General features: G+C 40.5%; 2 long non-coding RNA genes across 2 annotated transcripts; both read right to left on the bottom strand.

The window, feature by feature from the left end:
- Window positions 1–195,298: 195,298 nt before the first annotated feature.
- Window positions 195,299–239,024, bottom strand: LOC311519704. Its single transcript, XR_014711354.1, has 3 exons — window positions 238,966–239,024; window positions 231,340–231,431; window positions 195,299–195,702 (listed from the first exon to the last, which is right to left on the bottom strand). It is a non-coding gene; the product is annotated as an uncharacterized lncRNA (long non-coding RNA).
- Window positions 239,025–300,175: 61,151 nt separating this feature from the next.
- LOC311519703 lies at window positions 300,176–544,106 on the bottom strand. The gene is made up of 3 exons (XR_014711353.1): window positions 544,008–544,106; window positions 399,584–399,694; window positions 300,176–300,382 (listed from the first exon to the last, which is right to left on the bottom strand). It is a non-coding gene; the product is annotated as an uncharacterized lncRNA (long non-coding RNA).
- Between the last annotated feature and the right edge of the window lie 32,610 nt (window positions 544,107–576,716).

Raw genomic sequence — 576,716 nt, 5'->3', positions numbered from 1 at the left:
GGCATCTAGATCTTGATCCTGGAGGATACTGAGTATCCTCAATTCCCATTGATATCACTCATCATTTCATAGATTCATAGAATTAAGGTCAGAAGGGACCTTTGTAGTCGTTGAGATCGCAGCAGATTTTATCAACACCATGGAAACTATGCCAGCATAGTTATGTTGATGTAGCTATGTTGACATAACCCTGTAGTGTAGATGCAGCCTACACCAATGGAAGGGGTTATTCCATCAGTCTAGGAACATCACCTACTCAAATGATGTAGCTACGTTGACAAAACCATTCGTCTGTTGACATAGCTATGCCAACCTAACCCGTAATGAAGATGCAGCTATGTCAATCGGGGTGAGGTTTTTTCACACTCTTGATGCATGCAACTATGTTAACCTAACTTTTAAGTGTAAGCTAAACCTTAGAAATACATGTGGTATTGATTTAAAGACTGCAAGTGATGGCGAATCCACCACTTTCCTAGGTAAGTTGTTCTAATGGTTAATTACCATCCTTGTTTTTTTTTTAAGCACCTTATTTCTAGTATGAATTTGTCTAGCTTCAGCTTCCAATCACTGAATCTTGTTATGCCTTTTTCTGCTTTATTAACAAGCTGTACGCTATTGGAAATTTCTTCCCCATGTAGGGACTTATAGGCCGTGATCAAATCATCCTCTTAACCATCTCTTGGATATGCTAAGTGGTTTGAGCTTCTTAAGTCTCAGTATAAGGTATATTTTCCAGACTTTAACTCATTCTTGCAGTCCTTTTCTGAACCCTTTCCAATTTGTCAACATCTTTTTGAATGTCTGGGTACCATGCCTGGATACAATATTCCAATAATGGTCTCACTAATACTGAGTAGTACTACCCCCCTACTTTACTTGTTATATAATTGCTTTTGCGTTCAAGATCACATTTGTCCTCTTCGCTTAGTTCATTGGTTGGTTCAGTTGGTTCTTTCATTATCGCTAAGTCATTTTCAGTATCACTGCATTCCAAGATGCAATCCTCTATCTTGTAAATGTAACCTACATTCTTTGTTCCTAGATGTATGACTTTGCATTTGTATGACTTTATTAAATCTCATGATGTTCAAACAAGCCCATCTTATCAAGCAATCCAGACTAGTCTGTAACTCAGCACCTCACAAAATCAGATACGTGGGGTCTATAAAAGGGGTCTTTCAATAGTATGCCGAGTTCTGACTCTCAGCTGGCAGCCAGCATTTCCACAGTGATATCCTAGTGAGGGTGTCTTCTTGATGGACACAAAAATGAGGAGCGACTGTGTCTAATTTCCTCATATGTGATTTTCCCTTGTTCATTGTTTGACTTTTTAAAGATGAGACTATTATCTTACAGCAATGGGCTGATGAGGTTTGGTGGCTTGTTGCTGAGGTAGATTGCTCTGATGCAGTGAAATTAAAAGACTGCCTAAATGTTTCTAGCTGTTGGGCCTGATACAGCATCCTTTACTCACATGAGCAGTCCCACTGAACTTATTAAGGGCAAAATCCTGCCATTTCTCCTGGTAAAGGGCACTTACTCCTGGTGAATAGTACCTTACTTTGACTAGTCATATCTGTTTACTTGTGAAGTATGTAAATTAGTACTTACCATGAGTAAAGGTGGAAGAATCTAGGCCCAAATCAGTGGGACTACTCGCATGACTACAGTCTTCTATACTGGGTCAAAAATCAGAACATTGCTGACTTATAACGGACATTCTCTGAAAGTAGCAATGACAGGTTCTAACTCTTAGGTTTATCACTGTCAGGGACTATATATCTTGAACCCTGACCTGTAGGGTTCTTAAGAGCTAGGTAGTCCCAACCTGCCACTTAGTACCCTGCTAATAGTGCCTAGCATAGGCGCTGAACTCTAGCAGAGAATGTCAGCCCTGGGCTCTGATTGGTGGAACCCTGGGGATCTTGATTGGTCCCCAGCCTCTATTTAACCCAAGCACAGGCACTGGAAGTTGTCCATGCAACTGGGTTCTCCCTGCTTTGGACTGCTTCCCATGTGATACCTGTTCCTGCAGCTTGTTTCCTGGTAACCTGATCCTGCCTCCCTTCTGACCACTGACTCTCAGTTTGCTATCTGTCCTGTCTCAGACTCTGATCTGGTATTGGACCTGGTCTGACTCCTGCTCTGACCACTAGGTCAGATCGCCCATGTCCTGGTCATGACAATATCTCAGTGGAGGGAGAGTGATTGGGAGATAATTAGCAAGCTTAACTAATTTGGGTCTTTCGTGGAAAAATCTGAATCACATTATCCAAGAAGTTCTGGAATGTTTCATTCCTGATTGTCATGTCCTTTTTGACTTTAGAATCTCAGGAGTTTGGCAGCAATCTTAATTCTAAACTGTGCTTAGTTTGCTGAGTTAACTGTTGGATAGACCTCTAAGAATTGTCTAATCATGATAAATCATGAGAGGAAGACTTCCTGGCAGAAAAGAAATAGGCTAAATGATTTATCACAGAGAATACAGCTCATTAGTTTACGATAAGGCCAGTTCCAACTGTTTAAAACTGTTGAGAATTGTCCACCGATGCCCATTCTATGATGATAAAATGATCTGCGGATGCATTAAAAAAAACACCCTACAACAATACAGTTACACAATTAACAAGTGGTAGTTAAACTTTGATATGTTAATATGAAATTTATCCCCAGATGAAAAACACTGCCACCAAATTTAATAAAAACTTTGAACCAAAGACTAACAGAAAAGAAAAGGAAAATACAAGGGCCAAAGTTTTAAATAGGGGTGTCTCAAGTTAGGCTCCTAAATCCTTATTTAGGTGCCTGTGTAAGTGGTGTGCTTTTAAAATTTGCTGAGCTTTTAGAAGTCTCTAAGAGCTGTTGGGTACTCAGCACTTTGAAAATCAGGCTACTTATTTAGGCACTTAATAGCTTAACTTTATGCACTGATTTTGAAACATGTTGGACTGTTTTGTTTTTTTTTTTGTTCTGAGGCATTCTTAATATTCTAAGCCAGGCATAGCAAACTCATGACATGGGAAAGAGCCGAATTACATTTGAAGCTTAGGATCTGTAAGCTGGGAACACAAATTATATACTATAGGTGATTCACAGAATAACTCTAATGGAAATCAGTAGGAATTCTGAGCAAAGGTTATGGGTAAAATACAGCCCAAACCATTCACCTGTTTATCCACATAGTCAATTAAAACTTCAGCCAGAAGGACATTTATATCAGAAAGATATGAGCAACTGAGATAAAGGGGACATGTTAGGGTAACAAAGAAAAGGCATATCCTTGGAATTTGTGAACAGAAACTTCTGCTCAGGCTTTTATTTCAACATGCCAAAAAACAGGAGGAAAAATTTACCTATAGTGTCTCAGAAACTGGTTTGGACACCTGTGATAGGTGTTCGCCATGAAATCTATACAAAAAATAAAATTAATGAAGCAAAGAAACTGGGTTCTAGTCTATATAGGTTTTTATATCATGCTTGTCACAATAGCATCTGAGTACCTTCCAGTCATGCATTAAGCCAGGTGACTTGATCCGTCATCTGTTGTTTGTTCTCTTGTCCTCTCCCCAGAGGAAGAAGTGTGTGCAATGGAGAATCTTGTTTTGGTAATATGTTTGGTATATACCTGTTGCTATATGTTTATATTAGAGAAGGCAAGATCAAAGAAATGCGTGTTGGACCTGAAATGGAAAGTCATGAGGTTTGTGCTGGTTCTTAGTTCCTGTGGGAGTTCATTTCATAGTCTTGGTCCACGTGTGGAGAAAGTTCTGTCTTCTGAATGGACAAGCTTTACTCTTATAATTGAGTTCCACTGTTGCAGAATAGCAGAGTTGTTGACCACAGTCTTCATCCTGGAGCTTTAAACAATTTTTTAGGTATCCTGGGCTGAGGTTGTGGAGTGCTCTGAAGATAAGGAATGAGACCTTGAACTTGATTTGAGATTCTATGGGAAGTCAATGTAGGGAGTGGGGGACAGGTTGTACGTGTTCCTGGTAGCCTCTGTTCCTGAGGAGATGTGCTGCAGCGCTCAGTACTAGCTGGAGTTCATAGGATCATAGAATCATAGACTTTAAGGTCAGAAGGGACCATTATGATCATCTAGTCTGACCCCCCCCCCCCCCGCACAACGCAGGCCACAGAATCTCACCCACCCACTCCTGTAACAAACCTCTAACCTATGTCTGAGCTATTCAAATCCTCAAATTGTGGTTTAAAGACTTCAAGGTGCAGAGAATCCTCCAGCAAGTGATCCATGCCCCATGCTGCAGAGGAAGGCGAAAACCCCTCAGGGCCTCTGCCAATCTGCCCTGGAGGAAAATTCCTTCCCAACCCCAAATATGGTGATCAGCTAAACCCTGAGCATGTGGGCAAGACTCACCAGCCAGACACCCAGGAAAGAATTCTCTGTAGTAACTCAGATCCCACCCCATCTAACATCCCATCACAGGCCATTGGGCATATCTACCGCTAATTGCTGAAGATCACTTAATTGCCAAAATTAGGCTATTCCATCATATCATCCCTTACATAAACTTATCAAGTTTAGTCTTGAAGCCAGATCTGTCTTTTGCCCCCATTGCTTCCCTTGGAAGGCTGTTCCAGAACTTCACTCCTCTGATGGTTAGAAATCTTCGTCTAATTTCAAGTCTAAACTTCCTGACGGCCAGTTTATATCCATTTGTTCTTGTGTCCACATTGGTACTGAACTTAAATAATTCTTCTCCCTCTGTGGTATTTATCTATCTGATATATTTATAGAGAGCAATCATATCTCCCCTCAGCCTTCTTTTGGTTAGGCTAAAGAAGCCAAGCTCTTTGAGTCTCCTTTCGTAAGACAGGTTTTTCATTCCTCGGATAATCCTAGTAGCCCTTCTCCGTACCTGTTCCAGTTTGAATTAATCTTTCTTAAACATGGAAGACCATAACTGCACACAATATTCCAGATGAGGTCTCATCAGTGCCTTGTATAATGGTGCTAACACCTCCTTATCTCTACTGGAAATACCTTGCCTGATACGTCCCAAGACCGCATTAGCTTTTTTCACGGCCATATCACATTGGCAGCTCATAGTCATCCTGTGATCAACCAATACTCTGAGGTCCTTCTCCTCCTCTGTTACTTCCAAGTGATGCGTCCCCAGTTTACAACAAAAAATCTTGTTGTTAATCTCTAAATGCATGACCTTGCACTTTTCATTATTAAATTTCATCCTATTGTTATTAGTCCAGTTTACAAGGTCATCCGGATCTTCCTGTATGATATCCCGGTCCTTCTCTGTATTGGCAATACCTCCCAGGTTTCTGAGGTACACAGATACATAGATATTAAGGTCAGAAGGCATCTTTATAATCGTCTAGTCTGACCTCCTGCACAATGCAGGCCACAGAATCTCACCCACCCACTCCTGCGATAAACCTCTCACCTATGTCTGAGCTTACTGAAGTCTTCAAATCATGGTTTAAAGACTTCAAGGAGCAGAGAATCCTCCAGCTAGTGACCCGTGCCCCATGCTGTGGAGGAAGGCGAAAAACCCCCAGGGCCTCTTCCAATCTGCCGTGGAGGAAAATTCCTTCCCGACCCCAAATATGGTGATCAGCTGAACTCTGAGCATATGGGCAAGATTCACCAGCCAGATACCCAGGAAAGAATTCTCTGTAGTAACTCAGATCCCACCCCATCTAACATCCCATCACAGGCCATTGGGCCTATTTACCATGAATATTTAAATATCAATTAATTGCCAAAATCATGTTATCCATCCTACCATCTCTGCCATAAACTTATCAAGTTTAATCTTAAAGCCAGATAGGTGTTGAAGACTTCATGCCCAGGGATATTGCATTACTGTAATCCAGCTGAGAGGTGACAAAGGCATGAATAATTGGGGCAAGGTCTTCATCCAGCAGGATGGGATGGAGTTTCTAGGCAAGCAAAGATGGTAGAAAGTTTTAGATGCTGCTATGTGAGAGCTCAGCATCAGCGAGGAACCAAGAGTACTCATAGACTATGGACTGAATTGGTCAATTGGGAGTGTGTATCTTCAACAACTGGAAACTTAATTGGGGCTGCGAACTCTTCAAGATACCTTTTTCTGCCCACCATCATCACCTCTATCTTGCTTGGGTTCAGTTTTAGCCAGCTGTTCTTCATACAAGAACTGATCTCATCCAAGCATGGGGCATGTTGGGTGTAATGGCATGGTTGCATGTGGTGAAGGATGGGCAGAATTATGTATCATCTCCATATTGCTGGTCCTTGAGCCTATGTCATCTGACCAGTTGACCTAGTGGCTGCATGTATGTGTAGAAAAGGACCAGAGAGAGAATTGATTCTTGTGGAACTCCACAGGTGAGGGTTCTAGTGCTGGAGGTGCATTTTCCCATCATTACTTATTGAGATCATACTTCCAGGAAGGACTCAAGTCATTTTAATGTGTTATCCTTGAGCCCTGTCACCTCTCTCTGATGAGATAGCAGAATCTCATGGTCTACAACATTGAATGCTGCAGCGAGGTCCAGCAGGATAATATGGGGTGACTGTCTTCTATTCATTGATAGGAAGAGATCATCCATCAGTGCCACTAAAGCAGTTTTGATTCTTTGTCTTGGCCTGAATACAGATTGTACCAGGTCAAGAATGTTAGCTTCAGTTAGATGAGCTTGTGGTTGGCCTTTTCTAGCTTGTCTAGAGCTTGCTCAGGAATGGAAGGTATGATGCTGGGTGGTAGTTGGCTAGGACTGAAGCCTTATCTATGGGTTTACTTGCCCACAGCATTTTAGGAGATATCCTCAGCATAATCTGATTCTTTTGAGGCTTCCCTCCATCCAAGGAACGGCAAGGTTTAGATATTTCTCCTTGTTTCCTAACATGACTTGCCCTAACCTAGGGGGTATAACATGGTTGCTTTGGGAACTACATTTCCCAACCTGTCTTGCTGTCCTGGTGAGAGACTGTCTGGCACCACAGAAGTCAGACTGAGCCTTCACCACTGTGGGGCAAAAGGAGCTCATGCCCACCTGCTTATAGGGCTCTGGTCTTGTGTCCTAAAGTCAGGGTCAGCAGCATGGGCATCTTTATCAACCCCTTCACCAAGACCACTTCCTCCCCACTGATGACCACATTCCCTGTTCTTCTGATATTTTTGAGGCAACTCTGGAACTGGGTAGTTCTAGCACTAGGAGACTTCCCCTCATAAGCCTTAAATTGGACTGTAGACCCCCATTACAGAGGGAAAGAATGGAAACTGCATCTGAACCTTAAGTATAACATTTACAGATAACAAAATGTATAGGGATCACTTCATTTGTAAATGAAATGTACTCACCTCTAAGGCAGAATATTCCAGGTATAGCAGAGGACAGCAATACCACCCAACAGTTAAAAATAGAAAAACAACACACAACTTCTCTAACTTAAATGACATAAGGAACTTTAGGTAGGTAGAATGCAGTTGTGACAGTTGGAATGTAGCCAGCCCATAGGGACTAACATCATGCCTTTGTAAAAAGTGCTATTTGGGACATTAAATGTCCTTACGTATCCTGGACTTCAGTTTACTATCACATCAATAGATGGCAGACAGTGGCTAATTTAACTAGTGAGAGAGACTATTGAACTTCTCAAGGTTAAAACAAATTCTCCTCTTTCTTATTCATTTACTAAATGAAAAGTATGTACCTTTGATGTTAATACAGTGCAATAAAAATTAAATCTGTGACAGTTCCCAACTGCCAAATGAACTTCTCTCTAGACACTACAGAACCATCAACCAGAGGGGAAAAAAAGGTTTCTTAACTTTTAAAATATATTACTGACCTCTGGAATCTTTGCAGCAAGAATAAATGATATATGAATTGCCCATAATGTACTGGGAGAATATACACAGGGCTGCTCTATGTTATTTGTAGTAACATTCTTCTCAGACATAGCTAGAAAACTTATCAAGGCTAGAAATACCAGATGAAAGAAAGAAGAGGGCTAGATGGCACAGGGGATTGGGTTAGTAATAGGATACATGGTATTTATCTCTAGGCCCTAGTCCAAAACCAGCCTGATGTAGTAAACTTTCGGGAGATAAACTATTCAGTAGCTTCAGGGAAAAGTTACAATCAAGGGGCAGAGCAGATCAAGACAAGCGCTCTGATGCTACAAATACATGTTTAATTTTATTGAGTAGTCTCATTGAAGTTAATGAGGCTACTCACATAAATAAGGGTAATTGTGTTCATAAGGGTCTGCAGAATTGGGACATAGAGCAAGAGCATTTGTCTTCCCTCTTTTAATACAGCGACCGACAATAAAAGTTCTGAATACTAACAGAAACTTTAATGGCAGTACTCCTGAGTCTTGAATTCCTAGGTGTATGATACGAAAATCCATTCGTGTATATACTGTGTATATTAAGGCAGTTAATGCAGTACATACAACATACATTTTTCTGATGTAGGAAATATATTTTCATCTCAGTGAAGAACAAACTGATTTTATTCTTAATCTAGTTTGTTTTGCACATGACCCAAACAATTAAGGCCAAGAAGAGATTTTTGTAATACTCGCTGTAATAGTCATTCTTCTAGTTTGTATAAATCTTAAGTATCATTACTAACTAGGGAAAGGGACTTTGTTTTTTAAAGAATATATAGTTTTTAAGCAAACACCGTCCCTGTAACAAATTATACTAGATGCTGCCTGAAGATACTGTATTTTAAGTGGTCGCATGATAATTAATAACACTTACCTTTAGACAGCAGGTTTCTTATTGGAGTTGGTTTTAGTGCAGGTTTCATACCTAAAACCATCCAGGGTCAAATCTGCAGTTGGTGTAAGTTGGTGCAGCTCCACTGAAATCGATGAAGCTGTTCTGGTTGCACCAGCTGCAACTCTGGCCTGAAACATGTTGGGGGAAGATCTAGGTCAGAAAGTCCATGCTGGCCTTTCTAATAAGAGAGAGAAGGGGATGATTAACACTGGAATGATTAGTGACAACTAGATAGATAACTCAGATCCTTAAGCCATTTGAATAAATCAATGAAAGGATGAATGATTTTACCAGTTAAAAGTGGTCCCAATCTATGTATTAGAGACAAGAACAATAGAAACTCACAGGGTCTTCATAGGGCCATCTTTTCTCCTTTCCAAATTAAAATGCATGGAAAGTGAGAATCCACCTTTCACAAAGAGCTATGCCACTTGTATTTCTCTAGATCTGCTGCATTGACCCCTTTGGGTTGCAGATCAGGCAGCAGCATGACCTGAATGTGTAAAGAGAGTATTTATGGTATTTATTTGGAGCCTCATTCCAGCAGGCCCTCCTTAATCCATGGAACATTAGTATGTGATATGTTCCACTTCTCTGGCTAAGTTCAGCATGCCTAACATGGTATCAGCAGTGCAAGGTTGATTGTGCTGGCATTTAAGCGGTGACAATAAAATTTCTCAGTCAATGCCACATTGAGATAAACAGGCAAGTTTACTGTCTCAGTGCAGTTCTTTCAATCAAGAATAAGGCTTGAACTGAAACTGCATTGCAAGCAACAGCCTGAACAAGTTGGCAGTATCCAGATGAAGCAAGTCAGTTTTGAGAGACAGACACTCAAAAGTTCTCATGATCCAGTGCTGGTCACAAATGCAGTATGAGCTTGAATCTAGGTTGCTCCCAGGTACTTCTGTAGTTCGCGCTCAACAGCAGTGTGACCTGTCAGACCTGACAGCTATAAGAAAGTGGTGGAAGGCATGTACATCAGCCCTAAAATGGTGAAGGCCCTTTTCCCTACAAACTGAAAAGAAGTTACCTCATGTTAACTAGAAACATCTGAATCTAAGTAAGGGCTTCTGGTAACTGTTAAAAACCCCTCTTCTGGGGAGAAGGAGGAAGGAGGGTTGAGAAACAAGCTGCAGCAGGGTTAGTGGTAGCAGGGACAAAAAGCTTCTCTTGGGTGGAAGCTGCTGTCCTCCTAAAGGGGCATACAACCCAATTAACCACTGTTTGGAGAAGGACTGGCAACCAGAAGCCAGCATAATAAAGCCACACCCCAGAGACGGGACAGGGGACATTCACTGTTTGTAATATTCAGCAAACATTGATATTTGGTATTTTGTCAAACAGTAGGAAGATGCCTACATCACATTCTGTAATCTTTATTGACAATTCAGTACTCATGAGAACTAGTCTATGCCCTGAACTCATAGCTCTGCAAAATTTTATTTTAGAAATCAGTTGGATATTTGGGGTCTGCAAGATAAGAAACTTACAGTGATTCATTCTGAACTGACATGCCTCTTGCAGTGCAAAAACATGGCCTGGAAACATATCTGTAAACCTCAGGGCTTGGGGTTGCCAGTACCAGAACTGTGGAAGTGATGTTAGATAGAATAGAGGAGTAATGGAAAGATGGTCTAATACAGAAAGGCTCTTAAAGAGACAGGCTTGAGATCTAGAAGTGCATCAGATGAAATCCTGGCCCTATTAAGTCAATGGCAAAACTCCCACTGTCTCTAATAGAGTTAGGATTTCACCCATCTTTTGTGGGGATTAATTTAATCTCCCTATTTTAGGTACTTTTATGGCCTCTGTTAACTATAGTATCCAAATGCCTCACAATCTTTAATATATTTCTCTTCATTACACCCCAGTGAGGTAAGGAAGTGTTGTTATCCCATTTTACATATGGAGAACACAGACATGGTGAGACTAAATGGCTTGCCTGAGGTCATGTAGGAAGCCTGTGGCAGAGCAGGGACTTAAACCCAGGTCTCCTGAATCCCAGGCTAGCACCCTAATCCTTGGATCATCCTTCTTCTCTTCTAGAACTTAAATAGGCAATATATTAGTTTCCTGATTGAAAAAACAAAACCCTCACAAGCATTATTTAATGTTAATTTTTTTTCAGAAGGCTGAGGAAAATTTTAGGTCTTATTCCAGTGAAAAACATCAGACTTTTAATTACATATGATAGGGAAGTAATCCTGATACATTCTCTTAGCAGATACTGGGACATGACTGAGAGACATTGCGAATAAACTTTGAATTCTTTTAAACTTCACAACTAATGCCCTGCAGTTTAAAAACATTGTTGATATAGAAGCTCATTAATTACCAGGATAGTCTTTGTAATTGCCTAGTCTAGAAATTGATGAACAAAGTCATTTTGGAAAGCAATCAATTTGAAATCTAATTTGTTGGCGAAATGAACCATATAAACAAAATGCCACTTGCAGTTTGACTCAGATGAGATGTGCTTAACGAGCCTATCATCTGTGATACTCATTATGATGGGTCACAGTTACATAAAATGTTATAAATCTGAACTAATGCACATAAAGCTGAAATATAATATTGCATTCTGAAAAGAGTAAAACATAAAACAGATGGCTGCCTCATGGAAACATCCTTAAATCTCACACTTTCTACTCATTGACTTTTGGACAGCTGTGGGTAGGAAGCTGAGCCTGTACTGAAATTGAGTAGGTGAAAAAACACACAGGTGTCCTGTCCTCACTGCATCTTACATTGTAAACTGAACAATCCAAGACTTTGGGATTCTCTATTGCTGTGATAAGAATTGGACAACTGATCATAATGAACATCTACAAAGCTCCAAATCTTGAATGGCCAAAGCCTGCATAACTATCTTTTCCCCACCCAACTGTTGCCCTGGTGAATTTAATAGCCACAGCTTACAATGGCACTATAGTAGAAATTATGCAGCTGGTGAGCAAATCACAGCTTGGGCTGTGTTTCCACATGTAAAAAAGAAGGTGAACTCCAGAAAAACAGGGGCTTTTTGCTTGGCCAGATGGAACGCTAAACACAATCTGGATGTCTGCTGTCTGATGAAAGACAATTGTTGTGCCCCTTTGCAAGCTTCACAGTGTTACCTTGCAGCCAGCGATGCCCAACTATTCTGAATGTCAACTTTGGAGATTCACTGATTGAGTCAATGCTGAAAGAATGCTGGAATTTCTGCAAAATGAGCAGGGTTGCATATATTGCAGCAGTTGAAGATGGGATATACTGTATCATGCTGATCCCAGAAAACTATGACTACTTTGTTCACCTTCTTGTCAAAGCTGCTGTGAAACATACTTCCCATGGCTATTGTGAGGTCTTTACTCCTTGCTGGTAGATGGAAACAGAAGCACTTTTCAAAGAATATGAGAAGGGTGGTGAACTGGGCATAGCAAAAGCACTAATAGTCACTGAACTCTGCCTGCCTGAAGAGATGGAATGAAACAGTGAAGGGTCTTGACTTCATTCATTCCATCACAAAGTCTGGATTCTCCTGCATAAACTTGGAGTTGCTGACCCATAAAACACTGTCAACTGAAAGTGATAGCCTATGCTGTCATTTCACACCTTCTCTGTAACTTGAAGATCAAAATTGACTAGTGAAGTAGAGAGAAGTTCAGAAAGAGCTCTTTCTAAATGTGCAGCAAAGCCCCTCTATTTCAGCTAATCGTCCCCATATACTATAGAAGAAATAAATAAGGCATTTATGGCCACTAAAAGTAGAAAAGTTGCTGGCAAGGATGCATTTATCCTGAATTCCTTAAGAATTTGGGGCCAAAGGGACACATTCCCTATTTATTGCCATACATTCGATGGCTAAGATCCCAAAAAGCTGGTATGATCTGATAGTTATTGCCCTCCTCAGACATGGGAAACCGCCAAATGACACTGCCAGCTATCAATCACCAAATATCACTCCTCTCCACAATTCAGAAATTAATGGAGAGGATTTTACTGGTCCATCTCACCCCTATCTTTGAGGCCAAGCTGCCCAAGGAACAGGGCAGTTTCAGACTGGGTCATAGTTGCTGCAACTAGGTTCTTGCCCTTATTACTCATATGGAGGCTGGCTTCCAGTGGAGTCTAAAACCAGAAGAATGCTGATAGAATTATCCACCCTCTGTGATACTGAATGGTGATATGGGCTATTGGTCAAGAAATCCAGGGTCATCTAATGCCACAGCACTATGCTATTCTTGGCCACAGTGTTGAGCAACTGAAGATATTGCATCCTTTAGAATGGGCAGATCAGCAGAACATGCACCCTCAATGATGGTCTTCCTCAAGGATCTGTACTGGCTCCTTTACTGTTCAATGTCTACAATAAGGACTTACTTGATACAGTTTCACTTGAGTGCATTTATGCTGATGACATTGCTGTTGCAATACAAGGCAAAGACCTCACAACCATCAGGGCCACCCTCTCCACTGACCACAAGATAATGGCAGAATACTTTCAGTACTAAAAGCTCCACCCCAGTGCCTGCAAGGCTTGGTAATAGCTTTTCACCTAAACAACAAAACTGGCAAGGAACCATTTAATGTCACGTTTTGCAGTCAATAGGTCTGCAATGAGTCCTATCTAAAGTACTGAGTTATAACCTTGGACAGAAGCTTGACTTTTAAAGTCCATCTGGAAATGATATACAAAAAGGTAAAAGGAAGGAGTAGCCTTGTCCAAAAACTTCTGGGAACAACATGGGGTACAAATACACACACACACACACACACTTCAAACAGCAACTCTAGTATTGATATACTTGACGAGTGAATATTGTGCATCTGCTTGGGTGGGCAGCTCATATACCAAATCTCTGGAAGTGGAGCTTAATGCCATGTTGAGAATCTCATAACTAAAACATTAAAATTAACACCTGTTCAGTGGTTGCCCACTCTGGTGCCCTCCCCCCACCTCAAAATTTGGAGAGATATACAAAGATTGTGAGTACAATCAAACCATGGCCAGCTGAACTTACCTATTCATGAGGCTCTCCAGAACCTTTCAAAGACACATCTAAACTCTTGCAAGCTCTTAAAGCATCCTCATTCAATCCTGAGGCACACTGGAAAGAATTCTGGGATAATGCTAATGTCCCAGACAAACACCTGATTGCTGACCCCACAAAAAAAATTCCAGACTTCAACCTACCCTGAAAACAATGGTCCTCATTGAACTATTTTAGAACACTGGATGGCAGGCGAGAGACAATGCACAATGTGTGACTGTGGATATCAGTCACAAACTATGAACCATATTGTAAATCAATGCCCGCTTTGATCGTTTGCTGGGGACATCTCAAACTTACGACAAACCACTCCTGAAGCTACGCACTGGCTCACTAACCTGGACTTAGTTATTTGAATGATGCTAATCACCTCTCTAGCCATATGAAAGGAGAACTGAGTTGAAAGTTGGGGTTCTAGAAGCTGAGATCTGAGACTTGACTCACACTGCCTGTGTACCTGCAGTGCACAAACTGCTATCTTTTTCTCCCTTGAGTTGTTACAGTTCCACAGTCCAGTGTCCAAGTAGCAACCTTTCACAGAAAGGCAAAGCGAATACCTATAGATGAGGTTGAAAGATAGGCACTAGTAAATTGTAGGTAATATGGTGGAATTCCACAGGTTTGCCAAAATGTTTTTATATGGTTAGTGGATGTGAAGAGTTAGAGTGATAATGTAGTGGTCCCTCCCTTTCGGGTCCAGAGGGAGGCCACTCCGTCTCACTACAGCTGACACCAGTAATCTGTGCTCTGGCCCCTCGGGCCAGGCAGAGCAAACAAATGCAGTCTATGGCTCTCACCCTTTTGGCTGGAGCAGTAACCGCAATGTGGTCTGTGCAGAAGCCTGGGAGCTGACCTTGTTCGTGAAGACAGAGGCAAAAAAAGCATTGAGTACATTAGCTTTTTCCACATCCTCTGTCACTAGGTTGCCTCTCTCATTCAGTAAGGGGCCCACACTTTCCCTGACTTTCTTCTTGTTGCTAACATACCTGAAGAAACCCTTCTTGTTACTCTTAACATCTCTTGCTAGTTACACCTCCAGGTGTTTTGGCCTTCCTGATTTCACTCCTGCATCCCCGAGCAATATTTTTATACTCTTCCCTGGTCATTTGTCCAATCTTCCACTTCTTGTAAGCTTCTTTTTTGTGTTTAAGATCAGCAAGGATTTCACTGTTAAGCCAAGCTGGTCGACTGCCATATTTACTATTCTTTCTACTCATCGGGATGGTTTGTCCTTGTAACCTCAATAAGGATTCTTTAAAATACAGCCAGCTCTCCTGGACTCCTTTCCCTGTCATGTTATTCTCCCAGGGGATCCTGCCCATCAGTTCCCTGAGGTTGTAAAAGTCTGCTTTTCTGAAGTCCAGGGTCCATATTCTGCTGCTCTCCTTTCTTCCTTGTGTCAGGACCCTGAACTCGACCATCTCATGGTCACTGCCTCCCAGGTTCCCATCCACTTTTGCTTCCCCTACTAATTCTTGCTGGTTTGTGAGCAGCAGGTCAAGAAGAGCTCTGCTCCTAGTTGGTTCCTCCAGCACTTGCACCAGGAAATTGTCCCCTACACTTTCCAAAAACTTCCTGGATTGTCTGTGCATTGCTGTATTGCTCTCCCGCAGATATCAGGGTGATTGAAGTCTCCCATAAGAACCAGAGCCTGCGATCTAGTAACTTCCATTAGTTGCCAGAAGAAAGCCTCGTCCACCTCATCCCCCTGATCCGGTGGTCTATAGCAGACTCTCACCACGACATCACCCTTGTTGCTCACACTTCTAAACTTAATCCGGAAACACTCAGGTTTTTCTGCAGTTTCATACTGGAGCTCTGAGCAGTCATACTGCTCTCTTACATACAGTGCAACTCCCCCACCTTTTCTGTCCTGCCTGTCCTTCCTGAACAGTTTATAGCCATCCATGACAGTACTCCAGTCATGTGAGTTATCCCACCAAGTCTCTGTTATTCCAGTCACATTATAATTCCTTGACTGTGCCAGGACTTCCAGTTCTCCCTGCTTATTTCCCAGGCTTCTTGCATTTGTGTATAGGCACTTGAGATAACTTGCTGTTTGTCCTGTTTTCTTAGTATGAGCAGGAGCCCTCCCCTTTGGCGTTCTCCTGCTCGTTCTTTCTCCCGGTATCCCACGTCCCCACTTACCTCAGGGCTTTGGTCTCCTTCCCCCGGTGAACCTAGTTTAAAGCCCTCCTCACTAGGTTAGCCAGCCTGCTTCTGAAGATGCTCTTCCCTCTCTTCGTTAGCTGGAGCCCTTCTCTGCCTAGCACTCCTTGGAACACCATCCCATGGTCAAAGAATCCAAAGCCTTCTCTCCGACACCACCTGCGTAGCCATTTGTTGATTTCCACGATTCGACGGTCTCTACCCAGGTCTTTTCCTTCTATGGGGAGGATGGACAAAAACACCACTTGTGCCTCAAACTCCTCAAACTAATGTCCCAACCTAAACCTCCCTTACTGCAATTTAAACCCATTGCTTCTTGTCCTATCCTCAGAGGTTAAGAAAAAACATTTTTCTCCCTCCTCCTTGTAACAACCTTTTATGTATTTGAAAACTGTTATCATGTCCCCTTTCAGTCTTCTCTTCTCCAGACTAAACAAACCCATTTTTTTCAATCTTCCCTCATAGAACACGTTTTCTAGACCCTGAATCATTTTTGTTGCTCTTTTCTGGACTCTCTCCAATTTGTCCACATTTTTCCTGAAATGTGCCACACAGAACTGGACACACTACTCCAGTTGAGACCTAATCAGCGTGGAGTAGAGTGGAAGAATTACTTCTCGTGTCTTGCTTACAATACTCCTGCTAAATACATCCCAGAATGTCTGCTTTTTTTGCAACAGAGTCACACTGTTGACTCATATTTAGCTTGTGATCCACTATGACCCCCAGATCTCTTTCCGCAGTACTCCTTCCTAGGCAGTCATTTCCCATTTTGTATGTGTGCAACTGAATGTTCCTTCCTAAGTGGAGTACTTTCCTTTTATCCTTATTAAATTTCATCCTGTTTACTTCAGACCATTTCTCCAGTTTGTCCAGATCATTTTGCATTTTAATCCTATCCTTCAAAGCACTTGCAACTTCTCTCAGCTTGGTATCATCCGCAAACTTTATAAGTGTACTCTCTATGCCATTATCTAAGTTGAGGAAGATATTGAACAGAACCGGACCCAGAACCGATCCCTACAGGACCCCACTCGTTATGCCCTTCCAACATGACTGTGAACCACTGATAACTACTCTCTGGGAATGATTTTACAACCAGTTATGCACCCACCTTATAGTTGCTCCATCTAGGTTGTATTTCCCTAGTTTGTTTATGAGAAGGTCATGCGAGACAGTATGAAAAGCTGTACTAAAGTAAAGATATACCACATCTACGGCTTCCCTCCATCCACAAGGTTTGTTACCCTATCAAAGAAAGCTATCAGATTGGTTTGACATGGTTTGTTCTTGACAAATCCATGCTGACTGTTACTTATCTCCTCATTATCTTCTAGGTGTTTGTAAATTGATTCCTTAATTATTTTCTCCATTATCTTTCCCGGTACAGGAGTTAAGCTGGCTGGTCTGTAATTCCCCGGGTTGTCCTTATTTCCCTTTTTATAGATGGGCACTATATTTGCCCTTTTCCAGTCTTCTGGAATGTCTCCCGTCTTTCATGACTTTTCAAAGATAATTGCTAATGGCTCAGATATCTCCTCAGTCAGCTCCTTAAATATTCTAGGATGCAATTCATCAGGCCCTAGTGATTTGAAGACATCTAATTTGTCTAAGTAATTTTTGACTTGTTCTTTCCCTATTTTAGACTATGATCCTACCTCATTTTCACTTTTATTCACTGTGTTAGATGTCCAATCACCACCAGCCTTCTTGGTGAAAACCAAAACAAATAAGTCATTAAGCACCTCTGCCATTTCCAAATTTTCTGTTATTATCTTGGCCCCCTCATTGAGTAAGGGGCCTTCTCTGTCCTTGGTCTTCCTCTTGCTTCCAATGTACTTCCTACCCAACTCTGCCTGTGTTGCTCTGTAGGCACCAGGCTCCATCTCATTGCTTTGCAGTTGGGTGACATCCTCTCTGGCAACTTCTTGGAGCCCTCTGTCTCTTCAGTCAGTAGGGCACTGATTTGCTTAGCTGCTGGTCCAGGATCCCACAGAGGGCTCAGCTCCTGAGAAGAGACATCCACCTCCTTCCCTGTGCCAGCACCAACCAACCACCCTCCCTTTATACTTCCTGTCCTGCCCTGCATCACTACAGATAATAAGTTACAAGTAAGAATGATGACAGTGCTTGGTACTAAAAAGAACACTCAAGGGGCTAAGGGAGCTCTCTGACAGATAACAAAAAGCCTTAGTTTCTGTCTCTCACATCTTCGATATTTAGATCACCAGACAGCATGTCTCCTAGCTTCTGACTCATGACCTTGTCTTTCTTTTTGAATGGCTAAAACAAAAAAATCACCACTTAACAGCTTTCTTGTTTTAATATTACGTGATTGGATGTCACCCAACAAGCCCCTTTTAGAGAATTATTTATGGAAGAAATGGACAGTAAATTACATTTACTTATTTCTCACAGTCTTGTTTTAGAGACGTCTGCAATATTTATCACAAAAGGTGGGTGGTTTTTGTCATCAGAGAAATTTGTCTGTTTTTGAGATTGAGAAAATGTCCTTGGAATTGAAGTAATCTTAAAACTTTCAGCTCTTTGGGACAAAATGTACAGCAAAATATTCTCCACTCTAGATATTTGTGAAACATTGAAAAACTACTTTTGTATAAAAATGATCACTTGTAAATAATGAAGGAAAAGCTGGTGTGCAAAGAAGCTTTCAAATTTTGTGCATGCCTCAGTGCAAATTAGTTTTACTCTCAAGGAAACTTTACGAAAAATAGAAATGTTGGAACTGTGAAATCATGCAGAGGAAGTTGGTGAAAAATTGTGCACAAATACTGTCATAAATATAAAGGGAAGGGTAAACCCCTTTAAGATCCCTCCTGGCCAGAGGAAAAATCCTCTCACCTGTAAAGGGTTAAGAAGCTAAAGGTAACCTCGCTGGCACCTGACCAAAATGACCAATGAGGAGACAAGATACTTTCAAAAGCTGGGAGGAGGGAGAGAAACAAAGGGTCTGTGTCTGTCCCTATGCTGCTTTTGCCGGGGATAGAACAGGAATGGAGTCTTAGAACTTTTAGTAAGTAATGTTAGCTAGCTAGGTATGTGTTAGATTATGGTTTCTTTAAATGACTGGCAAAAGAACTGTGCTGAATAGAATGACTATTTCTGTCTGTGTGTCTTTTTTGTAACTTAAGGTTTTGCCTAGAGGGATTCTCTATGTCTGAATCTAATTACCCTATATAAGGTATCTACCATCCTGATTTTACAGAGGTGATTCCTTTACTTCTATTTACTTCTATTTCTATTAAAAGTCTTCTTGTAAGAAAACTGAATGCTTTTTCATTGTTCTCAGATCCAAGGGTTTGGGTCTGTGGTCACCTATGCAAATCGGTGAGGATTTTTACCAAACCTTTCCCAGGAAGTGGGGTGCAAGGGTTGGGAGGATTTTGGGGGGAAAGATGTGTCCAAACTACGTTTCCCAGTAAACCGAGTTAGAGTTTGGTGGTGGCACTGGATATTCCAAGGACAAAGGATAAAATTAATTTGTACCTTGGGGAAGTTTTCACCTAAGCTGGTAAAAGTAAGCTTAGGAGGTTTTCATGCAGGTCCCCACATCTGTACCCTAGAGTTCAGAGTGGGGGAGGAACCTTGACAAATACACTATCTTCTTTGACCTTAGTGGAAAAATAGGTAAAAGAAGAAGGAGACAGTGAAAATATAGTCAAGGAGATGTTGATATTTTTGTCACAAGCAAAAGGCTGGAATAAATTAACACATATTTCCAGTGTACATATAGGTTGTTATTGGATCTCTCTGGTAGCTGTTTAAGCTACAATTTTTTCTTTGACTCTGCACGAGGAAATATTTCTTTCCAGTAAGAAAATATACAAAGGTTTACATACTATTCACATAACAGAATTCCTAGTCAAATAGATTTTGAAATTACCCTGTAGATATGAGAAGATACATTAACTTTTTTGGAGAGTTTTTCTCCCCTACTGCTCACAGAGGAAGCCTATTAGATAGGAGGCCTGATTCTGATCTCACTTATCATGGTGTAACTCCAATGACTTCAGTGAAGTTATTTCTGATTGACACCAGTATAACTGAGAACAGTCTCAGGCCCCTGATCTTGGAAGTGCTACCTGATGGTTCTTAAGACCTGAAGAATCTGCTCACATTTGGAGGAGAATGTCCTGGAATAGTAGGTGTTGTGTGTGGTAGAGAGAGAACAGTGACTGGAACGGGATCAGCACAGGAAGGGGAAGTGGTGGAACTGTGCAGAAATGTTCTAGCTTATGCCCAAACATGTGATTTCAAAGAGTTTATGAAAAACAAAATATAGAGAAAGAGTTTCCATAGATAGAAAATTATTCTTTTTTCACCCATACACTCACCAAAGAATCAGTTTCTCATAGTTACACTGAGCAGTCGGTGGAAGAAAAGAATAGTTAGGAGGAGGAGGAGGAGGGGGATAATGGAAAAGTACATTTATCAACGTGCTTTTGAATGTTGAAGGGGAAGAGATAATACAAAAGGGGAAGGATAGAGATAACACACTCTGGAATGCAGAAATAGTCTCAGTTTCGGGACTTCACCTTTAGACCATTGTTTGCTCTAATGTAATTTAAAAAATACAACTTGGAAACAAATCTGCACACTGACTTGAAAGACTCACTTGTAATAAACAAAGGAAGCTCAAATTTTAGGAATGGCTTTTCTTGTCCCTTGACAAGGGGATACAATGAGCATGAGACATTCTAATCTCTGTGGCCCTAGCACCAGAGGAGGAATGAGTACAACAATATGGGCATATCAGGACACACTACTGAGACTGTGGCAAGTGAGACAATCAGCATTCCCTCAATGTGATGTCAGCACCCTTTCGCTTGAAATCATAAATGAGGTTGGCGACAAGATTTTTGCCAGATGAACAAACTCCAGTTTTGCAAATGTCCTTTCCCCATCTACCCAGAGAGGGAACTTTGAAAGGGTTCTAATCCCATTTAAACCCTCCCTGCGTCTCATGGAAAATGTGATTGTGCTGTCTGTGATGACAGTTGTGTTTAACACTTAATCCATTCATTCCAGGGTGCACTTGTTCATCATTTGTTATATATTTAACTATCCCTTATGCTTGTTGTCTTTAGAGGTGATGAAGCATGTGAGTAGCTAAAACACCATACAGAGGAAAAGTTAACAAGGGGCTTTGAAATGGTATGGCATGATAAGGGTGCCTACCATGATAATATTATGGGGTATCCTAGGTGTTATATACATGATTTAGGAGGACACTCTTTAAGTGTTTCATAGGTCAATACATCTCTGACACTTTAAAATAGGGCTTGCCAGGTGAGTCTGCTTATTTTTCAAGATTAATCACAAAGCTTCAATATTTTTCTTTCATACTCTTCTCTCAAATGTTAACAGTATTCCTTTAACACAAAAAAGAAGCTTACAAGAAGTGGAAGATTGAACAAATGACCAGGGAGGAGTATAAAAATATTGCACAGGCATTCAGGAGTGAAATCAGGACGGCCAAATCACTCTTTAAGTTGCAGCTAGCAAGGGATGTTAAGAGTAACAAGAAGAGTTTCTACAGGTATGTTAGCAACAAGAAGAAGGTCAGGGAAAGTGTGGGCCCCTTACTGAATTGGGGAGGCAAACTAGTGACAGAGCATGTGGAAAAAGCTAATGCACTCAAATGCTTTTTTTGCCTTTGTCTTCATGAACAAGGTCAGCTCCCAGACTATTGCACTAGGCAGCACAGTATGGGGAGCAGGTGCCCTCTGTGTAGAAAGAAGTGGTTCAGGACTATTTAGAAAAGCTGGACGAGCACAAGTCCATGGGGCTGGATACACTGCATCTGAGAGTGCTAAAGGAGTTGGCGGATGTGATTGCAGAGCCATTGGCCATTATCTTTGAAAACTCATGGCGATTGGGTGAGGTCCCGGATGACTGGAAAAAGGCTAATGTAGTGCCCATCTAAAAAAGGGAAGGAGGAAGATCCGGGGAACTACAGGCCTGTCAGCCTCACCTCAGTCCCTGGAAAAATCTTGGAGCAGTTCCTCAAGGAATCAATTTTGAAGCACTTAGAGGAGAGGAAAGTGATCAGGAACAGTCAGCATGGATTCACCAAGGGCAAGTCATGCCTGACTAACCTAATTGCCTTCTATGACGAGATAACTGGCTCTGTGGATGAAGGGAAAGCAGCGGATGTGTTGTTCCTTGACTTTAGCAAAGCTTTTGACACGGTCTCCCACAGTATTCTTGCCAGCAAGTTAAAGAAGTATGGGCTGGATGAATGGACTATAAGGTGGATAGAAAGCTGGCTAGATTGTCGGGCTCAACGGGTAGTGATCAATGGCTCCATGTCTAGTTGGCAGCCGGTATCAAGTGGGGTGCCCCAGGGGTCGGTTTTGTTCAATATCTTCATAAAGCATGTCAAGCAGGCAAATCTCTTAGTGGGAATGGGCTGAGGAGGGGGGTTTTAATGGCAAAATTAGCAGGCTTTAAAACCCTTCTCCTTCACTATCACAGCTCCAAGATGTGTGCATTTTCTGCAGGTGTAGATGGCTACTGGGCTGCAAATCCTCAGGCAAACTCTCAGGCCACTGGAGACTCACGGGAAGTCCAACCATAAATAAATACAGCTTTAAATTATTATATCAACAAATTCTCTCTTGCTGTGTTTATCATACATTAGATCAATATTAAGCAACATTGCTGGGATAAGCCCGCTAATACTATAATGAAAATGTGGCATACATAAATACAGTAAATTTATTTATCTGAAGTTAAATTAAGAAGGTAAAAAACCCTGCAGCACAGAACTGATTGTTTCATATTCTTCAGATGCCTCTGGTAAAGAAAACTTTAATATACGAACATTAGGAACATAATTAGATGCACTGCTGTACCTACACTCGGTGGGCCAGTTCTGTCTTAATTTCCTAGTAATAAATATGTTGAAATACTGTCTTGCTCAGGCTGCTTCGTAATTATAACAACTGTGGGAATAAACAGCTCTAATTAATTTGTGCTATACACAAGGGCATCAATGGCAGTAAGGCACATATCACAGATACACCATACACACCAGTACAGACAATTAATGCCTTTCCTGAAATATATTAAAGCAATTTATGTGCATTTGCCCATTCTTTCCTAATTTAAGGTTTATGGTGCATGTAATATCAAGATATATGAATTTCAGAGGTTATGTGTGTCCTTGGATCAAGTTTCTCAATGGTCAATGAAGTGTAACAATTAATTATAATAAATAATGCTCATAGAATACATGGTACAAGGCTGGATCAGTATCTGAACACAAGAAACAAGGCCTATACTTGGTATATTTTAGTATGTAGGAATATAAGAACTTAGAATATGCCATAGTGGATCAGACCATTGGTCCATCGATGTAGCCCAAGATTCTGTCTTGAGCAGGAGCCAACACCTCATGCATCAATGGAAGGCATAACCCCTCACAGTACATCTAGCCAATTGGGCAATGCTTGCTGGGTATGAGGGGAAACTTTAATTTCTGATTCCCATCCTGTGATCACTATGAACCATACCGTTCAGTTATCTTCTCATTATCTTAGCTTGCATACAATATTATCTGGATCTTTTTAATTATCCAGCCAGAATATGACTCAGTGATCTGAGAACTCCATAGATTGATTATAAGCCTCAAAGAGTATATTTTCCATTCAGAGTATTAATTCCAGTCACTCTGATCTGATCCTAAATATTGAGCTTAAAAAATAAAGTGTCCACACATGTCTGTATGTTGACGTCCTCCGTGCAGCCACAAAACAAACTGCAGTACAGGCTGTGGCAATGCAAACACAGAACTACTCACTGACCCACCAGTATGCTAGAGCTATCCACTATCTGTTTTATTTAGATTTAAACCAATAAAAAGACATCCATCCAAAGGTCTAGGCTGTCTAACATCATTCCTAATAAACTAAATAAAATGAAACAGCAGCAGCATTAAAACTAATTATACCAACAAGGTCCAATCTGAATGCAATGACTGAACTGGGATTCTCTCTGTTGAGAGTGCCAGCTGGTGCTAACATTTATGATGATTTATGTTGTTTTTAGGAAATGGACTGAACTCTATGCTTACTGTGCATAGATCACATACAGTAACTGCCAACATTTGGTGACCAATCCCCAGATGTTTCCAATGGGAGTTAGGCACCTAAATACTTTGCATGAGCTGGGCCTAAAATGTAGGCAGGATCTGTACAAGAATTATCTAGAGGTCTAGAATGATCTAACTGCTAGACATCAGCTAGCAACGTCAGGTTACTGGAGAGGCTGAAAAAGTTTTAGAACACTCTTTGCTCTACCTCACTTACAGACATCCTTATTTTATTTTATTTTATTTATTTGTAATATGGTATAATTCAGGGGCCTCAATGAAGACTGAGGCTCTCCTATCTCTTGCTTGTGAATGTGAGGGTCATGAACCAATTCCTGAATTACACTGTTATATCAAAGATAAGAAATTGCAGGTGAAATCAGCTAACACATTTAAAAAAAAATTACATAGCTTCTCCTTACTGCTAAATGTCAGACTGAAATACAAAGCTAGCTTACTTGTTACAGGAGTTTTTCAAGATGATGCTGCATATTCACACTTATGGATATTGTGCCACCTGGTGGCACCTAGTGGAAAACCTTCTCCAAGCAATGCCCATTAGAGCGCACATGTGGCCCTTCCTATTCCTCCCCTCCGTGTTTCTGAATGTTCCAAAGTGAGGCTATACTATGACTCTGAGAAAGAGGGGAAGGTGTTAAGAAGTGAAAATATGCAAGGTCATCTCTAAGAACTCCATTTATAAGTAAGTAACCTTTGTTTCTTCTCTGAGTGGCTCTTCATATTCCCACTTCTGGGTAGTTTGATAAATAGTGCTGAAAACCAGGAAGTGAAGGTCCGTATACCACTGCTGTCTCAGCCAACCTGGGGAAATCAGTATGATTGTTACTTTGTCCTCATGAACCTTGAGCACTTTCTGAATTAATGGAAGGGGGAGGGGGGAAGCATGCAGAAGGCTCCTTCCTCATTGTAGAGGGAAAAAGTCCAAGATGGGTTGACTGTCCCTCCATCTCTTCCTTATTGCCAACTTCCTGTCATTCAGATCTGAAAAATCCTCAGATGCAGGAAGGTGCACATCAGCCACCACTGTTTACATCCTCTTCAGATCCAAGGATGGTCCTGGAACAGGAGCAGAGGAAGGAACTGGTGCCATAGGCCTGGAGAGTACCAGATATGGAAAAATACCCAGCACCTCAGCTCTGTACTTTGAAGTGGAAACTGGAATCAATTTGGGTTTCAAAATCAGAGCCATAGAGGCTATGGCAGAGTTGAATGAATCTGATAAGTCTGACATACAGAGTCTGGCACTGCTAACAGTGGCCATCTTCACCCTCAGCTTCTTCTTTGGAACTGATACCGTTGGAGGCGAAATGGCTCTAGCCTTCGTAGCAGGAAGTAGGCCCTTTTCTACCAGTGGTGTTTTGAAGCCTAGACAAATTCAGTTGAAGATTTAGAAGCCGACACTGACAAAGATCCTGATGACTTGGTACCCTTAGACAATTTAGCCTTACTGGAGGAAGCCACTAAAGCCGAAACAGGCATCTTGGTCTTTCGATCCAATGACCCTACAGAGCAGCAAGATCTTCTATAAGCAGAAGCACCTGTAGCCTGTTCTGCCTGTCCTTGAATGCTCTAGGCGTGAAAGTCCAGCAAACAGAACCTCCAGAAAGAAAGTGGCCTTCTCCAAGGCACTTAAGGCACCTAACGTGTTTGTCTGATGCCAGGAACACGACTGGGCACCAAGCACACCTCTTAAAGTTCTTCTTCTTCTTCGCCACCACCGCCTCTGCCATCTCATGAAATTGACCTTACAAACTATACTAAACTATCTATACCTATTACTGTATTTAAAAGTACCTTATACTAAAAACAATACTAAGAACAACAACGATATATTCAAAATATATATAATTTGTGGTCATTGGTTATAGGTGCTATAAATGGAGGAAAACCCAGGATCCAAAAGACTGGAGTGGCTCATTTCGGCCTGGTGCAGTGGTTGGAAAAACACTGAGAGGAGAAGTTGGAGGGGACATACATGCACTCTAACAGGCACAGCTTGGAGAAGGTTCTGTTGTTAGGCACCACCTGCTGGGGCAGTACCCATAAATTGGAATATGTAGAGCCACACAAAGAAGAAACTTACAGTGTGAGATTTCTGCACTGATTTTAAAACTCAAGGCCATGCCCTATGAAATTTAAACATCTTTATGAAGAGCCCTGATTCCTTGTCTCTTTAGTCAAAAATCGACTTTGCCAATCTTTGCTGTCCTAAACCTCAGACATGAGTCCCCTTGGGATGAAGTGTTGTCTAATTGTTGAAGCAGGAGTGTGGGACTCAAAGCTCTCAGATTCTAATCCTGGCTCAGCTTCTGTTCCGCTCCTGGATTTTGATATTGGATAAGTCATCCTTGCACCTCAATGTGCCATTTGTATAATGGATACTATAACAATGGCTGTACTTGAAGGGCTGTGAGGCTTAATTAACGAATGTTTGCATGGAACTTGGAGGTACTTGAATGAGAAGCACTACATGAGTGCAAAATATTGATATTCCACTTGCAAATTTCACCAAACAGCCCTAATCCACACGTATTATACTTAATACTTTTGAACCTGGCAGTACCATATGTATGTTTGTTATACATATAAAGAAAACTTGGGAGTTCTGTCTTCAGACATATATTGTCCTTCTGGGACTAATATTCTAGGCTTTCTCTACAAAGCTGCAGTCTAATGATCTCAAATACACTCCCTAAGCCTGATCTTTCAGTTGCCAAAGCACAGGGACTACTCTTTTATTTATAGGCTCTAGGGAAGGCAAAAAAAAAAAAAGGGAAAAAATGATTTTTCTGCTTCCTGTTCAGATTTGATTAATTTTCCCCTGTCTGAATACAAATCAGACCTAATATTCCTTCCCTTAAAATGTTCAGAGGAACAAAATTTTTTTGACCCCAATACAAATCCTAATTTGTGTAGGTGAAGTAAACACACACACAGCACTAAAGTAGACCTGAGCTGCAAAATCTAGATCCAAACCACCCTAAAGTTTGGGAGTCGTCAGACCCAGCTCCTGGAAGAGGTAGGACTAGCCACAAATTTCAGCTCTCAAATCGAATATCCCCACAAGTCAGGGATGTTCAGATCAGTTCTGAGCTGACTATGCTGGCTACACGCTCCAGACACACTCTGGCCTGGAGTAGGCAGGAGATATTGGATCTCCTGGGCCTGTGGGGAGAAGAGGCTGTGCAGGCAGAGCTACAGACCAGCCACAGAAACGTGTACCTCTGCAAGCTGATTGTGTGGGGGATACAGGCGAAGGGGTACAACAGGGATTAGCAGGAGTGCCACGTGAAAATGAAGGAACTGTTGCAGGTATATCAGAAGGCCCGGGAATCCCACAGTCAATTTGGTGCTGAGCTGCAGACCAGCCGCTTTTACAAAGAGCTGCATGTCATACTTAGCGGAGACCCCACTGCCACCCTGCAGACCTCCATGAATACCTCCAAGGAGCCTGAATCACAGGCCCCTGGTGTGAACAGTGAGGACAAGGAGGAGGAAGAGGAGGAGAATGGAAGATATTCAGCCCGGTAGTCCAGCTAAGCCACAAGCCTAGACCTGTTTGAGACTCCACCATAATCCAGTTAGTCTTGGAAAACAAGCACGGGCGAGTGTGTAAATTTATTTCCAATTACAGTGATGTCCCCAACTTAGCAGGACACAGCTATCAACTTTTCATTAATTTACTCCTGCTAGAAAAGGTAGTGGTAAAACCAAGAGAGGTAGAGTTGCTGTCTGCTTTTCATTCCCCTCTAGAGTTAGGCAGGGGAAGCTAGGCAGAGCAGTTTGCTTATGTACACAGGGATGTCCCTTGAGTCCTCCTGAGAGACCTTGATGAAACTTTCACGGAGATTACTCTGCAATCCTCTGCTGAAAGCTTCTAGGGAGGGCTGCCTTGTTTATTCCTCTGTGGTAGGACACTTTCCCACCCCACTCAGTGATAACTTGAGCAGGCACCATTGCAGTGAACAAGCTAGCAGCATACGGACCCGGGCGGCTTCAGGACACTAACAGCAACTGTGGTCTATCTGCCTTTGTGACACTCAGGAGTGAGATTTCAGCTAAAATCACCACTGCTTGTGGAAAACGGTGCCAGTATTCAGTGCCACTGCCCTATACAATAGAACTAAGCAAGCGAACAATTTCCTCCTCATTTCCGCAGCCCCCGGAGGGCCATACTCACCATGGCTGGTGCTGGGATTGGTGCCATGCATAATCAATCCCAAGCAGAAGTGAGATTGTAGTGCTTAAAACTTTAGGGCAGCAAGGGGAGTGAGTTCAGCATCTTAAGTTTTGTTTTCTGTAGTGAATACGCTGAAATGGTACCTCTGTGGGTTTTATCTTCAGCTGCTGCCATTGTGGCCATTAGGGTCTATCCCTCCACACCCACAGAACACCTGAGCCAGTTGAGGAGAAAGAAGAGGACTTGCGATGACATATTCAATGCAATCCTGCAAGCCAGTGCTGCATCGGACTGTGAGCACAGAAGCCTGGAGGATGAACATTGTGGACAGCCTAAAGAAAGAAAGAGTGGAGAGGAGAAAGGCCCAGGAGTCCCACCAGGAAAAGGAGAAGCAGATGCATCAGGACATAACGGGATTTGTCAGGCACCAAACAGATGCAGCAGACTCTGGTGGACCTGCAGATTAAACAATCCAAGGTTCGCCTCCCTCTGCAGCCCATTGATGACTCAATATTTGGAGCTGTCTATACCTCACCTTCAATATGTTGACTCAGGGTCACTGCACTACCCCTACCATTCCACCCTAGGGGACATTAAAGACAATCATAGCTTCACACACACTGACCTGTGAAAGCCATGGTTGGGGCATGTGAAGCTGAAATGGACATGAATGTTCTTTCCCTTCCATAAGTTCTGTTCTTTTTATTTTATTTAGGTTTTATTAAGTTTTTAATGTATTTGTTTTAAAATTCTACAGGTTTTTTGCACTGATTTTTTTACAGAATAAAATTCTATTATTTGGAACATAATTTATTATTAGTTCACAACATATGCTGCCGAGTGCTCAGCAGAGCTGAAAGGAAACAATTACCTGTTACAGCATAATGTCACACAACTCCTAGGATCATGCAAAGTTAATAGATGCATTCACAAAATTATATTCCTACATGTAGAGCAATCACCACATAATCCCTACCAGGCCATAGAAGAGCAGGGCCAGGTTGAGCATACTACAACAACACACACTACTCTAGTTCCCTGTTAAAGTGGTCTTTCAAAGCCTCCTTGAGTCATGTAGCTCCGTGCTGAGCTCTTCTAATGGCCCTTGTGTCTGGCTGTTCAAATCCAGCAGACAACTGCTCCACCTCTGCTCTCCTCCCTGGCAGAAAATTTCCCACCTTTGCTTCACAGATGTTATGTAGGAGACAGCAGACAGCTATAACCATTGGGCTATTTTTCTCTCTGAGGTCCAAGCTTGTTAGTAAACGTCAGTGACCACTCAAATGACCAAAAGCACATCAACTATTATTCTGTACCTACTGCACATTTAGTTGAATTGTTCCTTGGTGGCTGGTGAATGTCTTAATGAGTCAGGGGAGCGAAGGGTAGGCTGGGTCCCCCATGATCACTGTTAGCATTTCAACATTGCCAATGGTAATCTGCTGGTCAGGAAAGAAAGTCCCTCCTTGTAGCTTTCTGGACAATCCTGTTATTAAAGATGTGAGCATCATGCACCTTCCCTGACCAGCCTGCACTGATATCAGTGAAGGGTCCCCAGTGAACCACCAGTGCTTGCAAAATCATAGAAAAGTAGTCCTTTCTTTTGGTCTGGTGCCAAAATAGGGAATATGTGTTCCATCTATCTTTCTACTGCAGTTTGGGGACCCCAGAGCTGCAAAGCCATTCACTATATCCTGCACATTGAAGAGAGTCACTGTCCTGCATAACAGGAGACGATTAATGGCTCTCCATGCTTGCATGACAAAGGCTGCCAAGGTGAATCTCCCGACTCCAAATTGATTCCCAACTGACTGGTAGGAATCTGGCATTGCAAGTTTCCACAGTACAATCACCACTCGCTTCTCCACGGTCATTACAGCTCTCATTTTGGTGTCTCTGTGCTGGAGTGCTGGGATGAGCTCTGCACACAGATCCAGGAATGTGGTCTTGAGCATCTGAAAGTTCTGCAGCCATTGCTCACAATCCCAAGCCTGCATTACGATGTAATCCTACCAATCAGTGCTTGTTTCTTGGGCCCAGAAGCAGTGTGCTACCATTTGTGACTGCTCCATGAATGCCATCAACAATCTTGAATTGGTTCTCGCTCTATCCCATCGCAATCTGCCTTCCAGGAAATTGTCATGTTCTGTGGCTCTTCTTGTGTCTCTGCAAATACCAGAGGATCGGCTGTAAAATGGGCCCCTACATAGTCACAGATCTGCTCCCAGTGTGTTTATGTAGCAAATAGTATCTATTTACTTATCTATATGTTACTTATGCTGGCTAACACAAATATAGGAAAGTGAGATGGAGTCTGTTCTGACCTAACATCATCAGTAGAACTTCCATGAGTTCCAACTGCAGAGCCAGATTCTGCCTTCAGGTCACATTAGACAGTGGGTATGTCTACACTTACCAGGGATCGATGCTGGGAGGATCAATCCACGGGGGGGGTCAATTTAGCGGGTCTAGTGAAGACCCGCTAAATCGACTGCAGATCGCTCTCACGTTGACTCTGGTACTCCACTGGAATGAGAAGCGTAAGGTAAGTCAATGGGAGAATTTCTCCTGTTGACCCAGTGCGGTATAGACACAGCAATAAGTCGACCTAAGCTATAAGTCGACTCCAGTTACATTATTAATGTAGCTGGAGTTGCATAACTTAGGCCGACTTACCCCCTTAGTGTAGACCAGGCCAGTGAGAACCCATAGGTGTCACTCAGAGTGGCTTAAGAAGCTGTGGTGTGAAGTGGGGGAGAATCCTCTTCCTCCTCATTCCTCTTTCTAATTTCTGATCTTTCAGAATGGAAATGGGGCCATCTTGTAGTAAGGTGTGGGGTGGCTGAAAATGATATTCCCTTGTCTGTTTCCATTTACTATTTTCTGTTTATCCAGGTTCTCATATGCCCCCCCCCAATATTCACGGTAGCATCTCCCATTCCCATATCCTTAACTATGTTTTCTATCCTGTTTCTGGAGGTCCTACTCTTTTGAATGTTTTTATACCAGATACTCAAAGTACTCTCTTTTCTTGTGCTATTCTCCTCTTTCCTCTTTCTGGATTTTCTAGTCATAGTCCATGTGCTTTTGTTTCCCTTTTGTCCTTTTTTTCACTTTATCCTCTGATTGTTGTTTGTTTCTCTACTCCACCTCTCCACTCTGCTTAGCCATGCTCATTCATTCCTCATCCACTCAATTATTTGCTTTAACTCTTTCCTCGCACTAATGTTAGCCTACTTTCATGGTTTCCTTTCATTCACTCACACGCTCACAAATCCACTCTGATTCCTTCCTGTCACACTCACTCTTCATCCACCCACTCATTCAATTCTCTTTCTTATATGTAAACCCAGTCACTCATTCATTCCTTCCTCAGGATCTAGGGGAGATAGAAAGAGAAGAGCCAATGGGAAGGAGAGGCATTGGGGGTAGCTTTTGTGAGGAGGGTTGGGGGAGATACTAATAGCAAGCAAATTGAAGGAAGTGGGGTCTACAGGGTATAGAAAAAGAGAAACACTGGTGTGAGTTCTGGGGCAGGAAAAGAGTTGCTGTCAGGATGAGTGGTTTTTTGAGAGGGCGAGGGAGGTTGTTGCGGGGAAGGGGAGGCTGGAGGAGACAAGAAAATGTTGCTACCGGGTTGGGTTGGAGGGAACCGATTGTGACACTAGAGGTGGAATGGATGGTTCACTGCACTGGCGAACTGCTGTTCCAAGTAAGATTAGTTTTCTCCCAGTTGTCTAGCATATTTGGTTTGTGTATCACCTTTTATGAGAGTATCCCCAGGACTTTGGTGCTTTACAAGAATGAGTTGAATGCCTTCTGTGCATTGTTAGGCTGTCAATTTGGCTCACCCATTCTGTGGACTGTAGAACCAGGAGTTGGGATTTTTGAAAACTGTCATGAGATCAGTGAGTTCTACTGTGACATTTGCCAGGTATCTCTGTTCACCATCCCATCCAGAAAGTACTTCTAACCATGCGTTTCCCCACTCTAGTACTGCTGTGTTGTGTCAGTACTGTATGCTCCCAAATTCTGGTAAGGACTTGAACTGGTGGTGGTCTTCTGGCCCAGAGTGAAACTAAATGATCCATACCATTTTATTTTGGTTAAAACAATAACAATTCTTAGTAAACAGCACATAATTATGTATTCTGGTATAGTCACCAGCACAGTTACTTTGAGAAATAGCATGGAGGTTGGTTTTCTATTGGAAGTTTGCTTGGTTGCATGCAAACAGATTATACCTAGAGATCTGAATACACATTGAGTTCACTTAAATAAACACATATTACGGGAAAAATTGAAAAGATACATTGTCCATGCACCAAAATAAAATCTATGCAGATATATACATGTCCAATAAAATCCTGTTATAAATGAATGCTTGATAAAGGGAAATAGTATGGGTGGACCCAATCCACCAAATCAGATCAGAATCTCCCCATTTTGGGGATGTTCAAGTCTGGATTGAATCAGGATATAAACTCTATGTAAAGTCTCCAGAATAAATTTACTAGAAGGATTAAGTTCTAGTGAATTAACCAGTAAATTACAGAGTAAAATTGAGCTGATCAAAGGGCTTAAGGGTGAATAGATGAACCAGGCCAGACCATATTTTTTAAACCAAAGCAAATATGTCTTTTAAAAGAACAGATTTATAAAAAGGATAACATTTGATTAAACAAACCTGTGTACCTAAAAGTTCTTTTTGTATTTACTTGCTATGTAAAGGACAACAACGCAGAAACAACTATGGCCACTAGATGGCAAAGTTCCCATTCCAACATGAGCCATGTTTTTACACTCCTGCATACAAAATAACAGAAGGCTTACAGTGAACTTTGTCTACTTGATAGTTACAAATGTGACACTTCTGATCCAAATTTCCATCGAATTCCACAAAATATGGTAATTTGAGAAGGATATTTTTGTATTTCAACTCTCTTTTGCTTTTGCTCTCTGGGCCATTCTATACACTAGCACTTTGTTAACATTTTGTTTTTCCAAATGCAAATTTACCTGATAGGAAAGTTGTTTGAAACATAACGTTATTTCTTCAAAATAATCAGTTATTTGAATGGACTGAAAAATATGGAGGTCACATAAATTTCTTAATATTTGTACCACGGGATAAACAAAAATTTCAGTGAAGTGTCAACTGTGTGTGTTGCTCTGTAAGTACCTTGCAAAATGCTAAGGAAAAGAAAAACCCTCTTCACACCGTGGAGAAACTTGCACTCTGTAGTGTAGAGAATCAATATTTTTGTTTTAATTGACTCCACTGAAAATATTTAGATTTTTTGGACCTACTCTACTAAGGTCAGATTTTCAAAAGCACTCAGGCTCAGATCTCCAAAAGTATGAATCTAACTCCAATTGATTTCAGTGGGAGGTAGGCTCTTAAATGTCTTTGAGGATCTGGGCCTCTGAGTTGGCTTAACTCTGCTTCCAGTGAAGCAGTGTTGGCAACTCTTGTGATTTTTATCGCAACTCTCACTATATCTGATGTCTGTCTTAAAGTTCCTGCTCCTAGATACATGTCATTACAGGAGAATCTCAGCTTTCATTTTAAATGAAAAGTAAGTTTCTAGCCCTCCTGGTTTGGGGAAAAAGCTTGGAACCATGAACCCTAAAGAATAAAAACTAGAAAACAAACAAAACATTTTATTATTTTTAAAAAATCTCATGTCTTTTAACACAATCTCATGATTTTTGTGGTCTGACTTACGATTTTTGGGAGCTTTGGATTGGCAGTCCTGTTGAAGTCTATGGGAGGTTTACCACTCACTTCTGATGGAGGAAACTTATGCCAGTACTGAGTGCTTTTGAAAATACCATCTCTAGTGGTTTTTGGTAAATATTTTGATAGTAAGTGAAAACCTATGGAAGAGAAAGTTATAGTACCACAAGTTTAGAACAATGAGAAATCTTCCTGCTGCTTGTTTATCTTTAAGAATAACCACGTTAGCAATTTTGTGCTGGAAAAAATTCTCTCTCTGGGGACTTCAGTGGGAGTTGAGGGTGATTGCATTTCACAGCATTTTGCCCTTAGAAAGGGGGAATGACCACTCTCAAGATAACATGAAGGTTTCAAAGTACCTCATAGTTAACATGAATTATTAAATCTTCCTGTGAATATGAACATTTATTTGACTGTGTGGAGAGTAACAAAAAAATGAACAGTCTCTAAATTTACACGAAATACTGAAGGTCTGAAATGATAAACTATCCCTCCCCCTCTGAGATTTTTATATTATAAACAGCTGTATCATTCACATGGTCCTGATTATAAAATTATAAGGAAGGAAACAAAGTTCTAAGGGAATGGAGCAACATGCCACTTGTGTCTGGTATCAACTGTGTTGTGTCTTGTCTTCTAAACCAAGAATATCCCTCTGGCTGATCTCTTGACACGTAGCATTTTTATTTATCTTGAGGTTCATGACTAGTTGCGTAATCTCATTGTATTATCATGTATTACAGTACAAGAGAGCTGTGTGCATAGTTAATTACCATAAATGACAAACCAACACATTTATAAAGATGAATTCCCCACAGGAAACCATTCAAAGTGAATACAATATCCTTTGATGTATGGTAGAGTGATTGTACACGGTTAATTTTTTTTTAACAAAGTAGGTGAGCTACTAGGAAAAGTGGGAACAATCTGTTTTTTTCCTGTCCCTTTCAGATTATTTTATTTATGTTCTTGTGTATATATAAAACTCAATGCTTTTAAGAAACATACAAACAATTGATATATAATATATGCATCAACACTATCACAGTCTCTGACCAGTAACTTGAACCTGTGCATACATAGTTCAAAAGGAATCTTTTCTGCACTGAAACCTTAGCTGAGACTGTAATCCCAATAGATGATGGCAGACTCATATTCTCACTAAACAAGTGTTTTATCGTTTTGGCATATTATTTCTTCCTGCGAAGAATGGGTAACCATTAGCTGCTAGTCAGAGAATTGATTCTGAATTTGTTTACTGAAGAGCACCTCTGGCTGAAAAACCCAAAACAGAGACGAGTTCTCTTGCATTCACTGCTGACTAATCCTTTTGTCTGCAAATCCTAATATCATCATTTAATTTCACTCATTTGTCAGTGGCAATATGAGTCCCTCTACAAAAGTCATCATTTGCCAACATTTACCTCACAGTGGAATCTGAGATACTTAAGATACATAATGACAGGTTTCAGAGTAGCAGCCGTGTTAGTGTGTATTCGCAAAAAGAAAAGGAGTACTTGTGGCACCTTAGAGACTAACAAATTGATTTATGCTCAGATAAATTTGCTAGTCTCTAGGGTGCCACAAGTATTCCTTTTCTTTTTAAGATACATACTAAATATAATATCCCCGATAGGTATCCCCGAAGAAAATCAAATATCTGCTTAAAATAAACATATACAATGTGAATGGGCTTTGCCTGATAAGTCCATCTTAATCAGTTTTCATTGTACTATGTTTTTTAAAGTGTATTGCTAAAAGTTTTTTTAGCACAGGGATTTCAGTAATTGAGATACATTAGGATTTTTTACCTGCAATTCTGCCTATTTGGTAAAAGCTTTAGTGTAAGTACAATAGGAAATAATCTACAACACATAGGGAAATGGGCTTGCTTAATATTTTAGTACCATATGTGTCCCTCTGCTTATGCAGAGTTAATTTTTTCAATTACATACATATGGAGAAATAGCTCTATGGCTATATCCACATATATATAGAAAGAGGCAAAAGAGATTTCCTGTGAGGCTGGGTAACTTTTTGAATCTCAATTTTTTCTCATTGTAGCCTGCAGCATTTCCAGCTAAACCACAAGGGGACAGCACAAGAGAGACCATAAAAAGAATGGGATTGTCAGAGGTGCACTCCTATGTCTGAGTCCAAAACATTCATCCTCAATATTTCTAACATGGTATGGTGTGACTTTAAATCAGTCTCTTCCTTCCTTCCTGTACATTCTGCACCACTTAATCAGGATGTGGTTAATCAGAAAATCAGCTTACTTGGGTTATTTCCCAAGAAACCAATTCATTCTCAATGATAATAAAAGGCAAGGACTGCTGCTTTATTAGGATGCTAATTCTTCTTCATTCAGATGCCAGCAGTAGATTAAGTTGTGGTTAAATTGATATGACACATTGAAATCAAGTGTTTATGATCCTCTCTCTGTCATGCTCTGGCATGTTTATTTGTTCCTCTTCTCTCAATGGAGGAAAAGGAAATTATTTCGTCCTTGCTGAAAGAGTAAAATTTTATGAAGCCTTTGAAGATCTAACTTACTACTCTTACCTTCGTGGGTGTTAAACTGGGGTTTCTGGAAGAATATCTGTGACTGAAAATGAGCCAGCCAAGGCTCTTAAGTCCCAGTGGAAACATTTGCAGCTGCTGCATTTCTACAACAAAGTAATGTTGCAGAAGAGCTAGACAAAGATTAACTAAGGAAACAGAGGTGCCAGTAGGTTTGGGAGAATGTGTACTAGCAGGAGGGGGTGGGGCAAAAACTCTACAGTGCAATACAGAGACAGAAATTGCCATTCTAGAACAGACCAATGGTTTACCTAGTCCGGTATCCTGTCTCTGACAGTGGCCAGTAACAAATGCTTTTTTGGAAGGTGCAAGAAACTTTTTAGTGAACAGTTATGAAATATCTGCCCCTAAGGGAAGTTTACTTTCTTCCTAATACTAGCAGTAAGTGGTTGGTTTATCAAGTAGATTTACACCCCAGTTTGCCATGATCTAAGTGCTTATAGACAAGACCTCAGGATGTCAAGTCATCCTCAATTTTTCTGGAGAACCTCCTGGAGATCTCAGGGAGGTTGGTTGGGTGGGCGTGTTTAATCTGTAATGAATACATACTTTATCCAAATTGGTAATTAATTTTTGAAGTTAATAGGTATTACATTTTTTAAAAGATTCTTAGTCGGACTAAAACTCTGTACCTCTCTCAGTTGCTCAACTTTCACTCTCTTGACTCTTGCGATGCCATTGCATCAATAGATCTCCAGTCACCTTAGAATATTCCAATGCAACCAGCACTAGAATATTCTAATGTGGGAAAAAAACCTCAGGAAAAAAAACCCTTCAAAATAAGTTTTAAGCTTTCTTTAGCCACCATCCGGAGGCTGGCTGGCTGGCTAAATAAATAAATAAGTGGCATAAGTCCAACTGCAGGAAGTAGCTATACTCTTTTTTGAACACAAGAGATTTGTTGTGATTTAATGTTTAAAACAAAAGAGAAGCCTTTGGATAATTGAGATTAGCTCTTGTACCAAGACTGATAGGCACTCCATGTGAGCATCCTGATTAAGAGGATTCTGCTATATTATGTCTTGGTTTTAAAGACCCAACCTTCACATTTCATGTAGAAGCTTGGTAGGTTGCTTACCTGAGTCTCAATAGGTATTTTAATTTTAAAGTTACTCATGCTCCCATGCATCCTAATATTATTATTATTTGTATCATCATAGTGCATAGGACCCCAGTCATGGAGTAGGATCCCCTTGTCTGTGTACCCTGGAAGTAAATGATAGGAGCCAAATTTAGCACCAGACCATGCAACAACATATAAGGGCACACACACACAGCTCACTGCATTCACTGGAGATTCAGGTCAGCCTCTTGACTAAATGTCTTACCTGATAATGGGAAACAATTCTGAAAATAATGGGACAGATTCTGTGCTGTGCCTGACAGTCCAGGGGGAGGAAGAGAGGAACAAAGGGCTTTAAGCATCTTTTGCCCTGCTCCTATGGGCCAGAACAATGTGTCAGGGCTGCAGCAGGGGGGCAGAATCAGCCCCAGAGGTTTTGGTCAGCTCTGTCAAGTTGGAGAATTTTTGTTGTCTGCTTCATAATGCCTCATCACTCCAGAGGAGAGCAACAAGAAATTATAAGTGGTTTAGAAAACATGACCCATGAGGAAAGGTTGAAAGAACTGGACATGAATCTAGAGAAGAGACGAATGAGGAGGGTCATGATAACAATCTTCAAATATATTAAAGGCTATTTATAAAAAGGATAGTGATCAAGTCTTCTCCAGAGCTACCAAGTGTAGGACACGAAATAATCATCTACATTTGCAGCAAGAGAGATTAGGTTAGACATTAGGAATTTTTTTCTAAGTATAAGTGGCAAAGAGTCCTGTGGCACCTTATAGACTAACAGACATATTGGAGCATAAGCTTTCGTGGGTGAATACCCACTTCGTAGACATGCATCCGATGAAGTGGGTATTCACCCATGAAAGCTTATTCTGCAATACGTCTGTTAGTCTATAAGGTGCCACAGGATTCTTTGCCGCTTTTACAGATCCAGACTCACACGGCTACCCTTCTGATACTTTCTAAGTATAGTTAAGTAGTAGAATAGGTTATCAAGGGAGGTTGTGGAATCCACTTCTCTGAAAAACATGTTGGACAAACACTTGCCAGGGATGCTCTAGGTATGCTTAATCTTGCCTCAGTGTAGGTGGGGGACTGGCCTAGATGACCTTGTGAGGTATATTCCAGCCCTATATTTCTATGATTTCTATAATATCCAATTATGCTGGAATTTTAAGGTTTTGAGGTACAAGGAAGTGAATTAACAATCATGCATCAGTTGTAAAAAACAAATTGTTTTCATGAATATACCCAGCATTCAGTCAGAGTTTCTGGAGGTCTAGTTCATCTGGTAAATATACAGCTCTAATACTGTAAATTGTCTGGGGACAATTCAGATTTGCAGGAAGATCAATTGCCCAAGTAACCAACAGCACTTATTTCTTGAAAGGTTGGCATATGTAAGCCAGTGTGTTTGTGTAAAACAGGGTTATATCCATTCCCATATCAGTAGGGATGGAAGTGACAGGCGGGGAGAGGATGTTAAATAAGGAACAGGTCAGTGGCAACAACAAGCAGCTGAACTGCCCGCTGGTTATGCTTAGTGCACATCTTAGGGGAATTAAGAGTCTGCTGCAGTTGTGAGACTCTGATCCTCATGTTCATTGTATCCAGCATGAATTGGTTGCTGTTCCCAAGGGATTACCAATCCTAGTTTGCAGACTCAAGAGGCTCACGTAGTTTGGATAAAGTTCTGATGAGCAGCCAAACGTTTGGGTGTTTATCCAAACGGAATCTAAAGCTCTTGGAGTGCCCCCATCACTAGGTAGCAGCATTTTGTGAGTACGTTATGATATCCTGGGCTGTTGTAACATATGGGACGTTTCTTAAGAAATTTTCTGTTTCGCCTTGTTTTCTGTCCTCCTCCTCTCGCATGTTCTCCCCTCCTTCCCTGTCACCTCTCTCTCACCTCAGCACTTTGCTGTCATTTCCTGGTATGTTGCCCTGATTTAAGGCCTGGCAGTAGGATGGCTGACATGAGCAAGGATTTGCAGCATCAAAGCTTTACAGAGCCTGTGTAAATCTCCACTGATTTCCAGCAGGATTGTGAGCTCCTTGGGGCAGGGACTATAATTTCACATACCAATGGTACTTCGTAAATCATCAGACCTTTAATGTTTTGATGCACATAATAAATGCACATATAGCACCAAGCACAGTCACATGAAAATAAGGCATATATGCAGAGACAGAAAAATGCACATTTTAACTGACACACTTCCAGCAGTACTACATCAGTCAAGCAAAACTCATACGCGGAAGAAATAAAAACAAACATTAAAATAAATCTGAGCATCTGAGTCAGCATATCTTCTCACAGGGATATACAATTGAAATGACATTATTCTAATACGTAGTATCTTAAAAGTTGCTAGTTGCAAAACGGGGAGTAGCTCCATGTTTTACAGATAAAAAGTCTGAGTTACGGCCAGCTCCTCAGCTGGCATAAATCAGCATAGGGCCAGTTTATACTAGTTCAGGATTTGGGCCCTAGCTCTAGACACTGTAATAGCATGTAACTAGCTAAAATGAAATGAGATAGTTGCCTTTGTTCCACAGACTGTACCAACTGTGGTTTGACCAGCATATTTACAGCAACTGCCTCAAGAGTTTAGCTAAAGTACCTTGTTAAGAAACACTGATTGTAGAGAAGTTCATGGCTGGCTAGGCTCTAGCAGGGTGCTCCCTACAGCACACCGCACTTTACTATTCAGAAAAGCCATTTGCTTTCATATTCAAGGGGTTGGAATTTCATCTCTAGGTGGAATTTTTACAGTTTTCAATGGGATATTTCCAGTCTTCAGTCTAGGCATTCTGGAGAAGAGGCTGGGTCTAGCTCTGCTAACTAATGTTGGCCATGACCCAGCCCTCTCCCACTGTAGGAGCTATCCTGGATTGGTCTTTGAACTCATGGGACCACAAAGACTTCCACTGTACCTGACCTCTGAACAAATCTGAAAGGTAGGGGAGGAAACCTTGTTATGCTCTTCTCCCCTTGTGCACCAATGCAGGGCCACACCCAACTGAGAATACAGCCTACTTCATAGGCTTGGATTGGATTTTTGATTGAAGGTACATATAACATTAAGGACCTGATTCTCCATTTTCGTTTCTTGTACATCACTACAAAGTGTGTGCAAAATGGGTGCAAACTCTATTGAATGGTAGCATTTTCCAATCCATGTTGCATTGGTGTAAATGACCACACAAGGTGCACAACAATGCACTATCTGGCCCCATGAAGGAGTGTAGACAACTGTTTTTATCTGGGTGGGGCTAGAGTTAAAAATACTAGAATAACAGCTGTTTAATATCACTTTAATGAGTAGTTTTTTACCTTGACTAAATTTGCCCACATTTAATAAAGTGAAATAAACAAGTTTCTGTTCCAGACTCTCTGCTTCCTTTACTTATTAATGCAATCCCTATTTTGGGGGTGGGGTGCGGTGGGGTGAAGCCTCTCCACCTCTAAGCTCCCCATTGTCTATGCCCATACTGTGAATATAGGTGGGGAAGTTAAATTCAAAGCAGCTGACGGTGCTAGTTGCTGTTTCTTCTCCCACTTTATACCACACTGTGTTACCTTTAGTTGCTATCTTAAATGGTAAAGTTGTGGCCTTTACTACTTACATAAACTGGAATCTCTCCTCGTTGGACTCTGCCTTCTGCTGTCCCAACAATATAGTTTGCAGCTATCTGAGTAAAGGCTTGACAGGTTTCCTCAAAACATGGTAGCCCAGGCATCCAGTTAGGCTCTGGCTGGTTACCTCCTGCACCTCCCAAACATGGGTTCCGTCTGGACGCAGATGTTGGGAGCTACCTCTGCCAAGCCCCAAACTGGCAAGGGGGCTACAAATATTATTGACTCCAAGTTAAATTAGAAATCTTGCTGTAGGACTAGATTGAGACTTTTTATTACTTCCCTCCGGAAAGTAATGCCCCCAAAGTATTCATAAGTAACAATGCCTTTACTAGCATACATCAAATTAAGATGATTCATTTTAAGCAGACACGTGGGGTCCCAAACACTTAGCTATATCGTCTGTTAGTGTAAGTAACAGTTCACTTCAGTGTAACTGTGCTGATTTACACCAGCTAGTGATCTGGCCCACTTTAGGTACTATTTGATATGGGATTGCTTCTGGTCTTAAATCAGCAAATGCTTTAAAAGTCACGTTCCAATACAATGGGGTGAAGTTGTTAAATTAATATTGGTAAAGCATTTTTAAATCTCTAGATGAAAGGCACATATTTTTTGCACAGTGCACTCAACTTAATTGGGAATTCCACTTAATTGGGACATCTCCCAGGGAACCCATATAAGTTTAATGATACTAAATGGCAATAGCAGCTGCTTAATTAAGATGCCTCCAGGTGACTTTGTAGATTCAGATTAATTTATTTTGATTTATACAGAAAAGGGACTGTCCAGAGCTCAAGGCAGAAAAACAATGTATAAAAACATACACAAAAATTCAGTACTACCCTTATCCTTATGAATTCCTTTTCAGTAAACCCCAAACTAATACACTCTGTCTCCTTCCCACCCGATGCTCTCATCCTTCCTCCCCATTCCCAAGGGAAAGCTGGAGAATACATATGGGCTGTGTAGCATTGCCTGTAGGTCAATAGATACAGGCTGCATTGAACCTACATGGGCAGTCAAGGACCATTCCCTGAAAACACCTGTCTTGGTTTAAACGTAGGGTTTTCAGCTCAAGCACCTGGATCAGTGCTTAATTTTTGTCAGGGCTTGCTGGGGCTGAGCCTCGGTATCTCTAGACTTGGCAGTTCAAAGCCCTGGCACATCTAGGCTTGGTGGTTCATAGCCTTGGTACCTCTGGGCCAACTGCATCAGTTATAAAAGTAACAAACTTGCTTGAGCCCCAGCACCTAATTGCTTGAGCCCTGGCACCTCTTTCATTACAAATTAAGTACTTCCCTGGATTGATCTGAACTACTGCGGTGTAACACAAGGAGTCAGCGTCTTGAATTGCCCCCAGAAACATATTGCAGACCAGTGCAGATTATAGAGCATAGGTACAATATGCTCTTTGCCGGGCACGTTGATAAATAAGCAGGCTCCCACATGAGCCAGTCCAATAACTTGATAAGCTCCCTACAGCTTCCTGTACTATCATAAATTGTAACGGTGTCTCCTGTGAATTGGGAAGGACATTTAATCAGGACAAAAGGCTGGTCCACCAGGCCATTCCCATTGAATAAGTTTTTCTGCATAATAATAATTGCTATTATTACCTCAGAGATTGCAATACATACTCCTGATGAATCAAAGTGATGAGCATCGCAATAGGTAAGTAAATAAATTAAGATCCTCATTTTAAGAAGATGTCTCTCTTGTTTGTATGACCAACCTCATTTCAATCAAAGAAAGACTTCTTTGTGACTAGAAGAACACTTAGAACACATTGTTTGGCGTGATAGATGACTGGACTACAAACATATTCATGGTATATACCATGTATTGGGAAGCCTAGGTACCTATAAATAGTGAGAATTGTAGCTTTTGACTGCTAGAAATGCATTGCTCAGTGAGCTAATTCCCTATTTTTCTAAAATCTTTGAAGGCACAAAAGTTAGAATAGAGGTGCAGTGTCTGCTGATTGGAGGATACAAGACCAGAGACATTTTTATAATAACTATTGTAATCATAGCAAAAGCTGGATCTAATTTTATAAGAAATGTAATTCATTTAATTGTAGTTAGCCAGATGTCAAATGAAGGTTCTTAACATTCAGGTACTGTTTTAATCCAATAAAGCAAAAACAAGCACATGAGTTTCTTACTTTTGCAAAGAAAAGCTGTTTTTATTCTCATAATTCATGTGATTTACTTTGGCTTGGGGAGCTTTTGTTGTTCTGTAGTCTGTTCCCTGGTCCTCTAGACTGTCTATAAGAAAGATTATTATGGATATATGCAAACTAAAGATTAACTCCACAACTCACAAACACTTATACCGAGTAAGTGTTCAAGTACAATATTACAAACATTACTCTGTCCCTGTCTATCCAAGTCCTCCAGGAGCAAAACATGTGTTTTATGTCTAGTAATTACATATGAGACAAATGTAGATTTCCTGGTTTTGACAAAGCTTTTAAGACAGAATTAATCAATGTTTTTCAGAATGATTTGCTTATCTTTACAGCATTCATCCACATGATGTATGTGACTGGATTTCTATTTCTTATGCTGATTTCATTTCTTTTATGCAGAGAAACATTTGAAACAATACAAGATATTGATATAAAGTGCTAATTGCTAATCTATCATGTCTCACACATGATCTCTGGTAACTGGAAACAGAGACACCTTTGCTCTGCCATCGTGATAAATATCTTCAAAATATTCTGCTTCATTTTCTATTCATTATGTAAATGAAATCATATTTGCATGAATAGAGGTGTTATTCCTCTATCATTCAAACCTTCTCCCAACATGGCCAAAACCACCGTACACACCAGTAAATGACACATTTCAACAATGATTATTAACTGCAGCTTCATTTCCAATGTCCTTATTGTCCATTCCCAAGGACTTAACTGTCACAAACACAGGAAGTCTGGCAGGTCTTTTAGCCTTGTTCTCTTCTCAAAGGCAAAACTGAACTTTGCAGTTACTGAATTGATTTCTCAATGCCTCTCTCTTTGTGCTGATGGTATGGAGAATCTAAGGCTGGTCAAGGAAAATGCACTACATTCAGATGTATCCAGGAGAACAAATTGCACATTTTGCGATGAAGAATTGACTACAATAAAGGTAATTATCCATGCTGCACTTAAAAGCGAATGACCATACCTAAAGAAACTGCAGTACTTTCTTAAACAAAAACCTGGCTCCCTAGAATTTTTCAAGGACAAATATCCACCACCTGCAAACTCTTGGCCTAGTTTTGAAATATGTCCAAATCAGGCTGAACAATGACTGGCACTTAAACTTCTAAAGCACTCTTTAGTGACCAGGGAATTTCTTCTGTCTTTACTGACTCTGTGTCACTGCATATGATGAATTAGAAAAAGGGGTGCATTGGGAGGACAGAGATCAGGTGATCTGCTGAGCTGAATGGCAGAAAGAGAGCTAAGAGCAAAGGAATGCTAAATCCCATCTTCTCTGAGGGTAGTAATTTACCTAGAACCAGTCCTGACTGCCCTAATATCACCAGCTGTGAATGAGAGCTTGTCAGCAGCAAGAATGCCAGTCATTTAAAATCCCCTGAGTGAAATGTTGTATCCTTTGGATGTATGAAGTGGCATAACTTACTTGTTAGGGGTGTTTCTCTCTTTCTCTTCCTTTGCCATCTGAATGTCAGCTGAATTCCTCTCCCAGTGGCCCACACATTAAAGAGCACACAATCTCATAACAAAAAACATTCAGGTAAGGGAGTAGCAGTTTTTCACAAATGCTTTACCACATTTCTATCAAAACCACATAAAAATCAGTAATGTGGAGAGTACACTGAGCTATAATAATGCCCCAAAGCTCTATCAACGAAAACTATAATGTAGCTTTTAAAAAGTGACAATTTTTATGTATTACTCAGGTCAGCATTTAAATTTTTTGATTTTGCATTCTCAGAATGTAACCTTGACTGTGCCCCCTCCAAGGAGAGGTGAGGCCAGCTTTTTCACCTCAATTACATAAATAAAAGTAGTTTGTTGAAATATTTAAAAACCATGCAGTTTTCAAGTCTAAATGAAGACAACACAGAAAAGCAAAGACTTCCCCCTGAGATGAGCCATTAGGGAAATATATGGAAACTGTGTATTTCCAATCCATCTGAAATGCCTGAGCACTTTCATTCCTGGAAAGGAGCACATGTGGTGGTGATAGTAACAATTTTCATTCCTTAAATCTAACAGCAGGTGCCGGAGCACTGATATTAAATGCACATCATAAATTCCCAACAATATGTGAAAGGATGCTATATTTATCGCTGTCACACTACATCTGTATCACAGTTATTATGGGGCAGAGACTCATTTCTTTCAATTAGAAGAGAGAAAATGTTAGAAGTCTACAATGTATCCAAAAATAGAGTGGTTTTGTATTTACAATTCAGAGAAGTTGATAATTTGGGTTTACAAAAGCTCAGGTAGCAGCCTGTTAGACTATTATTAGCCCTTCCAAAGTCACAGCTTTTTTCCAGACCTGTCACTTGACTCAAGCTCCTGACTGTGCTGAGGGTCTGAGCTGAACCCATCGATCCATGCCTTAGAGACCAGCTTTCAGTTCTTTGGCTCTGCCTCTTTTTGGTCAGTCAATCAGCCCTTTAACTTTCATGCAGCCACACTGGGCTCTCCTGGACAGGAGGAAGTAAGGGGCCCCAATCAGTGCCACCAGTGAAAGATAAGTTAGCAATAAAAGAACAAAAACCCACAAGAAAAACGTGTTTACCCAATCACCTCAATGGGAAGTTTTCATGCTATGTTCTTGTTGTCATATGCCAGCTGCATCCAAAGCCCATTTGCTTGATCTAAGATGGTGTTTGCCGGTGGAATCTCCTGAATCTTCAGGAAACCCAGAATAGTAAAATGGTATGCTCTTGAGATAAGAGCATCTGGTGTCTATTGCAGGCTAAGGTAAGGAAAAGGAAGAATTTAGTGTCTGTTCCTTCTTTATTCCATGGTGCTTCAAATAAAGTTTTGATGCAGTGTTTTAATAAAATTGGAATACTCTACTGTGTTAATCATTTAATAGCTCTCTCCACTGGGTTGTGTCATCCTTAGATTGCTTACTAATAATCAGTGGGAGAGCAGTACAGGCATGGCTAATGCTAGTGGTAAGTTTAAAAAGCATAGCATAAAGATTTCTAAGATACCTATCAAGTTGTTCTCATAGTTAAAACAAAGAAGAAGAAGATCAAACAGTGGAAATAGTTGTGGGAACACATTAGGAGAGATATAAAGTAGTGTTAATTCTTTGCCACTTATTTTAATAATGACTTCTTTTGTTATCAGTTTGGATATGATATTTAATTGCTCTGGGATTCTACTCTGAGAATACGATACTGATTGATATGTTATTCTGCTAAGATAACATGTGAGCACATTTTCTTCCAGCACTATTTAGCAATTTCATGGGAAGGTTTAAAACTGTCTTGGTGTTTGCATGTGGATAAGTTATTGTAGGTCAGATACGTGCATTGTTTTATCCTTTTTTTGAAAAAAGTCTTTCAAAAACTTGTTTCAAAGTTTCACATCAAGCTATTTGGTGGTGAATACAATGGGCTTGATTCTCTGGTGTATTGCATCACCAATGGGATTTGGCCACAAAGCACATTTACTGTACTGCGAAGATGGTGGGCCAATCTGGTTTAAGGGGTCTTATATCACTTCCCTGCTGCTGGCAAAGCAGGGAAAAGGGGCATGGCTATTTGAAGGGGTATGTGGCTGGGATAACCCAGCACCATATTGATCTTCTTTACAGTTTCAGCCCCTTGAAGACATCTGTAGTCAGTATACGTTTGAGTAGCCTTGTCCCTGCACACACACTGAAGCAGGTTCAGGAAAGTGCAAGTTCAGCTTTAAGCAAGTGTCCACACAACCTGACTTGCATGCTGGGCAGATCTGTGGCACCTGGGGATCTGGCTCAGTATGTCCATACATTTTGCAAAGTCCTGGTAAAAGTACACGCAAATCTAAAAGAACTAATTAATAATAGACATATTTTGCTAGTGAATTAGGAATGGAATCTCAAGAGTCTCTGTCATGTATTGCCAACATGTGGTATTTTTGTTCACAAGAACATATTTTCCTACATAAGGTCCTCCTAGTTTCTATACTCTCTCAGATTAGGGTATCTTCCAGTTTAGCTGCTAATGACATTGAAACACAGTGTGTCCTAATTCATACATCTTTTCAGTGAATTGAGTCAGAAAAACTTTGACTGAATATTATAGATTGTGCTCAGACTTCTGCCAAAAACCATAAGAGCTCATTTTCTTTAGCAAACTGGATATTTGGTGTGAGTGTGAGTTGGAAGAATAGATTGTTTCCTCCCATCTCTTCAACATAGTTATAATAATTAGCCAGTACAGAGGAGACGGTCTTTTCAAGTGTTGAAAAAATAGCTTCCATATGTAAATATTTGGAATTTCTTCAAATTTCTTTGTATTTCTTCATTTCTAATTACAACATAGAATCTCTTATGCTAAAACAAGAGCATGATTATCAAGTCTATCAGTACTATATGCAGTTAATTAATCTTTGATTGCCAAGAAGATAAGTGAAATCCTTAAGAATGAATCTTTTCTTGCGTTGACTTTTTCATGGCTATATACTCTTACAATTTAATATTTGTTTCATTTTGCTAGTGTTGGTGGATTTACTAGCATTGAAAAGCAAGTGTGACATAAACATATTACTTACTTTCTGTGAATGCTTTCCATGACTGTTGGATTCCATTTGGATTATGAAGAAGATCTCTGGACGTGGGACAAGACCTGAACAGCTGTGCTTGTGTTAAGTGGTTTAAATCCAGAATGACACTGTTGCATTACTATATGGAATTAGTATTTCTTTTGTGTTTGAAGTTGTATTAGATCTATAAAACTCAATATGTCAAATTTGTCATCTAGCAGTATGGAACTTAAAAGACTGTGTAGTTCAGGGTTAGGTGTTGCAGAAATGGGATTTTTATTAATACTGGAAAATAGCCATATCAATTCAAGAAAAGCTACACTGTCTTTTCCATGTTATTTCAAATTGGAATATTTTGCTGGTATTTCACTTCAAAAGAATTGAGAATGTACAGTTTCAGAGTGGCATGCCATCAGTACTTGAGAGGGGACAAACAAATAAGGTTGTGATCTGGCTCCAAAGGCTTCAGGCTTGTTGGTGACGTCAGTTCATTTGCTCTGTCCTCTTTGACTTATTATTTTAATAATGTTGGACTTGTGTGACAAATTGTCTAGAAAATTATACCATATAGTAGGAATTCTAGTGATAGAATGCATCATTGTGAAAACTAGATTTGTTTTTGTATTTTCATAGGTTTCAAGTATCTCATTTGTGGAATGGAAAGGAAAACAGAACTATGAATGAGTTATTTTGCATCAAGAAATGATAATTAAAATGAGCATTCCTCTTTTAAACATGGCATATTTAGTACTGTGCATACTATTTCAGTATTGCCACCCAGAAGAGAACAAAAATCATGAGATTGGCCCAAGCATCATCAGATATTTTTTTTAAAAGACTCTGTTGTGGGGTTTGGGGTTTATCTTTTGATTTTTGTGCTTCCTCTGCCCATCCCCAGTGTTGCTCACTCTCTCAAATATATTGGCTAAGTTGATTTTGGCCCCTGCTGCAGGAGATCTTATCCCCATATCTGCCCATCCCCTGCCCTGCAATTAATCTTGTCCCAACCCAGCCCCTATTAGCCCCACCCCCATCAAATCTGTCCCCACCAGCCCCCACCATTAGTTCAGCCCCCGCTCCCTTTTCCAGGATGTGGGGCAGTTCTAGGGACTCTTCTCTCCCCTCTGCTGCTCCTCAGGCTTTGTGCTGCAGGAGGAAGGCGGGGAGGAGCAATGGCACCATCCTGTCCATGTTTCTCACAGGAGGGGTAGAGGAGGAGGAAGCAGAGCTGTGCCAAACTACTGGACTCTTTGCAAATGGCGAGTGGTGGGGAGAGACTTCCAGAAGTGCTGAACTTTGTGAGGAGGCTGGAGCTTCTTCATGTCATCACAAGACAAGCGCCAGAATCCTCTGAAATTCCGTCACTCCTGGAAAAACTCACAAGAGTTGGCAGTACTGCTATTTAGAGGCTCAGTCGTGCATTGATTACCTGAGTTCAAAGAGTTCTACCTAAGTAAGTAGTGCAGGGCTATATACTGAGAGTGAAATTCTGTAGAATGAAAATATGAATCCTTTACTTTACAAAGGTGCTGTGAAGATTAATTAATGTTTGTACAGTACTTTGAACCTCTGAAGGTCTATGTGAGCACCCCTTAGTAATAGTAACTACTTATTATTTTGTGTTTTGAGGTGCTGTTGGATTAGCCAGGGAGTTTTGATCTCCAGAACTCAAAAAATAAATTAAGAGATTACAAATAATTTTAATTATTAAAAATAGTGCGCCCTGACTGACAGAATCTTAAGGCTTTGTAGCATAAACCACATAAAGTAATAAACACTTCCCTAGGGATGCATATTGGAACATCATCACACACTTCCCAACAGGGTAAGTGTAATGGAGAAAGTAGTGTACATATAACACAAGTCCATGTTTAGCATTTCCTATTTAGGAGAGTGCTTAAGCATGTGCTTAACTCTAAGAACATGCTTCAGCACTGTTCTGAAGTGGGATGAGAGGGAGGTTTTATTTAGAATACTCTTCTAAAGTGTTACCATTCTCATCCCTTTGTTATGCTGCACTAAAAGTGTATTATAAAAAAAAGTAGAGTTTTTTTAAAACCAAGTTACTTGTTCAAACATGGTTTAAATTCATTTCAGGGCAAAAATAGTTTAACCTGTCAATATAGATAGGGTCAAACAGTGTTAACACAGTTAATAAAAGCTGTTTTTAAGTGTAAGTAGTGACCTGTGCTTGAACATGGAATTTAAGACAGTGTTAGCACAGTTTGCCCCCCATCCATAAGGGATGGCCAAACTGAGTTAAAGCCATTTTATTCTCAAGCCACCTCTAGTAACATGGTTTTAATATAAGTGTAGATGTGACCTACAATATCAGGTCAGAAACCAACTACTTTTAGCAGTTATTTAATTTCTTCTTCTTCTAGCCTTAGTCTCCTCTACATGGGGTCAGCTCTTCAAGTTCTCCTTTCCATTCCAGCCTGTCCTGAAGCAGTTCCTCAGAAACTCCACAGCTAATCAAATCCTTTTGCACAGCATCCGTCCATCTAGTTTTGGGTCTTTCAAGCCTTCTCTTACCCTCTACTTCTAAGCTGAACACTTTTCCTATATAGTTTTCTGATTTTCTTTGCACATGACCAAACCATTTAAGCCTGGACTCCCTCAATTTACTGTAATTGATACCACCTTCACACTTTCCCTAATTCATTTGTTCTGAACATGGTCCATCCTAGTAACTCCAAGCATCCATGTTAACATTTTAATTTCCTCTGTATTCAAGATCTGCTCCTATTGCTTTGTCAGTGTCCAGCATGTGGAACTATACAAAAATGCAAGCCTAATTATGGTCTAAAATATCTTACTTTTCAATTTGATAGGCATTCTCCTATCCCAGATCACTCCACTTACTTCTCACTATTTAGTCCATGCTTTTCCTGTTCCGCTTGTAAGTTTGTCATTATCATTATCCTGTACTACTGAAACTAGGTACCTGAACTTCTGTCAGACTTACAGCAGTTATTTAATTTCTAATGTAAAGTAGCCCAGCAGAAGCAATTCAGTGAGTCGCAGAAATAGCTGCAGGGAGCCCAGAGGCTATAGAACTAATTTCAGTCTGTGAGTGAATAAAAGATGTGAATATAGTTCCCAGTTTTGCTGCAGAATCAGAGTGACAAAGTCAATTGACAGCAATTACTGAACTGCACACATTGATAATACTCATACTTGTTCCACACAGAGTATAAATTCTCACCTGCCCATCACTCACATGAGAACTACATTGTTTACAAAATACCAGTATAATATTTCAGAGACAAGCAGAATCCTTGCCTTTGTTTTACTATTACAACTTTTTTCAAACTAATTTTGAAATACCTCTCTTTGTAATAACTATAGAAAATCTGCTCTTCACTTGATATGTTAGGGTGGGGAAAATATCTGGGATTTGTAGTTAAGTTTCCAGTAAATTACGCAGGACAAAATTCCATACAATTTCCTATTTTTGTCAGCATTTTGCTGGTGGTTACTTTAAAAAAAGAAAGCTCAATATCAACATTATGAACACCACCAACAAAAAAGAAAAGTCAAAGCGACTGCACAATTTCTTCAAAAACAACAAGGAGTCTGGTGGCACCTTAAAGACTAACAGATTTATTAGGGCATAAGCTTTCGTGGGTAAAACACCACTTCTTCAGATACATCTGAAGAAGTGGTGTTTTACCCACGAAAGCTTATGCCCTAATAAATCTGTTAGTCTTTAAGGTGCCACCAGACTCCTTGTTGTTTTTGTGGATACAGACTAACACAGCTACCCCCCTGATACTTGCATAATTTCTTAACATACTCAGGTCTGGGCAATTCTGGTGTCTGTTGCTGTTTCAGTCATTACAGAGTCCCTTGGAGTCTTTAGCTGAAATATTTGTGGTAGTCTCCTTTTTTTTATAATCCAAGAATTTGAATATTATGAGCATGCACCTCAGACCAAATTCATCCCCAGTGTAACTTTTTTGAAGCCACATGAGTCACACTAGGGATAAGATTTGCCATGGCTTCTTAGTTTGTTCTGTACCTAAACTAAGCAGTCCTGTCTTTTAGGAGAGTTTCAACAGTATTCATACAATTTCCTTTATGTTTCTTTAAAGGTGTATCACCTGGAGCCCATACCTAATAAGGCTCTCTACCCACCCGATACAGAGTCCATGCAAAATTTTATAGACTCCAGTTTCTTATTTAGGCTTTGGCTACACTAGTACTTTTGTTTTTCACCGACAAATGTGCCCGTGTAGACAGTGGTATGCTGCTCATTGGGAGTCATTTAATTATGCCAGCGGGAGAGCTCTCTCCCACCAGCATAGAGCGGCTACTCAGGCTGTAAGGTCTATAGTGTAGACATAGCCTTAGGATGTTGATAGCTATTAGACCCCTATATGTGACTTTCTCTTACTTTCCTCTCAGTTCTTAAAACATATGTCATTCAAATTTTTACTCAGGGGACTGGCTGGGCATGAGATCTCCTAAAAGACTCAGGCATCATAGGGGTGTGAGGTTTTCAATTTTGTTGGCTTTATTTCTCAGCATCCTCACCACCATACAAAGGCCACTGATATGTCTGCAAGAGCCAGCTCCATTTGGCAATTGAAAAAAACACCATATGTTAAGGTTTATTCTACTTGGGTGGCACCCTTAGTACCACGCTTCTTCTTACCTCTCAGTCACCCCACTTTCTCTTTCTCACAGCTACCTTGTTTCCTGCCTCCTTCCACCAACAGCCCTCACTACTTCTGTTCTTCTGCAGGCCTCCCCGTGGAGAGAAATGTTACACAATCTTAAATTTTGTTGGACATGTAGAAAGCGAGTTTAAGCGTATAAAATGTAAAAACTTAATGGATCACAAGCTTCTATCGCAAATGATTCTCCTCCCATCAACTAGGTCCTAACATTGAAAAAATTAAAGAAAGTGTACACAGTCTAAAATGAAAGAAAATGTGTGATGGCTCCTAGCAATGCAAAAACAAACAAACAATAAAAAGGTTTCAGTCACCAGGAGTCATAACAGCTTCCATAATTTTCAAACACCAACCAGCAACATCAGATATCTTATATAAATATAGATAATGTGCACCTAGCATTTCTGAGTTGCATGCCATATCATCATTTTTATAGTAAGCCTCTTATTTATTTACTCTTCACCAGATAGAACAAACCACTCTTTCTAAGATCAAAAGCCATCTTAAATGTATAGATCAAGATTTTCTAAAGTGACTAATGATTTTGGGTGCTGACTTGAGATACTTTAATGTGGTCAGATTTTCAGAAGTGCTTGGCAGCCATCCCATGCAAATCAGGTATCTCTGGTGGGGAACCTAAAATCACTACTCACTTGGCCACTGCGTATACTCCTCCTGGATGCAGGCTAGTACTTGAAGAGCTCAGGGTTTCTGTAGGACACACCGAAAACAAAAGCAAGTTACACCCTTTCCCCTCCTCTCAGAACAAAACAAAAAGCACACACCAAAACATTCCCTCTACCCAAATTAAAAGAGAAAATTTCAAAGCTTCTGGCCAGCAAGAAGAACAAACTATATCCATTCACCCCAACTAATTCAAATATACCCCCGGCCTACACTGGCAGTGATGTCCATTTCTTGTCACATGCATTTCTATTAATTTATCCAGGCAGTTATCAGACACAAACCATATCTTGCTATCTCCTCAGGCTCTGATGTCTCGCATGCACTTGGGCAATGAAATCAAAAGATTAGACTGTAATAAGTTACAACCTTCACACTCACCCTATTTTGCCTAAGTACAGGGTTGATAAGATCATTTAATTGCCTTTCCCTCATGAAATCTTGTGACAGGAATACATATTAACATTGGTTACCTTGCAAGCCCATTAGTGCTTATGAGAAATCTTGTGATGGATAACAAAGTAACATCTATGTCATTATAGTATGTATCTCATAGAGAAAAATAACCATTCCATATATCATATTCTTTGAGTAGGGGTCCTATAAAAGTAGCCAGTCAGTCAGGCAGTGGCACAGACAGCTGCAGCGGCACAGGAGCCAGCAAACAGAGCTGTAAACAGGGGAGTTTGAAAGGGGAGTTTGTCTTGTGGTGCTTGTTTGGGGTTTGTTTTTGCTGTGGGTGGTGGTGTATTGGTGTGGTTTGTGTTTCCCAGATTAACAGGGTTTAGGTGGGAAGGTTATGACATATACAGAGGCAGCAGTGGGAGTGACCCATGTAGTGGAAGACACAATGAGGATGACTGGATGTGGAAGCTGTGGTATGTACATGATCCTGGAGGGGGTACCTGAAAAGAGTTTTGTCTGCATGAAATGCCATCTGATAGAGCTGATGGAGGAAAAGATCCGAGGATTGGAGATGCAGGTGCAAAGTCTGATTGAGTTTAGAAGGGGTTCGAGCGGATCATAGAGCAAAGACATGAGGCGGCTGAAGGGAAAAGCTCAGACTTGCGGATGGAAGAGGACCGAAGAACTCTGAGGGGAGACTGCTGGGTGAAGAAAATGGACAGTGGAAGCATGTGACTAAGAGAACCAGGCAGAGGAAAAGACGGGCTAGTGAAGGAGAAATAGAGCTCAAGAACAGGTTTGCAGAGTTGGAAAATGAAGAAGGAGCTCAGCAGGTGGTCACTGAAGGTGGAAGGGCAAGGAAGAAGAGAAGAGCAGCTAGTCCAATAGGAAAAGGGGAAGACTCAATGGAGACTACACCAAATATGAGCCCCAGAAGGATACAGGGTGGGTTGAAGAGGATTACAAGGGAGAATAGGAATGGAAAGAACTTGCAGTCAGAGAGAACAGGGGATAGACCGGAGAATCGCACTGTCACTTGGAAAAGGCAGGTCTACGTGATCAGGGACTCCTTACTGAGAAGAATGGGCAGGCCTGTAACCAGAGCTGATTCAGAGAATAGAAGGGTTTGCTGTCTTCCAGGTGCTAAGATACAGGATGTGGACCTGAGGTTGAGAATCCACTGATTGTCTTTCATGTGGGAACAAATGATACCGGTAGATTCTCGCTGGAACATATCAAGGGAGACTGTGCCAGGCTGGGGAAGACGCTTAAGGAAATCAAGGCTCAGGTGATCTTCAGTGGGATTCTGCCTGTTCCTAGAGAAGGGCAACAAAGGTGTGACAAGATTATGACTATCAACAGATGGCTCAGGGAGTGATGCTATAAGAAGGGCTTTGGGATGTACGGCCACTGGGAGGCATTCATGGACAGAGGACAGTTCTCTCGTGATGGACTTCATTTGAGTAGGGAAGGAAATAGACTTCTAGGATAGAGGCTGACACAGCTGACTGAGAGCTTTAAACTAGGAATTTGGGGGAGATGGTTGGGAGATGTCCAGGTAATCTCCACTCCGGATTTTAACATTGAGAGGGAAGAAAACAAAGTAAGAAAGGATACAGCCGTGGGTAGGAGAATGGACATAAGGAGGAAGGGCAGTGTGGATACCAGTCTAATAGGTCATACTGGCTGTAGAATGTCTGTGCCTAATCAGGTAAAGAATGTGAGCGAGGCCAACAGCAAAAATTAAGATGTTTGTACACCAATGCGAGGAGCCTAGGTAACAAAACGGAGGAACTAGAGCCACTGGTGCAGGAAGTGAAACCAGATATTATAGGGATAACAGAAACATGGTGGAATAGTAGTCATGACTGGACTACGGGTACTGAAGGGTATGTGCTGTTCAGGAAAGACAGAAATAAAGGTAAAGGTGGTGGAGTAGCATTGTATATCAATGATGAGGTAGAATGTAAAGAAATAAGAAGCAATGGAATGCATAAGACAGAGTCTGTCTGGGCAAATCACATTGGGGAAGAAAACTACTAGAGCCCCCCCGTGATAGTGCTTGGGGTGTGCTATAGACCGCCGGGATCTAATTTGGATATGGATAGAGCCCTCTTTAATGTTTTTAATGGAGTAAATACTAATGGAAACTGCGTGATCATGGGAGACTTTAACTTTTAACTTTAAACCATGATTTGAGGACTTCAGTAGCTCAGACATAGGTGAGAGGTTTATTGCAGGAGTGGGTGGGTGAGATTCGGTGGCCTGCATTGTGCAGGAGGTCAGACTAGATGATCATAATGGTCCCTTCTGACCTTAATATCTATGAACCTATGAATCTAAATTCACTGCACATGCATGCCATTTAGTGATGCACACAATATGTTGAACTCAGTATCCCATTTATATTCACATTTTAAAATGGTGTGCAAATCTGGTCCACACAATTTTGACACATGAATGCCACTGGTAGTACCAAGTAATGGAGCTCTCGATGAATGTAGTGCAGAGGCACCGGAGAGGTGAAATCAACCCCTGAATCCCGGGCCAGTGAGCAGAGCTCCTGCCTCTCCATGGCTACTATTCTTGTCTAACCTAGTGTAGATCACTTGATAATTGCCCTGTTCTGTTCAGTGCCAGATGTTTCAGAGGGAATGGCTACTGTTGGAGACAGGATACTGGGCTACGTGGACCACTGGGCTGACCTGGTGTGACATACCATGATACAATCCAGACTAATGAGAAGCTGTGTCACCCCTGCCTTGCAACTTTAGGTGCCTTACAATGCCTGGCTGAAGTAGCTCCCACCTGGGCCGCTCTCAAACAGCCTTCCAGCATATAAGCCACACCCTGAATGTGTGTAACTAGAGCTTGCCCGCCACACTTGGGTTACACTCTGGCTCTCACTAGCCTTGGTTATATTGCAATTAAGCCCAACACAACCCCTGTCTCAGATTTTCTCTTAGAAACATATGTCCTGTACTGTCCAGCCCTCTCCTGGACAGTACAAACTGTATTAAATCTAACGAAGACTTGTGGCACCTTAGAGACTAACAGATTTATTTCAGCATAAGCTTTCGTGAGCTACAGCTCACTTCATCAGATGCATTCTAAAGACTGGGAGTGGATGGGTCATTACACAAAGTAAAACTATTTCCCCATGTTTATTCCGCTGCCCTCCACCCCACTGTTCCTCAGACGCTCTTGTCAACTGCTGGAAATGGCCTACCTTGATTATCACTACAAAAGTTTCCTCCCCCAGCCCCGCTCTCCTGCCGGTAATAGCTCACCTTACCTGATCACTCTCGTTACAGTGTGTATGGTAACACCCATAGTTTCATGTTCTCTGTGTATATAAATCTCCCCACTGTATTTTCCACTGAATGCATCCAATGAAGTGAGCTGTAGCTCATGAAAGCTTATGCTCAAATAAATGTGTTAGTCTCTAAGGTGCCACAAGTCCTCCTTTTCTTTTTGCGGATATAGACTAACACGGCTGCTACTCTGAAATCTGTATTAAGTCTGTTATTCCTTAAAGAGAATAATATGCACACAACTTGTCACCCCAAATGGAGTTATCTAAACACGTCAATTTAAAGACACTGGATTAGATAAAACAATGAAACAAGTTTAATAATTATAAAGAGAGAGATTTTAAGTGAGTACAAGTAACGAGGCATAGAAGTCATACATGGTTACAAGAAAAATAAAGATAAGATGTTTATAGGTGACATTCTGTATAAACAAAATGTGTTAATGTCATCATGCATGTTATGGGTTGTTGACATATATGAGAGGGCTTTCCCTTCATCCTCCCACTTCTCTGGTTCTTGTCATGCACACAGCAAGCAGCAAAAGACCAGAAGTCCGAAGTGCAGACAATGCAATGTTTATTGGGGTTAATTTCCAAGCAAGCGTATTCTGAAACCCTTCACACCAGTCAGGCTTATCTCTGTACGCCGATAGAGTCTGTTCCCCAATGTTCCATTCCCAGCTCTGATGCCGCAGAGCATTTACCCACTGTCCCCCTTCCAAGTTTTGATGCTACAGAGTGTTTACCCATGTCCCCCTTCCCAGCTCTGATGCCACAGAATGTTTGCCCATGTCTCCCTTCCCACCTTTGATGCCACAGAGTCTTGCCTGTGTTCCTGTTCCCTATTCCCGTTCCTGACCCGCACCTTAGCAAGCATGATTCCAATTTCCCTTCCACTTCCTTTTGACCCCAGTTTATATAGTAATATTCTCAGCTATACCTAAACCAATCATTTAACTGAAACTTAACTAACCAATCCTAACATATTGTAACATAATTCTCTAACCAATTATATCCCACTACCCTAATTAACATACACCTAGCAAAATTAATTACTATATACAGCAGACAGAAACAACTAGTGAACCAGACAGATTAACAATAGAAAAGTGGGGGCCATAAAGGTAAAACAATACACAAATGGGGGGTTCACAACCACAACCATTGATAAGTGATTTCTTGCCAGACAGGTTGTAACCATCTTAAGATCTGTTCCTTTATCTGGTAGTGGTAGGAAGATGATCCTGTCCTGATAGTGCCCAACAGACCAATACCACCTTATTTCAGTGTGACAGGTTTGGGATGTGAGGATGTGACCATACGCTTCCCAGCTTATGGCTGCCCCTGCTGCTTAGCCAACAGCCTTAGCCTGAAAACAAAGCCTCAGACTGTCCCAGCGAGAGAAGGCCCATACAGAGTCGGACTTGTGATTTTGATTCTTTGTTTTATACCTCTATAACTAGCTAAGTGATAAAAATACACCTAAGTTCTAAAGTATAGGCCTTTACAGGCAGGCCTGAATATCTATATTTTAACAACATATAAACACTCAGAACAAAACTCTCACCTCATCCAGCCTGTTGTTAAAGGGATTTTGTAAATTAAAGAACTTCTGATGGAAAGTGAAACATTTCTGAGGTTCCTTTGTATTGCAAAGCAGCCACGCAAAAGGAGGGTGGATGTGGCTAACCTTTGGAAGCTATGTGGTTCATGGTGAGCCGTTTTGGGCTTAGGGTGATCCCCAGTTAAGTTCTGGGGCTGAGTCAGAAGCAAAGAACAGTTTGTGGTAAGCAGGGAGAATCCAAAAGAGGCAAAGGCCCAATACGTGGCTTCTTGGTGATAGAGCAGTGACTCTTTAGTTAAGATTTCTGCAAGAGGAAGCTGCTTGGCTGTTAGAGTTTGTAACTACCTCTGTTCAAGGAAACACAACTGGTTATGTTCTTTAAATAAACAGAGTACACTATGAAAATACCCCAATTCTGTCACAAATATCTCCATCAAAACTAACCTAAAGAGCCCCAAATCTGCTATGGTCAATGGATGGGTAACAATATTAACTCTGATCATGGTTTTTTCCCCCAAGTAGCAGCTCGTACATCTGTTTTACCATCAAAACATTTTCCCTGATATCCAAGCTCAACCCATTTCAATTTTAAGTGGCTAATCTCCTGTGGGGCAGATTTTCAAAGGTACAAATGGCACCTAGCTCTCTTTGACTTTCAAGAGGAGTTAGCAGGCCCTAAACCCTGTCGATGGCAGGGTTTGAATAATGGGAAGCCGTCCTGAAGCCACACCATCTTGGGCTGTAATCTTGTCAGATTTCATAAACAAAGCAACATCAGGCCTTGGATGGGAGACCTCCGAGCAAAACCAGATGCTGCAGGAATGGGTGTTGATGACTCCATAACTGGCACACTTCCCTCTGAGTTGGTACTGAATCCAGTTCAATGACACAGCCAGGCACTAGGGGGCACTGTTGGAGGTGCTGCCTTTCAGATGCGATATAAATAAAAATGCTGACTATTCCTAGCCATTAAGGATATGCATTTTTAAAAATTTGGGAAAAAAAGGAACTTAGGTCCAAATAGTCAAAAACATACACGTGTGTTCACAAATCAGCTACTTCTTCCAAAAATGGGGTTTTATATATAACTGATTGTACTGTGCATGCAATGGACAGGTTTGTTTGCATTAGTGTGCATGCATTTTTTCAAATGAGATGCAAGTCTGTTTCTTCATAATGGTGATACACAGAACCTAATGGCTTTCTGTAAGAGTAGGGGCATTGCCTCTTCCAGGCTGCTTGTTAGTCATATTTTCTACAAAGACAATGCTAGTGATGGTAGCTGGGAATTGGTCCTGCTTTGAGCAGGGGGTTGGACTAGATGACCTTCTGGGGTCCCTTCCAACCCTGATATTCTATGATTTTATGATTCTATGATTCTATGATGGTTAGGGTTGTGTTGCATATTTATTTGTTTTATTCGTATTGGGCCTTTCTTATGGGATTTTTTCCTTTTGCCCTTTTCTATTACCCTTTTCTCTTTTTGGGGGGTGGGGGGAATGAAGGGTAATGTTCATGTTTTAATATGATGAATTAAATTTCTTTATTTAGAGATAAAAATTTACAAATAAATTATTTGAAAAAGTCTTGTGCCCTGGCCAAGTCACAGCAGAGCTAGACTAACTTTACCGAGTTCAGTCTCAATGGACGTCACAAAGCAGACAATTCAGAGTCCATTTCTTTGGGTTTGAAACCGATCAACTCCTGCAGGTGTGCTTGGAGAGTTGGCTTTAGGGAATGCCTATGGCCACCTTTCTTGCCTCAGTACCTGGACTCCAATACCAACCCTATCTCATTGGTGTCAGAGGAGGCTGGTAACCTTTCTTCCTTCACAAATTTCTTCAGGAAGCACAGGCAGCTGCAACTCCAGAATGATCTTGATGGAATCATAGAAATGTAGAGCTGAAACAGACCTAGAGAGGTCCTCTAGGCCATCCCCTCATGCTGAGGTAGGACCAAGTATACCTAGACCACCCCTGACAGGTGTTAGTCTAATTTGTTCTTAAAAATCTCCAATAATGGGGTTTCCACAACCTCCTTTGGAAGCATATTCCAGTGCTTCACCCATCCTTATACTCAGAAAGTTTTCCTAATATCTAATCTAAATCTTCCTTGCTGCAGATTAAGACAATTACTTTTTGTCCTATCTTCAGTGGACATGGAAAACAATTTATCACTATTCCCTTTGTAACAGCCTTTAACATATAAGAAGGTCTCCACTCAATCTTCTTTTCTCAAGACTAAACATGCCCAGTTTTTTAAACCTGTCCTCATAGGTCAGGTTTTTAAAATGTTTCTATCACTTTTGTTGCTCTTCTCTGAACTCTCTCCAGTTCACCCACATCTTTCTTAAAGTGTGGTGCCCAAAACTGGGCTTCTCCAGTACAAGTTTCTACTCCACTAGAAGCTTCATCAGTGCCAAGTAGAGCAGAACAAATACTTTCAATATTTTACATATGACATTCCTGATATTACACCCAGAATTATATTTTCCTTTTTTGCAACTGCATTACATTGTTCAGTGATTTCCAATTTATGATCCACTGTACCCGCCAGATTATTTTCTACAATACTGCTGCCTAGCCAGTTATTCCCCATTTGTAGTTGTTCATTTCATTTTCCTTCCAACTTGCAGTACTTTGCACTTGTCTTTATTGAATTTCATCTTGTTCATTTCAGATCAGTTTTCCAATTTATCAAGGTCCTTTTGAATTCTAATCCAGTCCTCCAAAGTGCTTGCAACCCTGCCCAGCTGATTGTCATCTGCACGTTTTATAAGCGTATGCTTCTCTCCATTATCTTAATCCTTAATGAAAATATTGAATAGCACCTCATGAGGCATCTAGGTAAGTGCAATTATTTCCATCCGTTCACATAGTCTTTTGGCAGCACAAAAGTGATTGATCCTCCAGAATGTGTCATAGGTGGGGAAAAAAATCCCTTTCTCACTTCAGCTATGAATTCTACTAAGCTGGCTAAAGACAGTACATCACAATCATTAGCACATTCACTGAGGGCTTCTTCAAGCTGCCTAGCAACTTTGGATTGGACAATTAGGAAACTATCTTTTCCCATTTTTGCTTTCAAATTTTTGTGCATGTCAAATTTTCGAGTGTTTAAATCGGGCAGTTAGATGTGTAATTCCCCAATTGAATATGCAAACGCAGTTTTGCACACGTAATTCTTTTTAGAAAAATTAAACGATGCCTTCTTGATTTAACAGAGTATGGTTATTTGTTTGGTATAAAAGTGCATATTGGTCAGCAACTGAAGGCAATCAACTTTAGGAAAGGCAATTCCCATATGTGCTAATGCATCTTGTCTTGTCTTATAATCTATTTATGGCAGGAACCATCATTCATTCTATGTGTGATCCTGATCTTTAGGCACTTTAGGCATCTTTTACCACAATACAAATAATAAGTAGTAATAATAATTTGGGTAACACCATTTTAAAATGTCTATCATTAGGAACTCATTTGTATTACTTTGATTATAGAATAATTTATTCATTTACTACAATGCATATGTGAACATCATAGTTGCTTCCCTCAGTGGTTTTTTTGTTGTTTTGGCTGAAGCTAGTTAATACTTAAAAGTGCTGCTAAGTATAGCTGTTGAAGAAAATCTTTTTCTTTTTCTATTTTGTGTAACATGCCTTCTCCTGGACCCTAAACAAACAGAACACATGAAACACTGATAAGACATGCATAAAACCTTGATATGGAATTGGCAACATGTTTTTTCCCGGTTCCTTGTCATTACTCATTCATTTGCCATACTCAGTACTAACACTCATCACATAAAAGCATTTGGCATAACATGAGTCTCGATTATGCATTTAGAGGGAAATAACTCAGAGCTAAAGAACTAGGCCAGCCATTCTTCAAAATTATTCCTTATAACACGGCTGGTTGTTGTTTCTTATACCTTGGTTGTGTGAGCATAACAACCCACACATGCCAGTCACACGGTGATTCCAATTAGAGTACATGACTGGAAAAGCACTTATGAAGAGTACCATTTCATGTGATGTGTCAAAAAAAAATCTTATTTCTTGTTAGAACTAGTAGTGAAATATTATCCCAAACAATCTATACAAGGAAAAGTCTTAGTGGACTAATTGCTAATATTTTAGGTCTTTTGCAGCAGCTGCACGGAAGACAGCATCTTTTGAAACAGGCTTTTAATCTCTAACTCAGTGATGCTGCTGCTGTTACATGTGTCCCTGAATTTGTGTGCTTATGATTTACAATATTTGATTAAAGGTACTAGCAACCAAATTAGGACTGGATGGATGATAAAGAGATGAAAATAATGCCAGACAAGTATTCAAGTCAAACATACATTTAAAAAAAACCCTGAAAGTAATTAATAGTCTCCTTTCTGAAAACAAGGTTTTCTGAAACCTTCATCAAGGTTTTTTTCTTGATTTTACTTTTTGTTTTAACGACTGTTCTTGAGCACTGGTTCTCAATCCCTGACATGCATATCAGTGCTGGTGTTTCAAGCAATTGTAGCTTGTATGCTACTTGGATGGTGTTACGTAAAGCTCTTTAGAATTTAGGTTCTCTATGCATTTGCTTTATGTCCTTGTCAGGCAGTTCCAATGAGGTGGGACCAATCTGCTTTCAGTCTTTAAGTGAAGTCAGTACAGGGTTGGGAACATGACTTCGCAATTCAAATGTCCTCAGTTGGGAAAGTCGACTAGAGTTCCTTTTTAGCTAACTTTAGGACCTGACACAAGTAATTAGCTTCATTGGTTTATTTATCATTTGTGGGGCCCTTGATTTTTCTTCTTCGTCATATTCCATTTCTTTCTTTTCTTGGTAAGATTGGGGAACTGACATATTTCGTAATGAAATGGATTGCCTGATGGCCACTGGGTTTGCTGCTCTTGTCCTTCTATTATTATTTTATGTTTACATGTTTGGTGACACTTTTAACAAACAACATATACCAAACTCTATTTGTTTAATCTTAACAAAACACAGAAAAGGAAAAAAAGTACAGTCATTTTCCTTTAGCTTCTTAACTCAGTGTACATCTACCTCAAATATGTGCCAGTCTATTTCACTGTTACATTCATCCTTTTCTTTTGCTATAACTTAGAAATTGTCCCAACATTACTATAGTGTTATCTACCAATTTACTCTCCAGACCAAAGGACAGATCCTTAGGACCCACTGTTTTGCATCCAGCACAACTACGTCCAGGTATCATCCAGAAAGGAAGGACTTATTGGGCCTTATTCTCATTTACAATAAGGACTCTTTACACTGCTCTAGTGAATGTAAATGTAATGTTGGCCAATGTAAGGTCCTTTTTACATGGCCAGAGTAGGGAAAAAGTGTCTTAATATAAATGAGACTCTTGCCCCCCATTTTTAATTTATTTTTTTAAAGCACATTGTCTCTAAATTAAAAGATAAGTGCCAATTTGTTGTGATTTTTAATTGTTATCTATTCATTTACCTCATGCCATAGAAGAGCAAAAATAATATTTGGTTTCCTATCAGTTTGTCCTGCTGACAAATATTTTATGTACTGGTGTACTTGTCAACATAACATGCCTGTCTTTTGTTCACATCACTGACAAAGGAATAGACACGTGTGGGGTACCCAACCGTGAGTTAATTCCTGCCACAGAATGCTCCAGGCAGCTCCGGTGTTCCCTCCAATAAGATGTGAATTTTTTAAACTGTTTTCTTGGGGACAGATTGGCAAACCATCATTAAAGGTGAACTGCAAAGCTAAAATGGGAACCCATGCATTTGAAACTAAAGCTGACACTTTTATAATAACACAGATTGAAAGCCTATCACCCTCTTCTTTCCCCTGCAAACCTCCAATTCTGCCCTTAGACACAGAGAAATCCTAGAGAAAGTAGAATGTGAGCTGACAACTTCACTTCGTCCATGCTTTAGGACAGAATACTACAGCATGTAACAGCAATATTTCTTGAGCCATTTCTGTAGATCTTTGAAGATATATAAGTAAGGAGTGATACCTAGCCTTCTCGTAAGTCATGGATCAAGTGAAATAGCTGACACAGTCTTCCTGTTCTAGCAGGCTGCTGAGTCTGAGGATAGCAGAGATGGTGAGGTTTCCATCTGTGTGATAACAGTAATGTGTCCTTGTATTTCAAACTCTATTTAATTTTTTCCGTGGATGTTTATGTGGTATTTACACAGCAACACAAGGCTCATGCTCGTATAATCACTACTTATTTGAACTAGCCACATGGAAAATAAATGGATTAACTAACTGGTAACAAGAACTAGTAGGCAATGACAACCTTTGCCTTCTTGAGCATTGGCTTACCATCACAGTGCACTGTCACCTCAAACAATAATTTAGAGTAATATTAATAAAATACGCATCTGCAATTTAGTGTTGCTAAACTATCACTGCAATAAATGAAAATAAATGAATGAAATAAAGCTGCAGTGCTTACATCACACTGGCATTTAGCACGATAATGCTTGAATGTATGACTCGTGGGCCTGACCCTACTCTCATGAAAATATTGGGGATTTTTGCTACTGAAATCCACAGGAGCAGGATCAAGCCCAGTATATCTCAATATAACATACGTAACATTAAAAATACCTTTATTCTATCCCCAGTGTAATGGTGATGGATACATGAATTAGAGAACTAGTATTAAGCCTAATGAATGAAAAGGATGTCTTCTAAGAGTATTTGTTATGTTTGTGTGTGTGTGTGTGTGTGTGTATACATATATGGACGATTGATTTCTGAGGGGAAATACTGAGAAGAGTATTCCAGAGGCTGCAGTGTGTTGAGGGGAAGTGACAAATGCAGACGCTGTGAAAGCACTAGGGCTCTTCTTTGGCGCAGTGATCTGCCTGTGTGGAACAGCTTGCAGGGTGGGAGCCTTGGATCCTGCAATTGGATCAATGTGGAAGGACCCTTACACCCATGCAGAGCCCCATTAGCTTAAATGGGTCTCCGTATACACTGCCTGCATGGAGTTATATACAAGACTGGGGACTAAGGCCCTGATGCAATGACACACTTGAGCACATGCTTAACTATAGGCATAGGATTACTCACACACTTAAAATTAAACATGCTTAAGTGCTTTGTTGGATCAGGGTCTAAGCCCTGGTCTACACTAGGATGTTAGGTCGAATTTAGCAGCGTTAAATCGATGTAAACCTGCACCCGTCCACACGATGAAGCCCTTTATTTAGACTTAAAGGGCTCTTAAAATCAATTTCTTTACTCCACCCCTGAAAAGTGGATTAGCGCTTAAATCGGCCTTGCCGGCTCGAATTTGGGGTACTGTGGACACAATTCGACGGTATTGGCCTCCGGGAGCTATCCCAGAGTGCTCCATTGTGACTGCTCTGGACAGCACTCTCAACTCAGATGCACTGGCCAGGTAGACAGGAAAAGAACCGTGAACTTTTGAATCTCATTTCCTGTTTGGCCAGCGTGGCAAGCTGCAGGTGACCATGCAGAGCTCATCAGCAGAGGTGACCATGATGGAGTCCCAGAATAGCAAAAGAGCTCCAGCATGGACCGAACGGGAGGTACGGGATCTGATCGCTGTTTGGGGAGAGGAATCCGTGCTATCAGAACTCCGTTCCAGTTTTTGAAATGCCAAAACCTTTGTCAAAATCTCCCAGGGCATGAAGGATAGAGGCCATAACAGGGACCCGAAGCAGTGCCGCGTGAAACTTAAGGAGCTGAGGCAAGCCTACCAGAAAACCAGAGAGGCGAACAGCCGCTCCGGGTCAGAGCCCCAAACATGCCGCTTCTATGATGAGCTGCATGCCATTTTAGGGGGTTCAGCCACCACTACCCCAGCCATGTTATTAGACTCCTTCAATGGAGATGGAGGCAACACGGAAGCAGGTTTTGGGGACAAAGAAGATGATGATGATGATGATGAGGTTGTAGATAGCTCACAGCAAGTAAGCGGAGAAACCGGTTTTCCCGACAGCCTGGAACTGTTTCTCACCCGGGACCTGGAGCCAGTACCCCCTGAACCCACCCAAGGCTGCTTCCTGGACCCGGCAGGCAGAGAAGGGACCTCCGGTGAGTGTACCTTTTAAAATACTATACATGGTTTAAAAGCAAGCATGTGAAAGGATTACTTTGCCCTGGCATTCGCGGCTCTCCTGGATGTACTCCCAAAGCCTTTGCAAAAGGTTTCTAGGGAGGGCAGCCTTATTGCGTCCTTCATGGTAGGACACTTTCCCACTCCAGGCCAGTAACACGTACTCGGGAATCATTGTACAACAAAGCATTGCAGTGTATGTTTGCTGGCGTTCAAACAACATCCGTTCTTTATCTCTCTGTGTTATCCTCAAGAGAGTGAGATATAATTCATGGTCACCTGGTTGAAATAGAGTGCTTTTCTTCAAGGCACACTCAGAGGAGCCCGTTCCTGCTGGGCTGTTTGCCTGTGGCTAAACATAAATGTTCCCCACTGTTAGCCATGGGGGAGGGGGGAGGGTTGAGGGGGTAGCCACACGGTGGGGGGAGGCAAAATGCGACCTTGTAACGAACGCACATGTGCTATGTATGTAATGTTAACAGCAAGGTTTACCCTGAATGAGTGTAGCCATTGTTTTATAAAATGTGTCTTTTTAAATACCGCTGTCCCTTTTTTTTTCTCTACCAGCTGCATGTGTTTCAATGATCACAGGATCTTCTCCTTCCCAGAGGCTAGTGAAGATTAGAAAGAAAAAAAAACGCACTCGAGATGAAATGTTCTCCGAGCTCATGTTGTCCTCCCGCACTGACAGAGCACAGACGAATGCGTGGAGGCAAATAATGTCAGAGTGCAGGAAAGCACAAAATGACCAGGAGGAGAGGTGGCGGGCTGAAGAGAGTAAGTGGCAGGCTGAAGACAGGGCTGAAGCTCAAATGTGGCGGCAGCGTGATGAGAGGAGGCAGGATTCAGTGCTGAGGCTGCTGGAGAACCAAACCAGTATGCTCCAGTGTATGGTTGAGCTGCAGCAAAGGCAGCTGGAGCACAGACTGCCACTAAAGCCCCTGTGTAACCAACCGCCCTCCTCCCTGAGTTCCATAGCCTCCACACCCAGACACCCAAGAACGCGGGGGGGGGGGCACCGGCCAATCAGCCACTCCGCCACAGAGGATTGCCCCCCAAAAAAGAAGCCTGGCATTCAATAAATTTTAAAGTTGTAAACTTTTAAAGTGCTGTGTGGCATTTTCCTTTCCTCTTCCACCACCCCTCCTGGGCTACCTTGGTAGTCATCCCCCTATTTGTGTGATGAATGAATAAAGAATGCATGAATGTAAGCAACAATGACTTTATTGCCTCTGCAAGCGGTGATTGAAAGGAGGAAGGGAGGGTGGTTAGCTTACAGGGAAGTAGAGTGAACCAAGGGGCGGGGGGTTTCATCAAGGAGAAACAAACAGAACTTTCACACTGTAGCCTGGCCAGTCATGAAACTGGTTTTCAAAGTTTCTCTGATGCGTACCGCGCCCTCCTGTGCTCTTCTAACCGCCCTGGTGTCTGGCTGCGCGTAACCAGCAGCCAGGCGATTTGCCTCAACCTCCCACCCCGCCATAAATGTCTCCCCCTTACTCTCACAGATATTGTGGAGCACACAGCAACCAGTAATAACAGTGGGAATATTGGTTTCGCTGAGGTCTAAGCGAGTCAGTAAACTGCACCAGCGCACCTTTAAACGTCCAAATGCACATTCTACCACCATTCTGCACTTGCTCAGCCTGTAGTTGAACAGCTCCTGACTACTGTCCAGGCTGCCTGTGTACGGCTTCATGAGCCCGGGCATTAAGGGGTAGGCTGGGTCCCCAAGGATACATATAGGCATTTCAACATCCCCAACAGTTATTTTCTGGTCTGGGAATAAAGTCCCTTCCTGCAGCTTTTGAAACAGACCAGAGTTCCTGAAGATGCGAGCGTCATGTACCTTTCCCGGCCATCCCACGTTGATGTTGGTGAAACGTCCCTTGTGATCCACCAGAGCTTGCAGCACTATTGAAAAGTACCCCTTGCGGTTTATGTACTCGCCAGCTTGGTGCTCCGGTGCCAAGATAGGGATAAGGGTTCCGTCTATGGCCCCACCACAGTTAGGGAATCCCATTGCAGCAAAGCCATCCACTATGACCTGCACATTTCCCAGGGTCACTACCCTTGATATCAGCAGATCTTTGATTGCGTGGGCTACTTGCATCACAGCAGCCCCAACAGTAGATTTGCCCACTCCAAATTGATTCCCAACTGACCGGTAGTTGTCTGGCGTTGCAAGCTTCCACAGGGCTATCGCCACTCGCTTCTCAACTCTGAGGGCTGCTCTCATCTTGGTATTCATGCGCCTCAGGGCAGGGGAAAGCAAATCACAAAGTTGCATGAAAGTGCCCTTACGCATGCGAAAGTTTCCCAGCCACTGGGAATCGTCCCAGACCTGCAACACTATGCGGTCCCACCAGTCTGTGCTTGTTTCCCGAGCCCAGAATCGGCATTCCACAGCATGAACCTGCCCCATTAGCACCATGATGCATGCATTGGCAGGGCCCATGCTTTCAGAGAAATCTGTGTCCATGTCCTGATTGCTCACGTGACCACGCTGACTTCGCCTCCTCGCCCGGTATCGCTTTGCCAGGTTCTGGTGCTGCATATACTGCTGGATAATGCGTGTGGTGTTGAATGTGCTCCTAATTGCCAAAGTGAGCTGAGTGGCCTCCATGCTTGCCTTGGTATGGCGTCCGCACAGAAAAAAAGGTGCGGAACGATTGTCTGCCGTTGCTCTGACGGAGGGAGGGGCGACTGACGACACGGCTTACAGGGTTCGCTTCAGGGAGCTAAAATCAACAAAGGGGGTGTCTTTACATCAAGGAGTATTTCAGGCAGGACTTCACGGAGGGTTCCAATAAGAAATGGTGCACCTAAGTTATTGTTCTTATTGGAACAAGGAGGTTAGTCTGGCCTCTGATTGATACATGGCTAGATTTACCTCTCTGCACCTTCCCTGTGAGTGACTGCAGTGTGACCTAGAGGAATGAGTCCCCTAGATGGGGGAGGAGGCAAATGAGTACAAAACAAATCTGGTCTATTTCTTGTTTTGATCCACTCCATCTATCTTTTACATCTTTGGCTGGCAGCAGACGGTGCAGAAGGACTGCATGCCATCCACATCTCATGGCTGATCGGCAGAAGATGGTGCAATAGGACTGCTAGCAATCCGTATCGCCTGCCTGCTCACCATAAGACGGTTCAATAGGACTGACTGCAGGACTAAAGAGAATGACCTGGTCAAGTCACTCCAAATTTAGTCCCTGTGCCCATGTCTGCCCAGGCACTCATGGCCGATGTGGCCAGGAGCACCTCAGATACGATGATGATGGCTACCAGTCGTATTGCACCGTCTGCTGCCACAAGGCAAGGGGTTGCTGCTACTGTGTAGCAATGCCATACCACGTCTGCCAGCACCCAGGAGACATATGGTGACGGTTATCTGAGCGGGCTCCATGCTTGCCGTGATATGGTGTCTGCACAGGTAACTCAGGAAAAAAGGCGCGAAACGATTGTCTGCCCTTGTTTTCATGGAGGGAGGGAGGGAACGGGGGCCTGACAATATGTACCCAGAACCACCCATGACAATGTTTTAGCCCCATCAGGCATTGGGATCTCAACCCAGAATTCCAATGGGCAGCGGAGACTGTGGGAACTGTGGGATAGCTACCCACAGTGCAACACTCCGGAAGTCGACTCTAGCCTCGGTACTGTGGAAGCACTCCGCCGAGTTAATGCACTTAATGCACTTAGAGCATTTTCTGTGGGGACACACACTCGAATATATAAAACCGATTTCTAAAAAAACGACTTCTATAAATTCGACCTTATTCCGTAGTGTAGACATAAACTAAGATAGCACATTTCCCCTATTGTTTGTAAGACTGTTTCACACAGGAACAAAGTAGAGCAACACATTTTTAAACAAAAAGGAAATTATGATTGTAAAAGCAGAAAAACTGACAGGAGGAATTGGGAGCTGGTTTAGAACCCGAAACTACTTTAAACTCATAGTTTGAAATTGACTAGATTTCTCTCTATCTATTAACTTCCAGTAATTGGTTTTTTGATTGTTTTTATGGAACTAATTATTGAAAACAGATCATCTCCTTTGCTGGGATAATTATTATAAATTTGTATTTGTGTGTTCTTTCAAAAGGATATAATAGCTGGAAAGTTGCCAATATTTATTTCATTACAATGGAATTCCTAAGACAAATTAATATTGAAAAAGCTCATGTTAATTTGTTGTTGCAGTTAATGCCAAAGTAGTTAATATCTTTTGAATTTATTGTAATTTACTGTATTAATATTTAACTTCTTAGAAAAACTCAGCCCAATAAAAAACAAACAAAAACAAAAAAACATCCCTACAAAACAAAACAAAATCTGTCACAGTGCAAGAAAACTTTGATATACTTTATAAATTTATCGTAAGCTATGTCATGATGAAGAATACTTACAAATAACTGGCTAGTTTCTCAGCTAAAAATCAGCACAGACCCATTTACTTCAACTGAAGTATACGGTTTTATGAGAGCAAAGGTATGGCGGTTGCTTGAAAACATAAATCTCTTTTCAGAAAACTTTCAGCAATTGAAGACCTCCAAGCTGACCTGCTCTAAAATCTGAAACCTACTAAAATGGGATGTGGCCCTAAAACCAAAAAAATGTTTTAAGGGTTGTCTTGTCAATTCCGAATATTCATATTTATAAATCCATCTATTTATCACCAGGAGATTAATACTACTATATAATCATCACCTGATATATATAACACACACACACACACACACACACAAATAGCTATATATAAAAGTACTTTAAAAGGACACTATTAAGGTTGCAAAGTCAAGTACACAAAAGTTAGAAAATGCCAGAATGAAGGTTGCCTGTGCAAGCTTAACTTGTCCCTTTGTGTGTATGTATTATGATACCGTCTTTAATTACGTGAACATGTTCTATTTTTCCATAGGACTCTAGCCTCAGTCCGTGCACAGCATGGATGGGGCTCATTTAATGAAGAGTTCTTTATTTTATTTTCTTCTTATTGCTCAATGTGTGGCCCCATGACTTTTACTGTAAACTATTCAAATATTGCTCTGAAGACAGAATTTTTCATTTCCTTATTGGCTTTTCTGTGGCTACAGTATCTGAAAGCTTTGCAAACATTTTTTTTCACAACACCACTGTGAGGTGAGGGTGGTGGTATTATCCCCATTTCACAGATGGGGAGCTGAGGCATAGAGAGATTTTGGTCAAAAGTATTGACAAATTTTGGGTGCCCAACTTGAGACACCTAGGATATGATTTTTCACAGTATTTGTCATAATATAGCACTTTTAATATTCAAGCACAGCTTCCATTTATTTCATTTGCAGCTGTGAGTGCTCAGCACTTCTGCAAATAAGGCCTTGTGTCTCAAGTAAGGCACTCAGAAAATGAGGAACTCACATGAAAAGTTTGGTTTAAGTGAATTGCCCAGCATCATGTAGGACCTCTGTGGTAAAGGCAGGGAGAGAATGCATTTCTCCAGGGCAGCATTCACCTGTCTTAACCATGAGACCCTTTTTTCTCTTCCTGAAATCCCCTGCCTCATTCACCATACATCTTCCAACATCTGCCACAAATGAGTCAGGGGTCCTACAATTAACAGTCATTTTCAGTAAACAAGTCTGATTCATTCCCAAAGGTCCATGCTGTGCACTAAATGAAATGTGAAATGTAAACTAAATGTGAAAAAAATAGTATTTGATGATGGAATTAAAGACTGAATGATAAAATATATATGTGCAAATCGGCCAAATTAAGGTTGCATAGGGACCCTTAATTCTGACATTTCCTAGCTTTTAAGTGCTTAACTTTTCAACCTTAATATTGTTTTAGCATTGTGTGTGTGTAATTGCTTGGGTTTTTTTTTAAAAAAAGTAAACTGAAGAAAACAGATATCCCAAAATATGGCATCATAGTGACACCTAAACTGGGTTGGAACCTTTAGATCCACCACACAGACCTCTGCCCCTTGAGCTAACAAAGCAACAGAGCAATAATAAATTGTCAGTTTGTATTTGGAGACCCACACTTTGCTAGTGGGTTTCAGAGATGTTTGCTGACAGCAGAGGAATAATGAGACTCAGAAAACTTGGGTTATACTCCAGACTCTGAAGGGGGATGTGCTCTAATCGCAGAGACTTTTCTGCCGATTTCCCCAAAGTTTGTCCCTTTCAGCCTGTTCCAGGCCTGTTTCTTCCCTACCCCTGGCTCCTTGGCTCAGTCCCATTATCCTCACCTACCCAGTCCTAGTCTCTACTTCTCAGGCTTCTCATCCCAGACCCAGTTTCTTTTTTTCTTGCCTAGACAGTCCCAGTCTTCCCCTCAGGGGGTCTTTATCCAAGTCCCTATTTCCCAATGACTTCCAGTCTTTACCCCACACCACACCCAGCCCAGTCTCCTTGTCCAACCAATTCCAATTCCACCCCGCCCTCCTATTCTGATACCATTCATCTCCAAGGCCAGCCCTAGACCAAATGGTGCCCCAGGTGAGGAACATCTTTGGCACCCTCCCTTCCATTTGTTAAACTTTTGAATACCTTATTCTTACTGTATTTGTAGCCCATTTCATGACTTTGTATGAATTGAATGCATGATTTATCCCTGTCATATAAGATGATAGATTTGCACAGTAGGATCTGTAAATCTGTATTTATTCATGCCTTGTATAAGCAAATAAAAAAAGTTTCCTTTAAGCTTATAGAAACTTTTTAATTTTAAGAATAACTGAAATGTACTAAAATTAAGAAATTGACTCATGCACCAACATTGGTTGAGCCAGTATTAAACAGTGTTATAGCAGGTGACAGCCTTAGAATGTTAACCCTAGTCCTTTAGTTCAAAAAGTCACTTTACTCGCTTTTGCTCTCGCAAACTGAAGCATAACATCAGAGAGAGCCAAAGACTGGCCAATGGCATTTTCAAGCAATAAAATAGCAAGCGATGTCAGTCTCTTGTTGACCATCATTGGTTGAAGACATGTTTTCTTGTGACTATGACCGAGAATGTGAACAGAATCCTCAAAGCTATCCACACATTAAGAAAAGTGTCCTTCAGCTCTGCATCATGAATGAATTGGAGAACTTAGAGTGGAGAATGCTTCCCATGTTGCAAAATGTGATGGATGTTGTCCAATTTGATGTAGAGGTCTTTATCATTGACTTCTGAACATTCCACATGTATCAGCATTCAGTAGAAGTCTGTACAATTGTTCAAGAGTATTTTCCTGTCCACCAGCATCTTATTAAGGTCATACAACCTTTCCCAGGTCTTTTCATGCTGCTTCATTTGTCCAAACCCTTCTTCAATGGACACTCAAGCAGTGTCAATGAGGTAGTAAAAAAAAATCCCTCTTGAATTTTTCTTCCAAGCTTCCCATCACCTCATCTCTTCTGTCATAACCAAACTGTCTCTTCTTCTGATGAATACGAGTTTCCTTGAAGACAGGCTCAACTCCTAAGTTTCCCGCCATTTCTTAGGCAGCAGCTATGGCATCTTCAAATCCGTTGTTTCTGTAGGCCACAACAAAATCAAGGCAGCTTCTCATCAAAGTAGTAACAGTCACGATGTCCATCAACTGAGTTTGTAATGCCTTGCTTACAACATTTACTTGGAACAGGATATTGTGCCAAACCACAATTGAGACCAGAAATTTGAAGTGGGTGATCTGGTTTGTCAGGCTTCGCACCTTGTGTTGAATTCTGGACTCGGCTTTACTCAACTGCACCAGTTCCATCAGGGCATCATAAACCTCAGTCACTTGGTACCTCACTGGCTGTACGCTGTCAATATGGCTCTCTCAGCAAGTGTCACTTAGCAGCTTCATGGTCAGATCTGAAACATTGTCTGTGAGGATCTTACCCCTGGTAGTTGATGCTGAAAATAGGGTGCATATCTTTTTCAGTACTCCAAGGAGAGATACTGAATCTAAAGAATATGTCAGTGCATTTGACACAACCAGGTTGAGGGAATGGCAGTCACGAGGCACAAAGAAAGCTCTTGGATTCTGCACAAGGATCCTTGCCGGGACGTCACCGTTTCTTCATTTCATGTTTGTGCTGTTGTCATAGCCTTGACTGTGGCCATTCTGAAGCATTATTTTATTCTCATTCAAAATGTTCGTAACCAGTTTTGTGAGGCCTTTTCGAGTAGAGTCGTCCACAGACCGGAAACAGATAAAGTGTTCCTTTACTTGGATACAGACATCCTCATCGTCAACAAATCTTACTGTAAATGACATTTTTTCACTGTGACTAATGTTGGGAGTGAAGTTCATTATTACAGCATAGTACTTCACTTTGCTGAGCCACATCAATATGTTATCAAGCACCTTCCTTGCCATGAGTTCAGTCAATTTGTTTTGAATTGTTTTTCTACAGTAATGGTCTGTAGCTTCTTTATGAATTACTCGATGTAGGTGCTCATGCATGACATTGTTGTATTTCCCCAGGAGCTCTACCAAACAGAGGAAATGACCATTATGTTCAGTGAACATCTTATCTGATGAGCCATGGAAAGCCAAATTATTATTTGCAAGGGAGAGGGTAATTGAGATCAGACAGTTGAGCTTGTTCATCCAATGGTGGGTTTCTACATTAATAATGCGCTGGTTTTCTACATCTATGCATTTATTCAACTTGAACCTGGACTTGACCTCCATCCATTTGGAGTAGGCTGTAAAATGGCCAGGTGACTTTTCATGTTGCTTCAGAGAATCAGCTAAGTTATGCTGGTAATTGAACTCAGAAAGCACAGGCAACAGTTGGGCGTTCTTGTCAAATATTTTGCAATGAAACCAGAACGCTTTGTCAGTTGGTTTCGAGTAAACTAGCAATGCCAATTCAGTTTCTCACCATTCTCGAGCACTCTTCCACAGTGTGACTTTGAGAAATGTCACTTGTGCTCATTACCGGAAACATCATATCCTCAGTTTTTCCTGGCCCATTCAAAATTGTATGATGAATACCGGCAGAGTTTAGGATCTCTGGCCATAAAGCAGGATCTGAAGTATTGATTTGTGGTGTGCAGTTTTTCTCACTACTGTGTGTGTCATCATGAGAGGCTAATTCTTCTTTCATTTTTCCTCTCCATTTCATGTAAACCAATTTTTTCGTTGTCATTGTTTTGTTTTTCATGTGAGCCACATTCTTCCTTATCATCACTCTCCTTTATGCCGGCAGGAAAACTGGACAATTCTCCATCACTTTCCTCACATTTTCATTCCTTACCTTCAGGGAAATATGCTAATACCTTAATAATAGGATTTCCATCATTTACACTTCACTCCTCAATTTCTTCTGCACTGGGACAATTGCTATTGCCTACAATAAACTCTGTAGCTGATTGTTTTGAAGTTAGACTGCACTCCATTTGGCAATGGATTGTCTTTGGGGAGCTCATCTTTCACATCTGTCCATCTGGGTTGTCACTGCAAATATTCATCATTATGGACTATGGTTTTCTTAATTATTATTACTGTCCTTGTATAGAGAATAAGGATTAATCAAATGTAATCACATCTTCTTCATTCAGACATATATTTATTTTTCTGCTATAGATGTCTGCAGCCTTTTTCAAAAATTCTTCCCTCCTCCCTTACAGTTTATATGGCTATCCTGAACACCTCTTACTATACCTAACAGGCTTGCTACTGAAGTTATAGCACACCAAAGTCCCTAAGCTAGATTGCATCTGAAGTGTTTTATTTTTTCTATGCTTTCTCTTGTTGTTTCCCACATAGTTCTTTATCTGCCACTGAGTGGCCCATGTGTATTTTTTATTTGCATTTTTGCTAGGTCACTGCTTCTGTATGTCTGCGGCACATGATACATTTAGTTTAGGCCCTCTCAACATCTTAGTTCTTGCACTTGCATCTTTGATGCCCAGCAATGCATGCTGACGTATCTGCATGCTGCTCATTGCTCAAATTCCAAACTATGCCTGGGGCTGTAGGCTCTGCTAGCTTTGTGAAATATTGATCTGTAGGATCTGTGTGTCCTTGATCTGCTGTATTAAAGGCATAGGGAAAAAAACATCCCTGGGATAACTCCAGTGACTTCAGAGGAGTTACCATAGGGGTAATTTGGCTGATAGTGCGCAGATACAGTATTCTAGGATTGCTGAGAGTGTGTTACTTCAGTCTGTCCAGTATCTGTATAACATCCTACTTTTCTGAGTCTGACTATATGAGTTGCTAAGTGCATGATGAGTCTTTTTTTTCACATTACTAGATGTGAGTAAGAAATTCCAATCTCTCTTCTCTAGTTCAGGTCCAAATGTATCCCTTCGTTATGGTGTCTGGATGTCCAATTAGCAACCAGGTCTCTTTTACACTTTACAGGGGATGGAATTAGAAAGCCATTGTTCTCCTTTCTGAGGTTTCACCACAGAGCCCCGCTCTTAGTCATTTCAGCTCTTAGTGATTTCAGTAGGTCGTGGGGACCTCACTGTTTGTGCAGCCTCTGCATTATCTTTCACTGCAACACTGTCCGCCCTTCAGGTCTAAGGCTTAGCGCCTAGACCTGTTCATCAGTGATTTCATCCCTAGTAACCACTGGACAGAAGCAAGACCTTTCAGTTGAGTCTGATCAGTTCTGTTCTTAAACACTGGAGGGGGAGAGTCAAATGGTGTCTAGGACTTTTTAAGCAGAGTCCACACCACCTACTAGAAACCGCTCTCCCGCCCTTCTCCAGTGTTCACTGGGATTTGACATTCCTACCCCTTGCTTAGCAAGTGAGGTTCAGTTTAGGGGGACCTCCTCAATCAGGGCATGCTTGGTACAGTTTTGCGGCCCTTCATTCATACAACAACATTTCATTACCCTGGCATTCAATACTACAGTGAATTGTAACACAAAACCCAGACAAAATTGATCACTGTTTGCTGTACACCTAGGCAGAGTAGGTGTATATATGCAAATACGGTCTGCTCCTGAAGTCTTGTCCCCCCAGTTCATCTATAGATGTCAGGGGAAAGCTCATTCAGACCTGGCTTACACACATTCAGAGTCCATGATTTGTGTATGCACCATTTACTGAAAAATAAAGACACTGATTTCAGTGAAATTAGACGAGGGATGAGCTAAGTAATAGACCATGAGCAACAATCAGCATGTGTTTATAAAGAATAAGTCTTGTCAGGCAAACTTGATTGTTTAATTTTGATAGAATTATGAAATTAGTGGATGGAAAGGAGGCAGTAAATGTAATATTTTTCATGTCATATAAATTACTGCTTGAATAATTATTCCAAATTGGCTTGGCTTGGAAGGCTATCATGTAGACTGAAAACTATAAACAAATAGGGTACTGGCTTTAGGACTGATCATATTATCATCTTTGCTCTGGAATAGGATGTAAAGCAGTGGTGATGTAAACAGAGGAATAAAACAAAAGGGTCTGAAGAGACTGGAAAAATGGACAGACCTAATAATATGAGATTTAGCTTGGAAAAATTACAGTTAATACATCTGGTGGAAATACATACAGTTAGTGAGAAGAAAAAAGGCAGTAAAGGGAAATCATACCTCATCAATCTTACAATTCTTTGATGGGGTCAATAAACAAGTGGACAAAGGTGATCAAGTGGATATAGCATATTTGGACTTTCAGAAAGCCTTTGACAAGGTCCCTCACCAAAAGCTCTTAAGCAAAGTAGGCAGTCATGGGTAAGGCTACAATTTTGTCATGGAGGTCGTGGAAGTCACGGAATCTGTGACTTCCAAAGATCTCTATGACATCAGTCCTGGTGGCTAGGGGCTGCAGGGTCCCACTGCCTCCCAAAACGGCAGGGAGCTGTGAGGTATCCCCGCCATCTGAGGCAGCTGAGCCCCCAAGCTGCCAGCTGCCATGGGCAGCAGGGGGATCCCCACAGCTCCCCAGCCATCGGGGACGTTTGCAACCACTGGGTGCCACAGGGGGATCCCTGCAGCTCCCAGGGGCAGGGGGATACCTACAGCTCCTGGGCCCCTGGGCGGGGGAACAGGAGGACTCCCACAGCTCCCCACCCCTGTGGCTGGACAGGGGGATCCCTGCAGCCCTTGGTCACCGTGTGTGTAAGAAGATAGGGGGATCCCCACAGCTCCCCACCACCATGGGCGGCAGGGGGACCCCAGCAGCTCTCCACCACCATGGGCAGCAGGGGGACTCCAGCAGCTCCCTTCCATGGCAGGAGGAGTGAGACCCTGCATCTCTCTGACACTGCAGAGGGTTAGGGGGACCCTGCAGCTCTGAGCTGTTTGGGGAGCGGGACCCTGGAGCTCCAAGCCGCTACTGGTGGTGGGGGCCCCCGGAGCTCCCAGCCAGCCAACAGCTGCCCAGCCCCTTCCCATTTTATCATGGATATTTTTAGTAAAAGTCAGGGACAGGTCATGGGCTTCCGTGAATTTTTCTTTATTGCCCGTGACCTGTCCATGACTTTTACTGAAAATATCATTGACAAAATCTTAGCCTTCGTGATGGGATAAGAGGGAAGGTCCTCTCATGGATCAGTAACTGGTTAAAAGGTAGGAAACAAAGGGTCGGAATAAATGTTTAGGTTTCACAATGGAAAGAGGTAAATGGTGGGGTCTCCCAAAGATCTATACTGGGATCAGTGCTGTTCAACATATCCATAAATGATCTGGAAAAAGGAGTAAACAGTGAGGTGGCAAAGTTTGCAGATGATTCAAAATTACTCAAGATAGTTAAGTCCAAAGCTGACTGTGAAGAGCTACAAAGGGATCTCACAAGATTGGAAGACTAGGCAACAAAATGACAGATGAAATTCAAAGTTGAGAGTGCTAAATAATACACATTGGAAAAAATAATCCCAACTATGCATACAAAAGTATGGGGTCCAAATTAGCTGTTACCACTAAAGAAAGAGATCTTGGAGTCATTGTGGATAGTTCTCTGTAACATCTGCAGTGACAGTCAAAAAACCTAATAGAATGTTAGGAACCATTAGGAAAGAGATAGATAATAAGACCATAAATAGCATAATTCCACTAAATCCATAGTATGCCCACACCTTGAATACTGTATGCAGTTCTGGTCACGCCATCTCAAAAAGATCTATTAGAATTATAAACAGTGTAGCGAAGGGCATAAAAAATGATTAGGAGTATGGAACAGTTTCCCTTTGAGGACAGATTAAGAAAACTAGGAATGTTCAGTTTAGAAAAGAGAGGACAAAGAGAGGATATGGCAGAAGTCTATAAAATCATGAGTGCTCTGGAGAAAGTGAATAAGGAAGTGCTCTTTACCCCTTCACATAGCACAAGAGCCAGGGGTCACTCAATGAAATTAATAGGCAGCATGTTTAAAGAAGTAGTTCTTCACATAACACACTGTGAACCTGCAGAACTCATTGCCAGGAAATGTTTTGAAAACCCAAAGTATAGGTTCAAAAAATAATTAGATAAGTTCATGGAGGATAGGTCCATCAATGGCTATTGGCAAAGATGATCATGGGTGCAACCCCATGCTCTGGGGGTCCCTAAACCTCTCACTGCCAGAATCTGGGACTGGATGACAGGGGATGGATCACTCGATACATTGCCTTGTTCTGTTCATTCCTTCTGAAGCATCTAGAACTAGCCACTGTCGGAAGTCAGGATACTGGGCTAGATGGACCTTTGGTCTGACCCACTATTCCCATTCTTATGTTCTTATGTTAAAGAATCATTTGAAAGAGATCTAGAACTGATAGCAGTCAACCAATTAGATATGAGCTTGCAATTTGTTATGGGTGTAAAACTGATTAATGTAGTTTTGGGCCGAGTATGTATATATGGAGTATGTACATGACTGTACGGAGAAAATTGCACTGAATTCTAGACACCACATAATATTGACAAGTTAGAAAGTCAGAGAAGAGCAACAAAAACTATGAAGACTGAAGAAGCAGCTCTAAGGAAAGCTCAAAATACATACATATTTGAAACTTGGCTAAATGATGACACAGTGGGACATACAGTCTACAAAGGGAGTAACACTGTGGTTGGAGAAGAAATATTTAATTATAAGATGCAACTAGGAGTAATGGAGTAAAGTTAAGATGGAATTTCTTAGGTTCTGTAGCAGGAAATCTTCCTGACCTTAAAATTTATTAGGTTCTTGTGGAAGTCCCCAGTCTCCAGCACTTTTAACTCTAAACTGGACAAAACTGTAGAAAATGTCCTGTATAGAATGATCCTGCAATGGCAGGGAGATTGGACTGGATGATCTAATAGAGTGTATTGATTCCATCTCAAAAGCCTATGATTCTAGGAATCTTTAGGAGAATCAAGAAATGCCCAAAATGTTAAGAATGGGATGTATTTGAGGACAATAGGACTCCAAAGCTCTCATGTGTAAAAACAAAGGAGCAATTAGCAGGAGCAGATACTTTATGGCAAATGCATTAGCTCTGCTATTATGTACATGTAATTCCATGGAAGAGTGGGGAACACCATCTGTCACTTCATATAAGTCAGCTCTTGTGCCAAAGAGTACTAGAGAAGCAAGGAAAGGGGATTGTTTTAATACCCCAAAGCACAGTGGTAACAGCTCTGCAAGTTTCTCTGCACATTTCTCTATCATTTCTTTTTTTCTTCTTTTCTTTTTCTACCCATCTACTTTTATTCTTTACTAATGTTGCCAACTCCCCCCACCTACCTTTTCAAATCTTTTCTTCCCTTTCCTTTCACAATTATCTCTTTGTTAAGTTATAGACAATGGGCCAAAATTTATCCCTAGTGCAAAACTACTGACATAAATGGAATTACATCAGGGATGAATTTGGTGCAAAGTTCTTAGAAAAGATTGAAGAAAGCTTAAGGTCATTCAAATTCTAAAGACAGGGGATAGAGGCAGCTTTCTAAAATGTCTGCAAATGAAGACGGGAGTGCCATTAGAGGGAGTTGCAACTCAGTACACAGACTGAATAGAGTCAATCAAAAAAAAGGTTTATTCAAAAATGTTATAAATTAGGCACTACCTTGGATTCCTTCAGTCTCCTTTTCTTGTATTTCGTCTCTTGTCTTGACATTCAGTCTGAAGTATTTCCTCTAACAGTAAAGAGAGATTTTCCAAACTTGAGAGCCTAATTAGGAAAAAGGTTCTCCTGCCTTTCACCCCTGCATTATAAGTGCCGATTCTCTCCAGAGCACCTTCTACAATGAAGGCATTTATAACTGAGAGTGTCGCAGTAGGAAACTGTACGCATTTATTGTATAAAAAAATGAAAACTACAGACTGAAAATAGGCATATTTCAAGTACTGCAGTGTACCTGCTTTGTGTCTGTTTTATGACTATGGCAGTATATAATAGCTGCAGGAAAACACAGGCTAGAGATGGGCTCAAAGGATTGGGAAAATGTAGGGTACTGTGTATCTGAACTGGCCACTTCCAATAGGTTCTGTAGTGATAAGTACCCATTCTAAATCACAGTGGGGAACTAACCCAGTATCTTTTGTTTTGAAGATTCTTTTTACTTCTGAAGCTGCCCCCTTTATCATGCTTTCAGTTACCACAACTGCTATGTCAGAGTCTGGCATAATTGTGTGCATTACAAAAAGTAGTGAACAAACCCAAAAATGTAAATGCATTCACTAGTGTCAACTCTCCTCATGTTGGTTGTAGACTATGTGGCTCTCATTAATGCAGGTAACTTTTCAGTCTGATTCTGTCCTGTATGTCTGCTACGCTTCCCTCATTTCTGTTCTTATCTGCACATTTGATCATGAGTGACACCAAAGAACAACCTGATGAAGAAAGACCTGATGAAGAAATTCTTGAAGAGCACAAGGTGGATTATTTATTTATTTATGTATTTATTTTTTTAAAAACGTGGTTGGTCAAAAAACTCTTTGGAAACATAAAAGAGCTTTTCACGGAGCTACAGCCTGCTGGAAGAGCCAATGTTTGGAGATTAGCAAATGCTTCACCATGGTGGTTGAAACAGCTCTGCAGGTCACATGAAGAATCCTGAAAATCAGCAGTGGTCCACATACAACAGGTTGACAGCCCTGCTTTAGTTCTCTGTCCTACTGGAATTAAGTGGCAAAACTCCCACTGTTAGGAGACTACATGATCTTGTAGTCAAGCATTATCAAACAAACACAGCCAAGTTATTTCCCTTATACTTTTAGATAAACCTGTTAAAAGTGTAAATTCACTAAAAGGTAAAATACAATATTAAAAAGACCTATTAAAGAGTAAATATTCTGGAGACTGGTTTATTCTATGCTGTTTGCAGCTCCTGGTGTGCGCAAGAGGAGGCTATGCTGTAGGGTGGTTCTTTGAGCCAGTGCTGGTCCAGTTCTTAGGAGCAACTTAGAGCAGACTCTATCATAGTTTTGTATTAGAAGAAAACCTAGATCTCTCATTGCTACAGTATAGTATAGTATTCGCTGTGCCACCATCTAAGGTATATCAAGAGTTTGAGGCTCAGGCCTCTTCTCCATTGAAATCAACTAGAGTTTTGTTTTCAATGGGAGCAGGATCTGGCCCCAGTCAAGTGAAGCGTTTACAAGTCTTCAAGGACTTCTTTGAAGCAGGGCTGCGTGCAGCCTCCAAAGTCATAAGAATACAATTGCTTGTCATGTGGAATAGCTCTTTAAGAAACTATATTATCATATAATGTACTGTATGTGCTGCTTTCTGGCTGGAGCTTCCTTCTAATTGTTTATTAATATACATAGGCAAGATCTTCCTCTCTTATATCCTTCCACTTTATCTTCAACTGTTATATTAGTGTTCTCTAGCTGTCCCATCACTGTAGTTTCATTTTTTTCCTTATGACAGCTGATATCTATATTTATCATCTTGTGTTAAATATTTGCTGGGGTGTGCCACAATTAGAACATCTGACATTTTAGTCTATGCAGAACCAGACTTATATTGTGTTTGTTGTTCGTGGCTATCCGGCTTGATCCTATCCATAAAAAGTTCATTTGTCCAGTCTAATTTCAGTACACTTCTGTGTTCTGTGCAGCCACAGTGTACAGCTGAGTTTGGCTCCTTATCTTGGTCTTTAGCTGGCTACACTAGCATGTACTGAAAATATGGAGGAGGCAGCAGAGTACAGCTGTGCCAATAATGGATTTTTAGATTCACTGGCAAGTAAAAAAATGTTTCAAGTCAAACTGAAAATGAAATTTTTAGAAAATTTTGGTGAATCTAAAAGTTGATTTTTTTTTAAATATGGGTGGAACAAAATGTTTCAGTTTTATTTTGAACATTTTTCAATGTTTTGATTTGTTTATTAAAATTGAAGGAGATTTTAAACGAAAAGTTGTTTAGAATTGAACATTCAAAACATTTAATTTAGAAAATATCAAAATGAGAAACTGATTTTTTTCAGGTATTATTTTTTCAGTGAAAACTATTCAAAACCCCCCAACTTGAATTCGCAAATATTTGTGTCACCAAATATGTATTTTTTCCCGAAAAAGTTTCATAAGAAAAATTTTGTTCAGCTGAACAAAAGAGCTGAGAGAGAGAGAGAGAGAATGTGTCCTATGGAAATGTCTCAGGGGCACAGCAGGAAGTCTGAGCAATTTCTGATAGACTAATTGCTGATGTTTAGTCTTCTGATTTGTGGCCCTTCCAGTGGATTGGAGGATAGAGTAATGCATTGTGGGATATATGACCTGGGAAAACCACAAAGAAAGCAAGATCTGATTATAGCAGCTGGCCAGCAACCCGAGTATTAAACTTGATACAGTCCAGTGAGGTGAGGAGGGGTAGATATCAGTGAGGTGAACTGGGGATACAGTAGGGGACATTGTAGGAATACAGAAGTCAGGGAGATAAAAAGTTACGGGGTCAGGGAAAGGAATAAAAGGGCTCAGAAGAAGATAGCTATCCCAGTGGCAAATCTTCCACTGGCTTCAATAGGGTCAGACTTTTACAATTTGGAAGAAAGATGACTGCAATTTGGGATTTGGAGATGAGGGAAGGAAATGTAACCAAAATAATGTTTTAATAACTTCAGGTAAGCTTTGGATAAGCATCTCAAACTTGAGTTTACCTGAACTTTGAATTGAACCTTTTGATGTTCACCCCTCACTAGTTTAAACTGATCCTCAGTGTATTTGTCACATTGCCGTATATTTTATCCAGTCACATTGTGTCATATGGCATTTTTTACACTAGGCCTAATGGATGGAATAGATTGTGACAAGGCATAAATTTGATGTAAATTGACACAATGTGCTACAATAATGGGAAAATACCCTCAACATGTTAAAGTGTTCATGACACATACAAAACTCTGGAAGCAAATATCTGATTCTTTACATAGATTATCCTTGATCTAGGTAGCAGTTATATTTTTACAGCATCTTTCCTTGCAGTATGTTTGGAAGCACTTTTGTTTCAAACAGTTTAAACCAGTAGGTAGATTTTATAATAATGGCCATGTGAGCTGGAAGTGGATCAGTTGATTCAGTGGCCAGTGAAGTGACAGTTAGTAAGGTCTCCTCCTTTGAGGATTAGAGTGTGGGGTTTGCAACCATAGGTAAACAAAAGTGGGTTATCGTAACCAGAAAGTAAGCAAAAATCTCCTCAGCATGGGGTACAACCCAATCCTCCCGACCATTGGGCCTCCTCACAGTCATTCCCCTTTTTTAAATTGCTAAGGAACAACTCTGACAGAGTTTCCTGCATTCCTTCTGAGAGCTTGACTGGGCCTTCAATCCTCAGCCTTGTCTAATTAGTCTCCCCTGAGAAGCCACAAGACTTCTCAACTGGGAGTAGATTTTCTGTTTCCTTAAAAACAAGTAGGGTTTCAACCCCCAGATTATATTGAACCTAACCTCAAACGTTGTCTCTTGCTTTCCTTTCATAGAGAAAATTTATATGTATGTGGTGAAGCATCTCTTTGAATCCTTTCAATCTGGTTTTGGATCTAGGAATACTAATCTCATTGGTCAATAACTCCTTTTGGTGATATTGTTGGTATCCATGCTGATTCTTTTAGATCTATCAACTTGCCTTTGATACTGGTAATCAACGGGTGGAGTTGACTAGAAATGACTAGAAAACAAGAATTCCATTTCAAACAAAAATTTGAGGTTTTGATATTTGGTTTTGTTCCACATTGGAATGAAAACTAGAACTTGAGAGAGAGAGAGAGAGAGAGAGAGAGACTTCCCAACAGCCAATAACCCAGTAGTTAGGGCACTGACTTATGAGGTGGGAGATGTGTCTGGAAATGGAATATGGAATTACATGATTTTCCCTCTCTCAAACTGGTCCTTGAGCTGCAGTCCCCATGTGCTAGGAAGGAATTGGTGGCTGTGATTGCAGAGCCACTGGCCATTATCTTTGAAAACTCGTGGCGAACCGGGGAAGTCCCGGATGACTGGAAAAAGGCTAATGTAGTGCCAATCTTTAAAAAAGGGAAGAAGGAAGATCCTGGGAACTACAGGCCAGTCAGCCTCACCTCAGTCCCTGGAAAAATCATGGAGCAGGTCCTCAAAGAATCAATCCTGAAGCACTTGCATGAGAGGAAAGTGATCAGGAACAGCCAGCATGGATTCACCAAGGGAAGGTCATGCCTGACTAATCTAATCGCCTTTTATGATGAGATTACTGGTTCTGTGGATGAAGGGAAAGCAGTGGATGTATTGTTTCTTGACTTTAGCAAAGCTTTTGACACGGTCTCCCATAGTATTCTTGTCAGCAAGTTAAGGAAGTATGGGCTGGATGAATGCACTATAAGGTGGGTAGAAAGCTGGCTAAATTGTCGGGCTCAACGGGTAGTGATCAATGGCTCCATGTCTAGTTGGCAGCCGGTATCAAGTGGAGTGCCCCAAGGGTCGGTCCTGGGGCCGGTTTTATTCAATATCTTCATAAATGATCTGGAGGATGGTGTGGATTGCACTCTCAGCAAATTTGCGGATGATACTAAACTGGGAGGAGTGGTAGATACGCTGGAGGGGAGGGATAGGATACAGAAGGACCTAGACCAATTGGAAGATTGGGCCAAAAGGAATCTGATGAGGTTCAATAAGGATAAGTGCAGGGTCCTGCACTTAGGACGGAAGAACCCAATGCACAGCTACAGACTAGGGACCGAATGGCTAGGCAGCAGTTCTGCGGAAAAGGACCTAGGGGTGACAGTGGACGAGAAGCTGGATATGAGTCAGCAGTGTGCCCTTGTTGCCAAGAAGGCCAATGGCATTTTGGGATGTATAAGTAGGGGCATAGCGAGCAGATCGAGGGACGTGATCGTTCCCCTCTATTCGACATTGGTGAGGCCTCATCTGGAGTACTGTGTCCAGTTTTGGGCCCCACACTTCAAGAAGGATGTGGATAAATTGGAGAGAGTCCAGCGAAGGGCAACAAAAATGATTAGGGGACTGGAACACATGAGTTATGAGGAGAGGCTGAGGGAGCTGGGATTGTTTAGCCTGCAGAAGAGAAGAATGAGGGGGGATTTGATAGCTGCTTTCAACTACCTGAAAGGGGGTTCCAAAGAGGATGGCTCTAGACTGTTCTCAATGGTAGCAGATGACAGAACGAGGAGTAATGGTCTCAAGTTGCAGTGGGGGAGGTTTAGATTGGATATTAGGAAAAACTTTTTCACTAAGAGGGTGGTGAAACACTGGAATGCGTTACCTAGGGAGGTGGTAGAATCTCCTTCCTTAGAGGTTTTTAAGGTCAGGCTTGACAAAGCCCTGGCTGGGATGATTTAACTGGGAATTGGTCCTGCTTTGAGCAGGGGGTTGGACTAGATGACCTTCTGGGGTCCCTTCCAACCCTGATATTCTATGATTCTATGATTCTATGATTACCTTAGCAGGTCTGTCTTGGGTTTAGTACCTACTGTTCTGTCCCTTCTGTGAGGAAAAAAAAGTGGTACTCAGCAAAGCTCAGTGAATTATTTTGGACAAATAGCTTATTCATTAAAAAATGCAGTTTCACAACATCTGAAACTGTTTGCTAATTTGGGTCAAATTTAGCGACTGGTTTTAGCCAAAAAATTGATTTTTTAAAATCAAAACATTTCACTTCGACATTTTGTGATAATTTTATATCATTATATCAAATGATATTAAAAAAAATTAAAAAATGTGTTTTTATCAAAATTTGTTTTTTTCCCCTGGAAAAAAAAACAAACAAAAAATCCATTTCAGGATGACTCCAAATATTTTTTTTTTTTTAATTTTTTCAGTTTGGCCACCAAAGTGAAAAATCAATTATTCACTTTGCTTTAAGACAACTATTTGGTTATTGGGAAGTAAAGCTAAGTAACATTTATTTAGAACAAATCATTTAAAAGAAACCAAGTCCTAAAACAATAAAGAGACTACATGCATGTCTAACTTACTAAGTGTCTATCCGTCATCCACATGGGAATCCTGGTAGGTTTAAGCTTCCCATAGACACCCCCCCCACCCCAAAACCGCTTTCCTCTGGGTGGCATAATCTGTTCTCTTAACTCACAAATGGAGTTGGCTGAAATTTTTCAGATGAATAGTTTATTCAATGAAAAATGCAGTTGTCGTTGAGCCAAAACTATTTGTGAATTTGGCGCGAACAGTTTCAGCCATTCATAAAATAGCCAGAAGAGAAGGAGGAGGAGGAGGAAGAAGCTCTGCTGCTCCCATCCCTGGCCCTTTATTATTAATTATATTATCATTAGCACCTAGGAATCAGAGTCATGGACCAGTACCCCATTGTGCTTAGCACAGTATAAATAACCTTTAGTCCAGTGGTTAGGTGCTCACCTGGGATACAAAAAAACCAGATTTGAATCCTTGCTCTGAAATAGGTTTTTTAAATTCACCAGAAGTTCTGGAAAAAAATAGATTTGGTTCATCCTGACTTACTGTTGTTGTTTTTGAAACTGTTATTGAACCAAAAAATCAGTTTTTCACCCAGTTCTAATCACAAGCCATTTCTTTCCTGGTTTCCTTCAGAGAGAATGTCTTTAAAAACTACTCAGTATTTTTGATCACCCCCTTTGTCAGAAAACAAGTCATTTTTTAAAATGTTGACTAGTAGTTGAAAGCCCTGCCCGTCACATAGATGTGGCAGTTGGACCAAGTAAGTCACCACCTGTGCAGTCTCCCTTAAACAACAAAGAAACTGTTGTATGCAAACTAAGTATTGGTTAAGGGTGATGATTAGTTGAGTTACCTCTGATTACACAATGGTCTAGGACTCTTGGCATAACATAGCTAGAGGCCTTCCTGTGGCTGTACACTGCACAGATATAATTTGTAAAGTCAAAATGGCTGAGAATTTAAAAACTGGATGGTAACAGACTGAATCTCATTGGTGGTTGAATTTGGTGATATTCTAAACAAAAAGGGCTCTCAACCATGCTTGTAGCTGTTTCTATCATTTCACACTGACTCAATAGACTTTCTAGGTTTCAGAGTGAGACAGAGTGACAATCCTGGAATTTTATTATATAGATAGACGTTTGATCTGTTAACTTCCAAAGTGGCAAAACAAAGCTTGTAGCTTCAGGAGAAAGGATCCACAAAGGTAATCGCATTCTCTGTTGTTTTTCAAGTGTGTGCCAGTGTGTTTTTATCTAGGAGCCATTGTGTTTCTTCCTGCTTGTTTTTCTAACAGCCCCCCACTAAATAGGAAAGTTTAATGACTGAATATAAATATACAGTAACTTTACCTCCCTGACCAGATCATATAGCATATTCATAACGTTATTACACAGGCAGTTACACATCTGTCACAATTATATCTATGTCCCATAGAACTTCACTACCTTCTAATTCATTACTGGGAAAATTCAAGGGGCTGGATTTAATATTACTTTTCTTGTTTGGGCTCTGCTTATTTTCTAGATCATGTCTCCTTCCTCCAGCCCAGCAGCTGACATTATCTGGGATGCCTGAGTTGACAGAAATTTAGAGCAGCACTCAGGCTAGACATTTAGGGCTAGATATTGAAAGAATATCATGCAATTCATCATAGTTGAATATGTATATCAGGTGCAAAATTGTGCCCATTCAAACAAGTTGCCATATTTTCAAGGGGCATATCAGTCAGAAATGGTGATAAAAAATCTGAGCAACTCCCTGGACAATTTTTTTTAGCCATTAATTATAATAGCAACCTGGAATTCCCTGCATCTTTAGAGTTTCAGGGACTATTCAAAGATTTGTAATGGCATATTTTAAGCATTCATTCTTCCTTCCAGGTCTGGTTATATTCTTGTTTTAAAACATGTTTTAAATTTAATTACTTAATGTTTCTTAATGAAGAGTACTAGGTAAGTGCTAAGTATTAATATTATTGCAGGCACATGATGCCATACATCTTCCTGTCTCTGTGTAAATCTGCAAGGGGAAGAGTAACTGGGTGTATTCACCTTTTAAGTCTAAGGATAGCTTCTGTGTCCAACATTAAACTGTTCAATAGTTTCTGGAAGGACTGCCTGTGGGACATAAAATACAAGGGAGAGGAATGTTTCTCAGGAGGGCGTTTGGGAGGAAACCACAAGCTGCTGTCTCTATTCAAGGCTTGGTTTTGGAGTTCTAGCATGCAAGGTGGATTGATTTTTCTCCTCTCGGTACTCTTGGGACTACTAGAAGAACATGGCTTCTCCTGGCAGCTAAGAATTTGGCTCAGAGTCTGGCAAGGCATTATTGGAAAGGGGCAGGTCCTTCCAGCTCCTTTCTTTCAGATCAGTGAGATATTTTCTGGGAGCTGGACTTTGGGAAGAAATGTTTTATTTATCTTTTGAAGAGGACTTCACTGGCATGGCCTCTAGTTTGCTTCATCCTGACACAGACAGAAAAAAAAACGTTTAAGTTAAGGGATTTGAAGAGACAGGCACCACCTGCTTTAGAAGAAGAAATAAAATGGGTTGCTGTATTTGATGATGGAAAGGACTTACTTGAGTATAGAATACTTTAATCCTATTTTTTAAAATCTGTAAAGCTTATTTTCAACACATAGTAATCTCACAGGATAAAAATGAAACTTTTCACCGGTTGCCACTGCAGTCCTATCCTGGATGTTCAGTGGGTGTTCTCAGGAAGAATGGGAAGAGATTTGGGGCAAGTATGCACTCAGAAGTCTAGATGCTTCTCATTTGAACTATCCAAAATTCATGCATCTGCAGAATTGGGCTAGAAATCCCTCAAGAACCAGATTTTTCCATGAGATTTCTGTTGGCCCTTCCCACAAGTTTTAGCTATACTTCTTCTTTCTATTCCTATCCAAAATTCCCAAGTGCAGAGACTCAAAAAAAGCCAAAAGCTAATGAAAATTAGAGAAAGCTGAAGTTTTCTGAAACTCAAGAAAATCTCATCTTGATTTTTGTATAAAGGTTTTTGTTGTTGAGGGTTGTCTTGTTTTAGCTGAATTACTTTACTCAATCTATGTATTCAGATAATAATAGGAATGGGACATGCTTTATAAATGATCTGTTGGTGTGGGGTTTTTGATTAATTAAGGACTTCTATTTTAGTTGTATCATAACATAAATAAAAGTATATTCTAGTGATTAATGAATTTTAATAGTTTGTAATGTTCAGATATATATCCAAACAGATTTTTCTCTCTTCCGTGATTCAGTCTTTCCCTTGATCTCCCAAGTTACTCTTTCTGGACTAAAATATGCCATCTGATCCTCCAGTTAGCTTTTCTTGACCTTCTTGGACAGTTTCCAATATCTGACACACTGTCTTCTGTGGCCATTTACTGGGATTCAGTTTGAAAATTTTGGCGTTACCATCCAGGGGAACCTCTGATACTTGGATTTTGAAGATGGCAGGTAGTCCAGCAGTGATTTCTTGATCTTGTGTATAATTATATTAGCAAAGGAAGGAAGTTTAGTTGGTTTTTTACCTGAAGTAAAAAATATTTTTGTTTGAGATTTGGATTGAGATTTTTATACTGTCGGTATTTATATTTTATTAAAAGATCACCTCTTCCTAATTATATTTGCATACAGTTTGAACTTTTTTCACATATACATTTGTCTTGGAAAAAGATCATGGGGCCAGGTTCCGATCTCACTTTCACAGTATAAAGCAGATTTACTCTGTTTTTTAAGGGGAGTCACTCCACGTTTACATTGTGCAGCTAAGATCAGAAATGACCAATAACCCCACAAAACTATATAGTTTTTATTTTTTTTTATTTTTCAGGCACATGACCTCTGTGAATTGTAATGCTCACAATTGTGAAATTAAGACATGCACCTGATTAAAGTTATCTGTATCTTCTTGACACATGGATTTAGAAAAATGTCTACTAGCATGTGCTTATTCTTTAGTGCTGAATTGTGTAATACCAGGTCATTAATCATCACTAGAAAGAGTAAAGGTCCCAATTTAGTGCCCTAGGGAGACATCTCCATTAATCGCTTGCCAGTTGTAGGGAACACAATTGACTTTAACCTGCTGGCTATGGTCCATAGGAAAAGCTCTGACCCATTTAATCAGCCTGGAATGTGTTCCATAACCTTTCAAGTTGGATCATAGAATGTCAAGTTATGTTGAAGGCTTTATTTAGTCAACCATGACTGGTAACCGCCTTATCTTCTGCATTTTATGTCAGAGGTACAGCAGTTTTATCAACATATATGTGACTAATTTTTTCTAAAGCTGCCAAATTGTTGTTTTTCTTGAAAGATTTACCATAACTGTGTCTGTTTTATATTTTATCCACTGTATGAATGAAATAGTGAAATGTGCAGTTCCTGTTTTCTCTCTGCCATCTAATCTGCTCTGAGAAATAATAATCACATTTAGTGTCTTTCACTCTATAGAAGCTTCCTCAGAGAGATGAAACAATGAATAAAAGGACAGACAGGTTCAGTGGCATATTGTATTCTTTCTCTAATGACCTCACTGTATGTTTGTATATTAACATGTTAGTTATCATTTAAGTTGCAGTGTTCCAGAGCTATATATTAACTATAAATTTAGCAGAACAATGAGTTAAAGAGAGCAATATTGGTGCAGTTATTCCTCTGAGGTGGGCTTATTGCTTTGCTCTTATTTGAATTGCGTGCTTCCTTCTCTGAATCAGATTGCAAGACTAAGTAAACCATTTGGGGCTGGATCAGAAGAGTATTCAATTACCATTACACCTAAAATGCTGGAAAATATAAATCTAGAAGTTTTTTTCTGTACGAGTTCTGTACTAATTTGGCATGTTTGGTTATTAAGAAGCAACAAACCCAACACAATCACAAAAGAGGTGTAGTTCCAACAATGAAACTTCTGAATTTGTCTGGTTCAATGAAAATGCTATCTGACATCTTCTACACCAGGGGTGGCCAACCTGTGGCTCCGGAGCCACATGCAGCTCTTCAGAAGTTAATATGTGTCTCCTTGTATAGGCAGTGACTCTGGGGCTGGAGCCAGAGTCAACTTTCCAATGTGCCTGGAGGTGCTCACTGCTCAACCCCTGGCTCTGCCACAGGCCCTGCCCCCACTACACCCCTTCCCATCCCCTCCCCTGAGTTTGCTGTGCCCTTGCTCCCCCTCTCCCCCCAAGCCTCCTGCATGCCATGAAACATGCATCGGGAGGTGCGGGGAGGGACGGGGAGGTGCTGATCGGCAGGGCTGCCGGTGGGTGGGAGGTGCTGGAAGCGGGGGGTGGGGTGGGGGAGGGAGCTGATGGGGAGCCACGTATTACTATGGCTCTTTGGTAATGTACATTGGTAAATTCTGGCTCCTTCTAAGGCTCAAGTTGGCCACCTCTGTTGTACACCTTGACCTTGTGAAATAAAGCCAGATTGATGAACTGAAGTTATTGTCAGATATTTGATTCTCTGGGCATTTCAGAGCTTGCAGCACTGTAGGCTCTTTCTTTCTTTCTTTCTTTCTTTCTTTCTTTCTTTCTTTCTTTCTTTCTTTCTTTCCATTTTCAGCCTTTTCACTTTGCAGATTGATCTTTAAAAATGCCATGCTCTCTGGCGATAACTTTAGGATTATCATAATCATTCTCTCTGGGCACGCACTCATGAGCATGATACAGTTGACACAGGAGAGTGCTGTATATTTAATCGGCAGTAGTGGTTTTGATTTTCTAAAACTAAGTACAGCAGTAGTTTGTTACTGGGTATGAAAATGGTTAGATTTGAATAATAACAGCCTACAAACATATTAATGATAATGAGTATGCAAAATGTTCTATTTAAAAAAATCTGACAAGCATGAATAGTGACTGATGATGACCAGAATTTTCAAAATTTATGATCATTACAATGCGAAAAAGTAATTATGAATAATAAAAATCTGTTACAATAATTAACTGTAATGAATGCTTATAGCAAGCTAAATGAACTGGAACAATTTAAGGCACTAACCCACAATTTGCATTTTGTACTGTGTCAGATCATTTTATCATTACAGAAAGCTGCTATATACTCCCATATTACTAACACGCTAAACTTTTAAATCATGCACCACATATTGAAATCAGTTCCTGAACTGTGATTTGTACACAAAGAAAAGTGGGACACAAAGAAATGAATGGATTTAACAAGCTATATTCCTCTGTAAGTGAATTAAATATTATTTTTGTGAATGTCAGTTTTATATTCATTTATTAAAGCTGGTTGTAGCACAGGACTTTCCTATTATGTTAAACTAGAGTGTGTGAAAGAGTAATACAACTATCTAAGTTGTCAATGTATATTTTTGTACAAACTAACAAGTTTGTGAGTTGTCTTTTTTAATACTTTTTTCCCCCGTCAAGTAAAATCTGCAGACAAAAGCTGTTTAAAATATTCAGGTTACATTTTCCTGGAATTGGACTTTTAGCATGTGAGTATATGTAAGTGCTTAGGGAACTCAGCAGTCAGGGGAGAGCTTTGGAACTGCTTGAAAGTTTTCAACTGTCTCTCTTTAAAATTCTTCCCAGCAGTGACCCATAAATTTCAGGATGATAAGATTACATCAGAATGGCTCTCACTGTTGGAATGAAGTAGTCACTCCCGGTGGACTGTCATCACCAGTGTTCAAGGTCACTTTTTTCATTACCCTGGACCTTTTTGAAGGGCTGCGATTCATCATTCCTTAGACATATGATGCATCATATTCAGGGCATCTCTATGATTTACTTCGCTCAGAAGTTTACTGGTATTCTGCTTCTTTTGTGCCATCAGTGTGCCAAAGCACGAGCTGGCAGAGCTTGTAGAAACCCATCTGAGCAGACTCTCCCTTCTCTGTTTTTCTGCTATTTAAAGAAAACGCAGAGATCTCTCAGCTTGTAGTCTTTCTTGACCCCTCTCTCTACATACTCAACTAACTTCTGGATTGGCATGCAGACTGTTCCACATCAGATGGGCTGACGGCTATTTGAATAATATGCCTAGATCCCTACTATTACTTTGGCTACTCATTTTTTTTATCCTTTAGTCATTGATTCTCCTCAGAATTTGCTCTATCTCTATTGTTCACTCATTCCCATGGCCTTATGGTTGAATGGGCATATGGCAAATAATTTTCCCTAACAAGGGACTGATCTGATGACCATTGAAATCAATGTAAGGCTTTCCATGGACTTCAGTCAGCATTGGATCAGACCTTCAATAGACATGTGATGAATACCTTTCTTTTTTTTTTCATGAAGACACTGGATCTAGCACAGAGTCTCTTAACCATACAATGATTATATTTTCCTCTGATTTTTCTTAACTTTTTAAACAAATGCCAGAAAGGTGAGTAGAGACGTTCAGGACCCAGATTTTATAAGGGTGCATTGGCCAAGACTGTATTTTTGGCAAATAGCTGAAGGCTAACCTCAGAAGTGTCAGGTGTTGGGATTCCCTTCAAGGCCTGTTTCCATTCGGCTTCCCAAGAACTCAGTTTGACTCCAGTTTTTGACTCCATACACTCAGGTATCTTTATTTGCATATTGCAAAACTACACTGAGTTGATTAGACTCAAGCATATAGGGTGGTTGTTGAGTGTACCACACATCCAAAGTTACACAGAAAACCTCTTACTTTATATACATTTACACGTTACATTGCATTTACTATACATCACATTACATGATTGGGGATTGGCTTGGTTACTTTGTAAGAACCAATCCCTGTACAGTATGCTCTGTCCATGGACTGTCCACGTACGACTTAATCTTTACCTCCTCTTACGATCCAGCCTTATTTTGTCCAGTGCAAATGGTTCTCTGGGTGTTCCCCCTTATCTTAGCTGGTATAGACATTCTGGCTCTTAGCTTACTGACCCATTTAGCACAAACATTGTTTCCAGCCTACTGATCTCTTTTTCTCTCTAAGCCTTTTCCCCAAGAAATGAGACCTCACCCATGTCTAATTACTTTGTCAAGCCAGGGCGTACATCAGGGTACATCAGATAACTTTATAAAACAAATAATCATTGTTGTTCTCTTTTAGAATTAAGATCAGATACAGTAAAGTAATCTTAGACCATTTAAGTTATTTGCTTGGATACAATCTGTTTATTCTCTCTTTTTTTTCAGTGCCAGTTAAATGCTTTTGATTCTGCTTTAATATGGGAAGAAATTATGGATCTGGGCCTGCTCTCATACTTGTTTTACACTGGTGAACCCCACTGCAAATCAGTGGAGTTTCTCCAGATAAATCCAGCTGTATCTTCATTTGGAAAGTTTGTGTCAAATATATGAAACCTGGGCCAAAATCTGCCCATAGTTACAAGCAATGCAAACCCATTCAAGGCAGTTGGGAGCTGGAAACCTCTGGGTTTATAGCACAGAAGCCTGTGTGTGGATAGTCATATAGGACCAAAGGGACATATTTTAATTACTCATTACAGTTTCTTTTTAATCTACTTCAATCACAGAATCCAATGCATCATAGTCCCAGTCCTAGTTCTGTTCTTTTTACATTAACTCTGAACATTTGTTATTTCTGGGTCAAATGAATTTCTAGATAGACCAAATACTTTCATGTATGACAAGGACAGTAGGACATCAAAACATATATACCCCAGGGAATGGCTTTAAACTCCTTCTTTTGATAATACTCTTCCTGACATGTTCAGTGCATCCATCACATCAAAGCTTATACTGTTTAAAAAAAGAAGCAGTTTAATTCTGTTTTTCTTGGAGAATGTAAGTTTCATATTTAAATAAAAAATCAATTATGTATTTTCAAAACAGGAATTTCAATAACCGTGGGCAGATACAGCAGCTGTTTTTATTTTGAACACTGTGGGAATGGATATATCTTGTAAAAGGTAATTAAAGAAGGTCATTTACTGGAAAATTCTGCAGAGTGGGGAACGTTGACCAATGACCATAGAGCTGAATAAACACATTAAAATGATTTGGGCCGAAAGCAGAATTGAGCAAGTTCGGTCAGGAGCCAACCTTTGTTATTTGCACTTATCAGTGTAATGAACCCAAAATAGAATTCCATTCTAAACACCTCTTATGTGGGGGAAAGTACTGATCTAGATCTTGATATGAATTGGAAATTTGTGAGTTGGAATCTTCTCTGTTTTAAATACTCACTTTCCTGCTGATGCCATATTTGCTTACTACCTCTCATAAATCATAGAATCATAGAAATGTATGGCTGGAAGGGACTTATGCTTACTACATAATCATTTATGGTAAAACAAGTTTTGGTAGCACATGGCATGGAAAGGAGGCAAAAGAGCAACAGCACCACAACTTATGGTTTTCTTTGCAGGTTCAACACAACAATGAGTAAAAGATAACATCAGTGGTGATAAATTATTTTGATGTAATACTATATGTGTTAAAATTCTACAGCTTCATTTTTATAATTTTATGTAAAGAGATCTTATTGCTGGGATCCTTCTAACATTCGTTATAAAGAAGTATGATTTAGCATTTGTAGATGCTATTTCAGCAATAGATAGCATTGGCTCCTACATACAGGTTAATGTCTCACATGTATCATATTACTACTAGGTGAGAGCCTGAGCTGTTGTACTGGTGTAATCTGTAAAGTGTAAAAAGCTGAAAATGGTTGAAAACTTAAAAATTCTACAGATCCCACTGATGACTGAAACTGAGGATATTTTAAACCGAAAGAGCGCTCAGCAATGCCTGTAGCTGTTTGCCATTGCTCCACACTGACTCAGACATTTTAGGCTTTAGGGTGAAACACAAGCAGTGACAATCCTGGAACTGTAGTATATAGATTACAGCATTTCCAGTAACAAACACTACAGTTCTGGTGGAGATGGACATGCTATTACATATTCCTCATGTCTTTCTCTAAAATTTTCTTGTATGAGTAAATCTTTAGATGCCCAATCTCATGCCAGAGAGGAATTTTTGGTTGGGAAGCGGGAGAGGTGGGAAATACATTAAGTAAATAAGTGACAGTGAATAAAAATGTGCCACCCAAATATATTATCTCTTTATATCTCAGCTATGTCTTAGGTTGCTCACATCATGTCACATCCTGACTACTTCAAAGCTTTAACATCACATAAGCCAGTGCGGGATTTGTCATAATTGAGTGACCACAAAATGATGACACTTTAACTACATTTTATGTCCTTCAAAACAGATGAGCAGCTTGAATAGTTGAAGCAGCTCTGTTAAATTCATCTTCACATTAGTTTCATGTAATCATTGTTTCCTTACTCCATTACCTTCTCCTGACTGGGTTGAAAAGAGGACACAAACTTCATGAGAAACAAAAATGGCTTTAGAAACAGTCCTTAATATATTTGAGCATAAGCTTTCGTGAGCTACAGCTCACTTCATCGGATGCATACTGTGGAAAGTGTAGAAGATCTTTTTATACACACAAAGCATGAAAAAATACCTCCCCCCACTCTCCTGCTGGTAATAGCTTATCTAAAGTGACCACTCTCCTTACAATGTGTATGATAATCAAGGTGGGCCATTTCCAGCACAAATCCAGGGTTTAACAAGAACGTCGGGGGGGGGGGGGTTGGGAGGTAGGAAAAAACAAGGGGAAATAGGTTGCCTTGCATAATGACTTAGCCACTCCCAGTATCTATGCAAGGTAACCTATTTCCCCTTGTTTTTTCCTACCCCCCCCCAGACATTCTTGTTAAACCCTGGATTTGTGCTGGAAATGGCCCACCTTGATTATCATACACATTGTAAGGAGAGTGGTCACTTTAGATAAGCTATTACCAGCAGGAGAGTGGGGTGGTAGGAGGTATTTTTTCATGCTTTGTGTGTATATAAAAAGATCTTCTACACTTTCCACAGTATGCATCCGATGAAGTGAGCTGTAGGTCACGAAAGCTTATGCTCAAATAAATTGGTTAGTCTCTAAGGTGCCACAAGTACTCCTTTTCTTTTTGCAAATACAGACTAACACGGCTGTTACTCTGAAACCAGTCCTTAATATGTAGGCTCAGGACTTTGTCATTTGCATGAATTGATAATTTGCATTTCTATCACACTTCCTAGCCAAAAGTCTCCCAGGCTTTGTGTGTGTGTGTGTTTGTGTGTAATATATGTACATATATAAAACTTCGGCTTTTATGGTGTATGTCATTATGCTACCGGAATCCCGAATTAAGTCTCATAACACCCATATTGGATAGTTTAAGCATTATCCACCTTATCTAGATGGGTAAAATAAAATACACAGGGACAGTAAAGTTGATCTTGATAGTTCCTAATCTGGGTGCTTAGTGCTAAGCACTTAAACCTGGAGCTAGGCACCTAAATAAATGTGGGCTGATTTTCAAATGTGCTGGGCACCCCACAGCTCCCACTGGTGTCAAATGTTGTGAAAGGCAGAATCCCATTGAAGTCAGCAGGAAGAACTACAAGTGCTCAGCATATTTAAAAATTTGGGCTCTTCTATTTGGGTGCCTAAACCTAGATTTTAGTACCTACTTATCCCTCTGACGTTTCCCTCCCTTCATAGATACAATAAACACAGGCACCTTAATCTTTGTTTTGCACATCCATCTGGTTTAAACACATCTGTTAACGGGGGTGAAGGGACCTCCGTATTTAAAGAGAAGGGCATGAAAAGCTTCGGCTGTGACATTATGCCTCTCAAAGGGGCAGGTGACTAACCAATATATAGAAAACCAATGTGGTACTAGTTTCTGATGTATTAACAGCACTTCTCCTTCTCTTGGGTTATCAGGTGAGACTTTTTCACAAGATAGGTGTGCAGGGAATTCATTCTGTGCTGGGGCAAATATTTTAGGTACCTACTTTGCTTTTCTAAATTACTACCATTGCTTTCTTTCAACCTACCTACCTACCTATTTAAAATAAATACATACATGCAGTCCTGGCCATCACAGTGTCCTCACAAGTACAGTGCATGCAAACACTTGAATAAGGACACAGCAGAGGGAGGAGCAAACTATTTTTTATTATTCTTAATACAGTGTCATTGATATACATGACTCTTTACAGTCAGTTAAGAAGCTAAGTTCTCAACCCCAAATATCTTACCCTCCAAGACCCTGATCCTGAAGTTAACTCCATGAAGGTGGGTCATTGAAGTCAGTAGTGGCTCCATGTCAATGCCAGGGTCTGATTGTATTCAGATAATTGCAAGGACTGACCGCAAATAAATAAAATGCTTTCTGAAAGAGAAACTGAACTTTGTATGATCAAAACACAACCCTGGCCTATTCTTTTTTAAACTCATTTTCAAATCAAACGTAGTGCAAGATCCTCAGTATTACTTATGCACTGCAGAGGAGCTTTGCAAAGGAGAGATATGTGTAGAATAGCTTTGCAGGTGACCTTCTATATCCTCTCTCCTACAGAAGGGGTAAGATAGTGGAAAGACAATGAAACCCAGAAGTCCAATGACACAGAGGGTCTGTGGCTGCTATTCAAGCCCATGAACTTGCCCCACATAAAGCCTCATTACTCAGGCTTTATGGGTGTGATCCAAAGCCCAGTGATGTCCTTGGAATGTTGCCATTGTTTTCACTGGGCTTTGTGTCAAGGCCCATGTGGATGGTGTGAATTTTACCCTTAAATGTATGCTCAGCAGAATGAAAATCAAATCCTAACAGGTTTGAAATTGGCATCAGTTTGCAAGGTTATAAATCCTCATATTCCAAATGAAAAGCAAGTTTCACATGTGTACCTAACATGGATGCTTGCCAAAGAGAGAGCAGAAGGGGTGGAAAAGGAGGAATAGTTGGACATAATTTCTTTGGAATCCACCCCCGTTTTGAGTTTTAAAGCCCTTGTGCCATGGAAGGTCATGGATTTGGCTTCAGCACCTGGCCATGCTGTTTAGCACCAAGCTTGCCCTGACCTCAGAAGTGTATTTTCCCCCCCTTCAGATCCACGGGTGTCTCCCACAGCAGGCTGAATGGGATGAAGCTCATGCAATCCCCCAGGAAACTTAAATCCTGATACAGGAGAACCAAAAGTTGACTCTTTGCAGCTGTAGAACATTTTTTCCCCTGAAGAGAGCCATTAGAGTTTAAAGGAGCCAAATTTTTTAAACGGCTGGGAAATTTTTATTTGATCAGCACCTCACAAGATTTGAAGAGGATTGCTTAGCCCCTACTTTTAAATGACTTTATCTGGTTGCTCTTTTGTGACTCATAAAATTTAAAAAGTTGTTTACAAACTATTTTGTAGGTTGCAAGACATTATTATTGAGGGAATGAACACATCAGCAATAATGAATAGTAAGAAAAGAATAACTAAGGACAAAGAGAAATTCTGCCCTCATTAATAATATGATTGCATGGGAGTAACTGAAGGCACAACTTTGCCCCTATTTTTTTTTAAGAGGCCAAGTTGCTCAACATAGTTCAGTTAGAACGTTATAAAATTAACATGGCATGGATTAAAAACTGGCTAACTGACAGGGTAATTGTAAATGGGGAATCATTATTAAACAGGTTTGTTTCTAGTTGGTCCATCAGGGATCAGTTCTTGGCCCTATGCTATTTAATATTTTTCATCAATGACCTGAAAGAAAGCAAAAAATCATTACTCATAATGTTTTCAGACGCCACAAAGAACAGCAAAGTGGTAAATAATGAACAGGATAGGATCATTGATACAGAGTGAGCTGGATTGCATTATAAAATATATACAAGCAAACTATTAATTTTAATATGGTCAACTGTAAAGTCATATATCTAGGAACAAAGACTATAGGCCATAATTATAGGATGGGAGTCTCTATCTTGGGATGCAATGACTCTGAAAAGAACTTAGGGGTCAACTAATCAGATGAATGAGAGCGCTCCATGCAACATTGTAGCCAAAAGGTCAAATGTGATCCTTCACTCTAGAAACAGGGGAATATTGAGTAGGAGGAGGGTGGTTATATTACGTGTGTATTTGGCAATAGTGTGACTGCTGTTGGAATATTGTGGCCGGTTCTGGTGTCTATGATTCAAGAATGATGTTGATAAATCAGAGAGGGTTCAGAGAAGAGCCATGAGAATGATTAAAGGATTGGAAAACATGCCTGATAGCAAAATACTTAAGGAACACAATCTGTTTAGTTTGACAAAGAGAAGGGTAAGAGGTGATTTAATCATAGTCTATAAGTACCCAAATGAGGAAGAGAAATTTAAGAGAAGAGGGCTCTTCAATCTAACAAAGATATAACAAGATCCAGTGGCAGGAAGTTGAAGCTAGACAAATTCAGACTAGAAATAAGGTGCACATTTTTAGTAGTGAGGGGAAATTAAGATTTACCAAGGGACACAGTGGATTCTCCATCACTGGATATTTTAAAATCACAATTGGAAAGTTTTTCTAAAAGATATGCTTTAGTTCAACCAGGAATTAATTCAGGGACTGTTTTATACAGGAGGTGAGACTAGATGATTAGAATGGTCCCTTCTGGCCTTATAATTTATTAAAAAAAAAACCCCAAAACACAGTAAGTGTCTCTCACAGCTTTCCTCACTAAATGTCATTTTCAGATGCTTTGGATCAATGGTTATTTCATTTTCTGCTTGAAGAAAGTGTTTACACAAAGAGAAAAAAAGCAGACTTGGGCTCAGACAAACCAGCCTTGACATCCTGGTGTAGAGGTCTGGCTTTGCTTCATCAAGTAGAATGTTTTTGCATTAAGATCCTGCAAGATGCAGAATGCTCTCAGCTCCCATTAATTCCAATGAGACTTGTGGATGTTCAGAATTGCATGGAATCAATTTGGGATTGATTGGCTGTTGTCCTGCACATTTATACCCATGCAATGTGGGTGTAAAATGCTGACAAATCAGAATGACAGTGTGTTACACCCAATTAACACTGGTGAGATGACTTCACAGGTTGCAGGACAATAATAAGTTGGGCCCTTGGTATGTTTGATAGTTATTTTTATAGCAGTTGTCCAGTTGTTACATATTACAATAAAAGTAGACTCTGATAATACATTTGGAAAGGTTGTCTAGGTAATGGCTCTGGAGTTTACCTTTGGCTTCAGGAGGTGCCAAAGTCCTTTTATTGACATGAAAAATAAGAATTTACGAACTAGTTTGGATGAAGTGAAAACTAGCTCAAAACTTTTGCTCGAAACTTGAACCAAAATTCAATGTAGCTGATTTTGAGGTTAAAAATATTCTGGATAAATTGATTTAATATACAGTTAATTGTAGTGCAATGCTACACTTCCTAGTTCATGCCAAAATGGAAGTGGAAATGCCCATGAGAAAGGCTATTGACATCATATTTCAGCAATGAGAGCAAGTAGGAATTAGAGAAAACTGACAAGAAAGGCTAAGCGAGTGAGATTTCAGTGCAGCTGTGCAGACAATTGGTTTGGAGATGGTTGGGTAAACATCCTTTGTCAAATTGTTATAATTGAATGTGCATAAATCGATGCCCAGTTACCACAATGTTATGTGTAATCATAATGAAGTGCACACATTTTCAGGCAGGCACTTATCTGGTCAGCTATAGAAACAAATGATCACAATTGTTCATAAGTAACTTTGAAAATGTAGACCCCCCCCAAATGTTGGTTCCCTTTTTCAATCCTAACCTGCCAGCCTTTGGGTTTGATGAATGAAATGAAAATGAACCAAAATGAAATTATGTATATTCCCTTAAGTAAATGCTTAGAGAGGAGGTGTTAAGAAAAGGAGTGGCTTAAGCCATCTTCCTAAATGATACATTGGGACAGAGAATTCACAATTACATTACCCTCTTAGGTATTTTGGCATTGGCACTAGACAGGGCAATATAACTCATAAAATAATTAACAAACATGCAGCAATAATTTTTACGGATGTCTAAAGAGGAGATACACATTATTTAAGATTAAGGAACTTCGTAGACTGCTGGGAAGCAAGTATTTTGTGTGTGGTCGTTAGGTAAGTTATTTAATTCAAGTGTGAAGCAAGTGATAAATGTTGTTTAAACTCAAGGTCAGCTTTCTGTCTGGGAATCTGTTGATATTTTATGAAAGTATAGTCCTATATGGAATTATATTCATTATTTGTAGACCAAAGATCCAAATTCTACAACTTTTAAGGTGCCTCCAGGGAAGTGCCGAGTGCCCTTAACTCCTATGGCAGTCAATAGAAATTAGAGGTGACCAGCACTTTACTGGAACCTCACAGCACCTCTTAGTATCAGATCCAAAAATCTTTTCATGATATGCACTTTGAGAATTTTGTAATCCATTTATCCTCTTGTCTTGGTGAGGGGAATGAGCTGCCACTGAAGTCTGTATAGTATTAGTCCTACATCAAAATCCAGATCACCCATAGCTGACATGAATGCTCCATGCAGATCCATCACAATTAATTTTTATAGAAGTATTAAAAAACCCCTCTCATTAGAGAGCAAATTATGATCCTGATTCATCATTATAGACACATCTCAGGAACTGCTTGTATGCAAACTCAAATCTGCTATGGGCTTGTGTAAAGTCAATATTTTGATGTCTCTACCAAAATAAGAAGGAGCAGATAGCATGTTAAAGGGCTGAAATGGCATTGCCTCTTTTTATATTGAGGTCAGTCCAAAAGAGACCCAGTGAAGGCCATAAAATGAAATCCATTTTTCTTTAGACTGAAATCAATTTTTTAAATTTTATTTTCAAAGCTACAAAATTAATTACAATTATAGTAAGTTTGAGATGTTGAAATAAAGATGGATGAATATACAATGGCCTCTTTTATATACTGCTTGTTGAGAAAGAAGTGAGCCTCCCCAGCTGTAGTAATTTGTCACTTCTATTGACAGATGGAGTGCAATAAATTATAATCTAGACTGAGACACACTCAGCCTCAGATCATTCAGCAAATGTCAGTAATGCTTCTTCTCCATGGCCTTTGCAGTGACCTGAAATATAGATTGTTGGAAGATCACTACATCTTCACTAGAATCCATCATGCTGTTAATCTCCTTTAGCATAGGATCGCAAACAGATATTGGGGAGGGACTGGTGAAATGGTTGAAAGTAGTATTAGTTATCCTTAAAAACTGCTATTAAGTTGTCACTGAAATGCCAGGATGCAGATCGTGCAACAAATGCTTGCACTTGACTATGGCACCAACTCTTGTTGGATCAGATGGCTAGAGCAAAGAAACAGGAGATGATTAAAAGTGTTAAGAAAAGTTGTTGTTGTATACAAATATACAAATCAAATAAATAACAGTGCTGGTACATAACGTTAGGATGGGCAATAAAAATTGCATATGCAAATTCTAAGGGCAAGATTCTGTCATCAACTATAATCACATTCTCTGGACCTGATTCTGCTTTTAGTTGTATGGATGTACATCAGGAACAATTCTAATGACATCAACAGAGCTACACCAATGCTAGGTTGAGATGAGAATTAGTCTCAGTTTCTCTAAATTTTGTTGCATCTTCAGTTAAAGCATTTATGAAAATAGATCTATCATTTATTTTATGGACTATAAAAATAGCGCTGTCCCAAACATGCAACTCTTCGAATATGTCTGTTCGCTCTGTATGTGGAAGTAGATTTCCCAAAAGGAGTAAAAAAATGGACAAAATGACTTAAACGACGTTCCTGGTTTGACGTCATCATTGCCATTGGATAGGGACCCAGCTGAGAACTCATAAATTACCAGTGATATTTGATGAATTTACTTATGAATTTATTCATCCTAATATGTATAGTTAATAAGGAGCTGTTTGGCTAAACATTTTAATAACATCTTGAAGATGATTCGGAAATACAGAATTGAAGTCTAAGACTGAGAGATAGCATGTAGATTGTAATGGGGAGAGTTTTATAACTCATGTATACAAATTACATTCAGTGGTGGATTAATGCATGGGCCCATAGGGCCTGTGCCCAGGTGCCCTGGCCAATTTGGGGGCCCCCAGCTCTGGCTCCTGCTAGGGCAGTTGGCTAGCAGGTGTGGTGGCCCGTACTGCAGTGGTGCCACCATGTTGGATGTTGGGCCAGGCCCAGGCCATCTCCACCATGGGCAGCCTCTGCGTTTCCATCTCAGGGTCTCTGGAGCAGCGGCTGAAACCAGAGACACGGGGCCAGGCCGGGCCGGACAGGAGGTGGGGGAGTTCAGAGAGGAACTGGGGTGGGGCAGGGGGAGAAAACCTGGAGCCAGGAATGTGGCAGAGCCACGGAAAGCAGGAAGGAGCTCCCTGGAGCACTGGGGCTAGAGCTAAGCCTGGGGTGGAGAAGGGGAGCAGAGGCAGACAGGGAGCATTAGGGGCATGCACAAGGTCAAGCAGAGGCACCCCCCCCCCAATAATTGGTGGGGGTACAGAACTCCTCCATGCCATTTTCTTTATGTGGGGAAAAAAAAAGAACTATCATAATGGATCCAATTGATAAGTCACTGGACTGGGAGTCAGGAGACCTGGGTCTACCTCATATGTACTGTGTGATTGTGGACAAGTCACTTCACTTCTCTGTATCTCTGTTGCCCCTTCCTTCCTTTTTCTGTCTCTTCATTTTCAATGGCAAATTCTTCTTGGGAGGGATTGTCCTTTACTATGTGTATGTTCAGTGCCTGACAAAATCAGGCCCCAGCTGGAGCCTCTCAGGTATTACTGTAATACAAATAATAAACGGAAACCTGAAATCTATAAGATATGGCAACGATATTAAACAATTCTGGAAACAACTCTAATGAAACAGTAACACTGTATTTACAAATCTACAACTGTTAATTAACTGATCCTTTCAACACGCCACAAAGTACAAAAATAGAGCTTGGATAAGAACTCAGAATGTCCTGGTTCTTAGACCTATGCTCGTTCCACTAGATCAAAATTAAAAATGATTTCTGAAAAATATTATTTGATTAGATATTGATTATTTAACCAATTTTACATATTTGGACAGGGGGAAAAAAGCCAGGAGCATCATTTAACAAATAGCATAATTATATATTGTCTATCTTCAGTCTATCATCAGCCCCCCAAATCATGAGAAAGGCTTGAAAATAATGAGATTTTATATATAAAATATTAAAAGTATAAAATTATATTTTTTTCAAATTTAGCTCCCATTTTTTGACCTTCAGGTGGAAACTGCCTGCCCCCAAGGTGTGTGTGAGCATTTGAGGGTAAAATGCAACCAGATATGTAAATGCAAAACCATGGGCTTCCCTGTTGGCTACTCAGGCCCCTAATGCCTTCATTTACCATACTGTGTTACTCTCCATCCCCCTAACTTCTCACTGTCCTGTCTCTTTTGCATGTGCCTAACTTTAAGCATGTATGCTTCAATGGGCTTCAAGGCCATTGGGCTTTGACTCAGGCCCTTAAGAGCACTGAGTAAATAGGAAATGCCTGGACAAGATTTCAAAGAATAACTACGTACAAATGCAGATGAAAGGTTAGGAGCCCGTACAGGGTCACATCAATAGTGGCTTATTGTTACTACATTGCCACTCTTTCTTGCTTCTCACTGTAGAATCAGCCTATCTTTCAAAGGTGAACAGAAACCCTGAATCCAAACACACCTGAAGCTCAGATTCAGACAGAACCGCAGTGGCTTTATGACTCAAGCCACTTTCTAATCATATTGTGCTTTTTGTTGTTTCTTGACCACTTTTGTAAGTCATGGTGTATTTTGACAGGTCGAACCTTCGTTTATTTATATTCTTATATTTACTAGAATAAAATGTCAACCGAAAAATGCCTATTGTACACTGAAGGGACCAGACCTTCCAGTCAGTATGGATTAGGCTTATGGTTAAGGCAGACACCTGAAAAAACAAGAAAGCTGGACTCTCTTTTTATCTCTGCCATAGACTTGCTGTGTAATATTCTGCAAATCATTTCTTCTCTCTGTGCTTCAGTTTCCCCATCCAAAAAATGAAGTTAGTAATATGAAGTGGTTTTATCTGAGTGTAATAGTAAACACTACTAAGTCTTGGCTACATATACAAACAGCTATAATGAAGTTGACTTAATAATTTATCTGCAGTGTTGTTGTAGCTATGTTGGTATCAGGATCTGAGAGAGACAAGGTAGGTGAAGTAATATCATTTATTGGACCAACTTCTGTTGGTGGAAGGGACAAACTTTTGAGCTTCACAGAGGTTTTCCTCATGTCTGGGGAAGGTAACTAGAGTGTGTAAGCTAAATACAAGTTGGGGCAGATTTTTAAGCTTAAGGGGTTCACAAATGCTGTAGGAGATCACTTTAAATGAAGTGGGCAATTGAGGGATAGCAGGCAGTAGAGTGTGTTGCAAATTGTTGCAATGAGCCATAAAACCCCTGTCGTTGTTAAGACCAGAGTTATGAGTTAAGTTCCCAGGCTCATCTTTTGAAGGTGTTGTGCAGGTTTCATTTGAGGACAGGGACAGAGAAGTCAGATATAGATATTGTTAATCATTTCTGTCAGTTTAAAGATAAACGGGTAGAGAAGTTTATGCCCCAGTCCTGCAAAGTAATAGAACAACTCACATGCTTCAAATAAAGCACAAGTGCAGAATTGGGGCTTTTGAGATGAATTGATGGCCCCATTCAAATCAATGTGAGTTTTGACAATATTCCCCCCCATAGTTTTTACTAGTGAGAAGTTAATACTTGAACTAATTATGGCTTATGTTTTAAAGACAAAATCCTCTATAGTACATGAATTTAATTCTGTATATTATTTATATTGCAGTGTAGTATGGTTATATTTTCTCAGTGTCAAAATACAGCTTTTATAAAGAACTTGACAATATGACCCTATTTGAGTCAATTTGTGCCATTAACATGACTGATCCTGAGTATAATTTTCATTTTGCTAGACATTTTTAATTCAGAATCCTGAAAAATTTACAATTTTGTGATTAATTTTTAAACTCTGAACTTTTCACCCACTGCCTTTGATGAGTACTATTGGGCTTTGAGCAGTGTGGCTCCCAAGAATACTGAATAGCTGTTGTGACTACAAAATAAAAATAAGCAGAGCCTTTTCTCCCTCTTCTTGCTAACAAACCTAGAAGACTAGCTGTGTGTCACAGGCTCACATTTTCTTCCCAGAACTTTTCTTTTTCATTCCAATTGTTTTTGTCAGTTAGTGACCAAAACAAGGAAAGTAACTACAGTTATACACGTATAGCAAACAAATCTGTACGTTTCACAGTAAAGACAGGCAAGGATAATAAAACAAACCAATCTTTTCCCAGCTAACAACAGTGGACCAGATTCTGTCCTGTGCTCAGTGGCTTTTTGATTCTAAAACTGCAGCTGCTCCAACATTGGTCCCAGCATGTTATAGCAGCCGAGGGGCTGCCCCCTTCTTTTCTCTCCTCACTTTAGACCCCTACAATAAGGTATGGGGACAGCTGGAGCAGGAGTTGGCTCTGCCAGCTTTATGACAATCTATGAGATTTCTCCCATTGGTCAAAACCTCACTTGGCCAGTTCTGACCAGATTCAGTTTCCTTTGCGTTACCCAGACATCTGTGCTTTACAGCAGCTGAGGCTCTAACCCAGGCCAGATTTAATGAATAAGTGAATGATTCCACCTAACTATACCATTCCATGCACCACTGTATTTGAGTGTTCCATTTTGACCAATCTCTAATTTTAATGACATTTTCTGAAGTAGTTGTCATGCATTTATAGCATTAATTATACTTTAATGAAGTTTTGTGTTTGGGAAATCATAATCTGTGATTAGTAGCCGAGGATGTATTTTCAGAAATCCAGCCTAATAGAACTTTTGATTATGTAAAATTCTTTCCAAAAATCAGTAAACATGATTTGGTTTCAGGCATCTTATCTCTGCTCCAATGGAACTATTAGGGCAGCTAATGGGTCTGATTTCTTTGTCTGCTGCCTGCTTTTGGGACTGAAAGACTGAGTGGAATAAGGCCAATCCTTCTAGGCTGCAGATTCTATGCAGTATTTCGGAATTGAGCTAAGCAAAGAATACATGGTATGTTATATCCTGTATCATGTAATTATGTGTACCTGCTCTGATTTTGCAACAACTGATACCTCTGTGTGAGTTTTAATTTCCTTAGCACTGATAGATGGGTAGGTCAAAAGTTAGAAATATGACCAGAGCCTGACTCTGAGTTTCAAAGAGTAAGTTTCCCTAATATTCAGCACAGGAAGTGGTAAGATACACTTCACACTGACCAAAGAGCAGAGTGCCTTTATTTTAGAGGAAACATTTGAAATATCAGAGCCCTGGGGAAGTTTAAGAAACAAAATTCCAAATTAAGAATTTTTAAAAAACCAACAACTTACATTTAGGGCTGCCAATTATTTAGTAATAAAATATTGATACCACATGGGGAAAGAATAAAATACATAGGAAAACATTACAGTAAATAGAAATTAAGTAAAATAAGATCACTAGCTGTTACAGAACTGTAGCTGCGTATTCTTGACCCATGGGCTGGAGGAGTGATTTGCAGAGTGCTAACAAAATGATACAGAAAGTAAGACACACATTGCACTAGCCTCCAAGAAGAACATTTAAAAATGTAAGGGTCTGATACTCAGTTATGTAAAGCCCATTTTATGCTGCTCTGGCAGCATCAAGGGACTTTAAGTGTGAGAAAACAGCCCCTGAGAACGTCCACTATGCACAGGGGCTCTGTGACTGGCGTGGAACTGGAGTAAAGGCTCTATATTTGTCTAGTTCTGAAAGGAGGAAGATCAGGAGTGTGTCAAGAGTGTGTGAGGGATGTGGCCAGAATGTAGTGCACTATAGCTATTCTCTGCTGCTCAGGACCCATAAGAAGCAGAACATACATTCGAGCAGCCTGGAGGCTGCTCTAACTTACACTGTAGGCCAGGCTGGCCTGTGCCTTGAATATAGCGATGGCAAAGGTGACTGAAGACTCCTTTGCTTCCCTCTTCCATCCCCATGCCAAACATAAGAATGGAATAACTGCGAAATAAGATCTATATACTTTGTTTTGAATTTTTTGAAGATCAGTGTTAATTAAAATGGAAAACAGAGATGTATTCTGTTATTGCTTCAGTGCTGGGTCTCCATCTTGCTGTGCACCTCATGTTCCATTTCAAAACTTGTAGGGGAACTGTAGCAAGGGGGTGTGTCCTCCCAACGTGATGGAAGGGAGAGAGCTGCAACTGCCCCCTGGTGGGCAGAGCCAGGACACCTGCAGCTGCCACACCAGAAGCAGAGGCGGGACAGGAACCGGAAATATAAAAGGCAGACCCTCCAGCTCACTTGAAGGAGAGCTACCAGAGGAGCAGGATGTCTTCCTCCCCTCTGCTCCCCATGCTGCCGGAGCCCAGACCCAATGGATGCCACTACAATGCCAGAGACCCAGAAGGACTGCCAGAGCTCCCAGACACTGGGAACACTAAGGAGCTGTTAGGGCTGCAACTAGCTGTTTACCCCAGCAAGACAAGCAACAACCCCAGAACCCCCTGACTGGGAGTGTAGGAAGGAGCCCAGGAAAGCCAAATAAGGTGCAGCTGTGTTACTGACTGCAAGCCAGCTAGCGTATTTCGAATGGATTTCCCTACTGACCCAGTGGCGGGCCACTCCGCCACTGTTAGAACCCTGAGCTGGGACGAAGTGGAGGGAGTGGGCCTGCATCCCCCTACCCTCTGCCACCCCACCTTTGGGGTGGCAGCCTCCCCACCTGCAGACCAAGGAGACTGCATTGGTGTGTCGTTTGCCTGAACTAGATGCCCGACGGTTTGGCTGAGTGTCCTGCCAGGGAGCAGATCCCCCTAGACTGCTGTATTGCTCTCCCTGGCTGCAGGACAGAGTGATTAACGGTTGGCTAATTTCCCCCTGAACTGAGTTACTCCAAAAACATTGTAGTGAGGGGGCGTGGTCTCCACAGAGGGAGAAGAGAGCAGTGACTGCCTTACAGGAACTAGCAGAGTGCAATACTTCACTGCAGTCTCAACAGGGGAGGTGGAAAGACCAGATTTCTGAACTTGGGCTTTCTTGGAAGTAATGGAGCCCCCCCGCAAAAGAGAGAGAGAGAATAAAAAGGTTATAAAATATTTGTTTCCTCAATTTAATAAGCAACCGATAAAACCCCATGGATAAAACAGGAAGGGGCAGTTGTGTATTTGTGCTTCAGGGAATATGTTAACTTTGAACTGATAGGGGTTAGGGAAAAAAACACCTTTCCCTGTGGGCATGTTGTTCTATAATTGCCTATTATGGGGTTTATTTTACTTCCCCCTGAAACCCGTGGTACTGGACTACATAGGACAGTGTGAGGACACTGGATGATATAGGACATTGGTGTGAGTGAGTACTATAAATCCTATATATTTCAGAAGGCAAAAAAGGGGGGAAAAATCCCAGTCTTACCCTGAGGCTATCCCCACATCTGATTTTGGTGACTGCTAATGCTTCAGTAGCAAAGCCTGCAATTCTTCGAAAAATCCATTTGTTTGCTTAGCACATGAATTATGTTAAATTTACCAGGAAGCACTTGATGTTGGCAAACCTGGAAGAAAAGCTTTTGCTAATGGCATCTTCTGATTAGTTAGGGCCTGATCCAAAGCCCCTTGATCTTGGTGTAAAGATTCCCATTGAATTCAATAGACTTAGAGGCTTTTACTCTATACAGAGACAGAAATTTATGGATTATGGTAACCTGAACCTATATATTTCCTTTCTGGTTGCCCTGACAAGAATTTCCTATTCTCTTATCTTTGTTATCAGCAGGTGGTTTTATTTAGGTGGCTAATAACTCTGAGGAATGGAAGCTTGTCAAGACAAGAATGCTCAAAGAGTATGTATTATGCTAACTTAAGTATAGCAGCCATATATAAATCAGAAAATGTATCAAAACTGGTTGCCCTGCTAGATGCAATTCTATTAGTATTAAACATTTATACTCTAATATAAATGACTTATTGGGAATTAGGAGGGCAACTTCTTAAACTAGGATTTGGGCATCTAATTTCTAGCATGCTGCACTGAACATTTACCCTGAAACAAGATAGGAATTTATACGTTAGAGGACTTAATTTAAGCTTTCAACCTCTGCAGTAAAAGAAAGGAATAAAATGTTTATAATTTATGGCATGATTTTTTTGAGAGTGTAATTTAATTCCAGGTTAAAGCCAATAAACATACTGCACTCTCTTTCTTGCATTCCATTTTAGTGCAGTGCAAACATTTAATTTTGATAGTATGTCCTGCACAAAATAGAAGGTTTTTTGTTAGTTCAAACAGCAAAAGCCAATCTCATATTTTTTTAAAACATTTCATACATCTATTTCTGCAGTAGGTATCAGAAAAAATAGATAAGGACATAATGCATGTAAAAGTAACTCAAATATTGCTGAGGTTTGTTCATTCAATAATGAGGTAATAGTTTGTCTAATCTAATCGCAGTGTTTTCTGACACTTCAATAATAGGCTAACATGACCTTAGAGGTTAATGATGACATTGCTCATGTCACATGACAGGTTATTCCATGCTATCCTGAGTTAATCTTAAATATTTTTATTTAGATAATAGAGCCACTGTGTTTGCTAGTGTTGCAAAATGTAGCATGCCAGCCCCTGTGCAATCTTACTCATCTTCAAATGGAATGCACTCTCAATGGACAGAGAGTGTAATTAAAGGGTTCAGATTGCCATTGGTCAGGAATTGCAATTGTACCAAGCATTGGAGCTGAAATAACATTGACAGAACAAATTCACTGTAATAATCCTATTGTAAGCATGAGTTTTCAAAATTTGCTTGCTTTCATTAATAATGGGTCTAAATTGTATTTTGCACATATATATTTTTACTTATGGGAAGCACCAGAACAAGCATATAGCAAACCTAAGTAACTCTGCAAACCTATTTACTGTTATTCGCATTGGTCCTTTTATCATCTTCCGAAATTTTGCTCTCAGAAATTGCATCAGGTCTAGAATCAGATTTTTAGCTTTTCAGGTAGGAAATAGGGGTAAACTATCAGTTTTAAACCAGGAACTTAAGTACCTAAAACCTTGTCTACATGTGTGGTGGTGTATATGGTATGTGTAGTTCCCCTGCTCTGGTGGGAGCAGCATAGATGAGGGAGGCATAGCTTGGGCATATAGAGAATTGTGTAGGGTATATACCCTAAGGTTGACATATCTTTACTCTACTGTGCTTTATAGGGTTCTGAGGATAGAGAAGATAGCTGCCTGCATGGTACTGAGACTCCTTTTATCACATATAGAAGTTCACCTCTGCACACATCTTGTTTTTGGTGGTGGTGATCATTGACTTCAGAATGGGCAAGTGGTTGGGAAGGAGTTAATGGCTCATTCAGTAAGATTTGTGAATGTTTTTCTATAGCACATGATTCTACAATGAGTCATAGGCATGTCTTAAAAATGAAAAATAAAATTCTGTGAGTGTACTTGCATTTGTCAGCTCTAATACTGTATTCCTTCTCCATTCCATTCCTTCACCTTTTGTGCTATAGACCAACACTTTATAGATGGAATCACAATAATGCATGGCTCTGAGAGGCAATATATGACTAAAGAAATCAACCAGTGATGCATAGCTTTGGTTGGGTTGAATATACACTGGTTTGAAATAGGCAAGGTACAGTGTCCTGAATTTATACTAGGAGAATGTAATTGGGTTCCAGGAAGATATATGCTTTGGAGAAACTAATCATCTCTATTATGCTTAGTGGTTTATTGGAATGTACAGTGGTTGTATATGATATAGGCTAGGCTCTCAGGGTTACTCAAAGTAGCTGTATTGAAGTCAATGGGGATGCATTATTTTATACTAGTTGAGGGAACCAGTCCTATACCTCCAATGGTTATATATATATATAGGTCTGATTGATTATAGGACGTTTAGAGCAACAACATACCAAATTACAGCTTTAATCACTGTTTATTAGGGCTAGACTGAGCCAGTAGGCTCAGCCCAGAGAAAGAGGCAGAATGCAGCTGCACTGCTCTAAGTACAGCTTTTGTCTCCAGAACACCCAGCCAGCTCTGCTGCTGTGGGTGGAGCCAAGAGCAGAGCAGATCCAAAAATGTTCCAGAAATGTGCAAACGCAACATTTTTGGGAGGGGAAAGTCAGGACATTTCAACTTTCTCATATCAGTAGTGTTGAAACATTTCATTTTGAAAAAGGTAAAAAACAGTGTTTCAGCTTTATTTTATTTAAATTTTGACTTTTGTATGATATACATGTTTTAAATGAATCACTAACATTATCAAAATGAAATGGTGCAATGTTTCCAAATTGAAATTTGAGAATTAACTTTGCCAGAAATTTTTGAAAAATTAAACATTGACCGTTGTCAGATTCAGAATTAAAACAAAATTTCAAAATGTCAGAATTTCTTGTGTAATGAAAATGGTTTTCCAAGCAGCTCTGGCCAAGACTGCTCTAGCTTACATCTCCATAGTCCAGGAGGCACAAAGCCCTTGTTGCCTCTCTCATCTGGCGCTACAAGCAGCTCAGCTTACCTGAGCCAGACCAGAGCCAAGACCACAGAACAGAGAAAGTAAATGAAGTTTTGGACACCATGACAGAAAGTTCAATAAGTCTTTGAACTGATAGGGAGTCAATGAAGGTGGTAGATAACAGGGAGGATGTGGGGATAGGATATTATTATTGATCAAATCACATGACAGTACTGCCTTAGGGATGAGAGCTTTATGCTCTTCATTCCAACTGTGGGTTCTAGTGAGTGAAGTACAACTTTCAACATACTACAGCAATTGATGATCCATTTTCTGAAAATTCTGAGAAGACTAAGCTGTCTGAGTGCTAAACTTTTGTAGTAAAATACGCAGAAGTGTTACAACTTCTGAATTTGTGTTTCTAAAAAACATTGTAAAGCACATTCTCTAAACTGCCTATTCAGCGCAGATAAGAACAAGAACAAGTTGTTGTAGGGGGAATAACTCCCTCTCTTCGTAGGGCTACTGGGTCAAATACGATATCTGATTCTGAGCTCAATAGGTGATTTTTATTCTTCAAAAGACTAAGCCCTGGTCTACACTAGGACTTTAGGTCGAATTTAGCAGCGTTAAATCGATGTAAACCTGTACCCGTCCACATGATGAAGCCCTTTATTTCGACTTAAAGGGCTCTTAAAATCGATTTCCTTACTCCACCCCTAACAAGTGGTTTAGCAATTAAATCGGCCTTGCCGGGTTGAATTTGGGGTACTGTGGACACAATTCAATGGTATTGGCCTCCGGGAGCTATCCCAGAGTGCTCCATTGTGACCGCTCTGGACAGCACTCTCAACTCAGATGCACTGGCCAGGTAGACAGGAAAAGAACCGTGAACTTTTGAATCTCATTTCCTGTTTGGCCAGCGTGGCAAGCTGCAGGTGACCATGCAGAGCTCATCAGCAGAGGTGACCATGATGGAGTCCCAGAATCGCAAAAGAGCTCCAGCATGGACTGAACAGGAGGTACGGGATCTGATTGCTGTATGGGGAGAGGAATCCGTGCTATCAGAACTCCGTTCCAGTTTTCGAAATGCCAAAACCTTTGTCAAAATCTCCCAGGGCATGAAGGATAGAGGCCATAACAGGGATCTGAAGCAGTGCCACGTGAAACTTAAGGAGCTGAGGCAAGCCTACCAGAGAACCAAAGGGGCGAATGGCTGCTCCGGGTCAGAGCCCCAAACATGCCGCTTCTATGATGAGCTGCATGCCATTTTAGGAGGTTCAGCCACCACTACCCCAGCCGTGTTATTTGACTCCTTCAATGGAGATGGAGACAACACGGAAGCAGGTTTTGGGGACAAAGAAGAAGATGACGATGAGGTTGTAGATAGCTCACAGCAAGCAAGCGGAGAAACCGTTTTTCCCGACAGCCAGGAACTGTTTCTCACCCGGGACCTGGAGCCAGTACCCCCCGAACCCACCCAAGGCTGCCTTCTGGACCTGGCAGGTGGAGAAGGGACCTCCGGTGAGTGTACCTTTTAAAATACTATACATGGTTTAAAAGCAATCATGTGAAAGGATTAATTTGCCGTGGCATTCGCGGCTCTCCTGGATGTACTCCCAAAGCCTTTGCAAAAGGTTTCTGGGGAGGGCAGCCTTATTGCGTCCTTCATGGTAGGACACTTTCCCACTCCAGGCCAGTAACACGTACTCGGGAATCATTGTAGAACAAAGCATTGCAGTGTATGTTTGCTGGCGTTCAAACAACATCTGTTCTTTATCTCTGTGTTATCCTCAAGAGAGTGAGATATCATTCCTGGTCATCTGGTTGAAACAGGGTGCTTTTCTTCAGGGGACATTCAGAGGAGCCCATTCCTGCTGAGCTGTTTGCCTGTGGCTAAACAGAAATGTTCCCCACTGTTAGCCATGGGGAGGGGGGGAGGGTTGGGGGGGAGCCACATGGTGGGGGGGAGGCAAAATGCGACCTTGTAACAAAAGCACATGTGCTATGTATGTAATGTTAACAGCAAGGTTTCCCTGAAAGAATGTAGCCACTGTTTTATAAAATGTATCTTTTTAAATACCGCTGTCCCTTTTTTTTCCTCCACCAGCTGCATGTGTTTTAATGATCACAGGATCTTCTCCTTCCCAGAGGCTAGTGAAATGCACTTGAGATGAAATGTTCTCTGAGCTCATGCAGTCCTCCCACACTGACAGAGCACAGACGAATGCATGGAGGCAAATAATGTCAGAGTGCAGGAAAGCACAAAATGACCAGGAGGAGAGGTGGCGGGCTGAAGAGAGTAAGTGGCGGGCTGAAGACAGGGCTGAACCTCAAATGTGGCGGCAGCGTGATGAGATGAGGCAGGATTCAATGCTGAGGCTGGTGGAGGACCAAACCAGTATGCTCCAGTGTATGGTTGAGCTGCAGCAAAGGCAGCTGGAGCACAGACTGCCACTAAAGCCCCTGTGTAACCAACCGCCCTCCTCCCCAAGTTCCATAGCCTCCACAGCCAGACACCCAAGAACGCGGTTGGGGGGCCACCGGCCAATCAGCCACTCCGCCACAGAGGATTGCCCCAAAAAAAGAAGCCTGGCATTCAATAAATTTTAAAGTTGTAAACTTTTAAAGTGCTGTGTGGCATTTTCCTTCCCTCCTCCACCACCCCTCCTGGGCTACCTTGGTAGTCATCCCCCTATTTGTGTGTTGAATGAATAAAGAATGCATGAATGTGAAGCAACAATGACTTTATTGCCTCTGCAAGCAATGATTGAAGGGAGGAGGGGAGGGTGGTTAACTTACAGGGAAGTAGAGTGAACCAAGGGGCGGGGGGGGCGGTTCATCAAGGAGAAACAAACAGAACTTTCACACCGTAGCCTGGCCAGTCATGAAACTGGTTTTCAAAGCTTCTCTGATGCATACTGCGCCCTCCTGTGCTCTTCTAACCGCCCTGGTGTCTGGCTGCGCGTAACCAGCAGCCAGGCGATTTGCCTCAACCTCCCACCCCGCCATAAACGTCTCCCCCTTACTCTCACAGATATTGTGGAGCACACAGCAAGCAGTAATAACAGCGGGAATATTGGTTTCGCTGAGGTCTAAGCGAGTCAGTAAACTGCGCCTTTAAACTACAGTGCGCATTTAAACGTCCGAATGCACATTCTACCACCATTCTGCACTTGCTCAGCCTGTAGTTGAACAGCTCCTGACTACTGTCCAGGCTGCCTGTGTACGGCTTCATGAGCCATGGCATTAAGGGGTAGGCTGGGTCCCCAAGGATACAGATAGGCATTTCAACATCCCCAACAGTTATTTTCTGGTCTGGGAATAAAGTCCCTTCCTGCAGCTTTTGAAACAGACCAGAGTTCCTGAAGATGCGAGCGTCATGTACCTTTCCCGGCCATCCCACGTTGATGTTGGTGAAACGTCCCTTGTGATCCACCAGAGCTTGCAGCACTATTGAAAAGTACCCCTTGCAGTTTATGTACTCGGCGGCTTGGTGCTCCGGTGCCAAGATAGGGATATGGGTTCCGTCTATGGCCCCACCACAGTTAGGGAATCCCATTGCAGCAAAGCCATCCACTATGACCTGCACATTTCCCAGGGTCACTACCCTTGATATCAGCAGATCTTTGATTGTGTGGGCTACTTGCATCACAGCAGCCCCCACAGTAGATTTGCCCACTCCAAATTGATTCCCAACTGACCGGTAGTTGTCTGGCGTTGCAAGCTTCCACTGTGCTATCGCCACTCGCTTCTCAACTGTGAGGGCTGCTCTCATCTTGGTATTCATGCGCCTCAGGGCAGGGGAAAGCAAATCACAAAGTTGCATGAAAGTGCCCTTACGCATGCGAAAGTTTCGCAGCCACGGGGAATCATCCCAGACCTGCAACACTATGCGGTCCCACCAGTCTGTGCTTGTTTCCCGAGCCCAGAATCGGCGTTCCACAGCATGAACCTGCCCCATTAGCACCATGATGCATGCATTGTCAGGGCCCATGCTTTCAGAGAAATCTGTGTCCATGTCCTGATCACCCACGTGACTGCGCTGATGTCTCCTCGCCCAGTATCACTCTGCCAGGTTCTGGTGCTGCATATACTGATGGATAATGCATGTGGTGTTGAATGTGCTCCTAATTGCCAAAGTGAGCTGAGCGGCCTCCATGCTTGCCTTGGTATGGCATCCGCACAGAAAAAAGGCACGGAACGATTGTCTGCCATTGCTCTGACGGAGGAAGGGGCGACTGACGACATGGCTTACAGGGTTGGCTTCAGGGAGCTAAAATCAACAAAGGGGGTGGCTTTACATCAAGGAGTATTTCAGGCAGGACTTCACAGAGGGTTCCAATAAGAAATGGTGCACCTAAGTTATTGTTCTTATTGGAACAAGTTGGTTAGTCTGGCCTCTGATTGATACATGGCTAGATTTACCTCGCTGCACCTTCTCTGAGTGACTGCACTGTGACCTAGAGGAATGAGTCTCCTAGATGGGGGCGGGGAGAGAAGCAAATGAGTACAAAACAAATCTGGTTTATTTCTTGTTTTGATCCACTCCATCTATCTTTTACATCTTTGGCTGGCAGCAGACGGTGCAGAAGGACTGCATGCCATCCATATCTCATGGCTGCTCGGCAGAAGATGGTCCAATATGACTGCTAGCCATCCTCATCTCTTGCCTGCCCAGCAGAAGATGATACAGTACGACTGCTAGCAATCCGTATCGCCTGCCTGCTCACCATAAGACAGTTCAATAGGACTGACTGCAGGACTAAAGAGAATGACCTGGTCAAGTCACTCCAAATTTAGTCCCTGCGCCCATGTCTGCCCAGGCACTCATGGCCGATGTGGCCAGGAGCACCTCGGACATGACTATGATGGCTACCAGTCATATTGCACCATCTGCTGCCAGAAGGCAATGGGTTGCTGCTACGGTGTAGCAATGCCGTACCACGTCTGCCAGCACCCAGGAGACATACGGTGACGGTTATCTGAGCGGGCTCCATGCTTGCCGTGGTATGGCATCTGCACAGGTAACTCAGGAAAAAAGGCGCAAAACGATTGTCTGCCCTTGCTTTCACAGAGAGAGGGAGGGAACGGGGGCCTGACGATATGTACCGAGAACCAACCGCGACTGTTTTAGCCCCATCAGGCATTGGGATCTCAACCCAGAATTCCAATGGGCAGCGGAGACTGTGGGATAGCTACCCACAGTGCAACATTCCGGAAGTTGACGCTTGCCTCAGTACTGTGGAAGCACTCCGCTGAGTTAATGCGCTTAGAGCATTTTCTGTGGGGACACACACACTCGAATATATAAAACAGATTTCTAAAATACCGACTTCTATAAATTCGACCTAATTCCGTAGTGTAGACATACCCTAAGACTTTTTAATCTGACAGACTGGAACACCCATTTAAACTTGGTCTTTCAACTTCCCTGTTGGTTGTGATCTAGAACTCTGCACATAGGAAATGAGGACAGATTTAGTTCTTGGTGAAATCTGAGAACTATTTCATTCCAATATTGACCCAGTCAATAACTATGCCTAGAGTAAGAAAGTTGGCTTAATTCTTAAAAATGTATTAACATTTCCTCCTTTCTCCTAATAATCTGTGCAAATCTGCCAATTTAATTTCTTAACGCTATCTAGAGAGAAGTAGATACTCTATATACCTGTAGCAATATTTTTTTTTATACAATGCTATAATTTTCCGCACAGTAGATATGGAATCCCATCTTGTTTTTCATTATTGGCATTTTCTAAATATCTGTATCCTTTCCATAATTGGTGTCAGTTGCAGAGTTCTTTGCTCCATGGAGGCTAGAGTTATTATTTAATACATTTTAAACAAACGCAGACTTTGTGGCTAGACTGGAATCCTAACAGTACAGTATTAGCATGGGGTTTGTAAAACCTTATGTGATCCAGCAAAGTGGAGGGCAGTGAAAAGTAAAAACAAAATATTCATACTGTTGCTGTTCAAAAAATTGAAAGCCTGAAGATTAGACGGAAGGGAACCCTCATGTTATTTGTGGTACAAATGCTGTAGCACTCCAGCAACACTCAACCGAGTGAGTGACCTCAGCCTCATATTGCCTTCAGAAGCCATAAAATTTTCGTTTTTCATATGCATTAAAGTGTTGAAACATCCTGAAATTTCTAAAAGGTGTGAAGTAATACAGAATATAGGGATGACATATGTGAAGATTGAAAAAATCTAATTTTCCAGAAACTGCTTGAATATAAGTTGTGCTGCTAGTAAATCATGCTTATCAAAGACTATTAAGACACAGAAGAATCTTAAATGACCTTGCTTTCAGCCTGAAATTTCCCTCCTATATAGCACATCTCAGGACAGACTAACTGCCTGCATAAAACAATTTGAACAATAAAAGAGCAGCCTGATAACAATCTTCTGCAATATTCCTTAAAGCAATGGCGACTATTGAGAAGCAAAATATTAGTGCTGATAGTAAGTACAGAGTATTAATAGCAAAGGTAATGGTGGGTGGAATTTATATCATTCTTAATTATTTTAATACTAATGAATTATCGCTCTTCTGGATTGCAGCCCACATCATCTCACTGTCTCCCCCAACAGACTTGCATATATGTGGAGTAACAAAATAAATGGAAGCCAACAAGCAATTGCATGGAACTATCTTTTGTAATCTGCTGGAGAGGGGGAAAAAAAAAAAGACAGTCCACTTCGAGCATTACCATTTGCAGAGGCAGGAAATGCAGGCAAGTTAAAAACCTTGTTTAATGGTATCAAAATACACTTGATTATTGCTTGTTAGCAGCAATTAAGAAACATGTAGTATCTGCGTGATGCACAACTGAAATGCACCAAGGAAACCTGAGGGCTCTGGCTGACACCAAAATTGCCTTGCCACAGCTTTCTCAATTATCTTTTCCAAAGAGATCTGTTCTGGCCAGTGGACAAAAATTGCTAAGTATGATGGTTCTATTCTAAATTATGTAAGTTAAACATCAGGCCCTCTCAGAGGTCCCAAGAGGCCTGGGCCACTAGCAGCTTTTGAGGCCCTTAGCCATAATAAAAATGACACATAAAAACAAAATAAGGCACCAAAAAAAAAGACATAATTTGAAAATTTTTTATGTAACAAATCATTTTCTAGTCTCTGTGCAAATGCACTGATTGGGGGGGGGGAATCTAGCTTTTGTGCAAAGTCACAGCTGATATTAAGCATGGCAAGCTCATTCAAATGCTCGTCCCATAGTTCAGTGGTGATAGTTCTCTACCTGCTTCAAAACATTGAAGGTACGTTCACCTGAAGCCACTGATGCAGGCAAAGTGACAAAGATATGCAGTGCAACTGTGATATTAGGAAACACCCCAGAGAGTCCAAGTTTAAGTATTTCTTGAAGCAATTCCTTTGGCTTGCAATCCAATTTAAAGTTCATGGAATATATTTGTTTGAGGAAGATAACCTCGTCACTGAGATCGAGAGATTTCTTTGTTGTATTTTTGCTGAAATTGTTCAGCTGCAGAAAGTAAATCTTCACTACTAGTCTGTTGAGCTGCCAAAGAAACCCCAAAAGGGTACAAATTAGTCACAGTGACTCAAATCGATGTGTAAGACCTGATTGAATACAGTCAATGACGACAAGAAAGACATTGCCCCTATAATGGTGCTTGGCATTGGATTCAGTAGGTCAGTTGTGATTGGTGGAGAACTCAGATGAAATGCCAATATTCTGTGCTACTAATTTGGACTCAGTCAGGATTGCATCCCATTGTTCACAAATCTGTTGAATATCATTGAAAAGACTTTCAATGTTATCCCTCTCAATATCAAGTGTAGCATTGTGTGCTTCAATTACCAGAGATTAGTTTGGTGGATCATTGTAAGGAGCTTCATCCACAAAGATGACATCAGAATGCATTCAAATTTGCACATGTGCTTCTCAATAGATTGAAGTTCAGTTTGAACCTGTGCAGTGAGATTGAGAGATTCAAGCTCATTTAAAGCCTCACTTAATTCAAATACTTCACAACTGGTAGAACACCATCAATCCGTGCAGACCATCTAGTTTTGGACATCCCATGCAGGGACTACTATGGAAACAGGAAGATATTGCTTCAGAATTTCCCACCTTTGTGGACTGCTAGTGAAGAGCTTGTACATTTGCTGAACAGTTCCAAAGTAACTGCATCCTTGCATGATTCAGCACAGTCAACACCTGCAAGGTTTAGTGTGTAGTTTCCACAGCTAGAGAAAATACAGTTTGAATTATGCTCAAGCAGAACTGCTTGTACATGTTTGTGCTTTCCAGCCATGTTAGATCCATTGTCATAGGCTTGACTAGTGCAGAATTGAAAATCTAACTTAACCTTCCAGAATTACTAGTACTCGAGCAGCAATTTCTTTTCCAGTTTCTAATCAAACAAAATAAACCTCTGTAAAAAAAAAAAAAAGGTACAACAGAAGCAGGAAGCCTGCTAAACAACCCGTGGGGCCACTGGATGATCAAGGTGCTAAAGGAGCACTCAAGGACAATAAGGCCATTGGGGAGAAACTAAATGAATTCTGTGCATCAGTCTTCACAGCTGAGGATGTGAGGGAGATTCCCAAACCCAAGCCATTCTTTTTACGTGGCAGATCTGAGGAACTGTCCCAGATTGAGGTATCATTAGAGGAAGTTTTGGAACAAAATTGATAAATTCAACAGCAATAAGTCACCAGGACCAGATGGTATTCACTCAAGAGTTCAGAAGGAACTCAGATGTGAAATTGCAGAACTGTAGGTTTCAGAGTAACAGCCGTGTTAGTCTGTATTCGCAAAAAGAAAAGGAGTACTTGTGGCACCTTAGAGACTAACCAATTTATTTGAGCATGAGCTTTCGTGAGCTACAGCTCACTTCATCGGATGCATACCATGGAAAGTGCAGCAGACTTTATATACACACAGAGAATATGAAACAATACCTCCTCCCACCCCACTGTCCTGCTGGTGGGAGGAGGTATTGTTTCATATTCTCTGTGTGTATATAAAGTCTGCTGCACTTTCCACGGTATGCATCCGATGAAGTGAGCTGTAGCTCACGAAAGCTCATGCTCAAATAAATTGGTTAGTCTCTAAGGTGCCACAAGTACTCCTTTTCTTTTTGCAGAACTGTAGTTTGTAACCTATCATTTAAATCAGCTTCTGTACTAGAAGATGGTCAGGTAGCTAATGTGATGCCAATTTTTAAAAAGGGCTCCAGAGGTGATCCTGGCAGTGACAGGCCTGACTTCAGTACTAGGCAAACTGCTTGAACCTATCAAACAATATTATCAGACATAGATGAACATAATTTGTTGAGGATGAGTCAACATCATTTTAGTAAAGGGAAATCATGCCTCACTAATCTACTAGAATTCTTTGAGGGAGTCAACAAGCATGTAGACCAAGGGAATCCAGTAGACATACCATACTTAGATTTTCAGAAATCCTTTGACAAGGTCCCTCACCAAAGGCTCTTATGCAAAGTAAGCTGTCATGGGATAAGAGGTAAGGCGCTCTCATGGATTGGTAACTAGTTAAAAGATAGGAAACAAAGGATAGATATAAATGGTCAGTTTTCAGAGTGGAGAGAGATAAATAGTGGTGTCCCCAAGGAGTCTGTTCTGGGACCAGTCCTATTCAACATATTCATAAATGATTTGGAAAAAGGGGTAAACAGTGAGGTGGCAAAATTTGCAGATGATACAAAACTACTCAAGATAGTTAAGTCCCAGGTAGACTACAAAGACTCAAAACTGGGTGATTGGACAACAAAATGGCAGATTAAATTTAATGTTGATAAATGTAAAGTAAAGCATAATCTCAACTATACATATAAAATGAGAGGGGGGGGGGTCTAAATTAGCTGTTACCACTCAAGATAGATCTTGGAGTCACTGTGGATAGTTCTCTGAAAACATCCACCTCAATGTGCAGCAGTCAAAAAAGTGACCAGAATGCTGGGAATAAATAAGAAAGTGATAAGATAAGACAGAATATATAATATTGTCTCTATATCAATCCATGATACGCCCACATCTTAAAGACTGTGTGCAGATGTGGTCACCCCATCTCAAAAAAGATATTGGAATTGGAAAATGTTCAGAAAAGGGTAAACATTGGGGTATGGAATGGCTTCCATATGGAGGAGAGATTAATAAGACTAGGACTTTTCAGCTTGGAAAAGAGACGGCTAAGGGGAGATACGATTGAGGTCTATAAAATCATGACTGGTATAGAAAAAAAGTAGTAAACAATATTTCCTTAACACAAGAACTAGGGGTCACCAAATTAAATAGGCAGCAGGTTTAAAAAAAAAACAAACAAAAGGAAGTATTTCTTCACACAATGCATAGTCAACCTATGGAACTTCTTGCCAGAGGATGTTGTGAAGGCCAAGACCATAACAGGGTTCAAAAAAGAACTAGATCAATTCATGGAGGATAGGTCCATTAATGGACCTATTAGCCAGGATGGGCAGGAATGGTGCCCCAAGCCTCTGTTTGCCAGAAGCTGGGAATGAGTGACAGGGGATGGATCACTTGATGATTACCTGCTCTGTTCATTCCCTCGGGGCACCCGGCACTTGCCACTGTTGGAAGACTGCATACTGGGCTAGATGGACGCTTGGTCTGACCTAGTAGGGCCATTCTTATGTTTCTTCAGTTGAAAATTGAGCTGTCTACAATCTTAACATATTGAATAACCATAGTAGTCTATTCCTTGTGAGAGCAATCTGGAGTGGCACCAATAATGTTTAATACTTAGTATTTCAAATCCCATCAAGAATGGTCGTTTGTACGAATGACCCATTAGCGCAATAAACTCATTTTGTATGCATCTGAAGAGATAATGGACTTCATGAGCTTTTGACTCTTGCAATTCTTGAACACATTTAACATATGTTATAGAAGTGGGTCATATTTGCTGAGGAGCTCAACTATGCCTAGAAAGGTTTCAGAGTAACAGCCGTGTTAGTCTGTATTCGCAAAAAGAAAAGGAGTACTTGTGGCACCTTAGAGACTAACCAATTTATTTGAGCATGAGCTTTCGTGAGCTACAGCGAGCTGTAGCTCACGAAAGCTCATGCTCAAATAAATTGGTTAGTCTCTAAGGTGCCACAAGTACTCCTTTTCTTTATGCCTAGAAAGTTTCCATTTGCACAATCACCAATATGTTGACTGGAACCAAAAAAAGCGAATCCCTGTTCAGAAAGAAAAAGGATGACATTCAGGATACACTTTAGTTTCTGTAAAGAGTTCAGTCAAGAGTAAATTCTCAACTGAACTTTCAGCGGATGCTGCCCTACTGGCTGATTTCCATGCAACAGTTTCTTTGTGTGACATTGAACTCTCATGTGATGGCATTTGATCTTTCAACTTCCTCCAACCTCTGTTGATGCTCCATCCTGATTGATCAGAGAGAACTGATGCATTTACAGCACTTTTGTTCAAAATGAAGCAGGGTGCACAGTGGAGAGATTGATTATGCTGGAGTATGGGAAAAACACTCTTGTGCAGGTTTCAGCATTTGGAAGAGTTTGTGTCAGCAGATGAGTAGGGAAAGCATGATTATCAGCATCTTGTGGAATGTTACTTGAAATTTCAAAACTAATTTGAAGAAAAGATTGCATTTGAGCAGCATTGCTCATCAATAATTCCAATGTCAGTCACAGTCAAACCTGTAGTACTCATGCATTGCTCTTGCTGTGTAAGATCTACATCTCCCTGTTGCTGTTGAGCTTGATTGTACACAGGATCTTCTGCTGCATCAGTTACTATTGGCACATCTTCTTGATTAGTGTCCTTATGTTCAAGTATTGGCATTGAAATATAACATGTTGCAGTTGTGGATTTTTTATTATCTGTAGCATTGTTTGCTGGGTAAGGTGTGTTTTCCAGTGGTTTGAGAAATTAAGTTATTGGCTTTAAGCTCTTAGCTGCTGCTTCACTCAGTTGTTTTTGCCATCTCTTGATTGCACCACTTTCAAATCTCCTCTTTATAGTGATCTTTCTGGTCAATATGTAGCCTATCCAGACTTGAAATATTCTGCTGTAAATAAGTAGCTTATCTACACTTGAAATCTTCTACTGTAAACATGTACACAAATGCTGAAAAGACTTAAAATGAAGGAATTCTAATTAAGAACACAAAATGAAACAGTCAGACAGGTTATCCTCCCCCTCTGATTGACCCTGGTTACCATTCATCCTGCTTGCTCTACAAATGAAAAAGTCTATCACTGGGAGAAAGTGAAACAAGAATCAAGTACTTCTACCTACAGTAGAAAGACTACAGGTAAAACCATCAGGGAGTGATTGCAGAAAAAAAAAAGTATCTAAAAATGTGATGCTCAGCCTAGATAAAATTTGTCTCACATGGAACCCTGCTGCAGACTCTCCATTTAGTAATATAGCCAACTCTGGCTACACCATGTGGCAAAGCAGGTAGACATTTTAGGAGCAGAAAAGTGTGCAGTGATATTTTTAGGTTGTAAGTATATGAGGGTCTGTCAAGGTTCCTTCCCCACTCTGAACGCTAGGGTACAGATGTGGGGACCTGCATGAAAAACCTCCTAAGCTTATCTTTACAGCTTAGGTCAAAACTTCCCCAAGGTACAAAATATTCCACCCTTTGTCCTTGGATTGGCCGCTACCACCACCAAACAAATACTGGTTACTGGGGAAAAGCTGTTTGGAAACGTCTTTCCCCCCAAAATACTTCCCAAAACCTTGCACCCCACTTCCTGGGCAAGGTTTGGTAAAAAGCCTCACCAATTTGCCTAGGTGACTACAGACTCAGACCCTTGGATCTTAAGAACAATGAACAATCCTCCTAACACTTGCACCCCCCCTTCCCTGGGAAATGTTGGATAAAAAGCCTCACCAATTTGCATAGGTGACCACAGACCCAAACCCTTGGATCTGAGAACAATGAAAAAGCATTCAGTTTTCTTACAAGAAGACTTTTAATAGAAATAGAAGTAAATAGAAGTAAAAAAAATCACCTCTGTAAAAATCAGGATGGTAGATACCTTACAGGGTAATTAGATTCAAAACAGAGAATCCCTGTAGGCAAAAACTTAAGTTACAAAAAAGATACAGACAGAAATAGTTATTCTATTCAGCACAATTCTTTTATCAGCCATTTAAAGAAATCATAATCTAACATATACCTAGCTAGATTACTTATTAAAAGTTCTAAGACTCCATTCCTGGTCTATCCCCAGCAGAAACAGCATATAGACAGACATAGACCCTTTGTTTCTCTCCCTCCTCGCAGCTTTTGAAAGTATCTTATCTCCTCATTGGTCATTTTGGTCAAGTGCCAGCAAGGTTACCTTTAGCTTCTTAACCCTTTACAGGTGAGAGGAGCTTTCCCCTGGCCAGGAAGGATTTCAAAGGGGTTTACCCTTCCCTTTATATTTATGACAGTGTTAATCATAGATTAGAAGGCCACAGGGGAGTATTGTGATCATCTAGTCTGACTTCCTGTCTAGCACAGCCATAGAACTTCCCCAGAATAATTCCTTTTGAAGTAGAGCACATCTTTTAACAAAATAGCGAATTTGATTTAAAAATTGACAGCAATGGAGAATCCACCATAATCCTTGATACAGTGTTGCAATGGCTAATTTGCCCTCACTGTTAAAAATTCATACCTTATTTCCAATCTGAATTTGTCTAGCTTCAGCTTCCAGTCATTGGCTCATTAAACAGCCTATTGCCAAATATTTCCCCCCATCTAGATACTTATAGATTATGATCAAGTCACCCCTTAACCATCTCTTTGTTAAGCTAATTAGGTTGAGCTCATCATTTTCTAACCCTTTAATCATTCCCATTGCTCTTTTCTGAACCCTGTCCAATTTATCAACATCCTTCTTGAACTGTGGGCACCAGACTTGGACACAGCATTCCAGGAGTGATTGTCGAAATGCCAAATACAGAGGAAAAATAACCTCTCCACTCTTAGCTGAGATTTCCCTGTTTATTCATCTACAGATCACCTTAACATCTTTGTCTCAGCACTGCATTGGGAGCTCATGTTCAACTGATTATCCATTATGATCCCCCACCCCAAATCTTTTTCAGAGTCACTGCTTCCCAGAGAGAGTTCCCTATCTTGTAAGCATGGACTACAGTCTGATCCTCGATGTGCACATTTACATTTTGCTGGATTAAAAACTCAGTTTGCCTGGGCCCACCAAGCAATATTTTGTTACACTGGGCTCTGTCCTAAAGGATTCTTTTTGGACAACCATGAGTTACCAAAAACAGGGGTTTATAATGGTAACCATTTTGTGATCTTCTTTAATAATTCATTATAAAGTGAACTTCAGGAGCCAGAAGAGTACCAAAATTCTCCTTCCCTTGAGGATCAGCACACCTCTGATCCACTTAAAGAATGAAAATCACTTCTGCAGTATGGCTGACCTTTCTGCTGAGTAGGTCAGCCTGCCCTGGAGCTGAGCTCAGTGACTTTCCATGGATCATTAAGACTGGATAGAGATAATGATTAGCTAAATTATTCCTTCTTTAAATCTAATGATCTGTGAGGTGAGAAGTCTGGAGCTAAGGTAAGAGAAATTTAACTAGATTGAGTGGTTGGACTTCACATTGAAAAAAATGCCTCTAGAATTTAGACAGCACAGGATCCCTTGATATGGGACTAAGAAAAGGTGGTAAACATTCAGTCCCTGGCCAGGGAAAGAAAAGATAGTATTTGAATTGCCAGCAAAGAAAAAAGATGAGAACTTCCTTACAATAACGCAATCTTGTTTCTTAAATTACTGGAAGGTGAGAGTTTCAAGTAGGAGAAAGTTGTATATAGCTACAAATTCTAATTCTACTTGTAGATTGCTATCTAGAAAGAATCAGTAGCAACTTAATCTTAGACCTAAGTAACTTGAAAAGGCACCTACCTCTCTAACTTCCATATATGATAGAGAAGAAAGAAGCTTGGTGTTTTTGTTCAGGCTGTTTGTGAAGAAAGCTGGGGAGACCCAGCAAATAGAATTTGTTTGGCACTTTGTCATTCTGTAAATTATGCAATCTGAGTTGGAGAGCGATTGTCTTCATAGTGGCTTAGAAACAGAGTTAAGAAATCCTCCTGAGTCTTTTCAGTCATTGTGTCTTTTAAATGAAGTTAAAAATGAAAGGAGGTGGCTGAATCGTGTGGGGGAAAGAAAGAACAAACAATTTCTTCATTAAGCAAAGACCTATGCATGTGCACAAATTAAAATTCATAGGCCTGCCTCCTTGTGCAAAGTGCCCCAGCATTTCACATCAATAATAGGTAAAGCCAGCTGTGGGTTTCTGAGAAATAGATTTTATATATATAAAAACCACTAAATTTGTGTCCTGGGCAATAGGGGCTCTAGAATTAATATATCTTGGTTCAAAACCTATTGGAGTAGGTATGTTGATGCAGTTTAAGATGTTTAGATCTTGATTTTATACGACGAATTCATCTTGAATTCACATATAAGCCCACCTGTTTTTCTTTTTCCTATTGTCTGGTAATACGTGGCCATATTTCAGTTTGAGACAGCTTTTTATAGATGAGACACTGGGAGGTAGCAGATGAAATCTATTTATTCAAAACCTAGACACTATTTATTCACAATCTGGTGCCAGACTTTCCTTCATGCCACCTTAGCCCTGACCTGGAAAGACCTAACTCTAGTCATGCAAAAAAGTCTCTTCATCCCAGCTTCTTCAGTCCTTTGAACAAATGCTGTCAATTATGTAATTTAAAGATGGGGAAAGTGAGTAATCGCCTACTAGAATGGTGTTTTGTTTTTCTTTTTTTGAGGTGAGAAATAGTCATCTCTGAACCAAGGACAGAGAAAGCCAGACTCCCAGTCCCAAACTTCTTTAATTTATTATCTTTTTCTGCCACAAGAAGGGTTTTCAGACACATTATCAGGACATGCACACTCCTGGCAGCGAAAGGTCATTGATTAATTCATTCTGCAACACAACACTCTGAACTTTTGAGATGTAAATTCTGTTACACTTGTTGAAGAACACATAACTGGAAAACATGAACCCAAGCCAGCTTAAACCATCCATGTAAGAGGGCTGAGAAACAAGAGCTGTTTCAGCAAACCTCACTAATTAGATAAGTGAAATTAATGAAGGGCCTGATCTGGCAAGTTGCTGAGCACCTGCTTGCAAAACACTGTGCAGCCTCCAGTCATTACCTTCACTTCACATTATGTTTTCCATACACAGAGAGCTATGTTTGTCTGGTTGATTTTTTCTTTCAGACAAAGGAAAACAGAAAGAACAAATGTAAGTCTTCAGTAGAGAGATTGAGATCAAGAGCAGAGAGTGTTACCCACTTTAGAACAGTCACATTGAATTGTCTCCCAGACCTCCTTTTCAGGAGACAGGCAGAGAGGTCATTCATTTAAAGGGGCAATACACTGAAAACGGAATCAGAATGTCCCCCCTACCCTTACATATTATGCAGGGTGGAACCTATATTGGTGTAAAGGGACTCTCATATGGTCCCCATGAAAGTTGCTTGTAATAACCACCATTTTTAGGAATGCATAGGTTTTACCTATTGGACTTATGTGAGGGCTGAATTGACTTGGAGAGCGGTTCACATACATATTTAGAAACCGACATGAATCCACTATCAAATCACTCCTCAAGACCTACTTTACTGTGACACCTAGAAAAAACCCAAACAATTAGCCAACCAAGAGTAGCTGGGTTTTCCCACAACTGGGACGAGATTATTGTATTCATTTTAATTAAGATGCTTTGACATCAGGACATGTACACTATGCAGCTACTACTCTAAGAAACAATGTTATCTTATATTCATTAACGTTGGCCTGCCTTTTTCCTTCCTTCCTTTTGTTTCTCACACTCTTGGTTCAGCTTGTCTCAAATTAGGCTGCAAGACTTTCAAGGTGGGGACTGTCTCTAGCTGTACATATATGTAGTTAGAACAGTGGGAGCCCTGATACAAAAGGGGGCTTACAATACAAATAAATAATAGAGTTAAAGGGAAAAGTTCAGTTTGGGGCCAACTACTCACTGTCTGTGCTGAACATGATAAAGCACAGTTCATGACTCAGGTGAAAGATGTTCTCCATTCAAAATTGTGTTCTGTGGATAGGGAGCAAGTTGTGATGTAGGGTGAAGTCAAGGATTTCAGAATTGCCCGTGCAGTTTTAGCTGTACAGCACCTTTAAATAGGTAGAACCTAACAGAGCATGTCTGGATCCTGTTGCTCCACTGTGGGAGACAGACAGTTCAGCCAGCCTCCAGAAGATGCTAGCAGTGGGGATTTGAGAAGCCTCCCTTGGAAGACTATCGAGAAAAGGCACAAGCCACCCAGCGTCCCCTTAAAAACAACCCCCCACTAAAACAGGCCTCTATGGTATCCCCTTTGGTAGGTAGTAGACTATTATCATCCCACACAAGAAGACTTAAATTATTAGATTGACCTTCCTTCTATCTCTGAAGGAGAGAAGCCTTCACTAAACATTTCAGAACCACAACTAAGTTGAGTGTTCTTTCTTTTAGGGGTGGTGTAATGGGGGCACACCTCTCGAGCACCTCTTAGTGGCTGGGTATGGTACTACAGTTCATTTACATCCTCGGGCACCCACCTTGGTGGGTTGTCCACTGCTTGGCGCTCTGGCCAAGTCACAAAATCCAAATGAACACTTTTTGAGGTAGTAAAGAGTCTTCAACAGCAGCTCTGGGCCCTTTAAATTTAGCCCTTTTTCAGGATCTCAAATAAGCTCTGTCCACTTCTTGGGGTTTGTGCCACTATGGCCAGCAGAGGAACCCAGGCCAGCCAACTACTCCAGGTCCCAACCCAGGGACCCTACAAACATCAAGCAGGATGTAGCTTCTTTCAGTTCATTACTGCTTCTTCCCCAGGCCTCTTCCTACCTGGCTTTTAGCTTCCCTCTTATCTCAAGGTCCAGGTTCTTAGGTCCTCTCTCTCCTTCCAAAGCTAGCTAAAGCAAATGAAACTAGAAACGTACTCTGGCTATCCCTCATGCTCCTTTGGCGAGAGCACGCTTCCTTGTACCACTGGTTCCAGACAGAAACTGACCTGCTGAGCCCAGACAGCTCCTTTTATCTGAGCCTGCTGGGCTCAGATTGGCTGCTTCCATGAGGCCTCTCTAGGCAGGACTGGAAAACCCACCTTCACTTCTCCATTCCAGGGTGGGGTGCAATAGAGAACTGCCAAGGCCAGGTATGCCAAGGCACATATAGGCAGAGATTTGGAGAATGAGAGTGGTACAATACCACTGTACATATAAATTAAATATTAATTCTCCACAATTGAGAGCCTTCCAGTGTGGTAAAAAAAAATCTGTATGAGGTGTATTGCTGGAATCCATCCCTCTAGTTTTATTTGTTCAACTATCTTTGAATTCTGAGTTCTATGAACCTTCTCTTCTGTTTGCACTGTCTGGTTTAGTTGACTTTAGAATACTATTATGGCTTAAGCAAACCACAAATGTAATACGCAGCACATGCAAAATGTTGTGAAGTGTTAGGAACAGTTGTAATGAAAATTGACTGCAAGTGTCATAACAGGTGACATTATTCATAACCTACACTTGTAACAAGTTTATGATGTAAACTCAATGATCATAGATGAAATAAGCCAGCTACAAATGTGAAAATATTCTGCACTGTAGCAGTAATACAACCAAATATAATAAATCTTGCCTGAAAATGTAATAAGGCTCTTAACTGCAAATATAATAAAATCTATCAACATCTGCGATGTATGTTGAACATATTATACAGCTTTACAAAGAATTATACCCCCTGCTGTTTATGGACTCAATAATGTCATGCTTTGTCTTCTTCCAGAAAAATCAACTACTACAGCCTTAAGTGTTTTTCCAATGTATATTAAATATGACAGTGTGTTAATACAAAAATGTTAAGGGTGAAAATGAAATTTTGAATCCAGATGTGCTCTTTAGTCATTGCACTAGCATAATAGAAAGGATGTGGTGTACCACCAGGGGCTGAAACACTTCGAGAGCCAGACAAGGTAGGAATCAAAAATAGCGGCTCTTAGTAATTAATCTGTTCCTGTGCTGCTTTCAGTATGAATCCTTGTTCAGTGAGAAGTAATTCTGGCGAGTGACAAATGGAAAGTTCAATCTGCCTGATCTCCTTATCTCTGTGTGTCCCACTACTGGCTTCTGAGAGTCCATTTGGTGATCGGGTGTGTCACTTCCTGGCATACTGCCACTGGGTTTCTTTAGCCCAGTGCTCTAGGACCAAGTTATCATCAAGGACAGATGTGATGTAACTGACTTCTCTTGTTATCCATTTGTGATTCCTGTATGTATCAGGATAGTTTTAAAACAGCATCCTTCCAGTGCTGTAATGGAGAGGAATCCAGGAGCCTCTTGCTAAAATTCCACCTCCACTTTGAAGGGAAAGTTCTGTGATGTAGCTCACCCCCTATCTGGTTAGTGATAAAATCATCACCCATAGATGACTTATGTCTAGGTCTCAAAAATGCTTTACTGGTCCATTCCAAACCCAAATGTTTGCAGTTAGAATGGACCGGATTAAGTCAAGCATCATGTATGTTCAAGATCTTTTCATAGGGGGATGATACTCCCCACTGTTTAACTTCATATTACACATGATCAGCATGGTATTATACTGGTTACATATACAAAATATAAACCTTTACAACACAGTACAACTTAATATAAGTATTAACACGTCAAGCAGTGGAGAAGTTTTGATTATTAGGAAATGTTTTTGTTTAAAAGGTAAAAATTAAAATGGAGTGTCCAGTGCATCACCATTCCACTCTGTAAGCAACTATATGTTGTCTACCTACCATATATTTCTATTTTCATAAATTAAGGGGGTGGGTGGGATTTCTTTTGTGGGAGCTGTAATGGTGCGAGACTCACCACCGTAGTGGTTCCTGCTGGCTGTTCTGGAATTAGCTCAAGTCCTTCTGCAGGGCAACCTCCTCCAGTGGTGTCTTACTCGCCATTACTCCTGCTTTGCTGTCTCCACCACTCTGGGACCCATGTTGCTCCCCAGACCGCAGCATTCTCTTCTGGGTACAGCCCTCCGACTGTGCGCCACTCCACTGTCTCCCACCCTTTTAGGGGAACTGGTAGTCTATAGTCCAGCCACTAGCTTCAGTGGCCTGCTGCAGTCCCCAGTCTAGTCCCTTGCTCCAGGGGCTAACTGCAATCTGTGTTATCCACTTCCCTCAGAGCAAGCAGAGGCAGCCCTGGCATCTTATCTGCCCTTCCTCCAGGGCCTCAGCCAGAAGCTCCTTCTGCTCTGCTACCCTGCCCAGGACTGCTCTAGCCCTGGTAGTCCTAGGCAGCCAGTCCTTCTACCTAGCAGACCAGGGAGAGACTGTTCTCTGTGCTGTTGAGCAGCCCTTTATATATGGCCCCTGCTGGCCCTGATTGGCTGCTGCAACAAGCGACCTCCAGAATGGCTCACTTAGTGAGCCCTCTTCTAATTGGAGGGTTCTGCACAAGCTTCCACTGGCCTGCTTTAACCTTTCCTTTTCCTGGTGTGGGGCAATCACCCCACTGCAGGAACCCTTTGCTTAAATATTATTAACAGTTTGGATATTTTGGGGGGAAAGTTCTGTTATTCTGAACATAAAAGGTGGTGAGCACCTCTTGGCAGCTTGCTGGAGTGGATTGTGCATAAATGTGAATGTGTACATTGATGAAAATAAGCTCACCCTTTCCTGTAACAGCTATTTGTCAGTGAACAAGAGTCTTTCATCACGATCATGCCATTGTCATAATTTTAATCTTGATTGTTTTTTTTCTTCCACCTGGTTTGAATTCTTTCTGACCTTATACTAAGTATAATGTTTGAAAGTATTAAGTGTTACATTAACATTTAAATCTTTGTGACAAAGTCCATCTTTTCCAGTCCTTTAAAGAAATTTCATATTGGATATATAGTATACTGCTACTCTTTCCTTCTAAAAGTACATGTATTAAAAACCTCATATAGCATGCTTCACGGTAAACTTAGATGAGCAACTCATAATGGTGGATAAAACATTTTATTGAATCAATATGTTGTTTACTGTAAACTCAAATATCACTACTGTAGCTGCACTGAAGCTATTTCAGATTAAAAAGGATTTGACTGAAGAGAAAAATGAATTTTTGTTTAACAAATAAATGAATCAAATTAATAAAAGCTCTGAGGTCCATTTTGACTCAACAAATAAAATGGCCACTATCAATTTTTGAAGCAGATGTAATGATGCCTGTAAATCGTAAATGTAGCCTTGAGTAAAGCACCTTCATTTTCCCATCTGTAAAATGGATATAGTAATATTTTAGCGATTCTAAAGCCAGAAGGGACAACTATAACTACTTGCCACACCCAGCTGACAGGAATTTTGTGAGGAATAAATAGTTAATGTCTCTACATCTCTTCAAATATGTGGGGCCAAATTTTGCGCTGATGTAACTCCGCAAAAGTCAGTGTAGGTAGCCAGCAGAGAATTTGACCCACCAGCTGCTATAAGAAATCCCTAAAAATGGAAATCAGGATAATAAAAACATTCTTTTGAGACCTTGGTCCTGCAAACATTTACACATGTGCACAAATTCTATATTAGACTAGAGGAAACTGAGAAACTGAGGAAACAGGGAAGATGACTATACATCTGAGAAATGTACAAAGCAGACACTGAAAAAAGAGAAACATTCTTCCCTCTAATTTCTTTAAATTAAAATAATCTAAATTATTACTTGTAATAATAGTAGACAAAACAGTTTCAGTGTGAGTTTTTGTTTTTTAAATTTCCATTGCCCCTCCAATGCTGCCATTAACATAGGCCCTGCTTTCATTCAAAAAATCCATCTGATTTTTATAAGAGTTCATTTTATTTGTGTTGCCTGTTTTCAACTGTGGAAGACAAATGACTGTTACTCAATTAAGCCCATGTCTTTAATTCCACAGCTCATCTTCGGAGATAATGCTAAATCATTTGTTAGCAAGGCTAATACACTAGATGGATTGTTTGGATATTTCAATGAAAAATTGCTCACTTGTTTCAGTATAGTTCCTTAGTTTTAATGTGTATTCAATGATGAATACTTAAATAGTCTGAGTTAGGGCTAGGAAGATAGGGATTTTTGTATTTTTATTGATGCAGACAGGATTATCTATGGGGTAGAAGACACATGAGCTCAGTGAAATCATCTGTCAGAAGTTCAGGCTTAAAGGTCATATCTTTACAAATTCTAGGGTTTTCCTAACTGTACTGCTTCACAAAAACACAGAGGTAGCCTGTGCTAATTGTTGTATTAATTTCTACTTGGCACCTGTCAAACAAAGTTCTCGGTGTTTTCAAACAGGCATTAAGCACCACAGCACTTTCAGTGAGATAACATAAATGTTTGTTATACTTATTTTATAAATTGATAAAGATGCAGAGACGTTATGACCTTGATCCAATGCTCATTAAAGTCAATGGAAAGGCTCCCATTGACTTCATAGGGCTTTGGGTGCCTTAAGTGAGCTTTACGAGGTCACACACCAAGATAGAGGCGCAGCACAAACCAGACCCTAGGACTGCTGACTTCCAAATCTCATGTTTTAACACTAGACACCCTGGATCAGATTCACAATGACCCCTTTGTGCTGCTCAAATAGTGTGAAGGATCCAAATTGTATGTGGCCACTCAAATTTCATTCAGATTTCACTCAGGTTTGTTTCCCCATTCCAAATCTTGGTATAGTTGCTACTCCTCTCCATCCATAAGTAATGGCACACAGAAGGGAGGAGAGGGAATGGAGAGGAGTAGGTGGGGCATGAGGGAGAGAGTATGATGTCACTATGATGGGCTGATGCAGCATACTTTCCTCTGGAGCAAAACAGGAGCTCTGGAGGAATTGTGACCCAGAAGGATCTATTAAGCGTTTCCTCTCAGTCCTGAGTAAGAGGTAGTGCACAGCTAGACCACCACAAGAGGAGCTACAGAAAAATCAGACACCCCTCTGAAAAACAACTCTTCTCCGGACCTCCGCTTGGGGACATGCAGCTATGTTCAGCCCCTTACTCAGGGCTGAGAGGAAACTCGATGTACCCCAAAATAAAATGAGCAGCAATGATATTTCAATGACTTCTTCATGACTGATAATGAAACAGCTTCAACAGACAAGTAGAAAATAGAAAGTTAGATTAATACAAAAAGTTAGCAATAACAGTATTTTAAGCATGAAGTTTTCTTAAAGAAAAACCTGAGAATTAAGTTAATTTAACCTCTGTGTTAGTAGATTAGATATTGTGGTGGTGAGAGCCTCATAAGAACTGAGATAAACAGATCACTCTTAAAATTTGTCCACATACCCATTTAAATAGGGATTATGGTTATTTTCAAGCCTGCTGATTTTTGCTGAATATTTGCAGATTTTTCAGATGAGGTGGAATATAAAAATCATTTGAAAACTTTTACAAGTTAAAAAGTGTTCCCAGGTAAAATATTACTGACACATCATAGAAATGGAGGGATTATGAAAAAGTCCTTTTGCTGGAGTTTCTACATAAACTATTCATAATAACTAATGAACTATTACATTTCAAAAATTTAAGTTTAACATAGAAATCCCCAAACACATATAATAATAATGAACACTCTGAAAATGAAATGTGATGAATATCATTGTCAAGGAGTAACACCCAGAGACATACATTTTACACAACAAGTGAGATAGAGAAATGATAACAGTATCCTAATAATGAATGACTTGGTAAATGTTGAGTTTTATTATCTAAGATTTTATTCACTGAAGATCAGTTTAGGTATGGTATAACATTCCCATGGATTTTTCTTTGCTTCACAAACTATACACATTTCTGCTTTCTTATTCATAAGGGTGTAAAACTATAGGTTTCTGTAGCATCATCATATGGAAATCTTTAGTATTATAAATGATTCTTGGTGTGTTTGTTTTGGGACTATAGAAGGAATTTCAAATACTGGAGAATCGTTATTCTTTTTAGGTTATATACACACCTGCTAGCAAAGATAAAATAATGGTCTCTTAGCATTTATGTTATCCTTAAGCATTTATAACTCAGCACCTATTGTTTACTGTATGTTTTAGGTATAATGGCAAAGATCTATTTAATAACTTCTCCATGGTATAGGGTGACTGAATGCCTTCTAATAGCTTCAAACAAATACATAGCTACATGGTTTTACAGAGTAATTCATTAAGTACATTCAGGTGTACTAGCCCAGTTGTGCCTCTTTCAAGACTGGAGAGGTTCATAGCCTGAGCAGCATTCCTGATCTCACTCTGCCTTTCAGATATATAATGCGGCCACTGCTGTGTGCATCTGTGTGTGCACACATGCACAGTGGGACACAGAAAACATGCTAGGAGGTTGCTCTTTCCTTGCTTTGTTGTGCCCAGTGTGTCCCCCAGCTGAATTCTGCCACTGCCCTTGACCATTCACATTGGGTTTTATACTTGCATTAGCTTGTTGAGAACTCATGTGGGTATGTATACATGAGCAGGGATCACACCTCTAGCTAACATAGCCATAGCAAAGGGCCAACAGTGGGATCATAAACTATTTTTACAAATGCTACCCAGCTCCTATACATTTCAAGTCTCTAAACCAATGAGTGGTGGTGATGGTGATCCACTATAGTGAATTCTTACTTTCTGCATTCAGTGTCCAGATATCATGGTGATAGGTACATAGAATGTTGACCCTTCTTCCAACACCAGAATCCCTTTCTGACACCAGCATTGTCCCGCTCCTGAGCAGTAGCAGATGGCTGGAGCCTTGAAAGCTGGTTTCCCAGTGGAGGAGAAATCAGTGACATAATGTCTAGATATAGCCTTAGTGTAATGTAGGCATGTAACGGATATACAACAGGTTTGGAAGATATGAGGTCAAACAGCATACAGACAATCCCTTCTTTAAGGAATCACAGCACATACTCCAGTTCCTGGTTCCCAGAGAACAACTCTGCCTCAAGAATTGACTTTTATCAGACACCAAGGCAGAGAACAAACTCTCTTGCTGCTCTCTAATGACCTCAATACAGAACCTGGCATTGCAAAAACTAGTAACAATGCAGCATGTCTTCCCAAGACTGAACATTTGCTTGCGTGCTAAGGAAAAGGAATGTGGATGACTGTGTATAACAGTGTCACCTGGTAACACCTGCGTTAACAATAAGTATCTTAGAAGGTAGATTAGAAAGATATGAATCAATAATGAAAATAAACCCACTTAATGTAGGACATTCAACGGACAGTTTGTGAAGCTGATGACTCATCTCTACTGATGGAAATCTAAGCCAAACTGTCTCAGGCTTGATATCCTCTCTATGATCATCGCTCGCTCTCCCCCAACATTTCTCATTCTCCCTTCCCCCCAGTCATATAACTCTTTCCTTGTGATCACTACAGAAGCTGGCTTTGCTATTAAACCTTCCTTTGATTTCTCTAATTCCTTTCCTTCCCTCTTTGTGTAACCCTTCTGCCAGGTGAAGCCAGCAGCAACCAGGGCTGGATTCAATATCTAGGGGTTCCTTTTCAACAATACAACACAGAACTGGCTCGAGCCCCACCCAGTAACCTTGGGGAAATTACACACCACCCCGACCGCGTGTGAGAGGCAATACTGTAGAAAAGAAACTTTTAATGAAAGGAAGTCACCCAAAACTAATTAGGGGAAATGCCACAAGCAGGATTCATAATCGTAAAATGGTGTGCAGAGTGCATGGGGCAATGTCTTCTGCCTCATGTTCTTGAGTCCTACAACTAAAAGTTCCTTTTCTGTGCCCCCCTCTGCTTCCTCTCCATACCCCACTCACAGTGGTTGTCCATAGTGGTCAGTTAGGGACCAGGGTTCAGAGGTGCATCTGTGTAAGTTCACCTCCCACCCAGGGAAGAAGGCACCTTGCTTGCTCCACAATCTGAGCACTTGTGCTGGCTGGCCACCCCGCCTGCCACTCACCCCTCTCTGCTGGCTACCTCACCAACCACTCAGCTGACTGTCAGTCACCTTTTCCTGCCGCCTGCCTCTCTGCTGTGACCTCTGCAGGTCAGTCTCTTAGTGATTTTCAGATCTTTGCAGACTGGGCAGAAGTGCTGTCCCACAAGTGATTTCAGCTCTCATTTGAGCACTTTAAAATAACAAAAAGCTCCTAATGAAGCCTATTTAGCTCTATCTTTGAAAAGCAAGGAAGAACAGGTTAAAGCAGACCAGGAACCCTTAGGGAGAATCCACACCTCCTGATGGGGACACCTCTCCCTACCCCCTCTTACTTTCACATAGGTCTGGCATTCGAGCCCCTGGCTTAACAAGGTCCTTTCAACTGAGGGTGACCCCCCTCATTTGGACATATTAAGCCCAGTTCTGCTCCCCTTTATTCCATCAATAAAGACAATATTGATAACAACATTTCACTATACCTGCATTCAGTACTAAAGTGATTTGTAACGCAACACCAGCCAAAGTTGATCACTTTGAATATCACAGCTCTGTCTACTGGATGTCTTGGCAGAGTAGGTGTGTTCTTGTGAATACAATTTGCTCCTGAAGTCTCTCCCCCCTCACCAACCAGCTGTCAGAGGAGAGTTCATTCAGACCATGCTTACATTTATTTTTATCCCCTATATTTGATGCCATAATCTGTACTTTCAGTCTTTCCCATCTTCACTTGATGCCAGCGTCTGTACTTTCAGTCTCCCCACCTCTGTGCTCTGAATCCTTCACTCCCCTCTCAGTACTCTCCACCAGAATAATCCCCAACCGTGGCTTCTCAACAGATTTTCTGCTTCCATTCCTCTTCTCATGCTGTCAAACACATCTGGAGTAAGCTCACTTCTTTCCACTTGAAGATATTTCTCTCTCTCAGCTCTCTTCTTGTCTAAAGACTTTTACTTCTCGAATGAACACATAGGAAGACAATTACCCCTCACTGTTCTCTACCTTAAATTCCATCTTTAACCCTTCTTCATAGCCCATACTCCCCCCCCCCACCCCATCTTCATCCAGGATCCTGTCAACTTCTTACAAAACAAAATTGACAACATCCAGCAAGAGCTCATAACCCAGAGCCAAGGTGCCAGGTTGCTATGCTCCTGTTCACTGCTGCTATTCCAGCCTTTGGGCTGGAATAATGCCAACAGACCTTCTATCCCTCTGTTTCAGTTGCATGAAGTACCGGGGCCATTGGCTTCACCTAAACACAGCTCTGCAGCCTCTTCTTTTGATGTACCTATGTCCATTCCCAATATATAATTCTGCATCAGTTTATGTGAGATCAGTGGGGAGACACTTCCCATGATGCACAGTAGGGTACAGGCACATCTATGAAGCTGCATAGTCATTAAACCCCCTATGCAGCCCCTGTGCTAGGTTTGAGTTTGCATCAGCCCTTTGTACCACTGGTGATTTTAGCAAATAAAATCCAACGATCAGAGCTTTAGAGTCTCTAAGAAAAGGAAGATCTGAATATGAATCCATGAATTCACATGTGACACCCTTTACCACTTTCTACAGGTTTAATTCTCTATTAAGAATGAATAATTCTAAACCACAAAATATTCCAGTTAAATTATCTTTAAGTGTTCAGATTTCATCTGCTTTTCTTTCACAGCAGACATAACAACAGGGCTCTTAAAACCTGCTTTTACTAGGAGAAGGTAATTGAAACCACTTCAAAGCAAAGTGTTAGGAAAAGTTAAGTTAGATGATGAACATCAACTATAATTTCATTCAAACTGAAAGCCTAAATTGTTGTTACACATGTTGAGCTGATGGTTCTAACCCCCTGACAGCAGATTTTTTTGAATATCATTTTTTATCAGTTTTTTCTCAGCTACCTTGGTTTCTAACTTAATTCTATGCTTTTTCCAGAATGGTAAATTTACTTAACACAAAGTATGTTGCTGTCAGGAACTTACAGATTGAACACACATTATTAGCACAGTGGGTTCTAGCTGTTTAAATCAATTACATATCCCAAGGAGAATAAAAACACTGGTCCAAAGAAAGTTTAGTACAAAAATAATGTTTATTTCCCCTATGTACATTATTATGAAGATGCTGACTCCATAGCTAGGGTTGCACACTACAATGGCTTTAAAATGGGCCACAAATTTTTTTTTCTCTAAAGGTAGGTGGCCAATCAGTGTGAAATTTCACACAGTATTAATCTTTATGTCCTATGATTTTTTCTGCATTTTTGTTTAGTTTCCGTTCATAAATTTTTAACAGTAAGCCTTTGAAATATGGCTGTAGTTGAAATTTGTCCTTGCAGTCAGTTCTAGTTTTCACTGCTGACTGACATCTCTTAAAAATATTTATCTGCACAAAATGGGGTGGAGAGGTGAATTCTGAAGTGATCTAGGGCCACTGGTACTTTTTTTAAAGTTGGATTTAGGATCATTTTCATGTTATAACCAGTGTTTATATGCTGTTAATACAAACCCAACTGATAGAATCCAAGTGCACAGAAACCTGACTGATTGGGGCTGGGCACAAAGAAGCTTCAACTGGTTGGGGCCAGGTGCACACAAGCTTGACTGCGTGATGAGCGATAGAATTGCACAAAAACCTTCACTGTCAGGAACGCTTTTCTGACAGATTTTATCCTACAACAGAGAATAAGCGTTCATGAAGACCTACTGACAGGTAAGATATTCTCTGTCAGCAGCTGTGCTTCTAATGAATCTACCCTCCCCTACATGCACCTTGTGCTTCCCCACCCTCAGTTAAGCATTAAAAAAACCAAGGAAATTGATATGCACAATTGTGAAGCATTTAGGGTTGTCAGCATTTCATCACCCATTTTAACCACCCTTCTGCACCCAAGTCTTTACCAAACTACTTTTCCCCCAACACAAACTATGACACCAAAGATTCACAACTACCAGTACTAGGGAGGGGTGTGTGAATAACAGCAGCACAACCTGAATATTCCTAAGAAGGGGGCCCAGGTTACCTGCCAAATAGCAGAGGTAACTACAAAAGATGTTCTGAGAGGTGCATGTGTATGTATGCAGTTCCCCTTGCCCACTTTGCATGGTCGCATGTACTTGCTGAGCCACCATCTGTCCTTCGAGGGTGGGCCTGGAAATGAAAGAGGTGGAAGAGGCAGCATGAGGAGATGACTCCCCCAGGTTCTGGAAACTGGAGAACTGGGTCCAGGGCCTCTCCCACATTTCACTCCCCTCCCACCAGAGAGAATGGGGCTGGCCAGGACCTCTCCTCCACTGGAGACACGGGGACCATGAATTTGTAGTAGCATCAATCTAAAGCCCCCCTTTATTGTGTTCAGGGTGAATAATCTGGTAACGGAGTGCATGCGGTAGGGTGAAAGTGGAGCAGATGGTCTGATGTACAGTAGCTGTAATGGTAAAGTGTGTGCTTTTGCACCCAGAAAATCCTGCAAACAGCAGAAGGAAATATCATGAGTTGACATTACTCAGTTTAAAAGGTGCAGTTGAATTCAATCTGAACTTTAAAGTCTTGACACCAAACACTGAATTATACATTTTTGTCACTTCCTTCTCTAAATTGAACCTAGCAATGATCCCCTCTAGACTGATTCCTTTCAAATATCACGTGTGGTTTCTGTATCCTGGGAATTTTGCCAACAGCAGGGGGAATATAGTTTCCCAGTCCTTAATTTAAAAAGGTAAAGTTCAATTCAATTTGAACTTCAGAGTCTTGACATCTGACACTAACTTAACATTTTTATCAACCTCTTTCTCTGAACAAAAGCTTGGAATGATTTTTTTCTAGGAGATGAAATTTGAGGATTGTTAACAAAGAAGGACAGAAGGGCTGAGCTTTATGAAAAAAAACATTCTAAACAAGGGTAGGGTTTTGACTTTTTCTTTATTGTTTAAACAGCGGAGCTAAAATTGGTCTCATATTACACTATATTTTTAATGGAAAATCATAATTAACCTTTGCATCTCGAGTAAGCAGATAGGAAAATATAAGGTGGTTTATGTTTTCATGTCAACTAGGTTTGTATAGAACAAGAACAAATATCTACATGTAAGTCTCCAAGGATATTGCTTATTTGAATGATTAATTTCAAAATTTAGTATTTTGCATAACAGCTTATCAAACCAATTTAATTTTTTTCTCTCATTAAAACTCAGGCTGCATTTTCCATTTAGCTTCATTTCTTGGTGGTGAATTTATATCACAAGTATTTTGTCACCTCCAGTTTTTCTACCTGGCAGGGCTATCAACAGTCCCAGTTAGAACTACTTGAAACTTGGGATTTCCATTCCCATGGGAAATTGTGACATTTTAAAAAAAATGTCTGATTTGGAATGAAAACTAGAAATTTTGAAATTTTCCACAGAAAGGAAATTCTAAAAAATTGTTCTTTCAGAAAATTCAAAATATTTCCATTTGATTTTTCTGAAATGAAACGGAGCAGCTGGCTGCCTCAGCTCCTAGGGATGACTCATACTGGAGCTCTGGAAGTGGGGGGCAGCCTAGGGAGTTCCCAGTGTCAACGGAAACCCCAAGAGTTGGGGGTAGTCTTGGGAATCCCACACTATAGATCAGGGAGCCTGGAAGCCCAGAGCTAGGGCTTGCAGGCTCCCTGCTGTGGAGTGGAAAGCCTGGAAGCCCCAAGGCAGTCAGCCTGATGGGGCTGCTCTAGAGTCACGGATCCAGGAAGTTCTGGCTCCTCACCAGCCTGCCATGTGAGCTGGCAGAAAGTTTGCTGAAACTGAAGTGGAGCCTAAATATTTTGGCTTTGATGAATTTCCATTTGCAGATGAAAATGTTTCACCAGAAAATTCCCAACCACCTCAAGTTCCAATTTACCCACAGCTATTCTAAGTTTTGGAAATCACTTCTGGGAATTTTGGTTATGGTCAATGTCCCAGAACTGTTTAGATTGTACTTTCCTTGGGGGTAGGGACTATCTTTTTGTTATTCTTTGAACAGTGCCTAGAACAATTGGCCCCCAAACTTGATGCTACTGAAAGGCAAATAGTAAACATGTGTCAAAAGGAGGGAACTAAAGCACTGCTGTGCTTTTTGTTCATGCACCGCAGTCGTGGTTTTCCCATACCCGCTGCCCCCTAAGATGCAGCTTCCAGTCCCATCAACCTGCAGCTTAGAGAAATGGCCACTTCGGCTGAGGCTGAGTGGTAGGATGCTGGTGCAATGGGCTAGCTGGGAAATGGACTGAACCCCATGTTTATGCAAGTGGGTAAGTGAGGCACATCTTGATGATTCTGGGAAGATCCTACTCTGAAGGATCATCAATAGGTCTACCACTAGACAGGTAGAATCCTCCTCCCTCTAGCGAAGTGAAGATGAAGGGAAGATGGATATGAATGAACAATGGGAGACAAAAAGAACAGGAGAAACATGGTGGGGGACAGAGTGAAGAAAATAACCTAAAATTCACAGAATGTATGCAAGCTGCTGATAGGGCTTGAGACATTCAGCTCTTGGGCTTAAATGTTACTGGGAGTTTGATTATCATATCCAAGTGCAGAACTGAATACCTGTCTATAACCAGAAGAATAAACAGAGACTCTAATCACTGTAGTGTGAAAATAATGATAATTACAAGGTAACTGTAATTATTTGATTGATCATAGCACCTAGGAGGCCTAGTTATAAAGTTTGATTTATTAAATAAGTCTGATCTATAGTTTTTAAATCATATCAATTGAATCCATTGTGCACAATAGCCCCAAATCATCCCCGGCATCATTCTGTTGACATCAGAAATGGTGGCTCCATCCCTATTGGCCAGCTGTCCCCCCACTGGACATATACACTATGAATATGTTTGCTCTCCTCTCCACTGACTCATGCAGAGATGGGGTTTAGGTGGGTATTGTCAAGGTTCCTCCCCCACTCTGAACTCTAGGGTACAGATGTGGGGACCTGCATGAAAACCTCCTAAGCTTACTTTTACCAGCTTAGGTGAAAACTTCCCCAAGGTACAAATTAATTTTATCCTTTGTCCTTGGAATAACCACTGCCACCACCAAACTCTAACTGGGTTTACTGGGAAACTTAGTTTGGACACGTCTTTCCCCCCAAAATCCTCCCAACCCTTGCACCCCACTTCCTGGGAAAGGTTTGGTAACAATCCTCACCAATTTGCATAGGTGACCACAGACCCAAACCCCTGGATCTGAGAACAATGAAAAAGCATTCAGTTTTCTTACAAGAAGACTTTTAATAGAAATAGAAGTAAATAGGAGTAAAGGAATCACCCCTGTAAAATCAGGATGGTAGGTACCTTACAGGGTAATTAGATTCAAAACATAGAGAATCCCTCTAGGCAAAACCTTAAGTTACAAAAAAGACACACAGCTAGAAATAGTCATTCTATTCAGCACAGTTCTTTTCTCAGCCATTTAAAGAAATCATAATCTAACGCATACCTAGCTAGATTACTTACTAAAAGTTCTAAGACTCCATTCCTGTTCTATCCCTGGCAAAAGCAGCATACGGACAGACCCTTTGTTTCTCTCCCTCCTCCCAGCTTTTGAAAGTATCTTGTCTCCTCATTGGTCATTTTGGTCAGGTGCCAGCGAGGTTACCTTTAGCTTCTTAACCCTTTACAGGTGAGAGGATTTTTCCTCTGGCCAGGAGGGATTTTAAAGGGGTTTACCCTTCCCTTTATATTTATGACAGGTATGGATGTCACAAAGAGGTGTGGAATCCACCTAGGCAATACCTGATTGGCTACATGCCACTGGAGTTTTACAAGGGCTGGTCACTTTGTGGAGAACATTCCAGCTCTTTGGCAGTCAGCAGTAGAACTTGTCTTCACATCTTGCTGCCATTGTTTTAGTGGTTTGTCTCTGGCCACTGAGAATGTTAAAGTGTATCTGTTGCACAACTAATCTGTGATTAAATACAGTGATCAGAGATTTAAGGGCCCCAAGAAATTGGTACAAGTTTGACATCACTTTCAACAGGTATAATTCTTGAGAATGAATCATTCTACACCAAATGATACTATCAGTTCATGTGGGCAGGTAGCATTGGCACTTCACATTCTGGGATGGAATGAGCCATACTGATTTAGACCTGATGAGGATCTGGCCCTGTGCTGTGGACTCAGCTTTATGGTTTAGGTGACACTAATCACCATATTTGTGTTTGGGAGGGAATACTCTTTCCTTGATCAAGATGAGGTGGGTTTTCACATTCCTGGGTGCATACACTATATCCCCACTCTATTTTCTTTGGTAAGTGACACCTCATGGGCAGGTACAATTATGTCAAGTTGTATTTTGCTTTCAGGAGACTGGATGTGAGGATGCGAGTTATCTCAAGTGCCTATACACAAATGCAAGAAGCCTGGGAAACAAGCAGGGAGAACTGGATGTCCTTGCACAGTCAAGGAATTATGATGTGATTGGAATAACAGAGACTTGATGGGATAACTCACATGACTGGAGTACTGTCATGGATGGATATAAACTGTTCAGGAAGGACAGGCAGGGCAGAAAAGGTGGGGGAGGTGCACTGTATATAAGGGAGCAGTGTGACTGCTCAGAGCTCAAGTATGAAACTGCAGAAAAACCGGAGTGTCTCTGGATTAAGCTTAGAAGTGTGAGCAACAAGGGTGATGTTGTGGTGGGAGTCTGCTATAGACCACCGATCAGGGGGATGAGGTGGATGAGGCTTTCTTCCGTCAACTCACAGAAGTTACTAGATCGCAGGCCCTGGTTCTTATGGGAGACTTCAATCACCCTGATATCTGCTGGGAGAGCAATACAGCGGTGCACAGACAATCCAGGAAGTTTTCGGAAAGTGTAGGGGACAATTTCCTGGTGCAAGTGCTGGAGAAACCAACTAGGGGCAGAGCTCTTCTTGACCTGCTGCTCACCAACTGGGAAGAATTATTAGGGGAAGCAAAAGTGGATGGGAACCTGGGAGGCAATGACCATGAGATGGTCGAGTTCAGGATCCTGACACAGGGAAGAAAGGAGAGCAGCAGAATATGGACCCTGGACTTCAGAAAAGCAGACTTTGACTCCCTCAGGATCCTCTGGGAGACTAACATGAGGGGGAATGGAGTCCAGGAGAGCTGGCTGTATTTTAAAGAATCCTTATTGAGGTTACAGGGACAAACCATCCCGATGTGTAGAAAGAATAGTAAATATGGCAGGCGACCAGCTTGGCTTCACAGTGAAATCCTTGCTGATCTTGAACACAAAAAAAGAAGCTTACAAGAAGTGGACGATTAGACAAATGACCAGGGAAAAGTATAAAAATATTGCTCGGGCATGCAGGAGTGAAATCAGGAAGGCCAAATCACACCTGGAGTTGCAGTTAGCAAGAGATGTTAAGAGTAACAAGAAGGGTTTCTTCAGGTATGTTAGCAACAAGAAGAAAGTCAAGGAAAGTGTGGGCCCTTTACTGAATGAGGGAGGCAACCTAGTGACAGAGGATGTGGAAAAAGCTAATGTACACAATGCTTTTTTTGCCTGTGTCTTCACGAACAAGGTCAGCTCCCAGACTACTGCACTGGGCAGCACAGCATGGGGAGGAGGTGACCAGCCCTCTGTGGAGAAAGAAGTGGTTCGGAACTATTTAGAAAAGCTGGACGAGCACAAGTCCATGGGGCTGGATGCGCTGCATCCGAGAGTACTAAAGGAGTTGGCAGATGTAATTGCAGAGCCATTGGCCATTATTTTTGAAAACTCATGGTGATTGGGGGAAGTCCCGGACGACTGGAAAAAGGCTAATATAGTGCCCATCTTTAAAAAAGGGGAGAAGGAGGATCCAGGGAACTACAGGCCAGTCAGTCTCATCTCAGTCCCTGGAAAAATCATGGAGCAGGTCCTCAAGGAATCAATTCTGAAGCACTTAGAGGAGAGGAAAGTGATCAGGAACGGTCAGTATGGATTCAGCAAGGGCAAGTCATGCCTGACTAATCTAATTGCCTTCTGTGATAAGATAACTGGTTCTGTGGACGAGAGGAAAGCGGTGGACGTGTTGTTCCTTGACTTTAGCAAAGCTTTTGACATGGTCTCCCACAGTATACTTGCCAGTAAGTTAAAGAAGTATGGGCTGGATGAAAGGACTATAAAGTGGATAGAAAGCTGGCTAGATTGTCGGGCTCAATGGGTAGTGATCAATGGCTCCATGTCTAGTTGGCAGCCGGTATCAAGTGGAGTGCCCCAAGGGTCGGTCCTTGGGCTGGTTTTGTTCAATATCTTCATAAGTGATCTGGAGGATGGTGTGGATTGCACCCTCAGCAAGTTTGCAGATGACACTAAACTGGGAGGAGAGGTAGATACACTGGAGGGTAGGGATAGGATACAGAGGACTCTAGACAAATTAGAGGATTGGGCCAAAAGAAATCTGATAAGGTTAACAAGGACAAGTGCAGAGAATACACCACTACAGAATAGGGACCGAATGGCTCGGCAGCAGTTCGGCAGAAAAGGACCTAGGGGTTACAGTGGACGAGAAGTTGGATATGAGTCAACAGTGTGCCCTTGTTGCCAATAAGGCCAATGGCATTTGGGATGTATATGTAGGGGCATTGCCAGCAGATCGAGGGACATGATCGTTCCCCTCTATTTGACATTGGTGAGGCCTCATCTGGAGTATTGTGTCCAGTTTTGGGCCCCACATTACAAGAAGGATGTGGAAAAATTGGGAAGAGTCCAGCGGGGGGCAACAAAAATGATTAGGGGACTGGAACACATGACTTATGAGGAGAGGCTGAGGGAACTGGGATTGTTTAGTCTGTGGAAGAGAAGAATGAGGGGGGATTTGATAGCTGCTTTCAACTACCTTAAAGGGGGTTCCAAAGAGGATGGATCTAGACTGTTCTCAGTGGTAGCTGATGACAGAACGAGGAGTAATGGTCTCAAGTTGCAGTGGGGGAGGTTTAGGTTGGATATTAGGAAAAACTTTTTCACTAGGAGGGTGGTGAAACACTGGAATGCGTTACCTACGGAGGTGGTGGAATCTCCTTCCTTAGAAGTTTTTAAGGTCAAGCTTGACAAATCCCTGGGTGCGATGATTTAGTTGGGGATTGGTCCTGCTTTGAGGAGGGGGTTGGACTAGATGACCTCCTGAGGTCCCTTCCAACCCTGATAATCTATGATTCTATGATGATCGTAGGGTTATTTGTTACAGCTGAATTGGTGGGGTTCCTGCCGTTGAGTAGGTATTACATATCCAAGCCAGGCATGGAGTGGATAGATTCAAGAGTCAGCATTAGGTGTTGATATTAAAAGCATCAGTGTTCGGAGATAACCATTAATTCTAAGCACAGATATGGGGGTCTCCTTATTTATAGTGCCTGGTTCCTTTCACAAGGATAGTGCCTAAGAGCAAGAACCATCTGAGGCAACCAACCCTCATTGCACTGAGGAGACGTGTATCGCCTGAGAGTGAGTGTAGGGACAGAGTGGCCATATGGCAAGTAAACAGTTTGAATGCCTGGTTTCAAGATGAATTTAAATTGAAGGGTAATAGACTTGTGGCCAGGGCCTCTGACTATATCTCTTTGCTCTTGTGGTTATTCCCAGGGGGATGGTGTTAGGATATAGATATTCAGGCTTGTCTGCAAAGGCCTATACTTTAAGAATTTAGGTGTATTCTTATCACTTAGCTAGTTATAGAGGTACAAAACAAAAATCAAAATCAGTCTGCCTGTTTATAGGCCTTCTCTCCTGTGATAGTCTAAGGCCTTGTTCTTAGGCTAAGGCCTTTGGCTAAGCATCAGAGGCACCCATAAACTGGGAAGCGAACGCTCACGTTCTCATCAGTCACACTGAAATAAGGCAGTTTTGGGCTGTTAAAAAGGTGATCCAATCTATCACCTCCAGAGAAAGGGAAGAGCCTAAAAGATTTAAAGAAAACTTAGTTTGATAGCATTCCTGGCAAGAACTCACTTATCAATAGCTGGGGTATAAAATCCTCATTTCTTTGTTGTTCTATCACTGTAGTCCCCACTTCCCTGTTGTTTGTCTGTATAATCTCTGTCTGTTCTCTAATGGTTTCTGTCTGCTGTATAATTAATTTTGTTGCATGTAAACCAATTAAGGTGGTGGGATATAATTGGTTAGATAATCATGTTCCAATATGTTAGGATTGGTTAGTTAAATTTCAGGAAAATGATTGGTTAAGGTATAGCTAAGCAGAACTCAAGTTTTACTATATAGTCTGCAGTCAATCAGGAAGTATAGGGTGGGGGAAGGGAAACGACGAGTGGTGGGGACCCAGACTGAGGGTGTTGGGAGTGAAGAGGGGGGAATGGGAACAGGGAATGGGAGTGGGGGAATTTAATCATGTTTCGCTAAGGGGGGGAATGGGAACAGGGCGTGGGAACAGAGACACAGGCAAGGCTGTGTGGTGTCAGAGCTGGGAAGGGGGACACTGAGGAAGAAAATTGGAATCATTGCTTGCTGGAAGTTCATCCCAATAAACATTGAATTGTTTGCACCTTTGGACTTCGGGTATTGTTACTCTCTGTTCATATGAGAAGGACCAGGGAAGTGAGCGGGTGAAGGAATAAGCCCCCTAACAGAGGGGAATGAGTGCTGCAGTGGATGTCACAGTTAACAAATAGTTAAGGGAGCTGGATAACAATGGAAATACTTGCTCACTTCCAGTTTATCAGGGCCTCATCTTACACCATTGAAATAAGAGGGGATAAATAACCTGGGATCAAAACATCCAGAGATAAAATGGAATTGTAGGATGCTCCTTTCGCAGCCACCCTCCACCCGCCCTGTATTTTACTTTGGGGACAGATTCTATGCCGTCCTTCCTCAGCCATGCTGGGACAGAGGGCAAGGAAGGAACTTGCTCCTACCTTGCACAGCAGCTCAAGAGCAGCTTACAATAACAGTCTCAGCACTCTGGGGAGCTCAGGGAGTGCCTGGTTCTGCACCTGCTGGGGAGGTAGGTGCATAAAAGAGAGCTCAAAGGTATCCATGGCCCTACGCTTCCCCTGCCTCAGCTGGTGGAACAGGACTAGCATGCTGTGGGGAGTATTCTGTGCTATTGTAGTGGCTGCTGCAAAACATGTACCCCCTGAATGCACAAGGAACAGCACTGGAAGACACTATGCTTGCCTGACTCACAGTCTCTTCAGCACTTGCTCCTGGGGCAGCATGGCTCCTCACCACCACTACTCAGGCTTGCAGCTAAATGCATAATCAGGCTTTCTTTCATCTTTGGGGCTGCAATAGCATTATGCAAATCCTACCTATGTCCCTAGCAACCATGTGCATAGGCAATTTTTTTTCTGGTGACAGCAGTTCATCCCCAAAGAGATGAGTCCAGTAGAGGACAGAGCATAGTTCCTAGAGTATAGTGTGTGTCTGGTTTTGAATGTAATGAGTCGACTGCTGCTGCCTAAGGCACTGGTGTGATTTTGTTTAAACAAACATAAGCCAATTAAAAATACAAAGAGATCCAAGGAAAAGATGCTCTTAGCTGAAAGCCTCATGGGAGAATAATTTAAAGCACAGATCAATAGAAGTGGAAGAGATTTGTTCCCATAAGACCAAAAGCCAGCATGTGACAAATCTCAAGAAAGGCATTTGGAGGATTGTATTTTGTTATATATTGTGGCATGAAAGAATAGTGCTTTACCATAATTATAGTTAAATATTTACAGAGTTTTAGCTATTTCATAGAGAGCAAATATCCCTGCAAAGATATTTTTCTCCCATCAAATAAATAACTAAAATTGTTTTGAATATCATAGAATATCAGCGTTGGAAGGGACCCCAGAAGGTCATCTAGTCCAACCCCCTGCTCGAAGCAGGACCAATTCCCAGTTAAATCATCCCAGCCAGGGCTTTGTCAAGCCTGACCTTAAAAACCTCTAAGGAAGGAGATTCTACCACCTCCCTAGGTAACGCATTCCAGTGTTTCACCACCCTCATAGTGGAAAAGTTTTTCCTAATATCCAATCTAAACCTCCCCCACTGCAACTTGAGACCATTACTCCTCGTTCTGTCATCTGCTACCATTGAGAACAGTCTAGAGCCATCCTCTTTGGAACCCCCTTTCAGGTATTGAAAGCAGCTATCAAATCCCCCCTCATTCTTCTCTTCTGCAGACTAGATAATATCTTTATTACAACTATAATAATTGCATAAATATGCACTGAAGCAAGAGTGAAGTTAGAATTCTTGGCTTGTTAAAAACACAACTATTTATGTAATTATATTTGCTGTAAAACATTCCCCTGCTCTAATTCTGAGTGGTGAATTTGGACTTCTGATCTCTTTTTCATGCAGTTACAATGAGTCTCAGTTTTCAGAGTAGCAGCCGTGTTAGTCTGTATCTGCAAAAAGAAAAGGAGTACTTGTGGCACCTTAGAGACTAACAAATGTATGCTTATGCTCAGATAAATTTGTTAGTCCCTAAGGTGCCACAAGTACTCCTTTTCTTTTTAATAATTCTCAGTGTATAGAGTGTAGTGGAGAGAGAGAACAAATATAACTAACACACATTTCTGAAAAAAGAAAAGGAGTACTTGTGGCACCTTAGAAACTAACCAATTTATCTGAAATTACCTAAAATTGCTTTTACAAATAAACAAACAAACAAATCTCAAATCTCACAATATCTAGGAAACTCCCAGTGCTAGAAACAAGGCTGGGTCTTGTGAGAAAGCTGCAAACGGGAAAATCCCTTTTCCAAAAGTATAAAGGTCTTGTTTCTAGCTCTGGGAAGTCATGAGATATCAGATCTTAAACATATGGTTGGTGCAGGAGTGAATGTCAACCACCCTACATGTTGCACTGGAATAATTTGGGAGGAAAATTGCAGAAAAAGGAGAAACAAATTTTTTTTGGTGGCACGTTGATTTTTAAAAGTTGGTCCAGATCCTCAGTTGGTGTAAATTGGTGTCACTCTATTGACTTTATTAAGTCTTTACTAAATCAGTTTACACTAGATAAGGACCTGTTCCATGGTGATTGCTGATCACATGGTGAAATGTGGGGGTAGATTAGTGATCAGAGCACAGATGAGATAGTTAAAGGTGCATGCTAAATGCAGTTCGTCACATGGATATCACCGTCACATGAGTTTGTGTGGTGTTAAGCCTGCACAATTAGGCTCAACGACCCAGATCCACAAAAGTATTCAGGCTTGATATCACTGCCGATTAGGAACCTAAATACCTTTGAGGATCTGGGCTAAGGAAACCTACCTTTTATATTTGTTTATAAACATTTTTCAGGATTGCTAAGTGCAAAATAGTCCAACGGTGAAATAGCCGCTCTTTTAGACAGAATTTCCTTTCCACTGAGGCTTTCACTGGAAAGGGTGAACATAAATTTTAAATGAAAGCTTAGCATGTGGCTTTATTTCAGGTGTTTTCTTCTTGTCTTTCAGATTATTGATGTTAGTGATCAGGCTCTCCCGAATGATTAATGTCACAGGTGCAAATATCACTTGGAGAGCTCCTACTTGGGAATGAGAATCCAAGGAATGTTCAGTCCCCAACTGTAACCACTTAAGAGAGCACAGAACTTTAGAGACAAGAAGTAAAGCTACATGCTACACTGTTCAATTACTTAATATAATTACTGGTTGCCAGGAAAAATAAAAATAATAGAAAAGTAAAAAAGGTTTTAACCTTCAAAAAACCCTAATGTAACTATTACAAAAAATAAGTGAAGATAAAAAGATAATGAGAAATACTAAAACTGACAGATAATCCTTTTGTTAACTAAGAAGTAAAATGTTACAATGTATTTTTATATAACATAGTTATGCTATCACAGAGCTTTTGCTTTTCCAGGGCTTGATACAAATCTCATAGGAAGTGAAGAAGCATCTTTCCGTCAGTGATTTCCATGGGCTTTGGATCTGTACCCAAGTGAGGCCACAAAATATGAAAGGATGCAAACTGGGCTATAAGGCCCCAATCCTGTGGTTACGCATGTGGGATGAATTTGGATCAGCATCTCCAACAAAACAAAGTTAGCCTCAGTTTAAAAAAGAAAAAAAGAAAAACAAACACACGCACACGCTCCAGCATCACAACCCGTCTTGATAAATCAAACACATGGCTTAATAGTCGGAATCTGAAATAAAATCTAATCTCCCAGATTGTGTCAATTTGAAAACAAAATATAGGATCGTTAGTGCACACAGGTTTATTTTTTCTATCATCATAAATTTCCAGATAATTAATTTAATAAAAATAACCATAGAAACAATAATAAAATTGCCCAATTCCAGAAGTATTAGCACACTGGAATTCTCCTGGCTCTAAAAGTTTTCACTAACACATCCAATACACAGTTCACTGAACTTTTTGATATAAGAAAAGCCTTTTACTTGTCCATAAAGGAATTGATATTTTTTACACCTACCAACACAATCTGGTATGTTCATGGCAGAACTGCATACAAGGGTTTTGTGGATGATTAACCATCAAAAACAAATGCTGCAAACAGGGAGTTTCAGTTCCATTTACATTATTGCCTTTTATAAGACCATATAAACAATTAATCAAATCAGTGCATTAAAAAAAGACACTGATGTTTGTGTGCCACAAAGATCGGAAAATTCTGTACTCACGGTGGTCTTTGGTCAGTATTTTGGTCAATAATTTTTTGTTGGAGGGTTAAGTAATTGTCTGAAGGGCTATGTGGTGAGGGAATAATGTGACTGCACAAACACCATGCAAATAAAGATCCCTTTGTCATTTCAGAGGAAGATTGTTTTTTGTTGGTTATGGACAAGACCATGCATCAGAAGATTTGATTTCCAAGCTCTCTTCAACTGCTGATTTCCTGGGCTACTTTGGTCAAGTCATTTAATCTTGCTGTGCCTCAGTTTACCCATCTGGAAAAGGCAGATGGTGATAATTAAATATTGTCAAAGCCTTAGTAAAAGTCCCTTAGCTGGACACTTACCAGCCTGCTCTGTTTGGGTCCAGCCATGCTAGACCTTTGTAACCTTAAGCTTCCCTTGGTCTGAGTAGGTTACAGCACTGTCTCTTTCCTTGGCCTCTCCAGAACACTTCTGGGGCTCTCTGTGTGTTAGCACTTTATGGAAATGGACCTTACAACCCTAGCTCCCAGGACTGATGCTGACCCCCCAGAATCCTCAGTAGCCTAAGCACAACCTTTCCCAGATCTCCAACCTTGTGGGCCCTCTAATTTACAGTTGAACTCTTCAGGGACATGCAATAGCTGAAGCACATAACTCCTGGATGTTCCAGAAAGGGATTCTAAAACAATTACTTTTTACTTTAGGCAGCACAAAAGATATACAGAACTTAAGAGATTCAAACAAAATAATAAACACCTACCCACATTTCCCAGGTGGTTCACCATTTTTTAGCACTCTTTAGGGTTAGGTCAGAGGCCTCTAAAGAATCCATAATCCTTCCTCTCCTGCACATGGTTGCTGCTCCAGATTAGGGTATTTCTCACTAAACTCTGCAGATTAGGGGATTTCTCACTAAACCTTTAACTCTCCTGTTCAAGCTTCCTCAACAATGACTGCTGAGAGACCCTTTTTTTATAACTTGCAGTCTCTTTTGTCAGGTGATTCCCTGAGCAGTCTCAGCAGGTAATCTAAGCCCCCCACCAAATCATCTGTACCTTAGTTGACAACCCCTACCCCAAAACTCACACTTGAAAAATTGGTTTGCCCGGGGCAGTAGCCATCTGTTTGTCCAAGGATGTTCCATTAGAATGGCTGATTATCAAAGTTTAACAACCCTCTACTGATAGATCTCGGCCAGGTACAAGAATTTCTCCAGATGCCTTCTCTGTTGTTTAGCTAAATATTGAGGTAAATGATAGCAGAGAAGGTAAACAAGCCCCACAATCAAAATAGGATTTGCAGTCTGACACAGATACACAGAAAGAGGCCCCAGTGCCAAACAGAATTCAGAAGCTGTACGTGGACAGATCTCCCAAATCATCACAAATATCTTACAGGGATGTTGAGAGGTTAAATTAACTAATGTTTGTAAACTTTTTTAAGATCCCCAGATAGAAGACACAGGAAAATCAGGGCAGAAAAGAGCCAAATTTCTCATGTAGAAAAAGTACAAAGTACAAGTGAGTATGAAAAAAAAAAAATCCGACCAAGAGTGACAGCTTAAGGACAGGTGTCTGAACAGAGCATATCCTGCCTATGAGTATTTCAGTGAAACAACAATCTATGTTGTTTGTTTGATAGCTTTAAAATATCTCAGCATTATAGAGAGATAACTGTTAAAGTGCAGGTTTCAGAGTGTTAGCTGTGTTAGTTGTATCAGCAAAAAGAACGAGGAGGACTTGTGGCACCTTAGAGACTAACAAATTTATTTGGAGCATAAGCTTTCGTGGGCTAAAACCCAATTCATCAGATGCATGCAGTGGGAAATACAGTAGAAAGATATATATATATATATATATATATATACACAGAGAACACACACACAGAGAACATTAAAAATAGGTGTTGCCATACTGACTATAATGAGAGTAATCAGCTAAGGTGAGCTATTATCAGCAGGAGAAAAAAAAAACCAAAACAACCTTTTGTAGTGATAATCAGAATGGCCCATTTCCAACAGTTGACAAGAAAGTGTGAGTAACAGTAGGGGGAAAAATAAGCATGGGGAAATAGTTTTACTTTGTGTAATGACCCATCCACTCCCAGTCTTTATTCAAGCCTAATTTAACGGTGTCTAGTTTGCATATTAATTCCAATTCAACAGTTTCTCGTTGAAGTCTGTTTTTGAAGTTTTTTTGTTGAAGTATTGCGACTTTTAGGTCTGTAATTGAGTGACCAGGGAGATTGAAGTGTTCTCTGACTGGTTTTTGAATGTTATAATTCTTGACATCTGATTTGTGTCCATTTATTCTTTTACGTAGAGACTGTTGGGTTTGGCCAATGTACATGGCAGAGGGGCAATTCCTGCACATGATGGCATATACCCTATCAGAGGCTCGTTCATCTGCAAATGTACCAATGTAATATATGCCATCATGTGCCAGCAATGCCCCTCTGCCATGTCACATTGGCCAAACTGGAGAGTCTCTACGCAAAAGAATAAATGGACACAAATCAGACGTCAAGAATTATAACATTCAAAAACCAGTCGGAGAACACTTCAATCTCCCTGGTCACTCAATTGCAGACCTAAAAGTCACAATACTACAGCAAAAAAACTTTAAAAACAGACTCCAATGAGAAACTGCTGAATTGGAATTAATTTGCAAACTCGACACCATTAAATTAGGACTGTTACTCACACCTTCTTGTCAACTGTTGGAAATGGGCCATCCTGATTATCACTACAAAAGGTTTTTTTTTCTCCTGCTGATAATAGCTCACCTTAACTGATTACTCTTGTTATAGTGAGTATGGCAACACCCATTTTTTCATGTTTTTTTTTCTCCTGCTGATAATAGCTCACCTTAACTGATTACTCTTGTTATAGTGAGTATGGCAACACCCATTTTTTCATGTTCTCTCTGTGTGTATATATATATATATATATATATATATATATATATATATATATACTCCCCATTGTATTTTCCTCTGAATGCATCTGATGAAGTGAGCTGTAGCTCACGACAGCTTATGCTCAAATAAATTTGTTAGTCTCTAAGGTGCCACAAGTACTCCTCATTCTTTTTGTTAAAATGCAGTTAAGCTCCCCTTCCCCCGCCATGGCTGAATGACTGGCAGACACTAGGGAGAATGCATTAGAGTCCTCAACTTGTAACTTAACTTCTCCTTTTGTCGTTCTGCATAATTGCTGTCACCCAGGTAAAGCTAGATTGTTTTTTCCATGGTGAATTCTCCTCCACACAACCTTTTGACCTTCAGGAATGGGAAGCAGCAGGGTTCCTCGTCTCGCGATTTAACTGGAGAAAATAGCTACTTGAAGAGGAAGTGCTTTGAAATAAACAATGTCTCTGACACAAGCAACCAAACGACTTTTGTTTTACCACAAACTGGGACCCACAAGACTATTTTGCATGGGTATGGTGAAAGCTACAATATTTAAAGAATTGAGGTGTTTATTCTGTAGTCTTTTCCCTGGAAAATATATACAGTGTATGCTTCCTATACAAACACATGTATTTTCAGAGAGAGAGAGAGAGAGAGAGAGAGAGAAGTTTAACATAATCACTTGAAGATAGCCAAAAGACAGTGAAAAATCATTATAATGCCTTCTTCACCTTTCACACTGCACTAAATCTTATAGTAATAAGCCAGAGCACCATCTTTTGCAGTTATGGCAAGTATTTTCTGAGTTTTCCAAGTTACTTCTGCCAAATGGCACAACCCTGTAATAACAGACAGTTGCCCTAATACCCGTGAAATGGTTTGCACAGTCCTGGCTAGCACTTCTGCACTCATCAACCAAACATAAGACTCACATTATTTTGGCTACCTATACTCATTTCCATGTGTTCAACTGGCATTGTGACTGCTCTGAAAAAGTTCTGGTAGTTTGACTACAATAAGGAACAATTTTTGATGAGTGGCTTTCATAAGGATTATATTGCCTTCTTCTGTTCCATTGCCTGTCCCTTTCATGCCAAGCCTTATGATTATCAACTGTTTAAAAAGATGATAGTAAAGTAAACAACTTACACTTCTTCTTAGAAAGGACGAAGATTGTTCCAGGAAAAAATTACTGAGATAGATCCAATAAAACTTTAAAATGTGGGGTACTTTTTGTGTGCATGTAAGTATGTCTGGCCCTGTCCAGTTCTTTGTCCACCTGTAACCTCTCCCCTACTTCTCTGCCACCGCAGTTAGTCCAGCTGTGTCCTACAAGTGATGCTGTGGATTGTATATGTGCAGGGTCCCAATGTGCTGTGCAAAGGTCACCTTGGTCCCAGAGCTGCCCACTCTTGTTAACTGCATTATGGAGTAAAGTCTCCCTGACACAGAGCACATGATTTTGTTGCAATGCAGACAAAAAGCTCTGATGTAGTCAGTATAAATAAATAAATGTGTCCTAGAATGCAGTGTAATAAGCAAGATGGCATATTAATGTGTTATTAATTCCTTTGTAAGATATCAGTCAGCCTCAGATTTATACAAATGTGTTCAAGTGAAATATTATAAACTTATTTTCTTTAGGTGGGTTGCAAAAATAAAGAAGCAATCTACTTGTCATACTATTAATTATTATTAAGAGACAACAACTTGCTCAGCACTGTACCAAGCACAGAACACAAGAAGTCCTTCTCCCAGATAGTCTAAGCAAGGTACAGCTAGGGCCTAATTTCCACAGGGGCTTGGCACTCAAATCTCCTGTTGAAGTCAATAGGAGCAGTGGGAGATCAGCACCCAAAAAAACAGGGCACACTGGGAGGCTGTCAAGGTTCCTTCCCCACTCTGAACTCTAGGGTACAGAGGTGGGGACCTGCATGAAAACCCCCCTAAGCTTATTTTTACCAGCTTAGGTTAAAACTTCCCCAACGTACAAACTATTTTACCTTTTGTCCCTGGACTTTATTGCTGCCACCACCAAGCGTCTACCAAAATATAACTGGGAAAGAGCCCACTTGGAAACGTCTTTCCTCCCCAAATCCCCCCAAACCCTACACCCCCTTTCCTGGGGAAGGCTTGATAAAAATCCTCACCAATTTGCACAGGTGAACACAGACCCAAACCCTTGGATCTTAAGAACAATGAAAAAGCAATCAGGTTCTTAAAAGAAGAATTTTAATTTAAGGAAAAGTAAAAGAATCACCTCTGTACAATCAGGATGGTAAATACCTTACAGGGTAATCAGATTCAAAACACAGAGAATCCCTCTAGGCAAAACCTTAAGTTACAAAAAGACACAAAAACAGGAATATACATTCCATTCAGCACAACTTATTTTATCATCCATTTAAACAACACAGAATCTAACGCATATCTAACTAGATTGCTTATTAACCCTTTACAGGAGTTCTGTCCTGCATTCCTGCTCTGGTCCCGGCAAAAGACACACGCAGACAGAGAGAACACTTTGTTCCCCCCTGCAACCCCACCTCCAGCTTTGAAAGTATCTTGTCTCCTCATTGGTCATTTTGGGTCAGGTGCCAGTGAGGTTATCTTTAGCTTCTTAACCCTTTACAGGTGAAAGGGTTTTTTCCTCTGGCCAGGAGGGATTTAAAGGTGGTTAGCCTTCCCTTTATATTTGTGACAGAGGCCCAGAAAAGTGAATGTTTAGGATTTTCAGTTAATTATTATTAACAAATATGCCGGCTCACTTTTTGTGGGTTGCCATAGCCATACATCAAAACTATTTAGTGCAGCCAGCCATTTTATTGTGTGAGTTATGATATACCCATGAGGAGAAATGTTTCACTTTGATTCTTCTCACCTTTCTAGTGCACTGCATAATAAATGGGCCTAATAAAAATCATGAAATCCTATTCTTGTATTGGCTAGACTCATTACTGAGAACAGTCTGCCTGAGGGTACTGCATTAGTTAAGGCCCCCGTTAAATTCTTTGAAGACTAAGTTATTGCGAGTGGTGTCATTGTGGGAGAGGAACAATTAACTCAGACTATCAGTTGGTGGTAACTCCTGCCATTTTTTCATGGTCCAGATTTACAAGCTGCAAGGGTCAAATGCTTCACACCCGTCAACTGCAGACACCAGACACACAGAGGGTCCTGTGGTCTAAAACTCAGAACACTAGACTACAATTCTTTATCTGTCAAAAGATTTCAGAAGTAACTCAGTGTTACTGCTCCCTGGAGTGACAGTCTGTGCTTGTCCATATGATTTTGCTGAGTGAGAGCTTTAAATATTCTCTGAGGAAAAACAGTTGTAGTCTTGTTTTCAAAGCACCAGACTAAAGAGGCGAAATGTGAAACTGTTTGGAATCCTTCTTCCTTGTTGTCATCTTTTATCAGTACTTCTTTGCACTGGAGGTACAAGAGATAATATTGCTTCTTGTTGCATCTAGTGCCACCCTGAGTGTTCCCTAAGTTTTAAAATTAGATACAGAGGAAGCTTCTTGTCAGAGATTTCAAATCCAGTGAACAACAAGCCCCTTCAAAGAAGTGAGCTCAACACTGGGCCAAGTTGCACAGGTCCACCAGCGTTACTCTGGAGCAATTTCATCAAAGTCAGTGGGTTACATTGTCAGATTTATGTTGTTATAAGTGAGATCAGAATTGTGCTTCTAGAGGTTTTAGACTGGCTCTCATTAACTCCTTTTGTGATGACAAAATGTATCTGCTAGTTTCAGCTGAATGGATCTGATGGTTTCAGCGGGACTAGTATTGACATAATGGGTCTGATCATTTTCCCATTAAAGTGGCTGGAACAACTCCCATTGACTTAAATAGGAGCACCATAATCTCTGATTGCTTTAGTATGGTCCAGTACTACAGTAGTCATTTGAAATTGGTGTGAAAGGACAGTATTTAGTCCAGACAAAGAACTCTGACTCATTGGCTATTTAGATATTATGCTTTCCTCTGAGATTAGCAGTGAAAACTGAAGAAGGGTGAGATTATAGCTAAGAAACAGAGGGCAAAGGAAGGTCACTATATTTTGCATTTTAAATAAATCAATGTTTTGAGCAGAGTGGGATTTTTTTGTAGGGGAAGAGAAGGATCACAAAAGGAAATCTGTCATTTGCAGTGATGTTTACTCCTACCTGAATACAGGTATATTTTACAGTATAAGTAAAGAACCTTGTCAGATGGGTAAGATTAATACATGACTTTTTAGGGAAAAGTCAGATTGCTTGACTGACAATTTTTGTAACCTGTCTCTACTTTGCTTAAAACTATCTTCATTTCTGTTTTCTTTTGGGCAGGGTTATATTGGATATTACCTAGAAACATAACCGGTGGGAAATCAGCTTGGCCACTGGAAAGTGCACTCACATGGATTATTATAAAAAAAAAATCACATGCAAGATATGCTGTGTTGTGATCCAGAGGAGTTTATGACCATATTCCTCAGCACATCATTACATGATTCATTCCTAATTTATTTGCATTTTATTGTATTACTGATGCTGTGTATTAAGTGATGTACCAACACACATTATTAACGTGAGCCCTTTAGGAACAATGGAGCGCCAGGGCTAAATAAAACAATGTAATGCACATTAGCTGGATAAACCCAGATGGCACCAACCGCATTCTGTGTCAGTTTTCTGGATGGATAAATTTGCAAGTGGCACCTCTGCCTTTTTGTGCAGGGATGCAGCTAAGCGTGAAGAAAGAGAAGTTAAAAACAGCACACACATACAAGCTTTTTTTGATAGTTTGCTTCATGCCATTTTCATCATCTCATGAAAAGTATATGTGTTTGCAATCAACATTGGGCCTCCGTAATACGGTTGCCCTAATCAGACCCCAAATATTTTGTTTGGTTTGAAGGGGGTTGGAATAAAGGTGACATTCTTCTTGTCAATAAATCACCATCTTAAACCTTAGCAAAACACTTTAATCAGTTCTAGAGGATTTCCACTAGGGCACAACAAATATGTTGATACAAGGGTTGCTATTAAAATTACTTGTTAATTTGACCATTAAGTAAATTGTAATTTGGGTAATATCTTGTGTGTAAATATTGCTTCATTCTGTGATGTAAATGAAACAGTAAAATAGCTAAGGGAAAAGATTGACATGCCACTAACTCTTAAGAAAGAGAAATTATCATTTTGGCAGTACTATCCAGAGGGATAGGAACCAAATGTAACATTATGCTTGCAAGCTTGTAAGAAGAAGGTTATTAAGGAGTCAGCAGGGTTTCTTTTAAAAGGTCTGTACTTTACAATCAAATTGAAGGATACTGAAAACATGTAACTGAAGATCTGTAAGCAATTGTTAACAAAAATCAATGCTACATTTTGACACGGTATCAGCAGGAGGGCGTATGGCTATATCAGGGGTGTCAAACTCAATCTGTGAAGAGGGACAAATTCCATTTTAAATTATGGTCCACACAGTGGGGTATAAATTTAGGATTCTATACTACCCTCAGTCAAAAGGGGATCTCTCACTGATTCCAGTAAGAAATTTGCACAAAGATTGAGGTCAGAATATAACCTTTATATAGTTGCTAAACATTTAGTTAGTAGCTCTAATGCTTATTTGCTTAATGCTTTACTGAAACATTCAGAATTGCTCAGTGGGAAAGTGTGCTCACCTTTAGGAATATCACTATTGCTGTGATTTGCTTCTCTTCTTTCCCCTTTCACCTTTTTCTGTTTCCCACCCTTTCCCTGTCCTTGTATCTCTCCTCCTTCCTTAATTCTGCATTTTTCTTCCTGCAGCAATTCCAGAACCCTTTCCCAATTCCATCCACTAAAAATAACCAGTGCTTAAATAGTTCTTATGCTCATGTGTCATCATTAGGTGTTAGGTTTAGTAACACAATAACATTAATAATAGTGGAAAAATTCACACCTTTCAGAGTCATTGTTTCAGTCTGTCTGCAGACTCAGACAGACACCATTGCATTGATTACACTTGGTTTACGTTTGGCAGATTTCTTTCACAGCCAAGAGGAATAGAAACATCCTTTTCAAAGGATAGCTGAGATTCTGCAGAAGCTGAATATGCCAGGCAAATCACACAAATACATGAAGGGCAGGAGCCAGTCTATGGGTTGGGTATTTGGCTGTTCTACTAGGTAAAGCAAGAGATGAAGAGTCAAGACTCCTGGGCCAAGATCCGCAAAGGTACTTTGATAGCTAAACCCCGGAATTAGGTCCCTAAATCCCAGATTCAGGCACCACTGTGATCCACAAAACCTTTATTCAGCTGCCGCCTAACGCTGTAGACATATAAACTCACTGAATGCATACATTTTCACTGTAAAAGTTCCCTATGTGCCTAAGTTTCTGGCTCTGGGTATGCGCACTGCTGCCTGCCTCTGGGCATCTGGACGCTTATCTCCTGCCTAAGCCCCAGAGTGATCCATGAGTTGGGGAAGAATGGGAGAAGAGCACCTGTCTCATCTGTGGGGCCCAATTCAGTAGGTACACTCAGAGGCTGCCAGAGGAGGAGGGAATGGTGGTCCCATTCAAAATGTGGCCACTGGAGGTGGTGTCCACTTTATAACTTTTAGACCAGTGGTTAGAGAATCCACCTGGAAGGTGTAAGACCCACTTTCAGTTCTCCCTGATGGGGAGAAAGGATTTGAACAAGGGCCGCCCATGAGATGTCCTAACCACCGAGCTATGAGTTAGTCCAATGTGAGAGTTCCTCAGTCTCTCCTGTTGAAGGTGTTCCACTTTGGATACCAATTTAGGTTGTCATTGGGTCAGAGAGAGAGCTGAAGAGAGGCTGACTATGTAGCCTGGTAGTTAGGAGATTAGCGAACAAATGTCATGTCCCCCTACTCCAGACACAGACATTGGCTCACTGTGGCCATGTCTATACTACCCGCCGGATCGGTGGGCAGTGATCAATCTATCAGGGATTGATTTATCATGTCTAGTGTAGACGCGATAAATTGATCCCCGATCGCTCTGCTGTCGACTCAGGAACTCCACCAGGGCGAGAATCAGAAGCGGAGCTGACAGGGGAGCGGTGGCCGTCAATCCCGCGCCACAAGGACGCGAAGTAAGTGATTCTAAGTCAATCTAAGATATGTCGACTTCAGCTACGCTATTCTCGTAGCTGAAGTTACGTATCTTAGATCAATCCCTCCCCAGTGTAGACCAGGACTGTATTAGCATAGATACATCACTCAGTCACACTGTGACTCCTTTGACCTATTTGTGAAACTGGTGCCATAATATTTACTTACTTCACGTGGGTATTTAGAGAATTAATTAAGGATTGTGAAGTGCTTTGAGATATTCAAATAAAAGACACTGTACAAGAGAATGTAAGATAAAGATAACATGAAGAGATAATAATATAATAATATAATAATATGTAGTGCTTTTTCCTCCATAGATCTCAAAGCACTTTACAACAGAATTGTTATCCTCATTCTACAGAGAGGGAAACTGAGGCATGAAGTAGTGAAGTGACACAACAAATAAGTAGCAGAAGTGGGATTAGAACCCTGTTTGCTTAACACACTTGTCTAGCACAGTCCACTATACTACGTACTGTTTTTTTTAATAAAGTCACATGGGTGAACCTCTCTGCAATAGAGCTCTTCAGTGCTGCGTAGAGAACTTGGGGGGAGGGGGGGGGGAAGAGACATTGAAGAATAGCAATGCCCTGATTCAAACGGCAGAAAAGGAATAGAAAGAAAAATGTTTTTTCCCCCAGCTGCAAACTCCTAGCTGTGACTTTCAATAACACTTACCCAGGACCCTGTCAGCTTTTAATTTTCACTTTTTATTTTAAAATGGACAGATAATTAACAGACATTAATCAGCCCCTGATTTAGATTGTTCAATAAGAAGTGAGAGTTAAATTCTGCTGCTGTTTCTTGTGGGAAGTGTTATTGAAAGCCATAAGTTTCAACAATAAGACAAATCAGGTGGGAACAGAAGAGCATGATAGAAACGCCTGGAAGTCTTATTTTTTTATTATCCTTTTGCTGACATTTTAATTTTGTGCAGCAGAATATTCACATACTATATGTATAGAAGCCCATGTTAAAGAATGAGATGGTTTTACTTACACAGGAAAAGGTCAGAACTTACTTCAGAACTAAAGATCTTTCACAAGATTTGCCCTACAAAATATCCTACACATTAACCCACTAATAGCTCCCCTGACAGAAGCTAAATATACAGCAGACAGTGATCCATGTGACATATTTCTTGGGGAACACTGGTAAAGGGTTAAATATTCAAGGCTAGGGCTAGGAGGGAAAATCCCTCCCTTTAATTGTGCTGCTTGGCTGATAATAAGGTACAGCTGATGCTTCTTAAATTGGGCATGGATGGTATGCAGCACTCTTGGGCCTTAAGTCAAATGCACCTGGAAGAGGATTATGGCTCTTATATATACATACATACTGCTGCTTTTTTCTTTTCATTATTTTTTAGGAAGCAGAATTGGAATGGTTTCCTGAAAATGTGTTTCTCTGACAATCAATTGAGCTAAAGTGATAGGGTTGCTTATACTTACCATTTGGCTAGTTAGAACATTTATGCTTAATGAATACAGTAAGCCTAGGATTTGTATATGCAATTTCTAGCTTCAGTGAGATAAGCTCGGTTACTCTGGAAGCATGGCTTGCTCAGGCTGTTCCAAAATGTGTACATTTCCTGACAAAAGGTCAGCTTGCAGGTTTCAGGCCCTTCAAATTGTGATACGATGGGGTGAATTAAGGCAGACACACACCAGTCCAAAGTTGAAAAGAAGAGAAGATGTAGAAGCAAGCAAATAGACTTAACTAGTACTTTCCTTTGATATTACTGAAGATATAACAGTTTGAATGAGCCCAATCTCCTCCTGGCTCATCTTTTTTTCTTTTGCTTGTTACTATAATGAAATTTTAATCGTGAGCAAGTGATACTATAGCCTGTTTGTTTGTGACTGTGATGTCACAATGTAGCACGCTGACTGACTCAGAGGAGGATCCAAGTAGTAAGGGATGGACCAGTTCAGACTGATTATAAACAGCCCCAACCACTACCTGTGCTTTACATTATAAATATAACTCAGTGCATATGAAAGGAACTGAACTGACGCCTGAGGGCTCTATCTAGTCCTAAGATAGGTACAATGGTGGATGTGTCAGTTCTTCAAATAGCTTGTCAAAAAGGGGAATAAAACTCAGGTGTGGTGATGTAATTCAGTCTTCAGACTTGTTCAGATGCTTAGCCTTTCTACAGAGACTGCAGTTAGTACTTGCTGGTAGTTTTGGCAATGCTGACATCTGCCCACCAGAAAGTAGACACAGAATACACATTCATTTCACTTTAGGCCTCTCAGCAGCCACCAAAGGTTCCCTGTGACCAGTATTACCAACCAATGAGTGATCTCAAAACAAAAGGCTATGTTCTAACACCATTCCTCTGAACTTACCCAGGTCTCCAGAAATGTAACTTTAAAGCTAGGCTAGCTCTTCAAAATGCCTGCATGGCTCAGTAATTCCTGGCTGTTCTTGGAACAAATTGGGCTCAGAAATCCCTTGAGACAGCTTGTTTTAGCCAGATTTCCACCCTAACTTTGCAGACTAAAGAGGTTCAAATTAGATCTCATAATATTCCTGACTCCTCCTGGGTGTTTTTTCTAAGCAAAACAAACCTTTCACCCTTTCTCTGTTTACATATCACTAGGTCAAATAGAATGAGGAGATGGGCTACAAGGGAGCAAGACCTTATTTAAACACTGATAGTGCAGTGATTGACATATATGGCAAGAAAGAGTCTGAAAATTCTGTGATAGATATATGGGTAAAAATCATCCCCAGATTCAAAGTCCATTTTTGAGGATAAAGTTAAAACTTTGGGGTTTGATTTTTTTTTCATATTTGTTAATTTAAGTCACACTGAGACTACAAAATAATAAGCTATTGCTTAATCTTTATGCACATCTCTATCAAATCCTTCATGATAGGGTGTTTATTACAATAACTCTGTAAGTGAGTCATTACTTTGAGAGGTAGCTGCTGTGAGGATTAATGTAGGTGTTGCTACACTCAATAGATGGGTGTCAAATTAAAGCACAAGTTGTAATTCTTGTTACAGCACAAATTGTAATTCCTACCTGAGAACCTCTTTGATTTTTAAGTAGAGCTATTGTAATGTAGCTTTATTTAAAAATAAACACAAACTAAACAAAGACCCCATGTATAAAACTATTTCATCCCTAGTATGCTGTGGTCTGTATATGTTTCATGTTATGTAGTGTATATTTTTAAAAAGATTCTTTTTCTTACTCCAGTAAATACTGAGATATAGATAGGCATTTTAAAAGTTTATGTCCTGGTGTCCAGGAAACAGATAAAAAGAATTAATTTTACTTTCACTTCAGCTCATGCTTTTTCCTCTATATTTTGTTCCTGATGCCTCCTATAGAGTGGGAATCTCCTGAAATTACAGGTTGTTGTGTGATTTTTGCCAATGTGGGCTGAACTCTTGTTAGATTGATACTTTTCACAAGATTGCAGCCATAATCAAACTGGCATGGAAATAGAGGTCCCAATTTGAATGCAATCTTAATGATGGATTTGTATCTGGTCTTGTCCTCCAGCAGCTCTTCCCCTGAAATGTGAAGGGACTTGGAACTGAGTTTTATTTTGGCCCTTCTCTATTTGCAATATTTAGCCAAACCAACATTACTGTGAAATATCCTGAGGTCACGAAAACTTGATCTCTGGACATTGGAAACTTACCATACTGTATTCAGTAATAAAGAAGAGCATTTTTTTTCGCACAAAATCAGAAAGAAAATGAATAGGAGCACAGCTCTATTGATGCTAATTTTGAGAATCTGTGGGGCAAAGGCAATGTTATGCTTGTTATTGTTCCAATTTATGTTGTTCTTAACATTAGATAGCATTCTTCTTTCTGGGTGAATGGTGGCTAAGTGCAAAGTGCTATTTCTATATTTGAGCTTGCACCGCTGGGAGCAGAAGGGGTTGAGAGATTAATGAGATTTAGAACTTGTTTATACTACCTAATGACTCTAACTCAAATTTCATAATAAAAAGAAGGGGTGTTGAAAGACCAAAGCTATTTCTTACTGCCTAGAGTGTCTCAAGTTGGGGTAAGACTTCTGTAGAGAACAGAAAACAAATGTGACCAAAAAAACCCCAGAGGTTGTTTCAACTTCAAAGATTGTGCAAGTCCATTCTACATGTTTTATTGAGGTTTCATTTCCTTTTTCCTTTTCTTATAAATTTTCAATTCTCATTTAGTGCAAGTAACATTAGAATATTCTTTTTCTGTAATCTATGCCCAATGTAAAAATAGTTGCTGTTTTATAGCTCCACGTCCCAAAGGAGCCTTGGTATTTGTATTGCTAAGCAGCAGGGTCTAAATAACATGAGACAGTACAGTATCTTTGGATCATGTCACATTTTCTATACAGACCTATAACAGAAATTTAGGTTGACAATTGACACAGTTGCATTTGCCCCACCATAAATTTAAAAAAAAAAAAAGAGAGATGATCAAGCTCAGATCCTACTGGTTATTATTTACAGAAATTTGGTGTATGTATGCCTGAAAAAACCTTAAACACAGAATATAATGTTCCCTAGAAGAACTGAAATTTGAATGTATTTTAAAGCCTCTATATTCTGGTACTGTCTCTTTAAGAGACAAATGCCTCATATTCTGTTGAGGCTTCCCTGCAGTTGCTCTTAACTCCTGATTAAATATTTATGTGGCTCTGGCCCGGTAGGTCATGTTCTATAATAGCTTTTATAACTTGGTTATTAAATTGCAATCCAGCAATCAAACATTTTTGCACTGTACCCAACAGTATGTATGGCAGCAAATCATAATTTGTTTAATAAATGAGACCCATTGTATAAGTTTATGACACTGACAAAAGGACTGGGTGACTTAATGGAGAGAGCATTGATCATTAACATGTATGTTTCAAGTCCAAAGTGAAATCCTAAGTGAAACAAAACCCATAGTCTCTGCACAATTCCTCCATAATGGATAACCACACCATCTAGGTATATAAATCTTTACATGGGAGTTCGAAATGTGAAAACTTCCCTATAAAACAAGTGCTTATTTTATATTCCTCTTTAATAATACATTATTAGTTTAGGATTAAAGAACAACATCAACATTTTCCCTGCATGAATACATGTTGTGATCAATATTAAATAAACACAGTAACTAGTAGTTTTCTCAAGGGTAACCAGATGGTGGCAGTTCCAAGTTTAAAGCATTTATCTTTAAATCCATAAAAGAATCAGAAACAATCAATCCAATGCACTCATTATATCATAAGCTGTATTCTCTTGAACAGGATTTGATTAGGGTCTCACCCCTGCAAAATGCTAAGCACCTTCAACTCCCATTAGAGACACTTGGAGTTCCAGGAACTCCGCACCTGACAGGAGAGCTCAGCACCTTGCAGGATCAATACCTAAATAAATATATTTATAGTGTTAGGCTGAGCATGGAACTTGTAAGGATTCTTGCACGTTCCTGGTATTTATTCTTTTGGTACCGTGATGGGCTGATTAACAGCTCAGTGCTTTAAAGTGAGCCATAGGTCAGTGCTGAGTATTTCTTAGTCTGATTCCCTGTTTATTAGTGAGCTGAGGAAGTAAAATATTGGTGCAATGTAATGAAAGATGTACTAGTCTGTATATTTTTTTCTGTAAGTTCAGTTAATGTGTTTGACATACAAGACCTTCTGGAAACCAACCAACACCACCACAAGTTCCTTGGCAAGGTACTGTTGAACCCCGTACGCTTCCATACACTTGGAGAATGAATGTCCTTTCTCTGTGTAAAAATTCTGACTCAAGAGGTCTGCTCTCTGTGGGTTTTCATAGTGGTATCTGCATAATATATCAATTCCAATTGCATAGCCATATTCTGCAGAGTCCAAAGACAAAGTGATTGCAAAGGTATAACTGAAGGCAGATTGAGTCAGTGAAAACACAACTTGATTTGTATAATCCATATTGAGCTTAGATTCATAGATACTAAGGTCAGAAGGGACCGTTATGATCATCTAGTCTGACCTTCTGCACAATGCTTGTGCTTCTGAGAGTTAGAAAAAACATATTGTAGTTGTAAACTAAGCAGATTTGATTTGGAAATTTTTGTGCAACAAGAAGCATGGAACTGTATGAGGTTATATTTGCACTCATTTGTAGAGTAAACTATTATAGAGTACTAGTTTTGGGGTCCTTCTAATGCCCACAAAAGTTATAAATATGACTGACAACTTTTGACCTAATGGAGAGCCCTCTTCAGATATAAGCACATGATTGTTCATACCAGAGGCCATGTTACAGGAATGGTGCAAAGCAGACTCAATCCCACTGATCCTGCTAATTCACCCCAGTTAGAGGTAAATATTGAAATATTAGAAAACCTGAATTTGACATTGCTTTGTTTGTATTTGTCCAGCCCTTGATTTAAAAAACACCATCGGGTTAAAAATCATTGAAAAAGTGTCCTTAGCTACATTATTAATGACTTATTACACTACAGACCTTTTCATGGTGGGAGTCAATCCTTCAAATGCACCTCACTGTGTGTTATTTTTGCTAACTAAGCAATTTAAAAGGGCAATATGATCATTTAGACATATTTGAAGGGTGTAAACATCAAAGATGTAGAGGATTTATTAGGGCAGTACATAGAATCATAGGACTGGAAGGGACTTTGAGAGGTCATCTAGTCCAGTCCCTTGCACTCATAGGAGGACTAAGTATTATCTAGATCATCCCTGACAGCTGTTTGTCTAACCTGCTCTTAAAAATCTCCAATGATGGAGATTCCACAACTCCCTAAGCCATTTATTCCAGTGCTTAACTACCCTTACAGGAAATTTTTCCTGATGTCCAACATAAACCTCCCTTGCTGCAATTTAAGCCCATTGCTTCTTGTCCCATCTTTAGAGGTTAAGAAGAACAATTCTTCTCCCTCTTCCTTGTGACAACCTTTTATGTACTTGAAAACTGTTATCATGTCCCCTCTCAGTCTTCTCTTTTCCAGACTAAACAAACCCAGTTTTATCAATCTTCCCTCATTGGTCATTTTTCTGATTTTCTGATAAAAAATAAAGTTGAAAAAATTATTTTTTGATTTGTTTTTACAGTTTAGGTTTCTTTCACCTTACTCGGTTTTTTCCCTTTTCTCCACGTCTCCCACTTTTTTTTTAAATTTTGCCACTGGAAAGGAGGGCGGTGGTTGTGATGGGGTGAAGAGAAGGGCGGGGTGAGAGAGAGAGATACCAAAACTAATTTTTTTTTTCATTTTGGAAAAAGACATTTCTTTGTCAAGAGAGGTTTTAAATGAAATATTTCAGTCAGCTCTCGTCAAAAGTACAACAATGTATCTTTTCCTACAGGCTTTGCTGTTTCTAGTATTTTAATTATTTATTTCATTCACTGCCTTGCTGCACTGTCAAATATGGAAGATCATAAATATTTAATTTATTCTGGCATATCTTTGTTCACTAGGGGCCTGGTCTAAAGCCCATTGAAGTCAATGGAAAGACTCCCTTTAACCTTAATAGACTTTGGATCAGACCCCATGCAATCTTTGAAACCAATACTGGTATTGCAATGTAACTTTACTGAAGAGAAGCTATAATCCCTTCACCACCCCTGTGTGGAATGATTTGGGAGAGTTGTGGTTTGGCTAGCTATGTTTCACCCACAGCAGTAAATGATCAAGCTAATTAAATTAATTTTCTATTTGTATTTTTTATAAATATGGGGGGGGGAGGGATGAGAAGTTGGAACAGTGTCAAATCATACAGGATTTGTGAAATTTTAAATCTAAGGACCCAATATTGTAACAAAATGTATCTGGTACAGTGCACAGGAAAACCATGCTCTTCCATTGCTCTGCCTTTAAAAATAGCTTATTTCCTGCTGAAAATGGATAAAATATATTTTCATTAACTACTCTATGTTCTGGTATTGCTAACTCCCCAGGTCCTCCATATTCCTTGCCTCAATAAATAAAAAAGTCACTTAGAGAAAATAAAGAGGTTTATAAAAGGATCAGGATAATCTATATGTAATAAAGACTTCTGCACCAAACAACCTTGGCCAGGATTACAGGGTAAGTAAGAGAGGAGACACCTTCTGACCAACTGTCATCTTGGGATGAACTAACAGTGCTCCCCTCAACTTTTGTCTGGTTGTGAAGGGAAGGGACAGCTGGGAGCAGTGAGGAGAGTTTGAGGTGGTTTTGTGCAGCAGGGCTAAGTTGTCTCTCCCCAGCTAGTCACCCATCAAGTGTTAAGTAGCTGGCAGGCTTATTAGACAGGAGGAAGATGCAATTGCAACCTGTAGGTATGGCTCCTGTCTGCCGCAGGCTCAGCTCCTTCTTTGGCTATGTTTATACTGCACACCACTGGAACAGAGCTACCAGAGCTTTCCCCCACTACCTTCCCCCTGCCGGAGCCTTTCCCTGTTGCCAGAGTCTTTCACTGTGGTTGGCAAAGGCTCCAGCAGCAGAGAGGCATGTAGGGTATATACCCTAAGAATCTGGCCTGTTTACTCTCCCTCACCTAAATAGTGCCTCACTCTCTACACTGCTATTTATAACATAACACCATCAGGAGTGTGCATTGTAGACATACCCTTTGTTTTGGCATGTTCTCTGCAGGCTTTGAGGGTCTTTAGAGGAAGAAGGGTCTGTATGGGATATGGAGGAGCAACCCCGCCTGGGGCAGCAGCTTTTTCTTTCCTTATCCTGGCAGAAGTGGAGCACAATTATGGGAAGGCTCAACTATAAGGAAGACACATGTGTGGACACAAAGGAGAGACAGCTATGTGGGAAATTTGGGGAATAGGAGAGAAGATTGCAGGATTTGGAGGAGGAGGAGAAAGAGACAACATGGAGAAGAGCCAAGAAGAAGTTTTGGGGTGAGGGAGAGAATGCAGCAAATTTGGGGAAGGAAGAGGAGAGTGACTGGAGTTCTGGTAGAGGAGAACCTGGGATTTGGGTGGAGAATTTTGGGAGAAGTAGACCACTGGAGGAATTTGTGGGAACTAGGGGAGTCTGGAAAGATGTCACTTTGAGGGAAGCCTAGGGAAAGAGGAGAGATGAAGTTTAGTGTGAGGGTGGAAACTCATCAGGACACCCTCTGAAGATAGTTGCAGCATAGGATGGGAGCCAGTCAAAGACAGCATCCTAGGAAGAGAAGTGGGAGGAGGCTAAAGAGGTGTTACCTGTCAGCTCTGAGTTCTTGGGGAACCAGGGTGCAGTACCTAGCCCCTCTGATTCATGAAAGACCTTCCCCATCTTCCCCAGCCCCTGGTTGAACCAAAGCTGATCAGAAGAAAGACTTACAAAAAGAAATGAAAAGGCAGTGGAAGACACATCTCAACCTCTCCGGACAAGGGTGACAGATTAAGGAAACTCTCCTAGCCTTATTTGCATTGGAGATGAGACAGGGACACATCTCCATTAGCATACAGAATGGAGAACGGAGATTCCAAGGTAAGAACCACATGAAACTCTGGGACCAGAAAAGCAGGGAAGCACTGCATGATGGGGAATCTCTGATCCAGATGTTAATGAACCTATGCCTACACACACCCAGCTCAGTAGTTATCAGACCAATTCTAGTAATAAACCCTTTATTGGTATCCAAAATACTGAAGCTCCCTAATTGCATTGTGAGCTCCCTCCAAGGAACACTGCCCATAGCCAGGAATGATCAGTTTCTATTGTCTAGCTTGAACAATATTTTATTCTTTATTTTTGATGCCCTGAAGCTCTTGCATTCTTAGAATTCTTCTAATGCTTTTTTTGATTTTAAGTAAAAAATCAATGTACGTGATTAACAAAAGGCTTCTTTCTTTGAGGGATTCTATCAATTAAGTGCCTCTTTTTAACAGAGATGTTTAATTCTGGTGAATTTTGTTTTGTTGATTGGTTTTATATTTCTAGCACCAGCCATCATCACTGAGTGAAAAGGGAAGGTTAAAAAGGAACCAGGTATCACAGCACATATATGTTTAAATGATGAACCACAGATTAAAGAAGTTAGACTTGGTTTCTAGGTATTTTCTCCTTTCTGACATAGAAAAGGGTAATAGAGTAGGAAGATAGTATTATATCTATATACAGAATTAGTGAGAGCATTTTTGGAATACTGTGTCCAGTTCTAGTGTCCAAACTTCAAAAGGGATGTTGAAAAGTTGGAAGAATTCAGAAAATAACTACAAGAAGGATTCAAGGTCTATAAAACCTTCCTTGGAAAGACTAAAGATCAATCTATTTATTTTATTACACCCCAAAAGTATGTTAAAGAAACATTATTCACATTGCAAAGTCAAGCCTTCATAAATTAGCCAATGCCAGAATTATGGTTCCCTCTGCAACCCTAACTCAACCCCATTGTGAGTATGCATTATGACAGTCTTTAATTAAATAGCATGTGACTATTTTTTCCAATTATCCTTGCCTAACCAGTCAAAGTCTCCACTGCTCAGGTGTTTAATCTCATTCCAGGTCTCTTGGCCCAGCCAGTGCTAGTCTGTTTGTTGGGGCTCCCTGTCTAAGTCCAGCCCCCTTTCCTAGTCCCCCCCCACACCCAATCCCAGTCTCTTTGCCCAATCAGTTCCAATTCCCTCCAGCCCCACTTTTTGTCCCCAGTCTCCTGGTCCACTAATCTCAGTTCCCCTCTCCCAGCCCCTTGTCCAATTTGTGTCTCTTCCCAATGGCTCCCAGTCCCACTCTGGTGTTTAATCCCAGTCCCTTTCCTGGGTTCCTCATTCAATCTCATTTTCCCACATACCCAGCTCCTCCCAGCCCCTCCCACTCTCCCCACAGATCCTCAGCTGATCTCAGTGTACCCTCCAACCCCAGCCTACTGTCTCCCAACTCCCCCCATTTCCCTCACTGGTTCTCAGTCCTAGTCTCTCCCACCTCCCAATCTCCTTGCCCAACCAGTCCCAGTGTCCTTCCATTTCCAATTACAGTCTCTCTCTCTTTCCTCTCCTCTTCCTCCCCCTGGTCTGGATCTTGTCCCCTTTGCATATGAATCAGGTGACTTCCTCCTCCATGCTGCCGAGGTGCTTGCAGTGGGGTAGTTGAGAGCACAAGAGAAAAAGGCAGCCTAGTTTCAGTTCCAGTACCTGGCCCCACAGTGGCCTGGAGCAGCCAGGAGCAGCCATTCCAGGGAACTATATGGGGTGGAGGGACTGTGCTCAGTTGCTCTGGGGGAATAGTTTATGTGCAGTCCAGTCACACATAGGCACTATGAGGGGATGGGCCATGCTCAGCTGCTCCATGGGATGGTCAGTACTACGAGCTGTGAGATGCTTGAGCATGCTCAGAGAGATGGAATCCTCTGGAAATTTTAGCTACTAAAATCTACTGAGTATGTGCAAATTGAGACTTTTTGAAGGCTTATAATAATTTGTCCAAATTTGGGCAGATTTTCACAGAGACAGCAAAAGACACTTCCCTGACACAAATTCACACACTAAATTTTAAGTCCCTGCTGTAAAGCACTACAGCTCCTCAAAGAAAAGGTTGCCAGATTTTTTAAAACATTGCAAAACTATGTATCTTCCTCTAGTTTCATTTGCATTCTCTCAGCTGAACAATTTTAGCTGAAATTTTCCAAAATATTTCATTTTGAGGCAGCCTGGGGAATTTAAGCTCCAAATCTTTAAAGTGAGGCAAAGTTATAAGCAACTGAAAACAAGGTCTTATACTAGGATGTGCTGGGCATCTTAACAATTGATGGTGCTACCAGCCATGCCCAAAAAAGATGAAAAGGTGATCTGATCATGGTCTATAAGTACTTACATAAGGAAAAACTAACAGGCAAAGGCATAATCAGACCCAAGAGCTGGAACTTGAAGCTAGAGATATTCAGACTTTTTTTTCCAAAGGGGGAGAAGGGTTATTTCAAAAATTGGCACAGCTTACCCAGGGAAGTGATGAATTTTCATCTCTTGAATCAGGTTTGGATGTCTGTCTAAAAGATATGCTGTAGTTCAACCAGATGTTATGGGCTTGCTGTAGGAATCACTGAGTGACATTCTATGGCTCATCTTTATGCATGAGATTAGATTAGACTAGATGGTCATAAGGGTTGATTCTGGCCTTTATATCTATAAATCTACAAATTTATGTGGATAGACTGTCAAGAGATTTGTCTGTCGTCATGACTTAAGTCTGGGAACAATTCTGCTTTAATGGAAAATTGTTACATTGGCTTCCACTTTCTTAAGACACAGGAGAGGTAAGAGGTTAACCTTAGTGTGAATACTTTTAAGAACAAAATGTAGCCACAGACTCAGATTCTTGGGCATCCTCCAAATCCTACTTGCTAAACTACATGACTCTGTACAGTTCTTAGAACATCTCCACCTTCTGACTTTCCATCGACTTTATACCAGAATGAATTTGGCCCATTGTAGCTAATATATTGGATGCTGACTAAATAGTGCTATGCTGTTGGAGATGAAGGAGTCGCTCTTATCCTCTTGGTTATTTCCACATGTGATGAACGGCAGAAGTTTTCTTCCTGTGCTGTTTATCTGTATTTAGAAAAGAAGATATTATCTGGTGGTACAGTAGATGAACCAAGTGGCTATCAATTTATTAACTGTCTTTTGGATTAGCTGTTCCTACTCCGTGATAGTCCTCTTTGTGTCAGTACTTTATGTTGTGGTGATCTGCTCTGGGTCTTCAGCCATTTTCACTAGCTCAAGCTGAGGGGAGCTGTTGCAGGAACATGCCAGAGCACAAGTAGACTCACGCTCTCCAGGATTCCCAAGGGACGGGTGAGCTAGAATGAAGGGTGTTGCATTCAGGGTGTTTGTACCCTCTTGTGGTTTACCAAATTGAGTTAGAAAACTTTTGCTAAGCCTGTACCTATTTGCTTTTGCTATAATTTGAAGCGAGTAACTGTGTAAACCAGAAGGATTGCCCTTTTGGTGGGATTCTGCAGATTGTTGCAGAACTGCTGGTGAGTCTTGGAAGAGCCAGCACTAGTGGCAGGGACTAGGAAGTGCATTGCTGGGTCCCCACTACCAAGAGTGGTGTCAGACACAAGGTCTGCACCTGGAATGAGTGACTAGAGGTGCAAAGCCAGGGACAGTGCCTAAACTCTGCCCAGCCCCAGGAAGCTAAAGGCATGTGGGATTCAGCATTTAGATCCCCTCACAGCAGTCTGAGTGCCCAGCAGGGAGAGTGTGACCAGAACTGTTACATGACAAATCTCCAATCCTAACCCAATTGCACTGGATTTATCGTGATCAAGAGAGTGTCTGGCTATATTAGTTGACTTTACAATTAACTAGGATAGTCTAGTAGTTGTCTTGGTGGCAATAAAATCCTGAGCTGCTGATCATGACCAGCACAAACTACTGTAGTGGGAAAAATCTGTATTTCCACTGGATTGCTTAAGTGAGTAAAGTGAACAAGAATTGGTCTATACCTTGAAACAGTTGACACTATTATTAGCACTCCCAGTCATCAGGCAAAGGACTTGGAACTTAAATGAAGTCCCCACAGGTTAGCTGCTACCCTGATTATTTTGTGGATAAACAGATGACTTCCATCTTCAGTGCTATTACTGAGCATCACCATCTTCATTTTCAAAGCAAACAAGAGAATTGTTATCCGAATCCAATGCAGTTTCCACTGTCTGATCCTAGAGGAGCTGACTGAGTCGTCTTTAGGTCCTGATCAATGTTTTAATGTATGAATCCTGGTTCAGATTCACACTGACATAAGATTTATCTTGACGCCAGGATCACTAAAGACAAATATTTTGTACAAGGTTTCAGTTGTATGTTGACTTGCAAATTCACAGACTCTGAGAAGAAGTTAGGTCTTTGGGATATTTAAAATATGTAGTGCTGGCTGTTTATCAATGAAGAAAACAGATGTTGGCAAACTGTGTACCAAACTTTTCAACAGGATGTGTGATTTATAAAGCAACTGAAAAAGGGCTGTAAATGGGAAAGAGCCTTCTCTGATACACATTGTGGTTTCATTTGACATTGAGCAGATTCTAGCATCTCTTTCCAAAGAGATTTCTAGCAAACAGTTTTCTAGCAAATTTCTGTAAGACACTACTGCTCGTCAACTGACTTCCCTTTTAGGATATATTGCCAGACTTCTAGAGTTACCCTGAATTTGAACTATTGCATCTTAAGACCCCATTTACGGAAATAATAATTATTGTAGAATGAAGATGGGGGCGGGGAGGAGGGGATGATTGCATTTCTTATCAGCTATTTAATAAACAACTTTTCCAATGAAACATTCTAAAGTTCCTTTGAACCACAAAAACACAGAGCTTGCATATTATATATCATAAATCTAGCTTCATGGTTTCTCCTAAGGGAGTGAAGGAGCCTATTTTTTATCTTATTTATACTGGATTTACAGTAATTTAATTCCATTGCATTCAGTAGACTTACTCCTTATCTAAACCAGAGTACATGAAAAAAAGAATCTGGATGGTTGTGTAGGAGGTGTGCAACATATTATGAAAAACAATATGCTTTACTTTCACATATACTGTCAAGTAAACAATTCTCTGGTTTGTGGCCATTAAGTGATTGTGGAATATATGAAACTGAGGGTTAACCTTTTCTAACCTTACAAAGTAGCTCTACTGGTTTTTATTTTATTAAAGATGATTAACCTTAGGTAAGGATTAAAATATTTTTATTACATTATTACAATTTTTTGTGGGCAGTATTTGCAAATGGTATTGATTCACATTCACGGGGTTATTTGTATTAGTATTTGCAACTATTTTTTTCAGTGTTTGCATCATTCTGCTAATCCCCCAAACTACAGTCACAAAGCCCCCCACCACTGGGCAACAGTATATAAAGGCTTGACAGAATTAGAATTTTATTTTTTATAATTTTGGTATCACTAGTACTGTTTATTTAAAGCATTTTTAAGATTTTTATTAATGTAAATTTTCACAGCTGTGGAAAATTATGTGGGGGGGGGGTCAGACAATTATCTAATTGCAGTAGACATTGAGATTCAAAAATTTAAAGCTTTATAAACCATTAACAGAAATGATCAACATCACATATCAAAATACACAATGTAAATATCCATTAAATCAACAAATCATACCGGTTTTCACTATTTATTCATTAGGCAATTTGTAATTGAATTTGTCTAATTCAGAAGTCTAAATCACTGGATTTTGACTCTAATAAGTTCTGAAGCAGCATTTTTCTTAGTTTGTGTATCTGTATATTTCTGTTATTGATGGACAAATTTTTCATCTGTGTGTGTATGGTGAAATTGACATTTACCAACATTTACTGATTAAAAACCTAACCCTTCCAAGGCTAATTATATACTGAGCGAGGGAGAGTCAACAACTCTTGCAGAAGAACTCCTTACTGGTAGCACCATCGCTTACCACATCATAATCACATTGCAAGAGTAAGTTCAGTTGGTTTGCTTTTAGGAGAGGGTGCATTTCATATATTTCTCCATTTTAGGGGCAGAGTATCCTGAGAACTGCAACCACAGTTTTCTATAGTCAAATGTGAAGGCATATGTAAAATGAGAAGATCAGAGGACAGACACATTTCCTAATTTCAGAGGAAGAGCTGCTAAATAACAGCACTTCCGGGTGTCATCATGGCTCCCCTAATCATAAAGGTTTGCAAATAGCCTGGGAGCTGGTATGTGGTGGCCACGGCTTATTTCACTAATCACTATTATCTTACTATTCCCTTGCATAACTTTTGTCTACTTGTTGTTGTCTCCGCCTGTTGTCCGTTGTCATGTACTTCAATTGTTAACTCTTTGGGGGCAGGTGCTGTCTTTCCATTATGTCAGGTTTCAGAGCAGCAGCCGTGTTAGTCTGTATCCACAAAAAGAAAAGGAGTACTTGTGGCACCTTAGAGACTAACCAATTTATTTGAGCATAAGCTTTCATGAGCTACAGCTCACTTCATCGGATGCATGTAACTGATCACTCTCGTTACAGTGTGTATGGTAACACCCATTGTTTCATGTTCTCTGTGTATATAAATCTCCCCACTGTATTTTCCACAGTATGCATCTGATGAAGTGAGCTGTAGCTCACGAAAGCTCATGCTCAGATAAATTGGTTAGTCTCTAAGCCCTGGTCTACACTAGGACTTTAGGTCGAATTTAGCAGCGTTAAATCGATTTAAACCTGCACCCGTCCACACAATGAAGCCCTTTATTTCGACTTAAAGGGCTCTTAAAATTGATTTCCTTACTCCACCCCTGACAAGTGGATTAGCGCTTAAATCGACGTTGCCAGCTCAAATTTGGGGTACTGTGGACACAATTCGATGGTATTGGCCTCCAGGAGCTATCCCAGAGTGCTCCATTCTGACCGCTCTGGACAGCACTCTCAACTCAGATGCACTGGCCAGGTAGACAGGAAAAGAACCGCGAACTTTTGAATCTCATTTCCTGTTTGGCCAGCATGGCAAGCTGCAGGTGACCATGCAGAGCTCATCAGCACAGGTGACCATGATGGAGTCCCAGAATCGCAAAAGAGCTCCAGCATGGACCGAACGGGAGGTACGGGATCTGATCGCTGTTTGGGGAGAGGAATCCGTGCTATCAGAACTCCGTTCCAGTTTTCGAAATGCCAAAACCTTTGTCAAAATCTCCCAGGGCATGAAGGACAGAGGCCACAACAGGGACCCGAAGCAGTGCCGCGTGAAACTGAAGGAGCTGAGGCAAGCCTACCAGAAAACCAGAGAGGCGAACAGCCGCTCTGGGTCAGAGCCCCAAACATGCCGCTTCTATGATGAGCTGCATGCCATTTTAGGAGGTTCAGCCACCACTACCCCAGCCGTGTTGTTTGACTCCTTCAATGGAGATGGAGGCAATACGGAAGTAGGTTTTGGGGACGAAGAAGATGATGATGAGGAGGAGGCTGTAGATAGCTCACAGCAAGCAAGCGGAGAAACCGGTTTTCCCGACAGCCAGGAACTGTTTCTCACCCTAGACCTGGAGCCAGTACCCCCCGAACCCACCCAAGGCTGCCTCCTGGACCCAGCAGGCGGAGAAGGGACCTCTGGTGAGTGTACCTTTTAAAATGCTATATATGGTTTAAAAGCAAGCATGTGAAAGGATTACTTTGCCCTGGCATTTGCGGTTCTCCTAGATGTAGTCCTAAAGCCTTTGCAAAAGGTTTCTGGGGAGGGCAGCCTTATTGCGTCCTTCATGGTAGGACACTTTACCACTCCAGGCCAGTAACACGTACTCGGGAATCACTGTAAAACAAAGCATTGCAGTGTATGTTTTGCTGGCATTCAACCAAAATCCGTTCTTTATCTCTCTGTGTTATCCTCAGGAGAGTGAGATATAATTCATGGTCACCTGGTTGAAATAGAGTGCTTTTCTTCAGGGGACACTCAGAGGAGCCCATTCCTGCTGGGCTGTTTGCCTGTGGCTAAACAGAAATGTTCCCCGCTGTTAGCCACAGGGAGGGGGGAAGGTTGAGGGGGTAGTCACGCGGTGGGAGAAGGCAAAATGCGACCTTGTAACGAAAGCACATGTGCTATGTATGTAATGTTAACAGCAAGGTTTACCCTGAAAGAGTGTAGCGACTGTTTTATAAAATGTGTCTTTTTAAATACCGCTGTCCCTTTTTTTTTCTCCACCAGCTGCATGTGTTTCAATGATCACAGGATCTTCTCCTTCCCAGAGGCTAGTGAAGCTTAGAAAGAAAAAAAAACGCACTCGCGATGAAATGTTCTCCGAGCTAATGCTGTCCTCCAACACTGACAGAGCACAGACGAATGCATGGAGGCAAATAATGTCAAAGTGCAGGAAAGCACAAAATGACCGGGAGGAGAGGTGGAGGGCTGAAGAGAGTAAGTGGCGGGTTGAAGAGAGTAAGTGGCGGGCTGAAGACAGGGCTGAAGCTCAAATGTGGCAGCAGCGTGATGAGAGGAGGCAGGATTCAATGCTGAGGCTGCTGCAGGACCAAACCAGTATGCTCCAGTGTATGGTTGAGCTGCAGCAAAGGCAGCTGGAGCACAGACTGCCACTGCTGCCTCTCTGTAACCAACCGCCCTCCTCCCCAAGTTCCATAGCCTCCACACCCAGACGCCCAAGAATGCGGTGGGGGGGCCTCCGGCCAACCAGCCACTCCACCACAGAGGATTGCCCAAAAAAAAGAAGGCTGTCATTCAATAAATTTTAAAGTTGTAAACTTTTAAAGTGCTGTGCTTAAAGTGCTGTGTGGCATTTTCCTTCCCTCCTCCACCACCCCTCCTGGGATACCTTGGTAGTCATCTCTCTATTTGTGTGATGAATGAATAACGAATGCATGACTGTGAAGCAGCAATGACTTTATTGCCTCTGCAAGCAATGATTAAAGGGAGGAGGGGAGGGTGGTTAGCTTACAGGGAAGTAGAGTGAACCAAGGGGCGGGGGGTTTCATCAAGGAGAAACAAACAGAACTTTCACACCGTAGCCTGGCCAGTCATGAAACTGGTTTTCAAAGCTTCTCTGATGCGTACCGCGCCCTCCTGTGCTCTTCTGACCGCCCTGGTGTCTGGCTGCGTGTAACCAGCAGCTAGGCGATTTGCCTCAACCTCCCACCCCGCCATAAACGTCTCCCCCTTACTCTCACAGATATTGTGGAGCACACAGCAAGCAGTAATAACAGTGGGAATATTGGTTTCGCTGAGGTCTAAGCGAGTCAGTAAACTGCGCCAGCGCGCCTTTAAACGTCCAAATGCACATTCTACCACCATTCTGCACTTGCTCAGCCTGTAGTTGAACAGCTCCTGACTACTGTCCAGGCTGCCTGTGTACGGCTTCATGAGCCATGGCATTAAGGGGTAGGCTGGGTCCCCAAGGATACATATAGGCATTTCAACATCCCCAACAGTTATTTTCTGGTCTGGGAATAAAGTCCCTTCCTGCAGCTTTTGAAACAGACCAGAGTTCCTGAAGATGCGAGCATCATGCACCTTTCCCGGCCATCCCACGTTGATGTTGGTGAAACGTCCCTTGTGATCCACCAGAGCTTGCAGCACTATCGAAAAGTACCCCTTGCGGTTTATGTACTCGGCGGCTTGGTGCTCCGGTGCCAAGATAGGGATATGGGTTCTGTCTATAGCCCCACCACAGTTAGGGAATCCCATTGCAGCAAAGCCATCCACTATGACCTGCACATTTCCCAGGGTCACTACCCTTGATATCAGCAGATCTTTGATTGCGTGAGCTACTTGCATCACAGCAGCCCCCACAGTAGATTTGCCCACTCCAAATTGATTCCCAACTGACCGGTAGCTGTCTGGCGTTGCAAGCTTCCACAGGGCTATCACCACTCGCTTCTCAACTGTGAGGGCTGCTCTCATCTTGGTATTCATGCGCTTCAGGGCAGGGGAAAGCAAGTCACAAAGTTCCATGAAAGTGCCCCTACGCATGCGAAAGTTTCGCAGCCACTGGGAATCGTCCCAGACCTGCAACACTATGCGGTCCCACCAGTCTGTGCTTGTTTCCCGAGCCCAGAATCGGCGTTCCACAGCATGAACCTGCCCCATTAGCACCATGATGCATGCATTGGCAGGGCCCATGCTTTCAGAGAAATCTGTGTCCATGTCCTGATCACTCACGGGACCGCGCTGACGTCGCCTCCTCGCCCGGTATCGCGTTGCCATGTTCTGGTGCTGCATATACTGCTGGATAATGCGTGTGGTGGTTAATGTGCTCCTAATTGCCAAAGTGAGCTGAGCGGCCTCCATGCTTGCCTTGGTATGGCGTCCGCACAGAAAAAAGGTGCGGAACGATTGTCTGCCGTTGCTCTGACGGAGGGAGGGGCGACTGACGACACGGCTTACAGGGTTGGCTTCAGGGAGCTAAAATCAACAAAGGGTGTGCCTGTACATCAAGGAGTATTTCAGGCAGGACTGCACGGAGGGTTCCAATAAGAAATGGTGCACCTAAGTTATCGTTGTTATTGGAACAAGGAGGTTAGCCTGGCCTCTGATGGATACATGGCTAGATTTACCTCTCTGCACCTTCTCTGTGAGTGACTGCAGTGTGATCTAGACAGGGGAGGAGGCAAATGAGTACAAAACAAATCTGGTCTATTTCTTGTTCTGACCCACTCCATCTATCTTTTACATCTTTGGCTGGCAGCAGACGGTGCAGAAGGACTGCATGCCATCCACATCTCATGGCTGCTCGGCAGAAGATGGTACAGTACGACTGCTAGCCATCTTCATCTCTTGCCTGCCTGGCATAAGATGGTACAATACGACTGCTAGCAATCCTCATCTCTTGCCTGCCTGGCAGAAGATGGTACAGTACGACTGCTAGCAGTCCGTATCGCCTGCCCGCTCACCATAAGACGGTTCAATAGGACTGCAGGACTAAAGAGAATGACCTGGTCAAGTCACTCCAAATTTAGTCCCTGCGCCCATGTCTGCCCAGGCGCTCCCAGCCGACGTGGCCAGGAGCACCTCGGACACGACGAGGACGACTACCAATTGTATTGCACCGTCTGCTGCCAGAAGGCAATGGGTTGCTGCTACTGTGCAGCAAAGCCATACCGCGTCTGCCAGCACCGAGGAGACATAGGGTGACGGTTATCTGAGCTGGCTCCATGCTTGCCGTGGTATGGCGTCTGCACAAGTAACTCATGAAAAAAGGCGCAAAATGATTGTCTGCCCTTGCTTTCACGGAGGGAGGGAGGGAACGGGGGCCTGACGTACCCAGAACCACCCGCGACAATGTTTTAGCCCCATCAGGCATTGGGATCTCAACCCAGAATTCCAATGGGCAGCGGAGACTGCGGGAACTGTGGGATAGCTACCCACAGTGCAACGCTCCGGAAGTCGATGCTTGCCTCGGTAGTGTGGAAGCGCTCCGCCGAGTTAATGCACTTAATGCACTTAGAGCATTTTCTGTGGGGACACACACACTCGAATATATAAAACCGATTTCTAAAAAACCGACTTCTATAAATTCGACCTAATTTCGTAGTGTAGACATACCCTAAGGTGCCACAGGTACTCCTTTTCTTTTTCTGTTATGTATGCCTACAGCACATTGCAGCCCCATCCACACAGCAACCTGTAGGCGCTACCAGCATAACAAACAAATAAGCATAGCTATATGGCCACATCTAAGTATTTTCTTCCTTTTTCCCCCAGATCAACTCTTTTAACTGGTGAATAAGTTGATTTCAGAGACAAACAGAGTGTAGTCCGACAGAGAACTCCCCGTGCTCAAACAGCCGTGGAGTTAGAGGTTAGCCTGGCTGTCATCTCACCAGTTTTGTATTAATCCAAATGAACATTTTAATACATTAATAATATAGGATATGGAAACATTAATTTAACATAAATGCTTATCACTGAAGGCAGCAACAAGAAAACAAAGAGGTGAGCAGCCTGATTCAGCGAGGGATTCCTGTATTGTCCTATGTGATAGAACTCTAGGGAGGTCTGTGCTGCTGCTCAAAAGCAAATGAAAAGAAAACTCGGCTCATACTATAATCATAAAGAAGATGATAAAGAATTGTACAGAAGGGAACTACTGATAACCCTTATGTCATCCAGTAGTTGGAAGGGTATTTTTCAAATCTACATAGAAAAGGGACTAAGTCTGAGTGTCTAGGGGCCCTGTCTAATGTCACCTGTATCAATGGTAAGCCCAACATAACGTCATTTCTTGATCATCAGTGCTGGTGAGAAATTTATTTCTTTGCTGTTTTTCTTTCTTTCTTGTGAAGTTTCCTTGAGGAAAGTATTCATTTACATTTTAAATAAATTTCTACCACTTCTGCCAATAAATAACTCTATTACTCTCTTGCACAAGTGCTGCTGCCACTCTTCTCTGGCCTTCTGCTCCTTATTATTCTGCATATCGTTTTACATTATTATACAATTTCTGATTTTCATTCCGAGCCATCGGCGGTCTGTGTAATTTTCCTTTCACTCTCAGCTTTTGCCTTTCTTATTATTGTACACGCTTTTTAATTCTTTAGTATTCACAATTGATAGTTTGTAATTGCAGTGCAGCCCTCTCTTCTTCGCTTGTGCTTACATTTTAGACTTCCACATTCATCTACATTGTCCTTATTTTACTGTCTTTATTGCTTGATGGAATGCACAACCCCTGAGAATACATTAACGCATCTAACCCATCTTCTTTCTCTCTCTCTTCCCTCTCCTGATTTATTCCATTTATTTTCACCTAACCCTTCTATCAGCCTTTTTAAACTGTGGTTTTCTGAAATTCAACATTCTTATTTTTCCCTTTTTAATCTCAATTTAGTTCTAATTATGAATCTCAATTAGATTATGGTTTCTTCTGCTTAGGTGCTTTCTCACTGCTACAACTCTAATTACTTTCTTTTGTATTTAAAATGTCACAAATTTTCTTTTTTGGCTCTGCTATGTAATAGCACATCAGAGCCTTCATTATGCTATCAGCAGAGCCATTGTGTATTGTTAAGATGCGATATCCAAGGATGTTTTTTTCACAGTCTCAGAAATGTATTCCATTACATATCTAAATCTAAGCAACATGGGCTAGATCTTGGTCCCCTGTTCTGACTGCTTGGCCATGTTTTAACTGGCTTGTGAGGGATTCCCTTGGCATATAGATTAGATGGTGCACTGTGGTTGGTTGTGAACTGTAAACAAAAGAGATTTTATTGTGGCGCTAAGAAGCCTGTTAATTGATATGGTGCCCAGGATATTATATATTTATTAAGCAGTGACAGCTCTTGAAGCTGTAGAAGTCATATGAGTAATGTTATGCAAGATCAGAGTCTGAACAGACAGGCATGCATTATAAAATGATTCATTATTTATATTAAACATATATTAGAACATAGTAACAGAAAAGAGTGAGAAACTTTTAAAGTCTGTATGTAAGGTGATTTTTCATTGCCCCATGTCCCGCTCTTTGAGCCTGATCCAAAGTCCAAATAAGTCAATGTAAACACTACCACTGAGTTCAATGGGCATTGTATCAGATCCTATATAACTGTCTGCTGTAGACAGCACACTCCTCAGGCAAGGATTTATTGGGTTTAGTTGTCGGTAAAGCCTTGTGGACAGCAATGGTGAGATGTAGAGAATAAATAAAAGAAAAAGAGGGGCCTTGCATTTGAGAGAAAGAGGGCTAAGCTGCAAAGAGTTGTGCCGGCAGAGGGGTTGAGACAAGAGCTTTCAAGAGACAGGAAACACACAGGCTGGGTTTCTGGAGATACAGAGAATGAGACTAGGCTCTGAGATTAGCTAAAAAGAGCTTTACATCACGAAACTCAAGGTCGAAAAGCATAGTTAAGGAGCTCAACCTATTATTTTCTATAGTGCCAAAGAGGGTTGTGTATCTTACTTTTCATGCTATAAGATGTAGAGGCTTGTACCTCGCACAATAGGGGCTGTTCTTTTGTGTTTTTTTTTTTTTAATAATTTTTAGGTAGATAAAATTTTGCATTTAAAAAAATGCAGATTGGTTTGTTTCTTCTGTGGAATGTTTTGGAAAAGTTATAAAGTCATTGTAACCGCCCACCACACTCCAAACCTCTCTGGGTTCTCCAGTTCCTTGTTACAAATTGTAATCATTAGCATAATCCCTTGAAGGCATTGCACTTGTTCTCCACCTGAATGTGCCATCTTGTTTTATCAGTGAACTTTCCTCTGTTTTATTATGATGAAGAGCCTTTGGCTACTTTCTAATTAGATGGAACCAGGTTGTGTAGTCTGGGTTGCACTCTATTGCCTGAAGCTAGAAAGTATAAAGTTCAGTGGAAGGTAAAAAACAAAACAAAAACTAGAAGCTCAAATCTGCTTTACCTTCTTTTAAAACTTTTAACTGTGATTGTGTATGACACTAATTTGACCACCCCAGAAAAAAAAAAAGAACTGAACACCTACACTCTATCTCCCTTGGGGCACAATTTTTATCCTTTGCGTTTTGGTATCCATTCTGTGATCTGTAAACACTACAAATCTTCATAAAAAAAAACACTAAAAATCTTCATTCAGCCTAGTGATAGTGTGTACTGTTTCTTGCCCTAAAGTGTCAGCTTCCAGCATTTGGACATTGAGCGACATTTGAATTGGTATCTGTATCTTAATGGACAATTTATAGAACATGCTGATGAAAACAATGTGGCTCCCTGGAAAGATGGCTGTGAATAATTGGAAGAGTTCTGTACTTCTGGTTTGCAGCTGCAAAATCAGTTGCTTATGTGGTTTCACTTCAGTGTAAAGTTGCCCTTCAGTCTTTGGCATTGGTAAGTTACTGTGTTTCTACGTATTATAAAGTATGGCCAGCATTGTTATCTGTTTTTTGCTGCTTATAAAACGCTTACAACTAGAAAATCCCTGACAGACTGAAGTGATGCATCTTTCAGCAGTTTGGAATCTCTTTCCAGTTCATTTTCACAAACTGATTACCAAGTTGACTCCATTCCCAGGCTATAGAACATAGTGATAGATTTCAGTGTTACTCACTTACGTGATCATTTTGAGGTACAGAACATATATAATGGGGAAGGAGAGGGATCCAATGATCTCTCTGTGCAGATCTCCCCTTGCCAGGGTGGCAAAGGATCACTGTCTCTGTTTTCCTAACTTCCTATTCTTGAACTGCGCTTTGGGAGGGGGCATGGCAGTACATAGAAGAAAGCCCAAACCACATCCCATTGTCAGTCAAAGGGAAAATCTGCTCAAAAGGTAATACAGGCGTATGGAATGCCTCCACACTCTGGAACCACTTTAAGAGGCTCCAGGACAGTAACCAGCTGGGGAATTGGAGACTGTGCTGATGGAGGAGAGGGAAAGTTGCAGGAGGGCCAAGAGTTAGTGCAGAGCCACAAGATCTCTGTGAGGAGCCCTGTCATCTGGTAGATCCATCAGGGTCTACAAATCTGTGATCCAAACATGCGTGCATATTACGTGGGCAGTAAACCCCTGGATTAGAATGACTGTGACAGGGACCTTTCTGAGTTTTCCTCCCCCGCCCCCGGTCTTGATGCATGGGCTGCTCTGATTCATAGTTAATTCTAAGTCACACATTATATTTGATTACATTATTCTACACAGGAAGCCAACATGGCATATCATGGTCAAACTTTATATAAGCTAACATGTTGTTTGATAAGTGCTACCTGTTTATCATCAATGGCTTATACGTATCGTGTTAATGAATAAATGCCTCACAAAATTAATAATGATCAAGATTTGTCTAATGTAGTCAATAGATGAAATTATTATAAATTGGGTGCATAACTAGTTGAAAATGGTACTCATAGCAAGCTAAAGCAGGAAGGATGGGCCAACAGCTAGGGCACTGATCTAGAATGTGGGAGACTTGAGTTCAGTCTTCTGCTCTTTCATGGATTTCCTCTTTGACTTTGGGAACTTAGCCTCTCTGTGCTTTAGTTCCCCATCTGCAAAACAAGAACAATAATGGTCCCCTACCTCACAGGGGTTGTGAGCTGTCAAGGTTCCTCCCCCACTCTGAACTCTAGGGTACAGATGTGGGGACCTGCATGAAAAACCTCCGAAGCTTATCTTTACCAGCTTAGGTCAAAACTTCCCCAAGGTACAAAATATTACATCCGTTATCCTTGGACTGGCCGCTACCACCACCAAACTAATACTGGTTACTGGGGAAGAGCTGTTTGGACGCGTCCTTCCCCCCAAAATACTTCCCAAAACCTTGCACCCCACTTCCTGGACAAGGTTTGGTAAAAAGCCTCACCAATTTGCCTAGGTGACTACAGACCCAGACCCTTGGATCTTAAGAACAATGAACAATCCTCCCAACACTTGCACCCCCCCTTTCCTGGGAAATGTTGGATAAAAAGCCTCACCCATTTGCATAGGTGACCACAGACCCAAACCCTTGGATCTGAGAACAATGAAAAAGCATTCAGTGTTTTACAAGAAGACTTTTAATAAAAAATAGAAGTAAATAGAAATAAAGAAATCCCCCCTGTAAAATCAGGATGGTAGATATCTTACAGGGTAATTAGATTCAAAAACATAGAGAACCCCTCTAGGCAAAACCTTAAGTTACAAAAAAGATACACAGACAGAAATAGTTATTCTATTCAGCACAATTCTTTTCTCAGCCATTTAAAGAAATCATAATCTAACACATACCTAGCTAGATTACTTACTAAAAGTTCTAAGACTCCATTCCTGTTCTGTCCCTGGCCAAGACGACTACAGACAGACACAGACCCTTTGTTTCTCTCCCTCCTCCCAGCTTTTGAAAGTATCTTGTCTCCTCATTGGTCATTTTGGTCAGGTGCCAGCGAGGTTACCTTTAGCTTCTTAACCCTTTACAGGTGAGAGGAGCTTTCCCCTGGCCAGGAGGGATTTCAAAGGGGTTTACCCTTCCCTTTATATTTATGACATGAGCATAAATATCTACAAAAGATTATGAAGCACTTTGAGTTCTATTGGCGAAAAGCACTATATAAGTGTGACACACCAGTGTACAGTCCAGACTAATGAGTAACTCTGTCACCCCTGTCCTGTAACCTGGGATGCCCTTTACAATGCTTTGCTGCTGTATTCTCCAGCCTGGACTGCTCACAAATAGCTCCAGCATGTAAGTCACTCCCAGCTACGTCTCTGTGTGTGCTGCAGCCAGCAAGCCAAAGCTTGGCTCTTACCAGCCTTAAAATCTGTAATTGAGTGTCCAGGGAGGTTAGCCCATGAAAGCTTATGCTCAAATAAATTTGTTAGTCTCTAAGGTGCCACAAGTACACTTCAATCTCCCTGGACACTCAGTTACAGACCTAAAAGTCGTAATTATTCAACAAAAAAACTTCAAAAACAGACTCCAACTAGAAACAGCAGAACTGGAATTAATCTGCAAACTGGACACCATTAAATTAGGCTTGAATAAAGACTGGGAGTGAATGAGTCATTACACTAACTACAAACTATTTCCCCATGCTAATTTTCCCCCTACTGTTACTCACACTTTCTTGTCAACTGTTTGAAATGGGCCATCCTAATTATCACTACAAAAGTTTTTTTTCTCCTGCTGATAATAGCCCATCTTAATTGATTGGTCTTGTTAGAGCTGGTATGGCAATCCCCACTTTTTCATGTTCTCTGTATATATATATCTTCCTACTGTATTTCCCACTGCATGCATCCGATGAATTGGGTTTTAGCCCACGAAAGCTTATGCTCAAATAAATTTGTTAGTCTCTAAGGTGCCACAAATACTCCTCATTCTTTCTGCTGATACAGACTAACATGGCTACCACTCTGAAACCTGTCACCACAGAAATGTGTGTCCCATGCTGTCCAACCCTCTCCTAGACAGTACAAATATAATAAATACAGTATTCCTGTAAGTGAAGAATATGCATGCAACTTGTTACCTCAAATGGAGTTACCCAGATGCTTCAATTTGAACACACTGGATTAGATAAAAACAATAAAACAAATTTATTAACTACAAAGAGTTAGATTTTAAGTGAGTACAAGCAATGAGGCATAAAAGTCAGAAATGGTTACAAGAAAAATAAAGATAAAATGCTTACTGATGCCTAACTTAATAAAGGTTTCAGAGTAACAGCCATGTCAGTCTGTATTCGCAAAAAGAAAAGGAGTACCTGTGGCACCTTAGAGACTAACCAATTTATTTGAGCATAAGCTTTAGTTAGCTACAGTATGCATCCAATTAAGTGAACTGTAGCTCATGAAAGCTTATGCTCAAATAAATTGGTTAGTCTCTAAGGTGCCACAGGGACTCCTTTTCTTTTAACTTAATAAACTATATTAGAATCAAAGCAGAGGTTCTTAACATATGCTTTCAGCAGTCTTACTGACCAAACTCCTTAGGTTAGGACCCCTCCCTCAGAGTCAAACAACTGCTTCCTTTGTCTCTTCATGTGCAGTGAATGCAATGGGCAGGGAGCAAGAGAGGCCTGCATGGAGGTGGGCAGGAGGTCCTTCCTTTTTATCGTTTCAGTCCCCCTCTTGAAAAACATTTTCAACTGAGACACAGGAGCCAAAGAGTCTATGTGGAAGGATACTTACTGCTGGTTGTTTCATCTGTTTGAAGTTCCTTTGTTTTCCCTTCCTGCTTGATGACTCTGTTTACTGCTTAAATGCAAATTAAGCAGAGCACACATTCCTTTGTTTAGGACATAACTATTTGGGCAGGGTATGTCCTAAACAAAATTTCATCTTAATTTTGTTTTATATTTTATTGAATGCAGGTATGAATACACAATGGGTCAAATTCTCAACTCATGTACATAGAACATGTATTAATAACACCATAATTGGGAATCTTATAACCTCACATGCAATGTTGCCACACATATTTTACCAGGACAATACTGACCAGCAAACGATGAGTTTTCAAATGATACCTTACAAGGCATACTTTGTACAAAAATTACTACATTAGTGTGTAAGGTCTGACTATAGGGGCATAGTCCATCACAGTAAGAAAAAGGCATTATTATGAGCAGTGGTTTGCTGTCAGATTGGGGTGACATATCACGTGAGGTCCCATAGGAGTCTGTACTGGATCTGATACTATTTCATATTTTTATTAACAACTTGGATGATGGAGTAGAGAGTCTGCTTATAGCATTTGCTGACAACACCAAGCTGGCAGGGGTTGCAAGTACTCTGGCCCAATGATTAGAACTCAGTGATCTTGATAAAATGGAGAATTGGTCTGAAATCAATAAGATGAAATTCAATGAAGGCAAGTGCAAAATAATACACTTAGGAAGAACAAGTCAAATACACAAATGCTGTAAGAAAGGATTTGGCAGTTACAGTGGATCAGAAATTGAGTATTAGCCAGTTCTTGCAAATAAGGCAAGTGTTATTCTGGGATGTATTAACAGCAATTGTATGTAAGACATAGGAGACAATTGTTCCACTCTACCTGGCACTGGTGAGGTAACTTAGCTAACTGCTGTGTTCATTTTGGGTGCCACACTTGAAGAAAGATGTAGACAAATTGGAGAGAGTCCAGAGGAGAGCAAGAAAAATGATAAAATGTTTAAAAAACCTGACCTTTTAACTGAGACTGAAAGAATTTGGCATGTTTATTCTAGAGAAGAGAAGACTGAGGGAGGACATAACAATCTTAAAATATGTAGAAGGACATTATAAAGATGGTGGTGACCAATGTGGTCCATATCCACCAAGGGAAGGCCAGGAAGTAATTGGCTTAGTTTGCAGCAAGGCAGATTCAGGTTATATATTAGAAAAAAAAACTTTCTAACTGTAAAGATACAGCTGGAACAAGTTAATTAGGGAGGTTGTGAAATCCCGTTCATATGAGGTTTTTAGGAACAGGTTACACAAACATCTATCAGGGATGGTCTAGCTTTACTTGGTCCTGCCTCAATGCAGGAGGAGGAACTATGTGATTTCTTGAGGTCCCTGTCAGACCTGTGTTTCTATGATTTCTATGGCACCTTTTTATCCAAGGATCTCAAGGCTCAAGAACTAATATTAGTATCTGAGGAGCATAAAATTAGGGTTTACAATCAATATTCAGTGACGATTGCAGTTTGTGTGTGTCTTGAAATGCCATCACTGATCACTTAATCAGAAAAGAAAAAAGAATGGGTAAAAAGCTCATAATATGCCAATCAAAGGGGCTTATCCTGGTCACATTATCAAGGCATTTGTTTCACTAGAAGTCTCACCATGAAAGTTTCCATTTTAAGACAATTTGGTTCTCATTACTAGGCTCTTAAGTATTCACATGTAGATTTCTGGGGTACATGGCATTCTTTCCCAATGCATAAACACTGGTATCTATTGTTACTGAGGTGGACTCTTCGTAAATACTTTAAACTATTTTGCACTACAATAATCTTTTCTCAGGGTGGTCTGTGCTGAAACCAGCAAGAGACATTAATCCCTTTTAAATGGTGATAACCACATCCAAACTACTAAGAGACCATTTGAAAAACACCCAAGCATTTTACCCTGCTAAAACCATAATGGGAAGAGTTCATTTTTTGGTGTACCAATTTTTGAGTGTCTTACCTCAGTCTATAGAAATACTCTAAGTCCTATACTCGAAGCCAGTAACTGCATAAAAGAGGCTGTTTCCCCACCTATTTCATAGGAATACCACTGATAACAGATAGCTTTTATGGGAAGCAAACTTAAGTAAATTTATCTTATCGTCTGAAAATCTAGTTATGGCAAAAGGTAATAAGAAAATGAACCTGATGTTTTATAGCTGAGACAGGATTGTCCATAAGTAGCCCAATAATTAACAAGTCTTTGTGTGAAATGCTTATGTAATCCACAATAGGAGAGAATGGATCTTTGATCCCTGTTAGTGGCTTGTCCTTTAATTCAAGCAGTAGAGGCTCATGCTTTTGCCTCTCATAATCTCGGATTCAAACCCCACTGTCAGCCCAAATGGGCTTTGTCACAAAAATGGCATTCAACGGGGGTCTTGCACTGGTTTCGTCCTCATATGCTTCGTGCAGACTTCTCTAAATGGAGGAAAGCTGTAACCTAGATGAGATGAGTGATGGTCAGGATCTGTCCTTCTCTAATGGTAGGTCTACATAAAAGATTTGAGTCTGCTACGGCTGCAGACAAGTGTATCTAGTGCTTTAATGCAAGTGGTAGAGATATGTGTTTTAAAATCTGAAGCTCCCATCTTCAAACCCCACTGTTAGCCTGAGTGTGTGTCAGTAATACTTACTGAACTGTTAAAATCATCTTTGTGTAAAAGGCGGAGGTTCTTGTTGCTTGTGCTGGATGTCAGAGCTTTCCTTGGTCTGGGTGGAGAAAAAGGAAAACTCCACTATATCACCTACTCCTGACTGAAAAGTGAATTTGAGTGATTAACCCATCCCACTGTGTGGGTTAAAGTTGTGTGCCCTGGGAACTTTTAAATATCATGGCTAACCCCAGCTCTCATATTAAAAAACTACTTCCTATCCCTTTTCATTGTGGAGACAACCTTTCAAATATAAATGAATGGTGAGTAATTTTTTTAATCAAGAGGTCAAAAGCTTTTTCAGTCCCCAAAAAATCATCCCCCGTAGATTCCTACTGTTTACCTATGTTGGTCAACTCTGGTTAGCAAAAATAAACACATACCCAAAAGCCTATATCCTGAACATCTATAGACCTCATTTCATTCATAAAACTCAAATAATAATGGGACTTCTCTACAGGAATCCTAAGAATTCTGTATCGTTCACACTCTCTTTTCACCTGTCTTCTTGGGGGTACAAACTGTACTGTTGGTGTCAATAGAGTTTCTGTAGATAGAACAAAGACTGTATGTGGTCCTGAATTAACAACTAGCAAGGTTTTTTTGGATTTTGTGTTTTGGAATGATAGAGAATTATACTGGTTAGTTGTGTAGCTATACGCACTGCAAAGCAGAGCAGTTAAAAACTTGGTTTTTCATCCTAATTCTGTTTTATATTTTATTGAATGCAGGTATGAATACACAATGGGTCAAATTCTCAACTCGTACATCGGCACAGCTCAAAGAGGTCAATGGCACTCCAGTTAGGCAACTAAGTGTTTTATAAAACTCCATGTAATAATTCTCAGGATTTTTAGCATCTTTCATCTGAGAATTTTAATGAACTTTACAAGAGATAGGTAAATATAACAATCCTTATTTAACAGATGAGGAGACAGTCATAGAGAGGTTAAGGCACTGATCCTGCAAATACACACATGCACATGCTTGATTTTACTTGAGTAGTTCTATTTAAATCACTTAGACTATTCACATGAGTGAAGACAAGCACATGCATAAGTGTTTGCAGGATCAGAGTCTAAGTTTCTTGTCCAAGGTCACATAGCAACCCTGTCACAAAAATGGACCACAAATAGGTTTCTGGCATAATCTAGGTTCCTTGTTCTACTCTCTGGACATACTGCCTCCTATTATATAAATATGCAGAGCCAACAAAACTATTTTCCATTTTCAGGGAATGTATAACCTGGCTTTATTTAAATTTATTTTATTTGAAACACAGAAAAAAAGTGGGACTTGGATTTTTTAATGCAATTTTTTATCATTGGAAATGCTATTTTAGGTTAAATAAATGGAAAAAAAAGACATTATTTTCCCTTCTTTTTCCATTCCCTACAGCACAAAAAGCATGTTCTCTAAAATGGAAACTTGCAGACTGTTTTGTTAATATTTTTCCTTTAAAGGATGATTTTTTAACATTTGCAATTCAACTACTGCACAAAAGAAATAACTTGATCCTAATGCTTTTATGTCTTAACACTTTAATGGGTCCATACTGTGGATTGACATGATATGATAGATCATTAGGGTCTATCATGTATTTAATGTGTGGTTCTAAATTGCCTAAATTCTATTATAAAGACTTCTCCCAACTAAAATCCCTCAAAGGGAATTAACCATTATAACTACATTAAAGTAACAGCAAGGATCTGATTTACTGTAGATCAACAAAAGCAAGAACTTTTAAAATAAGTCTGAAATATTATAGTACAGGTGATGTGGAGACTGCTGTGAGTCTTCTACAATGGAAACAATGGAACCGGCGATGGATCGAGACAAAAGTTCATTCTTAAATCAAAATTGCTTTTTTCTGGGGGCCAAATCAGATCTTTTGATGTTATTTACCCTCTGTCATTACATTATCCATTGAAATAAACAGATCATTGGAACTGTGCTTCACGCACAGCCAAAGCATGCACAGCCTGATTCTTATTTACATTATATCCACTTTATACGACCCTGAGCTTAATATAGTGTAAAGTGGCCTTAATGTGGGAGTAAGTTAGTCCAAGGCAACTGGGATAGTGTGAATACGAATCAGGTCCACATTACCCACTACAATCAATCATACTCGTGTCATTTAATTCTGTATTTCCCCTGAAGAATCCCAAACCTGCAAACACTTATGCAATCCCATAACTTCAGGTCAGTGGAATTGTGTATGTGCATAAAATTTCTTTGCAGGATTGAGCCCTAAAGCATGTGTTGATAGATATAAAAATACCCAATTTATATCACGTTTCTTGAAAACTAATTGGTTTTGGTCTAGTTTTGCACATATATAGCCCCAGTCTGGCAACGCTAGCATTAAAATTTAGAGACAGGTCTGGACCATATTGTTCAGCTATGATCCCCAAATTCCCAAATGTTTGAAGAGTCTTGGATCAGATTCATTTTACATAGATAGGCTTCAGCAGGGAAGTTGGGATCCATTTCTAAACACTGTCAACATTTGAGTGGAGTTGTATCCAAATGTTCCATTTTGGACCTGTTCAGGCCAGATCCTCAATTGGTGTAAATCAAACTGGTGACATTGATTTCAGTGAAAGTCTGCCTAATTACACAGCTGAAGAATTGGATCATTATTTCTAATTAGAAAAAGAATGGGCAACAACACATTTATTATCATCTCTGTAGTACAGATTTATTTTTAGTTTTCTTCTTAAGGCAACATTCCAGTGTCCTTTATTTATTACTTAGCTGATGAAATCTGGTGGTGCAAAATGAATGATAGCTACATTGTACATAGAAAAAATGCTGTAACAAATCTTGTCAGCAGATAATTCATCATATGTTCTGTAATTGTGCTAGTGAAAAGGCAGGTATATTAAGCGGAATCTGGTATCTATGCAAATGAACAATTTAAAAACAAATGAGATTTTAGTGCAATATTGCATAAATAGTATATATTCTATTATAAATGGAAATGCACATGCACATGTGGTTATCATAAAAAACAAAAACAAACAAAAAACACCTGAATACCAAGGTACCCTGCCATCTCCTTATATGTATAAGAAACTACTGTAGTATTGGAGTTACCTGGGGTGTTAAAGTTTTTAATAGAATCCATCCTGTATTTTTAAGAGTATGGAGGTTATGTATTTGTTTTGGTACTCTAGAAAACTGTAATTAAACATAGCTGTTTATGTAAGCATGAGCTCCATTCATTTTGTGATGAGTCTGGAAGGAAAGTTATGATGCTTCCAAGACTTGGACAACTTTTCACAAAAGGGCAGCTAACCTCATCTCCCATTTTATCCTTTTGCCCTCTAAAAATGCCATTTGAAAAGAAAAATGTGGCCTTATAAACTGAACATAGGACAGGGCATCAGAAGCTCCTGTGTTCTACTCCTTTCTCTAACACTGACACTTTCTGGCCTTGAGCAAATCATTTAGCCTCTCTGTCTTCATTTTTTTTTATCTGTAAAATGAAGTCACGGAGCCACCTCACAGGGATACATTGATTAATGTTTACAATGCATATCTCCTTGTGAGAACATGGTATTTTTATGGAAAGAGTCTTAAAAGTTAATAAAGAGAAAAATCTAGATCACTAAATTTATTTTTTTCTTTATGTCTTAGGGGTCTGTTAGTGGCAGGAAGGCTGAAAGAAAATATCAGAGTTGTTAATACTGCCAGCTAAATTAAAATCTCCTTCGGTTAAAGTGGTAGGATTACTTCTTTTTGATCCGAGGGTCCAGGTGTCAGTAGAAAGAGATTGCACTTGTTTTTGAATCTGTTACAATACCCATCTGTATAGACAGATACATGAGTGTCTGATTCTTTTCATTAATACAAGCATTAAACCTCTGTAAATCCACTGAAATAGTTTTGAAGTCAGTGGAGTTACAGAAGAGTAACTGGCTCTTAATTTACACCACTGTGAGAGGAAAATCAGTCTGAAGCACTTTATTCTTAGAATTTTATTCATCTCAGGCAAGCTCTTTTGTAATCACCTCTTTTGTAATGGATCATTTATCATATTTTTCTACCTTCTTTGGTAACTTTGCCACTTTTTCAATATCCATTACTATACAATGGCCTTCTCTGTAGATATCTGATATATGTGACTAAATCCATCCACCAATGGTACCTTTGAAAGGCACTTCTGAATGATAACAAAGAGTCTATCATTTCGTTGAATTATTTATTATTTTGCAGTAGCCCTTCAGAACCCTGATCAGGTACTGTACAAACACATAACACAAACACTGTCCCTGCACCAAAAAGGCTAAGAACCTCATATTCTAAGAGTTGACTGTTGTTACTTTCATGCGGATAGATGTTGAGTACCTTGTATATACACTGTGAATGCTATCTCTTGTCACTGTTTTTTTGTGTCTTCAGAAGTGAAAAGAGCGGTTCAGAGTAAGGCGAAGGGTCTGTGGACACATGAGCTAAGAGTGGTTTGAAGATTATTTTTTTCACAAATGTTATTGAGAAATAAATGGCTACAGGTAAACACAAACACAAGAGGATTTTAACACACAGGAACATCTTTTTTTTTTTTTTTTTGTATTTTGGTCACCATTCAGCCTATCAGGAATTGGACAACAGATGACGGAAAAACATGTTACAGGGATCATCCTTTTGTCCTTCTCTCCTAAAATGTCTAAGTGTAATGAAAGATATGAAAGTTCCTGTTTTGTTGTGCTCAGAAGTTCCAAAATGACACGGATCAGAGAGAACTTGTGTATAACTGCCACTCTTGTAAACAAAAAATCTTTCAGGTCTGTTAGCAGAAATGGAGGGGGGGGGGAAGTATGGAAAAAAAATTACTCTGTTTTCATTTTCATTTTCTCTTCTGTCCTGCCCAATTACCATTATGGGTGTAATGATTTTCCTGTTTCTTTTGGTGATGAGATGCAGCGGTGCGCCATTAGGAGCTAGTAGATAAATTCATAGATTCCAAGGCCAGAAGAGACCATTGTGATCATCTAGTCTGACTTCCTATATAACACAGGGCACAGAACTTCCCAAAAATAATGCCCAGACCACATCATTTAGAAAAAACATCCAATCTTGATTGAAAAATTGTTGGTGATGGAGAATCTACCACAAACCCAGTAAATTGTTCCAATGTAAATTGTTCCAATGGTTAATTACTCTCACTGTTAAAAATTTGTGCCTTATTTCCATTCTGTATTGGTCTAGTTTCAATGTCTGGCATTGGATCATGTTATACCTTTCTCTGCTAGATTGAAGAGCCCATTATTAAGTATTTGTTCCCCATATAGGTACTTTTAGACTGTAATCAATTCCTCCCCTTAACTTTTCTTTTAGCTAAGAAGATTCATAGAATCATAGAATATCAGGGTTGGAAGGAACCTCAGGAGGTCATCTAGTCCAACCCCCTGCTCAAAAGCAGGACCAATCCTCAATTAAATCATCACAGCCAGGGCTTTCTCAAGCCTGACCTTAAAAACTTCTAAGGAAGGAGATTCCACCACCTCCCTAGGCAACGCATTCCAGTGTTTCACCACCCTCCTAGTGAAAAAGTTTTTTTCCTAATATCCAACCTAAACCTCCCCCACTGCAACTTGAGACCATTACTCCTTGTACTGTCCTCTTCTACCACTGGGAATAGTCTAGAACCATCCTCTCTGGAACCACCTCTCAGGTAGTTGAAAGCAGCTATCAAATCCCCCCTCATTCTTCTCTTCTGCAGACTAAACAATCCCAGTTCCCTCAGCCTCTCCTCATAAGTCATGTGTTCCAGACCCCTAATCATTTTTGTTGCCCTTTGCTGGACTCTTTCCAATTTATCCACATCCTTCTTGTAGTATGGGGCCCAAAACTGGACACAGTACTCCAGATGAGGCCTCACCAATGTCGAATAGAGGGGGACGATCACATCCCTCGATCTGCTCGCTATGCTCGTATGCTACTTATACATCCCAAAATGCCATTGGCCTACTTGGCAACAAGGGCACACTGCTGACTCATATCCAGCTTCTTGTCCACTGTCACCCCTAGGTCCTTTTCCGCAGAACTGCTGCCTAGCCATTCGATCCCTAGTCTGTAGCTGTGCATTGGGTTCTTCCGTCCTAAGTGCAGGACCCTGCACTTATCCTTATTGAACCTCATCAGATTTCTTTTGGCCCAATCCTCCAATTTGTCCAGGTCCCTCTGTATCCTATCCCTACCCTCCAGCGTATCTACCACTCCTCCCAGTTTAGTATCATCCGCAAATTTGCTGAGAGTGCAATCCACACCATTCTCCAGATCATTTATGAAGATATTGAACAAAACCGGGCCCAGGATCGACCCCTGGGGCACTCCACTTGACACCGGCTGCCAACTAGACATGGAGCCATTGATCACTACCCGTTGATCCCGACAATCTAGACAACTTTCTACCCACCTTATAGTGCATTCATCCAGCCTGTACTTCTTTAACTTGCTGACAAGAATACTGTGGGAGACAGTGTCAAAAGCTTTGCTAAAGTCAAGAAACAATACATCCACTGCTTTCCCTTCATCCACAGAACCAGTAATCTCATCATAGAAGGCGATTAGATTAGTCAGGCATGACCTTCCCTTGGTGAATCCATGCTGACTGTTCCTGATCACTTTCCTCTCATGTAAGTGCTTCAGGATTGATTCTTTGAGGACCTGCTCCGGGGACTGAAGTGAGGCTGACTGGCCTGTAGTTCCCAGGATCTTCCTTCTTCCCTTTTTTAAAGATTGGCACTACATTAGCCTTTTTCCAGTCATCCGGGACTTCCCCCGTTCTCCACGAGTTTTCAAAGATAATGGCCAATGGCTCTGCAATCACAGCCGCCAGTTACTTTAGCACTCTCGGATGCAACTCATCCGGCCCCATGGACTTGTGCACATCCAGCTTTTCTAAATAGTCCCTAACCACCTCTTTCTCCACAGAGGGCTGGCCATCTATTCCCCATGTTGTGATGCCCAGCACAGCAGTCTGGGAGCTGACCTTGTTAGTGAAGAACGAGGCAAAAAAAGCATTGAGTACATTAGCTTTTTCCACATTCTCTGTCACTAGGTTGCCTCCCTCATTCAGTAAGGGGCCCACACTTTCCTTGGCTTTCTTCTTGTTGCCAACATACCTGAAGAAACCTTTCTTGTTACTCTTAACATCTCTCGCTAGCTGCAGCTCCAGGTGCGATTTGGCCCTCCTGATTTCACTCCTACATGCCTGAGGAATATTTTTATACTCTTCCCTGGTCATATGTCCAACCTTCCACTTCTTGTAAGCTTCTTTTTTATGTTTAAGATCCGCTAGGATTTCACCGTTAAGCCAAGCTGGTCGCCTGCCATATTTACTATTCTTTCGACACATCGGGATGGTTTGTCCCTGTAACCTCAACAGGGATTCCTTGAAATACAGCCAGCTCTCTTGGACTCCTTTCCCCTTCATGTTAGTCCCCAGGGGATCCTACCCATCCATTCCCTGAGGGAGTTGAAGTCTGCTTTCCTGAAGTCCAGGGTCCGTATCCTGCTGCTTACCTTTCTTCCCTGCGTCAGGATCCTGAACTCAACCAACTCATGGTCACTGCCTCCCAGATTCCCATCCACTTTTGCTTCCCCTACTAATTCTTCCCGGTTCGGGAGCAGCAGGTCAAGAAAAGCTCCCCCCCAGTTGGCTCCTCTAGCACTTGCACCAGGAAATTGTCCCGTACGATTTCCAAAAACTTCCTGGATTGTCTATGCGCCACTGTATTGCTCTCCCAGGAGATATCAGGAAAAATAAAGTCACCCATGAGAACCAGGGCGTGCAATCTAGTAGCTTCCGCGAGCTGCTGGAAGAAAGCCTCATCCACCTCATCCCCCTGGTCCGGTGGTCTATAGCAGACTCCCACCACTACATCACTCTTGTTGCTCACATTTCTAAACTTAATCCAGAGACACTCAGGTTTTTCTGCAGTTTCGTACCGGAGCTCTGAGCAGTCATACTACTCCCTTACATACAGTGCTACTCCCCCACCTTTTCTGCCCTGCCTGTCCTTCCTGAACAGTTTATAACCATCCATGACAGTACTCCAGTCATGTGAGTTATCCCACCAAGTCTCTGTTATTCCAATCACATCATAATTCCTTGACATCACCAGGACCTCCAGTTCTCCCTGCTTGTTTCCAAGGCTTTGTGCATTCGTATATAAGCACGTATATAAGATTGATCTCCTTGAGTCCACCTATTAAGGAAGGGGAAGAGCATAGAATCATAGAATATCAGGGTTGGAAGGGACCTCAGGAGGTCATCTAGTCCAATCCCCTGCTCAAATCAGGACCAATCCCCAACTAAATCACCCCAGCCAGGGCTTTGTCAAGCCTGACCTTAAAAACTTCTAAGGAAGGAGATTCCACCACCTCCCTAGGCAACGCATTCCAGTGTTTCACCACCCTCCTAGTGAAAAGGTTTTTCCTAATATACAACCTAAACCTCCCCTACTGCTACTTGAGACCATTCCTCCTTGTTCTGTCATCTGCTACCACTGAGAACAGTCTAGATCCATCCTCTTTGGAACCCCCTTTCAGGTAGTTTGAAAGCAGCTATCAAATCCTCCCTCATTCTTCTCTTCCGCAGACTAAACAATCCCAGTTCCCTCATCGTCTCCTCATAAGTCATGTGTTCCAGTCCCCTAATCATTTTTGTTGCCCTCCTCTGGAAGCTTTCCAATTTTTCCACATCCTTCTTGTAGTGTGGGGCCCAAAACTGGACACAGTACTCCAGATGAGGCCTTACCGATGTCGAATAGAGGGGAACGATCACATCCCTCCATCTACTGGCAATACCCCTACTTATACATCCCAAAATGCCATTGGCCTTCTTGGCAACAACGGCACACTGTTGACTCATATCCAGCTTCTTGTCCACTGTAACCCCTAGGTCCTTTTCCGCAGAACTGCTGCCTAGCCATTTAGTCCCTAGTTTGTAGCGGTGCATGGGATTCTTCCATCCTAAGTGCAGGACTCTGCACTTGTCCTTACTGAACCTCATCAGACTTTTTTTGGCCCAATCCTCCAATTTGTCTAGGTCCCTCTGTATCCTATCTCTACCCTCCAGCATATCTACCTCTCCTCCCAGTTTAGTGTGACCTGCAAACTTGCTGAGGGTGCAATCCACACCATCCTCCAGATCATTAATGAAAATATTGAACAAAACCGGCCCGAGGACCAACCCTTGGGGCACTCCACTTGATACTGGCTGCCAACTAGATATGGAGCCATTCATCACTAACCGTTGAGCCCGACAATCTAGCCAGCTTTCTACCCACCTTATAGTGCATTCATCCAGCCCATACTTCTTTAACTTACTGGCAAGAATACTGTGGGAGACTGTGTCAAAATCTTTGCTAAAGTCAAGGAACAATACGTCCACTGCTTGCCCCTCATCCACAGAGCCAGTTATCTCATCATAGAAGGCAATTAGATTAGTCAGGCATGACTTGCCCTTGGTGAATCCATGCTGACTGTTCCTGATCACTTTCCTCTCCTCTAAGTGCTTCAGAATTGATTCCTTGAGGAACTGCTCCATGATTTTTCCAGGGACTGAGGTAAGGCTGACTGGCCTGTAGTTCCCTGGATTCTCCTTCTTCCCTTTTTTTAAAGATGGGCAGTACATTAGCCTTTTTCCAGTCGTCTGGAACCTCCCCCGATCGCCATGAGTTTTCAAAGATAATGGCCAATGGCTCTGCAATCACATCTGCCAATACCTTTAGCACTCTCGGATGCAGCGCATCCGGCCCCATGGACTTGTGCTCGTCCAGCTTTTCTAAATAGTCCCGAACCACTTCTTTCTCCACAGAGGGCTGGTCACCTCCTCCCAGTGCTGTGCTGCCCAGCGCAGTAGTCTGGGAGCTGACCTTGTTCGTGAAGACAGAGGCAAAAAAAGTATATATTTAGATACAGACTGGATACCTAGTGAGGAGGGCTTTAAACTAGGTTTGAAGGGGGCAGGTGCCCAAAGCCCACAGGTAAGTCAAGAACATGGAGACCTGGGAGAAGGTTTGGAATTTTGGGGGAGCAAGGGCTGTCATAGCAGGATTAAATTAGAGACAAGACAGAACTGGGGCAGAGGAAAATCAAATCAATATCTACATGTCTGTATACTAATGCGAGAAGTATGTGGAATAAGCAGGAAGAACTCAAAATGCTAGTAAATAAAAACAACTATGACATAGTTGGCATCACAGAGACCTGGTGGGATAATACGCATGACTAGAATATTGGTATACCTTGCTCAGAAAGGAAAGGCAAGGAAATAGGGAGGAGGTGTTGCCTTATATATTAAAAATTTATACACTTGTGTCATAAAAATAAAGGGAAGGGTAAACCCCTTTAAAATCCCTCCTGGCCAGGGGAAAGCTCCTCTCACCTGTAAAGGGTTAAGAAGCTAAAGGTAACCTCGCTGGCACCTGACCAAAATGACCAATGAGGAGACAAGATACTTTCAAAAGCTGGGAGGAGTGAGAGAAACAAAGGGTCTGTGTCTGTCCGTATGCTGCTTTTGCCGGGGATAGACCAGAAATGGAGTCTTAGAACTTTTAGTAAGTAATCTAGCTAGGTATGTGTTAGATTATGATTTCTTTAAATGGTTGAGAAAGGAACTGTGCTGAATAGAATGACTATTCCTGTCTGTGTGTCTTTTTTGTAACTTAAGGTTTTGCCTAGAGGGCTTCTCTATGTTTTGAATCTAATTACCCTGTAAGGTACCTACCATCCTGATTTTACAGAGGTGATTTCTTTACTTCTATTAAAAGTCTTCTTGTAAGAAAACTGAATGCTTTTTCATTGTTCTCAGATCCAAGGGTTTGGGTCTGTGGTCACCAATGCAAATTGGTGAGAATTTTTACCAAACCTTTCCCAGGAAGTGGGGTGCAAGGGTTGGGAGGATTTTGGGGGAGAAAGACGTGTCCAAACTACGTTTCCCAGTAAACCCAGTTAGAGTTTGGTGGTGGCAGTGGAGATCCAGGGACAAAGGAAAATTAATTTGTACCTTGAGGAAGTTTTAACCTAAGCTGGTGAAAGTAAGCTTAGGAGGTTTTCATGCAGGTCCCCACATCTGTACCCTAGAGTTCAGAGTGGGGGAGGAACCTTGACAACTTGGACTGAGGTTGAGTTGAAAATAGGAGACAGACTTGTTGAAAATCTCTGGGTAAGGATAAAAGGGGTAAAAAACCACGGGTGAGGTTATGGTAGGGGTCTACTACAGACCACCTAACCAGGAAGAAGTGGTGAACGAGGCTTTTTTTTAAACAACTAATAAAATCATCCATAGCACAGGGACTTGGTTGTGATGGGGGACTTCAACAACCCACTTATCTGTTGGGAAAATAACACAGCAAGGCACAGATTATCCAATAAGTTCTTGGAATGTATTGGAGACAATTTTTTATTTCAGAAGGTGGAGATAGCTACGAAGGAAGGGGCTGTTCTAGATTTGATTTTGACAAATAGGGAGGAACTGGTTGAGAATTTGAAAGTGGAAGGCAGCCTGGGTGAAAGTGATCATGAAATGATAGAGTTCATGATTTTAAGGAATGGTAGGAGAAAGAACAGCAAAATTAAGACAATGGATTTCAAGAAGGCAGACTTTAGCAAACTCAGGGAGTTGGTAAGTAAGATCCAATGAAAAGCAAGTTTAAGGGGAAAAAGCAATAGAAGACAGTTGACAGTTTTTCAAAGAGACATTATTAAGGGCATAAGAGCAAGCTGTCCCACTGCATAGGAAAGAAAGGAAGTGTGGGAAGAGACCAGCCTGGCTTAACCAGGAGATCTTCAATGATCTCAAAATAAAAAAGCCCTAAAAAAAGTGGAAACTAGGTCAAATTACAAAGAATGAATATAAACAAATAACACAAGTATGTAGGGACAAAATTAGAAAGGCCAAGGCACAAAATGAGATCAAACTAGCTAGAGACATAAAGGGTAACAAGAAAACATTCTACAAATACATTCAAAGCATGAGGAAGACCAAGGACGGTAGGCCCATTACTCAATGAGGGGGAAAAATAATAACAGCAAATGTGGAAATGGTAGAGGTGCTTAATGACTTCTTGGTTTTGGTTTTCACCAAGAAGTTTGGTGGTGATTGGACATCTAATATAGCAAATGCCAGATAAAATGAGGTTGGATCTGAAGAGGCTAAAATAGGGAAAGAACAAGTTACAATTACTTGGACAAATTAGATGTCTTCATGTCACCAAGGCCTGATGAAATGCATCCTAGAATAATCAAGGAGCTGACTGAGGAGACATCTGAGCCATCAGTGATTATCTTTGAAAAGTCATGGAAGATGGGAGAGATTCCAGAAGACTGGAAAAGGGAAAATATAGTGCCAATCTATAAATAGGGAAATAAGGACAACCCAGGGAATTACAGACCAGTCAGCTTAACTTCTGTACCTGGAAAGATAATCGAGCAAATAATTAAACAATCAAGTTGCAAACATCTAGAAGATAAGGTGATAGGTAACAGTCAGCATGGATTTGTCAAAAACAAATTGCATCAAACCAACCTGATAGCTTTCTTTGACAACGTAACAAACCTCATGGATGTGGGAAAGTGGTAGACGTGGTATATCTTGACTTTAGTAAAGCTTTTGATACTGTCTTGCATGACCTTCTCATAAACACACTAGGGAAATGCAACCTAGATGGAGCTACTATAAGGTAGGTGTAAGGTTGGAAAACAGTTCCCAGAGAGTAGTTATCAGTGGTTCACAGTCATACTGGAAGGGCATGATGAGTGGGGTCCTGCAGGGATCAGTTCTGGGTCTGGTTCTGTTCAATATCTTCACCAACAATTTAGATAACGGCATAGAGAGTACACTTATAAAGTTTGCGGACGATAGCAAGCTGGGAGGGGTTGCAAGTGCTTTGGAGGATAGGATTAAAATTCAAAATGATCTGGACAAACTGGAGAAATGGTCTGAAGTAAATAGGATGAAATTCAATAAGGACAAATGTAAAGTACTCCATTTAGGAAGGAACAATCAGTTGCACACATACAAAATGGGAAATGACTGCCTAGGAAGGAGTACTGCAGAAAGGGATGAGGGGGTCATAGTGGACCACAAACGAAATATGAATCAACAGTGTAATGCTGTTGCAAAAAAGTAAACATCTTTCTGGGATGTATTAGCAGGAGTGTTGTAAGCAAGACACAAGAAGTAATTCCTCTGCTCTACTCTGTGCTGATTAGGCCTCAACTGGAGTATTGTGTCAAGTTCTGGGCACCACATTTCAGGAAGGATGTGGACAAATTGGAGAGAGTCCAAAGAAGAGCAACAAAAATTATTAAAGGTCTAGAAAACCTGACCTATGAGGGAAGATTGAAAAAATTGGGTTTGTTTAGTCTGGAAAAGAGAAGACTGAGACGGGACATAAGTTTTCAAGCATGTAAAAGGTTATTACAAGGAGGAGGAAGAAAAATTGTTTTTCTTAACCTCTGAGGATAGGACAAGAAGCAAGGGGCTTAAATTGCAGCTAGGGCAGTTTAGGTTGGACATTAGAAAAAACTTCCTAACTGTCAGGGTGGTTAAGTACTGGAATAAATTGCTTAGGGAGGTTGCGGAATCTCCATCACTGGAGATTTTTAAGAGCAGGTTAGACAAACACCTGTCAGGAATGGTCTAATACTTAGTCCTGCAATGAATGCAGGGGACTGGACTAGATGACCTCTTGAGGTCCCTTCCAGTTCTATGATTCTAACCCTTTGATCTTTCTCATGACTCTTTTCTGAATCTTTTCCAATTTATCAACAACCTTCTTGAACTCTAAACACCAGACCTGGACACAACATTCCAGCAGTCACACCAGTGCCAAATACAGAGGCAAAATAACATCTGTGCTCCTACTTGAGATTCTCCTGTGTATGCATCCAAGGATTGGATTAACCATTTTGACTCCAGAGTCACACTGGGGGCTTGTGTTTAGCCAATTATTCACCACGATACAGAAATTTTTTTTCAAGTCACTGCTTCCCAGGACAGAGTTCCCCATCCTGCAAGTATGTCCTATGTTCTTTATTCCTAGATGCATACGTTTACATTTAGCCATATTAAAATACTGATTTGCTTATGCCCGGTTTACCAAGGAATTCAGATTGCTTTGTATCAGTGACCTGTCCTCTTCATTATTTATCACTTCCCCAAGTTTTGGGTCATCTGCAAACTTTATCAGTGGTGATTTTATATTTTCTTCAATGCCATTAATAAAAATGTTATGTAGCATAGGGCTAAAAACCGGACTCTGCAAGACCCCACTAGAAACACATCTGTTGAATGATGACTCCCCATTTACAATTACATTTTGAAATCTCTCAGTTAGCCAGCTTTGAATCCATTTAATATGTGCCATGTTAATTGTAGTGTTTATGAAGAATTCATTCCATGATCCATTCTGAGTAGCTGCCAGCCCTGTTGGATCAGAAGCAATCCTCACACAGGTTGACCAGTGTGATCAAAGATACTTCATTGCCTGTCCCAGCAAGTTTCTTTCACCTACTGAACAATGATACTTTCAGACAGAACCTCTTACTGTAGCATGGGGATGTTCCCATTTTCATTTATACATTTATGGATGTCATTTCCCAATTCTGACTGATCACAAACCTCTTGAACCCATGTTCAACAATCCCTCTTTTGCCCACTAGCTCTCATTGAGCAGTGGATGCTCAAATTACATGATTTTGACTACAAATTATGTATTGGCCTGGAAAGGATAACCCTTCTGACTGCTTCTCCAGACACCCTATTCCAGAAACAGCTAACTGTCACAACACTACCATGAAAGCAGAAGCACATGTAAACTTAGTCCTCTCACAAATCATTTCTATAGCTCTCTCATTACAACAAATACAAACAGATGAAAAGTCCGACACATTTCTCCAAAAGGCCATCAAAACCATTTGCAGTGGTAAATGGAAAGAACTTCTGTGTAGCCTACAACATCTGACTCCTGAAACACAAGTTGTTCTATGATTGTTTACCCATGTTATAGGTGAACTACCCATCATGGACGATGACCCCCTGCTCCGAAATTCAAGACTTGTTATTCCATGTTTGTTCTGGGTTCACATGATTGATTTGGCTCACAAAGGTCATGAGGGACTGGTAAAAACAAATTCCCTGCTCAGAGAAAAAGTCTTGTTCCCTGGAATTGATGGACTAATTGAAATTTGCATTTTGCCAGGCAGCAGATCTGCAAAATCACACTCCTCCACTACATGAATCTCCTCTGCCAACATCCTCATGCATGGAAGTTAGTGTGTATTTTGGGGATGTCCCTAATGGAAAACATTTACTGGTTGTAATACCTGACTATTTTCATTATCCAGAAGTTGAAATGATCAGCCCTACTTCTGCCAATGCTGTTATACCCAAACTAGATCTGATTTTGTCAGTCTGCGGCATAACTGCTGTTATGAATACTGACAATGGTCCTCCCTTTCAAGGCTCTCAATTTGCAGAGTATCTTGGTTTCAAACTTCGTAAACTTACTCTGCACTGGCCATATGATAATGGAGAAGTTGAGAGTTTTATCTGAATACTGAAGAAGGCAGCACAATTTGCTTCAGCTGATGGTCTGGACATAAAACAGGAGATATTTAGTTTCCTCTGTAGTTTTCAAACCACTCCCCACTATTCACCTGGCATGGTGCCAACAACTGTTGTGGTTGGCAGCCAGCTAAGAACAAAATTGCCACAAATTGAGATAAGAGCAGATGATGAACCTCTATGCCAATATGACAATGAAGTGAAGCTCATTATGAAAAGAATATGCTAACTAGTGCAGATGGGCCAAGACCACATCTTTCAATGTGGGAGATGTAGTTCTTGTCAGGTGTCAGAGTAGCAGCCGTGTTAGTCTGTATCCGCAAAAAGAAAAGGAGTACTTGTGGCACCTTAGAGACTAACAAATTTATTTGAGCATAAGCTTTCATGAGCTACAGCATTGTTTCATGTTATCTGTGTATATAAAATCTCCCTACTGTATTTTCCACTGCATGCATCTGATGAAGTGAGCTGTAGCTCATGAAAGCTTATGCTCAAATAAATTTGTAAGTCTCTAAGGTGCCACAAGTACTCCTTTTCTTTTTGTAGTTCTTGTCAGAAACTTTCAGCCTCACAACAAACTCTCTACATCCTTTTATCCTGAGGCTTACAAAATCACAGTGGTCAAAGGCATGATGGTCATTGCTCAGAGAGGATTCCATAAAGTCACATGAAATGATTCTCACATCAAACCACTTTGTAGCACTTAATATATTCCCACTCCTTAGGTACATGATGACAACATTACAGAGACTGAGACCCCTGTGCTCTCTCCAATGCAAGTGAATGAGTCGACCTCTCTGCTCCAGAGGTGAAAAGTTAGTTACTTAAAAAGAATGTCTTTTTTTGCATTATTATAGGTAATTCTATCATTTCCATCTAGTAATGGACCAATACCATTGTTAGTATTCTTTTTGTTCCTAATGTACTTTTTAAAACTTTTTTATCGTCCTTAACTGTACTGGCCATAGACTTCTCCTTGTGCCCCTTTGCTTCCCTTATTGCTTTTCTACAATTCCTAGCTTCTGATATATATATTCATTGCTATCAACTTCCTCTTTCTTCCATTTGCTACATATTATTTTTTTAATTTTGTGTAGCTGTCTTCACTTCCCCTCTAAACCAGATGTTTTTTTAACCAATATTGCATTCTTCCTCGATTGTGGGATTCTGATTTTTGGGGATCTAGTAAAATGTTCTTAAATAATTCCTAATTATCATTCATATTTTTCTGATTAAATTCTTCCTCCCAGCTGATTTGGCTCATAATTGTTTTCAGCTTTGTGAAATTGGACACTGTTTAAGCACCAATCATATATATATAGTGACAAAGTTCCTCCTCTACCTTGGTGGTTCTTGCCTTATTGGCGGATTTGCTCGCCTTGGAGCTTCACGGCAGCCCTCAGTTTGGCTGTTTTCGTAAACTCACAGTCCAGGTCAACTCCTCCTGTGTCTGACCAGGAGTTGGGAGGTTTGGGGGGGAACCCGGGCCCTCTACTCCAGGTTCCAGCCCAGGGCCCTGTGGAATGCAGCTATCTAGAGTGCCTCCTGGAACAGCTGTGTGACAGCTACAACGCCCTGGGCTAGTTCCTCATAGCCTCCTCCCAACACCTTCTTTATCCTCACCATAGGACCTTCCTCCTGGTGTCTGATAATGCTTGTACTCCTCAGTCCTCCAACAGTATGCGTTCTCACTCTCAGCTCCTAGCATCTCTTGCTCCCAGCTCCTTACACGTGCACCACAAACTGAAGTGAGCTCCTCTTTAAACCCAGGTGCCCTGATTAGCGTGCCTTAATTGATTCTAGCAGCTTCTTGATTGGCTGCAGGTGTTCTAATCAGCCTGTCTGTCTTAATTGTCTCCAGAAGGTTCCTGATTGTTCTGGAACCTTCCCTATTACCTTACCCAGGGAAAAGGGACCTACTTAACCTGGGGCTAATATATCTGCCTTCTATTACTCTCCTGTAGCCATCTGGCCTGACCCTGTCACAATATATATTTCACTGGTCTGGACATTATTATTTTTGCATTATTTTAGTTCTGTGATCAGTTCCTCTTTATCTGTCAGGATGAAGTCTAATATAGAATTCCCCCATGCTGGATGTTTTAGTTTATGCAGCATGAGACCATCAGTATATGTCACTCAAACTGAAGGGCATAGTTTGTTGCGAGTTTCACATGATCAAACAGAGTTTTTTCATATGCAATTATAGATGGGTGCACAAGGAGCTGGTTCCCCAGTGTGATTTGGTGGTCTGTAGCAGACACCAACTAATGTCCCATCTTGTGCTTCATCTGTAGGCTTGGCAGCATTCGATTTTAATCAATATATGTCACTAAACATCAATTTCAGCTGACATGCTGAAATCAATTACAAAAAAATAGATCGATAACAGCAGGAGTGCAGCCTCCCTTCCTTTGCCTGCAGGGATCAGGTGTCACTGGCCCTGCGACCGCACAGAGAATCCTCTGCAGACCACTGCCCCTGCAGGCACACAGCTTGGGGGAGGCTGCGGTTCTGGAGGGGCAGAGCAGAGATCCCTGGCCAGGACGGCAAGTAAAAGAAGGAGGACAAGCCACCCGGTTGCTAAATGGCTATGTTCCCTCATGCCTGGAAGCTCCTCTTCCTTTGGCCCTGGCTCTAGGTCTCTTCTTTGCCCTGCCAGGGCTTCAACCTTAACCACACCTTCTGCTTGCAGGGATCCAGTGTCATCAGCCCTGCTGTCATTGACCCACTCACTCACTTCATCAGTGAGGAGTGTGAGAGCTGTCCCTGTTGGGGGCTGTCCACAGCTTCCCCTGCACCTTGTGCCCCACAGCCACGCAGGGAACCTCCGCAGTCCTGCTATCAACACTGCCCTAACCCTAACACCAACTTATCCCCAGCAACTGTACAAATAAATAAAAATAAATACAAATAAAACAAATTCACATATAAAAATCCATATGAATTGTCAAATGTAGAGAAAACAAGTAAAAATTCAACGTTGCCAAGCTTGTCTATCTGTTAGAACATTGTTCCATAAGCATTCAAGATCATTTTCTTCTGAGTTATCAGTGACTTGGAAAAAAGTAATGCCATTTTTGACATAGAGTGCCACTTCTGCTTCTTTTTGCCCACCTAGTCCTTTCTAAAGAGGTTATAACCATTGATTTTCACGTTCCAATCATGGCACATCCCACCAGTTTCCAGTAATGCTAACTAGATTAAATTTATGCTCATAAATGAGAAATTCCAATTTCTCTTGTTATCCAGGCTCCTAGCACTGATGTATAGGAAATTAAAGGATTTCTTTTCTTCATGTTCCTTGATTCATTTTCTCAACATCTTGATTTTGTGCTGATTGAGTGCTCCTATCTTCCCTCTTTTTATTCTCCCCTTTTGTTGTTAGTTTATTGTGCTCCTGACTACTGTAGCCAGTCTGTCTCCAAAGAGATTGGTCCCCCTTTTACTGAGCTGGAGGTCATCCAAATTATACTGCTTCCTTTCCCACAGAAGGTAGATCAGTGTTCCACCAAACCCAACACAATGTACCTCACCAGTGGTTACTGCCAGAATCTTCTGCTAGGTCTCCTGTATGACTTCCTCTCTCTCCAACTCCTTCTTGGCCAGGTCCTTTCTTCCGTGAACCCGGAGTTCCCTGATGTTTCCTGAACCCGGCTGTCTAGGAACTCCTCAGCTTCTCTGATTTTTCAATGATGTATCTACTTGCCCCCTTCTCATCTGGCACAGCCACCAACTTGCACTTCATTTACAGGCAGGAAAGAAAACATGGCACATCCGTTGCAGGTCACTACCACTGTTCCAGTACTGTTCCATCTTGAAATCGCTCATAGAGCTGGACCTGGAAGGAAATCCTCTGAGTCCCTTCAAAACTCTCCTGTTAGCTGCCTCCTGTTAGTGGCTCTTGAGTTCACCTAGCAAATGACTTTTTATACCTTTTTTCCCTGCTTACCTCAGCTCCAACCCTCGCCACCAGGGTGCTATTAACCTCAATGAGCAGGCCATGACATCCCCCCAAATGAGCATCCAAAGCCATGCACTACTATCTGTTAAAGGTTACTGTTGATATCACAAAGCACTAGGAAGTATAACGTAGGGAATAGTTCTGCAGTGATAGGAGAATGGACTAAGAAGATACTTCCATCTGTAATTTGAGTGCTATGATTCTCATCCTCGCTGAGGCAAATATATACATTTTCTAGGGTAACGGTTCTCAACCAGGGTCCGTGGCCCCCTATGGGTCTGTGAGACCTTTCAGGGGCCTCAGGGCCCCCTGGCTGAAACCCATGCTCCGAGCCCTGGCACCCCCCTCAAAACTGTCAGCGGTGTGGTGTGTAGCTGAAGCTGGTAGCAGCAGGGGGCTGAATCCAGGAGCCCCAATGCCCCCCTCCATCCCCCCAAGCTGAAGCCAGGAGCAGCATGGGAGACCAGGTGCGTCCCCTCTCCACCCTGGGTCTGAAGCCAGCAGCGGTGTGGGGCAGAAGCCAGGAGCTCCAGTGCCCCCCACCCCCGATCTGAAGCTGGGAGCTGTGCATGGCTGAAGGTGGGAACCCAGATGCCACCCCTCTCCCCCCCACGTGCTGAAGCTAGGAGTGGTGGTGGAGCCCCAGCACCTCCCTCCCCATCTGAATCCAGCAGCAGTGTGGGGCAGAAGCCAGGAGCCCCAGTTCTTCCCGGGGGCAGGAGCCCATGGGCAGAGTGGGGGCAGGCACCAGGAAGTTGCTTCCCCAAACTGCAGTGCCTCACCCAGAGTGGGGCAGTCCCGGGGGCAATCCAGCCCCTCCCTCCCCCTCCTCATCTCCCCCAGTTCCCCTCAGGCCCTGTACTCTGGTCAAGGTGTAGGTGGGAAGCCAGAGCCATGCAGTACAGGGCAGCTGCTCCTCTGGCTGGTGGTGCCATGGAGCAGGCAGCTATAGCATCCCCCCATCTGCTGCTGGTGCCCAGGGTTGCAGCTGCTCCTCTGCTCCCAGCCCGCTTTGACTGCTCATGTAGTCGGCAAGAGTTACCCAGGCATGCAGCCACTGCAGGGGGAACCCTCATACCACACAGCCCCTAGCTACCCCCTCCCTGCACCCTGAGCTACTGCCTTGCCCATGCACAGCCCCTAGTTATCCCTTTCCCTGCACCCTGAGCTATCCCCTGCCCACAAACAGCCTCTAGCAACCCTCTCCCTGCACCCTGAGCTATCCCCCTGCCCCCACACGGCCCCTAGCTACCCCACTCGCTGCACCCTGAGCTACTCCCCACCTCCACAGACAGCCCTTAGTTACCCCCTCCATGCACCCAGTGTGGTTTTCAAACCTTTTGAACTGAGCACCCCTTTGAGTTATATTTTTTGGTTGCATCTCCCCTGGGTGGCCTGCTGAAGTGAGTCAGGGAGTGGAAGTGGCACTTCCTCCATGGACTGTGTTGTGCAGAGCTGGCCTGAGCCCCACTGGCCCCTTTCCCTCCTGCCCCCTAAATAAAAGTCAAACTACGCTTATGCCCAAGGACCCTCCGTGCTGGCCCGGAGCCCCGAGTCCCCTGCCCCACCCCCACTGGGCCCTGGAGTTTGTATAGCATGTCAAGGGGGGCCTCTGAGAGAGAAGGGTTGAGAACCCTTTTCTGGGGTGGGGGGGAATTATTCATATAACTCTGATGAGAAATACGAATGTTAAAAAAGGAAACTGACATAACATCTCAGTTTTCTGCAAGAGAAAGTTATAATGAAGGAAAAAATTGGAAGGTTTAAAAAAATAAATAAAATCCAACCTTTTTTGGTAAAGAAAAATATATCTTTGAGAACCATGACTACTGCTGAAAATTTGAGTAAGGCTAGAAACAACTGACCACAGAGAGGTACCTATAGTACCACATTTAAAAAAGATCATGAAATTATAAGGAAAATATATAAAGGAGATATTAGTTCCTTGTAATAGTTGCTCCACTGTTTATCAAAGATAAGTTAAAGTGTATTGTTTCAGCCATCAGAGGTCCATAGAAGCTTCTATCGCTGTCAGTACTGTAGTTAAGTTATCATTTTTCTGCTACAGAAGGTCTTGATCCATTCTTTGCAGTCTGATAAACTTATTTCACTGACTGAAGCCTAATTGTATTCTTTCCATGTAAATACATCTATTGGCAAAATGACCTCCATATCCTCCAACTTGACTGGGTAGTTTCCACAGTTTCTCCTTGTTGACAGAGTCACAAACACAAAATGTGAACAATATTTCTGTATTACTGATTTCATCCCTGCTTTGGCTCTCAAAGCCAATTGACATGACAGTTAAAATTAGCAGGACAAGGTCAAACTGTCAAAGATGAAGGTGGCTGTAAGAAGAGGTGCTTCTGAGCCTTTGTTTGCTTGTCAGTTGGGCTGCTATGTCAGCTTAAATACCATCAGTGAAAAAAACCACAGAACATAGCTTAAGGAGTAATGGGGAGCTTGCGGGTCAGGGGGAAGGGGGATGCACATTTGAACAATGATCAAACAAGAGCAAAACCCAGAGAGGGCATACTCTCAGGACACTATGGCATGAGTGTCTTTCAAAAAATGTCAGTGCAGGCTGATTAAATAACCATTCTGCCAAGGGGAAGTTGATCAGCCTACAGTATACAATAATTGTTCATATGCACTTGCACAACAGTTCTGAAATACTTTACATAGGTGAAAAATTTTACAGTGCCATGATTAAAAGGAATATTGCACAAAAATATAATATTTGCTGGACCTAATATGCCAGTATTTCACATTTTTGCTTGATTTGCATTCTGTTGACATGATTTAAAAGCTTCTCAGAATGGCATTTTGCCCAGACACAGCTTGAAAATCTAAGCTATCCTACAAAGGCAGGTGAAATTAGTTTTGCCACACATACAGTTCCATTCATAAATCTTTGCTCAGTGTAGTTCAGTGCAATTTATTCCATTAATGATTATCTGTAGCTCAAAAAAGTTATTTGATCTATATTTACCGAAGATTTTTCTCCTATGCTAGCTCATCCTCTCTCTCTCTCTCTCTCTCTCTCTAATCTACATTCATATTCTTACAAAGAATCCCTTTTTTCCAAGGGTGAATTCTTCTCTTTGTGTGACCAGAAGATATCAGGACAGTACAAAATCATTAAAATGGAAAATGAAGTAGGATACATTTGGGGGGATATGAGTGGGTTTGGTAAATGCAAACTAATTAGAAAAATGATGCTACCTACTATTGTCTGTCACTAAGTATTGAAAATACATCAAGATGTGAAAGGGATGAAAAGACATACATAATAAAAAAAAATTCACAAAACAGTCATTAGATGAAAGTATAATGCAGACACATTTTCTGCATATAGACAAGCTTCATGTGCATTGTTAAATATCATAGATTCAAGTTCTGCACATCAGTCCTAGAAGTCAATGATTAAGGACTGCAGAAATTGGCCCAAATCTTCTTGCTTTGTGTTTGTACAACACTTAGCACAATGGGGTCCTGGTGTATGATGGGGTTATTATTATATACAATGATGATATAAATAATAATAATAATAATTGATGTAACTTATTGGGAGACAAAAACATACTTATATTGTGAGGGGAAGGAACCTGACAAGGAGGAACCTGGGGAGAAAGGGTATCACCAGGATCAAGTAAGGTATGAAGAGGAGGAGGAAATGGTGTTTCTGGGGCAGATGGAAGAGTCAGAGAGAAGGTAAGAAACCTCAGTGACAGAACAGAGGGACCAAAGCATTGGTTGTGGAGTGACTCAGTTATGGAGCGAACCAAAACGGAGGAGGGTAAATTACAGAGCAAGTCCGTTATACAGAGGGGGTTGGAAGCAATGGGAATCAACTAAGGAAGAAGAATGTTCTAGGTGTTCTTGCATAGAGCAGGACTTAGTGATATCACCAACAGCATATTAGAAAGTTGTGAAGGTGTTTGGTGCTGTGTTCCTGGCTGTGCTCAGGAACATTGCCCCAGCTTCCAGAAAGCTGGGAGAAGGTAGTGGTTTCAGGAAGTACAAGTAAAGGCCAAGTGTCTCTCTAGGAACCATGTTCGGTTGCTGGCTCTGCTGGCAAATGTTGTAGGGTAGCAAATCGCAGGAAGGATGCTGGCTTCTTCCAGCCACTGGAATCAGCATTCGTGCGGCAGTATTTAATTAAATGCTGTTCATTTATAAAGCATTAGTGATATTTGCAATCACCTTACCTCATATTTTTTAAAACCTTTTCTTTTTCTTTTTTTTTAAATAATCCTGCTGTGTTGGAACACATGTGAATTTGTGGTTTAGAAAACTAATCCTGTGTCCCTTCCCCATGTGCAATTTCACTTGTAGGTCAACAGGATTTTGTTGCCTTATTTTGTACGTCAGTGTCCCATTAACCTAATGTAATAATTACCACAGCTTTCTGAGCAAGTTTTATCTATGAAGTCATGAGGGCAATCTGTCTGGAATATAATACTCTACTCTCATAGTTTAGCCCTCATTAACTAGTCAAACCTAGTGACAGTCTTCAATAGCATTAATTCTTTTGTGTTTCATTTTAAGTGATTTCTTTCTAGCTATTTGAATAATCTAAAATAATCTTATTACTCTATCTGCATTTAATGGGGACATTTTCTTTTTTTACTGGGATGCACTTATATTTATTTTCTGGGCAACTTGCCATAGAGCCGTTTTATAAAAAGTTGACAGAAGTACCTATATTTAATTTATCTTTATTTTACTGTCTGTAGCAAATGCACAGTATGTATTTACAAGGATCCAGTTAGAAATTTGTTAGCTGGCCTATATTTCTGTTGCCAAATGGGAGACAGAATTCAAATAAAGAATCGGGTTTCCAAGGCCTGAATCGTGGCACCTGACAGTGTCACCAACAATGTGTGTTGAAGGGCAGATACTCTGAGGTGCAAAACACCTGCTGTGATGCACTGAGCGCCTGAAACTCCTAAAGACTTGAATGGGGGCAAGGGAGCTCAGCATTTGTCAGGAACAGGCCCTGAGTTTCCATTAAGACAAAGCAATTGTTCTTCCCGCATTGTCCCCCAGGTTCATAGAATGCTAATAGCATTGATTCCACAGGAAGTTAATTCACCTATTATCTCAGCTGGGATGGAACTCTCCATGTATTAGGACACAAAAAGGTGAAGAAGCTGGGAAACCAGAAAGCACTAACAATTGACTCACTTTACTGTTTCATGCTGGCAAACGTGCTTATTTATTATTTATAATGGGAAAACGTTTGCTTATTTATTTCTGCACATAAAAATAATTGTAAAATTGTGTTTAAACTGCCAGAAATACTTTGAAAACCCCATACAGGCTGGGAATCAATCTTGATAATCAAGAAATTTGCCTTGAAAGAAATTAGGAGCAACAGACATCACAGAACTTACTTAGTTCCTACCCACAACCATTCCAGTTTAGAAGATTCTATGGAAGTATTTTATTTTGTATTCCTTAAACTTGATTCCTTTAAGTTTACTTACATCCCACAAAAGATTGCTGTTACTAAATATTGCACATCTTCTTAGTCATTAATGATCAATTTCTGCGCATGTATTTCCCTCCAGAATGTAGCAATGAAAAAAGAATACAAAATTCTCAATGACTTTTTGAAATACTGCACAGGTGCAAGTTGCAGCTGTTGTGGGTAAACTATGTTTTTCTCAAATAATTCAAAGCCCATCAGAGAAATGCAAGGATCGCTGCATTCTCATTAAAAGAAAAATGTCTTCATTGGAGGATACAGAAGATTCCATGCACAGTACACCTACCCAAAAGGTTTTTTACAAATCTATGTTATAAATACCCATAGATATATGTAATCCCTTGGGTTTTTAAAAAATAATATGGAATTAGTTAATTTTTTAAAAGAATTTCACTGACGTTTCAAACTTAAATGAGATGGCAAGGTTAGAATTCAATATTCAATATACAGTAATGTTTTCAAAAGGAAAAGAAATGGATATCCTCCAGACATATTTTATATATACAGTTTTCCATATGAAAATGTATGTTAACAACAAGGAAAATTGCATTTGCCAGATGAAATGGTATATGTGGTTGTTACTGGATGTTTATATGTTTTCACATACTGTGGGGTGCCTGCATTCCTTTTAGTTCACAATTTTTAATTAGGGCAGTACTCTGTAGACTTCCTTTTTTTCATGTTGAAAAATGCAGTGGTCCAGAAACTACATAGAATTTCATGTCAGGACCATGTTATCACACCAATATGCCAGAACTGCATTGGCTGCCAACAGGTAGAATTCAAGATGTGGTGTTAAAGTCCTAAATAATTTAGGACCTATTTACCTGAGAGAATGGCTCTTTCACTGTGCCATATTGCCGTAATTAAGATTAGGAAGAGGAACTCAAAGTGGAGATTCCTCAGTATAAAAAAGAAAGTCACTAACTGGGCTTTTGTACATTAATTTTAGCCTACTGTGACTGTTCCTCCTCATGATCATAGTGTCTCCTTGAGTCAGGAGATGGTGTTGCACTGATCTGTGCCTCTACCACCCCTTTTGGCTGTTCCCATTTTACTGCACCAGCTTGTCCTTTATCTTTGTGTTCTACAACCTAGCCGTCCAGCCAGGCCCCTTCTATAATCTTGTTCTCTTCTGGCGTATCAAAAGTCTGAAGATTCCAATCACCCATAAACAAAAAAAAATCCTTCTGCCCCCTTTCAGTCCTCTCTGAGGACTTCCTCCACAGGAGACTCCTTTGCTTCCCTTGCCTCTCTCCATGCAGGAAAATCCTGCCTTTTCTGCAGTCTTTCCCTGACTGAGCTACCTCAGCCCAGCTATAAGGTCCAAGTATTTAATGGATCATCATCTCTCTTCTCCCGCTCTGACCAGGAGGCAATCAGTCAATCACCCCATAAGTGTGGAACTTGTCTTTAATTGTTTTTTTCCCCCTTCTCTAGCAGGTGACAGAGGGAACCGCATCACACCTATAAAATAAATAGAGATGTTCAAAATAACCTGAAATTTTTCAATTGGGAAAAAAAAAGGAGAAATTTTGAGGAAAAATTTGTCCTTTTTTCTAATCAGCTCTTCTATAAAGGTCTAAATGGTCTGGATTACTAAGGCACCTTCTCTTACTGTGGCTCGCTGATGGAGTTGAAACACTGGCATTTGGGGCCAGATCCTGAGCTGGTATTATTTGTTATTAATCCATAGACTTCCGCAGAACTATGTTGATTTACACCATCTGAGGATCTGGCCTTTGACCTAGCCAGGGGTTCTCACCATAAATTTTTTGGTGGCCTCAGAGTGTGGCCACAAAATCTTGCTGGTGACCACTATGACAATTTCCCCTAAAATAATTAATTTAGGAAAAACAAATAAATATGCACATATACATATCCAAATCATAGTAATTTATTTATGTAGGGTTTTAATTTGCACACTCAGTAATAATAATATACAGTTGTCTCTATTCTTTACTGGTCCTAAACAGAATAGATACACAATAAGGTGTTTTGTATGTTCTTGTCTTTTTTGTTGTTGTCTTTGGTTTTTTTAAGACTTGCTAGCTAGTAAATCTGCTCCTGTGAAAAGTGATATTTGTATATTTGTTAATATCACTTTTCACAGCAGCAGACTTGTTCTCTAGCTCTGAGGCAGTGAAGAGTAATATTTACAAACATATACATACCACTTTTCACAGCAGACTTACTCAGCCCTGGCAAGCCAGGGGACAAATTAATCCCTGGATGGGGCGGTGGGTAGGGAGACAGTGGGCGCTAAGGGTGATCGTGTGGATGGATGAGGAGTTGAGGGCAGTAGTGGGGGCCAGGGGTGATAAGGGGGCTGATGAGCCCAGAGGTCAGGAAAACGGAGCCTGCCACTGCACAGCCAAAACCCACAGCCCAAAGCTCCACGGTCAGAGCCCATGGCTGGAGCCTACCACCTGCCACCCCAGGCCTAAAGCTGGAAGCCTGAGCCACACCACCCCCGGGAAGGTGGGGAACTCACACCAGCTATCTGCTCCTCTGGCGCTTGTGGCTCTGAAGGGGGTCAGGGCCCAACCCTTCCTTGGAGCCCAAGGGGAAGAACCGCTGTTTTGCTCCAACCCCCACCCCTAATCACTGCCCAGGAGGCTGTGTCCACAAGAAAAGCCTCTGATGGCCGCATGTGGCCCTGGTGGCTGCATTTGAGAAACACTGACCTAGATACTCCATAGTATTGAACATAGGAGGCTACTGGCAAGATATGTTCCTTAAAGGGTCCTCAGGATTGGAACTTTCCTGTTGATCCTCCAGAGACAGCATTTGCTAACCTTCAGGTATGCAAATTCCATTCCGCTCCCTCCCCCTGCCCAGACATTTGGGGAAATGGCAGGTTAATGGATGACGCTATGAGACCCAGTCCATGACTCACTGAAGTCACTCGAAGACTGGTGGTTTTGTGGTGAGTTAGGGTAGTTGATAGGTTATTTTTAATGGTCAGGCCAGCTTTATTTATTTATTTATGCAGTAGCTAGGTAATCCATTAAGTATGTTTTAGGTCCGACATTTTGTTAATTAGGGTCAAACATCCAGAACTAGGATGTGCACTAAAAAGAAAATTGAAATAAATAAATAAAACATTGGAGGCCCTGCTGGTGCTGGTAGGATCGAATTGAATATAGATCTATTTACGTTTACTGATCTCTCCTGAAAAATAGGAACCTAAAGTTAGGCGCCTAACTCTATATTTAGGCACCTGCCCAATTTTCTAAAGTTCTGAGTATCCAAATATTCACGTTCGTCTCAAGATCAATATGTTTGATTCCTACTTTTTAAAATCTTAGCCTAAGAAATTAATGTAGATAAATTAAAGCCAAGATTTCCATATGTGCGTCTACAGTCAGGCTCCAAAATCCATATTTAGGAAACTATTTTGAAAGTATTTTTGAAAGATAGAGATATATTCAAGGGAGTAACATTTTCATGAGTGATTTAGGAGCGTAGGTCCTATTCCAAAAAGTGACTTAGGCACTTATCCCAGTATATCCTAACCTATTCAGGGTTCTTAGACTAAACTCATGACCATAATATCTGAGCACCTCCCAAAAGTGCATTAATCAACGTGAAGAACACTTTTTTCTCTCCAAAGCAAAAATTATGTGAAGTATTTTATAAATTATTTTTATTTCTATATTCAATGTCTCCTATGTTCTATATGTTTATTATTGAAGGTGCAAAAAAGTGCACCTGGCACTTGGAACAGAAAGTGGTGAGATTTGAGATGGTGCTTATATCCTGTCGGATTTATTCCACTGCCTTAGAGCAAACTTGAGAAAGCTCTGTCTGCTTTATAGACAAGCTTTACCCTCATGGCTGACCACTCCTTTGTACTTGAGGAGTAAAATTGTCAATCACAATGCTCATCCCAGAGTTTCAGGTGATATTTTAGCTACCTGAGCCCAGACCACTGAATTCCTTGGAGATAAAAACAGAGAACCAGAATTTGATTTGATATTCTGTGTGACACCAGTGAAGAGAGCAGAGGACAGATTTGATGTGCTCATGGTAGCCCAGTGCTGCTTAGGAGATATGCTGCAGTGTTCTGTACTGAGTTGAAATTTCTTAAGAGCTAAAGACTTAATGCTCCTAGAATATTTCATTTATGTTGCCCAGCCTAGGGTGATAAAGCAATGTATTTCTGAGGCCAGATCTGCCAGGATGGGATGGAGTCTCCTAGCCAACCAGAGATTGTAGAAAGCTTTATTCTTCAACACTTGTTTGTAGGAGCTTAACATCAGCAAGGAATCCAATAGTAATTCTACCTTCACTATGCAAACCCATATAACTGCATATGTCCCAATCCTGCAACACGCACATGCTTAACTTTACACCCTGTGAGTAGTTCTGTTGCCTTCAGTGGGACTTCTCACAGTGTGTAAAGCTAAACACATGCATAAGTGTCTGCAAGATCGAGGTCGTAGTTTATAAAATTGATTCCTTGAAGATGTGCTCCAGAAGATTTAAAAGATATGTAGTGATGCATGCCTTTGTGAAGTATCATCTCTGTACATGCTGGTACAGTTCAGAAGAACCATAAATTGTTTGAATTGTCAGGTTTACTAGGAACATCCAAGGGAAAACTGATATCTCCTAAAATAAAACAGTTTCAAGTTTTTATTAATTCAGTGGATAGCAATAGTCCTAAAAAGTCTCCCTATTTAATTTTATACAGTTGTACTATATAGACTTTTCTTCTGCTCACTCACAACTGTGAAAAAGCATAAAGCTCTTATTCTATTGTCTGGTCATACCAGAAGGAAGACAGGAGGCATATCAGGAATAAAAGCAGATTTCTTCTGTGCATGGCTGTCCAAAGAATCTCCCAATAACTTTTAACTAGGTCTTTCCTGGTCAGGTATTTCACTTTGCCTGAAGTATATAACATGTCATCAGGTCTGGGTATAGGATGTGCATAAGGAACTGTGACAGCATTAAGTTTTCTGTAGTCAACATGAAACCTTACAGTCTTATCTTTTTTAGGAACCAGCTTAACAAGTGAGGTCCAGGAGCTGTCAGACTCTTTAATTATATCCATATCCAACATACTCTGTATTTCTTTACAAATTTGCTTCTGCACTTTGCCAGTGGTTTGGTGTGGCCTGCTGGGGCCAGCTGGCATCCCTCAGTGTCGATCCTATGGAGCATCTAATGAATCATCCCTGGCATGCTAGAGAATACCTGCTCATGACTTTGCAGCACAGTTAAAGTTTCTGCCCTGTCAGTCTGTGTTAACTTTTTACATATCTCAGTGTTCTCAAGTGATGAGCCATCCTGGCATTCAGCCATCAGATCAATGAGGTGTTGTTTCAGACTCTCCCTCAGCACAAATCATATTCACAATGACTTCGCTATTGTGATAGGCTTTGAGTCTATTTATATGCACAGTCTGTGGGGCAACCATGCTGTGGGGTCTCAGTATGCTGTACATAGCCTCATTTCCTCTTTCCACAACCTCATAAGGTCCCTTCCATGAGTTTTGCATTTTGTGCCTTTTTACTGTAACACAGCACTAACTCTCCCACCTCAAATGTGCACTGGAAAACCTACTCAGATAAAAATAGTGAATAGGTCTTTTCCCAGTCCATCAGCCTCTGTATTAGAGCAACAGCTTCTGGGTCTCTAGGGGCATAGTCCACTGCTGATATGGAGCCAATAATATCCAAACTTCCCCCAGAAGTTGCTTCACACCCCTCTGGGCTTCTCCCCAAATCCATCCTATCTGAATTCTTAATTATCAGACACTCAAACCATTTCCCTATGATCTATCATCCCCAAAGGTGTGAAACCCAACCGTTTACCACCCAGAGTTCCCCTCATTCCAGGGGACTGCTGACACATATCACCTTATGACACATATCACCTAATTTCCCTTACTCAGACAAGCACAGGATTCTGTCACCCCTGAAGATGTGAAACCAGATCTCTTATCCCTCTGAGTCTTCCCTGCTCTCAGTGAAGTACTGGCCCACAGCTATTTACCTAGCTGTACCAGCTCCTTGCAGATCCTGGGTGACAGCACTTTCTAGCTGTGCCACAGACACACACAGCACTGACTCAGTTTCCCTGGGGAGCGTTTTCACCTTCGACCACTCAGTCTGGTTATGGTGGGCTTGTACCTGAGCCCTTGGACTCAACCTTGTTACATCATTGCTGAAACAACTTGCACATCAAGCAAAAATTTCCCATTCCACGGTCAGAAGGTCAGAACAACCGTTAGTGTCCATAATGAGTCAATGACTCAGGCTACAGGCTGAGCCCTGGGGTTCATCAGACCCACATCTGTTCACCATCTGGCCCCTGATCAAGCACACCCTTATGTCCTTCCACCTGGGTCCTGTGGGAATGACTTGATCCTCTTCTTCTGTTTTGAGCTGCCTGCTTTTGTCCTGGTCAACAAGCTTCTGTTGCTCAAGCTCTGCCTCTTGGTCTGACACATGGCTTCCAGCTCCGATCCTCTCTCCTCCCCGCCAGCCTTTTCCACTCCAGTTTCCACAGCTCTGGACCTCTTACCTTTGCCACTGCCTCTGCGGGATCATCTGGGGAATCATCTGCTTGGTTTCCTGCATGACATGTAGGACAATTTCTGATCCCCAGTTTGGAGCAGGTGTTGCACACTGCCTCATGGCCACTAGCTCTAAATTCTTCTGATCAGCTGATGACAGACCTCACTGTGCACACAGCTCTTCTAACTGCTTCTTGGTGAGCTCAACATCTGTTTCTTTGCTCAGCCTGCCTTTTTTGTTGATTACTCAACTTTATAGGCTTCTTTTTTTTCCTATTTCCTTTATCCGAAATAAACGAACAGAAAATAACAAAACTGTAAACTTTCATTGGCTGTTTCCTACCTTCTCGCTTGTGAATCACTTAAAAATCTATTTTACCATTGCTGGAAGTGCAAACCTTAGCTAATTAGCAATCTGTGAGTGTCCTGCCAACTATGCCACTGTGACACTATCTTGGGGCATCCAAAACTGTAGGTCACCTTGTTACCCCTCTGCCTTAGCAAAAGAGAAATTTGCTGGTGCTAAACTGAGTGACAACTCCTTACCACCCCAGTTTGTTAGGCAGTCAAATAAACTCCTTAGAACTCTGCCACCCCTTACTTTGCCTTGCAGGTAACGTTTGGTGCAGCCCAGTTCCTGAACACTCTGGAAGAGTATCCTCTGCAGTATCCAGCCCTCGTCACTGGACACTCACTGAAATTAGCAAGTCCACTCTCTCCAAAGAGACAATATGCACACCAGCCTGTTAGCTCAGCTGAGGATTTACATTTATAGAATATAGTTGTTTCTATAGATGTATAAGTGCAATCTATCAATTTTGGAAGTTTGGGAAAGGTAGAATTTCATACTGACCTAAAGAAATATGTTGAATGCTCTTGGCATTAAAAATGTAAAGGCTGCAGAAAGTCACACTTTGTCTGTGTGTCAATGCAATTAAGTGGGTTTGGAAAATGTTATTAATCCTATAACTGTAAAGTGGCAAATATCTACCCACTCTTTAAACAATATTGCACAGGTCAAACAGGGTTTAACCCCTGGTTAAACTAAAGAAGATTGAGAGAGGGCTATTTAAATTGTGCACAGCCATTTGAGGTTAGTGATCTTTGCCCAAACCTTTTTTGGATGCAAAACCTATTTGCACTATTGTCTTGTGAAAGATACTTTAATTACTGATGTATTATCCTTTCATCCTTTTTTCCTGAGAAGGTTGGGGGTGGCATATATCATCACTGGTACACCAGAGTACAATGCTTCAGAAAAAGAGAAGAGTTCTACTTTTCTGCTTCTTTGTTATTCAGGGCATGTGCAATGCCAGGTGCAGAATCACTGTCACAGTTGCCAAACTCTGTGGATGCTGTTGTTATTTTTTCATATGTAGACACTCAGGAATTAACAACATAATTGAGATTGGTCAAGCCTTTCAAAGTTCTTGTCCTTGAAATATGCGCCATAATTTGTTTACATTTTTTTCTCTACACAAATTGGATTTGTGCACTCGGATTGAGAAAACATTAGAATTAAAATGCAACCCATCCCATTTAATTCCAATAAGTTTACAGATCCCTTTATTTTAAATCAAATGATATTTTTGTTGTGTTGGGTTCAGTAGAAATATCACCTAATACTAAGACTGATTAATTCATTGTTATCTGATTAGAGGACTCTTAGAGTTCATCCCATCAACATTCTTGCAAACATAGGACTTTTTACTACAGCTGAAATTTGTGTGACACTCAGAATACCACACAATACAAGACCGACAATGCATGCAGGAGCTCCCATCAAAATGAATAGGAAACTAGCCCAATTTCTGGAGACCTTGTTCTTGCACCTCACAAGACCCTTTTACTTTACAGTCTTCACTGTTCAACTGTCTGTGTATGTGTAACAACAATATATGCAAGAACGGGCCACTGATATAGAACAATCTGAATTACAGGGTATTTTATTGCGTCCAAATTTATTTGGATATTTTATTGCGTCCAAATGCAAGGTCATACTTTAAACAATAAAAGATGTAGACTATACTTACCGGATATGTAATCGTATCATGGAATGCAAAGACTGAGAAGGACTCTGGTTGTCTGGTGGATAACCAAAAGACTCTGAACTCCTGTTGTGATTCTGTGACAAAATGGGCTAATGAGATCCATGAATACATGAACAGGAGCATCAAGAAAGAGATGGGTTATTATATTACCTTTGTATACAGCACTAGTTAAAACACTACTGTGTAAGATTCCTGTGCAGTTTTCTGCCTTCCCAGAGCAGCACTCTTGGGAGGGAGGTTGTAATTCAGTCTCCCTATTCAGATGCTTCAGAAGCAGTACAATATCTTGTTGCCTGTTGCTCAGATCAGATTGTATTGTCATGATTGTGCTCTGGTTTTGGAACTGAATGCCAGTGGAAAGACTGTGTAACTTCGTGTACATTTACTTTCTTCTGCTGATTAATTGATCATGATTCATTTTGGGTAGGGATAGTCATCAGCAGCACAGTTTAGACCCAGTTACAAATTTCTCCAAAGTTTAGAGGTGTTTGTATCTAGGGATTTTGTTCAGGCTTATTTATATTTTGGGATGAAATATTACATTTATTTTAAAATATTATTGTGAAAACAGTCTTGTAAGTCATTTATAGGATTGTATGAATTGTTGCAAGATTCTTATTTTAAAAGTCTTGAGAAAGTATAAGATCTGTTTCAATTTGTTGGAATGGGATAAAAATAGAGTATGATGTATGTGATTCTTACTCAACAACTCAAAGCTTCAGGTTAAAATATTTTACAGGCAAACTGTATACCTTGAGACTGAAATGGATTTCAATTTTTTTTTAAAAAAAGAAAATGTCTATTTATGTGTAAATTAAATAAAACATTACCTTTTCTGAGTCCCAGAGTGTGTCAACTGTGTCTTAACAATTGATGATCCTACTGGCCTATAAAACCCAACTGAAGAATTGGTGGTAAGGAATCTTAACTGTATCTGACAACTGAAATAGTTTAATCTCTTAGCTATAGTCTTGAAGGTCATTTTTAAGTAGAAAGTTAAAAGTAAATCGTGAGGTGAACTTCATCTTATTTCACTAAATCAAAAAAACCCCAGGTCCATTAGAATTAACCAGAAGGATTAGCTGCTACCCATCATACAACATTATTGCTCCTCCCCCGCTCCCCAATGGAATCCCATCAAAGTCAACTGGAGTCTTTCCATTGATTCCAAAGGGCTTTGGATTAGGTCCATAGTTCTTGTTAGAAACTGAAAGAGGAAAAGGAGAAGATATAGAGTGGGTATTTCAAAAGCACTCACTATTGGCCTAAATTTGCTCCCATTGAATTAAACTGGAACTTTTCCATTGATTTCGATGGAAGCTGAATTAGGCCAATTGCTAATTTGAAACTCCTACTGCCTGAATATTTATAGCTTTCAGAGTAGCAGCCATGTTAGGTCTGTATCCACAAAAAGAAAACGAGTACTTGTGACACCTTAGAGATTAACAAATTTATCTGAGCACAAGCTTTCATGAGCTACAGCTCACTTCATCGGATGCATTCAGTGAAAAATACCGTGGGGAGATTTATATACACAGAGAACATGAAACAATGGGTGTTACCATACACACTGTAACAAGAGTGATCAGGTAAGGTGAGCTATTACCAGCAGGAGAGTGGGGGGAGAACGGGGGAAAGCCTTTTGTAGTGATAATCAAGGTGGGCCATTTCCAGCAGTTGATAAGAACGTCTGAGGAACAGTTGGGAGGGGGGGAATAAACATGGGGAAATAGTTTTACTTTGTGTAATGACCCATCCACTCCCAGTCTTTATTCAAGCCTAAGTTAATTGTATCCAGTTTGCAAATTAATTCCAATTCAGCAGTCTCTTGTTGGAGTCTGTTTTGAAGTTTTTTTTTGTTGAAGAATTGCCATTTTTAGGTCTGTAATCGAGTGACCAAAGAGACTGAAGTGTTCTCCGACTGGTTTTTGAATGTTATAATTCTTGACATCTGATTTGTGTCCATTTATTCTTTTATGTAGAGACTGTCCAGTTTGGCCAATGTACATGGCAGAAGGGCATTGCTGGCACATGATGGTATATATCACATTGGTAGATGTGCAGCTGAATGAGCCTCTGATAGTGTGGCTGATGTGATTAGGCCCTATGATGGTGTCCCCTGAATAGATATGTGGACACAGTTGGCAACGGGCTTTGTTGCAAGGATAGGTTCCAGGGTTAGTGGTTCTGTTGTGTGGTGTGTGGTTGCTGGTGAGTATCTGCTCCAGGTTGGGGAGCTGTCTGTAAACAAGGACTGGCCTGCCTCCCAAGATCTGTGAGAGTGATGGGTCATCGTTCAGGATAGGTTGTAGATCCTTGATGATGCGTTGGAGAGGTTTTAGTTGCGGGCTGAAGGTGATGGCTAGTGGTGTTCTCTGATTTTCTTTGTTGGGCCTGTCCTGTAGTAGGTAACTTCTGGGTACTCTTCTGGCTCCATCAATCTGTTTCTTCACTTCAGCAGGTAGGTACTGTAGTTGTAAGAATGCTTGATAGAGATCTTGTAGGTGTTTGTCTCTGTCTGAGGGGTTGGAGCAAATGCGGTTGTATCGTAGAGCTTGGTTGTAGACAATGAATCGTGTGGTGTGGTCTGGATGAAAGGCAGGTAGGTAGGCATAGTGGTCAGTAGGTTTCCGGTATAGGGTGGTGTTTATGTGACCATCACTTATTAGCACTGTAGTGTCCAGGAAGTGGATCTGTTGTTTGGAGTGGTCCAGGCTGAGGTTGATGGTGGGATGGAAATTGTTGAAATCATGGTGGAATTCCTGAAGGGCTTCTTTTCCATGGGTCCAGATGATGAAGATGTCATCAATATAGCGCAAATAGAGTAGGGGCATTAAGGGATGAGAGCTGAGGAAGCGTTGTTCTAAGTCAGCCATAAAAATGTTGGCATACTGTGGGGCCATGCGGGTACCCATAGCAATGCCGCTGATTTGAAAGTATACATTGTCCCCAAATGTGAAATAATTATGGGTGAGGACAAAGTCACAAAGTTCAGCCACCAGGTTTGCCGTGACATTATCAGGGATCCTGTTTCTGATGGCTTGAAGTCTATCTTTGCGTGGAATGTTGGTGTAGAGGACTTCTACATCCATAATGGCTAGGATGGTGTTTTCAGGAAGATCGCCGATGGACTGTAGTTTCCTCAAGAAGTCAGTGGTGTCTCGAAGCTGGGAGTGCTGGTAGCATAGGGCCTGAGGAGGGAGTCTACATAGCCAGACAATCCTGCTGTCAGGGTGCCAATGCCTGAGGTGATGGGGCGTCCAGGATTCCCAGGTTTATGGATCTTGTGTAGCAGATAGAATACCCCTGGTCAGGGTTCCAGGGGTGTGTCTGTGTGGATTTGTTCTTGTGCTTTTTCAGAGAGTTTCTTGAGCAGATGGTGTAGTTTCTTTTGGTAACCTTCAGTGGGATCAGAGAGTAATGGCTTGTAGAAGGTGGTGTTGGAGAGCTGCCTAGCAACCTCTTATAGAATCATAGAATCATAGAATATCAGGGTCGGAAGGGACCCCAGAAGGTCATCTAGTCCAACCCCCTGCTCGAAGCAGGACCAATTCCCAGTTAAATCATCCCAGACAGGGCTTTGTCAAGCCTGACCTTAAAAACCTCTAAGGAAGGAGATTCTACCACCTCCCTAGGTAACGCATTCCAGTGTTTCACTACCCTCCTAGTGAAAAAGTTTTTCCTAATATCCAATCTAAACCTCCCCCACTGCAACTTGAGACCATTACTCCTCGTTCTGTCATCTGCTACCATTGAGAACAGGCTAGAGCTATCCTCTTTGGAACCCCCTTTCAGGTAGTTGAAAGCAGCTATCAAATCCCCCCTCATTCTTCTCTTCTGCAGACTAAACAATCCCAGCTCCCTCAGTCTCTCCTCATAAGTCATGTGTTCTAGACCCCTAATCATTTTTGTTGCCCTTCGCTGGACTCTCTCCAATTTATCCACATCCTTCTTGTAGTGTGGGGCCCAAAACTGGACACAGTACTCCAGATAAGGCCTCACCAATGTCGAATAGAGGGGAACGATCACGTCCCTCGATCTGCTCGCTATGCCCCTACTTATACATCCCAAAATGCCATTGGCCTTCTTGGCAACAAGGGCACACTGCTGACTCATATCCAGCTTCTCATCCACTGTCACCTCTAGGTCCTTTTCCGCAGAACTGCTGCCTAGCCATTCGGCCCCTAGTCTGTAGCTGTGCATTGGATTCTTCCGTCCTAAGTGCAGGACCCTGCACTTATCCTTATTGAACCTCATCAGATTTCTTTTGGCACAATCCTCCAATTTGTCTAGGTCCTTCTGTATCCTATCCCTCCCCTCCAGCGTATCTACCACTCCTCCCAGTTTAGTATCATCTGCAAATTTGCTGAGAGTGCAATCTACACCATCATTTATGAAGATATTGAACAAAACTGGGCCCAGGACCGACCCCTGGGGCACTCCTCTTGACACCGGCTGCCAACTAGACATGGAGCCATTGGTCACTACCCGTTGAGCCCAACAATCTAGCCAGCTTTCTACCCACCTTATAGTGCATTCATCCAGCCCATACTTCCTTAACTTGCTGACAAGAATACTGTGGGAGACCGTGTCAAAAGCTTCGCTAAAGTCAAGAAACAATACATCCACTGCTTTCCCTTCATCCACAGTACCAGTAATCTCATCATAAAAGGCGATTAGATTCGTCAGGCATGACCTTCCCTTGGTGAATCCATGCTGGCTGTTCCTGATCACTTTCCTCTCATGCAAGTGCTTCAGGATTGATTCTTTGAGGACCTGCTCCATGATTTTTCCAGGGACTGAGGTGAGGCTGACTGGCCTGTAGTTCCCAGGATCTTCCTTCTTCCCTTTTTTAAAGATTGGCACTACATTAGCCTTTTTCCAGTCATCCGGGACTTCCCCCGTTCGCCACGAGTTTTCAAAGATAATGGCCAATGGCTCTGCAATCACAGCCACCAATTTCTTCAGCACTCTCGGATGCAACTTGTCCGGCCCCATGGACTTGTGCATATTCTGTTCATATTCTGACCTATTCATGATGACAACAGCACCTCCTTGGTCAGCCTTTTTGATTATGATATGAGAGTTGTTTCTGAGGCTGTGGATGGCATTGTGTTCTGCATGGCTGAGGTTATGGGGCAAGTGATGCTCCTTTTCCATAATTTCAGCCCGTGCATGTCTGCCGAAGCACTCTATGTAGAAGTCCAGTCTGTTGTTTCTACCTTCAGGAGGAGTCCACCCAGAATCCTTCTTTTTGCAGTCTTGGTAGGAAGGTCTCTGTGGGTTAGTATGTTGTTCAGAGGTCTGTTGGAAATATTCTTTGCGTTGGAGATGTCGAAAATAGGATTCTAGGTCACCACAGAACTGTATCATGTTCGTGGGGGTGAGTGAAATTTGCCTGTGTGCAGAAGGCCAGCACAAGGCCCACAGTTAAAACCTACGCAATCCTTAAATTGAGAACTAGAGTGGAGCCTAAGTGGTGCATGGGCTTTGTGCTGGCCCTCTGCATAGGGGTGAGTTTCACCTATAATTAGTATAATTGTAGAAAACAGCATAGCTTAATGAATAATTTAGAAACAGAAAAATGGCCAAAATTGAAAGCTTAAAAGGTTACACTTATTACAGAGATTAACAAAAACACATTGAGTGTGGTAGGATCTGAGAGTCAAATTTCTTTTCATTTGTCTTTCAAACTGCTACCAATAGCATCTAAATATGTCCATTGCAGTTTTTAATTGGAGCAGAGATTTGTATAAATAAATAAAGCAAATGTAAATGTACATATAATGAAATCTAGTTATTCATCTCACTGGTATCAGTGGACATATATTACAATATAAAACCAGAGAAAGACAAAAGGCCAGTGGTGAGAGTGCCCCTGAAAATGTGAAATAAATCCACTGAAGTCAGTGGAGTTAACTGTGGGATTGTACTGGTGTAATTGAAATTCGAATTGGCTCCAAAGTGTTTGGATAATCCCTAAAAGGCAAATGTCTTCAGCTGTCAGTCTACCATGTTGACCTGTCAGTGTCACATAGTAATTAAACTGCAGATGGCATTCATGCCAATATATAATTGCTGTGATCCTTATTGCTGACATGTCAATATTTAACTTGCATTAACCTTTCCTCTGAGGCTTACAAATAGTGCATCTGCACCTTGTTCGGGCTTATTTTTCATGTCATTACCTTGCAAGGCATACAGATTTATAATGTCATTTTGTGATGGATTCAGACCACTCCTTCTTGCCTAGTGAGCTGGACAAAGGCTAAAATAACACTGGTTTATTATGTTTTTTCAGCTCTATCCACAAGCCACTTTTTGAGCCACTCTGAGAATTTATATCTTGAAGGCCATTTCTCTGAAGCTGAGCATAAGAATGCCACTGTAATGAATTATCAACAGACTTTGGTGGAGAATGACACGTTGTTCTATGCTTGTATCAAATACTATATCATATACTATAGAAAATTCATAGTTTATGGATTTGTTTTGTCTTCTAATTAATTGCCAACAAATGAGGACAAGCAAAAGTTCAGGTGGGAATAGCCAGAGCAGTGAATGCTCAGCATCTGTTAAAATCAGGCCACTAATTTAAGTGTTTTAAGCGTCAAATAACATCTCAGGGATTGTGTATGACAAGCATGTGCCACTGAGATAGCCAACTGTATAGAACAATGGTACACCCTGCCGGGCCGTATGGTGCAGAAGCATGGACAATGAGAGCATGGCAGGTTCAATGCTTACAGGTGTTCGAGATGAGATCTCTTTGCACAGTAAGAGGAGTTACACAAAGAGACAGATTTCTAAGTGAAAGTAGTAGGATGAAAGGTAAAGTCTGTGATGTGGCTAATAAAATCTGGGAAGCATTACTTTTCTGATTCAGACACATACAGAGAATGAATGAAGGGGACCTGGTGGTAACATGGCAGGAGTGGGTGGTAGGAAAGAGACCCCGAGGAAGTGATGGATGGATTGCATCAAAGAATATGCAAGCAGCTGGAAGCAGCTGGACCTTAGTACCATGTTAGACAGACAAAGACTGTGGATGCTTGCACGATGACCAGACCCCAGTTTTGGGGATATGGGGAAGAAGAAGAATTCAAGTGCTTATCTTTAGGAACCAAGTTTAAGAATTTTGGCCTTTGGGCTTAAATAAAAATAAACAGAGGTTTGTAAACTTACACTAGTTTTACAAACTCTGCGAGTCCACATGCAATTTCAAAAGTACGGAGGTTGTCCAGTATTCTACCCTTTAGAGGCTCACTGTTAGCATCCTATTACAGAGTTACTACCCTCTTTAACACAAATGCTACTGAACTGAAATTTCCTCTAGGACATGCTAAATATGTTGGCATTTCAAATTTTGCATGTAATGTAAAAATATTTTATTCTGTTTAATATCTGAGCAGAGCCCAGTTGAGCTGAAACATCTGATACTTCAGCTACCTGCATAATAAAGGAAAATTACAGGTTTGGGCAACACTACAAGTATACCACTTTGAAGGATGTGTTAAAATTCTCCTTTGTGCTTTTAGCACTGGATGATTTATAGAGATTACAACTACATTATACTCTTGCTTAAAATTAATCTAATTTATCACTTACCATTGTACTTCTTGGGGTCTTTGCTCTTGGGTCCCCACGAGAGTTGCCATGGTATAGCTTTAAAAAGTAGTGAGTATATATTAAATTGATGAATGCCAGGAAATCATGTGGAGTGTGCACTATGAAAAGTACCTGACTCAAATTGATTAGCAGTAAATTAGTAAATTAGTAAAGCAGTAAATTAGTAGTGAAACATGCACACAATTCTCTTTGCTCAATGTGCAAAGCAACTATACTGCAGAATCTTAGCATCATGAAATTCCAAAGCGGAACCCATTTTGTGAAGAAATTGCTGTAACTACGAAATGTTTGAACATTTTTTGGAACTATGTGTGGTAGAGATTACAAGAATTAAATTAATCATTACTATGGTTACATCAACACGTACAGTAATAGTATATAATGAGATGTGATGTGCCATTGCAAAGAAATTACAAAGATGTGTTTGACTGAAGAAATGCCATTGCCAATATGTTCTTTTTTGTCAAACATTCAAATTATCTGGAGTTCTAGAAAGGTTTAAGATCCAGGCTGTCAGCCTTAATTAGTTACCAGGATCACTTCTCAATAGTTATCAATTTTTTTGGAATATTACTGAAAAGATGTATAATGCCTGAGTTTAGGAAGTAAAGGTCTTTTAAGATAAATGTAGAAACTAGTTTTCTTGCATGGAAAGCTTGTCAATAATATTTTACTTGTAATGAGGTGCCCTGAAGGCAGGTGTGGTTGCATTCAAACTATTATCTCCCTTCTCTTTGATATAATGGCCATGTTATTGCCATACAATTGTAAACCCAGGTCTGATTTGCTATCCACTCTAACCTCTAGGTCTTTTTCAACATTACATTGTGTCCATTTCACTCTTTCTTTAGATATCAAATTTTCAGATTTTTTCACTCGTGTGCATTTTTCCAGTATGAAATTAATTTTGTTTATTCCAAAATTTCTGATCTCTTTTAAGGCTCCTTTTCATTACTTCTCCAGCCTCACAGCTGTATTTGCAAACTCATCACATGTGGCTGTGGCTAATAGGAGGAGGCCTAGTGACATTAGGGGCAGCTTACTTTTGTGGTCAATTGACCAAAATGTGTGTCACGTAGCATTTCTCCTAATGTCTAATGGAAATACGTTCAAAAATGAATTTTCCATTTACAAGAAATTTTGACATTGCAAAATTACTTCCATTCCAAATTGTGGAAAAGTCAACATAGCAATTTTTTTGTGATATGAAAAATTCTAAAAAGTTTCTAATTGGTAAAGTTGAGATGAAAACTTGTGACATTTTCAATAATAATAATAAAGTGAAATGGAACAGCATTTTTTATTTCAAAATGACATTGAAAAATGTTATTATGAATCAATATTTGAAAATGAAATGACATTTTTCATTTTGAAATGTTAACTTACGAGCACATTTTGTTTTGCTACTCCGGATCAGAAAATTGAAAAATGTCATTTTCTGTATTTTCTGATGGGGAAAAAAATTTCATGAAAAAATTTGGATCCACTCTAGTCTGAGGCCATAAAATCAGGGAAGAGAAAAGAGCTTATCAGAAGCTTGTTAATCATCTGAGTTAATGCACCAGCTGGTGCAACAGATTCCACACACATCATGTGTTTCTGGTTACAACACATGCATATTGTAGTATTCTGCTGAAAGCTGCTGCATTCTTGCTACCCGAGTTTCCTTCCTCATTTGGTGTCCTTACACTTATATCACAATTCTGACAAATGGTTCATACCTCTGTTTTTACCTTAATAAATCAAGGTGTGAGAATACTAATCAATTAAATGTATTAAGCCAGTGAGCAATAAGGTGGGTACCCATTTGCAATTGGTGAGTTGGGACGGGTACTACTGCTGAAACAAAAAAAAGCCAAGTGTTTTGCTATGGTCAGAGAGATTAGGCTTGAGACTAAAAGTTAATAGGTTTCTAGTCCTGGCTCTTACATGTTCCTCCTGTGTGATATTGGACAAACCCTTCACCTCTCTGAGCTTCATCTGGAAAAGGTGTGGGGAAGCAGCAATAATAATAATGTAGCTCATAGAAGGGTTGGGAGGCATAACTAATAGTTGTTCCAAAGTGATATATTAAAGCAAAGTATTAGTAAGTTAAGTGGCAGAGATGGGAGTAGAACACAGAAGTTCCAGATTCTTAAATGTATGCTCAGTGCCACTGAGGGAGCCACCATAATCATGTCCCCTTCTTGTTCCTCCTGTCACTGCAGGTTGAAAATTCACATTTACAATTTTTCATAGATCCCATAGATTTTAAGGCCAGACAGGACAATTCTGATCATCTGATCTGACATCCTGCATAATGTGGGAACATGCTTCCGTGTGAAAAATGTCCAGTTTATGGGTGTGAATTCATGTGAAATAAATTACTGATAAATTTTGCAGTAATTTTTCTGAATATGTCATCATCAGTTTCACACAGCTCCATTGAGATGTATTAGACTTAGAAAAAATCTTTCAGAAAATGCAGGAAGCCTCATGGCTTGAAACATGTAGGGCATGTCTACACTGCCATAAAACACCAACTGCTGACTCGGACTCATGGGCTGTGGTCTGCGGGGCTATACAATTGCAGACCTCCAAGCTCAGGACCCTAGAGAATATATGGTTTAATTCTGCTCTGGTATGAAGGTGAATAAATAACCAAATTGATCTTTCTCCACATCTAATATCTATGATAATGTGACACCATGACCACATAAAGAAAAGGAGTACTTGTGGCACCTTAGAGACTAACCAATTTATTTGAGCATGAGCTTTCGTGAGCTACAGCTCACTTCATCGGATGCTCATGCTCAAATAAAGCTCATGCTCAAATAAATTGGTTAGTCTCTAAGGTGCCACAAGTACTCCTTTTCTTTTTGCGAATACAGACTAACACGGCTGTTACTCTGAAACATGACCACATAGTTCATATTGTCTGAAACTGCTTACTTATTCTTTAAACAGTCAAATTCTTAGGTATGCTATTCATGTCATTATTGTAAAATAATAGGTCACCACAATCTAAAACACAGTTATCCCTTCCCATTTGTTTAAGGCTGGATGTTCTTAAAATGAAGATATGGAAAGATGTGCCAACTGTTCAGTTACAGGAGGAAAGTAATCAGGGAATGCATTGAATATTATTTAGCTTTTAATCAGGTTTAGGGAGGACTTGTATTTGTCTTTATAAAAGGTTATATTTGCCTTATAACTAGATTCTGACTTTGTCCTTGAGTTGTTCTCTTCAAAATTTTATCATAACAGTTCTTCATTTTAAAGTTATAAAGAATTCGGAGAATTGCTCATGGTATTTGGTAATGTTACAGATGAAATAGTGTTTGTATTTCATTTAATTGCTAAGTGGGATTTTATTGACACAACTGGTACTAATTTATTCCAATATGTGATCAGATTTGTCATATAGTTATACATTCATATGGTAATGTATGCCACATATTTAAGAAATTTTACTTGTATTCATTTTTTACTTAGATACGGTATGCATTATAAAATGTTATTCAGATTGTTCTGTGTTCTATTTGGTGCACGTCATATTCTATTTTGTTCATACAGTATATGCTTATTCTCCATACAATTTAATCAATTCTCATTTAAAATAATCACTTTGGCATCAAGAGGGCAAAATGTTAACTGAAATTCCCTGTTATGTTATGTTTATTTTTTGACTTCTTTGCAAGAACAGAATAAATAAATGCAAACCTCACTTCTGACATACACAAACAGTCCTAAAAATGCTAGTGTCTGAGCTTTAGAAAAAGATCAGGGGTAGTTTCTTGGCTCTGTTGAAGCCAGTGGGAATTTCATCCAGATCTTTATTTCCAGTCCAAATCAAAATACATGTGTTGTTTCAATTTTCTACCTATTAGGAGTTTCCACAATTCCCTTTGCAGATCTCAAAGTCTCAGTCTGTCTATGTCCAAATCTATGTTGGGAATCATTAAGAAAGATAATAAGACAGAAAATATCATATTGCTTCTATATAAATCCATGGTACTTCCACATCTTGAATACTGCAGATGTGGTTGCCCCATCTCAAAAAAGATATATTGGAATTTGAAAAGGTTCAGAAAAGGGCAACAAATATGATTAGGGGTATGGAACAGCTTCCATATGAGGAGAGATTAATAAGACTGGGACTTTTTAGCTTGGAAAAGAGACCACTAAGGGTGGATATGATATAAGTCTATAAAATCATGAATGGTATGGAGAAAGTGAATAAGGAAGTGTTATTTACCCATTCGCACACCATATGAACCAAGGGTCACCCACTGAAATTTAATAGGTAGCAGGTTTAAAACAAACAAAAGGAAATATTTTTTTCATATAACACACAGGCCACGGCTCTGCCTAGATCCTCTGCAGAGTTCTGAGCTGAAGCCCTACTCCTGACACACGTGTCCCAGCCCCTCACCTGGCATGTTCCCCACGCTGGGGCTTGCAGTGGGATCCAGGGAAGGCCCTTCATGCTGTATTTTTCAGTGTCTGTGCCACAGAAATCTTCCCTTGGCTGCAGCTGAGCCTTTTAGGAGCTCTTTACACTGCTCTGGCCCTATAATCTGATGTAAAGGTGCCAGAGTGGGGGTAAGGCTCTCACCCTGGATGTTTTATACCCACTGAACATAAATGAAGTGATACTTAGTTGTTGTTGTTTCTGGTTAAATATTAAACAGTCCCTTCGAGATCTGTTTCCAGTTGCCTCAACTGTTTCATCAGACGTGTCATAAAGGTCCCTCCAACTCAGGAGTAAAAATATACAAATGGATAGCGACACAAGTAATTCAAACCCAGAATATTTGGTCTTGATTTTCATGTGTACTAAGGCCATTTTACACCACTCTGGCATAAAGTGGCCTTTGTGTGACTGAGAATCAAAATGTAATCAGATTAAACTGTCACACAAATATAAACCTAAATTGTTACCATCATCACATTTTCTGTAAATGAAAACAGAACTGCTGTATCAGAATTGCTCTTCTGGCTCAGACCAATGGGTTATCTAGTGTTCAGTCTCTGGCCTTCAACAGCAGCTAATACCTCATGCTTCAGTATTAGGCTAAAAACTCCCACAAGGCATAGGTATGCAGCATCATACCTACTGGGGAAGCATCATTCTTACCACATGTAGTTAGTGGTTGTTGTATGTCCTCAAGAGGATGGTTGATAAAGAGTTGTCAATTCTTATCCTAGTTAATATTACACCCACAAAAAAAAACAACCCAAAAACCAAAAAACCTTATGCTAAAAGTGTGTGACCGCTTCTGGTTCATCCCCTCCAACTTGTCCCAGTCCTGTCTCTTCCCCACCTAGGGCTCCTCATTCCAGTCTCCACTCCTCAGCCTTCTCTTCCCATTCCCAGTCTCCTTGTAAAGCAAGTTCCAGTCTCACCTCTTCCAACTTCCCCTCTCAGTCTCCCTCCCACTAGCCAGTGCCAGTCACCCTTTGCCTCCAGCTCCTCATCCATTCTGTCTCTCTCCCTCACCCTGGCTTCTGGTCTCACCACTAGCCCCAAGTCCCAGATTCCTTCCCAAGGCTCTTTATCCAATCTCAGTGTTCTCCAGCACCCCCCAAATACCTTGTCCAGGTCTGTTTGTCCAGGCCATCCCAGTTCTCTGCCACTCCCTAGCTCCTCATCAGATCTGTCTCTCTTCCTCCATTATCTCCTTCCCCGATCCCAGGAGTTCTCAGTTCCATTCTCCTTGCCCAGCCACTCCCAATCTCCTCTGGCTCCTCATCTAACATAAGACTCCCCTCAATCTATTAGCTTCCCTCCCTGGCTTCGTCTCCCAGTCTCTATGCCCAGCCAATCACAGTCCTCACAGCTCCCAGTGCCAGCCTCTTGCATTCCCTCCATACCCCCAGCTACCAGTCTTCTTTTCCAGTCAGTCCCGGTCTCTTCCCAGGAGCCTTGTCCCAATCTATTCCTCCACTCTCACAGGACAGGCTTTTGTCCCTTCTGCATGTGAATCAGGAACTTTATCCTCCTGCCTGGACCCAGCAGGGAGGGTCATGGGAGCACAGTCAAATGCTGATCAATGAGTATAAATGCAACTGTTATAGCAAAGAAACAACCAAACTCTAAAGCCTTTAAAAGGAAAGATGCATGGATGCAATGATTTAAAGGCTATACATCAGTACTTCTACAGTGAAGATGACAAAAAAAAAAAAGTCCTGAAGAAGTATTTCTAGGATTTGTGCTAGACATGAGCACAAAGCCATTTGCTGGTATGATTGCCACACCAGGACAGCTTACTTCATTGCCAAAAAAAAGGCTTTTTATTTTCATCACCGTGTGACCTGTTAAAATTTCAATGGCAACCAATTTGGGGACATCCATCATAGCCACTGCAATGCCACCATGCACATGGGTGTTGAAATGGGAAAGAAATGAACAGTTAATTTGTGAAATGTAAACTTTCTCTCCCAAGTGCCTGCTGAGAGCTCTCCTTTCGAATGTGTGTGTGAGATAAATCAGCTTTCACGTTCTATTGCAATGCAGAGACTGTAAATAAAAATGACTACCACATATTCCCGGATTATCTGGAAGCTAAGAAGAGGAACACAGCACAGGCAATACCACACCTTTCTTCTGAATTTCCGGTACAAAGGAAAAAAGAACAATGGTAAAAACTATGGAAATTATGGGACAAAATATCTTCTGCGAAGCAAAACTGTATGTTGGTAATGAGAGGTAGAAGAGGATCATGTTAAGACACATTATACCCATCACTAATTCTTTCAGTCATTTTTGGAGAGCCCAGTCCTAGTGATCAGATTTTATCAACGTTTATACATGTACGATTTCTGACTATTAACTTTATCGAGATGAAGGACGAGAGAATACCAGTTAAAGAGGCTGCAGCTTTTGGTGTGTGGAAATATTAAGATGCAGCTGATATAAAAGATTTATGGTTTCAGTGAAGGTTTAGATGTCTTACCTTGTTTTTCACTGTACTCCAGCATAGGCAAAGCTTTTCTATAATATCAAATATTTTCCATTTAATAATTGACATTTCAGTTGTAAGGGCTGTGTTCCATAAAGACCTACTGATAGTCTTCTGCAAAATTTAGGGGTGACTTTTCAGGTTTGACGTCGCTACTTGAAACAGACCCTCAATTGACCATGCATGAAGTGGACTTGAGACCAGACTATGCAAACCACCATTTAATCGTATAATTCGCACAATCCAGGTGAACAAAGGATAATACTGTTTCTAATTCAGGAAAATCAGAAGACAGAAATAAAGCTGTAACCTCTGAAGCATTCTCAAAGTATGAATTAATATTTTGTTCTTTAATTGCCTTATCTTTAAAACACTGGGTGACTATCAGAGGATGGGGAGAAAAGATAGAGATTATACAATGCTGTCTCCATGAAACTGACTATGACCCAAAATAGCCTGAAGTTATTAATATTATAAATCTTCTGCAAGAGATTTCAGTGGATGTAGTTCATAGTCAAGAAGGCAATTTAAAATAGTATCAGGAAACAAATCTTATAAACCTGCACTAGTGTCAAATTTCCTAGTGCTGCGAGTATAAAAATAAATGCTTCTACTTTGTTCCTGCAAATCACTGAATAAAATAAAATTTAATAAAATGAAGGTGGCAACAAGGAGTAAGTACTATAGTGTTTTCATAGTCAATCAAAATCACAAACCTTTAAATTCTTATTAAGAATCTCAGTAATACACATTGTTACGGTAACATATTACGGTCTTTTAGTGTATAACATGCCAATTAAGTTTCTTGATATAGTCAAATAACTGAAGTTACAATGAGACAATAAAATCAGGGGGCCTCCTTTATTTTATTTTACTGAATCTTAACGGAACACTTTGAGAAGCATTTTTGCCATTGCCAGCAGTATCAAAATTTCGATATATACTCTGTGCCTCTTTAAAGCATTCTTGTTGTACTCTGCCTGCAGTGCTTTCTGGATGTGTTTGAATATTCAGCCACAAAAACCTTGGGGAGCATCACAGTTTGAACAATATTTTATTTTCTGCTTTACAAGACAGTGCACATTTTCAGACTCTGAAAAACCCAGCATCCTACAGATGTCACATAACTAACACATACCCTCAAGCTATTATTGAAACAAACACATATTTATTATGCAAACATTTAAATGACTTGTTATGGTGCCAAAATGTCTCAGGACAGAAACTAATTTGATGCAGTCTCAATAAGGGCCTAAACCGTTCACTTTTCCCCCAGGGCTCAGACATCCTTGGCAACGTTATGAAATAGCTGTGAGCTGGAATCAGATGACAGAAAGGCTTGAGTGTGTTTTAGAGTGCATCAAACTTTCTTCTGTATGCACTAGAAGCCAGATTTGTAAATAATTTTTTTCCTTGCAACCACATTTTGCCCAGGGATACAAAAAGACAGAATTAGATCCTTGAGATACTATTTGGAAAATACCTTGTTTTATTAGAGTTAGCACAGAACTAGATAAGGCGCTAGAAAATCATACTTGGGAACGACAGTTCTTACAACATTCACCATACTGTACTTTCATCACCAGCTGCAGGAACTGATTGCAAGCCTGTGTTATCTGCTGCAGTTTTCTTGATAATTCCCCAGTTAGTTAAACTGGAAAGCACTATGACTGCGGCACAATAATCTATTCATTTAGTTAAGAAGGAAAGTAGATGCTTACCTATGGCATTCACAGCAGGATCACAGGGCATCCTGTTGTCAGTGTTCTAGTATTCAAATGAACATAAACTTCTACGGGATGGTTTAAAACCAATAATCAAGGAAAAGACAAAAGAAAAGGAACAATGAGAAAGATAACATTTTACTTGCAGGCCTGACTGCTTGACTTGATTTAACCTGAACATAATTATGGGCACTGTAATGGTCTTCTCTGCATTATTTATCGCCGGTGATACTGGATATGATGGAGATTGAAAATGGGTACAGATAAGGGCACGTTATTGTTTTAGTATATAGCCAGCTGTGCCACCTGTCTCGCCTTTGTGCACATGGTCATGCCAACATATCCTCAGCTGGTGTAAATTGGCGTAATACCATTGACTTCAATGGAGCTATGGTAGTTTACATCAGCTGAGGAACAGCCACATTATTCTCATCTTGTAAGGGGAGGAGGACTGTAATGTACATTTCTTTCAAGTAACATTTTATAGAAGGGAGGAAACGTGAAATTTCAGTGAGAACTACTTAACAGTAATGCCATCTGCAGCACTGCACACACACATATGCACACGCTGCATTGTATATGAAGGGGCATATCCTTTCAGAAATGGCTACAACCATCTTTATAATTGACTGAGAAGCTGCTGGCACTAGGAAGAGCAGGAGCTACCTCTTAGTGCTAAACAGATCAGTACAAACTGTATTGGACAAAGCACTGGAGAATAATCTGTAGGAGACAATCATTTACTGCCTCTTGGGGAATGGGCTAGATTTCTTAAAAGGTCTTTTCCACCTCTAATTTCTTTGATTCCATTAAGTACGCTGAAAGTTTATTTAGTTTATTCTTGGAATAAGCACCAAGAACTCCCAGTGAAATTTGAGCCAAAGTTTTTAAAGGATCTTTCTTTGTATTGTTATTTTATTATTATTTTATTTTGGTTTGTAGAATACATTAATCAGTGCATGTACCAAAAGAATAATAATTAAAACAGCATTTTACAAAACTGGCACAATATCTCTCTCAAGCCATTAGCTCTCTTAGCCTCTACTGCCCCTTCTGATCCTGACACTACACCCTTCAGAAAAACCAGGGGAAACAGGTAGAAGGGTCAATATACTGTGAGGATCATGACATCCTGACTCTGGTGATGCGTGTTTGGGTTAGTTCTAGAGTCAAGGATCTCTCTCCAATGATGCCCTGCCAGCAACCCTCTCTTGTGGAAATTAGTTAATTCAAGTGTTTAAAATGCTTGAAACTGCCACAGAATCTCACAAGCAGAGAACCAATTTAACCTGAATACCTATATTTCTAACCTCACCATAACAGTGTTTCTGGATATATAGTCACATGCATATCATGGGGGTTGTGAAATCTTTATAGCCATTTTGTGTCCTCAGTTCATGTGCATATTTCTCATTGCTGGCAATAGGTGTATGATGTTGGTTTCATAGGTTACAATAGAACTATTAGATAATTTTGTGCATTCTTTCATTATTATGGAATTCATAGAATCATAGAGTATCAGGGTTGGAAGGGACCTCAGGAGGTCATGGAATCCATGAAGCAGGACCGACACCAACTAAATCATCCCAGCCAGGGCTTTGTCAAGCCGGGCATTAAAAACCTCTATGGATGGAGATTCCACCACCTCCCTAGGTAACCCATTCCAGTGCTTCACCACCCTCCTAGTGAAATAGTGTTTTCTTATATCCAGCTAGACCTCCCCCACTGCAACTTGAGACCATTGCTTCTTGTTCTGTCATCTGACACCACTGAAAACAGTGGAGCTCCATCCTCTTTGGAACCCCCCTTCAGGTAGTTGAAGGCTGCTATCAAATCCCCCTTCACTCTTCTCTTCTGCAGACTAAATAATCCTAGTTCCCTCAGCCTCTCCTCGTAAGTCATGTACCCCAGCCCCCTAATAATTTTTATTGCCCTCCGCTGGACTCTCTCCAATTTGTCCACTTCCCTTCTGTAGTGGGGGGATGAAAACTGGACACAATACTCCAGATGTGGCCTCACTAGTGCCGAATAGAGGGGAATAATCACTTTCTTCGATCTGCTGGCAATGCTCCTACTAATACAGCCCAACATGCCATTGGCTTTTTTGGCAACAAGGGCACACTGTTGACTCATATCCAGCTTCTCATCCACTGTAATCCCCAGGTCCTTTTCTGCAGAACTGCTGCTTAGCCAGTTGGTCCCCAGCCTGTAGCAGTGCATGGGATTCTTCCTTCCTAAGTGCAGGACTCTGCACTTGTCCTTGTTGAACCTCATCAGATTTCTTGTGGCCCAATCCTCCAATTTGTCTAGGTCACTATGGACTCTATCCTACCCTCCAGCATATCTACCTCTCCCCCCAGCTTAGTGTCATCTGTGACCTTGCTGAGTGTGCAATTCATCCCATCATCCAGATTATTAATAAAGATGTTGAACAAAACTGGCCCCAGGACCAACCCCTGGGGCACTTCACTTGATACCAGATGTCAACTAGACATTGAGCCATTGATCACTACCCGTTGAGCCCAACAATCTAGCCAGCTTTCTATCCACCTCATCATCCATTCATCCAATCCCCATACTTCTTTAACTTGCTGGCAAGAATACTGTGGGAGACCGTATCAAAAGCTTTGGTAAAGTCAAGATATATCACATCCACTGCTTTCCACAGAGCCAGTTATCTCAATCAGGTTGGTCAGGCATGACTTGCCCTTGGTGAATCCATGTTGGTTGTTTCTGATCACCTTCCTCTCCTCCAAGTGCTTCAAAATGGATTCCATGATTTTGCCGGGGACTGAAGTGAGGCTGACCGGTCTGTAGTTCCCCAGGTTCTCTTTATTCCCTTTTTAAAGATAGGCACTATATTTGCCTTTTTCCAATCATCCTGGACCTCCCCCAATTGCCATGAATTTTCAAAGATAATGGCCAATGGCTCTGCAATCACATCAGCCAACTCTCTCAGCACCATTGGATGCATTAGATCTGCACCCATGGACTTGTACATGTCAGGCTTTTCTAAATAGTCCTTAACCTGTTCTTCCACCACTGAGGGCTGCTCACCTCCTTCCCATATTGTGTTGCCCAGTGCAGCAGTCTTGGACCTGACCTTGTCTGTGAAGATCGAGGCAAAAAAAAGCATTGAGTAATTCAGCTTTTTCCACATCATCTGTCACTGTGTTGCCTCCCCCATTCAGTAAGGGTCCCATACTTTCCCTGACTTTCTTCTTGTTGCTAACATACCTGTAGAAACCCTTCTTGTTACCCTTCTCATCCCTTGCTAGCTGCAACTCCAATTGTGCCTTGGCTTGCCTGATCATACTCCTGCATGCTCTAGTAATATTTTTATAGTCCTCCCTAGTCATCTGTCCAAATTTTCACTTCTTGTAAGCTTCTTTTTTGAGTTTAAGCTCACCGAAGATTTCACTAAACCAAGCTGGTTGCCTGCCATATTTGCTATTCTTTCTGCACATCAGGATGGTTTGTTCCTGCACCCTCAAAAAGGCTTCTTTAAATTAAACTAGCTCTCCTGGACTCCTTTCCTCCTCATATTAGCCTCCCAGGGGATCCCGCCCATCAGTTCCCTAAGGGAGTCAAAGTCTGCTTTTCTGAAGTCCCGGCTCCATATTTTGCTACTCTCCTTTCTTCCTTTTGTCAGGATCCTGAACTCAACAATCTCATGGTCACTGCTGCCTAGGTTGCAACCCACTTCTACTTCCCCTACCAATTCTTCCCTGTTTGTAAGCAGCAGATCAAGAGGAGCACAGCCCCTAGTTGGTTCCTCCAGCACTTGTACCAGGAAGTTGTCGCCAACACTCTCCAAAAACTTCCTGGATTGTCTGTGCATTGCTGTATTGCTCTCCCAGCAGATGTCAGGGTGATTAAAGTCCCCCATTAGAACCAGGGCCTGTGATCTAGAAACTTTAGTTCATTGTCCGAATTAAGTTAACTGTGCTTTTGCATAATTCACTCACAATTCAGAATTGAAACAAACATCATACAAATTATATATGTATTATGTATATGTATTATGATTATATAAAATAATATATCATACAAATTTGTATGATATATTATTTTATATAATCATAATCATGCATGCAAGATATTTTAGCTGTTGCTGTCATTGTTCTCAAAAACCATCTGCTGCCACCAAGAAACATTTAGGATTCTGGGTGAAAAAACCTCTCTCTTGCAAATGACTTTTTGGAAGAGGGTTAGTAGGAATCACATGAAGTCAATAAGGATAACATACTTTGATTATTTTATGTACAACAGCCACCAAAGTCTTAATCATGTAGAAGTGTGGTTTTAATTTCTGCTCTGAAATGAGGCACAAGCAATTGTATAACATGTATTGTACTCTGTCAAACATTTCACTTATTTCACAACCTGCAGACAATGTGAGAGCCACATCTCCATGTGTTATTGTAGTATGTTCATTTCAATATTGTGTCACAATTGTTCCAGTGATAGATATAGATATGTGTTCCAGGCTACATGGCTGTATCTGGCTTAAAGTTTACAAAGTACTTCCCAAGTTACCACCTGGAACAGGCAGAGAAAAGTAATCCAACCTCAGACACATGTTATGAATAGAGGTCATTTCCAGAACTGTTTTATATTTGCTTACACATGGATATACTTATGGCTGTGACAAGAGTCATACCTCAAGCCTCAACACATTAGAAATGAAATAACAAGTTGCAGTCTTATTTCAGCATGTTACAGTTCAGCAAAGAGTCCTTGTCGTCACTGATATTATTACATAATTGCTTTTAAAATTTGTAAAATTATTTCTCTTTAATTATTATTTTTACTGATTACCTTTAAATATTCATAGTTCTTCATGGCAAGGGGAAAAAGTTCCTACATACCATGAGAGAGGCTATTCCTATGGTGTATCTGACACAAGGGCAGTAATGGAAATATCATAGAAATCTTGTTTTCATGAGTTCTCCAGACTACTTTGATTCAGATGTTTCAGGTAAATAGATAAATTTGAAATGTTTTATCTGTTCCATATCTCCAAATTCCAACTCTACTTGAGTTCTGGTTGTCTTAATAGCATGGAGAAAGTGAAGGTGAAGGAAAAGAAGAGAAGAAAGAGAGAAGTGACTGACTACATTTCTATTGCTATAATTTAATAAAACTTTCTACTTGAAGACAAATCATTCTGAAGTCTGCAACACTGTAAAGACTCATAGAAATTAGATCTGGGAAAGAACCACTTAGATCATTCAGTGAATCTTCCTACTAATGCAGGTTTCTTATTCACTGCCTGTATTTGAATCTAGTTTTGAAAGTTTGAAAGGACTTAATTAAAATGTACTTATGCTCCTGGTTGCTCCACAGAAAACTTTATTTCTCTGTTTTCCTGTGTGTCTTCTTTCTTTTGATACTTTGTAGAGTTTCAATTCTTTTCTTTTCTTCTTTCAGTACATTTTCTAAATTCACTATGGAAAAATGATTATATTATTATATTCATGAGATAGATTGTATTATCTGAACAGTATTTACCAAGTTATGGATTTTCTACATGGAGCAAGAGTATTTGGGTACCTCTTCATTTCCACAGATGATTTTTCTTCCTTTCTAGCCCCTAATCATACATCTATCTTTGTCAAGCTCCATTTACTATAAAATAGCTCAGGAATAGTTCTTCGTGATTCAAGTCCTTTATTATTCCTCATTACCTGATGCTCCATCTAACATAATTACATCTGTATACTGGGAAATTGGCCTTACACTAATTATCCCAGTTGTTTGTATTGTAATATGCTTGACAAAGATGAATTCTTAGCAAGTCTTTTTATTACATAAAGAAGTTTACCACTATGTATGTAAACTATGTTCTTGACTTCAAAGTCCAAAACCATATCTTGAACGTTAGCATTTAACACCCATTGTTTCATGTTCTCTGTGTATATAAAATCTCCCCATTATATTTTCCACTGTATGCATCTGATGAAGGAGCTGTAGCTCACGAAAGCTTATGCTCTAATAAATTTGTTAGTCTCTAAGGTGCCACAAGTACTCCTTTTCTTTTTAGCATTTAATCTGAAATTTCTGACAGTAAGATGTCCAAAGCAATCTCCTTCAGTTGAAGGCCAGTAAAGTCTTAATGAATTGTAACACCTTAGTTAGACAGGAATCAATCTTCCTAGTTCTATTCCTATTCTAAGTTACAGGATCTTTGTAAAATAGCTCAAGTCTCCAGAGATCACTCCTGAAATGAAATGAGACATCTTTTGCCAAATAGCAGCGAGTGTAGTTTGGTGGGTAGGACAGATAAGGGATGACTATTAGTTTATATTCCTGACACTCACTGATTTGTTGCGTGATCCAGTGTATTTCATTCTGTGCCTGATTTACTCTTTGGTGAAATGAGCATAATAATGCAGTACCTACTTAATGCATGCTTGTAAAACATCTCAAGATGTTATGACAAGAAATGGGCCCAAATTAAAAAGCTCAGATCTGATCATCTCCTAATTTCTGCAAATTCAGATCCAGATCTAATCATTTTGGCTCAAGTCTCTTTCAAAATATTGCTAATTCATGTTTGTTACAAATGTAGCTATTTTTGTGATGATATAATGGAACACTTTCTTTTGCCCACATCACTTTCTTGTGATGTGGGCAAAAGTTGGTATTTGTTTCAGTGGCTGATACCTGTGGAATATAATTGCACAATTGATTCTTATACAGTGCATAAACTGATGGCTTGTATAAAACAAATACTAGAGCTCTGCAAACAAGAGCCCTAAAGTAAAAGAAAAACTCAGTTGAAACTGCTGAGTTTTACCTTGGTTTTCATCAAAATAATTAATTTAGCATGTGTTTGGTATAATCTGTACATGGGCCCAAATTTGCATGAAGCTGGGCTTGGGTTCACTTAAAAGTAATTTTCAGGAGGTTTTAAGTTTTATAATAAAAGTTTTATACATTTCTGATAAAAAGCAGAGGTGGGAAAATATTTTCAATGAAAAGTAAAACTTCTTACCCACAAGAACCAGAACATAAACAGAACCAAACCTGAGGTTTGTAAAAGAAGGACTAAGGGTTTTTTTGGAGGCAGGGGGAGAGGGGGAGGAGGGATTTTTTTATTTCTTGGCCCTATATGCATTCTGGTTTTGGCTGGAAGTAGAAAATTAAAATATTACAAAAGAGACTTGTTGCAGTGTTTCAAGTCTGGCTGTAAGCAGGATGTAATCCAAAACTTAGAAGAAAGTCTATCTCGTGGATTTTTATGCCTACAAGCTTCCGATAATATTCAGATTGTTGGATGCTTCTCTTGAAATGGAAACTTCTGAGGTTTGGCCAACAGCATGCCATAGTCCTCTGGCCAGGAAGATAATGTGAATCAGCAGTTGAATATTCATTAGGACCCTGCAAGGTGCTGAACACCAACAACTCACATTGAAAACAAAGATGGTCCCAACACCTCACAGGACAAGCTTAAACTTCTCACAGAATCAGATCCTTAGATTCTATTGTTGTTTCTTTTTCAGAACTTTTCTATCTAGTATATTGCATGACCCTGGTGATTTTGCCCATTTTAAAAGCACCTACAGAACATCTGAACTTGACATTTTGCTTTTCAATGCTTTTTAGTATCCACATTTTCCTTTCTTGAAATCAGCTACCCTTGTGTTAATATTTCTTACCAGTTAATTAATCTCCTGGGTGCTGTGTCTGCTGCAAGTTGTGTTGTGTCACCTGCTGTAAGTTAGTATCATTGTAAGAAAATCGGATAAGCATTGCTAGATATGATGTGGTTGAAGGAAGACTGGGAATCTATGCATGTAAGTGCAGTGATTTAGGTTCAAGCAGGATGAAGAAGCTGTATTATTGTTAAAAGAAATTCAAAAGAGGGATCAGAAGGTTCTTCTCCAGAAATGTTTAAAATACTTAGTACTATTTCCTACTTTTTAGAAGATTTTTTGCACATGCCAACAAGTAAGTTTACCTACTATCGAATGCTAATTTGCCAAAGGCAAGTTATAGTCTCTTTAAAAAATCCACCAAAAACCACCAGGAGCTCAAAACACTAACATACTTCCCATTAGACACAAATTTTACAACATGCCAAATGTGAGCACTACTGATCTAAAAATATACCAATAACCTATGAAACCAAAGCAGATTATTCGCTTCCTTACAAGTAAGAATACTGGACTTCTGTATTTGTTTTCCGTCCACAGTAATGGTCTTCCATGGACACAATTATGTCCCTAAACATCTCTATAAAACATCAAGGCACATTTCACTGTAATGTATGACACTAGATTCTATGTCCAACAACACGTCTAATTTTCTTCACTGTTGCTGAAAATAGGAGACAGCTGAAAGCATCAATACCCTTAGAGAACTTTATTAAGATTCCATAAACTCATTTTTGGTTTGCATGAGGTATATATAGATTGTTAATGTTTTGGCAGCACATCCCCAAATATGGACAATGAAAGGCCAATTTTGGTCTTGATGTCTGCTGTCCATGTTCCACCTTAAAATACTGGGGTGTTGTAATAATTCAGTACATTATGTTGTATTAAACCTATATTTTTTATGCAGGGTTCCCCTTCCAGACTGCAGTACCAAAAAAACAGTGATCCTCTATAGCTTTAGCTTCATATTGTAGACCCTGACAGATTTTCTTCATCTGGACATGAGAATACACAGTGTGTTTTCCCTGCTTATAATTTCACTGTATGCTGTGGTCCTAGTAGTAGATGTGTAGGCAACTGCTTAAATAGCATTAAAAGGATTTTAGACATATTTTGGAAATGGTTTATTGTGTAAGACCATGTTGCCCAGGCACCTGTCCTTCAGTTAAATCTTCAGGAAATAAAAGCCCATATAATTTAAGAAGGAAAAAGTCTGAAAGAGAAAAAAATAATCTTCAAGCACACATCTTTGAATTTTTTTCCTGGATACACTCACTTTATTTTTAAAATTTGCATTTGTAAAGTATTACAATTCACTCATTAAGGATGGTTCCACTCTGTCCTTTCTTTTCTTTACACTTTTGATGTCTTTTGGGCTTCTACATACTGTTTTCTTAAAGAAAAACAAAGTGAAGCAAATCTGATGTAATGTAAATTAGCCGGGAAAGCCGTGTTCTGCTGTCTTAATTATGTACAAATATTGATTTGAGCATGCCATAAGACCGCCCAGAATAGGGCCCCAGTATGTGCATCTGTTGAAAGAGACTGCCAAAAAAAAGTATGTTTCAGCCTCCAACATGTAAAATATGCATAGTCAATTATAAAAATCCTGACATAATTTCAAAAAGGTTTTAGTAACTTGCTGCAGTCCCTGGGAAGCAATAACTTGCATGCCAACAACTCATGTAAGTTTTATGTGTCTATTTAACTTCCCTATTAGAAAAAGCATACTTTCCAGGGCAATTCTTACATGAGATGATACATAAGATATTTCTTTTCCTTCTAGCTGACTTCTTACATATAGCAAGTACACACATGTGAATTTTAATACCCCATGTGCTGTTTTCAAAGGGAGGCAGACTATAGTAAGCTGCCATGTTCAATATACATACTTGTTTTTGCCAGATGTTTTTCTTTTACATATGTTTTTTGGTTCTATGTAATTGGCCATGTTTTTCCACAACTTGTTAAAAATCCTGAATATGTATGATTAGAAAAAAATCCAGTTTTGAAATATTACATTTGGCATTTCATTTCTGTGCTTAGTGATATTGAGGGCAAGTAGCACATGCTAAATTTGTGCGCATTCCATTGGATAAGAATGAGAATTTTCCTTTTATGGGCGAAAGATGGCTCCTTGTGCCCACATTTGCTTTTTGTGTGTTCCTCCGTGCCATACCTGCATGCCAATATAGACTCCACAAAATTACTACAAATAAAACATGAACCTTAACTCAGACCTAAAATAAATATAGCTAGACATTCCTGACCACCGAAGTATTTTTAATTAACATAGTTTCGATACAGCTGCAATCTAAGATTAGGAACATATGGTTCTGGTGGTAAATTAACACTAGCAAGATACAGTGCTGTGAAAATTTCATGACATTTTCAGAACACATAAAATATCTTGGCTTTCCATAAATTCAAACATAGCATGCAGGTTGTAGCTTTGTCAAAACAATCCCAAAGAACTATAATACTGTAAGGATTTATTGAAGATCTCATGAGGAATTAATAAAGAGAGTTACAAATTATCATCTGCATTAGTGTGTCATCTGCATGGGAATCATGTAGAACTCCATGTTTGAGAACAATAAACTTGGGCTCAGCAGAGAGGCCAAAGACTGAATAACTATGCAACTGATAAGATGAATATCTTATCGGATAATATTTTCATTTCATGAGAGTTTCCTGGCCTTTAAGACCAAAAAAGAGAATAATTACAAATCAATGGTCATGGACTTCAGCAATTTTTTCAGAACTTCCATCTATAGATTCATCTCCATGTAGATAATGTGCAGAATGGCGTGAATTCTGCCAATTCATAAAGTATTTACTTTTAAACATTCAATCTAGTGTAGAATCTAACTATGGCGGTGAAGGTATGTTTTTCATCAGTGTTACTGTGGTAGTGTTGGTTTTTATGTCAAATTCACTTTTCTAGTAAGAGTTTAGACATCAAGTGAGAAGAATTGAGCTGGGATTGATTGACCTGAATGGGATGACTCTGCACCCAATTCATAGGATGAATATTTATTGGGAGAGGAACTTTGACAAATAAATTTAATTACCAAACATTGATGTTTGTGAGTATTTGAACAATAAACTATTTACCATGTTTATCATAGTAGTGCATAGGGGTCAATTACTAGGCACTGTACAAATATAGGATAAGAGATAGTCCCCGCCTGAAGAGCTTACAATCTAAATAAACAAGACAGGCAAAGGATAGGGGGAAAGTATATTACATACAATGAGTATCTACTATCAATGAGTGAATTTCTATATTTGTAGAAAGCCATCCTGCTGTATTTAGTGCTCTCACTGGGAAAGTATTGGATCCACTGAACAGAATGTAGGCTTTGACAAAGTTGTGAAAGTTCCTGCAAGAGCTATGAAATCCCAGCTGTTTGGATTGTGGCTGCCTTTCAAACATCAAAAGCTTCATTTATTGCTTGAAAAGGCCATTTAACGTTGGCAATAGTCAAAATAGGCTTTATCCCCCCCGCCCAAGAAACAAAAACAAACACACAAGGGAAGCATAGAAGTAAAAGATGGAAAAGATCTATTAGCTCATCTAGTCTGTCCCCCTGCCAATGCAGATATTTTTGTCCAAAGCTTTGTTCATCCTAGTTTAAATTAAGCTTTTAAGGCTTCAAAAGTGGCTGTAGAAATTTGCTTCTCGGAGCAGTGGTCCTCAGTTTAGTATCCATGGGCCACCAAGGGGGTTTTGGAGCCCTTTCTGTTTGTCAGCAGATTTAAATTTGATGACACATAAAGCAGTAGGGAACTGTGATGTTGGAAGGAAAAAGTGGTCCATGAGCAGGTATTTTCCTTACAAAGTGATCTGGAGAATTTAAAAACCAATTAATCATAGAATCATAGAATATCAGGGTTGGAAGGGACCCCTGGAGGTCATCTAGTCCAACCCCCTGCTTGAAGCAGGACCAATTCCCCAGTTAAATCATCCCAGCCAGGGCTTTGTCAAGCCTGACCTTAAAAACCTCTAAGGAAGGAGATTCTACCACCTCCCTAGGTAACGCATTCCAGTGTTTCACCACCCTCTTAGTGAAAAAGTTTTTCCTAATATCCAATCTAAACCTCCCCCACTGCAACTTGAGACCATTACTCCTCGTTCTGTCATCTGCTACCATTGAGAACAGTCTAGAGCCATCCTCTTTGGAACCCCCTTTCAGGTAGTTGAAAGCAGCTATCAAATCCCCCCTCATTCTTCTCTTCTGCAGGCTAAACAATCCCAGCTCCCTCAGCCTCTCCTCATAAGTCATGTGTTCTAGACCCCTAATCATTTTTGTTGCTCTTCGCTGGACTCTCTCCAATTTATCCACATCCTTCTTGTAGTGTGGGGCCCAAAACTGGACACAGTACTCCAGATGAGGCCTCACCAATGTCGAATAGAGGGGAACGATCACGTCCCTCGATTGGAGAATCGTCATCTGAGATAAATGAATCCAAAATGCTAGCCTTGCCTGGTACATGTCAAAACGAATAATTTTCACAGTGGAAGCTCCTGCATAAAGTCTGCCATACTTTTAAATGGACTGTATAATATGGTCAGAATGGTACAGTATGGTCATAACATGTATAAATTGACATAGAGTTGGGAAAAATGTGTGGGTGAATAGCTGATTCAACAAAAAATGCCGTTGCAGTCAACCTGAACCTATTCATGAATTTGTGTTGTTTCCTAACTAGTTTTGACCCCCGCCCCCCAAAAATGAAAATGTGTGGCAATATCAAAACCATTTTGTTTCAACATTACTGAACCATTTTGAGTTTTTGGGTTGGAGTCATAAAATGACTGGACAAGCTGGTTTGTAGATTCCAAGACTTGAAGGGACCATTGTGATCATCTTGTCTGACTTCCTGTGCAACATAGGTCATAGAACTACCCAAAAATAATTCATAGAGCATATCTTTAAAGAAAATATGCAATCTTGATTTAAAAATTGCCAGTGATGACCCAAACCTGACCTGTACCTCATCGTGGTGGAGGGGGTGTAACATCTGAAGTAGGGGATTGCTTGTTGGAGCTATGCCATCAGCAATGAAGGCTTGTCCGAAATATCGCCTTGGGCATTATGCGAGGTGGACAGATCCAATGTGAACCCTGAAAATGATGGCTAACACTGGTGCTGAAGATGCAGGGCAGCAGCTGCACCTAGCTACCCACGGCAAAGGAAGTCACTGAGGAAAGACTCAACAGCTCAGGTCGCGCAGCGTGAAGCCAGTACTGGTAGACCAGGAAAAGGGTCACGTTACTGCGCCTCTGTCTCATCCCAGTGGGATGAGGTATTTCCTGGGATAATTGTTCGCTCTTATTTTTCTGACTATGAATGACCTAGTATTCAGCATGAGGGTTAAAGCCCCTGCCTCACTTTCAGCTGTAGATGCCTTGTCGATGCCGTCTCCCCTTGGTGCAAACATGATGGGTTTGTGCCAAAGCCCCCATGGGGACATGTGTCTTCTGATGTTGGCAGGCCAGTCTGCAGTACATTGTGACAATGCATCCAACTGGGATCTCCAACAGTCCATCAAAATTGCAACTTGGAATGTTGCAACTCTTCACAGGCATGGTCATTAGGGCGCTGTCTCATGTGAAATGGACCGTCCTGGTATAGCAATCGCAGGACTAACAGAAGTAAGGCTGATAGATCACAAACATCACAAGGTGGAAGATTCTTTACTTCTGTATTCTGGCAGCCCCAACCATTTCCACTGGTAGCACTAATACTGCGAGGCGAGGCCAAGTCCTCCCTGACAACCTGGATGTCCATGTCTCCTCATTTACTTATTGCATGTCTTAAACATTGGCACAGTTACCTCACTGTCATAGTAGTCTATGTGCCAACAGAGGAATCTGTTGATTCAGTTAAAGATCATTTCTACGATCAGTTGGAAAATCTAGTATACATGGGATGACCTAAATGCAGTTACTGGCTCCCTGCGAACTGGGTTTGAACAGATCATTGGTTCAGGCACACCCAATGATAACTCTCGCCACTTGCTTACATTCTGTGCCTCCTGGAATCTTTCCATTCTTGGGTCATGGTTCAAGCAGCGATGCATACACCAGATGTCATGTATCTCTCATGATGGTGTCACTCAGAAGGAGATGGATTACATCATTACATGCGATAGATGTTTCTCTGCCTCCTGTAGAGTATATCATGGTAAGGAATGCGCAGCGAACACAGATCACTATCCATACAGTGTTGACGCTCCAACCAGCAGGTAAGCCATCTGCGATGATGAAGAAGTTTGACATCGATGCACTCCATGTGCCAGGTTTAGCCAACAAGTTTTGTACTAACATCAGCAACAGATTCTCGGCTCTAGCTAATCTGCCAGACGACAGTAATAGTTACTTATATACTGACATCAAGTCATACCTTAATCTTCTCCTTGTTAAGCTAAATAGATTGAGCTCCTTTGGTCTAACTCTTTAACCATTCTTGTATCTCTTCTCTGGACCCTGATCATTTTATCAACATCCTTCTTGAATTGTAGTCACCAAAAATGGACACAGTATTCCAGCAGTGGTGCACCAGTGCCAAAAACAGAGGTAAAATAACCTTTTTACTGCTACTCATGATTCCCCTGTTTATGCATCTAAGGACAGCATTAGCCCTTTTGGCCACTGCATTGCACTGGGAGGTCATTTTCAACTGATTATCCAGCATGATCCCCAATGTTTTTAGTCACCACTTCCCAGGATGGAGTCCCCCATCCTGTAAGTATGGTCAACATCTTTTTGTTCCCAGATGTATACATTTACATTTAGCTGTTTTAAAATGCATATTGTTTGTATGTGCCCAGCACACCAAGTGATCCATATTACTCTGTATCAGTGACCTGTCTGCTTCATTATTTACCACTCCCCCAGTTTTTGTGTCATTTGCAAACATTGTGTTTTCTTCCATGTTATTAGCAAAAATGTTAAACAGCATAGGGCCATGAACTGACCCCCGTGGGACCCACTAGAAACACACCCATTCAATGATGATTTCCTTTTTTTTAAGACCTATCAGTAGCCAGCTTTTATTGTATTTACTGTGTGCCATGTTACTTTTATATTGTTCTGTTAATTTAATCAAAATGTGCATTACCAAGTAAAACACCTTACAGAAGTCTAATTACACCACATCAACACTATTAGCTTTATCAACAAAGCTTGTAATCTCATCAAGTTAGTTAGAGATGATAGTACCTCTCTCTCCCTATAACTTCTAGATCAGTAGTAAGGGCACTCACTTGGGATATGGGAAACCCAGGTTTAATTCCTGCTCTGCTGAATACGCCGGATGACTTTGAACTTGGGTCTCCTACATTACAGTAGCATGGCCTAATCACTGGGCTATAGGATATTCTGTGTTAGGCATCTCTCAATCTCTGCTGCTATAAATACCTAATACTCTTTAGCACAGGGACTAGAACTTGAGTTTTGTATATCTTTGGTGAGTGCCTTAACTACCAGGCTATGGAGTCATTCTTCTTTTTCTCTGGTCCAATGACTATTCATAATAATTCGTAGTGGCAGTTCACAGATTCACAGTCATTCGTAGTGACAATGAATGAACTAAAAGTTATAAGGAGACTACAATTTTCTTCTACCCACCCCCCCACCCCATTTGGTGAGTCTAATCCTCCTTTGCTTTTGTTAAAATGCCTGAAATTGAAACTTTTTTTTTTAGTTGGGTTGAACAAAATGTTTCGCTTGACCTGACTTGACATTTTTTCTGACTTTCTGATTTGTCAAAAACATTGGCTTTCAGTTTGACCCCAACCTATTTTTTTTTTTTTTATTTTTTAAGGATTTCAGATATTTTTCAGAATGAGTGAGCAGTCATTTTTCACTTTATAGGCTTTTGTATCTTTTTGGATGTTGATTACCATTTATGCTGTACATCAAAGACTTGCATTGTCTGTGGTTTGTGGAAAGATACTCTGAAAACCTAGCAATTTTTTTGGTAGCAATTCTGCATCGTAGGGAAGATTACATCCTAGTATCTGTGGTGCCTTCTGTTGCTGTGGATAATCACTTCTGCCTACGTTTTTAGTTTCCGGCTATCACACTACTCCAGTATTTTTCTGATAGTAGTGATGTTACAATATCCTAGATGATATCCATATTATACAATCTGTAAAGGTGGATAAATATAGTGCTATTTTGTTCTGTTACAATTGTTGTGTCATGTAAATAGGACAAGAGAAACCATAATAAGACATATTACTAGCTGTCTCCTAGGGTATGTCTGCTCAGCAGTTGGGAGTGTGCTTCCCAGTGTGAGTAGATAGATACACGCTAGCTTTACTTCAGCTAGCATACTAAAAATAGCAGTGTGGCCCTGGCAGCATTGGTGTCAACTCAAGCTAGCCACTCAAGTTTGTTCCCTGGGGGCAGGTACTCAGATGGCTAGAAAGTGAGCTGGACTCTCCAATGGCTCTTGTAGAGTAGGATTTTCAGAAGTCACTAGTCACAGTGAATGCCAGTGTGTGACTTCGGTGCAAACATACAGCTAAGACATGGTCCAGCTTTCTGAATATTTGCGTCTAGATCTTGTGAAATGACAGGCTAGAGTAAAGTCCACTGGACCACCTATTCTTTTATGGTTTCCTGACCAGTGCTGTACTAAAAATATGTTAACTGAAATGTAACAAAAAATCTTAGTTGCCCACCTAACTCCTAGCCCTGTGTAAGAGGCAGCATGTAGCTGCAGCGACCCAGGAGGAGCCCTGGTGTCGAACTGTAACTCTTTTACTCACGGTTTCTTCCTTAGTATCCTCTTGGTCCAAGGGGAAAAGCTGTAGCCCTTTTCAAGAAGGCAGCTTATTTCTCCTGCCCCTCATGCCAGCTCACCTCTGCCTGCCAAAGCACCACCCCCCAGAAGTGGTGAGGATTCACAGCTACACCACAAAGCCTGCTCTCCCGTCATGCCACACAACTTGAGTTTCAATCCAGACAGGCCAAGTAGGTGGGGAAAGGAGTGAACCTTACTCCCCTTGCAAGGGAAAGTATAATGTTGCCCCTAGCTTTGAAAAATAAAACATTAAACCATAAGGCCTCCTTATGATTCTTTAATATCAAACCAGAATGAATGCTTAAACAAATTTGATCTTTGGTTAGGAAAGTTAAATCCATCCAGTTTTGATCCTTGCTACAGAAAAAACAATATTTTGGTGCGGAAATATGCTGGTCTCTTGTACCCAGAACTGACTGGAATGCAGTTGGCAAAGAGGCTAATTTTCAACAGTTGTGTTTTAGTAGCAATTTTTTTTTATAATTGCAGTGTTATTTGGCAGAACAATACATTATTTCCCCACTGGGCAGCCCCTCTGCTATACTTTAATGTTTTTATGTCCTAAAATATAATGTCTTTGGAATGACAGGACACTTTCTTTAATTTATATGATTAACCAAACCAGGAGCTGGAAAGATAATGTTTTTTAACTTCCTTTCTGATGAATAATAAATGTCACATAGGAATTAGAAAGTAGGAGGTAGTTCCATGTGCCATCTGCTGCATAAGGGAACAGAAGAAAGATATTAGACTTTAAATTAGGGATAGCTTCATGGAATCTAAAAGATGAAAGGAAACCATACTGATCACTTGAAAAGTAATATCAACGTCTATCAGTCAACTCAATTCCCAATACCACAAGACACTCTTGATATCCCACCGAGAAGTATTTATGAAGTGTGTATTAAATAAAAGTAATGTATCATTAAATACACACAGGTTTCTGATTATTTACTGCAATTTCTTTTGAAGTTACTTAAAGATGTCACAAGCCTATGATAGCAGTGCTTTGGGAGAAAAGGTTTGAGTTAAAATACCATACTAAGTGTGCTGCATTCCCATAGCAACTAACAATTCACTACAGGTAAGGAGAGCAACATATCTACAAAAAAATCCATTTACTTTAAAAATAATTACCTACATTTTTACTTCAGAGAGATGATGTGTGTGTGTGTGTGTAAAGGACCTTTTCACTCTTCATCCATTTGCAAATCCTGACAATTCATATGACAAGAACCATTTCTATTTTGCTTTAGTTACCTCTGAGCTTCAGATAGATGTAAAGGTGTCGACTGTGACCTACAAAGCTCTATGTAACTTGAAAGACCACCTCTCTCCCCAGAATACACAGCCACAGCTGCAGTCAGTGTAAACACCGGTTCTAGATTTCCCTTGACAGACATGGGAAGGCTGGCAGGATATACTGTAAGCGGCTTGGAGCTCTGGAATGTCCACAAGCTCCTGGTCTGAAATAGCCCAGATTTACCAACTGTCAGGTTAGGCTGCAGGGCTACTTTTATTTATTTTTTTTTTTTTTGGTTTGACTTTTGATGAGGGTAAAGAGATACTGAAGTACTGGCTATTGTGTTGGAATACTATTGTTTGTCTCTTGGGCTGCTGCTTGGGAGAAAGGAGTGAGCTGGTTGAATTCTGTATTTGTTTTTTTAATTTTAAATAACTGGGACGGTGCTTTTTATTTTTCTAATCAAAATAAAATAAAACAAAATATTTGAGAACAGTCTTTTTTTAAAAAAAAAACAACCTCACACTCGGTTACAATTGAAATAGTTGTCGAGTGATGATCTTGTGTCTTTAAACAAAATGGTGTTGAAGGAAATACAAACATAAACAGGAAAAAAAGGGGACTAATAGAAGACCAAATGATGAGGGAAAAATCACTATATGTGAGCTCAAGGATAACAGGTCCTAAGCAATAGGCAGTGTGGGTTTATAAGGAACAAATCTTGCAACATAGTCTTTTATCATTTATTTGTTATTGGTGTCACAGTAGTACCAAACCAGTGATCCAGATGTCATTGTGATAGGTGGTGGACAAACACTTTGATTTTTTCTTTATAGAATTACAAAATTAGGGAATTCCTGATTAGATGTTAATAAAACATTGTAAAATCTTGAATTAATTCAAATTGTCTTGCACAGGAACTTTGTAATGTGGATTGAAAACTAGTCAAAAAGACTATAAACAAAGAGAAATGACAAATGGCAGTTTGAGTTGAGTGGAAAGGTCTCCTAAGGTACAGTCATTGTACCACTTGTATTATTTAATATTTTCATTAATGAACTGAAAAGGAGAGTAAAAACATACTGAAACTTAAATAAGGTGGAGTTGTGAACACTAAGGAGGACAGGGAATGTTACAGAGATTATAAATATAGGCACTAAGTACTTTCTGGGCATGGTGAGCTCTGTTGGTTCTGGTGAAACAGTATTAGTGGCAATTCAAGGCTGATGTCACAGCTGTATAATGAATGTTTCCTGGCTCTGTATTGTATTTCTTCTGTCTGATTTGCTATAATCTGAGTATTATTCTTTCTTGTTTCCTATGCTTGTTTCTCTCCCTCCCTGCCCCCGCAAGTTTTCTTGCAACATAAAACAGCCAACAAATGGTGGACTCCTCCTGAAGGTCGAAACAACAGACTGGACTTCTACATACATAGAGTGCTTCCGCCGATGTGCACGGGCTGACATTGTGGAAAAGCAGCATCACTTGCCCCGTAACCTCAGCCCGTGTAGAACACAATGTCATCCACAGCCTCAGAAACAACTCTCACATCATAATCAAAAAGGCTAACAAAGGAGGTGCTGTCGTCATCATGAATAGGTCGGAATATGAACAAGAGGCTGCTAGGCAGCTCTCCAACACCACATTCTACAAGCCATATCCCACTGAGAGTTACCAAAAGAAACTACACCATCTGCTCAAGAAACTCCCTGAAAAGCACAAGAACAAATCTGCACAGACACACCCCTAGAACCTCGAGCAGGGGTTTTCTATCTGCTACCCAAGATCCATAAACCTGGGAATCCAGGATGCCTCATCATCTCAGGCATTGGCACCCTGACAGCAGGATTGTTTGGCTATGTAGACTCCCTCCTCAGGCCCTATGCTACCAGCACTCCTAAGTATCTTCGAGACACCACTGACTTCCTGAGGAAACTACAATCCATCAGTGATCTTCCTGAAAACACCGCCCTAGCCACTATGGATGAGGAAGCCCTCTACACCAACATTGCACACAAAGATGGACTACAAGCGATCAGGAACAGTATTCCCAATAATGTCACAGCAAACCTGGTGGCTGAACTTTGTGACTTTGTCCTCACCCATAACTATTTCACATTTGGGGACAATGTATACCTTCAAATCAGCGGCACTGCTATGGGTACCCACATGGTCCCACAGTATGCCAACACTTTTATGGCTGACTTAGAACAATGCTTCCTCAGCTCTCATCCCCTAATGCCCCTACTCTACTTGCACTAAATTGATGACATCTTTATCATCTGGACCCATGGAAAAGAAGCCCTTGAGGAATTCCACCATGATTTCAACAATTTCCATCCCACCATCAACCTCAGCCTGGACCACTCCACACAACCGCTCTACTTCCTGGACACTACAGTGCTAATAAGCAATGGTCACATAAACACTACCCTATACCGGAAACCTACTGATTGCTATACTTACCTACATGCCTTCAGCTTTCATCCAGACCACACCACATGATCCATTGTCTATAGCCAAGCTCTACGATACAACCGCATTTGCTCCAACCCCTCAGACAGAGACAAACACCTACAAGATCTCTATCAAGCATTCTTACAACTACAGTACCTACCTGCTGAAGTGAAGAAACAGATTGACGGAGCCAGAAGAGTACCCAGAAGTTACCTACTACAGGACTGGCACAACAAAGAAAATAAGAGAACACTACTAGCCATCACTTTCATTCCCCAACTAAAACCTCTCCAGTACATCATCAAGGATCTACAACCTATCCTGAAGGATGACCCATCACTCTCACAGATCTTGGGAGACAGGCCAGTCCTTGCTTACAGACAGCCCCCCAAACTGAGCAAATACTCACCAGCAACCACACAACACACAACAAAACACTAACCCAGGAACCTATCCTTGCAACAAAGCCCATTGCTAACTGTGTCCACATATCTATTCAGGGGACACCATCAAAGGGCCTAATCACATCAGCCACACTATCAGAGGCTCATTCAGCTACACATCTACCAATGTGATATATACCATCCTGTGCCAGCAATGCCCCTCTACCATGTACATTGGCCAAACTGGACAGTCTCTACATAAAAGAATAAATGGACACAAATCAGATATCAAGAATTATAACATTCAAAAACATTCAGAGAACACTTCAACCTCTCTGATCACTCTATTACAGACGTAAAAGTGGCAATTCTTCAACAAAAAAACTTCAAAAACAGACTCCAATGAGAGACTGCTGAATTGGAATTAATTTGCAAACTGGACACCATTACATTAGGCTTGAATAAAGACTGGGAGTGCATGTGTCATTACACAAAGTAAAACTATTTCCCCATGTTTATTTCTCCCCCACCCCCTACTGTTCCTCACATGTTCTTGTGAACTGCTGGAAATAGCCCACCTTGATTATTACTACAAAAGTTTTTTTTCTCTCCTGCTGGTAATAGCTCACCTTACCTGATCACTCTGGTTACATTGTGTACAGTAACACCCATTGTTTCATGTTCTCTGTGTATATAAAATCTCCTCACTGTATTTTCCAGTGCATGCATCCGATGAAGTGAGCTGTAGCTCATGAAAGCTTATGCTCAAATAAATTTGTTAGTCTCTAAGGTGCCACAAGTACTCCTTTTAATTTTTTGAGTTTCACTCTAATTGTTGTAGTTCAGCATTCATAAGTAACACTTGGTATCATTTCTGGTGGTTAGAAGTCTTCATCCCATCCTGGCAGATGATGACCTGGCTTCAGTGATTCATGCCATCATCACCTCTCGACTGTTACAATATACCTGGGCATGAAGCCATCAGACCATAAGAAATTCCTACTGGTACAGAACAGTGCAGCGCATCTCCTCAGCAATACAGAATACGACAAGCACACTGTCCTCTGCACCCAACACTGGCTTCCCATAGAATATCAAATTAAGTTCTAGGTATTTGCCCTTATCTTTGAAGCACCCAAATTTCGGGGCCCGGGATATATAAAAGATCACCTACAGCTCCAGGATGAAGACCGTGGTTGACAACTCTGTTCCTGTGGGACAATGGAACGCTCTTAATTAAGAATGAAGCTTGTCGTATCTTTCTTTGGGCCAGAGCAAGATTGAGGAATGAACTCCCACAGGAACTAGGAACCATCACAGCCCTCACTACCTTCCACGCCAAGGGCAAGACACCCTTCTTCAGCCTTGCCTTCTCTAAAATAAGCACAAACTCACATGTACATAAAAGAACCTCCAAAACAAACAAAAACAACCCCCCTCAAAAAGCAAAGAAAAAACTAAAACAAAACAAAAAGAAACCCTATTCCACTACATACATAATTTTCCCCCTGAAGAAAGAATGAGAGAGAACACAAGTGACAGATGTTAGTCATGTTGCTTTTTACACTACCAGAAGGAGCTGAGATACTACTGTGATAAGCACAGTTTAAGAACCCATATAAGAGAATAAACATGGCCTAATGCTGAGTATAAATGGGATAAGACAAATGAGACATGAAAAAGATGGTTCTGCACTGAACACAGGGTTTCCATGTGCAAAAGTCTTATTCCTAAACCTGGCGGACGCAAGGATGGTTTCAGAGATGCAGGTTTGGCAAACAAACACCATGAAGAGCTAAAACAAGATTTGGCAACTCACACAAACTGAAACTCTGTGTTACTTTTAGTTTTCAAGGCTCCAACAACCTTAGACTGAAACTGATATCTTTCCATATTATAATTTTTATTAAGCAGTAAACCAGCTCCCACTGTGTTTACTGTATTGATGTTATTCTCAAGAAAACTAGGAGAGGGAATTTTTAAAGTACTCACCTTTGGCCTAACTCTGCTTGCCCTGAAATCAATGGTAAAAAAGGAGAATTAGGCTAGTACTTAGTATTTTTGAAAATCCCATGTTATATCTGTATTATGTTAATTTTCCCAAGCTATACCAGCAGCAATGCAGCACAAAAAGAGAATTTTATGACAAAGTACATCCTCCAGATGTGGTGGGTGCTGTTGACTGTGTACATATTCCTCTCAGAGACCCTTCAGTCTTTCAGGCAACATGCTCCATGGAACACAAAATAAATTACATTGACATATTGAGTACATAGAGAGCCCCAGCTGAATGGCTTTCACAGGAGATTCCAACTTGGTGAGCCACTCTGACTTTAACAAGGTAGATCAGTCTAGTTCTAAACCTGGAATGACTAGTAGCACTACTTTACAGTAAATATATGAAAAATTTAACTATAATGGCATACAAATATTTTTGAGTAACGGCTAGCTGCTGGGGTTGGTCCAAATGAGCAGTTGGCCTGGGGCCCTAGAATTTTCATAGGCACATTTACCATTTACTGAGCACTTTGTCTGTCTGTTTCCTTCAGTCATCCATGGATGCCCTTGTTTTGCTTCTAGGATGGGTTGAATCAAGATGTCTCACCACAGCCTGGCAGCAGAAAGCCCTTGAAGATGGGTGAAGGCAGCTTCAGGTGAATAAATGAAACTAGAAAGGCTCTGTCTGCATTGTACCTTCTTCTGGATTTCCTTTGTTCTGGTTTTGTCAAATAAGACTGTTGCCCTCAGAATCAGGCTCAAACCAACAGCTAATGGGGATGAGTTTCCACAAAAAAGATATGGGGGCACAAAGGGCTTATTCATACCGTAAAAGTTTTGTCTCTTGTCTTGACAAGACATACCCATACTGAAATCCCAGTCCTTGCTTTTTCTTCCTTCCCTGCAGTCCTTCTCACAGTCCATATCCTCCTCCATGCTAGTATGTGTTTCACCTTCTCCTCTGGTCTCCTTTCCTTCCTTTTTGTCTTCCTTCAAACTGGTTTTCCCTTTTCTTTTTTCTTCCACTTCCTTTTCTGCTGTTCAATTCTTTTCAAGTAATTCTTTGAATTTTAGATGTTATGTATATTATATACATACTATATGTACCCTATTTCTGAGAATGGCACTACAACAGAAAATGTATTTATGCTTGCTGAGCTGTTTGGGCTCCTGTAGATTTATAATTTCCTTTGGAAAAATTGAAGAACAAAATAAGCATTGCAGCTTTGATGAGGACACAGTCTTATCATGTTTGATGTTCTGTTTCTTTACTCCAATATCCCTCATGTAGATAATTGGTAAGCATTTATTAAAGTTATTAATAAAAGACCAATTAAACAACCAAATATAGAAGTGCTCACGAGCTTAGCAATGACCCATTTTTACCGTCAGTAATGTCACTTTCAATGGAAAATACTATCCACAGTTACAAGTAGAGGCCAGAAGAGGGGATTCAGAAAAGATTTATTTCAGGATGAGGGCTGTCATGTTTATCATTGTGGCAGATTCTTTGTTTTTGGTTCCCTGAATATTTGGCCTGGTTTCTGTAACTCCCAGTTAAAATGTAGGGACCTGTCCTTTCATAGGGCACAACCATAAAGAGGGTCCCACAATGCTCTAACTTCCTTTCTTCTTGTGCCATCATGACACTATCTAATACTTCCTAGTAATACTTCCTAGGCAGACCTCACATTTTGTTCCAGCTCACCCTGTTGTGTGAAAGTAACCGATTTTTTAGAGAAAGGAAACGCAGTGGATCTAATTTATCTAGATTTTAGTAAGGCATTTGATACCGTGCCACATGGGGAATTATTAGTTAAATTGGATAAGATGGGGATCAATAGGAAAATTGAAAGGTGGATAAGGAATTGGTTAAAGAGGAGACTACAACGGCTCCTACTGAAAGGTGAACTCTCAGGCTGGAGGGAGGTTACCAGTGGAGTTCCTCAAGGATTGGTTTTGGGACCAATCTTATTTAATCTTTTTATTACTGACCTTGGCACAAAAAGTGGGAGTGTGCTAATAAAGTTTGCGGATGATACAAAGCTGGGAGGTATTGCCAATTTAGAGAAGGACAGGGATATCCTACAGGAGGGTCTGGATGACTTTGTAAACTGGAGTAATAGTAATAGGATGAAATTTAATAGTGAGAAGTGTAAGGTCATGCATTTAGGGATTAATAACAAGAATTTTAGTTATAAGCTAGGGACGCATCAATTAGAAGTAACAGAGGAGGAAAAGGACCTTGGAGTATTGGTTGATCACAGGATGACTATGAGCTGCCAATGTGATATGGCCGTGAAAAAAGCCAATGCGGTCTTGGGATGCATCAGGAGAGGTATTTCCAGTAGGGATAAGGAGGTTTTAGTACTGTTATACAAGGCACTGGTGAGACCTCACCTGGAATACTGTGTGCAGTTCTGGTCTCCCATGTTTAAGAAGGATGAATTAAAACTGGAACAAGTACAGAGAAGGGCTACTAGGATGATCCAAGGAATGGAAAACTTGTCTTATGAAAGGAGACTCAAGGAGCTTGGCTTGTTTAGCCTAACTAAAAGAAGGTTGAGGGGAGATATGATTGCTCTCTATAAATATATCAGAGGGATAAATACCGGAGAGGGAGAGGAATTATTTAAGCTCTGTACCAATGTGGACACAAGAACAAATGGATATAAACTGGCCACCAGGAAATTTAGACTAGAAATTAGACGAAGGTTTCTAACCATCAGAGGAGTGAAGTTTTGGAATAGCCTTCCAAGGGAAGCAGTGGGGGCAAAAGATCTATCCGGCTTTAAGATTAAACTCGATAAGTTTATGGAGGAGATGGTATGATGGGATAACATGGTTTTGGTAATTAAATATTCATGGTAAATAGGCCCAATGGCCTGTGATGGGATATTAGATGGGGTGGGATCCGAGTTACCCAGGAAAGAATTTTCTGTAGTATCTGGCTGATGAATCTTGCCCATATGCTCAGGGTTTAGCTGATCGCCATATTTGGGGTCGGGAAGGATTTTTCCTCCAGGGCAGATTGGAATAGGCCCTGGAGGTTTTTCGCCTTCCTCTGTAGGATGGGGCACGGGTCACTTGCTGGAGGATTCTCTACTCCTTGAAGTCTTTAAACTACGATTTGAGGACTTCAATAGCACAGATATAGGTGTGAGGTTTTTTGCTGGAGTGGTGGGTGAAATGCTCTGGCTTGTGTTGTGCAGGAGGTCAGACTAGATGATCATAATGGTCCCTTCTGACCTAAATATCTATGAATCTTTGAATTTGTTTCCTACAGCAAACCTGTTCCAATGACTGTACTCACGTTATCCTATATATTTTAAACCTTTCCCCGGTTCCCACCTTACTAAACCAAAACTTGCAGCACAGTAGTAAAGGTGTTAACATCAAAACTTTTTCACCCAATGGCTCTCAGTTAAGCATATGCAGCTGTAATACTATAAAATAATGACAGGTTTCAGAGTAGCAGCCGTGTTAGTCTGTATTTGCAAAAAGAAAAGGAGGACTTGTGGCACCTTAGAGGCTAACAAATTTATTTGAGCATAAGCTTTCGTGAGGTGAGCTGTAGCCTCTAAGGTGCCACAAGTACTCCTTTTCTTTTTATAAAATAATGGTCAGTGTGTGACAAAGAAGTTGCAAGGAGAGGGAGAGAAAGAAGGACACCTCTCCTTCCCTCCTCCCATTGCAGTAGTCTTCATGGATGACCTGTGTTAAGGAATCATTGGAAACTGGCACTGATCAACCCCTGTACAGAAATCCTGACAACTGATGAAGGCATCTGTTTCTTCAGGCAGGGAGACATGCAGAACATAACCCCGTTTCTAAGTGCTGGAGCACAAGGAGTGATAAGCAGAAATAAGTCCAGGCAGCAGCACTGAACTGCCTTTAATTGTTGAAATGTATCTTATTAGAAATGTTGCCATCCATACAGAATAACTGGGGAAAGGGTAAATAATACCAACCTGAAACAACTTCGGTATGAATACAATGCAGTGGAAATTGAATTAGCTGTGGGTCCCTGCTGAGTTGTGTGGAATAGCTGTTAAAGCCAATTCGTATTGTAACACATAATGGTATTATCGATTTACTTGATACATGGTTAATGAGTGTATTTTTTCAGGCTCTTTGGATACAGTAAATCCTGTTTACTCTTTTAGTACAAACATGTTGGCTGTAATTCGACTTTCCTTTTATTGTCCTTCTCATTGTACATTCAATAGGCTTTTTCGCATTCCTTTGCAGGTAGAACTTGATAAAATATTCCAGGGGCGCATCTGTGTAACCTTTTTATTAGATCTCTCTTGTCCTTTGTGACATTGTACAGAGGAATTCAAGAGAAGTCTAACAGGTGAATGGCAAAGGCACATTAACCCTTTCATAGACTCAGCATAACAGGACATCCTTGGAGGGTGAGGAAAGGGTCAGTGTCAGCCAGAGAATGGAAAAGCCTCAAAGCTGTAATGAAGCAGCTGTGAGTGGATGGATGAAACTAGACACTAGCAGGAAGGAAGTGGTTCAGAAGGTTCTGGGGTTTAAAGAAACTTGCCACAAAGGAACAGGCTTTGGGCTTTCGAAGAGCACTATGTGCCCTGTGGTCATCCTTGTGGTGAGAGTAAAGATCTTTGCTGACCCAAAATGGATACAGGGTAAATTAAAACATAATCTTTACCAAATTGTTGCATTTATTTTCAGGCAGAATTTCACTGATATCCAATCTCAGCTGTTTCAACCCACAATGGGATCACACATTAAAAATAAATTATTGAATAAATTGCTGTATACTCTGCTGCTGAATATCCTTTCCCATATGCCCAGATATTGCAGGTCATCCAGTCATATAATCCCATTAGAAACTTATGAAACTCTGTCTTAAAAATAGTTAGGTTTCTTGGCCCCACTACTTCTATTTCTCTGATGATTAGGAACCTTCTTCTAATTTCCAGCCTAAATTTATTCATAGCCAGTTTATATCCATTTGTTCTTGTGTCAACATTGTCCCTTAGTTTAAATAGATCTTCTCCTTTCCTAGTGTTTACCCCTGACATATTTACAAAGAGCAATCGTATTTCCTTCTCACCTTCAATTTGAGAGGCTAAACAAGCCAAACTCTTTTATAGTCTCCTCTCATAAGACTCTGATCCTGCTATGAGTTCCATGTGGCCAGCTCCAAGGGAAGCTGTTTGCTGGATCAGCGCCCTAGTCTGTCTTTCAGATATCCTGGAGACTTTTTAAAAAATCATGCATAATGACACCTGAAAGGACAACTCAAATTTTTATCCAAAAAGGCAACAATATCTTGTATTAAGCAATGTTATCTGAACCAAATGTATAGGTTCACCTTGGAACGCTCCAAAATTCCTGCCCTCTGCTCACCACTGACATCCCTCATCATGGCAAGAACACGCCCCCATTTCTCAACATCCTCTTATAGCATGACAAAATACAGAAGAAAAATGTTCAGGAAGGCTTGTTCCCCTTTCCCCTTGATACCTCTAGAATATGGCCAGTTTTGAGAGGGTTGGCAGTCACTCTGTGCTGCCAGCCAGTACACTGTGTGCAACTGTATGTGTTTGTCTGCATTCCTCTCAGCCTTATACAGTTTCTGGCACTATTAAATTGCTTCAGCCTTTGTCATACTTTAAAAAAAATCCCATCATTTCTACCCATTTGCATCCAACCTGCATTTTTTAATCATAGTACTCATGAATATGACATCAGTCATATGCCCCTTCGCCCTTGCAGCCTCCGAGTTGTCTAATCAAAGTTGTGAACCCTATTTCAAAATGTATAAAAAAACAAATCATCTAGAATTATGTGCCTTAAATCCTCATACACACGTCCCTTCTGATCTGTCCAGTCAGACCCTAATACCTGTTTTAAACAGACATCGTAAATATTGATTAGCAAAATTGATTCCACCGTCTTAGCCAATGGCCTTTCTATTTTTAATACCATATGGTCTCTCCACCAAACACACAATCAGAAAAATAAAATAACCAACAAGTATCCCATCTAGTTCCAGTTGTAAATTCCCATCTCTCATCTCAATTTCAAACATTCATGAATAAACCGCTGCCCTTCTTTCTGCACTTGTGTAATATCATCCCAATCCCCATTTGAGCATACATTTACAATAAAAAAGTAAATAAGTGCCAGATTCTTTCAACCTTATCCATAGTAAGCAGTAGCTTATTCTTTGAATTGGACTATTCAAGGAGTCCAGGTTCACCGTGAGTGAAATCCTGCCCCCCAAAGTCAATGGTAAAACTCCCGTTGACTTCTGTAAGGCCAGGATCCCACCCAATGAGAGGGGTGGTAGCATATGGCCCTAAATGTTTCCATCTTTTTGCCAGAACTACCTACTGGTATGCCCATTTCTGTCTGTCCTGCTTTTTAAAAGGGTTCATATAAACAAGATAACAGTAATGATAATTGATTATGAATGAAATTCACCTCAATGCGGAGGGCCTGTGTAAAGCTCTTCTCACCAATGAGGCCTCATGTACGTGTAAGTCATTGGATGTGTGGGTTGAGTGCTGCAGAGAGTCTGTGTGGGCCCTCTCCTCTAAATGAATTTTATCCAACTTTAATCCAATTTTATCTGCCCTTAGCTGTCAAGTCTACTACTTTCCTACTGTCAAACATATTTTTTTTTAAAAAGTGATCTGATAAATTACCATGAAGCATATGGCTATTTACAAATGGTTCCAGTCAGATAAAATAAAATCTAATCCCTGCCCCAGTTTAAGCCAACATAAACCCCCCTTGAGTTATAGTTCCAAACATTATGTACCACTGCTGCCCACATGCTGTCAAATCCTGCTATAGTCACAAAGCCAAAAGCAAAACAAAACTTGATCTTAAGGGACTACACCCCTTCAACAGCCACAACAATCAGTCTCTGGGCTTATTTGTTCTGTAATTGAAGTTCACAGAAATATGGATTTGATATAGAAAACTACCTCAGTTGCTCTTGCTGGCTGTTAATGGATCTACAAAGACGATTTCACATATGGCTAAATCCTGGTGTGGCAAACAGACTCCAGACATCATCTTGGAGTTCTCCATTTCAGAGACCGGGGAGCTGTTTAGGATCCAACTGGCAGTGAAAATTGAAGTGCTATTTAAAATTTTGAAACAGAGACTTTTTTTTTTTTTTTGCTAATCTGCTAATCTACTATGAAAATTTAAGGCATCACATAGGAAAAATATGGATGTGAGGGGTGCTCTGTTTTTGCATCCAGGATATGTTTATTGAGAAGTGCACTGTTACCAGGACGTTTACAATTATATATACAGGTGAAACTGCATCTAAAATGCCACCAAATATGGAAAGTTAACATATAGTTGGGAGATAATATAACAAGATTTGTGCGGCACCTCGTCTGTGAATAAATAGAGAAGTTTTCATTTTCTAGTACCGTAAAACTGGCAACTTTCACAAGCATTAAACTTGCTCTTAAAAAATAATCATCAGAGTCTTGATTAGCTTCAATATAGTTTTACTCTGCAATGACGCTTTTGATTCAAGACATAGGATTCCAGGGAAAAAAAATCTGCCATTCTACAGTGCTCTGGTCCATTAAGAACTTTAAAATGAAAAACACATTATAAGATCAAGTTATACTTGTCTGTTATGCATCTCATTTCATGCAATATGCAGGTCTCCGATTTACATAAGCTACAAACGAATCACCAGCTCAAGTAAAGTGAGAAGAGGCCACATAACTCAAAGAACCTCGCAACAATATCCAACTCCCAACTTTCACTGCTCAGACATCCCATTATTGACTTTTACATTGCTACATGCAATACAAAGTGAAAAACAATTTCATATGCCTCTAACAACTCTGAAAACCCCCTATGTGAAGATTCTAGATAATATGCTGTAGTGTTGCATGGGTTGTTCGAGAGACGGTACAACACCTTTTATTAACTGTATGATCATTCAGTTCAATCTGGAGACTAGATTGTGCCATCTCTCCTGCACTTTGCTTTGGGATTGCGCAGAGTGCTCCCCACATTGTGTGGGTCTTCCTCTGTAGACTTGTGTAGAAGGGTGAGGGGTGAGGCCATAACCATGAATTTGACAGACCACAATTTGTCCCTGAGTCTCCTCTGACTTCAGGAAACATATAGTCCAACCTATCTAGGCATACTCAGACATGCTCATCATCATGGTATTTGAGCACCTAGCTCACATTGAACATCTGAAAAGGCATGACACAGGCATTAACATAGTCATTCCATATTAAAATGCACAATCTCATTTACATAGGCACTTGCATATTAGTAAATTGCTAGATATCCTTACAATTACCAGCTAGTCTGCCAGAGGAAATATTTTAAAAATGTTGTTTCAAAAAAACAGGGTATTTTAACTCCTCCAAGTTTGACAAAGTTTGGCTTGATATATAAATATAATATGCCAGACATGGCACACAAGGCCAGAGGGTAATTTATCTCAGATGTTTCTTTGATGTAAATGATCATTGAAGGCAGAAAATATGCCAATATTTTATTTATTAAGAAAATAAAAATCACATAGGCACCAAAACTTTATTGCAATTTATGGATCTAAGAAAAACAGGGTAAACAGGATCATAATAAAAGAAATAAGGATGCTATAACCAACTCCAAATATTTGTAAGTTAGATATTTTTAAAAACTGTATGTGTATTGTAAACAACAAGTATGAACTTTTAAAAAGTCATGATTTGACAATCAATCAAGAGGACAACTTTGGCTAAAAGCTCATCCTGGTTGAGTGGCAAACTGAAGGCAACAATTAGAAATAATAAATATTTAAGAAATTGAAAAGAGGGGAAATATATATATATAAATTGATATAAATTAGAAGTTCTGTGGTGCAGAAAATTGATAAGGGAAACTAAAGAAATCAGGGGGGAAAATCTATGGCTGGCAGGGCTAAGGACAATAAGAAAGAGTTTTTAAAGTATATTAGGAACAAAAGAAAATTCTGTCAATGCTATAGGACCATTATTAGATGGGGATGGTAAAATTGTTAATAATGATGCAGAAAAGGCAAAAGTAATCAATACATATTTCTGTTCTGTATTTGGAATGAAGCAGAATGATGTACTTGTAACACATGAGGATAATGAAGTACTTTTTGGTCCATAATAGTAACTGAGGAGGGTGTTAAAAATGTCTATTAGGGACAAAAACATGAATAAATCAGCAGGCATGGATAACTTGTACCCAAGAGTCCTAAAAGAGCTGGCAGAGGAGATCTCTGGCCCACTTATGTTAATTTTTAGTACATCTTGGAATACCAGGGAAATTCCAGGGGACTTGAAGAGTGCTAACGTTGTGACATTATTCAGAAAGGGCAAGTGGAATGACCTGCCTAGCTCTAGGTTGGTCAGCCTGATATCAATCCCGGGCAAAATAATGAAAAAGCAGACACAAAATTCAGTTGATAAAGAATTTAAAGGTAGGAATATAATTAATGCCAGTCTACCTGGTTTTATAGAAAATAGGTCTTACCAAACAAAACTTATTTCATTTTTTGATGAGATTGCAATTTTGGTTGATAAAGGTAATTGCATAGATGTAATACATACCAAGACTTTCATATGGTGTTTGATTTACTACTACGGGACTCTGCTTAAAAAATTAGCACTACACTATATCAATAAAGTACATGTAAAATGGATTAAGTACTGGCTAACTGACAGACCTCAAAAAGTCATTGTCAATGGGGAATCATCATCAAATGGGGGTGTACTAAGCCCAATGATATTCAGTATTTTCATCAGTGTTGTAGGATTATATAAAATCACAGCTGATAAAATTTGCAGATGACACAAAGATTTGTGGAGTGGTAAATAATAATGAGGACAGGGAAATCATACAGAGCAACCTGCATTGCTTGGTAACTTGGGCCTGTTCAAACAGATTGCATTTGAGTAGAGCTAAAGGCAAAGACATACCTCTAGGAACAAGGAATCCTGGCCATGCCTACAAAACGGAGAACTGCCTCCTGGAAATAATTGACTGTAAAAAAATTTAGGGGTCATAGTGGACAAGAAATTAACATGAACTCCCAGTGCAATGCTGTGCCAAAAAAACTAATGTGACCCTTTGGAAGTATAAACAGGGAGTAGTGAGTATAAGTAAGGAGGTGATTTAACCAATACAGGAATATTGTGTACAGTTCTGCTGTCCACATTTTTAAAAAATTAGAGAGAATGCAGAAAAGTGCCACAAAAATGATTAAGGGCTGGATTAAATGTTTTACAATGAGACACTTAAACAGCACTATCTGTTTTGCTTATCAAAAAGATTGAAATCTGACTTGATTGTATTGCGTAAATACCTTAATGAGGAGAAAATATCTCCTAAACGACATTTTAATCTAGCAGAGTAAGGCACAATTGAGTCCTGGTCCATAACTACAGTAATACAAATAAATAAATAATAACCAATGACTGAAAGCTGAAGCCAAACAAATTGAAATTTGAAATCAGGCACACGTTTTTATCAGTGAGGATTATTAATCACTAGAACAAACTACTAAGGGAAGTGATAGACTCTCCATCTTTTGATGTCTTCAGATGAAAACTGGATACCTCCCTGGAAAATATGCTTTAGCCAAAACAAATTCTGCTGTAGTCAGACACAAGTTATCAGGGTCCATACAGAGGTACCTGGGTGACATTTAATGGCATGTGTTATACAGGAGGTCAGTGTAGATGATAATGGTCCCTTCTGGCCTTAAACTCTATAAATTTATGAAAAAGGAATATTAATTACAGTCCTATGACACAATAATCACTTGTAAACTTACTGGGGAGAATATTTAAGCTTTGCTCGGTATTCACCTAGGAATATGTGTTTTTCAGTAAGTTGTGTCTCTGACATTTCCATAAATATATAGGACTGGGTTCTGCCACTCTTATTTATATTGCATAATATTCTACTATACAAGTAATCCCATTGATTTCCAATATCATTTTCTGCAATCACCCACCATTATAGTTAATGTTTGAAAATGGATCCTGTTGCAACCAAGGGAAAACCTTAATTATTTACTCCCAAGTATCGGACTTATAGTAATTTATGCTATCAAGAACACAATTTCTCTGAACTGTAGTTTCTACATTCAATTGTTTAGTTAGCAGAATTGCTGCCCAAAATTTTCAAACACGGATACTTAAAGTTAGGCGTTTGTATCCATAATTAGGCACCCTGATGCACTAAGTGGCCTGATTTTCAGAAGTGGTGAGCATCTGCAGCTCCCATTTAAATCCATGGTAGTTTTGAGTGCTCAGCAACTTTGGAAATCAGACCACCTCGATTTAGGTGCCTAACTGTGGATTTAGATGTCTAACTTTAAGCAGCTGACGTTGAAATTTTTGGCAGTTGTTAACACGGATGTTGATTACTAGGAACTCTAATATACAGTGGTGTCATCAAAAGTGAGCGGATTCACATCAAACTATTCAAAGACAATTATCTATCTTCCCTTTTTAATAGTAATGTACAAATGAGTGATAACAAAATAATATATCAAAGGATGGTCCCCAAATCAAAAGGCCCCAAATGCTGCCTAAGTGCCACTACACTGGCTAATCTCAAAACAAATTAGAGCTATGAGCCACAGAGCAATTGACCCACTTGGATATAACATACATCACTTATAAAGCTAATTGTATTTTAATTGCATTTCATTAAATGGACAGTTTTGCAATGAGATATTAGGTTTTAAACATTTTTGGTTTTAATGGATGTTAATTTTACTGGTGATTTTCTCCAACATTAAAACACCATGACTGAATTAATTCTGCCCCAAGATATCATATATTTTAAGGCCATAAATGTTGACAAGTTCTCTAGATCAGTGGGGGACCGGCAATTTTTTTTTCCAGTGTGCACGCAGACCAGGAGCCGATGGCTCGCAGACTGGCACCGGTCCGCGGACCACCACTTTGAGTAGCACTGGTCTAGATGACAAAAAAGGGGACTTCAAGTCATGAATAGAAGCAACAACATTTGAATCTAGCAGATTCATTACTGCCACAAGAGTTAATGCTTCATTCAGAGTTTCCAAACCTCAGATGTTTTAATTCATTTTCAACTAAAATTCAGACAAGTTTGGGCTGGGTCCCATCCTATAATTCTTAGGCCTATACAATTAGGGTGTTTAAAAGAAAGAAGCTTTGTTACATAACATTGATGTGCCATGTGAGAGACCCAAGTTTCATTCTCTGTCAGGATCTTTTATTCCCTGGACTGGAAAGGCTATGTGTCCCAGAAAGGCAACATGCACATCTTGTTAGGTTCTTAGTACCCTCTAACAGGCAGATGCAACAGAATGACCTTTAGCGGGAGCACGGAGCCTAACTTGCAATTTTCTTTCATTTGTTAGCTGAAGAGGACAACATTATATTACTTTAGCATAGTAAATGCTATAGTAGTTTTTCAAAAGTCTTAAAACATGAATTACAATCTCATCACACCTTATAAACAGATTTATCTCCTTTTTAAGTCTCTCTTCTATTTGATTCCCTGGGCTATCATTCAAAAGTGCTAATTCTGTTACTTCAAAGAGACTTTTATTCAGTTTTCTAGCTTCACAAGTTTTTCCTGCCGCATATCACATAAAATATGTTTTATTTTCAAATTATTCATATAGCTTCAGTTATAGATTCATACATTTTTAAGGCCAGAAGGGACTCATCTATTCTGACTTCCTGCATTGCCCAAGCCATAGAATTTCATTTAATAGTTCCTACAACTAACCCAGTAATGTATGGTTGAATGTATATTAACTTGTGTGCATGTCACTGAATGGACATAAGAATTAGAGATCTAAACACCTCTGTAGTTTGGGAGACTGGATGTGTTATCTGAATCTGGATCCATATTTAATGGCAGATCTTGAGAGGAATCCTGACCTACTTGGAGTCAATAGGAGTTTTGCCACTGACTTTAAAAAGGGCCTGGATTTCACACACACCCTTACCCATCTGTAAAAATGGCCCTGACCAAAACCCCTGACTTGAACACCTAAGGGATTTGGGGGATTTGAAGTTGATGTGTGAATGTTCTGCCTCAGTCTCATCTCTAATTATTAAGGGCCAGGTTCTGATACCCTTACGCACATTTAACAGTCTACAGATAGTCCTGCTGAAGTCAACAGTGCTCCCCACTCTCAGTAAGGTTATCAGAATCTAGCCATAATATGTTAGATTTAACGTCATCCAGTTGATGGGCTCACTCCATGCTGAGCAGAGTGACCAGATAGCAAGTGTGAAAAATTGGGATGGGGGATGGGGTAATAGGTGCCTATAGAAGACAAATCACTGAATATCGGGACTGTCCCTATAAAATTGGCACATCTGGGGTCACACTACTGGTCAGACCCCTTTTTTTCAGTTGCCAGCCAGTCTCTCCTATCTGAAATGTCTTTTTTGTTCAATGCTACCTGGTTTCCCTGTATCAGCTTGCAAAACCACCCTTGTCTTACTCTGTCTGTATTCCTGACCCTTTTATATAAGGGACCACCTGTTGCCTTATCTCCCATCATGACAGCTGAAATCAGTTAACATGGAATGGCTGACTATCCTGAGATATAATCCAGAGAGGGCTGGTTGGCAAGACCTTTTCCACTGAGGGCTAGCATTAATGAAATACTTTCCCCTTCCATGTATGTCAATGTTCAGCTTCAGCAACTTTCAGGACAAATCTCAAGACTCTGTTTCCTTTCTGATTTTTGTTCTTTGTCTAATTGTGTATTGTCTTATTTATAGACAGCTATTGTCTTCCTAGGTGCTGCCCCATAGTTGGGGTGAGGCACAGCTAGATTTTGTAATATATTATTTTTAGTTGTTTTTTCTTATGTTGCCAAGAAGCGATTGGGCACTGGGAGAGGATCCATTCAAATGTTTTCTAAAAAGTTATTATTTCTCTTATTGCAGCACATTTGGTAAACCCCAGTTTCACATGTCAATAAGAAGAGAATATCCCTTTTTACAACAATAATGTAAATAGGCTAATAAAATAAATAATATTTGACTATGTACACCTTTGTGTATAGTACACCAGTGGGCATGCATACAGAAATAAAATGAAAATAGAGTGTAAAAAAAACAAAATAAAATAAACCAAGTTATTGTGGCTATACCTAGAAATTATCTCCCAGCTGAGAATAATCTGTGAATTCCATTAATATGTTGTTTACTCCCTCTTCAAAATCATTAACTATAGTTAATTTAATAGTACTCAATTAATATATTAATAGTACTTCCCTAACTGGCCAGGGATGTTTTGAGAATGAATACATTAAAGTTTGTGAGGGGCAGTCACTACTATGATGGAGGCTATTTAAGTATCTAAGTGTGATGGGGCATTCACCCCACATCAGCCCCTGAAGGGATTAATCTGGCTAGATGGGCCAATTAACCACTGAGGCTGCACATGGGGGAGGAACCAGGGAGCAATGAGGACAAATTAAAGGATAAAACTTACCTGGACAGGAAGAGGCAGGGTTTGTGTAAAGCCAAGTAGCTGAGGGCACAATGAGGCTGGAGTGAAGAGATCTGCAGTCACTCTCTCTGGATATGTCTACATCGTGACACCCACGGCTGGCCCATGCCAGCTGACTCAGACTTGTGGGGCTCGAGCTCACAGAGCTCTTTAAGTGTGGTGTAAGACATTCCAGCTCAGGCTGCAGCTCAAGCTCTGCAACCTTCCCACCTCACAGGGTCCTAGAGTCTGGTTTCATCCCAATCCCCGACATTTACACTACAATTAAACAGCCACTTAGCATGAGCCCCTGAGTCAGCTGGCACAGACCAGCCGTGAGGTTTTTATTGCAGTGTAGACATACCCTCTAAGGCTAGGAAGAGAAGGGAGCTTGGCCGAGGAAAGAGCATACCCAGATGAGGGTGGAGAAGGAGCCTGATAGAGGCAGTGTAAGAAGCACTCCAAGGAAACAGCAGCAAGGTGTGACACAGTGCAGTCCTTAATTGTTGGTTGTAGGGTCCCTGGAACCAGGAGAAGACGGCAGGCCCAGGTTCCTATACCGACCACTAGGGAAATGGCACCATGTGGGGCAAAGAATTGGAAGACTGCCTGGACAGTTGGTACAGAGAGACTTTGGTCCAAAAAACTCTTATGGTGACCAGGTCAGAGGGCCAAGCCATGAAGAGGGAGCAGTTGCATCCTGAGAGAGAGAGAGAGAGAGTGAATTGGAGTGAGCACTGGCAAGAAGAGGCGTCAGACTGGCAGAGCTATTTCCCAAGAAAGCCAGGAGCAGGTGCTCCAGTGGAGAGTAGATCATCCCGTGAAGCTAAGATAGATAGATTAGATAGATAACTAAGTTGTTAAATAAGATAAGTACTACTACCTCTCCTCGTGATATACCACTATGCATCTCCCCAAAATTAAGTGCATTGCTGTTTACAATATTTTAGCAAGTTTTCAGTATTCATGTAACAGCGTTTCTATCCTGGCTATTTTGTATTCACTTTCAATTGTGAGTTTGTGTGACAACATATAAGCTTATAATATAAAAGGTTGCATGTACAGCTATTGATCCCCTACTAATGATTTTCTTCAGAAGGTACAATACAGCCCCTTTTCCCTTTGAAGCATTGAGGCTGCTATCTGAAGGAGCCACAACTAGCATGTTGCTGTTTGTTATGGGCGTATTTTAACTGTTATTTTTTAGGGTCCATTTTGTAATGCTTCTCTGTAATTCAACATTTTGTCTTCCACCAAAAGCAATATATTGGAAGTGTAAAAAACAGCCCAATGTTTCTGTTATGCTGAGGAAGTGAGTCTGACTAGAGAAGCATCTGAAATTAATGGGTCTGGATGTTTCAAATTAGCCATATTTGCACTGAAAAAAATTCAGGAAATGAAATTAATGCCAAATAAAACATCTGGAAAATCACAACAATACTGTTCATAGTCTGAATTACAAACAGAATTTCAGCTGGAGAATGGAGGATGGAGCTATAGCATTACTGCTATGATAGCTTAGACCATCTGACCCAAATGTGCATTCAGAAGAGTGCACACCTGTGCTCCCCAGGCCCACTGTTTGCAAATCAGAATATGCAACTTCAACTTGCAAATGCGCTGTAGGCATTGCTCGTGGATAAGTTGGGAACATGCAGAAGTGCACGTGCACGTCTGAAAATATGAACCTGCAGCTTTGTGCACAATATAAAAGTGCCAGTCTATTTCTCTGTCATAAACAACAACAAAGAATAAGGGGCTGGATTTCAGATGAGGCCTTAGCCCAATTTGTAACTTTTCATGAGTAATTTTAGCCTTCAAATAATTATGCCTACAATGAACTGCAGGTGTGGCTGGCAGCAAATAGACTGCTTTCTAGCTGATTTGTTTGTACAAACAGGCAGGGGTGCTGGAACAATTGAACCAAACTGTAAATCCTGTATATGCTGGAAACCACTTCAAGCCAGGAGGTGCTGCAGCATGCCCAGCACCCCTAGTTCCAGCACCTGTGCAAACAGGTAGTGAGATACCGAAGTGATTCCACTTGTACCTGCAAAATCAGAGGTCATCATTGAAAATCAGGCCCAAATGATATAATTCTGTTTCCTTGTTATCTGTGAACAGGTGGTTTTATTTTGCTGAGCTAACCTTGTCGAGGAGGAGTTGTTCTTTTCATTATTCCAGGTGGATGAGTGGACTAATTATTTTGTGTTTTAAAGAGAATGTTCCCTAAGAGAGTCTTGACTTCCAAGACATAGCCAGTGGAGCAGCTGAGCTATGGATGAGCACAAAGGACAGCCTAAGGCCAACATCATCTCCATTGTATCGCATGTTCCTTGAAATGTATATGGACCCAGATCCGGAATCATGTGCTCATAGAATCATAGAATAGAATAATAGAATATCAGGGTTGGAAGGGACCTCAGGAGGTCATCTAGTCCAACCCCCTGCTCAAAGCAGGACCGATCCCCGACTAAATCATCCCAGCCAGGGCTTTGTGAAGCCTGACCTTAAAAACTTCTAGGGAAGGAGATTCCACCACCTCCCTAGGTAACGCATTCCAGTGTTTCACCACCCTCCTAGTGAAAAAGTTTTTCCTAATATACAACCTAAATCTCCCTCACTGCTCCTGAAGTCCTTACCAAAACCCCTTTATCTAAAGCCCTCAGGTAAAATGTCTTCAATTAATGCACAAAGCTCTCAAACCTGCAAATGACCCCATTGACACCAGTGGGGCTACCCATAAATGCAGGGATATGCTTGTATGGAACAAGTTATGGGGTTGGGACCAAGTTGTGATGGGTGCCTTGAGTGGAAATTCAGAGAGTGACAGGATTAGTCTTAAGATTCTTTGGTTGACCATTACTGTGTTAACATCTAATACTAGTTAAAGTGTGTGGGGTAAAGGAGAGGTGGGAGGAGGTTCTTGAGTCAGGGGGTGAGGTACCTAGGTGCTAAATAAAATGTATTATTTTTATTTTATTATTTTATTATTATTATTATTATTTTATTTATTAAGAAAGAACCAATATTCTGTTGAGAGTCCACCCTCTGCCCCTCCCCAAAAGACAGATATTTACAATCTTTACTTTTCTTGTTGTGACGCTTTCTATTTCTAACTCTGGGAGTATTATCTTACTTTTGATTATATACTTTCTTACAAAAAGAAATACCAACAATCCAGTTTTATTAATGAGGTATGATAGCTTATTAAAATTGCACATAGATACTCAATGACATTCCACACCTCAAGAAATGATAATTTGGTTAAAAATCTGGTAGGGTGCAAACATACTGGAAACTGCGAAAACTCATGGGGCTTTTAACTGACAACATTTTTTACCTATAAACTGCCCATAATACCTAATTTGTAACAATATTTTAAATTAAAACTGATTTTCTTAGGAGCAAATTCTCATCTGCTTAAAATCAGTATAGCCTCATTGACTTTGATGGAACTACACTAATTTACTCCAGATAAACTGAGAGTCTGTCCCTTAATGTTTTTTTTAATTGTATTTTCCTGTGAAACTCTAAGTCACCACTTTTTCTTAAATGTGTGGTAAGTTACATTCTGCTGGTCCATAAGACATTTAACCATAGACAAATCTGTGCTATCAAAACAGGCTTTTAAAAGTTGAACCAAATCCAAGAGAAAGAAGGCTATATCCATAATAAAAGTTGGCATCAGCTTATCTATAAATTCTTAAACATAAGAAAAACACTAAAATCGTCTTAAGAATCTGAATTTTCAGACTAGCTTGTTTAGCTCAAGGGCATTTGCAAATGTAGGCGATCTCACATCTCAAAGGATACAAAGGCATCACATTTATGCTTCATATTTATTTGTTATGACATTGCCCCTAAGAAAACTAACACTACTGTTAAAAGAGTAATATGGATGGTGCAGTGCGTGATAGGCTGATACATTGTGACAGAAGCTAGGAAGCATAGGAAAGGACTGTTGTCTCCAAATTTGGCTCCTTGAACCTTTGGAAAAAAATGCTGCAAGTTATGGCAATTTCAATTAAAACCAGAACTATTAGTGCAAGACATAGCCAAATGCCATACAGCCTGGGAATACTTTAAACATCACTAACTATCCAGTTGCTTTCTTTATTATGTTCATAGGTGATTTAGAGCACTATGGATGTGATTCTCATTTACAGTAAGGGCACTGGCAATATAAAGAGGCCTTAAAGTGGATGGAACAGTAAGTGTAATTCATGCCGACTTTAGGGCCACTTTGCACTGCCAGAGCGGTGTACAGAAACCTTCGTGTAAATGAGTATTAACCCTATAACTCTGATCCTGTAAGACATTCCACACAGGACCAAAGGTTGTGCATGCACAGAGCAGCTTGTTGGAGTGGGACCTATGTTATGTCTATGATTACAAGCAGGGCTGAACTTCAAGTGACAGTGAGTTCTTGAATTTTCTACATTAATTACTTTAAGAATTCACATTTTCATCTACAGCTGTACACAGCGTCGTATATATGGATTCTTTGCTAAACATGCTGCTCCAACACAAACATCTCCACTAAATAAACTATTAGAATCACCATGGTTAGGGTTATGTCAACACTTCTACAGTTTTTCCAGGGGCTATAGTTCAATTAGGAAAAAATTGCCACAGACTGAAGCTCAGTTCAAAGATAAATCAAAGTTCACCAAATTTGGAAAAAAACCTCTTTGACAATTTATCACCCGTAGGAATGCAGAGCAAAGAAAATTAATGAGATCTCAGGAGCTGTTTTATATCCTTGTAGATAATAAAGGATTTTTTTAAAGGGAATCATGCAGGATTTTTGACCATAATGCCTTGGCTATTTGGGTGGATAGAGGTAAATTCTGTCCCCCAGTCCAGACCCTGTTGCTCCAGCAGTACAAAAAAGGGGATTATAAGGACTTCTCCTTCCTGCACAGCCCCAGGCATATTATTGTGACTATGGGTGGAAAGGGGCAGATCAGGAGAGAAGGGGATGTGCCCAGAGAACTTAATGTTCCAGGTAATTGGGCTGATTTAATTTGCTTTGAGGGCTGCATCAGCTCAGAACTAGGGAGATACAAAGAGCTGTGGCCTGCCTGAACCATGACCTTCTTGAGGTGCAGTATAGAATCTGACCCACATAGTTAAAAATAAGATGACTGAGCTATTTTTTGCGAACGGGGGGAAGCCATGCACACAAATCCTCCCTGCATTTCTGAAGGAGTACACAGCATTTTAGCTATACAATTCCCCTTGTCTTTAACGGGAGATGCAGTCTAACACTGTGTACTCTTCTGAGACTTGAGTCCTTACTCTGTTTAATGTGTGGAATTTTTGGATGGCTGGCAACAGGATTAGTAGAGGTGACCATAAGGACTCCTGCTGAGCAGTCTATTGACCTAAGAAAGATTTACACAGTGGACACAAACAGCTCCTTAACAGCTGTTCTGTTCTAGTGCATCAAAAATCCCCTTTTTAAATAGTGCCCAAATATAGTTCGCCTGTTCCATCAAAGTCATTCAGTTGGGGATATGTAAGAAGTAAATATAATGTACTAAGCTGAACATTTGGTCCCTTTTTAACCCTTTCTTTATTCCTTTTTTTCTCCCATTACATCTATTGTGCTCATCTTTGCATTTCATTCCAATTTCTCTTATTTTTTTCATTCTAAATATTGCTTTTATTTTTTCTTACTATTTCCTGCCTTCCATCTTCTCACCACCTTCTCTCTATCCATCTCCAGCTACCCTCATTTTTCTTCTTCCTCTATGTTGCTCCTCATCTTCTCCACACATCCTCCTCCTTCTGTTTGTTCTCTATCTGTTACCCTTTACACCAGATCTCACTCTTCTTTTTCCTTGCCTCCACTCTATTTCTGTCCCCTTCCTGAGTCTCATCAGTCCATGGGGGTCAGTTTACCTTCAGTTGATTTTTAAAAAAAGTAAGGAAATTTACCAACAAAAGAGCATATTCAAATAGCCCTATAGGTTATAATGAAATATAATAAAATAAGCCAGGAAATTCAGTCTGACACTGTCTTTAATTCATACTGCTACACTCTATTCTTTGTTAACCATCACAGGATGAAATATGAATTTCCTGATTTTATTGGGTTTTTTTTCTAACAAGAAAGTTTCCCCATACTTTTGTTCAATGTTCTTCTAAATTATGGATGGGTTGTCTCACTAAGATTGTCAGAATATACATATAACAGAAACAATGGTCTTTTGAAAACTCTTAAATACTGATACATTTTAGACATGTATACTAGATCTATGAAAATTCATATTTTATATTTAATTGCTATTTCTGCTCATGTTACAGAATTAAACAATATAATTCTGAACAATTATTGGAAAAGATTTTGAAAATAATAATAAAACCATCAACCAATTCCTGAAATGCTACCATAATGAAATAAGCATGATTCATAATAATCCTTCCATAAAAATTAAATATTGGTTATCCACTGCTAGTAATAATTTAGTTGAAATATCAAACCTAAATGGTAGCACTTATGAAAAGTTAACTTCTAACTAGCATATTTCAAAGAGGACTAAAAATCTCTATGGCAGAGATAGTGAACATTTTTGGTACTGCATGCCAAGAAATTACAGAAGACTGACTCATCATCATTTGGCCAGTTGGCAATACAGAGGCATTTGTCCAGCAATCAGCAGGACTTCTGCTGTTACATTTTGAAAGACATCATTTTAATTCTAGTCTGATACTTTGTGGTTTTCAATGCAACATATGCCACACTTATCTCACTCACTGCTGATTCATATTGTTATATTGGATGAAGCTGTTCAAACAAGTACATTATATTGAAGGTTGTCAACAATGCTACCATGAATTCTCTCTCTCTCTCTCTCTCTCTCTCTCTCTCTCTCTCTCTTTTCCCCCTGTAGAAACAAAAGAATCAGGCAATGTATTTCAAATTTGCAAAATTGCATATTTGGGATTGATTATTTTCCACAATGCTGCCATGCTCAATATTTTATATGGAGGAACTGAGATTAAATATGAACCATTTATTTTCCATACAGTGCTCTTTTGAAACTCAACCATTTCCATCACAAGTCTATTGATTTCTAACCACTGGAGATCTGCGATGCAGAGATCTTCAAACTTGATTGTGTGTGGCTGCCTGCTGTGTGGTGACATATTTCCAAGCAGTTGGACCTTTAGAAGCCCTTATGGAAAGATGCTCTTTCCATATGATTGGTGCACTTTTTTGATGTTGCCAGCATTGTATTTGAAAGGATCTGAATTTTTTAGATGTTTCCTCAATAAAGTAAGTAAAGCATTTCATCTTCCAGTGTCCCAATATTTCTTGAGTATTCTGCACTTCTTTTCAAATATAGAATAAGATCTTGGCCTAATTGAATCAGTGGGAAAATTCAGTGTCTACCATGATGCCTTAATCTTGAAGTTTTATATTTAGTTCATTGAAGTGTTGAATGGAGTCAGGAAAAATCAGAGCATTCATCCATTCGAAGCTTGTTAGTTCTGGGTAATCTTGTCCTTTATGAACTAAGAACATCCTGATTTCTTCCAAACATTCCAAAAATCAACCAAGAAAATAGCTTCAGCCTAGTCCTCTGGCACTATTGTACCTCAGGAATTCCAAATATTGAGAGCTTACTTCTAAACGTGTTTTAAACTCTCAGTTATTAAAGCTCTTGCAGCAATGAAATTCATAGCTTTATCACCACCTTTATATGCCTTCAAACACAGCTAGACTTTCTTTAGCACAGGGCACCTTTTGATGCTTGATATAATTAAATTCTACCACCCAGTGACTGACTTTCTGAACAAGATATTGACTGAAATCTGCATTACAGCCAACCACAGAGGGAACTTCAACTGTTGTTACTCATGCAATGTTGGAGATGCCTCAGCCACTGCACTGAAAATATTTACGCAGTTCTTTTTGTATTTGGTATTTTGCTATGTGTTTCATGATAAGCACAAGTCCAAGAATTTACATCTGTATAGTCATCCAAATGACTCAAGAGTGTCAGTTTTCAAGTCCATTCTAAGCTGCTCGTGCATGTCTTCATTCATAGGTTGAATCAGTCTTTAGTCAAATTTCTGCTTCACAGCAGCTCTTTAAAGCATTCTCTGATTTTCTGTTTGTACAGAAAATCTTTGAATAAAATAGTAATATGAAAGAGTATTTATTACCTCACTAATATATTCCCCATCAGGAAATGGTTTCCCTGGCTGTGTGATACATGATACTTAAACTGCAGCAGCAACAAAATCATTTGAACTATGAACTGTGTAAATATTTGAAGTGAAATTCGGGCCCCAGTGAAGCCAATGGTAAACCTCCCAATGACTTCAATGGGGTCAGGATTTCACCCTTGATCTTCAGCATCCTTACCCCTCATCCAACCTTGTGGATGCTCAAATAGCCTATTAGTGCACTCCCTACAGTGACATTTTGTTATATTTAGAGACATAACTACCCCTTTAGAAGTGGAAATGTCAGATTCATATTTGTGTGCAGAGTTGCAGTAATTGTATCCACAAATGCAGTTGTGCAATTGCAATTCATTTTTGCCTCCAAACTTCAACCTTATTTAAAAATAGAAAAGTTAGCTTAAAGGATTATTCATTATGTCATTTATAGTTTGTCTTGATAAGAGTCATGGCATCAGGTGGAGTCAAGATATTATAGGGGTCAGCTTTCAATAAGATACGATTACAAACACCATTAAATCATATAGGGTGCTTTAGATTTATACACTATTCATAAACATTTGAGGGATCAGAAATTTATATTTGTATTGCCTGTTTTTATTTAAAGTCAATTCTAGGTTCCAATGTGATTTGTTGATTCTAATATTGATTTAATCTAAAATGTTCAGACGTGTCCACCAACTTGGGGTGCCTACTCGGGGACAACTTGGTGGATCAAACTGAGCAACTAAAACATAAGCACCCAAAATTACTGAACACTTCTGAAAAGAGTTGTCCTCAGCCAATAGCAGTCACCTTTGTGTGTGGCATACAGTGTGTCTGGGTTTTTTTCTCCCCCTCACCCTTAACTGTGCATGTTGGAATTTGCAGTAGCTTAAGTAGGGAAAAGATATCTCTCATTATTTCTACAATTCCTCAAAAAGGAGGTGTCCATTTTAAGCAAACTGATGGGAACTTCAAGAAGCACTGGAAACGTATTACTTTTAATTCAAAATATAACACTAGGTCCAAAACTACCAACCAAATCAAACATTAGGGAAGTACAAATCTTGATCTGAACTTAATGGCTTTGGTATTCTCCTATAATACAAAACACCAAATCCAAACATGCAGACCTTTTGGAAAGCTTGGATTTCTAGCTGGATCCGAATTCCATGTCTCAGTCCTCGTTTTAATCAATGTAGCATTCACTAGAGAAAGTGGCTGATATTTTAGTTTTCAAATATCTGATGCTTTAGTTTATTTTTCTAATAACCATTTTATACACAAAACTATGTACTGATTAGCACTGAACCTCCCCTAACTCACAACAGTGTGAATCAGGAATAACTTCACTGAAGTTAATGGAGTTGTATCATCATAAAGCAGGTACAAGATGAGAATCAGGCCTGCAACTTTCAAAAAAATCACTCATTTTATTATTTGATGTTCTGCTAAAAAACAAGCAATTTTTCATCCTCTCAAGAAGTTTTTCTTTTAGAAAATATTTTCTCCTCTTTGCACTCTGTTCCCATTCCTGCTGTTGAGAACTGGAAATGCAAGAAATGTCTTTTCATGGCTATTATACATATCTCTACTGTCTAATTGGGTGCAGGGGGTTCTAATGCACATTCAGTTCATACCTTCTTCTCCCTAGGCTCAAAACTATGACTGTTTCTCTGGGATTTCTTTTTCTTTTTCTCCTTTAAAAGAAAAGCAGGGTCTTTTCACTCATGTAACCAAGATTTGGAAGTCTGCCAGCAGCTGTCTGACTCATCATTTTCCAAAGATACTGCGAATGCTGGGAATCAAATTCTAGCTGTGAGACCGAAGGTAGACACTTAGAGTGCCAAGTTCCATTGCATTTCACTATTTGAATCCACTGTAATGAAAGAGTGCAAAGCAGAAAGCAAAACAGCTCTTTCTGTTGCTATCCTGCTACCAATCGTATCAGAGCCAACATCACTCTTTTTGCTAAGAATATGAATAATGTACAAAAGAATTTTTGAAAAATATCTTTGGGCTAGAAAACTGAGACTAATCATAGTATTGTTTTTCATGAAAATAAGTCTTGCTTTGAAGTATTTATTCTCCTTCCTTACTATTCCCTTGGCTATATTTTGTTTTCATAATGTTTATTCAGTTAACTTAGTTATTTTTGTACTTATCTGGTCTTACTGCTTTCTCTCTTTCCCCCGCCTCTCTTTTGATGCATGCGGTTTTGGTTTTCTCAAGCTGATTTATCTCTGTCAAAAATTGCTTCATTGCATAATGCACTGGACATAAATCCATTACTTATGGTATGTCTATTGCTGCTGGAAAATGTGTTTCATGTGGAGATGGATTTTTTTTTCCAGTTTTTGAACGCTATTTTCCATTCATGCAACATCGAGATTGATCTTTAAACCCACACACCAAAGCCTGACTGGGGTGCTGAATACTTCAGCTAAATATTTATAGGTATTGTATAAGAAAATGTAGGGGTGGGGAACCAAATAACTTTAGCACTACTTCAGACCTTCACCACCAATTTGAAATAAATCCATACCTTTTCAGAGGTTGAAAATAGTTTGGATTTTGAGTTTGCCTATTCTCACAGTTTGCAGCCCAAATAGGTTCAGATCATGTTCAGAAAAGCATTCAAACTTTTGATTTCTTATCCAAATATATATTTTTGGACTTTTCTTTATTCCCACTTAATTTCAGTACATTTTGAATGCTGGGGATAAAATACTAGCTGTAAGACAGAAGGTAACATAAGAATGGCCATACTGGGTCAGACCAAAGGTCCATCAAGCCCAGTATTCTGTCCTCTGACATTGGCCAATGGCAGGTGCCCCAAAGGGAATGAACAGACAAGTAATCATCAAGGGATCCATGCCCTGTCACCCAATCCCAGCTTCTGGCAAACAGAGGCTAGGGACACCATTCCTGCCTATCTTCCATGAATCTATCTAGCTCCCTTTTTAACCCTGTTATAGTATTGGCCTTCACAGCATCCTCTGGCAAGGAGTTCCAGAGGTTGACAGTGCAGTGTGTGGAAAAAATAGATAGACAATCACTGTCTTCTTATTAGCATATGCATCACGTGGCACATAAACAGGATTCATCACTGAATTTGGTCCCGTGGTTGGATCATTAGTTTCCCTGGCTCATGCCAGGTACTGAAGGGAAGTGCAACGTGAACGCCGATCCATGCCCCCTCACAATCACTGTGAACTGGGATGATGCTCAGAAGAGGCTAATATTCATGCACAATGTGTTTAGACACGCCTAGTTTGAATTTATGTTGCTTGAAGACTACCCAAAGCTTCTCCCTGGCCGGCAAAAATCTAATCAAGGATCATTGCGATTCAGTTTGCAAGGTCTTACAGCTTGCCTATCCTGTGGTATAAGTTTTTTGTGTTAAGATAAGTTTTAGGTTTACAGTAAATTACATTTCAGTACATTTTTGGCTAACAAATGAGATTGAAGTCAGGGGTTTTCCATCACTTTTCTGTAATATAAATATACAGTACAGGGTTAAATTCTTAGCCTCATTGAAGTAACTGGGAGTTTTGCCACTGCTTCTGTGGGGTCAGGATTTCACAAAGGCCTTTCCAGGCAGGGCTGTGCTTGACTTTTATTGAGTCATGATGGTTCTTGTGACTCTAAGTAAAGCAATATTTAATATTTTAAAACCTTCTTATGTTTACCAATTTATTGTTATGATCCACATTGCTGATACTAATGTGACAATTGTGTTTTATACAGTTTTGTGAAGTTTCCTTTTTGGAATAAGATTTTAGTTACAGTGTTGTATATATATGATGTAACATTCTCATTTATTTTGTACTTCATACCACTTGATATGATTCTTACTTGAGGAAACAAGTCAATTTTGTTCTTTTAGTTTGTCAACCTGGCCCTAATTTGGTAACTAGAAATTTCATGCTTATCCAAACTGACATGGAACTCTCCCAGCCTTTTTCAAATTCATCAACAACTAGCAAAACCTTACTTCTCCACTCCTTGTTCATTTTTTTATTAGGATTTGATTCATTTTCTGGTCCAATTACAAATCCAGATTTGCATTCAATGTTTTGTATGATCCTGAAGTCTCACTACTGACTGAAAAGAGTATAACTAACAGCAAATACTACCTTCAGATTTAAACCATGTACCTTTATTTTAAATTACTCAAATGAGAAGCTGGAATTAGCTTCCATGTTTAAATCTTATCTTCCTAAATTCTCCAATCTTTCAAAACTAAGGAAGATTTTTTTTCAAAAATTTTATTGTCCAGTTATGTTCCTGTCCTTAATCTATACACACATCGCCTATTGTATAGAGGATAGCTACTCAGGCAGCTAAAAAATAACTACGCTGTCAAAATGAAAGGTCAAGACAGCACTCTGCATTGATCAGTGGGTCAAATTCCTTTTGCAAGTAGGCAAATTTGAAAAGAAATAAAACGAGAAACACCTTTGCAAGATTTAGAACACAGATCTTAGATGAAAAATACAACTACAGCTCCACACACTTTAAACAATCAAATAATTTACATTTAATATTGGAAATACCAACTATTCTTCAGCTAACAATTGTTGAAATATTGTCAGCTTGGATGTGAATGAGTTGAACACAACTGAGCCTAAAAAGCTTTTTCAAGTATTATTTTTGTGATACTGCCGGGCCAGATGCTAGCTCTCGCCCAGGCTGCTGGCATTAGCTAAGACGTGACGGCCTCATGGATGAAGACTAGACCAGGTCACCTTTATGTTAGTATTGCTCAAAATAGGTATTAGTCTTATAAGAATGTATTTAGTGTTTGTTGTAAATTGCTGCATGCATTAATCTCACTTGTAAAGTCGGTATTCCATGCTATAAGAAAATATGTAAGTTTTGCTTTATAACTTTGAAAATATTTGCACTGATTTTGTGAACTTGGGCACAGGAATCAATCACTTCACTACCACCACCCACACCATCCAAAGGGACTATCAAAATCAGATTGGCCATCAAGAATCATTGCAATACAGAGGACTGGTTAATAGCGCTATCGCAGCTGGGAAATGTGACGTGCAAGGAAGCTTGTTCTGTGGGCATGGAAGCTGAATGAAGGAAATAAAACAAAGCCACAGGAAAATTTTCCATCTTTTTGGCTATCTGAACTCTGACAGGCCAGAGACTCTAAACTGAAGCCTGAGATCCCTAGGGGCTTCCCTGCCTCCGGCTCTGCCCCGAAAGACACTTTGAATAGACAGATCACTACAACTCTGTCATTCTTAGGATTTTTATGATAATGCATTTGTGTGTTTATGCTTGCTTGTTTTAACCTGTAAATAACTCTTATTCTTTTTTTCTTAGTTAATAAACCTTTAGCTAGTTTATTATGGGATTGATTACAGGCATTGTCTTTGGTGTAGGATCTAGAGTACCAGTTCATCGGGGTAAGTGACTGGTCTCTTGAGACTGGAAGCAACCTAAATGTAGTGTGATTTTTGGTGTAAGTGACCATTATCACTAAGTCCAGTTTGTCTAGGTGGCAAGATAAATTGGAGAGTCTAGGGGACTGTATGTGATTCCATGGTAAGACTGTTATAGTGATCTAGTTCACATTTGTTGCTGGTGTGGCGAAATCTAATTATAGAACACACCACCAGTTTTGGGTGGCTGGCCTGTTTTTAACACTCTAAGGTAGGCACTTATGGTCGTGAGCCACTCCAGACAGCGTGTCAACTTCCTCCTTATTTCTTCTTGTTATTTGTTTTTTATGGCTTGATTCACCACTGTGTTACACCAACTTTTATATTGGCAAGTCATGCTGATCAGGCTGGATGACGTGTAAAGCTGGAGTGAGAGTGGTAATTGAGACTGTTTTTTTTCTTTTAATTTCAATGGTAGTGTCTTTCAAGTATATACTATTTACTTATCAAAGAGATGTTCTAATGCTGTGTAGCATAGACAGGGTAACATACTTAATCACACATTTATGGGAAATGAATTTCTGAACCATTTACAAATTTATTTTTACACCTTTGCATTAAAAACAAACAAACCAAAACTGGATTATATTTTTCGCTGTTTTATTGTGGTTTGCCACATGGAAAGTTTCTTCCTTTTATAACATTGAAATGTTACCCCTTGAATGCTATCTGACTGGACAAATATTTATCTGCAATAGCACTGACCATCTTATTAACTGAGTGTAGCATTAGCCATCTTACTAACTCTGAAGAACATTATGCAAGGAATAATCAATGTTTGGATGGAACTCCAAGGTCACAACAGTTCAGTCTAGGCAACATTACCTGTCAGAGAATTCTGGACAAGATTTACAATATATCTTCCCCCTTTCCAAATGTGGTATTTATTCTATAGCCCTGGATTCCTGTTGAATAATGCTCCTTCAGATTAGCTGTTGGGACTCTGGAGCTTCAGCTGAACATTGATTTTCTGTAGATAATGCTATTCCTAGTGAGTAACATCGCCAATGGCATTTTGGAGAAGGTGGTGGGGGGAGGAAGAATGTTCAGTATTTGGAAGTCAGCTAATTTATACCAGCTGAGGATGTTGCCTTAATATTTCTAAAGAACTTTCCTTTACATCCCTACTGTCACGGCAATTTATTAATGTAATATTTTTGTTTCCTAATGATGTGATGCTAATTGTTAAATTCTATTTGTAATATGTTAGATACTCAGACATAATTGTTACTAGATAAGATGTGATCAAACAGAAAAACATTTTGTTGTAGGCTGACTACCATTATCAATCCCTTAAAGCCAAAGCTGCCCTCTAGTGTCACATCTGCATTCAACAAAATGGCATCTGACCACACCCAGCCAAGTACAAACAGCTGTACTTTCATGATATTAAAAAGCAAATATCTACAGGCAGTGTTCATTTTCTGAGATGTTGTTCTCTATGTACACATTTATACTCTATTGGATTTGCCATTGTTCTGCCAAGTAAATTCTGTTGATTTGAAATCCTTTTGAATTATAGCTATGTTCATGCTGTTATAATCCTCCGCATGATTTCCTGATCATTGCTGATAATCCCTGCTACTTGTTGCAGAATTTAGTTAGCAGTGTGTTATGATATCAAAAGTATACATGAATTATTAGTTTATTGTGCACCAACAGCGTGCTCCATGCTGTGCAGAGCTGGGAGAAGACGTGGTCCTCACTGAACAAATTTACAATCTAGAAGTCAAAAATCAGCAGAAAATGGATTTATCACACAATGAACAGTTTTCTTTTTATTTCTTTTCTTTTATTCTGGTTACAAACTAATAATACAACTGGGAAAATAGGAAGGCAATTTAAAAAATGGACACACATAGAGGTAAGCAACATTTCTTGTAGAAAAACAAATGATGTGGGTCACAGCCAGAGAAAGGGCCAGTTCTTCCTCTGGTGTAAATTGACTTCTTGCCAGTGAGGTCAGTGGAGCAACACTAATTCGCATCAGCTGAGGGTCTGTCCTGGAGACTACAGTGTAAATGACATAAGAAACAAGTAGGGAGAAAAGCTGTTTTTTGAATAAAAGTTGTTGTTTTTTTAATCCAGCAAATAATGTCAACATTAGCAATGAAAAGTAGCTCTTCATTCAAATACATTTTGGATAAATCTTAAATCTAGTTATTTCTTTCCACGGCTAAGACTTAACAGATTTTCATTATGCTCCTTTGGTTAGTGGATTGACACCAATAGGACTCAATGCAAACACACAGACAAAATGTATTTCATGGAGGGATTTGAATAGACACACATTTCTAAATGTTGTATCCACAGCTCTCTGTACACATTAGACTCTTAAACCCCTGTCTGTCACTTCCTGGTGGATTTTACTCTCATGGTGTGCATAAGTAACAATATAGTAGGAAGGGAGGCCATCTTCTGGGCAAGTCAAAGGAGGCTTAGGATAGGAAGTAGATTGATGGTAATAGCTTCAATATTCTGATTCCAAATGGCATATTTGAGCCATTCATATTTATGAACACCCAGCTACCTTGTACTGTCCCCTCACCTTTGGATTGATTGCAGAGCTGATTTTGAAGACAGTTCATATTTTTTAAAATTTCCAAATAAAAACTGTCTTCCGCAGCCAAGACAACAGTAACATCCTGAAATCAGAGCAGTCAGTGCAAAAATGCTTCAGGACAATGGTGCAAATAGGACTTGAAGATTTCAGTGGGAGTGAGTTTGTCAATTAATACAAATGTTTTGGATATCAGTAAGATCAGGGAATGTCACTGTCAGTTCTCTAGACCAAGAATTATTATAAAAATAACCTATGCCTCCATTTTCACTACCCTTGGTAACACACTTAACAAAGGCAAAAGAATGAGTCAGCTGGAGAAATCATTCCACTGGGAGAGCAATGAGTTGTTTTTGAAAGCTATACCACTGGATCTTATTGCTGTACCAAGAACATTAAATATAAGAAGTATGCCTGTGAGATGAAAAATATTTTGTTGAGCATGAAATGGTTTCAAGAGGGACCATTTGTTTATAGGCCGAAGAAATATATAGTAGGATTCAGGGACTTATTTTACAGCCACTTTCCTAAAAGTGTTCAAGCTTGTGTCTGATACAATGGTAAGTGTTTTTTTTCATATTTCAATTCTAATCAGGTTTCTAGCACATTTTCCATTAAGCCTTTCCCATTCACTTATGAACAGGATTTTCAGAGCTAGGGAATTCAAACAGGAAATATTAACATGCATGTACTGAGTTTGCAGACAATTAGATTATCCTCATATCACCAGAGGAAACCCTACCATACATTGTTGTTGGGTAATTCAGTGCCAAGTTTAGTGCAGCTTAGATGACAATAAACACATTAAAGAATGAGACTCTAGTTATCTCAAACTCTTACCCTATCTGCTATTCAAGTAAACAGGTAGAAGTTAGAACGGGTTAAAGAATGGGCTGTCTTGAAATTGGTCTTCTGCAGATAAAACACAATCCAAAAGAGTACCTGTATTCTGTGCAGCTAAAGCACTAAGAATTGGATTTTGAAATTGAGTGAGTTAGGTCCTCAGGCGATGTCTACACTGCAATGTAAGCCTAGAGTTTAGAAGAACTCACGTTAACAGGTCCTGGGTTTGTTAACCTAGGACTTGAGTATCTACACTCATGTGTAAACCCAGGTGGGGAATTGTTGAACTCTGGGTCCCAACGTGGGGGTCCTGTGTATATACAGCATTATGCAAGCCTGGGTCCAACAACTCATATCCCAAACTTCCTACTGCCTTCCCAAACTGTGGCCGCTCTAGCACTTTGTTGATGGTGCAGTATGGGAAAACTTGACTGTCCACCAACATCTATGTCCAAAGGACAAAAAATACTTTTGGTGGACTTCTAGAACATGGCTCCAGTGCGGCTATGTCTATACTGCAAAGCAATAAGGGTTGAACCCTGGTCCCATTTTGACTCAGGCTCAGACTATCCTCCCTGTAGGATCCTGGGACCCTGGTTCTGAGCCCCGGGTTAGCATGATTTATGTTTAGATAGAAGGGGGGGTAGGCTTGAGCCTGAGTTTGACCCTGGTTGACATTGCAGTGTAGACATACCATTAAGCTCCTTTGAAGATTCCAGCTTAACTGTGCTAAGGGAGATACACAAAAGTATCTAAAGCAGAAGTTTCATATAAACTGCAGGCCTTCCTGACAGGCAATGGTATTGTTGAACTCTATGTGTGAAATATATATGATGATCAGAGACAAGAAATTCAGGGTAGAGCTGGAAAAATACATTGTATAGTGAAGTGCTGTCGGTACGACAAGGAGGAATTTTAGCATTGATTCTTCATAGTATAATATCACTGAAAAAGATTTTGGACAGTATATGACATATATTGGGGCAGGAGGCACAAAGGGAAGAGACTGGCTAGATCATCCAATCTGGGGATTCCTCTGACGTGAGATTCTCGGCAGGGGTAGTGGCAGTTCAAATGGCGCCTGTGCCACCATTCTTGCAGCCCCGTGGCATATGAGATGGGGAAGTGCAGGAAGGAGGCATGGCCAGAACATGCTGAGATCTGACTAAGCTCAGCTGGTGTACGGTCCCTTGGGTTAGCGCATCCCCTGGCTGTTGTTAGCTGTGTTGAAGTTGGACAGTGAATCAGTGAACAGCCACCCCTATCCTGCCTCTGCTTTGCCCAGCATAATGTAGGGAAAGCAGAGAATCTCCCACACGAACTCTAGGGAAGCTGTAAAAGAACTTGTAAAATTAATATACTGGGCCTGTTGCACATAACTGACTATTAAAGGCATTGGTTTGCCAAAATCTTCAGTACTTTTAAGGACATTCCCTGCAAAAATAAAAATAGCTACAATTAAATTGCCATCAGCAACATCAGTATGAGAATAATCAATAGATTAAACACTGCTGTCTCGGAGCTTCAGTCTTAGCTTCATGGAAAATGACTGGTTGAAGCTGAGATTCATTAACAGAATAATAAGAGATACTGGGGCAGGTTCTTGCTAATTGCCAAGTTGCACATTGTATAAATTGGGGTTGCCATAGAGAGCTGGTTTAAAACTCACCTTTGCACTACCCTGATGGGTTCTACTCATTGCAAACTGTTCCCTGTGCACTCTTGGAGAAGCATGAGGGCTGCTCTAATTTATGTCATTCTCCAATGGCTGCAGAGGTGTTTAAAAGGCCAGACAAGGATTACAGTAATGCAGCAGTACTTTAGCCAAATACCCGTTTCTTTGTCCTCACTCCCTTTTCCGAGTCAGCAGCAGAGATGGTGAATATATTAAGTCCCTCTATACCATCAGAATTTCTGTCTGTTATATTTGAATGATCTTCCCTGGTCTGAATTAGCTGTTTTCAAGGTCAGATTACAAGGATGGTCCAGCACAAAATTGGTGTATTGTGGGACCTGGCCTTCTACATCTTCATTCTCGCAATTCAGCATATCCACTACCCTTCATTTTTATTTATCTTAGTTTTAGAAGGAATATATTATAATGTTGCAACTCTTGTGACTAATACTGTACAAAGACTCTGAACTGTTTGTTATAAATGATAGTGACTTAGACTGTGATTGCTGCAGTATAAATTCTTACTTGTTCCTGTTTTTACACTGTGGAAATATTCATAAACACACATGATTCAGCTCTTAAAACTGAAATACATCTCATGTCAGTGTTCAGCCCACTTGTACCCTTCGAAAGAGTAAACCTTGGTTCTGATTCTCTTCTCATTCTAGTTTTAAGATCATCTTAATTTCAGTGAGTTTACTGGAGTTTGTTTTGATTTACCTTGGTACAACTGAGAGGAGAATCTGGTTCATCAATATTTTGCATGGACAGCACTGCATCATAAGGTTGTATGAGGCAGTAGACTCTGCCATTATTGTTGAACAACTGGTCAGGTAGATGATGAGTGAACAATACTGGGGTCACAAAGAATTCAATGCTCAATAAGGGCTGGATCCAAAATTCATTGAAATCAATCAAAGTTTTTCCATTTATTCACTAGGCTGTGGATCAGCCACTATAGCTTTAGTCTGGAATATTCAAAGAAGCCTAAGAGAGTAAGAACTTGAACCTGCAAGAGGCTGCTCAGCATTCTGACCCTGATCCAGCAAAACACTCCATCTGTGATTATAAGTGGTCTTAGTGAAGTCAATAGACTACTCGTGCACTTAAGATTAAGCATGTGTGTAAGTGTTCTCCTGGTTCAGGACCCAGAGTGCTCAGCACCTTGCAGGACTGAGCCCGTAGGATGGTGGAAACCATAGCCTTGTTTTGACAAATATAAAGATAAGATCCTGACATTTTCTAAGACTTTTTTCCTCTTCCTCTTGCTAATGCTGTCAGTATTTTGGGATTCAGATTCTACCTTGTTGTGGATCCTGGGTCTCCTCAATAATACTGCTACTGGGTCATAATTAGATATAATATTCTCCTGGTATTTCACTACTCAACATGTAAAACTCGTATTCAACTCAAAATGTTCATCCTTAATCAAGGGCTTAGAATAAATCAGATCTGATTTATCGAGTATTACTCATTGTTTGACACCTTTCAATTGCTTGAATACAAAAAAAAAAAAAAAAAAAAAAATCAGCATCTTGTGAATTGTTAGTGATCCAACACTCTTTAAAGGTCCTCTCGCTATGATCCAGTGTGGTAAAAGCAACATAATCACTATAGTACAGTAAATGCAACACAATTCATCATGGTCAACATTCTATATAAGGCAAGAGGGGAGCCAGTTGACCATGCCCAACAACACTACTGTCTTTGACCTGAATCTGTGTGATGAATGAGAAGATGCCAGTTGGTGAAAGACAGAGAATTTTGTCTAACGGGGGTGGATCTGCAGTTTGAGGATAGGTGTATTTGACAGGCAAGAAGATTGTTTTACTGGATACGGGCAGAATTACAAATGGGAAAGTGATATATTAACTATATTCTGTTAAAGTGTAATGACTGATTTATGTTTAGAAGTCAGATACATCACAGAAGTAAAGCATGGACTATTTTTCCACATGCTGCCACTGCTGTTTTTCTGAGAGTCCTATATTTCTTCCCAGAAACTCAATTTTAATTTTACATCTTAGATAAAGGCTGGGGAGATACCACACACAGCTGAAATTCTATTCCAGAGCTCAACCTCCTCTGTGTGCCTACGTTTTTACAGTACTCCTTATTCTTTCTGGTCTGCAGTACTGTACAAATGCTGCTCAAATTGTGGTGCTGTCATTTCATAATAGCATTAACAATTTTTAGTGTCCTTCATGTTTAAGAGGAAGATATGCACTGCTGATAGGCCAATGGTTCCTGGTGCATTCCCGTCTTCTAGTTCCTTAAAAGATCATGAGTCAAACACAAAAAACTCATGAGATTGGTTTGAAAATCTGTCATTAACTGACTCAAAAGGGGATAGAACATCTACTCTGTCTCTAAACTGCATTTCAATTAATTCACAACACTTCAATAATATGTGACTATTTGGAATGCCAAATAGCATTGGTACTATATTCTCCAAGCATCTGGTTGCTGGTCTTTGGTGCATACATGCATTCCAGAACTCTGTTCCGAAGACTGGCCCTTTAAAACCAGGTGTTGCTGGGAGTGGTAGTCACCAGACAAGACGCATGATGGGTAAGGATCAGCTGACTAAGCATTATATGACTGCCAACTGGAGACTATAAAGGAGTGCTCCTGGCCCAGTTTGGGAAAATTGGGGTTGGGCTGAGGCAAGGGGGAGGGAAGTCTTTCCTTGGGGAAAGTAGTAAGAAGCCTAGTGGATAAACAGGAAGAGTTCTCTAAAGAGGAAAGATGTGCCCTCTGTCTTCGTGGCTGGTAAAAAAAACAAGACAGTACTCTGTTACCCTCTGTGTGTATATATATTTGCATTTTTTAATGAAACCAGCTATGAATAAAAGGTTACAGACTGAATGGTTGTTGGGAGTTTTATTCTACCTTTTCTGTCCAGTGAGTTTGGCCATTGGCTTACTGGTCGTAATATGCATAGTCCTTAGGCCTTCTAGAATTTCTCCCTGAGAGATGAATCACCCTTACCTGCGCACCTGATAAAAATCCAAGCCTTGTTAAATTATCATCTGGAAAAGTTTGTCCAACAACACAGAAAAACAGAGATGAATAATTTACCAGTGAGTTCTCCCAGGTGTAGGGGTTCCTCTTACTGTTTCTGCATGAGTACTGCTGTCATGGGATTGTTCATTCCACACATTCCTACAGTAGTTTCTGATCCAAAACCATTTAAGTCCCTGTCATCTGCTATATGTAACCATTGTATGGGAACTGAGGAAGGTATTTGCTGCTGTTTCTGATCACCTTCATAAAAAAAAGGTATAAATAGAAGTAATGAGATGAAATTAAGAAACGAGAAAAGTCTGAATTGCCCACAAACTTCCTGATGGTATTAGAGCCTAGAATAGTTAGGCAAGGGAAGTGATGGAACCCCAATTGCTAGCAATTTCATAAGAAACCTCAAGAAAATAGACAAAACAGTCCTGCTTTGATAGAAAAATGGAATGCTGATCTAATAGGCCTTTCTCAACTCTAAAGTCTATGGTATAATGGTGTCATCAGAATGGGGGGACCAGCAATCACCCGTGTAAGCTTTGCTGGTGCTGATTTTGTAACATCAAAAGCAACAATTTTGGTATATGTGAAGCATCGGACACACCTGTTCTGAAGTAAGCCAAATTCTCTACAGTAAACAAGAATATACTAAAAGAAAACAATTAAAGGATAATTCCATGAGAATGATTAAAGAATTGGAAAACATGCCTTATAGTGAAAGACTCAAGAAGCTCAGCATATTTTGCTCATCAAAGAGAAGGTTAAGGGGTGATTTGATCACAGTTTATAAGTACCTGCAGAGGGAACAGAAATTGGATAATAAAGGATTTTACAGACTGACAATATCCTGTAACATCCTGGGCAAACCTTATGGTATTAAGAAAAACTTTATTGAATTAAGTTAAATCTTATTGAATTAGGGTTAATACCTTTGCTGGGGAGTCCTTTAGTAAAAATGCAATTGTGTATGTGTTATTGTGGCATTGTATGTACCTTCTCTAATAGGAGGGGGATGCTAATGTACTTCCACCATGATCATCCTTTTGAAGCCACCCCTCTTCCCAGAGAAGTATGTGTATACTAGTTCAAACTGGATTCTCCAAGGACCAGCAGACAGAACAGGGATTTTTGGATAAATAGACTGGTTTTAAACTGGCTCAGGGTCTTCTTCTGGTTGCAGCAAATGGACAGGACCTTTGGTCCATGGTGGGACCCAATCCCTACAGTATGGTTGGGAGGACTGGGCCTACTGAGGCCTCATAAGACTGGGTACTTGTTCTGAGTTGAAGCTGTGATGAACCTGAAATGACAAGGAAACTCCTTTGGGTGGGGGGGTTTGAGGGACTCCAACCAGAATCCACTTTAGGGTTGGGTTTTTACTGTGGTGAGCTTATTAGCACGTATGTAGGTTCTTTTATTGTTTTTAATATGTTTTCTCTATAATGCTTTTTACCTTAAGAATAAAATAGGACTGCATAGATAGAACTGTGTGGTAACTTGTAACTTTTGACAATCACTCTATCATCAGTCTCTGAAGAGAAAGCAAGCAGGTGTGCTTGGGCAACTTGTTTGTGGTGGGAATAACATGGTGAAGACAGGAAACTGTGCAGTCTGGAAATATCCCAGCCAGAAACAGGAGAGGCCTGCAGGTTTTCACCCAGAAGGCAACAGCTGGGGAGCTGGAAGCCTGAGCATAGCTGCCCTTGAGAGACCACTTGGGAAATACAGGTGCAGTTGCCGTGAACTATGACAGAGAACTCTTAAATATAGCAGATAAAGGTACAATAAAATTCAATGGCTGCAAGCGGAATTGAGATAGTGAGGCTAATTAACCACTGGAACAATTTACCAAGGGTTGTGGCGGATTAGACATCATGGAAAATTTTAAAATCAAGATTGAATGTTATTCTAAAAGATATGCTGTGGTTCAAATAGCAGTTAATTTAGGGAAGTCCTATGGCCCATGTTTGACAGACTAGATGATCACAATAGTCTCTTTTGGCTTTATAATTTATAAATTTATGAAAATTTGGCCTGTGTGTCACAGATTGCTGGACATGAATCATATAAACTGACTGGATAGGATATCTTTTTTTTCTGCAACAGAATATAGAGAAAGCAATAAATGTATGCATCTACAGATTTCAAAAAAGTACAGCATAACATTCTTTGTGGGAGGAAAGCAGTACAGCACTCTGAATTGCAAAATGTTAACAACTGCTTCTGCTCTGCAGTTTATTCCTATGGCCTGGTCTACACTGGGGGGGGGATCGGTCTAAGATACGCAACTTCAGCTACGAGAATAGCGTAGCTGAAGTTGACGCATCTTAGATCGACTTAGAATCACTTACTTTGCATCCTCACAGTGCAGGATCGACGGCTGCTGCTCCCCCGTCAACTCCAGTTCCACCTCTCGCCATGGTGGAGTTCCAGAGTCGACAGCAGACCGATCAGGGATTGATTTATCACATCTACACTAGATGCAATAAATCGATCCCCGATAGATCGATCATTATCCGCCGATCCGGCGGGTAGTGTAGACGTAGCCTATGTGTGTTATGCCTTGTTGCCTGTAAATATCATTTTGTCAGTATACTTTTGCTTTGTAGGAGACTTGTACAGGTTTCAAAGTTTCCAGATTTTGCACAAAACTGCATATATAGCTCAATTAAAACTGCATGAATTTGAAATATTTTTAAGGCCCCTAAGATTTGCAGGTGTAGAGACAGCTTAAATAAAGTCTGTGCAGAAATCTCCCTCCAAAATGTAAATGCACTAAATGAAATGTATTATTTTTGTCCTGCATTCATGTAGCAAAAAAGCTCTTACAAGTTTTCCAGATAAAACTGTTGATTCAAATATAAAAAAGTTGAAAAAATTTGCTCCTAAAGGGATTCTTTAACCATAGTTTAGTGAAGATCTACTTTCAAGATCTCTTCTTATAAGGGTTCAAAAAAGTACAGAGAACACTTTGCAACATCGGTTTTCTCTTATGTTGCCTGGCATGGTACTATAGCTCTTTTTTACTTTATCCAGTTACATTTTCTATGAGAACTGATTACTGAGGCTGACAAGAATGATGGATTTACAGTCCTCAAAGGATGTTTAACTCCACATGATTTTGGAAGAATGAGTCCATTTCAAAAGGTTCTAAGTTTTATTGTACTTCACATCTTTTGTGAAATATACTAAAATTGGAAAGAATATTGGAATTTTATATGGGAAATTATCACTATCGTAATAGTGTCCCAATCATCTTCTCTGCTATGTTCTCAGCTTGGTTCCTCTCTTCCTCCTATTGCATGAAAAGCTTGCTCCAAAGGATATTGAAGTCAGTGGGCTTTGAATCAGGCCCCTATGTGTACTGTGGAGTCATGGCTCTGTGACTCTGAAGAGCTTGGGCTGAGAATGGGCCACTCTCTGTGCTGTTGTTCCCCCTCAACCCCAACCACCCTTTAAAAACTGGCTACCCCCTCCATTTATTGAACTCTTCCTTGAATGAGGATTTTGGGGGTACTGGCTAAACAGCATGGGAACGTGGCACATGTACAAAGTGATTAATCAGAAAGATATACAGGGCCACTGGGTATCTGCACAGATAGCCCTGGCCTCTTTATTTGTCCTGGAATCTGTATGTAAGTTCAGGGCACTGAATGCCCCTGCACATTCTACAGGGGATAAGCCAAGCCCTTTTCTTCCCACCCCCATTAGAATCATCTAATGTGAACTGAAACATGAAGAATTTCCATACTGCTATGCAAATAATTCCCATATATGAATCATAGACTATCAGGGTTGGAAGGGACCTCAGGAGGTCATCTAGTCCAACCCCCTGCTCAAAGCAGGACCAATCCCCAACTAAATCATCCCAGCCAAGGCTTTGTCAAGCCTGACCTTAAAAACTTCTAAGGAAGGAGATTCCACCACCTCCCTAGGTAACCCATTCCAGGACTTCACCGCCTTCCTAATGAAAAAGGTTTTCCTAATATCCAACCTAAACCTCCCGCACTGCAAGTTGAGACCATTACTCCTTGTTCTGTCATCTGGTACCACTAAGAACAGTCTAGATCCATCCTCTTTGGAACCCTCTTTCAGGTAGTTGAAAGCAGCTATCAAATCCCCCCTCATTCTTCTCTTCTGCAGACTAAACAATCCCAGTTCCCTCAGCCTCCCCTCATAAGTCATGTGCTCCAGCCCCCTAATCATTTTTGTTGCCATGGCATATGGCATAATTTGGTCCAACAAAACCATGCTTTTATAATGAAACTAATCACACACAGCAAACTGAGAAATGAAAAGCAGAATAATGAAAGAGACACAGAGCTTGATTCTCCTCCTATTTACATTGATATAAGGATTAATTCCAAGGATGTCAACAGAGTTATGTCATTTAAAAACTGGTGTGAGAAGAATCCAGGCCTCAGAGCCTTCTTGTTTGGAAGGGTCTTCTAAGGGAGCCTCAGCGATCTTCCTTTGGCTCTTCTATTTGTGACCCCTATTAGTTCCCAGGGTTCACTCACTTTGCTCAAGGCCTTCCTTCCTTGCCTCTTGATGTTAGTTCTTTAAAGGCTTCCAGACACATTTTTCTGCCCCTGTTCTTCTCTTTGCTCTAAAGATTCCTCTCTGTGTGTCAGGCTTAGGCATAAACTAATGTATTTTCCTCAATATAATTATTTTATCTCCTACTTTTTAACATATTTGAAATCCACATCCTAAATGCAAATTAGTGAATATGCTACATTTGCTGTTGTGACGACTGTGGGGTGCTCAGTAATGTACCCCAAAATTTAATTTATACTTTGAACTCTAACATGGTATTTTAGACTATCAGAAGGGAGCAGACAGTTTCAACACCTTCCTTCACAAATATGTAATCACAAGACCAGTTTTTACAAGGCATTAGGGCTGAATGGGTCTAATTACCCACGCAATGGCGCAACCAGAGTGAGGGCATTCTTCTAGGACCCAAGATCTTAGCAGGGTGTAACTTATAGAGAGACCGTCAGAAATGTGCAAGGAAATTTTTTTTTATTTTATTAGCTTCGCTTCTATTGCTTCCTTCTCATTGGTTTCCAAATAGTTTCCTCGTAGGAGTTAAAAAAAAAAATTGAAATCCTGACATTTTCTAAACTGAACTGAAAGTACTTTGATAATTTATATACTGCATCTATCTGTATCCATACCTATAATGAGGTGGAGATGGGAGATGCTAAACATTGATGGACAGCCACTTTATCACAATTCTTTGTAAAACATTCTTCAGGATAAAAAAACCTGTACTTTCTTGCATGAACTGCAGCACTTAAATCAGGAAAATTTTCAATCTCTCTACCAGGCTGATTAATTTTATTTTGTTTTCTTAATTCACAATTCTGTCTCTGTTCCTGAATCCATTCTCTTGTACAATTTGACATGTATAGTTTTTAGAATTTCATATAAAAATTACAGTGCTTTTATACAATGCAGATCAAATATCAGAGCAGCTTCTGCCTGACTATATTTGGCAGGAAGAACACTATCTGAAATGTTGTCTGCATTGCAATGTCTAATGGCAGGGTTGTTGTTTATCTTGTTTGCTATTTTTAAAGGTTAACTAGCTGTGCCTTATATTATTGAAATGAATTAATTTTTTTAAACTCAAAGATTTATACAATGTATTATTTTTCCTCTAACTGCAGTCTTTTCAGGGCTAATTGAAAATTTCTATAATTTCTAACAATAAGAAATAACATAAACAACTACCTAGTAAAGATAATTTGGGGCTTTATATGTATTTTCTCTAAGAGGAGCCAGAACTGGTAAAAGAGAGACTTTCTTTAAAGACTCCTGGTATTTCTGCTTCTTGGTATCATCACAGCTCTCAGTCTACCAAGGTCCAAATGCAGGACATCATGCATAACAGAAATCCAAAATGATTGAGGAACATAAAAAATATCATGCAGGAAGCTTAAAACGCTGAGGGCTTTGTTCCTTTAGTGTAAATAAGTTTATGGCCTGAGATTCTTGATATCTGATGTAAACAATTTTCAATAATAAAAGTGAAGGGATGCCAATTTTGTGTGGCACATAAGTAATTGTGAGAGATATGCTAAATAATTTGCTGTGTCAGGGCCTAAATTACTTGTAAACTGACCCTTTGATGTCATCTGAAGTTGTAAGTGCTCAGCACCTCTTGGGATTTGAGCCACTGACTTTGATGGGTATTGGTGCTGCTCAGCACATTGCAAGTGGCAGTCATTCCTTTGCAGAACTGGGTCCTTTAATTATAATGTGAGGGCAGAGACGTGTCAAATTTAATGGTCATGCACTTATAGAGCGGTATTCATTAAAAAAGGAATAATTGTAATAATAATCATAATACTATCCCTTCCAGAGATGGACAGGCTTTGAAAGGTTCAGATAAGTTGTTCCAACATACAAAACTTTAATCACTCCTCACCTACTCTATCTGAACATCTTGATTTTTTCCAAACTCTTCCCTTCAGTCCTCAGTCATCTAATGATATCACCCCTAGTTGGATCCCAGTTTCACTCTGCTGACCATACCATACTTATCAGTAGCCACCTTTCCAACAAGACAGTTGCCTTCCAAGTAGATCCCAGGCCAACCAGAAACTTCTCCTTCAACCTGCACACAGCTGCACATCCCCAAAAGTCTTATGTCTAGTGCTCTGTCCAGGAGCTCAAGGCCGGCCTTAGGGAAAATGGCGCCATGGGTGAACTTTTGGTGCCTTTTCTTTGAGTCTAGATGCATGGAATTTGGATGGCTGGGGGAGTCAGTTCCCCCATCCATACAGTGACCCCCTCCCCCCACAGCTGGGGAGCGATCGGGGCAGGAAGCAGGAGTGGGGTGTGGCGCTTTCTGCAGTTGGGATTGAGTCTGACCTGGCCCTAGGAGCCACCCATGCAGGGGAAGAAGAAGTCCAATCCCTCCACAGCCTGGCCAGGACTAGCAGCTGGAGCCTGGGGCATGGTAGGAGCTCCTGGCTGGAGCACCTCCAGCCCAGTTGCTGCTAGGCTCCGGGCCCAGAATTCAGGAGTTGAAAGGGGCCTTAGACTGACTGTGTATGTGGTGGTGGTGGTGGGGGGGGTGTTTGACCACAGCGTCCCCTCTGACCATGGCACCCTGAGCAGTCCTGCCAGAGCTACCATACTATCGCAATTGTTTAAGTCAAACCACTTAGATTTAGTTTGAAGATTCTTTGACTTATGTCTGGTCTACTATATGGAGCAAAAATACATTATGAAAAAAATATTTAGGATTACCACTATTTTCAGTTCCCCAAGACAAGGTGCTTTAACTGAGGCTGTCAAGATACTCTTTACCAACATCATAGCACTTAAGCAATTCAAAGTAACATGGTGAAGGGGATAAATTAAATAATCATACCCTTAGGTGCTGAGAAATCATAGGGCTTGGATGAATGGTTATAACCTTTCCCTTTCATTTCTCCTATCCTCAGGTACAAGTTCCTCATAACCACACTCTATGGAGTTTTTCTTTTCTTTGTATTTGAAAGAATACGTGGAAAAAAATGAAGGTGACAGTTTAGAATGCTAAGCAGCTGTTCCATCAAAGCTGTGTCCACGTGCCTCTGGCTCCCACAGATGAATCTGTCCCTTTAGAATGTTCCTCAGAATGCTCTCAGAATATGGGCAGCTTTATAATAAAGTTTGAAGGACAATGAGAACAAAGTGGCTAAATAACTGATCTTCAAAAGGCCTAGACAGGGTTAACTTACTGATTGTATGCACATCAGAAGCAAATTTTAATGAAACCCAGGATATTTCAGAGATATTTTTACAGTGGTAGTCACAGCAAAAGTGAAATAAAACTCTTGATCATACTTGACATATTCATACTAACCCAAGGAGCATAAACAGGTAAGATTCTGTAACGTGATCCTACACTACTGCAGAGCACACCTCTTCACCTTGTTGATCCTGCTTCCTTACGAATAATCTTATGCAGTACTATGACTTAAAAACAATACCAGGGATAGTACAGACAGATAGTTCAGGCAAAGTTTTGGCTCTTCTGTGTCACTGATCTGATAACTGCCAATGAAAACATTTGAGCAGACAGTGATGAATATCATATTCCAACTGATTGTAAATGTGGTTTCTCTTGAAGAGGTACCATCAACTTCAAATTATTTTTCTGCCTGAAAAAGTTTCATTTTCTATTGTTACTGGTAACACCTAAGATTACTCTGTCTGAAAGAAATTAGTAAAGAAAATATACATTTTTCTCTATTTCTAAATCTGTTTATTTTGGTGCATTTGCCAGTACCTCCTGTACAGTCCATTTCATTATAGTCAATTTCCCCTTTTATTTGTGTGGTATTTCCACACAGGAGAGAGAAAAATTAAAAAATAATATATAGTTGCAAAACCCACAAAAATTAGCAGGGGATCTCAAGGACTGGTTTGGTATCTGAAAAGATTTTTAACTCATTTTAATTTGACTAGATTTCAGATAGACAGTGTTCCTGTAAAAAGACACCTTCTGAATTTTTCAGAAAACACTTTTAGCTATGTTGATGAATTGTATCGTCTATTGCTTGAGCACACTTTGGTTCCTTATGAAATGTATTCAATAGGCCAAATAACCAATGTCAATCAGGTTTATTGCTCGAAGCCAATCATAATATATTACAGGAAAAAGGTGCAAATACCAGTCTCCAGGAAACTGTCTCATCCAGCAATGTTCTGTTCACCTTACGCTGAAGATGGGCTTTCAAAGTTGCACATTTAACCTGTTATTATATATACGATGATTTTACAAGTTTCACATCTCTTTACATGTCACTAAAATCCTACCTATCAGTTTTTTGTGGTTCCTTACTTGTTGTTCTGTTCTTTCCTTATCTGTGTTTTGGATACTAGCATTCCAGGTACTGGTCTGTGAAGGCACTTCCCTAGCTTATACTAAGATATAGAACGAATGTTTCTTGTTTTAGACAAGTTTCCTATCTGCTTATGCCAAATGCTTACTTCAGCAAATGCAAGGTGTTACTGGAAACAGTATAAGTGAATAGGATTATGGTATATGTCAGTTTAGGCTATACCACTTGTAGCCTTTTATTTATTTAACGTGAATTTAATAATATTGTATTACCCCACCATGCAGTCCTCCGGTGCCTACAGTTTCAAGCTCAACAGAATGAAAGTCACTGCTACTTGCTTCAGATTTAGAGTCTCTAGGAACACAGGAGAACCAAGGATAGTGACCGCAAATACATTCACAAGCACAAGGTCTAGTCTGTTTTACAAGTATTATTAAAGTTACAATTACTCATGCATGTAGAAATTTTATAAAGACCTATGCATGAATTACAAATATAATTATACTCACATCCTTAACAATATTTTTAAGGTCTAAGGGCTGCTGGGTTTGAAAATCCCTCCCTGATCTGCTCTAGCACATGCCTGCTATGGCCAGCTGGAAGGGGGAAGACACCCCCACCTGTTCTTGCCCAACTGCTACAGCTTGGAGATGAGCTTAAGATTTGATTCTCCTCCCCTTCCGCTACAAACTGCCTGCTTTCTGCAGCCACGGGCTGGAGGGAGCTACCCCACAGTTCTGGTTGGTCTGCTATGGTTCCGAGCTACATCTGAAACTAGTTCATCCTCCCTTTCTGATACCAAACCAAACTCCTGTTTTTTCCTCTCTGCAGACTGGAGAGGGGCATTCCCCATGCCCATTTCCCTGTTCTCACTGGTCTGACACCACATGGCGCCATGAGAGAGCAAGACTGCTAAGTGGAGTCCTTGCTGCTCCGTCCGGTCCAAGTAAAAGAGGGCTTTTCCTGCACCAGCATGGGCCTATATAGTCTCAGCTCTCTTCCAATCATCTGGCAAGGGGATGGATCAGCGCCTCAATAGTGACCTGGTTTGCAGCACAAGTGGAAAGTCACTCCCTGGCTCTCTAACTCTTATGGGGGCACACACCTTTTCCAACAAGCCAGACAACAGCCCCCCACTGCTTAACATGCAGCAAGGTCATTTTACATCTTTAATTTAGTGAAATTGCTCTTTGCACCAGCTAATGCTAGAATTATACTACCTTATTCAAACAAGTTGCCTGATCAAAATTCTCGCACTGACATCAATATAGGATATACAAACTGTGAATAGTTTTAATTTTCTTATTGTCTCGTATTTAAAAGTAGTGAATTTTGATGTTATATATGTTAGTGGGCTTTAATAAAATGTAAATTTAAAAGATTTCTCTAAGCTAAAAATTTGAAAATCAAGGCCCTGCACTTTTATGAAAAGCACCCTGAAGAATAGAATATGGGGAAATGAATAGGTTATCTGTAATTGGTATGTCTAAGCATCATTCACTGTGCTGTCTGATGGGAAAAAAAATCAATTGTTTTCTTTAAAGAGAAGATCTTTGAAGAGCACGGGGTCTGAACAGCTCAGTAGTTTGTGAGTCCATCTGTCTGACAGCAAACAGCACTGAGAGTGACAGTGCAGCTCCAGTCCCTGATTTGAATTGCCAAGTACTAAACATTTCATATTCTTGTGACGCCGTCTGCGGATGAGCAGGTACAGGGAAGCTCGGTGCAGGAAGGCACCTTTCATTTGTGGTGCTTCATGGCATAGCTGGTCAGCACTGGAACCTGAAGCCAAATATCCAAAAATAGGTGGCTAAAGTAAGGCTTTTAAATCAATGTTTAGGTCTCTGAATAAGTCACCTGATTTTTCAGAGTTGCTCAGCACCCACTAATGCCAAATCAGGCCACTTTTATTTCCAAAGTGTAACAGACCATGAAATAGACAATTTTAATATGAAATAAATAATGACCTTATGATTCTGCATATGATTTGAGTTTTCTAACTACTGTAGATGCCAGTGACATCATACAGCATTCATTTAAGACCTGTGTCTGCAATTCCTCTGTTCCTTCTATTTTTTTTTTTTTTTTTTGCTCTGATTGCACACCTTACCCCTCAAAAGTTAAAACTATCACTTTTGGCTAAACTTCCAGCTTGCCATCTCCTGTCCTCCCACCACTCTCAAATGCCCAGTCTTCATATACTTACTAAATAAGAACTATGCTTACCCATGAGAAAACATATTATTATTATTTATATTAGTATTGTGCCTATAGGCCCCTACTGAGATCAGGACCACATTGTAGTAGATACTATACATATACATTGTCAACATTGCCCTTGCCCTGAAGAGGTTATAATCTAAATGAGACGGTCAAAGGGTGGGAAGGGAAACAAAGGCATAGGCAGGTGAAATGACTTGTCTAAGGTTACAAGGTAAATCAGTGGCCAAACTTGGACTAGAACCAACGTCTGGGGGCTCATAGTCCAGTGTCCTATCCACTGGACCCCATACAATAGGGCTTAAAGTGTAAAAAGTAGATTCCCCATGCCCAGTAGTCTAAGTATAGGTATTAAAAATAGAAATGGGTCTAAACTAAACTCCAAGACTCCAACACTCCTAGAGCTCAGGTCCACATCCATTATTGTCACAGCTCTATCACTAAAGGGGCAAACACAAGGCAGGTTACAGTCTCTGCTTGAGCCCTCTCAACTAGATGGAGTCTCTTGTCTACGGCTACCCAGATCACTATCCACTGTAGCTCACTTTCCAAAACTGTGTTTCGAAAGTGATACCCAGCCATTCCTTTACCACCTTCTGAGTAGGACATGTTCATAGTCCTTTTGTTCACTTGTAACCCAGGAATGTAGATGTGGCCAACTGCAGAAAAAGCTAATATTCTCTACCTAGTGATATCATAGACACCTTTGGGTAAGCTCTTTGGGTTAGAGACCATCTTTCTGTTGTATATTTGTATAGCACATAGCACAATGGGTCCTGGTCCCTAGCTAGGGCCTCTAGGCATAACTACAATACAGATAAATAATACTATTTATATTAGCAATACATTCCTCCACAGTATGCCTGATGACACTGAAACAGCAAGTCTGTGAAAAGCCATGATTAATGTAGATGATGGGCACTAGGGATGGATGATGATTTGGCTCTGATAAAATCAAAACAGAACATAACCTTCAAACAAAATGGAAATTGAACATATAAACTAAAACTGGGTTGAAGTTCTCTTACTTACTGTACACTGGCTTTATAATGGTGTAACTCCCTTAACTTCAAGGAATGCATTGCATTGGCTTCAATGATTTACACAGGTATATGTGTCAGTAGAATCAGACTACAGATACTGTAATGCTCAGACTGGTTGTATTCATGATGGTTCTGGCCTGATTAAGAGCAGAAAGTAATAGAAATCTCGCAAGAAGATATTCTATTCCTAGCCCAATTTTGCAGGCCAAATAGGTGTGAAAGTTTCAGAAAATACCTGTATTTTTAGTACTTATCTTAATGACACTTTTGAATCTTTTGAGGTTTGCCAGTTATACTTGTTGGGTGCTTTACTGTCAAAAGTAGAAAATATCTGATTTTATATATCTGACTTCAGATATATACTGCCAAGGCTGAGACAGACCAGAGAGGAAATTAGGAGAATTTGTGAAGTACACTTTTTTTGAAATTATGGGTGGTAACCAAAACCAGAGTGGTTGGTTAGGTTGTAAATAAAGGGCCTGATTATAAAGGTCCTGATTCTGCTCTCATTATATACTAAATGATATGTATCTCATGAGTAAAGGGTGAGTAAGTAATAAAAAGTTGGTCCAAAAATTAGAATATTAGCTTGCATAGTGTCAGATACTAGATATACAGGCATATGTATAACCTTCTGTTTCTGTCTCTAAAATGCAAAGTATCCCTATCAGATCAACTGTAAGCAACCTCTGCTTTAGTAGAAAGAGAAAAATCTCATATGGGTGTAAACTGACATCAGTGGAGACACTCCAGATTTATTCCCTAGCCCTGTGAATTCCATCTATGGCATTTTTATAAGGTAAGAGTGAGATTTTATTGACACAACACCAATGTCAACGTTTTAAAAGACCAACCTAACCACATCACCCACACAATTATTTTCCCCCTCTGCTTTCTACGTTACAGCAGCTGAATTTTGATATTTCTAGCCAAGTGACTGATCCAATATAATTTATCTTTTTCAAATTTTCATTTTTGTTTTTCAGCTGTATGCACTAAGCTAGTCCTGTGCTGCTGTACAGGGATGCATTTATTGATCACTTCTTCTCTTGGGACCTTGGATATTTAAATCAAAGTGCCCTTTGGCCCTTTTAAAATCTGATAATGTCTCTCATCACACTCTAAGACTTGCAAGGCAGGAAATAGTGTCCAACCATTAAAGCAAAGTATGGAGCATTCTTTTGAAAGAAGAAGTGATTACACTGATTTCACAGTTGAAAAAGAGAGAGTCAGTGGGACAATTTAAATTTTTGAAGATCAAGAGACCAAGCCATATGGTTTTAATCAGTATACATCCATCATCTGAATTAGCCACATAATTAAGGACCTCATAAAAAAACACTGTGTGAGGAAGAACTTTTGAGCTCCATAATTCAGAAATAATTCTCTGTAAAATAAGTACTTCATGTTTCCCTTATACACACAAACACACACAAAGAGAAAGATCTTTAATTAAATAGATAAGGTTAAGATTGTGTCAATGTTTCCAACAGAAGCTTACTGATTTAAGAGGCTTTTTGTGATGGTATAGCTATGGAAAATACAGTAGCTGTGACTGGAAAATTACCATTTGGGGTAATTAGTCTATAATGTAGTCTAATTACCTTATATATTTTCAATATTTTGTTAAAAAGTGGGAGGGAATTATCACATTAGAATAATCTGGGAGGACGACAATATTTGTGCACAAAGTATTCAGCAAGGTTTCCTTTGTTGTTTTTGCAGACGGTTAATTTTGAACTGGAGTTTCCCTCCTCTCCCCAAACCTAGTTCTCTGCTTGATCCTGCAGTAAAATGGGTAACCATGGAATTGACTGTGATCATGCAAATATATATAGGACCAGATTCTGGGTTGCTCAAGGAATGGCCAGTAGCAGCTGCCGGGAGCCCTTCCTAGCCTGTGCAGAATTGCACATGAGAAAGCCAGAATACCACTAGCATTTTGTGGGGGCATTAGTACTTCCACTAGTGCTAGATATTCTAAAGAGGCAGAACCATGTCTCTAGTGGTAAGAGGCTGGTACTGGAGGATCCCATGCTGTACCCTCTGAAAGGGTCCCCTAGTGCCAAAAGACTGTGTCCTTCACGAAAGACATCTACAGAGGATGTGCTCCGCCCCCACTCCCCCAAGGCCACCCTAAAAGCAATGTTTTTTACAACAGCAATAGACTCCTTCGAACTATAAGACGAAGGAAAAGGCAGAATATTAAAGAGGAGAAAAAAATCACGTACAAATACCTTTGACAATAAATTATACTGAGCACTTCATATCTTTAAAGTAGGGTAAAAAAACCACCAAAAATCACAACCCATCATGGAAGATAGGTAAGATTAGTATTATCCACCTTTTACAGATGGGGAAATGTAAGGAGTCTACTTTAGAGCCCTGATTAGGGTTTTCTGCACCCGTTTGTAGCTCAGTCTACTAGACCCTGTACCCTCAGCCTTATATTGATAATAATCAATTATTGAAAAGAAGAAGAAGATGACAAGGACTAAGGCCCACCTATACTTCTCTAATTCGCATAAATAATAACCCACAGCCAATTAACTATGCTGGTTAGGCCAAGCTGATCTGAAAGGATCCCCCAGCTCAAACATTATTGACGATTTAACATTTATGTTTAGCGCAGTGCAGCATGCATGGCATATGTATTTGTCACTTGATGCTCCAGAGCAAGGAAAAAAACACCTGAAAGTCTTGACCAATATTTCCTCAGTAAGCTCCTTTTCAACCCCATATTTCAGGCCAAATTGCAGTGGCCAAAAGAGGCAAGGAAGAGTTGGGGTCATTTCCCATTCCAAACAGTTTGGCAGAAATGGTTTCCCATGCCGTTCCCCTTATAAGCAGGAGAGATCTTCCTGTGCTCGTGGGAGGTATCAGAGGCAATGCATTCCCAGTTCTTGCTGAGACACTGCAACTCCACACTATCCACAGCATCGGACTATTCACTAAAGTTAAATCATCTAATCCTATATAAACACAGACTTACCATTGGCAGTCAGAGACCATGCCTTTGTCTTGAATCCTTCTATAATGTAATCTTCCAGCAACTCAAAAGGCAAAAAATTCCAGGCCTTGATTATAGGAGCTAAACTATCCACTGCATAATTCAATTATTTTTTAAAAATTTCTAGTAATGTCAGTGGGTGTTGTTCTTGTTGCTAATACATATGTATGGTGAATAAATGTGCCTGTGTAATATGTTGAAGAGTTTTTCTTGCCTTCTCTAAATTAGGAGTGATATAATTTAAAGTAGTGACTCTAATCTATTTAGGCCTGCCAGGCACCCTTTCCATTCTTAAACTCATAAGAACAGAGCAATGATCTGCCTAGTCTGGCACCCTGTTTTTGTGAGTGGCCCATACCAAAGGCTTCAGAGTAAGGCAAAAAGCCCTCTGAACGAACCTTGCCAGATGTGTTATGTTAGATCATGGGGGTGGGAGAAGAGGAGGGTTCCTTTCTAATCCAAGCAGTGATCATTTTATCTCCTGAAACACCTGGTCCCTAAAATTTTGATACTTACCTATCCCTTTCTGTGTGTCTGACTAGTTCCAAAGCATCCATCACCATAGTGTCTAAGACTTATTAATCATAGAAGTCTGTCCCCTGCAACAGTATATGGTGTATGCATTCAAAAGAGTCAAAATAAGGTGATTTTATTTCTTTCTCATTGAATAATTCAGGATTTCAAATCATGCAAGAAAACATACCTAATCTGCATTACTGATGAACAGCATGTAACATTTCATTATAAAGAAAATCACTCGCTCCTCTTCATATAACAGAATCTGTAATCAGTCAGCCAGACAAGGGTTATTGTTTTGCACCTTCCTACCTTCTAAAGGAGCAATGGGGAGTTAAAAACAAAATTTAAAAAAATTAAATTGCTTTTGAGCTGAGCACTTCTATGCCAAGTCTCAGCATGGAGGGAATTTTAGCTGCTGAGCAACCTCATACAATAGTGCTTTAGAACAGAAATGCCAAAGAACAGACCCTTAACTACAGTATTGAGGCTTTGGTATGGGTGCCACTGTGATGAAAGTACTCTGATATAAAAGTGTCTGCCTTGAAAATAAAGACATAGCGACGGCTTTGTGGGTGGAACTTGAGCTCTTTTATATAAAGGCTGACCCAGGCAGTCAGAAAGGGAGAGTAAGAGGGCAAGGCCTACATCATGTGGGCACATAGTTGCCTGAACAAGGGAGTCAGGGAAATAAATGTTGTGCAGTACAGGGGTTATTCCAGCATCATTTCCAGCTCTACCATGAATGCATTTGCACAGCTTCCATATACTCTCACAGATGCAAATAAGACTTACACCCCTTGTTACCTCCTCACTCTCCTGCAAAATTTTGAGTGTGGTACTTTGGGAAATATCAGAGGGGTAGCCGTGTTAGTGTGGATCTGTAAAAGTGGCAAAGAGTCCTGTGGCACTTTATAGACTAACAGATGTGTTGGAGCATAAGCTTTCATGGGTGAATACCCACTTAGTTGGATGCATGAATATTTTGGGAAATATTGTAGCCTTCAGTGTCCCAGAAGAAGAGCAAAAAATACTGTATTTTAGTGCAGGATGAGCTTTTTCTCCTCAAGCAGCACGGCTGATGTCAAACTAGCCACATTAATCTATGTAGAATTACATGCTTACAATATATATATGGAAATATTTATGAGTTTAATAGGAACAAAAACTTTTAAGAATGTTACTGACTTCCTGCTGACCTGGTGCAGTCAGACCTCAGACATAATATAAAACACTGACTTTAAGGAGGAACAGCCTAGTATTAGTCTTGCCACCTGTCACTTATTTGCCAATCTATAGTCACTTGTTTCAGATTAAGTATATCCATGTGATTAGAGAGTAGTGTTTTAAAAAGGATAGTAACCCCCAAAATCCCAATATTCCAATCTAGTCTATTGTACTCTATTCTATGTAGGTTCTTATATGATGCTCTTCACTATAGTATTTGAGGTACCAGTGAATATTCCAACCTCATATGCTTTAGCATTGCTTCAGTACATGTAATTTCCATCTGGCACATAAGCAGACAACTGTATATCCAAATTGGTAATATTATTATCACAATAATTCCTTTTGGGGAAGTGGGAAGAGGAAACTAGGATTGTCAAACCTTCTGTTTTTCTGTATTAACTAAAGGTTTGGGGACCTTTCTATAGGGAACTAGAGCAAATAACTCTTTTCTGTTGCAGGACAGTGTAGGTAGATTTCAGAAAGTAGTTTTTGTGCTAATTATTATTGGTATGGATTCTTTTAAATTATTATTTATTTACTTGTTGGCTTTATATACCATCTAAGGCACCTATGAAATATTCTAGGCCCTCCATGAATGCATGCTTTTATTTTTCCTCACAGGAGTTTGTTACAGAATAACTTTGAAATGGGAACGTACAAGCTGTTGATGGCTAATGCCTGGATTTATGCAAATATATGACAATTAATTACAAATTTGCAATCTACTGGTATTTTGTCAGAGAGAGTTGGCAGGTATGTGATGTTTTTATCAGTCTTGTGAAAAAAAGAGGTTATGTCCACTGCACATGGATAGTGTAACAGTGAGACCAAGCTATTCCTCTAGGCAAAGGGCTGGGCAGCATCCGATGGTTGGGGATGCCTCATTCTTAGAACTGCTGTCCTGCAAACCTTACATTATATTACCTCTTCCATATCTGGACTAGTTCATCTGGGAAATGTCTCTTCTAGTAGAAAATGGTTATGTAATAAACCACTTAAATTTTGCTGGGTGGAGTTTGTATTTTGCCACTTGAGGGCATCCTGTCATTATGTTTTGTAATAAAGCTGCACTTCTAAATTCCCATAAAAATAATGGATCTCTGCCGAAAAGTGATATTTGCCAGAAATGCTGATGCAGCACTGGAAATGATAATTTGCCGTGCTAAATAGGCTTTTCCTGGAGTACCAGGTCAGAAAGGACGGTATTTCAGGAAATGTTAAGTCAACAGAGGGGGAAAAGTGGCACAGATACAAGTAGATGAAGTTTTTCTGGCAGAGACCAATGTGCATTTTGGAGATGTGCAGAGACTGTTGTAATTAGTCAAGTCCAGGCTGGTCAGCCTGATTAGGGCGGTGTGTGAATGGACACCACTCATTCCCTCCCTATTGCTAGTTCCAGTAAACTAGGTTTTGGATACTGTAAGATTCCTAATAAGGCCAGGGCAGGGGTCTTAACCCCTGAATAAGAATCCTGAATGAGTTAATAAATTGTCAGGAATCACTTTATTTAGATCTGATCCTCAGTACTCACAGAAGTACACATGCCAGGCCTCTTAATGATGCTGGCTCTTAAACTCCTAGATGCTTGATCTCCTCTGTTCAGACTGAGTCCTGGTTTTGGTGCAACAGCCAAGTCACATTGATCCTGAGTCTGATATCCCAGTGGTTTTACACCAGGTGAATTCCCCATTGATTGTAATGATAGTACTGCTGAGTTACACCAGTGTAAGTGAGATCATAGTCAAGTCCCGTGTCACAGGCACTTTGGAGTGTCAGAGTCTTTTGTCTCCTGGCTGGGGAAGAGATTCCTCTCTTGGAATATCTGAGGCTGAGTACAGAACTTTAAGCACACCTGAGCTATTACATTGGCCTTCCATAGTATCATAACCTACTTTCCCTTTTCTAGACTACGGCAAACTGTGACACCTTCAAATCTTGGTGTACACTGATGTCACACTGACTCGAATGGGGAGTTGCATCCAATGGGATATTCAGGCCTAAAACTGCAATGCGTGGAAAGGAATTTACTAGCCCTGATGATGCAGCAAGCTTTCGGTATAGCCCTGAGCAATATGATTATACACTCTGCTTCCTTTCATGCATCTTGCATGCTCCATGGGACATTTTGACCCAAAGAGAAGAAAGATCAGGGCTACCATAAATTATCCCAACCACAAACAACTTCCCCATATTAAAAAAGGAATATGATGCTGAAATATGGACCTGTATCCCTGTAAGGTTTCTTCCCTCCACATTTGGCCTACATTCAAACTTTTTGCCCATTGCATCTTATAACTTCTCTCCACCTAGACCAAAAACCACATGCTGTCCCTTTATTAACCTCCCCTTTAACCAACCTTTCTCACTAAGCCCATAAACACAACCCTTGCAATAAAACTTTATGTACAAGGAACATGATTACATTTAAAAGTCAGTTTAACCTCCCCCATCCCTGTTTGCTACTCACATTGGGAAAGAGACTCATTGACACACCTTTCCACATGCTCTCTTCACCTCCAATCACACTGTTGTGCAGCAAACCGAAGTCCTCCCACCCCAAGCAGACTCCCTGACTGCTGCTCCTTTTGGCTTAGTGTGCTTCACCTCTCCTGTCTTCCTATAGAAAAGAATGTAGGAGAGTGGCTGAGTGCACCCTAAACCTATGCATACAGATAGCTCCACCACAGTCCTGCAACAGCTGGCAGCTAGTCAACATTGACAGGGTTAGAATCCGTGGCCTCCTCTCATCTGTGAAATGCTACTCTTCTCCAGTCTGCTGACACAGAGCTAGCCTTTTACCTGGTAGGCTCCACTGCTCCAGACCACCAGCATGGCTGGCTCCACCTCTTAGGCGCTCCACTTCAGTGACTTGAACAGGCCCAGGACCATCTGTGTCCTGGTTTACTGGATCACCCTGTCTTCCAACTCTCCTTTGTGCAACTGTCTGGACCTCAGTGACTCTCCAAACAGGCTTAGGTTACACAAAGCTACAGGTAGTTTCAGGTGAGTTCTTGGACCTGGGCAAGGCCAGGAATGGTCTTCGAGTTTTATTATACAGATTATAAGAAACTAAACAAGCAGAACTCTTTCTTTCAGCAGCTGGGCACCTCTCCAAAGGGGTGGAGGGCTAGGAAAAACGAGAGGGAATCAGAACCTTTTAATTAGCCAGTAAGTTAACAAAACTCACGGTATTTATCTCAGAATCTACCAGGAAGTACTCTGCTTAGAATCAGAACTGTTCAATGATGTGTCATGGGTCCTTTATTGATAACAGTTAATGTAGATTTTATTTAGATTGTAAGATTTTATTGAGCTTGCTAGCATAGATTTATTTAGAGTGTAAGTTCTGTGGTATGGTACATAAAGTACATAAAAGGTTGTTACAAGGAGGAGGGAGAAAAATTGTTCTTCTTAAACCTCTGAGGATAGGACAAGAACCAATGGGCTTAAATTGCAGCAAGGGCGGTTTAGGTCGGGACATTAGAAAAAACTTCCTAACTGTCAGCGTGGTTAAGGAATAAATTGCTCAGGGAGGTTGTGGAATCTTCATCATTGGAGGTTTTTAAGAACAGGTAAGACAAACACCAGTCAGGTATGGTCTGGGTAATACTTAGCCCTGCCATGAGTGCAGGGGGCTGGACTCGAAGACCTCGTGAGGTCCCTCCCAGTCCTATGATTCTATGGGGCTGCTTCTCAACCTTTTTTTGCTTCTCAACATTTTTGTGCACTATGTGAGGAAAGGCAGCATGGCCTGGTGGACAGAGCACTGGACTAGGACTCAGGAGACCTGGATCCTAGCTCTGACTTTGGCTGGCTGGGTGACCTTGGGCAAGTCACTTTCCCCTATCTGTGCCTCAATTTCCCCATCTGTAAAATGGGATTAAGATACTGACCTCCTTTGTAAAGCACTTCAGGATATATAGAGCTTTTCATCAGTATAAGTGTTTGTTAAAATTATTAATTATTATTATTATTTAATATTATTGTCCACAGTTTAGCAGAAACTTGGCTGGGTCCTTAAGCATTGTAATACAAATAATAATAAATGGAATAATTTTTCATTAGCTCTAATATGGCATGTGCTTTCAGAGTAGGAGGATATAAATTCAATTATTGCAGACACTGTGAAATTCTAAGTGGCCACAGTGAGCAGCATAGCAGCAGTTATGCTAACCTGGTAGGTAATATGTTTGTGACAATATCTATTTTACTGATATTCTCTGGGACAAGGGACATCAAGTATAAAATGGTGGGTGAGGGAGCAGGTCTGTTATATAAATAAGGCATGACATACTGTTACTATGTGAGGTTTGCTGGCCCCCGCCAGCTACAGGTCAGTAACCCCCTTAAAACCCTTTTTTTCCTCTTAGCAGCATAACTGTTTTCTGCAAATATGGCTACTAGTAAATAGCAGCTGACTAGATTTAGAAAGGCTTGTTTCAATACCTTATCCAGCAATTTTTCAAGCTAAGAGCTCTTAGATGTTAGATTTATGTTCACGGTTCTATAAAAAAGTTTGCTAAGTCTTTTGTTTTTCACTATTAGCAGCAGCAACAACAAAAGCAGAAGGTCACCAGAGGAATGTACTTTGTCAAGTAGCTATTGTTGTGCCTGTGTATTTTTTTTACACGTTGGCATGACTGCTTTAATCTGTCATGACTGCTACTTCTTTCATAGATCTGAAAGCAGGTCTCTGCTGTGAGATGTCTGGGTTCGGTTTCCTCAGCTCTGTAACCATTTGTCTAGTTTTTTCATTTGTAAGTGTCAGACTCGGAGATGCCTGTTAAATTTCTGTTCAAAACGGGGATAAAGACACAAATTGTTGGCAGTTAAAAAATGGAAAGACGTGAAATTGCATAAAATCAAACATTTTACCACTTTGTGTACACTGATTGCCTGTGACTGAAGGATATGCTGTCAGTCATAAAGACAAGACATTTAGGGCCCCATCCTACCGAAGCAATCCTCCTATTAAATTAAATGGGCCTGATTCTCCATTGCATCACACCTTGTGTGGTCATTTTAACTTGAACAAAGTGCATGTAAAAACATTACCACTCTGATTCAGTAGCATTTTGTCCACTTCGTGCTCACTCTGTACACATGGTAAGGGCCTGATCCAAGCCTATAGAAGCCAATGGGAATGCATGACTTTGATGTGATTAGGAGCAGAACCTACGTGAATGCTCAAGGGCTGAGGCAGTGGACAATCAGTACAAATGCTTGCAGAATCCAGCAAAATGAGTGTGCTAGATCTACAAGACCAGGCGCTCAGAGCAGCATGTTCATGCAGAAATGTAATAAATTAAGCAAGAATATTTTAATGATGAGAATGAATTGCAGTAGTTATGAGATTAATGGTAAATATTTCTAAATCTTTTTCCAGGAAAAAGTTTATCCAGTCCATTTCCAAAGTCATTTGAAAAAAGCATAAAAAAGATCATTTCTCAGAAATATCAAACTATTTTATAATTGGAAAAAAGAAATTGATACATGGGGATAACTTCTATGCCATCCAAATAACAAGCTGCTCATGCTCCATGAAATGAAATGAATGCCATGGCCTTTTTAACTGGCACAGGGGAGCTATTTATGGTGAAAAGAGATTTGCTGAACTACTGTAGAATGTAGAGATAATTTTAGAAATCAGATAACACTTTTGACGCTAAACACCTCATTGCCCATGAGTCCACAACATCTGTTCCACCTGAGAGGTTACCCAATACGCTTGGATGTGACCACAGGCCTAAGTCTATCGTACACATCTATCCAAAAACAAGTTATAAACTGACTAGGCAATTACATTAGTGGCCTCCTGGAGATCTGGAGTTGTGGTCATTAAAACAACACCTGATAATATCAATTAATATATTTAGTTATGCCAAAATATTTTCACAATTTTTATGTCGTCTTACAATGCATTTGTGTGAAAACTTTCATTATGAAGGACCCCAAAGCACATTAAAAATACCAAATGAAATGCAACCTATGGCTTTGATCCTGCAAACACTTACATATGTGCTTAACTTTAAGCAGATGAGTAGTCCCAATGATTTCAATGGGACAATTCACCTGCTAGAGGTTAACCAAATATGTCAATGTTTTCAGTTTCACACCTATAATAAAATAATAATAATAATAATATCTAGTTCTTACATTCTTTTCATCAGTAGATCTCAAAGAGCTTGACACTAGTGCTCAACAGTTGCTCCAGAACCTCTCAGGCTGAAACTCTGTTATTAGTATCATTTCACTCAACACTGACAAGCAGCCCCTTCCAGGGAAAAGTGCAACAGTGTTTAACAGCACACTGCAGATCTATGAAGGGTCGGAAGTGAAGACAAATACTACATCCAATTGAAAGTATATTGTTTGCCTTAGTTAGCCACTACATACAACAGGGAATGGTCCATTAGAAATATAATGGAGAGGTAAACGTATTTCAGAGCAAGTTGTCTGTTCACTGTTGAAACTTGATTTAGCCTTACTTCTATTTTATGTAAAAACATAATAGCAATTAAAAAAAATAATGAAGAAGCTAGACAGGAATATTTGGTTGGTCCCAGATTAATTATTCATTATTCATATTAGAATTAGTCAGAATGTGGGGGCTAAAAGCCTATCTTTGGAGAAAAGTGCTATAGAGTGTTTATTACAAAGACATAGTTTTACTTTTCTGAAAAATAGCATTATTAGTCAGTTGATGAAAGTTCGCCTTACTACATGCTGGAGCCCTGAGTCACTAAGGACAGATTGTAGAGAAGTATTGTATATGGGAGTGTACCATCTACTGAATTCCTTAACATCACTTCCTATGGTAGGTAACTTTTTCTTGAAGTTCTCCCATATTGATCAGCTCCAACACTATTCATCTTATGAGACACTGTAAGATCAAAACATCAGGAGGTATGGCTGGAATGTAATGGTGAATAAGTGTAATTGAAGGGAGATTTTGGACCTAAGTGGTTTTCCTATTTTCATGTAAACATGTCTTTCGCTACTTCCTGTGCAATATTCATTCTGATCCAGTGTCCATTCGAGTCAATGATAATTTTTCCATTAAGTTCACTGGATCTGGGTCAGGACACTGATTAGTAGAGGACTTAACTCCCCAAAACTCTCACACTAGTACCTTTCCTAAGGATTCACTCACAACTTTGAAAAAGAGAGAAATAAAATCTTGTGCTTCTATTGTACATTGGTTCTGGACCACTCTGTGTGACTCATGAATCATGCAAAATCTGAATTAAAAAAAAAATTCTGCTAGATCAGGTACATCATATTGCTCCATCCGTCCAGCCAGAGGTTCTAAAGCTCTATCCCTCTGAAGGCTGTCATTACACCATTCCAGATTGACTAGACGGAGCCGGATTTCTTTAAAATAATTAAATCATTTCCTACAATATAATTCTCTCTCATACAGTTTAGCTATTATGTAAACCTTCAGCAGTAATTTTTATTTGTGTATTTTGTAATGTGACTTTATAACAATTAACTGTGCCTTTAGTAAAAGTCTTAACTTTTGGCTTATCTTACCTCCAACCTTGAGCTAGAAATATGAATAAGCCACCCCTTCATAGCCTATGCAAATAAACATGCATATTCATCTGTTGTTCTGTATATTGCGGGTACAACTGTCCCCTTACATGGCAAAAACAATTCATTTAGTCCATTCACCAGAGAAGCCTGAGGCTTTACTTCTGCTCTCAGCCATGTTTGCTGCTAAGGTGACCAGATGTCCCGATTTTATAGGGACAGTGCCGATTTTGGGGTCTTTTTCTTATATAGGCTCCTATTACCCCCTACCCCTGTCCCAATTTTTCACATTTTACATTTGCTGTCTGGTCACCCTATTTGCCGCAGCCTGCTTTAACCAATTTTCCATTCTCTCTGATTATCTACATCCTTCATTGTCATGGTAACAGCATTGTGTCCAGCATCAGATTCCATAGGATCTTCCCATTCAATTTCACAATCATATAATAGACATAGAGAAAAGGAAGGACTAATCAATTTTCAAAATGTTTCATATTTCAGTGAAGCCCCCTCTAACTCTTCCCTGTTTCAAACTAAATCATTCTTGTTGGCCATCTTATGTCATATTTAGAGACTGTTATACTAAAAAAAATTATTGTTATCCCTTTCTGGAGCTTAACATTTTTAGATGAAGTATTTAGAATTGTAAAAAAAAGTCACTATCTGTAAAATAGTAATACTACAATGCTTTAGGCCATTAGTATAGAATACTGTTGTATTTTCTGAGAGTGTTCCAAGTGATGGTGAGTCATTATTGATAAAATGTCATTACACTGTTGATATGACTTTCTATCACTTTCTAGCCTAAGCTTACTTGCTTTTTAATTAAGCAGGGATTTTCACTATTTATTCTTATTCTTATTATTTTTAGTTAATTATCTGCTGAACATAATGTACACTCTTCTAGCCACATTGACTTTGATCTCCCTCATATTAGAAGATCCTCTAAGTTGAAAGCACATGAATGTATATGAGAAGGCTTATACCATTTTGCCAGTGTGTCTTGCCTAATATTTATCCTATTTCTAAATTCTTACCTCCATTATGCTGCATTTATATCCTTCTGGATTTTCTTACAAACCACTTATTTTCAATAGATAGATGGGTTACTGTAAGGTTCATGGAGTTAAATCAACACAGAACTTGGTCCTTGGTGCCATCAGAAATTGTCACCGTCAGTCTGCTTTGTCCCCCAGATCATTGCTAACAATTTTCAGTAACATAGTCCAGTACTGTCCTATTAGGGAATACATCAATATTAACTTCTATCCACTCTAAGGAACAGCCATTCATTCAAACTTTGCTTCCAGTCACTTTTTATCCCCTTTTGGCCTTTACTCCATGGTTATTTCTTTAACTTAGTAGTCTTTTAGTGATGGTACCTTATGAAAAGCTGTTGAAAATTCAGGTAAAATATGGTAACTGTGTGACCTTTATCTGCTCCTTTATTAACTTTCTCAAAGAACTCTGGCAGGTTAAAGAAGCCCGATTTCAATATACACCAGCCATGCCGATTCAACCATATCATTTTATACATGTGCTTCCCTGGTCTATCCTCAATCTGTTGTCTTGGAACGGAGACAAGACTCACCAGTATAATTAAGCAATTTCACTTGGCTCCACATTAGCAACTTTCCCATTTTAGGGCCCAATCTTGCACCCACTGAAATCAAAATTTATTCCTGTGTAAAGAGGCCTATGCACAAGGTGTATGCAACATTTAAGCTCTCTAAAAAGCATTCAACCATAGTGTTAAGAAATTGCTTCTTCAAACTGGTCCCTGGATCATTCAAATTCTGCATGTTAATGCTGAGTTAGTTGCAATCTCCCATTGCCATTATTATACCATCATATTTTACAGCTTCTTTAATCTCTTTTTCTGTACTAAGGGTCTTATCCTGAAGACTCTTACTCTCATGAGTTGTTCTTACTCATGTGCGTAGTCTCACTGATGTCACACAAGAATAAGATATGGCAGATTCATACCCCAAATTCTTTATTTCTGTGTATCTAAATACAGAGATCAATTTTGCTCTCTCAGACAAAATTTTCATGGACTTCAATGAGAGCAGATTCAGATCTTTAGTTTAGACATGCTTAATTATTTTAGCTTGAAAATCAGGAAGGGCAAGCATTAGAGACTCCCAAGAAGTACATGTAACTTAGCAGACATGAACACCATCACAACAGTTTTCTGAATGCCGGTTATAAAATAACTAGTGGATAATTTGGAAAAGGAGATATTCAGTATTATGGACAAAACTCCCATTCATTTCAGTGGGGCCAGCATTTCACCCTCGTTATGCTAGATACAATGGTTTGGCTATTTTCTTGTGGGAATGATTCCTTTGCTGTGCCATAGGGCATGGTCTGGTATTGAGCATATAAAATAGGTGTATTTGCTTACCTGATACTAATAACTAAATAACCATGCTGTTACATGGGTGTGGCAGGGCAGTTGGGGGCAAGTTATCCACTATCTGTGCAGTCTCCTTCATACAACCAATGAAAGTGTTGCATGCAAGTTAGCTTTAGTGTAAGGGTGGTGATGGGTTGAATTATCTCTGATATCCAACAGTCTAGGACTCTTTTTGCCTTACTGTAGCTGAACGCTTGAGCTGTTGCATGGGTATAATTCATAAAGTCAAAATGGCTGAGAACTTAAAAACTGGGGACAGTGATTCCCAGTGATTCTCAGTGATGACTGAAACTGGTGATACTCTGAATAAAACCATCTCAACCATGCTTGTAGTTGTTTTCATCACTTCACACTGACTCAACAGATGTCCTAGGCTTCAGAGTGACACATTGAACTACACTCCTGGAATCTTACTACGTAGATTGTAGAAATATTCAGTTGCCACTACAGCACAATACTACAAGGTTAAATATACGTGTTTCTGTCTATGCAGTATATACCACAGCAAAATTGGTTATACCCAAACAAAGCATTACATAGTCACTTGGGGTTCAAACTTGAGCTTTGGCTGCTTTGCAGTGCTCAGGCGGACTGTGAGGAACTTCAGGGAGAGCTAACAAAGCTAGGCAAATTGGCAACATGACAGATGATATTCAGTGTTGACAAAGGTAAGATAATGGGCACTGGGAGGAATAATTTGAACTACTTATGAACATATTGCTAGTATAACCCCTTTAGAAAAAGATCAGAGAATCATTGTAGACAGCCCAATGGAGATGTCTCCTCAATGTTCAGTGGTGTTCAGACAAGCAAACCAAATGTTAGGAGGAGTAAAGAATGATATAGAAAATAATACTTGAAAGCATTATCATTTAATTGTATAAAGAAATGATATGCCCTTCTCTGGAATACTCTCTTCAGCTCTGGTCACTCTATCAATTTACCTGTTTGCATGAGAAGACCAGTTGCAGATTCCAAAAATAAGGGCCCAGTGGGCAAACAGACATCCTTCTTTCTCTCTCAGGGACCTTCAGTCATTTATCCTTCCCACATTACCAGGGATTATGTGAGCGCTGTTCCCTCGTGATGCCTCACCACTGCTATCTCGTATTCCTTTTCATTACCCTGAGGCAAGGAGAGACTGGCACCTCCATGCTTGGAGAGTACAGTGATACAGTCACAAACACATCCATACACTGTCTCTGGACTGCCTTCCTCCACCCCAGACACACACACTCATACATTTTAATCCCACTGTCTCTGGCTGCTCTCCTATCTTCTCTCACACACACTCACATGTGCTATCTATCTGCTTACACAGCAAGCTATCCAGAGCAGGTTCCTTATTTACCTTTTTGTTTGTACAGCACTTGGTCCTAACCAGGGCTTTTTGCTTCATTGTCATAGAAAATAATAATAATAAAAATCACTAGAACCTGACTCCACATATATTTCTCTCCACAACTTCTCGCTGCCCTCATTATTTTCCCTGATTCTATTCCTCTTCGAGGCTCCCTATTCCTAAATTTTTTCCCCCTATTCTGTCCTTCTTTTTGCTGGACTCCATCCTCAATTCTCTGCCCTCCTTCTGCCCCCAGTTCTCTCTGGCACCTCCCCATTTGGGAACACACTTCTTTGTCCAGATCCCAAAGTTCTCCTTGACATCCCTCTTTAAAGCTCTGTTTCCCATAGTATGTGGTGATGCAATTAAAAACGTTGGTTTTACTATATAAAGCCTTACATAGTTTGGGACCTTGCAGCCTTATGGATCGCCTCTCTCCCTACGAGAGCAACAGAGGTGCTTCTGCTGATAGCCCTTAAAAGTACTCTCAGCAATTTAAAGGAAGGTCACTCTCAGGGTAGGGATCCTGTCTATAAAACCAGCTTCCCTCAAGTAGTCTGGCAGAGAGTGATTTTGCTCAGCTTTAGTGCATCATGCGAGGCTCATCTCTTTGGCCAAGTGAGTCTTTTATCTAAGGCATCTCTTTCTCCCTTTTTTTCTCTCCACTTTGTTTATTTATTCATGATTGTTTTTGTATGTAATGTGGTCAGATGTCACAGCAATGGATGCACTATAAATTATTAAATATATAAATGAGGTGCATATCAAGTGACTTGGATGTACAGTGTGTTGGGGTTTTTTTTAAATTCACTTGAAAGAGCAGGAATACCAGCTCTCTTTGGTCAGATTGCAGGCTGTACGTGTTATTTACCACAAAAAAAAACAAAAAGAAAGGGAGCACATTTCTGTCCAAGCAGAATCTCAGCAGACAGAGGGCTTTGATTTTATTGGCCATGGATTTTTATTTATTTATTTTTTTTGTAAACAGAGATTCTGATAATTTCCAAAGAGAGGTTTGTATTTTTCATTGAATTTTTATATAGCATAATAAGCTTTTACTTTAAAAGTAAAAGGCAAGACTGGATGTCAATTTTCCAATACTATACTCTGACCAGAAAGCAAGATTTCATAGATCTAGTGTTTCACAAATGAAAAACCGCTTTTGTTAGTGGTAGAAAATTGCCTTAGAGTAAGGCCAGAATTTGTGATTTGATATTTTAACTACCATTTGTGACCTATGAGATTTTAATTACAGTTGGAACTTCATAACTTTCACAGAGACAAATTGTGGTATGTGGAACTCAAGTGAGGTAAAATTTTCATCAGAAAAATATGTTAAATTAAAAGGCCAGTCAACGTGTGTGACAGATTCATTAATTGAATGTGAAGGGTTTAAACTATCTTAAAATCATGATGCTGGAAATTCTTATGGCAGGAATAATTTGCACACTGAGGGTCACATGCCCTCACACAAGGCTTTGAGGTGGCGAGCCCAGCAAGGAGATGAGGTATGGCAGTGGCAAGCAGCCCCAGTAGAAGGGCCATCCATGGTGGACAAACACTCCTCAAATTGTGGGTAGCATTAGCTGGGGAAGCAACAGGAAGTGACCAAAGAAGATGCTGATTCAGTACATCCTTTCTGCAGCTTTTGCCAACAGGACTCATATAGCCATAAAATAAAGCAGTCCCTCCTCCTCAACATTCACACACAGCACAACATCCAGAGGGATGACAACAGCAACAACCCTGTCTCCCTGCCCTTGGGGTGATTCCTCTTGTGGTGCAAGAGACCACACTGGCATAGGGAGGTGCGATTTACATCTCCTTGGGCCATCTTCAATTAAACTTATCCTTCAGTTGAATCACTTTATACAAACTGTTTTTCAGATTGAGTCTGTGTAGCAGAAAGTCAATTGAATTGTATTTCAGGCAATGGTCAGTAATTCCAGGGCTGGTGCTAGTACATTTTTTTTCAGTAGAAATAAAAGTATTTCTAATCACTGCAAGCTAGCTGTAGTCACTCTAGTTTGGAAAGGGCAATAACTAATAGCAGGAATAGCCAGAGGAAGTGATAGATGATATAGGTATGAAAACTTTAAATAGCATCCACTTATGATTATAAAATTATTATTTTTAAATTACATGTATGTCACCAAAGAAAGGTGGATCCGTTCAACAAAATTAAAAACTAAACAAAAGTAATTCAAATTGCCTCCACGTTAACAATCATGCTGCCTCTGTGCAGATCAGAATCTTCATACATGTGGAAACTAGGTATTGAAAGTTCACTGTCTGCATTGCTGCTGTTGTCAAACCAGCAGACCTCTGAGATAATCAGTTCTGTTAGGTAAACTTCTCACATTTAACCAGCTTATTCTGAGCCTTTTGTTGCAAAATACCGAAGAATGAAGGTCATGTCCAAGAAAATCAGAGTTGAAGATGGCTGATGCAGTAGATTTATTGAATAGAAACTGTCTGATAAAAATGAAAGTTCAAACAATGGATCAGAGAAGTGAGTCATGGAGCAGTTCCAACATCATCAGATTTTCTTCAGATCTGTGCAAAAATCTGAAAACCCAGATGTACTTATAAACCAGACAGATACAAAACAGAAAACCAGGAATTCCATAAATCACAGCGAAGAGCATCTTATTTATTTCTCACCAAAGGGGTCATAAAGAATATCAGGATGAGCAAGAATGTCACCAGGAATTGAAAGTAGCAAAAGCAAAAAGAACCTTTACTAATATACAAAAAACCTCATGTCTTATCAAATTAATGTGCAAATCATAAATGATTAACCTGGCTTCAGTCATCAGGGATCTGATTTTGAAAAAGTTAGCTAGGTAATTTCAGACATATCACTGGTCACCAGTGAATACAAATAGATTTAGGTGTGCAATTATGGTTATTGTACATGCAAATTAGGTGCTTAATCACATATAATTTTTTAATTTTTATTTGTTGCTGTCAATGGAATCCCTAACTGAGTCTCTAGGGGTGCAAAGGGTACATTAGAGTTGAACCGTGGGCAGTGGAAGATTCAAGTCCCACCCCCCCTTTTACAATGAACAAGATGGAAAAAAAGCTGACAGCTGTGTCTTGCTAAGGGGAATTGGAGGGGCAGGGAAAGAGAGAGATGGAAAAATCATTCCCCATTTGCATTCCAGGAACCAACAGAGTCTAACTGATGATAAGGAGAAAAGTGTTCAGCCCCAATATCGCTGCCTCCTCAGATATCCAGATTGGCCCCTGCCAAGATGTGATGGTATGAGATGCTCTTATCCACCTCTGGCAGGAGGTGTAAGTGATGAATGAGGATACGGTAGCAAATTCAGACTTCTTGAATAAGGCAGAATTGAGAATGGTGTTGTACTCCATCCTGAAGTCCTACACGCTACTGATGCTCAAGTTCTATCATGGTCCCTATATTCAAAATGGCAAAGGATGTCTCAGAGCCCATGTAAGTGAGGCAAGTTGTGCAAATGAGCCATCAGTTCACACAGATTTAGCAAATAAATGCCAACAAATGGTCCTGCTAAGATACCTCTCAGTGAGTAAAGCATCTGAGCCTCAGGCAAGTTTCTCAAACATCCTGCAAACAGATGAATGCCTTTGCATCAAACAATCTAATTCTAAGGCTTTCACTTAAGCCAGGAGAGGATGGGATGGTTCTTTCAGTCTCTGGGATAAGAATAGAAGAATCAGTTTAGACAATTCTACAGTCCTTCATTCCTATATAAAAGCCAGACGTTCCTCCTGGTATGTCAAGAACCAATGTCAGTCTAAGCCTTCTGGTGGGTACACAAAATTTATCTGTAGCTATGAAATGCGTCTGGGTCTCAAAAGACAGGAGGAAAATTCAGATTCTGCATGGACAACTGAGCCCAGAAAACCAGGATCTCAGGAGAATTCAAATGATCTGGAGTTTCCACATAGATTTTAAAGACAACACCTTTCACCCCCAGCTCTTCCCTTTATGTTAAATCCAATGATATTCTCAAACACAGACAAAAGTCTTATGCAAGAGAAAGTGATGTCTCTTGTGACAAAGAAGGCAATGGTAAAAATTTCCCCAGGCCAAGCAACGTTTGCAAGCAATTTGTTCCTGATATCCAAAAGAACAGAGGAAGGAGCATAAATCTGTGATAAATCTGATAGAACTGAATGCTTGGGTACTATATGAATACACACATTGCAAGATGAAGGGATCCATCTCCTAAGAGACACCTCAATGCGGGATGATTGGATAGTGAGATTAGACCTGAAGGATGTCTCACTATCCTGCTGGTGAAAGAATGTCAAAGGTTCCTCCAAGTTTTGCTGGGAAGGAGAACTTTGGCAGTCCTCCAACCTACCATTTGGCCTCTTGTCAGCTCCATGGTAGCAGCCTTCTGTGAGACAGGGCTCAGGATAACAGTCTGTTTAGATTTCAGAGTAGCAGCCGTGTTAGTCTGTATTCACAAAAAGAAAAGGAGGACTTGTGGCACCTTAGAGACTAACCAATTTATTAGAGCATAAGCTTTCGTGAGCTACAGCTCACTTCCTCAGATGCATATCGTGGAAACTGCAGCAGGCTTTATATATACACAGAGAATATGAAACAATACCTATTCCCACCCCACTGTCCTGCTGGTAATAGCTTATCTAAAGTGATTTCCAGCACAAATCCAGGTTTTCTCACCCTCCACCCCCCCCCACAAATTCACTCTCCTGCTGGTGATAGCCCATCCAAAGTGACAACTCTTTACACAATGTGCATGACAATCAAGCTGGGCTATTTCCTGCATAAATTCTCACATCCCCCCCACCCCCATACACACACAAACTCACTCTCCTGCTGGTAATAGCTCATCCAAACTGACCACTCTTCAAGTTAAAATCCAAGTTAAACCAGAACATCTGGGGGGGGGGGTAGGAAAAAACAAGAGGAAACAGGCTACCTTGCATAATGACTTAGCCACTCCAAGTCTCTATTTAAGCCTAAATTAATAGTATCCAATTTGCAAATGAATTCCAATTCAGCAGTTTCTCGCTGGAGTCTGGATTTGAAGTTTTTTTGTTTTAAGATAGCGACCTTCATGTCTGTGATCGCGTGACCAGAGAGATTGAAGTGTTCTCCGACTGGTTTATGAATGTTACAATTCTTGACATCTGATTTGTGTCCATTTATTCTTTTACGTAGAGACTGTCCAGTTTGACCAATGTACATGGCAGAGGGGCATTGCTGGCACATGATGGCATATATCACATTGGTGGATGTGCAGGTGAATGAGCCTCTGATAGTGTGGCTGATGTTATTAGGCCCTGTGATGGTGTCCCCTGAATAGATATGTGGGCACAGTTGGCAACGGGCTTTGTTGCAAGGATAAGTTCCTGGGTTAGTGGTTCTGTTGTGTGGTATGTGGTTGTTGGTGAGTATTTGCTTCAGGTTGCGGGGCTGTCTGTAGGCAAGGACTGGCCTGTCTCCCAAGATTTGTGAGAGTGTTGGGTCATCCTTTAGGATAGGTTGTAGATCCTTAATAATGCGTTGGAGGGGTTTTAGTTGGGGGCTGAAGGTGACGGCTAGTGGCGTTCTGTTATTTTCTTTGTTAGGCCTGTCCTGTAGTAGGTAACTTCTGGGAACTCTTCTGGCTCTATCAATCTGTTTCTTTACTTCTGCAGGTGGGTATTGTAGTTGTAAGAAAGCTTGACAGAGATCTTGTAGGTGTTTGTCTCTGTCTGAGGGGTTGGAGCAAATGCGGTTGTATCGCAGAGCTTGGCTGTAGACGATGGATCGTGTGGTGTGGTCAGGGTGAAAGCTGGAGGCATGCAGGTAGGTACATTTAGACAACATGCTGATTGTGGCACAGAACAGAGAACTGTTAGCGGTGCAAGCGGATTTGGTGAAAACAATCCTAGAGAGCCCAGAGTTCCTGAAAAATGACCAAAAATCAAATCTGGCCCTTGTCCAGCAAAGTCCCAGGGATTTACGGTGATGAGGTCTCTGTTCAAGGAATTTTCAAACCCTCTCCAGAATTAATCATACAAACTTCAGACAGTAAAAGGGCTGTGAGGACAGCAGTCATCCCTCTCCGTGAGTCACTTTGGATCACAGAATCATTGAAGATAGAATTGGGAAAGATATCTTATGTCATCTCCTTGTAAATGGGGAATTGCTCTCTTTGGTACCTTTTCTGTGTTTTTATCTGAAATAACTTCCCAAGCAATGGGGCTTCCCTTGAGAGCCTGTTCCATTATCTAATACCTTGACTGTCAGGAAACTTTTGCCTCTGACATTCTGCATTTCTTAATTTAATCTCAGGTTTCAGAGTAGCAGCCGTGTTAGCCTGTATCCGTAAAAAGAAAAGGAGTACTTGTGGCACTTTAGGAGAAAAGGAGTACTTGTGGCAAATTTGTTAGTCTCTACAGTGCCACAAGTACTCCTTTTCTTTTTCCTTTAACTTAATCTCATTACTCCTGGTTGTATCCATGTGTTACACCCTTAATCGTGTGTTTCATTCCACCCCAGGTATCTCTACTTTTCAAATATTTGTAGACTTTTGTTACCCTACCAACTGCCATTAGGGGCTCTTATTCAAGAGATACATTTACAGTACTTAGGATTTTTTTGGAAGGGGGGAGAAGGTAGATTTTCAGATCTGTATGCACTAACTAAAGACTGAACCTCATTGGAATTGTTGGGGTTTATTTTCTGCAAAAGCTTTAGATTTTTTTTTTTTTAACTATTTCAATGAAAATTTTCAGAACAAAACTTTTGGAAATGAATTGATTTTTTTTCATTTAATTTCAAAATATTTCATTTCAGACTTTCACATCTTTTTCTCCTTTCACTATTTTACTTATCCCTCCTTACTTATCCTATCCACTGGAAAGGATATTTTTTTAAAAAAATCAATAAACAAAAGGTGTAACAGGGTGGTCTATCCCTTTAAGGGCCAGTGTGCCTGGGGCCAGCCAGCCCTGCCTGACTATCAGACCCAGCTGGGAGGGGTCAGATGATCCCTATAAAAGGGCAGAGATAGCTCAGTTTGGAGGAGCTCTTGGAGGGAGAGGGGCTCCTGTAGAAGGCCCTGAGGCAGGAAGATTTAGGAAAGGGTGTGTTGTCCTTTCAGTACTGAGGGAGGCAAGAGAAAAAACCCTAGGGGCTATAGCCCTTGGTGGGTAAAGGAATTGCTTTGTTTTGATGGTTTAAGTTTTATCTTTAAAGAATAAAGGTATGGTCTGATGGAAGGGCCTTCTGAGAGATGGGCTTTTTCCTAGGCTGGTGAGAGAGTATAGGAGGGTTTCCAGTAGAATAAACTTAAGGAGTGTGAGAAAGTGTTTTCAAATATCTAAGGGGAAAAGTGGGTTTTTCTCCCTGTTAATTTGTTCCTTTGCTCTGCTTTACCAGTGGAGGGAGAAAAAATGGGGGGGGGGGTGTAAAAACACTTGAGAGAAAGTGGTAATTTTCCCAATTAAAAAAATGTGTAAGTTCATTTCAAAAATTGTTGAGAAATGAAAAGTCAAAAAAACAAACCCCTTCTGGGTAAGTTTAGTTTTCAATGCCCCCTCCCTTTTTTTTTTAAATGAAAAACCTGCTGGAAAAAAAATGTTGACCAGCCCTTCTACAGACTGTAGTATTTGGTCCAGAAGAATTAGTGAAATACCTGTACAACTAAATCTAGACTATTTAAACCTATTGAATAGGTTAATTACTAAGTCTTACAGCACTCCCTTTTTAAAGCATTATTAATTATGTTCCATAGGGAAACATATTGACAAACATTGGACTTTAGAGGGATTTTTAATTAATGCAATATTTTGATGTAATATTAGTATGGTAATGTGACTAGTTTGTTGACCAACAATATATGCCTAGGGTGACTGAAAGAATTTGGCCTGCATCCTCAGGGTTATCACAACGCATGCAAGATACGTATTAGTGGACCACTAAATAGCCATACTAGTGCCCATCTGCAGGACATGCACTACCATAGACCACTTTTTTATGCAATGGTGAAGTGTTTCCTTGAATGAAATCTGGGAAATATCTGCGGCAGACAAATAGCTTTTTAATCAAAATACAGAAGAGTAATTCAGATTTTCAGGAAGCTTCTAAATTTTTCTCACTAAAAGATCAATGGGCATGTGAATTTCTATGGCCTGTATTATACTGGAGGTCAGACTAGATGATCTAATGGTCCCTTCTGGCCTTAAAAATTAATGACTCTATATGGCCAAGCTTTAGATCACTTGATTCTGCTTGTTCATTTGGATTTCTTTAGGTCCTTCTAACTTCCTACTTGGCTCTCTATTTGTGAATAACTTCCTCTAGTTAACTTGCCATTTCTCTTCAGATATGTCTACAATGCTTCTGGGAGTGAGCCTCCCCAGCCTAGGTAGACAGACTTGTGTGATAAGGCTCATGCCAGTATACTAAAAATAGATGTGTGGTCATTGCATCACCAATAGGGGCTCGGCCAAGCACCCTAGCTTGAACCCATCCTACTTCTTGGTTACAAGCTTGGGTGTTCAGCTTGTGCCTCCAACCAGTGTTGCAATGTCCAAACTGCTATTTTTAGTGCACTAACATGAGTTCCCCACTAGCACAAGTCTGTCTACCTGGCCTAGGAAGCTTTCTTCCAGCTGCAGTGTAGACATACTTTTAGTGAGCCATGTGCAGCTGGGACCTTGTGGTCTCAGATGTGCCCTTGGATCTCTGTGTCAGAAGCTGTATCAGACTTCCTGAAAAAAGATAGGCAACTGGATAGAAGTTGAAGGGAGGCAGATCCAAAGCTAGCGTCATATCTCTGTGGTTTCACCAAATGTTACGCTCATTAAAAATAAAAAGGAGAAAGAAAAGTGAAGGAGAGATACAAATGACTCCTACACAATCCACATCTTCAGTATGCGCATTCTAGTGTTTTCCAAAAGCACAAAAGATTTCAATCTATTCTAATTTATTCCAAATAAACCAAAAGTAACAATATCTGAATGTTTGAAAAATGAAAAGCAGGTATTAAAAACAATACCATTTTGTAAATCCTGTTACATCTAAGTAAATTCTTAAAACACTATTTTTAGGACAGCAGAAATTCAGTGACTTTTTAGTTTAAATAGTTTACTTCAGACGCGGTTACAGTAATTTCACAATTTAACCTTTGGCCACATGGAACTTAACAGAAGTTGATATTTGTAATAATACACAGTTCTTTCTTCACTGAAAAGGATATAAAATAGGTACATTAAATGAAAGCAAGCATTCTTTAACAGTGCATCACTTAGTATAAATAATTCTATTTATATACTATGTACTTGTATGCCACCTTTACTGTACATCTGTGCACCTCACAACCTTACATCTTCACAACTCCCTTATGAGGTAGGGAAATACGATTGTTCCCATTTTACAAGTGGGGAAGTGAGTCACAAAGAGGCTAAATAAACTTGCCCAGGGTCACATAGGAAGTCTGTGGCAGAGAAGGAATTTGAACCAAGTCTTAGGCCACTGCCGTAACCACTAGATCGTCCTTCCCCTCTGAGTTTGATTTGAACTGACTGCTAATCTTTGGGATTATCTCATACCAGCACTGCTCCAGCAAAGCATTTAAGCACGTGTAATATATAAACACATGAGTAGTGAAGTCAGTTTGACTGCTCTTGTGCTCAAAGTTATGCATGCACTATGTGATTCGCTAGATCAGGGCCAGAGAGCTGCACCACTACAGGGGAGTTCTGAGAGACATTCTTTCAGAGCTCCCTGGCATTCAAAGCAAGCATGTCCATACTCTTTGTACTCCACAAATCACCATCAGCGGAAACCCTCTGGAAAACATGTACCATTTTCCATACCTTGGCAGCCACCTTTCCCAAACAGCCAGCATTGCCACAGAAATTGAATACAGGATCTGCTGTGTCAGCACATCTTTTGGAAGACAACTCAAATGAGTCTTCAATGATAGGGATCTGCAAACAGGCACCAAAATCTTGGTTTACAAGGCAGTTGTCAGCCCCACCCTTCTCTATGGGTGTGAGACCTGGGTAACCTACAGTCAACATCTCAAGCAGCTGGAGTGATTCCAACAGCACCGCCTCAGGAGGATTCTCAGGATCAACTGGGAAGACAGATACGCTAACATCAGCGTTCTCTCTGCGGCCAGCATCAGCAGTGTAGAAGCGCAGGTCATGACACCAACTCCGCTGGGCTGGCCACTGTGTATGTATGCCTGACACTTGCCTCCCAAAGCAAGTACTCTTCTCTCAGGTAAGTCAGGAAAAAAGGGCTTGCGGAGGACAGTGGAAGTGCTTCAAAGACATACTGAAAGGACATCTTAAAAAGGGAGGCATCAACCCAGCAAACTGGGAGGACATGGCACGTAACAAAACACAGTGGCACCACACCATACACCAAGCCACAGCTCACTTTGAGGAGAACAGACGTGCTCATGATAGAGAAGCGACAAAGGAGGAAAGAAAGGACACAGTCCAGCCAACAGCTATGTCTCCTCCAAGATTACACCTGTCACTTCTTTGGGAAAATCTGCAGGGCATGAACTGGGCTCCTCAGCCACTTAAAAACCCACCAATGAACCCCTTTGGCAGACACCACCCTCTCATTGAGGGATAGCCGAAGACAAGATTCCATTCCAGCCTGGCAGTATGGGTGTCTATAGGGTCAAAGCCCCATTTCCTTCCCACATTTGGTTTACTGTGTGCCCTAAACAGATAGCAGAGTATGGAGAGACCCATCATTGCGTGCTCTTGATCTCTGCTACTGCATTTGTGCCTGGATTTTACGCAAGCAGTGCAAGTGGGAAGGAAAGTTCCTAGTGGCTCCCACCTACCCACTATGCACCTCCATAAGGACCAGTCACAATCTAGCATTCAAAAACCAGTAGGAGAACACTTCAATCTCTCTGGTCACTCAATAGGAGACCTGAAAGTGGCAATTCTTCAACAAAAAAACTTCAAAAGACAGACTCCAATGTGAAGCTGTAGAACTGGAATTAATTTGAAAACTGGATACCATCAGATTAGGTTTGAATAGAGACTGGAAGTGGTTGGGTCATTATAAAATCTAAACTTAATTTCCCCAATACTAATTTCTCCCTACTGTTACTCACACCTTCTTGTCAACTGTCTGTAATGGGCCACTCTCTTACCACTTCAAAAGTTATTTTCCTTCCCTTGGTATCCTGCTGTTAATTGATTTATCTCATTAGACTGACCTCACACTTGATAAAGCAATCCCCATCCTTTCATGTATTTATACCTGCTCCTGTATTTTCACTCCATGCACCTGATGAAGTGGGTTCTAACCCACGAAAGCTTATGCCCAAATAAATTGGTTAGTCTGTAAGGTGCCACAAGGATTCCTCATTATTTTTGCTGATATAGACTAACATGGCTACCACTCTGAAATCTAGCCCTTAATCGTTCCATTGTTTCAACTGGGACAAAAAATGCAAATAAAGTTATTTTTCATGCAAACAGAAGAAGCATGGCACTAGGACAAAGCAATCATAATCCTAAAAAGTGATTATGCAAAACTGGAATCTATTACCTGACAGATCAGCATCCTCTGTGTGTGTCAGTCATAGCTGCTGCCATCAGTAACAAAATGAAAGTGTTTACTGCTGTTTATTCCTGATAGCACTGCACAGCCACCAGTTAATACATTATTAGCAGAATTAACTAAATCGCAACAGAAGAATACCTAAAACTGGGGATGTCAAAGCTAGAAAGAATCCCTCTTGATTTCAAAGCCCAGGATGTGTTTGCAGGGCTGGCAGTTACAAAAAAAACTTCCTTTTTCTTGACAGGTTTCAGAGTAACAGCCGTGTTAGTCTGTATTCGCAAAAAGAAAAGGAGTACTTGTGGCACCTTAGAGACTAACCAATTTATTTGAGCATGAGCTTTCGTGAGCTACAGCGTGAGCTTGTAGCTCATGAAAGCTCATGCTCAAATAAATTGGTTAGTCTCTAAGGTGCCACAAGTACTCCTTTTCTTTTTTCCTTTTTCTTGTAAACCGAGCAACACAAAATCTGGAAGTAATTGAGAGATAGTAAAGAGGAAACCCCATGATGCCATTTTTACCAAGTGACCTTTCAAAGATTAACTGATCTTTAAAAGCCTACCCCTTTGAACAAAACACTTTTTCTGTGCCCAGGCAATTCCATGTGCTATGGCAGATATTTTTTGCAGTAACTAACAGGTTAAAAAATAAAGAGCTGCAAGAAGATTTCTGTGCATATTGATTACGCGGTCATCACTATTTATTAATTGTATTGTGGTAGCACCTAAGAGTCCCAGTCATGGACCAGGCCACTATTATGCTAGGTGTTGTAGAAACACAGAACAAAAAAGATGGTCTGTGCCCCAAAGAGGTCACAGCCTAAGTAATTAGGTTTGAATTTGCATTTCTTCTGTAATCACAGAGGATTATGTCAGCTTTTGTTCAGTGTGTAACATTCTCTTTATTGATTTTTTTGTATACTTAAAGCCAGCATAACAGAAGTCAAAATAAGAAATATGATGATAATACTATTCAGAAATATGACAATGTGCTCAGGGAGTTTCTGCCACTAAGCTTAAAATCTATTGAACAACATTGGAAAGACAGGACATTCAATGAAATCCAATAATTAAGCAGTAATTAATCTTCCTTTAAAAAACCCCCACAACAAATAACAAAACTCCATGGAGTAATTATCTGATTATAGTTCCTGTCACACATTCCATTCTCTACCTTGATCCACAGTGTCAGAATACAAACATTTCCCAACAGTTCCTGACTCAATACATTCTCCAAGGAGCATGGTCTCAGAGTTAGTGAAGGTATAGGTACATCCCACAAAAACAGTCCTCAGTTTTCTGGGACCAATAAGTGATACTCAAAGCCTAAGACATGTGTGTCTCTTTCTAAATATCCCCTCCCTGAAATATGACATGGTACTTATCTGTGATGGCTTCTTATGGAAATGGTTATTAGCAGAGCCTTGATAACACTTCTTCAGTTTGACATTATTCCTTTTCTATTTTAGGAAACTATGGTCCAGAAACCTTTATGTACAATCCTAGAGAGAGAGAGAGAGAGAGACGGCTCTGCGGTTGGAATTTTCAGAAAAGCTCAGCATTGGCCTAACTCCTTCAGTGGAAGTCAATGGGAGTTTTACCACTGATTTCAGTGAGAGAGAGTTAAACTAACACAGAATGCTCTGAAAATCACATTCTATGTCTTTTTGTGAAAAGCATCATATAATTCTGGAATGATCTCACAGAAGTACCATCTATTGTATGTTGTTTCTTCTGGGGGGTTTTTTAGCAGAAGCTGGTTGTTGTCATATATGAAGTACAGACATCCAGAATTACACATAATGATTTCTGCCACTCAATTTTCTTACATAGGAAGGGAATAATGGCTTCATGCTGAAGAAAGGGTAGCCTGGCTTGTGATGATAACAATTGCCATGAGCAATCATCACAAATGCTATCAGGCAACAGCTCCATAGTCTAATATTTTCCTCATTATGCTGTCTACTGAACCATTTTGGGCAGGATTTTTCAGAACGCCTAAGTGACTTAGAAGCACAAGTGCAACTGAAAAACCAATGGGACTTGTGCTCCTAATTAACTTAGGTGCTTTCAAAAATCTCACCTTTCGGTTTTTTAAAATTTTTGCCAGTATTGTACAATAGTCCTTTACTGTGACCTTCTCTTATGTAGATCCAGCATCTGGACGTTACAGTGTATAGGAATTACTAGTTCCTGTGAGAATTAAATTGGACATTTAATTACTGATTTATTCAATGAGGTCAGAAAACATTGAAAAGCTCAAGTCTGCAATAGGGGCTAGAGCTAGAAAGCAGTAGCAGTGGGTAAGATTTGGATACTTTGGTGGTTCTAAGATGTTTCAGAGCAGGCTGTTCAAACATTTTAGTATTGCAAGAGTTAAGAAGAAATATTTTTTTTCCAGAATAATTGAATAATTTAATGAAAGAATGGAGGGTTCAGAATCCAAAGTTAACCTCCAAAACACCATACTTAAAAGAAAAAAAAAAAAACAACTAATCCAGATAGTTTAGCAGGCTGCAGGGGGAAAAACAGAAATATAAGGTAGTGTTCTTTCATATGCCAAATACTGAGTCCATGTACCATCCTGTGATGGGGTGTCCACTCCATACAAGGTTTGAAAGAGTTAAGGTAGTCAGGTAGCTCAATTAACTCCCCGGGCTGCACCAGGAGGAGGAGTCGAGGGTTGATTAAATGAGGCCCAGCTAGGGTCTGTGTAAAGCTAAGGACCTGAGAGCAGAAGGGGGCTGCTGGAAGGCAGGCTGCAGTCACTCCTGGGAGGAGGGAGGTGTGTTCAGAACTATAGAAGGTAGTCTACGCTTACTTCCTGAGAGGAGGGAGTTGGGAGGCTGGCAAACCCAGAGAGAGCAGAAGTCAGGAAGGTAGGAGAAGGCTCCATGAAAAAGCAGCAAGGAAAAGCAGTGCAGGCCTTGGCTGTGATTAGAAGGCCCCTGAGCTGGAACCTGGAGAAGAGGGAGGGCCTGGGTTCCCCTACCAGCCACTGGGGATCTGGCACTAATCAAGCAGAGGACAGTGGATTGCCTGATTTGTTCTGGAAAGACTTTGTAACATACCCGAGAAGGGGGATTCACATAGTGACCTGGCTGGAGGAGTGTTGCGGTTCAAATACAAGACAGCACAAAGCTTTAAGCAAGCAAACAGGCTGGTCTGCCAACGGACTGGTCCTGTCAGCTTTCCACCCTCTCCTTTATTCTTTCCTCTCCCCTCCCCCCCCCCCCGCGCATTACATTTTCCAACAGATAAAAGGAATACACTGGCTTTGTTTAACATTCTTATTTACCAATTTCTATCTACCGCATTCCTTGCTCTCGGGCCTTGAGCCCAGTCCTGGGAGGCTTCCCACGGTTCATGTCATCTGGGCGAGATTCCAAGGTTCATGCCCTTGAGAGGAGCCGTGTGTGCACTGCTCCTACACAACATTCTGGGTGTGCCCTGAATGTTGCCAAGTGCATGAACCTTGTATGAATCCTACAGAGGGGCAAGTCACAAAGAGGAGGCTGCAGTCCCTAGAGCAAGAGGCATCATCAGAAGACACTGCCAGGGCTCACTACCAGAGGAGGGCACAACACCTAGTCAGAGCTAATTCCCAGGATGGTCAGGAGGAGGCTCCACAAGCAATGTGTCCCCTGTGATACACCCCATAGCAATGTCATGACATTAGTAGTAGTAGTAGCAGGCATCCTTCAGTCTCAAGAGACCATGGGTATGTGCCCCTGAGGTAAAGAATGTACTCAGTTGGTTTTATGGCTGAAAAGACCCATTCAAGAGAGAATCTTTGCCACATCTGTCACATTTAAAGGTGATGTTTTCAATCCTTTGGGCTCTGCCTTTTGCAAGCTCTTTTCTCCTCAGCTAATCTGGACTGCTTCCTCTCATAACTCCGGAGACCTTTGTTAAGCTCTTGTTTCCAAAGGCTGTGGTCTTGAATGTGATCTTCCCATTTGTCCACATCCATGTCCATTTCTTTGAGGTCTCGCTCCTTGAAACAGAGTTTTGGGCATCCTTTGGGTATTTTTCGAGATGCCAATTCATTGTAGAGGATGTCCTTTGGTATTCCCATCATTCTTTCGGCACAAATGCCCAAGCCAGCGGAGACGTCTCTGTTTGAGGAGCGTTTGCAAACTGGGCATGCTGGGCCATTTGAGCACTTCAGTGTTGGTGACTCTGTCCCTCCAGGAGATTCCAAAGATTTGACAAAGGCAACACATATGAAAGCTGTTGAGCCCCTTTTCCTGATGAGAGTACAAGGTCCATGTCTCACTCGCATACAAAAGTGTGCTGATAACACATGCATGATACACCCAAATCTTTGTGTGTTCTGTCATGACATTAGAAAAAGAGAAAAAAACACAGCAGTTCTTTCAGGTAACCAAAGGCAGGACCAGTTGAAAACTAGCTAATGAAAGATCATCAAAAGAAAAAATTAGCAGAACATTGTTATTATACTTCCAGCTTTATAGTTGACCTAATGACATCCCCATCCAACTAAGACAACTAAGGGTAAGATTCTACTCTGCTCACAGGAGATGTGGAGTAGGCAGGACGCTTACATCAGACAGTGGTAACTCCACCACCATTTGAGAGGGTGTTGCATACCTCCTGCACCATAATGCATAAGGGACAGTCTCTTGCCCTGTCTTCAATCCAACCTCCCCTACCCTCTTACTGACAGCTGAGCCCATGCAGGGACTGCATTCCCCAAAGGGATTCTGGACATCTTCTGTAGGAGGGAACTTTTATCTTTTCCCAGTTGCAGAGCCATATAGCAGCAATCCAGAGTCTGGCCTTAATTGTAGCTAAAATGAGGAGTGGTGGCTTGGAATCCACAAGGAAAATGATCTTCCTGAACTTACAAAGAAGTATTTCTCTATCTATTTTTCACACTGTAGACATGACAAACAAACCATTACACCTGTATAGTTAAGATATCTGTTAAGACTAATTTCTGTTCCCCAAAAAGAGGAATTCTGGTAGATAGGGTGCAGCTGTGGCTCCACTGGACATCCTGTTCTGGCCTGGGTTCTATTTCTACCTCTACTACTGTCTCACTGTATAACCTTCAGCAAGACACTTTTCTATGTCCCAGTTACACATACTTGTAAAAGTGGGTTAATAATGCTTATCCAGTTTCAAAAAGTTTTTGAGAAAATCTATGGATAAAAATCACTGATGACATAAACAATATTGATATTTTCCCTTTTCTAGCTCTTTGAAGACAAAGTTCCACAAATAGCAACAGAAATTTTTCATGGCGTGAATGAGGTCATGTGAATTCTGACCTATATTCTGCCTTTACTTTTCATAAAATCTGCATTGAAAGATATTAGTTTAGGGCAAGATTTGTATCCCTGGACTTCATTTTAGCCAGGACAAATATGATAAATTAAAACCTTTACTTTGGTCCTTGCATGATTTGTTACTACACATTTTTCTGCTCAATTCCAATACAGAACTAGGTTCCCAAATGCTTAAATGATGAGTGCCTTAGAAAGCCAAACAATTAATAATAATACTACATCATCATCATCTTGGTATCTTCACACTAGCAGAGAAAGGTATAACAGTGGCTGGAAGTTGAAGCTAGACAAATTCAGACTGGAAACAAGGTGTACATTTTAAACCATGAGGGGCATTAATGATTACAACTATTTACCAAGGGTCGTGATGGATTCTCCATCACCGATAATTTTAAAGTCAAGCTTGGATGTTTGTCTAAAAGATGTGCTGTGGGAATTATTTTGGGGAAGTTCTATATCCCGTGTTATACAGAAAATCAGACTAGAAGACCACAGTGGTCCCTTCTGGCCTTAAAATCTACAAATCTAAGAATCATCATAAATAATACAATGCAGGGTAATTACATTCCCTCATCTGAAATAACCATCTCACTAACTAGGAACAGCAAGATTAGAATATTCATGACAGCATCCTGGGAATAATTATAAATAAATAGTGCATTATCAAAACTAGAGCAACTACCACTGAAACGATGCACAGGCTTCTCAGTCCAATAATGTGTTTTAGGACTGAGAGTTGAGGTACCACAGTTTCAACTGGACACCAATGATTATTCAGATAATCATATTTAAGGCTTTGTCCTATCAAATAAAAATGGCATTCGGTGCATAAATATTTGTTTAACAAATAAGCATAAAAATTAGAAAGGGGAGTCTTGTGATTAAGGCACAGGTCTGGAACTCAGGAGATCTGGGTTCCATTTTCGGCTCCGCCTCAGGCTTCCTGAGTTATCTAGGACAACTCATTTAATTTGTACATATCTCAGCTGCCCGTCTGTAAAATGGGGATGATAATAATTCCTTTCTCCCACTATTTGTCTGTCTTTTCTGTTCAGATTATAAATTCTTGAGACCAGGGTCTTCCTCTTATTATATGTTTGTACAGCAGCTAGCACAATGGGGGCCCTGATTGTGGTTGGGGTCCATAGGGACTCCTGAAATAAAAATAACAAATTACAGTGCTAATTCTGATCAATTTTACCCTGATGTAATTCCATTGACTTTAGTAGATTTGCATCTGATTTACACTGGTGTAAGTGAAACCAGAATAATGTCCTGTGTCCCCAACTGTGTCCCAAACTGGGACTTCCTGAATACTTTCAGAAGGAGCAGTCACTCAACAGAGCAGCTGGCAGAACTGTTGCTCATCATGTATGCTGCCAGCTGTCTCAGTTGAGTAACTGCTGTTTCTTCTGCTATAGAGCAGAAAAAACTCTACTCCTGTCCCATGATCATTGTGCACCTGTTTAGGGAGTCAGAATTCAGGTATAAGTCCGTCCTCCCCACTCTTCTTCCAGCCTCTCATCTGAAAGTGCAAGATGGGAGAGCCTCCACATTATGTGTGAGTAAGCATTCCAGATGGAGATCTCTATATCATGAGCTAACTGCTCTGTTCCAGCTAGGGTAAGGATAGCCTCACCATGCCCCTTTTGCTATGCCATAAGATGTTGTGTGGTTGGGGCCTAAAAGTAAGCATGAACAACAAGATACAGTATAGAATATTTGCTCTACCGTTGCTTTCCTAATCAGTATTCCATTACATCATGGAATGGGATTCCATACCAGCAAGGGCTGTTTATGGTTCTTCTCCATTTTGAATGCAATACCATCAAAAGAAAGACATTCTGAAGAAATTTGTGGAGTTTGGAAAGTGTTCAGCATGCTAACAATTTCCTTCAAATAATAAGCCTATAATGTTTTCTGTAGCATTTCTTCCATCTGATGAAACAAAACGAAAAGAAAAGACCAAGAATGACCTCAACCAGATCAACCAACTCAGCTCTGATGTGAAAATCTTTAGGGTTTAGTTAAATGTGTTAAGAGTAGAGTTACTGTGGTAACACAATCATTCCAACTAAAGACATTTAATCATTCTTTGAGGTTTTGAATAATATTTTTGCAAATACATTTCAAACCCAGGATTATTGAGTATAAAGTTCATCTTGTAAATAGGAGCAATTTGTTTCAGAGTTTGAAAATGTCCTTTGGGGGAGGATCCAAAACAGCAAATAAGTGTAGCCATCCCTCTCTCCTGACTTGGAAAACACCCCCATTGATTTCTGTGTAAAGTAACTTGCCTCCTGCCACATATTAAGTTAGTGGCACAGCCAAGATTACAACTCAGGAATTTTTTCCCCCTATAATCCTGGTCCTTCTCATCTCCCAGCATGTTGCCACTCAGAATGAGATAGACAACCACCTCTGACAAAACCGCTAATTTTCCACAAGGCATAGGCCTCAGTTCAGCAAATGCCTTTAGTATGTGCTTTACTTTAAGAATGTCAGTAGCCTCATTGAACTCAAGCATTTACTGAAGTCCTTTGCTGAATTGAGGCCTTAAATAGGAAATTCTAAATAATGCAGAGGCAGGGCCAGCCCACAACATTTTGGCACCTGAGGCGGGGAGCTCAAATGACACCCCCATGCCCCCTTGCTTGGGCCAAAACTTTGAAAGGTCTCAATTCTGCCTTCTTCCTGTTCTACTCTTCTCATGGTACTGCTCTGCTACCTACCCCAATAAAGGAAAACTAACAATTTTAAATGCCTTGTTTAAAATTTTTAAGTAAAACTTTACTTTCAAATGCCTGAACAGCAAATGTAACTTTTCTTGTCTGCATAGTAAACACTGGCATTTTTATCTGTTTGAATAATCAAAGTGGTGCTTTCCATGCCTTCTTGGTTGCAAAGATTTGAACTGCTTCCTGAAGGTCCACAGTCTGGGCCAGCTCATGTTCTATTGAGAAGGTTGCAAGGCCGACCAGCCTCTCCTGTGTCATTGTGGAGAGTAGATGTGTTTTTATTAACTTCAGCTTGGAGAAGCTGCATTCTCCACTGGCAACTGTTACAGGAAGTGTTAGAAGTATGCGCAGAGCAACAAAAGCATTTGGAAAGAGGGTGGTCATCTTATTTGTGCACATATATTCCAGAACAGCCTTTTGAGTTGATCCTGCTGAAATGTATCTTGAAAGGGCTTTCAGTTCATCACCTAAATCACTCGCATCAATATCGCGCACATCATCGTGTGTCAACACTGTCTCTAGTGCCCTGCATTGCTGGTGTAGGTCTTCTTCAGGTATAGTGAGGAGTGTTGGAATATCATACAACATCCCAAATATACTGCTGTATTCCTTGAGCTGCATGAAATGTTCAACTGACTGTATTGCACAATTTAGCACGTGGTTAAATAATTCAACTTTGAATTGTTGGTTGGGGTCTCTTATGGGATTATCCCATGCCACATAATCAAAATGTCGTCTTCTTCGGTGACTCTGGTATTCTTGAATGGGTGGGAAAATAGCTTCAGTGGGAAGTTCCTCTGCCCACTTCTGTGCACTCCTCAGAATGTTTTGAAATCCCTCATCTGACCGGTAAAACTGTAGGTATGACTTTGCTTTGTCTAGTTGTTCCATTGCTCCAGATATATTAAAGTCAACACCTTGAAGTCTCTTGCTTACACCATTTATTTCAAACAGCATGTCATATTGCCACAACACTAAGCTACACAGAAATTTGAAGTTATGTATGTTTCTGGTGATTCCATTTCCCGCTGCCACTGTTCTCCCATGAACAGTTCCTCTCATAGCATTATCCTCCATAATGGCAACTATGGCATCATCTATCTTTCCAATTTGGTGTTTGATAGGCTTTATCACCTCCACTCGACTTTCCCATCATGTGACACTCAGTGGTTTCAGTGTCAGAGAGGATGTTCCCAGATGTTGCTTCAAAATTTGCCATCGATGCATTGATGCAGAGAAAAATACAGAAGCTGATGTTGCATCACTGACTACCAAGTTCAATGAATGAGAACTGCATGGGACAAAAAAAGCTCACGGGTTTAACTCTCGGATCTGTGTCTGCACTCCTCTGTTCTTTCCTCTCATGTTGGCACCATTATCGTAGCCCTGACCTCTCATGTCAGCTATCGCAATTCCCATATCTTTCAGCTTTTTAAGAAGCCCTTTTGTCATACCAGCTCCTGTAGTATCATCAATGTCAATACATTCTAGAAAATGCTCTTTGACAGTCACCATTGCCGGGACATTTCCACTAGGTTCTGTTGTTGTTACAAAACGCACCATTAAAGTCATTTGTTCCATATGCCTGATGTCAGGTGTGCAGTGCAGAATAACAGAGTAATATCTTGCTGACTTCAGATCTGCCACAATCTTCTGTTTGACTTTTGTTGCCAGTAACTGTATGATCTCATTTTGAATTGTTTTTCCAAGGTAGTGGTGCGTGTACATTTCTTGGGTGGTGACTCTTCTTCGATGCTCCTGGAGTACAGCATCAAACTCAGCCATCAGCTCCACAATTTTAAGGAGGTTTCCATTGTTTGGCACATACAGCTGATCTGAAGTGCCATGCAGTGCTCGGTTTTGGGTAGCAAGCATTCTCACAATGGCAATGAGCCTTTTCAGAACATTTTGCCAGTAAAGAGACTCTGATGCAATCTTCTCTTGATGCTGATCATCTGTGGTGGCCTTTAACCTTAGTCTCATCTCAAGCTCTTTCCACCTATGGAATGCTCTCTGGTGATTTGCTGCCTTCTCATGGCATGCCAGATTTCTAGCCAGATTTTCCTGTAGAACACCACACTGTTCTCTGATCTACACTTTTCTTCAGGAATGTGCCTGGTTACATCCATTTGAGATGGAGATATGGATGCTGCTGTAGCTGCCAGCTCACCTGCACTCTGACTAACTGGAAGATCAGGCATCTCCTCACCATTCCTATCCTCACTGGGGCCGGAAGGCTCACTGTGAACATTTGTGTCTATGTATCTCAGCAGAGCTCCTTCCTGCTTAGATAGAAAAGCTTCCTTTGTTTGCTTTCTTTTTCTGAATGCTGTCCCAGAGGGGCGTTTTCTTCTTTCACTCATTACTGCTGTTCTGAGCCAGCTACAGTGGCTCTCAACACTTAATTGAAGGGGACAAATAAGCAGGCTGATAGCAGGGCCTGAATGAGGGAAGATACCAGTGTCTTAAGGGCCTAACTGGCTCCTACTACTTCAGTTGACTGTCTGTTCTCCTCAAGTGGGTTCAGGGAAGAAGCAGGAAACAGGAAGCTCCCTGAGAAGCTGGTGTTAATCAGTCCAGGCTCCTGAGGGTTCTAGAGAGGTACATAAGAGGCTCCTCCTCCTGTCTCTCCCTGCAGCTCCTGCTGCTTTCTGTTATTCCCTCTTACCTTTTCTCCTGCCTGCCAGTTATGTCTCTTGTGCTCTCCTTCCTCCAGCACAGCACTCCACCATCTCTGTGCATCTAGAGCAGAGAGGATACATATGCACCAGCAGCAGACACAATTTTCTACACTCTGGGTCCTAGTGGTGCCCCCGCACACACACACACACAGTCTGGCACTTGAGGCAGCTGCCTCAGTTCACCTCATGGTAAGGCCAGTCCCGTGCAGAGGGGAATTCAAGCCAAACGTTCCAAACCATTAAAAAATATGAACCATTTACAAATTTGCAATCTATCTGTATTTTTTAGGATTTTTCTTTGGCTCCCTGCACTATAGTATCCCAAAGACCCATTACAATGGCCACATTTTCTGCTTGAAGAGTGCCTGCAAACCCCATTGCACAGGCATTATCTTACTAACATTGTTCATTGGTCTCCAGACTGTCACTCGACTTAAAAGGGTGTTTTCAGTTTAAATATAATCCTTATCACGAACGTGCTGCTGCTAATGTTACATGAAACTTCTAAGGGACGATGCAGTAGGAAAATGAATCAAATGAGTTGAATTAGTGTTAAGACACCTAGACATGAATCATCACTAATGTAGGGCTCAATTAATGCTCCTAGAGCCGAAGCTGCACAGGTAGGAGGCAGAAGATGCAAAGCTTGAGTGGCAGTTACTGGAAGCATCATGCCTGGAGCAGGCATAATGCCTCCAGGCAAGCTGTGCTCAGTGGTGGCCCTTTCTTCACTCTTTCGAAAGCCCAGTGCTCCAGTTGCATGCAGTTTAGTAGGGAAGGGCACTGTGGCAATGCCCCCATCTCACCAGACAAACCTCTGGTGTGTTCAGCATTGCTGGCCATGCTAGTGGTGTCCTTGTGCCCAGAGAGGGCAGTTAACTGTCTGCTGGGCAACGGAGAATTCTCATCTCTTCCCTGCCAATGCATCTCTTCTGGGAAGTCATAACTTGACTAACAGCATGTTTCTTCCCCCTGAAGATAAACTGTTGACAACGCTGACTCCTTTCCAGCATTTTTTGGTCAATGTTACTGACATTCTTCATTTTAGGAATGCATCTGGCATATAAATGGATACTGAGGAGTCATCACCCTAATTAAGAGTCTGTAACTCTGCTTAATTAGCAATGCAATACAGCTTGGCTATTCCTCAGCATCAGTTTTGTTTTTGTTTTGTTTTCATAGCAATAACATGCCCAATAAAAAGAGTTAATTAATATTCTATAACAAAACCCTGAAATCAAAGGATCCTATATGGACATGGTTTTAATCAGCAGTCACCACTATTTTGCATTTGGAAGCCAGTCTAGATCCAGCTGCCTTGTGTTTTCTGGGCCCCAGTCTCACATGGCTCTGACCAGCTTCTATTCAGTTCTAGAGTTTAGCTCCCCAGATCCAATGAAAACTTCATGGCCCAGGCACACCCCACTGTACATCTCCTTGGCTCTTTCATAGACTTTCAAATACTCTAAACCACAAAACACAGTGGAGTTTTGTTTTTTATTCTCAGGTGAGCTCTCCTATAGGCATTAATAGAGAAACCTTTCACTTTTGCAAAAAGAAAAGGAGGACTTGTGGCACCTTAGAGACTAACAAATTTATTTGAGCATAAGCTTTCATGAGCTACTGCTTACTTCATCAGATGGATTCAGTGGCTCACTTCATCGGTTGCATTCAGTGGCCACTGAATGCATCCGATGAAGTGAGCTGTAGCTCACGAAAGCTTATGCTCAAATAAATTTGTTAGTCTCTAAGGTGCCACAAGTACTCCTTTTCTTTTTGCGAATACAGACTAACACAGCTGCTACTCTGTAACCTTTCACTTTTGGTTTTTCTTCCCTGAGGGCACAGTCTGGTGTTGTGATGATGATGACAATATTAGCATATCATGTGAGTACTATCTACTGTGAGAGAGGCACGCAGAAAAAGTGGAAAGAAGAGCTCTATGATCTCTGAATTTATCTCTCACATGCCCCTGCTTATATTGGTATACACTGAGCTACTTCATTTAGGCAAAATGAAGACAAGAGGTTTTTTTAGGTTTACCAGAATAATCTATCTGCACCTAATTACTGCCTGAAGGGGCATTTCATGTAAGTTTACTACATGCACTGTGATCAGGCTGAGATTTTCTGCTGAAAGATTAATCCCTTAGCTCTGTGTGAATGCTCATTAAAAGCAAACATTACGTGAGGCTTTCAAAACAGCATCATGCCAAAATCCCTGTGTGACAGAATGCACCCTGTTGTCCCAATCTTTGTACAAAGCGTGCCTTGTGAGGTATCATTTGAAAACGCATACCTTGATGGTCAGTATTGTCATGGTGAAATATACTTAGGAACATTATATGTGAAGTTATAAGATTCCCCTGTATGAGGCAATTAACACATGTTCCAAGCCCCACAGCTCTGCCCAGGCAGAAGCTGGCAAACAAAGGATGTGTTTTTGCCTTTGTAACCCTTCTGCCCATCAGAGTTGGCAGCAACAAGGGCCGGGTTCAATATCTAGGGGATCCATTCCAATAACACAATGCAAACCGGCTCAAGCCCCCACCCAGTGACCTGGGACAAATATATACCACCCGCTGGGCGCCTACAAGAGGCAATACTTCCCCTCTCGCAAGCACATAGTCTGAGTGTAGCAAAAAGCCTTTTAATAACAGAAAGAAACAATGTGGCATTATGTTGGGGAAACACCACCAACAGGATTCATAACACAACCCATGAGCAAAAAAAACCCACCCCAAGCAAATTGGGGCGTGTCCTTTCCCTTTGGTTCTTGAGTCCAGCAACCCCAAATCACCCAAAGTCCCAAAAGTCCAATGACCCAAAAATCTCTGTCCCTGGTCAGGGCAGCCCCAGAGTTCGAAAGTTTATCTGCGGAGCTTTACCTCCCAACCTGGGTGGAGATGGGACAGGGGTAAGAGGCACCTTACATGATCTGAAGCTGACCGCCCCACAGCTCCATAGGCCTTCGCTTTGCTCCGCTCCGCCAGCCGCCCCACAAACTCCTTCACTCAGCTCCGCGGCCCACAAGCAGCTCCCGCCATCCCACGAACTGCTCCACCAGCCAGTCAACAAACTGCTCCGCGTCCCACCAGCAGCTCCCGCCGTCCTACGAACTGCTCCACCAACCTGTCCACAACGCACTCCAGCCGTCCCGCAAACTGCTCCACAATATATCTTCAGGCTCCCCCACTACTTAACACAACACTCAGTGATTTCAGCTCTTAGTCAGTTCAGTTCTTTGGTGAATTCAGCTTGTAGTAGGGGAGCCTCAGTGCTGGTGCACCATTAGCCCAAAGTGAGCTCAGCAGCCTGTAACTAGACTCCTAATAGAATCAAAATTAGCTCTGATATTCCACAGTGGAGAGAGAGAGGATGAAGTGCAATTAGCATATAAAGCCCTCACCAAGGGGCCCATGCCACCAAGTATTAATACTTATCCCCAACCTCTCTCAATTCACAGAGTTTTAAAACCCATGACCCTTGCCTAGCGAGTGCTACTTAGTTGATGGTGATTCCCTCCATCATAACAAAAGGCCAAGTACAGTTCCAAGCACAGTTCCCATAATCAGGGTAATAACAATTTATTCTTCCTGCCCCAATAACAGAGACACTGGGGATCCCACAGCAGCCAAAGTGACCATTTGGGCAGCTATGGCCTCATTCTAGGTGGGGTGGGTGTGCCTATGCAAATGAGATCAGCCCCTGAAGTTCTTTTCCACAACTTGCCACACCTCACCACCAGATGTCAGGGTGGAGCTCATCCTGACACTGCTTACACCTTCATTTGGATTTAAGCGATAAACAGAGTCAACAAGCAGAAAGGGGAAAGGGAGGAAAGAAAAGGAAACCTGCACGTAAGTGTACACAGGTGGAAAAAACTGAACAAGGAACATCCTTCCACACAGAACATCCTTCCACACAGACTCTTTGTCTCCTGATTCTCATCTGAAAATGTGTTTTCAAGATTGGGACTGAAACCATAAAAAGGAGGGGCAAACCCCCAAGAAACTCCTCCTCTCTCTCCCTGTCCATCTCACTCTTTGCACCTGAGAAGACAAAAAGAAGCTGCTGTTGGTTATGTGGTAAGAATCCTGACCTGAAGAATTTGGTCAATAATGTTGTTGGAAGCATGTGGTGAAAAACTGTGCTTTAAATCTAATGTAGATTGTTAAATTAGGCACTAGAATTCATTTTATCTTTATTTTTCCTGTAACCATTTCTGAATCTTATGCCTCATTGCTTGTACTCACTTAAAATCTGTCTTTTTGTAGTTAATAAACTTGTTTGATTGTTTTATCTAATCCAGTTTGTTTAAGCTGAAGTGTCTGGGTAACTCCATTTGAGGTGGTAAACTCATGTATATTATTCGCTTAAGGCAGGGGCATGCACAAGGGGGGGCAACCTGGGACATTGGGCCCCCCCAAATCTCCATGTGTTCCTCGAGCCCGGAGAGGGAGGAAGCAGCAGGGTGTCTGGCCGCCCGGGTGAGCTCCTCCTCTTTCCGCCCCTACAGCTGCAGCCTGCCGCTTCTCCTTCCCTGCAGTTGGAGTCCCATGTGTTGCCTCTGCCTCCAGCCCCTGACTCTGTAAAGCAGACAGCAGCACTGAAACTCCAGCAGCAGGGAAGGAGAAGCAGCAGGATGCAGCTGTAGGGGTTGGGGGAGGACCCTGCTGCCAGCTGCCCTGCTGCTTCCTCCCTGCCCAGGCTGCAGAGACACGGAGAGTGCCGGTGCAGGAAGAGCTGCTGCCTCCTCACTGCTGGGTGTCCCCGCCAGGGGTGTCCCAAGAAATGGGGAGGGGGGTCACACAAACCTTTCGTTTGTGTGTGTTTAACATGCCCCTCCAAAAGTTTTCAAATTTAAATTCCTGTGCATGCCCCTGCTTAAAGGAGTAACAAACTTAATATATTTGGCCTATCTAGAAGAGGGCTGGGCAGAACACGACCTACATTTCTGGGGGGAAATCTGGGACTGGGACTGTGTGGGCCCTCCTGCAGTATAACCAGGGCTGGTAAAAGCCAGAATGTAGCCTACTGTAGGCTGGCAGGTTGCTGTCACACACAGACGCTCAGTGTGTGACTTGCATACTGGAAGGCTGTTTGTGAGTGGCCCAAGTGGGAACTACTGCAGCAAGATATTGTAAGACACACAAGGCTGCAGTGCAGGGGTGACACAGCACCTCACTGGTCTAGATTGCACTTTGCTATGTCACACCATGAACCTGGCCTATAAGACTTGGATAGCTGAAAATAACCCTAGGAATGATAAAGAATCAGATACATATTGAATGATTCCTAAAAACTATAAATTCACATATTGTAAAAAAAAAAACATAATATATATAATTGGTAACTTAAAAATATTGGCCAAAATTTTCAAATGTGGGAGCCTCAAATTAATATCCTAAATCCTTATTTAGGCACCTACACAAAGGCAGCACATTTTTCAGATGTACTGAGCACCCAAAACTCCAGTTGACCCTTTTATCTCCTCACAGATTATTTCTGTACAGAGTTGGATTTTTACGAATTGGATGTTTGAATTTGTGCAACAACAGGTCATGTAAATGTTAGAGCTGGTAGGAAGGTAGACATTTAGTTCATGACATTTAGTTTCTGTTGTTCAACAAAATTTCATTTTCATCACTTTTTTCTGACCAGTTCCCAGGGTCTGAGAGTTCAGGCTGCAGCCCAAACCCGACGGCCTACGCCTCAATTAAACAGCCCCTTTGCCTGAGTCAGCTGGCATGGGCCAGTCATAGGTTTTTTATTACAGTGTAAACATACACAAACACAGGTTTCAGAGCAGCAGCCATGTTAGTCTGTATCCGCAAAAAGAAAAGGAGTACTTGTGGCACCTTAGAGACTAACAAATTTATTTGAGCATAAGCTTTCGTGAGCTACAGCTCACTTCATCGGATGCATTCAGTGGAAAATACAGTGGGGAGATTTTATATACACAGAGAACATGAAACAATGGGTGTTACCATACACACTGTAACGAGAGTGATCAGGTAAGGTGAGCTATTAGGGAGCTATTAGGGAGCCTGGCCACCTCACTCAGGGCTGTGGATTCCACTAGTTGTTTGGGCATTTAAAGTTAGGTGTTGTACCACGGAGTCTAACATTGGGCTAGATCCTCCTTTGTGGATCTAGCCCATAGTCCCCAGAGGAGATAGAGATCTGCTTTCAAGGAGAATTTTGTCAAATGAAAATAATTAGCATGAATGTTCGTACAAAACAGGTGAAAAGGTTGTGAGTACCATCAAAGTTAATTTATGTTTTGTATTTGAACCTATGTATGTGAAATACTTTTTATAGTATTCACTGAGCTCTAACTACACTGGCTTTCTATTTACTTCTGGCTATAACTAAGCAGTTTGATATTTATCTTTAGAGTCCCACAGAGTTTGGGTCTTCTCTGCAGTGCAATGACAGTTAAGATTAATTGATCTATTGGCACATAAGAATATGAAGCATTATCTATAAGTTAGCAGGTTCAATAATTGTAATTTTTGTTATGCAGTGCAAATGACTTCCTGAGTGCAGCTGCTAACATGCAGCTCTTAAGAATGGTCACAGTTCCATGGACAATTGCACAATTGCTATGTACAATCTAGCCATATTAGATTTGTGGAAGCTAGTGCCCAGCTAGCTATCCCTCCAACTCTGTCACTAAGAGGGCTGGAAATTTGTCTACATATTCAAGCAATCAATTACATGGTTAAACAGTCATGTTCTGCAAGCCTGGGTTTGGGGGAAGAAATTCTTAATGATTTCTATTTGAAGTTTTAGTCACACATCCTCTCTATAGTTAATTACACAGTGCTTATTTGAAAGTCATTGATATATCTGAGAGAGTCCCTTCCAATGTGCTTTTATAATATTTTTGTTCAGTTACTTCATAAGTTTTTATATACATATATACACACATACATATTTATATTGTGAAATCAGTGGAATGACACCATTGTAAAACTGGTGTAATGGAATGGAGAATACAAATATTACATTCCATATTAAATTACATCTTTATTTTATTGTTAAAGGATAAAATGATTCCCCTAGCTTGATTTGCTTATCTTTGGAAAGTGATCCTAGGAAACTGTATGGGTTGAATTCAGAGCTACACAAATTGATAGAATATATGTCTGAATAATATGAAATGCATACAAACCTTCTGGTAGCAGCTCTATGGAACATCAGAAAGACAACAGATATTTTGATAGGTTCTCTTTGTAATAATATTTTGAACTTTATGTTTGATTAACTATGCCTGTTGCATGAAAGATTATGAATGATACATGCTTTCATTACCAGTGATGAAACTGCTATCAAACTCTTTGGATACACACACTTCTTTAATAAGGACAGATCAGTACAGGGAACTTAGATCCTATTATAATTCATATAAGATAATGGCACAGATTTAGATCAGATCTATCAGATGTCAAAGAGTTTCTTGATATTTCTTCATCCCTCAGAGCGCATTCACTTTGACAATGGAGGGTTCTTGCTGAACTGGGCTGTTTAAGGCAAGTTGGTTACACTCTCACAGTACTTTCATACTTCTCAAGACTGTGTATCTCCTCTCCTGATCACAGGAAGAAGGGGAGGGATGAAGGAGAAGCCATTCTACCTACATAGACTGTCCTTGCAACATGATGTGAAAGAGATGGGAATGTCAGGGGATTCAAGGAAGAGAAGTAGGTGGGAGAACCAAAGGACCCCTAGAGAAAGGGAATAAACAATAAATTGGAAAAGAATAGACAGCAAGAAGGATGTGGAAAGAAAATGGTTGGAGGAAAGAAATGAAGACATGGACCTAAATGTTAGAAAAAATTGTGTTCACTGACCTTCTTTCCCATTCTCAGGTTTCTAATGCAACTTTGGCTGGACTCCTGAAGTCTCCTACCACCACCACCACCACACTCTTTCTCTAACTCCCTTCCACCTGTGCCCTGAGCTTCCCCATCTCTCTTTGCTTCTGCCCTGCAAAAACAAAGGATGTATGAAGAGGAAAAGAGTGTCACTTTCTCCTCCTCACTTATAACCCTTTGAAGAAGCCACAAAGCCAACTTGTTGCAGAATAAGAACAAGGGAATGGCTCCTCCTGACCATGTGAGGAAGCCAGAGATGAGCTACCACACTCTTCCTCTGCTGTCATGAAGAGTGGGGAGGAAAGAAGCATCAGAACCAGCCCTGCTGCTGCTGCAGCCAGGTACTGTAGGAATGTTGAATTTTTTCCCTAAAGCTAAATATTGATATTTTAGCTGGAATTCCCAGATTAAAGTGGTTGCCATTAAATGTTCAACATTTTTCATGCCATGGATTTTGATTTTCCCACATTTTCTATTCTAAGTAAAAGAAAGGACACAAATATCAGCGGAAAATCAAATCCTAGGGATTGTAAATGCTCAGTATTTAATGTTGACCCACTCTTCCCATTCAAAGCCAATTTTCAGTGCAATCTTACTGATTAGCAAAATGGGTTATAATTTGTTCACCAAACTACATTTTCACTAGCCTGAAATGAATATTTATTTTTGTCCTCTCTCAAATCCCTCTTTTCAGCCAAACAGATCAGATGTTTGCATCTCAAAAGGCTTATACAATATAAGTAAATTTAATCAATAATATCAGAGGACTAATTAGCTGAAGATCACTCTAGGATATTTTTAAAGCCTAAAACCATATAATTAAGCAGTGAGTTTGCTATAGTAATAATCCATGATTGTTATTAGGGTAAAAAAAATAAATAAACAATGTCCATGTCCATTCAGCACATGAGAGTTTAATCCTATAAAATTGTTTAACTAAGCTAAATTTTCCATGTAGAATAATGACTTAGAGCATGTCTATATTGAAATAAAAGACCCACGGCTGGCCCAGGTCAGCAGAATCAGCTCATGGGCCTTGGGCTGTGGAACTATAAAATCTCAGTGTAGACACTGAGGCTCAACCTGGAGCCTGGGATCTGAGATCCCACAAGAGGGGAGAGTCCCAGAGCCCAGGCTCCAGCTCACGCCTGAATATCTGCACTGCAATTGTATGGCCCCGCAGCCCGATCCCCATGAGCCTGAGTCAGCTGATCTGGGCCAGCCACAGCTGTGCCATGGGTCTTTTATTGTTGTGTAGATGTAACCTGGAGGCTAATATTGCCCTCAAACTCTCATTTGGCCCCAGAGTTCCAGTCCTTGTTAAATTTTCCCATGGTCCTGCCTTTTTCTCAGGCTAAATGCGCACTGAAGTCAACTGAAATTTTGCCTGAGTAAGGATGGAGTAAAATCTGGTTGTGAGATCCCATTCATTCCTGTCTTAAGGCTGCTTTGCCCCACTGCACAAGCACAAAGTTGCCATAAAGCTGGCTGAACAGGCCATGAAAGGATCCTTTCAAGTTAGGGAATCCACAGCTGTCTCAGAGCCATGGTAGCAGCCCCTGTGCCACACCCCTCCATAGCTGCTCGTACAGGCAGTATGGCCAGGGGAAGGAAGCTGTGATCTTCAGGGATTTGCAAAATGTTATGCAGGATACAGTTGAAACAGTGTGTCTAAAGCTGAAGGACAACATTAACACTGGAAAGTTCAAGATACTGGGGGCCTATTTCCAACTCTGTGTTTGGGAACACATAGTATAATTCTCTGTGCATTCAAATTAAAATACACTTGAACAATCATAAATATATTGTAATGAACCTACTGAGCCATTACTATGTTCTGTTACCATCCAGTTGGCTCCATAATCCCTCCAGCACAGGATAGGGAAGTACTACCAGAAGTCAGAGGAGAACAGGCTCAAGAAGAATCCAAAGACTATAGGAGCAGGAGAATAGGCCAAAGGCAGCTGCCTGGGCACTGAATGCAGAGGGGAGTACTGATAGCAATGAAGTGGGACTGGCGGGCCTTAGAGTTGGACAGAAATACACACCCTTGTTGGCAGGAGGCCAGCAATAGCCATAGCAAGAGAACACAAGGTTGCGGCCTGCAGGCAAGAGGATGATGCACAGGGATTATACCAGAACATGCTACCTTTATACACACGGACTGTACAGGACTGCCCCTTGGGGCTGCGTTGTGCAATGTTGCATTTGTTTTTTAACCATTAAATAGGCTTGGAATGATTAGACTTTTATCAGTAAATGTCAAGTTCACCTTACACACCCAAACCAATGAAATTTTTTCCCCATTAATAAGAACCAAAATTTACAGATAGGCAAAGGAAGAAAAAATGTTGCTTGAGAGCTTACTAGTGTCAAAATCCAGTGATTTAGACTTTTGAATAAGACTCATTACAAATAGACGAGGGAGTGAATAGAAACAAAAGGTATGATTAGCTGAAGGAAGGATACTGACTTTGTATATTTTGACATGTGATATTGACAGTTTGTGTTTTAACGATGTATAAAGCTTCAACTTGTTGAATCCCAATGTCTACTTTCATTAAATAATGGCTGAACCCCAGCCTCTTGCTTTCCCTCAACTATGAAAATTTAAATTGAGAAAAATGAGGAAAAAATTACTTAAAACTCATAATTTTGCACAATTGGGAAAATTTAAATTGATAAAAACCTCTAAAACAATGCTCAAAAATAATAATATTATCAGTCAGAATTATAAAAGAATACAAATCGAACTCTGACAAGTTTACAACTAAAGCAGGTGTGCTGAGTGTGTTTGCCCCTTTCATTTCTGGTAGCCCCTGTAAAGAAATCCTCTTTCTTATCTGAAGTGTCTGAGTGATATTAGGAAACACTATTTTGCTAGGAGGGTGGTGAAGCACTGGAATTGGTTACCTAGAGAGGTGGTGGAATCTGCACAAAGCCCTGGCTGGGATGATTTAGTTGGTGTTGGTCCTGCTTTGAGCAGGAGATTGGATTAGATGACCTCCTGAGATCTCTTCGAACCTTAATCTTCTATGATTCTTGGGAACCTGCTGAGGGCTAGAGCTTGAAGAACCTAATGCTTGTAGCACCTTACAGGACTTCCCTCTGATTGTGTAGTACACCCAGTGCACTACTAAATATTTAGGGGACTGGCACCCCATGACACTAGCAACAGCAGCCCACAGTGGGATCAGTTGCAATATTTTCTTCTTTTCATCATATATGGAAAGGCTCAGAATAATCCAAACATTCAGATGAAACAACCATATTGCGTTTTATTTTTAGCAAATAGGCTGCTGTAAAATTCTGCAATGCAACAAGCCTCTGAGTCTGAGATGAGAGGCATCTGGACCTTGAAAGGGAAAGGATCAGCAGCTGTAGTTTGTCACAGGAAAGAGGGAATAAGCCCAGTGACACTATTGAGGTGGAGAAGGCGTTATGGTTTCAGGGGTTCAGGTTGCCAGTTAGTGAGCCAGGTGGTGTATGTAACTGGGAAAGAGGAAAGAAGGATAGTGTTAAAAATTAAGGAGGTAAGATAAGATTTGGACTTGGTAAAGCAAAGGGAGAATTACTTACTCCCAAAACAATCTCATCACAATGTTTTGAGTTGCCAGTAATACGGGAGGCCAGAATCACATATCACAAAAGGGAAAATGTTTAGCTCATGGAGCCATGGGATCCATGGAACAAACCTGTTACACTATCCACCATCTTGACATTACTGTATTTATTACAAAGAAAAGAGAAACCAGCAACTGAAGGATAGCCCGTTCTTCTACACCAGCAAGCAGTCAGAAGACTGTGCGTTCCTACTTTCTTTCCCTCTCTTAAAAAAAGTTGTTTCATTTACAAATCAAAATGTTAAAGAAACTAAACATCCGGTATCAAGTGGAGTGCCCCAAGGGTCGGTCCTGGGGCCGGTTTTGTTCAATATCTTCATAAATGATCTGGAGGATGGTGTGGATTGCACTCTCAGCAAATTTGCGGATGATACTAAACTGGGAGGAGTGGTAGATACGCTGGAGGGGAGGGATAGGATACAGAAGGACCTAGACAAATTGGAGGATTGGGCCAAAAGAAATCTGATGAGGTTCAATAAGGATAAGTGCAGGGTCCTGCACTTAGGACGGAAGAACCCAATGCACAGCTACAGACTAGGGACCGAATGGCTAGGCAGCAGTTCTGCGGAAAAGGACCAAGGGGTGACAGTGGACGAGAAGCTGGATATGAGTCAGCAGTGTGCCCTTGTTGCCAAGAAGGCCAATGGCATTTTGGGATGTATAAGTAGGGGCATAGCCAGCAGATCGAGGGACGTGATCGTTCCCCTCTATTCGACATTGGTGAGGCCTCATCTGGAGTACTGTGTCCAGTTTTGGGCCCCACACTTCAAGAAGGATGTGGATAAATTGGAGAGAGTCCAGTGAAGGGCAACAAAAATGATTAGGGGACTGGAACACATGAGTTATGAGGAGAGGCTGAGGGAGCTGGGATTGTTTAGCCTGCAGAAGAGAAGAATGAGGGGGGATTTGATAGCTGCTTTCAACTACCTGAAAGGGGGTTCCAAAGAGGATGGCTCTAGACTGTTCTCAATGGTAGCAGATGACAGAACGAGGAGTAATGGTCTCAAGTTGCAGTGGGGGAGGTTTAGATTGGATATTAGGAAAAACTTTTTCACTAAGAGGGTGGTGAAACACTGGAATGCGTTACCTAGGGAGGTGGTAGAATCTCCTTCCTTAGAGGTTTTTAAGGTCAGGCTTGACAAAGCCCTGGCTGGGATGATTTAACTGGGAATTGGTCCTGCTTTGAGCAGGGGGTTGGACTAGATGACCTTCTGGGGTCCCTTCCAACCCTGATATTCTATGATTCTATGATTCTATGATTCTAAAATTGTTGTCCTGTCCATACACGTACAATTTTGAGTGCAGAAAACAACCAAAAATTGGGTGCCAGCACTCTAAGGGCCTAATTAGCATATACCTAATCTCCACAATTACCACAATTGTAGTTAGCACCATTATTTATGCAGAAGGTCAGGTAGATACACAGGGTAACACTGGGACTGGCCCTCATACAGAAGCATGGTGTGGGGGAGGGTCACAGGAGCTCCTCCTAGAAGTTGCACACTTTTACAAAAGCCCCAGTAGCAGTTTCTGCACTCAAGGGAGCACATACAACTAGGTGGTGCATATCACTCCTATGATGATGAGAATGTGAGGAGGTGAAGTCATATCCTGCCTGTCTTCCACAAGGGGCCAAAGAACAACCCAGGTTCAGTGGGGCACCAGGCTACAGCCTCTCTTAGGATTGTGGGTTCAATTCCCTGCTCCCATATAACCTTGGATGATTGGCTTGTCTTTCTGTGCCTCAGTTCCCCATCTGTAAAATGGGAACATCCTCTCAGGGATATTGTGAGGATAAATACATTAATGATTGTGAGGCTCCCAGTTACCATGGTAATAGGGGTGATATTATATAACCTTAGATAGATTGTTGATCCACCAGTTGATCCACTTTATACTTCCAAACCAGATCCAACAATGCAACAGCGTCCAATCACCCAATACAATACTTTAAATAGATTAAACTCAGAAGCTGGAATATGGGCACACTGCTGCTATTCTATGCAGAGAAGAACTTTCATTCATCAATACTATTGCATTAGAATTTTTTTTTAAAGATCTTCTCTTGAAGGAGGAGATGTGGAAAGAATATTCAGAAGAAGCATTGCTCTGTATTTCGAAATAATGTTCTCTTAAATTGCCTAATTTATTCTACATGAATATATTATGACACTATCTCCCTGCACAGCACAGTGAGATGATATAATGGAACATAGAATACTCTGGAAAAAGTCTACAAAATATTCTAAAACCATACCAATTGTAGGGTAAAGCCTGCTGTACATAATGGAGAAATGCATATTTATAAAACGAAATAAACAGTGTGTCATGTAAAACGTGAAGAGCATCCACAGAAATTCAAAAGATATTCTCCTCGATTTTGGTGTGTGAAACTAGAGGTCTCTATTTCATTATTATGGAGCTCCCATGGGAAGCTCTTTTTTTGATCAGCATATTCACAGTCCTGCAGGGACAACATTTGTTATTATTAAAAGTATCACAGCATTTGAAATCAGAGGTAAAAAATTTATTGCAAGGTTTATGAGGAGAATATGAATCTCCAGTGAATACACTAAATAGAAAAGTGAATTTATTATTTGCTGTATAAAGGAGTCTTCTGAATAGCTGTAGCTCACGAAAGGTTATGCTCAAATAAATTTGTTAGTCTCTAAGGTGCCACAAGTACTCCTTTTCTTTTTTTCTGAATACTTAACACACTCCATTAAGCTCTGTAATAAACTCTTTACATCAGTCATATGAAATTCCAGCATCTGGAAAGCAAGCTGACCAGTAAGACCTACCCTTTTGCTTCCTGTAAATAATGGATTATTCTCTTATGCCCCCAAATCAGCAAGTATTTAAGCAAATGAGTAACTCCACTGAATCCAATGCACTTGAAGTGCTCTGCTGAATGGGGGCCTTATTTTGTCACAATGCAGAGTTCTGTGGTTTTGAAAAAGGTTCTGAGAAATGGCAGTTTATCTCCTTGGCTTCAGCAAACTCCAGGGAAGAGTATATTTTGATGCTGAGGATTTTTTTCCCAATATATTTAGAATGGCACCATTGGCCCTGCTCCTGCAAACAGTTAACCATGTGCTTATCTTTACGCACATGAATAGCCTTATGAAAATCAATGGAAGCTACTCATGGTTGTATGTGTTTGAAAGATCAGGGCCTAAATCTGTATGCGGAGTTAAAGGCTGAATATAGAAAAAGACCATACTGCTAGGTTTAAAAATTACAACTAATTCAGTAAACATGGACTGTTAATCCCCAGATGTATTCTATGGAAGAAGACAGTGTGAACTAATGAGAAAAAAAATCAGCTTTAATAAGGAATGCCCCTAAATCTTAAGAGCTGGCAATTAATCCTGATAATATTAAAAGAGATTTCAGATTAATTTAAATTAAGGATAAATTATGTATTCCCCACCAAAAGTATTACATTTACAGCTGGAAACAGATTAACTTTCTCAGAGACTCATGTTTTCTTACACATTCACTTCTGAGGTGAAATCCAGTCTACACTGGCAAAATTCTAACTGACTTCAGCAGGGCCAGAATTTCACCCAGAATTTCACCAAAAGCAGCCTAAACATACATCTAAGACCTGATACATTGTCAGACCCTGCAGCAGGGCACCAATAAGTGGTGGAGCAATACAACAGCCACACAAAAAGACAGCCAAGACACCCAAGAGCACAAGGACATTCAGGGTGAGCTTGAAAGTGGTATTGAGTGTGAGCAGGAGACAGAGAGATGGTTTCAGTTGCTAGGGCATTGGTTATCTGAGCAGCTGACCTGTCTTAGGTTTCTAACTCCAGGAGAGGGTTCGTGGTTGAGGATCCTGAGAAGAGGGAGGTACCTATCCCTGGCCAGTCAGCTAGATACACCAGGTCTGCCACCTAAACGCCTCTCCTCTCCCTTCTCCTCTCCCAGGCACATCACTCCTGGCTACTTACATGGCTTCCTTCTCAGCTGTATGTCTTCTGAAAATCCTTTTCTTAGGCACTTAACTATCCCCCTGCACTCAGCTAAACAATGCCTAAATCCCTATAAAAATTGGGCCCCCACAAGATGGAGTCCTATCGGAGCTGCTACGTAGGTCTTATATCACCCAGAGATTCCCCATATGAAAGAAATTTCTGGATAGTCTGTTAATTCATCTTTGCATCTGCTTTGTACTGCCAGAATGGCACGCAGCAGCTTGGGGGATGGGAGGCAGAATCTTTATCTGAACCGGTTCTCCCATCATCTCCTTTAATGCCTCTGTTTTCAACAACCCTTGGTTTAGTGGGTACTGGTTTATATTTATTCTCCAAAGCCACTTCACATTCAAATTCTAAAAGAAATCTTCCCATTTTAAAATGAACTGTATGCCAGAGAGGTAAGTCATAAAATAATATACCTTTCCACGGAAGCCAAACATATGGCAAACACTTAAGGAAGGAGGTCAGGAAAGAAATAGCATCTTTTGCTACTGAAACAAAAGCTTTTAAAAAAATTACTGTTACCTTCTGGCCTGTAAAAATAATGCAGGTTTGAGCAGTGCTCTACAGTAAATAGTTTTTCAGTTTCCCACAGAAGTTTTATAATTTTCTTCTTTTTATTACTTCAGATGACTTGTTTGTTGAATCTCCCTGTATTTTAATATTTTATCTTTTGTGTAATAAAAAAAAAGATTTTGTAGAGAATGCAATTAAGGGTGCCTTGGTAAGAGTAGTGGCATGGCATGACATTTTTAGTCAAGCAAGCAATTCTACACTTGCATACAAAACGGCATCCTCCATGCGGCATGACCTTATATGTATAGTGTGTGCAAGGTCACACTGTGTGGAGGACAACCATTTTGTGGAACAATATGGTGCCTTCTGTGTGAATTTGGGGGCCGGATGGAATCGTCCCAAGGGCATTGCTGATTATGGGGCAATACAATGCATATACAAATTGCATGCAACTGGGAAAGAGAGAGAAAAATGCAGTCTTCCAAGTGTTCATATTTTCAAAGTAACCTGAGTTTCATGTTACATCTGTTACCTGCATAATATTGTGAATGAAGGTAATGAGTTTCTGAAAAGAGGACAATCAAAAGTGTCCTCACAAGGAGCTAATGGTTTAAGCATTGAATGAAAATGAACTGTAGCTGACCAGCATTAAATGCCACTGTGTTGTGTTCTATATTGTAACACATTTATCCAAGGGACTATCTTTCTGGAATCCATACTTGCCACTGTAATTCTGTTTATTTACAGTACTGGAATTTTAGTCTGTGTAAGTGGAGGAATTCCCACACAATTCATTCATGACTCACAAAGCTATCTGAATTTTAATGTTTTATGTCAGGACTCTATTATAACATGATAAATTGTCACATTATTATTATTATTGTTGTTGTAATTTATTTATTTGTGTGGTGGTCTGCATTCTGTCATGTCAGGCACTGCATAAACACATAGGAAGACAGGGTCCCAAAAGCTTACAATCTAATTTAAAACAAGGTGGAACTAATAGTGCAATGAACAATAGGATGGAAGGCAGGAGTAAAGATGAGGATAACAGTGGAGAGAAGACCTTGGTGGCTCTAGCCGGTTGATTTCAAGAGGACTGCTTGCAAAGTAAGGCCCTGTTCCTGCAAAACGCACATTTGCTTGAATTTGAACATGTGAGTAGATAACTAGTTCTGCTAGTTAGTTTAATCTTCTGCCAGAAGAAGGCCACAGCTGTCCCGGTCAATTGACTCAGGCTCACAGGCCTCAGGCTGCAGGGCTAAATATTGCTATGTAGACATTCAGACTTGGGCTTGAACCTGGGATCTGAGACCCTCCCCACTTGTTGGGGTGGGAGCCAGCCATGGGTGTTTTATTGCTGTGTAAATGTACCCTAAGTGGACAGAGAAAACTCTTCCCTAATTACCTAAAAGGGTAGCAGCTATTTATGTTCATTTTACCCTCGCTTTGGTAAGGGCTAAGATACACAGTTACCAATGATCATGCATGACCTCCACCGTCTTACCTTTTCGCTGTTAATATGGAAATAAAAAACACACACTCAAGAGCAGCTGAAGTGAAGGGACCACATGCTTTCTTGAACACTAACCTATGGCAATAAACAGCTATGGTAAAATGTGTCCTCAGTCAAAAGACTGGATTGGGCCCAACCAAAATAAAGAGAATAAATATAACATCTGGACCTGTTGGAAACATATCAAGACTAAGGCCAGCTTCAGGTTTTGCCTGGTGTGGAGAACTTTCATATTTTTTTGTAAACAGCATAATAGCAAAACAGTTTGTAAGTATGAAGCTTGTATTAAAAAATATGGTTATCCTTCTTTCATATTGTACTATGATTTTAATACTTTAAAATACAATTCCTCCTACTATCATCTATTCAGCACACATGAATGAGTTTTAGGAAGGGTTTTGTTTGTTTGTTTTTATGGTTTATTAATCAGAACTGACACTTTAATTTCATTTTAGGCTGTCTCGCTTGTGTACTTATCTGAGGTTGTCATACTCTTTAATGTGTTTATCGTTCAGATACCCCTGTAAGGTAGGGAAGTGCTAATACTCCTGTTTTACAGATGGTGAACTGAGTCAAAGAGTGAATAAGGCCTTTTCTTCACTATGTAAAAAAAGGTGTTTTCTTAACTCAAATTAGTTAGCTTGAGGAAGGAGGAGGGATAGCTTAGTGGTTTGAGCATTGGCCTACTAAACCCAGGAATGTGAGTTCAATCCTTGAGAGGGTTATTTAGGGATCTGGGGCAAAAAGTGGGGATTGGTCCCGCTTTGAGCAGGGGGTTGGATTAGATGATCTCCTGAGGTTGCTTCCAACCCTGATATTCTATGAGGTAAAATTCTAATGAAAACAAAGTAGTTTGTTGTTTTCATATAAGTTAGCAGGATGAGTTAAACTGTAAGCTTCTCCATAGTGTTTAACTCAAACAAAAATTTACAAACAAGCTCATCTTTACTTTTGTAGTGAAGACAAGACCAAAGTGACTTATATAAGGCCCCGCAGGAAGGCCAGGGAACTGAACATGGATCTCCCAAGTTCCAGGCTAACACCCTATTCACAATATCAGCTGGACCATGCTGCTTCTCCTTTTAGTATTTGCAATCCCATAATAAATTTATGGGTAGGATTTTTTGTTGTATCCTACTAAACTGAGCCCCCAACACTGTTATTACCTTTGGCCACATTTTGGGTCTGATTCTCCTCTCACATCTGCATAAATTAGGAGTAATTCCACTGAAATCAATGAATTCACACTGCTGTGAAACCAGAATAATGAGATCAAAATGAGGCCCTTTTGGATCCAAGTTCAGGTGCAGTTGGGTGGTTTAAATGTTATCATTCACATCTGCAGTTTCAGGCTTTTCTACACAAATGTTTAGTTCATGGCAAGTTGTAGTGTGAATCTACCTTCCTCCCAGCCTGCCGCATACTAACTGTCCATGTGGACACTGCTGCTGCGTATTAACAATTAATTACTGTGCTTTGATCTAGTCCTCTTTGAAACAGGAGTAGACCAAAGCACATTAACAAATTGCTAACGCTCGTCAACACGGTCCACACACATAGTTATTCAATGGCAGGCTTGTGTGGGGTAGAGTAACACTCCAGCTTGCCATGAACTAAATGTTTGTTTAGATAAGCCCTAACTGTACATCAGTGTGCATAATCAGAAGCAGTTAAAAGTGTGACCTTGTATATCTTAAATTATTATCATATATATTTATGGTCTGGCACATTTGAAAATCTGTACCACTCCTTAGTGGAAAATTGTTACTGAAACATGTAGACTCACCAGTTTTCTACAGTAAAATAGGCCCTATAAATCCAATGTGTATGACATCAGATTTGACTATTGCAACACAATCAAGGAAGATGCTGCAATGGGTGTTCTGAATCTACACAGTAAAATTGTATGCAAGTTAAAAAGAGATAGTGCTAGAATCAAGGCAAACGATATTTTTTCTTCTTTAATTCTTAATTATATGTATAATTCTCTTAGAGTGAAAGACATTTAATTTGTGCAGTCAGTATCTAAAACCATAATTATAAACTCATCTCAAATCAAAAAATTCCACTTGGGAATAAAGCTGAATAATAAATCAAACACACATGACATAAACAAGTGTTCTTCATTACAAAAGCTTTCAAGTATAACTTCCATCATAAGCCAATTCTAGCAAGCAGTACAATTTTCCTATATAAGGAAGACATTATATCTACTCATTTCCCCCTTTTTTGCCAAATTTATTTCTGAACTTATATAAAAAATAGGTGATACATGTTTTATAATAAGAAAAGGAGTACTTGTGACACCTCAGAGACTAAGAAATTTCTTTGAGCTTATGCTCAAATAAATTTGTTAGTCTCTGAGGTGTCACAAGTACTCCTTTTCTTTTTGCGAATACAGACTAACAGGGCTGCTACTCTGAAACATGTTTTATAATGCATTACTAGTATCTAATGTGCTCTAGTTTCCATTGTTAAATAAGTTGTTGGGTTATTCCAAAGTGTTTCATCAGGGATGCTGTGTGGTGATGATATCAATGCGACTAATAATGGGGCCAGGCCATGATTTTCATTTATTGTGGGGTTTTTTTTTAAATATATCACCTATATTTTGTCCAATGATCCATCTTCTCTGGTTCTCTGGAACATTTCAAACAACTTCAAAGAGCTGCCACGTTTGGGGGGGAGGGGTGCGCCAAGGGGAACAATTTACGACAAATATATTCCCTTTTGTCTTTGATAAATTCAGAGTTTCTTTCTCTAAACTACACCAGCTGTAGTGAAAACTAGTGACAGACAATAATCAATCTGGATCAACAGGCTGAAAGTCCAATGACATGCAACTACTCAGGACTAGAAATCAAATATATATAGCATTGGAAAGAATAGGTTAGGTTTTCTGAAAGTTTCAGTTTCATCTGAGGGGAAAGTAAAGGGGAAGATTTAAGGTTGTTTGGGTGCCATTAATTGTATATTTCCATGCCTTCCAATGTTTGTTTATTTAAGCAGAACCTTAACTGAATTTTCAGGCCTTCCAGTGTTTATTTCTAAGTTTTGTGTTTTTGTATATTTTTTTAAACCACAATGTCATTTAAAGTATTCTCCAAAAAGATTACAGTTAGTAAAGGAGCGTTATTCCTACAGTCTTTAAAATAACTGTTTGTTTAATTCTTATAGGAGTTATCACAGTGCAAGGCACACACCAATGCAAACATAAGCTATTCTTCTTGAACAGCTTTATTTTCTCTAATGGCTCTTCATCTTGTGGGACCGCCTTACAACTGTTTCTGGCATTATGCAGGAAGCCTTGCAACACAGTTTTACGTCAAACAATATTTGCTTTACAGCCAATTTTGTAACAGATTTTTCAAAAATAAGTAAAAACAGGTTTAGCCCAGTGCTTTTTTATTAAATGATGCTTTGGGTAAAAAGCTGTTTTCACTAAGCAAAAGCACAATACAAAGGGAGCTAAAGATCAAGGTTCAAATTTAGTATGCTGCATCCCTTTTAGCTAGATCATCTGCCTTGGACCCCCACTTGTGGACTGATCCAACCAAGTTCCATTGAAGTCAGTGGGATTTTTTCCATTGACTTCAGTGAGTCTTGTACTGGAAGCTTGATGAAGACCTTTCACATACAGATCCACATAAATGGGGTCCTCAAACATCTCCATGGCACCACCTCTCCTTCCTTGAACCCAAAAGAGCTCTTTCTCCTGCAACTTTTTCCATGGGAGCATGAGATTTTCTTAATCATACTTTCTCCATATGACAAGTAGCAATCATGAGCATCATGGAAACACCAAAACTCTACAGAAAAAAAGTCATAATAAATAAATATACTGAAAAAGTGTCTAAAATCTTGTATTTTGAGCCAGATCCTCAACTTACATAAATTGTCAGTGCAGTGATGACAATTTACACCAGTTGAGAATCTAAACCCTGGGCTTTAAAGTCCTTCTATAGTTGTGTTAGATACAGAAAATAGTTTAATAGATGTAGTTTTGTTACTGAATTCCTTGATCATCATCATCATTATTATCAAGGGGTTTCTTTATCAGCACATCCTGGACTCCTATTGCAAGCAACTGGCCTGGAAATGAAAGTAACATAACCACCTTGTACTTTTATAATTATTTTGCCATGTCTTGTTTCATGATCACATATTTATTGTTTTCTTTCTTATTGTTTATTTGCAGATGAGAAATCAATATATTTTGTCAACATGAAAAACATTTGTAAGGCAAAAAATAAAAGCCTTTTTAAAGGCTTCTTTGCAAGAGCCTCTTATTATATTCATATACTGTATCAGTCCCAGCTTAGATGATGAAAACACACAGATAAAGCAGTTGGAGGAAAATGGAGTTTAATTTAATTGTCACAGTTCAGTACTTGGGCAGGCAACTGAAACTACAAAATACTGATACTAATATGTATAGTATTTTGTGCTTTTGTTACATTTTTCACCTGAGGATCCCATTGTGGTTTGCAATATTGATTAATCCCTATAGCAGCCCCACTAGACAAGTAAGTGTTGTAATCATCATTTTACATATGAGACAGAGGGGGCAAAAAATCATCCATGGTGTAATTCCATTGAAGTTTATGGTGTTACATGATACACACATATAGGTCTGAGAGATTGTGGCCACACTGTGAACCAGTGGCAAAGATGGGAGACCTGACTCCTGGGCCAATGTTCCAGCCACTAGACAAGCCTCCCCTAAGTTTTACATAAAAAGTAGATGGCAAACACCCTGATGTTCCTGGACAGAAATCAGGTCTCAGACATGTGTGGAAGAAGCAGAATAGGAGTTGTCAAAATGTTGGCAGGTTATTGTTTTAGTCCCAAATCAGGATCTTCTACTCAGAAAAGTTTTTGATGGATGATTGTCTCAGTAGAACAGAATAGGTACAGTACAAGGATAAAAACTCATTATACCTTTGTAAGGGAATAAGGAGAAAACACAATCTAACACAGGAAAGGAAGGTAGAGAAGTAACGGGGTGTGTATGAAATAGGTAAGTGAATTCAAAGGCCCCAAAGTCCTCAAATTTCTTGCTGCATGTGACAGAAGTTTGCAGAAGCAACAGCATTATCTCTGTTCTCCAGGCAAAGGGAGAGTTAGGATGTGAATATCCTTCCCTCATCTGTGAGTCACACAGTCGCACAGAGCAATACTTAAAATGCAAGTAATGGGAGATGCTGTCATTGTGGCTCTACTAATACAATTAACAGTTTTCCCTAATCATTCATATCAGACACTCAGAGGAAACAGTAAAGTCACCTACTGCCTCAGGTGTTCTTTCTCTAATTTTAGTTCGGGTGGGGGGGGAGGTTAACATTCATTTTGATTCACTGAACTGGATCCCTTTTCATGATTCGTTTACAGTAGTGGTTTGACAAAGGTAACAGGGGAGGCTGTAGCTGGTACTTCCAGAAGTGTTAGGTGCTAATTTTATTTTATATATACCAGTATTTGTTTCCAGCCACACAAGATCAGGAAGTAAGTGTTCCAACTTTTCTTACAGTATCTGTAACTCGTATTAATAAATAATTTGCCTATATATGGGACCTTTTCTCCAAAAACCTCAAAATGCTTTACAGAGGTTAACGAACTAAACTTCCCCTAATCACCATGAGCTAGGAAAGGATTTTGCAGTAAATAAGGTAAGTAATTTACTCACTATGCTGATGAGGAAATGTAGGCATCAAGAGGTTAAGTGTCTTGCCCAAGGTCACACAGTGAAACAATGTCTGGCCAGTACTGGAATGTAATATTCTGGTATTTTTCATCAACCTTTTGAAAAGTTTGGATTTTCCAACCAGTTCTCTTTGCAATGTTCTTTATGATTTCAAAAATTTTTGTATTCACAGCAACATCAGCCCTTTACATAGGTTGGAAGTGGCTGAAACATGTTTTTGTACATTCTACTCCATTATGGATGGGTACATTTTTCCAGTCAGTTGAAAAAGATGACATGTGAAAACTAAACATAACACTACTAGACTAGTTGGGCCAGCTACAGCTTTATCCAAAGACCATGGAAGTCAATGGAAAGACTCCCATTCAATGGACTTTGGAGCAAGCCTGCAATGAAGACCGATAAAATACACAGTTAGGACAAGAGGAGAATTATCTGAACTTGTAAAGTTTTGGTATTACTTTCAATAGAGGCTTTAGCCTGTGATCAAATATCTGGTATATCATATGATTTTTCTCTCCCAGTTCAACACACAGTTACAAGAATGAATCTCTATATAATGTACCTTTTTAACACTTTCACTATGGTAGTGCCCAGATGCATCAATCAGAATCAAGGTCCTACTGTGCCCTTATTACAAACATAAAGTCTAGGATAGTGCCTGGCCCCACGAGCTTATGTGAGGATTGCCATCTTGGTCATGACCAGGGTATCACATAGTGCCTCCATCACTACCCAGTGAACCTCACTGCCTGGGCCATTCAGATGGTTTCACAATCACAGTCACACACCAGACTTTATCTTACATCAAGGTGTGTATTTATTTCCCTCCTCCATAGTAATACTTTTGCAATACACACTGACAGCAAGGTACACTTCCCTGCAGTCCTCGCTCCCTGGGCTTCCTTCTGAGCTCCTCTTGAGCTACTCCTTACTTCCTCTTTCCTCCTCTTATATTCTCCCCACTTATCTTGTTATCCCCATGACTGTCACCAAACAGGTGCTCACCATCCCCCCAACAGAAAGTGTATAACTGCCCTCAGCCGGGCCTGCAGCCTCCCTTAGGCTGCAGCAATGTCAGTGAGCAGGGTGCTGCTGATAGCATTCTGTCACACAGTGTTTGACCTGGACATCTCCAAAGCTAAAGGCAGAAGTGTCTATAGCTTGAGTTAAAGTACCAATTCCCACAGCCGGGAGCTGTAACAAACTTACACCCTCACAAAGTGGGCCCAGAGGGAGATACATAACATGCGAAATAGCGGGTTATGCTTAAAGGCTAAGAGTAAAATCCTGGCTCACCTCGGGGGCTTGATCCAATTCCCAATGAAGTCATTGCAAAGATTTCCAGTTACAGCTGGTCGGAAAATTGGGAGGTGAGGGGGTGAGGGAGGGAGGATGATACCCTCTTAGAAAATATCAAATGAAAATGGGGGGAAAGGCCAGAATTTGGATTTTCAGTTTTCCAACCAAAAAATCATTTTTTGAGGAAGAGCAGACACTTCACACAACATTTTTTGTTTAGCTGAAAAACCTAAGTTTTGGTTGGAAAAAAATGACTGAACAGTTTTAATTAACTCTGCATATAATGACCTCACTATGCCCCAGCTAAAGACAAAAGATACAAAAAGAATAGAGGCAGGGGGAAGATGAGATGCTTAGCCATTGCCCTCAGCCATTTACAGTAGGCATTACGTTACAGGTGAGTCTGAGGGAAGAGATCTGCAAAGCCACTGCGTTATCTGTAGTTCTACTGTAATTTTTCCCTTAAGGTTCAGTACTGCATAGGGGAAAATATGACACAGCTATGAAAAGAAAGGAGAAGAAAAATATATTTTGCAAATGGTCTTTAATGACTATTTTGTGACTTAATTTCCCTTTTTGAAACCTATTCTTTAAAAAGTAATCTCTGGAGAAAGTTTTCTTTGACTTTCTTTGAACATGTCTCTTTTTCTCCTTGGCTATTTCCAGCATTAACAATCCCCAACTCATCGTCTATGCCACATGCATCCATCCATTCTAACAATTTTGAAATATATATTGGGAAACTGGGACTGCTGCCTAGTTCTGATTGCTTCATCAAGTTAAAGACAACATTTTGCCCTTCTCTTTCAGATCCCATTAATATGTTTCATAAACAACAATAACAATCTCTTCACCCTCCCGCCCCCCCCAAAAAACAAAAAAAACAAAAACCCAACCCTCTCATTCAGGAAAGTTACACTGTACCCAATGTTCTTTGGAAGGAACCCAATCTGTAATTAGTAATAGGATAGATGTCATCTGACTTGAAGACCTATACCTCAAGAATACTTTCCCCTTAGGCAGAACATGACCTTGGTTTAAGGGTAGAATAACTATGAACAACAGAAAATGCACATACTTTCGTGGTACTCCTTTATATCCCTTCTTCAGATTTACTGGTACTGCAATGCCTACAAAACACTGTATGTCAGCTGATAATTGCTAGGCTATGCTACTGATCTGTGGTTTTGGCTCACTTAAAAACTCTCTACCTGCAAATTATGAACATAGTCTATGAAAAAACAAGTGTATCTTATTATTACCCCATTCTCCCTTTCCTTACCATTGGTTTCATCCATCTGTTATATCTTGTCTTAAACTAGATTGTAAATTATTGGGGGCAGGGACTGTCTTTTTTTTAACAACTATATAGCGCCTAGTACAATGGGAACCAACCTTGTCAGGGATTCTAGGAACCATTGTAATAATAATAAAACATAAATTAATAATAATGTTTAAAGATTTCTATTGAAACATGATACCTTTAAGATATACAGCTCTATAGTTGATCATAGTAAAATGAAAGGTTTTTGAAAGTTCTGTAGCATCCTGGAATATGTCATGCTTAAATATTGTCCTTTATATTGTAAATTACTGATGTGTCATTACACACTGCCCCTCCCCCTCTTCCTAGACACATGCTTGTCAGGGAACACACTGCATCTTCGTGTGTATGTGAACAGTGCCTACACATTGTCAGCATTATTGTATATAATCCTTCTCTTGTTTGGCTAGTCAACATTTTGCGTTTATCATCACAACTTGAAGTTTGTATTAAACTAGGCATGTTACCACGTTCTCCACAGTGCATAGCTCATAATAATAATTATAATGATAAATATCTAGTTGTTATCTAGCATTTTTCATCAGTAGATCTCCAACACTTTACAAAGGAGATCAGGATCATTACCTTTGGGCCCTATATGCAGAATGCCCTCCTTCTGGTGTGCCAAATGAACACCCGTTCTTCACTCAAAATCTTCCTTCAAACATATCTCTCCCTGTGACAGGGTGAATAAACCCCACACTGCCAGGAAAGGGGTTGGGAAGCTCTGTGTGCTAAGGTAGCCCCGCCCCTCTGGTCCTGCCCATCATGCATCACAGGGAGGAGGGCTTTAAAAGGAGGAAGCTGCAGTCAACAAGGGGGATGCTCTGAAGCAATGTGGGGGGACACCCCACACCAGATCCCCCAGCTCTGTGAGGATCCAGCAACCCCCAGGGCCAAGCCCAGCTATCTGGCCATAAGGACTCCAGCAAAACTGCTCCCCTGATACCCCTGAAATAAGATGGTGCCACTGATCTTTTTGGTTATTGTTGACCCTAAGAGGGGCTTGTTCTCTGTTGAATCTGAACTTTTGCTTTTCTCTCACTTGTGAATAAAGTAAGTGTAACCTATGCCTGCTTGGTGTGGTACTCTGCCCCCCTCTAGTAGCACCTAGCCCAGCTCTAGCTTAATGAGTTTGCTACAGCCTTGGCTAAGTTCCATGTAGCATTTAGCTCCAGGGGTCCCAGGTTTAATCCCACCTGCCGACAGCCTGGATCTGTTGATGTTACATAAGCAGATGTACAAAGGTGTGGCCCACTTCAGGGACTAAGGCCGTTGACTGGGCCAACTCTGTGGTGGTAACTGGGCAAGGCACCCAGCCAGGGAGATGCTCCAGAGAGACTCTTTTTATACTCTCACAAACCTATCAATATTAGTTTACCAAAGAGATAAGAAGTAGTTGGGAACATCCTTAAAAGGGAGAAAGTTACTGCCCTAAACATTGGCTACATCCATATTATCTTGCTACCTGGGACCATTTGTTCTTTTTATTCAGTCTAACTATATGGCCTAAAACCATTGTCATGTGATATCTATTAAAAGTGTAGTGTTGTTGTGTCTATATGTGAAAGTATTTCCTTCTTTCCAAATGTACCATTTTCCCAAAAAAATTACACTTGCTGGTGACACAGGATGACAAGATGTAGTCATACATTAGTGAATGCTTTTCTACACATAAAAAGAACAGTAACTAAAGAATATGGTTTCAGAGGGAGACAAGAAACTGTCCCAATACATTTTTGAAGATGATTTAAAACATTGCTAACAGTTTGCCTCCTAGCTGGCGTATTTTGTATAAAATAACAGGTTGTATGTGTGTGAAATGAATACCATGAGCAGAATCTGGTCTTGGTTAAATGTATGTTGAAGACATAAGAACGATCATATTGGGTCAGACCAAAGGTCCATTTAGCTCACTATCCTGTCTTCTGACAGTGGCCAATGCCAGGTGTCCCAGAGGGAATGAACAGAATAGGTAATCATCAAGTGATCCATCCCTTGTCGCCCAGTCCCAGATTCTGGCAAACAGAGGCTAAGGACACCATCCCGGCCATTCCTGGCTAATAGCCATTGATGGACCTATCCTCCATTAATTTATCTAGTTCTTTGTACCCTGTTATAGTCTTGGTTTTCACAACCTCCTCTCGCAAGGAGTTCCACAGGTTGACTGTGTGTTGTGTGAAGAAATACTTCTTTTTGTTTGTTTTAAACCTGCTGCCTATTAATTTCATTTCATGACCCCTCATTCTTGTGTTATGAGAAGAAGTAAATAGCACTTCCTTATTTACTTTGTCCACACCAGCCATGATCTTAATCATGTCCCCCCTTAGCTGTCTCTTTTCCAAGCTGAAAAGTCCCAGTCTTATTAATCTCTCCTCATGTGGAAGTTGTTCCATACCCCTAATCATTTTTGTTGCCCATTCTGTTCCTTTTCAAATTCCAATATATCTTTTTTGAGATGGGGTGACCAGATCTGCACGCAGTATATAAAATGTGGGCATATCATGGATTTACATAAAGGCAATATGATAGTTTCTGTCTTATTATCTACCTCTTTCCTAATGATTCCCAACATTCTGTTTGCCTTTTTGACAGCTGCTGCACATTGAGTGGATGAATTCAGAGAACTATCCACAATGACTCCAAGATCTCTTTCTTGGGTATAACAGCTAATTTAGAACCCATCACTTTATATGTATAGTTGGGATTATGTTTTCCAATGTGCATTACTTTACATCTATCAACACTGAATTTCATCTGCCATTTTGTTGCCCAGTCACCCAGTTTTGTGAGATTCCTTTGTAATTCTTTGCAGTCTGCCTTGGACTTAACTATCTTGAATAGTTTTTTATCATCTGCAAATTTTCCGACCTCACTATTTACCCCTTTTTCATGATTATTTATGAATATGTTGAACAGTACTGGTCCCAGTACAGATCCCTGGGGGACACCCCTATTTGCTTCTCTCCATTCTGAAAACTGACCATTTATTCCGACCCTTTGTTTCCTATCTTTTAACCAGTTACTGATCTATGAGAGGACCTTCCCTCTTATCCCGTGACAGCTTATTTCGCTTAAGAGCCTTTGGTGAGGGACCTTGTCAAAGGCTTTCTGAAAATCTAAGTACACTATATCCACTGGATCACCCTTGTCCACAAGCTTGTTGACCCCCTGAAAAAATTTTAGTAGATTGGTGAGGCATGAATTCCCTTTACAAAAAACATGTTGACTCTTTCCCAACAAATTGTGTTCATCTATATGTCTGATAATTCTGTTCTTTACTATAGTTTCAACCAATTTGCCTGGTATTGAAGTTAGGCTTACTGGCCTATAATTGCTGGGATCACCGCTGGAGCCTTTTTAAAAAATTGGTGTCACATTAGCTATCCTCCAGTCATCTGGTACAGAACCTGGTTTAAGGTTATCACATATAACATATCACAGTTAGTAGTTCTGCAATTTCACATTTGAGTTCCTTTAGAGAATTTGGGTGAATACCGTCTGGTCCTGGTGACTTATTACTGTCTAATTTATCAATTTGTTTCAATACCTCCTCTAATGTCACTTCAATTTGGAACAGTTCCTCTGATTTTAGCCTGAAAAGAATATGAAGTGTTGTGATATATATTTAATAGAGCAATGTTATACCTTAAGCATGATATTACTGTGCTACCACCATAACAGCAAAAAAGTTCTTGCACCAACTTATCAACCACACACACTTTCATTATTTCAGTGTGCTTTTTCCCCCGCTGAGGACCCCAGCACTGCTCTGCATCTGAGGGCACACCACTACCACTAACTGCCTCTTACTCAGGGCTAGTAGTAACTCCACTCTTAAAGGATACCAAACTTTCTCTCTGTAGACCTGATTTGGTAGCTTTTGCATTCTTTTTGTTGGTCTGACTTAATTTTAAATCACTTATCTATTTTTCCATTACTGGGAATATTATAACTTTTGCCAGCACCATGCCAGAATGGTTTTGCATTTACTTCTATGTCCGAGTTGTAGGAAATGTTTCTTCATCTTCTTCTTCTTCTCCTCCTCCTCCTCTTCTGGAATATCCCAGGGTAGAAAAACTGAACACCTATTTAAATAATTTATATTCAAAGTACTGGACATGATTACATAGAATCACAGAAGTGTAGGACTGGATGGGACCATAATAGGTCTTCTAGTCCAGTCCCCTGCACCCAAGCAAGTAAGCGTATGTTTTGCACCAGAGTAAGGTATATTTACTGTAGAAAATAATTCCATACAGAGTTGTATGAATAAATCCTGAATATTAAGGGTTAACCACACACACACACACACACACACACACACACACACACACACAAACAGTTTCTAAGAGGAAAACAGCCACAAAAACCTTGGCCCAAAATAGCTGACCCAAAGGCAACTCCAAAGCCACCAATTTAATGGCATCTGGAGCTAAGTGAAAAACCAGATGTTACTGCAAAAATATCTTCCATAGTTTGACATTTGGTTCTGTGACCAACATCCAAAATGCAGTTGTAAATATGATGGAATACACTGCCACTGTACCAGAGTCTTTTACATTATTGAGCGAAACACAGTATAACGTGATTTAAGAGTAGCGACGATGGTTTGGGAGTGGGGATGGAAATGTCCAGGAAAAGTAGTGTCTGTAAACCAAATTCAGTCTTACTAATTAAACACTATTAGTATCCTGAAGGGGTTACTCAGCTTCTAGTCACTCATTACTTAGACAAACTCCTATGAAACTCAAGATTTGGCTCAATAATAATAAAATCAATGCTTAAGCGTCTGTGGCACCTTTCATATCAGGATTTCAAGCCACTCTCTGGAAAAGAGAAGACAGAGAGGGGACAGGATAACAGTTTTTAAGTACATAAAAGGTCGTTACAAGGAGGAGGGAGAAAATTGTTCTTTTCACCTCTGAGGTTAGGACAAGAAGCAATGGGCTTAAATTGCAGCAAGGGAGGTTTAGGTTGGACATGAGGAAAAACTTCTTAACTGTCAGAGTGGTTAAGCACTGGAATAAATTGCCTCTGGAGGTTTTGGATTTTTTTAAGAGCAGGTTAGACAAACACCTGTGAGGAATAGTCTAGATAATATAGTCATGTCATGAGTGCAGGGGACAGGACTGGATGACCTCTCGAGGTCTCTTCCAGTCCTATGATTCTATGATTTATTAGACTTTGGAGCACTTGTTTGGGCTAGGCACTGTGATGATTATTAACACAAATGAGGATGCTGAAGCACAGAGAAGCTAAGATCATGCATGGCCCTATACAAGCAAACAAGAGGTGGGCAAAGGGAGCAAGGGCCTTTCCCCAATCTGGCCCTGATTCAGGAAAGCACTTAAGCAATTTCTTAACTTTAATCCTATTGACTTCTGTTCTGCTTAAAGTAAGCACCTGCTTACTTGAATCAGGGCTCCTCTGCAGACGCTTTGTACAATCCAGTTCATGAGCTCAGGGAGAATAAGGACTACACTAATTTAGTCCTGATACCAGTGTAACAATGTTTGATCAGTTGTGCTGTGACTGCTTCTTACTACACTAATCATAATCGTCTCACTACTTGTGCTTTGTGCTCCCTGCATCTGTTTATTGTATCCACCTGTTATCTCTTACACAGTCCTGATTACTGCTCTAGGTGCTACTGCAATAGAAATAAATAATAACAGCAGCAGTACTAATAATGAATACTGATGAGTTTATCGTGGAACACTGAGCATGTGTTGACAGCATTCACTTTCAGAAGAAGAACAGCTTTGATAGTGTCTACACTTATTAAGAACATAAGAACGGCCATACTGGGTCAGACCAATGGTCCATTTAGCCCAGTATCCTGTCTTCCGACAGTGACCAGTGCCAGATGTTTCAGAGGGAATGAACAAAACAGGGCAATTTTGAGTGATCCATTTCCTGTTGTCAAGTCCCAGTTTCTGGCAGGTGGAGGTTAAGGGACACCCAGAGCATGGGATGTGCCCCTGACCATCTTGGCTAATAGTCATTGATGGACCTATCCTCCATGAACTTATCACATTTTTTTAACCTAGTTACACTGTTGGCCTTCACAACATCCCATGGTATGATGTTTCACAGGCTGACTCTGCATTGTGTGAAGTATTTCCTTTTGTTAGTTAAAAACCAGCTGCTTGTTAATTTTATCAGGCGACCCCTAGTTCTTGTGTTATGTGAAGGGTTAAACATACTTCCCTATTTACTTTCCGATATCATTCATGATTTTATAAACCTCTATCAAACCCCCTTAGTCATCTCTTTTCTAAATTGAACAGTTCCAGTCATCTTAATCTGTAATCTCTTACGGAAGCTGTTCCATACTGCTAATCATTTTCACTACCCTTCTCTGTACCTTTTCCAGTTCTAATACATCTTTTTGGAGATGAGGTGACCAGACTACACACAGTGTTCAAGGTATGGACATATGATGGATTTATAGAGTGGATTTATGATATTTTCTATTCTATTATCCATCCCTTTCCTATCCCATTCAGCTTTTCTCTTCACTCCAAACACTGGTGGTAACAGTGAACGCTCCTTCCACCACACTGTTTGTAGCTGGTAAACACAGGCACCAAGATTTTCACAAGCAACTAGTGATTTTTGGTATCCAGTCTGAGATCCCACAGAGAGGCCTAATTTTCAGAGTGCAGATATTCAGCACTTTGTTAAAAAAATAGGCCCTTTTAAAGGCTGGAACTCAGTATCACTAACCACTTTTGAAAATCTTGGCCAGAGCAAATTCTCTGTGTAACAGTCAGTCTTGAACTAACAATTTGTAGTTTTAAAAAAATCCAAATGTTTTCACTGATTAAATGAAAAACTGGGATGTTCTAGGTATTCCTGGGACACAGATATCATATGAAAAACTGGCATAATCTCGGTAAAACCAGGATAGATGGCTGTGTCCTTGCATTCCTCCTCAGCACCCTCTATCACGGGCTGTGACAAAAATGCATAGCTGAGACCTAAGTGTCTTAACCAAGTTCTCAGAAAAAGGCATGACTGTGCCAAGAATAACATTCAGTCTCCTGTCTGAACCACAAGACCACATTAAAAGTTTTATTTGCTTGCTTGCTTGCTTTTGTTTTTGACTTGAGCATTTTTCTCTTTTGTTAATAATTAAACAGATCTATTATTTGACTGTAAATTCATTTTCTCACTTTAGTTTTGTGAGTGATGTGAACACATTAGAACATAACACTAGAGCCACAGCCAGCTTTTTGAAGTAAAGCAAACTCCTGCAAACAAGCACTCCGATGTTAGAGCTAACAGTCATCCATTAGAAGTTAAAGTCTGAAAACATGCTAGTGATAAAGAGCGACAGAGTGAGTGAGCCTAAAATATTATGCAAAAAGAAAAGGAGTACTTGTGGCACCTTAGAGACTAACCAATTTATTTGAGCATGAGCTTTCGTGAGCTACAGCTCACTTCATCGGATGCATACTGTGGAAAGTGTAGAAGATCTTTTTATACACACAAAGCATGAAAAAATACCTCCCCCCACCCCACTCTCCTGCTGGTAATAGCTTATCTAAAGTGATCACTCTCCTTACAATGTGTATGATAATCAAGTTGGGCCATTTCCAGCACAAATCCAGGGTTTAACAGGAATGTCTGAGGAGGGGGGTAGGAAAAAAACAAGGGGAAATAGGTTACCTCTCTAAGGTGCCACAAGTACTTCTTTTCTTTTTGCGAATACAGACTAACACGGCTGTTACTCTGAAACCTAAAATATTATGGAAATTGGACCAGCTCAAAGTCCATTTAGACCAGAAGGTAGTATAGTTCATATAATTCTGGGAATGGTAATGACTGAGGACATTGTTACAGGAAAGTGCAGTGTGGTTTAGTGCTCAGGTGGGAGGGGGTTCTTGGCTTACTATGAGGCGGATGCAAGGGTAGAATTAAAAGGTTCCCTGTTAGTTGGTTTAAGAGTGTGCGGTACCCTGCATCATTTTTCTTAATCCACGCCCACAATGGCCTTCACCAGCCCTTGTGGTTGAGAAGGGTCTGCCTGCTCCTCCTCTCTGTCTGAGATGATGGGCCAAATCCTGGCTCATACTTCGTCTGCTGTACCCAGTCTGGTGGTCCAAAGCAGCCAGAAAGCCAGTTTACTTGTCTACTTGGGAATTCCCCGTGTAGAAGGTATTCATGAGTGTCACAGAGTCATTTAAACCTGACTCATGATCATACATTATTAATATAAATATTACATATATACTTGTGTCTGAGTTTGAAAAAGCAGTTGTTTGGGAAGATGGGAACACAAACCATGGCAGCTAGTGGTGGGAATATCTTGCCAAGTCTCTGTGGATTAGCTAAAATGTAGATCCCAGTGTATGGAGTCAGAAATGCTAGTTAGGCCTTATGATGAGAGGCCTTATGCTATTTCTGTCCAAGAACTTGCAGCAATCCCTGTGTAAGGGGAAACAAATAGCTGTTCCTCCTGAGGAGCAGTGCAGGAAAGGAATTCTATATATAAGAGCACAGTTACTTCACTTTTACCATCTAGCTCTATATGGGAAGAAGGAGGATCATTTATTACTCACCTATATGAGCAGCAAATTACAATGCCAATACATTGTGAGAGCAGAGCCAAGGCTCCACCCACTCCCTAAACGTTTTTGGAAAGTCAGGTTCTAAATGTTAAGTTATAATATGCATCTCCCACTCCTGCTCACTGGGTCTCTCTCATTCTCCTTTCTGCATATATTACACTGAGAGAGAGGATTTGTAAAATTCACTACTTGGGATGGATGGACATGAAAAGATTCAGAGGTTGTAATTTTCAGCAAAAGCCTCTGCAAGTTAGAATGTTTATGCAAAGCTTATTTGAACTTGACCAAACCTCTTTGGTTTGGAAACTAGGCTGGAAATACTGTGAGAACAGTATATTTTGTGGTATTTCTGCCTCCAGGCCCTGCCAAAACTAAATGGTTCATGAAAACTGAGAAAAATAACAAAACATTTGAACCTTAGAATAGGTTCAGGTCAGTTCTTCTTGTAACCAGACTGGTTGACTATTCTACTCTGTAGGTAAACTAAAAAGGGCTTGGGATCCAGGAACAGGATAGCTAAGAAACCAACAGCTTGGAGACCAGATTGTCATCTGGAGCAGTGGTTCTCAACCGGGGGTACATGTATCCCTGGGGTACACAGAGGTGTTTCAGGTGGTACATCAATTCATCTAGATATTTGCTTAGTTTTACAATAGGCTTCCTAAAAAGCACTAGCAAAGTCAGTACTAACTGAAATTTCATACAGACAATGACTTGTTTATCTTGCTCTACATGCTATACACTGAAATGTAAGTACAATATTTATATTCCAATTGATTTATTTTAGAATTATATGGTAAAAATGAGAAAGTAAGTAATTTGTCAGTAATAGTGTGCTGTAACACACTTGTATTTTTATGTTTGATTTTGTACTCAAGTAGTCTTTAAGCAAGGTGAAACATGGGGGTACACAAGACAAATCAGACTCCTTAAAGAGGTACAATAATCTGGAAAGGTTGAAAGCTCCTGTTCTGGAAGATCAGTTGAAGTCAATAGAATTACACTGATTTACACCATCTTAATATCTGCCCTGGAGCCTTATCTAGAACTTTTCAGGTCTTTCCCTGCCAGCCTCTCCAGCTGTGAGTCCCTTTTTCGCAAGTCCTCACACAACACAATGACTCCAAGAGACCCCATTTTGTTATTCTATTCTGAAAGATTTAGTCATTCAGTTAAATGGAAGAAACAATTTCACATGATTTAGGTAACCAAACAGTTTGTGAGTATCCAATAACTTGGAAATAATTTTCATCAAAAGTATTTGTTGAATAGTTATGAGTAAATTGATGCATTCAGAAAAGCAAGACTGGATCATGAATGATTCACTAACATATGTGCTGGAACTAATGGTTCTGGGGTTGTGGCAGCACCCCCAGCTTGAAATAGAAAAAACCAAATACATTGGTAATAGTTTTCGCACCCCCACTATAAAAATTGTTCCAGCACCTATGTTCACTAGCCAAAAAATGGGCTCCATTTATAATGAATATTATTAATAATGAATGGCTCTATTCAAAACTTTAATTTTCCCTTCATTATATGTTAACTTCCCTTGCATTTAAAACCTGGAATAGTAAAATAATTTAAAATATAAAATGCACTCTGAAAAGAGGAAAGGGGACTAAATATAAATATAGTTAAATGTCTTGAGGAAAGGTCTTATTCAATCCAAAAAAAAGTTGGCCTTCAAAGAGTGGAATGGAAACAGAAAATGGTTCCAGTAAAAAGGAACCTAAATTATGGCAGGTAAAATATGAAACTGAAGGCTAGGAAGATACCTGCAGAGCCAAATAGCTAAGGACATATTAAAGAGAGATATATCAAAAGTAAAAAAGCTGGGAGAAAATTAGTGGATCTGGAGAATAGCACAACCAAGGAGGATAAGGATATTACAGAGAACCTAAATTACTTCTTCCCAGCAGCCCTCAATGAAAAGGATGATCGGATGATACTTAACCCCTGAGCTACTTCTCACATGTAATAAAGATGAGGCATTCTCAAAGATGAGGGAAGTGGTGTTGGAACACTGTGGTGATGACAGTTTTATTATGTGCTCAGGTATTCTAGTGATGTGCACAGTTGAATCTGAATCCTTCCCAACACTGCCAAACATCACCTAGAGCACAAACAGGGCTCTGCTATTCTGTCTACTCTTTGCCCTCCTCATTAATTCACATAAGGTTTCCCTCTCTAAGAACTGTTAATCAGAGGGATTTTTTTTTGTTGACCCCTTTTTCTATGTTCCTCCAACTGTCTAATGGCACTTCTGCCATGACAGATATTCTGGCTCCATTCTTAACTCATGCCCCAGATATTTCCACCTTCTTTTCTGGATAACTTCAGAGATAAGAAATCGTTGGTTTCAGAGTAGCAGCTGTGTTAGTCTGTATCCGCAAAAAGAACAGGAGTACTTGTGGCACCTTAGAGCCTAACAAATTTATTTGAGTATAAGCTTTCGTGAGCTAAAACCCACTTCATCAGATGCATGCAGTGGAAAATACAGTAGGAAGATATATATATATATACACAGAGAACATGAAACAATGAGTGTTATCATACACACTATAATGAGAGTGGTCAGTTAAGCTGAGCTATTACCAGCAGGAGAGAAAAAATACCTTTTGTAGTGATAATCAAGATGGGCCATTTCCAGCAGTTGACAAGAACGTGTGAGGAACAGTAGGGGGGAAAATAAACATGGGGAAATAGTTTTACTTTGTGTAATGACACATCGACTCCCAGTCTTTATTCAAGCCTAATTTAATCATGTCCAGTTTGCAAATTAATTCCAATTCAGCAGTCTCTTGTTGGAGTCTGGTTTTGAAGTTTTTTGTTGTAATATTGTGACTTTTAGGTCTGTAATCGAGTGACCAGGGAGACTGAAGTGTTCTCCAACTGGTTTTTGAATGTTATAATTCTTGACATCTGATTTGTGTCCATTTATTCTTTTACGTAGAGACTGCCCAGTTTGACCAATGTACTTGGCAGAGGGGCATTGCTGGCACATGATGGCATATATCACATTGGTAGATGTGCAGGTGAACGAGCCTCTGATAGTGTGGCTGATGTGACACCTATGACGGTGTCCCCTGAATAGATATGTGGAAATTGTTGCTCTCTCTCTGATGAAACTCGGCAATTGTTATAAATTCATTCCATTTAATATTTAGAATTTTCCTGAGGCATTTTCTTTAAAAGGCATTTAGATATCTGTACCTTTGGCGGATTTCCAGCCTTCACAACCATACATTAAGGTGGAAATAACATTTTAGTTGAAGTATTGTAGTTTGGTTATAAATTGTACATTTTCAATGACCAAATCTTGTTTAAGATGGTGAATGCAGCTGCTCACCTGGACATTTTGTGACATTATTTCCCTCTGGATATCCCCAGGGGCTTGCAAATTACAGGCAAGGTATGTGAATTGACTCATCTCTAGAGTTTGTTTGCCTTTTAACATAATGACTGAGTTGGGAGTTGCTAGGATTCACTTTAGAGTTGTTTTTTCAGTTGTATTTTCGGCAAAATCTAAATCTTCTATTGTACTGTTGTTAAACCATCTGCCACCTGCATAGTATCGATCTACACTTCTTCTCATAATGAAGAGAATACCTCTTTGTATGACACCAGTGTCTATATTAAACCATTAGCTCAAGTCTGCATTAACTTGAACTGTGTAAGCTGCACCGTGATATAGAGTCTTGATTATGTACATTTTTTTGCCTACCGTAACACTTCAAGATGTTTCAGAGTGAATCATGATAGAGTCTGCCAAATGCTTTCCTAAAATCTATGGAGCTTATGATTAGTGGTTTTTGCCATTTGATGAGCCCAATCTCACAGTATTAATGCACAGAGAGATGACATTGCTAGAACATCATAATCTTTTAAATTATAGTTAAGTCAGCAGGATCCAATGATATTAATCTAATATTTTGGAGGGAAGTTATGAATATTGTTGGTGTAATTCTAAGAAAAATATGCAACCATCATTAAAATTAGCTACTGTGCTAGAGAATTGGAGAGTAAGCATGTACCTAGCTTTGAAAAATGTGCTAGCGATTATCCTGTGGATTGTGGATCCTAATAAATTGGTTAGTCTCTAAGGTGCCACAAGTCCTCCTTTTCTTCCTGTGGATTATGAATCAGTAAACCTTTCTTCAGTCCCAGGTATTTTTTATTGAAAAAAATCATTAAAGGAAGAGTTATAGGACACACACATAAAGAATTCTACTAATTTGGAGAGGGTTTGAGGGAATCAATAAGTCAGTAGACAAATGAGATCTAGATATAATGTTTTTGGACTTTCAAAACCCTTTGATAAAATTTCTCACAGGGTGAGAGGTAAGATTCAGTTCTGGATTAGAAACTGATTAAGATATAGAAACGAAGACATGGAAATTTGCAGGCCTGAATTTTCTGCACTTTTAACCTGCTAGAGTAGACAGTAAATTTTATTGTCTGTTGACATCATAGATTCATAGATATTTAGGTCAGAAGGGACCATTATGATCATCTAGTCTGACCTCCTGCACAACATCAGTACCAGTAGCCAACACTACCCAGGCAAGAATCACAGATCATTCTTTTCTACGAGGATGACTCTGAGACAGAAACTAACAGTTGTAGATCTGTGACCACTTTATAAATGTTGCCCTGTTTTCTGAGTGTGTGGGGGGATATCCGTTAGCAGGCCACTGAGAGTGTTTCGTGAACATGGCTCAGGAAACTATCATCAGAAACACTGCACAGAAACAGCTTGGACTGATCTGACATTTGAACTGCCAACACTATGACACAGTGATATTGCAGATAGAGAGCACTGTAATTATCATAGTTAGAGTATCCCTCTTTTGACAAAGTATGTTTTTAGCAATTTTTTAAAATATTTCAGGAAGTATTGAAGACAAGAGTTGGGTTTAGCCTGTATTCGTTGCTGAAATTCAGTGTGTAGCCATAGATAAATATATGTCATTTGCAACCTCTGGGATTCAAAAATTTAGTTCTTCTGAGTCTTATCAACATAAGTACCTAGCTACAATACTAGCTACAGTTATTGTTTACAAAGGTGCTCACTACTATTCCTACAAGCATTTGTCAAAATAAACTGGGATGTGTAATATGAGTCTTGACTGCTGCTGCCATCAATGTACTACTTGAAGCCTGGGTTAAAGTCTCGGTCAGATATTGTTGCATTACAATTATTACATGTATGTCCATAGGAATTACCTGGGGAACATTCTAAGTTCCCAGTAAAACTTCCATTGGGAGTCTTTCTATAACCTTCAGTGTGTGTTGGGTTGGGCCCTGAAAGAGTACACTGATTTACACAAACCAGACAATATTTACTGCAGAAATAAGGCAATATTTTCATTCTACTCCTTCCACTCCTGCTTTGTTATTTAAAAACATTTGTGCACAATAACAGGTGTTTGTTTTTGTTCCAGAATTCAAAAGCTATGTTATTTTTGACAGTCTCTGAACCAGATTCTATCACACTCATTCACGCTGAGTGGCAACTTGTTCCATAAGTAGTCTCATTGATTTTAATCGGAACAAGGGTGGTAGAATCTATCCCTCGTTAAGGCTGGGTGTTCTTGCTGCATTGTCAGCATATAGTTTGCAAATTTCTTTAAGTGCCATACCAGACAATTCATTATTGCTACACAACGAAGCTCCACTCAGAATGGGCTACTTGGAGTTCTCACCTTGACAGATATTGGTGTCATTATCAATTCATTAACCTCTCTGAGCTAAATTCTGCCTTGACAGGCATCCTGTTAAAATTCACTGAAATTTTAAAGAGTGCCCAGAGGGGCAAAGTATAGTCTGTATGCCTTATTTTATCCATTGATAACACAGTGTTCAATCATTTTAAATATGTGTACAGTGCTTTACATTTTGTGTAGTGTCCTCTACAAAAATAATATAGATGAGTATAATACTTATCTGTCTCATGGGGGTGTTGTGAAGCTGAATTAATGTTTGTGATTTTCTTTGAGATCCTCAGATGGAAAGTACAATATGCATTAGCAGCCAAATTCTGATTTCACTTTCACTAGTGCAAATCTGTAGTAATTACATTTACTATGACTCAATAAAGCCCTGATCCAAAGCATACTGAAGTCAATAAACGTCTTTCTGTTGACTTCACTGGACATGGGATCAACTTGAAAGGCAAACTATAATTATTTCACATTTTCACCTCAGCTATTCCATTATTCATAGCTATATTATTGTAATATCAGAACAATTCCATTGTGGTTCTATCTTATTCCACTGACGCCATTACTGATTACAATAACTGGGGATTTACCAGAACAATGTTAGCCTTAATCAAGGCAGAATCCAGGAATAACGGTCTATTATAATCTACCACCAAATATTGCTTTATGAAGAAATCTATACTTATTAAAACTCTGAGGAAAATGTATGTGACTGAAATAGAGTCAATAGGTTGTATTTGGACAGAAGTAGGAACTGCATTGCAAGTATGATGTCATTGTAACACCCAGGTATGTAGTTCTGGCATAATTTTGGTTAGTTTTTAACATGAGAATTGTGTGGAAACTGTCAGGAGAAGGAAGTTGGAGGCATGGGTTGAAATGTTTGTTCCCCAGTGGATTGGGAAATCACTGAGAATGGTAACTTTGAGCTCCCTCTACAATGTGCTATTGTCACATCATAAACCTCAGCAGGCCTATCAGTATGTTCTATTATTGTTTATTATTTCCTAAACATCATCATTGTTCTGGGTACTGCCCGGAAGAGTTTACTATCTTAGCAGTGCTGCTAAGAGTTCTGATTGTATAATCTGCAACTCCAAGAAACAGTTTACTGAAGTTAGCACTTTAATATTAATGTTCTTTTCAAGGTTCGATAGCGTAGGTCTCCACACCTTCCAAAAGAAAACAATGCAGTAGGTAGGGGAATCCAACCTGTTTGAGGAAGGATGCATTGTTTGCTGATGGGGACTGGGGAGGAGCACCGACTTGGTAGGACCTGGTGAAGCATGTCTCAAACTTTTGGATAAACTGCATGTATGTATATGACCTTTTGGATACTTAACCTCAGTCTCTCATCATCTTCATGGCAAATCCCTAAGTGACATAGCCTCCTTGAAGATCAAGCACCAGCTGGATTGATCTGTATCTAGGAACCTCAGTCTCTGAACCCTTGCAATTTGCCCATCATTTTTAAAACCCCAGCATAGACCTAAAAAGAAATATAAATTTGCTTCATTCAAATATGAATGTTTTATTTTCCTAACAACTTGCTTGGCAGATTACATACATCTAACTGATCCTAAGAATCCCTCACTGCCAAGGGGCAAAGGGTGAACTGTTCTGTAACAGGCCTGACAAAAACTCACTATGCCTTACATATTGGTTCCATAGACACCTCACACAACACCTTCTGGTTTCAACTCAGACAAGGTTGTGTGAGGTGTCTATGGAAATTTATGTCATACCGATCCTCGTATTCATTCTGTGATGCAAGTACTGGTATGTCAGAGGGCACTTCTTCAGCTATCTGGTGACCAGCACTGCCTAGCCTCTTTCCATGGTCTCTCAGTCACACACAGTCCGTTTAGTTTCTGGAAAGGATAGGTGCTTCCAAATTAAGAACTCAAGTGTCAGCTGTCTGGTTTGCAATGTGGGAAGGGCACACAGAGTGCCCCAGTCCCTGTGTTGGATTTTGGAGGTCAGGCACCACTCCCTGACAATGCTCCTGAGGAACTAGCTGTCTGAAAAAGGAAGAGGACTGGGCCCTAGTGGGAGGCAAATGTGTGCTTGAAAGGGCAGCAGAGCCCTCACTGCAGCAGAGTTCTTTGGAGCCTCCTGAAGGTATCAAGCCAAATCAGTCAAAATTGTTCATGGTGGCTCCCACAGCAGAGTGGCCATTCAACAGCACATCCATAACGTGTGTTTTCTTTCATGTTAAAAATCCTTTTCTGGTCAACTTTGATCAACAAATAAATCTGCCTGTGCCCGCATCCTGTGCAGCCCTCTAGCCTGTCATTACATGCATCAGCACATTTTAGCCATGGTGGCCGTCAAGTTCTCTATTCTCCTTCACTACATCTTTTATATAACTTGGTGAAAAACAGCGTCTCATTCAATTCTCAATCCATTTCCTTGGTCAACCATTATCTGAATCCAATGAGGCTGCTCTCACCCTTTTTCTTATCTCTGTCATTTTACATTATGGCTTTCTTTTTCTACCTTTAGAATGCCAGCTCCCTGAGGAAGAGATCCACAGTTGGAACACAATTATAGGAAGTGTTTCTTGCCATCTGGTAGGAATATGCTGGAGAATCTTCAGCTATTTAATATCTACAAAAGTAAAAATAAAAAATGTATTAATTCACCTCCTTGCTTGGTTGAGAGATAAATTCCACAAGTCTCAAACTGTATCTGGTTTACTATGTCTGGCTCCAGCACATACAGTAAAAGCCAGATAATTTGGAAGAAAATGCCGCTCCTCTCTTAGCTTTCAGCATTTGGTGCACAAAGGGATGTTATTCACTGTTTGATTTTTATACTCTGTAAAGGAACGCTAACCTGTTCAGCCACTAGCTAGCACTGTGTGTAAAAATCTTATTTAAACCAAGGTATCTCAGCCATACCTGACAGAGCATTAAAGAGTCTTATGATGAACAAATCTGGTGTGTGTGTAAACAAGCTCTCTGACCATATCTGATACAGAAGTACATGGGACAAAGAACAGAAGGGAAACAGCAACAAGTTTACAGACAGAAAGTACAAAGCAACAAAGGTTGCAAGATCTCATCAACATGCTACTTTAGTGTCCCAAAGAACTTCAGCTTCCACAAACCTTCCCAATGGACAGACTGGGAGCAGTATTTTGGAAGATTTCAAATTGCAAGCAACCTCTACAAAGAAACTGGAGATATACAGGTTTCTTTTTAATTTATGCGTTGGGGAAGCAGGCAGAGCATATTTTTAAATCCTGTGACTTTACTGAAAACAGTCACAAAGGTGACTGTAAAAGGGTTCTGGCTATGTTTGATGGATACTTTATATCTCAGGGAAATGTGGTTTATGAAAAAGCATGTTTTCACCAGAGAATTTGTTGCCCTTCTCTGTACCTTTTCCAAATCTACAATATCTTTTTTTGAGATGGGGTAATCACAATTGCAAATAGTATTCAAGGTGTAGGCGTACCTGGATTTATATAGAGGCATTATGATATTTTCTGTCTTATTATCTTTCCCTTTCCCAATGGTTCCTAACATTCTCTTAACTTTTTTTGATTAATTGAGCGGATGTTTTCAAAGAACTATCCACAATGCCTCCAAGATCTCTTTCTTGGGTGGTAACAGCTAATTAAGACCCCAACATTTTAAAGGTATAGTTGGATGTGACAGGGCACACTCACCCCTCATGAGCATCTCTTGTCACCTGGATGCGATCCTGCACTCTTTTTCTCTGCTCTCAGCACCCCGCATTGGCTGATGCCCCCTTCAGGTGGGTCTTCAGTGGCTCAGCCCTCTGGCTAAGTGACACATAATCTAAAATGGATAAACCCCTTCTGGGTTAACAAAGTTCCAACAAGGACTATCACTGTGCCCTTGTTGGTATCCACAACACTGTCTCTGGGCCAGTTCTCCAGCCCTTCTGAACCTTGTTACAGAGCAATGCCCCCAGAACTTTCTCCCTGAAGACTCTGTCTTTATTGGTTCTCCATGCCCAAGCTCTCCAGCCAGGTCATCTCTTAACAAAGCCCAACAAATAGTTAGCCCTCTCCAGGTCTTCAGCCCCATCTCTGGGCCTGTTTAAATTTTGCCCCTTTCTCAGCCTTTTAGCACAAAGCCTTATCCCATCCTTATCCCAACCTAGGGACCTTATAAACAGCAGCCACATACTGCTTCCCTTAATAGTTGCTGCTGCTTTCCATGGGCTGCTTCCCACTCAGTTACATCACCTTCACCCATTACCTTAGGGTACAGTCCTCGGGTTCATAGAATCATAGAATATCAGGGTTGGAAGGGACCTCAGGAGGTCATCTAGTCCAACCCCCTGCTCAAAGCAGGACCAATCCCCAACGAAATCATCCCAGCCAGGGCTTTGGCAAGCCTGACCTTAAAAACTTCTAAGGAAGGAGATTCCACCACCTCCCTAGGTAACGCATTCCAGTGTTTCACCACCCTCCTAGTGAAAAAGTTTTTCCTAATATACAACCTAAACCTCGCCCACTGCAACTTGAGACCATTACTCCTCTTTTTGTCATCTGCTACCACTGAGAACAGTCTAGATCCATCCTCTTTGGAACCCCCTTTCAGGTAGTTGAAAGCAGCTATCAAATCCCCCCTCATTCTTCTCTTCTGCAGACTAAACAATCCCAGTTCCCTCAGCCTCCCCTCATAAGTCATGTGCTCCAGCCCCCTAATAATTTTTGTTGCCCTCCGCTGGACTCTCTCCAATTTTTCCACATCCTTCTTGTAGTGTGGGGCCCAAAACTGGACACAGTACTCCAGATGAGGCCTCACCAATGTCGAATAGAGGGGAACGATCACGTCCCTCAATTTGCTGGCAATGCCCCTACTTATACATCCCAAAATGCCATTGGCCTTCTTGGCAACAATGGCACACTGTTGAATCATATCCAGCTTCTCGTCCACTGTAACCCCTAGGTCCTTTTCTGCGGAACTGCAGCCTAGCCATTCAGTCCCTAGTCTGTAGCAGTGCATGGGATTCTTCCGTCCTAGGTGCAGGATTCTACACTTGTCCTTGTTGAACATCATCAGATTTCTTTTGGCCCAGTCCTCTAATTTGTCTAGGTCCCTCTGTATCCTATCCCTACCCTCCAGCGTATCTACCTCTCCTCCCAGTTTAGTGTCATCTACAAACTTGCTGAGGGTGCAATCCATACCATCTTCCAGATCATTTATGAAGATATTGAACAAAACTGGCCCGAGGACCAACCCTTTGGGCACTCCACTTGATACCGGCTGCCAGCTAGACATGGAGCCATTGATCACTATCTGTTGAGCCTGACAATCTAGCCAGCTTTCTATCCACCTTATAGTCCATTCATCCAGCCCATACTTCTTTAACTTGCTGGCAAGAATACTGTGGGTTCTCTGTGTCTCTTCCCTGTTTGTGCAGGATCTTCCCCAGCCTTCTTGCCTGAAGAGTTTCAGAGTCTTCCAACCCTTCCTCAACCTTCTGGTCCCAGCCAGCAACTGCCCTGCTCAAGCCCTGCAACTTCTTTTAACTAAGCCTGCTGCATTCTGATTGGCTGCTTCTCTGCAGTCTTCATAGGCAGGCCTGGGAGACTCACCTTCACTGTTTCTTTCCTGGATTAGGGTATGAGGCCTCAGCGTGTCTGGTATACGCCATCACATTGGGATTATGTTTTCCAATGTGCACTACTTTGCATTTATCAATGTTGAATTTCATCTACCATTTTATTGCCTAGTCACCCAGTTTTGTGATATCCCTTTGTAATTCTTCACAGTCTGCTTTGGACTTAACTATCTTGAGTGATTTTGAATTATCTGCAAATTTTGCCACCTCGCTGTTTACCCCTTTTTCCAGATCATTCATGAATATGTTGAACAGTACTAGTCCCAGTACAGATCCCTGGGGGACACCACTATTTACCTCTCTCCATTCTGAAAACTGACCATTTATTCCTACCTTTTGTTTTCTACCTTTTAACCAGTTACTAATTCATGTGAGGACCTTCCCTCTTATCCCATGACTGCATACTTTGTTTAAGAGTATTTGGTGAAGGACCTTGTCAAAGTCCAACTATGCTATATCCACTGGATCACCCTAGTCCACATGTTTGTTGACCCCCTCAAATAATTCTAAAAGAATTCTAATACAACTGCTGAAGGGAAGACAACTCAGAACTATTGTTCGAACTTTGGAAAAGAATCTATCTCAAAAATGGCCAGACATGTCAGAAGAGACAAACTGGATAAAAAGTCTAAAAGAACCTGTGAACACTTTTATGACTTGTGACATTACACCCCATATTCTTCATAGAAATATGGTTATGATATGAGTATCGCCTAAGATATATTTTATACAAGATTGGTCTTGTAAGTATCATTGGAAAGGTTATGATTTACTGAATGTGATTATCTAATTTGAATGCATGTATCATTTATGTATCTAAAGGTAGAAATATTGACTATGTAACAATTACAACTGTGTGTGTATTTGGGAGATACTCCCTAGACAACTGGCCATCACAACCTTGAAGGGCCATTAGGAAGAAATGATAAAACTGTGAAGATACTAATCTTTCTCCTTCCTGAGAGGCATCCTGGGACGTAGCTGTGACATAACCAGGTCAGGTGATAAAATCACCAGATACCAAATACAACTTTGGACACTGCTGGTACTTTTCCTCTATAGGAGGATAGGGATCAAACAAAGATTTCCTGCCTTAGGAAAATCCTTTTTAAGGCTGGGGAGGGGGTTAATCTTGACTCTCCTCCATTGCCTACCCAAGAAGAAAGACTTCTGAAAGTATCTGAGGGGAAAAGCAGGGGTGAGTCAAGACTGAGACAGGGGTCCAGTCTGTAAGAAGAGATAATTAGAACTCTAAGCTACAGAAACTCTGCACCCTGCCTAATTCAACATTTAGGGTAAGAAATTACATTTTGTAACCTGTTTCTTTAGTGAATCAAGCTTAGTTTGCATGTTTTGTTGTATTTGCTTAGTAATCTGCTTTGTTCTGTTTGCTATTGCTTATGATCACTTAAAATCTGTCTTTTGTAGTTAATAAACATATTTCTTGTTTATAACATAACCCAGTGTGTACAATCCATATCGGGGGGAGAGGGGTGGCAAGAAGCTGTGCATATCTCTCTTCACATTGAGGGAGAGGCCAAATTTTTATGAGCTTGCACTGTGCAGATTTTTCTATACAGCTCAAGACAATATACCTTTGGGTCTGCACCCCAAGGGAGTGGGCACCAAAGTGCTGGGGCAAGTCTCTTAAGCTGAGTCTTCCCAGAGCTGATGTCAGTGTCTGTTTCTTTCTGCAGCTGGGTGTGACCCTGCCTGTGTGTGACAGGGTAAAGGGGGCCCAGGCTGACAGAACAGGTGGGCTCAGTTGTATCCAGGTACATTATGTGGCACCTTACAGGGGGACAACCTGTCACACAGTGGATGTTACTCAGTTAGAGAAATGCCAGGTCTAGAACCTGGTGACCATGTTCATGTCAAATTGGATGGAGAAAAAGAATGGACAGTTCTAGCTGTCATAATGAAAAAGAATTCAGTGCCCAGATCACATGTAATCAAGAGTGACAGTGGAGAGTTCAACAAACCATTGTCATCTACAGTTTGTTCCTCAGAAAGAACAATCAAAAGCGCAAACTCTATAGATGGCAGATGCAGACCAAGAGACAACTCAAGGATTTCAAACTGACCACAGCCATTTGCAACTAATGGACAGCCTAATGACCACGTTGTTATGAGTTTGGGTAATTAATTAGAAAACCAGTATGTTTCAGAGACACTTAACAGACTGATGCATACTGAACTTCAAAGACAGCATGATGTAAATACTGTAAATAGTAGGAATGTAGAATTTAAAGGGGGAGATGTAATGGAATGCTAAACTCTACTGTACTGTTCAGCCACTAGGTGGCACTGTGAGTAAAATACCTTATGTAAAAAAACCTCGGCTATACCTGGCAGAGCATTAAAGGATCTTATGATGATCACATCTGGTGTGTATAAGCAAGTTCTGTGGTTAGTCCACATCTGGTACAGAAGTACGTGACATAGTCACTCTCATTGATCTGAAACCCATAGTCTGTTTGTTTGGGAGGGAAACCTTTTGTCTTGGTATTAGGATTAATTATGTGGTCATAAAAATCCCTCAGCACTCCCAGTGAAAAACAATATTAAAATAGATCCACTGCACTTTATTATCCCACACATGAAAACAACTCAGTTCTGAACATTTTAAATGTGATTTTCCATTTCAATCCTCGGACTTTAGAAACATTTGATTTTCGTTATAACTGTCAGCAAAATGCTTAGGGTGGGGCAGATTACAATGGTTAAATGATAGATTCCAGGCACTATGGAATTCATAGTTTTGGGAACAATAACATTTTTAAATAGTGAAAGAGGCATTTAAAGAAGGAATGAAATACATTTACAATACAGTGATCATACTATTCCAAGTTACTTTGGCATTGTATTACTATCAGTAAATATAAAGGAGACTGAGTAGGCAAAATATTTCATCCAGTAACAGTTTCCAACGATACCTATGTTATTAGAGGTAATCATATTTTTATGATCAAGTCCAGACTATCTCTGATGTTGAATGTGGAAGAGGAATGAGATTTCTCACTGATCCAGTGTCAGAGAAGTAAGTCTTGCTCAGAGTATTTTCATTAGCATTTTATATTTAGCACCCCAGGTTGTATTTATTTAATGTGCCCAAAGTCAGAAGGAATCATAGTTCTATAAAGCAATGTGGTGATAAATAACACGCCTAATGGAGTTATAAATTGAAACTAATTGGTTTACGTGATTGTTATTAAGTCCCATTTCAGCTGGTTAATGGAATTTCGTTTGGCAGGGGAATAGAACTGTTATCAGATAATTTTCTTTTGAAATCAGCTTAAATTTCAGTCTTTTGGATCCATACGTTCTAAATAAGTCAGAAACATTCCCACTTAAAATGCTAAAAGTGGGGGGAAAGTATCAACATGGGAAAATTACAAACTGTCAATAAAGTGGCCTTAATATTTCAGTACACTTTCACACCTTTTCACCATACTTTAAGTGGCCTCCAAAGATGGCCAATACATTCCAGTCAGTGAAACATTTTAGTGGAGACTTTAATTCCATCTCACAACTGCTTAAATGGTTTCAAATGTCACATAATGAACAAATAAATTGTTCTCATGAAAACCAGATTTGGCAGGAATGCATGAGCGCCTAGTTAAATAAGCAAACTGGGACTTAGGGGTATTCTACCCAATTTGTTGTTTTTTAATGTGTAATTGTTCCTAAATTGGTCTCCCAAACATGGACTTGTTGAAATTTGAAATCAGTATTCACATATATGGTTTGAAATCTGATGGCTTGCTTGACTATATATGGGATTTTGATGAATTCTCTTGTAAATTATCAGTGCATTCCAACCATAAGCACTACATCATACCTGTACTGCATTTCATCTGTATCAACTATTTATGGATCTCTGCTAGGGATAGTCATTTAAAGACACTGTAGAATGCAAATTGCAGTTATACTCTGAAAAGTGGCTTTAGAAATAAGATTATGGAGTTCTATTCTTAGAAGCCTCTACCAGGTCTATACCTGTGCACATGCATAACAACTAAGCTGAGCAGGTACCAACACGAGTGCAAATACTAAAAAAATATTGACACCTGAGTTTATAATTTCTGAGGATTAACAGCTGTGAGCCCAGGCACATGTTACAATTTCTATCCACAAAACCTAATCTAGCTAAAGTACAGTTTTTCCAAATAGAAATGGTGGAAGGTTGTTGGTTAACACAGTGTCTAGCCCACTGCTCACTGACACTGGAGGCAGGCATGTCCACAGATGGGGAAATCGGGGATAGCATTCTGGGTGGCTGAGCAAAGGTACGTGTGGGCCCTGGAAGAACAGTGCTTAGGTGGCCCCGAATGTAGGCATGAGTGCAGCTGTTCTCTATTGTGATGCTGGTGCAGAGGGAGACAGGAGGTTCTCAGACAGCTAGGAATGAAAGCATGTAGGGATTTATAGGTCAACAGGAACATATTGAAAGGAAATCTGGAGCCAAGACAGTCTTTGGAACATTAATGTATTATGCTCTCTGTAGCTATCATCACCAAGCAACCTGGCCTCTGCATACTGCACCAGCTGTAGCTTCTGAACGGCCTTCAAGTGTAATCCCATACTGAGTGAATTACAATAACTGAAACTGGAGGTCACAAAGGCAAAGATAAGTTTGAGAAAGAGAGCAAAACAGTTGTAATTGTCACACAAAATGCAAATGTCTATTTCAGTAGCACCATTAGGGAATTCAGCAGCAAGGGGTGGGGAATCCAAAACATCCTAAAATTGTGATATTCATTGACAAAGCTATGGTGGACGCTCTAAACCTTGGGATCAGACATCATTTCTGCCATATGTATTAGAGTATGATAAGAGATCAACCATCTCTTACCTGCACTGAACCTCACCCAGCCCCCTCTGTATTGACGAGGCACAGGGAAAGCACTATTAATGTGTTCTTACATCAGAATACTAAACAGATATATCTTTAAAAAACATTTGGAATTTGATATTTTCTGGAATGTATTAGCACGCAGCATGGCTATCAAAGCTAACAAATACTAAATAAACTCTGACTGTTCTTCCTTGTCTCCTCCCCTCTTTCCTGGAGTGTAAATGTTCTGTGAACAATGAGAATTTATTTAGAAGACAGACCAGAAAAAGACACCCAAAAGATACAGTAGAAGTTACTTTCTTTCCCTCCTGCTACCCAAAAATCCCCTCCCCTCCCACTGACCATTTCAATAAGCTGTATTAGCTCCCTTTGCTGTGTGGGTTTTGCTTCCTTTCTGTTTCATCTCTTGTTTCCTGCTGCCATAAGCATAAATATTATTGTTTTTCTGATATAGTCCCTGATCCTGTACTGAGGACTACACAGGAGCACTCCTCTGCCAGTGCAATTCTCAGTGCAGGACTGGGGACATAGGAATTAGAAGAATTGAGTTACGGTAGATGTAACAAAATACAGAAACTGATTACAGATCAGAGAGAGAGAGAGATCAGTCACATAATGACTGCACCGGAGCCCAAACCAGACAGATATTTCCCACAGAGGCCTCCCAAACTCGCTGAACAGGAGTGATGGAATAGAACTCTCCAGGACCCCACACAAATATCTATTGCTTTACATGAACAGTCACCCAAGAACATACTATGAGATGTCTCAGAAAAGAAGGACGGAATCATTGATGTGCAATTCCAACCATCCCAACTAAGGTCTGCAGTTGAATTACCAAAAACTTGTGGACTAGAGTATTAAAGACTCCAGACAGATCAACAAGAAACAGCATAGACCTTTGCCCACAGTAGAAAGAAATCGTCAGCCGATGAGAGCAGTATAGTTTCTGTGCCATCTCCAGGCTTAAGCCCTGATTTTCAGAGGTCTCCAGGTGTTATCAAACGTGCTTAATCATTGCCTTTTCGATAACTGTTCCAAAAAATGGCAAGTAACTGGTAGGATGACAGTGAGATTGGTCATGTCAACAGATGGTTTCTTGAGTAAGAGGCTGACAACACCCGATCTGATGCAAACTGGTAGGCTGGCTCCCTTTAAGGAAGTATCAGTAATCTCAAAAAGCAATATACCCAATGCCATTCAGGTTGAGTTTACTGACCATCAATAACTTATGTCCAACTTCCCTGTAGCACTCCAAAGCTCCTTTGTTCCCTCTAGAAGCCTAGTGAGCAAGTCTAATTGAAATTCATCCAGAAAAAGTTTGACATAAACCAATCTAATCTGAATCTGATCAGACGTATCCATGAAGCAGATAGAGTACACTTCACAGTGAGAAATATTCAGCTTGTTCTCCAAATATATCCACCAAACCATCAGCCACCCAGAATAATTTAGTTGGATAAGACGTAAGGGATGTTGTCATGGAGGAAAAGAATGCATGCTTTTTCTCCACAACAGCCTGTCTCCATGGTATGGAAGCACTCAACAACTGACAGTTGCTTGGAGTAATCCCCCAAAATGCTCTACTGCCTTCATTTTTCTCATCTGTTTCTCTTGCACTTCCTTATCTTCCTCCCCTCCATGGTGCTTCTTTTTTTTTACTCGTCTTCTCCATTTTCACCAACTCTTCCTATCATGAAATAGTCATGGGGAATTGCTACGACTGAGGAAAGGCTTTATTTAAAAAGATAGGTCTCGCATGTAGACCTGAATGTGCTAGGATCTGAATTTAGTCTAATCTCCTCTATGAGACAAATCCAGAAGAGCATATCCTTTAATTTTGAATTTCACACCAAAATTCAATGACTCGCAATTAGCAATGGGGGAGTTGGGCACAGAAACTGCCATTAGCCCTAACCCTACTATCCCTGTAAGTTCTGTAACATTTACTATAGCTGAGTTAGAGATCAATGCATGTCAGTTAGAAAAATCTATCAAAGAGATGGCTAACTAATCCAAGATATCCACACCATAAAAAATGTTGAACAAGACAAACAAATACAGCTAATAACATTGTCTGCATCTAATTAATTAATGGACATTAAGTTACAGTTGTAGAGAGCTGTGATATTAAAGTACTGTACTGTGAAACACTTCCGTGTGAGAACATTTAAGAACTTTTTTTAAAAGTGCATTCTGAAAAATTATGCTTTTCCAATGAGAATGTAGTCTCCCTCCTGGCCCTTTCTGTACCTGCACCATCTGCTGTTATTTGAGTCCAAATTATTTTATGACCTTCCTTTAAAGCTTCATATATACATGTAAAAATGGTAAGGGAAAGACCCTTGTGAATACCATAGGATAGTGCTTGGGAAGTGGAAGAACTATTGCCCATCACAACCACTTGAGTATGTTCAAAGAGGAAAGCTATGAATTTATTTTGGTATGTTCCCACTAACTCCTTCTACATCTGTCAGATGAGACAGCAGCATTCCATGATCAACGGTGGATAAATCTTACAGTCTAAGTATGCCCCTTAAAATCAGTGAGGCCTACAGTGTTTAGCATCTCCTTTGAAAATCCTACAAAAAGTTAGGAGGAACTGGAGCTTTCTAGGCACAGGTGTAGCAACGCAGAAAGTGGTCAGATGAGAAAGAATCCATGTTTCAGACACATTATTTATGTATGTATTTTCACTTGGACCCTGTTGCCTTGGCTCTTAAGCTCCACAACAATAATTAAATCCAGCAACTTAAGTGTAGTTAGTACAGATAACCTTTGGATAAACATCCAAGGTTTTTGCTGCTTCCCTGAATCAAACTAAGCTCTGTACCTTTTGAAGTTTAACCAGCACATCATTGCACGTTGTTCATTTTTTGATTTTGTAATGTATGCCTGCTTAGTTGCTATCTGGTCTCTGACAGAGGTGGAGAGTGACATCAACGCAGAAAGCAGAATATATTTTGCTTTTAATTAGAATTTAATATTGATTTCCTTTTAATTTGTTTAGAGTCATAATTTGGTAAAATCTGCCTGTCCATAACATTTAATTAGATTGTGGGGTATGAATTTTCTAGTTATTCTGCACTAATGTGTCTTTATTTATAAACACGCATAGTCTTAGACGAGTGATCACTATACAAATATACAGAATTGGGGGGAGGGCATTGGGATGACTCTGTTGCGTCTGTTGTCTATTTTCATACATAATGTTTAAAATATTAGCTCCACATGTTTATCTTTATTCATAACTGTACCACAACAAAAAGTCAGATATGATTAAGGGTATGTTAAGGCATATGATAAAATTATTACTGGAAGAATATGAGATCATTAAATAATGTATACTACCCTGTGCCAAAAAAATAAAACTCATATTATATCAAATCCAAGCTATTTAGTTTCAGCATATGGTATATATATGGTAATATATTTTAAATGGCATGAAAATTGTCCAGTTACAGTATGTAAGATTGAAAATATACACATTCTTTATTGACATTAAGTCTGAGCAAATAATTCATATAAAATAATTTCTTTAATTAACTTCTCTTTTTCTCTACTCAGGAAATATCTTTGAGTAGATAATGATAAGTCTTGAATTTATTAGTTATTCAAGATAATTCACAGAAATTTTCATAAAATTCCTTGGAGGCTTGCTCGTTAAACTGAGTTCTTAGTTACAATCAGTCACATAAATCATTTAGTATCGTTTATGTTCTCTGACTGGAAGAGCAATGTTCTTTTATACTCAGGTTTCTAGTGTCAATGGTCAGAGACAGCGAATGTAAAATTAGCTTCCTGTGAGTATTCAGGTTTAAAAATACTTGAAGTATTTGTGCTAGTAAACTTGGATCACATCACATGGATACTGGAGGAAAGTGAACATACAAAGGGCACAATCATGACAGAAGCAAATTCATTTACAAATTTTTGACTAAGAGCTCAATAACAAAACCCTCTTCTGAAATGCTGTAAATTGCAGGAATCAGTGGAAACTGAGATCACTGGCATAAGCACAGAACCAGGCCAGAAGAGCCTGATTGGTGAGGGGGCTCAGCAACATAGAGAAGGCACACTGCATCTTGTAGGATCAGACCTTTGGTTAGCAGGCAGGGAAACTGATCTTGCAACCTTAGTCTCATGACCTGAAGGATTCAATCACATATTGACTGGGTGTCTGTAGCGCCTATTGAGTTTGATAGGCATTATTGATGTTCAGCACCTCTGAAAATCAAGCTACTGGAGTAGAAGCCTGATCGGTGGAATTTCATATGGCTTTTTTCCAGCTAAGTAAATACTGTGTGATTTTAAATGGCAGACATCAAAAATGAGGCAGGTGAGGTAATATCCTTCATTGGACCAACTTCTGTCGGTGGAAGGGACCAGCTTTCAGGCTTCACGGAGCTCTTTTAGAAGAGCTTGAACAGAAGTTAGAAGAGCTCTGTGAAGTTTGAAAGCTTGTCCCTTCCACCATCAGAAGTTGGTGCAATAAAAGATACTATCTTATCTCTCTTATAGCCTGAGACCAACACAGCTACAACAACACTGCAGACAGACATCAAAATATCATTTTAAACTGGAGGGGAGGGGAAATTGCATCAACGTATGCATTGTGCAAATATTTTTTTAAAATGAATTGCCTTTAAATTTTCATATAAACTCTGATATTGGTTCAGAGTGTTATGTGAATAACTGATGTAGTCAAATTCTCAGGGCCAAAGTATGGTAGGAAATGCAAAATCACAGTAATGTTTCTTAAATGCTTGAGACAAGCATATGTGCTTATGGAAGTTGAAGGTTTGCCAGCCATCTTGAAAACAATAAAATGTAGTTCACTTAACATGTGCAGCTGTATTTTTATTGCCATCTGTATGGTAAGTGATTCTCAAAGAACATTGGAGGGAAATCTAGAAATAATCCAAATCAGCAAATTGCGGTATCTAATTTGATGAATTGTCATAATTATGTTAAGTACTAAAATAATTGTGCACCTGGCCTACAGAGTCCTTCTTGCAAAGTGTCACATACCTCCTGTTCAATATGAAACATGAGTCGGTTAAGAAGAAGATATAGATTGCAGTATCTTCTGTATGCTGGTGAGTCCCAGATCTGTGTGTCTATCACTTTCAACCCTGTTGGTTCAGTGAAATGAATGGCATAGTGTTAGCATGAGACTGGAGTATGGATGAGGGTATGGCTAAAGTTCAATCCAGACTTCACTAGGACAGCATTAATAGGTTGGGGATAAGAACCAGAAAAAAATTGTCAAGGATTACATCAACATTTCTGACTGCAGATGGTGTGCCCTGTTTGGTACACAACTTCACAATTTAGGAGTCTTGTTAAAACTTGCCTGTTCCTAGGTGCTTAGGTACAGTAGCCCCAGGAGCCAAGAACTTGTTTTCTCAGATGTGTCAAGTCATATAAGTGGGGCCCTTTCTTTCAGGTACAGTTTGTCCATGTCTTTGTCATCATGAACATAGACTACTGTAAAGCACTCTACATGGGGCTATACTTTAACATTATCTGGAGCTTACAGCTAGTGCTGCAAGCTTATTAAATGGAGCTTCCTACTGAGAGTACTTCACAACAATTTAGACTGATCTGCACTGGATGCCAGTTAGTTTTCAGGTGAAGTTTAGAGTGTTGATTTTAAAGTATAAAGTCATAAATAATTTGAAATCTGTATCTCTCCCCATATGATACTACAGTTGCAATCAGAGAAGGTCAGAAGGAGGCTTCTGACAATGCAGTTTCCATGAAGTCTGCTATTCTGTAACTGGTTTCCCTGCTTGTTCCTGGATTTGTTAACCTTCCAGACATGCTGCATAGCTCATCTTTTTTCTCAGATGTTTGAAGAGTGGAGTGAGTTGAAGGATGTGAGTTTGTGGATTTGTTAGATGCATGGTTTTTATAATTATTACTGTTCTCAAAGTATGCAATAGAACTGTTGTCTCTCTATCTCTTCATCTGTGTTTTTATAAGATCACTTATCATCATGGAAGCTGATAGGTGATTATTTTTAACATTGTGTATTTGAAACTTTGATAAAAAAAAGCAACCAACGGATTTTCACTTTGATAGAAATCTAACGTAATAAAATAAATAAATAAAAATACTTATCTCTGCTGTTAATTTCCTCTCTCCCAGTGTACAAATTCACATTTATTTACACTTTCCCCCAGTCTCCATCTACTGTAATCTCTTCAGGTAATTTCATGTTTTGGCCCTATGCTCATGTGTTTTTGCTTCCCTTCCAATATTGGTGTCACCATCAACATCATCATTTTTATTATTATTGAAGAACCCAAAATGTGGCAGGTGTGTTCACAACCTACATGAAGACACAGTTTCTCCCTTAAAGTCTTTACATTATAAGGAGAGACAGGAAAAGACCAGGGGAGACAAAACAGAGGAAATGGGTAAGGAAAATGGAGAATACAAAATTAGGAGTTAGTTCAATGGGACTGCACAGCTCTTGGGTTTTTTGTTTCTATTTATTTATTTTGCTTTATGTTTTGGAGGGACAGCTCACAACCCTTAACTATAAAATCAGCCACTACCCATGACTACTTCTTCCTGCATTAGCTCCACACAGTCACCCCTCACCTCACTTTGCTCCCAGCCTGCTCTATACTCCTCCCACAAAACTGTCTCCCTCTAATTTCAGCTGGAGTGAAAGTTCAGAGAATTGGCAGTGCTCATATTAGAAAGTTCCTTGCCCTCTGGTTGCTTCTGCACTGCCTTACCCCCCACACCCCCAGTGAGACCCTTCTTCTAGGGGTAAGGCTTACACACTAGGAGATGTTGGAACTTCTCCGCCACACCTGGTGGGTGGGTGGTTAGTGGATGGCACCCCATATTGGATCAGTCCTATGTTCCAAGGAAGGAAAAAAAAGAAGTTCTCTCAGGCCCATACAAACCCACTGCCCTGTTGCAGCTTCCCCAGCTGCTGTTTCATTCTCTAGCTACCCCACTCATGGCAGAACTTGTCCTGGGGGAGGTCCTAGGAGTACGGTGTTTCATGTAGCTAGTGAGGCAGTAGTAGAATTTTCACCAAACCCCCAACAAAGAAGGGTTGGGGACTTCCATTGGGTTCTAGAAACCCGAACAAACCGGCACATAAGGGAGATCTGGCAGGCATGAAAGGAATTCTGCTTGAAGGCTGATACATGTGCATTTGTAATTGTCTGCCTAATCTATCCATGCATTTCTGATATGTCCTTCACCACAGTACCTGAGAGCCATGCACCATGATATGGTTCATGTTGCAGTCACTTCTATTGTTCACTAGGAAGGCTTTCCATGTGAATAGATGATTATTGTGAAACAACATTTTTCATCCATTCTGTTCCCTTTTCTTCCACATTATTGAGAGAAGAGAGATCTTATGTTGTGTCCAAAGTGACCTAAGGTTGGGGCACATTCAGATATCTTGTAGTAAATTACTCAGGTATAGAAAATGTTTGCAAAAGATTACATTTTCTTCAATCTACCCTACATGGGAAGAATTTGTTGTCACCCTGTGAAGGGATGTACTGGTTCCTTAGAGGCCCCCTGCTGGAGGCCTCATGGTCCTACCACACCTTTCCTCAGAAAAGGAGCGTTGAAGGTGGGTCCTTCAGGCCTGCCTAGAGAAGCTGCAGGGAAGAAGCCAATCAGAGTGCACCAGCCCCAGTTAAAAGGAGCTGCAGAGCCTCAGCAGATTAGTTGCTGGCTGAGAACAGCAGGGTGAGGAAGGAAAGGAGTTGAGATCTTTGGCCCTGAGGTAAGGGTGAAGTGGAAGGGGCTATGTGGGAAGTTGCCTAGGGAATAGCAGCAGCAACTATTACAGGAAGCAGCATGTGGCTGCTATGTATAGGGTCCCTAGGGCAAGATCTGGATCCCCACACTGGCCACTGGGGTGGTGACCCAAGCCCTGAAAAGGGAAAGGGCTTGATCAGAGGCCAAGTGAAGGGCAGGACTTAAAGGGACACCAGAGAACTGCTAAAGGACTTAGAGTCTCTAGGGAGAAAGCCCTGGCGGCACTCTTCTATCCCAGGGCAGACACAGACTTAAAACTAGCCCAAAGACATGGGCTAAAAATGGTAACAAGGGCACAGGAACAGGTTCCGTTGGACCTTTTACCCTGGAAGGGGTTCCTTCGTCTGTTTAGACTGTGTGTGACTCGGCTGGAGGGCTCAGTCAGTGAAGACCTGTCTGATGAGGGCAACAGCTGACAGGGGGCATGACGAGCAGAGAGAGTGCAGGTTTGCACCCAGCTGACAGAAGTGCTCAGGAGAGGTCATTGTGCCCCATCACACACCCAAACTATTATTATTAGTCACAGCTTTGAAAGAGTCCAACAAATGGCAGCAACTAATGAGCTTTTGACATCAGGTGAATGTATGTTACTGTCCCTTGTCAACATGCCAGAAGACTCCCTACTGTTGTAGGCAGTCAGAGCAGATTGGCTTATCTAAGAATAAAACTAGGTCACACTTAATCTATCCTGGGAAACAAGGAGGACAATTTTTGGACCAATGTGGGTGGGATGCCAGTGGGAACTCTGGTAGTGAGTGTGGGCTCCACACCTCGCTCTTTGAAGGTACTTAACATGCTGAACACTCACTGAGAATCCTCCTCTCCCTAACCCCAACACTTACAACAATTTCCCCACATCAGGATGAGGCTTCATGCAGTCCTCATAGCCTTGGTGAGCCCAAATTCACTGCACTGAAGCAATGTCATCAAACATTAGGAAAAAAGAAAAAGAGTACTTGTGGCACCTTAGAGACTAACCAATTTATTTGAGCATAAGCTTTCGTGAGCTACAGCTCACTTCATCAGATGCCTCCGACGCAGTGAGCTGTAGCTCACGAAAGCTTATGCTCAAATAAATTGGTTAGTCTCTAAGGTGCCACAAGTACTCCTTTTCTTTTTGCAAATACAGACTAACACGGCCGCTACTCTGAAACCAAACATTAGGAAGTGAACAGTAAGGAAAGTTAGTGGGTCAGACTTTCCATGATCCCAACTGACAAGTGCAATTTAAAGTTTAAAATACGATGAATGAACAATCCCAGATTAAGCACAGTGGTGATTTGCCTGTTCCCATACTTCCCTGCTGTCGTGATTTTACACGTTATGCCATGGCAGCCATGCAAATCAATTACAACTGGAAATGACAACTCTTCCAGTAATGCATATCACCATTGTTTCAAGGAGCAAAAAGCATTCCACAAGTAATATAAAATCTCTTACTTCATCATGTAGTCGCCATTGAGGAAAAGAACATTTCTGTCATGCATACAATTAAACTCATGAGATTTGCACATGAGCACTCACAGATAAGGCACTTTAATGCGTTAATGTATTGTGTGATTCATGTGATTCTGTTTTACAATATTTAGCATTCTACTACGTATGAAATAAATAACATACCGACATCAAATATATTGAAGAACCAGAATTTGGTATATAATAACTGGTGCAACAACTATCAGACTTTAAACTATGTTCTGTTGTTGTTTTTATGTTGAATGGATTCATTTTCAGTTAATTTAGGAGATAAGTTACAAATAGAAATCTCTCTGTTTCGTTATAATTATGCATAGAAAGTTCAGATGTCCAGAATTTGGAGTGGGAGTCTTTCTAAAGGAATAATTTAAGGGCTAGTTGCATCATTAGGTTTTATGTATGCTATATCTAAATATGTCTGGTTTTCATTTCCATTATCCATAGCATAATGAGTAGAGATGCGCAAAACTAACAATATTTGATTTGTCAAATTTTGCCTCCACAAAATTGGCCATTTAATCTTGTGTGATTTTGTAAATCCTCTAAATTTTCTTTATTTGCAGTTTAGGTTTGATAGTAACATGCAAAATGGTGAACATTCACATGCATAGCTTCAAAGTCCTCTTTCCTTGAGAACTGGGCCCATTTTTGCTCAAAATTTGGCCCATTTTTACTTAAAAGTTAGTCCATATGCACAGGATATTAGACCCATTTTTACTTCCAAAAAATTGCAAAAAAGTGTCAGGAAAATGGGTCCATTTTTCAATTTGTAATTAAATGAAAAACAAATACCTTGAATTCTGAATTTTACATTTCATTCAGATTCATTTGTACATCTCTGGTAGTCAGAGTTTATAAAAACCTGCCTGATAAGTAACCTCCAGCAAGATTAAATAATGTCATATGCTGTTATCCTCAAGTACGTCTTGTCCTGCTTTGTTGGTATTTTAGAAACCCGCTATTCTGACGCTGCATAGTTAGAGGACGCTACAGTATTTCAAAGTGACAGGCTTAGAATATACAATTCACCACTTGCCCTTCTCCTCCCAGATAAGAATCCCAGGCCTTCAGTGAACTCTGTTTTTATCCCTGACGTACATAAATATTTTAAATAAATATATTGCCTTTCCTTTGGCTTGTCTTCCAGTTGCAGTTGCCAGCCGTGATCTCTACTGTAAGACGTGATGATTAAATAAATATGTTTGGCCTGTCTTGCCATTGCCTTTCACCATGTACTCTTGGAGGCAACTTCTGTGCCTACGTTGACTGTTGGTTAAACTCTCAGATTCAGAATCCAAAGCTCAAGAAGCCCCAAAAAGTTGCATTCTTTACTACCCATCCATCTGTACAATAAACATAAAGAGATTGGCTGATGGCCTCATAGCTATATTCCTCCCTCACTTGTCACCAATAAAACAACTTCATTGTTTGTACACTGTATCTGAGCCTAGACATGAAAGCCACTTTCTTTGGCTGCTCTTATTGTCCTAAATGTTTTGCAAAGCAATTTTCTACACAGAAACAACACGGAGCAGAGCGTGCAATTCCCAGTGAATGTGCATATGTAGAATATTTGCTACCATCAAAGCTTAGGGATGGTGTAGCAGATCAGTCCAAGGCCAGCTGGCCTAGGACAGGTCATGACTCCACTGTCCTTTTCACTCTCTGTTCCGGAGAGAGACCCTGCCATGTCATATTTGGCGGGTGTCCGCCCCTTTTGTGGTTCCCCTATTCTCCCCTTGGGGCTTTTTCATGACAGAGGAATGGGGAGACCTGAGCCTCCCCCTCCACTGGGTCCCATCCTGGTGTTCTGCAGGGGCGTTGAAGTGTTCAGATCCATCAGTCCATCCCCAAATTACAGTCCCCCAGAGTCTCTTCCTACTAGGCTGGAGCTCCTCTCTAGACTTGAGAGAAGGCTTGAACAGAGAGCACTTCTTCCCAGTTTCTCTCCATCTCTGCCCTTAAGTTTTGTCCCACCTAGATTTTTTTCTATTGAAATCCAGGTCAAATGGAATTTGCTCGCAGCAGAATGAGGCCCTAATTCTGTATTCAAAGAGGGCTTGTGATAGGGGTTCTATTTCATAGAATCATAGAACTGGAAGGGACCTCAAGATATCATCTAGTCCAGTTCCCTGCTACCTTTTGCTACCTGTTTTCCATTAGCTTTATCCTCTGTCTTCTTATTTCTCTTGAAAAGAATAAAATAATTATGGGATCTTGTGCACAGCTTCCCAGTTTCATTTGGTTCCCCGTTTTATAATATGACTTCGCATGCCATGAGATTTTGGTAGGTTAAGAGAACATGTCCCATCCAGTGATGCACAGTAGGAAGAAAAGTCCATCTTTTTTATTCAGATTCTGTTTCTTGTGTTTAGTAATGCATCTAATCCCCATACTCAGCCAGAATTTTGCAGAGGACCTAAAACTCAAAGAATGGGATTAGTGCATATTTCTTGTAAATCCATTAATATCCAGAGATCCTGCTTCCTTGCAAGATATTTGTGAGAACTTAGTAATGTCCACAGCAAATTATGCAAATGTGCTGTTCAACTTCCCAACACAGCTCAGCCCAGCACAAATCCTGACCTTCCGATACTTCTGCTGTTCCAGCCCTGGGATTCTCCTGGTCAGCCTGCCAATCATATGGTATGATGCCATACTATTTGGTGGTTTTGCAGTTTGGATAAATGTCCACTTGGGACTAGGATAACATCAACGAATTTAGTGACACATGGGACCTAAAACACGATCTGAAGACCAGCATTCAGAAGTGAAAGTGTTCTGAACTAAACTCAACCACAAGTTCTTGGGCCAGACACAGGAATCCCTAGGTGAACTATATGACTTGTATATATATGCAGGAGGTCAAATTAAGTAGTTATATGGTCCATTCAGACCTTAATATTTAGGAATCTTTGAAACTGATGAACCACTTAGCTCCTTGGGATCTCCTGTTAAGAACCAAGCTATTATTATTATTAATTTATTATTTATTAGTATTTTTATTTATTTATTGTTATTACATATTGAATTCATCTACTGCTAAGAAGGAAGCGGGGTAAATTTGTACACCTTTGTATATGCTGTGCAAGACTCACATGGTAGCATCTGGGGATCAAGTGGGCCATAAAATGTCTAATACATGAGGGTTGTACACAATAAGAGTTGCAAACATCTTTATAAATATAACATTTTTAAAAGTGTTTTGCCTATTATAATACATTTTCAGACTCACAGGAAGATACCCAAAGGCATTCAAACATTAAAAACAATAGCAGCTGTGCAGAAACAATGCTACACTGTGATAGCTGCAATTAGAATAATTTGCAGTGGAAATGTTAATCAGATCTAACATTCTGACTGGAAAATGGAAATGTATATCAATTTCAGCTGAATAGTTGGCAGAAAAGGAAAGCAATCCATTACAGTGTTGAGTGTGTAAGGATTCAAAAAAAAACAATGTCTAAAAAGACCTTGGGAGACCCTCATGGTTTTGAGGTCACACCTTTGCTTTCTTTCCAAGGGAGGCCACGGAGCCTCATTGGAGAAAAGTACAGAAACTAAAAGGGACCTGGTGGTGTTTCCTGTCCACTGTCACTACCATCCAGGAAGAAAGATAAGGTGCAAAGGATGTGGTTTCATGAGGCTGCAGCTTTTTAACTTGTCTGGGAAATACCCAACAATAATTGTACAATGCAGGTCCATTTTTTCCTTAAGCATTTCCACTTATTGGAGTAGTATTGTTGTTAGTCCTCCCCACTCCCAGTTTGATCCCAGCCCATTGCTGGGATCCCACCGCCCTCCCCTGCTATGAGGGCTAAGGGGAATCTTGGGAAAAGGGGTTTGTCTCCCTGATGCAGTTTCCTGCCCATTATGTGTGTATTACCATGCAAAGAAATGATCTGTCCCTTAGTTGTTCCCATCTTCTTTGTCTTTTCTTGCTCATGATAGGTTATTTTGCTGACTGAATTTGCCTTTACACTCAGAACTCTCAGATTTTATTGCTGTGTTTACCATGATCAGTAGCAAACCAATTCTTGTGTTTTAAAGAGAGGTTTTTTGTTTTTTTTTACTTATTCCAAAATGGTAAGCAATAATCAAGTTTAGAAACTTCCTATTCTGAGCTCAACAAGCATAGACCACTGACAGCAACGACATCTACATTCTTTAACATCTTTTTGTTGTTGTCTGCCAAGTGTATCTGTTGTGACAAAGTTCCTCCTCTGCCTTGGTGGGTCCTGCGCTTATTGGCAGATTTGCTCGTCTCAAAGATCCACGGCCGCCCTCAGTTTGGCCACTTTTGCTAGTGGCTCAAACCTGCCATTCACTCAGCTAACCTCATCACTGGCCAGCATGGGGAAAGGGAGGAGAACAATCCCCGCAGTCTCTGCTGACCCACCTAAGTGGGTCAGAGGATAGGCCAGGGATCTTCACCTCTGGTGGGACCCACAGTCCAGGTCACCTCCTCTTGTCTTAAATAGGGAGTTGAGGGGGAAGAGGGGAACCCAGGCCCGCCCTCTACTCCGGGTTCCAGCCCAGGGCTCTGTGGATTGCAGCTGTCGCGGTGTCTCTTGTAACAGCTGTGTGACAGCTGCAACTCCCTGGGCTACTTCCTCATGGCCTCCTCCCAGCACCTTCTTTACCCTCACCACAGGATCTTCCTCCTGAAGCCTGATCACACTTGTACTTCTCCAGCAGCACACCTTCTCACTCCTTGCACACACACACACCCCTAACCGATGGGAGGTTCTTTTTAAACCAGGTGTCCTGATTAGTCTGCCTGACATAATTGATTCTAGTATGTTCTTAATTGGCTCCAGGTGTCTTAATTAGTTTGCCTGTCTTAATTGGTTCTATCAGGTTCTTGATTGCTCTAATGCAGCCCCTGCTCTGGTCACTCAGGGAACAGAAAACTGTTCATCCAGTGGCCAGTATATTTGCCTTCTACCAGACTCCTGTACCCCACTGGTCTGAGTCTGGCACACTGTGCACTGCCTCTTAGGAACCTCTGACTCTCTTTGTAAAAGGAAAAAACTATAGTACATAAACTTAGTTGTCCTTGATAATGCCACAACACAAATAATAGAATCATAGAAATGTAGGGCTGGAAGAGAAGTCATCAAGTCCAGCCTCCTATGCTGAGGCAGGACCAAATAACCCCTGACAAGTGTTTGTTCAACTTCTCTTGTGTACTGATGTGTTTTGATGATTAAATTCTCCTTAGAAGCAGTCCATTTACATTAGCAGAGGAGGACTTTTTTTTTTATCAGTTTCACCTCACATTCATTGCCACTTTCACCTGCCATTTTGCAACAACAAGACCTGTATTGATTTCATTAATTATAAAATACAGATAATGATCTTCATTCCCTCGCCCCCAGTACAGGAGCTTGCTAAGCAATTAAGTAGTATTGTAAGACATAGAGTAACATTAGTAACAGAATATTGTCACCTCAGTCTACACAAGTAGATTTTTGGCTAAATGTAATGCTTGCCTGTTTAATGTCACAGTGCTTGCAAATGGGAAGCAGGTTAAATTCATATCACTTTTATAAACAATTGCATGTAAATAAATGAATTGATTTGCTTTTCATTATAGTCTCGTTAAGATGAGCATAACAACTCACACGGGAAGACATTAAAGAACAATTGTGATATGGTTACATTTACCACATGAAGACCAAGATGTAATTTTAATTAGGTCTTGGAAAAGGTATTTCTGTTAAAATAAAATGAAAATACAGGTGGTTGTTACTTGTAGTGTGTTCACTCTAACTCCCAAAAATGCTATTTAAAGCAAAAACTAGAAGAATCATTTTCTGCTTAGCCCTCACTGAGTAGACAAACACCTTTTCAGCTCCGAGTAGTCAAAAACATTCACAAACCAACTTGCTTGGAATTGGAGCAGCTGGTCTGTATTTTAATGTTTTTGAAGTCTAAAAAGGCATAGGTCACCTTAAAAAATTGAGGCAGTTTTCAAGAGTGATAACAGTTCTACTTGGTTCTTCTTTAGCTATATTTGATATGAGTTTGTCTCGCAGATAATCTCAGCAGCTAAGAAGGCAAAGGCATTGAAAACGCTTGGATGCAAGCAAAGAATCAACAAGGAAACTGTGAATCTGATGGGGAGGAGGGCACGTATTAAATTAGAAGGAAAAATGGGCAAAGAATACAGAACACTGTGCAAAGAAATTCATGTGAAGATCAGAGAAGACTACAAAGACTTTAGAAAGAAAAAACTGAGAGAGGCGGCTAAAAAGAATGAGAGTCTGAAAAAGGTAGAAAGAGATGTTAGGCTGAAACAGATTATCCCGGCAGCGCTGAAAGATGAAAATGGTGAAAGGATATCGGAAAGGAGCAAGATGAATGAAATATGTACAAAATTCTACAATGATCTCTACTCCTCACATGGCAATGTCCAGCATGCACTCTCAAGGCAATAGGTTATAGAAGAAGTTCCCGAGAGTATGTGGGAAGAAATTGAATAAGAAGTCCAGGAGTGGATGATGTTTGGCTGGAATATCTCAAAATAGAGAAAGATACTCTCTTCAAAGCGTTGGCTCCACGGTTCACCATCAACATCAATAGCAAGTATGTTCCAGATGCAAGGAAGAAATCAAAAACAATACTATTGATGAAGAAAGTCGATCCAGAAGAACTGAGCAACTACCATCCGACCACACTCCTCTCATGAGTGATTAAAGTCTTCACCTGCATCATACTCAATCAGATTAAGAAGGATCTTGAAATGCACGGAAGCAGAGAACAAGCTGGTTTCTGCTCAGGGTATTCGACAACTGATCACATCCACTCAGTTCGGCAGCTCGTCGAAAAATGCAAGGAATATAAAGTACCATTGTGTATTGCAATTGTCAACTATAAAAAGGCATTCGACTTGGTAGAGATTAATGCTGTACTCAACGTGTTCAATGAAATCGGAATCGACCTGAGGTACATCAAGCTGCTGGAAGAAATTAGCCACAATTGCTTCACAGAGATAACATGATTAAATGTCCCCTGCATTATTACTATACACAGAGGAGTCAGACAAGGTGACACAGTCTCACTGAAGCTGCTGGCAGAAGTCCTGGAGTCGCTGTACAAGAAGTTGAACGGGGAAGAAAGAATCAGAATTGACAGAGAACAGTTAACACAACTTCTCTTTGCTGACAACTATGTAATATTGGCAAAGGACATTGCAGAACTGGAGAACAAATTGCAGCAACTGCACACACTTTTGCATGATATCGGATTGGAAGTGAACACATCGAAGATGAAGTGGATGCAGAATGAGCATTGTGCAGCAGGAATCATCACTGTAAACGGGAAAGAAATTGAGGCAGTCAACAAATACATTTACCTGGGTCAGCAGCTGAGCAGAGACAACTCATTCAAAGGGGAATGCAGTAGGAGGAGAAAGGGAGGGGCAAGTTTCAAGAAAATAAAGATATCTCTAACAGATGATGAACTGCCCATGAAGAAAAGGAAAGAACTGTTTAATTCCACTGTTCTGCCAGCAATGATATACAGAGCAGAAAGCTGGTCAATGACAAAAGCGGAGGAAGAAAAATTCACTGTCACTCAGAGAGCAATGGAAAGGCGAATGTGAAGTATATCACTCCATGATCATATACTGAATGAGGAGATCAGAAGGCGTACAGAGGTGACCGATGTAGTGCAGGCAATGTATGATGCAAAGCGAAGATGGGCAGGTAATGCAGTCCGTAAGCAAGACAATAGGTGGACAACTTGCATCGCGCTGGATTCCCAGGAACCACAAGCGACTGCTGGGCAGACCAAAAACGCTCTGGGCCAATCCCATGATAAAACTCTTTGGCCAGAAATGGAAAGAACATGCTCACAACAAAATAGAATGGTGTGACATCGACTTGCATTCGTGGAGGGATGGACGAGGACAAGCTCGACAAAGGTGACAAAGGTGAGATTTGACATTTTAAAACAGTTATAATAGACTATATAACTGAGTACTTAGAATCATAGAACCATAGAACATCAGGGTTGGAAGGGACCCCAGAAGGCCATCCAGTCCAACCCCCCGCTCAAAGCAGGACCAATTCCCAGTTAAATCATCCCAGCCAGGGCTTTGTCAAGCCTGACCTTAAAAACCTCTAAGGAAGGAGATTCTACCACCTCCCTAGGTAACACATTCCAGTGTTTCACCACCCTCTTAGTGAAAAAGTTTTTCCTAATATCCAATCTAAACCTCCCCCACTGCAACTTGAGACCATTACTCCTCGTTCTGTCATCTGCTACCATTGAGAACAGTCTAGAGCCATCCTCTTTGAAACCCCCTTTCAGGTAGTTGAAAGCAGCTATCAAATGCCCCCTCATTCTTCTCTTCTGCAGGCTAAACAATCCCAGCTCCCTCAGCCTCTCCTCATAACTCATGTGTTCCAGTCCCCTAATCATTTTTGTTGCCCTTCACTGGACTCTCTCCAATTTATCCACATCCTTCTTGAAGTGTGGGGCCCAAAACTGGACACAGTACTCCAGATGAGGCCTCACCAATGTCAAATAGAGGGGAACGATCACGTCCCTCAATCTGCTCGCTATGCCCCTACTTATACATCCCAAAATGCCATTGGCCTTCTTGGCAACAAGGGCACACTGCTGACTCATATCCAGCTTCTCGTCCACTGTCACCCCTAGGTCCTTTTCCGCAGAACTGCTGCCTAGCCATTCGGCCCCTAGTCTGTAGTTGTGCATTGGGTTCTTCCGTCCTAAGTGCAGGACCCTGCACTTATCCTTATTGAACCTCATCAGATTTCTTTTGGCCCAATCCTCCAATTTGTCTAGGTCCTTCTGTATCCTATCCCTCCCCTCCAGCGTATCTACCACTCCTCCCAGTTTAGTATCATCCGCAAATTTGCTGAGAGTGCAATCCACACCATCCTCCAGATCATTTATGAAGATATTGAACAAAACCGGCCCCAGGACTGACCCTTGGGGCACTCCACTTGATACCAGCTGCCAACTAGACATGGAGCCATTGATCACTACCCGTTGAGCCCGACAATCTAGCCAGCTTTCTATCCACCTTATAGTGCATTCATCCAGCCCATACTTCCTTAACTTGCTGACAAGAATACTGTGGGAGACCGTGTCAAAAGCTTTGCTAAAGTCAAGAAACAATACATCCACTGCTTTCCCTTCATCCACAGAACCAGTAATCTCATCATAAAAGGCAATTAGATTAGTCAGGCATGACCTTCCCTTGGTGAATCCATGCTGGCTGTTCCTGATCACTTTCCTCTCATGCAAGTACTTCAGGATTGATTCTTTGAGGACCTGCTCCATGATTTTTCCAGGGACTGAGGTGAGGCTGACTGGCCTGTAGTTCCCAGGATCCTCCTTCTTCCCTTTCTTAAAGATTGGCACTACATTAGCCTTTTTCCAGTCATCCGGGACTTCCCCGGTTCGCCACGAGTTTTCAAAGATAATGGCCAATGGCTCTGCAATCACAGCCGCCAATTCCTTCAGCACTCTCGGATGCAACTCGTCCGGCCCCATGGACTTGTGCACGTCCAGCTTTTCTAAATAGTCCCTAACCACCTCTATCTCCACAGAGGGCTGGCCATCTCTTCCCCATGTTGTGATGCCCAGCACAGCAGTCTGAGAGCTGACCTTGTTAGTGAAAACAGAGGCAAAAAAAGCATTGAGCAAAAAAAACTTGTCAAGATTGAATCACATCCAATTTCTAATTAACATTACCCCTATTGATAGCACTGTCCATCTTTCCCACCTACCCCAAAAAGCATTGGCAAAAAAAACTTGTCAAGATTGAATCACAACCAATTTCTAATTAACATTACCCCTATTGATAGCACTGTCCATCTTTCAGGGTCATTCCCTTGTAAGTGTTTGTGCTACTGTATAAACTCTTGTAATTAGTGATGGTCAAACTATAAAAGCTTCAGAGGTTTGGATAAGTACCAAAAATGTCAATGCTTCTGAGACTTTTCTAAATGATCTGCACTCTTTAGTTACTTAAAATGGGACAAGATATCATATAAGAACAGGTTTCAGAGTAGCAGCCGTGTTCGTCTGTATTCGCAAAAAGAAAAGGAGTACTTGTGGCACCTTAGAGACTAACCAATTTATTTGAGCTAAGCTTTAGTGAGCTACAGCTCACTTCATAAGAACTGGCTTTTTTGTGAGCATATAGATATCTTTTACTCCAAATCCCACACATAGGAGGCTGTGTGGCATCATATCATGATGAATAAGCATTTCAAATTGATTACAAAGACTCGGGTACAGATATATCTGAATGAAAGCAAAGATCAGGACAATATGTATACAATCCTGGAGCGGTTAAATGTTTTACATTAAATACGTGCAGGGTTTTTTCCCTCAGAAGTATCAAAACAATTAGTCACATCACTATGTCCAGCCAGTCTGCAGGATCTGAAGGGGCAGCAAATATGAATTTATGTCACCTTGGTGCTCCCTCGATTCTAGAGTCAGTCAGTGGCCAGCTTGGCCCCCTGCACAACTCAGAGAAGCCTTAAGACTGCTCTAAGTTACAGCTAACTGCAACTGTCTCCTAGGGGGAACCATTGCAAAATTTGAGAAGACAGCAGAACTCAGGCATTTACCTTGTTAATACCATCAGCATGCCTCCTATGCATGTAGGGGGGTGAGGTAGACTCTGCTATGGGGAAACATCAGCTGGCTTTTTGTGTTATTACAACCTCTTTTTATGCTGGTGATGCACAGGAACCACAGCAGGGCCAATGAGCCTGACCCCGTATCTGGATGAAGTTGTTATTACTATACCTCAGTAAATCATTTCTATACTGTGGCAAATATATGCTTATCTATGTGTATTTAATTTAGATTAAGATTCCAACTCAACACCCTTAAATTGTGGCTGTCCCTAGTGAGACATTACACTATTGTCAATACAAAAAAATGTTCTGTTTCGTCTTATCTTTAGCAGAAAGCCACACAGGAGGAGCTGGGGAAGTTTGTAGGCAGATGCTCCGAAGTGAAGGAAAGATGAAGAGAAAATAGGTTTAATGTTTTAATGGCAAAACTCCCATTTATTTTAATGGTGCAGCATCAGGGCCCCAGCCATTTAGGAGAATTATAGAGGGTTTAATATAAAGGTAAGTTATAATACAGGAAAAGAAAATTACATATGAATGTTAATATTGTCACAGCAACCTTCTAGACCCTGCCAACTTTAGTGAATTACACAAGGTTTATTCTTTGTAAAAAAATTCACATGACTACTCTGACAGCAGACATGAAGTGTGAGCTACCTTTCTACAAACCAAGGACTCCTTCTTGCAAACACTTAGGCATAATTTTCATATTAGTATTTCTGTAGACTACTCATATATTAGGGTTAACTGAGACTGTTTGTGTGCATAAACTCATACATATGTATAAATGTATACCAGATCAGAGCCTAAGTGAACTTATTTTTTCCAATCTCATTTCACTAATTGTTGTACAAGTACCATATCATATACTTCAAGCTCAGTTTTGTAGAAAATTGGTAAGCAAAGGGACACAAGGAGAAATATATGGGAGCACAGTTAAGTATAATTAGAGCAGGTTTTTAAAGTTTATTAGGAACAAAAAGAATCCTAACAATGGTATTGGTCCATTAGTAGATCAGTATGGTATAATTATCAAGAATAATGCAGAAAAGGCAGAAGTGTTCAATAAATATTTCTGTTCTGTATTTGGGAAAAACAAATGATGCAGTCATATCAGATCATAACTCTAGTATCTCAGGAGGATGTTGAACAGCAACTACTAAAGTTAAACCTTTTAAAATCAGCCAGTCAAGATAACTTGCATCCAAGAGTTTTAAAAGAGCTTGCGGAGGAACTCAGTGGACCATTAATGCTGATTTTTCAATAAGTCTTGGAATACCAGGAAAGTGCCAGAAGACTAGAAGAAAGCTAATGGTGTGCCAATATTTTAAAAGGGTAAATGACAACACTAGCAATTGTAAGACTGTCAGTCTGACATTAGTCTTGGGCAAGATAATAGGGTGACTGATATGGGACTCCATTAATAAAAAAATAGAGGGTAATATAATTAATGCCAGTCGACCTGGGTTTATGGAAAACAGGTCCTGTCAAACTAACAATATTTTTGATGAGATTACAAATGTGGTAGATAAGGGAATAGTGTTGATGTAATATACTTAGACCTCTGCAAGGCATTTGACTTGGTACAGCATGACATCTTGATTAAAAACCTAAACCAATATAAAATTAATATAGCTCATATTAAATGGATTAAAAGCTGGATAACTAATAGGTCTCAAAATGTTGTTATAAAGAGAGAATCATCAAACGTGTGTGATTTCAGAGGGATCCTGCAAGGAATGATTCTTGGCCCTATTCTATTTAAAAATTTTAAATCCTGAACCTGCAGCTGCTCCCACACCACAACTCTCTGCCCCAGCCTGGAGCCCCCTCTGACACCCTGAACCCCTCATTTCTGGTCCCACCCTGGAGACTGCACCCAGAGACCATATCGCCCACATACCCCAACCCCCTGCCTCAGCCCGGAGCTGCCTCCCACAGTCTGAACCCCTCGGCTCAACCCCCCAGCCCAGAGCCTCCTCCTGTACTCCAAACCCCTCATCCCTGGCCCACCCCAGAGCCCACACCCCAAACCCCTACCCCAGCCCAGAGCCCCCTCCTGCTCCCTGAACCCCTCATTTCTGGCCCCAGTCTGGAGCCCACAACCCCAGCCGGAGCCCTCATCCCCTCCCACTCCCTAACCCTCAGCCCCTGTCCCAGCCCAGTTAAAATGAGTGAGGGTGGGGGAGAGCGAGGGATGGGGGGGGGGGGTTGAGTGAGCGGGAGCGGAGGGAATGGGTTTTTGGTTTTGTGCAATTAGAAACTTGGCAACCCTAATATCAAGTAGGAGTAGAGAAGTTATTTTACCTCTTTATTTGGCACTGGTGTGACCACTGCTGGAATACTACAGAATGTCCAGTTCTGGTGCCCACAATTCGAAAAGGATGTCGACAAATGGAAGAGAGTTCAGAGAAAAGCCATGAGAGTGATTAAAGGATTAGAAAATCTGCCTTGGAGCAATAGACTCAAGGTGCTCAATATAGTTGGTTTAACAAAGAGAAGGTTACGGGATGACTTAATTACAATATATAAGTACCTGGATAGGGAACAGATTTAATACTGAGGTGTTCAGTCTAATAGAGACAGGTATAACATGATCCAATGACTGGAAGTTGAAGCTAAACAAACTCAAAATAAAGCATACATTTTTAACAGTGAGAGAAATAAGCCATAGGAACAATTTACCAAGGGTTGTGCTAGATTCTCTGTCACTGACCATTTTTAAATCAACATTGGATGTTTTTCTAAAACATATGCTTTAGGAATTACTTTGGGGAAGTTCTATGGCCTGACTCAATGATCACAGTTGTTTCTTCTGGCCTTAGAATCTATGAATTTTCTTGCTTAACTCAAAATGAAATATTCAGCTGCATTCATGAAAGGAAGTTGATACATATGGACACATCCTCTCTTTTTATTTCACATCAACTTATGACTTGAATAGAGGGTGTTAAACACAGACAATCATCTCAGCTTGGCTGCCTGTTTTAGTTAAGGGTTTCAGAGTAACAGCCATGTTAGTCTGTATTCGCAAAAAGAAAAGGAGTACTTGTGACACCTTAGAGACTAACCAATTTATTTGAGCATAAGCTTTTGTGAGCTACAGCTCACTTCATCGGATACATACTGTGGAAACTCCTTTTCTTTTTGTTTTAATTAATCATCCCAACTCATATTTTGCCTCCCTGAGAACCTGAAACTCTTTTCAACTGTAAAACCAAACTATTTCAGAATGTTTGAAATGCAAAAAGGGCTGCAATCCAGTGGAATTTTTACTGGAGGGAGCCAGCCAATAAAAGACTCCAAGGGAATCACCTAAATTTTTCCTCCCTACCTTCTTTTTAATTGGTTCATCTATGTGAGGGGGTGAACTGTCCATCATTTATTACTCTCAGTCCTTACTCATGCAATCTGCCATATTTTCAGTGAGATTTGGCTTGAGTAAAACCTGAGTAAAACACTAAGACCTCCAGAGTTTTGGTCTTTGGTGCTATGGGCTGTATGGTAGGAACAATACTGTGACTCAATGATTCTGTTTGATATTCCCTAATTTATAGTACTGATGCAGCCCCCATTTTATTTTCATTTTCTTAATGTGCTATTTTTGCTATAATTATATTTTTGCTCCATTTACTTGTGTTGTCGGTTCATAGTGAAACCCATGACACTAAAAAACAAGTTGTTTAGCAGATAAGGATAGAACTTTAACAGGAAAATATTTATTTCATAAGGTACAATTTGTGGTAACCTTGTAGTAGACAATAAATTGGGTAAATTTGTTTAAAAATATATTGAGAATTATTGATTCCCTTTAAGGTAACAATAAAGCAAATGTGAAAAAAAAGTTACTAATCATATGCACTATTGACAAGTGTGTTTTCTGTGTTTAACAGTAAATTTTATTTTACATTTTCTATTAAAAAAGCCACACTGTAGTGATCCAGGAAGAAATCTGCACTGATTTATTCTCTGACTTTCCCAGAAGAAATAATGAAGAAAGTGGTGTTCGTGAATATGATGCACTCCATAAATCAATGCTGACTATCAGAACTGTGAACAGTTTGTTGGGGAATTTAATCCCTTTTATTTCGCTAGTTATTTTTACAAAATTTGTTGATTATTCAAAACTGTCAAACCATTGTTATAAACGTATTTGAGATATCGAATATTCACAAATTGTTAGCAGTGAACAGTCAATTAATTTGAGGTCATAATCTGCTAATACTTTGTAACTGGACTCCTGAGTTACATGGTGTTGTATCTGTTCCCTAATTGGATGACCTAGACCTAGATTCAGCAAAGTAGGGAAGCACATGCTTAACTTTAAATGTGTAAATCCATCCCTATTCAGAAAAGACACATGCTTCAATCCCATTTAGGTCAATGGGATCTAAGTATATGCTTATAGTTCAGCATGAGGTTAAGTGCTTTGCCAAACTCAGATCCTCAACTACTTCTATTCCACCTGAAACAAATTTTGTTTTATCACAAAATAATTCCTTTTCTTGATTAAATGAATCTTGGCTATGGCCTAAAATTCTCATCCAGAGACCATTTGTATGACTCAAACATCACTCATGTGACTTGTGAGCAACTAACAGTATAGGGGTGTGACTAGACAGAATCAAAACACATTTTCTAATATGACAAGCTACTTACACACAGGGTTTTTTATTATATTTTATTTTTTGCTGTTTGAGCAGCTCCCTTGATTAGATACTGTGGCAGATCATTGGAAGTGTGGTAACAGAGGCTGTGTCTTTAAGGGCTGAGGTTCCCAAACAGAGAGAAAGAAAACTATTCACGGCAATACATGACAAGCTTCTTTCACTGATGATAACTAGCAGCTATGAGTATGATGAGTAGTACATGTATTTCTTATCTATTCATCACCATTTTATCTACAGCTTTAAATCGCTTCAAGGATTTTTTTTTCACCCCAGATGGGAATACTCTTCCTCTAAGCTCCTTTTTCAGAACTGCTTTCTTAAATGGGGATGTTCCAGGCACTGCAAGGTCAGCTTCACACCTGAGGAAAACATCTGAATGAAAAAATAAGTCTTTCATCATGTCATAAAGCTGGCAAGATTTTGACTCAGTCTAACCTCTGCACGTGGCAGTGGGTCCCAAAACCTTTCACAAAAAAGCTCTCTGCCCTCTGCTCTCCACAAGATCCACTCTACTGAAGCATGCCCACTGATCACTCTGTTAGGTTAGATGTCAAATTTTCAACAGTATTTAGGTGCTTAAATATGCAATTGAGGTATCTAAATATGCGTAGTGGGATTTTCAAAAGCATCTTCACAAGACAAATACCAACTCACACTGATGGGAGGATTTACTCTGGAAAGAACTCAATGGGAGTTAGGCACCTAACCTGCCTAAGTTCTTTTATAAATCTATATTCTCTTCGTGTCATGTGTGGACGAAAAAAATGTCTAATGTGTTGAGACTTTAACATTACAAATATTGTCTTTCTTATCCTATGTTTATAATTCTGATAATCAAATCAATGATTAATCTAATCTGGTTGTTATCCACACCTTTCTGTCCTCAGATGGTGTCAGGAGACTGGGTCCTGGGCAATCTGGCCTAATGGTCGGCCCAGGAGTCAGTCTGAATGCCAGGGCCAAGGTTTGAGGCAGAGCCAGGAATTGGAATCCAAGATCAGATTACCTGGAATTAAGGAAGGCAGGAGCAGGACAGGTTTAAGGCAGAAGCAAGGCTGGGACAGGAGTGGAACAATGCCAGGTGCAGGCAGGGTCGAGGTTAGAGTAAGGCAGAAACAAGGCAAGCACAGGGAGACAGAGAATATATAAGCATTTGCACTGAGCTGCTGCTGGCCTTAAGAACAGGCCTGCTAACTTCCTCAGCCAAACCGGGAGGGTAGTCAGTCAGCCAGCCTAGCTGATGCTGTGCTCATTAGGCCATCAGGAGACTGAGCAGGTGCAGCTGCAGGGCTTTATTCCTGACTGATCTGAGTGAACCTTGAAAACTGAAGGAACAATAGCTCGTCCAAGCCATTGACAATAATTGTAAAGAGACAAGTAAATGGTAGACACCAAATGCATTACCAGAACAATTCTCATACTGTTCTGATTACTATCATATGGTCCTTCCGGATGTCATACCTCTGCAAAGAAAGGAGATGTAAGTATTGCTAGAATCTGTGGTAAAACTCTTTCCACAGCTCCAATAACCAACAATTTAAATGTATTACATCAGGAAAAAGTTTTTTAAAAAGGAAGGTGTCTGCATCTGCAAGATTATATGTTACCTCAAATACCAAGGTAATGATGGAACATCACTGTCTGAATACCCAATATTCAGTCATCTGCTGAAACATAGAATCTTAAAACTTTGTTTGTTACAATGTAGCACTTTTTTCTGTATTTTAAGGCTCATCACACTTCAAAGTCATGGGAAATGATTAAATATCCTAGAGTTTGACATCTCTTGCCTCGTGAAAAAACACCAGGGTTTAATGGTTGGATGCAACTCTCTCAGCAGAAAAGAAAGGGCAAGCTAATCATTTTTTCCATGTGTATTTGAAAGCATTTTAACAATAAAGAGAGAAAATGTAAATGGTACGAAATAGATAAACTGTTATCATGCAAACTTGGAATTTAACAACCATGCATAGAAATTGAAATGTTGGGAATACCTTAATTGTCCTAACTTGTTGATAATATATAACCAGTTTGATAAGGAAACAAAATGAAGTATTTCTTCACACAATGCACAGTCAACCTGTGGAACTCTTTGCCAAAGGATGTTGTGAAGGCCAAGACTATAAAAGGGGTCAAAAAAGAACTAGATAAGTTCACAGATGATCGGTCCATCAATGGCTATTAGCTAGAATGGACAGGGATGCAAAACCATGCTATGAAGTGTCCCTAGCTCTGTTTGCCAGAACCTGGGAATTGGCAATAGGGGATGAATCACTTGATGATTACCTGTTCTGTTCATTTTCCCTGGGGCACCTGGCATTGGCCACTGTCAGAAGACAGGATACTGAGCTAGATGAACCATTTGTCTGACTGAGTAGGGCTGTTCTTATGTTCATTTGCATAGCTGTACACAAACAGCAAACTATAAGGGGTATAGAATCATAGAACTGGAAGGACCTTGAGAGGTCATCTAGTCCAGTCCCCTGCACTCAAGGCAGGACTAAGTATTATCTATACCATCCCTGACAGGTGTTTGTCCAAGCTGCTCTGAAAAATCCCCAATGATGAAGATTCCACAACCTCCCTAGGCAATTTATTCCAGTGCTTAACCACACTGAGAGTTAGGAAGTTTTTCCTAATGTCCACGCTAAACCACCCTTGCTGCAATTTAAGCCCATTGCTTCTTGTCCTAACATCAGAGGTTAAAAAACTTTCTCCCTTCTCCTTGTAACAAACTCCTTTTATGTGCTTGAAAACTGTTATCATGTCCCTCTCATTCTTCTCTTCTCCAGACTAAATAAACCCAATTTTTTCAATCTTCTGTCATAGGTCATGTTTTCTAGACGTTTAATCATTTTTGTTGCTCTTCTCTGGACTTTCTCCAATTTGTCCACATCTTTCCTGAAATGTGGTGCCCAGAACTGGACATAATACTACAGAGGAGGCCTAATCAGTGTGGAGTAGAGCGGAAGAATTACTTTTCGTGTCTTGCTTACAATACTCCTGCTAATACATCCCAGAATGATGTTTGCTTTTTTGCAACAGTGTTACACCGTTGACTCATATTTAGCTAGTGATCCACTATGACCCCCAGATCCCTATCCTCAGTACTTCTTCCTAGGCATGAATTCTAAACAGTCATTTGGAATCCATGCATTTTTATCAGATCATTTTACAGTATTTTCTCAGCCCTGAAAGTGAGTGACAAAAAGCAGGCATGTGCACAGAAACAATATCCCCGTCTTGCATTTTAAGGCATGTATGTTGTGCAGTTCCTAGCACAGAGAGGCCCTAATCCTAATTGGGGCATCTCAGGGCTACTGCTAAGTACATACAGAAGAGGAAAGGAAGAAGGCAAAGTAGTCAGATTAATGCTTTAGTTGCTATGTTTACAAGGTGTCACTTTCCCTATCTGCAGTCAAGTGGCACTGAAGAAGGTGAGATTAATTTCCCACCTTTTAAAACATCAACAAAATTATTGCTAATCTGATCCTTCCAATTGACCAAAAACCTACTAAGTCATATAAGCAATAGACAAATACACAAGCATAATAGGAGCTGGGGTTTGGAAAGTAAATTGGCCTATGTAGTTGAATGATAGTTGAATGACCACTACAAACAGTGAGCACTAAAACTGAATTACAGTATTCACAAGATTGAGAGACCGAAAGCATTATCATTCATAAATAATTATCCCTAGACACCCAGGACACATTACATGGCTCATGCACCCTGTTCCCCTGGTGAAAATAATGGGACTCTAGTAAAAAGTAAAGTTTTTAGTGTTACAAAGTGGCACAGCACCCCAGGGGTATTGTACAAAAAATGAATCTGTAGCAACAGAAAATGGCAGCTATCTCAGTTCTCATTCCACAGTAGTGAAATGTGTAAAGTGTTATTGCACTTAACACAGAGCTGTGTGAATTTTGAAAACAATTTTATTGGCAAATAAGCATGTATAACATTCACCAGGCTTTTTGTGTGATCTCTTAATGCTGAATGGTAATTCAGACAGGCTTCCTCCAAAATAGAATAAATATAAAATAGGACCTTCGGGCTAGTCATAAATGAAACTTCAAAGCAGCTAAACTGGATCTCCCTGAGTGCAAACCTCTTTTTACATTCCCCACCCCCACATATGTAGATCCCACCCACTGAATTTTCCCTAAGGACTGCATCCATTTGTTCAGTAGACTACAAAGTCAGAGCTATTTCAGAACCTGAAATATACTAAAAAGAAAAGGAGTACTTGTGGCACCTTCGAGACTAACAAATTTATTTGTACTCCTTTTCTTTTTGTGAATACAGACTAACACGCCTGCTACTCTGAAACCTGAAATATACTAATAGATACATATGGTGGTAAAAACATCCATATAAATACCTAAATATCGCTCCCTGTTAAGAAGCCAAAAGGACATGCACTAGATTTAGATGATATATCGTGACTCAATATTTATTAATATTTAAGTGCAACTATATATTTTAAGTATGGTGTCTTGTTTAAGCTTCACAAAGAATTCCACCCAAACCAGTAGTTGAATGGCAACAAACGCAACCAATGAAACACACCAAATCAAGTAATTCAGAGGGTAGAAATTTCTGAGAGTTATTCTAATCTTGTCATGGTTGTCACAAACAAGACTGCAGTAACAAAAGATAGTTCAAAGCATTTTTATGCAACTTTGAAGGTATTAAGCAGCATATATTTTCCCTTGTGTGCTTTGTTATGAAATTAAAATATATACTCTGAATGTAAATACATTGTCACTGAAGGTAAGTAATATGAAGCCTTAGTTACTTAAGCAAATTCCAAGTAAATATGACCTGAACATGACGGGGGAAATTCAGACTTGGTGTAGGAAGGTGCAACTTCTTTGACTTAATTATGGAAATTTAGGAGTGGAGCAACTATAGCAATGACTGTGTAAATCCCCTGAGAATGCTCTGTGTGTACTATCGCTCAGATTCACTAGAGTGCCTGTGAAGTTAATAAAAGCTCTGCGTACTTCCCCCTAAACTGAATTCTGGTTATGTAGTCTTGATAATGAATTAAAAAGAAATGTGCTTCATGAGTAACATTTTTCATTAGGTGATAGTACCTGCCCCATTTATTCTTCATCTGTTTCTTATCCTCTTTGCCTTCTTACTACTCTCATTTAAGGGCAATCTCACTGGAAATTCCAATGGAATGACTTCCATTAAAGTCAATGGAGTTGTGCCGCTGTAAATGAGATCAGAATCAGGTCCATTATGTACCTGCCGTGCTGCAGAGCCTCCCATGTGAAGAATGTCGCTTCCTGCATTTTTGGCAAATATCATGTGAAAATACCATTGCATGCATTCGTCATTGAACTACAACATATTGGCTTTATTTATGAACAAAAGGACATTTTAAAAAATGACATTAGCTGCACAAACAGTAGTGTTAGGGGGCTTATTCCTTCACTCTCCCACTTCCCTGGTCCTTCTCGGATGAACAGAGAGCAACAATACCCGAAGTCCGAAGGTGCAAACAATTCGATGTTTATAGGGGTGAACTTCCAGCAAGCTTAAATACAAGTTTCTTTTTCCTTATTTTCGAATCCCAACTTACTTCATGTTTGCCCCTAATTTATATAGTAATATTCTTAGCTATACCTTAACCAATCATTCTACTGAAATTTAACTAACCAATCCTAACATATTGTAACATGATTAGCTAACCAATTATATCCCACCACCTTAATTAGTTTACACCCAGCAAAATTAATTATACAGCAGACAGAAACAATCACAGAACCAGACAGAGACCATGCCAATAAACAATAGCAAAGTGGGAACTACATAATGACAAAACAATATAGAAGTGAGGATTTCACAACTACATCTATAAGACATAAGAGTTTCCCAGCTGTGTCTATTGATAAGTGAGTTCTTACCAGACAGAAAACTATCAACCTCAATTTCCTTTTACATCTTCTAGGCACTTCCCTTTCTCTGGAGGTGATAGGCACTATCAGGACAGGATTGTATTCCTAACAGCCCAATAGCACTTTCTTTCAATGTGACTACTTTGGAATGTGAGGATGTGACCGGTCGCTTCCCAGCTTATGGCTGCCTCTGTCGCTTAGCCAAAGGCCTTAGCCTAAGAACAGGGCCTCAGACTGTCACAGTAAGAGAAGGCCCTTACACTGGCAGACAGTGATTTTGATTCTTTCTTTTATACCTCTAACTAGCCAAGTGATAAGAATACACCTAAATTCTTAAAGTACAGGCCTTTGCAGACAGGCCTGAATATCTATATCCTAACAAGTAGAGCTAGTCAGAATTTCACAAGGAGTTTGCAGAGAATTTTTCACAAAATATATCACTATGTTTTGACTAGATCTAATTAACACACAGCTCATTGTCACTGCTCAGGTTTCTGGGAAGATATAGTTCTCATATGGACTTCAGTGGGACCACTCAGTGGCTTAAAATTAAGCAAGCGCTAAGAGCTTTGTTGGATCAGAGCCAGAATGTGTAGAATCTATGCAAGACCAAGCCCTAAATAATTCTGAGTCATCTTTTGCAACCTCACTATTCACCCTTTTTCCAAGATCATTCATAAATACATTAGAATGGTGTTACTGCTTCAGAAATTTGGGGCTTCCCACAATTAATCTTTTTCCACGTTGAAAATTAAACATTTATTCTTATTGTATGCATCTGCTTCTTCATGCTGCTATAGCAGTTTTATACCCTGGTAATGCTGAAGCCAAAGGCTTTATTCCATATAACCAATATCTTATGAACCAGTGATGTGGTTCATAGACCGTGCTTGTTATAAACTCTTGAATGCCGATATGTTCAATGAGCCATGAAACTGATCAAAACATAAAAAAGTGAAGTGGCAAAAAATAAAAAATGACAGTTGCAACGGTTGTGGAGTAGGAAGAGGTTAAAGCAAAATCAATGTGTTTGTTCATTAAAATAATCTGAATAACTAGGAGTAACCATGGCACCAAATTGGTAATTAATGCCAGTTTGTCTTCTCTTCAGCAGAAAAACAAAACAGAAACTACCCTTAATTTTTCAGTTCTAATTTATAGTGTATCTACTGCTTTACTACCATTGCAATTATTCAGCTACTGTCAGAATATAAAAATGATTTTTTTCTTTCTTGGTAACCCTTAGTTCAACATTTCAAAATAATTTACTCACTTTAGTAGAATTAGACAGAGCAAATATTTGAGTTACTGCTCTTTGATTCTTTTCATGAAAAAAACACGTTTGAGAAGGAAAATTAAATACAATAAGTAACTGTCATTCCTATCCGCAAATGAAGAATCTCAAAAGTTTAGAGAGGCAACTATGGTGGATAAACACTCTAAAGTTAGCCAAACATACTGAATCTGCAAATTTGAACTAGAAATCTCATTTGAAAAGGTTTTCTTCTAAGAGTTTGAGTATAGTGGTTTCCATTAAAAAATCACTTTTGCCAACACTTACTACACCGTGGTATCCAATATATCACATTCTTTCCCTAGGCTTGTAATAATGGTGATCTTTCAGATACCACTGTGTGGTTCCTGTTGGGAAATGGTGGTGGGGTTTTTTTTAATGGGTTACGACTGTCCTTCCTGCTTCCAGTCAAGTCACAAATCCCATGACATCAGGCTTTTTGTGGTTTTCATTAGTTTTGTTTCTGTTTCCAACTGGAAAGTTCAGAGCAGCAAAAGGGTGGAAAAGAAAGGGGAGGGAAGTTATGAAAGTCACTTCAAAGGAGCAGGTTGAATATGCCTATTCAGGCATTGATCAGCTAAGACTCAATTATACACAGCCTATACTTTTTGTTTTCCTGTCTCTCTTCCCATATTGTAACCCATCTGTTTCTCCCATTCACTGATTAGGTCTTGTCTGTTAGACTGTAAGCTTTTGGGGGCAGGAACGGGCATTTTCTATATGTTTTTACAGAGCCTGGAAGAATAGGACCTTAATTTAGTTGACTTCTGGGCCCTACCACAATATAAATATTTAATAATTAATAGCAATAACTGGCACCAGACAACACTAATATTTACTGACTGGAAGCCAAGTTACCTGAGCAGGAGCAGCAAACTATTGGAGTAGTTAAGAAGGCTGAGCTTCTTTTCTGTGTTCATACCTTTCCTCACATCACTTTTTTACAAATTTCCTCATCATATTGAAAGTTACAGCTAATAGCAGAATTACCTAACAGTCTATCCCTGTTTGGTTTATCAAACAGCTGTAAGAACAGCAGTGAGGACTTTATGCACTGTCACTCCAACTCAACATGCTAGAAAGCTTTCTTCCTTAGTCTTTCCCAAAACCCTGTTCCTGCAAAGTACTAAGGATTTCCCTATGAGCTGTAGAAGTCCCTCTGTTCCCACTGATCTTTCGGACTGGGCCTCAGACAACTAGTCCTTGTCAAGCTAAACAGTACATTGGTAAATAATAACTCCTCCCTACCCTTGCTTATGACCTAGATAATATTCCCTAGATCAAAGCACAGAGGTGCCCATCAGCTCACATATTTCCACCTTCCCACACAGAAGAGGTCTTAGCTGCCTCTTCTGAATCTGTGAGCTAGGAATAGGGGAAGACAGTAGTAGAGAAGTGGGAAGGCTAAGGGCTTGGGGAAATCCCTATCATCCCTGTCAATCTTAGATGAGAAAGCTGAATATGCTGCAGGCTCTCCGAGTGCCATCTTCAGCCAAGGTCAATCAATGACAGAATGGATCCAGTGGCTGGAGTCATGAGGTCCCAGATGTGCAGACAGCCTATTTCTTTCTTTTTTTTTTTAAAGTAAAAATAAATGAATAATTTTTTAAACAAACAAACAAACAAAAAGCTGGAGCCACAGTAACAATCAAAAGAAAACAATGCCAAACTATATGGGTAGAATTCAGTGGTGCACAGAGAAAGAAAAATGTGCAGTCATATCCAGGGATTGCTTAGCAAAGGGAAATAACAGAGTAGCCCTAAGGAACTGATGTAAAGGCCATTGAAGTCAGTGTGAGTCTTTCCATTTCCTTTAATGGAAGTTGAATCAGGCACCCAAAGAGCAAATTAAAAAATGAGTATGACAATTCTTCTGAATTGTAAACAGTGAGGCGCAAATTCCGCCTTTTCCCCAACCCACAAATGTCCTGTAAAAGCTGCATCCAAATGGAGCTTCTCCGAGCCATTCCTTCTGCACAGGGCGCTCTCTAGAAGAATGCTTCAGGGAAGGCTCAGTGAACCCCTTGCATTTCTTCAGAACTGAGCAGCATTTACTCTACTGGAATTTGCTGCTGTATGCAGGTGTGGCGTTCACTATTTTGGTTGACACACTTGGTGTTGAACCAGGGATATCCAGTGCTAAAAATACAAGCTGATACAGCTTGAGCTAAAGCTTTGTATTTGGAGCTGTAATAACTCATATCCTCTGCAGTTTGGGCAGAGGGTGCCTATAACATTATCCACTACTGGGTTACACAGGCCTGGACAAGGCCAGCCATACCATCTACTTCGCTGATCATTCCCCTTTGAGGTTGTAAAGCAACACTCAAAGTGTTATCCAGGAGCCTGCCCATCTGGTTCCTGCATGGCTGAACTGAGGAAGAGGACAGTGTCTCCCTGCCACCACTCTATTCCCCATCACAACTGCACAAGGCACAATTTACCCCTTAAAGTAAATATCCAAAGAGGTGCACATGGATTTAATTGTGTATCTGCCCTTGACATTCATGTGATAACAGCCCACAAAGGTCATTGAAAATGTGCCACTAGAACTAGCTGACATACTTGGTACTGAGGTTTCTAAAGTGTCAGAGGCACATGAAGGACTCTAAATGGGGTCTGGCAGGAAAGGGGTTAAAACCCCTTCCCAAACAGGCTATCACCTCTTCATTTTGCTCACAGAGCTTGGGGGATTAGCACACAAATGTCAATGACTTTAACTGTCATGAGGGGCATGACTTGTCAGCAAGTTAAGGAAGTATGGGCTGGATGAATGCACTATAAGGTGGGTAGAAAGCTGGCTAAATTGTCGGGCTCAACGGGTAGTGATCAATGGCTCCATGTCTAGTTGGCAGCCGGTATCAAGTGGAGTGCCCCAAGGGTCGGTCCTGGGGCCGGTTTTATTCAATATCTTCATAAATGATCTGGAGGATGGTGTGGATTGCACTCTCAGCAAATTTGCGGATGATACTAAACTGGGAGGAGTGGTAGATACGCTGGAGGGGAGGGATAGGATACAGAAGGACCTAGACCAATTGGAAGATTGGGCCAAAAGGAATCTGATGAGGTTCAATAAGGATAAGTGCAGGGTCCTGCACTTAGGACGGAAGAACCCAATGCACAGCTACAGACTAGGGACCGAATGGCTAGGCAGCAGTTCTGCAGAAAAGGACCTAGGGGTGACAGTGGACGAGAAGCTGGATATGAGTCAGCAGTGTGCCCTTCTTGCCAAGAAGGCCAATGGCATTTTGGGATGTATAAGTAGGGGCATAGCGAGCAGATCGAGGGACGTGATCGTTCCCCTCTATTCGACATTGGTGAGGCCTCATCTGGAGTACTGTGTCCAGTTTTGGGCCCCACACTTCAAGAAGGATGTGGATAAATTGGAGAGAGTCCAGCGAAGGGCAACAAAAATGATTAGGGGACTGGAACACATGAGTTATGAGGAGAGGCTGAGGGAGCTGGGATTGTTTAGCCTGCAGAAGAGAAGAATGAGGGGGGATTTGATAGCTGCTTTCAACTACCTGAAAGGGGGTTCCAAAGAGGATGGCTCTAGACTGTTCTCAATGGTAGCAGATGACAGAACGAGGAGTAATGGTCTCAAGTTGCAGTGGGGGAGGTTTAGATTGGATATTAGGAAAAACTTTTTCACTAAGAGGGTGGTGAAACACTGGAATGCGTTACCTAGGGAGGTGGTAGAATCTCCTTCCTTAGAGGTTTTTAAGGTCAGGCTTGACAAAGCCCTGGCTGGGATGATTTAACTGGGAATTGGTCCTGCTTTGAGCAGGGGGTTGGACTAGATGACCTTCTGGGGTCCCTTCCAACCCTGATATTCTATGATTCTATGATTCTATGATACATGAACCTGCAGGGAAGGTGTTATAAAGAAGATTTGCTGTAAAAAAAAAATGCTACTATTGGCAATTTGCCTAAGGGAAGCCCTGCCTCACGTGTTTAATTTTCAGCTGCCAAGGTCTTAGGGAAACATTTCTCTTTTCCTCTGACTGAAAGTAGCTTGGTTTCCTTTTTTTTAGGCCTTCAATGGCATGGCTACACTGCAGCTAGGAGTGAGCCTCCCAGCCCAGCTAGACAGACTCACCACAGTACTGGGGCTCAGGATAGCATGCTAAAAATAGCAGTGTGGATGTTCCAGCTCTGGCTCTCAAGCCCACCCAATCCTCTGCGTGTGAGCTGCAATGTCCACACTTTTCAAAGTGGTAGCCGTGTTAGTCTGTATCAGCAAAAAGAATGAGGAGGACTTGTGGCACCTTAGCGACTAACAAATGTATTTGGGCATAAGCTTTTGTGTGCTAAAACCCATTTTATTGGATGCATGCAGTGGAAAATACAGTAGGAAGATATATATATATTTATGTACAGAGAACATGAAAATATGGGAGTTGCCATACCAACTCTAATGAGACTCATCAATTAAGGTGGGCTATTATCAGCAGAAGAAAAAAAAACTTTTGTAGTGATAATCAGGATGGCCCATTATAAACAACTGACAAGAAGGTGTGAGTAGCAGTAGGAGAAAAATTAACATGGGGAAATAGTTTTTAGTTTGTGTAATGACTCATCCACTCCCAGTCTGTATTCAAACCTAATTTAATGGTGTCCAGTTTGCAAATTAATTCCAGTTCTGCAGTTTCTTGTTGAAGTCTGTTTTTGAAGTTTTTTTGTTGAAGGATTGCAACTTTTAGGTCTGTAATTGAGTGTCCAGGGAGTTTGAAGTGTTCTCCGACTGGTTTTTGAACATTATAATTCTTGACATCTGATTTGTGTCCATTTATTCTTTTGCGTAGAGACTGTCGGGCTTGGCCAATGTACATGGCAGAGGGGCATTCCTAGCACATGATAACATATATCACATTGGTAGATGTGCAGATGAATGAGCCCCTGATGATGTGGCTGATGTGATCAGTTCCTATGATGGTGTCCCTTGAATAGATATGTGGACAGAGTTGGCAACAGGCTTTGCTGCAAAGATAGGTTCCTGGGTTAGTGTTTTTGTTGTGTGGTGTGTGGTTGCTGGTGAGTATTTGCTTCAGTTTGGGGGGCTGTCTGTAAGCAAGGACTGGCCTGCCTCCCAAGATCTGTGAGAGTGATGGGTCGTCCTTCAGGATAGGTTGTAGATCCTTGATGATGCACTGGACAGGTTTTAGATGGGGGCTGAAGGTGACAGCTAGTGGCTTTCTGTTACTTTATTTCTGGGAAAAGGCTAATTTAGTGCCCATCTGTCATAAATATAAAGGGAGGGGTAAACCCCTTTAAAATCCCTCCTGGCCAGAGGAAAAATCCTCTCACCTGTAAAGGGTTAAGAAGCTAAAGGTAACCTCGCTGGCACCTGACCAAAATGACCAATGAGGAGACAAGATACTTTCAAAAGCTGGGAGGAGGGAGAGAAACAAAGGGTCTGTGTCTGTCTGTATGCTGCTTTTGCAGGGGATAGAACAGGAATGGAGTCTTAGAACTTTTAGTAAGTAATCTAGCTAGGTATGTGTTAGATTATGATTTCTTTAAATGGCTGAGAAAAGAACTGTGCTGAATAGAATGACTATTCCTGTCTGTGTGTCTTTTTTGTAACTTAAGGTTTTGCCTAGAGGGCTTCTCTATGTTTTGAATCTAATTACCCTGTAAGGTATCCACCACCTGATTTTACAGAGATGATTCCTTTACTTCTATTAAAATTCTTCTTGTAAGAAAACTGAATGCTTTTTCATTGTTCTAAGATCCAAGGGTTTGGGTCTGTGGTCACCTATGCAAATTGGTGAGGATTTTTACCAAACCTTCCCCAGGAAGTGGGCTGCAAGGGTTGGGAGGAAAGACATGTCCAAACTACGTTTTCCCAGTAAACCCAGTTAAAGTTTGGTGGTGGCAGTGGAAATTCCAAGGGCAAAGGGTAAAATTAATGTGTACCTTGGGGAAGTTTTAACCTAAGCTGGTAAAAGTAAGCTTAGGAGGTTTTCATGCAGGTCCCCACATCTGTACCCTAGAGTTCAGAGTGGGGAAGGAACCTTGACACCATCTTTAAAAAAAAGAAGAAGAAGGATCCTGGGAACTACAGGCCAGTCACCTCAGTCCCTGGAAAAATTATGGAGCAGGTCCTCAAGAAATCAATTCTGAAGCACTTAGAGGAGAGTAAAGTGATCCAGAACAGTCAGTATGGATTCACCAAGGGCAAGTCATGCCTGACTAATCTAATTGCCTTCTATGATGAGATAACTGGCTCTGTGGATGAGGGGAAAGCAATGGACGTGTTGTTCCTTGACTTTAGCAAAGCTTTTGACATGGGTCCCACAGTATTCTTGCCAGAAAGTTAAGTCATGGGCTGGATGAATGGACTATAAGGTAGATAGAAAGCTGGCTAGATTGTCGGGCTCAACAGGTAGTGATCAATGGCTCCATGTCTAGTTGGCAGCTGGTATCAAGTGGAGTGCCCCAGGGTCGGTCCTCGGGCCAGTTTTGTGGATTGCACCCTCAGCAAGTTTGCAGATGACACTAAAGTGGGAGGAGAGGTAGATACGCTGGAGGGTAGGGATAGGATACAGAGGGCCCTAGACAAATTAGAGGATTGGGCCAAAAGAAATCTGATGAGGTTCAACAAGGACAAGTGCAGAGTCCTGCACTTAGGATGGAAGAATCCCATGCACTGCTACAGACCAGGGACCGAATGGCTTGGCAGCAGTTCTGCAGAAAAGGACATAGAGGTTACAGTGGACGAGAAGCTGGATATGAGTCAACAGTGTGCCATTGTTGCCAAGAAGGCCAATGGCATTTTGGGATGTATAAGCAGGGGCATAGCGAGCAGATCAAGGGACGTGATCGTTCCCCCTCTATTCGACATTGGTGAGGCCTCATCTGGAGTACTGTGTCCAGTTTTGGGCCCCACACTACAAGAAAGATGTGGAAAAATTAGAGAGAGTCCAGCGGAGGGCAACAAAAATGATTAGGGGACTAGAACACATGACTTATGAGGAGAGGCTGAGGGAACTGGGATTGTTTAGTCTGCAGAAGAGAAGAATGAGGGGGGATTTGATAGCTGCTTTCAACTACCTGAAAGGGGGTTCCAAAGAGGATGGATCTAGACTGTTCTCAGTGGTAGCAGATGACAGAACGAGGAGTAATGGTCTCAAGTTGCAGTAGGGGAGGTTTAGGTTGGATATTAGGAAAAACTTTTTCATTAGGAGGGTAGTGAAACACTGGAATGTGTTACCTAGGGAGATGGTGGAATCTCCTTCCTTAGAAGTTTTTAAGGTCAGGCTTGCCAAAGCCCTGGCTGGGATGATTTCGTTGGGGATTGGTCCTGATTTGAGCAGGGGGTTGGACTAGATGACCTCCTGAGGTCCTTTCCAACCCTGATATTCTATGATTCTTTGTTGGGTCTGTCCTGTAGTAGGTGACTTCTGGGTACTCTTCTGGCTCTGTCACTCTGTTTCTTCACTTCAGTAGGTGGGTATTGTAGTTTTAAGAATGCTTGATAGAGATCCTGTAGGTGTTTGTTTCTGTCTGAGGGATTAGAGCAAATGCAGTTGTATCGTAGAGCTTGGCTGTAGACAATGGATCGTGTGATATGGTTTGGATGAAAGCTGGAGGCATGTAGGTAAGTATAGAGGTCAGTAGGTTTCCGGTATAGGGTGGTGTTTATGTGACCATCGCTTATTAGCACTGTGGTGTCCAGGAAGTGTATCTCTTGTGTGGACTGGTCCAGGCTGAGCTTGATAGTGGGATGGAAATTGTTGAAATCATGGTGGAATTCCTCAAGGGCTTCTTTTCCATGGGTCCAGATGATGAAGATGTCATCAATGTAGCACTGTCAGAAGCCTGGTCCCAATTTCACCACTGGACACTGCCTCTCCTACACAAAGTTTGCTCACTAGTAGTTGCTGGTTAGAGTGTTAGGGTACGAGAGCTGAGGAAGTGTTGTTCTAAATCAGCCATAAAAATGTTGGAATACTGTGGGGCCATGCATGTACTCATAGCAGTACCTCTGATCTGAAGGTATACATTGTCCCCAAATGTGAAATAGTTGTGGGTGAGAACAAAGTCACAAAGTTCAGCCACCAGGTTTGCCGTGACGTTATCGGGGATACTGTTCCTGATGGCTTGTAATCCATCTTTGTGTGGAATGTTGGTGTAGAAGGCTTCTACCTCCATAGTAGCCAGGATGGTGTTTTCTGGAAGATCATTAGTGTCCACACTGCTATTTTTAGCATGCTAACTTGAGGCCCTCTAGTGCAAGTTCTTCTATATCTGCTGGGATGCTTGGTCCCATCTGTAGTATAACACATCCAAAGTGGGGAAGGACTTTTTACTATAATGTTCTGTTTTTAAACATACATGATATATTTAAGTGTTTGTATTAAAACTGGAAGTGTGTACCCTCCCTTCCAGGGAGCAGAGTCTGTTGACATTGCTGTTACCAAGTAGTGAAAACAGATTCACAGATAATTTGAGAAGCAATTTTGATGCATCAGCAGTATAAATGAGAAGTGAGCAAATACCCTGTTTCAAACTAGCTTATGGGTTTATTAGAAAATCAGTATCTGATTTAAACAAAAATGTGAGATGACAGAAAAAAAAACAACCCTAACATTGAAGTATTGGACAATTGCAGAGGCTTGTTCTTTTAGTGGGCAGTTTTGATTAATGAGCCAGACATGCACAGTCCAATGTAACATTAACAGTTCATGCACAATGAAGGAAGAAGAGCCTGTTTTGACAGAAGCCTGAAATTCCCAGAGATATTAACATTTCAACAAGTCAGAGGGCAGTGATGAGCAAGGGGAGAATGAGCTGTTTGAAAGGTTTTGTTGGGAATAGGAGATTTAACTTGCCCTTGTTCCTGGCTTGCAGCTCCTTCCATTAAACAAACTGGAACTTTAGAGGCTGACTAGTATGCACTGGGCTGTGTTAAGTCCAAAAATTCACATTCATTGACACATACGAAGTTGCGCAATGCACTGGAAGCTAATAAAAAACATATCATTCTTCTGTAATGAGTACTAAAATCCCACTCACAGATTAGATGAGGATGGTGGAGCTATTTTTCTAATGAAGGCTTTAAAATATGATTTTAAGTGACTATAAAGGGAGGTAAATGTAATTCTTTGTCTACATATAACATACTCAGCAGAGGCAGGGCTGGCTCTACAGTTTTTGCTGCTCCAAGCAATGAAAAAAACTGCCACCACAGACGGCAAAAAGGGAGAAGCTGCTGCCGATTTACCACCGCCATGGAGACACTGCCGCCCCTTTCTGACTGCCTCCCCAAGCACCTGCTTGGAACGCTGGTGCCTGGAGCCGGCCCTAGGCAGAGTTAGTCAATAGGAGGTGGCTGCAGAATTCAGATCTATATTCAGGTTTCAGTGTCTTGGAGTGTTTACATCTGGGGGTTTGGTTTAGGCCCATCTCTACTATTGAGAATTGAAAGAGACATAGTTCCCAACAATTAATACTGACTAGGGCACAACAGGTTCAAATTATGTACACAGTGTTTCTCTGTCTAAATCAAACCTTTTAAAAATACATACATACTTTTATATGGCTTGCAAGTAGTGAGCAAAAGTTGTGACTGCACAATTAAGGTTGGAAATCACTTTTTATTAAAGCTTTCAATTCTCACCTTCTTCCCTCCAACCTTCCTCTCTCTCTCTCTCTCACACACACACACACGCAAGAAGAAGGAGAAGAGGAGAAAAGAAAGGAAACAAAAATTCCTTTTGTGGTAAATAAAACACTGCATTTCTTGGAAAAATTAGATATATTTCACTTTCTGGAAAGGGTTCAGCTACACTGAATGATAGGGGCTTCAATGGAACTTTGACAATTTACAGCAGCTTAGGATCTGCCGCCTAACTTCATAGGGAAGAGCTAGACCATGATAAATATCCAAAGCATGGAAAAATAAGTAACCTAAGTTCCCCAAAACTCTGCTAAAAATCACAGAACATTTAACTCCTAACAGCATTGCCTACTTAACTCACATTTTTACTTCAAACACATCTATTAACAAAATTTGAACAGCTTAATCATTTTCAAAGTGAAAATATTGCCTCTGGGCATGCAAAGCTTTCTGTTGTGAGCCAAACCTGTCTTGTGTGTGTGTTCCAGATACTATAGCTCTCAACTTTCTGGTGGGAATTCTTTGGCACATGCAGTTTTTATTAAGGTTCGGAATTAATGGATCACATGTTGATGTAAACCATCATCTTAAAAATAATTAAGAATGCTTATCTGAAAAAAAACACTTACTTTATTTTACTGGCACCTCATTTAAAATGTTTTGGTGTTAGATTGTTCTGCCTCATGAAGGCATACTCAGCTTTGATCATGGCAGCATCCATTTTAAAGTTCTTTTACTAGCCTGTATTGGAAAAATCTATTTGTCTGCTCTAACACCGAAATTGATAGGAAGAGCTAAGATCCACCAGTGCCAACCCCTGCGGTTATAGGTAACCAGTCATGTGGGAAATGCTCACCTGATCCTAACAAATTACCTCTGAAGGTAAAAACCCTAAAGTCCCTGCCAGGATGCCCCTGGGGAAAATTCCTTCTCAGCCACAGATTTGCTTATCACTTTAACCCTGAGCATGTAAGCAAGATTCATGACAGTTAAGAATCTAATCTAATTTATATTCACACCTCAAAATAACACTGGTGTCCAATTTTTTGTTCTGGAATCTTTGCAAGGTGTATTGTGCCGGAAGCTAGAGAGAGACTTTCATAATACAAGCATCATCATTTCATTTTTATTCATATTTCCATATTCCAGATGGTTTGGCAACTCATAGTTGTGGGAGTAATACAGCAAACTGGATGTGAGAATGCTAAGGGAAGTAGTGAAATGATTTGGGTTATGAGGTCATCAGAATGCAGATGACACACACTGTAGTCTATTTCTTGTTCTTTTCAAATTCCTATGGGGACTGATCCAACTATCATTAAAACCAATGGAAAGACCCCATTGGCTTTAGTGGGATGGGAGCTGGATGGGCCCGTGGTGTGGTGTCCATTTTGCATCTGGCTAGATGTTGCTGTATTGACGCCTTCATAGAATAAGTGTTTAAAAGGTTTCAACTTGTATATTGAATGTTTAGATTAATTTAATTTAATTTATATGGTCTGGTGTGCTCCAGAATGCATAATGGTAGAGGCATGACTATGACAGTGTTTGTTTATTAACTGAATGATATCAAGTTAGTTTTTAAAATTAAAAATGACTAACTATAATATTAGAATGTGCTCAAATGTGGCAGAGGGAGGGTGTCAGATAACTTCTATCCCTGTATACTGAAAGAACTGGTGCCTGATATGGCTAGCCTGATAGCAAAGATTTTTAATAAAGCTATCTATTCAGGGGTACTGCCATATGATTGGAGAACAGCTAACATTGTGCCTATATTTAAGAAAGGTGAAAACATTAATCTGGGTAATTACAGACCTGGCTGTCTGACCTCAGCAGTATGCAAGGCTTTAGAACAAATTATTCTGGAAAGAACAATTAAGTTCATAGAGGTAATTAGTAAAGTTAAATTAGGGAAGCTGGGGATCAGTACAGGTGTTGTAAGGTAGATGAGGAATTGGCTAAAGGGGAGAAGGCAAAGGATCATGCTGAAAGATGAATTATCGGACTGGAGGAAGGTTACTAGTGGAGTTCCCCAAGGATCGGGGACTTGGGATAAGTCTTATTCAATATTTTTTAATGACCTTGGCACAGAAAGTAGGAGTGTGCTAATTAAGTTGCTGAAGACACAAAGCTGGGAGGCATTGTCAATACAGAGGAGCACTGGAATATTATTCAGAAAGATCTGGATAACCTTGAAGACTGGAGTGATGGAAGTGGGATGAAATTTAATAGTGCAGAGTGCAAGGTTATACATTTAGGTTCTAATAAGAAGAATTTCCTCTACAAGCTGGAGGCTCATCAGTTGGGAATAAGAGAGAAAGAGAAAGACTTGTGTGTGGGGTCAATCACAGGAAGGTAGTGGTGGTTGGTGACTTTCTTCTGAGGAGGACGGAGGCACCCATCTGTCACCCTGACATGGCATCCTGGGAGGTGTGCTGCCTGCCAGGGGCCCATATCCGAGATGTTATGGAGGGATTGTCAAGGATCATCCAGTCCTCTGACTACTACCCCATGCTACACATCCATGTGGGCAGTAATGAATCTGCAAGGTATGATCCTCAGAGGATCAGAAGTGACTACAGGGCTCTGGGAGTAAGAGTGAAGGAGTTGGGAGTGCAGGTGGTGTTCTCTTTGATCCTTCCAGTCAAGGGTAGGAGCCCAGGCAAAGACAGGTGCATCCTGGAGGTAAATGCCTGGCTGCGAAGATGGTGTTGCCAGGAGGTCTTCGGTTTCCTTGACCACAAGATGCTGTTCCAGGAAGAAGGACTGATAGGTATAGATGGGGTCCACCTATCGAGGAAGGGGAAGAGCATAGTTGGATACTGACTGGCTAACCTAGTGAGGAGGACTTTAAACTAGGTTTGAAAGGGGCAGGTGACCAAAGCCCACAGGTAAGTCAAGAGACCTGGGATAAGGTTTGGAATTTGGGGGGAGCATGGGCTGTTATAGCAGGGATAAAGGAGAGACAAGACAGAACTGCAGGGCGGGGGGAAATCAAATCAGTGTCTTTGGTGTCTGTATACTAATATGAGAAGTGTGGGGAATAAGCAGGAAGAACTTGAAATGCTAGTAAATAAACACAACTATCACACAGTTGGCATCACAGAGACCTGGTGGGATAAAACGTCTGACTGGAATATTGGTATAGAAGGGTACAGCTTGCTCAGAAAGGACAAGCAGGGGGAAAAGGAAGGAGGTGTTGCCTTATATATTAAAAATGTATACACTTGGATGGAGTTTGAGATGAAAATAGGAGACAGACTTGCTGAAAGTCTCTGGGTACTGATAAACGGTGTAAAAAACAAGGGTGATGTCATGGTAGGGGTCTACTACAGACCACCTAACCAGGAAGAAGAGGTGGGTGAAGCTTTTTTTAAACAACTAACAAAATCTTTGAAAAGTCATGGAAGACGGGAGAGATTCCAGAAGACTGGAAAAGGACAAATATAGTTCCAATCTATAAAAAGGGAAATAAGGACAACCTAGGGAATTACAGACCAGTCAGCTTAACTTCTGTACCCAGAAAAATATGGAGCAAATTATTATGCAATCAAGTTGCAAACATCTAGAAGATAATAACAAGATAAGTATCAGTCAGCATGGATTTGTCAAAAACAAATCATGTCAGACCAACCTGATAGCTTTCTTTGACAGTGTAATAAGCCTTGTCAATAGGGGGGAAGTGGTAGACATGGTATATCTTGACTTAAGTAAAGCTTTTGATACTGTCTCACATGACCTTCTTATAAACAAACTAGGGAAATGAAACTTAGATTTAGTAGTTATCAGTGGTTCACAGTCATGCTGGAAGGACATAATGAATGGGGTCCCACCAGGATCAGTTCTGGGTCCAGTTCTGCTCAATATCTTCATCAATGGTTTAGATAATGGCATAGAGAGTACACTTATAAAGTTTGTGGATGATACCAAGCTGGGAAGGGTTGCAAATGCTTTGGAGGATAGGATTAAAATTCAAAATGATCTGGACAAACTGGAGAAATGGTCTGAAGTAAATAGGATGAAATTCAATAAGGACAAATGCAAAGTACTCCACTGAGGAAGGAACAATCGGTTGCACATGTACAAAATGGGAAATGATTGCCTAGGAAGGAGTATTGTGGAAAGGGATGAGGGGATCAGAGTGGACCACAAGCTAAATATGAGCCAACCGTGTAATGCTGTTGCAAAAAAAAAGCGAACATCATTCTGGGATGTATTAGCAGGAGTGTTGTAAGCAAGACACAAGAAGTAATTCTTCTGCTCTTCTCTGTGCTGATTAGGCCTCAACTGGAGTATTGTGTCCAGTTCTGGGCGCCATATTTCAGGAAGGATGTGGACAAATTGGAGAAAGTCCAGAGAAGAATGACAAAAATGATTAAAGGTCGAGAAAACATAACCTATGAGGGAAGATTGAAGAAATTGGGTTTGTTTAGTCTGGAAAAGAGAAGACTGAGGGGGGACATGATAAGTTTTCAAGTACATAAAGTAAAAGCTTCTTACAAGGAGGAGGGAGAAAAATTGTTTTTCTTAACCTCTGAGGATAGGATAAGCAATGGGCTTAAATTGCAGCAAGTTGGACATTAGGAAAAATTTCCTAACTGTCAGGGGGGTTAAGCACTGAAATAAATTGCCAAGGGAAGTTGTGGAATTTGAGTTTTTTAAGAGAAGGTTAGACAAACACCTGTCAGGAATGGTCTAGATAATACTTAGTCCTGCCATGAGTTCAGGGTACTGGACTAGATGACCTCTCAAGGTTCCTTCCAGTCCTCTGATCCTATGACTATGAGTCACCAATGTGAAACAGGTGTGAAAAAGGCAAATGCTATTCTAGGATATATTAGAAGAGGCCTTTTCAGTAAAGATTGTACAAGACACTGGTAAGACCTCATTTGGAATACTATAGACAAATCAGGTCATCCATGTTCAAGAAAGATGAATTTAAACTAGAACAGGTGCAGAGAAGAACCATGAGGATGATCAAGGGAGTGGAGGGTCTATCTTATGAGAGAAGACTGGAAAAGCTTGGCTTGTTTAGCCAAGCAAAAAGAAGGCTGAGAGGGGATATGATTGCTCTCTATAAATACAATGGGGAAGGGAGGACGGTAAATACCAGGAAATGAGAAGAGCTATTTAAACTCAAAGACAATGTTGGTTAAGAGCAAATGGGTATAAACTGGCCATGAATAAATTCAGACTGGAAATTAGAAGGTTTCTAACCATCAGAGGAATGAGGTTCTGGAACAGTCACTGAATTTTTGTTGTGCGGGTAAATAATTAAGTTTTATGAGAGAGCTGGACACATTTCTGATTGTAATTGTATGACACGGTTGCTTGTGATTATGGGGGGCAGGGCCCAGCAGCCCTGAGGCTCACTTCTACTTTATGTCTGATGTTCCTAAATCTCATGCTTCAAGGTTTCAGCCATCCAATGGCAGAGATTAGGAAAGTATTCCCTCCCACCCCCCCAGTGTATTCTGGAAGGGTTTTTTATCTCCTTCCTCTGAAAAATCAGGTATGGCCATGGCTGGAGATTGAACTTTGGGAGGGGTGGACCCGGGATCTGATGTGGCACCGAGCATTCTCTTTCTCAGGTGCTTGACTAGCTGGTTCTTGCTCACATGCTCAGGGTCTAACTGATCACTATACGCAGGGTCAGGAAGTAATTTTCCCCGAGGTCAGCTTGGCAGTGACTTTGGGGAGTTTTCCCCTTCCTTTGCAGTGTATGGGTGCGGGTCACTTGCCAGGATTATCTGGGCATATCTCACTTAACCATTTCCCTGCAACTGCAGAGACTCAAGCACTGATGCACCTTGGTCCTTCCTATTCTCTGCCTGTGGCAGATAATAATCTACTCTCCTGTGGTCTGTAATACTTTAATCCAATTTCAGTTGTTATGTTTAGTGTATAGTTGCTGGGTGGTATTGGTGGCTTAGACTATGATCTGGTGATCCTTTCTGGCCTTAAACTCTGTGACTGTGTGGCCTAGTCGTTCCTATCTAGGACCTAAATAAACAGTCAGACTTTCAAAGGAGATTAGGTTTTATATAGGGTCCTAAATGATGTAGTCAGATTTTTCATAAGTGCTCAGCACCCAGCAGTTCCCACAAAAAGCAATGAAAATTTACCCTTAATTGTGGGTGCTGAGTTCTTTTGAAAATCTGGCCCATAAAATATAACAAAAGCTTGTAAGTGTTTCTTTTCCACATATGTTATTTGAATAAATTTATGAATGAGAATATTATTGCTACAAAGAATTCATCAACTATAACATACATTGGATATCTGATGTCTTTCCTGTATTCAAGTCATTTATCTATGAAGACATTGGAGACAGGAAAAACCAGAGTGCTTCTATAGTTAGAACAACTGTATAGAAACTTCTCATTAGAAGAGAAGTCAATCTTAATTTGTGCTTAAATTTGATGAAAGGTGAAATTAAAGGACCTGGAAACTGTAGGATACCCCAGAATCACATTCAACATGCAGAGATTCATAAATCAATCGTATATTTAATATGAATCACCAAGATGCAGTATACACAAAACACATATTGAACCAACAATAATTACATCTCTTGTAAAAAAAAATATGGTATTGTACATGATGAACCATAAGGTTTTTAAGTTTGTTACAAGCGCAACTGATTGAGATTTCAAATATCCACTCTTTTGATGCAGATCCTGTGTATTGTAAATCAACTTCACTTGTTCCCCAAGCTAATTTATCCAAGTGCTCTATGGGACTCCTGCCATATAAGAATTTCACAGGTCAGAAAAGCATTGTGAAGAATCCTAGAGGTCATTTAAAACATGTTAGCTTTCTAACTGGTAGGCAGTTCCATCCAATCGGGGGGGAAAGAGAAAGAAATATTTTGCCTCTGATAGTCCCATTCCATGGGGAGATAAGATCTGACAAAAGCAGTAACAAAACATTACAATATGTGGACCTGAACATATGTTGTTTGTTTCTGATTAAGGCAGAGAAGGAGCGAGCGAAAGTCTATCTATCTATCTAATCTATCTATCTATACAAACACATAAAACATATATCTATGAATCATCTATCTATAATGTGTATGTATCTCTATATACAAAATATCTATCTATAGATATATATAAATAACAGAAACAATAGTGGTTTGTTGAACAGTACTGTAAATATATTGTGCCATGATTAAGGTGAAATGCAGGCACCATTTTATAGTCAATGCAGATCTCTCTTTATGCATAGGAATGCAGAGAAGGAATCTGATGATATGAACATACAGTATTCTGGTGAGCAAGAATAATTTAAAGCTAGCAAATAGCATAAACTGTATTTCCTAAAATACTTTTTAGCAAGAAGTAGTACTTTGCCATGTGCCTGCGGGTGTTTAAACTCTTTGCCTCTGATGTCCAAGGGGTTGATGCACATATAGTCCTATAGCCTTATATTGAATTTTAAAGCTATAGTACCCTAGCGCAACCAGTCCCTGCCCTTCCACTCCCTAAACAAAAACCCCATGAAGTGCAGATTTTAAAGATGCTGGACAGGAAGATTCCCACCTTCCATGCTAACAATGAGACATCTATACATGGAAGGGCTCCCAATGTGCAGATCCTTAGCAAATGATTGGAAGGCAAAATTCCCAAAGTAATAGGAGTTTTCCCTGATTAAGGAATTCAGGATCTGTCTCTGTATTTAAAGGTAGTGATTCTGAGAAATACATACTATGATTTTTAATGTACATTTAGTCTCTGTCTAAAATTATAGATGGGACCAAACCTCTAAGCTGTGATTTTGCTCTGAACTTAGCCAAAGCCGGATCTGAGGTTTTGATTCACCGCATTACAGAGTTCAGATCCAGGTCCTATTTTCCTCACAGTGTTTGGGTCTGGAGCTTTTGATTCAGGCCGGTATCTATCTAAAACCAGAATGCTTCAGCATTTCTGTGACCTCTTTGCATTTTAAGTCTGCTAAAGTCCACGGATTCAAAATGACTATAAACTAGCTGACTGAAATTAGATCCTATGAAAATGAGCAGCTCCCCTGTTCCCACACAGAGAAACTTTGAAAAGGCTAAATAGGTGAGGAGTGTTTGTCAAAAAGTAGAATTTTAGGGGTAGAGGAGTTCAACAAAATCAGTTATACCAAGAATATGACAAATTACAAAATAAACAAAAATAAGCTTTGGAGTGACCATTGAAAGCAAGATAGTATAAAATAAGAGAATTGGTAGAAAAGAATGCTTAAGCAGTTTATAACAATCATATGAAGATATTTTTCATTACGTTCAGGGTCCTCTATAAAAATATAGGATTCCTGCTCTTATCAGCACAGATCTTGCAGTGTATCATGCAAACAGCAAAAAGTGGAATGTGGTTCTTATCTCAACTTGCAACAGAAAAACCTATAAATCTCAGAGAAAAGGCTACAAGTGAATTATGAGGGCCTTACCCTCTTATTTATACAGTGTATTTTTCTTTTTCTAAGAATAATGGTGTTGATTTAAAAGTGTGGAGAGAAAGATAGAGAGAGGGAGAAAATGTGGTGGAGAGTTTTTATAAAAAAAATACAAGAAAATAATAGTTCTAAACTTTCTGTTTTCCCTTCTCAGAAACATACAAAAACACCCCCTCAAACAAACAGAAATGAACACCATTTTATCAGCTGGGAAAACAACAATGAATCTGATGCAGTGGAAAATATTTATAGTGTTCAAGATGTTCAGACAGCAAAATGCTGTAGATATGATGTAGACATAGAGAATGCCAACCTGTTCAGGGGAGATGCTGAACTATAGGTAACAAAACCCCAACCCTAGCATGTGGGGTTGTGGAATAGCTGTGGGGGGAAAGGAATCTCTATCCTGGATTTGTCTTTCTCCTCCTTTACTAGCTACTGAAGCAAGGGGACATACACACCACAGGAGTTCCGATAGCTTTACATCTGGGGGAATCCTAGCGATACTCAAATCTCAACAAAGTTAACCAAAATCATCACAACACCCCTCTGCCCCCATGTTCATCTAGAAGAGAAGCTATGGCTTGCCTAAAAAGTGTGCTTGAGACAAAGGTAGCTTGTCTACTTGCCGCTGCTGCAACTGGAATGAGACCATTCCCACAATCTTCTAAGCAGAGGTTCCTTCAGTGCCTAATTACTGTTCAGGTTGGTGGGAAGGGGAAAGGGGATGGAAATCTTCAGCCCCTTTCTTCTGTCTGGTTAAGACCAGTTCTGTCAGCAGTGAAGAGTTAATTTGGGGTTAAAATAAACCCTTTTAAATAACAAGAATGTTATTCAGCTAGAGAAGAACCCAGACTCTTCTTCCCTATATGCTGTATGTCAGAATTAAAGTTGAGTGGAGGATAGAAATTCGTTTTTGCAAAGGGTTTTGACATTTCTATGTTTGGCTTTGTTTCAGATTGGAACAAAACCCTCACATTTTTAAATTCTCCATGAAGGAAAATTAAAAAAAATAAATGTGTTGAATCAATTAATATGTTTTGGTTCAAATTTGACTTTTTAATTGTATAGTATATTATAATTTATAAGATATTACATAATACATTTTAAATGAAAAGTCATTTTAAAACAAAAAATCAAAAGGTTTCATTCAAAAAAATGTCAAAATGACATATTTCAACACGGCTGGAAATTTTCTGGGGTTTCTTCCCCAAAACAAAATTTCTGCAAAAATGTCAGTTTTTCAAAGTGTTTTAATTTCTAAGGACCTGCATTTTCCAACCAGCTCTAGTGAGAATGTTGGAAGACCTGCTGAAAAGCAGTGCATACCCCGTCATTCCCATTTGGTGAGTGGGAAAGTAGGGTTTAAACTGGCATTAAATAGCCAGTAAGAAAGTGGGTGAATCCATTTGAACTAGGAAAGAGCTTCTGGACTCTGGAACTATAGAAGCCAAAAGTTATAGCTGAAGATGCTTTCTGAAGGGTGGAGCTGAACGTTAGGGAAAAAAGTGCAGTTTAAAAAGTACAACATCCCTTGATTTGCATCTGATTTTTATTGTTGTTACTACAGAGGATATAAATAGGATCAGGATTTGACCCTTCAAGCTATTAGAATAATTACAGTTTGTTTTTAAAATAATAGTATATTGATGCAATTTATTAAGAAACAAAACTAGGAGTCAGACTCTCATCTGGTGTAATGCAGCATAACTCTATTAAAGTCAGTTTATACCCTCTGGGGATATGACCCAAAATAACTAACTTCTAAAATCCAAATAAAGAATACTATATATTTGAGACTCTAATGAACTGATTGTCATAAAGTAAGCTCTGTGAACTTCTCTGCCTTCAAATCAGCCACTTGCACCTGCAAATGCATTACTGATCGCTACAGTCTTGATTTGCAAATACAACTATGATACTTGTGTGCACTAAATAGTGTGTGCACTTGTGTGCTCCCACCTCTCAATTTGTGAAACTCGGGTCCTTAAATTCAAGCATTTGATTACTTTGAGTTTAAAAAATATTTTCTAAGGGATATGCCCTTTTCTGATTTCCTTAACTCAGAAAAACCATTGTGATGTCCCTCAGGATGGTACTTGTGTATAAAATGCTAAGAAGGCCACAAGTCTGAATTTCCAGGTCAGTGTTTCTCAGCCTGTGGGCTGTGGCCCCTTCATGAGTCAGTAACAGGTATTGTGGAATCCTTTTTCCCATTCCTTCGTTTCCAGCCTTTTGCTGAGATAGGTTTACATAGTAACGTTCAACCAGCCTTGCACAGATGCCAGAAATACTTCATAAACCACAGTGGGATAATTTTAGGGTGCATCTGAGGAAGGATTGGTTGAATGTGAGGTCAAGATATGAAATATGCTGAGAACTCCTGTCCCCAACAAGACAGCTGACCATTTGAAGCATAAAACTTGTGGTTCTTACTGTTGTTTTATTTTTAATTTTATTTTAAATGCATCTTTTGTGAGAAAGACAAGCTGGCCTTGTTTCATAGTCAAACACTCCCCCAGAACAAGCAAGCCTTTTTGTTAAATGACAGGAACGCTGAAAGAATTATGATGCCATTGGACAAAATCCTTTTGTTTTAAATAGTTGCCATTTTTCCATGAAGAAATCAGACACCTTGTTGGTGTTTTCTTATAGTAAACATAAGGTCACCGAAGGGAAACAGGCTAGATGAAAGATCACCAAGCTATTAAATTACTTCCATCTGCAAACGTAAATCACATAGACATAAAAAGAGAAGTTATGGTAAGAACTCTCAAGTGTCATATATTTGGACTTAAAGATGTTCTACTGAAGACTTTATTCTACTGCCAAAATTAAGAAACATGAAGTCGTGACTCAGGAGCTGGACCAGGTCAAAAGCATTTTACTTCAGAAATATACTTCTCCCTCTCAGAGTCTCCCTCTTTCATCTTATGTGCAAAAGAAGTTCTAGGAATATTGACGATCCAGTGTGATTTCTTTAGTATTTTTGTATTCTTACCTACTAGCTTGAAACTTCTTCCTCTATAAGTTGGGTTCTTTTCCTGATAACGATTAGAGCTACGTGAACTATTTACAGCAAACAGTTTATTGCCTTTTTCTGTTTGCAAATTATTCATGAATTGTCTTCATTATTTTACAGATGTTTCTTACTCACAATTAGTCAGTGAATGGTTAAAGCATACATATTTCAGACTATGGATTTCTTGCATTTTCACTGTGTTGAACACTCTGGCTCTGAAGCAGCAAAGCACTTAAGCCTGTGTTTAACTTCAAGCATGTGAGTAGACCCACCTGGAGTCACCTTCAATTTACATTATAGACCCCCTAAATCTGTTGCTTTCAACATTTGCTTTTAAGATTTCATGGTAGGTGTGTGGTCATCTAGGTCACATGGGAGTGTTTATGCTTCCCTATTGGATGACTCCCCAAACCAGAATGACTTTCAAGGTGGCTCTGTAAAATATTTCCGGTGTAACTACTCATGAAAATACCTATTTGTGACAACTGCTCTTCCCACAAGTATGATCATGGAAAGCTAATAAAAGTAGTAGTGAATGTTGTTTAAAAAAAATCATAAACATGTTTACGAATTCTTTTTTTTAACTATCCACCCTAACAATGATATACAAGTGTACATAAAAGGAGTAATTATGTTTCTTTGGGAACCGAATAATTTCAATATTGTTGAGAGATTATTTTTTTTATCTCCAGAGCTATGTTGCTCCTTTTACTGCTGGACATTATATCTCCTTATCACAAGTATTTTCCCCCTAGTTTATTGGATTTTCTGCCTAGTTTCATTTAAGTTTAAGGAAGGAGCCCCTACTTATTTTTCTTCCACTGCATGTTTTTGTAACAGAGGCTTAATATGTTTTTGTGGATTTTTATTTGTTCAGTACAGGATATTCATTGCAGGTATTGGCTGCACTGAGAGAAGTTGAAATGTTGTGAGACAGCATTGTTCTCAAAGAGTCCCTGCATACTTGCTTAACAAAATACATCACAAATATAACAAATATATATACGCACAGACCACAAAAATAAACTTTTAACAAGGGTTAACTCCTCTTCCCATTTGTCTGTTCCTTATGTGTATCAAACACATTATTTTATATAACAAAGGAGAGGATGTTCCTGAAGTTGCCTTTCAATTGGATCTTGTCTTTATCCATGCATAGAGAGAACTAAAATGTTTATTTATACATGTGGATCTTTATATTCATACTCAGTATGTACTGCATTCAAGCATCTAGGATTTTCTCTAGCAGAAGGAATGCTAAGGCACACACTGAAGATAATGACAATAGGTGAAAGTTCTGTTTGGCAGTTGTCCATGCAGCCTGAAGATATTAACAAGGGGACCATAGAGAGGAATGCCAGATTTTTGTTCATCATTGTTATTGAGAGGTCTGGCTCCATGTTCAAGAATTTGTTTCCAACTAAAAGGACCTCCAGGAGTTTTCTTTGATTCTGACTTTGATGAGATCTCTCTAGCCCTCCCAAGAAGAAGATGGTGAAAAACAACAGTGAGGAAGAGTTCTAGAATCCTTCAAAGGAAAATGTCCTGTCTCTTTGGGCCATCTGTCTCCAAGGCTATGTCCAGAAAATAAGATTGCTTTTTGGGGAAAGAAAGACTCAGACCAATGTGGCCAGCATCTGAATGCCAGTGAGTACAGTTTATGGGGCACTAGAGTTATGTAACCCTAAAAATATCCTATTTATTTAAACTATTTTTCATTTCAACTATTTTCTGCTTCCTAGAAAGATGTGCCAATGGAAAAAGAAATAATATTTTCCTTTACTTACCAGAATTTTATAAATTTGACAAAGTTTTCCCCATCTTATTTTGTCCTGTAGTGGAGAAAAGAAGGTAATCTGAAAAGAATTCAAAGTGGAACTGTTTGAAACTTGGAATTTTTTTTTCCACTGGAAATTTTGACATTTAAAAAAAAATTGTTCCCTGTTAATAACTAGATGTCTGCCATATGGCTAATGTCTCTCCTTTGCCTTCTTACCCTTTGCTAAAGGACCAACACGATCTGTCCTAGAGGCATCTAGCATTGTGACAGATTTGTCTTCAGGTGACAACACTTCAATTAAACTAGTAACTTCAAGATAGACTACTGGCTCTTTCCTTCCTGTGAACTATGATGTAGAAAACAGAGGAATAATTTAGCCTCACATATCTCAGACTTAATTGAAGGAATAAGGACAGAACAATTATAAACACGCAGAGTGTCATCCTTAATTCACCTGACCAATCATATACCTTCTCCACAGATGTACAAAAAATCCTCTCTAGGGCTAGATTTAAGGCTGGGGATAAACACTGTAATAAGTTGCTATTATCAACAAGGTAAAATGGGGCTAAATTGTGAAGGACTGTAAAGGTAAAAACAAGAAGCTTAATCTGTCCTCACAAATTGTATGTGGGTTGTGGGGGTTGTGAGAGATGTAGTCGAACGTACTCAAGCAGAAATAACAGCTGATGTGATCAAATGAAATGTTCTATCTTTCTATTAGTGAAGTGCAGAGGAGAAAGGGAAACTATTTAGGGAAGAAAAGGAGGACTTGTGGCACTTTAGAGACTAACAAATCTATTTGAGCATAAGCTTTCGTGAGCTACAGCTCACTTGATGCAGTGTAGCTTCGATGTAGCTGTAGCTCACAAAAGCTTACGCTCAAATAAATTGGTTAGTCTCTAAGGTGCCACAAGTCCTCCTTTTCTTTTTGCGGATGCAGACTAGTATGGCTGCTACTCTGAAACCTGTCATTTAGGGAAGGAGCCTCTTACACCAACCATCAGTTCTTTCTATGTTTGACTCCAAATCTTGTAGAACACTATGCCCATTGCTCATTCCAGCGATCAGAACAAGTATTATGGCAGAATGTGTGCTTCCTCCTCTGAGCCTCCAGCCAGGCTGTTGGGGAAGAAAGGAGGCATGTGAAGAGAGAACATGCTTTTTCCGAGTGGGGAAAAAAATCACTGGTGGACAAACACTGAATTTTAAGGGAAGCCACTCTATTAGAAAAATTCTGTGGAAATTGCTAAAAGAGCTAATATGGCCAAATCACCCTAGGTAAAATCCTTGTCCCACCAAAGTCCAATGGGAGTTTGGCCATTGACTACGATGGGACCAGGCTTTCCACCTCTGTTACCAAGAGCTGCTCCCAAGCGCTCTGTGGCAGTCAGAGGATGGGAAGAAGAGTTGTTGTGATATAATAATCATCATCCTAGTCCCTGGAGCTTCCATAATATACAAACAGTTCTGAGGCCTTGTCCAAACCAGTTCCTTGTGGACTAGAGTGCACCTCACAGAACTATCATCACAATTGGCATTCATTGATATCCTTGTTTACAGTCTCAGTAGGAAGAACAAGGACTGAATGAAGGTGGGGAAAGAGTTGTGATAATAGGAATGTCTCATTATTAACTTGTGTTCCCCTGGTCTGTTTGTTGCTGACTCTGATGGTCTTCTGTCTTATACTTAAATTATAAATTCTTTGGGGCAGTGACTGACTCTCTGTTCTGCATTTGTGCAGCACCTAGCACAATGGGACCATGATCCATGATTGGGACCTCTAGACACTACTGCGATACAGATAATCATCATAATCATCATCAATCATCTAATGAGCTATCATGCCTAGTGGTGACCCTTCAAGAATAGGGTAAAGTAACACTTATAGGCTACAGTCAGTTTAAAATGTCACAGCTCCCTCTAATCCATTCAAAGTGTTGCTACTTGGGTTCTCTGCTTGGCTTGCCTCTCTGATCACATTCAGCTCCCGCTTTGAGTCCACTGACTCGACTGATTCTCCCTGCACCCTTGCATCAAATGCAATCTCCTTGTTTTAACCTTTAATGTCCATCACAACTTAATTCCACACTACCCTGTTGATTTAGTAACTCACTGCAGTGCCAACTCCTGACTGTCTTCAGAAAACGCTTTCGCTCAGACACCTTCATGTTTTCTCTCAAACAATCTACTATATACGAGAAAAACATCCTGACACAATCCATACAACCCATCCTTTATCTTCTTACAAATCCCTCCTTAAGACTCACCTCCACTAGAATGCCTAGCAAACCCTGCTGACATATCATCAGTGGGCAGATGGTGAGCTAAAACTGTCCCTCTTCCCATTCCTTCCATTCTCCCTTCCTCACTCTTACTATCTCCCCATTTCTGACCCTACCTCTAATTCCAATTTCCAAAACTTAAAAAGAAAAACAACAAACCATATAACTCACAAAGCTGCACCAATTTGTCATCATTTCCATTTGCTTGTATTTTATATTGTCATCCCCTTCCCTTCAGCTCTTTGGTGTCTTTTAGACTTTGCATCCTCCAGGACTGGGATCATCTCTCATCTATGTGGAGTGCATTATCCAGCACAATGGGGCCCCAGCCCCTACTGTCTTTGGTCACTACCAATAATAACAGTTCTGTATATATATTCTATGGCTAACCAGTAGTATGATTAAACAGAGAACTTCATTCTCCAGAGCTGTCAATCCAATTCTTTTCATCAGTACATTAAATCGCTAAAAAAACATTTTAAAATAAAAATATTTTCTTTTTTCCCTCTTTCTGTAATCTCATGTAACAGGGTGATGAGTGCTATGGAGATGACTATAAATAAAATAAGAGTTTATTCATAATATATTTGGCTTCAAGGGTATTATAAAGAAAATGAAATCAAAGGCATACAGTGTTCATTGTGCCAGGTGAAAGTCACTACAGAATATTAAAACCAAAAAATGTTTCTCTTTCCCTTTCTTTCTTTTTTATTTATTGAGTAAAAGATAAATTATTTGGATGTCAAGGAAATATAGCAGAGAAAAAAATGTTAGCAGTGGCAAATAGTGCCCAGTGTTGGTCAGTTGTGGCTAACATTGTTTAACCCTGGATGTTACAAAACTTTCAAAAAAAATCCTTTATCTTAGCTTTTCAAAGCCTATCCTGTGGACTTTCTGGAGCTACTGCAGCAACTGGAATTCGTCTCTGCCCACTCTGCTTTAACAGTCGTGATTTGGTGCAATACTGAGTTCAGTCCAAACTTAAAGAGGGGTTCAGTGCCCACTTTGGCAAAGTGCACCTCTTTGAACCAGTGAAGGCTGCTATCATTCAGTGGACTATTACCAGCACTGGCCTCCCTTGAGGACTCTGTGGGGTAAGGACATCTTTAAGTTGACTCTAAACTTGCTGTTTAAGGACATCTTGCTGTTGACTCTAGAGGATCCCTCGCAGAGAAAATTGCTGCAGCAATGTGTATAATCAGCATATCCCATGGCTGCTCTACCCATGCACCCTCCCTGGCCAGCACTGACCAATGTTTCAGGTTGTGCCAACAGACCCGTGTTTGAGGACAGAATGCAACCACTTTGCTTGCTGAGGTCAGGGACCCTGCGTAATAGTTTACATCAACAGAAGTTGGTATGGAACCTCATATGATTCAGGCCAACAGTCAATAAAGCTAATCCAGCCTATGCATTGCAGGCACAGAAGGCAACAATTTCCACAGAAATTCTTCTCTAGATATCTTGGTCCTCTGGCTTCTTTATTTTTGTCACTTTGCTGCTTTAGTAGCCTACTTTGAAGTTGCTTTTTTAAGACACCCTCTCAATTTACCAATAGGAATGAGGAATGGCTGCCTTCCATCCTCCCCCCAAAACTAACCACTCCTACTCTATTGTATGACACTGGCAAAGTTAACACACTAGAGTTTGTTTGTAGACCCCCCAGGACTCAGGAATGCCATATTTCCTTACATATAATTAGTGGCAAATCAGTACTGCACAGTGGAGTTCTGTGTCTGAGCCCACTACCCGTTTGTTCTTCAGTTTGATATATTTCTGTTTAAAATGTCACTTACATTCTGCATTGGAATAAGATTCTTTGTCCTGATATGCACTTTTTGTTGTTCTACTTTGGGATTAGAGAGGAGGAGACAGTGACAGTGACAAAGGAGGACAGAATAGTATCTCATGAATTGTTTACCGGAGCACCTGTTTCCCAGTAGCCACTATCTGAACCTGATAGAAATATGTCTTTGATTTTTCTTTTATAACATGAACCATGAAATGTTGCCAGCCTATATTTTTTTCTGCCAAATATCTAACATATTCTGCTGTTCATAGGATTATTGAAACTGATATCATCTCCCTCGGCTACTGGGGTGATGTTCCCTACATTTTCAAATTGAGTTTGGATTCCTTCCATAAAGATGTTATCTGATTAATGCAGTACCTACTGTGATGCATGTTAGGCACTGACTTCCCACCTGACCATTACAAACAGCTGCAGAACAGTAACTAAACTGGCAATCTAATTCCAATGAGTGGGAGGTCAATGCAACATCTGTCTTTCTTATCTTCTGCTTATTTGCACATGACTGCACTTTTTTTTATTCTGTTGGTTGAAGAGTCTCTCAAGCATGTAAGTGACTCCTGCTTCACTATGTGTTTTGTTAAGTCATCAGACTTCTGCAACTCATTTAAAACTTGTTTTATTTCAAACTGAGTGGTTAAAGTGGACACAGACTTTATGGATTATGCATTCCTAATAAAGTTCCACTGTTTTCGTTATGATAATGAAGTCATTGGGAAGCAGGATTATGGAATTTATGTGTGTGGTATGATACATGAATGTAGTCAGGCACCAATGTCTGACACAAAAATAACAGCACTAAGAAAGATAGGAGTAAGTGACAGCATGCAGTTTTAGTGATACATGAATTATATGTTTTTCCCCCTCCAGTGCCAACAGTGATTAGAGTGGCCTTCAAGAAATATTAGTGTCCAAGTTCATTTGACAAATTTGGAATAACCAAGTCCTAGAATGCAATACTCTTACTCACAATGAGTAGTAGCTTGCTCCAGAGAAGAGACACTATTTTCAGTGGGATTACTTAGGGTGTAAACTACTATACCAATATGGCCCTAAAAAAAAATGTTTTAAAAATACAAAGAAAAAAGTAGGAAAGGAGACTAATGATGGGATTTTCAAAAGCACTTGAATGACATAAGGACACAAGTCCAGTTGAAAAAGGCAGTGGGATTATTGAGCTCCTAATTAGAACTGGATGAAATTTTTTGGCCAAAACATTTTTCAGCAAAAAATGCATATTAGGCAACATCAGAATGTTTCATGAATTCATGTTGGTTATGTGAGTTGTTGATCTAAAAAAATGAGAAAACTTTAAAATGTTTTGTTTCTACATTTTCTAAAAGAAAAGTTTTGATTTTTCAAATCACAGTCTATTATTGTTTCTAAATGAATATAAAATGCACTTGAAATCTAAACAAAATATTTTGTTCAATACAAATTTTTTTAACTTACGATTTACTGGAAAAAATTCTCTTTTTCAGAATTGCCAGCAAACAAAAATGTCAATTATTCACACAGCTCTACTCCCACTTAATTATTTAGTTGCTTTGGAAATTACCAAACTAATATCATACTCTGAAATGAAATGCCAATTTAACACTGATTAAAATTAAATAATTATTTTTTTAAAAAGCCATGATTACAGATGACATATTTCCAAAATGTTGCTGCTCGTTATCTTCAATCTGGTAATTAACAGCCATTATCAAATACAAGAGGGAGAGGAATTTACTAGAGATAAAAGGAAGACAGGTGAGTGCAAAAGATGGAAACAAAGCAGGCAAGAAATACAAAGTGGGTTAGAAAATTGAAGAGATTATTCCAAATTAAAGAAGAATAATATACTGTGGAGTGAAGATAATTTAGTCAGTAGAAATATACATATGAAATTATATTGATTAAAAAATGAAGAAACAGCCAGACATGTTGTTGTTGTTTAGGGTAAAAATGGCATAGTGAAAACAAGTGGGCTGCTCTGCTCCCTTTTAAACTCCCTCCAGACTGTGAATGCCTTGCAGATGTGGCAGGGTGGAGCTCTCTGAACCCAGAGCAGCTCTTTAACTCCTTGCTGTCCAGTGTGGGGTTTGTATACCGCTGGTAACGAATATGGGAAATATTTAAGAATTTGATTTGATTAAATGCTAAAAGAGAGTTTGCCTGAGTAAAGACATCAAAATAAGGCCTATGAAAGTAATTTTTAAATCACAGGTGAATATAAAAAACAAAAGAAGAAAGGAAGACGAGGCAAGAAAGGAAGTGATAGTCAGCAAGGATTTATAAAAAGAAGGTGCTGCTTAACAAGATAAGCAATTTCTGAGGCACCAGAAATGAGAGTGATAGAGAAGCAGGATAACAGACATCACTTCTTTGAACTTCAGATAGGATTTTACTCAAGTAGCATAAATGGTTAGTGTATAAGGTTAGCAAAATGATGTTGACAGTGAAATACTCATCTGGAAGAAAAACTTAATAAGCAATCCTAGAGAATAGTGGTCAATGTTTAGAGAGCTGGTAGGATGGAAGTGACAATGGAGTGTCACAGGAATCAATGCTGAGTCCAAATTTATTCACACTGTACATCATTGAATTGGAGGCTAGAATGGGCCTGGCTCCAAAACTCACTGAAGTCAACTGGAGTCTTTCGATTAACTTCACTGGGTTTTGGATCAGGTCCAAAATGCAGGAAACTGTGAATATTTGTGCATAATATAGAACAGGCAAGGATGGCCAATGTAAAAGAAATGGGAGATTAGAGCCAAAGAAACCGAGAAAACATAGGACCAAGAGCAGAAAATTGGCTTATGCAATTTACTGTACAAGAGAAAAATGGGAGAAAGGACCATGATCTGAGCAGTCCCCCAAAATGCAAAACATAGACCTGGAGACAGATAAATGGGTCTTGTCACCCCAGTTTTCTCAGTATGATGATTCCCAAACCAGCATCATCCATGTGTAGCAAATCAGTCTGGCATTAAATGTGAATCATACTTTCAATCATCTCCACAATAACATCCGTGTTAAATTTTGTTTAAACCACATCAAATAAAGCCTTGAGCAAACTAATCTACTCTGGGTAAAATGTTGTATGCTTTTATTGAGAAGCCAGAGTTGATGAACAGAATATTAAATAACGTTCAATAATTTTCCCACTCATGAGTTAATCTCTTTTCTTCCTGTTGATATATCTCATGCCTCACTTATCACAAAGTCAGGCCCTTGATATAAGTTATTAAATCATTTTGCACATTTTTAAGATTACTCAATCAAAGCTTGCAATTGCTTTATGTCATGTCATTTGTTTGATGACAGCTGTTACCTTTACAAAGTGTGGATGACTCTAATTACAAAGTCAGGAAAATTCTGCAGTAACCAGTAATTAGCAACAAACACCTGGTCGGGTCTATGAAAGACAGGAAAGTAATCCTTCAACAAGTTGCCCCCTCACCTCCCCACATCCAAAGAGTGGGAATTATGTGAATATCAGGTTTTGCTGCTGGCAAAGCTTCTGAAGTGAGCTGTAGCTCACGAAAGCTCATGCTCAAATAAATTGGTTAGTCTCTAAGGTGCCACAAGTACTCCTTTTCTTTTTGCCTAGAAGAAGAGACTGTTGGGAAAAATGGGAGGAGACTTTACAGACAAGAATATATTTCAGTGTATTGAGTGTTCTGTTATGTTAAAATATCATTAACAGTATTAAAGCAACAATGAATAGATATATACACAGAAATGGGAGTGCGGCATAGTAGGTAGGTACAGGGAGAAGATTAAGACACAGGTAAGGCTGTTTCATAAAGCATTTCTAAAGAGTGAGGTTAGGTACATTATTTTCCAGGAAGTTTCTGTAATATTTATTCATGTTAAACAGGGTTAAGGGAGCGGACCCACTTACTATTACACAATTTGAATAAGGGCAGCAGAATCTTGCCCTAATTTTGGGGTGGGATTCTCAGATACTGAATATCAAATTACAGCCCATTCAGCAATCTGATCCACTAGGCCTTCCTGGAGCCCCACTGAAATGAATCAGGCTCTGCACAAGCATAACAAACCCTGTGTTTGAATCAGATTGCAGAATTGGGGCCCTACCTCTGCAGGAACATTATCTATCTATCTATCGAGAGTGAGAAGAGTTCCCCATGTTACTTATTTATCAATCAATTAATCAATCAATCCCAAAAAATCACCTTTGGTTGGCTAGCATCTGAAGAGCTCTCATATACAATTTAACATAAACAAATGGTGTTTGCACTGAAAAGATTGACTCTGGAGAAGAAATGGGTGTGGGCTCCAGGCAACTGGAAGCTAAAACATGGTTATGTCAGCCTTGCTTCATGTTGATTCAGTCACGTGGTGAGAGAAGGGAGGGGGCCATAGAGAAGAATGATTGACACTCATTACTCATATCACTCTGCATTTCTTTCTTCAAGGCAATTCACAGAGCAGCTAATATTGCTTCCAGAGAGAAAAGGAGGAGAGAGAATGACAGAGACATACTAACCCTTTATCCCTCTAGACACTGAGTCAAGATGCCATAATTACAATATAGAAGAAAATAATAAAAGCAGAAAAGTAAAATAATATTAGAAAAGCCATAATAATAATGACTAATACATTTGACATCTGGCACTACGTTGCATCTGTATAAGGTAATTGAGCTGACTAATTGAATTTGTGTTTCTTAATTTTCATAGCAAGGCTATGTTTAGTGCCTAAAATTTAAACACAAGAGAATTTCTGAAAATTCAAAAACTCTCCAAGATATTATTTCATGACATCCAGGAAATAGCTGGAATGAGACTTTGGAGGCTTAGCAATAACATGGCCACTATTTCCTAAAAACACATCGTTTTACTATTTAGCTAGAAAAAATTAAGGGCCAAACTCTGCTCTGACGTGGCTTCCCTTCTCCTCCCATTGCAAATTCTCTTATGACTTCATTTTTGTGTCCCTTTTTTACCTCTTGCAGTCACACATCTAGTCCAGCAGATAAGTGTAATTTATTTCTACACAAATAAAGCCAAAGTTGTGATCATGGCCAGAGGAAAATTGTCCTACATCCCAAGCCTGAAAGGGAAGACAGTGGAGATTACAAGTTAATATTGACAGAACCTAAGGAAGGCAGCACCCTTGGGAAACTTCAGCAAACAATGACTGACCACATCCTGGGAAAGCACATTATTGCCCAACTTTACACACAGATATCTTGCATAGATGTGACATATTCTCAATGGAGATAATAAGTTCAGTCCAGTAACTCTTATTATTCATTATTTCTTTGTTTTGATTTAAATAATAATCAAAAGATGTCAAAGATGAGACTCTAGTAGATCCCACATAATTAGTGTTACAAGAAAACCCCAGCTGCATTTAAATAATTATGCAAACGGAAACTCAGCCAGCCTGCCACTTATAAAAAATTCCTTTCCACTCCTTCAGCATTCTGGGAAGCATACCCTCCACCCTCTACAACAGTCCCATCCTATAGATGCCTTTTGTAGTACACCAAATCTAAGCTATTTCAGACAAGGGGGGAACAGGGGTGGGAACAAGTTCCAGAGTCCCAGGGTCTTCAGAGAGAGGGGAGTGCAGCTTGAGTATCCCTGCTGACAGCATCTGGGGAAGTATGGCTGGTCTCAGGCTTTATAAGTCATAACCAATACGTTAAGCTCCCCTGGAGATCCATGGCAGGCAGGTTTGATTCCCTTTTATGCACCTATTCCTTACACCCACCTATTTCTGAGACCATATTTTATTTAGTTTTGGCCTTTTGTCCATATTTGTCATTCCCAATATCCATTTTTGGGGTTCCAATAATTGTCATAAGCTTTCACACAGGTAGAAGATTATCTATACACATGGATAAGGCAGGCTAAATAAAGTCTTTGCAGTCTAGACAGTTTATCAAAAGATATATTTTACTAAATCTTCTGACCCAAGGTTATTTACTTATGCTAACTTTTATTAGGCCTAATGTGGTCTGATGCTAACTATTACCACCACTAGTCTTTAAGCTATATACTTGGCCTCAGGTTCACTGCAAGGTTTAATTTAAAGTAATCTTTAAGTTTCTTTGTTTACTCCTACTTGCATTGTAGCTTTAGTTTCATTTGCACTAATTTAACAAGCAACTAATTTAAAGTTTCTCAGATATATATGATTCTTTACCTAATTATATGAGCTCAGGTCATCGGTCAAGGTTCAACGTTAGAAACCTGGGGGAAGTATAGTAATTAATAGACTTCTGCAGATTCGACAGAAGATTTGTAAAAAAAAATTCAAAGAGCAGGCAGTGCCATTACATCAGCTAACTAAGAGCAACTTATGACCTGTATCAGGCAGGAGGTCAGACTAGATGACCACAATGACCCCTTCTGGTCTCAGAATCTATTAATCTATTAACTTTGTCTGGACAGAAGAACACCAAAAGGTGTTTTGAGTCACTGAGGGAAGGACTTCTAAACCACAGAATCATAGAAATGTAGGGCTGGAAGGTGTGACAGATTTATGTTACCAATCTGCCTGGGGCATCAGGTGATCAGGCTGAGGCCACAGGATCTTTAAGGGAGGAGATGAAGGAGCACACCAAGTGACTACGTTTTAAAGCTTTATTTATAAAATAACAGTTGAGAGTGCTGGGTGCTCCCCACGTCACTCAGAGGAAGGAAGAAAGCGTTAGTGCCCGCGCCCTAACCCACTTTCATACTCACTCATGTACAACCCAAGAGTGGCCAAGCCCGGGTGTAACATAAGAAGAAGAGGGGGAAGGCTGGATGAGAGTTCTGTCCTGTGCCGTCTGGGGTCTGCTGTTGATCACCGACTTGCTTCAGTTCTCAGGAGGGTTTTTTAAGTCCTGGGGTCTTTTGGGGGCATTTTGTTCAGGGGCCTCTGTCCCCCATACTCTTTGTACAAGTCCAAACCGGCCTTCCATGGCTTCCTCAGCTTTCCCAAAACACACTGGCTTCAGGGATGCGAAACTGTTGTTTTCCCCCTCACTGACCTTCACTGCCTCACTAGTTTTTGCAAACCCCTGCAGTCTTGTTCAGTTTACTGCTCTGTTCTCATGGATGGTTGGGGTTGAAATCCAGGCCTCCGTCTTTTTTGGCAGGCAGCCAAGAGTCAGTTGTGTGCCATGGCCTTGGGCTGGAGTCAGCGTCTTCAGACCTAACTGAAACGTCAAGTTAACTCATTCCCTTCTCCTTTCCTCCCTCTACAGCCTCTCGTAACCTGCAAAGGAACCTTTCACTCCACACTCACACCTGCAACCCTTCCCACAATATATTTCACCACATATACAAGGACTAGCAACATGCAATGCTAAACTGCTTACCCAGGGGTCCCCATGGGGGGGCACTTATATTGTGACAAAGGGACCTTGAGAAGTCATTAAGTCCAGCCCTCTGCACTGAGGCAGAACCAAGTAAACCTAGAGCACCCCTGACAGGTGTTTGTCCTAGCTGTCCTTAAAAGGCTTCAGTAATGGGGATTTACAGCCTGCCTCGGAAACCTCTTCCAATATTCCCAGTACTAACCTTATAGTTAGCAAATTTTTCCTAATATCTGTCCTAAATGCCCCTTGCGGCATATTAAGCCCATTACTTCTTGTCTTACTTTTAGTGGACATGAAGACCAATTTATCACAGCCCTTAATATGTTTGAAGATTGTTATCAGATTCCCCCCTCAGTCTTCTTTTCTCAAGACTAAACATGCCTAGTTTTTTTAACCTTTCATCATAAGTCAGGTTTTTTAAAACTTTCATCATTTTTGTTGCTCTCCTCTGGACTACTTCCTATTTGTCCTTGTCTTTCCTAATGTGTGGTGCCCAGAATTGGACTCAGTACTCCAGCTGAGGCCCCACCTTGCCTTACAGATGACATTCCCATTAATACTCACCAGAATATTAGCCTTTTTCACAACTGCATCACATTGTTGTCTTATATTCAATTTGTGATCCACTAAAACCACCAGATCCTTTTCAGAAATGCTATTACCTTGCCAATTATTCTCTATTTTGTAGCTGTGCATTTGATTTTTCCTTTCTAAGTGAAGTAACTTTGCATTTATCTTTATTGTGCTTAAATTCCCAGATTGTGCTTAAATTCCCAGTTCCATTCCATCTATTCATGGCAACCGGTGATCTTTTAAAGAGTGCTGTTGGATTTGCATTTGAACAAATGGATGAGCTCATAAGTGCAGTAGGCCTTTTGGACATCACTAGTTTAATGAGAAGGAAACTAGGTATTCAGCTATAGAACTAGAGTGACAGACTATTGTGGAGGCCCTCAAGACTTATTACCCCTATTTACTAGGTAAAGAACTTATAATATATACAGACCACAATGGCTCTTTACAAAGCACAACCCAGAAGGCCACTTATGGGGATAGATTCACAAACTGTCTGAATATACATTCACAGTTCACCGTAAACCTGGAAAGGAAAATGTGGTTTCAGATGCTCTCAGCTAGGTGAGAGCAGTGAGAATAGACTCACCCTGGCCCTGTGAGGGCTTCTGGCAACAACAGTCACAGGACCCCAAAGTTACATTGAGTGTGCCAGAAGATCTACTGAAGGAGACCCGGACTGAGGAGGTTCAGCACAGTTCAAGAACAATTATCCATTGATCCTGCTACCAATGTGCTCATATATGAAGGTAACAGGATTGTCTTGCAGCAAGATTACTGAGAACAGTACTGAAGTGTCTTCATGATAACAAAACGGCAGGCCACTTTGCGTATGAAAAGACACTGAGCCAGGTATCTGACAGATTTTTCTGTCTGGCATGGTTGCAGATGTTAATGTCTGGGTCTTCTGTCTTATCTGTCAAGAACGGAAAGTGTCAGCAAGAGGAGGCAGAATGCCTTTAAGGGAAATTCCCCAACTTAGTATGCCCTGGGAATTCATACGGATTGACATGAAAGACCCAGTACCAGAAACACTAGCTGGAAATCTCTGTTTCCTGGTAGTGTATGACACCTCAAAGTATGTGGTGGTGCAACCACTGAAGGATAAAAGGATTGAGACAGTTATGGATGCACTGATAAAACATGCAGTGTTGCAGTTCAGCCCACTAGGCTGCATTTCCAGTGATCAAGGGAAGAAATCTGAATCACAGTTGTTACACGAGGTTTACCAACAACCCCAGATAACCAAGGTGAGGACCAGTGTTGGCCACCCTTCAGGTAACAGGGGAGTGGAAAGAGAAAACTGCATCAGTGGTTCTCTGCTTAGACTCTAGCCGGTGAAGACCAACAAGACTGGAATGCAAAGTAACTTTTTGTCATCTTTGCGTATAACGCCAGCCAGCATTCAACTATCCATTACTTTTCTTATTAGATTATTTTTGGACACCACAAACCCATGTTTCTGTGTTCAGGCAGCAAGAAGTGGTAAGGCTCCCTGCACCTGCACTGGTGGGTGATGTGGCAGAGTCTTATATTAGTCACCCAAGGGCAGCATTCCAGGCAGTGGAGGAAGAGAGAAGCTGTAAGTGAGTATGCCAGGCACAAGATGCCAGGATAAAGGAAAATTACATGCTGATTCAGGAAGAGAGACGTTGTGGCTAGGCAACTGGAAAAAGCAGCCTGAAAAAAATCCCAAACTTAGTCCTTTTTGGAGGGGACCTTACACAGGGGTTAAAAAATTAAACAACTTATCCTTGCTGATATAAAAAGCAAGAGCTTGCCCCTTTGTAGTGTATCAAGAACTGGTTCACAGATTCACTGAAATAAAGGGGCAGGCAAACACTGGGGATGCTCAATAACTATCCCATAGGGATACAGAGGAGGATTTGGAGCTAACCCAGCAGGTTCCTGTGGCTCGTAATGGGAGACCTGTTGTGGAGGAGTTTTGGGACAGCACACTGCCATCTTCAACAGTCAGTCCACCACAGATAGGCCTGTCCCAGAGGACATGAACTCTGTACTCACCAATAATCTAGATCCAGCTATAGGTCTGGAAGGGACAGACAAACATGGAAACCTGCATGGATGGCAGACTACCTGGATTCCTAGTAGTTACCATCGAACTTAGGGGGGGAGAGAGAACGGACTTGTAATGATTAGTGTAGACAGCACCTCCACCAATAAATGGTGTATATCCTTATCTTAGTATGAAGTTGTTGGCTTGTATGTTAAATTGCTGATCTGACTGGTGGGGGTTAGCAGGAAGTTCAGCCCTGCCTGTGTGTGGTGGAGTTAGTACTTGTACTAATGAGGCTGTGTTTGGCTGCTGACAGGCCCTTAACATTAAGCTGAAGAATTCGAAGTGCCAGTCGAGTGCACACTGACTTATTTCGATGGCAGACTACTGCCTCTCCACCTGGCTGATGATGACATCATTAAATGGCTGGGCATACATTACTGTCCCAGTAAAACACGGCCAAATTCTCTGCTGGCCTATATTCACTGAAATCAGTGGGAGCCACACAAGGGCTCAGTGTCTCTGAAACAAAGCCATTTTTATTTAGGTGCCTAAATATGGATTTAGGAGACTACCTTCAAGCACCAAGGTTTGAAAATTTGGGCCCCTGTGCTTTAAGTCTGGTGACATCTCAATTTGGGTTGCAGGACATTCCTCTGAGGACACCATTTTAACTGTAATCCACATAAGAAGGACATCACCACCCTTTATTTGGCTAGACAAACTGTCTATGGTGGTTTGAAGAAAATACATTCTGTCCTCCAGGATGCTGACAGATTCCCTTTTTCACCTCACTTACAATTTGCCTGACTGTTGAGTAAAAGGTGGAATCTACTACAGCTGCTCTCTCACCTGTGACCATGTGTCCCACATCAAATTTGGGCCAGTCCTTAGGTCTCCTGGAGTTTCTTATTCTACTGTGATTTTTCTGGAATTTTTGTAACCCTGCCCTTTCATCAAAAGTTAAGGTAAGAAATTGGTATTTTGAGTAGTTTTCTTATGATGCATCATGTGACCTCACTCCTCCTGAAGCTGTTTTATTTACAATGTATTCACTCCTTCTCCCAAAACACATATGTCTCTGTACAGTGTGAAACACCAAAATGAGAAGGTAGCTAATTGCCACTGGCCTGTGACTGCTGAAGTAATGGAATGTTTGTCCGAAGCATTTTTGCTGCTGTTGTTGTAAGGGGCCTTTAAATATAATCTTGCTAAAAGAGTTTAAACTATATCCTGACTAAGATGAACTGTTACCTCATAGGTTTCAGAATAACAGCCGTGTTAGTCTGTATTCGCAAAAAGAAAAGGAGTACTTGTGGCACCTTAGAGACTAACCAATTTATTTGAGCATGAGCTTTCGTGAGCTACAGCTCACTTCATCGGATGCATACTGTGGAAACTGCAGAAGACATTATATACACAGAGACCATGAAACAATACCTCCTCCCACCCCACTCTCCTGCTGGTAATAGCTTATCTAAAGTGATCACTCTCCTTACAATGTGTATGATAATCAAGTTGGGCCATTTCCAGCACAGTTCCAGGTTTTCTCACCCTCCCCCCCCCCCCCCAAACTCACTCTCCTGCTGGTAACAGCCCATCCAAAGTGACCACTCTCTTTACAATGTGTATGATAATCAAGGTGGGCCATTTCCAGCACAAATCCAGGTTTTCTCACCCCCCCCCTTTTTTTTCCCCAAAAACCACACACACAAACTCACTCTCCTGCTAGTAATAGCTTATCCAAAGTGACCACTATCCCTACAATGTGCATAATCATCAAGGTGGGCCATTTCCAGCACAAATCCAGGTTTTCTCACCCCCCACCCCCCCACCACCACACACACAAACTCACTCTCCTGCTGGTAATAGCTCATCCAAACTGACCACTCTCCTTACAATGTGTATGATAATCAAGGTGGGCCATTTCCAGCATAAATCCAAGTTTAACCAGAACGTCTGGGGGGGGGTAGGGAAAAACAAGGGGAAATAGGCTACCTCGCATAATGACTTAGCCACTCCATAAAAAGTCTAAGAAGTAAAAAGCGTTGCCTGATAAAAGGCTCAAATGTATGCCAGAGAAATGGCAAGAGGCGAAAGAAAGACATTGACTTCCAACAGCTTCCAACAGCTGCTGAACACTGAGCCACTTAAAGCTTCATAGCTCAGAAACACCACTCTTAGGCACACGTGCTCCAGGGGTTAGCAGTAGAAGTGCTAGGAAAAGAAGACGGAAAGAGATTTCCATAGAGCCAAAAAGAACCCAGAACACATAGGGCAGTGATATTTGATTTGTGGCTCTTCAAGCTCCAAGTAGAGCTCTTGCCACCAGACTGATTAAATGAAAGGAGGGGCAGCTGTGCTGTTTCCACTCACATTAAACTGGCAGAACCAGGGCTCAGGAAAGTACCATTCTTCTTCTCGAATGTCATGTGCACCAATCCACCTGTCTAGCCCTTTTCTCTAAACACTAAGAGCATTATTCCAAGCAGCATATGTACCTCCCTCCTCTCCTCAAGAGTTGGGTCAGGTGGTGGATGCTGGTGGCAGGGCATTTTCAGTGTCAGGGTCCTCCATTCTGGAATTCCTTTCATTCCTTTATGCAAAAAAAACACTGCTCTGTTGAACATCAGGGCATATTACAAGACTATCTGGCTTCCGAGGCTTTCTCTGAATGGATATTCAATCCAGTGATTGGGGCATGTGATGGGCTGAGGATGGTGATTTTATTTTGGGTAAGCGGAGGCAATTTCTCTTTTGCAAATCCTTTTTTATTTTTGTAATTGATCTGTTTACGTGGACTCCATTTCTGTGTTTTTATAAAGTTAGTATGTATGAAGGAGCCGATAAACTGCTGTCTGGCACAGTAGGAGTTAAAGAAAACCTGTGGGCTCAGCTAGCCCCGCCCCGCTATACCTGCAGCCAATGCCAGGCCTGGAGGGGGGAGAATGACCTACCCCCGTACAGAAGTGACATTCACAGTGGGGAGACAGGAGGAGTCCCTGATGGTCAGTCAGGCCCTGACGCTCGCCTACCCAGTTATTCTAGGCAGAGATTGGAGCTATTCTGGGGGGCTGTTAACTGAGCTAAAGTGGGACCTCCTTCTGATAGCTGGGGCACTCTTCCTCCAGCCACAAGCTGGCAGGAAACCATGACCCTTGCGGGTGTGGGGGAGGTTGCAGACCCTGGTGAGGGGATATCTCAGTCTTCTGCACCAACCCACCAGATCAGCCCCCATCCCAGACAGGCGAGGAACTCTCCCTGCTACCCAAGTCAGAGATTCTCACTCACCTCTCTGACTTTGTGGAAAAGCAATGGGCTGACGACACACTGAGCTGAGCATATGCCCAGGTGGAAGCGATAAATGGGGAAACCATTGAATCCCAGCAAGCAGGACGGTTCCCACACTTTGAGATTCAGGGTGACCATCTATATTTCTTAGAGAAAGACCAGCAGACCAAAGAGTTTCAACATCAGCTCTTGGTACCCCACCCCTACTGCAAGGAGGTTATGAGACTCGCCCATGTCATAACCACTGCTGGACACCTGGGAAGAAAAAATACACTATTCTGTCTGATTCTTTTGGCCAGGGATCTACCAAAACGTGGTGGATTTCTGTGCCTCCTGCCCAGAGTGCCAGCTGACCGCACCTCGGCCAGCTATGAAAGCCCCATTAATCCCCCTCCCCCTTATAAGTGTACCTTCTGAGCAAATTGGAGTCAATATAGTCGGTTCACTGGAGAAGAGTGCAGCTGGACACCGGTTCATTCTCATGGTAGTAGACTATGCAACCAGATACCCGGAAGCCGTGCCATTATGCTTCATTCATGCCAAAACAGTAGCTACGGAGTTTATCAGTATCTTCGTTCAAGTTGGGGTGCCTCGGGAGATCTTGACAGATCAAGGAACAAATCTGATGTCTCAGACGATGAAACAACTCTGTCGCCTACTAAAAATCAAGATGCTACGAACATCCATATATCACCCCCAAAGGGACGGCCTGGTGGAGCACTTTAACAGAACCCTAAAAACAATGCTCCGAAGGTTCATCCTGCTGGATGTCAAACACTGGGACCAGCTACTTCCTCCTGTTCTGTTGGCGGTCTGAGTAGTTCCCCAGCCTTCCACTGGCTTCTCACCATTTGAGCTTTTATATGGGAGGCAACCCTAAGGGATTTTAGACCTAGTTCAGGAAATGTGGGAAGAGCAGCCATCCTGAGCCAACAACATAGTTCAGTATGTCTTATACCTGCGGCAGAAGCTTGAGGCTTTAGGTTCATTTGCCAGGGAGAACCTCTTACATGCCCAAGACTCCTACAATAAGCAAGTGCACCTCCAGGAGTTTCAGCACGGTGATTGGATATTGTTGTTATTGCCTCGTTCAGAGTCGAAGCTCCTAGCCCTATGGCAGGGGATCTATGAGGTGATCCAAAACGTGGGACAGGTGATCTATGAAATCAGGCAACTCAATAAGTGTAAGGTATGACAAATCTACCATGTGAACCTTTTAAAACCATTTAAAGTCCAGGACAGCTTATTAATAGCTCCTTACCCACCAGAGCCCAAACTAGGCCCTCAGTTGCAGAGGTCTCAATGCTGGGTGTGGTCAAGATTGGGAACAACCTTACCCCTGAGCAGAGAGATCAAGCACAACTGATCACTGCCTTCTCTTCTTTGTTCTCTACTCAATCAGGGCAGACTCACTTGATAACCCATCAGATTCAGACGGAACCAGGAATTATGGTCACGGAAAACCCTTGGTCCCTGCACCAGAAGTTAAGGGAAACCACAGACTGGGAACTCCACTTGATGTTAGCCTTGAGGGTGATCAAAGAGTCTTTCAGTGACTGGAAAAGCCCTGTAGTAGTGGTCCCTAAATCTGATGGGACCACTCAATTTTGCATCAACTTCCACAAGGTCAATGCAGTGTCAAAATTTGTTGGGCACCTGATGCCACACCTAGATGAGCTGCTCAACCAGCTAGGATTTAATGAAGGAATATTGGCAGATCCCCCCTCATCCCAGAGTCCAGAGAAAAGACAGCTTCCTCCACCCGCTTTGGGCTCTTTCATTTCCAGACCATGCCCTTCAGTTTGCATGGGGCCCCAGCCACATTTCAGCGACTAATGGACCAAGTCCTTCGGCCCCATAGCCAGTACTCAGCTGTGTACCTAGATGATGTGGTGATCTATAGTTGCGACTGGCAGACCCACTTGAACCATGTGACCGTGGTGCTACAGTCCCTCAAGGACTAATCACTACTAGTAGTTAAGTTATAGTCAAAACAGAGCACCGAATGCTGGCAAAGCCATGGACTCGTTTGAACCACCCTGTGGTAAAATTAACCTTCTGTGTTTCCAGTGCCATCCCTTTAACAGCCCTAACCAGAGGAATTCATAGAAGTGAGGAGTCAGCAGAACACAGTCCATCACTATTCCTTTGGCATAATTTCTTTTTAAAGACAGCAAAAGCAGATGATGCAATTTACTGGGGGAAACCATTACAGTTTCTTTTCAAACTAATTTAGGATGAAAATTAAACCAGTTGAGATTTAAAAAAATATGTATTTTATCTGCAGCATAATTCCATGGATGTTAATCACCCTTTTGCCTCTATATTGTAAATGGACAGACAAGTTCAAAAAATCCCTACGTAGGAAATCAGCTGAGACCCACACGTTATTTCACATTTCATTAAGATCTAATGACAGATATGAAGAAGAGAACTTCTGATCAGAGAACATATGATCAGAGAACATAACAGCAAAACTGATTGCCCAAGCCTGCTCTCACTGAAGCCAATGCAAACACTGAAAGCAGGAACAGGCCCTAGACATATCAATTTGAGAATCGCTCCTCTCCTGTAAATGAGGCTTTGATTTAATAATCCTGCTTATCTTCTGATCCTGTCAGCTAATAAATAATATCTGATAAATGTGACACAATGAGTCATCCACTTCGTAACACTTGTTTTAGTATAATTTGAAATGTTTTTAAATGGTAATGTTGAAGGCTTTATATTATTATTTATTAAAGGGATCAGAGGTGTATTAGGCAATTCAGAGAAGACATGGTCCTTGCCTCAAAGAAATCATGATGTCGCCAGATTCTTTTCTGTGCCCAGAACCACTGGATGCACAGAAAGTGCGGGGAGGAGGGCTGCCAAGCAACCGGTTCTGGCCACCAGCTTATCAAACTTCCCTGCCCCCAGTTGCAGCACAAGTTAGTAGTCTGGTCTTCAAAGGTCCTTATGGCATTTGAGAATCAGTGAAATGTAAGTTGACTCTGCCCTGCTGCCAACATGCCCACTACTGACAACTTCCTGTGGCTGCTACAGAATTTTTATAAATGAAGAAGATCTGAATGTGTGGTTGTTGTTTTTTAACTTTAAAAATATCTGATTGTCCCAAGTTTTTTTCAAGGACCCTCTCTCAACGTCGTTCAGGCCAACTGAACTGAACTGGTAGTGTGGCTTACCATTTAACAAACCCTCGTTTCCCCCAGTAGTCATTGAACTTAAATAGGTATTAACAAAACTAAACAAAACAGTGTGACTAAAACTTTATTCCCCACTTAATGGTTCAGTTTCCATGTTTGTGGCTCTTGTAATGTCATCACTTCACGGCCTCTCATAGTAGAGCCTTCCATGGCAGGTATGACCTGAAATTCTAGGGTAAAAAAGCAGCAATTAAAACAAAAAATACAAAAAACTAGCAAGCCAAAAAGGTCATGAGCCGGAATTATTTTTCCCTTTGCAGACGACCTTTAATAAATTTGAAGTGTAAATGCTAAACAATAATAAATAGAAATTGACACTGCTCAAGATCGTATAGTAGCAAACCCAATATATTATATTACACAGCAATCTTGGTGCAGAAATTGTTGGGTGAAGTTCTATGACCTGTGTAATGCAGAAGATCAGACTAGATGATCATAATGAACTCTTCTGGCCTTATAATCTGTTAATATGGCGATCATATTTTTAAACTGTGTACTTTTTAAAAAGAGGAGCTTGTAGAGCTAAAAATACAAAAAATATGTTTGTTTACATATCAGGTTTGTTTTAAAAGTAACCTAAATTATGTTTCACAAATGTGATGGTATTTGTCTTTCAGGAACTGACAACAATTTCACATATTTGTTTTGGAAGTTAATAATACAACATATGCTTCTGTCAGTGACATATCAACAAACTGTATTTATACACTGCATTATATGCTTTTCTAATGTACCACAGCTGAGGCCTGATTGAGGCTGTAGCCTTAAGTGACTGTAAACCAAACAATTATTTTTGAGACCTAATGTGCATGCTTCCTAATGATTCATAACATTAAGATCTCACTTGGCCAGGCACAAAAACTTTCCTGTTTGCTCCAGGCATAAAAAAATGTGAAGGAACGTTTTATTAAGTAGTCGTGGGTGACCAAAATGCAATTTAAAATATTAACAGTATTTGCTCAGCATTGCTTACCTACTATTAATTGTTTCCAGGATGTTTGTTTGGAAATTTATTAGATTATGCATCACATGCAATACCAGTGTAGGCCAAATTCACTGCTGTAATACTTGGCACTGCAATTGGTTATGCTTATTTCAGCACCACTTAATAATAGCTAGTTCTTTATGCAAGCAAGAATAAAGGTGATTTCAATCTATGGTTCTTTCTTCCACATGCATCAGCATTACATGAGTGCAACAGGAGTTATTTATCTGCCTTGCAATTTGTTATGGCCATTTTTTTTTCTTCTTTCCTGCCACTTCCACATTCAGGTTTGGCAACTTTTATAACCTTTCTTCAAAACTTATGTTTGTATGTCTGGCTGTTGTGGTAATTAATCTCTCTAAAGCCTGCTGATATCTGGTCCATGGGTTGTCTTCCGTCCACCTGAAAGTATCATTTTAGGGATTTATTCATTTATTGTATTGCTGTGGCAGCCTGAGGCCTCAATCAGGGATGAGGTTCCTTTTGTGGTAGGCATTGTACAAATACAGATGAAGGGACAGATACCCATATATTTTACATGGAAGGGTACATGAGGGATAGAGATGCATGTCCAAGTGTCTTCAACTGTAAACAAATCTTGTGCCACATGGATTACTCTGCAGTGCCACAGCCCTGTCTTGTCAGGTTGAGAGACTATAGAAGTAAAGGAGCACATAATTTCAATAAGTGTTATTTTTAGCATAGGTTCTGTTCTGACAGGAGAAACAGTTCTTCACCTCTCTGGAAGGAAATGGATTTCTTAAGTAGAGTTAGAATAGTTGTAGCAAAATAAACTGTTGAGGTTCTTTTCTAGGGGGAAAAAGTACTGGTTTTAGTTCTACTGCTTCCATTTTTTCAGAACATTTTGCTTATCAACATAACCCAAACCAGTCTATAAACTGCACTGGATTACAGGTGGAGTTAAAATAACTACTCAGAAGTTCAGAGGCAAAACTCCCATTGACTTGAGTAGGGCCAGGATTTTAACCAAAATGGTTCTGCTTACTTTATTTGAAGCTCTTGAGTGCACAAATTTGCATGAAAGTCTCACAGACATAAGTTTTCTTTTGACATTTCTGACGCGTCCTGCTTTCTCTCAGGCCTGAACAGATAATTACGAAAAATCCTCTTTAAATTTTTTTAGGACACTTCTTCTAGTCCTTGATAGAAAAGTGAGTCCATGTTCTTTCCTATGATATGGCCACTTTATGCTACTCTGGATCCAGCTAACTGGGAATGCCACAATTATATTCATAAAAACAAAACATGCTCTTCATGTGCCAATATATACTTAGGCCTGTATCTGTAATTTTCACTCCATGCATCTGAAGAAGTGGGTTTTTTACCCACGAAAGCTTATGCCCAAATAAATCTGCTAGTCTTTAAGGTGCCACCGGACTCCTCGTTGTTTTTGTGGACACAGACTAACACGGCTACCCCTCTGATAATTATATTCGTAGTCCATTATAAACATTTATTAAACAAAACATCTTCAAAAGCAGACAGATAGATGTCCACATAGCTTAAGTTCTAGCTTTGTCTCACTTTTTTACTAGAAACCACAGCCTAACTGGAATTTTAAACACCATACAGAGACATCTAGTGGCTGAATGATATATTGCAAATAAACATCATTACTCTGAGAGACAAGGCAGGTGAAGTAATATATTTTATTGGACCAACTTCTGTTGGTCAGAGAGACAAGCTTACAAGCTCTTTCAGCAACATAAGTTAGTCCAGTAAAAGATATTACCTCACCTACCATGTGTCTCTAATATCTTGGGACTGACACGGCTAGAACTACAGTGCATACATGTAATTACTCCCTCAGAGTAGGGTGTGCGGAGGTGGAGGAATGAAAATAATAAAGTGTGTCTGGAGCCCAATGTGCTCACGGGTTGGCATACTGGTCCCTTGGGGCCACAGCCAGTCCCAGGACAAGGAAGTCAAAATGTCTCCTTTGCAGCACAAGCCACACCACACCACCCCCATCAATACCCAGGTTGGGCAGATCTATGAATTTGGCCATAGCATTCAAAGGTCTGGCCAGAAATATTTTTCATATTAACAAAAAATAACCAAAATTTTTCCAAGAAGTTTGAGTCACTTTTTATTTTATCAAAACCCAGTTTCCCCAACCCTACATAATATATAGTCTGACACAATCTGAAACTTTGAATTGTATTAATCACTTGTATCCTGACACTCTTTTACCATAAGCTAATGGCATGAGGTTTCCAGTTTTATATAAATGATAGATTCTATTCAGACAAAACCAGATTTTTTAATTACAGTAGAAAGAACAAAGACTTGTCCGTCGTTAGCTTATATGTCACCTATGTACAGTACCAAGAGAGTTTACTTTCTCTGTCAAAACACCTCACTACTATATAGACAATTTACTGATGTGATTTGCATAACTTTTCAGAATATTTAAGATGAATTAAATATGTATTATTCATGATAATCTGTTTCAGAAACATTATTCTCAAATAATTTTCTTCTGTTGATCTGCTACTGTCATATTCACTTTCAATACCAATCCACCTGTAGAGAAGTTTAATACTCAAAAGCAGTGCAAATGATTTAGTGAGATCCAATTGCTGTAGCTGTTTAAAAAATCTAGAACTTCAGCAACCTTACACTGCAAAGACAGAAATTCTGTAAAATAGATTATTGGATCAGGTACATCTAGCCATCCCATAAAGTTATCATGACTGTACAAATCAGACTATAAAAAGTATGGTATAAAAATGGACAGATCACAGTTTATTTGGGTTCACGGGTTTGAATGTGACACATAAATATTGAATTCCATCAGTGTTCTAGGTACTGTACAGACATACAAGAAGATTACAGTTCTTATCACAAACAGATTAATGTCTACTTCAGAGATAAAGAAAACAGTTCAGATACATAATACACCAGCTGATGGTACAAAGCTTGAGAGGATGAAGATATATTGCATTGTTAAAATGTTTTATCGTGGAATAATTTTTGTGTCAGAAGGAATTTGAAAGAGAAGAGGCAGGTCATTTGATGCATAAGAAGAGGAAGACAGATCCAAGTGCAAAAAAGTATGAAGATGAGTAAAGAAGGAAGATACTGATTGTGCCCTGTCATCTCTCGAAGAGCAGAAACTTTGCAATTTCCAGACCCTCCCTGCTCACAAGAGAGCAGGCATGAAACATGGAAGGGTATGTAAAGGATAGAGATGCATGTGCAAGAGTCTTCAACTGTAAACAAATCTTGTGCCACATGGATTATTCTTTTGTGGCAGAAAGTGTTTCACCCAGCAGAGAAGCTAGAATTCTCTGCAGTGTCACAGCCCCGTCTTGTCAGGTTGAGAGACTATAGAAGTAAAGGAGCACATAATTTTAATAAGTGTTATTTTTAGCGTAGGTTCTGTTCTGACAGGCGAAACAGGCTGCCATTCTATCTTTTCCTAGAATAAAACCAAGAGATTTGAGGATGACTTTTAGTTCTTTGTTCTTGGCCATGAGCACGAGTGAAACCCAGGAGAATGGGAGGTAGGAACATTCAATCACAAGCAGTTCAGGATTCTACTTGGTGAAGAAATGTGGGTCGGAAAGAGCCAGGAAAATATGACAGAAAAGTATTCACAAATATTCTTCTGAAAGAAAACCATGAACTCACTTTGACGGTATCTACAACCCTTTTTATAATTTTCCCTGATGAGAGATTCAATATGGCCATGATTGTATCCTTTTTTATTCACTGTACCACTAACATTTGTGTAAACAATTCTTCTTTGCACAACCATTTAGGGTGTAGATTGCATTCATGTATGCCTGGGTATTCTTGTATGAATGAGTTTATTTATATGTGGATTCGTGTATTTACATTGGATATTCACATTGCTGTGTATTTACCTGGTCCTCTGATATAAACATGCAATTAACTGATGGAAATGTAACATGAGAAAATTGCATGTAAAGTCAGCTGATTTACACATTTCTCTCTTCCTTGGTCAAGAAGGAATCCAGCCATTTTAAAATATGAAATCTGTAAAACACACAAATGTAGTATTCTTTTTATGCAGCAGAGGAGAGGAACAATGTGTTAAATGTCCTAATATTCCCAATGCTTGCTTATCTCTTGCTATGTCTTCCTCCGTAATGATTTGTTCAAGCGCTGCTCCTCTTTACAGAGATTTTTGAGATTAGGTCATCCAATCAGGAAAAAAAATAATATATCTTATGATTTAGGTGACTGATCACACAGACTGAATGCCAAATTCCAAGTACTCAAAGGAACTCTCTCTAGGATGCAAACACTCTTAGTCCCAAATACGTTTGCAATAACTAATTTGTCAAACAATTATGAACAAACAAATGTATAAAATACATTTTCCCATTGTGGAATTTGTGAACAGAAAATTAGTTGAACAGCTTCAGTTCTCAGTCAACATTTCCTTTGGGGATCCCATATGTCTTGTCAGAAGAACAGCCATATGGGTCAGACCAAAGGTCCATCCAGCCCAGTGTCCTGTGGCCAGTGCCAGGTGCTTCAGAGGGAATGAACAGAACAGGCGATCATCAAGTGATCCATCCCGTTGTCCATTCCCAGCTTCTGGCAAACAGATGGTTTGCATCCCTGCCCATCCTGGCTAAAAGCCATTGATGGACCTATCCTCCATGAACTTATCTAGTTCTTTTTTGAACTGTTATAATCTTGGCCTTCACAGCATCATATCTGTGTCTATCATTTAAAATGTAAGATCTTTGAGGCAGGGATTATTCTTATTTGCCTGTTGTACAGCACCAGGCATATCATCCACCCTTAATAAATAAAATACTATAATAATAATTGGAGATGGACAGTTAGTAATTCCTCATTACCAAGAGTTTATGCTATATAGGCACCAGTGTAATCTATTTGTCTAATTCAGGTGTTTATAACACATTGATCAATGTGATACATTATTATTCTTATTTATTAGTTCTATTACAATAGCACTTAGGAGCCTCAGTCATGGACAGGGACTTCACTATGCTAGGTGCTGTACAAACAGAGAACAAAAAGATGGTCCCTGCCGTGAACAGCTTATAATTTAAGTAGAGGACTGGTGCCTAGACAGCTAACACTTTACAAGATAGAACATACACAGAACGTAGTGTGGACTCTAGAAGTGGGATATTATCTAATTTTGTTTGTTCCTATCATCTAATGATTCACATACTAGGTGGATTTTTAGAAATCTCTTTGTTCTATTTAAATCTTGTATATTTCCATTCTGAATTTGGACTAACAGCTGACTCCACCCATATGGCCTAAATAGAAATCCTCCTGAATAGCCGTGTGCCTCTGATAATTAATCTCGACAATTACTCAGAATTTTAGCAGTCATAATTAGAGAATAACTTTGAGATATATTTGTGGCTAATTTTGGAATAGTTCTTGCTGACTGCTGAGGTGTCAGACTTCTCAGGGTATCTTTTTGCTCTTCTTTAAAGTTCCTGGACTTAACCTTGCAAGTCAGGATCTTTGCCAACAAGAAGTTATCAAGCATACTTCATCCTATTTATTGAGATGTATTCACAAAAATAAATGCCCCACAGAGATGCTGGAGCAGGGGGATCCTACTGCACATAATCGTTAACATGCTTTTAACATATCGTTTTGGATTTCTTCTTGGTTCCTACATTATTTCACTGCAGCAAATCATAAACACCAAATACCTTTATACCTACTTTATGCCTTTAAAGTGCAAAATTGTGTAATCTTACCAACTTCAGGAAAACAAAATCCCTGCTAAGACCACTTTTCATTGCTTGCCACATAGCTTTATACACAAAGGTAGGATTTGAGAATTCTTTGTGCTCAGAGGAAGCCTATCACAGCCCTCTGCTATCCATTAGCTAAATCTGAACATCTGCATTGTAATTAACTGCATAGTGTGCAAGTATATCACTGCTCTCTACTGGATAGCATCAGAACTGCTCAACAGTGTGTCATGGGCTCTATGCTATTAGCAGCTTACTGATGTTCTCTTTCAGTTCAGTGGTAGAGGCCTGTGCTTTTGGAGAAGAAAAATCAGAGTTTTCTTCCAGCTTCTGAAATTCCAAGTGGGCAAGATCTGTAGCATTATTCATTTATTTAGTCATGTATTGATTATAAATGCCATTTCTGCAGTGAAATGCAGCAATTATTTAGTATTCACAGCAAAGCTACACAACTGGTGAATAAATAATAAGTAAACAGGAAATAAATAATACTCTATCCATTTGGAACTAAAGAGATAAAGGGAGGTAGAATGTAATTGCTTATACTGTGATTTAGCTGAAATACTGATATTAATGCCACTGTTCTTGCTAAAAGTGGCATGGGATCATTACTGACACCAAGTGTTCAGGTCTTTGGTTTCACAGCTTGTCTAAAAAGACAGGAAACACCATGCTGGGGCACTGATTCAGTTCTTTCACACATAGAAGTATGCCACCTATTGAATCAACAGCCCTACTGTTTTTAGCCTCTTCGTGGTCCTTGAAGGTCTCCCATCCAAGTAACCAGTCTTGACCCTGCATTGCTTCCAAAAGCTGAATAAATCACAACCTGTGGTGGTCCCTAAATAAGCTGAGCTGTAACAAAACAATCAGAAGTCCGAAGCATCACTGTATGGGTTCCACTTCACATCATGGCAAACCTAGAGGTTTGGTATATTAGGTACATGCTATTATTTATTATTATTCAGTATGCTTTTAAGAGTGCTATGTTATACATGCTGATGTTGATTATTATAGAATATTTCCTGAATTACGGAGTCCACATATTTAACATATAAAGAGGCTGAAAAACTATTTTGGTATTATAGAAAATCCTGGCCTAATTTCTAATAATTCAATAATTTCCTGGCCACAAATCAAGGGCCCTGATAGTTATCAAGGCCTGATATCTGCCTTTAGGAACCAAATGTTAAGTATATTTGTTCTTATATTAAGAATTTAAGATGCTGTCAACAAAAATTGGGTAGTCAAAGCACATGCTTAGCAATGGCCTGATCCATTGCTCATGGAGTCAAGGGAAGGACTCCTAATTAGAGAGAGAGAGTGCTGGATCAGCCCCAAAGATTCCAGTCATGGAATGATTCACACACATACTTAACTTTACGCATTGTGAATAGTACCCAATGAACACTGAAGTCAATGAGCCTGTTCACAGTGTGAAGAGAGTTGTCACTTTGGATGGGCTATTACCAGCAGGAGAGTGAGTTTGTGTGTGGGAGGGTGGAGGGTGAGAAAACCTGGATTTGTGCTGGAAATGGCCCAACTTGATGATCACTTTAGATAAGCTATTACCAGCAGGACAGTGGGGTGGGAGGAGGTATTGTTTCATGATCTCTGTGTGTATATAATGTCTGCTGCAGTTTCCACGGTATGTATCTGATGAAGTGAGCTGTAGCTCACGAAAGCTCATGCTCAAATAAATTGGTTAGTCTCTAAGGTGCCACAAGTACTCATTTTCTTTTTGCGAATAGAGACTAACACGGCTGTTACTCTGAAACCTGTTCACAGTATGTAACATTAAGCCCATGAGTAAGTCATTGCATGTCTGGGGCCTGAGTTAGGAAGGGCCCCTCATCCAGTCCATAGCACTTTATCTGAAAAATAAGTTAACTTCTCTTTAAGCCAAAATAATCCTTTTGCCACACTGCCACAATCTGTGTGGCAAAAGGATTAAAAAATGAAAAAAGTTAGTGAGCAACTCACCTGTCATTCTAGAGACCTTTGAGAATTTTGATTATTACCTTTATATTTTGATTACTGGGGACAAACTTGATTTTTGTTACTCTCAGCCAATAGAGTAGCAATGTGTAATTTTCCACAACATATAATCTGTGACTTGAGTCATCAAAATTTGCCCCATGGAAATACTTATTCCTATTGAAAACATACTATTTGGGAGGCTCTTTACATAAATGCTCAGGAGATGGCTCTTGTCTGAAACACAGTTTCCTTTTAATCTAATCGTAACTTGAGTCTCAATGAGCCTGCTTGCCACTATGCATTCAAATTTTCATTTCTAAGTCCCACTTTTGTTCTTTCACAGCACAGTATTGATGGGTGGTTGGGAGAGGGGGGAGTCCTATATTTAGCAAGGTAAAATCATTAAAATGTTAAAAGGAAAACACTGAAATAGAAAGACTATCTGCATGAGCTCCTCAAGCCCAGCTATGGCTCAGCAGCTTGAACAATATATTTCATTTTCTTGCACCCAACTATTTCTGATCAGTGGAGCTTTGAAAATCCACAGAGAGCTTCTAATCTCTTCATGTGATTGCTTTCCTGCTGGCTCCTTAAACTTCTGGCCTTTAGAAAACTGGTGGCAGTTTTTTGGGCCCTGAGAAGCTTCACACAGCCTCACTTCAAGGAATTTATTTTCCCTCTCTTCCTAATCTTTTCAGCCACCCAAAAAAATTCCATATCCTGGACCAAACCCAAAACTTCTGGTGAAGGTTACAGTTCACTACACTCACCTGGATCTCATTGAAAAGTCTTAGTTGGCTAATGCTTCCTAATGTTTCCCATCAGGGGAGAACGAGAAGTGGAAGGGAGAAAGGGTGGATCAATGGAAAGGATGGGGGAGAGGAAGAGAATGGGGGGGAAGTACTTTGGGCAGCACATAAAAGCTCTGTTTTCTTTTAATTGAATTATTTAATCTCCTGAATTAGGACAGCCCTGAACTTTTGGGGCAATTTGGATCCAAATCTGGCTTTGAACTTCGCACCTTAGGCTCAACTCTATTGCAAATGCTTTGTCCCCTTTCCATATTGCACATGATTCCTGGTTCTCCTTTTTTTGCACCTAAACAGAAGGTGAATATCGCTTTTCATTGTTCAGCATTGCCTGAAAAGCATGATGGTGCCAGTGTGAAGGATCATGAGGTAAACAGCTGTTATGTTCTTCAACATGGAAAACAGGGATGACATGCTGGCTGCTTTTCACCCAAGGCACAACACCATTGCCAAGTGATAACTAACAGGGGGGTGGCTACAGCTTGTCAGTTGGCTTTGCCCACTCAGCCCAACCTCAAGGTAAGCTACTGCTTATACATCAATCAAGTCAAACTTGATTGTTCTACATTGTTCTACATTGTTCTGTAAACTGCATCTCTGTCTTTAATTAATAACTTGGAAATGACAGCCACAGTACCGCATTAGTATACATACATAAATACAAGTTATAAAATGTCCAAAAGTAATAGAAAATCAGATTAGAAATGACTTTTAGCTACAAGTCTTCCCTCAGGCAAAGGAAGGCAAAATGTAAGACTTTAGTTTAGTGGATTTAATTAGTTTGTTTCTGCCATTTGGCTGATATTTATTATTTATTCATTTCAGTTTTATAGATGTTTAATGGCTTTCCAAACAATATAAACATTCCAAACCATTATTTTTTCTCTCCCAAGCTTTGTGTACAGTCTTTTAAAATTTTTCTGTAATTATTAATCATTTTTATTGCAGTAATGCCTAAAAGCCCCAATCAAGAATTAGTCCCTATTGGGCTGGGAACTGTATACAGATAGTAAGGATATGGCCCCTACCCCAAGGACTTATTTAATATATGAAAGTGGGATAAAGCATGTTAAAATAAATTATTCTGTACTAGGATGAGTAGTTTAGCATGTTCATTACATCAAAGTAGTTGTTTGGTTTAAACTCATCATCACAAGGCTAAAGAATTATAACTGGGAGAATTGCCAAAGGTGCCGGTTCTGTAAATTTCTCCCTGAAGCTGTTGTTAAAAAGGGAACTTTCAGAACAAGAGCTATCTTGAGTTGTAGTGATTGTTGTCATCATGAAAGTGGTGCTGATGTTGGAGCACCCTCTCTTTGTTTTTGTTCCTAGGTTGTGCACATTATGGCCACTCTCTTCATTCTCTTCCCTTCCCATCTGCCATGGGTTCTCCAATTCTCCTGATTCCTTACTCATTTTCTCTTCTGTTTTTCCCACCAGCCCCTAATCTACTCTTGTGAAATACCATAGTCAGTTTGAAACAAGAGAGTTTACAACCAAAGCACACAACCTTTTTTGAGCAAGAGTCTTCAGTGGAATAAATCTTCACCAGAGTAATTAATTGTACCTTAATCTTTGCCAGAGTTTTAATTCAGGTTATGGAATGTTTCATTCTCTCCAGTGTATTAAGACAACCGATGCAGGAATTCTTTTGACAGTAATTAATAAATTACTTAAGATATTACTTATGTCACTTAGGAGACTTGAAGCAAAATTATGGGGTTTAATAATAGATATATTTCCCATCTTATATATCATAAAATTGCCCTGTCATGCAAGACTTATGTATAGAACATTAAAATATTATAATATATACATTACAGAACTTGTACAGTTCCTGAGACTAATCATAATCATCATCTCTAATTTCCTCATATTGATTTGTGGGGTTTTTTTTCATTGTCAAGCCTGAACAATCCCTGCCCAGACTGATCACTGAATGCCAGTATGAAACCAGGCCTGAGTCAGACCATCTTGTTTTTTCATAATTAGATTGCATTATCTATGTCCTGTAATTTTCACAAGGATACTTGGTAGACCTCCAGATAAGAACTATGAGTTTTATCTGTATGACTAGCACTTTATCTTTGGTTGGCTTTATAAATGTCTCCTACTCATCCCCCAGTTTATAAGCATAATAAAACTGGTATCCTTCCAGAAGGTGCCTTTCTTTAATAACAGCATAACGCAGGGAAGAGGTCACTGGAATGTCAGCATATTGAAACAGTGATGCTCTACCAACGTGATTTGAACCTTGATGGAATAAATATTTCTTATATCACATGACAGCAAGGAGGAAATGTCATGCAGTGCAAAAATATGGAGAAAAATTCAATCCCATCTCTTTACTATTTTAAATTACGAAAGTACAGATAATTTAATCCAGTTTAGGCTTTATCTTGATCTGTAAATATGTAACTGGGGAAAGAATGTAGGTCATTAGGTGATCCACGTCACATTGTTTTTGTTTTAGATGCATAACATTTCACTGATTGGCCATGAATCTGTGCTTCATTAAGATCAGGTTGTAGAACATGTGATTTCTTCCAGTAATGGTGTATGGTTTGCCATCAGCAAAAGAAACATTATGCATGAAGGAGAAGGGAGAAGGAACTAAAGTTGAACCCGTGAGGAACAACCCTTCTGTTCTGAACTAAATCAGACGTAATTCAGTGTAACAAGGCAATCTGCTTCCTCATCATGGGGACTTGAACAATGAATTATTGATGTGCTTTTGTTAATCATTCTGAGCTTTTTTTAGGTGACAGGAGAGTATGATATACCTTGTCATATGCCATAGTCAGGTAAAATAACAATATTGTAATACCTTCCTCTGAGGATGCTATCAAAGAGCAAATGAGAAATTAATATGTAGCTGTAATATATGCTAATGTCTCATATGCAGCAGTTAATAGACAGAAGACGAAAGTATGGAGATCTGCAAAAACACCAATTTTCACAGGTCATGTTAATAATTGTTTCTTCATGTCACAGCATTATCACTTTATAAAGGTTCCAGGCTATTCTTGTACTAAGATTTTGTTCCATCTCCCTAAAACTACTGGTTACATAAAAACTTTCTTGTCCTTTTTTTCCCTCAGCTTCATGGACAAATTTCCACTTAGTATCTTTTCCTTTAGCTTGTCCGAATCTATACCAGCCTTATAAATATTAAAGGAACTCTTTCAAGACTGGTCAGCCTAAAATTAGACCTACCAACTTTGGTTTCGTTTGCAAGATGACATATTGTCCTTCTGCTCTGCCTGTCTACTCTGTTCTTGTGAGCAAATAAGATACTGGAATTTACAAGAATCCTCTTCTTGCAGCAGGATTCTTGTAAATTTCAATTTACTGCCTGATCACTAAACAGAATGCAGAGTGAAAGGTTGCTCCATGTCATTCAGGGTGAAGGTTTGGAGAAGAATTCAATCCAATTTCTTTACTCTTTTAAGATACCAAAGTAAAGATAATTTAATCCAGTTTGGGTTTTTCTCTATCTGTAAATAAGGAACTGAGGAAAGAATTTAGGCCATAAGGTGATCCGCATCACAGAATGGAACAGAATGACAGAGTGAAGGGGGTCAGTGTAGTTGGCATGTGCCAGTGACCGCAAAGTAATACAATGCTCAGGAATAATGACTGTTAGTCCCAGAACAGTCCCATATTTTCAACACACACACTCCTATCCCTGTCCCCCTGTGCATTTAATCCATCGCGCCCAAAATCCAGCTCCTATCTCTGAACCTCTTTGTTCCCATCCCCTTCCCCCCCCCCCCCGCCTCCTGTCTTTTTCTCCCTTCTATTCCAACAACCTTCCTCCCACATGGGTCCTATCTCTGTTTCCCCTCTTTACTCCTCACCCCTTTGTATTTGAATCAGGCTGAATCCTCCTCCTCACTGCCTGGACACCAGTGTAGCCATATGCCACTCAGTGAAAGTCTCTAAATGGTGCACAAAAATCTCCAAACTCCAAAGAGCCTGTATTATCAGAGTATAGCCAGCTGGGTGACCATTTTCTATCAGTGGATATAGTCATAGGATAGGAAGACCCTGTGTTTTGTTCAAAGCTTTCACTATAGGCAAGACTAAAGAAAGAGGGGTGCTGGGTGTCTGGGAGATGCAGGGGGCTGGGTGGTTGGTGCCTGCAAGAGGTGGGGGATGCAGGAGGCTGGATCCCCCCCAGGGAATGAAAGGTAATGGAAGATGCTGAATGCCTAGCAAAGGAGACCATGCAGGGGGCATGCGGGGGCACATGCCCCACCAGATTTCTGCCAGAGTTTATATGGCCTGCCCTGAACACCACTACATACCATCAGAAACTCTAAATTGTGCCTCCCCCTGGGGAGTTACACATCATCTCTGGTGCCCTGGGGGATGCAGAGAGCTGGGGAAATGGTGGGGGCTGGGTATGGGGCTCGGTGGTGGGTACTGTCTGTCTAGGAAATGCAAGGTGACTGGGGGAGTGGGTGCCTGTCTGTGGCAGGGGGGATATGCAGGAGGTGGGGGCAGTGTCTGGGGAAGACATGGGGTGGGTGCTGGGATGCCCCCGGTTCATTCTCACCTCCTCCCCTGCGTACACCCCTGTTGGGGCAAATACCAGGTGCCCTGCCACAGGGGCACAACCAGAAGTTTCCTAAGGAGGGGGACCAAGAGAGCATGCATGTGTTTGGGGATCCCCCCCATTCACATTGTCATGACCTCTCTCCCCTCTCCCTCCCCTCTTCCCTCGCACCAGAAAGATTGGAACTGGCCGGGATCTCTCCCCTCAGTTCACTCCCTTCCCATGAAAGAGACTCCAACAGGCTAGGACCTTTCCCCACTCCTCTCCACTACCCTCCCACTGGAGAAACTGTGATGAGCCAGGACCTTTCCCCCCACTTCACTTCCCTCCTGGCAGAGAGACCCCCAACAGCCTGAGAGTCACTTCGTCTGTGGCCGGGGTGGAGTTCTGGGTTTCCCAGGTCCCCTCATTGCACCGCTGCCTGTCTGCATCCACTTCTTGCCTGCTGAACCCAGAGAGATCATCTGCCCCCAGAGGCACTGCTGCTTCCGGTGCAGCAACGGGGATGGGCTATGCTGTGGCTGCCCAGTGCCGCTGCGTACAGATATACGAGCGCCCACCCTGACCCCTCCTCCCACTCCCCCACTAAACCTGGTGCCCCTGAAGTGCACATATGCAGGCACCTGAACTCCAAGCAAGCTGCCTGAACTGCCAGAACTGAAACCCCCTGTCTGACCCAAGCCCAGGCAAAGAGCAAAGAAGTCATCAGACTGTTGACAGATTTATTTAAAAGTCACTATTTAGCAACTTGTCACAATAACCAGCAGTGGGTGCACTGCTTTCTGCCCTCTTTGTTCAAGTGGCTGGCACCAAAGCAGCCTGCGGTAGAAGGAGCAATTGCAGGTAAAGTCCTGCTCAGCCCCTGAAGTCCTGGGATGGAACATGCCCAGTCACTCTGTGGGAAAAGAGATGCTGGCTGGCAGAGAGAATGCTCAGGGCAGATTGACTCTTCAGAGAATTTCGGTGCCAGCATCTAACAAAGCTCTACTGAGCATGTGCAAACTGAGATTTGGACAAATTTTCCCAGGGACATCAAAAGACACCCCTGGCATCAGCACATACTCCATCCCTGACAAATTTTCAAGTTCCTACTCCATAGCATAGATGTGCTAAAGCTTCTCCATGGAACAGTTGTAGGAATGTTTTAACATAGGCAAAACAATGCGTTATTCCCTAACCACACTCTCAGATATGGTAGAACAGGTTTTGCTCAAACTTTCAAAACAAACAAACAAAAATTCAGCTGGAAGCAGACACCCAGTGTGGAAAATTTCAGCATGAATGGTTAAAGTTTACAACCTACTTTTGCAACTCTAAAGATACTACTATAAAAGTGTCCCATTATTTGATTTTGAAAAAAAAAGTCCACCTTATGCTCAAGGTTTGCTCTCAGTGGATTACCTACTTCTAACTATTTGGGTGGGGAGGAGGCCTAGTTGAAGAGCACAGGAAAACATTCTATCTCAGGAAAGTCTCCCTGATCTCCCTTGTCTGCCCATTGCTTCTCATCTTTATGAGATACTGTCTCCTTCCCTTGTGCACCAATCCCATTTTCCAAGCCAGATTGGTTAGAACCACGGCCCTGTCTCCTCTGTTTCCTTTGGAGTGCTCGTGTGCTCCTGAGTGATTAGAGCAGTTGTTCTCAACCAGGGGCAGCCAGGGGTACCCTGGGGGTATGCAGCAGTCTTCCGGAGGGTACATCAACTCATCTCGATATTTGCCTAGTTTTACAACAGTCTACATAAAAAGCACTACCAAAGTCAGTACAAACTAAAATTTCATACAGACAAATGTTTGTCTATACTGCTCCATATACTATATTCTGAAATGTAAGCAGGGTTGTTAGAATAAGTCCTGGGGGAAGAACAATTAATGGCAGAGGGCAGGTGAGGAAGTAAAAGGAGCATAATTCATTTACCACATGGCTGTACAATTTATGTAAGTACAATATTTATATTCCAATTGATTTATTTTATAATTATATGGTAAAAACGAGAAAGTAAGCAATTGTTCAGTAACAGTGTGCTGTGACACTTGTGTATTTTTATGTTTGATTTTGTAAGTTTTTTAAATGAGGTGAAACTTGGGGGTACACAAGACAAATCAGACTCCCAACGGGGTACAGTCATCTGGAAAGGTTGAGAGCCACTGGCTTAGAGTTACAGCAGTCTGTGTACTCCCTCTAACATTGCCATTCTGTCTGCCCTTTACACCACTCACCCACGGGAATAGGAGACTTCCTTCCCTTCTTCCCCTCACTCAGACCCTGACTAAGGGTCCAGGCAGAATCAAACCCAGAATAATTTTATTAGAGCAGCTCATAAAATGGCTCCAAAAGTTCATGACCAATTTTTGTGAAAAGTTTGACCCAATTTTTCACTGAAACTGTCAAAAGTTTTGCTGCTCTAAATTTGTATTTAGTTTGTTTGTATAATAATCTTCTCTTTTTCTGCCCTTCTTAGGAAGACATTTATATCATTGCCAGATCATGTAAGTAAGGGTACCAGGATGAGATCCTTAAACATCAGTGGAACTATGACAATTTACACCAGCTAAAGATCTGCCCTTTTGTCTTTCGCTGATTGTTCTTTCTTAAAGATAAGATTTAATGACAGGTCTGGCTGGTGATTTTCCAGTCTTAACTTCAAATTAATTCCCCCTTTTTTTAGATAGAAAAGATAAAACATTTTCTTATAACCATAATGAACCGAATTAATGTCCCTGTACTTTTTTACAAATTAAAGGTGTATTACACTGTACTTTAGTAGATGTTACAGGGAATAATGATATTCTTGATTGACATCTTCAGCCATTATCAGAAGTTTTCTGCAGCAGCCTTTGGTCATTTGGTCAGTAATTTATAAGGTATTCAAGGCATAGCTTTTTATGAGAATTCTGATTCAGAGGCGCTAGGCTTCAAGCGATGAAGTGAGCTGTAGCTCACGAAAGCTTATACTCAAATAAATTTGTTAGTCTCTAAGGTGCCACAAGTCCTCCTTTTCTTTTCACTTTCTCTGTATGAGCTACCTTTTTTCCTGCTCCTTCTATGTTTCTCTGACTCTTCTAAAAGATCTGTTTTTCTCACAGATCCAGAGCCTGGGGGATTCACATTCTTTCCAGTGGTTTTGCTGTTTATGTATTAACTTTTTTTGCTTCTATTGCTTTGGCATCAAAGTACATTGATTCAAAATATTAAAAATATACTCTACAAATAATAGAATGTTATCATCACTGTTGGTAAAATGTTAGAATATACGGCCCATTTTTTCAAGGACCATTAACAACCACAAATTAACCAAAACCTAATCTAGTAAATGCACCTTAGATTGTGCTCTGAAGACAATCAACTTGGGATCTGGAAACCCACAAAGCGGTATGATTTCCATAGGTGAGAGCCCTTCTTGCTGCTAGTTCTGGAGAATTAAATTCCAGGAACTGATGGCAAATCATCCCAGCAAATCTTAAATTGTGGAAGGGTGACTGTGACAGAGTTTGAGGGAGATAACGGCATCCCAGACCATTGAGAGCTTTAAAAGTTGTTAACAATATCTTGAACTGCAACCAAAAATGAACTGGAAACCAATTCAGAGTTTTGAGCACAGATCTCATGTACTCATAATGTCTTCCCCACTTAGAAGGTGAACAGCTGTGTTTTATATGAGCTGAAGCTTCTAGAAAAGGCTTCAAGGGCAGGTCTGAGCAGACCACATGGTTTAGCACAGTTGGGTATGAATCTAACCTGATGGTGACAAAGTTACGCTATCCACATTAGAGCGAATCCAGGCTACAACCAGTTAGCCACCTGTAGGAAAAGGTTGTAAGGGCCATGGTTGCTATCTTTGGCTGCAGGATTGAGTCTCAACAATTCAACCTTACTGGTGTCAGGCAGAGCCAATGAAAACCTATAAAATAGCCTTTTTATATCTCAACTTTCGAGCATGTCTATCATCTCAGGCCTTTCTAGGGGGGAAAGCAAGTGCTGGCTCAATTTAAGAAACTACGAGTCTCCTCATCCTAACATTATAAAGTTTTGCTTCCGTTCACCAGGCAATGGGATATCAGACTTAAACTAAAAGAGGAGTACTTGTGGCACCTTAGAGACTAACCAATTTATTTGAGCATTAGCTTTTGTGAGCTACAGCTCACTTCATCGGCTGCATAAAAGTGGAAAATGCAGTGAGGATGTTTTTATACACACAGACCATGAAAAAATGGGTGTTTATCACTTCAAAAAGTTTTCTCCCCCGACCCCACTCTCCTGCTGGTAATAGCTTATCTAAAGTGATCACTCTCCTTACAATGTGTATGATAATCAAGGTGGGCCATTTCCAGCACAAATCCAGGGTTTAACAAGAACGTCTGAGGAACGGGGGGGGGGGGGGAGGGGGGGTAGGAAAAAACAAGGGGACATAGGTTACCTTGCATAATGACTTAACCACTCCCAGTCTCTATTCAAGCCTAAGTTAATTGTATCCAATTTGCAAATGAATTCCAATTCAGCAGTCTCTCGCTGGACTCTGGTTTTGAAGTTTTTCTGTTGTAATATCGCAACTTTCATGTCTGTAAGCGCGTGACCAGAGAGATTGAAGTGTTCTCAAACTGGTTTATGAACGTTATAATTCTTGACATCTGATTTGTGTCCATTTATTCTTTTACGTAGAGACTGTCCAGACTGAAACCAGACTTAAACTGTGATAATGTAGGTTTAGAAAAGTTGTCACGGATGTTGCCCATACTGGTATTCCAGGAGGTGTGAGACTGGGGGAACTCCACATTTGGGGGAGAAGGAATACACACTGCTCCGAAAGCTAGATTTCAAAATTAATGGCTGTTTGAAGCCTCTCAGGAAGCAGGGTTTTTGGAATAAGTCCTGGGGGGGAAGAACAATTAATGGCAGAGGGCAGGTGAGGAAGTAAAAGGAGCATAATTCATTTACCACATGGCTGTACAATTTATCACAGAGATATCACCTACCTATATGTAGTGTGTTTGTGTCTCTGTATGCATATTTAGATAGATAGATAATATGGTGTGGGGACAGAGGAGAAAGATAGAAAGAAGCAACAATCAAAAACATCTACTTCAAATGCTGAGGGTTTTTGTTTAAGTGGAAATTTTGTTGTTGTTGTTTGGTTTTCATTTTTTTGTGTTTTGTTTTGTTTGGGTTTTTTTTTTTATTCCTTCCATTTCTCTCTTAGAGTAATAATCCTATCCTTCTGAAAAGATAAATGGGACCATTTATGACCACAAAGAATGAGAACCTTAGTTATAGATCTCATTGTAAGATGGCATCTCCATTAGAACACTGCAACTTAACATCATGCCATGGCAGTGGATCAGTACTGACTTCGAGTTAAGAATACTTACTCCATCACACAGCACCTTGTCCATGACATTGTTAGTAATGGCTCTTAGTATTTGGCCCGGGTTGTACGTTTCACATGTAACCTTTCTGCCACGTGCAGTCGGCAGCAACCAGTGCTGGGTTCAATATCTAGGGGGTTCCTTTTCAACAATACAACAATACAAAAACAGCAATTGTTGTTCCTTTTCAACAGTACAACACAGAACCGACTCAAACCCCCACCCAGTAGCCTGGGAAAATTACACACCACCCCCTAAACTCCTCTAAGAGGCAACACTTCCCCTCTCACAAACATAGAGTCTGAGTGTAGAAAAGAAACTCTTATGAAAAGAGGAAAGCCACCTTTGGGAATTTTCACAATTTGGGAAAATGCCGCCAGCAGGATTCAATCATGAGCAAAACACCCTCCCCAGAGTACGTTGGGCAGTGTCTTTTGCCCCAGGTTCTTGAGTTCTACAACCAAAAGTTCCTTTAACATGCCCCTCTCTTCTCCCTCCACCACACCCCACTCACAGTGGTTATCCTGGTCAGTGAAGACCCAGAGTTTAGAGGTGCATCAGTGTGAGTTCACCTCCCACCCGGGGGGAGAGAAGGCACTTTGCCCTCTCTGATGGACCATGGTGGAGAGGCTTGTGTGAGCTAAAGACCCTCAGCTATATCGTCCAGAGCTTTTATACTCCTGGTAGGGTCCCCCTTGGTGAGCAGGTCTGAGGCGAGGTCCCTGACTAACTGTGGTACAAACTTCAAAAGACCCCAGTGGTGGATTGGGCGCATACAGAGGACCTTCTAGAACTCTGCAGCTGTGAAGGCGGATGTTAGGGGGCTTATTCCTTCACCCACTTACTTCCCTGGTCCTTCTCGCATGAACAGAGAGCAACAATACCCGAAGTCCAAAGGTGCAAACAATTTGATGTTTATTGGGGTGAACTTCCAGCAAGCATGATTCCAGTTTCCTTCCTTAGTATCCTCCTTCCCAGCTCTGACACCACAGAGCCTTACATCTGTGTCCCTGTTCCCATTCCTGCCCTTAGCAAAACATGATTCCAATTTCCTTACCCCCATTCCCTGTTCCATTTCCCCCTTTAGCAAAACTTGATTCCGATTTCCTTACCCCCATTCCCTGTTCCCATCTCCCCGACCCACACACCCACCCACTCACTTCCTGATTGACTGCAGACTATATAGTAAAACTTGAGTTCTGCTTAGCTATATCTTAACCAATCATTTTCCTGAAATTTAACTAACCAATCCTAACATATTGTAACATGATTATGTAACCAATTATATCCCACCACCTTAATTAGTTTACACCCAGCAAAATTAATTATACAGCAGACAGAAACAATCACAGAACCAGACAGAGATTATACAAATAACAATAGCAAAGTGGGAACTATAATGACAAAACAATACAGAAGTGAGGATTTCACATCCCAGCTATTGATAAGTGAGCTCTTACCAGACAGGATGCTATCAAACTAAGTTTCCTTTTACATTTTCTAGGCACTTCTCTTTCTCTGGAGGTGATAGGCACTATCAGGACAGGATTGTATTCCTAACAGCCCAATAGCACCTTATTTCAATGTGACTAGTTTGGAATGTGAGGATGTGACCGTTCACTTCCCAGCTTATGGCTTCCTCTGCTGCTTAGCCAAAGGCCTTAGCCTAAGAACAGGGCCTCAGACTGTCACAGTGAGAGAAGGCCCTTACACCGGCAGACAGTGATTTTGATTCTTTCTTTTATACCTCTATCACTAGCCAAGTGATAAGAATACACCTAAATTCTTAGAGTATAGGCCTTTACCGACAGGCCTGAATATCTATATCCTAACAGCAGATGAGGGCTGCAGCAGGAGGGAGGCCCCTGATTGTCTTGGATCTCCTTGCCACTGGGTCAGGGTTTTCCTCCTGTCAAGTTTTGTGTGGTTACCGCCTGCACACCAGTTTTCCCACGTTAAAAGATTTCACACACATGCCTCTGCCAAATGATTCATGCCCACACAAAGTCCTGCGGCGGCAGACAAGTGGCGGGGAAGACAGGAGCAGTGATCTCTGGGAGTCTTAAGTCACAAATCTGCGTGCAGGCGGCAGCCATGTGATGGTCGTTTTGTGCTTGGTTAAGACAGAAGTGCATTTCGGCAGCAGCAGCTGTGACTGAGCAGGCCTTTTCAGGGTCCCCTCTGTTCACCCTAGATGGGGAGGCAGCTAGAAAAGGTGCTCCAAACATAGGCTGTCTCACACTCTTCCGACTGGATGGCTGTATCCAGTGGGATCATTCAACTCCGCGGCCAAAACAGGAGATATGAGACAATGAATTTCGCCACCTGGAATGTCCACACCCTTATGGACTCTCAGCGCAGTGAATGCCCAAAAAGAAGAACTGCCATAATTGCCAGAGAACTGGCAAGCCTCAACATTGACATTGTACCTCTTAGTGAGACCTGACAGGACAATGAGGGCCAATTAAAAGAGGACGGAGGTGGCTACACCTTCTTTTGGAAAGGAAAGCCACCTGAAGAGAGATGCATTCACGGGATTGGCTTTGCCATCAAAAATAAGATTGCCAGTCAGCTTTTGGAATTTCCTATGGGGATCAACAAGTGTCCTCATGTCTCAGGAGTCCAGGAGAGCTGGCTGTATTTCAAGGAATCCCTGTTGAGGTTACAGGGACAAACCATCCCGATGTGTCAAAAGAATAGTAAATATGGCAGGCGACCAGCTTGGCTTAACAGTGAAATCCTAGCGGATCTTAAACATAAAAAAGAAGCTTACAAGAAGTGGAAGGTTGGACATATGACCAGGAAAGAGTATAAAAATATTGCTCGGGCATGTAGAAATGAAATCAGGAGGGCAAAATCGCACCTTGAGCTGCAGCTAGCAAGAGATGTTAAGAGTAACAAGAAGGGTTTCTTCAGGTATGTTGGCAACAAGAAGAAAGCCAAGGAAAGTGTGGGCCCTTTAATGAATGAGGGAGGCAACCTAGTGACAGAGGATGTGGAAAAAGCTAATGTACTCAATGCTTTTTTTGCCTCTGTCTTCACTAACAAGGGCAGCTCCCAGACTGCTGCGCTGGGCATCACAGCATGGGGAGTAGATGGCCTGCCCTCGGTGGAGAAAGAGGTGGTTAGGGACTATTTAGAAAAGCTGGACATGCACAAGTCCATGGGGCTGGACGAGTTGCATCCGAGAGTGCTAAAGGAATTGGCGGCTGTGATTGCAGAGCCATTGGCCATTATCTTTGAAAACTCATGGCGAACGGGGGAAGTCCCAGATGACTGGAAAAAGGCTAATGTAGTGCCAATCTTTAAAAAAGGGAAGAAGGAGGATCCTGGGAACTACAGGCCAGTCAGCCTCACCTCAGTCCCCGGAAAAATCATGGAGCAAGTCCTCAAAGAATCAATCCTGAAGCACTTACATGAGAGGAGAGTGATCAGGAACAGTCAGTATGGATTCACCAAGGGAAGGTCATGCCTGACTAATCTAATCGCCTTCTATGATGAGATTACTGGTTCTGCGGATGAAGGGAAAGCAGTGGATGTATTGTTTCTTGACTTTAGCAAAGCTTTTATAGATTCATAGATTCATAGATATTTAGGTCAGAAGGGACCATTATGATCATCTAGTCTGACCTCCTGCACAATGCAGGCCACAGAATTTCACCCACCACTCCTAAAAAAACCTCACACCTATATCTGTGCTATTGAAGTCCTCAAATTGTAGTTTGAAGACCTCAAGGAGCAGAGAATCCTCCAGCAAGTGACCCGTGCCCCATGCTACAGAGGAAGGCGAAAAACCTCCAGGGCCTTCCAATCTGCCCTGGAGGAAAATTCCTTCCCGACCCCAAATATGGCGATCAGCTAAACCCTGAGCATATGGGCAAGATTCATCAGCCAGATACTACAGAAAATTCTTTCCCGGGTAACTTGGATCTTACCCCATCTAAAAACCCATCACAGGCCATTGGGCCTATTTACCATGAATATTTAATTACCAAAACCATGTTATCCCATCATACCATCTCCTCCATAAACTTATCGAGTTTAATCTTAAAGCAAGATAGATCTTTTGCCCCCACTACTTCCCTCGGAAGGCTATTCCAAAACTTCACTCCTATGATGGTTAGAAACCTTTGTCTAATTTCTAATCTAAATTTCCTAGTGGCCAGTTTATATCCATTTGTTCTTGTGTCCACATTGGTACTGAGTTTAAATAATTCCTCTCCCTCTCTGGTATTTATCCCTCTGATATATTTATAGAGAGCAATCATATCTCCCCTCAACCTTCTTTTAGTTAGGCTAAACAAGCCAAGCTCCCTGAGTCTCCTTTCATAAGACAAGTTTTCCATTCCTCGGATCATCCTAGTAGCCCTTCTCTGTACCTGTTCCAGTTTGAATTCATCCTTCTTAAACATGGGAGACCAGAACTGCACACAGTATTCCAGGTGAGGTCTCACCAGTGCCTTATATAACGGTACTAAAACCTCCTTATCCCTACTGGAAATACCTCTCCTGATGCATCCCAAGACGACATTAGCTTTTTTCACAGCCATATCACATTGGCAGCTCATAGTCATCCTATGATCAACCAATACTCCAAGGTCCTTTTCCTCCTCCGTTACTTCTAGTTGATGCGTCCCTAGCTTATAACTAAAATTCTTGTTATTAATCCCTAAATGCATGACCTTACACTTCTCACTATTAAATTTCATCCTATTCCTATTACGCCAGTTTACAAGGTCATCCAGATCCTCCTGTAGGGTATCCCTGTCCTTCTCTAAATTAGCAATACCTCCCAGCTTTGTATCATCTGCAAACTTTATTAGCACACTCCCACTTTTTGTGCCCAGGTCAGTAATAAAAAGATTAAATACGGTCTCCCACAGTATTCTTGTCAGCAAGTTAAAGACGTATGGGCTGGATGAACCCACTATAAGGTGGGTAGAAAGTTGGCTAGATTGTCGGGCTCAACGGGTAGTGATCAATGGCTCCATGTCTAGTTGGCAGCTGGTGTCAAGTGGAGTGCCCCAGGGGTCGGTCCTGGTGCCGGTTTTGTTCAATATCTTCATAAATGTTCTGGAGGATGGTGTGGATTGCACTCTCAGCAAATTTGCAGATGATACTAAACTAGGAGGAGTGGTAGATACGCTGGAGGGCAGGGATAGGATACAGAGGGACCTAGACAAATTGGAGGATTGGGCCAAAAGAAATCTGATGAGGTTCAATAAGGATAAGTGCAGGGTCCTGCACTTAGGACAGAAGAACCCAATGCACAGCTACAGACTAGGGACCGAATGGCTAGGCAGCAGTTCTGCGGAAAAGGACCTAGGGGTGACAGTGGATGAGAAGCTGGATATGAGTCAACAGTGTGCCCTTGTTGCCAAGAAGACCAATGGCATTTTGGGATGTATAAGTAGGGGCATAGCGAGCAGATCGAGGGACGTGATCGTCCCCCTCTATTCGGCATTGGTGAGGCCTCATCTGGAGTACTGTGTCCAGTTTTGGGCCCCACACTACAAGAAGGATGTGGATAAATTGGAGAGAGTCCAGCGAAGGGCAACGAAAATGATTAGGGGTCTGGAACACATGACTTATGAGGAGAGGCTGAGGGAACTGGGATTGTTTAGTCTGCAGAAGAGAAGAATGAGGGGGGATTTGAGAGGTGGTTCCAGAGAGGATGGTTCTAGACTATTCTCAGTGGTAGAAGAGGACAAGACAAGGAGTAATGGTCTCAAGTTGCAGTGGGGGAGGTTTAGGTTGGATATTAGGAAAAACTTTTTCACTAGGAGGGTGGTGAAACACTGGAATGCATTACCTAGGGAGGTGGTAGAATCTCCTTCCTTAGAAGTTTTTAAGGTCAGGCTTGACAAAGCCCTGGCTGGGATGATTTAATTGGGGATTGGTCCTGCTTTGAGCAGGGGGTTGGACTAGATGACCTCCTGAGGTCCCTTCCAACCCTGATATTCTATGATTCTATGTCTCTTCGGCTCAAGCTTACCAACACCAATATGCTCTGGTCATCAGCGCATACGCCCAACACTCGATGATGAGGAAGACAATAAGGAGCAGTTTTATAGAACTCTTGATGCAATCCTCACAATCTCACCTAAGGCAGACAAACTCATCCTCCTGGAAGATTTCAATACCAGAGTAAGACAGGATTCCCAACTCTGGAGAGGCACAATAGACAAAAAAGGGGTGGGCAATGTAAATCCCAATGGTATTCTCCTCCTCAGCAAATGTGTGGAGCATGACCTGCTCATCACAAATACCATCTTTTGTCAGAGTAACAAATTTAAGACCACCTAGAAACATCCTCGGTCCAAACACTGGCACCTCCTTCACTATGTTATAGTCAGAGCCCAAGACTTTACTGACATCTGTATAACATGAGCTATGAGAGGTACCAACCACTGTTGGACAGACCATAGATTAGTAAGATCATTCATGTACCCGCAGCTCGCTCAACCACACCGCAAACACCCAAAGTCTAAGCAAAAGCAGTACAACATCAAAGCACTTTAAGACCAAGCCAGCTATGAGACGTTTCAGCAACATCTGTCTGAGAAACTCTCTAACCTGCCTGACAACATTATTTACATTCAAGAGCACTGGGATCAACTTAAAACCACCATTCACAATGCATGTGCTGAAACCATAGGATATTCCACTCATCAGCACCAAGACTGGTTTGATGAAAACAATTAAGAAATCCTAGCAGTAATGCATCAGAAAATAAATGCATTTTGTAACTGGCAAAATGATTCCTCTAACAAATGAAAACATGAGGCCTATCACCTGCTTAAAGCCAAAGTCAAAAGGAGGCTACATGACATCAAAAACAAGTGGTGGCAAGAGAAGGCCTCTGAGATCCAGGGTTTCACAGACTAGGATGACATGAGAAGCTTTTTTCAAGCACAAAAAGCTATATATGGGCCAAGTTCCAAAGGCCCAACCCGCTTACATTTTCAGGATGGTTCCTCAAGAACAATGCAGCCATTAAACACTGCTGGAAGGAACACTTTGAGAGCCTACTAAACCACGAATCCATGGTCTCTGAAGACACCCATCGAGTTTATTCCACAACACTCAGCAATGGAACACCTTGCTGATCCCCCTTCTTTTAAGGAAATCCGGCATGCCATCACTCAGACAAAAAATCATAATGCACCAGGCCCAGACAGCATCCCAGTTGAGGTTTTTAAAGCTGGTGGAAGAATGCTCCAGCACAAACTTTGCCAACTCCTAGACAAAATCAACCTGCAAAGAAATTCCATGTGACTTTAAGAATGCCAACATTGTTTCAATATTCAAGAAATGGGACAAATCTTTGTGCAGGAACTACAGAGGTATTGCTTTCCTCTCCATCGCAGGGAAGAGTCTTGTCTGGATCATACTAAACAGCCTCCTCCCCTCACCGAGGAACTCCTCCCCGAATCACAGTGTGTCTTCAGCCCATCCCAAGGCACAACCGACATGATCTTTGTGGCACAACAGATTCAGGAGAAGTGCAGAGAGCAACACCAGGAGCTGTTCTTGGCATTCATTGGCCTAACCAAGGCCTTTGACAGTATCAATCATGATACCCTATGGAGGGTGGTGTGTAGATTTGGCTGTCCACAGAAATTCATTTCCATCATCAGACTACTCCACGATGGGATTGTGACAGGTTGGATCACAGAAAACCCCTTGGGAACTGCCAACGGATGTGCTGAGACTACCTCTGAGCCCATTTTCCCTGAAAGCTTGGGACTTCAGTGCCCATCTGGTTCGAGCCAGACATGCTAGGCTGTTACAAACACAGACCCAGGTCTGAACAACATCCCCCAGAAGCTGCAGGCTTAACTGAAAACAGCTTAAGAAGTGTTCTTGTCTCCAACACTCAGATGCCCAGCTTCCAATGGGGTCCAAACCCCAAATAAATCCATTTTACCCTGTATAAAGCTTATTTAGGGTAAACTCATAAATTGTTGGCCCTCTATAACACTGATAGAGAGATATGCACAGCTATTTGCCCCCACACACACACACAGGTATTAATACATACTCTGGGTTAATTAATAAGTTAAAAGTGATTTTATTAAATACAGAAAGTAGGATTTAAATGGTTCCAAGTAGTAAAAGACAGAACAAAGTGAATTACCAAGCAAAATAAAATAAAACATGCAAGTCTAAGCCTAACACAGTAAGAAAACGGAATACAGATAAAATCTCACCCTCAGAGATGTTTCAGTAAACTTCTATCACAGACTGGATGCCTTCCTAGTCTGGGCACAATTATTTCCCCTGGTACAGCCCTTGTTCCAGCTCAGGTCGTAGCTAGGGGATTTCTCATGACTACAGCCCCTTTTTTTCTGTTCCACCCCCTTATATATCTTTTGCACAAGGCAGGAATCCTTTGTCTCTCTCTGGGTTCCCACCCCTCCTTCTAATTGGAAAAGCACCAGGTTAAAGATGGATTCCAGTTCAGCTGACATGATCACACATCACTGTAAGACTTCATAACCCACTTGCCAGCACACAGGTATACAGGAAGACTTAAGTCAGCTGAACTGGAATCCATCTTTAACCTGGTGCTTTTCCAATTAGAAGGAGGAATAGGTACTCTACCAGCCCTCACCTGCATAAACTGCTCTTCGTACTTCACAAATCACCATCAGCAGAGAACCCCTCGAAAATGTGAACCATTTTCCATACTTTGGCAGCCACCTCTTCCGAACAGCCAACATTGACACAGAAATTGAATACAGGATCCACTGTGCCAGCACATCCTTTGGAAGACTGCTCAAACAAGTTTTCAATGATAGGGATCTATGAACAGGTACCAAGATCTTGGTTTACAAGGCAGATGCTATCCCCACCCTTCAGTATGGGTGTGAGATCTGAGTAACCTACAGATGACATCTCAAGTGGCTGGAGTGGTTCCAGCAGCACTACCTCAGGATAATTCTCAGGATCAGCTGGGAAGACTGACGCACTAACATCAGCATTCTCTCTGCAGCCAAAATCAGCAGTATAGAAGCGCAGGTCATGAAATACCAACTCCACGGGGCTGTCCATTGTGTACATATTCCTGACACGCCTCCCGAAGAAAGTACTCTTCTCTCAGGTAAGTCATGGAAGAAGGGTTCACAGAGGGCAGCAGAACCGTTCAAAGACATACTGAACGTACATCTTAAAAAAGGAGTCATCAACCGAACAAACTGGGAGGACTTGGCATGGAATAGAGCACAAATACACCACACCATACACCAAGCCACAGCTCACTTTGAGGAGAACACATGTGCTCATGAGACAGAGAAACAACAAAGGAGAAAAGAAAGGGCACAACAGTCCAGCCAACAACTATGTCTCCTCCAAGATTACACCTGTCACTTCTGTGGGAAAATCTTCAGGGCAAGAATTGGGCTCCTCAGCACTTAAAAACTCACCAATGAACCCTCTTGGCAGACATCATCCTCGCATCGATGGGTAGCTGAAGAAGAAGAAGCTCACTCCACCATCCGAGCCCCCTACTTATTGAGTTCAGTTCAGTTGAGGATGACCCCTTCAATCAGGAAAGGCTAAGCACAGTTCGGCTGCCCTTTACTCATACAATAGGATAAAATTGTTTCATTATCTTTGCATTCAATACTAAAGTGATTTGTAACCCAACACCAAGCTGAAGTTGATCACTTTGCAACACAGCTCTGTCTGCTGGATACCTAGGCAAATACAATATGGTCCTGTAGCCTTTCCCCCTCCCCAGCTAACTGTCAGAGGAGAGCTCATTCAGACTATTTAAACTCGGAGAGTGGTCAGTTTGGATGAGCTATTACCAGCAGGATAGTGAGTTTGTGTGTGTGGTTTTTGGGAGGGGGGTGAGGGGGTGAGAGAACCTGGATTTGTGCAGGAAATGGCCCAACTTAATTATCATGCACATTGTGTAAAGAGTTGTCACTTTGGATGGGCTATCACCAGCAGGAGAGTGAATTTGTGTGGGGGGGTGGAGGGTGAGAAAACCTGGATTTGTGCTGGAAATGGCCCACCTGATGATCACTTTGGATAAGCTATTACCAGCAGGACAGTGGGGTGGGAGGAGGTATTTTTTCATATTCTCTGTGTATAAATAAAGTCTGCTGCAGTTTCCACGGCATGCATCCGATGAAGTGAGCTGTAGCTCACAAAAGCTCATGCTCAAATAAATTGGTTAGTCTCTAAGGTGCCACAAGTACTCCTTTTCTTTTTTGCGAATACAGACTAACACGGCTGTTACTCTGAAACCATTCAGACTATGCTTACACACACATCCATAGTCGGCGGATAGCATAGGCTGGGGAAGGCTGTGCCTCCCCAAACAGCCGAGCATGGCCCCACCCACACTCTGCCCCCAAGTCCCTTCCTGCCTGGTTTCAGTTCCCTTCCCGTTCTTCTGTGGCAAAGAGGCTGGGGCAGGCTGGGGCCGATGCTTACAAGACCCAGGGCTGGGGGCGCTGGGGCTGGGGCCACACTGTGCTGCCCACCCAGAGCTAGGGTTGGGGACACTCCAGCCACTCTGCCCACCCAGTGGCACTCCGGCCATGCTGCCCGCCCAGCACTCTGGGGCTGGTGGTGCTCCGGCCACGCTGCCCGCTTTTTCAAGTTGAGCTCCCCAAACTTGAGGCACCCTACCCCAACAGTTATTGTTTTAAAATCTTGCTCTATATTTACATCTTAATACATGGCTATCTAAACACTTAATTCACAGCAATGCTAGTGACGGTTATGCATGTAGAACCCCATGTACTAAAATAAGAATATATTCCAAAGTATTAGAAAGAAAATGTGGTTTGCAACTTGTGTATTTATTTTGGAAAGGGTATCATGATGCAAATGTAACAAATGCCATTATGTTCAAAGAGCTGAACAGAGACACTGGATTTATTACTTATTACAACAACCTGTAACCCACTAACCCCTTCTTTTATCCTATAAGTACAGAGGGGTTAACAGGCCTTGAATGGTCCTGTGCAATATGTGCTAATGGCTTTTGCTAAACAATCTGCTCCACCTTGCATTTTGCTGTGATGCTGGGAGTTCCTCTCCCAGACCTGAAGAAGAGAGAGCTCTGTGTGGCTCGAAAGCTTGTCTCTCTCACCAACAGAAGTTGGTCTAATGAAAGATATTACCTCACCCACCTTGTCTCTTTATTATGTTCAAAGAGTCAGATGAAGACCACAGACTTTGTGAAATATTCCAGGATTTAAAAGTAATATGGACATTAGAAAACATATTAAAATCCATGTCATTTGTTTAATACATTATTTACATATCAGTAGAGATGGAATGTGTGACACACAAGCTTTCCCATCCACTGGTAATACCAAATGCCATGAGCCTAAATCCTATTTACACAAAAGCCTCTTTATACCACTCTGGCAGTGTAAGGGGTGTCTTAAAATTACATTTACACTTGCTTTCAGGCCCCTTTACACTGCCTTGGGCTTAGTATGAACCAAATATCTAAGATCCAGTAAAATACCTATCAGGGAAAAGAGGATTAAATACTATATTGTACTTAAAGAATAAATGATTGTGTCAACTGCAAGTCTATGTCAGATATACTATAATATGCATGGCTGGCTGTGAGAGTGTCAGCCTTCATCATTTCCCAGTGTATTTTAGCGATGGTGACTTTATAAAGTCTAGCAGCAATGCCATGAATATTATTCAAAGGCAGGGGAAGGTACATTTGTTGAAAGACATACTGTGGTTCATATGAAAAACCCACAATACTTCTGAATGATGTCACTAAATCAGTAATAAATCTGCCACTGCTGTACATGTATTAGACCCATTTATCATTATTTGAATTCCAACTGTATTCAGCCCAAAGTATTATTTTGCCCAAGCTCTACATTATTTTCTTCATGTACCAGCAAGTGCAATAGTAAGATAAGCAATGATGGAGTTTCCATGTGTTTTTGTTAAAAATGAGCCCCTTTGGGGTCTATTCTTCCACTTCACTACAGTATTCACAGGAACTCTGGAAACAAAGTGGGTTCCTTTTAACAAAGATATGAATTGTCCAAACAATCTCGAAATCTACATGAAAGCCATTTTGCAAAATAAAATGACTCACTATATGGCTTGGCCTATAATTTAGGAAATTATGACCAGAAATCATTAATGTAGCTGTTTGGCAGATGTGAAGAGGAAGGAACACAGACATGGAAGACAGGAGGACTGGTCTGTTCTTGGTTCTGCCACAGACCTCCTGTGTGACCTTTGATGAGTCACTTAGGGCCTTCTCAGACAAGGTGAGCACCCAAAGCTCCCAATGGCTTCAATTACAATTCTAGCTGCTTAGCACATCTGAACATCAAGCCCTTACCCTCTCTGGGCTTCAGTTTTCCCATCTATGCAATGGGATTAGAACTGGCCAAATAACTTGTTCAATTAATTATTTTTCCATTATTCATCCTGTGTACACAGTAGGGTTAATATTTCATTAATATTTATTTTTATATGAACTATATCACATTTTTGAATAAAATGTTCATTATTTATTCCATTATTCCTTAATGGGGTTACTAATATGCAACTATCCTCAAAGGGTGTTGTTGAGGCTAAATTCGCTAAAGGTTGGCTAGTGAGGTACTACAGAAGTGTTAGATTCACCTAGCTACCTTGCCCACAATCTATCAACCCTCCTGACTCAGAACCAGGAGGAATCAAGCTTTGCCCAATTGGTGTCGTTTACACTGTACTGGGATTGCAGTCTCTGTGAATATCTGTTGTGTTTGTATTCTTTTAAACCAACATACGTTGTGTTTACTTAAGCTAATGACACCTTCAATTTTAAATTTATTTTCAATGCAGTCAGTCATGCTAATGTATATGTCTTCTATTTAGCATCCTAAATTGTTTCTCACAAACACCCATGGTATTGTGTTTCTAGACATGTAAACATACATAAAGGAATCACTTCCTCAGCACCGAAAATGAACCCCCAGTGGGATTGCTCTGATTTACACCAAGCTGTAGAGATGCCCCAGCCGTGCACACTTCCAGACACCCTCCTTTCACTGTAACTTGTGCTAAGAGATGGTGTAGGAGCCACTTTGTCAGCTCTTCGTCACCTCGGAATTTTCACCAGCTGGTTACTGCAACTTCTTTGCCAAGAATCTAACACATTTTCTCAGGTGCTGCTTGAGCATCTGCATATAGAGTATTTATGATGTTGTCGATTAAATTACTAAATTACAAATGTGTCTTCTCCAACTTCCAAAAGATTGCTGCAGTTTCCATTATCTTTATTTGTAAAGATCTTAAAATATGGAATAATATTTTCGACACCGAAAAACATTCCACTGCCTAAACACAGACTTAGTCATCTCAGCACTTGATATAAGCCTCTCCTGAGGAAAGTGTAATTAATAAATGTAATTAATTTTCGTGAGGCAATATATACAGAGATATGCAACAGTGAACTCATTAATTTATTTCCTAATAATTATTTAAGAATATTCATCTGTTTGCTAAGACATGTTAATGAGTTGAATACAATGTTTATACTGTATTATTGGCTGAAAAATGGCTACTGCCTCCAAACTATTACTCCTCAGTTCCTACCCTTGTCATGTTTTTGACTGCAACTGTTCATATCATCACTAGTGAGAGTCATTAGCTATGTTACCCCATATTTTATTCCATGACTCTCGTTCCTATTAGACATAACATTAAGGTTGTTTTGGTATATTTCAGTTTTGCATGGTTTGGGTCCTTCTTTCCAAATCCTGTGTTTGCTTTTCAGGATAGTCTTAAAGTAGTCTACTCTTTCAGCTGCATTCAGCAGGTGCAAAAACATTCATTTTCAGAACACACAAGCTGTAGAACTTTCTTCTAAAAGATGTAAACTTGTTAGCTCTGTAGAGAATTTTAGGATAGATTCAAAAATCTCTTATTTGGATAGACTCGGATATGGGCCAATACTCTAAGATCACATTTTAATTGTATTTTTCAGTATAATTCTTTTATAAGTTCTTTTGCCTTTCTGTTTCTTGACTACTAAGCCCACCATTGAGTACTGAAATATGAATGCTATTTCTTTCTTTTTGCTTTTTTGGCCTCTTGCTTTGTGTTGCCATTTTACTCACTGTCAGGGGTAAGGCCCTAGAGCAGGGGTGGGCAAACTACAGCCCACGGGCCACTTCCCACTCATCAGATGTTTTTATCTGGCCCTCGAGTTCCTGCAGGGAGACTTGCCCTGCTCTGCTCTGCCCACCCGGTGCTCCCCAGCTCCTGACTCACAATTCCCTTGAGGAGCACCATCTTCCGGCACTCAGAGCCACCCTGCGCAGGTGCAACTTCACCGCACTGTTTCCGGGATTGGAACCCTGCCCCTATGCGGCAGCCCCCTCCCCACACCCAGCAGCTGGCCCAATCCCCTCTCAGACTCCTATGGCCCCACTCTCAAGAGCCTTGAAACTGCCCAGGGCAGCCACCCATCCCAGCCAAGATGCCTCCATCCATGACGGTGCCTGGTACTGCCACCTTGGTGTTACTGCTGGCAGGGCCCCTAGGAGTCCCCAGTACCACCCCTGTAGAGCCCCCCACCCAGTGCCACACCCCATGAGTCTCCCCCCCACCTAGGTAACATCCCTTATAGAGTCCCCCCCATGCTAGACCCCATAGAGTCTTCCTCTCCCAGCGGGCATTCATGGCCAGCCATACAATTTCCATACCCAGATGCCAGGCCAAAAAGTTTGTCCACCTCTGACCAAGAACTAGCTTGCTTACCTAACAGCTTGACTCTCAGGCAGTCTCATGAGCACAACTGGGCCCCAGCTGAGCCATCTGATTGGCCAAACTGCCCAATTGGCCGAAGGGATCAGGAAACCTGCTCTTAAGCCCACCACCAGCAGGGCATTGGCTGCTCAAAGCATTCACCTTCTGCTGTGTTAGCTTGTGCTTCAGTCCTGGCCTAGCCTCACTCCTGCCTTAGACTCAGTCCTGCTCTGGCCTTCCCTAACTCCAGGTAACCCATTTCTGATCTTCAGCTCCAGTTCCTGGCTCTAGGCTCTCAGTCTGACCATTTATTTTGTTTCCCTGCTCCGGATGCCTGCTCTGACCACTAGGAAAGACTGCCCATGTCCCAGTCCCTAACACTTGCATTGGGTCAGGTAACTTGATTTTGAGGAATATTAACCCAAACTAAAAACACTGTCCGGGGCTTTGTGTAGACAGATAACAATTAGATTTGGAGAAACTGGCTAAATGGGTTAACCCCACCTCACCACCCGTTCTGCCACCAATATCATTCAGTCTCTCTTTCCATATAGATGACCTCTAACTCCCCTGCTACAAACATTGTTTTTCACTGCTCTGACTAGTCTGTTAAACTTGTTTATATCTTCAGGACTTCTAATGTTGCCTCAGACTCTGGGCCAAATTCAGCCTTGTTTAAGTGAATGCAACTCCCATGGAAATCTCTGGCTCAAGTTCACTATGGATGTAAATGATGACATAGTTACGAGTCAAGTTAGTAAACTGGTGCAAGTGGTGAAATAGTGCAATTTGCATAACTGGTGTGTTTGTACTCTAAAATGGAGTCTTTATGGCAGCCATTATAAGTGATCTTCCTTCATAAAACTTTCTGGCATTACAAGGTCCCTATCCTTTTATATATTCTCTTTAAATGTATATCATTATGCAGGATTGTGTTCACTAACACACAACAGCCGCAGTTATATAATGGTTTTGTAGAATAACAATAAAACAAGACACAAGAAAACTATTTGCAGATGAAATGTCATTAAGTTGCTCATCCATAAGGCAGAAAATGACTTTAATAGCAGGTAGAAAATAAGATATCAGGGGTGTAATAAATGTAAGCCACACTGGTTATGTTGAGTTTTTCATATGTACTGTAAGTTTTGTGAATTTCAGGCATGAATGGAATGCTATGCTTGGTTAATTGGGACTTCAACTGGCCAGAAGCCAATATGGTCCATGGGGATTCAAAGCTAATAACTCTACAGACCCTTCTATGTTCTGCAGTACTTAATATCTAGTTTTAGAAAATGATCAAAATATTTTGAGACAGCAATGGAGTGTTCTAGTCTTCTCTTGACATTTAAAGTTAGATGCTATTCACTCCATGCTTTTGTGCCAAGTATTTATTCCATTTCCAAATTCTTTATTCTTCATGCCAAAAATTTTATAGGCTCCATTAAAATTAAGAGAACCCCTCTGGAAAAGTCTGGAAATTTTTAGGGTTTTAGACTACTATTAGACAGAAAAACAAGAGTAAAGGGTCTAGTATTTATCAAAGTTGTTAACTGAAATCCAAAATGAGTTTTCTAGCTAATTTCTTTAAGATTATACATAAATCAAAACAGATTTTTATTTTTATTTTCTGCATATGTGTTAACATGAGTAAAAGAGCTACTGTTGGTTAAATATATAGCACTCAATAATTATTAAAACTAAGTCTTTTAACCCTAAAGTGTAAACAAAGCTACTCTTTATTTAATTTTCAATTAAATATAGGAGAAATTTTTGTAGGCTAGTGTCTAAAATATGCTCTAATTATACAAACGCAAATATTGTATTTTTCTTCAAAAATCAAATTGTTAATGAAAAATTTCTTCACTCAAAATTCAGAAAATTTAGCTATTATATATAGAGCTAGAAATAGAAAATAGAATAATAGATTCTATCAATAAAAACTTTAGCTTTGTTTATTACAAGTACACATATTTCTGTCAAAGAATACTCATAACCTTACACTGGCCCTGATTTTAATCCACAATCCAAAAGTCAGTGTTGTTTGTCTATAGCAAAGTCCTTGATGGCTTCTCCATATCCATTATATGATTGTGTACTGATTAATATTCTTTTAAATACCTGAAATAGTTCAGACTGATTCCAATAGTTTTGTTTAGGGGTAGATCAGAAGAGGGGGGTTGGGAGGGAAATGAGAGAGGGCTTTAGGGTATTTCACACAGATACATCTATATAAAAAATAAAACATCAGCAGCTGAAGGAAACCACGCGTGACAATTCATGAGTCCAGCAGGTACACTGGGAGTGGAGAGATAATTGCAGGATTGTGGTGCTGGCAAAGGAGAAGTAAAGAAACAAACATTCTCCTCCTCCCGCAAGAAAAGGATTAGCTTGAGGTGAAAGAAGGGTGTCTGTGTAGGGTGGATTTATCTCATGTTATCCAGGTTAATTCATGCATCCTTACCCTACAGGCTGAAAAACATTGGTGGACCAGTGCAGAGAATCTTTTGTTGCCACTACGTAAGCAGTATTTGTTCTGGGGATAGAGGATTTCTGCCTCCTGATCATCATCCAGCCCTTCCCTTGGGGACACTTCATGGGTTATTTGGGAAAAATGTTAAGCTCTGTATTTGTATTAAACGTTAATGTTGCTTGCTACAAAATGTGGATGAGATTTCCAAAGCACAACCGTATGGGCCAAATCCTACTGCTCAAGTAAAGGCAGTGAATGGCCCTTCAGTGCAGTGCAACCAATATAGTCTTTCTGCATGAAGGCAGGATGTCTACACCACTTTGCTCGCTGAGGAGAACAACTCCATTACTGTTCTGTGCAAGGTAGATGTAAGGTGGGGCTTAGGGACAATCTGGGGAGTAATAGAGTGCGCAATCTGCATGGTTGTGAATCAACCAGCCAAATATCCCTATGGTTGAGAGATTCAATGATGACAAGCTAGAGTAGCTGCACAAGTACTTGAGAAATGATACCTCAGTTGCGCTAGGAGCATGGTCTCCACCCTCCTGCCTCCTCCACAGCAAACAGCCTATTTACTGATACCTAACTAGGAGCTGACCCTTTATTGGCTCATTCAGACTGTTATATGGTGATGCTGATATCCCTATCTTTTCCTGCACCATACTGTTTTCACAGAATTACTAAATCTTACACTTCTGATATCAAAATGTATCATGATTACAACGTAATTAAAAATCTATAGGCGGAAGAGGGGTTCCACAGATGGAGCACAAATCAGTTCATAATTTTTTCCCCTGAAGAAACTAGGAAGATAGACACAATGATTAAACCTCCTCTGCTCCCAGGAGTCAAGAAGAGGATACAATGACATAGAACAAACAGGCACTAAAACTGTAAGGTACAGACAGTGCAGTGTCTAAACTGTGCATGGCAATGGCACAGAAAAAGACAACAGGATTAATTCTATCCTCTGTTCACTGAATCCTCTAATCCTTTCAACCATGAGGATTATTAGTTTGATAGCTAAATGTTCAGTGAGTTCTGCTATTATTGCTGCTTTATTTTACAGAAAAAGATAAAACATGAGCTCTCTGGCTATAGCTGGAAGGCAGCATCTTGAAACAGAAAGTTTTAAAGAGAAACCATTTCACAACAGCTGTGTTTCAAAATCTTTTGTGTATTAATGTGTGGTAAAAGATGCAATCTCAGGGAATAGATAGTTAAACCTTGAGGAAACCAGATACCCATAATAAATCTTAAGGTATATAGAATGAAGTCTTAAGCCTCGAGTAAAACAGCAACATCTCACTGGATTACTTATGTTACAAAAAAGAAAATAATCAAGTACAACACACAAAATGGCTTTGAAATTAAGTACTTTAGAAAGGTAATAAATTTAAGGTTTTTTTAAACTGAACTAGAATTCAGTGTATCAAAGTTAGAGATTAAATGTATCTGAACTATAGTTTCTGCCACAAGAGGAGGTTCTTCTTATAATAACTGGAAGTTCTTCAAAATGTGTAGTCTATCTGCATTCCACTGTCCATATGTATGCACTCCATGTGCCTGGAGTTGGAGAATTCTTGCAAGTAGTGTCCATTGGTCCATGCACATGCCCTTGCCTTCCTCATGCTTCCAATCAAAGGAATAAAGGGCAGAGAAGACCACTTCTCAAGTTCCTTGTATACTGTGAATCCAGTAAAGATCCAAAGCAGAGAGGAAGGAGGGCTAGTAGGTCTCCAAGTGCTAGTTCCCGTGTGTATTCCATTGTGGATGATTGACAAGCAACACTCAAATAGGAAGAGTGTTTGAGGATGCAGATGACAGAGCCATTTGGAGAACTACTGTCCCAAAGTAAATGTTGGCTGAGGAGTTCTTCACTAAAGCATATTGTCTCATGAACGTATTGATGGAACTCTATGTAGCTGCTCTGCAAATGTCAAGTAAGGGTATTTCCTGAAACAATGCCACTGAATTTGCTTGTACTCTTGTAGGGAAGAAATATGCAACAACTGGTAACAGAGCAGAATATAGCCCAAGATCCATGTAGATATCCTGTGGGAGGATATAGTTTGACCACAGACTCATTTCACTTGGCTGAATAGCATTTCCTAGTAGACTCTTTCCTGCTGTTAAGGATAGCTTGTGTGGCTTCAGAACAGGAATGTTCTAATCCTGATGCCCATCCAAAAACCAAACCATGAGATGAAGTGATGCAGGGCTGAGAAGCTTGATCTTGCCCATTTTTCTGGGTCAAGAGATTTGGGAAAGGCCTGGTTGGTGACTGGAGGATGAGATAATCGTTGTAGGATATTTGGGAATCAAAATGTCTGGGCCAGTTGGGGGACATGAAGATGACTTACGGATAATTCATCAGGACAGGGCACAAGACATGAGGTAGGAGCAGAAAGGGAGGAAAGGCATGGCTCAGATAGTCTGGCCTGAGGGAGGAGAGTATTGCCCTGAGTGTAGCCCTTGAGCTTCTCTGGAGCAGTATATTTTGTGACATTCTCGTTCATGATCGATGGCTAAAGGCCTCCTGACGGTTACTGCCAACACATCCACATCTGGAGTATTGCATCCAGTTTTGGCCCCCCACTACAGAAAAGATGTGGACAAATTGGAGAGAGTGCAGCGGAGCAACAAAAATTATCAGGGGGCTGGTGCACATGACTTATGAGGAGAGGCTGAGGGAACTGGGCAGAAGAGAAGAGTGAGGGGGGATTTGATAGCAGCCTCTGAAGGGGCGTTCCAAAGAGGATGGAGCTCAGCTGTTCTCAGTAGTGGCTGGTGACAGAACAAGGAGCAATGGTCTCAAGTTGCAGTGGGGCAAGTCTAGGTTGGATATTAGGAAACACTATTTCACTAGGAGGGTGATGAAGCACTGGAATGGGTTACCTAGCCAGGTAGTGGAATCTCCACCTTTAGAGGTCTTTAAGGCCCGGCTTGACAAAGCCCTGTCTGGGATGATTTAGTAGGTGTTGGTCCTGCTTGGAGCAGGGGGACTAGATGACCTCCTGAGGTCTCTTTCAACCCTAATCTTATATGATTCTATGATCCTGAGTCCCTGGAATATAAGCTGCCATCTGGGTGATTCGATTCCTTGTACACCAGTTCCACAGGGTGACAGATTCTACACACAAGAATATTGATCTTGCCCCTCCCAATTTTTGTTGATGTAAAAGAGTTGTCATGTCTGACATAGTGAGGACATGGTTGGACTGGATGAATCATAACCCTTGCAAGCTTCTCTGGCTGTCCATTAACCTTCTGGAATTCTGTGCACCCTGGTCTCTCGGTGTGTCCAAGTGCCTTGTGCCATCTGGCGATCCATGTGGGCTCTCTAGCCTCGGAGAGGCATCTGTGGTGATCATCTTGTCTGGCAAGGATGTAGGAAGGGGATGCCAAACATACCTGATGAGCATCCTTCCACCACATGAGGAAAGACATTACTTTGGAAGGATTGTACCATGGTATTCATACTGTGTTTGGTTGGTGAATACACTGTGGAGTTATGCCTGAAGGCATTGTAGGTGGAGCCTAGAAAGTAGGATAACATAAGTACATAAGGCCATGTGCCCCAGGGGGGAAAGACAAATTTGGATGGAGCTCAGGGGTTGCAAATTACCTATCTATTAGGTCACTCATGGAGCAAAACCTGTCTGAATATAGAGTGGCCCCTATGAAGTCTATAGTCTGCTTTGGCATGATGACTGACTTTTCCAAGTTCACACTGACTCCTAGGGAAGAAAGCAGTTGAAGCTTTGAGGTCAGCTCATAGATTTCCTGATGAGTCTTGGCAACCAGAAGCTGATCATTGAGATGGGGGGAAATAATGAAGCCTTTCCATCTGAAATGAGCTGCTACTACCAAAAAAGACCTTGGTAAAGACTCTGGGAGCAGTAAAGAGGCCAAATAGGTGCACCCTATATTGAAAGTGCTCGGGGCTCATCATGACTGAGAGCACCTGTGGATGGGGTGAATAGCCACATGAAAGTGAGCATCGTTCATACTGAGAGCTGTAAACCAATGTCTTTTTCCAGGGATGGGATTATTGATGCCAGAGAGACCATGCAGAATCTGCTAATAAAACAGTTGAAACTGTGGAGACTGAGGCTAGGTGTCCAACCTCCCATCCTGTTGGGGACTAGAAAGTATGTTGAGTAAAACCCTTTTCCTTCATGTTGAAGAGGTATGTGCTCTATTGCTCCTCCCTGGCGGAGAGAATCCACTTGATGCTTGAGAATTCACTCATGAGAATGGTCCTTGAGGAGGTACAGGGATGGGGGTTTCTGGAGTAGGTAGGTAAATAAACTCTATCACATAGCCATAATGGATGGTACCTATTCCCCATTTTCCATTATTATGACACTCCAGTTGTGGAAATAGAGTGCAAAATGACCCCCAAAGAGTATGTGGGGGTTGCGTAGTGGTGGCATCAGAAATGGCTTGGGGCTTTTGAACTCAAAAGTATCTTTTTGCCAGGAGATGAGATTGAGATGGTGCAGATGTGGCAGGTGCAGGGAAATGAGTACCTTGTACTTTGTTTTTTATGAGGAGTTTCATAAGACCACTCAGGATAAAACTGAGATGCCAGTGTCGGTTTGTAAGACTGACTGCCTATGGTATTTCTTTTTTGGGCCCGATGTGTATTCCAGGGAGGGTGGCCCTGGAATCCTTTAAAGTATGTAAGGACTCCTGTCTTTTCATTGAAAGGGTGAGATACATCAAAGGCTAAGTCCTTCATGATGTATTAGACTCCCTGGAAAGCCCCAAACTGTGCAACTATGACTCACACCATTGCAATGCCCTCACTGCCATTGACCTAGATGATATGTCTGCTGCATCAGCTGCTGATGGAAGTACACTTCTGTCCACCAGCTTACCCTCTTCAATAAGAGCTTGGAAGTGACCTGTGGTAGCTTGACTACAAAATCTGTGTACTTGGAATAGTTGAGATAGTTGTACTTAGCCAATGACACTTAATAGTTCGCTATACAAAACTGAAAGCTAGTAGATGTGAAAACCTTTGTTCCCAACAAGTCTAGATATTTAACCTCCTTGTTGGAAGGAGTGGATTTAAGATGTTGTCTAGATATCTCTGTGGCAGCCTGAATGACCAGAGAGTTCAGTGCAGCGCAGGTAAAGAGAAATTCCACTCCAGTAGATGGAATAAAATAGTGCTTCTCTGCCCTCTTGAAGGAAGGGGTGTATGCTGTGTTCCAGAATAGCTTCATTAACTGGAAGTGCTATTTGACTGTAGCTGGTTGGTTGTAGTACATCCCAAGAGTTTTTGTTGAGGGTCCTGGAACTCCTCAAGGGAGTTCCTCTGCCACCCTTGGCAATAAACCCTGAAACTGTTTATGATCATCCAGAGGGGACAGAGATGCTGGCAGGACTGGTTCATTGGAAGAGGAAGAAAATAATCTTGTTAGTACTGACTGAACCACTTTGTATTCCTCCTCTTCCATGGGGAGGCTCTGACTGTTCCATTATATAGGAATGGTGGAGTGATTCCCTGGCAGAACACATGGGCGCTGTATATCTGGCATACAGATCCTATATTCCCCAGAATGACCAGTATGTTGGTTCATGAAGGGGATGTGGCATTCCCCAAAGCAAATATCAAAGAGGTTAGTACCAGGAGGCTCCCAATCTTCTGTCAGGACTAACATTTCTCAGAGGAGGAAATTATGGCTCCTAGAGAGATTCAGATTCTCCTGAGGAGGAAAAGAGGGGGTCTGGATCCAACTGTGGTACTCATGAATGAAAGCAACAGCTGGTAGATGGACGAGGGAATAGGCTTTTATCAAAAGTAACATCCCCTGGTGGATCAGACTCCCTAGTGTGAAGGTCCAGATAAGTGGGGGAAGGGCGAAGGGGAGGGGAAGCACTGAGGCTCTGGAAGAGCAAAGATATCCATTAGTGTAGTATGTCTCTGACCTGGAAGAGCAAAGATGTCCATTAGTGTAGTATGTCTCTGACCTCCCTGGAGTACAAGGGGTCCAATCTGTTTGTTCTGCTGGGGGCAGAGGAGGGAGACTCCATATGTCCAGACTGTGAGACAATGTAGAAGCTCTGATTGTGCCAGAACTGACAGATCTCGACCCTTTTTGACTTAGACAGTACTGATGTTGGGGGGAGGGATAGCTCAGTGGTTTGAGCATTGGCCTGCTAAACCCAGGGTTGTGAGTTCAATCCTTGAGGGGGCCATTTAGGGATCCAGGGCAAAAATTGGGGATTGATCCTGCTTTGAGCAGGGGGTTGGACTAGATGACCTCCTGAGGTCCCTTCCAACCCTGATACTCTATGGTAGAGCTGGTGTCACTAGTACAGAATCTACTACCGCTAGAGCCCTGGATTTATGGGCTTTAAAATCATGGCCCTGGGATGTAAGACATCCCAAGTCTTTGTGGGTTATGTGAGCGGATTTGATCAATTTAGGCACAGTTGTCAGACATCTTCAAAACAGACGTAGCGGGAGACCTGGTCTCATGCTTCTGTGAGCATTCTCTGCTTCCTGATGAAACCTCCATGGGGTGGATCCGTGGATTTGGCTTTCCCTGCAACGGAGTCAGATCTCCAGTTAAAAGGCATGTTCCATGTCTATTCAGGCCAATGTACGGGAGAGTCACTTGGCTTAGGTCGACCACAGCCTCATGGCCTTATTGTTGAGGTGTTGTTTAAGCCGGAGTTCCCTCACCTCACAGGTATGGCAAGGGAAAGAGTAGCAGATAATAACCTAGCTACGACGTGTGCCTCCATGAGAGAGTACAAAGAGCGCTAGTGGCTGTCACTGACTGAGAAGGGGTGCGGGCAGGACACATGGATTTTGTCTGATACCGGTACCAAGGTACAAAGGTGGGGGGTATCTCCCCAGGTGAGGAATCTAGCTAGAAAACATTGCTAAAAACACAAAAGGCACTAAGGCAAACTTTGAAATATTTACAATTTGAAGGAAAGCTCCAGACACTGGACGTTCTGATGCAAGCCACATGGTGATAAGAAGGAACGAGAGATACAGTTGATCTCCTCTGGCCTTTATGCCTTTGGCTGAAAACATGAGGAAGGCAAGGGCGCAAGTGTGGCCAACCACTGCTTACAAGAATTCTCCAGCTCCTAGCCCATGGAGCACAGGCACATACTCACAGTGGAACACCCCCTACCAGCACTTGAAGAATGGATATTCCTGGAACTCTTGTAGGCAAAGCAGGAAACCTGAAAAATATGGGTCAGGTATTGACCAAGAACTGTCTAATCAAGAGTGAGCACTAAGAGACATTCATGGTTCTGCCATTGGACCCTCTACCCCTATCTGAAAATTTAAAATAGAGAAACTAAGTTTTCCTTTATTCCAATACGGTGCACCTTTGGCAGCTGCCTGTTTAACAGCATTGCTTTCAGATGAAGGATCCAAGAGAAGGGCAGCTCCTGCAATGCTTCTGACTACGATCCCATATGCCAGAAGAGTGCTCCAAAGCAGAACTCGTGCTCCAGGAAGACTGCTTACATGTCACTGAACAGCCAAACAACCACAAGAAAGGATCTGAGGAGCAGGTTCAAAGCTGTTTGAAATTAACCAGCACATGCACAACTAAGGCCCTGCTATCAGAAGCTATCATGGAAAACGGAGAAGCGTGAAGAAATAACAAGTCTTTACAATGCCATAGGTGTTTTTCTCTTACAGATGCTCCAGCAAGCTTATCCCAGCCTGCCTAGCTCAGTGTCTCTCTCTCTCTCTCTCTCTCTCTCTCTCTCTCTCTCTCAAAATTTGTACAATGCTATACAGAGGTAGCTAGCACCTGCTGTAGAGGGAGAAGATAATTCACTGTCATAAATATTGTTAGCCACATATCTCTTGCTTAGTGAGAGGTTGTCTCCCTCTTGCAGCTATCCACATGCAAATATCCACAAGATTTCAATGTGAGTTGTGTGCAAAGGTACATGCAGTAATGTGAAAACAAAAGACACAGGACCAATGGCTTCCAGACTGTTTTGGTGGTACCCAGAAGTTCACCTTTTCAGGTAGGTGTAGTTCAAATGCAGAGGAAGATACAGTTCCTGCCCTGAAGAGCTTGCATTCCAAGACTTTTTTACCCTACCTACCCCCACCCTACCCAACTTGTTTGGGTCGTCCATCTTCTAGGTCTTGGTTTTTAGATGGTAAGCTCTTTTGGGCAGGAACTGTTTTATGTTTGTACAGCACCTTGCACAATGAGTACCAACCCAACTGGCCTCTAGGTCATGACTTTCAGTGAGACTTATACTTCTAATATTGTCTGCAGTATTGTTATAGCCATGTTGGTCCCAAGTCTCTTTCACCAACAGTAGTTGGTCCAATAAAAGATTACCTCACCCACCTTCTTTCTTGTACTCCTAAATCATTTATAAGCTTTTAAAAATTTCACTCAATTGTATCTGATGGCTCCAGGAGCCCTTGCGGGGGGCAGGGCATATTTGCACCAGAGAGTCCTGAGCATTTTATTAAAAGTAGCGAAGTGGGTGTCAGCTGATGTTCTGTACCACAGGCTAGTCACAGAACTTTGTGGGAACATCGCTAGTCAAATGGTGATTCCCAAGCAAAGAGCACAGATGTCAGCCTGACAAAATCGTTGCCATGTGAAAAACATTTCACAGCTTTAAACTTCACCAATACAAGACCCTTCAGATATGTTCCTGGACAACAGCTATTTCTCTTCAGATGCTTCTAGACTTAAAAATGATTTGTAAAATGTCTTTGGATCATTTCAGTTTGCCTGGTGAACCATATTTGAGGGCTGAGTTAATCCATCTGAATCCTTCTGCTCGTTCCAACTGCTGTTTAACATTTTGATCTGACAGTTTAATGCTGTTTCACCACAAAATATATGTTCCCACTGAAAACAAACATTCTTCATATTAGCAGTACAGGCAACTTCAAGGGATGAGGTTATCATGAGATAATTACACCCCAGGGGATTACAGGCACATATATCATGATATAACCTTATCTCTATTGTGCTTTATTGAATAATTACAAGCATGCCACAGCCAACTATAAATACACATATGCTTTTCAACTATTGGCTAACACTTGAATAAAGGTAAAAGCTTGTAACTTTTCCCACTTTTCCCACAACATCTAAACAAGCCTTAATCTTAACATTAAACTTGAATTTGAAGCATGATGCAATGACCTAAATGTGGCATTTCACAGGAAGAAACGGGAGCAGAATTTAGCCTTTCTCTTTAACCACTAGATGCAATATTAATTGAAATACTATTCTTCTCCCATTGAAGTCAATGGAAGTTTTGCCATTAGTGTTATTGAGCTATTTTGCCATTAGAATTATTGCCATTGAGCACTTCTGTAAATCCCACGAGAGAGTCATAGAATCTACCAGTTGGAAGGAATCACTACAGGCTCCCTAAGACATCACAGAAGGGGTACTTCAAAGTCACTCATAGAACCATGGGGTTAGAAGGTACCGCAAAGGTCATGTAGTCTAACCCCCTGTCAAGATGCAGGATATGTTGTGTCTAAAGCATCCAGGACAGATGGCTCTCCAGCCTCATTTTGAAAACCTCCAGTGAAGGAGATTCCATTATTTCCTTGGGCAGTTTGTTCCATTGTTCTACTGTTCTTACAGATAGGAATTTTTTTCTGAGATTTAATCTAAATCTTCTATGCTATAGTTTGAACCCATTGCCTCTTGTCCTGCCCTATGTGTCAAGAGAACAATTTTTCCTCCACCTTTTTTTATGGCAGCCTTTCAAGTATATGAAATCCACTACCATGTTCCCCTTACCTTAATCTCCTCTTTTTGAAACTAAACACTCCCAGCTCCTTCAACCTTTGCTCAGATGGCTTGTCATCCAACAGAGCTATACAGTTTTACACCAGCTGAGGATCTGGCCCAGAATCTCTAAGTAATTCTGATTAGTTTCAAATGTAGTCTTAAGTCTACAACCAAACTTGCCTTCTTTTTCCACTGTATGATTTGGTGAGGTCATACATTAATGAGAGCTGAACAGAGGTAAAAATATTCTATGAATACGTATTCAAATTTGAAAGCAGTTTGATTTGACAAGATTAATAACTCTTTCATCTTCACTCTCCAGTAACATTTGAACAACTGAGCTTTCCTGCCACAGATACTGCAAAAAGTTAAAATTTTAAGCTTCAGTGCTCCAATACTCACCAAAAGCAAATTTCAAATGATCTGTTTTAATAAATTCACTCTGCTTTGGTTGATTATGTAACTATAAATAAATAGGAAAAATAAATCATCCCCACCTCTGCCTCTTCTAATGTGTCTGATCTATGCGTCTATCTTTAGATCATAAATTCTTCAGGGCCACTACAGTCTTTTTGTATGCATTATACATAACAGAGTACATGGTCAGTGCTAAACAAATTAGTAACAATAATAAATCCAATCAAGGACTAGCATCACTAACCAACACAGCTCAACTTTTGAAATTTGAATATCCTGATAAACTATTCATAAGCTATTCATATAGAGAGATAAATGTAATGAGGAAATTCACAAAGGATATTGAATAGTGAATAAATCTAAGACTGGTGAAACCAAAGAGAAGCAGAAAGATGAATACGTGTGTGAGGATTTGTTGCTGATATTTTTTCCCCTAATATTAAATCTAAACATTTCCTGATTCAGTATATTACTTGCTCTATTCACATCTACTAGTGAAAATAATCAGTCTCTCCTTGACCACATTATAGCATGACTTAAGATAGCTGCAGGCCATTGAGTCTCAATATTTGGCTCTAAAGCCTTATATAGCTCTTCGGGGTATTATTCCTGGCTCTCATGGAGTCCCTGCCACAGGTGCACAGCAAAGCTCTCATGCTCTGTGACAGGGGTTCTCAAACTGGGGGTCAGAACCCCTCAGGGGGTCACGAGGTTATTACATGAGGGGTCGTGAGCTGTCAGCTTCCACCCCAAACCCCACTTTACCTCCAGCATTTATAATGGTGTTAAGTATATTAAAAAGTGTTTTTAATTTATAAAGGGGGGGGTTGCACTCAGAGGTTTGCTGTGTGAAAGGGGTCACCAGTACAAAAGTTTGAGAACTACTCCTCTGTGATATGCATGAAGCACAAGGAGCAGGGAGAAGACAGACTAGAAGCACAATCCTTTTAGACTGGTTTGGGGGAGGGTGCAAAGAGAAACATTCCTGTTCCTACAAACCAGGAAGAGGGAAGGACAAAGAAAACCCATATTCTCACAGAGGCAGAATATGATAAAAAAGAGAGGAGGTCTTTTGTCAAACAGATTCACAGAGAGAGCCTCAAAACAACTGCAGCATAATGTCTTCAGTGTTTGCATCACTGTGATGTGTTAATACGTGGTAGCACAATTAAGTGTCACTATGACTATCACAACAAACAATGGGAGATTAGCCTGATGAATGTCTGAGTAAAGATTAAAGACTTGAGCCAATTGGGCCTAATTATAAACAAATGAGTCTCCTTCTGTGCTTGTGCAAATATAGAGAGCCCTGCAAAACTAAAGATACCCACTTTATATCCACATCTGCAGATCATGTTTGTGGCTCGGATGCGGATACAAAATTTGTATGCTCACAAGGCTCCCCAAATACATGCACTATTCAAGCTCTAGAACATCTGCAAGTGCAGGTGATAGGCTTTGTATATGGAAAATCGATTTGCATGTATACACCCATCACCCACACAGGGTGATTTTAGTGCTTGAAGTGTGTGCAGCTGTTTGAACATGCAACCTTGCATGCACACAAGAAGAGGCTCATTTCGTTCACTTGTGGATATTTTCTTTATTCACTAATGTAGGCTTGTTACACTATTAAAGAAAAAATGTTAGTATGGGATTTTTTTTTCATGAACTCATTGTGGTTACTAGAGAACAATACATTCTCCTCTACTTGCTTATAGACTGACCGCTACTGATTTATTAAAAAGAAAAGGAGGACTTGTGGCACCTTAAAGACTAACAAATTTATCTGAGCATAAGCTTTCGTGAGCTACCGCTCACTTCATCGGATGCATCCACTGAATGCATCTGATGAAGTGAGCGGTAGCTCACGAAAGCTTATGCTCAAATAAATTTGTTAGTCTCTAAGGTGCCACAAGTCCTCCTTTTCTTTTTACGGATACAGACTAACACAGCTGCTACTCTGAACCCTACTGTTTTATTAATCATTCAGCTTGTCAGGCACTACAGTTAAATTCACCAGGCTGTAAATGCTTCAGTCCTACTCTGAAACCTACTGATTTATTAATCATTCAGCTTGTCAGGCACTACAGTTAAATTCACCAGGCTGTAAATGCTTCAGTCCTTTTGCTTTCCCTTCTGAAACTAAGTCATAGGGTTACCCCAAGAGCTTTGTCTTTTCCCATTCATTTGGCTGCACCTGACCACCATGAAATCTCAGAAATAATTGACAGAGACTCTTATGATTACATGGCTAGTTTCACACATTACGGAGTAAAGACATAAGGCCCTGCCGGTCTGAAAGTGTGTGGGGGGGGGAAACATCTTCCATGCTTTTTATTTTTATGGGGAAGATTTTTGTAGGTTTAGATTAATTTACACAATCAGTTGCTAGAAGCAGCATTAACTTTCTCTCTGCACTGTCCAGTCCTAGGTAATAGGCAGTAGGGGAAGAAACATAGGGAAAGGATATCAGTGTCCCTTGAAGGAGTAGATGTGGGCCAGAGAGCAGACCCTCTGTGCAGATGACTTAGGATCCACAGAGATGGAGCTTTCCTTATAGAGAATCTACCATAAGACTCTAGGGTTTGATGGCAGTAATTTCTACCCTCTCTGCAAGGCACCAATCCCTTCCCTTCTGATGGGAACATGCTATGAAAACTTTATAAGGTGAACCTCATAGTGGTTCATGAGTTGTCTTTTCCATGTATTGGTCCTGGCCCTGGATCACTCACTTAAATCCCAGCAAACGATTTAAGCATGAATAGTCCCATTCAAGTGAATTGGATGACTCAGCAGCTTGCAGGAAGAAGCTCAGTATGATTTGTATTTGTGCTCATTGCAATAGTGTCTTGCATCTGAAGACTCTCCTGCTGTACCAAAATGATCCCTTCTTCCATGTTGGTGCCAGTCCTCCAGTGGGAAGATCCAAGATAACTCTGAGCATTTGTCCCTACAAATCAGCAATTAAGTTCACCTGTCCCTATCATCCTGGTAGAGGACAGATAGGCTTAATCTAAACTGAATTGAGTTTTGACTGCTCTATCTGGGTGAAGGCACTGCCTCGTGCTCTCCAAGGGAATGAAGCTAAGAAGCTTTTATTGGCAATTTACAGAACAGAGAGAAAACAGAAATAAAAAGGATTGATCAATAATATGTCTATGGATACTATGAAAAGCACCATCAGACTAGCCCTGAAAACACAAGGATGATTCACCTTGTCCCTCAGAGGATAGGAGTCTCAGGGTTTTTTTAAATCAAGTTTAGTCCAGCTCTTTCCTTCAGAGCTGCGAGGAGTGTGCTTTTGACTCACTGCACCTCATACTTCACAGAGGCATCACAGAGCATGTACCAGACAGTTTGTGATGCCTCATGCCTACGGAGAGAGCAGCAGTGTTAGGTGAGGAGGGAAAGACATGAGATATGATTGGCTTCTTCCTAGCTCATCTTTTTAACTGCTATGTAGAGATTTTGCAGAGGGTGGAGGGTGGCTAAAAGGAGGGCACAAGCCATCCCTTTTTTTTAGGTTTCAGAGTAGCAGCCAGGTTAGTCTGTATCCACAAAAAGAAAAGGAGGACTTGTGGCACCTTAGAGACTAACAAATTTATTTGAGCATAAGCTTTCGTGAGCTACAGCTCACTTCATAAGCTGAAGCTTATGCTCAAATAAATTTGTTAGTCTCTAAGGTTCCACAAGTCCTCCTTCCCTTTTTTTTAGTTACTTTCCTCCTCTGCATGAGTCTGCTGCTTCTTTCCCATTGATCTGCTCCTCTTTGCACTTCACCGTAAAAGAAGGGAGAAATCACATGGGTCACAGACATAAGAATATAAGAACGGCCCTACTGGGTCAGACCAAAGGTCCACCTAGCCCAGTATCCTGTCTTCTGACAGAGGCCAGTGCCAGGTGCTTCAGAGGGAATGCATAGAACAGGTAATCATCAAGTGATCCATCCCCTGTTGCTCATTCCAAGCTTCTGGCAAACAGGCTAGGGACACCATTCTTGCCCATCCTAATAGCCATTGATGGACCTATCCTCCATGAGTTTATCTAGTTCTTTTTTGAACCCTGTTATAGTCTTGGCCTTCACAACATCCTCTGGCAAAGAGTTCCACAGGCTGACTGTGCATTGTGTGAAGAAATACTTCATTTTATTTGTTTTAAACCTGCTGCCTATTAATTTCATTTGGTGACCCCGCATTCTTGTGTTATGAAAAGTAGTAAACAACTCTTCTTTCTCTACATCAGTCATGATTTTATAGACCTCAATCATATCTCCCCTTAGCTGTCTCTTTTCCAAGCTGAAAAGTCCCAGTCTTATTAATCTCTCCTCATACAGAAGCGGTTCCATACCCCTAATCATTTTTGTTGCCCTTTTCTAAACCTTTTCCAATTCCAATATAGCTTTTTTGAGATGGGGAGACCACATCTGCACACAGTATTCAAGATGTGGGCATACCATGGATTTATATAGAGGCAACATGATATTTTCTGTCCTATTATCTATCCCTTTCTTAATTATTCCCAGGATTCTGTTTGCTTTTTTGACTGCTGCTGAACATTGAGTGGATGTTTTCAGAGAACTATCCACAATGACTCCAAGATCTCTTTCTTGAGTGGTAACAACTAATTTAGACCCCATCATTTTATATGTATAGTTGGGATTATGCTTTCCAATGTGCATTACTTTGCAATTATCAACATTAAATTTCATCTGCCATTTTGTTGCCCAGTTACCCAGTTTTGAGAGATCCTTTTGTAGCTCTTCACAGTCTGCCAGGACCTTAACTATCTTTAGTAATTTTTTGTCACACAGCAGTCTGAAACCATGTACTGTTCAGTGCACTGCATGGATATCAACATGACTATAATTAATGTGTTTCTATTTTCTTGCTGATCTTATAATGCCAGTATTTTACTGTTGGCAGTGGCTTCATATCAAAATAACTAAACTATCTTTTGAAATCCTGGGGGTGACATTCAAAGGCACAAAGGGAAGTCAATGGGAGCTGGGTGACTGACTCATCTAGGCACTTTTGAAAATTCCATTATACATTGGGATGAGAAACTGGGAAATTGGGATGACGGAGAGGAATGCTCTTATTTTCAAGCCTGAAAATATTCAGTAGGCAGCTTTGGTTGCTTTACTACAGACTGTGATGGTGCCACCAGAGAATCGGTGTTTTTCTTGTACATTCCAACCATTCCTTGATCTCCATACTGTATAAATAAATGCATAGCACATCTCAGAGACAGCATTATTCAATATTAATCAATACTGTGATTAGTATTACAAGGCTGAGACGTAGGAAAAAAAATAAGATGACAAGGTATAAAGCTGTTCTCTGTAATTTTACTAGTCTCCTCTTGTATGAACTGCTCTTCAGGTCAAATTAATCTGCGCTCTCTCACTTCCCTTTACTCTCACTGGATTTCAGCATTCTCTCTTCCTTACGCTCAAGTGCCATGCATATTCAATACAGTCTGTTCTCTGCTCTCACTTTATTCCAACTCTCACTGAGTAGCTCATTCATTATCTGCACCCTTCTCCCTGAGTGCACATTCAATGTTAATGTCAGTCATTCTACAAATAGCCTGCCCAAGTTCTCCATAACTTCCTGCTTTTATAGCAGGCCAGGGCCTACTCTTTTTCCACTCTACACTTACGAGGAGGAAAAGAGAATGTGCCTCTCTTCTTCTCTGGAATTCTCAGTGTGCAAGAAGAATGTATTGTTCTTGAAGAAATACTTAGGCAGAGAGACCAGTAGCAATCTCTGGTAGTAAGTGCCTCTTATTCATCAGAAAAGGTTCTGGTTGAAGTGGAAGGACCAGTGGGACCCAAAGTAGTTCTCTTATTTACTTTAGCTTTTCTATTTTGTATTTCAATTAATTTTCCCTCTGAGACAGACTGACAAAAAAATGATGACTGGTACACCAGTTTTATTTAAATTAAACTCTCTGAGGAGAGGGAAAGCAACAGTACAGATGAAAGGCTGATAAGGCCACAAATGTAATTCATATTTAAAAATATAAAGGATTTAATTTGCTGAATGGAACTCACAGAAATCCTGCCACTATGAAAAGTCTAAATTATAGATAGGACAAAACACATATTCTGCTTGTTAATGTATTGCAGATTTATCTAATTTTACCTTTTAAAAAGCACTCAGTCAACTTAGAAATCACACTCATGTCTGAAATTGATAGCAAATGTCCTCCAGTATTTCCTACAGTTGTTACAGATAACACCCAAGGCCCTGATCCTGCAGACTGCTGTTTACTCACACAGGGCTCCAGCTCCATGGGAGCACAGAGCCTGGCCTGCATGGGGCAGCTTGCAGGATCGGGGCCTGAGATTATTGTAACTGAAAGAAGTTAGAGAAAAAATTCTTTTTTTCTTTTTCCAGTTTGTTTACCCCAGTGGCAGATTCTGCTGCATTGTTTACACTGATTTTGATGGGATTACTCAAGGAGTAAGGCACTGCTTATTGGGCCAGAACCTCAGCTGGAGTAATTTGTCAGGTGGGTTAATGGAGCTATGATGAGTTACATGACCTGGGGAGCTGGCCCAGTGCGACAATAACCGCAAGATCTGGCTCCTTGCGCATGTGGCAGCATTTTGAGCTTGATTCAGATTTTAGGCACAGTGCTTTGAAAACAGCACCACCCCAAGGGTAGCCTCAGGAAGCACTGTGACTCAGAGACACAGCTTCCTCCTGGTTTTCGAGGGTAGTAATTTGCTGATGGCCTATATCGGTAGTAAATTCTTATTCCCCTCACTCTGGTTCAGTTACTCTGGCCAGCAGACAAAATTAAAGCTTTGCCCATTCCTCCATCCACTCCCCACCTGCCTGTTCCAGGGAAGGATAGCATAGCACATCCAGGGGTTCTCTGTGTCAGTACATAATGCAATCTAGCGCTATCTGTACAGGTAGTTTCCCTGTTTCCCCATACAGCTTAGTAGGCAGTCAGGTTCACCAGTTTGATTGGGTCTTTCACAAAGTAACAGTGTTAAGAGAAACATTTTAATTTAAATAGGACAATGGAACTAACCCCACAAAAATAGGCTGTAGGACTCAGAGGTCGGTATAGTGCCTGAAACAGCTTTAATTTTTCAGTTGACTGTGTCTATTTAATTTCTAACTGCTATAACTTCTACCATATATTTTAAGAAATATGTATTACACTGGGACAATATATTTTGGCAGATGCATGATGAGCACATTAAAGTTTCAGCAGGGTGCCTTTTGCGATTCAGCCAAATATGGATTTTTCTATGTTCGTTGCATATTTAGTTCCTGAAAGAACATGCATTTTCAATGTGGTTTTTGTTTTTGCATTCACAAGGGATGTGGGTGAGGATCTCAAGTACATACATGAAACATTCAGGACCAAATGGACCAGAAAGATTGCAACATTAAGGAGGACACCTACATTAAATATTGATGCAGCAATGATGTAATGTAGTACATGTCAGAAATAAACAAAACAAAAAAGAGTTGAGTTAAAAATGGAAAAGAAGACAGCTAGTGTCACAGACACCATGAAAATGAAGGGGATAGTGCAATTTAGGGGCATTCATTATCTCTGTAGTATTATGTGCAGTGGTATTACTATAGGCTTTTATGTATTTAGGACTATATCTATATGGATTTTTAATGCAACTACTCATGTTGGCAACTAGTCATCAGTGTGAGTTAAGTCTTCTCAATCTGGACAGTAGGATGTTGTTCATGACAGTTGTAAAAAAAAAGTTAAAGCTTTCTCTGTGTGTTCTCTACAATGGGAGCATTTCATCTAAAAATGTTATAACCAGTCTACCTTTTTACAAGCAGCTATTTTCATTTGTACTAGGAGCACTTATGTGCCACTTGTCCACAAGGCAAACAGTCACAGGTTCTGCCCAGTGTACATGAGGAGCTAGTTCTTCAAATGAACGAGGGGCCAGATTTTCAAGTGCTCAGCACCTTCATTTGGGGACAGATTTTCAAAAGAGCTCAGGAAACCAGCACTTTCCATTTGTGATACTTAGGGACAAATTTTCAAAAGAGAGCCATACCCAAATTGCAGAACCCTTCTGAAAATCTGGTCTAGATTGTGAGTGCTGGGCAATCTTGAAAATCCAGCAGCCTATGCTCAGTCTGTTAATGGTCTACCTGTATTGATTATGGGGGGTGGGGAGTGGGAGTTTCCTCTGTGAGATTGTGTCCTAGGCTGATCTAGGTTTTATCTTCAGTTAGCATGTAAGGTTTTTAATTGGTTTGTTCATTTAATGTATTTTCTTTAATTTAGTCTAGCAATTAACAAGCAAACTTTGCACCTCATTGCCAAGCCACTTCTGTGCTCACTCTGCCATCACTTTCCTCTCTCCGTCCTGGAGACTCTTGCACTTTGAGATTGGCCCTATTTAGAAAAGGACACCATCTTCCAAAGCCATATAACATTGTGTTCAGGTGATCAAATAGCATAAGGCTTCTATCCTGCAATATGTCTCATTGTAGGATTCGGGCTTAAGTGAGTAGCAGACACGAAGCCTGAAGTCTATAAAACAAGCAGAAACTCTGTACGTTGATCTATCTTCAGAGACTATAAAGCAGAGAAACAACATTGACAATTCTTTTGCTACCTCTTCCTTCTTCATTTATCCTGAGTTTTCCAGATTCCTTTTCTAATCTTGGGTCACTCTACAGAATACTGCCAGCCATACCAAACTGTATAGTGAATTTGTGCCTTGGATCAGTGGGTAAAAATGTATTGTGACCTGTATCCTGAATCAGTATTGGACTCCCCTTCCCCCCACCCCCGCAAGTGTACATGAATCGTTGAAATTATATGTGAAAAGTAATACTTCATAAATACATGGCTCTAGCAACAGGAATATGCCAATTAAATCCCTTTTCCTCTCATAATGGACCCCAGAAACAATTCCTTTATGCTCAGCTGTAGGTGTAGCAATTTCACACTTGTGCAATATTGTTCAAGAGTTTTCATGCCTCACCTAATAGTAGCAATTCAGTTCAATGTCTCTGTTGTATTCCATGTTGCAGAGTGTCAGAATGTATTTCACGCAATGTCACTCATGTGCTAATTTGACAGATTATTTCACATTCAAACAGTGAGATTTCCTTTGAGGATATTTAAACCCAAAGCACAAAATACACATTTGCTTCCCAAAACTCAGGTTTTTAACCTCACAACAAGCATGGGCAATGCCAATCAAGTCAGTCAGGGATTCTAGCATGGCTTGACCTACCTTCTAGGAGGCAAATATACCCACAGCAAACTATAGAACATTAGAGGACATTCTGACTTTTAGAAATCTGACAGCTCTGTGCTTTGAAAAGAGATGTCTAGTTCAGACTTTGAAACAATAATGCCTAAAAACTGTATATTAACAGGTTTCAGAGTAACAGCCGTGTTAGTCTGTATTCGCAAAAAGAAAAGGAGTACTTGTGGCACCTTAGAGACTAACCAATTTATTTGAGCATAAGCTTTCGTGAGCTACAGCTCACTTCATCGGATGCATACTGTGGAAAATACAGAAGATTTTTTTTTTCATGATTTGTGTGTATAAAAACATCTGTATTTTCCACAGTATGCATCCGATGAAGTGAGCTGTAGCTCACGAAAGCTCATGCTCAGATAAATTGGTTAGTCTCTAAGGTGCCACAAGTACTCCTTTTCTTTTTGCATATTAACAGTTTGGATCACCATTTTCCTTGCATGTATAATATGGGCCTGATCCAAAGCCTGCTAAAGTCAGGGGGAGTCTTTCCATTGACTCCAAGGGATCTTGAATAAGCCCTTTGAGTAGACTGTGAACATTGTGATGGCCTGAGAGACAATTTTCTCCCCATGCTAAAGTGCTGTGTTTAATTTATCATTGTGAATGAACCAACCGGTAGCATTGCACAAACCAACAGCTTTGATGTTCCAAAACAAGCTTAATTTGTACACAGGTGATAATCCTTCCCAACATCCATGCAACCTTCTGGTAGGGGCCTTGTTTGCTTTTCAGTTCCAGTGTTCATTTCCCACTCCCATGACCTTTCAGTTCAGAAAGGCTCCATACTCGTCCTTGAGATATGCTCTGTAGAGCATAGTTAGCAAAGGCAATAAAAAGTTTAAGATAAATTCCTAAAACTACCAAACTTTTAGAAGCCTATTCAAGCTTCCCCAGCCTTTGAGATCTTTGATACTCTCCCACCTAAGTCATTTCCATTCTCTACAGCATTTGCAGTAAGAATTTAACAATTAAGGCCCCAATTCAGGAACGCTCAGGCTTAAAGTTAAGTTAATTCTTAATCACCCTTCCTGAACAGGGATGTTATCCTGAAGCGGGAGCTGTACATAAATTGCACCTTTAAATTAATTTAGTGCACCTGTAAATGCACTAAATCGCACCTTTAAATTAAAAATTCCTGTAGCTGGTCAGAAAGTGATTAACAGAGAGTGATTAGGCAATTTCCTAGCCACTTGATATATTTACATCCTAATCATGCCCCAGATTTCCAGTTATGTCCCTTATAGACTCTTGTTGGTGTTACAAAATTTATGGGGCACCCAACAACATTTTTAGCCTGCTTTGCTCAGCTTCGGGTTTTCTGGTTCTTTGGATGAAACACCATGATAATGCAACATGCATCCTACAGGCCACGTGGCTGTTATAAACTCAAGGTTAAGGAGTCTAGAGTTGAAGAGTAATAATTCGAACTCCTATTTCAAGAAAATAATCACTTAAAGGAACCTCAGGATGGTAATTATAATAATAATGATGAAAACAACCTAAAATGCAACACTGCAAATTTCTTTTCACACTCACACATTATAAGCAATAACTGTGTAGTAAAAGCCATTACCTCTCCCAGATCTATTGGCTCTATACTCGGCATTTATATAATCCAACAGACGGACCCTGAAACATGCATCATGGGAACTATATCAGATGTTAACATGTAGGAAGTTTCATTGCATAATCAAAACTGAGACCAGTAAAAATAACCTTAAATGCCATTGACAGATCTGCTGTCCATTCAATTCACTATCACCTCATGCAGCAAAGTATAATCACACATATTTAATAGATCTTGTAAAGATGATAAATGCTACATAAGTGCTAAAAATGCCCTATAGGGAGCCATCAATTTAAAAAAGGGAACTTTGAAATACCAAAAAGAAAATCTCAGCTAGAGGGAGTATATGATATATATCTAGCATAAGCTCCCCAGATTTGTAACAAAAGTCACACATCGAACTGCGGAGAAGTTGGTTTTCCCTAGAAGACAGCACAGCTGGAGATGTGTACTTATTCAAGTGCTTGTAGTTGGCAAGATGCCTTATATCAGGAAAATACTTACTTCTTCATCTTTAATGCCTGTGATTTGATATTAAAAAATAACCCTGGAGAGATTGATATTGCCCTCCATTTTTTTTCTCCTTTCAAGGTTGGCTTTTAAAATAATAATACAAAAACTTTTATATAAGTTTTTCAAATGTCCTTCTCTGCTCATCACTATTTGTCACGTTACCTGGGGTTATGTTGTGTCAGAGCTGAGATAACTCAACATGACGTGACAGTTCATAACCCAGCACACTCCACTGAATGATACTCTCCAGTGAGTTTGTACTAGACTTGTAGTGAGCAGTTCACCAGATAAGCAAACTCAGTAATGGACAATCTTTCAGAGGTCCCCAGCTGACCACTGCAAGTTCCAATGGAGGGACTTGATCTTCATTTCTTGCCCAAAAGTGTCATAAGATCAGTGATGGACTATCCTGAAAGGAATGTAAAAGGAGGAGAGAGAGATGACAGAGAATGGATCAAGTCCCTGAGCAATCATTTTAATGCATTGGCACCATGGTCTAAATGTGTCTGCTGAAGGCAATGCAGGTCACCCTGCAAAAGTTAAAAACAACTTTCGGCTTCTACCTCTAAGATAAGAGGATTCGACTGGTAAAGCAGATGAAGTGAGAGAGAAAGGAATATGAACTGACCTCAGAGCAATACTTCTGTAGCATCAAAAAGTAATTGGAATTGAATCTGGTTCCCATTCTGTTAAACTCAATGGAAAAACCCCATTAGAATGCACAGGGAGTCTCAGGGCTGCTAATAAGGTGAAGTATGGCTGTTTCCCTGCCCTCTACGCTTCACTCTACTGCTCTCCCCACTTGAAGTGCTGAATCTAAGGAGCTTCTGGAGTTAGGCAACATCATGGAGCATGCCATCAGGAACACGCCTTCCATGATTCCCCAGCCCTGATCCAGGGTTTTCGGAAACCCTCTCCTTCCACAAGCAGAGAGAAGCATTGGGACCTAAAGCAGGAGAAGTGAGTGAATTTGGATTAACTCTTAAAGAAGTCAAAGAACAGAGAGAACCTGGATACTTTCAGCTCAAATGCAGTGGGCTTTTAAGTAAATATCTCAACAACAAGTACTTAGTGGTTGTCCTGGTGGCTCTTGAATACAACACTGTGCCACAGCCCAACTATCCACTAAGGGACAGATTTACAAATGCTCAGCACCCACAGGAGGGGCAAGATTTTCAAAAGAGCTCAGCCCCCAGCAGCTCCTGTCATAACACTTACAGACAGACTTTCAAAAGAGACTTTCAGCATACGTTGTGCTACCCCCTTTGGAACATCTGGCCACTTCTTCTGGTGCCTGATGGATCTTGAGCTGTTTTGAAAAACTGGCCCGCAGTCAGCATGAAGAACAAAGATTCAGCCGTGTGCCAATGACGTAATTGAGAGCCATATATCTACATTTCTAGAGGTCATGCCGAAAACATATCCATTTGCGAATGAATGTTTTGTATATGAAATCAAGCTTTACCAAGCCTTTACTGAGACTTTACTCTTCAGATAGCAGGCCCACAAGCCAAAATGAAGCAACAGAATTTAGGCCAACTTTTGTACAGCTTTCTCATTTCTCAAAGTTCTTTACATATATTTAGTTTTCAGAAACCCAGGGAGATTATTTACTTCCCTGTCTGGGTTTTTCAGTGCTTTCACAGCTCTTATCTTCAGGAGACATAGTTAAATTTAAGAACCACAGCTCCACAAGAGAGGTGCAGAAGGAAATTTTGTTTCTGAATCCCACTTGGACTCTGTATCATTCAAGGAATCAATAAAGCCTTGTGTATATCCATAAGAATAAATGCTGTGGTTTGGGCTTTTTTTCCATGGCTAAAGGCCTTTGTAACAAAAATAATACTTTTCAGATATATGTTCAGACACTGACAATATGAACTACAAAATTTATTTGCGCCAACCTTTACTTTCCACAATTAGATCATGGATATTGGTGATTCATATGCAGATTATTTTAAAGGATACTACATCTCTGATAGTGATATACACATCTGCTTATAGTTAGTTATAAAAAAGATCATTCATTACAAAATAATTATATTCATATTGTGTGTAGAAATCAATCATGCTGGGCAGGTAGTAATGCACTTACTAGTATCACATAAAAACAATGGATTTAGAGGAGACTTTTGTCTCAATTGTTTAGCATTAAAGACCTGGTTTAGGTATGAATAAGAGCACACATTAGAATAAGATTCTAGTAAATGCACTTGGTTAAACATGAATTTATAAAGTGTTGTGGTTGGAGAAAGAACAAACACTCACATGATCTCCACAATCGTTGGAATTTATCTGTAGGAAGCTTGCCTGAATAATAGTACAAGGAGCTGCTGATTATTTAATGCAGATGTACTGTACAGCTAGTGAATTATTCAGTGACTCAAACAGCCTGTGGATAATTCAAAACTAACATCTTATGGATACCAAATCCCTCACCCAAAACATCCTTTCAGCTTTAACAAATTATATTTTTGTTGTCCACATTTGGAAAATTAACTTGGACATTAGGTGAATCATGTAGTGAAAACAATGTCCATTACCAGGATCAAATAAGAACTATTGCATATTTTAGCAATATAAATAACATATTTTTCTGAATTCTTCCCCATTGTTACAGCCTCACAAAACTATAATTTATTAGATTTATATTACAGTATGCACTATGTAAATGTGAGAGAGTAAAATTACTAGAGAAAGAGACCAAAGCATGAAAATCAAGGAAGGTCCATTTTAGATGTAAATTTGCATACACAGATAATGCAGTGAACATTTACATCAAGTACAGGAAGCAGAGCAGTGTCCTTGGTTGAGCTTAGATCTATCCCTAGGGCCTGATTCTGAACTCACATTAGTCTAAAACAGGAATAACTCCATTACAGTCACTGGAGTTAGATCAAATGTGTAAGAGCAAAATCAAGCCCTAGAGAGAGACCTCAGCTATGAAATTTAGATCAAGACCCAAACTTCCCAAAGGTTTGTTTCATTTGGATCTGTATTATGGCTCTGCTCTATCTCTTCTTGGAAGCCACCTGCAAACCTAATTACAAGGTCATTTTACTTACAGAAAGATGAGGGTTCATGGAGAAGAATTTTTCCATTAAAAATACTGTGTGACTGAGCTATTGAATCCTCATTTAGTGCACAAACAAGCCTTCCACTCAGGCAGTCATAGCTCAGAGAGCAAACATCAGAGTCTCTGGCCAAAGTCCATTCCCTTTGTGCTGCAGGATTAGTGAGATTAGCAAGTCATTGCGTCTCCCTAGTTGGTGATTCCCCAGCATGCAGGGGTCCCCAAAAGTTATAGGGCTAGTGTAACCAACTCCTACATCAGCCCCTGAAGTAGGGCATGTTGGGGTATGCAAAAAGATGAAAAGGGGGGGTTGGCTGAAGCTGGTATACCCCAGCATTCTTCTCCTGGCATAGTTTAAAACAGTCCCTATGTTATCACAGGAGTAGGGCCAGCATAGTTTCCCCAGACAACCAGTGTGCTCCCCCCAACCTCTCATATACTCAGTGGATCTTGGCCAAGGAAAGCCAAGAAGGAAAACCAAGAGAAAGACAAAAGTGGTGAAATCCTGGCCCTGTTGAAATGAATGGGAGTTTTGCCATTGACTTCAGTGGGTCCAGGATTTCTCCCAGAAAATCCGCATGCATGCCACAACACAGTGCCAGTATCAGATAGTGTCTGTGTGGGAAGAAACAGAATTTCATTCGCTAATTATTCTGAAGTGGTTTTTGCTTCTCATTCAAGCTGAAGATAATTGTGCACTTTGCACAAACAGCTCTGCAAGCATAGGTTACTTGAGGAGAAGCTGGAAAGCACTTCCCTGTTCTCTCTTGATCACTGGAGTTCTCTAGTTTGTGCAGTGTGATGATATATCAGAAAACCCATTTGAATAAAGTAATATAATGGGTATGATCCTCCTTTTTCTTATGCTAATGTAAATCAGGAGTAGCTCCTTTGAAGTCAATGGAGGTATAACAGTATAAAAGTGACAGGTTTCAGAGTAACAGCCGTGTTAGTCTGTATTCACAAAAAGAAAAGGAGTACTTGTGGCACCTTAGAGACTAACCAATTTATTTGAGCATAAGCTTTCGAGAGCTACAGCTCATTTCATCAGAAGCTCACGAAAGCTTATGCTCAAATAAATTGGTTAGTCTCTAAGGTGCCACAAGTACTCCTTTTCTTTTAGTATAAAAGTGACATAAGCAAGAGGAGAATCAGACTACATATTTTGTCAATGGGGAAAATATTTTGTCACAAAAAGGAACTGTAGAGATATAGGGTGGGATTTTCAGAACCTCCTAACTGATTTAGGAGCACAAGTACTAGTCCTATTGACAATGGGATTTGTCCTCTTAAATGAGTTCAGAGCTTTTGAAAACCTCACCCTTAATAACAAAACAAAAAAATCAATAGAACCCATGAGCAGCCCTGTACATCCATACTTTCTCCAGGCTGATTGCAGTCAAATCACTTATGACATTGGACATTATTGGCCAGATTTTCCAAAAACTCACAGCTCCCATTGCAGCTGTTCATCATCTCTGTAAAGCAGGCCTGAGATAGTGTAAGTGACAGATGCAGTGCTTTACTGTTGCCTTATCTAAGCATAAACTGCAGTCCTACATCTCCTCTCCTCTCCCTCTTCTTCTCCTCAAGTCCTGCCATTTACTAGTCCTTTTTAACAGTCTAGAATTGACAGACAGTAGAACCAGATTAAAGACATAAGATTTTGGCACAAAACTCTACCTCCTGCCTCCTCTTTACTCCCTGCATGGAAGGAACAACAGCAGTGGCCCCTGCTTCATGCTCCCAGGCAAGAAAGCAGTAGGGGTTTCCTCTTCAGCTCCCTGATGAAGGGAGCAACAACTGCCGTGTGCTCTTCATCCTTCCCCTGGGCTGGAGGAGAAGCAGGATCCTCTTCTCTCTCTGGACTTGGGCAACAACATGAGGTCCTTCTTTTCAATCACTTACATGAATAGGATTTTCTTCATTCCTGCCCTCCCCCTGTCCACCTGACATCTTAGAGTAGCATAGCATGATCTTACCTCTTTCCATATGAGGAAAGATTAATAGGACAGGGACTTTTCAGCTTAGAAAAGAGATGACGAAGATTGAGGACTATAAAATTATGACAGGTGTGGAGAAAGTAAATAAGGAAGTGTTATTTACTCTTTCTCATAACACAAGGACTAGGGTCACCAAATTAAATTAATAGGCAGCAGATTTAAAGCAACTAATGGAAGTATTTCTTTACACAATCCATAGTCAACCTGTGGAACTCTTTGCCAGAGGATATTGTGAAGGCCAAGAGTATGACAGGGTTCACAAATGAACTAGATACATTCATGGAGGCTAGGTCCATCAAAGGCTATTAGACAGGATGGGCAGGGATGCAAAACCATGCTCTGACATGTCCCTAGCCTCTGTTTGCCAGAAGCTGGGAATGGGCAACAGAGGATGGATCATTTGATGATTACCTGTTCTGTTCGTTCCCTCTGAAGCACTTGGCATTGGTCACTGTCGGAAGACAGTATACTGGGCTGGATGGACCATTGGTCTGACCCAGTATGGCCGTTTTTATGTTCTTATGTTTCTTCTGACCAGGCTAACAACAAAGGCCTCTACTCCCAGTTTAGGGTAGCAACAGCCACAGTCGCTTTATAGTAGGATTCTCTCAGGCTTCCACTAAGCCAGGAAAGCACCATCCCAAATCAGGGTATGCATACACTCCATGCAATCCTAGGTCTGCATACTCCCCCTGCAGTGCTATGTCTCCTCTCCTCTCCTTCTTCTTCTCCCTCAGCCCTACCCTTGATTCTGCTTGTGCACAGAGAAGATGAAGTGGTGAGAATTTCTTTAAGACAGCAGTTATATCCTACCTGGTTGGTATCAATTGCTCTATTCTAAGAGAATTAACCCAGTGGACTCGAGGATCAGATGTCACTGCCTACTGAAGACTTAGGCGAGGGATCGGCAACCTCTGGCACACGGTCCATCAAGGAAATCTGCTGGCAGACTGGGACAGTTTGTTTACTTGCAGCGTCCGCAGGTTCAGCTGATTGCAGCTCCCACTGGCTGCCGTTTGCCGCTCCAGGCCAACGGGGGCTGCAGGAAGCGGCTTGGGCCAAGGGATGTTCTAGCTCCTTCCCAACTGCTGCCACTAAGATAAATAGTATTTTATTTAGACAGAGGTATAGTATTGTATGGGCGTGAGAGAACTTCATGGAGCTTGGAGCCTTGCAAAGCTAGCAAACTGTTTCAGGCATTCACAGTGTTGTCTAAGCTAGCTAAACAAGGTTTTTTCCAAAGTTGATTCCATTTTTAACTAAGAGGAATCCTGTGCTAAGTACCAGGGATGGAAATTCACCCCTACAAAAGCTAGGCTAACACAAGTGGGTGGCTGTATACAGTATATATTTTTTTCATTTGAAATTTTCTCTCTCATATGTCACAGTCTTTGTATTTTTTTTCTCTGCCCACTCTTTGTTCCTTTTTTTTTTTTCCCCCTTTTTCAGGAACGGTTTTCTTAGCTCACATCCAAAAATTAAACATCAGTCTCTTTCCTCCTCTGAGGATATGTGAGACACTGATGTATTGGTTCGTTCACAGTAGCACTGGCTACGCATACCACTGTTCTCTACTGAATGGAATGTTTGACTTGCTCAAACGTTACCATGTGGTATAGTTAGCCAGAGAGCTGTGATATCTGTGTCGCTACACCAGTGGATTCAGTCAAACATAACACTGATTCAGCTTCTTTCAATGATATGTGTGTTACATTGGGTAATGTATGACCATTCATAAGACCTGAGCTGTGACAGTACAATGTAAACAATGTAATTTGCCTCGTTTTACCTTTTGCATTATAATATGTTTCTCTGTGTATTTATGTGATGAGCCTGCTGTACTATGGTATGGAGCACTTTGTGAAGATAGATACTGTGACATCACATTACTCAGAAAGACCACTGTTTCTGTGAACTACATGAATAATATAAAAAAGGACATGTATTGAGAGTCACCCTCTTTCTCCCCTGCCCTCCCATGTGCTAGTTAATAAAGAATCTCTCTCAGCATATTTGTTTTGTTCAAAGTTTGACAGGGCTTTTTTTTTAAGGATTGAAACTAAGTCTTCCTTGTGCTTTAGGAAAAATGAGTGGCGCTTACAGAAATGTGCCAAAATAACCAAAGATAAATAGGGTAATCATTAGTTAATTACCACATCTGCCACCACTTTTGACCAGTAGTATTTTCAATCAGATAGCCATTATTCAAAATGTCCTGAAAAAACCAAAGAGATGCCTTTAAGCATTACCCATTGTATCAAGATCTGTTTCCTACTGTATGTCATCACTACATGAATGAATATTTATAATTATAATTTGACAGTGCACTTTATATCATTCCTATGCGTACAACTCTGCCGGTTTAAACCTAAATCAGACATTTGTATCTACATATGGAAGCAGAAAAATAAATGGAAGCTTTAAATGTAGGTGGAAAAAATTGTAATTTTATTACTGACTAAGCTTATGAAATATTGAAGATCACTCACTGATATCAAGGCTCCAGACATTTTCATCAACACACAGCTGCTTCATTTCTGTTCTGGTTTAAAAAAAAATACAATTTTTAAATAAAAATAGATTTTGAAGTCATTTTTAATTAAAAGGAATTTTATTAACGTTTTATTGGATTGTAGTATCTCTCTACCTGAAATAGTTTTCTGCCTGCCCTCTTCAGTTATTGTTGGCCATAAAATTGAGAAGAGGAGAAAGTATAATGCTATAAGGTCCCATCCAGTGAACCCGTAACATGCAATATGTTTGCAAAATCAAAACTTTGCTCTTTTTGTTTTCAAATAAATTATCTATCTCTGACATTTATTTCCAAACCCAATTCAAAATAAAAATGTATGTATTTGAAATCTCACTGATAATGATGAAGAGTATTTCCCCCAAACAAACTGGATCTTGATTTTTGCCATCTGCAGAAGCTAAAATGCAGGTTTACAGCAACTGCAACTTGAAGATAATTTCCTAGTATTACTGATAGAAGCATTCTGTAGGTAGAAATTGTGATGGCAAATGATGATTCTTTGGCTTTTAGAGTTTTCACGTTGCAGACAGCTGGTAGCAGTTCGACCATCAGGCTATTATCTAGTGAGCTATCTACTTTTGCTATGTAATTTCATTGCTCTAAAGGACACAGTACTGTGAAACGCATGTAGCTTCCAAAATTGGACAACTAAGTGACTTTTTCAAAATTTGAGGGAACATGTTCTTCTCAGTACGGAAGTCCTATTGATTGGGATAGATAACTATTAAACATAAGAACAAATGTCAGAACCATACCAAATCAAAGATAGCCAGCCTCATTAACACATACAGCAGATTAGAACAAAATATTCCCTCAAGTCTGATTACAAGATTCTGCAGTCACTATTTGACCCAGGACAAGAATGCTAATTTACATTTCAAGTGGCACCCAGTCAGTTTGAAAATATATGAATTTGATAACAAAAATAATGTACAAAAAGGATTCAAAGGGACATATTCTGACATCCTTGTCTTTGCTTACAATGAGGAGTTCCTTACTCCATAAGCAGTCCCATTAATTTCAATGAGACTACTTATGGAGTAAAATACTCAACATGGGCAAGGCTATCAGAATGTGGCCCAAAGAGTTAAATATATAGAGAATCATAGAAAGGTAGGGCTGGAGGGGACCTCAAGACCACTGAGACAGGACCAAGGATAGCTAACCAGAGAGTTAACAGACAATATGATAACACGCTATAAATATTTGAAGTACGTAAGTACCATGGAGGGAGAGGAATTATTTACATAATAAAAGGTGTCATATATACATACCATAATAAGAAGGTGTAACTAGGAGTAATGAGATGAAATTAAGAATGGGAAAATGTAGGATGTATATCAGGGAAAACTCCCTGGCATTTAGATCTATTAGACTGTAGTTTTAACCTCCCAAATTGAATTCCCATCATCTGGCACATCTACATCTTGACTGGACAAAATATTAATCAACAATAAGGAGCAATTCTGCATTAGCAGGGAGTGGGACTAGATAATATCTTAGGCCTTTTCCACCTCTACACTCTCTGGTTCTATTATAACTTACTTGATTAAAGGACATTTGGGGGAGGAATGTGGTATCCATGAAAAGTTACCATATTGAAATACCCTTTCACAACATGATTCAGTGAATAATTCACCATCTGTATGTCTCTGGCAAGTTCTTAGTACAGAGCTGGCTGACATATATTGCAATGCAGATTGTGTAACTAGACTTTCCCTATGACATTGTCAAAGTAACTAATTGTTTAAGAACATCTTACCATTGATAGGGGGTTAGGGAATAAGAAACAAATACACGAGGAACTGGTTTATTAGTTATTTTATTGGTCCTCACAGAGGAAGAGAGGGTAGATCAACCCAGCCTAAAACAGTTAGGAAGCTGAATCATTCTTTCATTCTGTAAGAGGTGTCAGATTTACTGCAATGGAGTAAAATGGAGTCCTCTATTTAGTCCCAGAATTGTTGTTACAGGTTGTGAGGCCAGACAACCAACACAGGGAATGTCTATAAAAGAATATACATAGAGGAGAAATATATGGAGTACACTGTGGCTTTGTTATTTTCCAGGTTTAGTCTAGAAGAAACAATATAGTGCAGGGCTAAAGGGAATACATATAATGGGTTGACACAAACCCTTTCAAATGATACTGCCAAGAGAGATGGGCAGGATATACAAAGGGTGCAGAGAAAGCTGTAGCCAAAATAGTTACCTGATCCTTTGCCCTCCACATCCCTCCTGCTGGAGACAGAGCCAACCTGACTTCCCTGTAGTGGGTCAGTCTTTTCAAGTAGTGCAGGAAAGATAGCTGTGTATGGTCATTTTCCTCCTCCTCCCAACCCTCATCCCCCTTCTTACGCTTTCCTCATCATCAGGGGAAAATTCTGAGAGATGCTTTTTTCAAATTAATCTAATTTTCCCTAAATTTGAATCTTTGGTGAAACCACAGGTTTATATTCAGTAGGTTCAGACCCCATCACGTTGGTTTGCTGGTACATTAGAAGCAAAAAAATGGGTGTAGCCATCCTTGCAACAACAGAACTCCAATCTCTGGGATACAACTTTTCTCTTCTAAAAGTAAGTGGAGGTCTGGGGGTGGGGAGCATCCCAGTCAGGTGAAATCCAGTTCTATTGGGTTTCAGATATCAATGGTCTATAAAAATGAATACATTGTCAAAAAAAATTAATTTCTGGATACCAATGTCAGGAGCTTAAAGGCAAAAGTAGGTGAAATGGTATGGCTAGGAGGAAGGCGAATCTTGTGTTTCTGACATTGGATTATGAATTAGGAGACCTAGGTTCAGCTTTAGGTTCTGTCATAAGCTTCCTGCAAAGCTTTGGCAAATCATTGGCTCTCTCTGTAGCTTGCATCCTCATTGTAAAATTAGACTAGTAATACTTCCTTTCTCCCACCGCAGGAGTGTTTTCCCTATTAAGATTGTACATGCAGCAGGCAGGGACTGTCTCTTCCTTCGTGTTTGGACAGCAATGCTACTGCAACACAAGTAATGATAATGTAGTAGTACAGTATCTAGTATAATAGATAGTTTTGAAACATGACTGGACAATAAATGAGATAGTGGATATCTGGGTATAACTTATACAAAAAGGACCCTTAAAGTCACAAAGATTGGTGAATGACACATAGAGGACATCAAATTGAAATAAAATATCTTTGTGCAGAGGACCATGTAGAAGACTGTGCATAGACACAAATGTCAAGTTATAAAATAAAAATTATAATAATGGAGGTAAATTACCAGCCTGCTGATAAGTCAAGGGGTAATGAATGTACAACTTTCAGAGAGAGATCAAACAGGCCACAGTTCTGCTAAAACAGATGTGGAAAGGCTGACTTCAACTAAACAAATACTCACTGGTCAACTATCACATCATGATAAAATAATTTAGAGGAACAATTTTTCAAATAACATAAACTACTAATTCTTCCAACAGTCAGTTCTGGAGCATGCATAAAGTCTTTTGACTATATACATAGCATTAAATCCCTTGAAACAAATATCTTTAAAAGGCATAAGTGTATGAGGCGAATTTGGTCCCTATATGCCAAAAAGTTTTATATGACAGAGTATATAAAAATATACATGTAGTGAACCATAAGTTGATCCACAAAGAAAAATGACCATAATAGGTTTAACATCCTCTTGGGAGGGATCACACCAACTCTATCATTAAACTTTCTAAAAGAAAATATGAGAAATGAGGAAGGTAGGTCAAAATACCCAAAGATGAAGAAGAAATATCATGAAGACTACTTAAACATCCCATGTTAGAGTCCCAGAAGGTCTGTCTAATCAGAGACCAAAAAAAAAAAAGGAGCATAAACATAAAAAGGGGAAGGAAAAGTATAGTAATGCAGGAGTTTGATCAAGTCAAAATAGCCAAGGCGAAAAATTAGCACTGGATTGGGAGTCAGGAGCCTAATATTTCTCATTTCTCAATGCCACTGACTTCCTAAGGCATGAATGACTCTGCACTTGGCTGCTGACAGACCTTCAACATTAAGCTGAAGAATTCAAACCATGTCCAATGACTTGAAAGTTGAAGAATGGCTATACAAGAGTTGGGGAGCAGTCAGATAGCTCATGACCAAGATTCGTCACTGAATTTGGTCTGCTGAGGTTTCTCTCACAACCCACAATGTAGATGCGGTCAAATTCAGACTCTGTTGCAAGTGCCTGTTGACTTACTTCAGCGGAAGGCTACCGGCTCTTCACCTGGCTGATGACAACACTATCATCTGACTGGGCACACTGCACATATCCTGGGAGACTGACTTCCAGTATGACCTTGGGTACCTCTCCGCCTCATCTGTAAAGTGGGGATATTACTTATGTACCTAATTTTCAGCAGTTTTATGAGGATTAGTTCATTTGTATAAGAGCTTCAACATGTAAAGTACTGTATAAATGTGAATTATTATTATTATTTATTAGAAAATTTCAAGATCAAACAGCCAAAGACTTAATAACAAACAATGGGAAAGTCATAATGTATATGAGAAGTAAAAACCTTATGAGAAAGTCAGAGGGCCCAACTACCGAATAGTGAAAGGGCCAGTAAATGTTGATAAAGACATTGCTGAGAGGATAATGTTTTGCACTAGTCCTCACCAAAGAGGTTGATGGGACAATACCACAATTTTTTTTTTCAGAGAACAAAAATCAGGCCCTGTAAAAAAAAAAAAAAGAAAAAGGAAGGGCTTCGCTACACATGGTGTTGTTCTGGACTAGATATTCAGGAATAGCTATTCTAGAATAATTATTCCTGAATAACTCCATGTGTGTGGACTCTAATTCTGGAACAAGATAGCCTTGTTCCAATTTAATTTAATCCACTTAAACTAAACAGGAACAAGGCGATTCTTATTCTGGAATATGATTGTCCACATATGGCGTTATTCAGGACTTGCTATTGCAATTTAAATTCACACCCTACTTTAATCCGAATTAACTCTCAGGTACAGACCGCCCAACAGCATCAAAAGGAAAGGTGTTGAAACAAACTGTTAATTTAAATTTTAACACGTCACTGAGTCCAGATTGTATTCATATCTGAGTTTTGAAGGAACACATAGGTTGAGCTGCTAGCAACAACAAATAATTTGTCACTCCCACAAGGTGGTATTCCATTCAAAGAGTATAGCAGAATTCAGAGATTAGAAGAGGATTTAAAAAGGATTAGCTAACAAAAGTATCCACAGTTAGGATACAAATTTAGAAACTTATCACCACTTATAAACCAACTAGTAACTACTTCCGGTTAGCAAGGAAATTCCTCCATAGGCAAGTTATGCTATAATTGTCCACTATGGGGATTTTGCACCTTTCTCTGAAGTATCTGGTATTCAGGACCAGCCTTAGCAGTGGGCAATCAGGGCAGCCATCCTCGGTGCCAACAATCTGGGCTGTCATATCATTGCATTCTGGACCAACATATGCCCTTTGGCCTCCTCTTGATTTCAGGTAAAACTGCACTGGCCCACACATGTGCCTCTCCTGTGCAGATGCAAACACCTGGATGAATTTCAAAAAATGGTACACTTGCATTACACAACAAGTCCATATCCTGGCCCTGAGCTGGGGAATAGATTTCACTTCCACAACCCGTCTGCACTACACCTTCCTGGCTCAATTACTCTGGCTCCCTGTGGATGACGTAAACATGACCCAGAACGAGTGTGAAAAAGCGATATCCTAAATAACTCAGGTAAAATTTCCAAAGACATATTGTGCACCTGATATTAATTAACTATATGGGCCACAATGTATAGTTTACATTCTATTCATGCAAACTAGGCAAGACTAGAGCTTTCTATCTAAACTGAAGAGAATTCAGCACATCTCAAGTTTATAGGACTTGAAAACCACTATATATTAAAATATGCACCTTATCTTAAATATGTCTATCAGATAGGAGATATTAGATATAGCATATTGCAGTTTCCTTGTGAATCTAAAGCCACTGTGCAAATTTTTAGAAGTACAATATATTTCTCTTCTTTTGGTATCAGCCTATTAAAAAGTAAATTGTCTCCTCTTTGGGAAAATTCTTATTCATATTTAGTTTTGAAAAGTCCTATTTTGTTATAAAAATTTGGCCAGAAATGGATCCTTTGAAATGAATGTTAAGAATAAATCTATCGTTATCAAGGGCAGCTGTCTTTTGTTTGTCTGTGAAAGTAATCTTCCTTCATATCCTGATATCTCAGACATAAGGAAATGATTCACCTTTGACACAAGAAGAAAAATGTGTTTAGTTCTAAGGCTGCATTTTGTAATACAGGAATAAGTGATTGGATTATATGCATTGGTATTCACATAACCATATGGATCAAATAAGAAAAGTAATTTTGCAGATTATCATAACAAATATTTATGTATTTCTTTATCTTTAACAGTACATGATTCACATGCACACACTGTCTGTTTTATTTCAAACTCAGGCATTCCTTCTCCTAACCATTAGAGTTAAAATTAAAAAAAAACGTAAAGGCAAAATATGCACTGATATGTATTTTCTGAAAATAATATTAATAAAAGTTTACACCAAAGCAAAGCTTTTTTGTGACAACAATGGCAACTATCAAACATGGTCCTCACGCTTTTGAGTCATAGTGAACTGAATCTGGAACCTGAGAATTGCTAAAAATTTCACAATGTTTAAAATAATAATTTTAAAAAAAACACCTCAGAAGTGCCCAAAATATAAAACACAAACTGTTAATCTGGACAATGGTTTGATACAGCTCTTAATTTATTAACTGATGGGAGTTGAATATGTATTTAATTTCACTTCAGAGACCATCCAAAGTATTTGTGATAAATCCATTAAACAAATAATGCACTTGTACATATATAGATATATCCAAAGTTTTCCAATAAAACCAAGTAAATATATCTCAGTAATCCATCAAAGAAACAATAAATTCTATAAAGATTAAGTATTCTAAACCAATCCCAATACGATCATACTTAAATTAGGACAACAAATCTCAACAACATAAGGCCTGATTCAATAATATCTCCATTTGTCTTTTATACCGGGCAAGACATATTTCTCACGCCTTTTAGGCCCAATTCATCAAAATATTCTTCCTCCACAGGTACATGAAATTTTTCTGTAGAGAAGAGAATCTGTTACTGACGAAAAAGCTTGTACCTTAGCCGGGAACTATGGTCTTAACTCTTCATTGGCCTGTATCTTGGGTAATCATTTACATGAGTGCAAAATGAGTCAAAGGGAATATATATAGGGATGCCAACTATCATAAAATCATTGTAAGTGGTGTGATTTTACAGCATTACAATTGGCCTCTCGTGTTCTAACACGAAGTTTCTGGAAGTACATGAAAAGCTGCTGCTGGGAGTCTTGGTGTGCACCAATATCAACCAGAAGTAAACACGAGGAGGTTCCCCCTGTTTGTTGGATGTATTTTTTTCTTTTTTTTGCACTTCAGGAGGAGTCTCCTGAAATGTTTACCCACAAAAATAGGCAGTTCCTGTAAAACTACAAAAGTCAGGAAGCACACCAAAAAGCAGTGTGAGTTTAAAGAGACAATATCTCATGGTTTTAACCGAATCTCATGATTCTTTCTGCGGGGAGGAGGTGAGGTTCTATCTTTTGTGTAATGCATCCAGAACAAAATGGTAGTGTTCTACATCCACTTTGTACTGGACTATATGATAGGTGCAGGGCAACAAAGACCTAAGAGACATTAATTTAAGAATCATGTACCTGATTCTCTACAGCTTTACTACAGTTTTAAGCTGGTGTAAAATCAATTATATTATATTGGCATAAAACTGGAGCAACAAAATGGTAAATCAGGCCCCATATGTTATATATATATAAAAAAAAACGTGCTGACCTACATTACTACATTCTAAATCTATTATTATGATTAAAAGTAATGGAAATGTAAAATCCAATTTATTTGTCACTATGCTTTCCGCATGTCTCAGAGTTTGGACAGTGCAAATCAATTAAGTCAGTTTTACCTTTGTTTATAGTAGTATTGCCAGCGCCAGACATTCAAAATCATGAGATTTGCTTAAAAATTAGCAGATTTACAAAAGAAAAAATTTTGAATTCTATTTATTTGCAGTCTAGTTTTTGATCCTTTAGGCTCCATGTTTTTAATTTTTCTCTGCAACTCTGAGAGCTAGAAAAAAAATTATAATGAAACTGAGATTTTCATGTAATCACATGACTCCAGGAACCGGGGTTTTAGGTAAAAACACAAAATAATGTGAGATTCAGTGTAAAATCACTACAGTTGGCAACCTAATTGGTTTCATTTTCAAGTTCTTAGTGCTGTTACATATGTGTTCCAAATTATTAAGGAAATGCACATTGAGGAAACTTGTATTTTATTAAAGCATGTTTTTACCAAGTATAACTTCTGAACCAAATGTAAGTCAAAAAGTGTCCCTTTAAACAGAACCTGATTACTGGAATAGATAAATGTATTAAACCAAGATAGCACCCTGATCTTGCAAACACCAAAATATCGAAGTAACTTTTTGCACAGAGAATTCCCATTTGGCCATTAACCTGAAGAAATTATTTCAAATGTAGTCAAGCACAAAACAATGTAGCAAATGTGTTTGTGATGGACCCTAGTAAATGGGAGGAGCGGCGACCTGATTTAGCTTTTTTATTGCTGCCTCACTCTGGTGTAGACTGGAAATAAGAGTAGTTTTTCATGCCACCAAAAAGTTTTCCCAATGCTAAAAAATGTTTGTATTGTATTTTATCTCTTTCTGAATCTTTTTGAACCACTCTACCCATCCCCACCAAACTTTTGGGATTTGAATGAAATAAGTTCAGGATTCAAATCAGCAAAATTATACCATTCCAGCTATCTGTTAGACCCAGAGAGGGTCCAGACCAAAGCCATATAATAATACTTAGCAAAAAAAACCTCTGAAGATTCTGGAAGAATAGACTTGAATCCAAACCATAGCCCTGAAGCTGAAAGCCCTTCTCCATGTGACAGTCCCCCTGAAGTCTCTGGGTATAATCTTGGCCCCAGCAAAATCAATGGAAGTATTGCTATTGACTTCAATGGGACAAGGATTTTGCCCAAAGAGACTATCAGAGCCCATGTCTGGCTTTATAAAACCAAAATTTGAAGATTTTTTCATTTTAAATTTACCACAGTTTTGCCAATTTCTAGTTACAAATACTTAGAAATTGCCAATGGCTAGTTTTGCTTGCTAAAGGTGATCCTTTATGACGTTACGTTTCCTTAGGAGGCTATCTAGTTGTTTCTAGAATAACCCCCCCAGGCTTTACATCACACATATCTTAATGGGTATGCATCATTAGCATACAGCAGTTATTGTCTTTGAAGCTGGAGGTAAAATAGAAACAATTAGCAGCACCAGATATAGTTGCCACCATGAATTGACTTCAAGATGACACTGGTAAATGAGAAACTCATACTGAAACTCATGAACTTCACATTAACGCCAAAGGCTGTGTTCCCAAAATGTCTGTAATAGGACTATCTCTAGTGTCTATGCTGTCAAGGTTCTTGGAGAGAGCACTGGTGCAAAAATAAATTAACAATTTGCAGTAAACCTTTCTTTCCATGAAACAGACAGCAGTGCCCTGCTTTTGACACTTTCTGTCAGATGGTTTAAGATCAGGCTATTGGAAAAAAAGAAACTTCTGTCAGTTTTATGCAAGCATCTTCCCTAGAGCTCATCTCTGTCAGTTTACGTAAGCCAGTCAATATGGCAGCTCAAATGGAAGTGACCACTACCTCTCACCAGCACTCTTGATATTGTGGTTCGCAAGGTTCAGTAAATACTACAAATGATGGCATCAACCAGTTAAAAAACCAAAACCTCTCATAATACACATCATGAGGACCCCATGCAACGTCAAAAATGAGTGACATCATCATTTCTGTGTGTGTCTTTAGTGTTAGTGAAATTAATTTATAGTTGCTTTGTTAGTTTCTGCTCTGTCCACGTTTTTTTCTCACAGTGCCCCAAGTCTTCTGCAAAATCCCGCAACTGCAATCTTAACAAATATTTTTTGTCATTGCCTCTTAGCATTCACTGCTCCAGAATGTTCCACTCTATTCAACTCCCATTTTCTTACTGGTCACAAACAGCAAGCTGCTGCAACTGGGTTTATTCCAGACACATTTACTGCTAGCAGTTATGTCTGACCAAAGGCTCTCCAGGGAATGCAAGCCTTGCCGTCTTGCTTCTCTTCTGCACGGGGGTTTGGGGTGGAGGGATGTGGGGAAGAAAGGCTACTTACATTCTCACCCATGCACATTTATGGAGTAACCAGGGCATCCTAATCAGCCTTGAACTAGAAAACCTGGTAAATGAGTTTCACTACTGACAAATGCAAAATTAAGGGCAATGTAAAGAACACCTAAAACTGTCATTATGTTGATGGGTTCTGCACTGATTGCAGATATTTGTGAGATAGACATGGGCACCCTTTTAGGCAGTTTCCAACTCTCGAGATCTTCTCACATGTTTCATGATATTGGGTGCCTTTTAAAGTCTCTACTTCTGGAATTATATTGTTTTCATTATAATCTCAGCTTTTGGGGTTATTTTAAAAAGCAAGTTTTTAGCCCTCCTGGCTGTGGAGAAAAGCTTGGAATTGTGTCCCAAAGAAAATCAGCTCATTAAAACTAAAGACTCAAAAATCAGAAAGCCCAAAAAACAAAACAAAAACAAACATGATTTATTTATATTTTAACTCATGTTTTCGAAGACAATCACATGATTTGGGGAGGTCTGACTCATTGTTTGTGAACAGTTTGGCTTGGTAAAGCAGCTTAATAAAATACCATTATATGAACCAATAGTGTATTTAGTTTTTGTCACCTTGTCTGAAAAAGACATTTCAGAAATAGAAAAATAGCTCATGGAAAAGTAACAAAAATAATGAGAGACATGATGATTCCACACTGAGATTATAGTCTCAGTCTCTGATGCTTTGGGGCATCTTTACACAACTTGGTACATGGAGATTACTGATTGAAGGCCAGGTTTTTGTTACTTCTCAGCCACCATGAGTATATCTTTATTACTTTAAATGCTACAGGGCTACGTAGTCTAGTAAAAACAGAATGGGTCTTCAATCTCCTGAAAGTTAAAGACACGTGCAGCCTTTTTAAAACAGACAACGTAGAAAAAGAAACATAAACATTGGGTTAGGGCCTGAGTTGAGCAGGAGTTTTGCATATAATAATTCTAAAAGTAAGGGAGTTGCCATCCTCATAAACCATAATTTCAACTGACAAGATCTCAATCAAGCCCATAGGTCCGATATGTTATAATGGAAGGGAAGCTAGCTGATGAAGCATTTGTTTTAATATATGTATATGGTCCTAATAAGACAGATGGTGCTTTTTTGTTGAGAACATGTTAACTAAATGGTTTCCAGATGTTGATTTACCTATTTTAGTTGCTGGAGATTGTAACACAGTACTCGATGAGAGATAGGACAGATCTGAAACCTCAGAGGAAGAAAGAAAATCACAGCTACCGTGGAAGGTACTTCTTGAAAAGCTTAAGCTGGGGGGCATGTGAAGATCATGACACAAAGTGTATAACTTTTTACCCAAGCCCTCATACAACATGTAGTGACATAAATGTATTTCTTGGGGTCTGCGGCTCTACTAATTGTCTCAATTACAAGCCACATCCTTCCCCTAGTAGAATCTTGAACCATTTTTCCGTTTCCTTAAAACTCTCTGCAGTTGTCAAAGAGCTGGTGCCAAATGGCCCAAAAAATAGGTTTTCCAAAAATAAGTTTTCATGAAAACTAATACCAAGAGAAATGTTTTCATGATTTTTTTTATTGTTACATTTCAGTGGAAACCAATAAAAAAATATTCCCTGAGTGTTTGCAACTCAACTAATTTTGCTAATCTGTGGGAACTAGAAAGTGAAACTGACTAAAAAAAGAGTGAAACTTCACTAGACTCTTTTTGTTGTCCCCACCTGGAAAACAGTAAACAACAAAGCATAAATCCTGAAAATTAAAATTGACTGGTACCTCTACCTCTACCATGATCTAGAGGGGAATTATAAGGGTAACCGGGGTTGTTCAGTCTCCATGACACATAAAGTCTTTGGCTGCTCAGCTGAGTCTGCCAGTTGATGCAAAGCCTGGTGATGAGTTAGTGGTGCAAAAGCTGGAATTACTCACCACTCTTGTCTCCTACAGGAGCCACCAAACATCCATTATATGGCAACAATTTTTAATCCCCACTGAGTTGGGTTGGATTTGCTACACAGTCAAAAATCAGGCTTACTTTCTTGAAAGATAAGTCTATTAAATCAAGTTTTGATGTTTTGGAGTTTGCACAGTAAAATGTCACAGACACTGCTCCGAGCTGCCTGCAAGCACACTCTAAAATAAGGTATTCCATTCTGTTATTAAAGAGACAGATGCCATTAACCAATATACAAATATTAAAACAACATCCAAGTCATTGATAAATACAATGTTTTACAACAGAAAACTGTTCCAACAATTATCATTTTCTAGGGTCCACAGAGGGGTAGCTGATCATTAGAGCTAACGTAGCTATGTCCCATCAATAATGTCCAATTATAAAATATATAATTACTGTAGTAAGGGCTCCCCATATCAAAGGTAGGCTATTCCAACGCCCAACCTTGCCTTGAGATGGAAACCCATCTTAAAATCTTTGAGAATTCAGGAATTCACCCGGGAATAACTCCAAAAAACAAATCAGTTCCAACATCTTTATCAACATGGCCAGAAGAACCACATTCTCATTAAATAGAATATTTAATGAAAGCATACTTAAATTGAAGATTCTTAATGAAGCAGCTTTCATGCCAACATAAGAACATAAGAATGGCCATACTGAGTCAGACCAAAGGTCGATCTAGCCCAGTATCCTGTTTTCTGACAGTGGCCAATGCCAGGTGCCCCAGAGAGAATGAACAGAACAGGTAATCATCAATTGATCCATCCCTTCGCCCATTCCCAGCTTCTGGTAAACAGAGGCTAGGGACACCATCCATGCCCATTCTGGCTAATAGCCATTGATGGACCTATCTTCCATGAATTTATCTAGGTCTTTTTTGAACCCTGCTATAGTCTTGGCCTTCACAACATCCTCTGGCAAAGAGTTCCACATCTTGACTGTGCATTGTGTGAAAAAATACTTCCTTTTATTTGTTTTAAACCTGCTGCCTATTAATTTCATTTGGTGACTCCTAGCTCTTGTGTTATGAGAAGGAGTAACACTTATTTACTTTCTCCCCACCAGTCATGATTTTATAGACCTCTATCATTTCACCCCTTTCTCGTCTCTTTTCCAAACTGAAAAGTCCCAATCTTATTAATCTCTCCTCATACGGAAGCTGTTCCATACCCCTAAACCATCAATAACAAACTGTCCACGCAGTCTTGCTTTGGTCTCCTAGCTCCAGATTAAGTCACTTTCTTTTCATTGAGCATTGTCCTGTTCTGGCATGAAGTGCAGCACGGTCTCATAGGCACCATGCACCCAAGCAGTTCCCTGGGCCTGTTTGCCAAACAAAAAGCTGAGGCTCTGGGCCTGCTACATCCTGCAGAAACAGCATGTATCCTTGAGGCCAGTCTCTTATAGAGTGCCATTGCCATCATCCAACCCAATGGAAAGAGAGCAGGAGAAGAAGTCGGGGTGGATTTCCTGCTAGCTTTCTAGTGAAACAAGGCTCTGGCCAGTGTGTGTGTGTGTGTTTGAACGAGGAAAGGGTTGCACATTATGTAGCACTGGAAGAAGAGAGAAGCTGCAAATATCATGTGTTTAGGGAAATCTGTAAGGTAAATATGGAAAAACTGATCCAGCAGGAAAGAGATGGAGCTTCAGATATGTGTGTTCTTTATTGATATACCCTGACAATGAACATGCACTAGCAGTAAAACCCAGTACATTCAGATTCCTTATTTGAGTACTAAATTGAGATCCACTCTATACAGCTATTATAATGACATTGTATAACTTTACTATTATAAGTACAATTATATGACTCCCTATCTTCTTGACTCCAGCCAGTGCATCTTGACAGTGATACTGTAATTATAATGAAGACATAACTGAGGTTATTTTGGCTTTTATATACCTATATGAGGCTGCTTGAAATGTCACACTTTGTATGTGCTCTCTCAGGGTGGTTGATTATTTCCTTACCTGGTTTGCTGCACTGTTCTTGTTATAATTTTTTTTTCTTAATGAAATGCTTTTATGAAATGATTGACGAGGAAGAGAGCAATGAATTGGTACCGGAAAGGGATATAATATATTGCAATAGATCTACTGAGCAGCAGAGTAACTATTTTTCTCCTAATCCCCCGGGGTTATAGGTCATAGGTCAAGGTGGAAATTGGGAGGATGTTATAGCAGCAGCAGCAGACAGCATAAGAGCTGAGAGAAGGATGGTGGGTGAAAAGCAAAGACCCAAACAGGGAAGCAGGCTTTTACTTGCAGAGAGCAAGCAGTAAGATGTAGGGGATGCAGCATGGAAGCAAGTAGCATAAGGCTACTAATAGGGATGTATTTATTTGAAAACAATGCAGAGGAGCCCCCAATGAGACCTCCTATCATGGGATCTATTTCAGTGGGATCACAGACCAGTACATAATTGCCCTCTTAAGGTATGTCTACACTGCTTTTAGACACCCCTGGCAAACCCGTGTCAGGTTTGCAGGGCTCAGGCTGTAGGGCTGTTTAATTGCAGTGCAAACATTTGGGCTCAGGATGGAGCCTGGTCTCTAGGTCCCTGCAAGGCTGGCACAGGCCAGCCACAGACATCTAATTGCAATGTAGACACACCCTAAGACAAGAGTGAACTACAAAACGCGCCCCCCAATACACATAGCTGTCCACATTTGTGTAGGTCCACATGTGACTTTTTATTCAGATTTAATGAGCTAATGTGCATATAACCCTACATTTAAGCTAATGGTCACCACCCCCACACCCCAAAGCAGTGTAGGGCATGGAGATTCGAAGCTGTGGCTGGGGTAGGTGGTCTAGGGTGTGGGGGCAGTTGCTCGGGTTGTTGGTATAACTGGAAGGTTTATGGTACAAGGGCTAGGGGTACTGGGGCTGCTGGGGACTAGTGGGTACTGGCATTATTGGGGCTTCGTGAGGGCAGGAGATTGCTTGGGGGTAGGTGAGTGCTAGGTGTCTCCTGGGTGTCAAGGATTTCATAATGGAGTGAGTCGGAGGCTTATGGGTTCCTGGGTGGAAGAGACGTGGTGCTATTTGGGTAGCTTGGGGTTGGGAGTTTGTGATGGGGGGAGCCTGGTGCAGCTGACTGCAGAAGGGGAGGGATGGCGCCTGAGGCCAGACTCAGGCTTTCCCCTTAGGCTAATGCTCCCATCATGTTCTCCTCCAGCTGCCATCACCTCCTGGCTGTTCCTTCCTGGTCCTGATCCAGTATGGGGAGAAGGGAGAGAAAGCACCTGCCTGCTGGCTCTGTAGTTGCCACACTGATCTCTAGTGACTAAAAGGTGAAACTGTAGGCAAATGCCTGCTGGTTCCCTGCTGCCAGCTGGACATGTGACAAGCTGAGATGCAGGAATGCATGACAGGATTGCCAAATGCTAGGGTGACCAGGCAGCAAATGTGAAAAATTGGGACGGGGGTGGAGGGTAATTGGAGCCTATATAAGAAAAAAACCCAAAAATTGGGACTGTCCCTATAAAATTGGAGCATCTGGTCACCCTACCAAATGCACAGCTGTCTCACAAGACCTGTGACACCTGGCAGTCCCCTGGGGCATAGTTGTCTTTACATCCACCTGATGAATGACATTTCTGAGGTTATTAGGCACTGCTGTGCTGACTGTCTCTTGTAACTGACTAAGCCATTGAACTTGGGGTATTTGCCCTCTTTCTTTTCCTAGTGTTATACTTAAATCCTTTTGTATGAATAGTATGTGCAAGTGTTCATCAGTTACCAAACTGGTGCTAGAGCTAATGGGGGTCTACTGGATGAAATGCCTGCAACACTTTCTCCTAAGGTTGTTATATACCTGGCATGCTACAAAGTATCTGAAAGTAGCACAACACTTCCAGCAACCCCATTGGATGGGGTCAAGTATCGTAAGTTTTCAGGTGAAATTTGAAAATATAGAAAGAGACATTAATGCAGAGACACAGGAAGGTAGTTCAAGGTGGCAGAGGCTGCAGAGGAGAAGACACTCACCAATCATGGCACCAGCCTGAGTGAAGGGAGAGAGAAGAGACAAGTGCCGGATGGCTGGAGGAAGTAGAGAGAGAGACACACACATACCATGCATAGATTTGTCCTTGACACCTTTAAAGCACTGTGACAGAGTGGTAGTAGCATAGGGCTGGCTCACCACTCTGTAATTTGTATGCTTCCCCAGCTTGGGAGATAATTGATTAGGGCTGGGGGATTAACCGTTAAAAGGGGAATTCAGGTCGAAAGCTGGGGACAGTTAAATGGGAGCCTTGAAGTGAGAGATGGAGGCTGTAAGAAGGGCAAAGAAGCCAAGGATCTTAGAGAGGTGAAACCTCTCTCCTCAGCCTCTCACCCTGTGCCTACATGGGTTTGTTAAAGCTTGAGGGAAGCCTTATGGTGATGGGATGTGAAGCTGTGTAAGACATTGTAAATAACTACACCATGGTGAGCTTACATTACAGTGTGTGAGGACTGCTTGCAAGAGACCCCCAGGGTGAGGAAGCTTGTCCTGTGATGAGCACACTTCCAAGATGTCTGCTCATCGGTGGTTTTTAGCATCTCTAGTAATACTAAAGGACAAGAGAATGTCAGAACATATTTGTTTAATCTTTTAGAAGCCAATTTTGTGTGCCAAATCCAAGGGAGGAGGCCTGCTCATCTAACACATTTAGGAGACCCATATTCTTCAAATGATATTCAAAGTAGAAAGACTGCATTGAAAATGAAGTTTTTAATTTTTTTTCTTTAGATCAGTATTGTACTATCATTTAGTGTGGGTGAATTTTTGACTCCAGTAATTAGTGAGCCCCGGCTTGTCCTTTTGCTGCATCCCACTGATATCTTTGGATTAATAACAGTCAGTCTTAATTTCCTGTGTGAAGAAAACCAACCCCTCCCTTTCCAAAGGTATTCTGATTTTGAGTTTTAATCTAGCAAAGAACATCTGAGTTTTTGAAATTAGGAAAGCTGAAAAACAACATTCAGATTAGATAGGATCTCTGTATACATGTGTTGCAATAATGGTAACATATCCAGTAGGAATATAAATTCTCTGCCTGTGACTATGTCACAGATACAAAGAGCTGCTGAGAAACCATGCACAACAAGCATAAGAATATATCACATTTCTCCACCTCTGCAGGAACCAGACCATCAGATAATCTCTTTAAAAAAATTCCAGTACTGTAATTTGCCTTTTTTGCTTTTAATCAACAATGAGATAATATAGAAGCTACGTTCAATGATTCAGAATGATTTAGTCGGCAGGAAACCCATTAGTTTAAACACATTTTCCCATAGTTTTCAGCACCATGTCCCATCATCTGGAAATAATAGAAACCATAGTAGTAAATTCTGCAAGCCAAGAAAAAACATGCAAGGACAAGTCACCCAGTATTTACTGGTATGCTAATGTTAGCCTAGTCTAACCAAAATGAAGGTTTCTCTGTAAATTTGGATTAGGCTCTCCTGTGAACGGATACAGAAGTGGTGTTAAAAACAAGTGTGTTATATTTATTTATATGACAACAGGAAAATAAGCCAGACATACGGATCCTGAATCAAAAGGACATGGTAAATGAGCATTTTCCTATAATTGCAAAAGACACACACTATTAGCTCTCTGTGTATGAATGCAAGAGAGAGAGGAAAACATTTCAAGTCTGTCTAATATCCCTTTGATTTTCAGTCTTAAAAGCTCTTTCCCAAACTGAACATTTATCAATCTTTTTAGAGACGCTATTTTTTTTAAATATGTAATTAATGCATTTTGGGGAACAATTTATATTTGCTATATTAAGGAAGAAGATAGAAGCCCTTTTAATAAACACTGGAATCTGACAATTCACTGACTGTAATTTTGTCTTCCACATAACAAGATATTATTTTTCACTCAGAATATTGTCCTCCAAACCCAACACAGTAAACACATAAGGCTCAGATGCTGAATCCTGCAGATTAGGTATGAACGATATATTCATGTTTAATTTTTGAGACTGAAGGGGATATCTAAGGTGGATTTAATGTTTTATTACGGACAGTTCTTCATTTCAGATTAGTTGTGGAAAATCCTCAATAAATCCATGAAAAAATCTCTTCCTGAGGAGAGTAAGAAGGAAGGATGGGTGAAAGCATTATAATCTTAGTGTGTTTCCAATGCTCTCCTTGTGACTCACAAGTGCTGTGAAAGGGTGTGTGTTTATTGATTATAAGAGGGGTCATTAGACATTAGGCCCAATTCTGATATCTTTACTCTCAATATATAATACGTTACTTCATGAGTACTCCTATGAAAGCTAATATGGCGAGTTGTGGAATAAGGTGCTACTAAACAGGAAAGAGGGTACCAGGTATGGCCCACTGATAGCTGTACTTGGATCTGAATCAGATATAAAATAAAATGGCAAATGGGATGACTCAGAGCAGTAGTAATAGGCTACAATGTATTTCCTTTCTACATTACAGGATCTACTCAGGCCTGAAAAAAAATGATATCCGGTGGCTATTCATGGATTATATGAAATGAGTTGGTAGTTTCAGTCCAATTTCCAGATATCCACAACACAATAGTAATTGTTATTTACTTCCCAAGCACACAAAACTCTATGGCTCAGTGCCTCCCAAAATCAACTGAAGAAGTGGTTGGTGCCCAGAAGAACAGACAATCACATATGGCACAATCCAAGTGAAGGTAATTTGACAATAAAAACTTGGGAAAAGAGAAAGGAAGGACAAGTTCTACCAGAAAGACGATCACGTATTTACTCAACTTCATAGGTGTGTACATATCCTGATGGTTCTGTCCCCCTTTTTTAATTGCTTCAACTTTCTTCCCAGTCTCACTTCTCATAGGCAAGAGATTTGAGTACACTGACTTGGAAAACAGGTTTGAAGAGGGCATTCTGGGCATGGCAGAAGACATGGCGATATATGTAAGAGATGGAGAAGAGCATCTGTAACTGGATCACTGTATCATATGTAACTGGAAGGGAAATCATAGTTATAAACTAATAATGGTCTAGAGGCTACCAATCAGACCTGATCCTAAAGCCATTGAAATCAATGGAGAAACTCCCAATGACTTCTGTGGGCATTGGAAAAGCATGTAAATTAAATTCCCTCTTTCACTTCCAGAGTTGGTTCTCGATCAGCACAGTTTAAGGACCTGAAACCACTTAAAGCAGGTGTTTAATTTAGAGTAGTCCCATGGGAGTCGATGGGACTATTTGTAGGCTTGAAGTGTTTTGCTGAATCAGGGCCTAAGACTACATCTATCGTGCAGCTGGGGGTGTGATTTACAGCTCATGTAGATGTACCCATGCTAACTTTACTCTCACTAGCGCTACGAATAGCAGTCAGGATGTGGTGGTGCAGGCATTTGCATAGGTTGCACAAGCCTGCCTGACCCCCGCCACCTGTGCTGAAAACACATCACGTTCTACACCCTTACTTCTATTTTTAGAGAGCTAGATTGATTAGTCAAGCATGGGTATGTCAACATGAGCCGCAAATCCCACCCCCAGGGTGCAGTGTAGCTGAACCCTAAGATGCTGTGAAGATGTTTCCACTGCCGAATATGTGCTGTATCCATTTTCGGATAAACAGTGGGATTTGCTGTCCACCTGGCACCTTAGTCAAATGTTAAATTCACTCAACATTTAAAAATAAATAAAGCTGAGAAATAAAATATATTATTGGCTTCTGGTTTCATGGTTTCATCATGGTTTCAATAAAACTCTTGACAAGAGAAGTTTATGATTCCAGAAATATGTGTATGCCTATCAGACAATTTGGAATGTATCTGTGCATGATCCAAGGAAGGTGAAGTTAAAAGAACTGGGATAGGAGAGAAAAAATAGACTGAAGGCTTTTCCAACAATATTCCACCCACACCACAGATTTGGAAGACACTGAGAGAGGAGAAACATTTAATGTCTTTCTTCCTTTAAAATCGGGTTTGTTTTATTGGCATGGACTTACGAAATGCTGCATATATACTGTGGGAATATTTGCTAAGAACTGATTTAGCTTGGCTGCTATAAAAGATTTTGTTAAAAGTTAGTATTTGTGACTTTTCTGGGAGGAGAAAAAGAAAGCTCATCATACATATTAGTGGTCACTACAAACCATTGAACTTTCAGGCACTTTTCACATACATTAAAAAAAAAGCCCTTGGTTTTGTTTTCCCAAAATCCACAACCCTTTATGTATAAGATGCCCAAAGTCAGAGTTATATAGGCCAAAAAGAAGATATTTCTGTACAAGAGAGAATTGCAGCATTCTGTGAACTATGTCCTTTGACTAGACTTTTAGATGCATACATTTTGTTGTGACTGTACACCCATTAAATGAAAACTCACAGAATGTGAGCCAGGGGTATTTGATAAAATGAGATTAAACTATAATATACATTTTGGTCAGTCTAAGTTGTAATAAGTTTTCATACAGTTTGAAAATTTGACTGTAACTCATCATCCAAAAAGAATAACAAAGAAAAAATTACATTTCTTATGGAGTACTGTAACTTAAATCATACTTTGTATTCAAAGACAAAACACCAAAAAACTAGACCTAAATCTGAAAATCTGTCTTGGATGGAAGGAAGGAATTAGGGCTGCAATTTCCAAAGTATTTAAGTATGTGCTTTACTTTAAGCATATGCTTAAATCCATTCCTATTCAGCAAATCACTTAAATCTATAAATTTATAAAATCATAATTTAAGCCCTGGCTTAAATCCCATTCCACATGTTTTGTGCTTTGCTTAAAGCACCAAGAAAAAGCTGAAAGCTTTGCTGAAAGCACCTAGAAAAAAGTGTCATTAACCATCATCTCACAGTGTTTTAATATGGCAAAACACGAGGCAAATTACAACAGAGATTATATATACCATATATATATACCATAATAACAAAACAATCAAACTGTATATTATCTATTTTCTTTATACATATATAAGTATACATGTATGAAGATATAGGTAGACTCATTGATACATATTCTGAGATCAAGGAAATGTATTTGTCTATTACATGTTTTTCTAAGGAACTCCTTAGTATCTGGACACCTTTTACATAACTTAGTTAATAAAAAATAACACTTTCCAAAATAGCAATTAACACTCTGTCCACCCAATTCCTGACCTCATATCTATTTCTGAAAAGTGGCCATTTCAGGAGGTGGCCAGTATGGGACTAATTGTCAGAGGTAATTGAATACTCAGAAGACAACCTGAGTAAGGATATGTATCTTGCATCCAGTCCTGCAGCTGGTAGAACTCAGTCATAAATGATTCTCAGTTAGAAGTCCAGAGACAAGGACCCTCTAATGAGAATGTTCTGCCCTTTACTCCCATGAGGCACTCAGCAATCATAGTGCTGAGAACAGTATATATAATTTGACTGACAAACAGATACATAGACTGAAACCTGAAGATTTCCCATCCATCACAAGTCCCTGGTGGGTAATGGGGGAGAGCCAGTCTCTGAGATACTGGGATCCTAAATAATTTTCAATTTTAAAATTAGTTACCAAGACATTGAATTGGAAGTGACCTGGCAGTTAGTGTATTATATGGAGTACTGTTATGATGTGTGATTGTTGGTCCATGCTCCCTAGAGGATGGGCTGCCATATTCTGTACTGGCTGCAGCTCCCAGGTGTCCTTCAAGGATAGCCTCATGAACAGTAATCTAACCTAAGCATGAGAAAGGTGAAGTCAAAGACCTCATCTGAGAGGGCAGGAGGCAACATTTTGGCTAGTCAAATAATAATATAAGGCATGTAATGGGGTGTAAAAACCCCTCACAGGTCAGGAAAGGTTAATGAATAGCTGGGGTCCCAATCAGCCCCACACTGCAACACCTGGAGGTTTGGAGGAGTTTAAAAGTGAGAGCCCAACTCAGTTGTTGCCTAGCTGGGTGGGAGAGAAGGTTTTTCAGGGAATGGGAGAGACCCCTGTGTGCCAGGGCATCCCTGAGTGAAGAATTTACTTTTATATTTATTTGTTTTGGACTCTGGGTACTTTAGAAGGGGTAGAACTTTTATATGACCTAGCTAAGGGCTACATCACATCAATCTGGAAGATGTTGGAGGCTGGGCAGATCAGCTGAAGGCCCAGAGGGAAACAGAGGCAGAGCCACTACTTCCCTGATCCATACCATTAGGGGGCATGCGGGGAGGGCATCTGGCCACAAGGTGTTTCTGGCCACTGCTCTTTTCTTGTAATGCAGAAGCAAAGATAAATCTAGTAACCATCAAACTACCAACCAGCTTCAAAAATGGAAAACTAACACTCTTAGACTTCTAGCAAGTACTCAAAAAAGCTCCTCACTGCTAATAAGCATTCCCTTCATCACCTCCAAACTGAACTTAAGCCAAAGAGTTTTCATCCAGGACCCTGCCTTGGACTGTCACTGGCGCAGCAGGGAAACAGCACTGTCTGGGCTCCAAGGGGCGGTGTAGTAACCTCACATTTTGATAACCCTGCAGATTGTAACATCTTGTATTCTTCCTTAGGGTTTCACATTGGACAAAGGAACTGAGAAAATGAGTCCTGTAGGATTCCAAATATCAGTACATTTGGGAGAGGACATCTCCCATAGAAACTGAACGAAGCTTTCTTAAAGTATTTCCATCCACCCTACCACAAACATCATCATCCATGAGCACAGCATGATCAATGTGATTGAAGACTGACAATAGATACAACAATACCAGCATGGATGTCTGATCTATATCCAGCAGCGTGAAGAAATTATCCATCTGTACAAGCAGCATTGTCTCTGTCCTATATCTAGATCCATGGCTTGATTGACAGAGCATAAACAGACTGCAAGAAGTCAGATGCTGTTGGATGTTGCCTGACATCATCGTCTCAATAATTTTTCACAAGAAAGGAAGGTAAGGGATGACAGTTTTGCCAACCACCTAACGCCTCTAGACCATGTAATGAATCTGAGCCTTTTTATGTGGACTGGTTTCAGAGTAACAGCCGTGTTAGTCTGTATTCGCAAAAAGAAAAGGAGTACTCGTGGCACCTTAGAGACTAACCAATTTATTTGAGCATAAGCTTTCGTGAGCTACAGCTAGCTCACGAAAGCTTATGCTCAAATAAATTGGTTAGTCTCTAAGGTGCCACGAGTACTCCTTTTCTTTATGTGGACTGTATATTTACAGTAGGGTACGCTTTTTGAGGCATGTGTTCAGAATATTTTTCTGAGCACAAGCAGCTAAACAGAAGCCTAGAGAGCTGCTTCTGTTTCCTGTAAGCTTCTGTTTGGGGCTTTCTTGTAACTCAACTGTGTAGACTGTTAAAATGAGCTTTTTTCCTACTGCTATGTCATGTCTCTTTTCCATTCTTATGTTCATTGACAATATCAACAGTGGCATCTTGAGCTAAGCGTGGGCTGCAGTGTTCATATGGGTAGTTGGCATTAGCCCTTCCTAGGGAAGTATAATGGGTCTACAAACCGCATATTGAGCTTAGACAGTGGGGAGAAGGAAACCTCTCCTGCTTACAACCAAGCACCCTGGTTACACCCCCTTGCAGCTGCCAGAGCTGCCAATCAAGGACATAGGCACTCACAGGTACAACCAATGGGGGAGACAAGACCTGCTATAAGGGAGGGAGTACAGAGGGAGTACAGAGAAGGAAAAGAGGCAGAAAGGTTTAGGACGCTCAAGGGGAGACAGCTCTGCACCAGGCTGCCTACAAGAACGTAACCAAGGGACCGAAGCTGATTGCAAGCCCTAAAATTAAGGGACTGCTTATTAGAGGTGAAAGTCCAGGTATTGACCTGATCAAAGACAAGCTAAGGAGGGTCAGCCAGGAGAAGCTGGGGCCCTTTGAAAGACCACACCAAAAGACATTGACAGGGAGCTATTAAATCTCTCCAGTAATGGATCCAGACACACCCTGTATTATAGGGATACTGGTGATGTGAGCAACTTCAGGAATTAACTAGCTGATGCTAAGGCATGCTTATATGTTGCACTACTAATGTGTCTGTTTGGGGTGCAATCCTGGGTACAGAGTCGTTTAAGGGCTGATTTAATTTGTGATAGTTTATTATTGTCCATAAATTCATATCCCCTACATGTCCACTTACACCAGGGGGTATTTAACATTGGAGCCAGCTTTATACCAAGTGAGAGTTCCTCCTGTGCTCAGTGGGGCAGAGAAAGTAAATCCTAGTTATTGGATAGAAGTTGCTGGAAAAAGAAACTAAAGAGTATTAAACCATTGCTCTGTCCAGATTATAATATATTGAAAACCAAACTGTGTCTGAAAAACATTCCTCTCTATTTCTATGTTATTATGTATAGCTATAGTAAGACAGGAAACAGTGATTTAACAGTAAACAAAACACCATGCTAGTACACTAAACTTGTTAATATAGATAGGCATTAAGCCAAGTAGTTTTTCTTTGTTTGTAGTCCTTGAGCTTTTTAATAAGCAGTGAACTCAAATAGGATAATCTCTCCAGAGGTATAATGCAGTGGTTCTCAACCAGGGATGCGGGGCCTACTGGGGAGCCCCAAGCAGGTTTCATGGTGTCCACTGAGCAGGGCTGGCATTAGACTTTGTGGTCCAGGGCAGAAAGCCAAAGCCCTATGGCATGAGGCTGAAGCCTGGGGTTCCAAGCATCGCCACCCAGGACTGAAGCAAAAGCCTGAGCAACTTAGCTTCACAGGGCCTCCTGTGGCACGGGCCCTAGACAGTTGCCCTGCTTGCTACCCCCTAACACTGGCCCTGCCTTTTATATGCAGAAAAACAGTTGTGGCACAGGTGGGCTGTGGAGTTTTTATAGCATGGGGAGAGGGGGAGGGGCTCAGAAAGAAAAAGATTGAAAACCCCTGTCCTAATGTTGGGCATTTTGTGATAGCTTTCTGCAAGTATACTGCAGGGACATGATCTGATACTAATCATACATTTTCTCAGCCAGCAAGGAGCAGTACCTAAGATATCAGTGTTATGATGACATGTATAGGACACAACCTAAAAGTTATGGTGGTGTGTGTTTTGTCCTTGCTCGCTACGCAACACTGAGAACATGGGGAAACCACAGAGGCACAGTTGGATTCCAAATGTGTTTACTAATCATATACAAATATACAGGCCTACCCTCCAGAACCCTGCTCGAGCAGCAGTGTACATGTGTAGCTAGGCCTGTATACCTGTATATAGTTAGTAAAGATGGTTGTTTGTAACTGAGCTGTGTCCATGTGATTTCCCCATATTATTAATGTGGCACAGAAAACATAGACACAACAATGTGACTAAATAATGCAGCAAAACCCTTAACAACAATATACACTGAGCAGTTTTGGGAGTGATACACTGTTAACTGCTCAGAACAACATCCCACAAGAACAAACCTATAGGCTTCATTTTGTAATCCTTTAATTCCACAGATTAACCCAGTCTATATTAACTTTCATAGCCAGAGAAGATTGTTTAGCTATCTAAGCATTGAGTTTGAATTACTTAGTCCTCTAGATCCCAGAAAGGTTAACTCAACCTTGTAATCAGTGACAGATAAACTGAAGACTGTGCAGTTAACTTTGAACCATTCTTCTGTTAAGCCATTAAAAACTGCTGCCCTTTCTGCTCCACAAGGTTGGCAAAACTCTGTGGAACTTTTTATAAATTGGCTTTCAACATCAACGATCTGATTTTAGGACAATAGCCAAATGACTCAGAATTCAGATAAATCCAAACAAACACAGATGTCTCGGTATTTTTATTTATATTTCTGGTTTTTGTTCATGACATTTTTTTCTTCCTCAGGCACCCCTAAACTGAATTGTTTTTGTCATGATATTTCCAGGAAATGAAATATGAGAAGATCAGTTCTCTTGGATGCATAAATAGTTCCAAGTTACCAAAACCCCATGAAAAATATAAACACACTTACAAATAGTGGAACCTATGCACACCACTGTTGTACTAAGCTTCTATGGTTGGTTGCCTTTGCATCCTTCAACACAAGGACAGCTGTTGTATTTCAATGTTGTTATACTTCAGTTCACTATGAAAGGTTCTTTTCACGTTTAAAGGGGGCCATATAAATGTAAAATATTATGAGCAGTAACAGCATCATCTTCTTAGACCTCATCCCAGAATATCTCTTACCTGCTACAGTACTAACTTTTACTCAGAACTTGAGTTCTAGTGGGGATTTGTACCCTCACATTAGCTCTAATATCAGACAGAAACCATTTAAAGCCACATGAAACCCTTATTTTTCTTTCCTTTCATTTCCCAAGACATACTTGGCTATGAAGGAGGTGCTCTGTTTCTTCTAACTGGCCTCATACACTCTTTTGCATATTGAAATAAAGTGGGCTGTTACGAAAGAACTCTATAGCACTGCCTATTTATTATTACACTTGCCTGAAATTTCCTATTTCCCATTATAAGATCCTGTTTCCACTTGTTTATAACTGCCAAATTTTAACTCTTCAGGCCGAAATTTTCCATGCTGGGTGTCTGCTTCAAGCTGAACTTTTCAGGAAAATTTCAGCCAAAACAGTTTTCCGATTTCTGAGAACAAACCAGTGGGCATGGCTGGGGAGGGAAAAGACAGCTCAGATGAGGAGCTAGAAGAGGAAACTAGATCTGACTAAGCAGGAAGACTGGGAATATGACCAGGGGAAGGAGACTGAGACTGATGATGGGCCGGGGGGAAGGACTGGGACAGAGAGTCCAGAGGAGACAGTGGGACTGGGACAAGAACATTATGAAATGGAGACATGAGGGGAATGGGGCTAGAAGATGAGGAGCCAGAAATAGAATAGACAGGAGCTGGGAAAAGACAGATTGAAGAATGAAGGCCAGAAGAGTCTGTGCCGACTAAAGCACATTCCCCTTCAGAGCCAGGAATGGTACCCAAGACTGAGCCTCATCTTTTGCTGTCAGCAAAAATCTATGAAACCCTCTGGCAAAGTGTCTCATGGCCCTGGATGTCAATGTCATGCCACATAATGGAATTTGGTTGTTTCATTTTCTTCTTTTTTTTTTTTAAACTGAGAAATTGACAAAAAGACAACTGTAAAAGAATATTATTAAGGTTGCAAAGTTGAGCAAAAATTAGGAAATGATGGAATTAAAGTTATGTGTGCAACTTTAATTCAACATCGTTGTGGGCATGCATTATGATACAGTCTTTACTTATATGATCCCATGCTATTTTTTTCCACAAGACCCCAACCTCGTTCAGAGATGGACCTGCTCTGGGGATGAATCAGCGTCGTGTAACGAAAAAGAGGATTATCTGTAGGATCCCTGCTTCATTTTTGTAGAATTTGGAAGATGTGTAGTAAGTGAGTTATGGGATTGCAGGAAGAGAGAGATGTTCTCATGTGTAAAGTAGGTGAATGCTGCCCTGGAGCACTGGATTCTATCCTTGCTTCTACTACAGGGTTTCTATGTGATACTGGATAAGTCACTTAAACCAAACTTTTCACAGAAAGTCACTATCTCTCTTCTTCATTTCCTGACTGAGATCCTGGAGTCTAATCTGCAGAAGTTCTGAGCATTCATAACAACAACTGAAGTCAATGGGAGCTGTGCTTTGAACATATTAAGACATGATGCTAAGTACTCTGAAAAATCATATCCTAGATGTGTCAAATTGGGCTTCCAAAATTAGTGGCTACTTTTGTCCTTAATCGCTCTGTGCCTCAGCTTCCCATCTGTAAAATGGGGATAATACCATCCCTCATATCACTGGGCTGCTGTGGAGATAAAACAATGAATGTTTGTGAAGCACTCGGGTTATAGTGATGAGCACGATCAAAAGCCAATAGCGAAATTAATAATTCTCTCTTCAGAGCAGGGATTGAACAGTGTGTAGTAAATAAGGCATAGGGCCACACGTAGAACAATAAAGAGAAAACAAAATATTGAATAGCTGCTCAGTAAG

The sequence above is a fragment of the Lepidochelys olivacea genome (assembly GCF_965140295.1).
Source record: "Lepidochelys olivacea isolate rLepOli2 genome assembly, chromosome: 4".
Classification (NCBI taxonomy): Eukaryota; Metazoa; Chordata; order Testudines; family Cheloniidae; genus Lepidochelys; species Lepidochelys olivacea.
This window is presented reverse-complemented; position numbering and strand designations above follow the sequence as displayed.